The following is a 570,276-nucleotide window of genomic DNA, read 5'->3' as shown; positions in this document are numbered from 1 at the left end:
GTTACGCTAGGTTGCCATTATGGAATGCTGTAAATGAATCTTCGGTTCACGGAGGGGTTGAAGATGGCTACTTTGCGGATTTCACTTATTGCGGGCTATTTTGGGAACCTATCCCCCGCGATAAACGAGGGAACACTGTATTCATATATTGTGCATGTTATTAATCCCCAGCAAGGTGAGCTTTGACCATTTTTGTCCGACCTTGTCAGGCAGAAAAGGGAATACACCTGTGCTGAGCGTTTAAAGAGCCATTACTGTCATAGGCACCTGTGACACACAAAAAAAACACACAACCTTGACTCTGTTGTGGACAAGCACAGATATGCTCTAATGGTGCTAGGAAATAGAAGGGCAGTCTGTGGTCTACTGGCAGGTAGAAAAATGGAAAAGAAAGTGTATTCGTTTGGACGTAATCCTCCAGTCATTTACTTTTAATTGATGTCTTACTGCAATAATCATGATATATATATATATATATATATATATATATATATATATATATATATATATATATATATATATATATATATATATATATATATTGACTCTAAGAATAAAATTGAATTTATTATTCAAATAACATTAAAGTGACATAATCATGTATGCTGTAGGTATGACAAATGTGTCAGAAATGATCTTTTAAATAGGATTAAAAAAAACACAGTATCAGCTGTAGTTTATACCGTCAATGTATATATATATATATATATATATATATATATATATATATAAACAAAATTAAATAAATAATACATGAGAAATACGGAGCGATTTCATTTAATGTGTATTATATTTTTAATATATTTTTTGTGTTTGATTATAAAATAATCTATAGTTTATGCCTGGAAGCATGTCAGGACTATAATTACTTTTTTTTTTTTTTCCCCATTAGGTGTTACGGCTTTTTTTATTGGCCCTCAGCACATCCTAAAAATACAATTAAAGAAGACAACAATAACTTATAACTAGAATAAAACCGAATTATTAAGAGAGTAAAGTCTTCATATCAAGAGATAAAAAAATAGCATAAAGATGAAAGATTATAGGGTAAAAAATCGTAATATGAGGAAAAAAGTACAAAAGTTGCAATTTTTGGGAAAATTAGGTTGGGAAAAAAAATATAATATTACGATAATAAAGTCAAAATATAGGAGAATAATGTTGGAATATTCCAAGGAAAAAAATGTACAAGAATAAAATTGAAATTGTAAAAACTAAATAAAAAACAGCAAAGAATTGTAATATAAAGTTCGTAGTAATAATACGCTTTGTCACTGAAAACACGAAGCTGAGATGCAGGCTGTTTTATTCTTTAAACATAAAAAACACCTCTGCATAGCTGCATGGGTTGCTTTCACAATATGTAAAAATGGCCCTCGTATCTTTTGATTTTTCAGTATGTGGCCCTTGGTGGAAAATGCTTGGACACCCCTGATTTACCATCGAAACAAAAAAACGTTTTCTGTTTTTGGGAAATGTGTCAGAAAAGAAATACAATATCAACATTGAAATCAAATCACCCGTAGGTGGAGAAATATGTTTAAAAAAAGATTGTTTAAACATCATTCATTATATTTTAAAATATATACAAAATAAATCATGATAAAAACAGTTTTATTTTTACTTAAAACAAGTTTCAAAATATAAATCAAATTACCAATCTATAATTTATGACAAAACTCAAAAATGAGTTAAAATGTTTTTGGAATGTGACAAAAATCCTATAAAATGATCTATTTTCGTGGTAGTTACAGGACCACCAGTGAAAGGCGAAAAATGTGAGAATTGAGAAGCCCACAAAAATGTCTATTTTGGACGCATGCCTAGCTCCCCATCCAAACCCTCCTGCTGGCTTGACGTCGATGTTCTCCTCAGATTTCGAATCCAAATTTGCAATAAAATTGACTGTTGCTATTATGACATTAGATTGCCATTGTTCACTCATAAGCTAACAGGCTAAACGCTCAGTGCAACAATCCAGGCTTAAGCCCCAAATATACCTCACCCACTTATTAAACACATTTTAAATGATACAATGTATAAGTAGTCAATATTTTAAAAATGAAATATAAACCTTGCCTTGACAAAATCACCAGTGAAGTTAGACAACCTCCTATGCAATACTGTATGATATAGAACAATTATGCAAAAAAAGAGAAAAACAATTAGCATAACAACTTTATCTCACAGCATTTAGGGGCTATGGGATGCAACCCATCGTTCTTTCCCCCCAAAAAAACAAGATTAGGATGAGCCGAAGGAGGAAATTATTAATGGAGGATGGAGAGCTTTGTGGCAGTTAAACCCCTGGCCTAATGGACTGTATTGACCACATTAATAAAACAGGATGTGTGTTCCTAATGTCCTCGTCTAAGTGCATTAGACTTTGCCTGGACTGACGTTGGGTTTGTTTGTCTCATTGGTGGCGAGATGCAAGCGCAATACACCAATCCTAAAATGCATTTATTGCTGAATGTTGTCAAAAAGGTTTGAGAGAAAAGAGCTTTAAAAATGAAAACAAATGAAGCATAATGCATTTTGTGCACCAGGACCATAATCGACCTAAAGGTTTCATCTAAAAAATTAATGGAAAAGTGGCTCTGTGCAGAAAGTACAGTGAAATCCTCCACTTCAAACTTTTTATGTTATTGTCAACTAACGTTTGGGTTAGCTGTGTTGTAACTGCGGGAACATGCGGCGGCGGGACGAAGGGTGAGAAAGTCAGAATGGTTTACTTGCTTATTTTTTGACATATGTTTCCTGTTTTTGTTATGAGCAATGTGGTACAAAGGAGCCAAGGCGATGACCTACTGCTTTGTCAAGTCACGTGACCACTTCTGGTTTTTAGCTCTATATCAGATGTCATGCATGATTACCAACCTGGGTTGTTCTTGGCCTCTGAGTGATTTTTTTCCCCCCAAAATTTGGATTGAATCCCAAGTTTGAAGATGTTTAGGGTATTTGGCTTCAGTGTTTCCACTGGCTACTTTGTGGGAAATTAGTAAAATTGTGTAAATTATCTGTAGAAGCCAACAAAAAAAACATGGAGAAAGTTTGATGCGTTGTTTCTGAGCAACGCATTCATTCCGGTGCCTGCCGGTGCACTGCAATGACGTCAGCCTCCCTCTGCGCTTCTTTGGCTCCCTCCAGTGGACAGAGGCAGCATTGCAGCATCATTCATCCATCCATCCATTTTCTATGCTGTTTGTCCGCCAATAAAATACTCTGCTCAGACAAAATGCATTATGGGAAAACTTTAAAATACTTGTTTTTTTCCCATTTCAAATTCGTATTGGTACATGTTTATATATTTATAAGTATACCTTTTGAGAGATAAGTTACTGTGTGATGAGTTTAGTGTTCTTTGTATGTTGAGTAATGACCTCCTGCAATTTCCAAAGGGTTGACAAGCTCGTTGTGAGGTTTTTCAAAGCCCATGATTGGCTCATGATTTTAGTGGGTGCAGCTTAAACACTTAAACACCGAAATATCCAGTTACTACCGGATTTCCGAATTAAGACCAGGTCAAAAAACTTTTTTTTTTTAATCAACTCCACACGCTGCATCTGAAGTATCATTAGTGGTCAGCATTCAGTAGCGTGCGCTTTAAAATTGTGCCACTCAGCTGTTGGTGTGAAACCCATGCGTGTTATTCCAACATCGGTTCTGTTGCCGCTGTGTCGTGCAATGCACCATGTTCAACTGGACCTTTTTTGGTAGTTGAAGACGTTTCTCTCGGGGACAAAAGAAGAAACTCCTCTCTTCTGTTGTGTTCTTCACTGGAGGGTCTAATCTGTCAGCCAATGACATGTTGTAATACGAGAACGTTGGGTCGCAGAGGTCGCAATATTTTTCCTCGAAAGTTTGCCTGTGATACTGTTACAGCTACAAGTTGTAAGTGTCACTGCAGGTGAAGGCGCTGCAGGATAGTACTTCCAGAGACCCACAATTCCATTTTCTGTCCACCAGCGTTGCTGAAAAATGTGACCCACGAGACAATTAGAATCCCTCAAAAGATTTGGATCAAGAGTGTCAGACGGTTCTGCAGGTTGGTCGTCTGCAGTTCATCTCTGAATTTCTACATTAGGATTCATCGGAGTATGTACGTGTTGTGTGCAATTTAAAAGTACACAACGGGCAGAGCGCAGTCTTGCAGACTTGCCCATTTGTGTGCTTTTTTTTTTACTCTTCTCCTGTCATCCTCGCTCAAAGACTAATAGGAAAAACTGACACTTCTGTCACAGTCCCAGCAAAAAGGTTCAGTGGAGAAAAAACAGCAAGACGAGTGGGAGGAGAAGCTGGGAAAATTAAAGCATCTTCACAGATAAATAACTAACTTCATTTACTGGCAAACGTGAACCATGGACCTGCAGTTTGTTGTTGCTACTGCGTCACATTGTCACTCATTGGGACTGGGAGATAACTTGTGTTCATGGAACCAGTTATTGTTTTCAAGTAAGGGGCCATCTTATCCACAACTACTGTAAATGTTACAACGGCACCGTTACCAACAGTGAAATTTGGCCGGAAATCAGTGCTATCGCACATCACTGTCTAATGAACAATGGCTGTAATTGTAATATTGTCATTGTAAAAGAACATCACAACGAAATTGTTAGGCCCCTGTTGGATCATTCACTCTTCACACATCCTTAAAAATAATAACTTAAAAGTCAAAATGAAATAATAAATAAGGTGCAGTTGCTGTGAGGAAGACCTCATTCTTTTGGTACAAGCCTTGAATTATTGACATTCAGCTCCTGTTTTATTTTGAAACACTATTTCCTTGCGTATGTCTCTGTGCTACACTTCCTGTCCATGAATGGTTTCATCTGTGTCTCATGAGTTTAATTACTGACTCTTCAGTCCCAGCCAATCAGCTCTCTCACTTCCCTTGCGTTCGCCCCACTTGTGTCTCGTTGAGTCATCAGCTGTGTTGTGTTTGTTCCCCTGGTTGGATTTGCTCTTGTTCTCCGCTGCTCTCCTTCGATGTGCATTATGTTGTGACTTTTGTTTGTTCAGTGCATTGTCTGGTTGCTACAAAAGCTTCCCAAAGTTTGCTAAACCCTGCAATAAACTTGAAAAAGTTGAACATGAACGCAGCAAATGAAACGAGAAAAAGGGGAGCAAGCAGTCTTACAGATGTTTTCTACAAGGGCTCATCCCCTGAATGGGAGATCTTTTATTAAGCTCTGCAATTAGCGTTCCACAGAATGTTAGTGTGAGACGCTGGAGGGTTAGATCCTTCACAGAGGCTTTAGATTTCTGGATAATGTTTCTAATCTTCTCATAACAGAGTCCATGTATGAGACGTTATCATGCATGCAGTGATAAGATGCTGAGCGTATGATAAGATTTCCAACCAAGAACTCTCCGATGCCAACCTTTCCATGCAATTTTGCATTGCCAAGCCTCATGCCACCTCATAATTTAGCCATGACCGAGTCTTACTTCTCATCTGGCCGAAGAATATTGTGACCTTTTATCAACATCCGCCCCTCCCGTGAATCGAGATCATTGCCATGGCTTAGGGATTTGTCTGAGCATCGGTCGGAGAAAAGCAAGGGGAGGAATCGGCCTTCTTTCTTTAATGCTGGCACTGGAGCGATGTTTAAAAGAGCCCCGGGGGCTTGGCAGCTAAGACCTTTCCTCTCAATTAGATTGATTCTAAAGCCGGTGGGCTTAACCTCCACAGAACACAATTTGCTTCATTTTGCAGAGACTGTCTGAAACAATCCCTGCTCTTTTTGGCCACTTTGGCCTGCATGTTTGCACTTGGCATGCATGTACCATACATGCCGGATTGAGAGACTGCATATTTATTCATACTTTTTCATAATGCATGACCAAGTCAGCTGTGACTGCTTTCGAAGGCTTCTGATGCCCAAAATGCATGTGATGGCCGGTGAATGCGTTTAGATGTGGATGGATTGTTTTAAAACTCCTCTGGTGTGGATGGAAAGTGTCGAAAATAATCGCCTTCATGTGGACGTGGCCTTCGTTTGTGTTTTTGAAAAGTTTCATATACCACAACAAAATGAACCTCGTTTGCAAAGGCATGCAAAAATATGACAAAGCACTACAGTATGCATGCCAAGCCAGCAGTTGGCGATGTCACTTGATAAAATAACACCAGGGCTCGTCTAGCTACTTTGCTTGGTTATCAATATCGCTTTCATAAGAGCAGATCCTTTTACATGCTCAAGGATACAATCTTTATCCTTAACGATAGTGCAAAGAGTTCATTAATAAGCGATGCCATCCACTCCATGTTGCTGCAAATGAGATACACATGGTATCCATCTGCTGCTGAAACTAGTTCTCATGCCAATCCAGTGTTTATGGATCAAATTCATTTGGGAGTGTGTACGGAACCACAAAATGGCAATACTTGGAACGCCGTAACCCGAGGATTACCTGCATTGTGTCAGTGGTGCCTTAGTATTGTTGAGAAGTTCTCACAAATTGTGGTCTTCAAGGCACGTTTTTTCTAATATGCGTTTGGTATGAGTTTGGTATGGCCTCCTAAAGGTTCCTACTTAATAAAAAAAAAAGATTTCTTCACAGCTTTGTCTTATCAAAGGACAAAATGGCAGTCATTTCCTGTCTCTGAAAGCAGTTTTTTTCCAACTTAAAGTCAAATAGGGGGAAGACTTCAGAAGATAAACCGTACAATTACGTCAAAAGGGCAGGCTGGCAAAGCCAAGAAGATGAGTCTTAAAAAGGAAAATGAAAGCCCTAACAATACCTTGATGTCACAATTGGTGGTTTTGAAAGGCGACAGCCCTGTTTAGCACGCAGAGCAAGTATAATTCTTTCCCCCTCGGTGACACGCTCCCAAGTGCAGTCTTGTGTGAAAGCAGCTGACGGCCCTTGATCTCAATCCTGTCTCATAATCATTCAATCGTCGCAGTCGCAGTTTCTTAAAAGCAGTCCAGGCATGGGATATAAAAGTGTTGGAAACTCCTTGTGCATATCTGATCTATCATTACACATTTGCCTATCTCCGCAGTTTTTGGATCAATATGATTTCAAACACAATAAAACAAAGTACATTTCAAATGACAATAAAAAAGCCTTATGAAATATGAAAACATACTGTATATATACTTAGAGTGCATGCAGAAGTGGAGAGAAAAATGTAGCAGCAACAGAACCAATGTTGTAATCGTAAAAGAAGCAAACAGCTCAGCTGGCATTCATAACGCTGATAAGTTAACTGTAAACAATAGTATGACAACTCTACTGTACATTGCATGCGTTTCCAACAGCTGAATAGCGCAGCCAATATTTTAAAGTGCATGCAGAGGTAGATCAAGCAGCTGGAAGCTCACTACTCATATTTGAAATGCAGATAGTGTCATCTTGCCGAGTTAATAAAAACAACATCCTACCTACAGACACATTTTTTTGACTTGGCAATAATTAGACAGCCTGGTGGTTGCTTTTTTTTGGAGACCAGGCACCCGGCCACTCTCGGGGATTTGGCAAGTCATTAAATAGGTGTGTTAATTGTAGCATTTACAGTAGGATGTTTGACAACCCCTCGGTCAGATATCCTTAAAAATATCAAGGACGGGTAATATAAAGGATATAAGCTTACTTGTTTAATGACTGGAAGACAAAAGACAATCAATGGACAACTGCAACCTGCAGACTGACAAGGAATTTCTCTGGACACACACTAACAAAGCAGCGCTGGTGTGTGACCGATTATGTGGATGATATACTAATAGTCTTAACCTCCTTAAAATTACATCTAATTAACACAATTTACACTTCTTGCAAGCAAGAGCGAGAGGACGTGTCGCTCTGGGAGTAATTGCTACATCCATTATTGCCGCTGTGGGCTGACAAGGTGCATATTTTCTGACGGAAATAAAATCAATGTTAGCCCTGGAAGCAGCGTCAGTTGATAGTTAGCGCTACAGCGAGACAATTGTGTCCGAAGGGGAGGGGGAGGACACAGCAAGATTTCACCTGCTGTTGTTAATCAGCTGGATGGCATTCTTTCACTTAAGAAATTGGGAGTTTGCCTTTTGTTTCTTCTCAACAAGAGGGTGATAGAAGTAGTAGCAGTAATAGTACAAGTGACACAGTTTTTCGGTGACTCTAAAAGAAGCACTCAACAGAAATATAAACACCACTTTTATAGCGACATGCAAATAAGACAGCATGATTATTGCACAGGTGTGCCTTTAGGCTGGCCACAATAAAAGGCCACTCCAAACTGTGCAGTTTTACTGGTCAGAAAACCAGTCAGCATGTGGTTCAACCACCGTTTGCAACACATCTTCACACAGAGTTGATCATGTTGTGAAACAATGGTTCACTCCTCTTCAGTGACTGTGCAAAGTTGCTGCATACTTGCAGGAACTTCAACACTCTGTCATACACGCCGATCCAGAGCATGCCAAACATGCTCAATGGGTGACTTGTCCAGCGAGTGTCGTGGCCATGCAAGAACTGGGATGTTTTTCAGCTTTCAGGAGTTGTGTCTAGATCCTTGCAACATGGGGCCGTGCATTATCATGCTGCAACATGAGGTGATGGTCATGGATAGACGGGCCTCAGGACCCGGGCCCTGGCAGGGGTAATAACTTTCCGAAGTAAAACATAATGCCATGGAATAGACAAATGCCCTTGTATGTTATTTAAAATAACTTCATCATCTCCTCTTTCAGCTTGTATTTTGGACATTTTCATATAGAACACTATTTAGCTGTGTGAGAGTTAATCGAAAGCCTCAGAAACTAGGAGCATGAGCTCATTAATGGCTTCTTATGGGTGAATAAGTAGAAGCAGCAGGTGTATAATTAGTATGAGTGGAGTATGGCATGCATAAGTAACAGCAGCAGGTGACGTGGTGACATGAATACAAACCTTTTGAGATGGCGTGCAAGTCTTTCATTTCCAACATATAGGAGAATATATAAGAATACAGCAGTCTGACCTCCAAATAAATGTGGCAGGTACATTTGTAGGTGCTTAACCTTAATCCTCACTGCATAATTGTCCCTTTAGCACAGATTTCCATATCGGCATAATGGGATCCCATGGTGTTATTTGCAATTAAAAATGCTCACTTCTGAAAATGACCTTTGTGAATTTGACTTTGATGATCCCCCCCCCACCATCCCAATTGTCTGAGCCACTGTACTATCACTATCTATAAATAGATAGCGGCTTAAATAGGATTTTCGCCTCGAGGGGGGGAGCAATAATCCACTTTGTGGCATCAGCTGACATGACAGGCACATTTCTCAATTTCCTCTAAGTGGTGGCGTGAGTACTTTGCTTATGTTAGCATTTGGAAAATGGGTAACATGCATAGTATGACAAAGACACTATTTTCATTTACCGCATGGGGTGTCCTACTTTTTCCATATGACTGTGATTGTGTATGTAAGATAACTTTTTTACTCCTGACTGAACCACCGCACACAAAAGGATGAAAATTTGTCAAAACATGCACCCCATTGTGTTGCCTGTTGTTATAAGTGGGTTTGACATGGAATTTCTCTACAACACACCTACCGTAACTTTAGGGTGTTTTGCCGAATCACCAACAAATTTGGAACACACCATTACGGGACTGACAAGCACATGTCATCAAAATTTGAGCAAGACTGGTTGAAAGACATTGCCGCCATCAAGACAAGCGTCTGCAAGATTTATGAACTGATTGTGAATAAATAGCGATTCTGCATTGACGCAATATTAATATTATGATTTGGACAAGCAGAGTTGATATGTCACAATGTCTAACTGAACCTTTCTTTAAAAAATTTCGAACAAAATTATATTTAATACACATTATTTTTTGAGTCATAAAACAAAACACTAATTTTACAGATTTTGTATCCGGAATGCAAGTACCATAAATTCCGGTGTACAAGAAGCTACTTTTTTATTCAACTTTGAACCCAGCATTTTATACAGCGGTGCGGCTAAATTCTCCTCCTCCTGCATCTCCTTTACTTCAGAACTACTACTAATTGTTTAAATACTCCTCCTCCTGCATCTCCTTTACTTCAGAACTACTACTAATTGTTTAAATACTGAGCCGCTTGCGAGTCAGTGAGGAAACAGTAGCTCTTTCCTTGGCACGAGCCAATCACAAGCTATCCGTGCACTCACAACAAGCTTGTCAACCAAACAGAAATTGTCGGAGGTCATTATATATAACAGTTGAACAATATAACAGTCTGACTCACGGTGTCATCTTAGTAAGAACACTAAACTCATCACACAGCAGCTTAACACTCAAAAGGTATACCTGAAAAATATACAAATATGTACCAATACAACTTTAAAATGGAAAAAAACAACTCTTTTAAAGCTTTCCCATAATGCATTGCGTCTGAGCAACGCATTCATTGAGGCGCTGCAATGATGTCAGCCTCCCTCTGGGTGCTGGGCTACTCTGGCTCCCTCTGGTGGACAGATGCTGCATTGTCTTCCAACAAAATGCATTATGGGTAAACATTAAATGTTTTTTTTTCCATTTTAAAGTCATTTCTGGACATGTTTGTGTATTTATTAAGTATACCTTTTGAGTGTTAAGTTGCTGTGTGATGTGTTCAGTGTTGTTTGTAAGATGACTTAGTAATGACCTCCTTCAATTTCCAATAAATTGACAAGCTCGTCATGAGTTTATTCATAGCTCATGATTGGCTCCTGTCATAAAGAGGTGCCTGGTCCTGGACTTGTGCACGTGTTGTGACACGTGTGGCTTATACACCGTGATAAAATATGATTTCATCGGCCATTTTGATAGGCAGTGATGAAAGAAGGATATTAAGATTTACATCATACTAAAAGGTAAAAAAAAAAAAAAACTGCTAATTACTTCGACATGGGAGAGCCAAAATCTAAACATTTGAGGCTAGTTTATCAAAAATATACCATGCACTGTTTGTGTTTCTTTGATGCAATCTGTTGCTAGCACGGGTAAATAACAGAACAAGGCTGACAATCGATCAATTTAATTTTCCTTCTTTCGGAACCACTGCCACGCTCGCTGCCTTGTCCTGAAGTGGCGCCTAAACAGCAGCCTACAGTGACATACTGTGGCAAACACGAAGGAGAAAAACACACCATCCATCATAAAAGCTGGAGGCGAGGAAAGCCAACTCCACTGTCGCATTTATCTCTCGCTCCTGCTGCATTATCCTCCTTCTGCTCTTTCCTTCATCCATCCTTCTTTCAAGCGCTCCTTTTCCCACTCCACTCCATTCCATCACTCTCTTTCTCAAATCCTCTGAACTCTAACCTTAATCCAATTTTTCTATGAATCCATCTCCCTGTCCGTACGTCCACTTCCTTCCCATCTGTCCCCGTGTCTTTTGTTGCAGAATGTCATCTCAGTTTCCACTGAATCACCAGAAAATAAAGTGGACCTCGCAGATTCGCGATTCAGCAATCAAACAAAAAAAGGTTTTTTGGTCAAAATGATAAGAATTTCAAAATATGTATTTTTCCAGAAACCATTCACCACAAGTCCGTAATAGTTATCAATACATGAAAATACAGGTAACACGTGCGGAATACATGTACCACTGTCAAAAATTCCAACAATTTTTACATGTGTGTGCCTTTATGCTTCACTGATGATGTTTTTTTTCATCAAGCATTGAGATTCACACTTTGTTCAGTGGCCTAGGAAGCACCACACTTGCTGTAAAATGCCAAAGTGGTACCCGCTATGTAGAGTATGTAGAGTTTATATCTGCATGCAAATGAGGCCGGAGTCGCATTTGAAGATATCGGAATTGCACTGTTCACGCTGACATGACAAAAATCAGAATTGACCTGCAGTGTCAATGTAGCCTACAGTAGTGTCAGCGTTGTCTGTGCTTTCTACTAGCTGCATTAGATAAAGAAGAACAATAAATAAATAAACATGGACAGATCACGTCACATTTGTAGTGCAATAATACATAATAAATAATGTGTGTGTTTTTATCGCTCCCCCTTCTTGTGTTGAAAAAACGCATGGCGTGGGGGAGGAATGATCTGCTCAGTCTTTCAGTGGAGCAGGGCGGTGATAGTAATCTGCCACTGCTCTTCTGTCGGGAGACGATGCTGTGCATCATTGTCCATGATGGAAAGGAGCCTCCTCGGTGTACTTTGTACTTTGTACTATTTCCAAAGCATTTTAAAGACAAAACTTGATACACTTTTGCGCATTTATTGACATACATATTCAAATTTTGTGTTTATAGTACAAAACATTTTTTTCTTACACAGTTTAGACTTGATCAAGCTGCAATGTACCAACTTTCCCACTAGGTAGAGCAACTAACTGTACATTCAAAGATTTGGAAATCCAGAAGACGTCCAGTGGCATTGATCAAGTTTATCATTATTTTCATTTAGTCAGCACTTTAGTCATTTTTTACTAGCTTTTAATAGTCTTCAGTGTATTCATAAAAAATGTTAAAAGTCTATAAAAGTACTTTTGACTCAGTATGTTCCAAAAACGGCACATCTGTCCCTCGCCACTTTGCGTTTCCAACTTCATGGCTTCACTGTATCACGTTTTGCAAAAATATATCAATTAATAACTCATGCTCTTTGAATACGGCCTATTATAAATGTTAAAAATTTCATATGTAAGCAAATTGTACCGGTTTTCTGCCTAAATTAAGAATTTTCAAATTGAATTTTCATGTTCGGTGAGTCACATAAGCGCCATACTACCACTGGAACAACAGGCTTTTATTGCAGGTTTGAATGATCTCACAACAGGCACAGTAATTCCTAACATGGGCTACTGTCGCGGCCGTAACTAACTAAAACTAAAACTCAACATCTGAACCCCCGACATCACTTCTTGTCAGCCCCCCCTCCCACTTAGCTCGCTTAGCATGGCTTATTTTCTGTCTACTATATTGGCTCGTATGAGTGTAAAGGTGTGACTTAGGGGTGTTATTTCATATCTAGAGGGCTGGAATAATGTTTCCTCTGCTCTAATCCTACTTCGCTGTCATTGACTTATCACGGTCGGGTCTGGAACCAATTAACCGAGATAAACGAAGGATTACCGTATATCTGCCCTAATTATTTTACACATTTTTGACATTGTGTTTGTGAGCGAGTTGCCGACTTAGTAGCGCCACTAATTGTATCTTTATTGACTTAAAATTCCAGAAGACATCCAGCGGCATAGTTCCATTTTGTTAGTTTGACTACTTCTACAGGTATTTTCAAGACTAAATCAAGACTCATTCAGCAATTTAGGTCGTGGAAAATGCGTTTATAACGGTACTTTGGGTCTCTGCTAAAGTTTGCACTTGACAGCTGCAGTGTGACTATTTTTAAAGGTGTTTAAAGACATGATCAATACTCTTCCGGCAAAGGAGTGTATATCCAACACAAACTGTATCGAACCAACATTTTTAGGAGCATTATTTGAGTGTCTGGGTTATGACACGGAAGACGAGGCAACAGATGCGTGCTTTTAATCAGCTTGCCTTTTACGTCTATTATTACATGCTCACGTCTCAAGTATTTCAAACCATCAGTGTCGCTGAAAATGGGATCAATACAAGGAGCAAAAATAAAATAATCTACTGAAGGATGAGAGCGTTAGATAGCTTGGCCGCTACATGTGCAGCTTCCAAAATAATGTCTCTGGGAAAATCACTGCCCCCCCCCCCCCCTTTTTTCCCAGCAGTGAAGAGTTTAATCACATTTTTCATATTATAGGGGTAAGTATTAGAAGGAGGAAGCATAGGGAGAGCAAAATGTCTCAAGGACAAAAGTGTGATGCATGCTTTTGCAGTGTGATGACTGCAGATAGCTCCTATCTCCTGGATATCTTTTATTGCTTTTATATTTGCCCCCTGTCCTTGGGTTCCTTATGAATCGAAATTTGTTTCCTTGAAGCACAGTTCTGCCAACACGGAAGAGAATAGTGGACACATTAAATAAAGAATGCTGCTCTCCAAATGACCACCAAGGCTGCACACTGATGCAATTGTCCCTCTCCAAATCGGCTCCATTATGCACCATCTAATGTGAGCCAATCCGATCAACTCTTCCTTTTAAAACGAAGAGTGTTGACTTTGAATTTAGTAGATATTTGACATTCAGTATTCAACGTGGTATTATGTTTCTAAATAACCTCATAGGCCGTTTTATTAAAAGTAAAGTCACTTGCCCCAAATTGCATTTGCACAATCCAGTAATATCCAATACACTATGTTCATTCATTCATTCATTTTCAATACCGCTTGTTCCCATCAGGATCACGAGTGAGCTGGAGACTATCCCAGCTGACTTCAGGCGAGAAGCGGGGTTCGACCTGGACTGGTCGCCAGTCAGTCACAGGGCACACCTAAACAAGGTAGGTTGGATTGTAAAGGTGTGCCTAAAGCACTAAATGTGCTCTTCCAATAATGCCTTGCACACAGCCACGTCCATTTTACTGGATTACCATTCATAGTAGCGATGCCATAGTTAGTAATCTGATTGGCTTCTGGCTGCCCTGTTCTCACGATACAGCTTTTCTCCAAACGAGAAATCTCGTCACATTTTAATCTGCCCCTAGTGTATATACTGTATGTAGGCAGGTCATAGGAGTGAAATACGCGTGCCACTTAATATTTTTTTGTGTCCAACCTAGTAGGTTGATCATTAAAATTCAGACGAATTTGAACTTTAGGAGTGTTTAAACAAGAGAGAAATGTGAGAAAATGTTAATGCATGTCTGAGAAAAGTTTTAAAACATCAGCCTTAAAACATATATAATAATTGTAAAAAAGAAATAAAGTTGGCTTCTTTGCGGATTTCACTTATTGTGGGCTATTTTGGGAACCTATCCCCCGCGATATACGAGGGAACACTGGACTGTATATAAAATATTTAAACGGCAGTATGGGAAAGAGCCTTAACTGATGCAGTGAGACGGTTCTCATTTTTAAATAACCATTTTGAAAGACACATCCTGTGGTTGTGGAAAAGAGGTTCATCAGATTCAGAAGGGTCAAATTACTGGCATGCAGCAAGCATGAGAAAACATCTAAGGAGATTGCTTTGCACAGTGGACTGAATCTCCCGTCATCAATAGTGGATGTTGGTGGAAAAATTAATTATCTCTGGACAGAAAAAAAATGCTGTGACACTGCAGAAGCTTGAGGAAACGACGCCTCAGGGAAATGCATGGCGTAATCAAAGCTAAAGGCATTCCAAAGAAACAGAGTACAACGAAACACATTTTATTATTGTTTTTGCCAGGCAGTGTATTTGTCATCACAAAGATATGAACTATCCATTTTGACACAGTCGGAGAGACACATGTTCATGTTATACAACCGTTTTGTTTACAATGAAATCATCAGCGGCATGAATAATGGCCTATAATAACAGCCTACCGCTATTACAACATTGGTTCTGTTGCTGCTGTATTTGTTAATGTTTTCCTTGCCTTTCTTAGGTTCCAAAGTATTATTATTAAAGTAAAAAAAAACAACTTGTTAACCATAAAATAGGTTTTAAAGTTTGTGGTAAGACCTCTTTTACACAGCCTTGTCTGAATGTCGTTTATACGTACAGAACAGTGGCATGCAAAATAATGCTTTGAATGGTAATGTAAAGCGAGTTATAAATTCAAAAGAGATTTTATTTTTATTGTAGCCTGCAGTATGTGTACAGTACTGTGAGCAACTGCAGGATGTCCCGTAAGTTAAGATGTGGTCATCTTTAACTGTACATTTGTAGTTTTGGAGTTGTAATATTTGAACTACTTTATTTCGGGTCAAATGTATCCAACACAAAAGTGTAGTTAGTCAAGAAATCACTCCTAATGTCATAAATTAACATTCAGTTTGTTTCTCAGTAGTCTCAGTAGCCCATGCTGCACCTGCACCTGCGCCTGCACCTGCATGTCTTTATTTGTTTTTTTCAATCCAAGTTATTTTCCATACTTTCTGCCTGCGTCCCTTGCACCCGCCTGTGCCAACTTGATGTACACTTTAATAAAGGTGCCGCATATTGTTGTCACAATATGAAGTGGTTTCATTTACATTTTATGGAAAGACAGACAAGTATGGCATGAGTGCTCAGTGTGTAACCATGGTTTCGCTGCATCTTCTGAACATTCCAATTATTCATTATCACAGTCTCTGCAAGGTGCTTGCTGTTTCTAAGCAATGACACTCTTCCTGATTACTGTTGCTATCACTGCTGCCGATTCTATCATGTAAAAATATTAGTCCACTCTGAGGCCACAGTTTCCAAAATCATTTGATTGTTCCAGACCAAAAATACGGGGACATGCGGTGGAGAATTGTAAAACCTGACAATGATATGAATGCTCACAAACTGTTATGGTAGGTTTACTATAACGGAGAGAGACAGAATGCAGTAGCAGGGGATGAAAGGAAAACTGAATTTTTGGGGGGAATTTTGCCCATCCACATCATCCACAATCCTTATGTGAGACATGAACACACGTCTGTGTGTTCTGAAGATATGAAACACAGCTTAAAACAACCAGCTAAGAATGCACGTAATGAAACACAACTATTCCGCCTATAAAGCCTTCTGGAAAAAACCTCCAAAACCCCCCCAACAACACCCCATTTACATAATGTGACCTGCATATTAACCAAGCTACATCGACATCGTTTTTATTATTGTTATGCCGAAGAACTGGAATCAGCGTAGTGACACCACACGACCAAATTGGCTTCACCACACACTTGTTTGGTTTTTTGTTGAGTTTGGAATAGTTAATGATAGGTGTAGCATTCATTTCTATGTTGCTGTGTGAAATCAATGCACCCAGGAAGGAAGTTCCGGTAAAGCCTAAAATCAGTCAAATACAGCAAAATATGGTAGATATTACATGTTAACGTGAATGTGCCTTTACATGGTCACAGCTTGTATCTAAAACCACAAAACCTTGTTGGTTTTTGCGGTTTTCCTTTTAAATATTAATTTTCTCCAGTGCAGTTATCTTTTCTTTTTATTATTTTTTAATTTTAAATTTATTGCCCTTTAAATTATTTTAAAATTATATTTCTGTACATTATTTTACATTTTTTTATTTAATTTTGGTTATTTTTCTCCAGGTCTTCAAACAATGTTACTGCAGGTCCAAGACGGTCAAGGTCATTACATGCCATAACAAGACAACATTATTATTCTATTGAGTGGTTCACTGAGGTGATATCCTGTCACGCTGACGAAGATCATTTCCCTCCCTTGTGTTGATGAGAATGACGAAGCCATTCAAAATAAAAAAAATGACAGCCACCACAAAGCTTCTTCTTCTTCTTCAACTTACTACAGGAGAATGCAAAGCAGTTTGCATTTGCGCTGATGATTTAACCGCTCTACTTACTAGGCAGGTGCATGCTTTACAGCCCTATGCAGGCTCATAATTCAAGAGCAACATAATTATATGCTTTGTGATGCAATCCACAGCGATATAAAGTAGAACAAGCAAGGAAGTAAAGCGAGGACTGTTTACAAGGAGGCAAGGTTAGCATAACCCTGCTTTACCTCCCTGATGAGCGTATTCATGTCTTACATTCAGGGACGTAATAATGGAAGCAAACCAAACTTTAACCAGGTTAGATTTAAGGAGAGTTTGCTTTTTCGCTAGCTATGCCTCTAATTACGACATATTTCAGGTTCAGGGCCGTCGTCATCAGTTCTTCTTGTTTCGCTCTGTGGGGATATGAGCTTTCATGAAGATGAGTTGACAGATGGGAGAGGAGTTCAACAACGAGGAGTGATCTGACAGGGGCCACCATTAAGGCATGCTGACCAGCTGACAGACTGTGTCACATGGGCGGACACACAAAGAGCCAGTGGACTAAGAGACAGAAAGGGTCTGACAGACGCAACATGGACTGACAGATGGACAAGGAACTTGGAACTTATGGATGGAACTTTTATTTACCGCCTTGACCTGAATATAATATGGCCCTGAATATAAGACGACTCTTCTTCAAATCACATCTTCTGTTGAATATTGGTGACTACTTTCAAAAACATCAGATTTCTTAGCTGCTTAACCGTTTGATGACTCTGCTTCATTGATCACCGTCAGTGACGTGCAGTCAGGTGAGGCAGAGTAAATAATGAAAGAGCAAATAATGGTAAGACAACAAATATTTTTATGAATATTTGTCAATTGAACTGTATTATTGAAATATTTTCTGTATGATTCCAATCATTTTGAGAATTTCCCTAAGTAAAAACTGCTGAATTTGCACATTTGTTGATCAAATACAGGTACCAAAGATGAGGCTGCCGCAAGCATCTCTTCTCGACTCATTGAGTGCACTGAGTCGGGTCATGGCGCCTCCCAGTTTGTGTTTGTCAGCATGTTGCGAATAGTAAAATGATGCAGAAACATTTCTAAAACACCATTTCTACAACCCCTGTTCATGTCCTAAATGTAAGTGTGACATCATTATTCTTGCTAATCGGACAATAAAATACAGAGAAATGTCAGAAGCGGAGGCGCTGCAGTACTCTCCTCATCCTGAAGGGGTGCTGCTGTCCTTCCATAGAGAGGAAAAGCCAGTGCCGGTAATTAAATATTTCTTATGCTCTGCTGAATGAATACATTTGACTGCCAAGATGGAGAATTATATATCCAAGCTCACCAGAAGGTGATCAGACTTTTACAACAAAGTATCAGAACAAGCATGCTTAGACAAAACATTTTTTTGTCTCACTCCCATCTTTTTTTTTTGCTGTTTGAAGCTATACTTAAAACGTCCTTAAGATCTAACAGTGCCAAATGTAAACTTCTGGTCTTAAATGGTGTTTTGGTCATGGATCTATTTTTGAGATCTGAATATAAGATGACGTCTCTTTAAAAAAAAAATAAAAATACTGTTATATTTGGGTCATTGATCTATTTTTCCAGATCCGAATATAAGACGCCTGGCCTTTTTCTGACTGAGGGGAAAAAAAAAAAAACATTTTGTCTTTACAACCTACAAGATTAAAAAAAATGCCAAAAAAAAGAAATAGCAAAGCATAAATGACAAGCGAAACTTTTTGGAATCATATTTATATTTATCCAGGGTTGTCCCACTGAGATCAAAGATCTCTTTTACAAGAGATACCTGGTCAAGAAGGCAGCAGCAGAGTTGCATTTAAAACAAGAAAAAACAACACACACAATTAATAGCATTCATAACAAGCTCACATGAAACGCAGACATGGTGGACTGCAAAGATTGCACCAGACCTTCAAAATGACTGTATAAATGCTTGCTCTCAAGGTTTGCAACTCTGACCTTGGAAAAGGCAGAAGTGTTTTTTTTTTTTTCTAAGGACATGCAAAGAATAAGAATATAGTTGGTGGAGAAGGATGGAAGGAGTGTAGCCTGAGGCAGAGTTGTGTTTTACTGCATTGCGGGTTGAGTCTATGCTCCGTAAAGTGGAGGTCATTCAACAAAAGCAAAAAAAACCCCACTGATTCTATTCTCTGTTGCTGTTGTTTGACATTAATGACATTCTGACGTGACATTGTCGAGAGATCGAATAAACATGGCTGTCGAGTTCTTTTAGATTTTAGCCTGCCTGAGCTTTGGAAGATCGTAGAGGACGTTCAACTCAAGTCTACTAGATTTTCTTGACTTTGTTTCGCACCTCGGCTATTCACAGGAGCTTGTCAGGTGAGCTGGAGAGGTAGAAGATAGGATTGTAGTCAACATTCGATTTATGAACTCTGATTTATAACCCCAAAGGTCAAAGGTCACGCTCCATATTTTACAGGTCATAGGTCATATGTCATAGCTCAAGACCACATGACTGAGATCAAAGGGCCGGAAACCATAAACATCTGGAAATCATGAGGCGGCCTCGAGGTCAAAAATCATAGGTCATATTTACTAATTCATAAACCACGACCACATGACTGCCCCTCCCTTTTCCCCCATTTCTCTGGGCGCGTGTGTGTGTGTGTGTGTGTGTGAGCTTTCGCCCCTCCTCCTCCTTGCATGAGTGCGCATGAATGAAAACAAACAAACCAACCATCCTGCATCGCTGACTGTGGTTTCCCAGTACAGGCGGTCCTCGGTTTACGGTATTCTGTGGTTATGAACGCGCTCCCGTAATTTCATTCAAAACTTCATATTGGTTCACAAACACGAGACTCACTTGAGAACTAAATTTTGCACTCCATTATGTTTCCCAAGCGGCAGTGCACCCAAGAAAAGGAAAGTCATCACCATGGAAGTGAAAATGACCACCGATATTGGTCACTCTTTTGCTACAAACCGCTCGACTCTCGTGATCATCATCAAGGTTGAAGATTATTAACATAACAAGCCAGCGAGTCCAGAAACAAGTTACCAGGAAGCAAGTTCACCAAGCTCCCAATCTAATTTACATTGGGGGCAGCCTATAGTGCTCTTTCGGTAATGTGCACTCCTTTGTTCATTACAGTCAGTATGAATTAACATTTCAAAACATCTTCAATTATGTATATATTTTGTCCGGAAAATATGGCAGGTAGAATTTAGGCATACGTCCCACTTACACTAAAAATCGATTTACGTCACAGTCTAGGAACGGAACTTGTTTGTAACCCAAGGAACACCTGGAATCCCCATTTCAAGCGGGTCATCTATCATTTTTTTCTCAAATAGCAATTATTGTATTGTAGACATTCCATCATGACTTTAAATTACTGTACGTACCCGCACATAAGACGTCCCTGAATGTAAGACGACGCATCTTATTCTGGTTTTGTAAATATATTAAGACAAAATGAATGGTAATGATAATGGTTTTATTTGGTTCGATACATGCTTAACAGGTAACGAACATCACATGTTCATACACCCACAATTCCATATGTAAGTAAAGCAGTACGCAGCAGAGCAAATGTAATCCTATCCCTTCTCCATGCCACCTGTTGGTTCGCATGTATTAATGTCGAGGTCCCACATATGTAAGACGGCCTGTCTTTTTTTTTTTTCAAAAGAAATATTGTCTCATTCGAGTCAGTATAGGTTTTTTCCTCAAAAAATGCTTTATTGTGAGTTACTCTGTGATTTCCAGCCCTAATGGCTTCTCAGTCTGTACATCAGATCATGTACAGTTGATAAAGAGGGACTTTTAGAATGGACATAAAAGACCCGGCAGCCGCAGTGGAGAAGATGATGAATCAGTTACGGACATTGACTAGCGGTAAGACAGGGAAGAGATTAGGAGATAATAGAGGAATTGTCTGCAGTTCAAGTTGTCATTGAATCCTTCCAATGCGGGTCAGCTTCTGGGTGCATCGACTTAATGGGTAATGACGACACAAAGCAGAGGGCTGGGCCGCATCCAGATGAAAGCTCTTGTCAAATTACCCACAGAGCATTGATCACGAATCGATCCACACTCTGGCCGGGAGCGTGGGGTTGGGTGCTGTCCCTGGTGCTGAATGCCATCCAGTGGTACAGGTTAAAGCAGTTGTCTTCTTTCGTGTAGTGACTATTCCGTAATAGTCGGTTGTGCACTGTAACATCAATAAAGTGTCTTTCCACATGGACATGCATTTGGCTATCAAGCCCATGTTCACGCAACAGGTGGTTTGTATGTAATTGCATGATAGCATAAGTCGTGACATCAGAGGTTAGAATCTACTTTTTGAGATCCAAATATGAGACAACTTTTTTTTTTTTTTTTTGCCCAGACGTATTTCGAGGGAAAAAAATGAAGTCCCATATTTGGGTCATGGATGTATTTTTCCTGATCAGAATTTAAGTCGTCGTCTCTTCGTCATACTAAGGAGAAACATAACGTTTTTGGATCATGATCTATTTTTTCAAATCCGAACATAAAACGACCCAATTTTTATTCTAAGGTAAAATTTTGTCTTCTATTTGGGTCACGGATCTATTTTTTAACCTTGGAACAGAAGACTACCCTTTTTTTCCAGACAGGAAAAAATAGAAGTCTTATACTGTATTAGGGTCTGGATCTGTTTTTTGAGATTTGGATAGAAGACCCATCTTTTTTATCAGGGAGGAAAATATAATCTTATAGTTGGGTCATTGATCTGCTTTTTGACATCAGAATATCAAATAAAAAATGTACACCTTTTTCAGACCTTATTTTGCTTTGCATCTAACAGGCAATCCGCATATTTACCTAAAGTCTGCACCAAAACCCTCAAACTGCAACCAAAAACAAGTCACCATGGAGAACCCAATGCAGAATTCTAGGTTAGATTACATAAATACCTTAATAGTTTATAGCGAAACCACTGAAAATGTAATTTTTTATTTACCTCTTGACATTTCATTTTTTTCCAACAGTCTAAATGAGTTTGGATTGGACAGATCTGTACAGTAATCCCTTGTTTATCACGGTTAATTGGTTCCAGACCCGACCATGATAAGTGAATTTCCACAAAGTAGGATTTGTTATTTATAAACGGATTATTTTCGTAGTCAGAGCATAAAAACCCTGTTTATGAACTTCTACATATGGCCTTTAACATTATTAAACCCCTCTAGACATGAACTAACACCTCTATATTCACCTTTACACTCGTGTAACCCAATATTGTAGGCATGATAAAAGTAAACAAGCCATTTAGGACTTGTGCTGGTGTGACTTGTGCTGCAATAAAATGTGTACATTTTGCTTCAATATTCATTTTTAAAATCAGAGTGAAGCCGTGAAATTCGAACCATGAACTAGCGAGGGGCAGACTGTATAGGACAATAAAACTGCAATACCCAACTGAGACAGGGTCCTGAACGCATCATCTGATTCCTGATGTTGATCGTTCGTTTTTAGGCCACACAAGATCGAGTAACAACCAAGTGTAAGTGCGTGTGAAGTCTTCCTTGGTTAATGTTAGCTGAGCAGTTTGCATAAAATTCAAAAGTCTGTTCTGCGCTTTATTTTCAGTTCACTCGCAAGACAGCAACAATGGTGGCAGACTTCACAGGCGCTGATACACCAGCATACCCATATGTTTGCGCACAGTTGGACGTGTGATCCACATTTTTTTTTTAAAAAAAGGGAGCTAAGCATATGTGATCAACACAACATGAGTCCCAATCCCTCTGGGCCACAGATTTGGCTGGCAGGCAACACAATATAACGTGTCAGAAGAAAAGGGTATTTAATCATGGCAAGTTGCCTTTGTCTGGCATTAAAGCATACTGTGTTGTTCTGTGAAGGTGGCTAGCGGTGCTACAGGTATGACTGATGATTACTAGCTGGTTGCCAAGCAGCTGAACAATGAGCCGGTGATTGTGATCCTTGAATGAAACTGCTGATGCCAATCAGCTAATGGATGGGCTGCAACTTATCCGCACGCTGTTTTTAAAGGATTGCTAAGATCATATCTATCACATATAGAAAGCCAATGGCTATAAATGAATCAGATATGAATACGACCTCGGACCCAGTGACTCCAATGTGCAATCAAAGTCACATTAAGGCAACATTGTGAAGCTCATGATGCTTTTAGAAATTACGATTGCGAGTGCCTATCAAATGAAGTTCAACTGAGTCAAAACAAAGTTTTTTCATACTATTCTACATTAAAAACCAAGCATAGTTTGAAATTATATGGTATCATAATTAGGGATGCTCCGATCAATCGGCCACCAATCAGTATCGGGCGATTTCCGTGAAAAATCATGTGATCGGCATATCCCGATAAATGCCTTTCAATGGCAATCACAAAAGCCAGTCACCTGTGGCTAGCACTACTGCAGTCCGCAGCGATCCTTTTGTGCAGTGTAGTGTCTTGCTCTAACTAACATCTTGGGCAGCAGAGTCCTCCCATTTTCATTCAAAACAAACACAATCATGTCTGCTGTCTGGAACTTAAATGCCAACACATGCCACGAAAAGACCTCTGTGTCAGTATGCTAGTAAGCCACTTCCTGGTATACTTAGGATGGCGGAAAACGACATGACTGTACCATATCCGATTCTGTAGCAATTCATTTCCCTAGCAAAAGTGAAAATCGTGAAGCATCTTATTTTTTTGTTTGTAAATTAGCAAGCAACTGATAGCAAAGAGAAACGTGATAAAAATCGGGTTTGTCTGTCCGTTAGATAGCATGTTACCCCCACGTTCAGGTAGCAGGACAGGATCGTACCATTTCTAATAATAGAGCTGGGGAAAATGTTAATGTTAATGTTAATTACATTTGTCGAACAAAAGTGAAAAAAGGTATAAAGTTTTTCAGCCCATTTTTAATTTAGGCTACATCCTAGTCCATGTAGGACAGGGGTGTCCAAACTTTTTCCACCGAGGGCCGCATATGGCCGCATATGTTACCTTTCTTTTGTATATTTAAGTATATTATTATAAGCACCTATTCTTACACCTTTTTGCTCTTTATTCCCCCATTGTTGCTATTGTTGGTGTTTTTTTTTGTTTGTTTAATTTCATTTCTAGATTCTGCCACAGGCCTATAAAAAACGAGCTTCTAGCCGGGCCGTAGTCTGGACACCCCTGATGTAAGAATATGTAAAACGACAGCAAAACGACAACAATAAAAATGTGTTTTATCTAATAAAAGTCCAACTGTTAATTATTCTGTTAATAAAGGAAGAAAAAAATCATGAATTTGCATATTTATTTGTTTGTTAGTCATCTATTTTCTAGTCCATGAAGAATGCAATAAATGCCATTTGCATTCTAAACAAAGCAAAATGCTTCAAGTCTGTGAATTCGTCTTGTTTGATCTGATATGGATTGGCTTCAAATTTTAATGGAAATTTCTTGCACAAAGTTTCACTAAAATCGGATTTGTAGTTTTTGCATGAGGGTGCTAGCAACTATCCAACAGAAAAAACAACCTGTACCTCTCCTCTGATGTGTTTGGTGGACGGGGTGTTTAAAATCATTTAAAAGTAATGGACTTTTTAAATACTACTTCATTATTTATAAAAAAGAAAAGACAACCAAGACGGCTAGCCTCTACTTGCATTAGTAACTGATCAATTCTAGTCCTGCAAACACTAAACAAATCAGTGAGCAAACACAAAACTAATACCGAGTTCGATATTTGTTTACCTTCATTTTTAACCGCCTTCAGGCTCTCTCTCTAACATCTGCCCCGCTAAGAAAATTAGAAGTCGTTAAAATACATGCCCGGCGTGATTTATGGCTCCTTGTTGGCGATAGGTAGGGACTGTCCACTGCGCTTAACAAGTCCCCATCGGGGGCAGCGTGAAGGTGTCTCTTAAATGTGCGTCCACACATTGAGGCAGGACCATCACCACGCCATCTGTAGTCACTCCACAGGAACATAAGCAGCACCATTTATTGCACATATGATTACTTCTTGCCATCTTTTTTTTTTTTTTCCCTTTTCTCTCTCTCTCTCTCCCAGCAAGCCATCTGCTCAGGAAAGGTGAGAAGGGATTTGTGAATAGCATATTGATTCTCTGCTTTAACACACAAACAGCCTTTCTTAGCATTTGGTGGCGCTTAAACTGCGAAAGAAAAACGTGTTAATACAGAGGCCGTTATTAGCCTGATCTTAACTCGGTGTAATTAACAATGATGTAGTCTCCTTCCCCCGGAGAGCTGCTTTGACTGTAAAACCCTACCTGAATATGCAAGTTCATTCACTAAATTAAAGCTGACCTACATCAAGTGTAAGTGCTGTATGAATAAAGATGGTGTGGAATGGAAAACTGCTGGAACTTTCACAATGATTTTTAAAAAGTCACACATGTTGGAAAAAAACAAGTAAATAAATTACAAAACAAACAAAATGACAAAATTATAAATATAATATTAATTACCATAAATTATGGTATTGTTATTGGATAAATATTAGGTTTTGTGTTGATTATTTGCATGCTTTGTGGGATTTGATGTTGACGTTCTCCATGACATTGAACATTTGCAATAAATGCGTTCGTTGCAATTATCAGATTATATTCAGGTCCAGAACCCTCCTTGTCTCTCAAGTCATGATTCACTCGCGACACCATCGCGTAAGCCCTACATTTACCTCGCACACTTTTTAAAAGCATTTTAAAGTATAAAATGTATAGGTACTCACCACTAATGAAGGATAAAGATGATTGACGAACAGATGGACTCTGAGTCACAGTCAGGTCTTTAGCATGGTTGTCAGGTTAACCGGTTAACCGGTTAGCCCGCTAGCTTGCTAGCTATGGGCCGTCTCGGGTCTCTGCAGCCTAAAGAATGAATGATAGGAGTGTAAAGGTTTTTTCATGTCTACAGGGCTCTAATGATGTTAAAAACATATTTAGAAAGTCATCAACAGGTTTTCTTTGCTGTAAATATGAAAACATTACATTTATTAACATGGAATCTTATGTCATAACTGCTTTAAATGAGGGACGACTAATACATCCAACTTATTGGCTTATATAAATGGGTGGGTTTCTAAAATGTAAAATATCAAAGTGGCCCCAGCATCCAAGTATGCGACCCTCGCTGGAAAAAGTTAGGACTCTGCTCTTCTCTAAAGCAACTAGTAGCGGTACGGGGCTCTGGTGCTCCGCAGCTACTGACTCGTCCTAGTTAGCAGTCGGAGAAGACATTTGTCCAAGCCGCGTCTACATAATCCACACTTCATGGCTGTTGTAATTCTAGTAATTCATGTTGTAATTCATGCCTGTTGTAATCATATACCATCATTACCATCAACTTGTGTTCACCTCAGTGCAAGTTTTGACACAAACACGGCGCCATTATCATTACTTGTACAGGTATGCTTTACTTTGTGTGTGTCTATATAGATGAATCATTTATTATCACCCATCCATCTATCCATCTTCTATTTCGTTTGTTCTCACAAGTGTCGCGGGTATGCTGGAGCCAATCCCAGCTGACTTCGGGCGGCACACCCTGGACTGGTCGCCAGCCAGTCGCAGGGCACATATAGCCAACCAATCATTCACACTCACATTCATACCTACGGACGATTTAGGGTCGCCAATTAAGCTAACATGCATGTTTTTGGAAAGTGGGAAGCACGGGGAGAGCATGCAAACTCCATACAGAGATGCCCAACGGAGATTCGAACCAACATGCTAACCACTAGGCCACCGTGCGGCATTTATTATCACGTATTTATACATTACGACCAACTTGTGTGCGTTTTCTGTGGAAAAACAGCCTATTTTCAGACGAAAAAAAATCTATTTTCAATTAAAAATAAAAAATTTGACCAAAAATTCGTGAAGGGTTGCGAATGCTGAAAAAACGGATTATGTTTTGTGGCTAAAATTAAGACATAGGTGATAAATAATACACGCATAATTCAAATAACCCAGTCAGGCAACATTAACAATCCAACAAATTTACGCTTGTCTTTTATGCTGCTTCATCTCGCCGAAGTGTACTTAATGTGCTGATCCATTAGCGAGCCCCCTCCATGCCAGGATCTTATTAGCATATTTGAGATGGCAACTTCAGTCTTGTGCATTATGTATAGGCCCACATCTCAGTGATATGCACCCTCTGGGTTCCTCCTCTGTATATTCTTTGTATTTTTAATGTCCTTCTCCAAGAATCTCATTTTCTCGCTAGGACTCATTTAGGGTGCACCATCACATTGCACATTCCAACACGGCCATAACAGCGCTCAGTAAATTGGTACTGTGGCTCCTGGGTTTTGAATTCTTGGATTCCTTTTGCTAAATTCCAGTAGAAATGCTTCCTCTTAACTTAGCCTAATTAATATACAGTACCTGCCTATCGATTCATTGATTAGTAAGATGCTCATCATTAACATGCAAACGCACAACACTTTTGTGTATCATAAAGAGTTTGAGGGTTCTAACATACAAAACAGATTACAAATATTCAAAAGTTTTAGAACATTCCAATTTCTCTGAAAGAAAACCAAAACGTTTAAGTGTTAAGATGGTCTGTCGCTCTTCCATTGTTTATTGCCTTGGCTAGCCGTTTTGGTGCAACACGTTACTTTCTGCAGCACAATACTGTGTCTAGGATCAAAGTGCGTGCTACCACTGATTTTGGGCATACAGAGGAAGTAGTAAGTACTCCGGAAAAGGTGTAAGACCTGTAGGAATTAGTAGCACCAACTGTCAAGGCTTGTTCACCCTCCATTTCTGCAGAGCAGCTTTAAATTGCTGACCCATTTTGTGGTCCCTGAAAAAGGCCTTTTTGTATAAATATGAAATATACATTATTTTTCAGTTGTGGGGAACCTTATTTCGTTTTTTATTTTTTACCTTTGACAGGTCACCATTACCTTTTCCATTTTAAGCTATTCATTGGACTTGATCGACTTGAATTGCAATAAAAAACTGGTGAAATTGGAGTGTTCTTTCTTGCTGAATCATGCTCATAAAAGCCGTTACACTGGACAAGTTTCAGTGTGTAATATTAGTCATTCATTTATTTGATAACAGCAATTTAGAAAAGCAAAAAACTTAGTCCTAAATATTACAATAGGCACAAATAGTAGGACAGGTAGGGAAACAGTGGAAGAATACAGTCCTGCAACCGTTGCATTTAATTGCATGTCAAGGGAATAGAGGACATTTGGTCACCATCAACTCGTACAGTATGTATGCTGTCTCTCATCCAAAGCTTGTGTGTTCAAGATATTGATATATTGCATTTCATTTCAAAAAAGAAGCATGAGTGACATGGCTAATATCTGCCAATGTAACTTTTCTATCTTGCACTCTGCCACATCTGCTGCACCAAGTGATGGGTTAATGAGGGCCACACATGCCTTGTCCTATTTCCTGCTATCATCTCACTCAAGACGTTTTGACAGCAGGCAATTAGGGGCGAACAAACACGGCAAGCGAAGGCTCCGAAAGCACTCGGGTAGATCTGTTCCGGGAGTCCGAGAGTGCGTCATGGCTAAGAATGTGATTGGCATGCACCCTGGTATTAAACTTGGACCTCACACACACATACAGTTTGGTGTGAGCAGACGTTATACTCCAATACACGTTGGAAGATGGAATTGTATGTGTCATCCATCTTTTTTATAGCACACTTGGAGCAGAGAACAAGAAGAAAACAATATAGATTACCTTACATGCTCCCCACTCATGTAGAGGGTGTGTTTTGGGGTATTTTTGGTGGGGCCAATGGAGGTCTGGGGGTGATTATTATAGTCCGTCAGCGTCTGCGTCTCCATCTTGCTGAGTGATTGAGCGATAAGGCAGTCACAAGCCGTGCAGGCGAGTCATACATCAAGCAAATACAAGCCACCTCCGCTCACCCGCATCCCCAAGGTGATATTGACTCGGGCTTGATAAAGGAAGGCGAGAGAAAGAAATGTCTACGCTCGGCATGCCAACGTCATACTAATCGAAGGCCTGTATCGGCTATAACTGTGCTCTGCTGTGTGCAGCTGGCTCACATTAGATATGACGGTAAGGCTTGTCGCAGTGACTGTATTGTATTTGTACGATACCTTGTTAAAGGTGCTGTCTGCCTTGGTTATGTCCTTCACGGGGGGTGCTAACTTTCCAATGTGCTTTGCGCATTATGAACCTGCCCTCTACCTGCTTCTACATTACAAGGCAGCGAGACTGCGGTGAGTGAAAGCCAAGGACGCCATTCATTCCACTTGGGCCGAACACCAGTTGTTGTAAAGTTTAACTTTGGATTGTGACAAATCTACAGTAGATGTTTATGTGTCCAATCTACTCTTTTAAACCATTTCTTGGTAACATATGCCAGTGATGTTCTTAGATTTTTTGGTTTAAAAACAGCACCTTTAAGGGGGGGAAAGCACTTTGTATTCTTGTGCTTAATAGCCATCTTTAAATTATTTTTTTTCACTTGTTTCTTAGTTGTGTTTCAACTATGCAGCACTATAACAGCTTTTGTGAACTTTTAGTTTTTCATTGCGCTTATTTGACTGTTATCTATACGTTTTCTTCTGTACAATTATTAGCTTCTGTTTTTGTGGCACTCAATCGCAGCAAATATATTGATCGTACAAGCTTTTCACATTGAATCTTCTGTCAGATACGATTCTTGTCCATTTTTTGACTTGTTTTTATTAACAGCATCTGCATTTTTGTTGCGCTAGTGTTTTTATGTGATCGATTTTGTCCATTTTTTGTAGCGTTACAAACATTTTTTTCTCTTTTTCTCTTTATTACTAGATTGTTTTCTTCAAATGTTTTGTTTTTATTGAGCTACTTTTCCGTGCTAGTCTTCCTTTCACTCTTAATCGCGCCTTATCTATTTAATGTCGAATAATTTTTCTGTACTTTTTTCCGTTTGTTTTTATCGGACTTAACTTCATCTGTGTATTACAAAATAAAATTGTTTTCTATTTTGCTTTGTGCTTTTTTTGCCCTTAATCATTCATATATGCAACACAATGGCAAAAAAGTATGCCTTGTGGTGCACACATTTTTAATGGTTTTTGTTTTCATATTTTCAGGATTTTGTCACTTTTTCACTTTTTTTATTATGTTTTTATTTAAACAAAAGTTTAAACACGTTATGTTTTTTATTGTTATGTTTTCGCATAACGCACTTAAGCTATCTGCAAATTATTTTAATGTGAGATACGTTTTTTAGCTTGTTTTTATCAAGCTTAACTGCTATATGTCTATATATTGTGAGACCATTTTTTCGTACTATTCCTTATTGTTTAATAATCAAAATAGTATCATCATAATATAATCATAACCATTCCTTCACTCCTCACGCCTAAAAGTAAGCAAATGTGTCTCATCTCTTTAGCATTAGTTGAACTATTATCGTGCTCGATTGCTTTTAATCTAGTGAGCTTGCATTTTTCAAAGCATTTGTTTTTTTGCTGTTGATTGTGTCAGATCTATTTGATAACCAACAACTACTTGCTCGTTGATCTGAAATGAAAACGTGACTTTAACGCACGTAACAATCAATTAAGCGTGCGCACACATTTTCAATTAACAGCGGCACAGCAATATTTGTTAACTCCTCTTCGAACACAAGAAATCCGACATCTTGATAATCAGCTTTCCCCATCTCAATCCAGTCTTCTCGGATCTGTCAATCTGGAACTAGAAGTCCTTGGACAGTGTAATTGAAGAGTGACTGCCAGCGAGTGTTTGACCTTAATTTAAGATGAATATCTTTACTCAGGAGGTCACACGGTTAGCACAACTGACAGCTTTGTGCGACGTGTGTGTATCAGAAAAAAACAATGAAGAAACCTTGCAACTAAGGACAAATTGCATGTCACTAGTGAATTATTGCTCCTACTTTTGTTTTCTAAGGAAGAGGTCTGGTTTTGTTGGTATGTTGTGTGGTTGCTTAGCAGGATTACGTCAAAACTACACCTTTTTCTGACTTTTCTGGGGGCAGGGGAACAAATGTCTTATTTGTTTGTTATAGGGGTGTCTTAGAATAGTCGACTATTTGACGATTGGAGGAGTCTGATTAGACTATCAATCTCGCCTCTGTGTAGGCTCTCAGTCGTACAGGAGTTGTCCATCGAGGAAAAGGCTTCTTGAGACGTCATCTGTACTTCTGTGAAGAAGGTGTCGGACGTTTCGCTCCTCATCCGAAGAGCTTCGTCAGCGAACTAATAAGTGCTGGTAGCCTAGGCCTTAAATACAGTAAGAGTGGGCGGAATTGGTGTGCCAACACCCTCCTCCTATTGGTTCGTTACACTAAGCCTGGGCGGAGTAGTGGTATAATCCTATCCTGTTATTAACACCTCCGATAAAAGGGAAGTGTCGCTCCCTGAATTGGGTATGAATGACTCTGATACTGGCTTTTTAGCATCTATTGTTCTGGCTCGGCCCTGCCTTCACCTCATTTGCAAGACTAAGAGCTGTGGGTTTTGGTCTCAGTAACCTGCTGAACACAGGGTCCAAATTAAACCTCAAACCACCATTCCGATTCAATGATGGGTTCTGTTGTTTGACAAAAATAGCTTCCTTTACTCCTCTTTCAAACCATCTGTTTTCTTTGGCCAAAATCTTTACCTCGCTGTCCTGAAAAGAGTGATTGGTAGCTTTCAGGTGTAGATGTACTGCTGATTGAGGACCACTAGCATTGTCCCTGCGATGTTGATAAAGCCTTTTTTTGGAGCATTTGCTTAGTTTCCCCAATGTAGTGCTCTTTGCATTCCTCATCTTTACAGTGGATGGAATAGACCACATTGCTTTGTTTCTGGTTTGGAGCCTTGTCTTTAGGATGCACTAATTTTTGTCTCAGGGTATTTACTGGTTTGAAATATTCCTACAAAATTCCTACCTATTTCAATATTCCTACAAAATTCCTACCTATTTCAATATTCCTACAAAATTCCTACCTATTTCAAACCAGTAAATACCCTGAGACAAAAATTAGTGCATCCTAAAGACAAGGCTCCAAACCAGAAACAGAGCAATGTGGTCTATTCCATCCACTGTAAAGATGAGGAATGCAAAGAGCACTACATTGGGGAAACTAAGCAAATGCTCAAAAAAAAGGCTTTATCAACATCGCAGGGACAATGCTAGTGGTCCTCAATCAGCAGTACATCTACACCTGAAAGCTACCAATCACTCTTTTCAGGACAGCGAGGTAAAGATTTTGGCCAAAGAAAACAGATGGTTTGAAAGAGGAGTAAAGGAAGCTATTTTTGTCAAACAACAGAACCCATCATTGAATCGGAATGGTGGTTTGAGGTTTAATTTGGACCCTGTGTTCAGCAGGTTACTGAGACCAAAACCCACAACTCTTAGTCTTGCAAATGAGGTGAAGGCAGGGCCGAGCCAGAACAATAGATGCTAAAAAGCCAGTATCAGAGTCGTTCATACCCAATTCAGGGAGCGACACTTCCCTTTTATCGGAGGTGTTAATAACAGGATAGGATTATACCACTACTCCGCCCAGGCTTAGTGTAACGAACCAATAGGAGGAGGGTGTTGGCACACCAATTCCGCCCACTCTTACTGTATTTAAGGCCTAAGCTACCAGCACTTATTAGTTCGCTGACGAAGCTCTTCGGATGAGGAGCGAAACGTCCGACACCTTCTTCACAGAAGTACAGATGACGTCTCAAGAAGCCTTTTCTGCTATCAATCTCGCCGTTGAATCACATAAAAATGTCATGTTATCAAGACTGTACCATTCTGACTACATGGGGGGTGGCCACAGCTGATGCTGAGCATACATTTTTACAAAGAATGCCTTTGTTTTTGATATAAATAGCATATTTTAATTCAAAAACAGCCTAATTTGTCTTAATAAAGAATTGCAAATGACGTGTGTGCTTGTTATTAGAAATAATAACTACTTTCTGGCAAAACATATTTCATAAGAATTGGCTAGCTATACTTTCTTAACATAAGATTATTTTTTTCCCAAAAAAATGGGATCGCCATTAGCTCTGTTCTTAAAAAAAAACAACAACAACAACATAGGAAGAAGGTAATATAGTTGCTGTTTGTTATTTTAAACTCGTACTGATACTTGTCTTGTATATTTCTTAGCTACCTTTTGAGCGTTAAGTAGCCGTGTGATGATTTTAGCCTTCCATTTAAGATGACACAGCGAGGCAAACCTCCAGAGACTTCCTGTTAACAAGCTCGTCGCAATTTCACTAATAGCTCGTGATTGGCTCCTGCCAAAGAAAGAGCCACTTTTTCCTCACTGACTCGTGAGCGGCACAGTATTCAAACGATGAGTAGTAGTTCTGAAGTATAGGAGATGTCATAAGATTAGAACATGGTCATAAATTAGCCACACTGCTGTAGAAGCCGCAGGCTTCAAAGTTTAAGAAAAAGTAGCTGCTTATAACCGGAAATGATGGTGCATTTACAAATGACACCACACATAAAACACCACTAAACCATAAAAAGAAGATAAAACAAATATATGTACATTTACAGACAACATTCTACCTGTGTAACTTACAAGTCCAGTTAGGGTAAACATAAAACAGAGTAATTGTCAAACGGGCAGTATAAATAGTCATCAGCTTAGAATGGATGCTACCCAGGAGCACAGGACCGGTTTGTCTTTATCCACTGTTGTTGTGTTCTCTTGAAGGCTGGGTAGTTCACAGTTTCTAACATGAGCTGGTAGTGCGTTCCATGACTGTGTGCCTCTGATAGAAACAACCGTTAGTCCTACGTCGCTGTATGTTACAGTCACCCCTGGTTAACGCTATCGTATTGACTCGATTGTTTGTTTTCTTCTGTATGAAAACCTGTAATGGCGGTGGGGCAAGTCCATTCAGAACCGTCAAGACAAGACAGACATCCAAGAACATCTGATCGTTGCTCAAGTCTAACGTAGTCATACTTACCAAGAAGTTGCGTTGTTCGTTAAATTAGGTAACGACATTTTCCACAAGCATGATCTGTTCTCGTTTTTTTACTACTTTTGAGCTGTTAATAATCTACTTCCTCCCTCTGACCGCTAGAGGGGTATTAACCGGTACATTCTCCGTGTGAAAATACCGATGTTTTTTATTTCTACTTTTTATTTGCACTTCGTATAGCTGCCTGCATTCTGTGCTATTTTGAGATATATTTGAAGGGTGGTCGGGTGGGGTCGTTCAAATCCCTCCGCTAAATCCCCAACTGATGTCTGCCATTCCCTTTTGACTCCAGCCTTCCACTCCATGCATGGATGGGTAAGAGTGTGTTTTGTGGAGATCTATGTGTTGTTTGTTTATATCTGTGTGACGAGGTGTAGAGATAGTGGGTAGGCAGGTGGCATGAACACCCAGCCTTTAATCCGCGAGATAACACCAGGGATGATGACAGGCAGACCCCCGGTCTAGTCCGACCTAACAGGGACGGCCAGTTATTGAGACAGCGGTTATAATTCACTGGTGGATCTGGTCTGAGTCCCACTTTGGGTAACTTCCGAAAATAGGACAACAGTCTAGAGCTCACGGCGGCTGAACATACTTCTAACTCGAGTCACTGAATAGAGCTAAAGGTTAGTCATCAAAATTCAAACCCAGATATAAGGTCATTAATCTTTTTCAAGTGTATAAACACAAAAAACCTGTAGAAAAAGCATCAAACAACTGGCGTACATGGCTGTAGGTATTCACGTACACAAAAGCAGTCTCAGGGAAGAGACTAAACATTTGGAGTCAGTGTGTGGTTATGATAGGCAATACAATCACCTCTTTAAGCACTTAGTGTTACGTACTCAAGCAAGAAGAGGCAGCATATAATACTACTTGTACTTTGGCCCTCTAGAATCTGCTGCATGCAGTCCCTTCAAGAATGTACAGTTGTCCCTCGTTTATTGCGTTTAATTGGTTCCAGACCCGTCCTCGTGAAGTGAATTTCCGAAAAGTAGGATTCAATATTAATAAATAGAATATTTTTGTAGTTAGAGCATAGAAAACCTGTTTATGACTTTCTGGATATGATGTGTACCATTATTAGAGCCCTGTAGACAGAAAGCAACCCCCCATAGTCCCCTTTACACTCCGATTATTCTTTGTTTACAGTACATTGCTTGACTGTAATGCGTAACCTATGTGATCACTGTGAGGACACAAAAGATGGACGCCACTAGCATAGCAAGCTACCGAGCTAACTAGTTAGCCTCTCCAATTTACTTATTCTAAGCTTAAGAAAGTGTTTTGAAATAGGAAAGAAGGACAAAGTAAGAAGACAGAACCTTACCACTTCCACATGTAATTGGAGGAGAACTACGTCATGTCAGACATGCCCAGGCTGACTGCAGTGTGAAGGTAATCTAATGTCATGTAACATCACTGGCGCCTAGAGACCTGAATACTACATATAACTTCATTTCAATTTATTTTTGGACTAATAATAGTCCATAGTCAACCACAGAACAGTGGTCATTTATTAATTTATTAATTTAATAAAAACGCAATAGAGTGATGGAGCGATGTTTGAACTGCGATGTAGTGAGGGACGGCTGTATAATCTAGTTAGATGTATTTTTTTTTTTTGCTTTTATTGCTTCATTTTATTTTGATAAAGTTTGACTAATGAATTTATGTATTTTTTCCTTATAATTTTTTATAATGATTAAATGGTCAAAAATGATCAAAATGATCAAATTAAGTAACACCATAGCCTGGTTAATTGTTACATAAGTGACTTATCTATTACATTTCTTTTTTGCTTGTTTTGCTCATTATGTATCTATTTAGTGCTCGATGTATTTTCTTATGAGTTTTTTTTTGTGTTTCATCATTTTTTTCATAAATTGTATCTAGCCTATTAATCGTTAGATTTTTTTTTGCATACGTTGTTTTGTTTGTTTTCCTGAGAGTATTTTTTGCTGATTACTACCACTCTGGATTGATTGGAATATCTTTAATGTTCAATACATTAGTCACACTTTCTTTTTAAAATAAATCATCCACCCATTATGTCCATTAAGGAACGTTATAACCTATTTACATTTTACAGTTACACTTAAAAAAGAAAGAATAACATTTGTTGCTAGCATTGAGTATTGTTATCGGAAATACGTTCTTATACTATATCGTAATTGTAATTTTCCGGTTTGGCTTGTTGTCACTGATACCCTAGTAGTGACAGTGTAATGTATTTACTCAACATGCCCGCCCCAACCAAAAAAAACAAAAAAACGCACAAACAAACTTGAAATTGGAGGGTGAGGTTGCTAAGCAGATGATTATCTGTCAACTTCTGATTGGTTCCAGTTCTGTTTCATCCCACTTGATAATTAGGATGAACATTTGAATTAAGTAAAAATAAAAGCGTCTAATAGTCCAGTAATGCCACTGAATTGTTATAATGGGATGACTCTTGCAGGAAGCAGTTAGCACACGCGACTGTGTAAACAGTTTAATCAAGACCATGTTTGAAGAATTACAGCTGGTGAAGGCACTGCCTGTTCCAATACTTCACTCCCATAATTACAGCAGACAGCCATGCTTCCTTTCTCATGGCCCCCTGCTCCCCCACCCGTTGTCTTCCCCACTGCCACCAGTGATTGAAAGACAAAACCACAGAAATGTAAAATGTGCTTCACAATCAACCAATCGGAAAGAAACAACAACCCTTGGTTGCATAGTATAGTGCAGGGGCCGGCAACCTTGAGCATCAAAAGAGCCATTTTCCAGTAAAAAAATTAAACAGTTTCTAAACTTGTAAAAACTGGAATCTTTTTTTAAATGTTATCTGTTACAGCAACAAAATTCAACAAAGTGCAGCGAGCATGTGCGAGCCTACTCTGAAATCATTGAAACACTGAACTCTGTATGCCTTTTTGAGTGGTGGTTTTGAGTGGTCCATATTTGTTTCAAATTAAAACAAAACTGAGCCAACTTTAACATAAAAAAGCTCATCAGATTTCACATTTCTGTATATCAGTGTTGTTTGCTCAACAGCGTTCACGCCTGTGCTGAATTGTTATCAGTGACCATTGTATCGGTCCTGTCCTTCACTGTCTTTCCAGACAGAGGCATTCTTTCATTTTCTGAATAATTTATTGTTTATTTTTTAATTGGGAGAATGTATGCTGATATTTTTATGAATGATTCTTTCACGTATTCTCCATCTGTGAACAGCTTCCCCCTCTCGATCTCATGTGCAGCCCATTGTTGCCAACTTGGCCGTTTTCTCAATAAATCTGGCAACTTTTCAAACCCTCTTGGTGACTTATTTTCCCAAAATGTAGGGACTGATAGTTGGAGACTTCGTGAAAGCCCTCGTTTTAGCAGACTAGTAGTTCGACTAGTTTAGTAGAAAGCACGTATTGTTCTGCGGTAGCTGCCGGGAGGTCCGCCCCGCTTCACAGCAATCACAAGCAGTCAATGCAGTCAGCTCCCGTGGCACACTATCTGCCTCTCGCGGAGTCACCACCTTGGCTATTAGCGTGTCACAGGCTCCAAACACGTAGCTACAGCGTGCTTCTTTTTACAAAACATATTGCAATGCTCCTGTTAATTACATTGTTTTATCTTACTGTGCAGTGACTTGCTTCACAGTCAACTCAAACTCCCTCAACTTTTTTCTCTAAAGTGAGACTCACTGCATGCACTAGCCTACCTGCCCTTCCCTTGCTCATCCAATCAGCAGTCAGAATGCAGACTTGCGGTAAGTCGGGTATTTCACAATCTTTTCGAAAGTGCACATTTCCCCTACTTTGGTGTCAAAAAAAATCACCGCCCTCGGCAAAGGAAGCCACAACAAGGAAGCTGAAGAGCCGCATGCGGCTCCAGAGCCGCGGGTTGCCGACCCCCGGTATAGTGTAAAACGAAGTTCAGAGTTGAGTTTATTCAACGGGTCTGAGGTAGAATGAGGTTGTATGAGCCATGCTGCCCCTTGACAAATACTGCTCGGATTAAACAGCGTAAATCGATCGTATAACACAATCATAAGTTGTCCCTCCAGGGAAAAGCCCTTTGTGTATTTCATTTAGACAGCAATAAATATAGAAGTGACTGAGTGATTAAAAAAAGATACACCGCCCGACTGTGAATGTCAGCGTGTTAATGGCACAGACTCCAGCCAGCAACATTATTATTACCTCAGCCAAAGAGCTAACAGCTCTGTCGTGTAACTTTTGATTGTGTGTGGACTCGCGTGTAAGTGGGATTAGGAAAACATTACTTTATACACCATTTTGGCATATGGACAATTGTAACATGTATTACTGCCAGCTACAGGAGCAAATTGTAAATGGCTTTAACACAAATTACAACTCTTGAGTCGAGAACTAATTTTTTTTTAGAACAAAGTAACTTAATGGTACACAAAGTATCCTGTTTCTACATCAGTTTCTCCTGAGCACAGTCAAACCGAACCAAACAGGGTTTTTGAACGTATGATTTGGTTTTCGACAAAAAATTTTGCCAACGTTTTTCCCCAGTTCTTGAACATTGTCTTGGTTTTTGTACAATATTGCATGTACGTAATAAACTGTACAGTACGTTGATAACATTTTTTGTTTACTCAGCTATCTTGGATCACACAACCAACACCAAATCTTGCAATACTTGGTTTACACAATACTACGGTATCCTGTAAGGCACATTGATTTGGCAAACTCAAATGGGAATGTTACACAAACGAGTCAGTTTTCCCTGTACTGTATTATTCCACAGACTCGAGTGCCCAAACAAAGAAATGGATTTAAATTACTTCTTATGGAAAAAATGTATTTGTTTTTTGACGCAACCTGACAAAAACCGAGGCACCACTTTATAATAGAGTGGAGCCTTGGTTAGCGTCATTAATTCATTCCAGAAGGTCTGACTCTAGCCAAAACGGATGCTAACCGAATACATTTTTCCCATAAGAAATCATGTAAAGTCGCCCCTCGTTTATAGTGGTTCATTGGCTCCAAACCCGACCACGATAAATGCATTTCTATGATATAGAATTTAATGATAATAAATGGAATATTTTCGTAGTTAGAGCTTAGAAAACCTGTTTATGACTTTCTAAATATGGTTGTTAACATTATTAGAGCCCTGTAGACATGGAATAACACTCCATAGTCATCTTTACACTCCTATTATTCATTGTTTGCATCACATTGAGCAACTCTTATGCTGCAGGGAGTCTAGCTAGTAAGCTAGTGAGTTAACAAGCTAGCAAACTAGTGAGCTAAACAGCTTGCCTCTAATTTATTTCTTCTAAACTTAAGAAGCCAAAACCTTACAACTTTCACACGGAATGAGAGGAACTTTTGCTCACTCTATCATGTCAGACATGCCATGGCTGACTTCATGACTTCATGCAGTTTTAAGGTAATGCAATGTAAGGTAATGTCTCATCAATATGTTGTGTTATTACTGCTGCCAAGTGACCAGATACATTACATATCACTTGTATTTCAATATGTTTTGACTAATTATAGATCATAGTCTACCACGAAGCAGCAATCATTTATTAATACATTTTCCGCAATCTATAATCAAACCGCAATATTGCGAGGGACGACCGTAAATCCACTTAATCAGTTCCAGAGAGTCAGAAATGTTAACACAAAACACATTTTTAGTTTCATGTGAAGAAAACAATTTGAAATGAACATAAATACATGTAAAAGATGAATGAAAGGGATAAATGGACATTTAAGGATACTTTTACCTTCGTTGAAGACGTCATTCTTGATGACATCATAGACGGGTGTTGTAAGTTCTGGTTGCCATTTTGTTCACAAGCTAATAGGATGCTAATGCTAAAGGACAATTCAAAAATATATTAAGATTCCAGTTGGACCAATGTCATAGTGTACGCTAACTGGAGAATGCATGAAAACGAGGCAAAATTGTGGCGTAAATTTTTGACATTCATGAAAAACAACGGGGCAGACGTCAACCGAGGTTTCACGGTATTCTAGTAGCCGTTAAGCTAGGAGGCTAATGATTTTGGTCGTGTGTACAGTACAGTAGTACATGTGCACTGGATTACAGAAATACTTCTTGGACACTTCCTCTTCTTCTTTAATTGACTACCAAATTGTAACATGTACTTCTGACAACTACAGAATGACATTGGAGTAGGATGTACCACAACTTTTCCACAAAAGACAAAGGGCAAATATTGTCGTTGCACCTTGTACCAACTAAATAAGAAAAGGATCGGCTTGATGAGACTTTGAAATATTTATTTTATTTTATTTTATTTTATTTCATTTTTCAAATTTTACAAAGTAACATAACACATAAGTAACATAACACCAGCTCTGATGTTTCTGTTTTTTTCTTATGTTACAATAAGATAATGAGAAACAATAATTTGTTAGCTGGATAAATTTTTCTGGCATTCTTGTTATTAAATGGGCATCAATAAAGTACAATGTAAAAGGGCAGTACTCATTCAGTTAAGCCAATATACTCCTACCATAAGTATTATTCCCTTAAGTAAAAGGGATCAGTGTTGTTTTAAAGTGGTCCTTTGATACAGCCTGATTCTCTTTGGCTGTTGTTATGGATACAAAGAGAAAGTACACAACAACTGCTTGCCAAACTGAACTTTATGATCCTTCATGCTCCATCAACTTTTTGTCTATTCTTGTTTGGCATCACTTCTCTGAGGTACCCATGTCTTTCTCTGAGCCAGACAATAGCCGGAGGATCACACTGCACAATTGCCCCCCCCCCCCCCCCCCCCCCCCAGCTAGGAATGAGCACTATGCCCATTTCTCCCAAGCTTGACTTGGAATTCTGACAGGGAGATTAGGGAAGTTTCCAGGCTATTCATACCCCATCCATTCTCGATGGAGTACTTGGCTTGGTGGGCCAATCCTTTTTTCCTGTTCAGCCGGACCAGTCTATTTTCTGATGTACCTCTGATGCTGGTTGGCGCGTGTCTTCGAATGGCTTTTACCTGTTTATCCCGGCAGCACACGGGCTTAGAAGATGTTTTCCTTGGAGCTTACCAGGTGATTTTCTCAGCTGGGATGCCAGTATGTTTAATTCAGACACTTAATCCCCGAGAAAGTGGACCAAACATGTCTTCAGAGGCCGTTCCTCTCCTGGTGAAATGCAGATTCTAAACTTTTGCTTCTCCTGGAGACAGTCTTTTTAATCCACTGCACAAGTAAGCCTTGCATGAACCTAGAAGAGAAAATAAGTTCTGACATGAAATACACATTTGAGGATAGAATCTTACAGAAAAATACTGATGCTTTCTGCCTTAACAAATAATACTTAGCTGGCTATCAACGAACAGTACCTTTTGCTAAAATAGCATGATAGTTTTCGTTGATGGCAGCCATGTTTTTCAACCAATCTTGCTCATATTTTACAGGCATGTGCTTGTCAGTCCCCTAAAAGTGTGTACCAAAGATTGCGGTGATTTGGCTAAACAACTTTAAGTTACAGTGGGTGTTTTGTACAGTGAGTTGAGCTGTGTATGAAATTCCAAGTCAGTCCAATTTATGGGATTAATAACAGCGCCACCATGTGGTGTGTTTTTCATTTTCAAATGTGTTTACTGTTCACTGTGTGTTGAACAAATGCATTCGTTGCACACAAGGACAGCAGGGAAGAGGAGCCGCCCCGGGTAGCCTCATTTAATCAAAGTTCACTCTTCAAATCATCAGCATTCTGATTTTTGCGGTGGACTATTAATTATTAATTAGCTATATTTCATTTTTCAAAAAATGCCTGTCACTAAATAAGAGAGAACCTTATGCCCGTGCTGTCTATTGACCGTAAATGTCGCATTTGCAGGTCCTCCACAAATCACCGCATCAGGTTGGGCATACATGATGAGACAGAGCCGGTTGCCGGGCAACTGATGTAGCAGGAGCATACACACACAGGGCCATTCTAGGACAAATCTTGGGTTTCATCCAGCAGGGTTAGTTGACTGTGTTCATCTAGGAATGTGACCACAGATGCTGGTTGAGCTGTGTTGCTGTAACACTAATGCTACTTACTGGACTACTTGCTTCCGGTGCTTAAATACTGTAGGTGGCATCTCATTACACCGAGATTATCTGTTTGCAGGTGTCGAAACACTTAGAGACAACATGGTGTCAAGTCATTCATGACTCAAAGAAGTTTAGCAGTTCAGAAGTAAGTGGTACTGCTGTTTTTGGAGACTTTGTGGGACACCAACTACTGACTTTGACTGAGCTGTGTCAATGGACGTCAAATGACATACTGTATTTCTAAAACATGTTTTAAATTGTAAGATATATTATTATTAAGTGCCTGGTACTCCACAACTGTAGTTGAGTAAATAAATGGCTCCGGCCACACTATTTGAGGAACTAGGGTAGTTTATTTACCAGTACAGTATAATAAAACTTGAATGGGAACATTTGTATTTATCTCAATAGAGACTGAATCACTTCTGTAATAAATGACAGAGGCAAATCGTTTCAATGAAGAAACACTAGCAAGCAAATGAATTGTTTGTTTTTATTGAACTTTGACATATTCACACTTGATGCAGGAATGATTAAAGAGTATTACAAGAAGACTATTATGCTTAATTGAGACAGGATGCAATCAGTCCAAAAAAAAACCAAAAGAAAAGATATTCCCGCAGAAAGCACCGATTCCCAGACTTTTAACAGTTGCCGAGAAAAGCTATTTTAGTCCCTCTCCCTGGTGGCTTGATATATTATCTGTGCTCTGATCCCTTTGTCCATCAGAGAGACAGAACATTTTTGGCCTAATGCAACTGGACCCTGGCTAATGACAGCAAATAGCACGCCGGCCAGATGACAACAGCTGAGAACAATACTTAATGTTGACATCACTTGCTATGGGATATCTATTTCGGGTTTCTTCCTTTTATAGTGAGCCGTTGGAAATTGCAGTGTGGCTCCCTCTCAGGATCCGCGTATAAAAGCTCAGTAAAACGAGGAGGGCCTCTGTGCTCCAGAGTTCTTTCCAGTCCCTTTCAGACTGTTTCACCGCCAATACAAGCTCACCTCTCAATCCCTGTCAAACATGGCACCCAAGAAGATTGAACCAAAGAAACCAGAGCCCAAAAAGCCAGAACCCAAGGCTGCTCTGGCTTCTAAGCCGGCTCCGACTCCAGAGCTGCTGCCTGACCATCCCAAAGAACCCGACTTTGATCCCAAGAGCATCACTCTCGAATTCACCACCGATCAAATCGAGGAGTTCAAGGAGGCCTTCACCCTGTTCGACAGAACGCCAAAAGGCGAAATGAAGATCACTTACGCCCAGTGCGGGGATGTGATGCGAGCCCTTGGCCAGAACCCGACCAACGCCGACGTTCTCAAGGTGCTCGGGAAGCCTCGGCCGGAGGACATGAGCTCCAAGATGGTGGACTTTGAGACCTTCTTGCCAATGCTGCAGCACATTTCACGTGCCAAAGACCAAGGCAACTTTGAGGACTTTGTGGAGGGCCTCAGGGTATTTGACAAGGAGGGCAACGGCACCATCATGGGGGCCGAGCTGCGCCACGTCTTGGCAACACTCGGGGAGAGGATGACGGAAGACGAGGTGGACCGACTCATGGCCGGCCAGGAGGACGCCAACGGGTGCATCAACTACACCTCCTTTGTGAAGCATATCCTTTCCGGGTGAACATGGCGGTTAATCGGAAAGACTTCTTCTAATTCCCATCACTTTATGGCCTCTTATTTTAATATTTGTCCTGTTAGAGGTGAGCTTACCCGCCTCTATGCTGTCTTCCTTTTGGAGTAATGAAATGCTAATGAGATACTCTGGACATCCATTTCAATAAAGGGAATTTTATCAGAAACTGCCTCCCCAAATGTCATTTTGAGAATAAACCACAGTTGAATTAAATGAGAAAATAATTTATGCTAATCAACTTTGTTAAAGTAATTAGAGGAAAGTGTTGTGGCGACTGAAAATGAAGAAAAAAAAATAATAGGATTTGTCTGCCAGATTTGATTGCGTTCCAATTTACACAAAGAGACTTCGCTGGAGGGGCAGCTGCTGTGGATCAACACACACGTTCTGACAACACACCCACTTTGACCAAGTTGACTTTGACAAATACAAGGCAGGTGTCGCAAGTATGGGCCTCCTCGTATTCGGTGTTAATGATTTGATGGCTTGTTAACACCAAACCTTAATAACATTGTCACCCAGTGAGAGATGGTTGACATTGCCAATCATCCTCAAACTCCATGTCTGGTACCATGGTAACAAAACACATGGCATTCACGTACGTAATGGTCAGACAATGGAAATGGACTAGAACAAATCATTGTTTGAGGAATTATTCATGTTGTATTCCATTCATGTTGCCATAGAAAGAGACTTGGAACTACACATCACCGCATCCCATATCCCACTCGGAATTTGGTCAAAAGTAAACTAAAAACATCACAGGTCATGACGACCGTCGTAAGTGTGCTGTTTAGTTTCATGGGTACGTTGTAGAATATATATACATTTTTCTTTAGCTGACTCATTAGCTGAAAGGAAGTATAACTTTAGGCCACGATCTAAAGCATGTTTGCTTGTCGGGTGTCATAGATTGTCAACTTCGACCGAAGGTTATCTACCAATGCCATACCACATCATCATGTTTTCGTCCACGCTTGGGATTTTTGTAGGAGACCTCAATAATCTCAATAAACCCCTAACTATAGCGCACCTATTTTTGTTGAAATGTTTTAATTTAATGTATCTATTCAAAATTAGTTCTACGCTAACGTACAAAACCATATTTTATCATCTCCAGTTTTAGAGCATATGAATACGTAAGTAAAAAATAGTAAGTGATTGACTAAGCATCATATGCTAATGTGCTAAAAAAAAAAATTATCATGTTATGTTTTACAATCATAAGATAGCATAAATGCTAATCCTTGACTCTCTCATTCTGTACTTACTTAATGTATTAAAATTTTACCTTTTATAGCAGGCTAATACAAAATAAAAATAACAGTCACGCAAATGCTTGGGAAACACAGCATTCTATGCCGACATGCTGAACTTCACTTTTATTTATTATTTTACTTGATGCTTTATAGCATTGTTTTATGAAATAAAAATACCATTAGGGTGATTCCTTGACTTGCATCGTATGCTAACCGAACAATGATTTCTCATTTTACCACAATAACGCGCCAATATGAAATAGAAATAAAAATAACATTACTGGGAATGCGTTACTAACAAAGTGTTGAATACTAACGCGTTCAAATGTGCTTTATAATTTTATAGCAGGCTAATACTAATTACAAACATCATTAGCTTGAATGTTTGACTTTATGAACGCTAACATGCTAATCAATGTACTGTAATAATTTTAATATGGGATTACATACGATTTTGGATCAATCTCAGTTTTTTTTACACCATATATTATTATTATTATTATTAGATGGAATAAGTTAATAATTGGAGTTCCATCATTGATTTGCCTTATGGAATCTGAAGCATCATCTAAGCAGTGTCTTCACTCCTCACCTTCATCCTGAAGAACTGCAAAGAGTCCAGTTGCCGTCATGTAAATGTTATTGACGTTACTATAACATTACCACTGGCATTGTCAGCAAAGCTTTAAATGGAAACCAGATCTCCAAACACTTATTCCCGTTAGAATTCGCATTATACGTTATTTATATACGGATGGCGAGGGCTTTCTGTCGTTGGGCCTGTAAAACCATTTCTCTCCTGCGACTTGAAATATCTCAGCAAGTACAAGATAGATGGCCACACCGATGTGTCCAGATACCCGTGGTGCCCCGAGGAATGCAATAAATGAACGGCGCGCCTAAGTGCGGGCCCGCAGAGCTGCTCGCGGGCTTGTGGATGCTTAGTTAGTGTTGTTTATGGCCACATGTTGGGCATGGCAGTCATCACAGGAACAGGCAGTAGACATGAAAGGAAACACTTTCACGTCATGGAAAAAACCTGTAAGTCATCCATGGAGCCCTGACAAAAATCTGTTTGTTGTTCTTGAGCTACGTCATGTGAGAGATGCATGCAGCGGTCATCTGATTTGACAACATCACTAAACTATAATTTGCATTTAATCTATGCATAGTTACTAGAGGCAAGGTAAATGCAGTTCATTTAGGGTTACCAAACATCCTCTTTTCCCAGAACATGTCCTGTTTTCACGGCCTGTCCTGTTTTGTTTTTGTTTTTTTTAGAAAGTACAGAAATTTTTCTGTTTTTCATTGTTTTTCATTGGAGCATTGGCATCAAAATGGCTAAATGAACTCAAATACAAATATAAGGCATTCAAAAGACACATTCAAAGATCTTGATGTAGTCTTCTACACTAGACACTAGGTGTCAGCAACATTACTGTAATGCCAGACTTTATTTCAAGTTTGAATTATCTCACAATAATCCCTAATAAACTGTTGCACCCGTAATCCAGGCCAAAATGAAATTCAACTCTAAACCCCAGACGTCACTTCCTGTCCGCCGTTCACTCTGCTCCCCTATGGAACACATTTGTAGCAATACAGACACAAGCACGAGTTCATGTCTCAAGGCCTTTCCATTATTTAGAAGGTTGAAAACAGGTTATCTATGCTCTAACTACAACAAATATTCAATTTATAATTGAGAAATACTACTTACTTATTACGATCGGGTTTGGAACCAATTAACCATGATAAACGAGGGTTTACTGCATTGAAATTACAAGGCATCTTTGAGTGAAGATCCACTATCATTTGAGTATTTCATTGCTGGGCCCGGTTTTTCACATGTGGTCATCCCCGTTAAATATAAATACAGACTGCTGAAATCTAATCCAACAAAAACTCGATGGAACCCAAAGCTTCTTGCGTTTCCAAAAGTCAGATAAAGTCAGATTGCGTCGCTGTACGAGGGGTAAACGCAACAACTCAACTTATTTTACATTCAAATAAAAGAATCAAATATATTTAATCGTAATAAAGAGATTAATGTTTCCAGTTTATAGTCGATAAGACTGGTGGGCCAGCCTGTTTTTGTACATGCTAGCCGAAGTGCTAACAGTACCCATTGTATGATAGTTGTTAATGGATGCTGATCATGACTAAATGGCAAACAGCACAGCGGAAAACCAAGCTGAATTGAATGCACCAGTTGTAACGATACATGCTAACAAACAACAACAATGAAGGAGACAGGCGCAAGTTGAAGAATGATTCCATGAAGAGTGAGAAAATGGCCCACAGCAGCAAAGTGGGAGACTATGGAGCAGGGGTCACCAACGTGGTGCCCGCGGGCACCAGGTAGCCCCCCACGACCGCATGAGGTGCCCGCAAGCCTGCTTTTCATTCAGGTTTTCAGTTCATAATGAAAGAACAGTAGAAAGAAATGCATTCTGAAATACAAAATGTGAGTTGTGGACACCAGCCTTTTGTTCATGTTCTGGTAAAACAAGCATATTGGCTTTTGTAGTGTAGTCAGGGTACTATTGTCCACATTTACGGCACAAACGTCCACTTCCAAAACTCCACTTAAACTGTAGAGGGAGCTTAGGAGCAAACAACCAGAAGCAAACTATTTTAAGATTTGCACACCCTCTACATAATATGACCATATTTTGGGCTTAGAAGGAATAGCAAAGTTGCAGTATAAATAATCATAAGGGGCTTCTTAATTTACAAAGCTGTCAAGAGCTTAAAAGAAGCTCGAAAGGTACTTGTCATAAGCCGGTGTATTATTTAGATCCTTATGATTAATCAGCAAAGTTCTGAAAACTCTTTAGAGGATCCAAACTAATTTTAGTTCTGCTGCACAGTATGTTAAATATTTACTGAGCTTGTCAAATGCAGCCGCTGTAATTTCCATAGCTGCTGCTGCTGTTGTTGTATTAGGGTGCAGTATGTCCGGTGTACAATTATGTTCTGTATGCCTCTAGTAGGTTGGAGCTGCAAAAACAAACCCAACAGTGCCGCCACACACATAAACATCAAGTGGTGGCATTTTCTCATTTGAAGAGGTAATTTGTGAGATTGCTTGGCCAAAGGCAATGTGCATTGTTTGGAGGAGCAGCTCTAATTTTTGGCACTGCAGCAGCAAGATTACTCTTTGTCTTATACCTTAAACTTTCATTTTCCGTCCTGTTTTTGACAAAAATGCATCTTGGGGAAAGATTAATAAGAAGCACAGCCTATATATGAAAGTTTAATGCGATAATGTCACTCACACCTTCATTTTTTAATAGCGATACTCTAAATATTTGCTTTATTTGTTTTTATCATACAAAGCGGTGAGGGCGGTCGGCCTGCCGAGTAAAACAATGTGCAGCTTAACCTTGTTTAGCTCAGCAGTCACAAGTCATCAGGAGAGCGATGGCGGAGATAAATGACAAGCTTAATGATGAGACAAGCCAGAGTTTTAGGTGTGCCAAGGTCAAGATTAGCCGCCATCACTTGTTGGCAGGCCTTCGTTCTTCTCCAGGAGAAAGAAATTGACCGCACTGCATTAAGCACAAATGAACTCATTTGACTTTTCAAAGTCTGACTCAATTTGAATTAGAAAGTGTAGTTCATGATGATTAGAGATGAGTATGTCTTCCCCTTTTGTGTGCGCTTAAAAGGGGGACAAGATCTGAAGTTTATCGTCTTTTTAGTATAGCTAACGATCACGCTGGTGTCATACAGAAACTGCATTCCATCCACAATGTTATCATAATAACTACGCTATGATCCACATGAGGAGGATGGTCTAACCAGGCAAGATTAGATAGATGAACTTTTCAATTGGAAAGAGGGGATTTGTCAGTAGAGGTTTGACGTGTAAAAATGTTAAGTACGCTCATAAGTACGGTCAAAATGTAGTAGAAAAATTGCAAGAATTTTCATTTTGTACCGTTGGATCTTAAGGAGGTTCTACTGTCGTTTATTAGGTTATCAAAATGCAAAAAGAAGAAATGGGAGTGACACAAAAAATGTTTGAGTACGCAATTTATTGCTAAAAGTCATTAAAGTGAAATAGGCTGGTCATCAGCTGATGAAAAGTTTAAGACCACAGCCTTTTAAAAGACAAAATCTTGACAAAAATGTGGTTTCAATGTCATTTTCTGTCAGGTATTCACACTGTCATGGCAAAGGCAAAAAAGCTTTCTCCCTTGTTGAGCTGCATAAGCAAGGCCTCTCGCAGCACGCCATTGCTGCTGAGGTTGGAGGGTCATGGAACAAAAAAGTTTAGTGCTCAAGTGGTAAATCAATTGGCTGCCCACCAAGACACGGGACGATCCTCGGCCCAAATTCATGTTGTTACTGGTGCCAAGTGTCCTTCAGCGCCACAAAATTGCCCATTTGGAATTTGCACGAGAGCGCAAACATGGGACATTGAAAGGTGGAAGAAAGTTTTATTCTTTGATGAGAAAAAATGTAACTTTGACAGTCCTGATGGCTTCCAAAGTGACCACCTGAGATGTTTTCCACACATCACAGTGCAGGGGGCCCCATCATGATCTGGGGTGCTTTTTCTCTCAATGGAACAATGAAGCTTCAGGTTGTGCAGGGGCGTCGAATGACAGATGACCATGTGGAGATGTTGCAGGGGGCATCTGTGTGGTAATGACTGGGTTTTTCAACAGGACAACCCTGCAGTTCACAATGTTTGCCTGACAAAGGACATCTTCTACAACAGACAACCGCAAATGGCGGGCTTGGTCTGGTACATTGTTGAATGAACACTTCTTACTACTGTAAAGGCTATTTCTTCTCTTCAGTCTTTCTTCCTGTTTTTTTTTTTTAAACCATGTTGCTATCAGAGAAGTAGTTAATTATCACACAATTTAAATTCAATTTGTATTACAAAAATAAGAGCAATATACTGTATTTGGTTAAATCATCAGTTATGATCAAAGGAAGATCGAGGAAGAGCCCAGAATGAAAGTAAACAGTCTATAGAACACCCCCCCCCCCTTCCGCACCTGTTGTGCAACTCTGATTGTGCTATGTGAGTGTGTGTGTCAAGGAGGCCTTCCATGAGAAGCTATAATACTGAAAATGCACTGAGTCTGAATCTAAATGTGCAATAATAATATCTAACAGTATCAATCTGATCAATCGTTCTGGCAGTACCAAAGGCAGCTTTGGTGGTCGGGGTGGTTGGCAAAATTTTGTATGCCGCAATATTTAAAAAGAACAAGTATAACTACGAGTAGAAGAGGTCATAATTTTATTTTTAAAAAATGGAATCCAGCAAAAACAAATCTGTGTAGTTAAAGGTGTCTTGACACCGAGGGGGAGACGGGTGGCCATCCTCGGAAGAAAATTTTGATCGCACAAAAAAGAAACAAATTAGCTGTATTGGTGGTTTTAAGTGTAAAAAAAAGAAAAAAAAAAAAGAACTCAGCATAAACAAGCACATTTACAGTGAGAAGAGCTTGACGTAAAAGTGTCATAATTCATAATAAGAAAAAAAAACTGCAGGGACGGGGGTGGCCACCGTGGGGGCAAATGTTAAGAAGAAACCATTACTGTATATAATAGTGGAGTAGTAGTTTTCATAAACAAAAACAATAACTATTCAGAATAAAAGGCCACTGTAAAAGCAAGAGGAATGTGGGTGCCCACCCCAGGGGCGAAATCTTTCAGGGCGCAAAATTGAAAAACATTAAAATATATATGAGTAATAGTGGTCATATTGTGCCTTTGCAAAAATACCTACGACCCAGTAAGTGCATAAACCTGCATGACTAATCACAAAATATATAAAAGATTTGCAGGCCAGAAGGAGCACAAGTAATCAACACACGGTAGTTAGTTTCAAAGATGGCACCCAGGCTCCTTTATGCCATAAAGTCATACTGTTGATTGATGACATCGTCAGCTGAGACATCTGGCTGACGCTGTGCTAAAAATAATTTACAGCAAAAAAGTATCCAATGCACCATTTCTGTGTCAACCTCCAACTTTATCCATTTATAATTATATCTGCCGTTCAAACTTCCAAGCTCGTGACAATTACGGTAGGTGGATTAGTCCGACATCTGTTATTCCTCGGAGGCAGCGGCGCATGAAATCAAGGTGTTAAGCACATTAATTGAATATTTTATAATGATCGGTTTTTTCACCTTTTTTTAAGTTCTCTGATCCAGTAAAACAAATGGCATGTCTGCAGGAGACGAGAGATGAAACAGACGCCGCACGGTGAAAAAGGTAACTTGCTGTATGTAGATTTATTTATGGGAGATTGTGTCAAAATAGTCACAGCAATTACATGTGACATGTACGTTTTTTTATTTAACGTCTCCACTTATTCATATTTATTCTTAACAATACATTCCTATTTTAATCATTTTATTAAATGTAATGTTTTTTTTTTTCCTTTCTTTCTTTTCCTAAACACTGCACAAGGTTTTATACACACGGAAAGAGAACAAAATGTAAAATGACAAAATGTGTGAATTGAAATATGAAAGTGAAAATTTTGTGGTGAAATAAACGACAAAAGTCAACATGCAGTGTGAATGAATAATGGTAATAGTAATAGTAAAGTAAGAGTTATGGAGAAGGGGTTGGATTAAATAAGGTCTGCTCCTTCCTACTCCTTTTCAGACATGCTGAATTGTGCACATTCACATGATGTTCCTTAATGCAAACTGTTAAGCACGTCGAAAACATATAAACAGTAACTTTGCACCTCATTTTTGTTGATTATTTTAGAAATTAAGTAAAAAGATTCAACTATATATTCAGTATGAACAATCGTATGGTTAGATTGGAAGTTGAGAAGATATGATGCCGTGCACGTTTTTACACAGTTTTTTGAGTGCGGCTGTTTTGGGACCAAAAGGTAAAAAGTGTCATTTAATTTTAAAGGGGTCTCAAGGGTATAATTTCACCGTTTGTTTGATAGAAGAATTGGACAGTGGTAACTTGTTTTCTGTTTTTAATTTGTTCCAGAAGGTTGGACAAAAAACAAAACGCATGGGTTTTCTCTGGGAAGTCCGGCTTGCTCCCACGTTCCAAAAACATGCATGTTAGGTTAATCGGCGACTACAAATTGTCCATAGGTATGAATGTTAGTGTGAATGGTTGTTTGTCCCTGTGATTGGCTGGCGACCAGTCCAGGGTGTACCCCACCTCTTGGAAGTCAGCTGGGACAGGCTCCAGCATAACCCAGCAACCCAAGTTAGGACAAGCGGCATCGAAAATGGATGGATGGATGGATAGAAATAATGTAAATTAAATTAGCGCAAATACCATACTATAAGCAGCTACTTTTTGCACCCGCTTTGAACCCTGCAGCTTAAACAATGATGCGGCTAATTTATGGCTAAAAAGAACTACAGCTCTCATGCAGATTCAGGAAGTCGTGAAATGGATGATAATATCACGTTTTGAAGCCTTATGCAGCAATTGTGTTTTGATCTGACAAAACTTAAGTGAGTTTGATCAAGCGTAGAATTACTTCAGCTTTAGTTTAGACTGCTTGGACCACGGCAGCTGTTGAACGTCGAAAGTATCACTCATTGGAGCTAACAGGTGACGCTGGGAACGCTAGAGTGCAGGTAGGATTACAAGGTTTATAGTGTGGCCATCCATCCATCCCTCTTTTTCCGCTTATCCGATGTTGGGTCGTGGGGGCAGCAGCCTAAGCAGGAAAACCCAGACTTCGCTCTTCCTAGCTACTTCATCCAGCTCATCCCGGCAGCTCCCGAGGTGTTCTCAGGCCAGTTGAGAGACATAGTCTCGCCAAATGTGTGAAGGCATCCGGGAGACATCCTGATCAGATGCCCGAGCCAACTCATCTGGCTCCTCTCAATGCAGAGGGGAAGCGGTTCTACTCCGAGTTTCTCCCGGATGACAGTGCTTCTCACTATATCCCTAAAGGGAGAGTCCAGCCACCCTACGGAGAAAACTCATTTCGCCCGCTTGTACCCGCGATCTTGTCCTTTCGGTCATTACCTAAAGCTCATAACCATAGGTGACGGTAGGAACGTAGATCGACCGGTAAATTGAGAGCTTTGCCTTTCGGCTCAGCTCCCTCTTCACCACAATGGACCTATGTAGAGTCCGCATCACTGCAGACGCTGCACCAATTCGCCTGTCGATCTTGCGTTCCATCCTTCCCTCACTCATGAACAAGACCCAAAACTCTTCCATTTGGGCCAGGATCTTATCTCCGACCCAGAGATGGCAATTCACCCTTGTCCCGGCGAGAATCATGGACTTGGACTTGGAGGTGCTGATTCTCATCCCAGCCACTTCACACTTGGCTGCGGTTTATAGTCTGTCTTTCTGTGGAAATATTCCATGTTACAACATGGACATCCGCGGCTTACAGACAAGTGGAGCTTATATTGGTACACATTTTTAGTCCGTAATTCATGCTGCTCCATTCCAGACACCCTACAAAATTAACAAAAACACCTTTTATAGAGAATAATTATAGTTTTACATGCAGAAAACAATGTGAAACAATTATAAATGACGAATAAACCGAACTTGCTGTTGATGCAGACTTCCCGTACATCCTGGTGATATCAAACTAAATAAATGCTTCTCACCTTCTTTCTCAACTTTGTTAGGTCCCATGGCGGGTTACTTAGCAGTCACACGGAATAAAACATATACGGACAGTGGATCAGAAACACGTCATGTGCTTTGTTTGGGCATTCAATTTCAGGGCAACTGGACTTGTTTGTTACGTGGACTATTGTGCGAAAACCGAGACAGTGAATGAAAACTGAGTGAAAATGTTTGACAATAACCAAATCGTACGAAAACTGAGGTTTGACGGTACAATGTACTTAGTGCTTTCCTTTGTCTTTAGTGGTTTCTTTTGTCTTGGTTAAATTCTGCCTATTTTGTGTTCTCCAAAATGTTTTTGCCTTTCATCAAAATGACACTAACATTTTTACGTATCTTTTTACATATACCATAAGGTAAAAATGGGTACCTGCTACGCAAAATGTACGTATCTTGGTAGGTTTGCAATGTTGTCAGCAGGGAAAACAGAATACAAAGTCTGAGTTAACTTGAAATTTCTCACACAGCACATTGTGTTCTCCAAAACATTCTGCTTGACAGCGGTAATAAAACATGCGTGAGGGCTCTTTGATTAGCCTTTGGTCCAATTGAATGCACTTAACAGAAGACTGCAGATGAGGCCTTTATACAATACACATGCTAGCTCCTTCACTGCTGCTTTCATTGCTGCTCATTCAACACACAGCGTCCAGGGATCGATACTTCTTCACCTTGTAGGTGTTGAAACTAGATTAAATGCACCTCCAAGGGTCATAATGAGAAGTTCCTGATCTCACTTTTCACCTTTGAGTCCAATATTTAACCCGATCAATTCCCTTGCTGCATGAGTACTGTACACTGTCTTGGCTATTGAAATTTGTCATAGCCTCGTCCGGTCAAATAGAGAAAATTGTCATAACCTGTGTCACCAGTCTCTCTGCATATTTAGCATTTTTGTCTATACAATCTATAAACAAAAAAGTCAATAGAGCTAAATTTACATACCCAGCTACTGAATGTTAATGAGCTGCCTGTTGGCAAGTCAGGCTAATTGGACATATCCAAGCACAAATTTAATTACAGGGATGAGAGTCAACCGATTCCCCATGTTTCCACTGTATGTGTGGGTGTACATGATTTACTTATGGAGCTGACGTCTTGTGAAATCCCTCCAAAAGGACCTCAATCATGCAGTTGGTGTCCATAGAAACACAGCCCCCTCCCCACCACATGGCAACAATATAACTTCGCTAATCATGTATCTACTGAACATTCGTCAGCATGTTGCAGCCATCCGCCCTTAAAAATCAATGCCAATCACAAGGAATTAAGTCATCTGCCTCAGCATAACCGTGTTTGCATTTCTTGGGAGGGGAAAACGGTGTAAGTCCTGAGGTGTAATCCTGATTGACTTCCCCAGACGGTGTTTTGCTTATTTATTGTTGTAACAGAGAAGCCATTGTTAGGGATTACAGACACCACCGATGGCCATAACATTTGAGTCGCACTAGACGGAAACTGTTACTTCCCGTAGCTTCAAGTGCTGCTTAAAATTGTATTTATTTTTTTTGAAGATTACCATGTTGTACTTCTGAAGCCTACCTACCCCGAGCTGGGACAGTTAGACAGTTTGAGTAATTGGTTTCAAAATTTGAAAAAAAATGCAGTGAAGAAACGTAATTAATCCACTCCCAAACTTAATTTCAAAGGGGAAATGGAATTTTGCGACGACAGTTAATTGCTTTTGATCACGTTAAATGTCATTTGTAGCCACAGGGGTGAATGCAAAAAATTCTTCAAATGAAGTTTTTATAGCCAAAAAGAGAGTGATTCAACATTGTTCACCTCTCAAAATAGACACCAGATGCAACAAGTGCATTATTCTTACCTTATATTAAATTTTCTTACCTTATATTGAGTTTAATTACCTTAAATTGAGTTGTGTTTTGAATATTTAAATAGATTCAAATATACACGAATTATTTGTTAGATATTATTTTTAACCTTTCCATTCAATCTACTAGCTGAGCGCATTTTCAGTTTAAAAGCTTCTCATAGAAGTCCTGCACACACACACACACACACACAATTAGAGTTTAACAACACTCACAGATAAAGTACTTAAGTAAGTAAAGCAGAAGATGCAGTGTATAAACACGCTATCGGCATAGTTACAACAAGGTCAAGCCAGTCTCTCAGAAAAACTTAATTTTAACTCTCCAGGCACACAAGCTTAAGTTTCACTTTAGAGGGGCACGGCAACTGCCGTCGTACCTCGCCCAATCGCGGTTCGACTATCGCTCCCTCGCTGTATTTTTTTTTAAACGTATCAATTAATAAATGATTGCTGTTTCATGGTGGACGATGGCCTATTATTAGTCAAAAATACTGAAAGACAAGTCATACTGTATGTTGTATTCTGGTCACTACTAGGCATCAGGCGAGACATTACCGGTATGAAGTCAGCCATGAAACCTATTCTTACGTTTAGAATAAGTAAACTGGAGGCTGAGTACTTCGCTCGGAAGATTGCTACAGTATTAGCATATATATAAATATTCCATTTTTTAATATTGAATGCTACGTTGCGGATATTCACCTATGGCGGCCGGGTCTGGAACCAATTAACCGCGATAAATGAGGGATGACTGTATACTCTGCGTACTTTCATTCTTCGTCCATCTTCAATGTCAGTGTAGGTTCCAACGCCGTAACCAAATATATTTCTCTTATTTTTAAAATGCAATTTGGAAACCTTTTAAATTGTGTGATCTTTGACTACTTCTCCGATGACAATTCGGTCCCAAGAACCGGGAAGAAAAGCTACAGGTATGTAAAAGAAATACCTTTTACATTCTTCTTTCAACGTTATCATACCCAATTTGTCTTGAGCTGGGAGTGACCTCTTTTTCCAAAATGAGGACTACATTTAGCCGGAATTTGAGAAAAATAGTAGCAAGATCGACAGGCGGATTGGTTTGATCTGGAGCGAACTCTGCATCAGTCCGCTGTGGTGAAGAGGGCAAAAGGCAAAACTTTTAATTTACCAGTCGTGCAACGTTCCTACCCTCACCTATGGTCATAAGCTTTGGTTAGGACAAGATCGTGGGTACAAGTGGCCGAAATGACTTTTCTCTGTCGGGTGGCTGTGCTCTCCTTTAGAGATAAGGTGAGAAGCACTGCCATCCGGGAGAAACTCGGAGTAGAACCAGATGAAGTAGCTCAGGCATCAGGATCCCACATCCTTGACATGTCCACAGGTGTACTTCACAGAAATATTATTTGTTTTAAGACCGTGCATGACGCGCTGCCTGAAGAAGATGACATTGAACCCAAAATTTGCTCAAATGTGCCAACAAGTCCATGTGCCAGGTTACATCATGTCATCTATGGCTTGCTTGTTGTTAAAAAATGGGGATTCCTTTTGATTTTTTTTTAGTTTTTATCTACGTGACATATAGTAAATAAACAACATGTATTCATTTTAACAATGCGACAGGCAGAATATAAAGAACAGAAGGGATTTATATGTATTTTCCATCTCTTAGCTAGCTTAACGTTTTGTTCTAACTACTGTACTGCACATGCTTTTGCAAACGGCCATTTGCTAGCTATCCAATATGCAAATTAGCATATATTCAATGCCTGTGTGTCATTTTCAAACAATGCATCTTAGGCATATAGGCATAGTGTATGTAGTTCATGGAGTGAGGATAAAGTACACAAATAACAATCAGTCGGGAAATTAGTCATAAATCTGCAGGTTTTCCCTACACAATGTTGGTGTAATGTTCTCTTGAGCCTATGTGCGAATGAAGCACATCATTTTACCAGCGGGTAAGCGAGCAAGTTGATGACATTTCCATTATTCAAGGGCTGTATAGCTTGGAGAAAATCAGAGGGTGGAAATGAAACTATTGCAAAACTACAAATTGCAGTTGACTTGTAGTACATTGATTGATTAGTACATTGATAGTGGCTAATGGGAAGCTTCAGGACTTTAAAAAAAGAGAGGCCGGACAAATTATCGCGCAGGTCAGCTGAAGGACTCATTAGACCAGAACACGCCGCATGCTGCGCGGAGCAGTACATGGAAAAGCAGCAGGTGATCGTCACCAGGCTTGGACCAAGCTGTATGGAGTCTCAGCACGCAGTTTGTAATCTCCTTAAGCTCCCAGGAGCATGCAACCAGTTTCTCCGGCTTTAAATGTAGGATATACATGTTTAAGAAAACAAAATTGCTGTATTGTAGTAGTTACAGTACAGTACATCTATTAAGTATGAATCTAACAGGTGACTAGAAGAAGAGATGCACTTAGGAACAGAAAATCAAACCTACATAACGGCCCCCTATTACGCAGAATTGACTCACTCTGTCCCTTGAGCGTGTTTATGAGCACCAAACATGACAAAAATATACCATCTCCATCACTTATTTGCTCCACTCAAACGCTTGCTTTTGAAGTTTCAGCATTTCATTACGTCATGAAGGAAAAACCATCAAGTAAGTTTGATCATTATGTTTTTTGCAGCAAATAGGCTAACCTTGCTGTTAAAATGTTATTGTAATGTTAGCACCAGTGATGTATGATCAGAGGAGGCAGGTGAGACTCTCATGAAAAATAAAAAAACAAATAAATAGTCATCCCTCGCCGCTGCATGGTTGAAACATCACTCCCTCACTCTATCACCATCCATCCATCCATCTTCTCCCGCTAATCCGAGCTCGGGTCGCAGGGGCAGCAGCCTAAGCAGGGAAGCGCTTAGGCGCTGCGCTTCCCTGGATGCTCTGGATGATCTGGGATGCTCTGGATTGGCGTACACGATATTAGAGGCAAACGGTGGTCATAGCAGATACTGACTGGTTTTCGGACCCCTCCGGACCATCCCCCCAATACAGTTAAACTTCACATTTGAGAGTGGCCTTTTATTGTGGCCAACCTCAGGCACACCTGTGAAATAATCATCTTGATATGCCACACCTGTGAGGTGGATAGATTGTGACTCATGAATGGTGAATGCTCACTAACACAGATTTAGACAGATTTGTGAACGTTACTTGAGAGCGCTAGGCCTTTTGTGTTCATAGAAAAAGTTTTACGTCTTTGACTTCAGCTCATGAACAATGGGAGCATAAACAAAAGTGTTGCGTTTATATTTTTGTTGCGTGCACTTTCTGTGTTACGATAGTTTTTTTTTTAACATTTTCTGAGGTAAAAATCACAGAATTTGCATATTCCTGATCAAATACAGGACAGAAACCTAAGATAAGGCTGCTGCAAGCTTTAGTGCACCAGCTGAGCCTAGGTACTATCTGAGCACACTGTACTTGGTGCACTGAGTTAGATGACGACTTCGGTTTATCTGCATGTCTTCAATAATATAGTGTTGCAGGAACATTTATTCCACTTTCTACAGCCTGTGTAATATATTTAATGTAAGTGTGACATTATTATTCTTCCTAATCGGACAATAAAATACAAATAAATGTCATATGCTGAAGCATTGCAGTACTTCTCTTTAACATGAATGGGCTGGAAGGTGGAGGAAAAGGCATCTATTTTTTTTTTGTGCTTTATTGAAATACACAAACAGTAGTGTCAACTAGGGTCAGCAACAAGTCAGATGCATGAAAGATATTTTTATGCTGTGCTGAATTAATGAAGGAATTTCACTGTCGGGATGAATGATTACATATCCGAGCTCACCAGAAGGTGATCAGACTTTTACAACAAAGTATCAGAGCGTTTCTTGGAGAAGGATAGGGTACGTGTACTTCATATACGGATAAAAGGTAAGAACGCTAATATTTTTCAGTTTAAAAATAAATAAACGGACATTTGAAAAAATATGTACGAACGTGAATTATTCTGTTATTTTTCTTGTTATCCTCTTAATGAGCAACTTGTATTGACATTAAAGAAAAAAACAAACTCTAAAGGTGTCAGTGCCTCACCAGCCGTGAACCGCACCACACGTCACCGGTTAGCACTGTAGCTATGCTAATGTTGCTAACGGCTGTGTCCTTCTGTCCCACTCCTGTTTAGTTGTTGCATGTGATATTCGGTATCTAGCACGTTGGAAATGTGCAGCGGCATCTGTAAAAAGTTAATACAGTGGCGCTTCTTGGAGCCAAACACCCCAAAAACAAACACAGCTCATTAGCATTCATGTTCCCAGTAGTGCTTCCTAAAAACACTTGTAAACTCAAACACGGCCAACACACGTCCAATAAATTATTGTGGGACCTCTGAGACTTATTTAACATTTTTGAAAAATACTATAGGTTAGCCTTCCATCAAATTCGACTTTTTTTTTTACTAGATTTCGTTGCACACTAATTAAAAAGTGCTGCAGTGCCATTTCTCCACCTTGTCTATCTAGTACAAGCTTTTCATCAGCTCCGATACAAGTTTATGTGCCACCCGCTGACTCGTCATTCTTGGTCTGCAATCAGAGCATAACTTGAATGCTTAGTACATCCGACCTTCTCCAAATCCTTTTGGTTAGCGGATGATGAAAGCTAATAGTTTCCAGGAAAGACATGTTAGGTGAGTCGGGTTTGACAGCAGTGTTGACCCTCAGCTCTTAATTACAACGTCGGTGCAGAGTGCAGTATATCCAGTACTATAAGTCATAAGCACATTATATCCAATGTAAGACATGTGTTCAATTATTTACTGGGAGTTAACTTAATAATTTAACACAACTTTTTTAAAATTCTAAAATAAATTCTGGTGTGTACATGTGTGTGCCTCTCTGGTTCCCAGAGAAAATGAAAATGAAGTGAAGCAACAGAGGCCTTGCAGTGCAATAGGAATCAATAAATAAACAGAGCTTGGCCCAACAAACTGAGCTGTCATTGAAGTATAGTTAGAAAAATGGCATAAATAAGAGAAGCAGGCACAGTCATGTATTATTCTATTAATTCATTATTGTAATGCATTGCTATGAGTAGAAGTAACTTTGGCCATGACACAAGAAACTGCATTTAACGCGTAATAATGTACAAAAGAAGACAGTGACAAATATTAAGATGTAAATGGAACATTGCTGCATGACCTCGAGAATGGTAGGAAAACTCAGGGACGCTTCATACTTGACACCCACACACACACACACACACACAACACAGGTGTGGAGGTGGACAGTGGTGTTTTACATAATATCACTGCAGAAGAGCTCAGAAACAAACAAGACGGACCTTTTTTCCATATCGGAATGATTTAATGTCAAATATGGCTATCAGAGATACAATACGATACAAAACAGTCACTATTATTATGAGTAGTAGTAGTAGTGGCAGTAATAGAGTAGTATTGCTCTTGTTTGCGATGGCAGAAGTGTATTGGATGGATCCCACTTCTCTCACCAAAACCATTTATAGAGAAATTTGGTTTCTAAAAAACTGAAGTAAAGTGGTGGAACATGGCTTCCATATTAATATCGTTGTTGTTTTTGAAGCCATGATTTTTGATACAGCTCTTGTATGGAATCTCATTTAACCTTTGAGTGTGCAGATCCCACTTCTCTCACCAAATGTTCAAGTAGCTGAAAGGTATCTTAACGATAGTACCATGGCTATAATCAGTAAGGAAGAATATTTGTTTGCTACTTTCTGCAAGTACAGCTACCCATTGCACACATCACAGCACGTTTGCTGACGCTGGTAGCAGCAGACATGTCGGGTCTGCACTATTGATTGGACCAATGCGACACTAAAAAATGGGAGAGGGCAATGGGAGTTTTCACACTTATTAGACTCTTGTGATGAGAGTGGAAGCATGTGAGGCACCTACATGTGTCCAACCATGACACGTTTTGTAAAAAAAAAAAAAAAAAAAGGAAAAAAGAAATGAGTCAGTGCTGGAAGCAAAGCCAAACGGTGGAAAGTCACATAACTGAACGCACAAACTAATATGATTCAGTTAAGTTTTATGATGGGAAAAGTTATATTTTAGCTTGTAACCTCTTCGACAAAGAGATACTCTTTGAAGCACAATACCGTAAACAAAAATGTGAAAAACGATGTACTGTTTTGCATAAAATGGAACGAGTGATTGTTTTATTTTAACTTCATATGTGTTTCTGTAAGGCGCATTCATTTGGCAAACTCTAATGAGAATGGTACACAAAGTAGTTACATATACACGGTATTAGATTTAATAGTTAAAGTCGAGATGGTATTTTTCCTTTGTATATCCCCCGATGAGCACTTCTGACTGTTTGTCCAAGGAACCAACTCTCAGTCGACCAATGATGGTACAGTCACATCATGCAGGACGGCACGTATTAAAGAGAAGCTACTGAGCTAAATATGTCGAAAAGCGAATAAAGCTAACGCGATCTTGGATCATTTGAACTTCTGCTGGTCTTTTTCTCAGCGCGCTTGCTTTGCACATGCATTTTATCAGTCTTGAGGAGACACCGCTAACTACCTCCCTATTCCACCCCCATTATACGCTGTCACTTGTTGGCATTTTCACAAAACTTAGCCTTTTTCGAGGAAACAACGATGGCCTCCAATTGCAAGCATGTTAAAAAGGTCACTCATCCAAATAAATGCCAACAATGCCAAAGTATTCCCCCCTACCATACATAAACACTCCAACAACGCATGGGGCTTGCTTGCACACACGGATATCCCAGGGCGGTGGAAACAGCTTGACGTAATACAAGCTTTGGCCTTTAATTAAATAGTGCTGAATTGATTTTTTTATTTCGAACTGAACTGTAGAAGTCAGTTAGCTTTATTGTGACATGATATTCAGTATCAATAGATGCCTTTTACATATAACTCAATTCAACCATAAAAAGCTCATTAAGTGTGTGCTTTTTAAATACCCTGTGAATTTTCAAAGACAATTTTATCCCAAAAGTGCTTGTCAATGAGGAGTGTGGCCCGCATGCGTGATGAGGAGGCAATTACACCACTGAGAATAAAGGCTGTGTGCATTTAACTTTAACCTCTAGCCGACGACTTTGCCAAAGTTACAGAGACATATGCTGAGTTGCTGCCGCTTAACACGTGAGAAGAGAAAAGCCAGGGCACTGTTCTGAAGCGGCAGGGCGAACTGCATGTGATCCTTCCATCTACATGCAAAGCACTCGGGCACTGAGTGTGGGGACAAACATGTTAGGGCTCCATTTAGATAAATATGACAATATATGACAATGGCAATATATATTTCTTCCTTTTACCCCTTTTCCTGTAGCTGAAGTCGAAAAACTAGCAATTTATTATCTATTTTCCAATCTTATGCCCAGTGTGAGGTACAAGTTGAGCAGGGAAATGAGCCATGTGATGCACCCTCTTCATTATCGAAACTGGATGTTGCTGCCTGTGTCTACTCTATGTAGATAATATCGTGTTGCATATGTCAGCAATGGGAGGCATTTTTGAAGTAAATGATGTGGTAATAAATCCATTTATTTTGCTAAATGGCTTTCAAAACGGGCAGGTGAGGAGGTAAAACACTCAAATACAGGTTCAACTCTAGAAAGCATACCTCAGGATGGAATTCAAAAGTTATCAATAAGGTAGTTTACCATTAAAATCAGGCTCATCAGGCAAATTCTGATGTATCATGGACCATATACCGTACTGACCCTACCACGTGAAGCCCTGTTAATGAAAAATTATGAATAAAATCAAAGACAAAATACTGCGTGTCTTTTTCTCAGTTGCTAGAAAAGGATATCACGTCGTAGCTGTTCAACAGTTATTTGATGACTCGGCTTCTTTGATCATTGTCTTAAAATTGCAACATAACTCCTCAACAGGCACATTTTCGGAGCGGGTCTCTTTGTTATGACTGTATCTCTGAATGGCAATTAAGGTTGCAGACAATTCCAAACATCTACGTGTTTTGATCTGACAAATCTTAAGTAACTTTGATGAAATGTAGAATTATTACAGCTTCTTCTTGGACCTTGGTGCTGCAGCTGTACAACTCCGATGGAAGGAACAGCCACACGTCACCAGCTGACACTGACAACACCAGGTAGGTTGGATTGCAAGGTTTAAAATGTGCGGAAAGCAATTAAGGTTTTTTTCCAAACATAAACTCCACCCTGAGTTTTCAATAAACGTAAAATGTTCATTTATCCATTTCATTCATCATTTATATACAGTATTTTGCTTTGTTTTATGCATCTAAAACTATAATTAATCACTATAAAATGTTTTGTGTTAATCTGTTTGGGGGTTTGCAACAAATTAATTAATTTTAGTGGGGAAAAAAAGATGTAATTTTCGTATGTTTTGGTTTTCGTCTGACCTTTTGAAACACAGGAATCACAAAAGCAGAGGTTCCACTGTACATGGTTACACATGGTATTACCATCATAGCCTGTTCTGTGTGAAAATTTGTGTAAAACTTGTTGCTTTATCAAAGTTATTCTGTAAAAAGTCAATGAAACCAATAAAATCAGGCTTGCTGTCAAAATACCTGCAAGATTGTAACATATGTACCCGATGCCAGCCATTGTGTTTGTTTATTTGGACTGGGATGCTGGAAGTGGGATTTTTCCATCATCCAAGTTTCTGAAATGCAGCATAACACCATCTGTGTGGACAAGGGAATCATTTGTTTAAAAAAAACAAAAAACGCAATTGGTGAAGAAAGACAAATAAAAATGAAAAAGGGATTCTTTGTTGCGTTGCATAAAAACACCCTCCAGTCCATCCCCTCTTGATATACTCAGTTTTCTCTCCAGTGGCTCTGTCGCAGGTTTGTCCTCCCCCTGTGCTCTCCTTAATACCGTCCTCTCGTGTTCTTCTCGCTCCACTGGCCTCCTTCTGCCTCCCTCCTCAACTCTCAGCTCTTCATTTCCTGGAGCTCCACCAGCCAATCTGGCTCCCTGCGTTTGGTAACTGGTGTGTCCTCCTCCTCTTCAGGATCTGTCCCTGTGTATTTATTTGTATTTTTTTTTAAATGCCGTGCTTGTGGTGGAGGAGAGAGTGTCGCGTCCTTGGGTGGGGGTTGGGGGGGGCGGGGGGGGTCTCACCGGCCGGAGAATTAATGTGATGTTTAGATGTGAGCATGTCGTCCATCATTGTGAACTATTTCCAGGATGCAGCGGCGCTTACTCTTCCCGCTGTTGCCCATCCCTATGGGTGGGTCCCTTTAGCTACTAAAAAGACAAATGATGTTATAAATTTAACGATGCTGTCAAAATGTCATGTGTCATCAAAAATAAAGTTGCAACCTAGGTTTTATTTGGCGTACTATTTTCGTGTTATCGAGGGCTGGTTTATTTATAAGCATATTCATTCATACCAAGCAATTAAAATGACTTTTGTAATACAGCACCTTGAAAACCGGGAGTGTATGGAAGGAAAGGCTCTCCTGATCCAAAGCATACACCACATCATGTGTCAAGGCTACGTTATGCCTGCCCTACGTATTACAAATTGTGGTAATAGTTACAAGTAAAACACTGTTTCCAAATGATTTTGCTCCAGTAGTAGTAGTAATGTGTTACTCACCAAACACACAATGAGGAAAAGGCTTCTTGAGACGTCATCTGTACTTCTGTGAAGAAGGTGTCGGACGTTTCGCTCCTCATCCGAAGAGCTTCGTCAGCGAACTAATAAGTGCTGGTAGCCTAGGCCTTAAATACAGTAAGAGTGGGCGGAATTGGTGTGCCAACACTCTCCTCCTATTGGTTCCTTACACTAAGCCTGGGCAGAGTAGTGGTATAATCCTTTCCTGCTATTAACACCTCCGATAAAAGGGAAGTGTCGCTCCCTGAGTTGGGTATGAACGACTCTGATACTGGCTCGTTAGCATCTATTGTTCTGGCTCGGCCCTGGCTTCACCTCATTTGCAAGAGGTGAAGCCAAACACACACGTAAGAGTTGTTTTCTTCACTTTTATTATTGGAATTTGTCAAAAACATGTCTAAAACAAGGGGTAGTCTTATATTGTGAGTCGTCTTATATTCAGGTGTACACAGTACTCCTGGATGCAACAAACATATAGAAGACAAGTTATAGGATGAGGATATAACCTGCCTGTTTAGTCAGGCAAGCCACATCAAGCAAATGAAGCAGCTGTGATCAAATGAGTGCGACTGTGTATGTACAGCATTCTAGTGTGGCCTGCAGTGCGTCTAGTTTAAAGTACAGTCACCATAGCTTATCTTTCAGATTCGACAGATTTTTGCTATAAAAAAACCCCTCAAAACAATGCAAAATAATTTTGCCCCCTTCTACAATCACATCTTGTTAACTGCAGTGCTGTTCTGTTAAATACTTAATATCAGGTGGACGCAAACAACTTTTACGTGCCTATCTTGTGCATGAAAGACATCTTCCTGCCCATCTGGCAGCTTACAAGCCAAGTGACCTCAATATGGAGCAGGTCACTACTTTTTGTTATTTACGCCATTAGCTCTTGCAACAGCGCATTCATATCTTTTTTTTATCATCTACAGCCAAGAAGGAGATTAGAGATGGAAGCACAGGAAATAGTATGACTAAAAGGGGAGTGAGAAGTAATAAAGTATTATTAAAACAAGGTTAAAGAACAGAGCGAGATAGGTATTAAAAAAAAACACACACACACGCTCACAAATGACTCATAAGGATATTAATGGCAGCCTAGCCTGTTCCATGTTAATGAAGCAGCAGCTCTAATTGAATGTCTCCAAAGGAAGAGGACTAAATAGGGCAAAAACTCAACAAGTGGATATTTCAGCTAATTCTTAATTATATTTGGTGACTTGCATGGTGTACTTTTGTCCCTTATGGCACATCTGCTCAGAAAAAAACATAAAATGCATAATCACAAAAGCTCATGACATGGCAGCTATTCAAAAACATCATATATTTGATTATCTGGCAGGTAGAGCAGGGGTCACCAATGTGGTAGCCCCCACGACCACATGAGGTGCCCGCAAGCCTGCTTTTCATTCAGGTTTTCAGTTAATAATGAAAGAACAGTAGAAAGAAATGCATTCTGAAATACAAAATGTTGAGTTGTGGACACCAGCATTTTGTTCATGTTCTGGTAAAACAAGCATAGTCGCTTTGTTTGGGTTTAAAATAAGCTCTGAAAATAAATGTTACAAAAATGAGTAGCTCTTGGCCATTTTCATTTTGTAAAAGTCACTCTCACAAGGACAAACGTTGGTGACCCCTGGGGTAGAGTTTTGCTAAGTCGTAGTTTTTATGTTGTCCTTCTCGATAAATCGAGACAAATCGATAAATAGTCGACACAAACTCGTCTAGCCCACGACCCTATGAAAACCCAATCAAACATTTAAGAAAAATAAATCCAGTCATCCCTCGCTATATCACGGTTCGAATATCTCTCCCTCACTATATTGTTTTTTTTAATGAAATATTTTTATTAATATTTTTTAAAAATAAAATTGTATTTATTAATATAATTTTGTGTCTTGTTGTCAACATATGACACATTATCCAAACCCGCTGACTGAAAACCTCACACAATTTTAAGTTGAATGTGCTTATTTTTTGCAGCGTTCAATCACGGCCGCATCACAAAAAACATGTAAAAAAAAAAAAAAAAAGTTCATGAAAAAAGTGGCAAATAAAACCGTGCACTCACTGAAATATATGTCAGCGATAACATTCGTCATGAAGGGACACCATAAAGAAAATGAAAAAAAGACCACACATTATCCAAGGTTCATTTGATCATCACTGAGGTTCATTTGATCATCACTATACCTCAATAATGTAACAATTACAAGGATGAAATTTCCTTTTCATCTACGACGAACATTTCAAAGTATACACAGAGTCGAAGATCCTCGTAAAGATCTCTGCAGGTTCGAAAAACGTGTCATATACACAAATTAAACAATCATAAATAATATAAAATACATATTTTATTATTGTTGTATTACCTCATTTCTTGACTCTATTATATAAACATACATTTAAAATACCTTTGTGAAATTATATGTGCCTGCCTTACAATTATTACTTGGAGTCCAACAGCAATATCGCCATTTATTTATTTATTTTTGGGTGGTGTTGATGTTTTTAACAGAAACGTAAATACATTTTTTTACATGCTTTTAGTAGCACAACAATGATACAGCATCAAAACAAGAGGTTACCCGCTGAAATGTCATTTTGTGCAGCGTAACTAGTTCCACTAGATGTATATGATCGTGTAATATGTCAATTAAGACATGTTCCAATCACAATACAACAGTGATGGTGTGATGTAACGGTAGCATCTAATCTGTACATGCGAGGAACCAAACAGCAGAAGAAAGCGAAAGAAGAAGAAGAAGAAGAAGAAGAAGAAGAAAACAAACGGGAACTGTGACAGCTTAAATAGGCCGCTCAATTGTTCGTGGCAAAATGCAAGCTCAGCTGATGCGCCACCTGAACTGCAAGGACAACAAGCTCGACAAAGGGAAAAAAAAACTGCAGACGCCGTCGTTTCCTCCTCTTTTCTAAAGCATTTTATCAAATTGGAACAATGCTGTACCCAGAATGAATTATTTACGTTTGGATTTTGATGCAAAGCTCAGCCTGTTTGTTTTGAGAAAAGCGAGCCAAAGTGCTTTTCTTCATCGTTTTACCGATTCAGGCTGTCAGTGGACCATTTTGGGTGATTTTTTTTAGGGAGTATGAAGAGAGCAGAGTTTACATAAGAGGCAAAATATGGAAAGTTTGAGAGTGTACACAGTGACTGTTGTTTTTGCCATGCTAGCCTTTCATTCATATTGGTATGGGACAAAGCGTCCAGAGTTAAGACGTTCTGGTGAAACTTCACTTCCCTTTTTTTATTCCCGAGTATTCCGTTGCATCCTGTCTCATCCTTGCCCAGGCTTTGAAATTCCCCTTTTATTTGCACATTTCTGGCATCACAATAGCTGACCACTGTTTTATCTGTCAGTGCACCGTACCTTGAGGCTTTTCCTTCAAGTTTCTCCATCATTCCGTCTATTACATCTACATTCCAGCAACCAACCTGCCTTTACTCCACCATCAGTACTTGAGCCCACTTGAGGGGATTCCATCTGTCCCCCCATCCTCATGGGACCGTGCCTAATGAAGATAAATAACAGTGGTGGGGCCTCATCGCCAAACTCTTGCCATGTTATTAAATCTCATTGCTGCGTCTGTAAATGTGATGTTTGAGGCCTCATTAGTATGCATGTCTTCTGACATGATTTACAGTGAGATGTACCACCTTGTTAGTCCTAGTTAAATAGTCGAAGCCAGTTGTTTGAATTCCTTTGGAGTAGTTATCTACAGTAAATGCTACAATTAACACCTCCTTAACGCTCACAAAAGCAAATCACCCCTGGGAGTCTCTAACTATCAAGCATCGGTATTAACAGCTGTGGCCGTAGACATGATCGGTCAGCATTCAGCAGCTATTATCTTGTTGGATGTTGGTTGTGCTACTCAGCTATCGGTGTGTAACTCACACATGTTAGACTTGCTTTAGTCTTGTTTACGACAAAGTCATCAGTGGTATTAATGCCGGCTAAGCAGTTTGCGTCTTACTGCCATTGCAACATTGGTTTTGTTTCTGCTGTGTTCAATATAAATCACTTAAACACTTCATTGTGTTGTCAAAGAGCCCTGCAGTTTCCACTTTCTCATGCACGGCCAATCATTGTTGACGTTTAAAAAATGTAGTTGTTATTAGGGATGTAAATCTCTTTGTGATAGACGACTCCATACGCATCTCGATACCCTGTTTACTATTAAAAAACGTTTTTTAAAAAAAGAAAAATTCAATTCGATTTGATACCATGCTATGGCTACATTTGTTGATAGTCATTCATCTTGCATTATAAAATAAGTGGCATTCTTACAGTGTTTTCAAATGGGTAAAAGAGCACATCATATCCCCGAAACATGCTGTGAGGCGGGGGTCCCCATCCACCGGGAAATTTTCAGGTGCAATGATAAAAAATAACAAAAAAAATAATAATTTTAAATAACTACATCACATTTTATGTAAATGCATATCAATTTTGAGTTGTTCCTTATTTTTTTAAAAATATACAGTTAGAAATCCCAGAGTTTTTGCATGTTTCTGTTTGTTTACTTTGTTTGACGGTCCTTGAATTCACCATCTAACTTTCTCCCACACAGCACAGATAGACTACAATACTGTATTTTTACCATTTTTCTTTCACCTCATATTTGTTCCTAAATGCTGATACTATGTGGGAATGCATAAAAGGAAGATTTGATGACGTTATTGAGTGCTAATGTGCACATTTGTTCGGTGCGCCTCTCTGGAAAACAAACTCCAGGCTCATACTGGTGGGCGGTGGCTCTGTATTCATTGAGTGCTTTTGTCTTAATTTTACACAACACATAATTCACTTAAATCCTATTTGAATTCAACTTGCCCAACTTGAACTTTGAGAGTGTTTAAACAAGAAAGAAATGTGATAAAATGTTAATGTCTGTCTGAGAAAAGTGTATGAAGTGTATAGGGAGGACATAGAACATGTATAATTGTAAAAAAATACATAATTGGCGGAGTTCATTTATTGGCAACCTATCCCCCCGTGATAAACGAGGGAACACTGTAGTTGTATCTCTCGCTCGTCAATCGTTCACAACCCTAGTTTTATAATTGTAATGAGCTTTCACATATAAGCCTTTCAATAAAAGCCTCTCTACAATGAATTGCTTTCAATTAATGCCATGTCGCTTTTGCGGTTATTTGTGCATTTATAGTATTTTAATTCTAGAAAAACTGTGCCTTGCTTACAGAGTTGCCACCTTTCATACATTTAACACGAGGCCTAAGAGTGTAGGAATATACCTGATACTTTTTGCCTCTGGAAAAGGTATAAACCCTTACCTTGGGAGTCCAATACTTGGGATATTTTAGTGTCACTTGAGGGACACAAATGAACTATTGCTGACAGAAGTTGACAAGAACCGCAATCCTGAAGTAGATCCGCTGTCTGAACGTCACTCTGAAAGTACTTTACCATGTCTGATTGATATTTTATGGGCGTGAATCTATGATTAGACATACACTTGACAAGCTGTGCTAATGGAATCAAATGGTGTATGCTTTGTGTCTCCTGTTGGGTGAGGTCATATACCCCTCGCCTTCCACATACATACTGCATGTCCACTGACAGCCTTTAGTCAAGTGACCAACCTAGTCAGGAAGTCAATACAGCATTGTTTTCTTTTGTATTTTCTTATCCTTCTATAATCCCAAAGGAAACTTCTGTTATTTTTGGCCAAATGCATTTCACATGCTCTGGTGGATTCTACGGGCATGCAAAGTGAGAAAGGGAGAAATGTCAGAGTTGTGTCCCTGAGCTGGGGAAAATTCGAACAGCCTTGGTCAAAGGTGCCTTGACGGCGGTCAGGATGCAGAAATGTCTCTGTGCAACAGCGTCTCCCAGTTCCATACTGTTTTGGTCCAGTTTCGCAGCCTGAAACTAGTCCCTACGTCTTTTTGTTAAGGTAAATGCATGCATTAAATTCTACCTTGCAAGTGTTTTTTCTAATGCGTAGGCTTCCCTACACATCTTAAAATTAAGAGTTAGGGTTAGGTAGCTCTGACAACTATCCGTCAGTCAGCTACAGACACCGGCGCTATACAGTACTTATGGGCTTTCTGTTTTGCTTCAGTGCAAACCTAGCATGATGCTAAAATGTGCTAACATTTACAGTATGTCCGCCGAAAAACATACAAAGTTGGGACCAATTTCCTGCTATCTTTTACTTCCTTTAGGTGTAACGTCCAAGATGTTTTGGCCATATAAAGTATGACACTGCAGACTACTTTCTAGCCCTTGGAATTAAGTTAGTAGGGGAACACACTCATTGGGACAATATGGAAAAATATTGGTAAAATATTCCCCACCGTCCATCAAAAGATAGTTGTTTCATTCCATTGCACACAACAGGAATGCCCACTCCATCTCACTTGTCAGGATCCCACTTAAAATGTCTCCTCTCTGGTAACTGCTGATGCAAATGAGGTTCTCCTAAGACAAATTGGCCTCTCTAAAAAAGAAGACCCGTATCCTCTGGTTGGCTAGTTCAATGGAGGGTAAAATGTTCCCCACTGTGATTAATAAAATGTGACTGATGAGCATCTTAGATGTGTATTTAAATGAAAAGTAAAAGTTCTGCTTTCATTTTTCTTAATCCTGGCTGCATATTATGAGCAAGGCAGAGTGCAGATTTACATTTAGGGACGAAAAACAGCATGTGTGGAACATTATTTAAAATAAATTGAAAATTATTACTTGTGAACTTGCTTTTCCAACTTTGAGATTTCAGATGTTTCTTAACATAGAAAAGCTGCACCAAACCCATTATGTGTTTAAAGTTTAAATGACTTTGTGAGTTTATGAGCAACAAATGTGAGAAAAATCAATCATCGCAGTCACTTGAGGCGCTGTCTACAGTCGTCCCTCGCCAGTTCGAGTTTCGAATTCGGTGGCTTCACTCTATCATGGTTTTTCACAAATATAATAATGAATAAATCAATCTTTTTCATGGTTGAATACTAGTAAAGAAAAAAAAAAGATGCATTTTTAAGTACATTTTACATATTACTAAATTAAACATTTTCAATCATATGAACTAAATGAACTAAAATACAAATATAAGGCATTCAGAAGACGCATTCAAAGACGTGATGCTACGTAATGTAGTAATCTACACTGGTCACTATGTGTCAGTAATGTTACTGTATTTTCTTGCGGGTTTGAATTGTCTCACAATAGGCGCAATAATGACAACATAATAATCATAAAAATGATCACAATAACAACACGGGCTACTGTTGCGGCCGTAATTCACTCAACTCTGAAACCCCGACGTCACTTCCTGTCCTCCACATGTCCGGAACACATTTATTGCAACACACTCAAGCATGAGTCTTATTTATGTCTTAAATGGCTTATTTTTTCTAATTATATTTACTACATTGGGTAATACGAGTGCAAACGTGACTATGGGGTGTGTTGTGTTATGTTATGGGGTATGCTAAAATGTTTGATTTCAAAATAAGCAATCCTACTTCACGGGAATGACTTATCACGGTCGGCTCTGGAACCATATAACCGCGATAAACGAGGGATCACTATAGTCACTTTTGAATTTCCAGGACAAGTCATGAAGTAAAAAACTCATTCCTAAAGCCTGTAGCTCTGCCAACCATCTGTCAGTCAGCTCCAGACATGGGATCTGTAAGTGTGATCATTTTGAGAACATGCTGTTAGCGTGACTGTAATGTTAGCAGTGTAGCTCAAGTAGCTATGCTAGTGTTGATAACATTTGTGTTTTCCTGTCCCACTCCTTAACGTTACGTTGTTGTATGTGATATATGACGTCTATTACGTTGGACAAGCGCAGTTACAATGTTTATGTACAAAGTGCTTTGTGTCTTCTTGTCGAAGGGAGTGGACAAACACAGCTACTTAGCATTAAAGCTACAGACACACAAAATCGCGTGTTCCCATTAGGGCTTAGTAAGCGCAGTTTTAAACCGTCTAAAACCCAGCATGAAGGCTAGATTTTGGCCAAGGCACTTCCAATACACTACTGTGGGGCCTCCGAGACTTATTTGCAATTTTGGAAAAATAATATAATATGGCACCTTTAAATCTGAAAAGTTTCTTTATTTCACATAATATTATGTTTAATTGTCTAATTAGATGTCCTAAAGAGCAGACCGATATGTAACTAATGATCTTTAATAGCTCAGCATCCAAGTCGTCTCACTGTAATGATTTAACATTACAGTCATGTAAGGTCTTTAATGAGGACAATGCAGAGCGAAAATCATTCATGTTAATTTGGGCATACACAAGGTGCAACCATGTGTGTAGTCATGCATTTTAATTAAGCTGACACTGAACTCTTGGGTAGCGGTGTGTTCAGGTGTGGAAAATATGTTGCTTCCAATGGCTTTGGAAGCGCAGCCTTGCTTGGCCCCGTAAAAGGAACACAAATTATCGAGCATGTCCGTAGAGAATTAATGTGTACACTGATTTGAAGACGTAATTAAGCGTCATCCACACATAATGTTTGCATAGGATCAATGAACAATTGGCTAGAAAGTGATTTATATGACGTTTTGCTACAAATGTATATACTGCAGGTTCATTATTTCTACAAGGGCTTAATCCAATTCCAGACAAATTTGACTACCGCAAGATGCATTCATGGACACTCTGAAAATCATAACAACCTCTTTCGTATGTGTGTATTTGTCGTCTAAATAAACAGAAAGACAAAGAAAAACAGTAAGTGGACATTCCTATCTGTCACTAACTTAACTCTTACTGTGGACGTACAATTTGCTGCATTTAAGTATGCTCAGAAAGCCCGGAAAATAAGTCGACATTTAAAATATGTGAGTTCAACTTAAGCTACATGGTGCCTGTGAATGCAACCCTTCATGGCTCATAATAACATGATTCAAGTGTGATTCTGCTACTATTGTATTAAAGAGGCTGGTGTTAGGCAAATACTGTACATTTTCAGACGTGTGGTATCTTTAAACTTTCAGTTCATCTGGAGCTGTTGATACATACACACATACATAATCCTGTCCTGTCATTTCTCTTTCTGTTCATAAAATACAGACGCAAATGGGCATATTTCACACATAGTGGCAATTGATGATTAATCGAGATTAATTCATTTGAAAACTGTAATTAATTTGATTACAATTTTTAATCATTTCATTTCACAGCCCTAATATATATTAATTATGGGACAATTGCTCCATTATGATTACGTCCTCCAAACAGAAAAGTCATATACTGTAAATATTTGTTTAAAGCCTTGAGTTTGTTACTCCACATACTGATATGCTAAATGTTTTCTTGTGTTGTGCAGGCATAGAGATGTTTTAAAAAGTTTCATTTTCTTGAAAATTACCCTTTGGTTATGTTTATTGTTGTCACTATGCTTTGTTTCCACCTTTGTAATATTTCAGTAATGTTCGTAAATATATTTCAGGTAAATATTAACACAAAATAATGTGGTCTCTGTTGTTTTTTTTCAAGCAGTCACTTATATATCAAAGAAATAAGTCGAATGTATTTGTCGTAGACGTTCTGAGCATCCTCCAGTTCTCGTACCATAACAGTCATGCAACCAAACAACCGATATTATGTTTATTGAAATGAAGTGAGAAATTGTCATTGGTTGACGTGGAATCTATGAGTACATATGTCATAACTAGGGCGGCCAAATGATTAAAAACTTTAATCAGATTAATCAGGGTTTTCAAATTAATTAATTAATCACAATGTCACACTATGTCTGAATATGCCCAAGGCGGACAGTTGACAACAACCAGAACAACAACAAGTTGAACAATAATCTGATGAACGCCCAATGGCAAAAGTATAAACGCTTGTCTCTCAGTGTGAAGTCAACCATTCCCAAAGAATCAGAGGCTTCCGGCACACAGTTCAGAGGATGTTAAAGGGCAACTATTGATTTAATAATGTTGAGCACACTTAGGCCAAATCTGTCTGTGAGCCATGGTGAGGATCATGGATTTTAACATGCAAGGAACATCATCAATCAATGAGTCAAGAAGAATAACCCATTCACTCATACAAACTCTCCTGCTTCACTCGCTCTGCTACAAGGAGATAGCGGCAGGTTAACAAGGTAAGCATTTTGGCATTCTTCTAACAAGCGGGAAGGCATACCCACTCAATCTCCCTCAAAGAGCCCACTGAGAATAACATCTCATTTTGCAGTATTGTTCAACAGATGTTCGCTTATACAAGATTTATGAAAAGGGACCGTGGTTGTTTGGAAAGCCACACAGCGGGGGACACCTCGGGATTTGGAAGCCTTCAGGTTTTGATTACCTGATCAAAAGTGCATGTGAGGCATTGCATTAAGATGTTAAAAGGAGTGCTTGTAGAATATTTAAGGACAACCAGATCTGGACGAAAATGTAGAGAGTAAATGGGATCATTGTAAATGGGAGCTTGCTGACAACCCCCTCACCAGGCCTGGTGCCAGGGTGAGTCTGGGTGAGGTATGGTCTCGTGCTCATCTACTTGGGATACTTCCTGGATGCACCCAGGCGAGGTGTTCCGGGTATGTCCAACTGGAAGAAGACATAGAACCAGGTTAGACATAGAACATGCTATAGGGGCTTTCTCTGGCCTGGAAACACTGCCGCCTCCGGAAACACCTGTCCCATCCTCAGCCTATCCCAGTGAGTTAAAAACTAGGCTTCCTACAGTGACAGCTGTTAATACCAATGTTTTTTCATTAGAGATCTCGGCAGTCATTTGCTTTTGTAGACCATGTACCTGGTGACAATAGGAGATTTGGCAGTTTATTGATAGAGGCATTAATATGTTATCATATTAATCATATAATAAAGGCAATCACGAGTTATCAGTGCACTCACAACAAGCTTGTCAAGCCATTGGAAAACTATACAGTACACTATAACAGTATAACAACATAACAGTCTGACTCACAGTGTCATCTTACTAAGAAGACTTTACTAACAACACTAAATTCATCACACAGCAACTTAACACTCAGAAGGTATACCTGGGAAATATACAAACATGTACCAATATTACTTTGAAATAAAAAAAAACAACTCTTTTCAAGTTTTCCCATAATGCATTGCATCTGAGTAACACATTCATTGGGGCACTGCAGTGACGTCAGCCTCCCTCTGGGCTCCTGGTCATCTGGCTCCCTCTGGTGGACAGAGGCAGCATTGCAGCGCCACCAACCATTTTCTATGCCGCAATGAAATGCTTCGCTCAAACAAAATCCAAAAATTAATGTTTTTAATTTAAACTCGTATTTGGATTGGTACGTATTGGTAACAGAAGTCCAGTGAGATTAATTCATAACCATTTCTTTCTCAACTCTGAAACTCAACCTAAACAAAAACTGTCGGTTGAATCCTGCATGGACTGACAAATGATTTTATTTGACAAATTTGCACGCTTGTGCTTTGTAGTACAAAAAGACCTTAATGTCCAAAGACATTACTCTGAGAAACACACGACTTTCCCGGCAAACTTTCCTGAGGTGTCGCAGGAGAGGGCAGGGAAAGTTCAGCGTTTGATTGCATCTTATAAACGGAGCTATACCACGATGGTGCGGACACGCACAGCTCCAGTGGATTTTTTTAAGCAAGAAAATCCCCATCACGGACTGCTGGCCGTCGTAGATGAATGACGAAAATTCAAACGAGTGTGACAACAGCACTTAAAAAGGTAGCCTTGTCAGACACCTCAGACATCCGCTAGGTTGAAACTCTTGCTACAGATGTGTTTGAAATATTGTTAAAAGACCTGAGGAAGGCTGATGTCACGTCCATAGCAGCAGATGAGTCTACAGACTTAACTGATACTGCACAATTGGGCATATATGTCCGTTTTTTGGGACAGGAAAAGTTTCTCAGAGGAATTAGTCTGCTTACTGCCTTTAGAAGGCCGTACAACTGGCAAGTACTTGAAGATATTTGTCAAGCATAATCAGATTTAAAAGGGAAATAATGAATAAAGTTTGTTTGCCTTTTTATTACATTACTGTGTTCATTTATTACGTGTCATTAATGCCTGATTACTGACCGCTGGAAATGTGTGGCCCAGACAAAATTCCCGTTTTGAAAATCTGGCTCAACTCAATTTGTAATTGAATAGCCCTGTCATAACGCAAGCAGGACGACACATTTGCCGTAGTTTTTACAGAGGCCATAAATTATTATCGTAGGTCATTACAACAACAACAGTATGCTAGCAAGGTTAAACGTAGCCTTAAGCCACGTAGCATTGACAGGGGGAGGCGTATTCTTAGGTGTTCAAACAGCTGTTAGCATATGAACCTAGCCTACTTGCCCTTTGCTATTGTCTTTTAATTCATGTATGTATTTTGCATACAAATATATGCATGTAACAATGGCATTCCATAGTCAGGTCAGTGTAATTTGTAAGCTTTATGTGGGCGCTAATGAAGAAACATTAAATGGTAATGTTGTTATTGTCACGCTGTGGAGGTCAATGATAGTGTTTTGTTTTTTTTACATCCATTTTAATGCGGCACAAATCGTTCAACTTCTGACATTCAAAGTGGGGATACATTTGCCGTTTAACCCATGCATTTGAAAAAAAACGCAGCAACATTAGTATTCACAGACCGTCGCACGGTCGCAGACGACACACTACCCCGCACATGAATATAGATTATTCCTTGTGTTTTAATTCACCGGGCATATTTTTTTAATTTTAAGGTCAGTGTAGATTTAAATAAATTGCCTGTTTTGAGTGTCCAGACATTACAGAGAGGAAAGTTATGCGCCAAGGCCTGCAAATACAAAAATGATTCATTCGGTTCACGGAGTTCATTGTGGAGTGCTCACGGATGGCCGTAGAAAATAAATGAGCTTTTCAAAGCACGTGTAGGTGGAATATTTCAGTGTTGATGTGCAAGTTCTATAAACTAAATTATATGTCTAACCCCTTGACAGCAAGTTGAGAGACAAACAAGGGGAAGAAATGATGTTTGTATATATCATGCTCATCTCTCTCGATGTGTGACATGAATCACAGAATGGGTGTGTACGCTACAGCGCAAAAAGCTTATTTTTATAAGCATTGCCAACCTAGAAATCAGCATTGTCATCCAGTAGACAACAGATAGTGACACATAAGAAAGAGACACACTGTTTGTGTTGGCATTGATTGTTCCCCATTAAGCCTGAGGATGCACCCACTCTGTTGAGGAACTAATTATGGTGGATAGAATCCAAGTTGAACCAAAGTGCTTCCCTGAACTGATGTCCCTTGGTAGAAAAGATGCAGAGAACTATTATTACAACCAATAATTAAATGACTTTAGCGATGAGCTGAACATGTTTGTTGAAAATGCGTAGCTCTTGTGAACGGAAGGCACTGTCATTTTAGAAGCCTTTTTAAACTCCATCGCATTTTACGAGAGTAAACCACTTTCAACAGAATGTCACAGCTTGCCCTGTGGAAACCGAGCTTGGGTCATTCCTGTCTCATATTCGTATTAATACGGTAATAGCAACAATAGTGACACTTGCAGTTGATTAGCGATATATCCGGGGTGCCTTGCCTCGGCTAACAGCGAGAGCAGGGGTGTCAAACTCGTTTTCACCGTGGGCCACATCGCAGTTATGGTTACCATCTAAGGGCTGCCTGTTACTGTGAAACCATATAAATGGACAATGACCTCATGGTATTATTACACATTTGTTAATTATGATTGTTATTACTTATGGTTTTACCAACTGATTTACATTGAAGCAGAAATGAGTATACAACTGTTGTGTAATTCATTTGAAATGGGGTTTCAAATAAGAACCGTGCAGTACAGATGCTCTGTTTCCAATGACCAAACAAATACATTTACCAAAAATTAGTTAAGCTAGGGCAATTCCAAGGTTCCTGACTGCCATGGGGCCCAAAATATAGGTCATTATTAAAAAAATAAAAAGAGGGGCCCAGTGTGATTTTTTTTTCATGGGGCCCAGAATACCTGGCGACACCCCTGCTATTATTGGCTATATGATGTGAAAAAAGGAACAATAACATCACTCTAATTTAGACAAAAGCAAACTTTACGTACTTTTTCAAGAGAACATGTATCACTTGTGAAACTTACAGGGGATGAGACGCCTTCTTTAAGGAGACTTTGGATGTGAGATGAAGACACTGGTGGAGCCCTAGCAGGACTTCCAGTAGCACGTAGGTGGGTTCCAAGTGAGAGAGCAGTCGGTGAGGCCACTGTCTTCCATCACTGAGAAAGTCATCCGGTCATCTAGTCCTATTCATTAAACTATTTTTCGGGTTATTTGCTTAGCCTTCTGCCTGTCATGCACATATTGCATGATTGTTGTCCAGCGTTGGCTGCGTCGTTTGACTGACACTGCACCGTGAGCCTCGAAAACTCTTCTCCAAGACGTTAGAGCAAGACACGACACTGCACACAGGCGTCGTGAAAGGCTGCTGGCTGCAATAATACTAGCCAGGGATGATCGGCTTTTGCGATAAGAGTTGAAAGGCATTTATCGGGGTATGCCGATCACATGCTTTTTCACGGAAATCAGCCAATCGATCGATCCCTAATAAAAATGGATAGATTTTTAAAATGGTACTAAAATCATTTTAAAATAAGTGTCTTTTTGATGTGCATTAATTCCAGGCATTCACAGGCCACATTAATCGATGTGGCCGGCCGAATTTGGCCCCCGGGCCTTGAGTTTGACACCTTTAAGCTAGGGAATATGAATGAATTGGTGAATCATCCTCAGCACTAGATTGTTGAAGTTACGTTTTATAAAACACAGGATACAATGTTATATATTGATTTGATTTGAATTACTGAACGATATCAACTATTTTGATGACCTGTAAACTTTGAAACTGTGAATGTGAAATACTAATCATTAGTATTTAGTCAAGTTTACAGCTCATATTTTATATATGCTCTATGTTTTATAGTAAGAGGTAGATCATTTTGATTATGTGCACCCCTGATATACATGTACAATGTACATAAATACTCATATTTAGAAATAAAATAAATATATTCTCTATGTTTATAGTAGGAGGTAGATTTTTGGGACAAAGTAGCCCACAGGCTGAAAAAGTGTGAGCACCCCTGTGTTATATAGATACATGTATAGCCTATTATTTACATATTGACCACAAATGATTTAAAATCAAACATCTATTAAATATCATAAAAACATTACACTACACTTTATTTTGAAAAACATACATTGGAATCACCTGTCTGCCCTGTTGGTACAGATAAGAATTGGAAGAAAAGGCAGAAAGGAAGGCATTTAAAAAAATCCTGCCACAGTGACGCAGCAGTGGCACCAGACAGCGGTGGCAGTCCGCCTCCCATGCAGCCGACCACCACAGCTTCAAAAGATCCGAGGGGGAAAACCCTGAATAACCCCATGGACTTCAATGAAGAGCAACTGAAAACTGTATCAAAAAGCACCAACAAATCAAAAACATCAAAAGCAAACTACTAAAACCTAGTTCAATGAAAACACCCTCGATAACAGATACAATAGTTGCCAGAACAAGAATGAAACTATGGAAGTACAACTGCCAAAAGACATAGAAGCCTCTAAGGATGAGCCGTACTGAGGATTTCTAGCAATACACCATGCATTTTACACCATCTATGTTTTTTTTTTCTCTTACAGCCATAACTCCCACAGCTAATGACTCCCATACCTCACTGTCAGACGGGCTGGGAAAATATGACCGTTGCAGCTGACCATCTCAGCTCTACAGGGATTTACCGCCCTGTGAGGGTTGGATTTAGCAAGACAAGAGGAAACAGGTGGTAGTTTACCTGCGCAGAAAATACTGCAGGGACCAATCGTCCATTTTGTGTTCCTCCCATATTGGGACATTTGATGTTTGTGGCCCGATTGGCCATCTGCTGCAGTGTTATCAGTATAGCATTGACTGTTCTGGTGATTGTCTATTGTGGTCCAGGTCTTATGAGACAGACTGAATATAACACTTTCTGAACACTGTCACAAACTGTTAACTGTGAAGTAATAATTAATTGAATACATTTTGTTGTACGGATCATCAGGATACGACATGCCAACAAATAACAGTAATGGAGGAGAACAAGGGTTTCCTGTATTCGCTTCCTGGCATGTGATTGTTGACCACGGTATTGAGCCCTATTTTATCCGAGAGGAGACTAAGGGTATCAAGAAAATGGGCCAATGCAGAAAACTGTGGCGTACAATAACTTGTGGCATTTGGAAAGTTAATTTTATCTGAGAATAGAGACTGAGGGCCGGAAGGAAAGGGACCCCTGCAGCAAAGTGGAGACTGTCAAGTATAATACTGCAGTGTCCAGCAGTAAGGCACAGCAACAGCGCAGTGTACTGTTGTCCATTCCAGCCGAGTATCCTCAACTGCTTGAATCTGTTCACCCATCCAGATGGACCGAGTACTGCAAACAGTACCACATAGTATGGTTTAGTCAATGGAAAAGCCTCATATAACAAGTAGAGTTGTGTTAAGCCAAGTAAGTAAAAGTACTAACAGAATCTCAGTGACCAACTGTACTATTTTACATTTTGACAGTAAACCAAAGTGAACTACAAAGTAAAAAAAAAACAATCCTCAATATTAGACTTTCAAAGAAGGCAAAAAAGATATATTCTTCTCAGAGTCTCCAGGCTGGAAACATATTACTTTCCAGAGAAAAATAACCCGCAAAGACAGTTGCCTCTGACGGAGCTGAATTTATTTAATTGCGTCTCCGGTTATTAGAAATGTGTCTCGAGTCCTTCGTGATTTATAGTCAGATGGGGAGCCAGGAAAATGGTAAAGGCACTGATGTGTGTTGCACCAGCTAAGGCACCACCTGCTCACCAGCATGCCCAAGAGGAATCGCTGCAATCTATTACAAGCTCTCTCTGGTGCACAGCTTGTTGTGTCGCCGCATGCCCAGTAGCTAACTTGGAAGCCGGCCCATTGCTTTCAAAAACATCCCTGGCACTTACATGGCAAAACTATTCCGAAAGCATCAACAAATTCCGATATCACACAGCAGTAGTGAGCTTCACACAAACAGTATATAAAAGTGCACAGTCATAGTTAATGTAAAGTACTAACTCAACATCTTGTTTTGTTATTTTTTTCCAAAGTAGACACATTTAATACAAGGCACGACGCAGTTTTGACATTTGTGCTTAATGTTGTTCAAAATCAAAAGCAACTCAGTTCCCCCACACAGACTGAAATACCAGAGAAGAATAGAACACTAAAATGTCTACAAAAACACCAAGTCATATGAAATAAAAGGTGTGTCAGTACCCAAAACAGGAAAAGTAACGCAACCAATTGTTTTGATAGCTGTGGGTTTGTTTGTTTGCAGGGTTACACAAAAGGCACACAGTTGATTCAGTGCAGACCTAAAAAAGAAACGATGGAACCATCTACTATACTGTAATCACGTCACACAATTAAAAAAAATGGTACAGTCCAGTCAACTTCTGACTTACGGATGCTGATAAACACACGGTCAGACACAAACACCTTTGTTAACGATTAACTTGAAAATGTCATCCACTTCCGAAAAAACTGTAACCATGCTATGCTACGACTATTAGGGCCTCACTGAAAAGAAAGTAAAATTACCAAAAATATTGCATTTTTTTCTGCTATTTTATGTATATTTTGAAATTGTTAGTTGTAGGTGAAATGGAAATTCCACGGTTATAATTGTTGCATTATTGAGATATATGTGTCTGTGTAGGCTCTCAGTCGTACAGGAGTTGTCCATCGAGGGAAAGGCTTCTTGAGACGTCATCTGTACTTCTGTGAAGAAGGTGTCGGACGTTTCGCTCCTCATCCGAAGAGCTTCGTCAGCGAACTAATAAGTGCTGGTAGCCTAGGCCTTAAATACAGTAAGAGTGGGCGGAATTGGTGTGCCAACACCCTCCTTCTATTGGTTCCTTACACTAAGCCTGGGTGGAGTAGTCAATCAGCAGTACATCTACACCTTAAAGCAACCAATCACTCTTTTGAGGACAGCGAGGTAAAGATTTTGGCCAAAGAAAACAGATGGTTTGAAAGAGGAGTAAAGGAAGCTATTTTTGTCAAACAACAGAACCCATCATTGAATCGGAATGGTGGTTTGAGGTTTAATTTGGACCCTGTGTTCAGCAGGTTACTGAGACCAAAACCCACAGCTCTTAGTCTTGCAAATGAGGTGAAGTCAGGGCCGAGCCAGAACAATAGATGCTAACGAGCCAGTATCAGAGTCGTTTATACCCAACTCAGGGAGCGACACTTCCCTTTTATCGGAGGTGTTAATAGCAGGAGAGGATTATACCATTACTCCGCCCAGGCTTAGTGTAAGGAACCAATAGAAGGAGGGTGTTGGCACACCGATTCCGCCCACTCTTACTGTATTTAAGGCCTAGGCTACCAGCACTTATTAGTTCGCTGACAAAGCTCTTCGGATGAGAAGCGAAACGTCCAACACCTTCTTCACAGAAGTACAGATGACGTCTCAAGAAGCCTTTCCCTCGATTATTGAGGTATAGTGATAATGAAATTAATCTTGCATCAGGCTTTGGTCTTTTTTTTTGATTGATGATTTAATCCTGGAAAAAGGACACAAAAACCTGACAGGAAAATCATGGTTTTATTGAGTGGCTCTGATATTAACTGTGATTGCATCATGCAAAAGGATTTGCAGCAGAAGTCATTATTGATGTTCTGTCGAAATACACGCCATTCCTGCTACACAGATAATATCAACGAAGCACAGGAACTTTCGAAAATCCAGTAACAATCGTTACCTTCTGCCGTCACGCTCGTTAATTAGCATGGGAAGCGCCTTGAACGCCTTCTGTTTTGCTTCTATCCCACACCAGCTGCAAAGCAAGAAGCTAGGGGTAGGGAACCTGTGGCTCGCGAGCCAGATGTGGCCATTTGATGACTGCATCTGGCTCTCAGACATTTCTTCACACGATAAAATGTATTTTAATTTGGTTTCCGCTGACATTTTTAAGTAAAATGTTACTTTAAATCACAGCTAGGTTATAGATATGGGGCCAAATTACTCCATGTGAATAACACTTTATAAACTTATTTATTATCTATGAATTATTTGTTCATATATTTCGGTGAGTGCATTTGCCACTATTTTTAACAATGGACAGCCGCACATTAAGACGACATCAGAGAAAGTAAAGCCGAGCAATTTGTGAGGCATTTTTGTCATGCAAATGTATTACTCTTTCGAACGCATATCGTTTTGAGAAGCCAAACTCTTTACTGAACTAACCACAATATCGTACGTTTTTCACCCACAAGAACTTGGCTCACGGGACCAAGTGAGGGGTAAGCCACTGTTGATGGACTACACTGCTGATGGGAATGTCATACAACTTAATGTCAAAAAAGCCGAACTATCCCTTTAAGGTTGTGTGTGTGAGAGAGAGAGCACCATGCACCCCTTGTGCCAGTAATATTGTGTTCCGACTCTGATTGTGCTCTGTGAGTGTATGTGTCAAGAAGGCCTTCAATAAGAAGCTATTAGATTGGCAATGCACTGTGCTATTAGACTGAATCTAAAAGTGTAGTCACAATGATAACATCTAGCACACCTCAACTTCACATTCTGACTGCCTTGTCAGGTTTTTAGTCGGCAGGTTCGGAGAGTGAATTTTCAAATTTTTCTCAAAGAAATATAACGTGCATGCATGCATGGTATTAATCAGACCAGGGCCAGGAAATCATAAAATCTTGTCTGTAATGTTGCATGCTGTGTTATGCATTTTCTTTGGTAGTGTAGGCTTGTTGCTATGTTACGATTGGACAGCCTTCACATTCAAACCAAACACACCACATGAGGCTCTAACAATGTACGCCATTCCCTCCGTTTTTGTATATCTTGGCGTTTTTTGTTGTTGTTGTTGTTTTTACTTCTGCTTTTGACTCTCAGTCGGCACGGCACTTCTACCTGCTCATCAGTCACTTTTCTTTTGATCAGTTGGCACTGAGTAAAGTGCATAAAACAAAACAAAAAAGATGTCCTTGGTATAAAAATGAAATACATACATAGCGCTTAAACCATTCTGATTTTGTGACCAATATTAGGATTAAATGCGTTCAGCTACACGGACATGGAGAATTCAGCAAGCGTAAACATGATGCACTTCACAACCATTACCATTACGTCATTATTCATTCAATTTCAAGAAACTTTATTAAGATAACGGCACAATATGTTGATATTTTCTCCCACCCTAAAACACTCTCTCTCATCGCGGTAAGAAACCACCCACAGCGTGTATTTCAAAAGACGCATCAGCTCTAAAGTCAAGAGGACATCAGAGGACGCATTTGAAGTAGCAGGTCATTTGACATAGTGCCTTTCCAGGAGTGAGTAATTTCTGAGTGAACTTTGGAAGGATCACCGAGGCACAGCATTCACTTCATAAAGAACACAAAAATATAATCTCTTAATAGCATTAAGGAGCAGTGAACTTCATTTCCTTGAAAGCTTTTTCGGTTTGCAAAACAACAACATTTCAAAGAATGTTCCCTGCTGGATTCAACAAAAAATGGACAACAGTTTGACCGAAAACAGGTTTTTGATGATAACGTTACTACACTTGTAGGGAAGCCCGCACTTACCTCTTGTATCTTTGTTTTTCTTCAATCTGAAGCAGTCATCACGTGGCAGATCTGATACGGGAAACAAAATATGAAATGAAAAGCTTTTATTTGAAGATGATGCTTCTGCTGACATATTTTGGCTGCAATTCTCTTTGACTCTTAGAAGAAATGTACCATATTTCCTTAGTGACTATGGATGATAGCCTAATACTGGTACAGTGGATCTTAGTTAGCGTTCCAGAGAGTCCCGTACTCCAAATCCATTTTACCGATAACAAATCATGTAAATCCATTTAAAAAAATCCAAAATGTTAAGACAAAACATAATTATGGTTTTACATGCAGAAAAAATAATTCAAAAGGCATATAAACACACCAACACATGGCTCAGCTGGTAGAGTGGTTGGTAGAGTGACACATACACAGTACACATTTATCTGAATAATAAACAATAAATATAGCAACTTCGGATCAATCTATACCAATTTCAGGCTTAAAATAATGTATTGATTTAAGCCCCGCCCATTTCCGGTTAAACCACGGCCACTCCCGGTTTATGCCCCGCCAGCTCCGAGTGCAGATCCGAGTGCAGAGTACAGATACAGATACAGATAGTGGTGTACTCGCTCATCCCTATTGAAAATGCTTAACTGAGGCATTTTGCTTCAATATGCATTTTTTTTTTTTTTACTAATAGGCCGTATTCAACCACAAAACAGTATGATTTATTAATGAATATGAAAAGCCGTGACAGAGTGAAGCCATGGAATTCGAAGCACGATGTGGCGATGGGCGACACTATGGGACCGCCTGCAGAACAGAGATGGCATCGGTGAAGCTGAAATTTAAGATGGAGCGCGGAGTGGTGCAGAGCAAAAGCTGCTCATTTAGATTTCACATAATATTAATTATGCATTCAAACAAATGAGGGCCTTACCACAACAAACACAGCGTATTCCTTTCATGGTAGTAAATGTTAAGCCCTTGCATCCGTGACTTCCCTCTCAGCCTTCACTCTAATAACTATTATAGATCCATGTGGCAGGAACACTTCTTTTATGACATTGTATCAACAAATCTCTTAGATTAACTGAAGAAAGAGTGAGAACAAGGTTATCAATATCCTGGAGCTAGCTTCGAAGAATGTGACTTCTCATCCCACATTTTTTTTTTTAACAAAGGTAGCTTCATCCTTTTGATGTGTGTCGTACAGCCAGTAATTGATTCCACTCACTCCCATCACGCTTTTGCCCGCAATTTGCTCCGCAATATGCCGTCCTGAACTTTCGGAACCCTGTAGCATAATGGGAAAGCTGCAAGGCCTGCAGAGTGTGAATTATCACCTGTTTTTTTTCTCCCCCCACCCCTCACATGCCGTTGCTTCTAGCACCAGGTCTACAGTACAGACAGACGGCTCAATGAGGAATGAAGGGAATTATATGAAAAAAGTTTGCAAGCGAGACTGCTGTTGCTCGGCTATAAAAGTTTTCTCTGTAATTGTCTGTGTCTTGCCATAAGTATTGCAAAAGCCTCTAATAATAAATGGATTCCTTTGTGCAGGACGTCGGCACACATCACGAAAAATCTCACAGTTGTAACTTCCAAAACACATCACATAAAGCGGCGAGGTCCGTTTGCTTACTCAGCTGCAGAGAGTGATAAGTGTCGATTAGGGCATTTACTTTTCACTTTTTCAGACACTACTCTGTCCTCACTTTCTCCTGCACTGAATACAGGACATAACAAAACGTGTAACAATAGATAGATAGCTGATGCAGTGATTAAAATTTAAAATAAAATCATTTAAAATAAATAATAAAGATAAATAATAGAAGAGAGTGAAGATAAATAAATATAGGAGTAAAAGAAACTGACAGAAGCATTGTATAGTGTAATAATAAATACAGGCTGTGGACCAGGGGAGTCCAAACTGCATTTGTGGCCCGGGGCTGTTTTTTTATTTGTCTGTGGCACATTCTAAAAAGTTGAAATATTAGGAGAATAAAATCATAGTATTACGGGGAAATTTTGCAATAATAAAGTCGTAATATTATGAGGAAAAAAAAGAACATGCAATTGTTAAAATAAAAAAATTCATTAATACATAAATGATGTTTAATGTAATTACGGTAAAAAATAATTAAAATTGAAGTTGAATAATGAAAAGAAAAAAGACATTATTTTTTTTGTCTTATGAGAAACAAAAAAAAAACAAAGTTTCAATTTTTGGAAAATTTGGTTGCGAAAAAGTTGTAATATTACGACAATAAAGTCAAAATATTATGGGAACAAAGTTATCACAATACCAGACAAAAAACATGTAAATGATCAAATTAAATAAAAAAATTTTAAAAAGGAAAAACAAGCAAAAAAAAGTGTAATTAAAGAGAAAAAGTTAATACTAATAATATGATTTTTCACCTATATCACAAAACGGAGATGCAGGCTGTTTTTCTTTCAATATACTCAATATCACTTCTCAGCATATCTAAATGGGTTGGTTTACAAAATGTAAACGATCAAAGAGGCTCAGCCATCCTTTAATTTTTCTGTTTGCGGCCCTCGATGGGAAAACACCCCTGCTGTCGACTAAGCAATAACTTCTGTTAAAGACGGGACACATGGTGGTACCCGTCATAGTAAGATGGGGGGGAAAAAAGGAACTGTATAATTTGAGGTGTGACGTTTTTTTCCACGTTAATTGAGGCGTCTGCATTTGTGCTAAAAGATCAAAAATGTCTGAATGCTACGTGCTTATGTTATTACATGTGCTTGTTTGTCCTGTCAGTCTGTCAATTACCTGAATCCGGTGATAAGTTCATGATGAAACTGGCCACAAATGCATCTCGACAAGCATGGAGGCAAAAATGAGTGGAAAGATGACGTTTTTTTTTCTCGTCCTCGCGATTGAGGTCTTCCAACACTCCAGCACAGAGAAGGATTAAATCATCGACGGAAGGAATCCAAATTCTTGTCACATAACACCCACATTTTTGGAATATATACATGGAAGTCACATATGCCAGTGATGATTTTAATTAAGTTGTCATGCTTTGCGGTAATATGCCGCATGTAGTTTGGTGCGCAGATGTGTCAGAATATACCTCGTCACTGCGCTCACGTTTCAAAACACTGAAAAAAAACGTTTAAGCAACGTGATATCTAATTGCGCAACTAATTTGGTACACTTGCACTTTCTAAATGAGAACCAATTGAGAAACGCTTACACTTAGATAATCATGCTTGTTTCTGATTGACAAAATGTGTATTTGTGGTTGTAGTTTGCAGTGTTCTACATTAGATAGACGTTGAAGCACGTGATGGGCGATACTCCATCATCAAACAGTAACTTAACACTCAAAAGCTAGGTAAGAAATAGGCAAGGCAAGTACCAATATAAATTTAAAATTAAAAACAATGGCTATTTTAACTTTTTTTAAAAAGTTTTATTGGTAATTGCCTTGTCTATTTCTTACCCAGCTTTTGAGTGTTAAGTTGCTGTGTGATGATTTTAGCGTTCTTTGTAAGATGACACTGTGAGTCAGACTGTTATATTGAGTAATGACCTCCTGCGATTTCCAATGGGTTGATAAGCTTGTGGTGACTGTTTCCATCGCTTGTGATTGGCTCCTGTCAAATAAAGAGCTACCAGGTCCTCACGGACTCCTGAGCCGACACAATATTCCAATTTATGACATGGACATATGCTGCTTATAGTCCGGTGCAGCTTATATATGTACAAATCTGTTTTTATCTCTAAATTTAGTGGGTAATCACCGGATATTATGGTAATGCAGTTCAAGACCCTAATGTTGGCATTATTACCGACAGTAAATGTAAATATAAAAAAAAAAATGCTGCCACAGCAACGCAGCAGTGGCATGACACAGCCGCGACAGTCCGCCTCCCACGCATCCCACCACCACAGCTTCAAAAAAATCCTAGGGGAAACCCTGAAGTAAACAGTATTTCCTAACACAGCACAGCTTAAATGAGACATGTGTCATAATGTCATCAATATTGTTATATGAGTTACCAGTATCGGAATCCCCAGGTACTTGTGTAGTATGGAGCCGCCCATCTCTACTATGCTGTGTGCAGTTATTAGACAAGTGAGTATTTTTACCATATTGTCATTGGTATGCATAGCAACTGCAAGCTGTATAAACTTGAATCATTAGATTTAATCGCATGTGTGGCCTGAGGAGATCAACACCCAATATCGAGGTGTGCAGAATTATTGATTCTTTTCCTTAGGCAAAATGGGTCGAAAAGGAGATTTTACTATGAAAAGTCAAAAATTGTACTCAATCTTTCAGAGGGACAGAGCATGCTTGAAATTGCAAATATATTGCATCGTGATCACAGAACTATGAAACATTTTGTTGCAGGAAGTCAACAGGTTTGAAACAAACGCACACTAACTGCCGAAGATTTCGTAAAAACCAAGCATGAAGCTACTAGGAAGCCATTGTCCTCAAGTGCTGGCATATTTCAGAACTGCAGCCTTCCCGGAGCACCCACAAACACAAGCTTCCAGTACTTCGAGGCATTGCCAAAGTAAGGAAGGCTGAAATTGCCATTGAGCGAGAAACGTTAAGACTGGGCCCAGAAACACCTGAAGACTGATTTTTCTAAGGTTTTATGGGCTGATGAAATGAGAGTGACTCTTGACGGTCCGGATGGTTTGGGCTGTGGCTGCATCGGTAATGGCCACAAAGTGCCACTTCGATTCAAAGACCACCAAGGTGCAGGTAGGGTTCTGGTATGGGTTGGTATCATTAAAGATGAGCGAGTTGTACCTTTTCGGCTTGAAGATAGACCCGGAACACCTGCCAATTTCTCAAGAACACTTTTTTCGAGCGGTGGTACAGAAGCAAGCATGCATCTTTCAAGAAAACCATCATTTTTGTGCGGGACAATGCTAAGCCTCGTTCATCAAAATACTCCAATGCACGGCTTGCCAGCACCATCAAAACTTGGTTTTCGAACCCCCTAGGTTTTCAACAGAACTTTTTGCCAAAATTTTGCCTCTGGTCTCGTACACTGTCTCGGTTAGCGAACTGTGGTATTAATAACGATGTGGGCGGACTACTCCCAGCATTAGTGGAGCTCTTATTAAACTTCAACGTTTGTTCCCCATAAGTCGGACTTAATTGAAATGTGTCACACAGTTCAATGCGCTCTACAGTACAAAAAGTGCTGCAGAATGTGGTATGCATGCACCTTTAGGGGGCTAACAAGCACATGTCTGTATAATGTGATCAACATTGGTTAACAAACATGGCCGCATATCAGGCAAAACACCTTTGCAACTGAGCAACTAAGTGCCCGTAAGTCATTGGCCATTTGTCTAATGCTTATAAAACGTTGAGGATGTCTGTATTACATGTTTGCTAGCATGTCTTCCAAAGCATTTTTACCACAACCCATGGAGGGCGCCCCAAATGTCATTTAGCTAGCTGGGGGATTTTGCTGTTAAGGTCAGCTTGACAACAAAAGTCAAGTAAAAAGTGGTTCTAGTCGGGAAGGTCTCATCTTTTTTTTTTCTTTTTTGGAACAGCTGCCACTTTTGTACGTCGTGTGACCCTCCCAGACGACCTGCAGAAAAGTGCAATCGCATCATTTCAATACACAGACCTTCAATACTGGAGGTTGACTTTGAATTGTGTCTAGGTGAGAGCATGCCGTGAAAAAAGGGCACAAGATAAGAGAGTGAAAGAGAATAAAGAAGAGGGTATAAAGACTGGAGGACACATGCTGAAAGCTCACAGTGTATATCAGCTCCAATCAAAAGGGTCCCAGTCTTTTAGTGCACGGCTTTCTTTTCCTTTTGTCTTCTTTGCATTACTGTTTCTCTGTGGTTTCACTGTGGTGCAGTGGCGCTCTGGAAGGCAGTCATTAGAACTGGGACGGTGTGCATGGACCTCTGCTGCCACCTAGAGGTGTTCAGGATAACGGCAGCACAATCCCATTGAAGGGGTCAGAATGAAGCAAAAGATGAGTCACTGTCTGCACAGTCACGTAAAGTAAAGTCATGTAATATCATTAAAGGACAAGCCGGAAGTACAAGAAGAGAGAATGTGGAGTCGCACATAAAAGGGGCAAGGGGCAAACTTCAACTTGCTTTAAGGAAGTGCCACTATCTCAGTCACTGTGCAATCAACACAAACACGAATCAGGCTTGGAAGCCCAAGCACACACTGCCCCAAAATGCTACAATACGATACATGGTCGTGTGAGGTTTGAATGGCTGAGCGTGTTTGTTTGCACCTTCTACTTCCTGCTAGTAGTGTCACATTCAAAGGAAAGGTGTACCAGAAAAAGGTAGTGATGCTGCGGGATGGATTTGTTGAAGGGAGGAAAAACTCAGTTCAGTCAGCCACTATCCAAGCTGCCTACCTGTTTTTACGTGTAAAAGTAGTGACATAATACCACTGATTTAGTTTCCGATCCGATACGGTGTAGAATTTAGGCTGGTGGCGGTGATACTGGGCCTATGCAAATTCACTTAATGTGTCTGGTAATTATTAACAAGTAGTGTATTTCATATCATAGCAGAAACAAACATTACCAAAAATGACTGAAGTATCAAAAGTATAGATATTTTCATTTTAGAGCTTGAATAGCCAGTATGGGCAATATTGTTGTATTTGTATGGATCCGCACATCACTATCTGCAAGCTAGCTACAGCAGTTAGCAAGAGAGAAGGCTACATGCTGATGCAAACGTTCAGCTCCAGACTGCGACTAAATGGTCGGATTTTTAGGTCACGTTTTTTTTTTTGTCTACTCGAGCATGTGCGACCAGAATAACAAGAGACGCGCTTTGTCCCTTATTACCGTGAGAATGACGACAACTTGTCACATTGTAAGCCTATCGATGCAAGCGCGTGTGATCGCTCACGTTTCTATTGCACTCTTTGTTTACGCATTTTGCGGCAGCTTGCTTGCTCGCTAGCTATAGTTATCCACCTAGCCTCAGGCTCCAAATGTGACTGTTTTTTTTTTTGTTTGTTTGTTTTTATTTACCACGGTGGCATTTTGTCTTGAAAACCAACAAGCAATGCTGTTCGTTCGGAGTTCGTTTGTCCCACGAGGAAGCTACAAGTGGCTGTCACGTTCACGGAGGTACGTGCTAGCTTACTTTTGTACAATGTCGCTTAACAATCCTGTTCTTTGCCCTTGCTCTTTCCGCTCTGATTTTGAGTAAATATATTTGCTTCAACTCTCAGTATTTGTATAACTCTTCACTTCAGACCTGATGCCTGTATTTAATGCCAAATGAGCACAAAATAGCATAAAGACAATGAGTGCACTGTTTAAGTGGAGATGTGCTTTGTAAATAAAGTACAATGGGAATGTTGGCATCCACATCAAACACAACAAATAGCTCACCTCTACTTTCTTTTTGTCAAAGCCGCTTTAATAGTTCCGGAAGTTGGATACGCCTGTGCTGTCATAAACCTGCACACTCAATTTATAGTCTTTTGTACAGGACAGATTCTATAAGAAGGATATTAAAATTGTCATTTTATTCTGTTAATTGTGTTATTCTTAACAAAACTATATTATTAAGGGGGGCTCCGTAGTGAAAAGAGGGCAGTATTGGAGTTCATACTATTTATCAGTAATACAGTGAAAATGACAGGAAATATGAATGTCGATTTCGGTGTGCGCCCCTAAATGTTCTGCTTGCACTGCTAAAATTTTACGTTAGGGACCGCTGCTAGTAAAAAAAAGTTAGTCCGGAGTTTCTATAAAACATGCTTCTGTCAACCGGAAGGGGAGCGCCACAGACTGAAATGGTAATGATTTCATTTGTTTCGGACATACTTAACATGTTGCATTAAGGATTATCACAAGTTTACACTTGCACAATTCAGCATGTCCGAAAAGGAGTAGGAAGAAGCAGCTCTTATTTAATCCTACCCCTTTTCCATGTTTTAGCGGTTATTGATCTTTTCTTCACTTTCTGTGTTGAAATGTTACCATTTTCTAATAGGGAGAGGAAATAATGTGTAACAATAGCTTATGCAGTGAAAGAAAATGAATAGAATAGTAAAAGAAGTGATGATGATTCATTGTTATAAGTAAAATTGACTAAAAGGCATTGTGGCTTTTGCTTGGAGCACAACTTAACCCCTCTCTTTAATGCATGGTTGAATATTAATAATAAAGCTCCGTGTTATTAATTAATGCGATTCCCATTCTATTAATGCGGTGCATGGACTGTTCCATAGCACTAATCTTAGCAATCTGCTGTCACAGTCAATTTGGAAGCAATCACGGCTCACCCTTGACACCATTGCTCACATGATGAGCCCCCAGAGGAGTCGTTTTTTTTTTTTTTCGTGTTCTTCTGCGCTAACTTCAATTTCTTTTTCATTAAATCCGCACAGCTGAGAGTGGACCACGATGATAGCGACAGGTGAAAAAAAAAAAAGACTAAGATGATCAAGCTGTGGCACTTTTAAGTCTATCGCCGACATCTTCGGCGACTCTCTACCTTCATGTCATCACATTAGCGAGCTGCCTCAGCCTGATCAAGGTTTTATCTCTCACCACAGATGTTGAAGAGATCATAACCTCCCTCGGTGGTGATATTTGAGCCATGGGAGTCGACGCTATCTTCCAGCTGTTAGAAACTATTGCATTGATAATACATGAAAAAAGAAAATGTGTGACGGCGAAGTCACATTTTTCTGGTCAGAGGTTTACAACGAACCATAATTCCAAAAAGAAAGACTCCACAACGCGCCCAAAGCTTTGTTCTCGTGCTACATTTGTCAGCAGCCTTCAGAAATGAAGGTCTTTTCAATCCCCGATCCCCGGTGGTCAGCCCCCGACTTCGACGCTAAAGGGCTTAACGGCTCTGAAGCTCTATGTAATTATTTTTAAAGGGTTTATCTCACGTGATTTGTGTTGACATCTGCAAATTAAAAAAACGTTAGGCCTCGCTGTAATTCCAAAGAGACAACACAAATTTGTTTACACGATGAAGCAAAGGGTGGTGGATTACGGGAACGGTTGAACGTTTCGCCTCATTAGACAGTTTAAGAGGTAATTTTTGTGAATTATCTACCTTCTAGACATATCAACCCACGTGAATAATCCAATTTCATGAGATTGTATCTTCTATACAAATATCTTAGGCGACATTCCGTTTTCTGATGATTTTGTAATTGATCACATTAAATCGGTATGATCAAAATATTTAAAGTTATGCGAAGTGGAAGTCACATTTCCAGAAAGCGGTATGGTTGGTATTATATTATTAGAACTACAGTAATGCGTACTGTAATGCGTAGGCTACAGGATCACTGCAGGGACACAAGAGACGGCTGCCGCTTGAAATATAGCATGCTAACGAGCTAACTATCCATCCATTCATCCATCTTCTACCGCTTATCTGAGATCGGGTCGCGGGGGCAGCAGCCTAAGCAGGGAGGCCCAGATTTTCCTCTCCCCGGCCACTTCGTCCAGCTCCTCCCGGCAGATCCCGAGGCGTTCCCAGGCCAGTTGGGAAACATAGTCTTGAATCTTGAATCTAGTCTCTCCAACGTGTCCTGGGTCTTCCCCGAGGCCTTCTACCAGTCGGACTTGCCCTGAACACCTCCCCAGGGAGGCGTCTGGGAGGCATCATGACCAGATGCCCAAGCCACCTCATCTGGGTCCTCTCAATGCGGACGAGTAGCCGTTCTACTCCGAGTCTCTCCCGGATGACAGTGCTTCTCACCTTATCTCTAAGGGAGAGCCCAGCCACCCTACGGACAAAACTCATTTCGGCCGCTTGTACCCGCGATCTTGTCCTTTCGGTCATTACCCAAAGCTCATGACCATAGGTGAGAGTAAGAACGTAGATCGACCGGTAAATTGAGAGCTTTGCCTTTTGGCTTAGCTCTCTCTTCACCACAACAGACGCCGCACCAATTCGCTTGTCGATCTCGCGTTCCATCCTTCCCTCACTCGTGAACAAGACCCCAAGGTACCTAAACCCGAGCTAACTAGTTAGCCTCCAGTTTATTTATTCTGAACTTAAGGAAAGGTTTCAAAAACGGAGTGGGGAAGAAGGACAAAGTAAGAAGCCAAAAACTGGAGAAGGAGAACTGCTTTTCACGGTATCATGCCATGGCTGATACCTGGGAAGGTGTGAAGATAATCTAATCTAATGTCATGTCTCATCAGTCTAACATTACTGACGCCTAGTGACCAAAATACTCCATCTAACTTGTCTTGCAATATTTTTTTACTAATAATAGTCCATCATCATTTATCAATTAATTCATTTTCAAAAAAATGTGATACAGTGAGGGAGCGATGATTGAACCATGATGTAGTGAGGGACGACTGTATGTGGCTATAACTATAGTTATTGTTTGTAAGTATATAATATATGTAGAGTCGTCCCTTGCCACTTCTCGCTTCGAATTTTGTAACATCACTCTTTCACGGTTTTCCCAAAATATCTTAATTAATATATCATGCTGTTTTGTGGTTAAGTACGACCTACTAGTCAAAAACATGCATATTAAAGGAAATTGTATGCATTTTTTTACCTAAATTAAGCATTTTCAAGCATAAAAATGGCTAAATCAACTAAAGTACAAACATACAGTAAGCCATTCAAAAGACATTCAAAGACGATGTTACGTACTATTGTACACTGGTCACAAAGTGTCAGTAATGTTACTGTAATGTTCAGTGAGACACACTTGATCGCCGGAGCAACAGTCTTTTATTGCAGTTTTGTAATATCTCCCAACAGGCACAATAATCCACAATAATAAAAACTACTACTTGTACTGGTACTGCTGTTGCAGATGTTACCCACGTAAAGCTGAAACTCAACTCTGAACTCCTGACATCATTTCCTGTCCTCCCCTCATTCAGCTCCCCTGGGGGAGCACATTACATTATTTACAGTAACACACACGAGTCTTATTTATGTCTTAACTCTTATGTCTTAAGTCTTATTATATCTACTATATTGGGTAATACGAGTGTGGGGATTATAGGGGTGTGTTCATGTCTAGAGGGTTCTGATAATGTTATATTTAGAGGGTTGTAAACAGGTTTTCCATGCTCTAACGACGAAAATATTTCATTTATAAATAAGGAATCTTACTTCGAGGATATTCGCTAATCACTGTCAGGTCTGGAACCAATGCACCGTGATAAACAAGGGATTACTGTATATGTCAAAATATAGCACATTAGCGCCTAGCTTGAAAATCATCTTTAAAAAACACATTTTTTACTTTTCCCACAAAACTCCCATGTGAACACTGCTTTTAATCTTCCCTAAATGTAAATAAACAGGCACACGTCACTGGCGGCAAATCACAGCGAACATGTGACACCGACAGCAGCACACGGAGCGAGCCTTACACCTTCTGCTAAATTTACACTTGCTTTCAATGTTTGTCGGATGTGACAAGGAACATCGCTCTATCTGTCTCTTAACGAGGCATGTCGAAAATGACATCACGCGTCTTTACCTTTCACCGTCTGCACTAAATATAAATGAAATGAACATCAGGGAGGGTAAATTGTTCATGCATTCTAACGAGAAAAGGTGAGGGGAAAATTGTATGGGTGGGGACGCCTGTGACACGAAGCATGGCCCGACTATTCAAACAGCGTCTGTGTGCTGCTATATATAATTCTTTCATCAACAGTTTCTAGGCATTGCTCTTTATCATCAGTATATTTTACCTTAGCTGCCTTTAGCGTCGCAGAGTCCCGGTGCCATTTTCTGCCTGCCTTCTCCATTTATCCTGCCTTTAATCTTGCATCTGACATGCACGACCGGCCTTATTCTCCTGCTATGACCTCTTTTATTTTGCCATATGGGTGCCTGTTCATCAGGCATACGTTTCCAATAGAAGCTCTTTTCATGTAGGCCGCGTTGTCTGCCTTTAATATGTGACCTGCCATCATTTTTACATGGTCTGTTCCTGCCCTGCTTGGAGCATTCTTTCTTTCTTGTTTATATTGCTTTCACGTGTTTTACAGTTATTCAGGTGTTCAGTTTGTTACAAATATGTCATCATTTTATGCATGAGCATAATCCTCAATGACTTGATTGATTAATTGATAAGAAGTCAGTCAATTGTGTGGAAGTGATTCTTGTTTAATCACGTATTGAAGTAACAGAAGCAAAATGGAGTGCGCTACTTGGTTGCAACCAGCAGAGGCGCTGTCGATAGAGTCTCCACAAGCTTTTCGACAAATGTTTCGCAGAAGTTAATTTAAAAGAGCTGTCAAAGAGACCGATTGCAGCGGATTTCTTCAGCTGCCGACATGACTGCACATCGCTGATCACCTCTCTCAGTGCTACGGACATGTATGTGAACGATACGGAAATCTACAAATACCAGTCAGCCGTGAGTGGCCTACCATCTTATTCGGGACGAATACAAATTTACGGCAACTTTTTATGCGGTTTGACTCGTAATTGTGAAAAATATATACATTTTTTGTACAATCTGTTCGTTTAAGCCACTACTGGTAACATGTGCGAGCCGCTTGTGGTGTTGTTTTATGTTATTTGGTTGAAAAAATGTATTCTTGAGCCAGTTGCAATCCGTCTCTTTAAAACAGGGGTATCCGAACTTTTTACAGCGAAGGCCGCTTATGGAAAACTAAAAGGATGGATTTTTTTTTTATTTTGTGAAAATGGACATAAATATGTTTAAAATGTATTTCAAGTCAGGTGACAGTGTACAACTTTATCTACCAATGAATGACGAGAATGTGGCGAAGTGTCTCATGATGCCAGATGAAAAGATCAAACCAGTACTTCATCAAATACTCCGAGCAGGACATTCATAAAACATGCTTTCCTTAGCTAGCATGTAATAAATCACATGATGCATTTTTTATCATCTGACTGCTGCGGGGTTTCATTGAAGGATACTGAGGAGGGGAAAGGGAGGAGGTTTTTAAAATCATTGATATTTCCGCCGAATAGTACTGACCCGTGTTCTAATATTCACTTTTATATACACTGCAAAAATCTTCAAAAAACTGCTGTGACTTTTGTAGCTCTGCTTTTTCCACCTTGGTTAATCATTTTACCACGGGCATTAAAGTTTACTGCCTTACGACCCCCACCTTTTGAATTCAAGTGGCGCATGCGGCTCGCACGCACACTTTTAACAATTGATGACATTCCCCTTTCACTGCCTTCTTCTTGTTATCGCTGGTAAACTGCCCTCCTTGTTATTACCTCTATGTATTTCCAATTATTTTATATGTGTAAAAGGGCAAAGGGACAAACGGAATGGAAAGGAGAGAGATGAGGAGTGTGGCCGAGCTGAGGCACTTTGTAATGCCACGGGCAGGTTATAAGAAAGATAAATAGTGTGACACCTTAATGGATCCACGCAGTTATCCTTTATGAATAAAGTGAGATTGCTTCATAAAAGGTGTGCTGTTGGTGATTAACGACGGAGCTGAACCGCTTGCATTGATCCTGAAATGTAAAAGGACTCTCGAGTATTTATGACTGGTAATGCTTAACAAATGGCCTCGTTAGTTGGATTCGAGCTTAGGAACTTATAGCGATGGCTGAATTATCACTACAATACGAATGAAACAAGTATATTGCACAACACAGCAGCATCACAACCGATGTTGTAGTGGTGGTAAGGCGCAAACTGCTCAGCCAGCATTAATACCGCCGATGAGCTCATTGTAAACAACAGAAGGACAAGTATAACACACATTAGAGGCTCGGGCGGTTATTTTTCTCACACCGAGACAAGCCATACAGTGGAACCTCGGTTAGCATTCGCCCCAGTTAGCATGCTTTTTGGTTAACGTCGAAAATTTGTGCATCTTGTCGTTTTATTAATGTACTGCGTGAGTCCATCTGTATTCTCGCTCTCTATTTTATTTCATTTTTTATCCGAAAATGTCCTCCCTTGTAGGCCTCCTATTAGCTAGTAAACAAAATGGCAACCGGAACCCCTCGATGATCTCATCAGTGGTTGACTCTCAAAAACGTTAACACAAAACACTTTTTAAAATAGTTTTACATGCGTAACACCATTCTAAATGCATATAAACGATGAATAAAAGGGATAAATGAACGTTTCAGGCTACTGTTACCTTCAATGAAGACGTCATTCTTGATGTGACTGTCCCAAAAGACACGATGTGGCAGCGAGACCTACCACCACCACCACCTTCCTGTTTTGTCATGCTTTTGGAGCTCAGCCCCCAACTCATCGGAGGGGAGACCCATGTTGCCTTTTTGGGCTGTGCCTAGTCGGGTGCTACGGATGCAGGCCCGGCCACCAGATGCTCGCCATCGTGTCCCACCTCCACACCGAGCGAGGGAAATCTTGATCCATGTATGTCGCTCATGGGGGTCTATTTGAGTTACACTGTTTGGTCCCTCACCTAGAACCTGTCTCGGGTGGCACTACCAAGGGCATGAAAGGCCACAACAACTTTGCTCTTTGGATCATGCTCTCAAAGTAAATTCCACTTTGAGATCACTGTTTGCACTATACTGTATATCCCTTGCTGTGTAATACGTAACAGGAAGCAGTGCGAGGCCCGATTTAAGCAGGTGTTGAGTTTAATTATGAAGTGTTGTTATCACTGTGACTATTTCACATCAGGCCATAGATTTTTAATTGGGCTACGACACGCCCTTGCATGGTTAAGCGCATTCAGAGCAGCTTAATAGACTGTGAAAAAGGGTGATACATTTAAAGAAGAGGCAGAGGGAAGTCATAGAAATGTTGGAAAGTTATTGTTGCCTTGTGTCCTTTGCTCATTATTTTCCTTCGGCAAAAAGAGTGTTTTTAAAGGTCAGGCCCTGCAGTATAGTTAGTCCAGCCCTCACCATGTTTGCTTCCACTTCTACATTTCCCCTATTTTTCAAAGCTGACCACCAGTATTTGCAACTTAAGGCTATTTGGTTGTACAAATCCATCAAAGGACAATGATTTGTTTGTCAATTGTACTAATGGTGCACTCTTGCCCAGGCTACATATTTCTGAATACTGAAGCTTTATTCATAGCCATTATTGTGAGACATTCTGGCGAGGGGCCAGACAGCCTCTAAGCATGCAGCCTAGCAAACTAGAGATGTGCTCCATTTGCCAACTCATTAGCCTGATTTGATTAGTTATTTTGTAAATTGGATGTACTGTATGTGGATGGTGAGCCTTAACACTCACTTCAAGTTCCTCGTTTTAACATTAACATATTGTTGGATCACCTTCATGTCTGTTTGGAAGACCCAATGATTACTTTTGGTTGTGGTGTGGTGTCTTCATTTCCAGCATCTTGCCTAAAAATGTACTTTTTTTTCTCATCACATCACTTGTTGCTAGGCAGGAATTGCAAAGCCAGTTATAGTCATATATTTATTAGGGCTGTCAAATGATTAAAAATTTCAATCAGATTAATCAGAATTTTAAAATTAATTAATCATAATGAATCAGCATTAGCAATTATGTCTGAAATGTGCCGATTTTTACTGTATTTTAAAGCAGGAAAGAATTATATATATTTGTATGTATTAACGGCTAAACATGAACTGAATATGTCAATCAAGTTAAAAGATGCCACACAAGTCTAAAAATATATTTTTCTAACGCTAGTCTCTTTAACAGTAGCAGAACTTTTGAATCACACATTAAACCGTGTTATTATGAGCAATGAGGGGGTGTGTTCAAAGACATCACATAATTTAAGGTAAATTTACTTGTTTTCAGTGTATTTTCCAGCATACTTAAATGTAGCAAATTGTACACCCGAATAAAGAGTTACAAAGTGAGTGATAAGAATATCCACGTCATGTTTTTCTTTGTCTTTCTGTTTAGTTACACACACACACACACACACACACACGCACACACACACACACACACACACACAGTATAATGCCGTTTTTGTGATTTTCATAGTGTCCCTGAATGCATCCCGCATCTTGTAACGGGAATGAGGAAGTGTCGTTCCCAGAATGAACGGACTATAGAGACGTGTGTAGATAGTGTTGCAGATACATACAGGACACGCACACACTGTATGTGTCTGTGTAGGCTCTCAGTCGTACAGGAGTTGTCCATCGAGGGAAAGGCTTCTTGAGACGTCATCTGTACTTCTGTGAAGAAAGTGTCGAACGTTTCGCTCCTCATCCGAAGAGCTTCGTCAGCGAACTAACAAGTGCTGGTAGCCTAGGCCTTAAATACAGTAAGAGAGGGCGGAATTGGTGTGCCAACACCCTCCTCCTATGGTTCCTTACACTAAGACTGGGCGCAGTAATCCTGCCATTAGCACCTCCGAACAAAGGGAAGAGTAACTCCCTGTAGTTGGGTATGAACGACTCTGATACTGGCTCGTTAGCATCTATTGTTCTGGCTTGGCCCTGCCTTCACCTCATTTGCAAGACTAAGAGCTGTGGGTTTTGGTCTCAGTAACCTGCTGAACGCAGGGTCCAAATTAAACCTCAAACCACCATTCCGATTCAATGATGGGTTCTGTTGTTTGACAAAAATAGCTTCCTTTACTCCTCTTTCAAACCATCTGTTTTCTTTGGCCAAAATCTTTACCTCGTTGTCCTCAAAAGAGTGATTGGTTGCTTTAAGGTGTAGATGTACTGCTGATTGAGGACCACTAGAATTGTCCCTGCGGTGTTGATAAAGCCTTTTTTGGAGCATTTGCTTAGTTTCCCCAATGTAGTGCTCTTTGCATTCCTCATCTTTACAGTGGATGGAATAGACCACATTGCTCTGTTTTTGGTTTGGAGCCTTGTCTTTAGGATGCACTAGTTTTTGTCTCAGGGTATTTACTGGTTTAAAATAGGTTGGAATTTTGTGTTGCCATAAGATCCTCTAGAGTTTTTCGGAGACCCCAGCTACATAAGGGACTACCACTCCTCTCCTTTTTGCTTCTGTGGGTTTTTGGGTTGTGCTATGGGCTCACCAGTCTCACCCATAGTGGCGAATCTGTACATGGAAGAGATGGAGAAACAGGCTCTCACTTCCTTCTCAGGGACAAAACCTAGGCACTGGTTTAGATACGTGGATGGCACCTTTGTCATTATCAAAAAACAGGAAGTTCAGTCTTTCACAGATCATATCAATGCGGTGGACACCAATATCAAATTTACTCGCGAGGACGCTAAAGAGAACCAACTAGCCTTCTTAGACTGCAAGGTAATTATAGGAGAGGACAGACAGCTACTTACAGAGGTCTTTAGAAAGGCCACACACACTGACCAATACCTGCTTTTTGAATCAAACCATCCACTACAACATAAACTAGGGGTTATTAGGACCCTCCAACATAGAGCGGAACAAATACCAACTAGTGCTGAGGGAAGGAAAAAGGAGACACAACATGTCCAGAGAGCGCTCTCTACCTGTGGGTACCCACGGTGGGCTTTTAACAAATGTCAAAAGAAGAAAGTAGGGAAAGAAACCCAAAAACCTACAGAAGCAAAAAGGAGAGGAGTGGTAGTCCCTTATGTAGCTGGGGTCTCCGAAAAACTCCAGAGGATCTTATGGCAACACAAAATTCCAACCTATTTTAAACCAGTAAATACCCTGAGACAAAAACTAGTGCATCCTAAAGACAAGGCTCCAAACCAAAAACAGAGCAATGTGGTCTATTCCATCCACTGTAAAAATGAGGAATGCAAAGAGCACTACATTGGGGAAACTAAGCAAATGCTCCAAAAAAGGCTTTATCAACACCGCAGGGACAATTCTAGTGGTCCTTAATCAGCAGTACATCTACACCTTAAAGCAACCAATCACTCTTTTGAGGACAGCGAGGTAAAGATTTTGGCCAAAGAAAACAGATGGTTTGAAAGAGGAGTAAAGGAAGCTATTTTTGTCAAACAACAGAACCCATCATTCAATCGGAATGGTGGTTTGAGGTTTAATTTGGACCCTGTGTTCAGCAGGTTACTGAGACCAAAACCCACAGCTCTTAGTCTTGCAAATGAGGTAGAGCCAGGGCCAAGCCAGAACAATAGATGCTAACGAGCCAGTATCAGAGTCGTTCATACCCAACTACAGGGAGCTACTCTTCCCTTTGTTCGGAGGTGCTAATGGCGGGATTACTCCGCCCAGTCTTAGTGTAAGGAACCATAGGAGGAGGGTGTTGGCACACCAATTCCGCCCTCTCTTACTGTATTTAAGGCCTAGGCTACCAGCACTTATTAGTTCGCTGACGAAGCTCTTCGGATGAGGAGCGAAACGTTCGACACTTTCTTCACAGAAGTACAGATGACGTCTCAAGAAGCCTTTCCGTCGGCACACACTGTATGGTGTTGGAATTGTACTGCTGTTGATGTGCCCGGGTCAGCACGAAGTTATAAAAGAGCGTCAGACTTTGTGTGACTGTGTGAGGACGCTCTACTGTGATGTACTGCCGTCATAACAGAGGCGTGCTTGCTCTGGAGCGCATGCCTTAATTACACGAAAAAAGGTAACATAATTAATGAAATAAATTAGTTCCTGCCGTTAACGAGTTATTTTTGAAAGCCCTAATACTGTATATAAAACGCGTTAACAGAGGCGTTTTGCTAGCCCTAATATGCGTATATATGTATATATGTATATCCAAAACTCCAAAATGTCCAATAATTTCAGCCTATTGTATTTGCTCAACAGCAGAGGACCAGGCGTCTATTAGAAATAATACTGAATACCGTATTGACACAAATACCGTATAAGATGGTATGTTTATCCAACATTTCCTCCTGTCGCTCTCACACACACATACTCACACAACAGTGACCCACTGGGAAAAAAAAAAAAAAAAAGTGTCTCAAAGGCTGGGCAAATTACCAAACGGAGGAGTTATGATGCTAACTTTAAGATAATGATGATCAATGAAGCAGATGATCATCAAACAACCGTCCATCAGCTAAGAAATGTATTACAGTCTACCAGTTGTTATTTAACTGATATTGAAATTGTGTCTTCTACTGTCTTGAAAACAAATTTCCTAGGAAACAAGCCTTAAAAAAACAGAGGGTTTGTCTTATGTTTGGGTCAATACAATCAAAAAGTGGCATTACTAGTGGCAAACTGAAGATGTGATTTAAAAAAAATAATATTAATCTGATCTGGTATTGTCTTTCATTTGATTTGTGTGCGCGTCATCTTATATTCAGTTGCCACAGTACTGTCATTTGTTACTGGGCAGCATGAGCTGTGCAAAAATGCTTCTACCTTCAGACAGATCCTCTACAAACTGTAACGACTTCTTTCCTGACCCCACTCCACATAGTTGCACAAACATGCGTTAAGTATTTTTGTGTAATCCTGCTGACACTATTTACTGTTTTACTGTGTCAAAAGGGCTTCTCTGAAGAAGGTATCCCAGCTTCTTTGAATGGATTTGAAACTTTTTTTTTCACCACAGCACCATCTGCTGGATCTGGTGCCTGCCACTGCCACCCTTAGGTGAAAATGTTTATTTCGTTTTTATTTATTTTTTTAAAAACTGCCCGGAAGACCACGTGAACACAGGCTGAATATGAGGATAGTGCACAAATTGGATCTATCCATGCGTAATAATGACAAGGGTCAAATAAGTTGCTCTTAAAATCAATGGGCCCGTCTGACCGGGATCGATTGCAGGTCGCTTGAGTGAGGACGTGTGATTCTGATTTGTGGTTTCTCGCCATAAGACCCTTGCTCAGAAGCCACTCTGAAAGCTTCCCGCCCCCACACTCCATCCACACACACATAGTTTGCCCTCTATCGCTTACTTTCTCTCCAGGCTAAAGAGTTTGCTGGCGGTCCCCGCAGCATGGTAAAGTCATCGTGCCTTTTGACAGAGATGGAGAGGATTATTTTCCGACACCGCTCTGGATTCATGCTGCAGGAGGTGCGGGGGGCATGTGGATCAATACCCTCACAAGTGCTGTGGCTGCCTCAGACTCTTGTGCAATTTTCTGTGCTTATAGACAGCTTGTATCAGTTGGTTTGTGTGTTAGCTAGCGGGATTATGCAAAAACTTCTACACTGATTTCAATAAAAACTTTGCAGATAGATGACATAAATGCATATCAAGAGCACGGCGCATTTTGGTGCGCATCAGAATAAAAATGTGGGTCAGGGAATTAATTTTCTCTCATTCAATTCAAGGAAATGACATCCACAGACAAAAAACTGAAGAGGTCAGATAAATATCCTCACTCATTCGTCCCTAATGCCAAAAAAACAGCTTCCCCGAAACTGCTGTAAAAATAAACAGTACATAATCCCTCGTTTATCGCAGTTAATTGGTTACAGACCTGATCGTGATTCTTTAGGAATGGAATATTTTCGTAGTTATGGCAGAGGAAACCTGTTTACCATCTTCTAAAAATGTTTTTTTTTTTTTTTACATTATTAGAGCCTTCCAGACATGAAATAACACCCACATAGTCACCTTTACATTCGTATTACACAATATAGTAGATATAATCAGAGAAAAAAGGAAATTTAATACATAAATAAACCGTGTGTGCGTTACAGTTCATGTGTTCTGGACGTGTTGGGTGTATTGGGTTGCAACGGTACTTTGTGTTATTATCATGATTATTATTATGATTTTTATGCTCATTATTGTCTATTATTGTGCCTGTTGTGAGATCATATAAACCTGCAATAAAAGCCTGTTGTTATCTCACTGTATTTTAGTTCATTTAGGAGTTTTTAAGCTTGAAAATGCTTAATTTAAAAATGAATTTAACAAATACATTACCCCGCCTCTCGCCCGAAGTCAGCTGGGATAGGCTCCAGCATACCCCCTAATGAGGAGAAGCGGCATAGAAAATGGATGGATGGAAATACATAACATTTGCTCAAATTTGTATATATTTTTTTTACTAAGAATAGGCCATATTCAACCATGAAACAGCATGATTTTTTTAATTAATATGTTTGAAAAAACATGAGAGATGTCATATACTGTAGCTTATATTTTCTTATATGTTTTTATAGCGACTGTTGGCAACACAACATGAGCTGCAGCGTTCATACGGTGTCTCTTTATGGCACACTCTTCTCCAGCAGATATCTACAGCTGTGTGTCGGAAGGACGGATAACTCTCCAACTAGATGGCCTTCTCTCCCACTGAAGCTTGACAAAGTCGTCCATAAAGATGGCATGCATCTCGCAGCGACGTAGCAAGCGAATAGCACAGACAAGAACTTGAGGTGCATTCACAGACATTGAGTCAATATATATATATATATATATATATATATATATATATATTTTTTTTTCCCCCCAGACAAAGACCTACAACCCAATGAAAACGGCTCCTCAACCCACTTTTTATTTTGTTGAATAATAACTTTCATAACATATTATTATCATTAAGACCTGAGATGGGTTCACGACATTGCTTTTTAATCCGATTTTATTGTACAGCGTCACATTTAAAAATAAAATAAATTTAAAAAATAAATACAAACTCACACTCTAATGCAGGGGTCACCAACGTTTTTCCTCGTGAGAGCTACTTTTACAAAATGAAAATGGCCAAGAGCTACTCATTTTTGTAACATTTATTTTCAGAGCTTATTTTAAACCCAAACAAAGCGAATATGCTTGTTTTACCAGAACATTAAAAAAATGCTGGTGTCCACAACTCACATTTTGTATTTCAGAATGCATTTCTTCCTACTGTTCTTTCATTATTAACTGAAAACCTGAATGAAAAGCAGGCTTGCGGGCACCTCATGTGGTCGTGGGGGGCTACCTGGTGCCCGCGGGCACCACGTTGGTGACCCCTGCTCTAATGACTAAAGACAAAAAAGTCTGCTTCCCAAAAACTGCTGTAATATCATATGCAGTATTCATAGTTTTTCATTTCCTACTTCCTTTTATTCTTTTAAAACCACTTAGTATAGTCACATATGCAATACAAAAAATAATTTTGGTGCATTAATTTATGTTAAGATAAATGTCAGATTAAAAAAACGGCATTTTCAATGCAACATTTTTTGTTACGAGGAACAAGTGAGCCAGTTTTTGTGTAGCTTTGCCGCATGTTTAATTTTTTAAGGGCTATCCTCAGGAAACTTTGACTTATATGCATTCAACATGGCCAAAATGGCCTGAAAAACAAACAAACAAACAAACAAAACGAATGGGATAGAATGTTCCTAGCATCTCTTATGGGTTATTTTGCATTCCAAACCCTCCTGTTCTTTCCTCCAGTATTTCATTATGTTCACAGAGGGGCTTGTCAGGCTGCCAGTGAACTAGTTGTTGCTGCAGTTGTTCATTACATTTTTAAAGGGATTTCATTCGTTTTGACCACATACCCAACCATTCAGAGACCAGACCGCAAGACCCAAGTCCAATTATGTCTTTAAATTGAAACTACTGTCATACGGGCTGACATTTTGTCCGCCTATCCTAATGAAAAGATATGGCAAAATTAATTGGCTAATGGCGCTGACAGAGGGGGAAGGAAGTAATTGCATTTGAATTGGAGTTTCTTCCCATTACACCGAATTCAACCCCCCCAAAATGTGTAAGGACAGCCCTCAGCGTTTCACCAAGGGAAGAAATAGCAAAGACAGCAAAGGTGGCCTAGCAAACAAGCTGACATGAGTGACTCGTGTGAAGTAAATCACTCTAAGGTTTTTGCTCTTGAGGAAATTCATGCATAATCCCAGCTTTAAAAAGAGTGAGGGGGTGAAATCAGTTCAGTTCCTTTTTGAACAGCTTTGGAACAATGATGAAAGAAATGCATGATTTTTTTTTTAACTATACCTTTTGATATAGTTCAATACTGCAATGTTTCATTTAACGGCCTAATCTCCTGTAGTCGCCTGGTGCATTGTGTTAATTCGTGCCGGTTAATTGGCACGGACAGCTTTGGCTGTAGGGAAGTAGTTATTTTATAGTTAGACAGCTCGGAGAGACGGCGACTGGGGTAGAAAAGGTCAGTCGCCTGACCTACAGCTCCCGTGAGGGGGCAACCAAATATTGCTACGAAGAACCCTACACGAAAATACCCCCAGGGATGCCCGAGAGGGGGGGGGGGGTGAGCATCCCAATCGGACGGAAATATTGGTAACGACCCATGCAAATTACCAACAGACTACGAGCGCAGTCTACGTATGCGGAAAGGTCTGCAAGAACCCGAGAGGTCTGAAGATCCCCCAGACTAAGATGGCTGGCCTTGGGAAGGGACAAGTGGTGCAACGCTCAGGAACGACAGCCGACGCAACAATTTCGGTTGAGCCCGCTGCAGAACCTAGTCAGACGGAGGAGGAGCTGGGTCCGGAGTCCCCCCACAATACCCGGAACCTCCGAGTAACACAATTCCCTCCACCAAGAAGGAAATCAGAACATCGTTGGGTGAGGTGGCCTGCTGCCAACAGCAAGGAGTGGAACAAGCTGGATGAGGACGTAGATGAAGCCCTTGAAGCTATATCGAAGGGTGACGCTGACCAAACTATGTGCTCCTTCATAATAAACATAGGAGCTGAACGTTTCGGAGTAGAACAGAAGCAAGGAGCAAGAAACCCAGCAAGGCTCGATCGGCGGGAAGTCAAGATAAGCCAGCTGAGGCAAGAGCTGAAATCCTTGAGACGTCAGTTCAAGGCAACCACGGAAGAGGAGAGAGCTGCCCTGTCGGAACTCACCAACATCATAAGGAAAAAGCTCATCATGTTGAGGAGGGCTGAATGGCACCGAAGGAAGGGAAAGGAAAGGGCTCGGAAGCAGAGTGCCTTTATTGGAAACCCCTTTGCCTTCACGAAGAAGCTACTGGCCCAGAAGCGAAGTGGCCACCTTGCTTGCCCCGTGGGAAAGACTGACAACCATCTCAACGACACCTTCCGTGACGCCACAAGAAACCAAGAGCTTGGCCATTGCAAAGGCCCTGGTGACACCTCCAATTCAAGTTTTCCAATTCAACAGTGATGAGCCCACCCTGTCAGAGGTAAGGGAAGCTGTCAGAACTGCAAGATCTGGTTCGGTCCCCGGTCCCAGTGGTGCACCTTACAAGGTGTCACAGTGTCCACGGCTCCTCAAACGTCTCCCAGTGGACATGCCGAAGGCGTCTGGATCCCGAAGGAAAAGAACTCTAGCAACATTGAGCAGTTTCGTATAATTTCCCTGCTCTGCATTGAGAGCAAGATTTCCTTTAAGATCGTGTCCCAACGACTAAGAGAGTTCCTCTTGAAGAACGCCTACATAGACGCCTCAGCCCAGAAGGGGGGAGCTCCTAACATGCATGTTTTTGGAATGTGGGAGGAAACCGGAAACCGGGGAAAACCCACTAACGCACGGGAAGAACATGCAAACTCCACACAGAGATGCCCAGCGGAGATTCGAACCCAGGTCTTCCCAATCTCCTGACTGTGTAGCCAACATGCTAACCACTCAGCCACCGTGCGGCCCGTGAGCGCAAATTTGAAGCACAAAAATAGAATGTCATTTGCTCTTACTTCTGACTACTAGTCCTGTCCCCTCATAAAGTCCATCTCCAAAATCCTTTCCTTTGTAACCCATTGTCAACATCATCTCTGCAACATCCAAGCTCATGCTGCCCACTCTAACACCCTCAGTGTCCCAAGGATGACACGCTGTGCAACCTGCACCTCTCATTCGGGCTTTTTTGCTATTCTAAGGACAACACCGTTTTGACACAATTTCCTAGAGAGCTATTGATCTGGACTGTACTCTATCAATCTTCACAACCGTGACCAAGTGTGACCACATGGGTGGCCAGTGAGACACATCGAAGATGGACCACTTGTGTTTTCCCAACTGTTCAAAAACATTTGTGGAGTTTCAGTAAGGTATTGCATTGAAAACAAAAGCATAGTACAAATAGAAATGTACAATCCAATGTACAACTTTCTCCAACACTCACCCCAAGAAGACATCTTTACATATGGGGCAGGTCAAGATCACACTTCATTTATATTAAAGAAAACCAATATGAGCAAGCGTTTTAGCGACCAAGGCAAAGAAAAGTCCCTCTAATGAAAAAACCTTGAACAGAATCCATATACAGTAGTCCCTCGTCACATTGCGGTGTGAATTGCGCAGCTTCACCCTATCACGGTTTTTCAAAAATATATTAATGAACAAATCAAGCTGTTTTGTGGTTGAATACGGCCTATTATTAGTAAAAATCTGCATATTTAAGCAAATTTTATGTATATGTTTGCCTAAATTAACCATTTTCAAGCATAACTTCGGCTAATTGAACTAATATACAAATATAAGGCATTCAAAGGACACAATCAAAGATGTGACATTTAGTAATTAGTCTTGTACACTGGTCACGAGGTGTCAGTAATGTTACTGTAATGCTCGGTGAGACACACAAGCACCAGACTCGATTGCCGGAACAACAGGCTTTCATTGCAGGTTTACATAATCTCACAACAGGCACAATAATAACACGGGCTACTGTTGCAGCCGTAACACACAACTGTGAACCCCCAACATCACTTCCTGTCCGACCCGCCACTCTGTTTCACAAGGGAACACATTTGTAACAACACACACGACGTGGGTACGATATTGGGTAATACGAGTGAAAAGGTGACTATAGTTGGCTTATTTCATGTGTTTAGAGGGCTCCTATAATGTTAAAAACCATATTTAGAAGGCCTTAAACAGGTTTTAAGTGCTCTAACAATGAAAATATTTCATTTATAAATACAAAATCCTACATAGTGGACATTCACGTATCACGGTCGGGTCTGGAACCAATCAACCGTGAAGGGATTACTGTATAGGGCAGACGGAGAAAGAGAATAGAATAAACAGAATAGAGGCACCTAAGTTTCCTGATATGGAGAAAGCTATCAACTTTGAATTGTATCGCCACACATATAAATGTATTTTATTCATGCAAATCCGTAGGTTTTAAAGAGCAAAAGCGTATTGTTTCATGGCCTCTGACAGACCATTCATGTGCAAATCAACAACTCCCCATCTTAGGTTAGTGCAGAACAACCATGGTATCTTACACCAATAGATAAAAATAACAGTATGCAGTGGTATCTTCCACCAGGGAGATGAACGTGTCACGGTCCAGTATTCCCTTCTTCTTCTTCCTTTTCAAAGAAATTGGCCAGGGAGAGCTGACTTCAAAAGAGTCACTCCCCCCATCTCTCTTGACTCTTTGATTGCTATCTATTCCTGCCATGTACAAGCTATTGTCAAGGCTGCACACGGGCTTTTATTCATGTCGTCTTCACTTTCACGGGATAAAGGCTGTCATTGTTACACCAGCATTGTGCATAAATGTCGAGAAATTGTTTTGGTGCTGTGTATACTGTACTGTATTTACCTGGATACACCAGACCTGCCCATGTTTTTTGTAGAAGACACGTTTTGACACTTTAATGCACTTGTACGTTTGTAAAATGTTTTGCATTTCACGGGTTTCACTTTACTTGATTAGTCGCTGCGCATGCACCTCCAAAAAATCCTTGAACTATGGTGACGCTGACCACTAAGGCTGTGATTGGTTGGCTTGTAGTACATTATTTCCTGTCTGTATACGACTTGTTCAGAGGGTCGACAGGCCCACCTCCATGAACGTCTTAATTGGCTGTCTTTCGCATTTTGGCCAATCTGGCCAGTCTGAAAAAGTAACCACAGATGACTCGGCAGTGCATTATAATACCTCTGTTCATCAATATAGTGACGTATTAGATGTACAACGACATGTACATTATCTTTAAAATCAGTGGGGTAGGGTCCAGGAAAGATCTGGATGTTTTTTAATCGCCCGTGACACACACACGCCACCTTTACATGAAATGAAACCAACACCTGCGAGTCAATAACTTTTTTTTTCTGTTGTTAAATTAGGGCTGTCAATCGATTAAAATATTTAATCGTGATTAATCCCATTTTGTCCACAGTAATTAATCGCAGATAGAAGTTTCGATCTATAATTAGCTTTGAAAGATCATTTTAAAGCTTTTAATACACCTATCAACATGACAACCGGATAATGTGTTTGCTTTATGCAAATTTGCTTTTATTAAGCATTCTGTTCTTTAAACAGCTCAACACAAAATGGACCACAAAGTATAAAAAACAAATACAATGTACAAGTAGACATTGGCAAGGTAAACTGTCCATCACTCACATATCGTTCTCTTCAAGCAAACTATCTCAGAAATATATTTGTGACTAACATTACAAATAAAGGCTTGCAAAAACACCCAACACTTAAGTGAAATGAAAACAGGGTGGTAGAAAAATATTGACAACTTCCAAAAAATGAAGAGCAATTCAAGCACAAACGCTCATAAATTGCTAATAAACAATCATAATAATAACACTAATAATTATCTTGCGATCCTTCTCATTGAGCGCTGTGTGTGTGTGTGTGTGTGCTCGCTCACTTCCGCCTTTGTCGTCATTCACTCCTGATAGAAATTCTAATAGTACCAATGCACTGTGTATCAATAGTGTGTGTGTAAGAAAAACATGTTGATACCTTGAGGAGTTCACAGTAAACCTCCCCCGATGTTCTATTTGTGCGTGAACCTGCATCAGAATCCTTGTGCCCATTCATTAGCTCTGACATTTATGATCGCCAAGGCCATAATTATTGAACAATTTCAGCATAATATCCAGTTTGGTGCGTTCCAGTGAAGTCATTTGGCTCTGGCCGAGACCCTCTCTACTCTGGTGGTCGTTTGTTTTGCTGTATTATTGTCAACCTTCCCTCTGTAAATATGATGCAAAGGGTCTTCACCAGTGGAGGTGAGGTGCTGTGATTCTTCCAATCGCAGAGCAATGTTGCCCCCTGTTGGTGACACAAAGGAATGTAGTTAAAGATGCCGTGGTATGCTGAGGGAGTGGCTGCTAATGGTTCCACACATGCATTGTGATGATGCTCTCTTACTCTGGAAACAATTCCCATTTGAGTTGAACTCAGTCAACCAGAATATTGCTTTGCCTTGCTCAAGCTGTCAGCGCTTGACAGCTGACCCAGCAGCTCGCACTGGAATGATGGAGCGAGGATATGAGCAAATGATGGGGTCATCTGGAGGTAGACGTTCTAATACTGGGAGGAGTGTCACAGAGGCCTGTCAACGAGGTGGGAGTCCATGCATGCTGCCGTCGTAGCTTCATTTCACATGCACGGCTTCACTGTTGTCGCACGCAGCTCCAGGAGAGAAAATTACACAAAGTAAATCCACATGCTGATTTTGTTTTTGTTTCACAGCCAAAGCCGCACGTGACACAGGGACGAGCTCACGTGCATCACAAACAATCTGGAGACCACAATTTATGTTGGGATTAGAAATGACAATGACAACAAAAAAAAATGAAGCGAGCGGATTAATAAATTCATACATTCGGGAATTTTTTTGGAATGTATTTGCTTATGAATTTATTTAATTCATTAATAATAACATTAATAATAATAATACATTACATATACAATACAAACACTCAAGGACACTTTACAATAAAACAAACTTAAAATCTTAGTACAATAAACAGTCCAAATTTTAGCTTTCATTTTAGGCATTTTCCTTACATTTTAGCAGATTCATTTTATATATTTTTTGAGGGCATGGTGTTGTGGCGCGTGAAAATACTGCATTATATATGAAGTCGTCCCTCGCCACTTTGCATTCAGAATTTTGCTGCTTCACTCTATCACGTTTTTTCAAAATATATTTAATAAATCATGCTGTTCATGGTTATATACAATCTTATCCGTAAAAAAAGCACCGTATTGAAGCACATTTACGTATTTTTTGCCTAAATTAAGCATTTTCAAGTATACAAATGGCTAAATGATCTAAAATACAAATATAAGGCATTCCGAAGACGCATTCAAAGACGCTGTGAACGATATGTAGTATTCTACACTGGTCACTAGGTGTCAGTAACGTTACTGACATACACACCAGACTTGATTGCCACAACATGAGGCTTTTATTGTAGGTTTGAATTATCGCACAGGCACCATAATCCCGAATAAAAACACAGTCTACTGTTGCAACTGTAACCCAAACCAAGATAAAACTCAACCCCTGATGTCCCTTCCTGTCCACCCACCTCTCAGCTCCCCTAGAAAACACATTTATAAGAATACATACAAGCACTAGTATTATTTATGTCTTAAATGACTTATGTACTCTTATTATGTCTTCTATATTGGATAATACGAGTGTAAAGGTGACTATAGGGCTATTAGTTCATGTCTAGAGGGCGCTAATAATGTTAAAAACCACAATTAGGAGGTCGTAAACAGGTTTTCTATGCTCAAACTATGAAAATATTCCATTTATAAAGAAGGAATCCTACTTAATGGAAATTCACGGTCGGGTCTGGAATCACTTAAACCGTGATAAATGAGGGATTACTGTATTTTTAAAATTTGCCAGATGTAGGTATATTTTTTGTGCTCTTTTAATGCGATGGAAAATTTGCATGGATTCATTAGTTCCCAAAAGGCTATACATGAGTGAAATAATTTATTTATGGCATTATCCTTGTTGTCACCTGTCGTCGGTGAGCATGCAACGATCCAAAGCAGCAGTGTGCAGTGTTGCACGTACTTGTCGCTGTTTGTGTGCAAGAAACTCAAAAATTAAAAGTGCCTATGTTCCATAGCCTTGCTGGTGCACGTTCAGTGGCCCACTACGACACACATGATTCAAATGAATAGCTTGCCATCTCGCGCTGCAGAAGCCTGATAACGAGCCATTCATTTGAAGTATGTGTGTTGGAGCCTATAAAGCATTGGGTGTCGAGGGTCCCTTGGCACTGGCTTTGGTAACTGCAGATATGTATTATGTCATTAAAGCATTGCTAATTTAAAGTTGTTTTGGGCGGTGGGGATATATTGCAAGAGTTCGTTGAAAAGTTCTCCAGCAGCGTTCACATCCTGTACCCTCACATAGTCAGCTGTGTAGGCTAATGGCGGCCACAGTAAGCCTGTGTACTAATGTTGGCCCTACCAAAAGTAAATAAAGTCAAAATATTATGGGAATAAAGTCATAATTATGACAAGAAAATTTGCAAGAAGTTGAAATAGTTAAAAAAAAAACAGCATCAGAAATGGAAAAAAAACCACTTGTCATTTTACAAGAATAAACTCCAAAAATGAAGAGGAAAAAGAATAAACTTTTATATTATGAGGAAAAATGATGTCGTTTTAGTAGCATAGAGTTGAAACATTCAAGAAAAATACATCATTTTTAAAAAAAGTCATAGTATTTTGAGAAACAAGACAAAATAAAGTTGTCATTTTTGGAAAATTAAGTTAGGAAAAAGTTATAATATCATGGGAATAAAGTCAAAATATTCTGGGAAAAAAGTCCTAATATTACAAAAAGAAAATTTAGAAGAATATTTCATGAGAAAGTTGAAACACTTGGAAAATTAATACAACAGCAAAAATGGGGAAAAAGAGCAAAGAGCGACGTTCATACAAGTAATACACTTTTTCACCGATATTACAAAGCGGAGATGCATATACAGTGTATATCGAGGAAAAGGCTTCTTGAGACGTCATCTGTACTTCTGTGAAGAAGGTGTCGGACGTTTCGCTCCTCATCCGAAGAGCTTCGTCAGCGAACTAATAAGTGCTGGTAGCTTAGGCCTTAAATACAGTAAGAGTGGGCGGAATTGGGGTGCCAACACCCTCCTCCTATTGGTTCCTTACACTAAGCCTGGGCGGAGTAGTGGTATAATCCTATCCTGCTATTAACACCTCCGATAAAAGGGAAGTGTCGCTCCCTGAATTGGGTATGAACGACTCTGATACTGGCTTTTTAGCATCTATTGTTCTGGCTCGGCCCTGACTTCACCTCATTTGCAAGACTAAGAGCTGTGGGTTTTGGTCTCAGTAACCTGCTGAACACAGTGTCCAAATTAAACCTCAAACCACCATTCCGATTCAATGATGGGTTCTGTTGTTTGACAAAAATAGCTTCCTTTACTCCTCTTTCAAACCATCTGTTTTCTTTGGCCAAAATCTTTACCTCGCTGTCCTGAAAGGAGTGATTGGTAGCTTTCAGGTGTAGATGTACTGCCATAAAATTCAACTCCATTTTGAAACAATGTAAAAAGAAGCGCCTCATCGTCAGCGCCTCATCGTCAGCAAAAACAATTTATATACAGTGTATATATATTTTTATACATATAACTTCTGAGCATATATACATGTGTTGCTTTACAAAATATCAAAGTGGCCCTTGCCTTCTTTCATTTTTCAGTATGTGGCCCTCAGTGGAAAAAGTCTGGACACCCCTGCTCTGGACCGTCCTACACATCTAGACGCAGATGTTAATGAAGGACGATATAGTCGTCGTTGAACTTAGTTCAATAGTTTGTACTCAAATGCTCTGGGATTTGTAGAAAATGCGCTTGATTTGTTAATATTGAATATTAATATGCTCTAATCCTAAGCCTCTAACTGTATAACTTTAATTGCAATTCATTTATGACAAGGGAGTGGGTTTTCTGTGTGGCAAAGAAAAGTATTTACAGCAAAGTAGGTGAAGTATGTTGTGGCAAGACTGGTTATTTTTTTGAAGTGCAGTAAATGCATTCACAGTTTGTTGCTGGAGAAAACGTTTGCTATCGTACTATTTCTGACTGAATTTCCTGGAAAGTACAGTATGTTGTTGTAATATGTTATTGCTATGGCTGAGTGCAATGTTCCATCATTGTTCTGTTAGCGTTTGTAAAACTGTTCCAGGATTTCGGAATTCTTCAGGAGAATTGCTGCTGTGGGGTCAAAATGTTGCCATCATGACACATAAAAAACATCTTACACGGTTAGGTTAGGCGGTAATAAAATGGTTAAAACACACACACAAAATGGTTAAGTACTGTTAATATTAAAACGTAAAAAAAAAACCCCCACAAAAGACTCGCATTGTTTTTGCTGACGATGAGGCGCTTCTTTTTACATTGTTTCAAAATGGAGTTGAATTTTATGGGAAGTTGAACTTTAGAGGATCCACTGTATTTAAATGTCAAATGTATCTCTCTGGATCCAGGAGACTGTAAAACTATCTATGAAAAAAATAATAATAATAAATGAACGCCTCACTAATTAGGTCTGCCAACAAAAGCCAATAAACATCCAGTCTTTGGCACGAAAACGCATCACTCCATCATCCTCGATTTCAGTGCCAACAACATCCCCAAACAAGTCTTGATTGAAGTCGGAGAGAAATGCTTTAACATTTTAAATTATCCTAATCACCTGTTTCACCTTGAATGCCTCACGGTTGGGCCAAGGTGCTGCGCAGGCTTAATGTCTGAAGTTAATAAAGTCGCCTTTCTTAATACTCTTTCCACACTAATCTGATTATGTTTATCTGATGCTCGCCGGGAAAATAAATGCTCAGGCACATATTAAGTTGCTGCATTATCACTTGCTCTAATTGCACCTTGTCCGTTTAATTAGTTGGCTCGGATTCTACAGCGGTCAATGTGTGGGAGGACAGTGTCAACATGGAAGCTACCAATTAGGGCCCCGGGTCGAGCTGACGAGGTGACGGACGGAGGAGGGGGTCGATTGAGGGGGAAGGTTGATGGGCGGGCTCCACGACTGGATAAAAGTGATGTGCTAACTTCCCCAATAATATCTGTGGCAGTCCTAATTTGACTCAATTTTTGACCTTTACACCGCCTTGGTATGCCACAAGTATACTAACAGTGTTGCTAATTACACACAATGAAACTAATAGCTTCCTATGCATGTGCTCAACATTTATATTTTAAGAGGTTAAAGTGTGGACCGTTGTTAAAATGACTTCCACCCACCAATAATGGGATGCTGGAAGCATTTTCGCTGCATAAAAAAGTGAACGGCTTTGGGAGCAACATTAATTACATTTAAATTGTATTTAAATGTTATTTAATTCAAAATTAGATTTTAGCTTTAAAAAAAAAATACTATTAAAATACGGCTACATTTTTTATATTTAATACAGATTAGTGATTCACTTGGGGCCGAGGGGTTAGCATGTTGGCCGCACAGTCAGGAGATTGGGAAGACGTAGGTTCGAATCTCCGTTGGGCATCTCTGTGTGGAGTTTGCATGTTCCCCCCCGTACGTGCGTGGGTTTTCTCCGGGTACTCCGGTATCCTCTCACGTTCCAAAAACATGCACGTTAGCTTAATTGGCAACTCTAAATTGTCCATAGGTATGAATGTTTGTCTATATGTCCCTTGTCTTTGATTGGAGACCAGGGTGTATGTACCCCGCCTCTCGCCTAAAGTCAGCTGGGATAGGCTCCAGCATACCCCCGCAACCCTAGTGAGGTTTAAGCGGCATAGAAAATAAATGAATGAATAATTCACTCATGACATTAATATAAACAAATCATTTTGATGTCCTGTTCCAGGCCCAGCCCCCAATTTATCACTCATTCAACCTAGCGGGCCTGTCATATGACCTTTTTTTACTGGCCTGTGAGGGGCAGATGATTGTGCTTCACAAAGTCTGCCTAGCAACAACGGACCAGGCAAATACATGAATAACTGGGAATATAAATATTACAATAACCTGTAATATTTACATGATGTTTTCCTCCTCCATTCCACACCATTATTGATGAATTACAGAAACTAAAAAAATTATGGGTGTCACTGTCACATGACAATCTATGAATTGGTCTAGTGAGTATGGATAATTGGGCTTCACAAATTCTGCCTAGCAACAAGTGGCCCGGCAAATGTAAGCCGGAACAGCAGCAATAAAAAAAAAATCTATTCCTTGGATTCGAGTTTGTTTGTTTTGTTCCGCCTGGATTCCAGATGATTATTGATAACCTATCACACCTTATTTTGCTAATTGTACATTGAATAACCAGTATATTCTCTTGTAACATTGTGCAGGAATGACACCTCGGTCCTGTCCCTGTCCAAGCCCCCAATTTGCCATTCAATCAGCTTAGTGGAGTCACTGTAATGTGTAATATTTGTTTTTTATTGGCCTATTAGGGGTATGTTTGTGCGTCGCACATATTTCCCAGCAACAAATGCCAGGAACAGTGATATTTAAAAATCTGTTCTATGTTGTTTACAAGAAGTCCCATCATTTTTTCATATAAAAAGCACCGCTGTCCACGCTTGAACCAAATAAAACCCACTTCTCTGTGTTCGCTCATAATATTTCATGCACTACATAGTTTGACTGCAAAAAAAAAAAGGTATTCATGCAAGCATCCCATATTAATGCGTAAGTGACAGTCACAATCTATTAAGTCAACAAGCTAAGTGGATGAAATGCTTGCTTGAGCTTGTCCGTGCAGGCAGAGACTTAAACTCACCTTTCCTCAGAAGTTCAGCAGCTTAAATGTTGCAATAAAAAACGCTTGGAGGTAAAAATAAAATATTGCGCCTGTCCTGGATGGTGACAGATGGAGACGTGGGGGTGGTGGTGGGGTGGGGTGGTGGTGGTGGGGGTTCTGGAAGTAACGGTGAGGACCAAGGCCAGAGTGATGAGAATAAGGCCACATACTCCTGACCTTGCCCGACTGTCCCGGCGCCACCTTCTGTCACCGGCAGGACTAACGGATGAGGGACTCAGCGGGCCAGGATGTGCGCACTAAACCTGGCTTGACAGAGCATGACGGAAGAGGCGGTGAGCGGAGGGGCGGGGGTCACCAAGAGGTAGATCTTTCACTCTGGATTGTACCACGGAGTCACTATCAGCGACGAGCACCGTGGCCTTGGATGGCAAGCAGTCCGTGAATCCATTGCCACATAAATCCACCGTTTCCACAGCAGCAGCCATAAAAACGTTTCTTGGCTTCTGTAACGAGCAAATACAAAACCTGACCCGCCTTGGACCCGATGCAAAATGCTTTATTAGGGAATATTTGGATGCAAAGTAGATTACACAAAACAGGATGCACATGTGGTCTTTCTATTGTATTTTGCCATGTTGTTGTGTTTTTTACCCCATGCGTTAGCAGCCTACTTCCTGGTTCACGGAGGTTAATATAAGCTGACAGGAGCATTACATTTTTGATGCTTCAGTGGGGGGGATACAATTCAGTGGGGGATATTAGCTACAGTATGTTTATACTGCCAAGCACTTCATTTCCGATACTGATATAGGCAGCAGATCTTTCCTCACACTAATGTCAGGTCGCTTCTTGTATAATGAATGAACACATTATCTTCTTTTATGTGATGCCACTGGATGCATTTCACAAATAAACACTGTGCAAAATAAGACAAATATTGCAATATTCAGTGTAGGTTATAGAAAAAGGAAAGAAATATTTATTTGAAACATTGTGTCTCAGCAAAAGTCATGAAATATCCATGACCAGTAGCCAACTATCAACAAGTAAGACAGGTTAGACTTAATACGCTGACAAATTAGAATCCAATTAAATAAAGCTGGGAACTACGCAATTTGGAAAGCGGCACAAACATCCGTATAAAAACAAAGTGCAAAGTCCGAAACCCTGGACTAATACAATCACTGAAATTACGAACTGGGCTCATTCAGCATGTGAAGTATGAATGCAACATATTAGATTCGAAATATTAAAGAAAGACGCCATACTCCCCCCTCATCTGATGATGAAAAACAAAAAAACAACTAATAACATGAAATAAATATGAATATTTGTCCATTGAGGTGCATTCTCCATGTCTTTTCTGCATGATTCCCATCAGTTCTGAACATTTTTTTAAGTAAAAAACGCAGAATTTGCACATTTCCTGATCAAATACAGGGAAGAAACCCAAGATGAGGCTGCCGAAAGCGTCTGCTCTCAGCTTAGCGCGCCTTAAACTGTGTTGGATCAGTTTGAGTTTGTTAAGCATGTCGCTAATAACATAATGTTTGCAGAAATGTTTATTACACACCAACAGCCTGTGTAATGTCTTTAATGTAAGTGCGATGTCATAATTCTTGCTCATCGGACAGTAAAATACATATAAATGTCATATGGGAGGCGCTGGTAGTACTCCCTTCGTCCTGAAGGGGTGGAGGCGTGCATGAGCTGGAAGGTGCTTGTAACTACTGTCCTTCCATAGAGAGGAAAAGCCTTTTTTTGACAGCAGCATCAGCTAAAGCTAGATTTAGCATCAAGTCAAATGGAAGAGATTTTTATGTATTTACTGTATTCACATAAAAAAAATAGTCAATGCCTCACCAGCCGTGAAACTCACTGCAGTCACTGAGCTAGCAAGCTAGTTGCTGTGTGGCGCACGTCATCACTCATCATTGGCAGAAAAAGCAATATCAGTATGGCCAGTATTGTCAGATAAGATTGGTCGGCCATCTCTATTCTATTTCTTTAAAAAAAAAAATGTAAAAAAAATGGAAAAAAAATGACAAAAAAGTGAAAAAAAAATGATAGTAGCTCGCATTTCTTAGCTAGCAGGCTACTTTCATTTACTTTCATAAGATGAAGGGATTGTACCATATTATATTCGGGAACGGTTACACTGTATCGTGACACAAATGACAAAATCAAAAGTGAAAAAAATTGTGTTGATTAATTCTGATTGATCACAAAAAAAGTGATGCTTCTTTGCTAATTGGAGAATAACAAAATCTCGATTAGGACTGCCATGTGTATTCTGGGGGGGACACTTCCAGTAAAGGAAAAAGGCAACATTTCCGTTGTTGGGTACCGTCACTACAAAAAGTTGTGTGGAAATTTCCATTTCATTTCCGCAGCGAAGAGAACTTCTCATCTTTTGAAAGAGAAACACTTCACTTGGAACGGAAGCTAAAGGTCAAGCTCTCCTCTCATCTCGCCGACCAAATCTGTTTAACATCTCCGTCTCAGGTGAAGCTTGTTGTTCGTTAAATTCAATTTTGACAGATTTAGACGCCTCACACTGCCGCGTTCAGGTCGATGCGATTTCCACAGCCATAAATCTCAAATAACCGAGCAAAGACCCCTTTTTAAAAGCTCTCAGTCAGCTAATAAAAATGCTGCTTCTTTTTTTCCCCCCGCTCCCTTGTTTTAGTTTGCTCCATGCGGCTGAATGAGCACCCCCGACAGCCATCGATCCCATGTGATGTCTTGTTACTGTTTGGACGCTACTCAATGAAATCTATCAGCCAAACGACACGGCATCTGCTTCCACTCCCGCTGTCAATGTCAGCACTTTGGCCACCTCAAGGCAAACGGAAGTTGCAACAAAAAAAAAAAACAAAAAACAGACAAACTTTTGCCCTTCAGGCAAATCTTTAAAGCTAGCTGTTCTATTAGCAAATCATTGAAGCATTTTAAATACCACAGAGGGCATCGCTCAGATGCTAATAACTGTCAGGGTGGCAATTTACGGCGTCTTTAGCTCTTCAAAGTGTTGCAAACAAGCTGACCGCATACTTTGCTGAGTGCGTAGCGTTTGCAATGAGCAGACTTTTCAGTTGTAGCATTTCGAAAACAGCACCAAGGGTTTTAACTCGAACTAATTGAATTTCCACTCGTGTTTTCCCCGTAGGACATCATGGAAATTGAACTGACCTGTCCAAGTGTCAAACTGTTGCCGTCGTAAAACCTTTAGTGCTTGCACAGGCGATGTTTTAGTACAATTTTAACGTTTTTGGATGTCATCAAGGTGTAAAAATAAGTCTATTAATGATAAAACAAACCCAGAAAAATGTGTCGTCACTCAAAAAAATAAGCGTTTGAGAACCACTGACGTAAATGATTGAAAACATGCCAAACAGGATTAAGTGGCAGGCCTGGGAGGCAAGTCTCTTCACATAAAACACAGCATATACATGGTTCCCTAGTTTATCGTGGGGTATGGGTTCCCAAATAAGTGAAAAACACTCAGGAGCCAACTTCATTTTTTACAATTACTATATCTGTTTTAAGGCTGTAAAATCCCCAGTAGATTTTAATGATCGACTTACAGGTTGGACACAAGAAATTATTTACTCACGCGTATTTCACTCCTGGGACCATACCTTCGCGTCCTGGCGCCGTACCGCTGTGCTGTAGCGTTTTTGTATCCTTGTTAAAACATATTGCTGCAGTACTCCTCCTGTTGCAGTCCACATTCATTTACAAGCTAGCAAGCTAGCGATGACACAGCAGACATGGCAGACGAAAGGAGATTGATTGACAATGGTCTACAGCCAATCAGGACGCAGAAAACAATGGGCGGTGCAGGCAGACGAGAGAGGGAAGAGAGAGACACTCAACTTCCCACAATCCAATCATTCTTAAAGGGCCAGACTCGGCCTGTAACAGCGTTCATGCGCTGTAATAAAAAAAAAAGAAGCGCTAAAATAAAAAAAAAATCAGCAAAACAGCAAATCCGCGAAAGGTGAACCGCGATAGAGCGAGGGAACACTGTATTGCCATCTATAGTCTGTTCTTCCTATGTCACAATAATTTCCATTTCCTGTTCTATGGCCTTCATCACATTTCCCCCCCTTTTTATTACTGGTATCAAATCTGTGATAACATGAGAAAAAAAGGTTAATTTTTAAATGTTAATCGTGAAGGTCTTGCAAGCATGACGCACCTTTGAATTCTGTGCTACTTCAGGTGTATTTTTACCAAAATGTGTCAGCTTCACTCCCCCACACAATTATTTGCATAATCCTGCCTATTACCGAACAGAGCAGCAAAGAGAAAGTGGTACCTTTTGCCTAATTAATATGAGTAAACTGTACACCACTAGCAAAAACACTGACAATGTCCCTTTTTAAATACATTTAATGGACTTAAACAACAATTTTCTCGAAAAAAATATGCCCCAAAAGTCAAAACTCATGGGACTTCAGCTCAGTGAGCGTCTAATGCTAAGCCTGCCAAGTACAATATGAACAGTATAATTAAGCGCTTGCACAAATTGTCAGGTTTTAGCTTCCCGACATGTGCAAGAGCATAATTATTTTGTGCTCGACAGAAGCAAACCGTTTGAGTGAAGCCAGTGGCGCAAACAACAACAAAGCAGACTGCAGGCCTCACAAAGCCCTGCTAATTCACATCAGTGAGTTTTGCTTTAAGCAAATTAGCCCCTCCAAAAGCCATTATGTTGGACTTCATTGGTCCTCAGGCTTTTTTTTATCCCTCCTACATTAAAATGTGTCTAAAATTTAAATGAGAAAGCTATTTATGCTATATTTTATGCACATAAGTGGAAGAGTGGTCAACCCATACAGTCGTCTCCACTGATTGAGAGTCGCTTGCGCTAGCTAGTAGAGTTTCCTTACGGTGTCTGGGAGTGACGTTTACATGCGGTACTGTCGCACAGCTACACTCGCTGGCATCCGTTAGTTAATTATGCCACAGTTTTGCCTCATTTAAAATGGAACACGACACACATTTCTAACAAAAGGGTGCACACACTAAATGTATTGTTGTTTTAGTCATTTAGTGAGCTAGCTAGCTCCAGGCTAGAAATGTCTTGGTAGGTAGTTAGCGTCTAGTGTATGTACAGTGGAACCTCAGTTAGCGTTTTTGTTTTGGTGAAAGTTTTGGCAAAGTTCTGCCTGCCGTACGATATGGTGCGCGTCTTGTGTTATTGTTGTGAGTCCAACTGTGTTCTTTTTATCTTAAACGTCCTTGTTAGCGTCCTTAGTTTGCTGACAAAATGGCAACCGGAAGTCAGCTACGTCGCCCGTCTATGATGTCGTCGGCGATCGACACACTGAAATGTTGACACAAAACACGTTTTTATAGTTTTACGTGCGTAAAAAAAGTAAAAATGCATATAAATGATGGATGGAAGGGATAAATTAACATTTAAGGTTACTTTCACCTTCATGGAAGACTTGACTGGTCCCAAAGACAAGATGCGGCAGCAAGACACCACACGGACACTGCCTTTGTTTTTAGTCACGAGTTATTTCTTAAATTCAATCAAACGCTAGCACTTGCAACTTTCTTTGGCTCCATTTTGGGTTACTGAGGTGACAAACACTATTGAATTCAAGAAATAACAGAATAGTGACATGGGACGCCACTGTTTTTTGTTTCCGATCCGATGCTGAGTACGATTCAGGGCGGTATCGGCGATCCCGATCCGAAGCCCTGTGCAAATTCACCGAATGTGTCTGGTAAATTCTAAAAAGTAGTCTTTTTCATATCGTGGCATAAAAGAATGCAAGACAAGTCATTTACTAATTAATTATTAATTTAAACACATGCATTTAAATAAACTAATCATTTAACAATTGAAGTTATTTATGTATTTATTTTAAACTCTGAAGTATATAGAGGAAGCAGGGTGAGTTACCATACAGCCAAGCTAATAAGCAACATAAAATATGGGAAAATTGTATCATAAATCATAAAACCATTAAAATAAATAATTATTAACTAGTATAAGAATTAAAACTTTATTCACAATTCACGCACGGCTCCGTTTACAATCGGTCATCCTTTCAACAAATGTGTCAGACAAAACATTACCTCAAATGACTGGAGTATGGAAAGTATCGATATTTGGATTTGAGAATGGATTTTAGAGCATGAAGACCTGGTATCGGCCTGGACTGGTCGCCAGCCAATCGCAGGGCACCATTCACACTCACATTCATACCTATGGACGATTTAGAGTCGCCAATTAAGCTAACATGCATGTTTTTGGAATGTGGGAGGAAACCGGAGTACCCGGAGGAAACTCACGCACGCACGGGGAGAACATGCAAACTCCACACAGAAATCCCCAACGGAGATTCGAACCCGATCTCCTGACTGTGTGGCCAACATGCTAACCACTCGGCCACCGTGCCAAACAAATACATATTTATATATTTGAATAAATGTTAAAAATGAAACCGGGTGACATGCTAGGGTGTGATTATGTGAGTTTGGTGGCTGATTCAGGCGGAGTACCTGATTCACTACAGGGAGCGAATCCGAGTCAGTAAAGAAATTGAGTTTCCCATCGCTAGTTCACACTATAAGTGACAAATGTCAACGGCGTGTAAATGAACTGGCACTTTTCAGTTTGCCAAGATGTCAGTGGAAGTTGCAAAGATGTCATGTTGTGAAAAGACACAAAACCTAGAAAAATAAGCAGCGTGCTGTTAAAATGAATGTAATGTTAGCTTTGTAGCTCACGTACTGTAGCTATGCTAGTGTTGCTAACATCGCTTACGCCCGGCTAGGCTGTTCCCAGTAGGCAAAGCGCTTTTAAACTGTCTAAATTCCACCATCAGGGGTTGATTTTGGCCAATACACTTGTGGAACTTCTGAGACTTATTTAGAATCGTTGAAAAATACTATATCATTGGACCATTTGTTCTGAAATGTATGCAATAGAGATGTGAGAGATGAAAATGATTTTGGAGACCGCCTTGTTTCATTCCTGTGTGCATTCAACCAAAGTGAATTATTCCATGGCGGAGTGAATATTCTGTAATTGGAAGTGGGATCTCTCAGGTGAAACATCCCGGGTTGGGATTAATTTAACTTGTGCATTTGCAGAAGTTGGATGAGACAGTAATATTGCTTTAACAATGGAAATAGACTTCATCACGTACACGTGCGCCATTAAGATGGAATATTACCACATTTAATTACAGTATCCTGCAGATACGATTACGATATAAGGGGGTGGTTACCACAAATCAGTTATTCACAGATGTAATTTGAGGGGGTGGGTGGGTGAGGGAACACATCCCGTGCGCTTTTTTTTTCAAAAAGCAGTTTTTGGGCCAATTGTGTCCCCCCGAGTCGTGATCAAATAAGAAAAGGGGAGACTTGTGCCGTAACTGTGTTAGTTAGCATCGAACTACAGAGTCAACCGCTGATGACAAAGACGGGCGACAGAGCTGGGGGGACAATGACTCCCAATTCCGGTTTCCATTTAGAGTTTTATAATAAAGATACTTTTGCTGGAGATGAAATTCTCCGCAACCTAATAGACGTCTCTAGGACCACTCTGTTAAATCAACTTCACCTCCCCTTACGTGTTTGTTCATCTCCAATGATGAGAACGCATCAGACTTACAGACCAGCGGTGGGTTAACAACATGTATTGTAAATATGTCAGAGAGAATAGAATCACATCACAGGATCCTGGGCTAAAAAAAATGTCTCTTTTAATGTCCTCCTGCGGCCTCCTGACCAGAAGAAGAGAGATTTTTGTGCACAGGGCGTTGAAGCTCCAAGCTCTCTCCAGACGAGTGACTTATGCTCTTGTGCCAAGATACCTTATCTGGAACATTCCTTGTGAGCGCGTGTGTGGCAGTAACAGCTGAGAACGGTGTTTTTTCTGACGTCGTAGTCTCACATGTGCATCCTTTTGTGTACAAAATAGAACACGCACTCCCAGCATAGCACACCCTATCTTTGGCCCACTTGCTCCATTGTGTGACCATACCTGACTGCTGACTGGTGATTATGTGAATGCACGTTACCTTTATTTCTTTCTATCACCTACAGGGTCAGGCAAGATGATCTGACACATTTGTAGGTTAAATAAAAGGCGAATAAAGTAAAGAAAAGTGGAAAAGTACATATAATGCCATTCTCTTTCATTATGTTTTAAAAATCAAATCAGTCAAGTGGGATCCATTATTGTCCACACACTCAACGCAGATCCCGTAGCTCTGAAGTTGGTAACCCATAACAAGGTCGTGTTTCCGGCTGGCACGGGATCATGTCTACCAAGATTGAAGTGCAAACGGAACGCTGGTTGTGCGGCAGTTACAGATTCGTTTGTTCTGATCAACGTTTCCACAGTGAAAGCGCGATGCTCACCAGTCCAATTCATGGCAGCAACTGAAACAGAAAAGGAAAACAAACAAGCATTATAAAGAAACAAAGCAAAATGGCATCATATGAAAAAAATGGCATAAGTCCCCAACTAACGAACACAATTGGTTCCAGACGACCGTTCTTAAGTCGAATCGTTCTTAAGTAGAGGAAAAGGTAATATTACCGATGATATAGGCACTACATGTACGTGTATACATATACAGTATACGTGTATGTATGTAAATATGAGTTTGGATGCAGTAGTAATATTAAACCAGGATAATTAATGAAAAAAACAAGAATAAAAATGATATAATAATACGTAACGATAAATGTTATTTACCTTTGAAGAGGAGTGGCCGAGCATACGTCGTTGGTGGAGCAGGAGGAGGAATTATTGAAGAAAGGACAAATCTTTGTCGACGTTAGACTTCTCTTTGTAATGATAGTGGATGCCACTGGTACAGAAGTCTAATTCCAACCTTGCCTTTGTAAATTGTTCCTATGGTTGAGCGATTCACTCCATGAGCACGCGCTACATTAGCCATTTTCTCGCCACCGTCCAACGTCCTGATGATGGCCACCTTCGTTTCCATAGAAATTGCTTGACGTTTCCAGCCACTACGACTAGCACCTGCACTCGATTTATCAGCCATGATAACGGACACCAAACGTCTCTGTAAAGTATCGAATGGGGTACAAACGGCGTGCGCCGAGATGTTATCAGACGAAGAGGGATGGCGCGCAATAGAAAAATAGCGCCTTTGTATTTCGAAAAAATTTAAATGACAAAATATGGCAATTTTCGAAAAAAAAATCATGAAAAAAATAGAGCAGTCGGCTTGTGTTCGTATCTACGAGTGTTGGCACGTCGGATGTTCGTTAGTAGGGGACTTTGTGTATATGTACTTTTTGAAAATAAAAACACTTTTTTTGTTTCTTTACTTTATTTGCCTTTTATTTAACCTACAAATGTGTCAGATCATTTTGCCTGACCCTGTACTTAAATAAATGTTCATCCATCCAGTTCAGAAATGAATAAAACAGTGTTTATATAATCTCCTTGTAATAAATATTTACTCACTCAGCTAACAAGTGAATAAAACAATATTATCCTACACTTTTCAAACACTTTTGGACTCATGCGGTGTAATCATTTTCTACTATTCCAATTGTATTTGCGTAAAGTTACTACTTTATTCTCGTAAAACAATTATTCACATAAATCCATTTTTTTTCACGACATTGTCACTTTTTTCTTCGAATAGTCCAATTTTATTGTTGTCATTTTTTGCACAGTGCTGTCATTTCTCTTTCATTTTTCCGGTTAGGGGCTGCCACAGCAAGACGCATGGTGATTTGGCTTAGTTTTTAAGCCAGATGTCCTGTCTGGGAATGGACCTGCACCCTCTGCCACAAAAGGCAGAAGCGTCTACCATTGCACCATCAGGGATCCAACTAACAATGTTTGTCACGCAAATCTAATATTTTCTCATAATATTGTTACGATATTCTCCTAATATCGCAACCTTTCTTTTGGAAAGTTACCACTTTATTCACAGTTAATTTTTTTTCTAGTTTATTGTAACTTTGTTCCCACAAAACAAGCATTCTGCAAAATCTCATAACCTGTTGTGCTTCTTAATATTGTGGTTTTAGTTTGTTGTGCTGCACAACTGCAATATTTTGGTAACTTATAAATTAATTTAACTACATTTTGGAAAATGTTTTCAAATGCAAAATGGCAGTTAAAGCAAGGAATGCGCAGAGAAACTCGCTACCTCAACTCGGTCATTTCGATTTAGTGGCACTGAAATGAGACGTTGTTGCTGCCGTGTCAACTGCGGCGACGGTGGTGTGGTTGAGTTAGTTTTCCACCTGCACCGACGACGGTGAGCATGTCGCTAAAATGCTCAGGCCGAAACGCGAGAACGTTTGGTTGTACTTCATCTCAAAAGATGCAGACTCAGCCACCTGCAATTGTGCAGCTAACTTCATTTTGCTTGCCACAATTGTGTATCAATTAGCAATTTGTGCACAAATTGTGTAGGAGTTTGCACTAAAAGTACTGTCAAATGTTGTGATTTTATTATTTTTTGCTGTTTCTGTGTTTTTTTGTGTTCTGTATTGCTGCTGGTTGTGCTATGACAAGTATGACAATGTGTTGTGTTGTGTTTAAACTAGCATTGAAACCGTTTCAAAAGTATAGATTTGGCACCGGTATCGGATATGTAACTTTACCAACTTTACTTAACGAACCACTAAATTATTGCTCACTAATGAAATGTTGTGTTTTAGTGAAAATGACGTGACAAGAAGGCTGTTTAGTGGAGGTTCTGGGCTGCCTCTACCTTGGATCCCCCCCAAAACCCCCTACAAGCTCACCTGTGCTGCCGCCTCCTGGACGGCGGTGCAACGCTGCTTGTGTGTGTGCGCGTGTATGCGTGTGCGTGTATAGTGAGCGAGTCTGCTCCGCTCCTCACATAAGTGCTCGGCCACTCGGCAGGCGCCTTCAAAGCACGCACAAGAAAGCGGGGTCCAAATGGCGAGCACCGGACGGCCACTAACGCTGATGCTCCTCCGGCTTCTCCTCGCCGGACTCGCTCTCACACGAACCGCCGAGCCGCTGCGGGCCGAACGAGGAGGGGACGACGGGACGCCCGGAGGCGGCGAGGGCCACGCGGCAGGGACGCCATGCGAGATCAAGACCGTCACCGTCTCCACGTTGCCTGTGCTCCGGGAGAATGAGTTTAGCTTCACCGGCGTGGCAACCTCGGGGAGTGCGGTTGGAACAGGAGGAGGAGGAGGAGGTGGTGCCTCCGGCGCAGGTGGCACCGCTGGAGGAGGACCAGGAGGAGGAGGTGGGGAATCGCGACTCCTGTTATTCGTCAGGACGGATCTACCTGGGAGGATTTCCGTCATGGATGATCTTGACAACACGGCTCTTCCTTACTTCACACTCGGTAAGAACCGCTCTGATACTGGACCACCTCATTCCATGTTGGCGCCACACTGACACAAGCAGACCTCCATGGCAGTAATTGGGGTCCACTGTTGATTTGAACATCTTAAATTACAATGTAAGACCAAAACGTAGTTTTTACAACACACAAACACACACGTCTTATTTCCAGCAGTGTCTGAAATGTGTATTATTTGCTGAAAATTGGTTGTTATTATTGTTATTATCATCATATTATCATGTTAAGCTAGAACATGGATGCAAATAAGTAAAAATATATGCTTTTATAACCATAAGATGGTAGTGGAAAGATGGACAGGATGACGAAAGGTAAATTAGAGTGTTTTCTTTCATATTAAACATAGTTAGGTATTTTTTTTCCACAAACAGGTGTTAAAGTCACACTAAAATGAGCAAACAATAGTTGAATTAAGTGCAAAAAGTCTTAAAAGTTATGAGAATGTAATGTTACAAGACTAAAATCGCAATGCTGTGAAAAAATCGTAATATTACAACACTACCGTCGTATTTTGTTGCGCTAAAAGTCGTAATTTTACAAGAATGAATTCATAAAATGAGAAAACTTTGGATTGTCGTGACCGAAGGTGTCAAATTTCAGGGTGATAAAAGAATTATTTTCTTTTAATATTAAAGGTTATAGTTGGACCACTTTTTATGCTAGGGGTATATTCAAGTCACACTAAAATGAACGGAGAAACAAATGAAGTAGAAAAACAGCAAGTCTTAAAGTTACAACAACAAAGTTTTAATGTTACGTCAATAAAGTCCTAAATTAGAAGAAAAAAGCCGTCGTGTTAATGGGGATCAAGTCACACTTTTACGTGAAAAAAATGTTAATATTTCACGATAGAAGTCTTAATGTTCCAGACTTACAATAGGCTACTGTGCGGAAAACTTTGGAATGCTGCAACAAAGTTGTCGTCACAATAAAACAAACAAACCGTTAAACGAGGTGGAAAAAAAGGTCTTGAAGTTACGATAACGATGTAAGGTTACATATTGTCACAGTGATATGAGAAAAAAGTAGTAATAATACAAGACGAAAGTTGTATTGTTCGTGATAAATCATATGTAATTTGATGAGAATAAATTAATATTGTGAGAAAACGTCGCAATGTTGCAACAAAGTTGTCAAATTTCAGTAGTCGAAATTTGATTTAATTCGATTTCAAATTGAGTCCATATGTTTGCTGTGATTGGCTGGCGACGGGTCTGGGGGGGGGGTCCCCGAAGACAGCTGGGATACGTTCCAACATACCCGAGGACAAGTGGTATAGAAAATGGATGGACCAAAATGAACAAAAATAGTTAACCAAAGTGAAAAAGTCTTAAAGTTACAATATGAAAAGGTGTAACGTTACATGAAATTAGTTGTGATGTAATGAGACAAACAACATCATGTTAAGAAGGTATGCATTTGGGTATGAATGGTTGTTTGTCTATATGTGCCCTGTGATTGGCTGGCGACCAGTCCAGGGTGCACTCTACCTCTCGCCCAAAGTTAGCTGGGATAGGTCCGAGCATACCCCCGTGACCCGAGTGAGGACAAGCGGCATAGAAAATGGATGGATGGACAATATGAGAAATATTTTGACAAAATATTTAAATTTACGACAAGAAAAGTTGAACGACAAGAAAAAAGTCGGAATCGAATGAGAGCAAAGTAACATTACGATTAAAAGTGGTTCCACTAATTGTGTTTTGCTTTGAGTCTTATGTTGAAAATAAAATATTCAAATATAAAGTTGGGCCGCACGGTGGTCTAGTGGTTAGCATGTCGGCCATGCAGTCACAGTCAGGACATCGGGACGTTCGAATCTCCGGTGGGCATTTCTGTGTGGAGTTTGCATGTTCTCCCCGTGCGTGCGTGGGTTTCCTCCGGGTACTCCGGTTTCCTCCCACATTCCAAAAACATGCATGTTAGCTTAATTGGCGACTCGAAATTGTCCATAGGTATGAATGTGAGTGTGTATGGTGCCCTGCGATTGGCTGGCGACCAGTCCAGGGTGTACCCCGCCTCTCGCCCAAAGTCAGCTGGGATAGACTCCAGCATACCCGCATGATCCTAATGAGGATCAGCGGCATAGAAAAAGAATGGACGGACGGAATATTAAAGTTGTTTTTATTTCCTGCTAGAAGTTTATAAATGTGGAATTTATGAGGAAAGATTTTATGAGTAAATTAACACTACAATAAAAAGGGATAGTCACAGTAGAAAAAAATATTTTTTTCCTTTCACTACATTCTAAACAATTTTATTCTTGTAAAATTACCACTTTCTTCTAATGAAGTGTTTATTTGAATCAAATTGAGCCTTGATTCTTGTACATTTACACCTTTATTCTTGTAACAACTTCATTCTCAAGTATCTTATCTTTTTTCATGATAATATGCATCATGCAACTTTATTCCCATAATATTCAAACTTCATTCTCATAAAATTCCAAACCAAAATTGCCAACTTTATACTCACTCGTGTAATATTGCGACTTAATTCTCATTTCAAACATTCTCACATTAAGACTCCAATCTTGTAATAATAATGTATTCTTGTAATTTTGTGTAATTTGTGACCCTCAGACACCACGGTGCTTCAGTGTCTCCTGTAGTAATCTAAGAAACGGGAAGCGATTCCCCCTGCTTCACTTCTAAATGGAAGCACAGTTTCAGTGACAGTCTTTTTTTCTTCTTTTTCATTTCTACTCAGCCCTGCTTTCCCATGTTGTAGTTGAAATAAGATTACATTTCATGCACACCCTCACCCTCACTGTGCCACCAATCAAGGGATGCAATTTGGTCCTGCAAATGTGCATGAAATTGATATTTTATTCTCACACCAGAACACACACACACACACACGCACACGCACACACCCGTGGTCCAGTGGTGTAACTTCCAGTGAATGAGATGTTTAGCTACAATTTGCGTCGCTGTCAAGCAATAACAGTACACACACAAAAAAGGTCATGTGTTGAACGTGAAAATGTTTCACTTTTAAAATCATCAACTCATCTTTGGCATGAAGACTCACTGAGATGATCATGGTGGATGATGTAATGGTGAGGGGAAATATCTCTGCTGTCAAACAATTGCAGGAGGCTGTGTTTCCATCATAGTCGTGAGCAAACAGCAGCACAGAACCTTCCCCCCTTAGGAAGTAATGGAAATGGGATTGTTCAGTTCGAGAGTCAAACTATCGCCGTCCTAAAACCCTTAAGTAAAATGGAGGATGTGGACATTCTTTTAACATAATTATTACAGATGTTGTCATTGATGTTGACTCAGTGCTCCCTGAGCCATATTGTACTGAGCAGCCAGGACAGAGACATCTGTACTGTTTTCCAATAAGCTGACTTACTCTTCTAATGGTGACATAAATGTTTTCCTCTTTACCATCCCTCGTGCCTTTCCTTTATGTGCTCGCTCAGCTGAAGTCTCTCGAGATTTGCCGCAATCTCGCGAGACTTCCGCTCAGTGAGACTTCGTGGTTCAAACTCTGGGTTTAAGGCAGATTTTCTCCAAAATTTCTGGACTTGTTTTCGCTGTACCTCCTCCAAGGATTACAGTCGTCCCTTGTTCATTGCTGTTAATTGGCTCCAGATCTGACCGCAATGAGTGAATTTCTGTGAAGTAGGATTCAGTATTAAAACAATGGAATATTTTTGAAGTTAGAGCATACTGATAAAACCTTTTTTATGACCTTGTAAATACAGTTTTTTCCATTATTAGAGCCCTGTAGACATGAACTAAGACCCCTAGAGTCACCTTTACACTTGTATTATCCCACATTGTAAACATGATATTCGAAAATAAGCCATCTTAGACATAAAGAATAAATAGACTCACATATTAGCACTGACAGCCCCTGTGGTGGCTGTTGTCTCGTCAATGTGATACCAACACGTACAGACCAGTATACAATACTACTGTATTGCCGCTGTTCTATGGTTAAAGAGAGACTGACAATGCACTTGAGTCGCTTTATTAACAAGCGGAGAACACATTCATTGAACATTCACACAGTCACTCGCTACACTGCTAACCTGCTGCTCGGACTCAGCTACAGTCAACTCTAGTGAGCTAACGTCACACACGTCACTTTTTAGGCCCTGCCTCTTAAAGGCGTACGCAATAAGTCACAGATACTGCATTACACTTCATATCACGTAGGCCTGGCACGGTCAATAAATCGATTAATCGAACGATAAAAAAACAAAGTCGATCATTTTGCCGGCCTCGATAAATTGACATGTGCATGCATGTTTGTTTTCCTCTCTCTCCTCTCTTTACCACGCTGGATGACAAGAGGGTTTACTCTGCCTCTTTCTGGGCGCATTGGTTCTCTATTGGAATGAATGGAGAGCGTGAACCCTCCTCTCAGCCATTCAGCCTCTTTGTCCCAGTAGGTGGAGGCGGGGCTGCTAGTGAATTGATACGCAGAGTTCAAGCGTTAGCACATGCTAGCCGCATAAGCAAGCAAACGCAACATGGTTTTTAAGCCAAATGCCACAGCCCCAGTGTGGAAATATTTCCCTTTCAAACAGAATGAACAGGGTGAGCACATTAACACAGACAAACTGATATGTGACGTGTGGAAAGTAGTGACGATTAGGAAGGGGAATGCGAGTGACTTGCGTGCGCACCTAAAACACAAGCATCCTGTCCAGTTTTCCCAACTGGGGAAAAAAATTGAATTAAACTCAACTCTGAACCCCCAATGTCACTTCCTGTTCGCCACCCACTCTGCTCCCCTCAGGAGCGACACACATGAGGACAAGTCTTATGTCTTAAACTTTTATCATGCCTACTATATTGGGTAATAGGAGTGTAAAGGTGACTATAGGGATGTTAGCTCATGTTTAGAGGGTTGTAACAATGTTGAAAAACGTATTTAGAAGGCTCTAAACAGATTTCCTATGCTTTAACAATGAAAATATTCCATTTATAAATAAGGAATCCTACTTCACCGAAATTCACTTATCACAGTGAAAAAAACTGCTAATCAAAGATCCTCTGACAAGAGCACTCTGCTGTTTTTAAGGACTTACTGCAAAAAACATTAGTCAGCGATATGACGGGAGTGCTCTGCTGTCTTTAAGTATCTACTGCAAAAAAACACTGGGCAAAGATTATTTATATGACAAGAATAATCTGGGGCCTCATCTATAAAACTGTTCGTAGAAATCTGACGAAAAGTCTGCGTATGGCAGAAACCCCAAATGTGCGTACGGACAAAAATATTCAGACCTAAAAAAAGTGGCGTGCGCACACATTCGAGCAATTGGTGCTTCACCTGCCGTCCAAATGTGCATACGCAACTCCACCCCACGTCACGCCCTCTCCACGCCTTCAATTCGCCATAAATGGTCAATGCAAAGTGACTCATGAATGCGGCGTCCATATTGAATGACCCTTGATTGCATGGTTGATTGCTCGGTTCTTCTGAATCACGGCTGCTGAGAAGCCGAAGAAGCGGAACTTCACCGAAACTGAGGTGGAGATCTTAGTTGGAGAGCCGGAGGCCCGTAAAAGCGTCACATTTGGAGGACACAGCAGTAGCATAACAAGAGGAAGATGAGCTGTCAACAGCGTCAGTGGAACCGGGCGCAGAACTTAAACAAAGTGGTCGAATATCAAGGCACACATTTCCATTTTTTGTGAGCATGGTTCTACATTTTTCCTAATTGATCGCACATTTTAGATGAACACAAGCTTAACAAAATCTTTAAAGGTGGACGCAATGAATCAAAAGTTATGTCGAAAATGAATTGCTGTAATCCCAGACGGATAGTTTAAAAATATTTGAATTTAATGATGACATTGACGCCATTAAAATACATTGTGATTATTTTATGTGGAACTTACGTATGTTATTTCAAAGCACAACAAAACAATAGCCCCTCATTTATGGAAAATGAAAGATAAATGCACACGGCCCTGACATGAGGACGTATTCAAGCGCTGCGTTGTGTTTTTCTTCTATCTGTTAGTCGGGATACCATACGCCCCTGCGTGATGGTGTTGTCAAATAACAGCGCTTTCCACAAATGTTTACAAGTCAATAATGGTGTGATGTTTACATGCAGTGATGTATAAATCTTTACTGGCTTCCTTTGCATGTTTATTTCTAACATATGATTTCAGCTCACCACTTCAAATGTGCGTCGCCTTTTTGCCATGTCTCCAAAAGGTGCGTACGCCAACTCCACAGGTGGCGCAGCGGTGCGGACGAGTTGCGTTTTTAATAGATACCACACTTGCCGTGGAAAACGGCGTACGCACCTTTTTGTCCCCATTTTGTGCGCACGCAAGCTTTATAGATGAAGCCCGTGATGTTTTAAGGTATCTGTTGCAAAAAATGTTTGTCGTTCCCAAGTTTTTCCTGCGAGCCGCCCAGTTGAACAGCCTAACGGCTATGTTGTTTGCTAACTTTGCTCAACCTCTAGCAAACGTTTTCTTCGGTGGGTCTCTGTGTTGCCCGGTCACTGGTGTATGTGTGTGTGTGTGTTTGTGTGTGTGTGTGTGCGTGTGTCTGTGACTGACAGGAAGAAAATCTCTAACTTACTTGGGGTCGAAGTCGCTTGGGGCCACCTTATGGTTTGAACGTGTCAATCTTTCGACCCCCACTATAAGGGGATCCGTCTTTTTGAAATTGTTTTCTTAGGTCTGATATTCACATCATTATTGTACTGTATATTTTGCACATATTCAGATAAAGGTCCAGGAATCCATGTTTCACAACCAACTGAAGCCTCAGTGTGTGGCAACAGTGTTTTTATTGGACTATATTTAGCCTGCTGTGTTATTTTAATCTTTTCCCTTGCTCTTAATTTTCCTTCAAACTTGCTGCAGGGAGGCTAAAAGCCAGGCAGGAACGGCTGGGACGGGCTGGAAGCACTAAGCTAGTAAATCACTTTCTGTTCTCATTAAGGACCAACCGGCGACTGGCGAGAAAAGGATTCTCTGTGTTCTCAGGCGAGCACGTTTGCAGCTGAAGCTGTCTATCTGTCCATCTATCCATCTATCCATCGCTCTCTCTGTCTATCTACATATCTATAGTATCTCTTAAACTGCTGTGTACACACTTGTCATAGATTATGTTATTATGCACTTAATGCACTTTAAAACCCTATAGTATTTTATGTAGGCGTTCAAGAGCTGTTTTATTTAGACAGCAGGCAGCCTTATGCACTCTATTAATGACAGTTTCTGTAAAGCTGAGTGCTTATCAACAAATCAGCTTGTGAACTGCAATACAAATGTCTTCTTCTGGTAAGCGACATGATATGATGAACACGAGCACAGGATATTGTAGTCACAATTTATCATTTTGTTGATGTATTCGAAGGTTTTTGGGATGGTCCGGTTATTACGTCATTGTGTTATTTCCGAAATTTGAAAACTTGTATCGATCAAGTTTTGTGAAATAGTGATTGGAGTGCACCAGAAAGAGAAAAGGAAAATGTAGCTCTCCACATGCTAATTGCAGTTAAAATGCTAATTTATTAACCGGCCTCAGCAGCAGCAACAGAGCCAGTGTCGTAATAGCAGTAATGAGCAAACTGGTCATTCAGCATTAATAGTGCTGATGAGTTTGAAAAGCAGCATTTACACTTGCATGCACTTGTTTCCAATTTTGCGTGCCGGTGAGTAAATTAGTCGTAAACTGTGCGGGGCTGCGTGCCAGTGCGCTAAGAAAATTTTGAAATGTTCAAAATTTGTGCCACGCGTAATTTCTGTGAACGAGTCGTGAGCGCACCATAACTTCTGTGCTTCTTGGAGCTTCCTTGTGATTTTCTTTTAATAGGTGATCATAATGCTCATAGCGATGCCTTAGTCAGCAATTCCCTCGCCCACACTGTCAGCTGCCTCTTTTTTTGTAGTTTATTGCCCCCTTCCTGCTCTCTGCACATTCTCCATCTGCAGCTGCGAGAAAATATCGACTTACCTTTCTTTTTTTACATGAGCTTCTTCTCTGGAGTTCAATATCTTGCAGGTCCCTTGCAAATAGAGGAATTAATGAAGCTAGGGGTGGTGCCTGCTGTTGCGGGGCGTCACGTGGGATGCAGCGGGACCAAATAATGCCACGACTGCTTCACGGATGGGGAAGTGGTGGTGACAATGCATACCAATGCAGGAACAATGCGTGTCGTGCGCACTAATGTTGTGCGCGCTAATGCCGTGCGCTAGACATAAATGGTACTTGACATAACTAAAGGGAACTCGGTGGTGAAATGAAAACAGGCGTTAATTGGAGTATTTATGTTAATCTGGATGTTCCCATTCAATTTAATCTGGAAGATTCTCATCCCTTATTCACATGAGGGATTGTGGTCGGTGATTGATTTTGCAGGTGACAAATGGCAAAGCCTTGGCAGAGTCCTTGTTTGCTGGTGCAGGTGTCAGCAGAATTGTGCAAAGACTATCGAGTGGATTTGAATCAGATGTGCTCAAGGGGGTCGGAACATGGCAGGGAAGAAGCTTGGGACATTTTTTTTCAGTCATTGCTAAGGAAACTTAATTGATGCTTTGTGCGTTCAGTAGGTGCTCTGGTTTCAATTATCGGTGCATTTGATTGATGTGCGGTCGCTCCTTATTAGCCAAATACAGAGGAAACCGCAAGAAGTACTATCTTTTGGAGGCAAACGTGGAGGTTTAGGGTTGAAAATATTTTCTCTATGCTGATGCCTGCCCGCTCGTCTTTTGATTTATGACCACCAAATGGATGAGCAGTGTATAGAAAACATATTGGGACATACACCCCCATGCCACCCCCCCACCACCCCCATTCAGTTTCTGTTTTTTGTGTTGAAATAATGACAACCTAAAAAAAATGTAATGCAAAGCACTCAGACTATTAGGACGACCCATCGCTAAATGCTGCATGAAAGCGCTCCTGTTGAAGTGACTCATATTGTGCACCTTTTTTTTCCCCTTCCAATGCTGCATAATTGTGCATGTAGGGATCCACAACCTGGCAGGCTGTAAAGCTTTTATCGTGGTCGCAGAAATGATGTAGAGGCAAGATGTGAAAGGACACAATGCCGTGACACTGGCCTTTTGCCACAGTGATTTGCTGATACGCTAAACTATTTGACAAGGGCAACACACTTGCTTTATGCCTCACATTAAATGTTATGAACAACAATATTAAGGGTGCTGTACCTCTTTGGCTCCAAACTGCACTTTTTTAAAACAAAAATATTAGAACACCACCAAAGCTAAGCAAATGTCACCAATAGTGGTTTAAAAGAACAGATTGAACAAATAGGGGTGTCAAATTAAAGCATTAATTGCGATTCATTCAGTCATATTTAGTTGTGTTTTTTTCCTCATTGCGGAGCAATTGTTGCAACTACCACGTGAAATTTCTTCCTCTTAAACAGTGAATGTTTACAAGTGAGCTCAGGGGAAGTTCTGACAGGCCGTTAACGTCACAGGCAGGGGGAAAAAAGAGCACTTGATTTGCTCACCAGCACAGCACAGGTAATCTCGCCTCATTGGAGTGTTTGATTAAATTATCTGGTGTTATTATTTATCAGTATGATGCCATAATTCTTCATATCGGTCCAATAAGGAATTGAATTAATAAAGTTTCTGCTAAAAGTCAAAAAAACAAGGGAAGAAAAAAAATATTTTCCACAAGAATGGTCCTCTGTTGCTACTCTATATGCAACACATTGTATTTTAAAGTCCCATTAAACTGTTGCAGACATCTGACTGGGAGTCATGTACCCCCTACTCTTGCACATTTAAAAATACATAAACCACACAATCATATATTATTAACTGTATTTCCAGTATACTGTGCCTTTATATTATATATTATAAAAATATCTTATTTTTCAACTGCAACATTTTCAACATCGGCTACTAATTTAAAATGGAGAGGGTTGTAGAGGTGTAAGATATCGCCTGGCGTGTTTTGTCTTCTGTTTGGTTATCCATACATCCATCCATTTTCTATACCGCTTCATCCTCATTAGGGTCGCGGGGGCATGCTGGAGCCTATCCCAGCTGACTTCGGGCGACAGGCGGGGTACACCCTGGACTGGTCGCCAGCCAATCGCAGGGCACATATAGACAAACAACCATTCACACTCACATTCATACCTATGGACAATTTAGAGTCGCCAATTAACCTCATCTGCATGTTTTTGGGAATGTGGGAGGAAGCCGGAGTGCCCGGAGAAAACCCACGCGCACACGGGGAGAACATGCAAACTCCACACAGAAATGCCCAGGGGAGAATCGAACCCAGGTCGATCTCCAGGCTATTCCTGTATTGGCCAACGTGCTAACCACTAGACCACCGTGCGGCCCCTGTTTGGTTATATTTGGTTTTATTTATAACAACTGGTGACAAGCTGTGGTGAGATGTGGTGAACTGATCTTTATGCTCTTTTGCTGTGCTTTGGTTTGCACCAACATGGAAATAGTCAGCACAATGCAACTGTTACATGTAAATGTAATAATTATAAATAATTATGAAAAGAAGGGCACATAACGCACAGAAATCAATACGGCAATGAGTTCACTACGAGGCTTATTACTGAGCCAAGTGGACATGTGAGCACATGTAGCATGAGATTATGCACCAAGCAAAAATGAACAGCAGCACAGCGCTAGCATTATTAAACCTCACCCCTGTGCATTTACGCACTGCATTAACATTTGTGAACAAGGACGTGGTGAAAGGAAGAATAGAAAATACACGTCTGTCTGTGCAGCGTCGGAGAAAGTCATACACATGGCGTGTTCAAGGACCGCCAAATAAAGTGGCCACAACGCGCGAAGAAGACACAAAAGCAGAAATTTACTTACACGTGCAAAATTGGGGGCTTTCTAACTTAGTCAGTGCATCCAGTCAACAAACAAATACATACAGCTAAAAAAACCCCACACTGATTAGTCACGATGGCCGAGTGGTTAGCATGTTGGCCACACAGTCAGGAGATCTGGAAGATGTGGTTTTGAATCTTGAATCTGGAGTTTGCATGTTCTCACCGTGTGTGCGTGGGTTTTCTCCGGATGCTCGGGTGTCCTCCCAGATTACAAAAACATGCATGTTAGGTTAATCGGCGACTTTAATTGCCCATGAATGTTGTTTGTCTATAAAGTATGTGCCCTGCGATTGGCTGACGACCAGTCCAGGGTGTACCCCGCCTCTCGCCCGAAGTCAGCTGGGATAGGCTCCAGCATACTCGCGACCCTAGTGAGGATAAGCGGCATAGAAAAAGAATGGATGGATGTCTCTAAAGTCATACACAACCGCCATCATGCGACGTGAAGGAGATGTGCATTCAAAGACACAATCATCATTTTTCAGTATTATGTGTTTTTATGTTTTACACTGGTCAACGTCTTTTTACAGTAGCGACAATTCGGAATCCACATTTTTTTAAGCTGAATCAGCTAGGCGACTAATTTCTCCACACCTGTGTTAATACTTTATTGTGCTTGCTAATTGCAGCAGTCGACTTATTTTATACTTGTATGCCAAATCAATAGCAACAGTGCTTTTGTGCACTGTGAAGAGATCTGGTAAAAAAAATACAGATACAGATCCAAAATAGTATTTGTTGACATCCTGAGATTCTGTAATTTGTCTTTCAACATCAATTTAGTTGTCAGTTATTTCAAAATCCGATTTCCATTCCTCTTTGTCCTTCGTCTTTCCTTGACTAGTCTTTACAACGTTTTTCTCAACATTTTCCTTTATGAGTTCTTCTGTCACTTTCAAAGCAGAGAGCATCCCGTAAACATTCCTTTTCGATGAAAAACATCAGCAGCAGTATACAAGACTTTAAAAACAAAGCCTGCACTCAAGCATGTTATGCATGTTGCACACTGGTGGCATAAGCTCATAAGCTTACTTACATGTACAGGATACTGTCCACTTGTACCCCTGGCGTGTGCATTGAGTGCATAATGTGACACTGATTTATAAGGGCAGTTCAATTGAGGTGCTCCTCCCTCCCATAATGCAAAGCCCCAAGTGGCACATAATGTCTAATGTGTCTCTTAGTTTGGAAATGCCTGCAACACATTTGGGACACGGGGAGTTTGGCTGGAGTCCCATCACGATGCAGTCAAAAACATAACATGAACAGGATTTTGCCTTAAGTTACAGTGGAATTTATGTAATAGAACACAATCTGTTGTGGGACACTGTTCAATCTCTGATTTGTTAAAATTTAGACTGTGTTTTCCCATAGGAAATATTGGCAATATAAATAATCTGTTCAAGGGTCAAATTGATGCCATTAAAGAACTTTATTAACTATGCTGGCAAGTTTTTAAGTCACATTGATAACTGTCTTACAAGTATAAAGACAAGTTAAAACCTTAATAAAACTTAATAAAACTGAAATTACATAAAATTACTCATCCTTTGAAGACTGAAGGCGCGATACGTAAGTATCTATCCGTCCATATGATATACACAGGATATATACTGTCCATGAACATAAATTCTTATCATACTCAAAATACGATTTAACACAAAGAAGCAGAAGACTACCAAATGAAAATAAGGAAGTTTAATGAGTAAAACTGTCAACATAAGGGCATGCCGCTTTGTGGTTTACTTTTAGGTGTTGCCACAAATTTGTAGTGTTCTTTGCTTTGCTGGTGTTGGAACCTTTGCTAACTTGCAGATGTTGCATCTAACGCCTGTTCAGTCTTTTGTGAAGTGGCTCCACACCTTACTCTTCCCCTTTGCCTGTGAAATGAAAATATATGCATTGCATTTACTGCAACTTATTCCAGTTTCTTTTGCCGTTTCTCTGCTGCAGCCGAGTGGGTGACACAGAAAGAGTGGCACCTCGCTGGCCTGTCTGTTTGTATGTGAGGGGAAGGGCCAGGTACTTGGGCAGGGAGCAGCATAGAGAGCCACGCAGGAACAGAGCGACACAATCTCCGCACAGCGAAAAAGTTAATATATCTGTTACATATTCACTGATATTGATTAACTGCTGATACATCATAATCGGCCTGCCGATAAATCAGTCGGGCTCTAATACAAATCTATACACTACCGGTCAAAAGTTTTGGAACACCCCAATTTCTCCGGTGGAAAAACCTACATTTTAACTGTAAGTGTTAAGATGGTCTGTCTCTCTTCCATTGTTAATTCCCTTTTTTCTTGCCATTTTTGTAGCAACAAATGACTTTGTCCAGTACAATGCTGTTCAAATGATGTTCACGAGGGTATCGTACCACAATGTGGTCCGAACACTGTTCTTATGCAGACGGAGGAGGTAGTCAGCTGTCCAGAACTTGGAACACACGTAGGAATTTGTTTCACCAACTGCCAAGGCTTGATCAACCTCCATCTGCAGAACATCTTTAAATTGTTGACCCATCTTGTGGTCCCTGAAACAGTCCTTTTTGTATAATTTTTGTATAGTTCTGAAATCTTTTCCACGTTTTTTTGATATTCTGTACCCAGGTTAGTGCATGTTTAAGTGCCTGCAGCATCACACACTCACTAACGCATAAACAACAGCATATATGTTTTTTCATTAGCTTTTTGAAAGTAAACATCTTTTGTGAAAGTGTACTCCTGTTAAAATAGATCTGTGATAAATTAATAGTAAACTTGATAAAAAGTTAATTTTATTAAACATTTACGGGGAAGTTCAGACACTTAAATCCAAAAAGAACTCTGGTTAGCGCCCTTTTTCAAACCATGCAAACTTTTATGACCCTGCTTCTTAAAAGCATCGGAATCATTGTAGTCATTGTAGTTTTCTTAAAAGTAATGTTAAAATATCGGCTTGTTCTAGTGAACCCAATCTCGTCTCTTGAGTGCATCGTGACACCCCTACTAATTACCAAAATCACATTGCCGTATAATTGCATACGTGAAGACGATCCGCGTATTCTTGGGGAAAAAAGGGGACAAGAGAGTAGTCTTTGTTCATATAAGCTGATCACAATGACGTTTAAGACCCATAAAATTTGATTCCTGCCAGAATTCGCTCTGCACCTTGGATGCGTTCTAGCTCTTGCACATCCCCGTTTGTGCAATCTCTGCTAGTTTTGCTTTCCGTGATAAAACATATTCACCTCTTATGGAGCATTTGTTTTCTGTTTTGCTGCGCGCATTTGTATGTGTTGGCTTTATCTGCAGAGGGACACATGCTCTAAGTCTTCTTTGTTGCCCGCCCATTAGTCTGTGGGTAATATTGTCCTTTTCACTTCAAACAAAAGCCAAGACATTTGACCACACCTTGATGTGTGGTCGGCGAGATATAAAAGGAAGGCATCCTGTTTTAGATAATGGCTGCACTGTGCTGGAAACCTTATCTTTAAGGAGTGTAAAAATTGCAACGCAACATATAATAACAGTACATTTTTTGTTGAAGTACGGTGTCTGCATACCACTTGAACACAATGTGAGGCCTGGCTTTCAATCGGCAAGACTGCCAAATTTGTATGCGTTTCCTTGTCATCATCACATTATCGTCTCTTTGGATAACTATATTTTCAAGCAGCATCAGTGGAATCTGAAGCCGGGCTTTAAGCACTGTTGTGCACTCGTTGCACGCTCATTGCTATGACACAGCTGCTGCTTTTTGAAGACCCATTGTGCATTTTTTTCAGGTAGTTTGTCTGATGGTGGATTAGCTGTGATCCATCTGCAATTACCCTTCAAAGTAGAACACAGCCAAGCGTTTCCTCCCGAGGTCATGGCTCGGGGATGCTTCTTTCTGGTTAAAAGGTGAAGAAGTGGATTTGCAACCCGTTTTGCTGCAACATTTTATTGACCGGGCGGTAAGAGCTTCATGCTTACTTAAGGGATTGGCCATTTTGAAATACCAAGCATTTTTATTACACTGTCCACCTTGTATGGTGGTATAGATTTACTATCAACACACAGCCATTAATGTCGAAATAGCTGGCAACACATTTGAGTAGCAAGATAATGTCTTGCCTACAGTCAAGCTTTGTGGTGGTGGTAGCATCATGGTCTGGGACTGCATGAGTGCTGGCAGCTACGGTTCATTGTGCGGAACATAACTTCCACATGGTGGAATACATGTTCCAAAATGATATTTCTGGCGCATTCACATCACCTAGAATTGTAAAACAACCACTAGAAATGCTCCCGACACCCAAATACTGATTTAAGCTGAAAATTAATGTAAGAACAGAGGCATCAATCAACATTAGACCCTTCCTCCTGTCCTGCATCCTTCCTCGTCCCTGGGCTGCTGCTGCTGTTGTTGTGGTGATTTACAGCCTTGTTGCAGCCGTCATCCACTGAGCGGTTGAGAGGCTGCCAAAAGCTCAGTTTACAAGACCAGTCTTTTTTTTTTTTTTTTTTTTTTTTTAACTTTCAAGGCAAAGACAGATTCTCAGTCTGTAATCAGCTGTAATCGTACATATTTCAAGTACAAGCCTGCTTAAAAAAATAAAATAAAAACCAAACGGGCATGACATCAGAAGGTATCAAAAATAGGCCTGAGCATTCCGAAAAAAAAAATAAATAAATAAATAAATAAAATGAATTCATTAAATTGACATTATTTTTATATGTTTTATGTGGGACATAATAGGGTATCAGAAAGACTCATGGACAAAAAATGTAACCATTTATTCTTTTATTACATAAAATGTATTGTACAATACAGTCAATCCTCGAGTTTCAATTGTCCATATTTTTGTGTGATTCGGTATTGGCTGAAAATGTTTGTACCGTGTGATTTCACAGAAATGAAACAAAGAATCTCGCGGTGACTCAGTCTTCTTGTGCTACTAATGCACTGCGTGACATCAACCAGGGTTTCCCCTAGGATTTTTTTAAGCTGTGGTGGTGGGCTGCGTGGGAGGGCAGACTTCCGCCACTGTGACGTGCCGCTCCTTTTGTATGCATTTTTTTACTATTAGGCCATATTTAACCACAAAACAGCATGATTTATTAATATTTTTTTGAAAAACTGTGAAAGGAAAGCTTGAATCGTAAAGTGGCAAGGGACAATTGTATATGAATTAATTACAATATCTGCATTGTTTATATATCTATTATATGGGACTTAGAAACATTGCTCTTAAATTATATTTACTGAATATATGCATCCTCAAAATATTAGGGCATCAGGCTGCCTTTTATAACTTTTCTGCTTTGTGCAACGGAGCTGAAAAAAAACTATGCAAATCAGATATTCACAGTATTTTTAAAAGAAAGGCAAGCAGATGTTCTCTAATTCCAACCGCACCACATCCTAAAGTTCACAGACAGTCACGGGTGATTTGACGATTTCCGGAAACTTAACAGATCATAATAGAGTGCTGTGTGTGCAGTGTGCCTTCTCATCCATTAGTCCAATAGCGAGATCGCTGTTCCGTAGCATGACTGCAATCGGGACAAATGCACAATTAACTTGGTAATGAGACAGCTCAACAAACACTATTAATGGGTTCATTTCAAAAGCGGCGTTCTCAAGCAATCAAAGCTCAAGTTTAGACTGGTAAATATTTCTGCCGCTATCAAAGGGAGCATCACTGAGGAGTGTTTGGATGATTCCTATTTATTGGTGTGATTCTTGTTATTTGTCCCTGAAAGTCTTAGGTTTGTTGGTTGGTAATGTTTAGCACAGTTTAATGAATCTCAATGCCTTTATTATACAGCTTTATCAAGGAAGTTAATTATTTAAGAGCCTCTTTGCTAATTTTCTGGACAACTCATTTATTGCGACACTAGGAAAACATGTAATCCTCCCAATGACTTCAGTGAACCATTAGTAGACAAACATCTTTCTCCCAGTGCTAAAACAGTTGCTTAGGCAAGCGTCAACCCATCTTTTACATTAAATCTGCTGTACGATATCTTTTCAGTAGCTTTACCATGTCTGAAGAGACACTGAATTCCTCCGGCCCCGATAACATATTGCAGTTGTTGAACGTAATGGATGCCGCATATTACATAGAACAATATAACATTAAGGAGTGGGACATGAGGACTCTGTGACCTACAGTGCTAACATTACAGTGACATTGTTAGCCTATGTGCTGAAGATAAACAAAATGATTAAACTTGACAAAGCTCTTGCTGATAGTTGTCGGAGCACCAAGCTCTTATTTTAAGATGTGTAGCGAGTAGGGGTGTCATAAGATATCGTGCCACGAGATCTTGCGAGATTAAAATGTGACAAAATTTCTCATTCCGAAAAAAAACACGCCTGGGACGATAATACATACAGTAAATTAATAACACAATAAATGAAAATGAAGTCGATAATTTTGCCGTCCACAATACACTGCCATGTTCATGTGTGTCTGTTTTCCTCATCTTGCCTCCAAACAGATGGGAAGAGAGTTAATTATGCGCATTGGTTTCAGCACCTAGGCTGGTTTGCTCCATAGAACAATGGCATGAATGGAGTGAGTCATTTTGCCAGTCATACAGTCTCTTTCTCTGGGGCCGGTAGCATACACACAGAGCGCAGAAGAGTGGAACATAGTAGAAATTGCAATAATAATGCAATATTTTGTCATATATTGTTTATATTTTTTCATTGTACTTTTCTTAAAAATAGTCAAAATCTCCTCTCGTGTCTTGCGTTTCGTCTCGTCTCGTGGCACTCCGAGTAGCGAAGCCTGTTTTTTTTTTTAACAAAGCTTTCCTCTGTGAAGTGGTGGGTGTATACACAGGGCAATTTTCTCTAGCGGGTGGCACTATAACGTCCATGATCAAGAAGGTTTTTCCTTCACTATGTCATGAAAATCCACAACTTCAAAAGCGACCAGTTGAGCGCCTCTTCTCTCAAAAGTGGAATGAACAAGTGAGGGATTTTGGTGGTCACATGCTCTAGCGACACATTGTTAGAGCATCATGAGAGCTTTAGAACGATTCATCGATTGAATGGATTAATTCAATTAGAAAAATCTTAGATTCCTATTCTGTTGCTTAGATGATTCATTTAATGAGTGGAACTAATAAAAATTGGTAAAATCCGGAGTGACAGGAACTTAGAATACGCAGAAATTGTTTCCGCATATCTGCTGCAATAGAGAGCATGAGAGTGGCGATGTGGGTGTTGTATTCTGTGGCAAGAGGAGACAGAGAGACAGCTTAAAAGAAAATAGTGACGAGGGGGGAACGAGAGGAAAGGGCCCAAAGGAAATGACAGAAGCTGTCAAAAGTTTGGGATCGTTTCAAACTCAAAAAGACAGACAACGTGGTGCAATGTTTGCACTGTCAAACGGAGCTGGCATTGCACAACAGTACTACATCGCTGCTCCAGCACATTACCAGAAAGCACCCTGAGCACACAACCAGAAACAAGGTAAAAGTCTATTTTGTCACCTGCCTATTTATACATGGGGCTATTCTCCCATTTGTGTTTTTTTCTACGCATTTTGAGTTAAGCACGTTTCTCATATTCGTATACTCCCATCCAGACTCCTGGATGGATGGAATCATGGACAAAGGTGACCTTTGTCATGACGTCATTTTTTTGGGCTGCCTGAAAATGATGGAACATGGAGTTTTCCTAACACTTGTGAATGTCATTGAAATCTGTGGAAAAGATAAAGCACACTTTCCATTGAAGGAGAATCTAACGGGTTTAATTGATATGTGCATTTTGCTTAGAGGGATATTTGGCTACACTGCACTCCGCTGTGCTTTTGTAGCACGTAAAAAGGGTTTAATTTAATACGGCATTTGAAGAACAAACATGTATTGTATTGTATTGTATTTGTACTTTATTTATCCCACAGCAGGGAAATTTACTTGTTACAGCAGCAAGCAAGATACGCAAGTAAAGAGTACAGTGTGGTGTGACGCAGTATGGTGAGTTTTCGAGGCTCATGGTGTGATCAGCACTCAACACCCGTATGTGCGTGAGAGACAGAAGGCAAATAACCCCAAAAATAAATTAATCGGACAAGATGACCGGCCTTTCTCAGTGGTGGAAGACACAGAGTTCACAGAGTGCTCTCTTACTTACCTGTAAGTCCTTCTAGAGCATCCCTACTTCTTAAATAGCGCGGCCGGCCCTGAACGTATGTGTGATGTTAAGAGTTCTGTTGAGTCCTAAGGTTGCCGTGAAGGTGTCAGCAGTGACTTTGGGTGTGTGTGTGGGCACGATCAGGGAGAGTGACAGTTACAGTTTGACAGTTGGCTGCATTTTTCTCTTATTCTGCCTGCTACATCCTTGCTCATCTTTGTGGCGTGGTTGCGACTGACAGCAACCTGTTTTGTTCAATAAAGCAATTGTTGATTGATCACCTTGATCACGTCCTCGATCACTCCCTCCTTTTTTATAGTGTCTGACAGACGCTACAGCAGGGCTTCCTCTACATGTAATTAATTGATGGTGGCGCACCACCGTGACAAAATAAAAGCCGCCGCACGTTAAAAATGATTTTTTTTTTTAAACGTAACAATGTTAGTGTATGAGAGAATACATATGCTATATAGATATATTCAGTGTAGCTTATTTATGCACACGTTGATCACAATTAGTTTGAAAACAATTTCAAATATCAGAGAGAAAATAACACCGAGCGATTGTGAGGTCTGACTTTTATGTGGGCAACAGTTTTGTGATGCAAATGTGTTACTCTTTTGAACGCAAAGTGCTTAACTCAAGAGAGCAACTAGCCGGAACTACTCTCCTCCACAACGAAAACCGACCAGAACTCGGCTCATGGGGAGAAGTGGGGGGAAAAGTCACCATTGATGCACTATACTGCTGATGGGGATGTCATACAACTTCAATCCCAACTGTCCCTTTTAATAATGTGTTTCAAACGGAGTGGGGAAGAAGGACAAAGAAGCCAAAAACTTACCACTTCCCCACAGAATGAGAGAATAATAATTTTTCCACTCAATCTCAACCATGGCATGTCTGTCTCTGCCATGGCATGCCTGCTGGGCTCCATGCAGTGTGAAAGGTCATGTAATCTAACGTCATCATGTCTCATAACATTACTAATCCCGAGTTACCTGAATGCTTTATATAACTTGTCTTTCAATATTTTTTTTATTAATAGTAGGCCATAGTCGACCACAAAACAGTGATCATTTATGAATTAATTATTTTTAGAAAAACCTCGATATAGTGAGGCAGCGATATTCGAACAGTGATATAGCGAGGGACAACTGTATTTTTTTCCCCTTTGTTTGTTTTTTATGATACCATTTGGTCCTCACACCGATAAAAATGCTGGCTCTTGGTCAAATGTAATTGAAGATCCCTCGATTAATTAAACAAAAATATACATAATTACTCCATTACTTAAATAACTGCAGCCCTAAACATCATTAAAAAGTCAATTTTGCATATTAGGAGACATTTTAAAGTATAAAGTTGTTGGAAACACCGCCTGGTTTACTTGTATGCATCTCTAAATCCTGAATACAAGATGGACTGTCTATTTCAGACTTCCATTTATACAACTACCAAGCACATTTCAAATGAAATTCAATGAAAATGTTGTCCAAAACTCAAACTAAAGCTCAGACTCAGACAGACATCGTTCAAGTAGGGTAATGGCAATGGTAGAACTAACCATTATTCACTGAACTCTTGACTACCCCAAATCTGTGTCTATTGGGTTGTAAAACCAGGACTGATCACACTGTCAAACATTCTGTACACAGCCATAGTGATGACTCGGCATGGACTGGTTACCGGTTTCAAGGTATACCACGATCTGAAAAAGTCCCGGTTTCAAAACCACTAAAACTGTGCATCAGTTGCAGTTTCTACGATATGAGAGAAAGTGGAGGTCTACCACGGACACTACATGGAAATACTTTGTCACATCCTGTGTTATTCCTCGCAGTCGGAACTGGGCTTTGATGTGTTGCCCAAAGTCGTTAGGTGCCTCGTTAGAATTGAGATGTTTGTCGCTGTTGTCGGTCGACATATTACTCATGTCGACGGTCACCAAATGTGGAAATGTGATTCATAACGAGACAAGAGTCCCGGATACAGTAAGTGGTCACCGTTTATTCTCCACCGAACAACAAGCAACAACCACTTCACGTCTCGGTTGCTAACAACAGTCACATGACTCGGAAACGGAAGTTTCTGGAAAAGTGCGACCTGCCACTATGAAATAATAACGTAACATTAGACGTTTTTTTTATTATTATTTATGCTGTGACCTTGTTGAGCCACTCGATTGCATTTATTTGTATTTTGAGTATTTATCGTGCTGTGGCTTAAGTTGCAAGATTAGCCACAGTCGACTGTTTTAAGAACTTTTTGTTTTTTATTTTAAATACATATGTTCCACTTTAGTCATGTTATGACTTTTTTCCCTCTTTTCAATAAAGATATTTCTAAATAACACGCTGTAATTACAATACCGTGAAACTGTGATATTTTTACCCAAGGTTGTCATACCGTCAGAATCTCATACGGGCTCATGCCTAGTGATGACATGCCTCCTCGAGCGGGCGGCCTTCGATTTATGAATGTCGCTGTATTTCTTCCATCACCGTTTTTTCAAATGTAGTCCGCAACATACTGTAGGCACCCTGAAAAGTATATGTACAGAAGGTCTGATCCGAGAGGGAATAGTTTAAGGGTGTAAAGATCATGCAAATTTCACGAGTGGAATGGCAGAATGTAAATATAGAGGCGAGAGTGCGAGCACAAGACTTTAAATCGCTCCCAAAGGTCTGAGTTGACATTTAATTCTGCACTTTCCACAGTAAATTATTTGAAAAAGCCTTGTTAGCTGCACTTTTTTTGGAAGTGATACATTTGATTGTGTTGCCTTTCCCATTAGCGTTAATGGTGTTGGTTTGAAACACGCTTAGCAAGTTACACTGAAGTACATCACGCAAGCTTCTACTTGCACTATTCAACATGTCCGAAAAGGAGTAGGAGGGAGAGATTATTTAATCCTACCCCTTCTTCGTGACTCAGCGGTTCCCGATATTTAGTTCACTTCCTGTGCTTAAATGTTTGCATTTTCTAAAAGGGAGAAAAGCAATTGAGAATGTGTAACAATAAATGGATAGCCTATGCAATGATGAAAGAAAAAAAATGACAAGAGAAAGAAGTGTTCAGATACATAATAATACATAAATAAAAATACAAAATAATTTAAATAAATATTAAAGAAAAATGAATAACTAAATACATGAATTTTTCATGTATAAATACATGCGGGATATCGGCTAAGCAATCATTTATTAAATGAGGATACTGTAGATCAGTATTTCCGTGGCACACTAGTGTGCCGTGGGGGATTGTCTGGTGTGCCGTGGGAAAGTATCCAATTTCACCTAATTATTATACGCAAATAATGTGCAGTTGCCGAGTGTCGTGCTGTCTAGTAGTGATCGGCGGAGTAACCGTGTAATACACTTCCATATCAGTAGGTGGCAGCAGGTAGCTAATTGCTTTGTACAGAAAAAATAATCAATTCATGGATGCGTCAGATGGCGGTGACAGTGGCATTGTGGCTAGCGAAACACTGATGGAGAAGTTTTTGAAAAGGAAAGATGCTAACTCTGAACTGCATCCTGGAAAAAATTCGGACCCAGATGAAGTATGGGTGGAGGTCAAAAGAAAGCAAAGACGGATAGCTGGAGCAAAATCTCTTGCTGGCTTTCATTTAGATTTACTTTCACTGGGGATGCAAGGAAACGACTACCTTGTGCTTGGTGTGTGTGGTGAAAAGCTATCCAACAACGCTCTGGTCACACGTAAGCCTCCAAAAGAGACGGAGAGTTGTTGAGGAAGAGCGTAGCGTGTGTCGATTCCTGCCAGCATATCAGCTCTGTGTTCATCCAAACAGGCCCGGGTTTCACACCGAGTGAGTCGAAATGTGAGTGATTCTAAAATACTTTTTATTTTTGTTTATTTGATTCCTACACTGACACTGTGATGAGAACAACTTTATTTTGTCAATGTCGGCTACACAGTTCGTTTGTTAACATTTTTGACTGCTGGTGTGCCTCGTGGTTTTTTTAATAAAAAAAAAAAAAAGTGCCTTGGCGCAAAAAAGAGTGAAAAACACTGCTGTGGATGAATGAAATAAAATTTGGTCTTCAGACTTAGAGGACAAACTTTTAAATGGCACTATTTGCAACGCCCCTGCAGTGTTTGATACCGTCAATGTGCATTAATAAACTCCCTGACCACTCAGTGATGCATTCTTTCCTCTGCACTCATCAAATGGGATTTGCCTGTCTTATGATGAAGTAAGCAAATAATTGTAGGGATGCTGTGACTCATCAATCATATTAATTGCATTTATTTGTCATTACACCCCCCCACCACCCACCCCCAATGGATGATATCTGCCTGCGGGCAGAACCTCTCCCCTTCAACCTAATTGAGATTTAGCCATTTTGTGTGTTTTGTTTTTTTTTCCCTCCGCTAATGCTGAAAACTTAAGTGCTTGCGTGTTGTTTCCAAGTTTGGCACTTTGCTTTGACTACTTAATGCTATTTGTCAGTGGATTTGAAAAGGCTTCTTAGTTTGCAACCTATTGATCTGGAGGCTGTTAAAGGTTACGTGGCTTAAGAAAGTCAACATCTAATATACAAGGATCAAAACAAACACATTTTAAGGGCATTGATTTTCGCACACTGCAGGGATGCCTTCCAGACAGAATATAGAAGTAGGATGCTTTCGCTTCTATTTTTTATTATACTGAGCTAAATTAAGTTACAAGCTCATAGTCAGGGTATGCTAATAAATTACTAAGTCACAAAGAGGAATCTCACGAGTCTCAAACAGAGGTCCTCAATTACATTTAACCAAAGACCAGATTGGCAAAATGCATATTCTATAGTCCCATTTTCAGTGTCTACTTTTCTTTTAGTTTATAGCGCCACATTTGTTTCATACAAGCAGTCTTCTTCTACTCCTGCTTCATTGTGTCATGCACGCCTCACTGTTGCCCCCTGCAGAGCAGATCAAGTACTGCATGAACAAGCTCTTCTCTCGTTAGATTATTCGGGTGATGTTGAGACCTGTGACACGCTTAGACCTGTTGAGTTGCACTCCTACAACAGGCAGGGAGGTATACAGCATCTCACAAAAGGGAGTACACCAATTTTCATCAACCATTTTATTACAGTATATCTTCTCAAGGGACAATGCTATAGAAATTAAACTTGCTGTACAAGCTGTACTCTGACCACTCCAAAGTATATCCAAGTTTACTCCCCATAGTCACTTCCATAGACAAGATATAGTAGAACAAAGATGCTTGAAATGCGAGAGGTGTACTCACGTTTTTGGGAAAAAAAATAATGCTAAACATCCACCAGTACTAAAATTATGCCATAAGTTTGCCATAATGAAATATAATGTGAAATTATTCATTTTTCCATTAAATAAAATCATTAAGGCTGCTACTAACAATTATTTTCTTAGTGGATTAATCTGAAGCTTGTTTGATTAATCGAGTAATGGTAAAGGTAATAGATCTGCTTACATGGACGTCTTAGGAAATGAAAAAAACTATGCACATTTGAAAGGCAGAAGTCAGCCTTAAATTTAAAAATTTTCTTTTGGTTAATAGAATACTAAAATAGTTGTCGATTAATTGGATAATTGATGAATCAGTCTTTAATTCTATTAATTCTTGCAACTCTAAAAATCCTGGAGCCCACTTCCCACCGGTTTGTTATGTGATTAAAAAAAAAAAAAAAGCCCTTTAAATAAATAAATAAATCTTTACATAGTTCAAAAGTCCGTGAAATAATAAAAAAACAAAACAAACAAAGGACATGCCATTAAATAAATATGAATGTTGCTAAATAATTCATAATTATTAAATAATTATTAAATAATTATTAAATACAATAAATAGCACATTGTGTACTATTTAATTATTTCTATATTTATTTATGCAAATTATTTAATGATGCACAAAGTAGCTAATTATTATATCATATTTAAATTATCAATTTATTTAGCTTTATATTTATTTAATTTTGGCATTGTGTTGTGGTTGTACAAAGACACAACCCAATATTGAAAACAATCGCATCTAGCGAAATGTGCACTTTATTGCATTAGCATTTTCTGATTAATTACCGACAACAAGAGAACTTTTGGCTTAAGCTCCCATTTTTGGATGGTTGTCTTTTAAAATCAACACGGGTCTTCTATGAATTGCAATAAAGATGATCAGTTAAGAATTTGGAAAAATAAATGGACGGTCCTACTTGGCTACGACCAGCAGGGGCACCATCGATTCTTTTTGGAGCGTTGCTGTGCTCAATACAACACAGTCATGAAAACAGGAATTCAGTGTCCCATCCTGTCACTGAGGCAGTGCTTCTCAAATAGTGGGACCCCCCTGGGGTGGCGAGGTGAACTGTCGGGGGTGCGTGAGAGGCAGGGAGGACTTTCAATATTATTTCAATATTGCCAGCATGTATGAATTTCTACTACTCAGCATGCAATTTGACTCTTGAATACGCTTGTATGCTTCACTGCTCCCCGTTTTGTTGCATTTCACTGGTTTCAGTTTCGAGTTCAGTCTGTACAGTACAGATAAATAAATAGATTTAATCAGTTTCTCAATAGCATTTCAAATCGGGGATTGTGGCGCAAAAACATTTCTGTCCCCCAGTGGGGGCATGACAGTCAATCATTGAGAACCTCTGGATTAAGGGAATGCAGTTCCCATCCCTGATTGGCATCCTTTTAGTTTTAAAATGTCTACCTCAAAAATTGTGGAAAGGGACACTTGTTTCCTAATCAAACCTGAGCGATATACTTTAAGAAATAAAAATGAGCGTGCAAGTATGGATCAATCCTGAAAACCAGAACAACAACAGATTCTAAAACTATTGACCACATCATTTTGTTTTGTTTGTAAGCGTTCATAACAGTCTGTTATTATTACGGTAATTGTCCACCGACTAATTTGAATTGATTGGCATGTTGTTTTGTACACAACGGATCTCTCTGGTGATATCAAAGGACAATGCTCTGTTGGTTTGACTGTCAGCAGCCATGTGATTAGGCACTCGGCTACGTCCAGCGCTAAGGTCAGACAGGCTCTTAATGATGTGTTGTGTGCCATTATTGACTCTTTCCGTGGCGATGTGGTAGGATTGTGTAATAAGCTGTCACTGAGGGGCACTCACCCGTTTTCAAGGCCCCTCATAAATGGCCACATCTTCTTCCAACGAGCCTCAGTTGCATCACGATCGTGGCATTTTACGTCTGTTTCTTTGTCCTGTCAATCTGGGCAACAAAAATATTAATTAAATAAACAACGTGTTTACATCCTTGATTTGTGAGACTATACTTCCACTCGGGGAGTGAGTGGATTTACAAATATACAATCAATGGAGCTGGCAAGAGATGCGGCTTTCTCGGATAATGATTTTCCATCCGAGTGTTGTGCAGTTTTCAATGTTTAGCTCGACGGCGGGGGCATCACAAGTTGCACAAAAGATGCTATGCTCTTGAAGATTGATAATAGAGATTGCAACACCCTCACAATGTGTGCACTTTTTGCCTCCTTTGACTGCTATCCGTTTGAATTAAATTGAATTAAGAATCAATGCCCTGGTGAATGGATACATGGCCTCCATTTAATACAATAACGATTGCTGTTTTCCCTTCACTGAGTTGATATCCGCTCTCTTTTGGCATCCTCTTTTTCCAACAGGAAAGTTTCACAACAACAAGCACTCTACTGCTTCCACCAACAGTTACTGTACATTACAGAATATGATGTGAACTTAGCGAGGCTTGGGGGTTCTAATCAAGGTAAGAGAAATGATTGCCAATGATGTTTGTTTAGCTTTGAGGTTCACATTTTCGATCAGAGCTGACATTGAAATCGGCTGTAAACCTAAACAGCAGCACCCACCGAGGCACGTAAACAGTCTCAGATTAATTCAAGCGTGGTGTTTCATCAGTTGATGATTTCAACGGGCTATCTGGGAAGTGTTAAAAATCATCTTACGTTAAGCGGAAAGGTAGTCTCCTCCTTCGATTAGTCTTCCGGTCGTCCCCGTGTGCTCGCTCTGTTGGTCTGCCTGGTCTGCATTCATCCAGACTGCCTGAGTTCTTGCCATTTCTATGATTTTGTTTTAAAAGCTCACTTCACTTTCCATATTATACATTATAATAAAGCATCATTGACTTGCAACTTTGTTACTCTTTGCGACTTCAACCGAAACAACTCTAACCCACTCACTAACTCACTCTTTTTGAGACCAATCTCGCTGGTCTCGGCCCCCCAACCCGGATGCGTATATATATATATATATATGCCTAGAAAAATAGAAAAAAAAGAATTCAAAAAAGAAAAATAGATTTTTATTTTATATATAATAATATAGTAATAGATTTTTATATACATACACACACACACATATATATGTATATATACATATATGTGTGTGTATATTTATTTTGTAGAAAGTAATGTAAAAAGTGATAGGTATTTAAAGCTTTGTCTTTAAATACAAAGCTTGGTGTCATTGGTTGTTGGCATCAACAGTTCAGCTTTTTCTCATTTTCCCTTTTTGCTTTTTACCATTTTTTTTACATCTTATTTTGGTTCTGCAGTGATGCTATGACAAATGAGTCACGGATGGCGCCCCGAGCCGCACATTGGCCACACTTACTTTTGTGGATCTTTGTCGGGGTTGGGCTTCTGTTGTGGGTTCTGTGGGCAAAGTACATCTCAGCTTGTTGGCTCGGTGTCGTGGGCGAGCGATGGTGAGGAGAGAGAGGCTGGTCGAAGGTTTTCGTGAGGGTGCACGTCTATGGAGTTATACTGTATTTGTGCCGTAATTTTGAGGTAGCAAAGCAGTAAATACTGTTGTGTGCTCAGGCACATCACTGCATGCTCTGTCACTCATCTCTCTCTCTCCCTCGCTTAACCTCGTGGTGAGGTGATCCTCTGTACGTGCGCGGATACCTCCGTTCCGGTTTTGGCGACTGGGACCCTGGCTGGAGCTTGCGGGTTGTGTGCCTGGACGGCGGCAAGGCGTAAGGTGGTTAGTATGCGCGCCTGTTGGTTTCTCTCCAGGAGGGGAGGGCACTGATGGAATATTTTTTTTTTCTAATAATCTCGCTATCGACTGACAAAGTCCCTAAGATCGACCAGCAGCTTGCGATCAACGGGTTGGTGACCAAACATTCATTCACATTCATAGAATTGGAGGCAAGGTGGGTGAGGTGTCTTGGCCAGGGACACAACAACAAGGACTAGGTAACGGGAGCAAGGATCGAATCCGATTGCTTAACGACCTTCTTTACCTCCTGAGCCACTGCTGTTTTGCCATGAATTATTTCTTGAATTCAGTAGTGCTTCTCACCTCGAGTCTCTGCTTTTCTTTTGATGACGGGTGCAAAATAACCCAAAATGGAGCCAAAGAAAGTTGCAAGTGATAAAGAAGCTGAGAAACACGACTGAATTCAATAAATAACTCATGACAACACAAGAAGGTGGTGTCCGTGTTGATCTCGCTGCCACATTGTGTCACGGCCTTCAATGAAGGTAAAACTAACCTCAAATGTTAATTTATTCCGTTCATTTGTTATTTATATGCATTTAGAATTGTGTTTTGTACGAGCAAAGAATTACAGAACTGCTGATGACATCATAGATGGGCGACGGTGCTGACTTCTGGTTCCTGTTTCCATGTATTAGCAAACTAGTACGCTGCTAACAAGGACGTTTTGTAAAAATGCATGAAGAACACAGATGCACTCACTCAGTGTACTGATAACACAACGAGACACGCGCTATATTGTACGCTAAACGGGCAATGTACGCAAACCGAGGCGAAATCTTGGATGTTAACTGAAAAACACGCTAACCGAGGTTCCACTATGAATAATAATGCAATCACACACATAAATGGCTCCCCCTGCTAAACACTCTCCACTCTGCAGTTGTTATTCAATTCCCATTTTGCTCTAAATTATGTACATATGTAATAATATGTCTGTACAAATAATAGACATAAACCAAATGAACACCTCACCCATAATAGACCCCTGGTCTTGGCTGCAATTTAGTCAATAAACACCTCAGACATTATATGGAAAAATATGGTAGGTATCGTTAAAAAACACAGGTATAGAAAACAAATACTTTTGTTGGTTGTAATGAAAAATAGTATTATTTGTAGTGCGTAATGCATTGGTTTGGGAAACTGCTGCTCAACAGTGGAAGATACCTTTGCAATGTTAGCTTTTGTGTTTCTCTCTACATGGCTCGAGGGCTGTTGCATATTTTAGTGATCCAGAGTGCTGACCACCTTTGAGTTGTGAGGTTGTGACAAGGAAGGTTTATTATACTTCTTAGTTGTTGTTTTTTTTTTACCTCACTCCGACTGTGGAACGTTTAGACGTTTGATTCTCTACAATCAACATGTTCACTGAAGATGATGGCTGATACCGTTCAAATATTTACGCAAATGTTAAAAGGCCCCAAAAGAGCAATGTTGCAGTGTTAATTTAACGCTGCAATTTCATGAGTTCAAAGAAACCTTTGTTTTGCTGAAACCAAAGCAAAACAAAATTGTGCTTTTACTTTTCTAATGATGCTAGACTATTGAATTTCATCATCTTCTAATAATGCAGCTTTTTTTTATTGGGTTTGGCAAAACATTACCTATTTTCTACAATATTTTTTAAACAGCGTTTTCCCAAATGCACTTTCGCATATCTCTCTCCGTACAGGTTTGAGCATGAAAACAGCCCAGCATCTTAACAGCTGCCGTGTCAGGGTATAAATAGGCCCGATGACCAACTGATTGCAGGTGTGCAAACGGTGGCTCCGCCCCCAAAATTCCAAAAATTGGCACACAGGAGAGAGAGACTGCAGCCGGGGGTGCCAGGACAGGATCATGACAATATCTTTTTTAAAATACATTCTAATTTATGATTTACTTAATTATTATTACAGTCGTCCCTCGCAATATCGAGGTTTGATCGTCACGCCCTCGCTATATTGCGTTTTTCAGAAAATTAATAAATAATCGCTGTTTCGTGGTAGACGGTGGTCTGTTATTCGTCAAAACATATTGAAATACAAGTGACATTACCTTACAGTGCATTACATTACCTTAGCATGAAGTCATGCCGTAGCCTGTCTGGCATGATAGAGTGAAAAAACGTCCTCTTCCCATTTCGTGTGGAAGTGGTAAGTTTTAGGGTTCTTAAATTTAAACAAAACAAATTCGAGGCTAACTGGTTGGCTTGCTAGCTCAAAACATTGTTAGCGCTCTAGCTCGTTAGCTGGCGGCCGTCTCGAGTCCCTGCAGCATTAGAGTTGCGCAACGTGTTGTAAATAATGAATAATAGCAGTGTAAAGGTGAGTATAGGCATGTTATTTCCTGTCTACAAGGTACAAGAAAGCCATACATAGGCTTTTTATGCTGTAACTATGAAAATTTAGCAACACTGAATCCTATATAGTGGGAATTCCTTCCTCTTTGTCGCGGTTGGGTCTGGAACCAATTAATCGCTATAAACCAGGGACGACTGTACATTCTTAAATTTACATAAAATGGTGGATTAAAAAGAGGCAAATTCCTGAAATTGTTCAAAATTGGTGCTAAATTTACGATATTATATTACATTTTTATTATCATGTTACTTTGACTTCAGCTACAGAGATTTTCCAATGAATGGCCAAGAGGCATTGTACTAAAAAGATGAACTTCGTTGTTTTATGTTAAAAGAAGCACATGGAATCAAAACCAATAATGTTTAATGGGACTGGTAAATGTGGTTATTAATTGACTTGTCCATACCAATGCCACTTGGCTGTGTGCCTTTAGATGCATTTAACTCCATTACCAACTACCAGAAGTGGATCACTATATAGATATTTTCAATGAATTGCGACAGAGGCTAATTTTTATAATGGTGAATTTGGATCGTTTATATATCTTAAACTCAATATCCATGTTTGGAGAGGTGGGGAAAGAATTACACAGTGACAAAACGACTGATTATACAAATACACATACAGACCTATGGAGGCAATGTAGTCTGTGTGAGAAAAAAAGCGAACATTGAAGACGAAAACAACAAAGCCATACAAATGGAGAGTTGGAAAGTTTTTTTGGTTTTCCTGCTTGTTGAGTGTAAAGTAAAGCAAACAAACAAACATGATTTAACAGAACACTTTGACAATAAATAGGCTAAAATTGCTACAGTATTTTAGCATGAATACAACTTTAGACAGCCACGTGAGTATTTTAGTTCCAATTGTTCATTGCATCGTCTTATACTTCACTGAATACAAGTGTACTCATCTGTGTGTCATCGATGCGAATCAATGCACCAGTCAGGTGAATATAATTGAGATAGAAATCCATTTCCAGGATTCAGATCCCAATCAGTGGAGGAGAAAGCACATGGGGGACTTAGCTTTGGAAAAGATCAACACAGCGACCCTACACAATGGGGGACAATCGTAGAAGGCAAAACAGAGGCTCCCTCCATATGAGCTTCACTTCGGGGGGTTCACTGTCGGTGCTTAGGAAAGCGCACACCGGCTGCGCTAACACAAACCGACAGCCTGGTATGTGGTCGGGGGTGAGGGAGATTGCGGCGGCGCTGATCTATTATGAGTGGATCGTTGCCAGGCTGATGCATGCTGCGCATCAGGTGCGTCTCTGGGTGAGAAATCCCGTTTGCAACACTCCAATCCGAATGATTTGCTACTACATAGAATACTTTGTCCAAGAACTCCGTCTATTTTGATTTGTTCACATTTCTAAACTATTTTGAAGATATAAACTGTTTTAGGGAAAACATCTCAGGTGGGATCTCCTTGTCGTGCCAGTAATGTTGGAAGCCATCAGGACCGCAAAGGTTACTTTTTTTTCTCCTCAGAGAATAAAACTTCCATCTTTCAATGTGCCATGTTTGGTGCTCTCGTACAAATTCCAAACAGGCAATTTTGTGGCGTTGAAGAAGACGAGGCCTTTGAAGACTTTTGTTTGTAAAACCCTTCTCCCGCAGATGCCGGTTATCGGACTGCACTCACCAGGAACAACCTCCATTTGGGCTGAGACTTTTTTTTTGGGTCTACCACTTTTTTGTTCCATAACCCTCAGGATCTCTTAAAAAGTTTAAAATGACCAACCTCAGGAGCAATGACGGGCTGCGAGAGGCCTTGCTTATGCGGCTCAACAGTCCAACCGCGTTCAAAGAGAGAAAGCTATTTTGCCTTTGCCATCACGAGGTGATAACAGTGTGACTATCTGACAGAAAATGAGATCAAATCCACATTTTTGCCAAGATTTTGTTTTTTAAAGGCTGTGGTCTTAAACCTTTGATCAGATGATGAACCGCCTATTTCACTTTAATGCTTGTTTGCAATAAATTGTCTCATTCCCACTTTTTTTTTTTTTTGCATTTTGAAGCACTACTTAGAACGTCCTTAAGCTCCAACACTGCAAAAATGGAAATTCTTGCAATTTTTCAACTGGTCTTGAAATTTTGATCAGGAGTGTATTTCAGCTATAACATCGTAACATTAAGGAGTGTTGCAATATTTTGCAACGAGTTACATTTCAGGCTTTATGGTCATCATCACATTTTCTTTCCTGCATCACTTCTATCCCGATGGGTTGGCATCATGATATAAAAAGCTAAAGAAAAAGCAAATGCATCCTTATGGAGTTATTTCGTAAGATCAGGGTTTTCTCTCACAAAGAAAAACTGCTAAAACTACATGACATCGTGTGTCGCCATAACAACAATACTTGATGCTTTTTACATGGTAAATATCACAGAAGACAGAAGTGCCATGTGATTTGTCATGTAATATCACCCACAATGATTGCTTTGACTCACCTTTTGTTGGCAATTTGGGTTGAGCCCGAGCACTTCCACATTGTGCATTATTATTTTGGCCTGTTTTTGTGTTAGTGCACACCAGAATTGAAGGCCATGCACCGGTGCAAACAGCAAAGCTTCCTCGAGCTTGATTGCTTCCAAGGAGAGATGCTGACATCCCACCGTGCTGGTGGAAGACGTAATGCTATCAGCAGGAGAGCTGCTGCTGCAGCAGCTCTGGCAAGAACTCGCCTGCCTGCCATCAACTGCTGAGTTTCAAGTGTCTTTTGCTACTGTTGTTGTTGTTGGCTGCTTTCAGACGGAAGCTTTCGATCCAAAGAAAGCAAGAAGGGTGGCTGGAGTGTGTAGGTTGTGGGATATTAACTACACTCAACAAAAACATAAACACACCACTTTTGTTTTTGCTCTCATCTTCCATAAGCTGAGCTCAAAGATGTAGAACTTTTTCTATGTACACAAAAGGCTTATTCCTCTCAAATATTCACAAATTTGTCTAAAAATGTGTTAGCGAGCACCTTTGCCGAAATGAGCTATCCACCTCACAGGTGTGGCATATGAAGATGCTGATTCGACGGTATAATTATTACACAGTCTGGCTCCAATAAAAGGCCACTGTCACACTCTACAACAAGCGGTCTCCGAAGGTGTTGAAGACAATTTGGCATCACAACCACACCAGCCCAGGACTTCCATCCAGCATCTTCATCTCCAAGATCGTCTGAGACCAGCCACCTGGATAGCTCCTGCGAAAATTGGTTTGCATGAGCAAAGAATTTCTGCCCAAACTGTCAGAAACCGTCTCAAGGAAGCACACGTGCATGCTCGTCGCCCTGACCTCCAGTTTGTCGTTGTTATCGACTTGAAAGGGCAAATGCTCACATTCATTAGTGGCTGGCACTTTGGAGAGATGCTCACTTCACGGATGAATCCTGGGTTTCACTGTACTGGGAAGATGGCATACAGCTTGTATGGCCTCCTCTGTATGGTTCCGCTGATGTCAACAGAGAAAGGCCCATGGTGGTGGTGGGTATATGGTGTGGGCCAGACATATGTTATGGACTTTTACCAATGGAATTTTTAATGCACAGAGATACTGTGACGGGATCCTGATGGCCATTGTTGTGCCATTCATCCACGGCCGTCACCTCATGTTGCAAGGATCTGTACACAATTCCTGGAAGCTGAAAACACACCAGTTTTTGCATGGCCAGCATACTCACCGGACATGTCACCCATTTAGCATGTTTGGGATGCTCTGGATCGGCGTATACCACAGCATGTTCCAGTTCCCACCAATGTCCAGCAACTTCGCACAGCCGTTGAAGCGGTGCAGACCGACATGCCAATAGGCCACAATAAACAACCTGATGCAACTCTCTACAAAGGAGATGTATTGCACTGCGTGAGGCAGATGGTAGTCTCTCCAGATACTGACTGGTCCCCCTTGATTCAGTAAAACTGGACATAGCCTTTTATTGTGGCCAACCTAAGGAACACCTGTGCAGTAATCGTGCTGTGTCATCTGCATGTTGATATGCCACACCCGTGAGGTGTATGGACTATCTCCGCAAAGGGGAAGTGCTAACTAACACAGATTTAGACAGATTTGTGAACAAATTTTCATTCCTTTTTTAGCCATAGAAAAAGGTTTATAGTTTTGAGTTGAGCTCATGAAAGATGGGAGCAAAAACAAAAGTGTTTATATTTTTGTCCAGTGTGTTATCAGGACGTCGGGTGATGTTGGCGTCGGTTGTCATACTGTAAGATGACACCTTGGTGAAATGTTCTACTGTATTACTGTACGTCCAAGGCTGTGGTATTTTTAGACACTCATTTCCCCTGCCCTGTTCCTTCCTGTTTTACCCTCATTAGAATGTGAGACTGAAATACAAAGCTTGATCTTTGCCGTTTTATTCCTGCTGTTCCCTTTTATTGTGTAATGTACCGGTATTGGACGATTACCTGTCATTCTAATAATAACATAAAGGCAGTCATTGCATGGTTCAGCCTTTTATATTGGAGGTGAGCTGTGTATTTATTAGGCATAACTTGAGAAAAAGTTTCCAAATAAAATAAATAGGAATGCCCATCATCCATCCATCCATCTATCCACTTTCTATACCGCTTCTCCTCATTAGGATCACAGGTAAACTGGAGCCTATCCCTATCCCTGGACTGGGCCAATCACAGGGCACATAAACAGTCGTCCCTCGCTGCATCACAGTTCGTACATCACACCCTCATTCTATGGTGTTTAAATAAATAAATAAATAAATGAATAAATACATTAAGCATTTTCAAGCATAAAAATGACTAAATGAACGAAAATACGAATGATAAGGCATTCAGAAGATGTAATATGGAGTGTAATATCTGTGACTTTTGTTCTCCTTTAAGGAGCGGGGCCTGGGAAGTGACGTCAGCTAGCTAGAGTTGACTGTGTTTAGCTGAGTGTTAGCAGTGTGTGTGTCGGTGACTCGCATGAGTTGTGGCCGACAGCAGTTCCTGCGCAAATGTTCACTGCGTGGGTGATCTCCATCCATCCAAATCTGTTTTCTATGCTGCTTCCCCTCATTAGGGTCGCAGGCGTATGCTGGAGCGGATTCCCAGATTATTCTGTGTTTGTTCATCTACTGTATCAATAGAAGTGCATCATGAGTCTCTCTTTAATCAAAAGAAGCAGCATGACAGTAGTATTCTACACTGGTCACCAGGTGTCAGTAATGTTACATTGATGAAACAATAGCCATTGCAGGCAGTACGCTGCCAGTGCAAACACGTGGGTCTATGTTATGTCTTATTTATGCCTAAAATGTCTTGGTTTCTATTATTATGTCAACTATATTGAATAATATGTCTATAAAAGTGACTATAGGGGTGTTATTTCATGTCTCGAGGGCTGTAATAATGCTATAAACCGTATTGAGAAGGTTGTAAACAGGGATTATATGCTCTAACTACGCAAATGTTTCATTTATGAAGAACGAATCCTACTTCGCGGGAATTCACCTACCACAGTGGGGTCTAGAACTGATTAACCGCGATAAACGAGGGATTACTGGTGTACACAACAACCGTACACACTCACATTCACACCAATGGACTATTTAGAAGAGATGGCCATAATATTGTTTGTTTAATTAATTGATGAATTGACTTGTCTCAACTAGTTTTCTTCTCAAAAGAAGGACAACATGGTCAGCACTCCGTGGGGCAGCATCGATCCGAGTTCAATACAACACGTGTCTGAAAAAAGGAGTTCAGATTTTTCAGATACTCCCATCCTGTGTGAGAGGTCTTTAATTTGTGCCTCACAACAACAAAAATATGAACAGATAAATGCGGGATCAAAAATGGCATTTTCAATTAAAATCTTTGTTGCAAGAAGCACGTGTCAGTTTTTGTATTGCTTTGCCATTTTAAGCTAATTTAAGGAACGGAGATGATAAGCTTTAAGAAAAGAATACCGTAAATGCTCATGTTTATTTACCAAAACAGCAACAGAAAACATTTTGAAAATTTAACTCACTTCATCGTACTTACTTTACTAAACAGTTTGAGTTCTTAAAATGCGAAAAGGGAAACAGAGCTCTCTTTGACCACACGTTCATTTATTAACCAGTATATTGTACAGCACGGTAGCATCATAAGTCATGAAAGAAGTCTTCATTAGTCGTCAGTAAATACATGGTTCACACTGCATTCCACTCGCTTTATGTATACGTTTATATTCCAGTCAGCATGCGAGTCTGTTTACCTCAGTTGGATCTTTTTAAAGTTCACCTGAAATTAAATGGTATTTTGTCATCCAGCGCATAAATCACAAGTAAATAGCTTGTCCTGTGTTCTTTGAAACGGGAGAAACTAATAGTGGTGCTGTGTAGTTTTCCAATTATTTCTATTTTTTTATTTTGTTTTAAATGCCAACCCTCAACCTTGATTAGATGAGAGTCAATTTGATTAGATAGGATTTTATTGATCCCCTGGGCGTATGCCCGCAGGGAAATTAAGGTTCCAGTAGCAGCAACACTGTATACAGTATACAAGACGTTGGCAATGGCAACACAGCATGCAGCGTAAACAGGTTCCCCTCCCCCTTTCCCCTAGTGAGGAGTGATGGCACAGGGAACAAAGGAGTTTTTAAGTCTGTTGGTTTTGCTCCTGGGGAGGAGCAGCCTGTCGTTAAATAGGCTTTTCTATGTGTACTGATGACGGCTTGCAGAGTGTGGTTGGCATCGTCTATGATGGCCTGCAGTTTGTCCAGAGATCTTCTGTCTGCAACCATAACCAGAGAGTGCAGCTCCATGCCAATGGCAGAACCAGCCTTACGTATAGAAGATCACACTGGCAACTGCAGATTGACAGAGCGTCTGCAGGAGTTTCCTCTGCCGCATACAGTTGGCATACTGTATACTGTAGATCAGGGGTCACCAACGTTTTTCCTTGTGAGAGCTACTTTTACGAAATGAAAATGGCCAAGAGCTACTCAATTTTGTAACATTTATTTTCAGAGCTTATTTTAAACCCAAACAAAGTGAATATGCTTGTTTTACCAGAACATGAACAAAATGCTGGTGTCCACAACTCACATTTTGTATTTCAGAATGCATTTCTTTCTACTGTTCTTTCGTTATTAACTGAAAACCTGAATGAAAAGCAGGCTTGCAGGCTCCTCATGTGGTCGTGGGGGGCTACCTGGTGCCCGCGGGCACCACGTTGATGACCCCTGCTGTAGATGATACTCTATAATACTCTAGTGGTACTGTATCACCCAACTGGGCGAACCAAATTGAATGAATAGACTTTTAGAATATTTACTACATATGTATATTGCAAACATACTATAAATTCAGTATATTACAAACCAGATCGATTGGATACTGTTTTATGAGTGATACCATACCTTTAAAATTAGGTGTGAGGAATGATATTCGTGCAATTTAATTAGCGAAAATCTCGTCTCGGAAATACCGTTGGGATTTTTGAAGCTCAGCTGGATTTCATGGAGGCTCACTTACTTAAGGGCATGATGAATAATGATCGATTTGTTGGGCTAATGAGTTGCAATAAATTGGGCAAAGACAGGTTGAGCGCCTAAAAAAAGCAAGCTGACATCAAATGACCGAAATATTTTGAAGCATGAGTTTCTGTCGCCTCTTAAAGAGCTTTTGATGAATAGAAATTGAGAGGGTTGGTGCGGTATGACATCAATTTAGATTCATTGCTTGTAGTTGGCTTGGGAGTCATAGTAGCAGAGTTCCTGATTATGTAAACGGACAAGTCTGACTATACTTGTATCCACTCCCTGGTGCTGATGATCAATTGTCCCACTGGTAATGAATTAGGCTGGATTCACACTTATTATGCTTGCTTTGGTTCAAAAGAAAACTGGTGCGTTTGCTCTGCAAGTACGTTTCGTTTGGTCAAGTGTGAACCCGGTCAACGTCATTATCCGGACCCTGGTGTCCACCAACATGCGCGACAGAGAGATGAGTCTCCGTCTGCTTACAAGTGAACTCTGACGCGGTTTGTTTCAGTTGACCAAATGGACCAAAGACACAGATCAGAGCTAAAAAGACAGCAAAAAAGTATGCCGAAATGACAAATGCGTCACAGAAAATGTGTTGGAAGTGCTGTCTCCCTTTTTTGTGTGTGCGTGCGTGTGTGCGCGTGAGACAATGACGCTCTTTAAAATTACAGTTTTGAAGCTGAGCAAGGGCAAGGACAAATTATGGGTATAGTTTTCATTTTATCTGTTACTGGTGCCAAATCGGTACTTTTGAAACAGTCCCGGTAAAAGGGAACATATACATTTTGGCCCAAAACAAGGCCTTTTTATTTTTATGGAACTACTAAAAGTGTATGTGGTGGTGGAATTGAGCACCTCTATTATTGTGTATTGAGGTATAACGTATTTATGTAGCGTCAGACTCGTGTGTTCCTCTGTCGAGACGTACAAGACGTTACTTTCACAATATCATGGAGTCCGCGTTAGTCTGTGGCATTCCCAAATAGAGACACTTTACCCAACAACTCCTTTGCAGAACTTGTTGCGTGCAGCGATCTCTGTCACTTCAGATCAGCCATGAAGTCTCATCGGTCCTATGCAGCTTTTCGCTAATCTAATTTATTTATTTATTTATTTATTTAGTTTTCTTTGTGAATGTTGTCACTATCCGAAGCTTGCAGGCTTATACAATAAAGCATTGATAGCGAGACTGGGCTCATATGCTGAAGATAAGCCTCTTAGGTAAATAAACTATCACGCTGAGTTGACTCACATTCCCAACCCACTCCTACATTGTTTAGCTAGAAAAGGGAGAAAAACAAAAGAACGGTATTAAGGGAGCGGGATTAAGGTCTTTGGAGAGTTATTAGTCAATAATATATTTTTATTCATCGATTCATTGTAGACAGGAATTGTGAAGACTTTAGGCACCATCAACATTGTTATGGATTAGCTTTGTTTTCTAAAAGAAAGCACTAATGAAGTTTTGTAATTGTTTTTTTGTATTGGTTTACCTTCCATTGATCAAGGTTAAAGATACACAATTTCTCTTTGACTTAAAACAATAGTAAAAATGTGATCTGTGTTTTTCAACAAAGATTTCTCTTAGACAGTACCATTTTTGTAATATTTATACCATAGATGACTTATATTGGTGGTCCTCGAGTTCCGTTCCTATGACGCGTTTTAAGTGTAAGTCACAAATTTTAGTATTAGTCGGAACTTATACTTAAATGAACTCACAAGTCACTCACACTGTACACAGAACACATGGAGGACATAACATACAATAATACAAACACTACAAGAATTAAATAAAGCAAAAGTGAACAATTCCTTACCTTTTATCTTTGTGGCTTATTGGGAGGAGGAAACAGAAGAGGCAGGAGAAGCGCTGATCCAGGTCTTCCAGTGAAAGCCTTTGCAACCTTTCCATCTCAATAATAAGAACTATATGCTGCTTAGTTATTAGTTTTGGTGTGGTTACAGCCTACAGCAGCCTGTTTTTGCAATAAAGAGATTGTTGAGCAACCACCTTCTCGCCATTCTTGGTAGATGTTACAATACGATCTTTGTCCTGAATGTTGGTAAGACCAAAAGTGTGACCAATATTGGTGGGCGTTTCTCCTCTCTTGGTGTCTCCTTTCTTGCTGTCTCGCGGGGACCGGTCATCCAGAAGCCTATCAGACTGATCTATGGCACCGCTACTGTGAATGTTAACATACGTAGTATGGATGGGACAGTGCACGAGGCAGGATTGGAACCGCGCATTAAGTGCTTTACGCACACTATAAACCGTGCAACCCAACCTACCTTGGTGTTCCCAGCATCACTTGTCACTCGGCAGGTGCTTTTTTCACCGGAGTTGAACAGCTGTGGCGGTGTTAATGTCCAATCTGTAGTAATTCTACATTTGATCAAAGTTACTTGAGATTTGTCAGATCGAAATCCTATCGCGACATATGACTTGTATCAAAACATGTAATACGAGTGTCTAATTAGGAAATTCACTACTTCCTATATTTTGTCATTGTAGTTTTCTCAAACGTAATGTTAAAATACTGTCTCGTCTTGTGAACCCTGCTGAGTGTATCATGACACACCTACTAATAAGCCAGGGGTACCCATTACATCGATCATGAGCTACCAGTCGATCGCAAAGGTAGTTTGGGTCGACTGCATACACGTCACTTTGTAGATGTCATACGACATCAGTCAGCTGACATTAAGCTCCCCTCTTAATTTGCTGTTGCTCTCTTGCGGCAAAGATTAATTGGTGAACAGATGTCTCAAGCTACACGGAGATGCAACGTTAATCTTCAGAAAAGCAGACGATACTGTGTAATGGAATAAAAAAGGAGAAAGAATGGAAGAAAGAAAGTCAGTTGTTTGATGGCTTTGCTTTGTGTCCTGAACTCTGTAGTGAACACTGTAGTGATGTGTATCTACACTTCATATGTTACACTATTATTTCATGATTAACTGGAAAATGTGCCATTGATAAAACCTTTTGGGCTGCATTGGCTTTTGCATAATCATTTTCATTTCTTGTGCTGTTTGATAGCAAATGCCAAGTATGTATAATGAAGCTACATAGCTATTTTGACTGACATACTACTCAGGTTATGTACACAACTATTGAGGAATTACGTGTAATTATCTTTTTTGGCATACTAAAATGAATTGTGAATTACTGAATAATATCAACTACTTTGATTACCTGTGAATTTTGAATTTACCAGTTAGATTTGAAATACATGTTATAGGCTTTTATGTTGTACGTTTATATGTCATTTTAAAAGTAGCTGAAAAAGTGTGAGCACCCCTGTAAGAAGCGATGTTAGCCTTGTTCAGTGTAGCTGTGCGTGACACGCACATATCGTAGTTCTCGAGTGAGTCCCGTGTTTGTGGACCAAAATTAAGTTTTTAATTCAACGTCATAAACCGAGGACCTTCTGTACTATTTACAACAAGGAAATAAACACGAAATGACACAAAACAAATCACATAGATGACATCAGCTATTTCATCTTTCGGCTGCAAACTATTTCAGACAGGATCACTGGATCTACGCTCCTGTAATTGAATGGCGAGAGAAATAAGATGAACGGAACTAGCCATTCAGTTGAACAGTGGGAGGTTACATTCTTAACCTTGGCATCAGAGTCAGGTCAGTCAGGATTGAAAGCCTGCAGTATGAAATGTAGTTCAATGTCAAAATGCATTGGACTTTTTAATACATTTTGAAATTCAGTGTGTTACGTGGTATGAAAAGTCAAACACTGCGGTTAAAGCACTCTCCTGTGTCATAGCTAGCTGATATGTGCACGGAACATTAGCTGGGTGTTCTTCCTTCACGGTCGTGCACACGGGAATGGTGGGTGGGTGGGGTGCGGTGGGGCATTATGTGAAGTGGTTGTGTATTCAGCGTAGGTTGTAATGTTGATAAAGTTCTTGGAATACTTTGAGGTTTGCAAGAAAAACAGCATGCCATCAATGTCCCTCCGTGCATACGGTTGGGAACTCATTCATTTCCTTATTTTATTCACTAAGCACATCTGCTTTAAAAAACACAATTTCCAGCACTACACTGAGCTGAAACTAGCCTCTTATACAAACACACATTTTACAAACAAGTTATTAGGTCTGAAATGACCTTGCCAGTTTTGTAAGCTTGTAGATGTAATTGGCACTTGATCCAAGACAGGTCAGAAACTCATTGACGCAGTGCACACCCACCTTGACCTCCTTTCTCGCAGAACAGCATTAGCCACTACAGCTAGTACGTTCTCTAATCCTGTTTTTTTTGTGGGGGTGGGGGCAGGTTCGGGCTGCTGCCTCACTGTTAGAAGAGGGTTAAAATCTTGGCCTTTCTGTGAAATTTTCAAAGACAGCCGGGATTGTCTCCACTTTCCCAGAGACCCTGAACAAAAAAGTGGTATACAAACATTTTGACAGGGATTTGATTTTGTTGCTTGTGTTTACAGTATTGTATTGTGTTTCTGGTCCAACGTTCATTCTGTTCTTGTTGACTTGCTCTGGCTTGGATCCCTGCAGAACTGTGTTCGGTCCCTAGTGAAAGTCCAAGGAATGGTCCAAATATCTCTTCTTTGCTTGCTATTCCGATATGTGTTGCCAGCATTATTCCATTCATTCAGGATTATTTTAATGATCAGAACTCATGAAGTCTCCTATGCTTTTGAGCCTGTTGGTACTGAGAAATGCTCTTTTTACTGGTTCTCTACCATGGTTCTCGTGTGTCATACCAATCACTTCCTTACCTGTGTCAAATTGGAATTGTTATTGGATCTTGGTCTTTCTTGGCCTCTTCCTCTACAATCAAAGAAAGACTTCAATTGGTATTCAGCCTGCATTTGGATCTACCTCCTGGACCTAACTCCACGTTTCATTTTTGTGAAAGAATGCAGGACATTTTCCCTAAAAAGGGTTTCACTAGTGGATGGTATTTTCCTCATTTTCCGTGTTACCCCATAAACTGTACTGTATTGACCCCAATATAAGAAGATGTGTACGAGGAAAAAATCTATATATTTGGGATCTAGATATTTATACATATAAACAAACAGGTGGGGCCAAATAAATCTGAGCTTTTCTACTTGTCACTCACACACACCAGTGACTAGGGAGATGTAGCTGTGACACAGATACCCGCCGGAATAAGAATGTGTCTCCTTAACTTTATTGCGTCAATGCAGCGTTAAAAACATGGCATATCCTCGTATCTGACGTCTATTTTTAAGCATCGTTGTTGGTGTCACCATCTCTTGAGTGACAACCGAGTTAACTCCAGTTCACACAGGTCTGCGGCCTCCTGCCTCTCGCCTCTTGGCCTCTCCTCTCCTAGTACAGGAAGCCATTTAAAAAGGGGAGCATGTTGGACACAGCTGGAGCATGAAGCTTTACAGTGAACCACTGATTTATCTCTGGCAACAGGCGACCTGACTCGGCACGCCAGCGGCATTGGCGTCATTAATCAGGAGAGATGCAGCCCAGTGGCCATAGGAAATTCATTAACTTTTTTTTAAAATCAGCAGTGACGCATTATTCGAAAGGTGTAATTTATTGTTTGGTTTGTACGCATGTATCTCCAACAGTCACACTAGAATTGAGATTGTCTCTTAAAGGGAAGGTTATTTCGAACTACAGACCAGTGTTTGTTTTCCTAAAACTGGATGTTTCGTTCATCTTCTGGTCCATGTGGATTGATATTGATCATTTCCAGCATTTTCCCGTGACATGGAAACTGACTGAAAGGTCATCTTTTTGATTGGTAAAGGTCATCTAGGTGTGAAAGGTCATAAGGCCCACATGGTATCTACTTAATCATATTGCATATGGTTTAATTGCACACTCTTAGATATGCTTTCTTAACTTATTCTGCTAATTCCTTTCTATTTTGTGACTTTCCTTTGAAAAACTATGGAATTTTACTGCCGATGATGCATCTTCCCGGATTGTCACGGCTTAACAATGCACAATAATTAATTGTAAGATTTGCTGTCACCTCAGTTTAGCCGAAGTCGTTAGTTGAAATTCACGGTACAGATTGGAAAGATGCACCGTTTGGACGACCGATCAAGTGAGTATCTTGTGGAAAATAATACAAAGAGTAGGGCTGCAGCGATTTATTGTTTTAGTATTTGGGTATTCTACTGAAAATTCCTTTGATTAATCGAGTAATCGGATAAAACATATTTTCACTTGGAGCAATTACAAAAACAAAAGAAAATAAGACATTTCACTTGATAATGAACGGCCACTTGATTTCCTTTTTTAGATAACCACCAGTCGTATTTGTTAAATCCACATTGTGCATAGAAACACAACGTACAGTCCACCATGCTCAGTTGGCGCATGTCCTGGACTGTCGTGTTTAAAATGCTATTTGTTAGCTCAGCTGCTTGCTTGGGGCTACACAATGGTGTTTTGTAGTTACTGGGAAAGAAGAGAAATAATAATTACTTTATTGACATTACAAAGATTAAACTGCATATTACAATATGTTGATAGCTGTGCATTTAGGTTCAGTTGAGCTTTAGCTTGGCCTGTGTTACACCTGCAACAGTAGCCTGTGTGTTTTATTAGAGATTGTTATTGCGGATCATTGCGAGATCATTCAAACTTGCAATAAAGTCCTATTGTTACATCGATCAAGTCTGGTGTCCGTGTCTCACCGAACATTACTGTAACCTAACTGACACCTAGTGACCAGTGTATAATACTACATGTCATTCACAGCATCTTTGAACGCATCGTCTGAATGCCTTATATTTGTATTTAACCACGACCATTTATCAACCACGAAAGAGCATGATTTATTCATTTTGCCAGTTGTTGAAAAACTGCGAAATTCCAACCACGAAGGGGCGAGGTATTTTTGAGTTACGTCATGTAATATGTCACAAAAGCTGCCCAGTCAAGTCCTTACTTTATGCATGTGCTTATTTTTAGTGTGCAGCCTTTGGTCTCATGACAAAAATACCAGTGTGAACGCTAAGCAAACCGCACCAAAGTGTGCACCAATTTTATTTACTTTTTTGTTCTGGATCAGAGTACTAAAGCACATTGTATTTATCAAATGTATTTCTTTTTTGTGACTTTTGTCTTTGTCAAGCACTTTGTGATTTTAATGCTGATGTGTCAACAACAATGCACAATAATTCAAAGATTTTCTACCCATGACTCACTGCTGCCGCCTTAGTACATAACCCCGTCATCAAAATTAATGACATGCTGATGACAGACTAACTGAATGGATATTCCAGAAAGGGGCGTACGCCATCTGAGTTCGTTAACGTTAATTGTGACATTTATTGACGTAACTGACAGACTATAAATGAGTCGCGTCCCCTTTCAAAACAGACCCCTCATGGCTGCTTATGAATGTCAGCATCGGTGCCAGTGCACTCTATTCTCTACATTTGACACCACGGAAGTAGCCAAAAACAAAGGATTAGCCTTTCCTAATGTGGGTTTTATTACACCAAATCCGCCCACATTGGCACTGCAAGCCGAGCCCCCTCCACCTCCCTCATTGTGGACAACAAGCCTTACATTATACTAAGAGACACTAAGATAGATGTGAAATCAAACTAGGTCTCCTTAATGGGATTGTAGCGTTTTAGAAGACACCTATGCACTCAGCCGATAAGGGGATTGTTTATTCTGTTAATGTGTCACTTTAAATACATTAGGAGTAGTAGGAGGCTTTGGCTTTTTTTTTGGGCACTTTGCCTCTCTAATCCACAGGAGCGCCACAGACATGCATAAATTAGCCCATACCATTTTTTTTTTTAATTTAATGATCCTCATTTCCAATCGTAAAGCAGCATTATGCAGTTTCCTACCTGTGTGTGTGTGTATGAATGTGTGTGTGGAATTTAAATGATATAAAATGACCTTGAACAATAGCAGCATGTGCACATAAACACAGAACGTCTTCAGTGCTAATGAGAGACAATTCGGGTCTCGCTGTGACACAGCGGGACCAAAGACAAGCAACTATTTATTTGCTCTGTTTATACCTCCGAAGTACCCAATGTGTTTTAGTCCCTCTGTAAAAATACAGCTCTGTAATTAATTACCCACTTGATCTTGTCTTTGAACGCTCATTTGTCTTTTTAGGGTATTGTTATCCTTGTAAACAACATCACAAAAAAGGATTAGGTCCGGATGGTACTTGATTTTTAGGGTTTTCTATTCGGCGAGTTCCGTTCCTACGACTGTGATCTAAATTAAGGTTTAGTGAAAGTCGGAACTACAGTGGGGCTGCAGCTATGGAATATTTTAGTATCGGGGTATACATAATGGAGGTTTAAGTTGGTTAACTAAGTTAACCGGCCATCGTAGCGCGATCACGGCTGCCATACTTCATGTGCTGGAGTCCCCCTCTCTCTAAACACCTGTATGGCGCATCGCTAGCGAGACTATTGCTATAGTATGTCATATATATATTGCTATATGAGACTAGCGTGTTTTTTGATACTGGCTCTCACGGTGTGTGGCGAAAAAAAAATCTGGCCGGCCCACTGAAGGCCCAGGTACCACATGACACTTTTCAATCAGGGCTGTCCAAAGAAAAGCAATTAAAAGAAAACATTGTTATTTTATTGGAAAAACAGGTAAAAGTTTCAATAAAATATTCTGTTAATTCCTGTGGAAAGTGTCCAATTTTGAATATTTGAATAAAAATGCATGCTGAACTTTCCACAGAGAGTTTGAAAGTTCTTTTTTTTTAAATATAAATGAGATGCATTACTGCTCTTACTTTCCTTTGAATTTGAATGCATTTTGGAATGTTTACATCCCAAAAAGCGTGACATATTTGCTTTTTTAAAGCTAGCCTGCAGTCTTGGCCACGCCTCGGTTACGTTTTGTGAAGTGGTGAGTCACCTCCCTCCTTCACGCTGGGCCAGTCTCTGAAAACATGATTGGTTTACTGTTGGAGGTGTGCACAGTGTGCAGACGAGCAGCTGCTGCTAAGATTGAGCCCAGTTGGAGATGAAGTGAGGACGGGTGTGGACAAGGGTGATAAGGTGGGGGTGGCGCCGGCAGGGACTCTGGTTCTGTCGGAGTGAAAGTCACGGCCGTGTGGCATTTAAAGGGAAGGTTTTCTGACGCACCACATATCTGAGCTTATATTCCACTTGAAATAGTCTGCTATTACCACAAACGTACCCATCCTTCCATCCATCCATTTTCTACTGCGTGTCCTCACGAGGGTCACGGGTATGCTGGAGCAAACAAACATAACCTCCTACTTCTCCTACAAGATGGCTTTAGCTGCATTTTGAAGTATCATAAGTGGTCCGCATCCAGCAGCTTTTATCTACCTCTGTATGCGCTTTAAAATGTCGGTTGTGCTACTCAACCGTTGGTGTGAAACTCACGCGTGTTTCACGTGCCATACTGTTGTTTGCAATGACGTCATCAGCGCTACTAATGCCAGCTAAGCAGTTTTGAATGATGACATTGGTACTGTTGCTGTGTTGTGCAATATACTTTTTAATGAATGACCCTATGGTCAAAGATTTTCACTGATTCGTAACCATTTGTCCAGCACCTGTAGAGCTTTTTTAGAACAGACGTCTTATTTGGATCACATTGTACTTTTGTGTGTTTTTAACAGTGCTTGCTAACTCACATATTCAGTAACAACTGAAGGATGCCTAGTTTGGTCTTCTATAACTATGCATTTCTAGCTTTTTTTCCAAGCTTCGCCCCCACCTATTATGAGTAATTGGTATTTTTTTTTGTAAAAACTTTGGAAGAATACTGACCCATCACTGATCCAACACTGATCTCAGACATCTGGCCAGTATCAGCAAAGAAAACCCCAATATTGGATTACATCGGCCTTCGTCTCAAATCTCTGATATTGGCACTTCGATACAAGCAGTCGATTCCTGACTCTGCCCCAGCATGTCTATCCAGCAGCGACCGGATAGAGCCCATGTGATCACAACAAAAGTGTTTGCTAGCGAGCTAACAAAGTAGCAAGGAGCATGAGTGATGTCAGCTGTGTGGCAGTAAAAAGACGTTGCAGCTGAGTGCAAAACTTGTCATACACAAGTTTCCTGTGATGGCAGAGAACTAGGGAGGTTTAATAGGACAAACCACATCGCGCATATGAAGCAGCATTACAAGACAAAGTCCGACGGGACGACAAAAACAGAAGAAAAGCGAAATGTCGGGTTTAAGTTCTTCATTGGGCACCTCAAACCTCGCTGTATTATGCCTAGCTGCCACAACACTGTGGATACAACTATAGACCACGTGCTTGCTGACTATTGTTTTCTGTTTGAGTGACCAAGCCTTTTCCAGCATTCCACACTACAAAATAAAAAAAAAGTATGTATGATTTGTGCTGATATCAGATCAGTATCCATATTAGCTGATATTAAAGGCCACGGTATCGGTATCGGAGGTGGAAAACTTCTATCAGGACACCCTTACAAAAAAAGTACTCTAAGGCTACCTTGAATATAAGACAATTGTATTGCTTAATCGCTCAACAGTTGTTTGACTGCCGACGACCTCTGTTGTTTTTGCTAACTTGCTAACAACCTTTGAAGCACTTTTTTTTCCAGCGGCACTTTGTGTCACTGGTGTGTGTGAGTGACAGGAAGAAAACCTGTGACTCGCTCGGTGGGGGGACGTAGTTTGGCAGCATCTGTCGGACATTTGTAAATCCAGATTGTAAAATGACCCTGATTTTTCAGACTTTTTAAAAACTTTTTTTCTCTTTTCAGACTTTTCTTGACTTTTTTCTTCATGAAAAAATATTGTCGTATGTTCGTGTCAATGCGCTGAATGGAAAGGCTGTTACTCATCCTCCTACTACTTGCACGACTACTACTACTACTAAAAAATATACTAATAACAATTTCAGGAATACTTGGAACAGTAGACAGAATGGGGTGAACACAACCTCCTTGGCAGTGACGGTGCTCACTGATTGCTGACAGCTGATTGACATTCCGAGAATTGGGAATAGCTGGGAATAAGCTGAAATGAAACTCCGTCTGATTCTTTCCACTATTGCTCCATATTTGCTTCACCTGTGCTGACCTCTCCCATCACTGTCCCTGCTTTCGGTTTTGGGCTTTGAAAGTGATGAATCCATCCATTCCGCTTCGATCTCAAATGAATTATTGAAACTCCACTCGCCTTCTGTACTGTCACAGATCAGCGCCATAGGCACAAAGAGCCAGCAGTTGGTGCAAGACATTTTTTTTTTTTGCATTCTACCACGTATGTAGCAATTCGCTGCAAAGTGCCCTCAGGGTGCCAGCTTTCATCCCGGTAAGCGCTGATGACACGGGCTTGTTGCCGGGCTGACAAACTGTCACAGAGCTGTCGGCCTTGAACAATCAGCGAGCGTGTCAGCTCTATGATCACCTTTTACAAACGCTAAAACCCACTGGGAACCTCAGTTGTGGGTGGGTGGGGAGCTGCAAACATGCGAACACCGGAATGCGCCGCAATTTGTCATGTCGGGAGCCCACGCCCGGCTGTCTGTCAGAGAGCTGGAGGCGCTGGATCAACCTTGACATTTTTTTTTTTTAAAACACCGGCAACATGCCGCCTGATTGAGCCTGATAATCGTGCCGGATCTCCAGCACCTAAGGGTTGTGTTCACCCTTGTCATGTTCGGTTTGGCTGAAATGAACTCTGGTGTGCTCGTATGGTCCGTTTGGTCGAGTATGCACCCAACAAGTGGACCTCGATTGTGGACATATGGACATATGAACTCTGATTCGATTCACTTTAGCATAAATGAGGATTCTATGTAGACCAAAGACATGGACCAGAGTTAAAATGAGAGCAAAAAGCATACAGAACGACAATCGTTAAAAGTATATTGTAGAAGCTTTTTTTTAAATCTAAGGTGTTACAGAATGTAAAAAATAACCCGCATACTCACCAAATCAAGCCCCGAAGTGTTGATTCAATTCCAATTATTTTTAACCATAACGAAAACAAAACGTTCCACGTGTGAGTCAGACTATTCCGTCTCAACAGCTTTGTTTGTGGGTGACCTCCTCCATTTTGGCACATCTCCTCCTACGTGATGCGAAGTGATACCACACAGATGGCTTCATTTAAAAAAAAAAAAAAAAAATGATGCATCACTCCCATTGTTGACACTGCCGCTAACATTAAATTTCATGGATGAAATACACTAGCAGTTATCTGAAAGTGCTTGCGGAAGAAAGCGCGGCCTCTGCTGCAGTATAACACGAGTAGTGCTGTGTTGACTCAAGTTGCTGTCTTTGCACTCGCAGTTTGCTAGCATGTTAGCATTTTATGCATTCTCATTTGAAGTAGCATCTTGTGTAAATGTGCCTTCTGTACTTAAGTTGCTATGTGTTAGTCCACCAACTGTTTGCATATTAGAATTGTATACATTGTCATTTCAAGTAGTATATGACTACAGGATGTGATGTAGAATCTTTGTTTTCTTGTGTACTCAACTTCCTGTACTTTTACCGACCAACTGTTAGCATCTTAGTATTGTTTCCAGTCCAAATAGCCATTTAAAATAGTATATAATCACAAAACATCGAGTAAAATCATTTGTTACCACACTCAAGTTGCTATTATGTGATATAGTTAGCATGCCAGCTGTTAGCGTTTTATTTTTTTTCCATTGATATTACATACAAACCTTAACATGTTCTGTGCTTAAGTTGCTGTTTTGCTACAGGAAAGCCAACAAACTGCTAGCATAAAATATGTAGGCTATAAAGGTGCATTAGCATTCAAGTTGCTTTTTTTGCTATGTGTTAGCTTACCAACTGTTGAGTTCGCCTGTTCAAGATGTTCCCATATTAACATAACCGGTCCATGCAGCATGCTAGCATACAAGGTGTTAGAATATTAGCTGTTAGCATGGTAATTAGAATAGTTCATATTTATATTAAGTTTATATTTTGAAACATCCGACTTCGTTTTCCCGAGAAGAGATCAGGCGGACACACTTTTCTGTCTTTTCGCGTTAAAATTGTCTGGAAGATGTGACAAAGTACAGCAGGCCAGACTCCCGCTAATAGCTGGCAGCAGGAAGTGGCTACTCTGATAAGCTATCCTTGAGTCTCGCCCACACAGGGGCGTTACTCTTTCCTGATTGGATCAGGATGTGATTATGTGTTAGCATTTAACTAGTTCCAGCTCGTGTCAATCAAAGATGTGTGTGTGTTTGTGTGTGTGTGTGTTCTAGTGTGCAAGGCTGCTGGCATGATAAGGTTGCCAGGCAACCTGTCTGTGCAAAATTCAAGTAAAAAAGAGTGCAATCATTGTTTAAGTTTACAGTACTATGATATAATTGTAATCAACTCTAACATATTTATGTGTTAAAAGTCACCCAAGTATGCACAGTCTGGTTAATGTGAAATGTTTTTTTCATGTTTTGACTGTTTGAATGCGAGACTGGAAAAAAATAATGTGACTTGAAGATGATAAAAAAGGGACAAAGAACAAGAACACAGTCAAATGCAATGAGGGATTATACTGTAATATCAAGTTTTCAAATTTGAGCTGTGCTGACAAAATGTGTTTTATTTGGGAATGTATATCACCAGTGCCCACACAGAGGACGTAGCCAAGCGAGGACGGCTTTATTGGGGATTTTATGTGCAAGGGTTTTTTTGACGTACTCACTTTGTTTAAAGTGACAATGGACAAAGTCGTCGAATCTCAGCCTGCACTCTCTCGATGGGTCTTTCATTTAAATGTGCAATATGTTAGCACACCAACTGTTAGCACGTTATCCATTCTCATTTTAAGTAGTATCTGACTGTAGTATATGACGCTAATGTCCTTACGGACAAGGGCGCGCGCGTGACGTGCTGATTTTTGAGCCGTAGACTGGCCGCAGACCGGTTGCCGAGGTTCTTTGCCCTGTCAAACAAACAAACGGGCGCTTATGTTTTTTTTTTTTGTTCAAGTTGCGAGACCAACTTACGCACTTCATACGTATTCGTGCGTTGTCCGTGTGTCTGTCGTTACGTTTTGCCGGTGTCTGGTTTAGGGAAAATGTACTTTTTCTTTTTTGTACGTTGCACTTGCGGACTTTGTATATGTGATGTGTGCCACACGTACACCCCACATGTGTGGGGTGTAATTAGTGCTGTAATTAGTGCAGACATTCAGATATTTCGTACGTCCTCCATGCGTGTCGAGTAAGTTGGTCGCGCGGTGCCTGGACGGCCAGAGTGCATCAATCGCACAAAAACTCCGGTATATAAAGCTGCACGGGTGATACGGCTTTATGTTATATGGTTTATTGTTGCTGTGTTTTATTTGTCAATGTATATTTGTTTGCTTTATCTATTGCAATATACAGTATATGTATATATACTGTATACTATATTGATATAATACTTAGATTCTTCTTGCAATGCGTAGTGTTATTTATGTGACTGGATATGACGTGTACGCCTGTGGCGCATGTGCTGCATGTGGTCACGGTTGGTGAGTAAAGACGATCTACATACTGGCAAAGTATGTTAATAAGAAAAGAAAACAACCTCCGATATATTAAACATAGTCGGTATGGTTGGTGAGCATTTAGGTTCATAAATTGAAAAAAATGATAATCAATATCGGGGCACGTGACATTGCAGAAGCTCTGTCGTAAAAAAAAAAAAATCGCAGGTGGAGGAAGTGAGGTCGGTAGGTCTCATGTGCAGAACCGATCCGGTATGGATCTTTCGTCGTTGGTACGCACCGTGTACAGCTCGCGCGTAGCACGCATGACAGGAAGCACGCATGGAACGCAAGGTCAGTGCTTTTATTGCAAGTTTGATGGACGGTCTTACGACTTACAGTGTGTGCGTTGGCTGTACGAATGAAGCCGTACGTCCGAGCAGATTTTGCGCGTGCTGCGCACGTTCAACTTACAGGTTGTACGTTGAGAGCGAGGTGATCTTAAAAAAAAACAAAAAAAAACACAGCGATTTAGGGAACGCCAGCAATTGCACGGCCAAAAAAATCGGACATCCGGTTGTGACATAGGCTTAAGCACTTTCTGTGGTCAAACTGCTATGGTGGTATACTGTATGTTAGCATACCAACTGTTAGGGTTAGCAACTTGTTGATTGAGGCACAAGATGCTCCCACATTAAAAACGGCCAATTATTTCATTTTTCATTGTTTTGTCTCACTTTAAATTGTTTGTCTATATGTGCCCTGCGATTGACTGGCGACCAGTCGGGGGTGTACCCCTCCTGTCGCCCAAAAGTCAGCCGGGATAGGCTCCATCATACCCCCGTGATCCTAGTGAGTACAAGCGGCACAGAAAATGGATGGATTTATTATGTTTCATCCCTAAACTCGCCGAATGGGTCTTTAAATGTGCTAACAGTGCTGCTCACTTGCTGTATGTAAGCACACCTGTTGGCACTTTTATCCATTTTCTTTGCCGTAAGATCTGACGATGTGAAGTTATGAAGTTCATACTGCCTTGATACCGACTGTTAGCATTCTACTGATCCCATTAGACTTTAGCACTTGTTCGCTGAGGCTCGAGATGCTCCCATATTAACATTGCAGATTATTTTCGGTATCTTCCAATCCTGACAGTTCTAAAGTCCCTTTGTGGGTTTTAAAAAGAGCAAAAAGTGCTGCTAGGATTCAAACATCACTATGTATCACTTTTTTTTTTTAGCCATGGAGTCAATTCTAGTTTTTCCAACAAAAGTTCACTAATGGATTCCTGTGGCTTGTCCTTGGACTCATTCTGGCTTCGGCCACACACACACACACACACACACACACACACACACACGCACACACACACAATAATAATGGTCCTGCTAATGAATAAGCAGCACCCGGGGGCCACACACACCTCTTTTCCCTGTGACGTCTGGCTCGGCGCCCAATGATAGAACTCATAAAAACACAAGGACACACACACACACACACACACACACAAAGAGACACACAAAAGTCATATTTTGTCTTTAAATAGAACTCTCTGTGAACTACCTCATCTACATAACAATTGTACAAACATAGACAACAGAACCAGAAAATAGAAGCTTCGTGTGCGCAAAACTTTAGCTTTTTTCCACCGGAAAAATCATTTGCAACGTGGATCAAAGTGGGGAATCGGTTATTTAAAGCCAGCGGAGCGATGCTCCACAGCGAACATGATGAGTGTTTTAAGCTCTGTTGGAGAAGGCAAGGGGACAGCTCAATCTGTGTTGGCATGGCGTAAAAAAAAACTTTGTTTAATTGGAGGGAAAGGTGAAGGATCAGTCAGCGTGTTCTCAGTCCGAAGAAAGAAGCTAGCTGGCGGTTACATCTTTTTAAGATCTTCACACGCCACTAAATTTTATCATACGCGCCAGTCAGCACAAAAAAAAGCACAGGTCTCGCAAAGGTTTATTACATCAGGAGACAGTGGGCCTTCAGAGTATTTGAGGTGAATAAAAGGTGATTTAATGCTAAAATAACCACACAGGAAATTTGTAATTTGGCTCATGTTGTTTTTATCACATTGATGAAAAACTTGACTGGAAGGCAAAACAAGCAACAATTACCGGTGTGTGTGTGTGTGTGTGTGTGTGTGTAATATGCGATTGTTTCTGATGAAGCGCAAGCAGAAATTGCAGTGACTCTGTTAAAGCTGAGATTTGGTTATTATTCTTCAGATGCAATAGCAGCACTCTGTTGCATTCGATTATTGCTTTTCCTAAGCCAATCGGCTATTTTTGGAAACATTATTTTTAATGCGATGGGAGAATTGGTTTCACACCAGTGTGTAAATAAACAAAATACATAAATAATTGAGAGAAAGCGGGGGACATCTTTGTCTCGATGTTCTGAACTCCTGTTTTAATGTCAGTTTTTCGTTACCGTAGCCCCTCACCACAGCACTGTTTGAATTCCGCAGCTTATCTCTATCACTGTTTTTGAAAAATATATTAATTACTCAACCATGTCGTTTTGCGGTCGATTGCGGCCTATTATTAGTATAAAAATATATATACTCTATATAAACAAATATATAAGCACATTTGACATATTTTTCCCCTAAATTAAGCATTTTCAAGCATAAAAATTGCCAATTTAACAAAAATAGAAATATAAAGCATTCAGAAGACACAAGCAAAGATAATATGCATTATGATGTAATGACAATATAAGATAATACGTACGATTCAGGTGTCAGTAATGTTACTGTAATGGTGAGACCCACAAGCACCAGACTTGATTGTGGAACAACATGCTTATATTGCAGGTTGCATCTCACAACAGGCACAGTCATGCCTAATAAAAATCCCTAATAAAAACAGTTATAGCAACACATAGTCATCGTCATGTCTTAAATGGCTTATTATCTGTTTTTATTTCTACTATGTGGCGTAATAGGGGTACAAAGGTGTGTAATTCCATGTCTAGAGGTCACTAATGATGTTAAAAACCATATTTAGAAAGTCATAAACAGGTTATCTGTGTCGTAGCTAAAAATATATATATTCCATTCATAAATAAGGAATCCTACTTGGCGGAAATGTAGGTAGGGTCTGGGACCAATTAGATAAAAACCAGCCACGATGAACGAGGGATCACAGTACTTATTAGTTATTATGAAGTGTGCACACCCTCACCAGCGATGGTGTGTCGCGAGAGGCCTTGTTTATGCAGCTCAACAGTGTGACCACATTCAAAGAGAGAAAAGCTGTTTTGCCTCTGCCATCAAGAGACCATGGCAGTGTGAATACCTGACAGAAAATCACACCGAATCCACGTGTTTGTGAAGGATTGGGCTTTTAAAGGCTGTGGTCTAAAAGTTTTGATGAGCTGATGAACAGTCTATCGGAGTATAACGTTTGCAATAAACTGCTGACTTAAAAATGTTTTGTCTCACTCCCATTTCTTCTTCTTCGACTCAGATCTTCTTTAGATGCAACTGTGGAAAAATGTACTTTTCTTGCAATTTTTCAACTGGTGTTGACATTTTGATCAGCCATGTCAGTATTGTATTGAGCAGCTTAATACGTTCTAGAAGAGGTCTGCATGGCTCTACGAGTTTACGTTGGGCTTCCTTGGAAGACAATCAACAGCGCCTGTACTGGTTGCAGCCAATTGGTGCTTTGTAATGCCTTAATTGCTTCAACACCCGATTAATGTGACAATGACTTAATCAAATATTAGGACCCCATCTAGTCTTTGTAGTACTTTCTAGTTCTTTTCTCTCATGGCTATAAGAGATAATCTTGGTCATTGTCTGACTGCCTCCGACTGCCTGTCGACCACCTCCCACCATGCACCCTGCCTGCACCTGAAGGAAAGAGCTCTGCGGAGCCTCCCCTGTCGCCTTGGCCTCCGGCCCAGAGTCAGCGGGTTAATAACAAGCCGCGTTCAGCGTCATTTGTCATTTGCTACCTGCCGCTGATGATAGATGTCACAGGTCGTCGGCTCCCTTGTCACCCGGCCTACGCGACTAATACCGGCCCCAAATCCATCACCACTACTGCTTTATCTCAAGCGCCGGTTAGAAAGTCAGAGATTCCACAGATTAGCTGGTGATCCTGCCTGTGCCACTGTCACAATACATTGTCATTTGCTTTTTTTCATTATGTTGTTTTGTATGGCACTTTGGCACTAAAACATCTGATATTCAGCACATACTGTAGGTTCTTTTGTTTCTGAGCTATTGACTTGCCAAAGCATCAGTATGTAGGTCAAAGATCGAGGTCACAGCAGGACCATATACAGTATCTCTAAACTTAGTCGCCATATAGACATTAGAAGGTCGCTCAGCTGATCAGTTCCGTGATGTCTATTTGACTCTAGACTTTAAGGAACTTGGCTGACTTCAAAATCCGCCAGTATTAATGTAAAAAAAAATAAACATTTCTACAAACTACATCAAGACATTCACTCAAATTAAAGGTCTCGATGACTTTCAAGTGTTCGTTTTTTTTTATATATCCCCTCGTTTGATTAAGTAGTGACTAAAAAACATGCCTAAAAATATCCACATCTAAAGCTGAAAAATCAGTTGGAACTTTAGTAGCAGCTCCCGAGTCCAAACTAACTACTAACAAGGTCAACATTTCATTTGCAACACACTATGTTCCATTTTCCACTGATGTAAGCATTTTGCAGTATGCCCTTACTGTATATGATGACACAGACGCAAGTGATACGGCAAGGCGGTGTGACAATATACCCGGATTAGTGCTTTTGTTTCCCACTTTTTTCCCCCACATATCACCTCTGCACTGCTTTTAAATGGTTCCAGCTCCTTCTTTTGATGTCGGCTTCCCAATAGCGGATGCAGGCCCGGAGCTAAGGCTTTTATATTGGCTTAAATTGCAGAATGATTAATGCAGATAAGAAGACGACATCGGATGGAGAGACGGCTTTTTTTTCCTGCAACGGCACCATTCATTGATTGTGATAAGGCTACTGTCGTCCCATTAGTGAATATTTTTCCTCCCTTGTCTGGAAAGAAAGTCAGGAAACGCTATTAACAGAAACGCGACACATTCATTTTACCCGTGAAGGCTTTTGATTTGTGCCACTTAGTCAAACAAATCTCCGTCTAATACCAACACGCTGAAAGCATCTTTATCGTAAAGATTCCGTTTCATGGCAGCGAAAGAAAAGCAACGCTTGTCAGTAATTCTTACTGAGCCGACATTATGACAACCGAACAGCTTATTCAAAAGTAATGTTCCGAGATAGAACATTGCATTATGAAGTCTGTGTCACAACTAATAAGTCACTGAATGCCTCCCTTTTTTGTCCTCTCATCACGCAGAGATGTCTGGAACGGAGGAGGACATTTCTCAGGTGCACTGGAAGCAGCAGTGGTTGGAAAACGGGACGCTCTACTTCCACGTGTCCATGACCGAATCGGAGCTGGTGGCCCAAGCGACACAAGCCTCAGCACGGGAGCCTGCACACGTGCTGCACGAACACATGCACCTGCTGCACATCTCTGTTATGGTAATTTGGAAACTGCAATTCGCCAACTTTTTTCGCCCACTATGCAGTGCTTACATGCATGTGACAAGCATGCATTTGTACTAGAAATATTGTGTTAAGTCAATAAGGAAAAAAGACAATCAATTGGGTAAAGCAGTTTGCTAGCCGTTAACGTGGAAAACAATGAAAGCCTTTAGTCAGTTAACTGCAGCGTCTCCTATAGTCGTCAGGGGCGTGGTCTACAAAAACAATCTAATTCACTCCGGGTCAAAAAACATTGACAGCTGTGGCTTTAGGCAACATACTGATGTATTTTTATTATTATTTTTTATATTTACTCCACTCCGCTGCATTTGAAGTATCATAAATGGTCAGCATCTATCAGCTTTATCTACCTCTGCATGTGCTTTAAAATGTTATTTGCGCGACTACAACTCATGTATGCTGCGTTTGCCGTGCTGTTGTTTACAATGAACCCATCAGCTGGGAAGTTTGCTAACTGACCATGCGGTCAAAGCGAGCTACGTTTGCCATTCCGCTTTCTCATGTACTCTGAGTCATTACTAAAGTTCAAAAATTAAGTTTTCACAAATAACTATCACCCCAGCTATAATTACAACAGTTACGGTCGTTCAACGTCTTCAATGGAGAATCCCGTGGAGGCAGCCGGAATAGAAACGGGTGGTGTATAGCCTCGCAGCCCGAAGGTGTCCTCTGGCAATTGGAGTGAACATCATTATGTGTGCCACTGTCAGTTCAGGGCCAGACTCCAGTGTGAGCACTCTATTCTTCTAGGCAGTCGACTGTCACTCTTCCACCCCGTCAAGCACTCCTTCTTCTCCATATTCTCCTTTTCTCTTCCCTCCTCTTCCTCAAAGTATCTCCATGCAACAGGTGGAACACGGGACCCAGGAATGATAGACATCTGCATTGAGTTTGCGAAATATCGAACCGAATGTATTACAAGTGATCATCAGGTTCCGTACGAGTTCTGTTTCTAGATTTAATGTGATTTAAGTCGAGTTTCGGTGTAAGTTGGCTCTTACACCTACAGCATAGTATACTTAAATTAACTCCTCAAGTCACTCATAATGTACACACAACACATGGGGGACATCAAAGACTCCAATAAAACATTGAATACAGGAATTAAATGAAACAGTAGCAAGGCCTGTCATGATAACACATTTTGCTGGTCGATAGATGTGCTACAAATTATCCTCGATATTTGATTTTATCGGCAACATTTTTTGAGACAATTTTTTCATTAATTATTTTAACGTGCGGCGTAATTCACATTTGAACCACTAGATCGGGGGTCACCAACGTTTTTCCTTGTGAGAGCTACTTTTACAAAATGAAAATGGCCAAGAGCTACTCATTTTTGTAACATTTATTTTCAGAGCTTAATTTAAACTCAAACAAAGTGAATATGCTTGTTTTACCAGAACATTAACAAAATGCTGGTGTCCACAACTCACATTTTGTATTTCAGAATGCATTTCTTTCTACTGTTCTTTCATTATTAACTTAAAACCTAAATGAAAAGCAGGCTTGCGGGCACCTCATGTGGTCGTGGGGGGCTACCTGGTGCTCGCGGGCACCACGTTGGTGACCCCTGCACTAGATGGTACTCAAGTATAGTGTTCGGTGTACCTGTGTGAGACATTAGCTTGACACAGAAGTTACCTGTATGTATGTTTTTGCAATGTAGCCAGCGACGCTGTCTGTCAGTGCGCCCCATTTTGCACTGTTTTGTTTATATTTGCCAACCAAACCTCAGTGTGCGTTGACGGTCGGGACGAAGGCACTCACCGTGTTCATTCTGTTTAAAACCGAAATATTCCAACACTGTGGCTGTGGCATTAGTCTTAAAAACGAATGTGTATCCTGGCTCACGAAGCTAACCTCTAGGGTAGGGTAGTAGCTAGTAGCTAGTGGGCTACTAGCTAGTAGCTACGCCTTCACAAAGAGGCTGAATGAGATGAGAGCCCACTGTCTCTGTTCATTCCACTATAGAACCAATGCACACAGACAGATGCAGAGTGAAACCTCTTGTCATCCAGCCTGTGTATCACAAAGAGAAGAGCAGACACGCACCCATACCTATACATGCTAATGTCAATTTATCGAGGGCGTCATAATTATAAAACTACTTTTTTTTAATCGTTCCATTAATCTGTTTATCGATTATTGTGACAGGCCTACAGTAACAAAACATAAAAGCCAAAACACCAGCAACCTTTCCATCCTTTTCATCCTTTATGCTTAAGGGTACTGTAGCGCCCTGGCAGTTATGTGTAGTGTTACAATCATAAGTTATAGTTTTTCATTTTTCCCCCCACGGGTTTCTCTGTCATGGTTGCTCACTCCAGGTTACTGGTGTGTGTGTGTGTGTGTGTGTGTGTGTGTGTGTGTGTGTGTGAGTGACAGAAAGAGGAGCTGAGTCACTCAGGGAGAAGTCGTTTGATGCCATATGTTAGTCTCTTTACGTATTTTGTCAGTTGTCCATCCATCCATCTTCTCCCGCTTATCGGAGTACCCCGTTTTATTGTTATGATCATGATGATGACGATGATAATTATCGTTATTTTTGTACCTGTTGTGAGATAATTCAAACCTGCAATAATTGTTGTTGACAGCGATGGAGTCTGGTGCGTGTTACTAGTGACACCTAGTGGCCAGTGTAAACCACAGTTCATAAACGTCTTGTATTGCCTTAAACTGTATTTGCATTTTATTTCATTTAGTCATTTTTATGCTTGGAAATGCTTAATATGGGCCAAGAATATGTAAAATTTCTTTAATATACATATTTTGGACTAATAATAGGCCGTAGGCTCATTAGGCCCAAAAGCGTTATTTATTCATTCATTTTTTGAAAAAGCGCGATAGAGTGAGGGTGTGACGTTCGTACCACAGTGTGGCGAGTGATGACTGCAAGGGTTGATATGAGGTTTTAGCTTTTTTTCTTCTTTTTTCCTGAACTGGTGTCCTAATTTGTATCTGCAATGGATGTGCTGAGCCCCTCTGCAGTTGTACATACTGTAATTGACAGCTTAGCATTCTATACCGCAAGTCCTTTTGTCTGTTCACGGGAGCGATGACTTCTGAAATCGGAATCATTTCACACAGCGCTAGAGCGAAAGGAAGCAAAAGTAATGTAATTCATCGCATTATTAACATCCAAGAGAGGCGTCTGGAAGGAAGTCACACCGGCAGTTAGATCAGAACATGAAAGAAAAAGTGCAGAAAACAACTGCGATGATGAAACATCATGAGACAAATGGGTGAGCTGTGATTGCTATTTACCCTGTGAACATTTGAACCTGAGATTCAGAGACGAGGTGACGCCGTTCGGGCGTGTTTTGTGGTAAGGGTGTGGCAAAATATCGATATATCAAACTATCGCAATATTTAACCCTACTATGGATTATCAATACGCTCTCGCCGTGTATTGTATTTTTATTATTTTTAAAATACAGCCGCTATAAACGGCTTCTGCCGTTCTACCTCAGTGAGTCGCCATTTTGCATGTCATCCAGGAGGAGCTCCTCGCAAGAGTGGCAGGAATTTGGGCGGACGTTAGAGAGGAAGAAGAAAAGAAAGCAGAAGAAGAAAAAAACAAACAAATGCCACCCAATGGCGGTGAAGTTAAACGGACTTAGTGACGACTAAGTGCCGACTTAGTTGAAATAAACACTCATTCATAATGCTCGATATTGGCCTTCTTACCGATATCATTATTGGCCGAAAAACCTTTCTTGATTTTTAACCAATACCTCATTTTTATGCCAATATCTGTATCGGACATCTCTAGTCTTCATGTGCAACCATTGCATCAATGTTAAAACATGCAAGCATTTAAACCGTTGAATTTAAAGTTTAAAGATGAAAACATGATGGAAATCTGATTCACAGATGATATTTGAGCTCATTAAAAAAAACAAAAAAACTTTTAATTGTCATACAACTGTAAAAGGAAGTTATGGCCTGTAAAAGGTAAGCACAATAAAACAGTCTACCTAAACTTAACAAGTGACTATGCGTACAGTGCTGTTGCTGTCAAAAACACAGCGGGAAACAGATCGAGTTGAATCCCCTGTGGTGTATTAACATTACACATCATCGTGCTTTGAAGTTAAGTCTAAAAGACTTGAGGTACAAAATGGTAAGCTGTCAATGACAGTGAGGACTACCACGGCGGGGCTCAGCACGTCCCTCACAGCTACGAATTAGAGCAGTAGTTAAAAAAAACAAAGTTTTAATACCATATTGACCTGAATTTAGGATGGTAATGATCACGTCTTCCAAGAGTTTTTGTCCTAATGTACAGGACAAGTATAAACACAAAAATGCATGGAGAGTTGACTGTCTAAGGAAATCTACGAGCACGTCTCTCGTAGAAGTTGTACAAAACATCAGAGCAAATCATGTGTAATGTTAGCATTAAAGCGCAAGGCCTACGGGGATTACGACGCCGGGGCAAGAAAAAGCTTGACAAAAATAATAATTATACCGTATTGACCCAAATATACGAAGCCATTTTTTCCATAGACAAAAAGTCTGAATAAGGCCTCTTATATTCAAAGTCTTAAGACTTATTGGAGCCACAAATTAGAGCACTAGTTCAGCAAAAATAAAAGGAAAACAAAGATTCAGAAATATTAATATATCAAACGCCACATTTTTATCTAGAAAAAAGTATGAAAAAGACAGTTTGTCTCATATTTAGGGTCTACAGATGTTTACATGCAAAACAAACTGGTGACACTAAACAACTTCTCCCCAAAGATGTCAGAGATTTTCTTCCAGTCACATCCATTTTCTGCGCCACTTATCCTCACTAGGGTCGCGGGGGTATGCTGGAGCTTATCCTAGCTGCCTTCGGGCGAGAGGCGGGGTACACCCTGGACTGGTCGCCAACCAATTGCAGGGCACATATAGACAAACAAGCATTCACACTCACATTCATACCTATGGACAATTTAGAGTCGCCAATTAACCTAACATGCATGTTTTTGGAATGTGGGAGGAAACCGGAGAAAACCCACGCACGCACGGGGAGAACATGCAAACTCCACACAGAGATGCCCAACGGAGATTCCGATCTCCTGACTGTGTGGCCAACATGCTAACCACTGTGGTATTTTTTTTTAAAGCGAATATCCCATTGAATTCACAGGGAGGACAGGTTGTATTTTGCCAAAATGAGATACAGTAATGGCCGACAGCTCCGAGTCCCTTATATGCTACATTGCGAAACATAATCACCCATTCCGCGAGATCACAACGCACAATGGGAATTAGACATGTTCCATTGACTACCTGGACATTCCGCAAATCGGGCGATCTTTTTTTCGTGACGTTTTTAAATCATCCTGGCTCATTTGCCCCAACTGGCCATATGCCTGAGGTCATGTTTTATTCTTGAGGAACTATTTTCATCGAAGCGCACGCCTATACACGGCCAAAATGGTCCTCTTATAATTAAACAGTCATGGGTGATGTATGGCCCTCAGGGAGGCGGGTCATCGAGGAGGAGGAAGAATAGAAAAAGTGTGGAATAGGGGCGGCTGAAGAGATGAATGTTCCCCGCTTGTGCAGCGCTACTTTTTTAATTGCTCTCGGCTTTAATTGTTTCTGTCACCTTTGTACACATGCAGTTTATTGCGCCGTACGTATAATTAAAAGCTGGCCCTGTGGCTTTTGACTCTGACATTAAAGGAAAACTGCATGTTTTTCCACAATCCTTATGTGACACATGAACTCTCATGTCTTTGTCTTTTCTGTGCATTCTAATGATATAAAGACAAATGAAAAGAGACAGCTCATTATTGCACGTAATGGGACACACTTACAGTATACCGCCTACAAAGACCGCTATTAAAAGACCTCCGACAAGGTTTTATGGCTTTATACACATGCTGTAACCATGTAGTAATAGCTGCTTACATGATGACATGTAATACTTGCATTATTTTGCCATAATGTGGTCCTTTTAAGCATTACCCGAACTTTCTTCTTGGGCGCAATGATTTCACATAACACCTACACCTGGCATTAACTGCTCCGATATGTAGCGTTACCTTTTGGTAGTGGTCTGAGGCATTGTGAGAGCAGCGCTGATGCACTGATGGCGAGTTTGTGGTGAAGGTCGTCGCTAGCCGGTATGGCGTAGCAAAGTGTCAATACGGCAATGATATATTTCAATCGGTGTAACAATGTCAATAATAAAAATAACAATCTTGCGGTTATAGGTTGGTACATCACATATGTAAACAGAGCGTTGTTGGTGCTTTTTGGAGTTGATTTGCAGAAGGCTTTATACGCTGAAAAGTGTCTTTTTAGCTGTTTTTATATTTAAAACACACAGAAAAGAGAGACATGTGTTCATGTCTCACATAAGGATTGTGGATGATTGGCAAAATCCCCCCCCCCCCCCCCCCCCCCCCCCCCCCCCCAAAAAAAAACAAAAAACAAAAAGTGCAGTTTTCCTTTAAAGCTAGAAATATTTGATAAGTGTCTCGGACGTGTTGTTAATGTGCTCTGTGTTCCAAGGAAACTTTAACATAGAGGCAGTTTTTCGCGCGCAGGGTTAAGTGGTTCAAGTCACCGGCTCAGTGTGCTAACGAACAGCTTTTAGTTCAAGAAATAGTGCATTTAAAACAAAAAAAACCAACAAAAAAAAGGTTTTTATGTGCATGTCATTTAACACTGACATCTTCACTGAATGATTGAACGATGTCATACATTATACATGTGATACAACATACGGTATTTAAAATGGCGTACCAAAATTGCTCAAATTATAGCTGGGGCCTTTATTTACCTAAACCTCAAAGAGGACCTGGTTTTAATCAGAAGCAGGTGAGAAGCTGCAATTTCCAAAATGTGAAAATTCATTATGTATCATATATCACGTTATTTGTTTTAAATGTATTAATGATTTTGGGGAGCATGAGAAAGTGGAAAGGAAAACAGCTCTTTGACCACCTTTATTGATGCGTATATTGCGACACAGCAGCAAGAGAACCAATATTGTAATGCTGGTAAGGAGGAAACTTCTCAACCAGCATTCAAACCGCTGACAAGTTCATTGTAAACAACAGTACGGCAGTTAACTGCATGAGTTTCACACCAATATCTGGGTAGTAGCATTTTACAATGCACGCAGAGACGGATGAAGCTACTGACTGCTGACCACTCATGATACTACAAATGCAGCTACACCCATCATGTGGAGCCACAACTATGGAACACATGCGATTCATCGTGATTAAATATTTGAATCGATTGACAGCCCTCAGTAAAACACAAGTTTTATCTGTAATAACAAAAGCATAATGCGTAACGGTGATTCATGTCTCAGTAAAACTCCAGCAAGTGTAAAAGTAAACTGTCAAATTTATAACTGTCACACTTAATAAGACTGTCAAACATAAAAGCAACAAAACACTCTACTGTTGACTAGTGACAATGCCTGTAGCTTCCGCTGTACATTCTCCCGTGATGCTTCTTTGGGATTCATGTTGCCAAAAAATTCTTTCATGATTGCTAAACGGAAATCTTGCTACAGCGGTCGTCAGACTACTGTTCGCTGAACACTAACTACTATCATGGTGTGGGCACAAAAATAACAGCACAACATGTAAAGATAAGTAAACACACTACTACCATGGGGAATAATGAAAAACAACTTTGTTAACTCTAAACACGTAACTTTAGCAACTTTTCGCAAAACAAGCGCCGTGAGGCATGTTGGAAAGCTGGCGATATTCTCAGCAACGCTACAATTTATTATATTTTTTACATTTGTTTTATTTTTTTTTTTTTTTTGTGGAATACTTGCTGCGGCCCAGCAGCGTCCCCCAGGTAAGTTAAATTTGAGACCGCTGCTGTAGATGCAAAAAGAAGTTGACCTAAGCTTAGGTGCGAGGTGCAGGGAAATATCTACCCTGACAAAAATACGAATTAACAACAAGTGTAGGCCAACACAAGCAGAAGGCAGGATGGAGGGGAGGAGAAGCACAAGCTGCTTGGATTTCAGCAAAGCAACAATCCGACATCTCCCTGCAGCAGCTGCGGTGCTGATGGGAATCGGCCACAGATGCGTATTGCAACTCCGCCCAGTCAAGGACCGCCAGAATCTAAGGATCAAAAGAAGACGGGGGAAAAACAAACATAACCAAACCCCAAACAAAGAGCGAATCGTGACTTTTGTGCAAATTGAAGGTTTGTTTTTCTCTGGACAGTTAGGTCACAATCCAAATCAGGGCTGCAACTAACGATTATTTTCTTAGTCGATTAATCTAGTAATCAGTTACACCCTAGACGAAGGGTGTCCAAAGTGCCGCCGTCGGCTGTTTTTTTATTGGCCCATGGCACATTTCAAAAATACAGTTAGATAAAACAAAAATACAACAAACTAGTGGGGAAAAAACAGCAGTAGTTTTACAAGAATAGTCATAAGTCATGAAAGTCGTTGTTCTCACGCTCACCTGTGACGGTGACGAGCTTTGGGTCGTGGCAGAGAGAACGAGATTGCGGGCCGTCGTGGTGAAGAGAGAGCTGAGCCGGAAGGCAAAGCTCTCAGTTTACCGGTCGAGCTACAATATGTCACCCGCCCTCACCTAAGGTCATGAGCTTTGAGTGGTGAGTGAAAGAACAAGATCGCGGATACAAGTGGCTGAAATGAGTTTCCAGCGTCTCAGAGTAGAGCCTGCTGCTCCTTCACATCAAGAGCAGCCAGCTGAAGTGGCTAGGCCAGATGCCTCCCGGACGCCTCCCTGGCGAGGTGTTCCGGGCATGCCCACCCAGAAGGAGGCCCCGGGGCGGACCTAGGACACGCTGGAGGGATTATGTCTCACAGCTGACCTGGGAACCCCTTGGTGTGGCCGAGGACCGAGAAGTCTGGAATTCCCTACTGAGACTTCTGCCCCCGTGACCCAAGCCATTCCAACATCAAACTGTTCAGCACGTTCAGGACATCCAGGCTACCTATTTTTCATCTTATGCAACATCCCCACTCTTTGTAAAACCGTATCAGTTGGTTTCTGGTTTCTATGGCCACATTTCTCAACCGATGCAACCGCGCCTGTGCGAAAGTACGTTGGTAAATCTCACTCCTTGATGCCTTAAAGAGTTGCACCGGACAACAACTTGACAGCTCGGGCTTTTAGCTTGTAGCCTGGAGCTGCTCAAGTTCATTCTCAATTAGTGGGGTTCTGTGGACGCGCAAAGAATACAGACATTCCAGCAAATGTTCTACTGCTGAGATTCATTCAGTCATTCAGTTTCTATGCCACGTAACCCTCATTAGGTTGGCAGGTACCGCTGAGGTTTTATGAGCCTTGATAACTGCTATTTTCCGTTCTGTTACCGTGATTTTCTTTGTTGATAGCTATATGCACATTTTTTAAGATAGTGGAAATCTTCACTTTGAGTGCTCTAATTATGCTTTGCGATCAATCTCCACATCAGCTGCTATGAAAGCATTGGCTTTAAGGAAAACAGTGGAAGCTCTGTACTTGGATGTCCTTGAAGTTGCACAATTCAGAATTCAACTGTAATTTCAGGAAAAAAAACGCCTCTACCTGTAGAGTCGCACGAAACCTCACAATTTGTACCGTCATAATGTGGAAAATTAATAGAACGTCCTGAAGAGAAAGCTGATTATTTCTATTAACTGATTTGAAAAATGATCACAAAACCAATCACCATAAACTGAAGTTCTACTGCACGTTTCTCACTATCGTGGTAATTAGTATGCATGGAAAGTATTGCAGCGTCTGTTTTTCACAGTCATAATTTGTATATGTTGTTAAATACAGTGTTAACGGCATGTCTGGCTTATTATTGATGCTGCCTAAGTAGCATTATATGAGTTCCGATTAAAGTTTTGCAGCTCTCGTAAAGCTCTCTGACTGCACCGCTATTGTTTTTGTCATCAATCTTACCGGTGCTGTTGAATTGCTATTGGGTTTAATCATCCAGTTGCAACTTTAGGTTTCTTTTTTTTTGCTTGACTGATGGCCAAAAGTCGCCACACATGATGTCCAAGGTAGAGTAAAAAGTCCTTCAAATCTGACTTCCACTACGAATTATTGGCATTATTTTTTATCTGCTGTGCATTGAAAGTACATTGTTCATTGTCCATGACATAATCCTGTTCATACCAAGATGCTAAGCCCTGTTGTTGTGCTGTTCATCTCATGTTGCAGCATGATAATGCACAGCCCCGTGTTGCAAATATCTGTGCAAAATTTATGGAAGCTGAAAACAGGCACTTTCTTGCATGGCCAGGATACTCACTCCCCAAGTTAAACGCGAGGGGCCATTTATTGTGGCCAAACTAAAGCACACCTGTGCAATAATCATGCTGTCTAATCAGCTCATGAAAAAAGTGTTGCATTTATATTTCGGTTGATCGCAGCGGTCTTGCTGTGATACTCAAGAGTCAGCCATGGCTGGGTGCAGATGTTCAACAGAACTCCCTAAAATGCTCCTAATGCTCGCTACATCATGCTACATTATACTTTTAGACAGGATCCTTTTCCAGTTGGTAAGAAAGGCCTTCAGCCTGCCACAAGCTCCTCATGCAAAGCAGCAGTTAATGTTCCCTCCTTTGCTGCTGTGACATTAGAGTGGCCTTCTCATCCGTTGGGACACTAAATGTGCCTCGTTGCAGGAATGGGGGTTCGAGATGTGCCTTCTCCTTGCGTTCTTTCCTGGAAGTGATAGGGCTATTTAGGAAGGACTGTTTGTCCTCTCTCTTTCTCGAACTGGCTCACGTTGCAGGTCCCATAAAGGCATTGCGGTAATGGTGCAGCTTACATATGGACATAGATGTGCGGTTTATTTATTTATTTGCTGATTATTGCACAGTTTCAGAAATGGGCCATCTGCCCTGTTCTTTCCTACAGTATATGTACTTTTGCCTGTTTACACATATGCTGGACATATTTATGGAGGGTGTTTTGGCTGAAATTGGCATCGCTTTGCTATCCAGATTTAGGCAAATGGACACGTATATAAGAGGACCTTGAAAAGACAAATCAAATCAGAAATACTTTGTGTGCACATATGGAAGTATGAAGTGTGTGTGCATGAAATGTACATTTATGTCATTGGTCCTCAATTCTTTTTTACATCACACACCTCTTCAAAAACCTTTGCTTAGTTTCTGCATCTACAAATGTAACACAATCTGATCATTTAAACTGCAAGGCATGCCCACCCCCACCCGAATTGAGTCAGAGAGGTGGTTCCATAACTGAAGAGCCTGATAACTAAAAGCTCTACCTGTCATTCTACTTCTACAGATTCTAGGGTTTGCAAGTAGGTGTAAATTCTGGGAGAACAGTGCTCCACTGGGTCGATAAGGCACAAGAAGCTCTCTGAGATGTACTGTGTCTGACCGTGTAGCGCTTTATATGTGAGAAGGAGAATTTTCAACTCAATTCTAAATTTCACAGGTAACCAGAGCAGTGAGGCTAGTACGGGTCAGATATGATCTCTTCTTGTGGTTCTGGTTAAGACTTGTGGAGCAGTGTTTTGGACCACCTGAAGGGTCTTTAAAAATGTCCTATTAATAGGGAGTTACAATAATCCAGCAGCCTGGAGGTCATAAAAGCATGAACACGTTTTTTGGCATCGGGTAGTGGCAGGAAATTGTATTTTATTTTTTAATGTTTAGTAGATGCAAAAATGCTGTTCTTAACACTTGTCGTATTTGGGAACTCAGGGAAAGATCTTGATCAAAGATGACGCCAAGGTTCCTGACTTTCCTGCCAGGGGTAAGTGCAAGACCATTTAGGCTGGTTTGATCATTTGCAACCTTGTCTCTAAGGTGCTGGGAACCAAGGACTATGAGTTCAGTTTCAGTTTAAAAATTGGAGGTCATCCAGCTCTTAATGTCTTTAAGACACGCTGGGAGTTTGGACGGCTGACTAGTTTCATTAGGTTTCATTGATAAATAGAGTTGTGTGTCATGGATAAGGGGGACATACAAAGGCTGAACAGAGCAGGTCTGAGCACGGAACCCTGTGGGATGTCATTACTGATCTTCAAATGTATAGGGCAGGGGTCGGGAACCTTTTTGGCAAAGAGAGCCATGAAAGCCACATATTTAAAAATGTATTTCCGTGAGAGCCATATCATTTTTCAACACCGAATACAACCAAATGTGTGTATATTTATGGAAGACCAACAATTTTAGAATATAAGTCTCTGAATTTATTATTTTTAATAAAAATGTTATATTGAAGCTAACCAATAATAAATACATTACTTTTTACCATTAATGCAACTTCTGCTGCTGCATGGTTTTGCGCCCTACTCCGTATCTTTCTTTCCCTTTTTCATCAAAAGGGTTGTCTCTGCACAATTAGCTAGCTGACTAATTGATTAAAGGAGGGACGACCCCAATAATAAAGTTTTGGTGTCTGACACGGAAAACATGGGAAGGACAGCTGGCATTGCACTACAAAATCAAATGGATTAAAATGCATTAGAATGCATATTTTAAATGTTATTTTTAACACTGATTTCTGTAATGTTTTACTTTAAAATGTCAGGAAAACAAATTAAAATAAAACACATTTTATGGTGTTAAGAAATGTCTGAGAGCCAGATGCAGTCATCTAAAGAGCCACATCTGGCTCCCGGGCCATAGGTTCCCTACCCCTGGTATAGGGTCTTTATTGCCATGGATACAATCTTCAGGCGATCTGACAAATAGGAATAATATTATAAGAAACCTTTAGCTATGCTCAAATCCTCAGCTAATAACAAAAGAACAAAATATGGAGTCCCCGGTTTAAGAGGGAATTTTAAAATGCCAGCAACTCAAAAATACTTTCAATTGAACAGTATTATGTTTTTTTAGCTAAACATTCTTACAAGACACAAGCATGCCCTTATTTTGTGCCAGGAACACCAACCTGTCAACTGCATCAGGCTTAGCAACTGTCTGTCTAACTTCCTTGTACATTTGTGGTAGAGCTTGTCGTGCTAAATAATTGTGACTGCGAAGCTCGCTGGACATCGCGGGTCCATCCTTTTCAGCAGGTTTTTAAAGCCGTCTTTTCCACTGTTGCAACAAGGACGTGTCTTTAGCAATGTGATCGAACACCTCGTTATCATAGCACACCACTTTGCTTTGGAACGCAACAGGAGCGCCGCACATTCCTCGTATCGGAGTTTGTGCCAAGTTGTTTATGCTCTGAATTCGAAGCACCTCAACCTTACTGAGTTACCACCTATTCTTGCTGGCAGACGCTGTCGCTTCGACTGGAGCCGCCGGGCTTCTGGTCGGCCCAGTATGGTGTATGGTGTGTGTTGAAAATGTATTTTGACTGTTGCTAAGTGAGATAGCGGGCACGGGCATCGTAAAACGCTCCGTTACATTACCTAAAACACAACTTTGGCACACACACACAGCCGCATTAGCATGCTCCGAATTACTTTGGGAGGGGAATGGTTAGTGTTAGTGTGAGGACATGCCGCTAAGAATGAGCGGTCCGCCCGGGAAATATTTCCCCACACAAATGTTCTTCTCTGTGATTCCGTTAACATGGATAGGACTCTAAACTAACGGCAGGTCACAAAATCGGACAAATACTAGTTCTAAAAAATGTGCCATATTTACGTTAAACATTTTGTCTCAATAAAAATCATTGAAAAAAAATCATTCATCAATAATTCCAGACCACGGATATACTGAGCGAGCAAGTTTGCTGCTGTGTGGCGCACATCATCACTCGCACACCGATAGTTATCGGCAGAAAAATACCGATACCGATCTGAACGGATATGTCATTCAGATACCAATGTCAGCCTAAAATATCAGTCGGTATCCCTACTTAAGAATGTTAAAAACAATTTTGCCGGGGTGACAGTTTGACCCTGGCACCGACTTTTTAAACTACCATTTCTTTCAAAATGAACCGTTAAATTCGGAGGTTCCAATCTCTCGCTCTTTTATTTTTAATACTAAATGAGAAATTGAGATTTTACCCCCCCCCCCCCCACCACCCCCCACCCCCCCACCCACCCACCCACCCACCCCTCTCTCTATTGTATGTGTTTGTATTGATGCCCATATCCTGCCATGGAATGAGGAATTAGGGCTTGTTGGGAATATTCATCCATTTTCCAACGCAACAGCTGCATCGTTTTCCAGACACCCATACAGGTATTTTCCCTCCCACTGAGCATAGATATGAGGACAATAGTACACTTGGGGGCAGGCATGAGAGACTAATTTCCTGTATTAGTCCTTTAGGAGAGCACTTGCCTCGCCATGGACCACTATTCACCTATTCACTATGTTTTTTTCCTCCGTCCTGACTCCACTTGTAAAGGTGTAGTGTGGAGGGGGAAGGGTTGTAAATGCATCCTGCAGATGCTTCCTGGCATGCATCCCACATTTTCTCATTGGCAGCTGTTCTCTTGCTCAGAGTTAAGAAGGCACTAATCACATGGTTTGGTGCTCTGATACGACTTCAAGGTCTGTGCGGTAGCGGTGGCTCGCATCCAGACCGCCTTTTGGTTAGGATAGAGAGAGAGAGAGGTAGCTTTTGGACATGCGTCTGGCTTTCCATGAGAATCCGTTGGACAGTCAAGTACCAACTTGGCAGAAAGATAATATGCAGGTGCAGGTCATTTTATTTGTCTTTAGAATGCGGGAGGGGAAGGACAAAGTATCAAGTGGGGAGTCCTTGTCTTTCTTTGACTGAATTTACAATTGAATTAGACTGCTTTCACAATATTGGACTAGAATATTGGGGAACCGTACCAGGCAACTTTATGTAAGCAAGAAGTGACAAAGGTATTGGCGTGCCATCTATTGGCACAAAGGTCATTTTCCATCATTCCTTCCTCTTTGCTGTCATCGGTGACGCCCACTGAGCTAAAGAAGTCTTGCGAGAGGCCTCGCTTTCAACATGCTTGTTCAAACTGCGGGTTTTTGTCATTTGTTCTTTAAAGATATATTTTGTTCACACATTTTACGGATATATTATTAGCAAATTGACAAAATAATTGCTATCTCTTAACTCTGTGTTTAAAGAAATTGAGACAACATGAAGACAGTATGGTAGCTACAGGGTTTTACGTAGAAATGTTGGCCTCAGCGACATACAGTATGGTGCCACATCCATTTAACACCTGACCCAGTTTCAGTTACTTTGCGCAGCGTCGCCGGCTATAATATAAGACAGATTCATTGAAACACAACTCCAGTGTTATAGAGCATTTACCCAAATCATCCGTTTGTTGCTGTGGTTCTTGGGTGTTTGGAGGCGTCGTTAATATAGTCACTGAGTGGAGTAAAGAGCTGATGAGCACAATTTCATAATTGGTTGTGCTAATGCAGAATGGGTTTTGGAGTTTTTATTTTATTTTATTGACGCCTTGCCTTGAATGTATCATTTACAAACAACATGGTGTACCATGAAGTAGACTGTCTCTTTATTCCAGGAGAGTGTGCATATGGAAGCCTCCTTAATTGCTGCAATAGGGGAAAATGAAAACAATTACTGCAATGAGCAATATGGTCTCTTTAGGACAAGAAAACATACATTAACATTATAGTAACACTTGATTTTAATTCATATTGCAATGTGGCTTTATTAAGTGTAATTTTTGCTGCCTGGGGTAACGAGGAAACAACCCATTGCTAGTAAATGAAGATACTCCTTAATGTCAATTCATCATTTAAGCAGTATTGATTGTTTTAGAATGAGACCAAACCCGCCTATGAAACCACGGAGCTCAGGACCCAACTTCCATTCACTGCTGCATCTCACTATTGATTCATCTCAATTGTTGTTCTTTCTTTTTAAACATACCGCTGATTAAAAACTTCGCAGTGGAAATGACCAATTAATGCCCATTTAAAACGCTTATTTGCCCTCCTCTCGGTGCTAATGATGGCAGATGTGTGTTTTCTGCTAGCGGCCATTAATGTGTCAAGTGGCAAATTGGAACATCTGTGCCATCCTTCAATTGCAGTTGGAGGCTTTGTTCAGACTGTTCTGGGGGCACATTTTCAGTAAAAAAAAGTCATAAATTAAAACACAAGCGACATGTTTACGCCGGACCAAGATCCTCTATGTGAGTGGGATGCCCAGAAGAAAAGGTTGCTGTATAATACTATAAAATATTACATCTTAAGTCTTTAAAGACGACATTTCTGTCATGCATGCCTCTTGGACGCCATCTTTGTACTTTGTGATGAGTTAGAATAGAGTTTCTCACCATCTTTACCAAATTGCTGGCACTCGCAATTCTCATTGGCCCCGTGACGTGTTATTTCGCAGTCACACTTAATGAAAAACGCACAGTAAGTCAGCAACGTTTAGGGCAGGGTTGTCCAAACTCGTTTCATCGTGGGCCTCATACTGAAACACGGAAGGATGGAAGGGGCACTTTGGTATTTTACATTTTGTACACCAACCCATGTGGATATGGTAAGAAAAAACAGCCTGCAACTACTGTAAGCTTTACAATATGGGTGAAAAAGTGTATTATTAGGATGAATTTTTTCTCCTTAATTACACATTTTTGCTTGTTTTTTCCCCCAAATATTTCCACATTTACATTTTCTTGTAATGTTCTGACTTCATTCTCATAATATTTTGACTTTATTCTAGTAATATCGTAGCTTTTCCTCCAAGCTATGTTTCTTCTTTGCTTTGTTTGTTTCACATAATATGATGTCTTTAGACTTTAGAAAATAATTACATGTTCGTTTATTTATTATTGATTTTTTATTTTAATTACCAGGTTTTTTTCCCTGAAAATATAACAACTTTATTCTCATATATTGACGATTTTTTTTCTTCTAATATTTCAACTGTATTTTTGCAAAATGACTGGGATTTTTTTCATTTTGTATTTTTAGAATGTTTTATGGTCCAATTAAAAAAAAAAAAAAAAAATATATATTGCTTTAAGGATATATTTTGTTCACACATTTTGCAGATATATTATTAAAATGACTGGGATTTTTTTTCATTTTGTATTTTGGTATTTTTAGAATGTTTTATGGTCCAATTAAAAAAAAAAAAAAAAGAAAAGAAAAAAACAGCCATGACTGTACTATACAAAATATGTTCATTGCGTGTACAGTACACATAATTTTGCAATTGACTACTCTGTATTAAATATAAAGTCCATATTGGACAGAGAAAGAAAAAACAACATGTAAGAAAGATTAGTGGTTGCAGCTGCCTGTGATTGATGCCTCATGCACTAGAATAAAAGGTCAGTCACGTGCTTCGTGTCCAAAGTAGGAGCACGAATGAAAAGTAGAAACAATTAATGAATCACTTTCAAGGTGACTCCAAAGGCGGTGCATCATGGCTTGAAATTGTTAATCAGGCACTTCTCCATTGCACCAACAAGCATTAAAGGTGATTATTTGTTCTTGTGTTGCTGCAAGAACAAACACTGGCCTTAACAGCCATGAGCCCTTTTCTTTTCTCAATCAAAGTCATCTCAAGGGTCTCGTAGTCCGAGCTCTCTTATTATTACCTTGTTATCAACAAGCTGGAGCGTTGGCCCGCTCTCACACCGCTATAAATATCCACTTTTTTTGTGTGAAGTGTCACCAAGGAGGGCAGAGACCGACAGCAGGCCTGTACCGCCTCAATATGAAGATAATATTTTGCGCTTAGGACAGCAAGATGATGGACACACAATCGTGTCACTGGTGTTGTGTTCTCCGCTCAGTGCTGCTAATATGCCACACTTACGACCGAGCAGTGGCGCACGCTTGTTGGGCAATTATGTTTGTTTCCGTGCTAGAGGCGGCCATTATGAGATGCCGTTATATTGGTGGATGTAGCCAGGCTCCATTACAACAGCAGAGGAAGCAAACAAAAACAAGCCATTATCTAAATGTTGATTTGTTTTTTTAACTAAAGGACGACACATGATTATTATTCACATACACAATCATTTCATATCTCGCTATAATTCTTTATTGGCTGCTTTTGGTTACACTTTTAAGATAGAATGTATAACTTAAAAGTAGGGATGCTCCGATCAGGGTTTTATGCTGCTGATCATCCAGGACTGAATTAGGCCGATACTGATCACATGGATTAATTACACATTTTTCAATTTATGTTTGATGAGTGCTATTGGCCTCCATGAAGTGGAAAAGTCAAGACAATTTATAAAAATAGTATATATATATACTATTTTTATAAACTAACTACATGATGCGACGTTGGCGCTTGAAGGGCTATATCGGCTTTCATTATAGGGAAAAAAAACAATACCAATATTGGCCAATATAAAAATGTGCATGCCAATATCGGGTCGATGAGATCGGTGGGCCGATATTATCGGACATCCCTAATATGCATATTGTATATGTATGTATATATATATAACTGAATGTGAAACTTACTTGTTTTATTCCTAATGGCAACATTTCCATCATCATAGTTAATAAAGTGACAGAACGTACTTATTTCAATTTTGTATGTATTTTATGGTTATACAAATATTTTCTCTCAACAATATACTGTAGTTAACACAGTGGCGATGTGGGTTATGTGCTTGGAAGCATTGAAAAAGTGCTTTTCTTTCTTAGTATTTGCTTTCTTCTTTCACCCAAATAGAACCTTTGCCATGAAAGGGTTTGCAGTGAATAAACCAAAAGGTGCGATCTTTGTTCAAAAACAGATGCATCCGGTCTTTGTGAGACGGCCTCAAGCTCTGAGGTGCTGATCCAGACTTACTTCACGTCTTTCTGGGTGAGGAAAGTATCGGGTCAAGGGCGCTTGCTAATGCTTGAAAAAGCCTCGTGTGAGTGAGTGGCGATGGGTGGGAGGGTACAGCAGCAGCAGCAGCATCTCTCTTATCTGACTCTCATATCAGCTCTATAATTCCCTGCTGTAATTCACAGGGCTGGGGCTCAAGACGGCGTTATCTGACCTCACATCTTTCCACTTTTTTGCGTGATAGAGACGTGTGGCGTGTGGAAGACCAAGTAATAGGCTGATAGGGGCTTAGAGAGACGGCGGGAGGGAAAGATGATGTGTATTATAGTTGCTTTCGGGGGAACAATATGGAAATGGACGTCCAGTTCAGCTACAGGAGATTTACATTCAGATCATCAGATTTGATGATTAGGAGCTTCAATGTAATGCAGGTAGTCCGGCCAAGACGTTTGCAAATTAACAGGACATCTGTGCCCGCCCCCCCATGAATTGCAGTCAAAATGCTTTGAAAGACACGCTAGCATACATGTAATAAAGATATCGTCACAGTTTTATAATCGTCAGACAAGTGGTCAGTGACTTCAGGGCAATTCCTTCAAAGTTGCGAAGAGGTTTTGCTTGCCGGTGGTCATGCTTTTCAACCTATCTTGCTCAAATTTCACAGACATGTGCTTGTCAGTCCCCTAAAGGTGTGTAGTATGTACCAAATTTTGTGTTGACGTGGCTAAACATCGTCAATTTACAGTGCATTGAGCTGTGTGAGAAATTTCAAATCAATACGACTCTTATGCGGAGCAGTTCAGGAGTAAAAGAGTGAGCTTATATGGGGTGTCCTACTTTTTTTTAACTGCACACATAACTTCCTTGGTGGAGGTAATGCCGGAGAGTGGTTGTTAACTGTGAGTCTCAACTGTGCACAGATGGTGACCAAACCCACATAGGATGCTTTGGGACTGGTGTCATTGTGCTGCATAAAAAAAAAAGCTTATTGAGATCATGAGGGGAATCATGGCTGTGCCAAGGTTGAGTCTCAGTGGAAGCCATTAAAGCAAGGGTACAAAGGTGGATCGATCATAATTCAGCATTAAAATTCCGAGCTGTTACACCGTTTGATTTAGTCGCAGTGGCGTTTTCATGAGCCGTGTTTTAGATTGGGTTTTCACATTTTTTGTTGATCAAATAACCCGTTTCCTCAAAGGTATTAACTGCGACTGTGCAGCAAACAATTCAGTAATTGCTGTGGCACAGAGAACGGGGAGGATTAAATCAGCTCCGCTTCTTCCTTCTGCTTTCACTTGTACAGTCAAAGCAGTGCTGATGTGCTGTAGTATAACTTTGTTAAGCATGTTCAAAATAAACATGATCGTTGCCGTATCCTCATTTGCATAAGTACCAGATCGTACCTCTTCACAGGTAAGGCCGTATGAAATCAGTTTGATTTTTTTCCAGTTTTTTAGAATTCCATTTTTTACCTTTTAGGCTTATTTTACCACCATAGAGTGTGTGTGTGCAAAAATCCTTGCCAGTGCAATACATCACTGGACAAGTTTGCCCAGTAATTCAGAAACAAATGTAGCTTCAGTCACTTTTCTGACGTGATGACACATTGCAACAAAATCCTTAACAAACTGTAATGCCCGTGCTGATGGTTAAGGAAGATTTAGTCGCTGATGCAATTGCAATCGCTTTATTAACAAGCGGTAAAACGCAAACGTGTGGTGTAAACACACGCACACAGCCCGAGTGGCACAAACACAACCACACTTGCATGCTCTGCTAAACGAAGCTAACCCAGCCAGCTTCCACTTGTGACGTGCGGCTCGACACTGAAATATCGATACTTCCAATATCAGCTCTTCATGCTCTAAAATTGATTCTCAAATCAAAATATCGATACTTTTGATACTTCGGCCATTTGAGATAATACATATCATTAACAGGGACACGATGGAAAGTAACAAAACTATCGAGATCTTGTCTAAATGATGTGCGGTCTGTCGGAACTACTTTTTCATAATGCAGAAATTCAATTCATTTAAAAATCACAACAGCAGTTATCTAATGGCACTTTACACATGAAGGTCACATTCATAAACGAAAACAGAGAACCGACTGAAACCCCGCATGAGCAAGCACTTGGCGACGGAGGCAAGGAAAAACTCCCTGTGGGGAAGAAATCTTGAACAGAACGCAGGCACTGTGGGGCGGCCGTCTGTCTCGGCCGGTTCGGTTAAGATAGAAAAAACAGGGCTAGATGGCAGAGCAAGTGAGAAAACAGGAAAGCCTTTATCTTAGTCCAAGGAACGTAGAGGAGTGTCTCTGGTGCATATCAGCGTGTCAGGGGTCCGTTCTAACTATATGCTTTAGCAAAGAGGTGAGTTTTGAATTGACTTTTAAATAGAGAGAAGGTGTCTGCCCCTCGGATTGAGTTGGGTAGATGGTTCCATAACAGAGGCACCTGATAACTAAATGCTCTACCTCCCATTCTACTTCTAAAAATTGTGTGAGTGGCAAGTAATTGTAAATTCTGGGAGCGCAGTGTTCTACTGGGTTGATAGGGTACTAGGCGCTCTTTAAGATAGACTGGTGCCTGACCGCGTAGTTCTTTATATGTAAGAAGGACAATTTTAAACTCAATTCTAAATTTTACAGGTAACTATTGCAGTGAGGCTAATACAGGTGAGATACGATCTCTTCATCTGGTCCCGGTAAGACTCGTCCAGCAGTATTTTGGACTAACTGAAGGTCTGTAAAGATTTTTCGGGTGACCTATTAACAGAGAGTTACAATATTAAGAGGAAATAGAGCTTTGTCTGAATTCTTATAGTAGTTCTTAATAATTAATCATTATTTTGATAGTTTTATTTTACCTATTTTCTGTTATTGTTTAAAATACCATTTTCACATATTTTATATGATTTTGTCTTGTTTTTTCTGTTGTCGTATATTAGCTTAGCTGTATTGTAAATCACCCGGCTACCTCAATATACTTCAGGGTTTAAAATAAATACGTTACTCTGATATCTTGTATTCTTTATGCTACGATCTGGCTAGTGGTTAGCATGTTGGCCACACAGTCAGGAGATTGGGAAGACCTGGGTTTGAATCTCCGCTTTGGGCATCTCTGTGTGGAGTTTGCATGTTCTCCCCGTGCGTGCGTGCGTTTTCTTCGGGTACTCCGGTTTCCTCCCACATTCCAAAAACATGCATGTTAATTGGCGACTCTACTGTCAAGTGAGTGTGAACGATTGTTTGTCTATATGTGCCCTGCGATTGGCTGGTGACCAGTCCAGGGTGTACCCCGCCTCTAGTTCCAAGTCAGCTGGGATAGGCTACAGCACACCCCCGCGACCCTGGTGAGGATGAGCGGCATGGGAAATGGATGGATGGTTTTTGCATGGGTGCAGAGACAGGTGTGAGGGTTTTTTGTCATTGTTTTTTTTTATCTCTGGGTTTTACAGGGTTAATTTGACATTGAACGCCTCTCTCAGAGAAGCAAATGTATATTCTGCTCATCAGTAATGAAAGAAAAGAAATGAATTGAAGTGTGAACAGGAAATTGGACTGGAAACCCGTTATGAACAGGCACAATTGTCATCACTCACTGCTCTCACACGGAATGACAGCTAAAATTAAACTAAAATTAAAAAAGTTCCAGTTCCCAATCCATTATTTTGTCCTATTTATACACATTCATAGAATACGCTACTGTAGATTGCTACAAATTAAGACTTGGGGTGCAACGGTACATGTATTTATAATCTGATATTTTGGTATGGAACGTACGGTACGGTCCTGAGGAATGGGACTACAAGGTGGAGCTATTTATACCGCACTTAAAGCAAAAAGGAATTAAATATCATCATTTCAGTGTCTCTTTATTGTCATGCAGCTGCTGCTGGAGCAAACCTTCCATAATCATATGGCTGGGGGTGCATATGGAAGTTAGCGATGCGGTAGCTTCCTCTTCAAAGCTGCCATCCTGCAGGAGATTAATGAACACACTTCTTCGGGCTGCCTCCCTTCTCACCATCGTGTGATTTATGGACATCCAGATGCGCGTGGGTTGGGGGCGGGGGCGTGGTTCCGTTTGTTTTTTGTCATGAAGATTGAATTTTAAATGTTGTGACAAATGACCCCCGGGTTTTATATATGATTCATTTGTGCATGTCAGTGCGTGTGTGCATGTGTGTGTGTGTGTGTGTGTGTGTGTGTGTGTGTGTGTGTACAATCAGTAGTCATGTACACAACAGCTGATGAAGCATTTTTTCCTCACATTGCAAATGTGTCACCTTTAGGTTTCATACTGTATGTCACACCAATATGCTAGCAGTGGCATGAAACCTATTTAAGATAAGGCGATACTAATAAACTGCTGTGTGAAAAAAAACAAAAAACAATATGACACCCTTTGGGGTATTTCTGTAAATAACATTTGTGGCAGCCCTTGTAGGTTGTGCTCAAAATGCTCCGGAAGACATGCAAGCATACATTTATCCTCCATCCACTATATAACCATTTAAAAAATGGTCAATGGCTTATGGCCAATTACAGTCAAACCTGTCTTAGCGGGCACCTGTATAGAACGGCCACCTGCCTAAAGTGGCTACTGAAAAATCCCCCGCAGAAAATTTGCGTGTTATAGACCCTGTGTATAGCGGTCACCTATCTGACGCGGCCAGCGGCCACCTATTTTGTATCCCTTGGTCAATATCTGACCGCATATAGTGGCCAAAATGCCGACTCAAGCAGAAGCTTCATGCAGGACAAAGTTTGGTTTTTTAATCAATGAAGCCGTCGTGTGTAGACTTTAATTACTGAGTCCTAGCTCAGTCACAATCATTCACAAGATCCACACAAACTGTCAGTTGTTTTTCTTTGGAGGTTGTTGCAGACAGTGACACCATTTATTTCCTGGTGTGAGACAATGTGCACTGGTCAATACTGTAATGCCCCTTGTTGTGGGGAAGGAGAGACTCACGTCGCCGATGCACTTTAATCGCTTTATTAACAGCGGTTTATTAACCTAGTAGTTCTTTACAACTTTTATCCGCAGTCCCACAGTGCCCTCTACTGGTCAACATGTAACAGTATAATTAATGTCTAATCACAGACATGTTAATATGTGCGCGCACAAATTCAAAATGGCCGCCAACCTGTCTATAACGGCCACCTGCCTATAGCGGCCACTTTTGCAGTTTCCCTTTAGTGGCCGCTATAGACAGGTTTGACTGTACTTGCTAAGACATTTTGCTCGTTGGCGGCCACATTTTTTCAACCAACCCTGCTCAGATTTCACAGTCATGTGCTTCTCCGTCCCCTAAACGTGTGCACCACATTTCATGGCAATTCGACTAAACATGTTAAAGTTACAGTGGGTGTTTTGTACAGTAGCGTTCGATACATTTCAAGTCAGTACAGCTTATGGGCTCACAATTTTAGTATTAGTATTGGTATTGGTTCACTTCATTGTGAACATGCAAGCAGGTTACGTAGGAATACATCACATTGTACGATTCACAGTTCCACATGTCCAAAAAGTAGTAGGGAGAAGCAAAGCTTATTGAATCCTACCCCCCCATCCATTTCACATCAGTTACAATACAATTGGTCACCTCTTGTATACTGAGTGTATTTCTTGCCAATTATAAATATGTAATGCAAAATAATAAAGCAGTATAGCAACGTTGTAAAACAGAAGTCGAGATTCCTTTAATAAATTGAGGTAACAGACATAATAATAATCATAATAACAATAATAATAATAATAATAATAATTCCAGAGACCTGGTTGGATAATGAGTGAGTACGGACTGTGAACTCAGAAGACATGAAGAGACAGTAGGAAGTGCAAAAGTGATTAAACATAGCATTTTGCACACAATGGTTCAGGACTCTTCTTCCTTGTACTTTGTAAACATGAACGGCTTGTATTATGTCTTAAATTGGCTTATTCTAGCACATTGTTTAAGTTCCTTGCTCAATCTGTTCCATAATTTGATTCTACTCTGGGAAATGCTGAAGGTTTTCAGCGTCGTTCTCACGTACAAGTGTTTTAAGTTTAATTTTCCCCTAAGGTCATATTTCTCCTCTCTTGTTCAAAAGAATTGCATTACGTTTTTAGGTAGCAGGTCATTGTTTGCTTTATACATAATTTTAGCTGTTTGAAAGTTTACCAAATCAGCAAGTTTGAACAATTGTGATTGTAGGAACAGAGGTCGAAGAGTGAAGTGCACTTTTATTGTTATTTCCCCATATCTCCACACAGTAAGTTAGATATGGTCATACCAGAGAGCAATAAAGAGTATGGAGTGATTTTTGGTCCAGGACAAATTTTGCTTTATTCAGTACTGATGCATTTCTTGCCACTTTGCGTTGTATATTTTTAATGTGAGATTTCCAGCTCATATTATTGTCTTTTATGACTACCAGAAATGTATTTTCATTCACTCTGTTAATGTCCACGCCATCAATTTGTATTTGCGCACATGTGTCCCTCGTGCTATTAACAAATAGCATTATTTTAGTTTTACTTAAGTTCACTGATTGTCTGTTTTTCTCAAACCATCATTTTAGTCATTTCATCTGTGATTTTTTTTATTTTTATTAGCTCTTGTGTGCTTTCTCCAGAACAGAATGTGGTTGTATCGTCTGCAAATAATTCTAGCTTTTGGTCTTTCGTGACTTTACAGATGTCATTAATATATAGATTGAACAGTTTGGGTCCCAGTGTTGACCCCTGGGGTATGCCGCACGATATATTTAACCTCGCAGATATATATTCTCGTAGCTTCACATATTGCTTCCCGTTTGCTAAGTAGCTTTTAACCCAGCTCAGAACTAACCCTCTGATTCCATACATTTCTAAGTTTTTTATTAGGATATTGTGATTAATTGTATTGAAAGCTTTTGTCAAATCCATAAATACTGCAGCTGCGCACTCTCTGTGGTCTGTAGCGTTTTAGCGTCTAGCTAATGTTCTCGGTAATTTGGATTAGTGCCATGAAAGTTGAAATGTTAGCTCTATATCCATTTTGGCTTTCCATGAGTAATTCATTCTTATTTATAACATTTTCCAACCTGTTGTTGAATAGTTTTTCAGTGATTTTGGAAACTGTGGTGACAAGGAAACTGGTTTGTATTTTGTTTTGGGTTTAATAACAGCGCCATGAGGTTGCGTATTTGTCAGAACACTAATGGCACAGGCAAAACACTTGTAGGAGTGCATGTTTTGACTAATTTCCACCCTTTTGTTCAGGTGTAGAAGAGTTATCTTACACTAACAAATACATACAGTAAAGTCAGACTGTACAACAGTAGCAACTCTTATTTTTCTGAATTGCATGTTCTCTGAGGCTTTCGACTATCCACTGTATTGAATTGGCAAGCTAGAATGATAAAGAATGAATGCGTCTCTCTTGTCAAAGAATAAGTCATGCCTTCCCTTTCTTTCCGCTCCTCCATAAGAGCATATGGATTTCCTTTATCGTCCAGCCAGTGCATGAATGACGCGCTGCTGTTGATGTTTTCGTGATGGTGAGATATCGAATGGACCGTAGAGAAACGTAATGCTCCACATGAATTTCCTGAGACTTAGAAATGGGCAGAAAAAAAAAGAGTGTAAAACTAGCGAACAAACCGCAAGACATTGATTGTGTGTGACTAAATATAGGAGCCCTGACTTTGCATTAGAAATGAATATCAGGCACACCTGCACTGCAAAGCAAAGGGATTCTGCAGGACATTTTGCATTTGTGTATCTTGTACAGTGATTTTTTTTTTTTTTTTTTTTTAGCTTGAGCTGGTAAAAACTGATGATTAAACATGATGACATTTTTTTCTGAACCTAACGTATAGCCTATGGATGTTGCGTAGACTGCATACAGATGCTGAAAACATAGTGAAATGACTTAAAAGTTGCCTTTGAGAATACAGAAATGTGTTCAGCTGCTTGCATAACACAGCAAATTCAGTGTTAAGCTGCTTCCCAGACTAGATACTTTTCATGGCATGTGTTGCAGGATGCAAACTTTACATGGCAGGTGCATTTAAATCAGTACACAACTAGTATGAGTCCACGTGCTTCAAATAGTTATTTAAGTGATTGTTAAGAATGATGTCAATTGTGTGGAAGTGATTGCGGATAAATAGCGACCTGAAGCAATTTAGGCTAATGGAGTGCACTACTTGGGTGCAGAGGCACTGTTGATTCAGGCTCAACTAGTTTGTGAAGATGAGCACAGTTTTTCAAATTATGATTTTAATTGCTGTTAAAATTGTTGAAAAATACACTATTCTTCCATCAGATGGGACAATATTTTAAAATAAATCAATATTGTTTAATGTCGCTATTTGTATTGCTTTATTTGCTTTTCCCAGGGAGGCCTCATCGCCCTGCTCCTTCTCATTCTCCTTTTCACTCTCGTCCTCTACACTCGCCACCGATGGTGCAAGCGCCGCCGCGTCCCCCAGAAAAGCGCCAGCACGGAGGCCACACACGAGATCCACTACATCCCCTCGGTTCTGCTCGGACCCCAGGGGAGGGACACCTACAGGGGATCGAGAGGAACTCACCAGCACGGCAGCTCCGTCATCGGTATGCCCATCCGGGAGACGCCCATCCTCGACGACTACGACTGCGACGAAGACGACCCGGTGGGACGCTCGTTGAACTCCACCCCCAACCAGCTGCACAACAAAGTGAGCGACGGGAAGATCCAGGACGACTATGGGGTCGGGATCGGCTATGGAGGACATGCTGACATCAAGGAGGAGGAGCTTAAGCATAATTTGGACAAACGAGGTAGGTTTTCTTGTTAGTAAAATGAGAATTCCTACTAGTTTAAATCAACCGCTGCAGGATATAAATGAATAAGATGCTGTTGCTCAGTAGTGGTTGTCCTCCTTTTGCGGGCATGATTTGAACATTGGCAGCGATGCTGTGTGCCAGCTCCCAGATGGCCCGGCCTGGATGTCTGAATTTGGCTCTGGTCAAGACCACCCACGTACCCAGCATGTACTGCTCAAATTTTGTCAAACATTTAGCCTTGAAGTCTGACGTAGACGAAAAAATACATTCAATCCTGATAGTTATTTTAGTATAACACATAAAGGGGGCTTTCACACTTGTGATCTTTGGTTTCGTTACAAGCCACTCTGGTGCGCCACAAAAACACCAGTGTGAATGCAAACTTTAAAAAATGTTTGGTCCAAACCAGAGCACCGAACCACAAAGTGTAAACGCAGCCTAATTTGAAGCCATAATGAGTCCTTTCCTCATTAATGTGTGAAGCAGTGATGCTGCAATTCTATGTCGAAAGGTCAAGTGACCAAGGACGTCGTTCAACTTGATTAGATGCTGAGATGTGTCATCGGGACGCCTCTTGACCTTCGCCAGATGTAATCAGGAGGGTCATCAAGAGTCGGACATAAAAATCCTGCACTGTCTTCTAGTGTCAAGATGAATTCCGCACCGTAATTGCATGGCTGTGTTGTAGCATCTGTTGATATGCTGTTGAAAGTGGGGCACTTCTTTGCTCAGTTGAACTTAAATAATTGAAGCATGCTGATGGCGTTGGAGGAAGCCCTGGTTATTTATGTCATTCTGAATCATGCATTGGTGAAACTTTAGGAAATACACATTTTTTTGTCTTATATTCAAACTGCATAGTCACATTTGCACACAATACAAGTTTCCAATACTGTCACATATACTGTATTCATGTTCAATTTTAATTTGCAGGACTAAAAGGTTCCTTACGCAAAACAGTAATATGTGTCCCCAAAGCCTGTTTATGACCACCAAACGTGAGAAAAATCTGTCATATCCCTCATTGGTATGCTCCACTTTTGAGTGAAGAGGTGCTGAAAAAGCCACATTTGAAGTTCTGCGTTTTTATGAAGTCGTGAAGGAAAAACTTCTTCATGGATTTGATAGCGCCTCTGACCCACCCCTGTCTAGATGAGCCCACTGCTTCAGGTTTGTTTAAAACAGGCTTCACCCCACATCTTAAAATTAAGCGCTCTACCGAATATCCGTCAGTCATCTATAGGTGTGGGAGCTGTACATTTGATCATTTTGTTTTTCTTTCATGAATAGGGTAAACTAGCATGCAGTAAAATGTGACTGCAATGTTAACGCTTTAGCTCAGATAGCAATGCTAAAAGATTTAAAAGTGGCGAAAGGATTCCTCGAGTAATTTGAGTACCTCGATGACAAAAAATGATCGAGAATTTTTTTCTTCCCATGCAGAGGAAGAAGGAAGCGGATGTTTGGTTGAAGGAGAGGGAAGATGGAAGAGGTGAGGGACGACAATGACGATGAAAGAAAGGGAACAGAAAATAAAAAAGGCAGAAAATGTCTAAAAAGAGAATGAAAAGTGTGGGACCAGTTCAGGCTAAACTGCAAGTTCAACACCGTGACGTGTATCCGCTGTAACGCCGCACTTGCATACCACAACAGCACTTCATTGATGTTGCAGCATCTTCTCCGAAGACTCCCAGAATGGAGCGGAAGATCTGAGACTTTAAAATTAACATAGCGCAGATCAGTGAGATGAGCGTGAGTGACCTTCCTCTCATAGCGTTATCCTTGCTCAGGGCTAGGTTTCTCTTAATTATGACTACTGTAGAATACAGTATGTGGTTAGTTTGCTACGATGGTTTGCCCTTAAGAATAACATGAATTTATACTGAGTTTATTTCATCTGCAAAAAGACAGGGCTGTGAGTTAAGAAGATTTTAGCTCACTAATCAGTAGCTTGTCATTTCTAGCAGAAAATAATGTGGAATGGAACGTGGCAGTGTGTGTCTCACTCTCTTGGTTAGCCAGCCAATCGCAGGGCACATATAGACAAACAAGCATTCACATTCACATTCATACCTATGGGTCTCCAATTAACCTAACATGCATGTTTTTGGAATGTGGGAGGAAACCGGAGTACCCAGAGAAAACGCACGCACGCACGCACGCACGGGGAGAACATGCAATCATTGAAAATAGTTATCTCTCAATATATTAACTTTAACAATTATACACTCCCCTCCAAAAGTTTGGGAACACCTGCAGGTGCTGCGCTAGAAAGAAATGGTTGTCAAGGAGAACATGCTGGTGCAAGATGTCTGCAGACGCTGGAACAGCACCTATGCCATGTTGACTCGGTTCCGAGAACAGAGATGGCCTGTGACTGCCACACTCTCTGACCCAGCAGTGACCCAGAGAGGGAAACACTACCTGGATCTGAAACCTGAACAGTGGTACCTGGTTGGGGAGCTGAACCTTGTCCTCGAGTCCTTCAAATCAGCTACAGTGTTTCTGAGTGGACAACAACATCACGCTTTCTCCACTTCTTGCGCACAACCTTAAGCAAAACATACAGAGGCCGGGACTTGAGACTGCACCTGTGAGGCCATTCCAGACTCATGCTACAGAACAGAACATTGGGAACTGAGTTTACTCCCGAATCACCAAATATTACCCCGCTTACTGCTGCTTAGGATCCCAGGTTTTGAAAAGTGAAGTTCTTGCCTGCCTACGAAGTATTCAAGGTCCAAAGCACAATACAATCCATGACACTTGCAGCCCACAGTAAGTGCACAGCACAAGAGTCCCCACCAGCAGCACATGCCAAGAGGGCTTCATCATTCTTTGACTCAGACTTCACCACAAGTGATGAAGAGCAAAATGAGGAGCAGCAGTTAGACACATTTTTACAGCATGAGGTACGTAAATAATATAGATTTCTTTATAGAACTAGCCGTTACAATTCTTGAAGATCTGAACCTACCTGCAATGAAGGATTATATTAAAAAAATGTTCATACTTTTGTTGTCACAATTATTCCACAGGTCTTGACATATTTTGGAGAACAGTCCTTGTCCAAGAAGGATAATCCACTGTCTCGATGGGAAAAGAATGCAGCACGATATCCAGCACTGGCACAACTGGCAAGGTGTCTGCTGTGTATTCCAGCCACATCCAAGCCAGCAGAGCGCCTGTTTTCAGCTGCAGGGACACTGCTTCAAAGAAGAGAACAAGCCTCAGCCCTGAGCGCATTGACATGCTCACCTTCCTTCATTGCAATCAAGAGCTCCTTTAAAAGTTTGCATGAGAGAGACAGAAAAGGGGGTTTGGTCATTGCCTTGATTCTTCTGAATAAACTGGTTTGAAGCACTCGATGTGTGAAACTTCATGCGTGGACTCGTTCCAAGGTCCTGTTCAAATGCTCTTGCTTCTCATGTGCCACAAAGGGCTCCTGTTATGCCTAAACTCTAAATTCAGAAACTTGTAGCTACCTCAGTTTAGTTGCACAACATCAAGGAAGTTATTTTTTGTTTTGTTTTTTAATTAATGCTGTATATTTTTGATACTCACAAGAATTACTAAGTTGAATGTACCGTAATTTCCGGACTGCAGAGCGCACCCGTATGTAAGCCACACCCACCAAATTTAAAGTGGGAAAAAAAAGATTAGTACATATATAGGCTGCACCGGTCTATAAATCGCAGGTGTCCATGTTGTAACAAGGGATATTTAGTACACTGAAATATTTTTTTTTTTACTTTTTTATTAAATAAATACTTTTTCACACAGCATTGAACAATGCATGTAATACGACTAAACAGTAGCCTACCAGAAAAGCTATTCATGGCCGTCTTCATCCTCCTGCTGGGAACTAAAATCACTAAAGTTGCCTTCTTCAGCATCAGAATTGAACAGCCTCATAATTGCTTTGTGACTCACTCTGTGAAAGCTCTCTTTTGTTGTAACTTTCGGTGGCACTTTTGTTTCGAGGCATATTAGCCCTTTAGCTTGTGTTGTGCTCTTCTTCACGCAATAGTCCAGCCTTTTGAAACTAGTTGGTTATAGTACATTTTTTGACACACTATAAACAAAGACACTCTCTAAACTTTGCAATCCTACCTCCACTTGATGTTCCCAGCGACACTCTGATAACGAGATGTAAGACATTTTTTTTCATTGGAGTTCAACATCTGCCGCGGTCCAAGCAGATGCTGTAGTAATTCTACACTTGATCAAACGTACTTAAGATTTGTCAGATCGAAACACGGTCACTGCATAAGTTCCTGAATGAAGGTTAAGGTCAGCTGTGACAACCAATGCTGGGACAGGGGTTTGAAATCGGTTACTTAACGTTTACTTAAACTGTTGTGTTTGTGTTGTGGTCAAAATGCTTGAAGTTTACAGACATGTACTTGCCAGTCCCCTAAACGTGTGTACCGCATTTCATGGTGATTCGGTGAAACAACCTAAAGTTTCAACTCAATCAGACACATGATTTTTAATAACGGCACTATCATGTTAGGGTACAGGCAACACAGTGGAGATTCATGTTTTGACATTTTTTTCTCCCTTTTGTATTCGTTTACATAAACAAATTGGTACACGGCTTTAAATTGACGCCTGGTTAATAATAAACACCCCTGGCAACTATTTAGGGAAATGCTGTATCCTTGTTTTCAACACTGTGATGTATTTTTAATGCCTCAAGTCGATTCCTATCTTGAAATCTATTGACCACCAGCGCTGCAGTGTCGAGAATAGCGACCGCCAATCACAGTTTTGAGGGAGTTGGGAATCGAACTGGCTTGTTTCTTTCAGTACCTGCTGAGATACGGAGAGGGGGCAGGATTGAAGTAGACCTGTTTTTTCCTATCCTTTGCAGACATGTGATGAACTTCAGTGTAACTTTGTAAAACATGTTCAAAGTAAACTAAACCATTACAATTGCAATTGCCGCTTCACAAAAAGGGGCTACTTTATCTGCCAGAATGTTTGCCTGACGTGCATTCGCTTTCCAAATAGGTCTCCCCTATGAACAATTTGGCATTTTCTGAGAGATGGACCACAAAGCTTTTAATTTAATGCCTCCGCTTCCCCCAGCTGCACTCTGCCTGAAGAGGTGGCATTTGGGGCAATTAACTCGTATCCCAGCGGCTGATCTGTGCCGGAACCCGGATGCCTTTAAATACCAGCCTACCTTTTATTTTATCTATTTGTCATTGCTGACAGATAAGCCTGTTCATTTGAACTCCATTCAATTATCTTTAAGAATTAAGGCAGTGCCACGAAGGGTTTAGCTGTTTTTTTGTTTTTTTGTTTAACCCATGTGACATCATTAGTGAGACAGAGCCACATAATTTGGGCATGCGTGTCAAAGATGAGATGCATAAATCAGGAAGATAGACGTTCATTACAAGTTCACAGGAGCAGTTATCACCGTCACAGAGCCATCAAGTGAGATTTGTGCCTGGAGTCACTGTTCAGATTTAGCTATGCAGGCTAGTAAGGTAACAAAACGTAGGCCTTAAAGCCCCGTTGAAGTAGTGCTGTGTCTGTGTCAATACATCCTTGTCAAAAAACCCCATGATTTTTGTTATCAACGACCAAACTTTAAGCTAATAGTAATGGTTTTCTTGCCGTACTGAGAATTTGTATGACTTTTCATTTGAAATATATGCTGTATGATGCACCTTTCATGAGGTGGTTAAAGCCGCGTGTGGCGGTGACATTAAGGGACATGTAGTTCCACAGAATTGCCCTTCTAGTGTAGGTTTTATATCATATAAACATAGAAAAAGCCGTGTACACACTCAAGCTTAAGCTTCAGAGAATCATATGACAGGTTTTTTTTTTTTTTTTTTACAACCCTTTGCTAGTACAATGGCTTTAGTGCACTCAGATAAAGGCACACCACACGTTGGAAAAAAGAGCTCACTTCTCCCTGCTGAGTCCAAGTCCATGTGTATGCAGTATATTGGCTTAGGGCTAACGTTAATTTGCTGGGCAAATTTAAAGAAAAAAAAATGTTGTGGCATTAAGTGGTGCACAAAAGTTGTATTTATTATTAATGTATTGTTATTGTTAAGGGTATTATGCTGATGATGATTGTTGTGTGTGTGTGTGTGTGTGTGTGTGTGTGTGTGTGGTAAATGCATGGATCGAAATCAAAAAATTGTATGTTTATTTTTATCAGCAGGATCAGTCATGTGTCGTCAACACAAAAGATAATCAAATATATTGGCAGTGTATTAAATGACTGAATAGTCCACTAAACTCAACATTCACAGATCAAAACCTGCATTTTTACACCTTTCCCCCGACCCCTAAAAAATGCATTGTTCTTGTCCACTCCAGTGTGAAACCAGACTGTAAGAGTCTCATCAAGTCCTTGTGCTGCATTGTGTAGTCAGAAAGCTGTGACGGAGCACAAAATGAACAAAACCCCTCAAGGAAAGTACACCATCTGATGAGGTCATTTAGTCTAGGGAGGACCGGGAATCGTTTTAGGACAAAATCAAGCACCACAGCTGCCAGGAAGTCTTCGTATGGATAGGACTGAGACATGACGCCTGAGTAATGTGATACAAGGCATAATAAATACAAATTAAATAATTGATTTTCAGTACAATTGGGTTTGTGAGGCTTCCACTGATCAATACATGCAAACTGTTGCAACCCAACGTATGACCCTTCTTACTAATACTATACTATACTAATACTAATACTTATTAGTTAATTGATTAACTTACAGTTAGGTTTTGTGAAGGAAAATATACAGTAGTGCACTACTGGACAGCGACCAGCGGAGGCGCTCTTGATTGAACATAGCAAAGTCAGGTTATGTTAAGCAATCAACAGTCGACCTCCTGTATTCAAAGCCTTTAAATGCAGCTTACATTTGTTTTCTAACACTTTAACATAACATTCTGTCAGCATAATCTTTCATGCTCGGCGCATAATTCATAAATGTTTGTTTGCTGTAACCTGCCATTGGTCAATATGCAATTTCAGGCAGAGCGATGTTGCTTGCAGTGTATTAAATTAACTTAATTGTCTCTGGATGCGATGAATCATCTTGGGTATGTGTGATAAATTGGCACCATATTGTAATTATATTTGCATAATGTCTCTCTGCTTCATTTCCGCTGGAAAAGTCCCCCCCCTCCACAAACAGCATTTCATGCTGTTGCTGGCAACATTGGAATCTTTCAAACCCCACCAAGCTATATATCAGTGTCTCTCCCCTGGGTAACGGTAAAGTCATTACATAAAATGCAGACGACCCAGAAGCAATTAATACACAAACAAACAATCAAAACCCTGGAATTGTTTGATGGAAACTGTAAACTCTGGGAAAATCTCCTGTGAAGTGATCACGTAGAAGAATGAAGAATACAGATATCTTCGAGTAGCCTCAAAGTTACAGTTGCGTGCAGATTTTAAGACAGTCGGTGGGCCTCATGCTTGACTACTTGTTTTTTTTTAACCTTAATAACATGAATTACATCCATACGTCCATTTTCGATATGGCTTGTCCTCACTAGGGTCGCGGATATGCTGCAGCCTGTCCCAGCTGTACATGAAATCCAATACATGCATGGTAAAATGGAAGCTAAGGCTTTTTTTATGATACGATGACAAATAAATAACAAGGATTACATAAATACTAAATCGATAAAGACGTTAATACGAATAAGGAGCATGTGCTGCCGTAAAATATTCGTTGCTGTTCGAATTTTGCGGCTTCACTCTATCACGGTTTTTCAAAAATAAATGAATTCATGAATCATGCTGCTTTGTGCTTGAATACGGCCTATTATTAGTCAATAAATATTCACATTGAAGCAAATTTCACATATTTTTTGCCTACATTAAGCATTTTCAAGCATAAAAATGTCTACCTTAACTAAAAATACAAATATAAGACATTAAGACTCATTCAAATTGTGATGATATTGTCGTATTCTACGCTGGTCAGTAGGTGTTAGTAATGCAGTTAGTTACTGCAATGTTTGGTGAGACACAGAAGACAAACAGGCTTTTATCGCAGGTTTGAATTAATCTCACAGCAGGCACAGTAATAATCATAAAGTAACACCGCACCAAGCTAAAACTCAACTCTGAACCCCCAACGTCACTTCTTGTCCTCCACACATCTGGAACATGTACTTCAACACACACCAGCATGAGTTTATGGCTTATCTTCTCCGATTATATGTGCGATGTTGTGTAGTATGAGTGTAAAGGTGACTATAGGGGTGTTGTGTCATGTCTGGAGGGCTCTAATAATGTAAAAACATATGGAAAAGGTTGCAAACAGGTTTTCTGTGCTCTGACTATGAACGTATTTGATTTAATAATAAGGAATCTTTTGTGGAAATTGACTCACGGTCGGTTTTGGAAAAAAAAATAACTCCCATAAACAAGGGATTACTCTATTTACATAAAAAAAAAAAATGAAATTATCAATTTCAATGAAAGTAGTTTACCTTTTTGTCTGAATTACATTATTTTTCACGTCCAAAGTTCAACAAAAATAGCAGTGATTTCATTAAAGGATTTTGTATGACCCGGTGGGAGTTCCTGCCAGGCGCAATACACACAACGCTTGTCATATTGTTTACCATTAATCATTAAAGCTCATCATTTACATATTCGCTGTCACCATTTCTGTGACATATAAGGAAAAAAATATACCTTAAACTTTCATGTACCTGCAGTTGATCTTGAGGGCAAGTCAAGGCAAATTTACTTGAGTGGCACATTTCCCATCTTGTGCTTTCACACAAAGACACAAATGCCAACAGCAATTATACCAGAAGCCTACAGGGCAAAAAACAAAAAACAACAAAAAACAAAACAAACACAATAAACAAGGAGATATGCAGTATGTTTCGCTTGCTGTGTGTTGCCAGCTTTCTAGTTTTTGACTCCATCACACTCTGCTTTATTGAGCTGGACTCATTTGTGTGAAGATGTCTACAGTAGTGCAAGTCAATGTTTGGCTCTCTGTCTTCAGACACTTTTAAGCATGAAGGGACACATCTATATTTGATCATGACTCATGGCAAGAGGCGAACAGTCCTAACCATTTCCCTTAACCCAACACAAAGCAACCCTAACCCTTAAGAAGTAGAGGAAATATGTCAACTCAAGACGCTTAACTCCTTACGTAAGCTAAAATTGAGTTAGTTTGCACCCTTTATCTTAATCTACTCCATTTTTTTCACATTCAAAATCAACTCGGGTTGATCATTTTTGAACACCTTGATTGCAAACCTCGCTACCCCTTTTCCATGGATAAAAGGCAGGTACAGTCGTACCTGGCCGCTTCACGGTTCCAACATCGCTCCCTCACTTTTACTGCATTTTTTTTAATGTTAGTAAATAAATGATTGCTGTTTCGTGGTTACTTATTATTAGTCAAAAAACATTGAAAAACGAGTCATGTTTTTAGTATTGTGCAATGGTCACTGGTCAGTAATGTTACATTGATGAGAGTGGAGTGGAGTCCGCTTCCATTCTGTGTGGAAGTGGTATTGTTTTTGCTTCATACCTTGTCATTCCTCTCCACTCGGTTTCAAACCCTTTAGAACAAAATAAATTGGAGGCTAACTAGTTAGCTCGGTAGCTTGCTGTGCATAAAGCGGCGGCCGCCGCTTGTAGTCCCTACAGAGATCCCGCAGCCTACGCATTAGAGTTGTGTAATGCGGTGTAAACAAAGACAGCAGTAGTGCTAATTAAGTGGCAAACGTCATAGTGAGGGCGACTGATGTCTACCTTTTTTTTTAATGCCATATGATCAACCCACTTTATGTTGAAGACACTACAACAAGAAGGAGCTTTCCCAATGCGGACGTGTGAGTTATGTCTTATTTCTTTTCATGTATACTATAATAGGTAATACGAGTGTAAAGGTGACTATTGGGGTGCCATTTCATGTCTACAGGGCTCTAATAATGGTAAAAATAACATGTTTTGAAGGTTATACACAAGTTTTGTCTGCTTTGACTACGCAAATATTCCATTTATTAATATTGAATTCTACTTTATGGAAATTCACTTATCGTGGTCGGGTCTGGAACCAATTAACCGTGATAAAAGAGGGACGGCTGTACTACTAGGTACTATGTCCAGTACTTCGGGTCTCTGGTTGGTAGAGCAGTTTTGTTATTGTCACATTTGAGGATACAAGGCTAACAATGGCAAACACACACACACACACACACACACATGCTCACAGTAGCTTACCCTGTTGCTGTCTCCACTTGGCTGCCCTCAGTCTCCTCTTTGATCAAATTTAATCCAGCCAAATGTAGCCTTGATGCTGAAATTTAGACAGATTAAAAGTGTGTGTAGTATGCCTTACCGGTAACATGAGGTTTTGTGTGTCTGTAGCTTTAATGCTAATGAGCCGTGTCGCCTGCGCCCCCTCTCAGGGTGCCTCCAAGAAGCGCTACTGTGCACTTCATCCACTTTGTAGTATACACTGTAAAATACACTGTAATTCTGCGCTTGTCCAATGTAGTCGAGGCCGAATATCACATACAACAACATGACATTAAGGAGTGGGACCGGAGGACACAAAGCTAGCATAGCTACGTAAGCTACAGTGCTAATATGACACTCACATTTTTAACAGCAACATCATTGTATCATCGGTTGGCCTCGACTTCACAGCTCCCACGTCTTCAGCTGACTGTCGGATAGAAGGCATAGTTTTATTTAAAGACGTGTAGCAAAGCCTACTTTTTTTTGCGGCTCTCTGTGTAAAGAAGGTGCAGTGTAGTGTACACATTTCACAAGGATTCTTGTAATAGGGGATGCATCACACTACCATTTAAATGTTTGAGTAGACAACATTCTTTCCTTTGTATATATTAATGCAGATGCCTTTTTTTCTTTGCTGCTCCACAAAGCACTGTCTGACAGCAGCGCGCTGCCTCTGTGATGTCTGATATACTGTATGAGCAGTCATCACTGTTGGAGTAGCCTCCGGAGTGGCAGGCTCACTGACGAGAAAGGAAGAGAGCGCAAGGATATAGAACATCCTTTCCATCAACTTCCTTTTCTTCCCCAATGGCACCAAAAACCATCTGAATGCCCTGGAGCATGTCAGTGTATGCCTTATAACACATAATATTAGAAATAGAGGTCCGATAGAGACTTGTAGGCATGTGTTACAAGAGTGTGGCTTTGTTGTAGAACATCATTAGGGCCGGACTTGGTTATCTGCATCAGTTCGATTCTTAGCCATTGAGTTTTCCTAAGGTAACAAGTGCAAAAAGCTCATGAGTTTAAAATAAAAATAAAGTATCTGTGTATATTATCATTGTACGTACGTTATTTGCAGTGCTGAGACACAATTGTTGAGGCAATTTGAAGTTCCTACTGAATGTAGTCTTTGTGCTGGCTCCTTTGTGTGTTGTTACAGAGGAACCTTGGAACTCCACCGCAGTATGTTCCAGATGGATGGGCAACCTTGTATTTTTTTGTTTTTTTTCCTCGAAAACAACATGCTAAACACGAGGCTACCGATTACCGTGGGGAAAATCCAGGAGCCAAAAATACAAAATGCAGAAAACAAGTCTGCAACGTCCAAAAACGCACAAAACATGATGGACATTAGGGAATTTAACAAATGTACCAAACTACATATAAAATGAATGTGTAATGTAAAAATGTAATTACAGTAATCCCTTGTTTATTGGTTCCAGACCGTGTGAAGTAGGATTCCTAAAATAAATGGAATGTTTTCACTTTTAGAGCATAGAAAACCTTTGCATGGCCTTCTAAATGCGGATTTTAACATTATTAGAACCATCCATAGATGAACTAACACCCCTGTAGTCATAATAAGAGTAAATAAGCCATTTAAGACATAAATAAGACTTGTGCGTGTGTGTCACTATAAAGGTGTTCCCTGTCGAGTCGACCACATATGCATCGATTGGCATTCAGAAACACACAATGCCTCAGTGTTTGTTTCCTGCTCCTTATATTCCTCATCTTTCCGGCTTTCTTGTGCGCGTAACCCCTCGTTCTCTCCCCCTCCTGCTTAGTGTCAACAAGTACGGCACCACACGTGTTGGCCAATCACGTGCACCTTTTTAAAAGGAAAAAAAAAGACCAGCAAAAATGACGGCTTGTTCACCTCAAAGAGACAGCTCCCGTCATATACTTCAAAGAACCTGCTCTGAGAGCCATTTTGTTTGCGACCGACCGAAGGAGGGAGCTGATAGGAGGCTACACAAGGGCCGGGGCAAGATAGAGGTGCAAAACAAAATGCAGAAAAGCTCATGCGGAACAAAAGCCAAAACATAAATAACAGAACGTGACATGGAAAGTATGAAAATACACATAGACGACATCCAGTATTTCTGCAGTTTCTGCTGCAACAGCAGCACCTAGAGAGGCACAAAACACTCTCAGATGAATTAAGGTGTAAAATCGTACCAAAATTGGGAAATGGGTTCCCTGCGCAGTACAACATGAAATCGTAACCTTTTAAACTACAGTATATTGCTACCCAAAACAGCAGCACCCACAGAGACATGAATCAGTATTAGGTTAAGTAAAGTTTCAAATATTACCCTCCGCCCTGCTCCATGGTCTTACATAATGTGAAGATGGTGTTTTTTTTATTGTTATTTTTTATAGTAATTAACATGTCAGTGCGGATGTGCTGGCTCCGCAATGTCCATACTTCTATCATGGCTCCATAATAGTTCTTTGTTTTTTTTCACTTTTAAACCACAGTTTTACTTGACATATATTTTATTTTTTTATTTATTGATGGAAATAAATGAGTAAAAATTGTACCCTACAGAATATAAGAAAGCCAAAAAAAAACCTAGCATGCTTGCACTATGTAATCTTGACACCCCTTGGCCTCCAATCACTCAACTCTTTCAGGCACTCTCTCCTTTCATCAGGCATCCTTTGTCTCCCCAAACTGTTTTGGCTTTTTCTTTGTACCTGTCTAACCTCTTACCCCCGCTTTTCATGTAGCTGTCACATCTTGAAGCGGCGGCGTCAACATTTCCTCCAATTGCTACACTCGACTTTTTTCCGTCGGAACGATGGCACATCGGATAAATCACATAGGGAATCAAAAGCTTTGGCTTGAAACCTCGCTATTTCATCCTTATTGAGCTGCTCTGCCGTCATTTGCTCTTCCAGGCGTGAAGGGGAGGACAAAAACAAGGCAACCAGATTGCTGTAGTTGTGTGGAAGGAAAGCAACACTAGAAAACGTCAGTAATACAAGTAAATGTAATAAGAAATTTGTGAGGATGTCATTTCTTGGGTTCATTTTTTTCCCCCTACCCTGCAGATACTTTTTCTTTTTTTGTGGAATTAAAACAGCGGGAGCCCAATGATCTTCAAAAAACGTTCTCATCATTTCCCTGGTGGCTACATCGGCTTCTGTGAATACAAATGCTGTTGAGCTGCCAGCCAGGATGGATAAGAACAAGACAAGTGCGCGTGTGAAAGAGTTGCCTTAAAATCGGCATTCAGGCATAAATGACATGGCGGCAGTTACTTTACTTTGATGTTCACTCTGGCTTTAAGTGAGTATTTCTTCTTTCCGAGTCATGTTTTAAAAATGAAACGTGTGTTTTAAATGGTGGCGGCTTAGGTATTGATATTTTTTCTGTCTTGTTATCTTTCAGCAGTACTCGATCATGTTTTTCTATAGAATTGTGTGTATAAGACATTCTTGCACTAAAAACAAAGACATTGTTCAGTTTTCAAACCTTTGGGAAATATTGTCATGGGCTGAATATAAAATTAGACTGTTTGGTATTCGTCAGAAGCTGGAGCTACGGGTCGGAAATTTCAACTGATTGTCTTCTGCATATATGTAAAATGGTGGGGTTTGATCCAAAAAGTCCTAATCATTGGTTATCTAACTGTGGTATGACTACCGCTGACCTTTTTCTAATAGGGAGAGAAACTAACAGTGAATATACATTATGCTGAGCTCTTATCAAATGCACTTCTGCCACCAAGTGGCCGTTTTTATCGCATTTAAATTGCTCTCAAATCTAATCCATTGGCGAGGAGTTGCATCAGCACCTCTTTTAGACTCTCACGCCAAAAAATAAGGAAAAACATACTAATACATTGTTGAGAAAGGATGTTCGGGTTTATAAAAAATTCTAACTACGTTTTTGGTATTGCATGAGTTAAATGTTATTAATGTTGTTATATTAGGAATACACGTGGAACCTTGGTTAGGGCCATTAGTTCCAGAAGGTGCAACTCCTAACCAAAAAAAATAAAAAAATCCCATATGAAATAATGTAAATACAATTAATCCATTGCAAAAAGCCAAAATTTTTTACACAAAAGACGTGTTTATTAGGGGTGCACGATAAATTTCAGACTAATAGTTATCGACCCCATATGAGGAATTATGAGGTTGAATTATGCGATTCCCCGCACTGTGCTGGTTAGCAAATTAACGGCCTGTCGTAACTTCTCCTGAGCTCACTTGTAAACAAACGTCACTGTTTCAGAGGACGACATTTCGTGTGGTAGTTGCACCAAATGCCTGCGCCATGATGAGAGAAAAAAAAACATGGAGCTTCAACACATCAAACCTTGTCAGCCACCTGCAACGTCAGCATCGCAAAGACGCCTAAGGGGCTTTTTCGTATTGCCGCGTCGTTTGAAAAATACGAAAAAGTTTGCCAGAGACGACCTGAGGGCTAAAGTAATCCGTGATTTCATCATAGAATGATGACGCTGGACGACCAGCCCTTTACCATTGTTGAAGATACTGGCTTTTATTGGCTAGTAAACCCCTTGGAGCCACAGTTTGTACTTCTGAGCTGCTGCTATGTTTTACATGTTGTGTTAATAGTGATGCCATGATATTTGGTGAGGACAAAACTACACGTACAGTTTGTCAAATCCAACTTTGTTTGAGTCGTTCTTACCTTCAGGTATGCACAAACTACAATTATATCTAAATCTAGATATAAAAAGTTATGGGGTATCGGTCTTGAGAAGTAGGAAGTTATTGGTATCGGTATTGGCTTGAAAAAAAAAACACACTGTGCATCCAAAACAATTCAAAATTCATATGAATACATATAAATGGTGAATGAAAGAGATAAATGAACAATTAAAGTTACTTCCGCCTTCACTGAAGATATGATTGTCATTCAGTCATTCAGCCGCTATTACATTACATTGATGAGACAATATCCACCGCAGGAAGTACGCTGTCCAGAAAAAAACCAACAAAAAAAACAAGGAACTCGCCCAATGTGTGTAATGTGTGAGTTTATGTTATTTTATTTCTGTCTAATACGTTCTATTTCCTCTGATTATATATTGGGTAATAATGTAAAGGTGACTATATGTGTGTTGTTTCATGGCTAGAGGGTTCTAAAAATGTGTTTAGAAGATTGTAAACACTTTGTCCATGCTATCACTATGAAAATATGTGATTTATTACTACCCTACTTCACGGAAATTCACTTATCATGGTTGTTTCTGGAACTAATTAACCACGATAAAGGAGGGATTGCTGTATTACTATTTTTCATGGTAGCATTGCAAAATCGCAAAGTACAACAGAATACTGTATATGGACACAAGTCAACCTATTTCCTTTGTTTTCTACTTTCATACAGTAACCCCATCATGGTAAGTGGTATAGAGAATATGTCGAGAAAAGGCAGGCTGTGCAAACATGTCTTAGTGCGTCAATGTGCAGTATGTTAGTAGATTATGCCTCATAATCCAGATTCTGGGTCACACTGTGAACTGGTTCGAGACACCTGAGGGCATAGGGCTTTTGTGGAATATAACCTTTGATTGCTACCTTGTCTTGCAGAGGTCCAGTTCAGAGGAAATACCTTCCAGGGTATGAGAGAAATAAGCCTCAAGTATTATTAGTGGAGAAAGAGAGAGAAGGTTTCAGTTTTCAGAGGAAGTAATTCCCATCGGAAGCTGAATCGTTATCTTTTTTTTTGGAGGATCTCGCTCTGTTTTTTGTTCTTTGAAGTACAAATTTGACATTTGTAGCGCCTCGTATTGATTATGCTCAAAATGATGTGGATACATACTGACATACATGTAATACAAATATTGTCAATGTTGTGCAATCATTAGACAAATGATCAATGACTTACGGGCTATTAGTTGCTAAATTGTAAAGACATCTTCCTTGATGGCGGCCATGTTTTTTAACTAATGTTGCTCAGATTTTACAGATATGTGCTTCTGAGGCCCTGACAGGTGTGTGCCAGATTTTGTTGTGATTTGACAAAACTTGTTAAAGTTGCAGTGAGTAACTTCAATTTCAAGTCCGTCCGACTTACTGTATGTGGTCGAACTGTGGGGTTTATGCACCATGTGGTGTATTTGTCTTTAAAATAATAGCACAGACGACACAATATGGGTGCAAGTTTTTACAAATTTTTACCATTTTGTGTGCAGCGGTTCAGGAGTAGAAGCTTACACAAACAAACACATATATACAACGTGAACGGAAATGTAATGTTAACAGGTTAGTCAGTAGTATGGAATGTGCTCATTTAAACCTCGCACAGTGGTATTACATGTTGGGTATGGCATGTTTATGTAGAGAAAATACCGTAATATTGCAGCCTTAGAATTGTTCATGTTGGTATTGTAACATGGGAATGAGAGGGGTATTCTAGTGGAGCAGCGATGCATTTTTGTTCTGACCGCAACTGGATGGAAGAACCATGGACATCTTTCAGTGGATACACATTATTGATGATTGATGGGTGGATAGATAGGTAGATGGATGGGTGCATGGGTGGCAGCTGAAATGCATTGCACCAGCAGACAGTAGCAGGGTTAGAATGTCCGTGGTTTCTCCCGTCATGCCTTCAGGTTAGAACGTCTGTGATTTCTCCTGTCATGCCTTTGAGTTAGAATGTCAGTGGTTTCTCCCGTCATGGGGAAACAAAGCAATATTTGCACTAGAGGTGATTTACAGCCCATCTATTATGCTTAAAGTTATTTGCCGGTGTAAACATGGCAGACGGCATACAAGGGATTTGGGTCAGAATTCCAATTTTTGCTTTAACAGACGTAAGTGACATGCAGCTCAGAGCTTTACATACAGCCATCATGGGCTTGAAGTGTTATTCGTTTGGGGCCGGGTAATAATTTATTTGAACCATTCTTTTTCCAGGGTGGAATAATCCAACATCCGTCTGTAATGATTTTGAAAAAAACGGAATTGGGTGCACAATTGCAGCTGCAGCTAATAGTTTCTCTCTGGCCGCAAAAAATAATGTGTTTGACATCACTCATTGGCTCAACCAATACTCAGAACAATGGGAAACTTTGTTAGGTACATTTAACCGGGTATTAGTTGGGTCGTATGTATATATGTGAACAGGCATGTGTCATTTTGACCCTGTGTACATTAGAGACAATTCAAACTTGCGCCTGCAAACAACCACGGAAGAAGTACGTTTGTATCATCATTCCACCCGACAAAAAGAATGGTTGAAATATATCATTAAGAGCCCAAAACTGATATTTAATTCTCATGATGAGTGTATGTAAACTTCTGATCAGAACTGTAAAACTGTCACGACTCAATGGATTGCATTATGGAAGCTTTAACACTGCACACAGACATTTTTGATGGTAGATAAGCTGCCAACGCAATGTCCTGCATTTTGTATGACCTTGCTTCCATTAGGCGGAGGCCTTAGTATCACTTGGCAGCCCTGACTTTTCCATAAGAGGGTCGGGAGTTTTCAGAAAGGCCAGAGTGGGTTTCGACACAGCCTTCACTTAAATCATAATGATGTATGTGCAGAGAGAGAGTGAGAGAGAGAGTGTGTCTTTCGCTCTCTCTCCATTGCACTTGAAGTGTTAAGAAAATGGATTGATGTTTTTTTTTTTTTTGGTGTGAATACCTGTTATGATGGCAAATCCCTCCCATACACGAGTGGAAATACAGCTTTCTTTCGTGTGTGCCACATGGCTAACACCCACATGCACCCCAGGGTTGGTACATCTGCACCTCGGTTTGCAACAACATGGCCAGGAGCAAAAGATAGAGCCATCAAAGTTCTTCTCCGACCTCAAAGATTGTTCTGTCAGTCGGAAACATTTTTGTGGTCCCTATGCTCCCTCTCTGCCATTAGGTAGGGAGAGAAACATGTCTCCCCTTGGGGCTTGGAGCAGACACACTTTGGCATCTGCACATTAGACAATAAAGTTGACTCTCAACTTGAGTCTCTACTGTTCAATTTTGGAGGTTCAACTGTATTACTTTATTGACCTGAATATAAGCCGACCCCTCTTTTTCAAGACCTGTATTTGGATTAAAACAAATCATTTTCCATTCATCATATTTTATTAACCATATTTCTTAGCAGCCTGACAGTTGTTTGATGACTCCGCTTGGTGGATCACCATTACCTCAAAATTTGCATCATAACTCCTTCCCTGTTGTTTGCTCAGGCTGGATTCACACTAGCTCACACTTAAAAAAAAAAACACACGCAAAAGCAAGGACATGTAAAGTAAGCTCAGACTTCACAAAGTGCAGATGAACTCTACACAGATCAAAGGCACGGACCAGCACTGAAATTAAAGCATAGAAACCGCAGGATTTACAAATAAGAGAAAATGTCTTTCCTTTCTTGTTTTCTAGGGGAAAAAACACCATCTTGTATTCGTGCCAGCACGGTAATTTGCAACAAAAATGATGTTTGCTGAGGTTGCGTTCACACTTGTGGTTCGGTACGCTGGTTTGGACCAACAATTCGTAAAAAATTGTCACCAAAACAAGAAGCGAACAAAATATGCAAGAGTTCAGGATATGATTGGGAAGCTTTGGAAACTTTTGCAAACAAACATGTGACAAAACTGAAATATTCCACACTCTTAAATTAAACTCTTATGAGCTATATTTGTTATCGTCATTATATTTGTCCAAACAAATGTGCCTTTAGTTAGACCAGGCATTAAAATGGATCGATAAACTGAACAAACAAGGGTGGTCTCATTTTTTCCCATGACTGTATATCGAAGGTATACGTAGGTGACAGTCAGTGTCGGTGATGCGAGGAGGCGGGGGATCCGGCAGATCTCTTCAGTCATGTGCCCGCCGGGACCCCCGCCTCCTGGCCACAACACTGAGGTGCGGTGCACCTGTTTTTGAACACTTCACCTCCGTAAATGGACAAAGATGAGTGTTTACGATGAGAGGCAGTGTGCTGGACCAAAAAACATGGACTAGCCTTAAAATTAAAAAATACTTTTTTTGTGATTTAAAGGGGAAAAAATATCATGATGTTCGGGTCAATACAGTAATTTGTAATGAAAAGTAAAGCAGTTACTCTGAAATTTAGGTCAGACTGAAACATGTCGAATAACAGTTACATATACATAAAGTGCAATGGTCTCCACATTTTGACCTCAACAAAGGTTCTGTCAAAATTACTCTTTGGTGCGAGTGAGAACATTAATATATGGCGGTTGACCTGCACTCTTTTCCTTTTATCATTTTCAAGCTCTAAGGAAAGTGAGCAAACTGCTCTTTCTCTCTCTCTCTCTCTACACAGTCACTTTCCCCAAAGCGAGGTGTTCTTGAGTCATCTATCAGCCACTATGGAAGCGTTGGCAGGATCCCCTGTAGAGAGAGATGAGGCAATATTGGATTGATGGAATCCTTTGAAGGCCAGAAAAAAAGTACAAGAAATATGGCTACTTTTTTCTAAATGGGGCAGGCTATTGGCTCATGATGTATATGATGCTCTCATTTCGAATATATCCGAAGAAGTAAAACAAGTTATTTCCAGCTTGTCCTTTCTTTGACTTTAGGAGTATCTTCCCACATTTTTCTTCAACGTCTGAACCGTATTGGTCACTTTGAAGTGTTATGATACGAGCAACATTTCCATTCTGTCATCCTCTGCTGTAGCTATTGACCCAAACAGAGAGGTGGTGGAGGATTTGATGCAGAGGTTCCAGGACAGTTTCCGCATTCCGAAAACTTCGCCGGACATTTCTCACTACCAGCACGTCGTCCACAGCTCATCTACCGGCCGCCGGAGAGTCCCCAGCCACAACAGAGGTATGACAGAGTTGTCCAATAATTGTTTTTTTTGAGGCACAATGTAATAGATGTTATACTATTGACCAGTATGAGACAAGCTTCCTCTGGGGGTTGCAACAGCTTCAGAAAAATAAAGAAAATGCAGTTAACATAATAAGCTAGCTATGTTAAAAAAACATTTATACATATTTTGTTACTGCATTGAAAGAAATACAGTAATCTAGTATATTGAAGAACATATGTAATATACTGTAGGTTCAAGATGAACACATTTTGCTTGATGGCAGCCATGTTTTTCAACCATTCTTGCTCAAATTTGACAGACGTGCTTGTTGGTCCCCTAAAGGTGTGTGTCAAGTTTTATGGTGATCTGGCTAAATGTCTTAAAGTTACCGTGCATTGAGCTGTGTGGGAAATTTCAAGTCAATCCGAATAATGGGGGTCAAACTTTGGGGTTTAATAACTGCGCCACCATGTGGTGTATTTTTCAGAAAATTAATAGCACAGACGACAGTAGGGGTGCATGATTTGACAGGCTTTCACCCGTTTGTAGAGTACACAAGAGTACACGAACAAACAGATGAAAAAAAATTGCATGACTCTATCTTGGTTTAAATACTGTAATTGCATTATTCAAACTGCATGAAACTAAAAAAAAAAAAAAAGATTCACGTTAATTTGTCATTTTTTAAATTTATTTTAGTATATGACAGATATTCTGAATAACAGTGCAACATGACCTTGCGCAATACAATACTGGCATTAAAACAGGAGTTTAGAACATTCGGATACTCCTACATTAAAACATAGCAAAGGGTTAATTGTTAATATACAGTGTGACAAAAATTACACACAATTATTAAAGTAGTTTTTTAAAAACATTTCATCGTGCAACATGATTAAACAGAACAACACTGGCATTGAAACATGGGTTCAGAACATTCCGATAGAGATTACCATATTAAAAATACTAAAAATAAATAGATGCGAGCGTCTTCACATACACACGAATGGAGAGGCGACAGTGCGCAGGGACACGGCAGGATACAAATATAACGCCGAGCCATTTGTGAGGTCTGATTCTGATGGTGCAAATGTATTACTATTTTGAAAGCTTATTCTTTTGAGAAGCCAAACTCTTGACTTAAATGACCCAGCAACTATGCGGAACTACGTTCCTCATCACAGAAATCCGACCAGAACTGGACTCGCGGGACCAAATGTGGGGCGTAAGTCACTGTTGATATAGTCCACTGCTGATGGGGATGTCATACAACTTCATGTCAAAAAATTCAAAACTATCCCTTTAACTTAATTAAGCAATATCATGTCACCGTTTTGAGGAAATCGCACACGACCAAGCTTCTGTATATACAGTATACTACAGTACATTGCTGTGCAATGGGCCGATCTGCAGTTGGGTAGCTATTATCCTCAGCATTTGAGTGGGAAGAGAAACAGAAGGATATGATGCTGGGGTGTGAGGGGGTCAGCTCCAGCACCACACAGCAGAACTGTTACCGTGTCACTAATGGCCTTCATTTGGCCAAAATGGCTGTCTGCATAATGAGCTGGTGGCATTTGTTGTTATCCTGGAGGGAAATAACACAGCAGGAATAAAGACAAAGTGTGCTTGAGTGCACTTCTCACAAAGCAAAGCACCAAGGTAAGCTAATATTATTTGCATTAGGAGAACGACGTGTCTTAACAGTTGCTCAGCTGGAAAAAAAAAACAAAAAAACTTCACTTGCAGTTTTGTCTGCTCGCCTTCGCCCTGCAGCTGTTAGTCTGGCCTTTTTTCCCTTGTGTCATGAATATATTGTAGAAAGTACACATTTGTTATACAGTATTTTGAATAAAGTTGAGGTGTACACACTCTACTCGTAGTCATCTCCCATCTTCATCTCCCGTAGTTGATTTTTGTATAAGACAAAGACATTAAAAACATGCAGAAAACGAACCTTATTCCATGTTTTTTCATTGTAAAATATTTAAGTCCCATTTCCGCAGTGTTGTTACCTGAATTTGTGTTGGTTTTGTTATGTTACGATTGAAAACAAACAGATTTCTAAGCGCTGCTTCGAAGCAGGCGACCATCAGGGATTCCAAAGTGAACAATATGTAAATTGGAGAAAGTGTGTTTGCAAATAAGGCTGCATTATAAGTAAGCACAGACCTCAATTCCAAAAATATATCCTCTTTTGAACTTCATTCAACTGCATATGGGACAAGAAGGGTACGAGAACCGATGTCCTCCAGCTTTATTTACAGACTTCCACTTTTTAACAAACTTTTGAGTACTCGAGCTGATTTTTTTCTCGTGTTTTACTGTGTTTGTGGTGAAGTGAGGCGGTGAATACTAACATGGATGTGTTATGATAACGTTGTGGGCTGTTTGCCTGATCTACTTGTTTCCAATCCCAACGAAAATCTAAGCATCTTCAAGCTCTGCCACCTCCAGTTCTGCCTCGTCTGTTGTTTAGAGATGCCGTCTCCACATACTTGTTGGTCTCACTACCGTCTTGTAAATATTTACCTTTTCTTTTGTCAGGACTCCTGACACTCTTCCAGCCCCCCGCCACACTGTCTGCACTTGCTTCTCTTTTGCACATTGTCGATTGCTCTGCGCGGTTGACGTGATCCCGACGCACGGGCTCCACATTTTTGGGGGAAATTTGTTGGTCGTGGCCAGCATGTAGAGGAAGTAGGGTATCAGAGGGGTTGCAAATGTGTCGTACTTATGAAGCGAGTGATTCGTGACACCCACGCGCTTGCCACTCGCCCTCCGTGGGTAGCTTTTAGATTGCGAGTGCGGCGTGTGACTCGTGCGCGCTCGGTGTGCTTCATGTAAGGCTGTCGTATGTTTCACTCGCTGGGGACGCACCGTGTGTGGGCATCGTGCGAGGCTCGTGAAGCCCACTCACTTTGATTGCAAGATGGGTGCACTGGCTTCCTATGGCACTTCCGCCCATCGTGAGTGCACAGCGGGAAGCGCCGCCCTTGCTTGCCCTTGCGACCTGGCTGCGTGCAAGGTTTCCCTGTGTGCACGCAGAAAATAATTTGCATCACAATTTTCTTTCCACGTGTGTTGCGTGCTGTCTGCGGGTTTGAAAATCCATGCGGGCAACGTGTGTGTCTCTTCCGATTTTCCCCATTTTTGCACGTAGCCAGCACGGAGGAACACAAACGTCGGGATGTAACCCCCCCTTCAGGTACTTAAACTCCTCCACCTCCCTCACCTTTACTCCTTGCATCCTCACAGTTCCACCTGATACTTTTTCATTGGCACACATGTATTCCATCTTGCTACAACTGACCTTCATTTCTCTCCAGAGCATCCCCCCACCTGCTCGCTGCAGATCACAATGTCATCTGCGAACATCATTGTCCATGGAGCTTCCTCTCTCACCTCATCTGTCAATCTGCCCATCACCATAGCAAACAAGAAGGGGCTCAGATACTTAGATACTTGATGTAGTGCAGTCTGCCAGCCACAGCTCACCCCACTTCTCATACATGTCCTGTACAACATACTTGTCTGTCACCCCAGAGTTTTTCATGCATATGCTTTTGTCATCTTTTGTCCTCAGGACTACATTGCATCTGTGGTGCTCTTTGTCTGCATGAAACCATACCACTGCTCTCAAACTTCTGCCACTTTCCTTAGTCTCATCACTCTTTCTCAGAGCTTCATTGTGCGGCTCATCAGCGTTATGCTGTATGCCTCTCTGCCCTTGCCACAACTATCAACATCACCCTTTAAAGCTTGGCCCCAATACTCTGTCCCTCTGTTCCTCAGGCACCCTTTCATTCTCGAAGACATTATTGAATAATCTTGTTGAAAATGGCACTCCTGTCTCATCTAAACACTTCCATACATCCACAGGTCAGGTCATCAGGCGCAACAGCCTTATAATGCTTGGAATGTCCTCATTTACAGCAGTCACAACGTCCACCGTCCTCTCGCTCTCATTTTCTATATTCTTCAGTTTTTAGACGTATTGTTTTCACCTTGCCCGCACACTATCGTCACTTGTAAGCACATTCCAATCTCTATCCTCAATCACGCTAACCTGCTACACATCCTTCCCATCATGATCTCCCCCTGCCTTGCCAATTTCCACAGGTCCGTTTCTCCATCCTTACTGTCTAGTGTCTCGTAGAACCCATCAATAGCCTCTCGTTTAATGTTTGCGACTGCTAATTTTCACCTTATGTCTCACAGCTTTGTACTCCTACCTACTTTCCTCATCCCTCTTGCTATCCCAACTCTTCCTTTTTCACGCTAAACATTCTTGGACCTCTAGCGCAGTGGTTCCCAAACTTTTTAGACATTTGACTTGAAGCCACGTACCCCCCCACTGCTGCACACTTAGACAACATAAACCATTTTTACATTTCATTCAATTGAAATATCAAACATGATTAATTGGTTAATTATTTTTTGTGAGTAATTCTGGTTTAACCTCCTACGACCTGGCGTCCACATGTGTGGACATCACATTTTTGGTTGTCAAGACTACAATGTTAAATTTTGGACTACAAGGGCCTGGCATCCACTTATGAGGACGTTAAACTGCCACCTGGTGGTGAAAGAAGAGTGTAACAAAGCACATGTAAAATTCAAGATGGCTGACAACCCACCCTAACATTCAGATGGCTCCTCCCAATCCAAAAGTTGACCAGATAAAAAATTCAAACAAATTTCATGGCTGATTCTTGCTCAGATATGTCTAGAAGTGTTCAATGTGTGTTGTGGAAGTTGAATTTTGCAAAAGTAAGAAAATTTGACAATTTACCATGCTGCTAAACTTGATGTACACATATGTGGACAGAGGGACTTAGTTTTGTTGATTTTGTTGAACATGTCCACAAATGTGGACAGAGGGAGTTGGTTTAGAATTTGTATTTTGGGATGATTTTGTTAGAAAACGTCATTTTATACAGTACAAACAAATATGGCATGTTTTAAAAATAAATCTATGTAGATTTGTTTTTGGTTTGAAACAAAATGGGTTTTTTCCAAGAGCGTTATTCTCTGCAACAAGTAATGGAAATGCTGGGGTTAATTGGTGGAGACAACTCCGAGGTGGAGGATTTATCAGTCATCGATGATCCTGTGGGAGATGCTGGATATCAACCTCCTCCCACCAGCAGTGAGGAAGACAGTAGTGGGTGTGAGGACCACAGCCCTGTCAGCCTATCAGGGGACGCAAACGTTTGCGCAAGGAATTACAAGGGATATCGGTCAGATCGTGACATTGCCACATCACGCACCCCCAGGCTTCGCTCTCAGACACCGCAGGAAGAGGCTGATGTCTCAGGCAATGTCTCTGAAGATACAACACCAGGACCCAGCCATGAAGAACAGTCCAACAAAGGGTACCAAGTGGTTTGACAATAAACCAGTGTTGATGTCTACTGTACATGCTCAAGAGCCAGAAGACACGTGCCAGAGATGGGACAAGAAACTGAAGCGGTATGTGACCATCTCTCGACCATGTGTTATCCGTGAATACAACTCCAAGATGGGTGGAGTTGACCTTGTAGATAGAATGATGAGCTACTATCGAATGAGTGTCCGGACAAAAAAATGGACACTGCGGATGCTGATGCACTTTACCGATCTGGCTTTAGCCAACAGCTGGCTACTGAACCGCAAAGACCTCACTCTTAATGGCACACCAAAGAAGAACATCATGCAGTTCCTTCAGTTCCGCATTGGAAGTGGCCATGACCTTATCTCAGAAAGACAATGACAACTCTGACTTTTCGGAGCCGGAAGATGACACAGAAGTTTCAGTCCAAGGGAAACAGCGTCCAGTGCAGGCAGTGCCCCAAATCTCATTCCGCAGGAAGGCTAATTCACATCTGCCAGAAGTGGTACACTCAAAGAACGCATCACGATGCAGAGCAAAAGGATGCTCAGGCAAAACTCAAGTGCAGTGTGTTACATGCAAGGTGTTCCTCTGCTTACAGGCAGATCGCAACTGTTATGCTGCCTTTCATACATAGGCATGAACATTTTCCCAAGGGGAAAAAATGTTGGAGCACTTTTGGTGTGCAAGTTTCACATTTCACACCATGTTCAGAAATTGAAATGAATAGTTCAACAGTAGCAATGAAAAATATTTTTGAAGGTTTACTTGTTTTATATCTGTCCTCCTGCAACTGATAGCAGCACTTCATATGACTTGCGTAAAGGGGCACAAGTTGTTGCTTTGAATTTTGTTTTTGCACTCGGAAAAAATGCTGCTGTGTTCAGGCAACAAATAAAGTTTTGCACATCATTACTCAATTGTGACGTTACTGTGTTCACCCAAATTTAAAACGAATGTCCTCATATGCGGACATCATTTTTCTCAGAAACTACATCATGTAAAAAGATAATTCTTTGTTTTTACACTCATCAGGTCCCAATTAGCCTAAATATCAAAGGGAAAATAAAAATGCATGCCTTGCAAGAGTTCGGGTCTTAGGAGGTTAAAAATTTGTATTGTGCATGGTCAAATTTTTATAAAGGTTTTCCATGAGCACTGCTACATAGATAAGTTGTGAATTTCTCTTGGAGATGAATAACGTGTTCATCCTACGTATCTTTTATTGTTATTGGATGTTGGCATCCTTGCCTTTGAATGCCTTGAACTTGAGCTTCACTTTTGTCCACTTGCAATCTCCATGATTGAAATCTGCACATTCATTTGATACCAAATTGAAAGGGAAAGTTCAACAAACATTTTCAGGGGAATCTCCACGCTCTCATCCCGACACGCACATACATTGACAGGTTTTCACAGTGCGGGGATCGGAACATCAATATAAGTTAAACCTTCGAGATTAAACACTCTTAATGCACAACATAACCATCAAACTTACTGACTTATTCATATAAGTCACACAGAGCGATGAAGGACTTCATGCCGTGTCTCCTTCCTTCTTTCTGCTGTGACGGTGCGCTCTGTGCTGTGAGGCGTTCATGTGCGCTCCTAATTGTGAGTGTTAGGCGCTAATTGTTTTTCATTTTTATTCATGTACCCCCATTGACAATTGGTGTACCCGTGGGGGTAGCACTTTCTATGATGTTCCCTGATCAATTTTGCAGATCCTCACGATCAACTTTTATCTGAAGTTCTCACAGCGGCTCTCGTTCCTCAACTTCCACCATTTGGTCTTCTGTTCTGTCCCTGTTTGTTTTCTCTTTTGCATGAGTCATTCTACATACTTTACCTCTATGCTGTGTGGCGAGTCTCTCTTGTCAACAATTTGCAATTACCATTTTCTTTCAGGTTACATCGTCTGCACATAAAGTAATCTACCTGCGTCCACCTGCCTCCGCGTTTACAAGTGACTCTGTGTTCCTCCCTCTTTCCGGAAATAAGTTTGTACCACAGCCATTTCCATTCGTTTTGCGAAATCTACGACCATCTGTCCTTCCATGTCCCTATCCTTCACACCATACCAGCCCAAAACCACCTCATCTCCTCTGTTCCCTTCACCAACATGACCATTGAGGTCTGCACCGATTACCACTCTCTCACCTCTGAGAATCCTCTGCCAGCCAGCTCCAGAAATTCTCTTTCTCTTATAACTCACAACCAACTTGTGGGGTGTACGCACTAACAATGTACATCATTACTCACCCAATTTCAGTCTCCATCACCGTGGCTCTGTCTGACACTCTCCTGACCTCCACGACATTGTTTGCATACTATTCCTTCAGGATCACACCTACCCCCTTTCTCTTCCCATCCACTCCATAGTAAACCCATAGTATACCCTCCTCCAATACTTCTTGCCTTGCTGCATTTCCATCTGGTCTGTTGGACAGCTATCACACTACCTACCTTTTCCTTCTACTGTGCCAGCATCCCTTCACACACTGCTACGCTGCTGCCTTTTCTCTTCTCTGTGTTTTTCCTCACATGTATCCCCCAACTGGTCTTCGATGAGCTATAATTCCAGCATTTACGGCATATAGGTTTCCTAGATGGTATATTTGTAGCGGATCTAGTCTGCTCAGAGTGATATCAAACCCGAACACAGGCTGGTGAGGCCACGGGGGGTCTCTGATCCAGGCGAGAGGATTTAGGTAGAACCTGTGTTTACTTTCTGTGTGCCGGCCCCAGTTGTACCGCTGCTCTGCATATTTGTATATGCGTGATGCCCAAAGGTATGTCACAGTGGCCGCCCACTCAATTCTCCTGCAATCCTTTTCTGCTGTTGCTAAACCCAAACAAACCCCGTCCATTTGTACATGTTGGTATAATGTACTCATGCCGAACATTTATCAGAGAGGACGGTAAATAATCCTCATGGATTTCATCAGCCAGATTTATGAGCTGCTACCTGAGACGTGTTTTGCTTCACAACCTGGCTCTACTCCTATTTGCTTTTTTTTTTTTAAATCTACACCACTGGCAGCAAACCTAGTTAACATGCCAAATGTTAGGTGTAAAAAATCCACAGTATTCCGACTTGTTGATAAGGTGAATTTCAAATAGAGTGACCTCATGTCTCCCCTGCAGTATGTTGCTTTTTCACCTGTGATCATGAGGAAAATATTTAGAAATAGTAAAGCCACAGGCAAGGAATGTCCGCAGAGGTACTGGGGAAGTGTTGTCAGCCATTACATCAAAGCAAGCACTACTTTATTTTGACGGAACATAGTGTATATATTTGTAAATGAATAAGAAAAGGAGGAAAAACAAATCATATTAAACTTAAACTCACATGTGTCTTAATCATTCTAAATTACAACCTTTTTGTGATACAATCTTCATCCTAATAGCACAATGTGGTAAAAATTATTATGTATGGATTTGTTTTTCAACGAAATATAAATATGTCTCGGTTTGCGCAAACTACTGCGGTTATAGTACGACAGAACATTGTCCTAGTCCTAGTCCTGACTAGGAATTGAGTGTCCGAACCAAGCATCCACAGAATGGATAGTGGTTCTTTTTGAGTTGGAACACGATAGACCGATTCCGTCGAGGGAATCCTTTAACCATCTTTATTATGTGTGTCTGTCACCTTTTCTCCTGCCAGAGCAGGATCTATCAAGCACTGTGCTCCGAGCGCTGTCAATGCCGCTATTCACATGATGAGGCGTCGAAGCGCACTGTGAACTCCCGAGTGTTAGAATAGACTTTCAGGCAGTCTCTGTGCTTTTTTTTTTTTAACTGATGACGGCTTCAAATGCCTGTGTGACGGGATGCGTTGTAAAGCGCATGCGTGTGATTGCGCCTTTTGATGTAAACAAAGTCGTGTGAGCCCACAGTCGTTGGCCGTGCTTTCTTGGATATAACGCGAGTGTCAGCTCTCGTGATAGAAATTTCGGCTCTTTTTAGACAGCCGGTTCTTTTCTCTCAGCTCACTAAAAAGAGCTCTTTTGGCTCCCGAGTGGCTCCTCAGATTTTTTTTTTGTTGCCTTAATTTATTACCAAATTATGTGTATTGTGTAATATGAATTAAAATGTAAAAAAAAATACATGATGTCAAATGTTTCTTATTTAAATGGATTTATTTAACCCTCAATGAACAGCTACAAAAACATATTATAATACAATGTTATATTATAAAAACAAAGGCTCCTATCAATTGACAAATTAGGTCAAACTAGGTCAAAGAGCACCACAGCGTGTTTAACCCCGTCCCTCCCCCTGCTCAGTGTGGACACAGTGACACCGCCACACATCTTGACCAATGACATTCGCCATTAACAGAAAAAAAGATGAGGAAAAACGAATCGGCTCCCAGTTGACTCCCAATGACGTGAATCGGCTCCTGTTGTCCATTTCTCAGAGCCGATTCATTCGCGACCGACACATTACTACTCGGCACTTTATAACGAAGGTGAGAAACACCACTGATACAAGGAAGAAGTCGTAGTAAAGTACGCCCCCCGGCACCCGTGTGGCTCTCTCCTGCCCTCCTCCCTCGCCACTCATTGGCCTTTGCCAACAAGTCCTCAATAAAGGTAAAAATGATGTTAAATGTGCGTGTATCACTTTTGTTCATCGTTCATGTGCATTTCACATTGTTTTCTGCATGTAAAACTAATAACTGTTCTATCCTAAAAGTGTTTTGTGTTCACATTTTAGATGTGTGAAACAGATTCCTTGCATTTCCATTGCTTCCTATGGGAAGAATTGTTTCAGTTTTTGTGCGTTTCAGTTTTAGACCAGCCCTTTGGAATGGATCCATCGCCAAAACCGAGGTTACGCTATATTTTGGTGTTATTATGACGTTTGCTGTTTCTGTTGTCACTTTTTTGCTCCTGGAATATTTTATTCATATAAATTACAGCCTTTTATCACACAACTATGACGTTATTCTTCTACTACTTTGACTTTTTCTTTGTCGTATTATTGCATTTTTATGAAAACCCTGACACACAAACACACACACACACACGCACACTTTCGCAGCAGACACATGGCCATTCATTAACAAGTACAGTGTACAACATAATCATCGACAGCCAATGTTGTAATAACAGTAAGGAGCAGGCAGCTCAGCCAGCGTTAGTATTGCTGATGAGTTCATTATAAACATGACGGCAAGTGTGACGCGCCTGAGTTTCACACCAATGTTTGCAACAGAAAGAAATAAACCGTGAACACAGAAGTCGATAAAGCTGCTGATGCCAAAACCTACAACAAATATCATCAAAAAGCCACATCAGTAGGTTACCTAAAGCCACAGCTCTTAATACCAATGTTTTTTGGACTCAATGCCGATTCGAGACGGGCATTTATTTGCTTTTGTAGACCATGCACCGCCAGCTTTTACAGCTTGAATTAATACAGCAGCAATTTTAATAAAAATGAAACTCTGCTGATCCATATTGACTAAGATGCTATTTCATTTATTTTTCAAAACATTTGACTCCTCCAATTTGCTGTAGCAGCCTCTCAGATGCCATGTTGTGCATTATAAATGGCAAATCTGCATACTGTACTTGCCTCCTCCTTTTTATACAATTGTACATGCCAGTTCGCGTTGCGTCGGACTAGAAAATATTTAGCCGGTGTCAAAGGGGCTGGATGCAGATGTGCCTTAATGTGATTACCACACGCAGAGCTACATGTGCTGTCAGCTTAATTCACCCACTCGCATTGTCACGCACACACACGCTCCCAGTGTGACCCGCTAAAACAGACAAGTTGACACAAGGCCGCTGAAAATCCAACATCTGCGGGTTTTAAAAAAAATATTTAAAAAAGCTTTGAAAGAGCCGCAAAAGTAGCTGAGGTCATGTCGAAGTTGCTGCACGCGGCTGCGTACAGGGGACTCATGCACATGCAGTATTCATTCACACAAGGGCGTCCCAATGCAATATACATGTGGCAAAATAAGCCGAGCTTGCCTCTTTTATTTAGTATTTCCACCTCACATTGTTTATTTGTGCTGCAGAAATCCTGAAGCATCACACTCTAACCTGCACGGCTCGAGGATAACGGATGCTGTCCAGATTTTTATAAAGCCTCCTGAGGCAAACCGGAATTGATGTTATTGGGCTACGTGAATAAAACCTGAGTGCTTGCCTGTTTGAGTCTTTGACCAGCGTTCTTCCTTAAAAACACCAGAGTACTGTAATCCTGTTGGACAGAAAATCTTTGACAGTTTTTGCAGTAGTTAAAAAAAAAAAGAAATCACAGCACTCTTGTCATTTGGAGGATCTTTGACTATCCCGCATTTGTCCTTAAAAGCCATACAGTACAAGGCTTCTGCCATATAGTAGATGATTTTTGACTAGCTTTTTGCAGAAGGTCCTTGCATATTTTATCGATGCATTTGTCTATTTATTCACATGCCTCTCAGGAAGAGCTGTCACTTCACAATTACAAAGTTCTCCTCAATTACCAAAAGGTGCACAGTTACAGTACTATGCGGTGGGTTCTATATTATGACCTTTATGTTAGCGGTTCTGCAGCAACGTCTTTCAATTATTTCCGCTTCCAAACCATATACTCAATTAGCATGTTGACTGTATGGCAGCCTGCTTATCTTTCAATTTAATTAAGATGATAATAATGCGGACATAAATCCTTAATCCATTGTCTCCTGCAATCTTCTCCCCAAGTACAATCCTACGGTACCGACCTACGTGTCAATCTGATTAAATTAATCACCTTGCTGCCTTGCATCCCACACCTTTTTAATCGCATAATTCATGCTTAAGTAAACAAGTTAGGCGTATGAATCTCTGTTTGATTGCCTGTTTGCTTATTAGAATCTTTGACTAGCTTTTTTTATTAGATCTTAAAAAATATATATATAATAAATATATATATTTTCCCATATGCAAAAAAGTACCATTTTGTCTGACTAGTGTGATTGGGGTGATGAAAATGATTGAGCAATAAAAAATAAAAAAAAAAACACTTATGAAATCTGAGCAATAAACGAATGCAATATTTGATAGCTTTATGATAACAAACACAGTTGTGGCTACGTTGTTAATAAAGCTGAAATTGATTTTGATGTTCAGTGAGCTGCTAATGCACTGTGGAAATTGCTTTCCCTTCATGCTAATTCATGACTGCTGTTTTTTTTTTTTAAGTAGGTTTCTTTGCCTCCTTATTCTCTCTTTTTATCACCACTTCTATTTGTTACCTGAGTGCTTTCTTTATGGGGTACACTCAAATGCATGGAGTTTGTATAATATTGCAATTATGATGCAATGAGTGAAGAAACTAATTCAAATAGTTTTCTTATTTATAGAATTATGACTATAATTCTAACCTTACTCCGAGGCCTGTCACGATAACAAATTTTGCTGGACGATAATTGTCCTACAAATTATTGCCGATAAACGCTATTATTGTCAACATGATTTTGAGACCATTGCTCCTTAATGTAATGATAATATGGCATGATAATGCATATACGCCGTATCAAAAGCAATAGACTTTAATTTCTCAAGAGTATTTAACTTTGCAATTGGAATGTCAAGAACTTTTAAATAGAATTTAAAAAACAACATGATAAATTACACAAAAAAAAACAATGGAAATAAAATGGCTGAAATAAAATTGCAAAGATTGCACTTAAATAAAAAATCACAATCCATCACAATATTTCTGATTTTCAGTCAAAAAATTGAGAAACAACTAGGGACGTCCGATATTGGCTTTTTTGCCAATAACCGATATGCTGATATTGTCCAACTCTCAATTTCCGATTACGATATCAACCGATACCGATATATGCAACATCACATATCTTCTGTCGTGGAAGGACTGGACTGGACAGGATTGAACTTATTACTTTATTATATATTAATATTATGTATTATTATCATGACTATTGCACTACGAATTTGATCTGTTTATTCTTATTCTATTTTCTTATTTTTGTTATCTCTCATGCTCTGCCTGTTTTATTTTGTGATTAAATTCATGATGACATTTTTGCACAGCTGCTGGAAATGTGAATTTCTCTTGGAGAGTAATAAGTATACCATCAATCAGTCCGATCCAGACACCCACAAGTATTAGCAAGCAAACATTTTATAGACAATAATTATAGTTTTAAATGCAGAAAACAATACAGAATAACTATAAGTGACAAATGCATGGAACTTATTATTTTTGCAGACTATCAAAGTGCTGGCTCTTACAACTTTGGCGGGCTCCATGGCGGGTTATTTAACAGTCACCCTCAATAAAAAATGCAGTGAGTCAGCAACTCGCAGGGTGCTTTTTTTGGGCACAGTACAGTAGGGCAAACGAAAGTTTTTTCGGTGTGATATTGTACGTAAACCCAGGCTGTGCAATTTTAATGAAATTAAGACCCATACAAACACGGTGGCTTACGAAACCCGGGGTTTGACGGTGTATTGCACGACACAGTAGCAACAGAACCAATGTTGTGATCGCGGTACGGAACCAACTGCTGTAGCCAGCAGTAATGCCGCTGATGAGTTCATTGTAAACCTTGGCAAGTGTAGCATGCATGAGTTTCACACCAACAGTCGTAACATTTTAAAGTGCATGCAGAGGTAGATGAAGCCGCTGGAAGCTGACCATATTTGAGACATCAAATGTTGTTACTGCCGTCTTGTGGTCAATGCCACACTAATTAGAGACACTGGCGGTTATTTGCTTTTGTAGATTACACAACCAGTGACTGTAAGGAACCCTGCACTTATTTGAATAGACACATCAATTGGAACATTTTATGTGTTTTCGTCCTGTTTTCTTTCTTTGGCAACCCGTTTAGGCGGAACAACGCTTTTATATACAGTATGAGTATTGAGCGTATATTTTTCAGTGAATATGTTTTAATAAACTCGGGTTAATTCAGATTAAGAGCGAACGACTTAATCAACATCTTTCCTCAGCATCACTGCGTCCTAAATAGTCATCAAGTGACTGATTGTCATTGGATTCGTTCTCCTCTTATCTTCTCCAGCAACCGGAGGCATGTTTGGTCCTCAAGGAGAATCAGGGTCAGAGCCCGAAGACGACAACCAAATGAAGTTTTACACCGAGCAGCACAGAGGACGACGGCGCAGCAAAGGTGAGACGGAAGACGCCTTTACATAAAGACGCAAAGGGAAGGAATTTAAAGATAAACACACGTAAAGCTCTTAAGCCTGAACACACATCCGCTGTCGGGCGCGCTTGTGAGCAAACACTGAAGTGTGTCGGGTTTGCGGACATAAAGTAAATGTTTGCTGGCGTGAGTGCACATGCTTTTGTCTACTCAGTAGGCTTTTATAGTAATTGAGAGACCCCTTCACAAGCTCAGTGACACCCACCCACACCCCAGAGGGATTAGCTAAACCAGCACTTTCACTGCAGACGGTAGGCCTACACTTTGTGGCCTTTCCAAGACTGTGATAGATACGTGGTTCAATAAGATTAATTCAGCGTTCTCACTCCCTGTCTTCCTGTTTTTGACCTTCAACTGAATCCCACCATTTCCAATTTTCTGTTTTTATTTAGAAATGCAGCACAGGGGATATTTGCAAGATGCTTTTATGAAGCTGACTTATAAAATACCAAAAGGTGCAGGTTAAGTGGCTCATTTCTTGGGAAATTGGAAGTTTGACAGAGCCGAAGGGCAACCAAAACAACCAATTTATAATGCTGACAGCAGAAATGATATCATCTCTTTTGGGAGCTTTGTCTTGTAGGCTGGATTTGACCCAATTCTGATAATTGTTTTTCACCAGATGATTGAGCTGATTCACTTGTTAGGTAATAATAATCCTCCAGGAGGATTTTAAGGACTTTATCTAGCTCAGGAAATAGGAGAATTTTCTCATAGTCACACTTGTTAGTACATGACAACCATTGATATTTAAACATTTTTGGGGGGGTGTATGTAAACATGGCTGTGTAACTAACAACTTAAGCTGACAGATAACTGTAACAGATTTCAAAAGCAAAAAAAAAAAGTGGTCTAAATTACAGACTCATCTTTACATTTTCACCCAAATGACTTATTACGCCCCTGGTGTACCGCATGTTGGTGGTCTGCGTATCACGGTTCTTACTGGTGATCAATAAATGGACACTTGTAAAGTAGAATAGACCAAAAATATACATTTTGCATAAATGCTCCAATTAACGCCTCTATTCAATTAACCGCTGACTCTGATATAGTTGGAATAACCTCTCAATTTGTTTTTTCCAAGTCCGACCTCAAAGCATTCTACCAAAAAAGAAAAAAAAAAGTCTGCAAGTGTGTGGTCTACAAAAACAAATAACCGTTGAGTCAAAAAACAGCTGTGGCTATAGACCACCTGCCGATGTAGCCTTATCTGCTTTATCTACCTCTGCATGTGCAAAGTGTTGGTTGCGCTACTCACTAGGGCTCTGTCCACATGGGAACGTTCTTGGGATTTTTTTGTTTTTTGGAGGGTTGAAGAAAAGCCACATCCACACCGTGCCGGATTAGTATATTGTTTCATCCAGACGGGAACGCATCACTGAGTGAAAACGACGTAATACACAAGGCACACCTTAATGTGGCGCTGTGAACCTGCACGCGGACGTAACCGTGAGACATTCCAAACCATAGAAGAAGGAAGAACGCATGCGCATCAAGGCACATCAAGGCACATCAAGGCACATCCCCGAGAAGTGGAGTTACTTCTGCGAGTCATTATGGAGTGTAAGACAACAAAATATCAGGAGAATGTCGACTGAGGTGAGTCATGTCCGTCAAAATATTCAGACATTATGTGGGTGGGTCGGTGACATCATCGTTTTTAGCATATAGCTAGTCCATACAGTCCATACCAAAAAATACAGTTTCAGGTCACACAGAACGCCATTCCTTTATGGATGAGAGGCTGAAACGATAAAATACTTTGCCGTTTTGACCTGAGAACGTTTCCATGTGGATAGCCCCTCATGTGTGTACTGCCGCAATGTTGTTTCCAATGAAGTCATCAATGGTATTAATAATGGCTCAGCAGTTCCTTCTGTATTACAACATTGGTTCTGCTGCTAGTGTGTTGTGCAATGCACATTTTATAAATGACCGTATGCGTGTGGTCCAAGGGCGTTACAGTTTCCTTTCCATTTTCTAATGCAGTATTGTATTGTATTTGTATTTGTATTTGTACTTTATTCATCCCACAGCGGGGAAATTCATTTGTTACAGCAGCAAGCAAGATACGCAAGTAAAGAATACAGTGTAAAGAATACAGTATTACTAAAGTTTAACAAATTAAGTTGCTATATACGGTCTACTGTATAAAAACTCATTGGACTCACTGTGATTTAGGTAAATAAACACCCCGGCTATAAATGTGGCATTTACGGTTGGCACTAAATTGGAATTGTAACAGTTTACTTTATCCAATGATGCTTAATAAAGTTACCATAAAGAACATCACCTTGGTTAGTGTCCGCCCCGGTTAGCATGTTTTTCGGTTAACGTCAATAATTCATGCTAAAATTTGGCCTCGGTGTGCTACATTTTCTGTTTAGCATACAATATGACGTGCGTCTTGTCGGGTTATTAATACACTGTGTTTTTTTATTATTATTTAAATACATGCTATTTAAAATATGGGAGAAATTTACGTTCCGAACTCTCTAATTTGGGTCGCTGCCTGTCAGTAAACGGTGATGGTGGGTCCCGCAGCCAAACCAGTTGAGAACCACTCTTATAGGGTATTTTCAATAACGTTTAGCAAATGATGAGCTGTGAAACACGAGCTCAAGGCTGTCACTTCCATTTAAGGATCTTCCATTACGCTCATCTATTGTGTCAGAAACCCTGATCAGAACATAATTAGCAATGGCGAGACCATTCAATGTTGTTTCTCTTTGTTTACCTGCAGGCCACCCACACAGTCCTCTAAATAAGGTCACCCTGACATTGATTACCATCAGCACCTGTGTCATCGCCATTGTCTATGCCACGCAGGATTCCTGCCCACTCACTGTCAAGGTCACGCTTCATGTGCCCGAGCACTTTGTCGCAGATGGTGAGTACGACACATGCAGTTACATTAGACGTGGTCAAAGAGTAAACCCAAAAAATACGTGGTAGTTGATATCATATTCACGTTTGCTGTCATTCACTTTGGTCTTGCGGATTTTTAACAACTTTTTGCAGTCTTTGTAGCCAACATTCATTGCCGTGTCTATTTCCAGGTATAATTGAATGCAGCTGTCCTTCAAGATGCTAGAGTAAACATTTATAAATTGACTTTAAACTGATATAAAGACTATCATGCGCTATCATGTTAGGTGTTATCATGCTAACAACTAGCATGTTAGCATTGCATTATCTTTTTATCTCATGTACATGTATTGCGCAAACATGCTAGGTGCTATCATGCTAGGTGTTAGCATGCGAACAGTTAGCATGCTAACTACAGCATGTCATTCCGGCATCAGCTCGTCAGCATTAGGGCGCGGGATTTGACGAGTGCAGCATTTCAGTTTGCGGTCAGCATTGCCAGAATTCTCATCCAATTTCTCCCAAAATTGTAGTTACTTTTATTTCCATTTACCTTTTTAGCTGGAGTTACTTTTCATCTCTCGATTATATTACTGGACACGCTATCCATAAGCTCAAACAACTGTACAATCTGTACTCCGCTACCTTGTTTCTCTGCAAAACTTTCATATGCGCCTGAAGCACAGCAAACCAGCATTTTTAGAAAATTTACAGAAGTTCAGCGAACAAGCGTGCGAGTGGACAGATGCAGAGAAGCCAAGCTAAGATGTACAACAACAAAAAAACTGACTGGAACGCCAGTTGTCAGTTGTAAGACAGATAGGGGTTAGAAAGGAGGACTATAAAATGGACATCAGTGCTCCATGGTTACACAAATAATGTACACCCAAGGCATGCAAGCTCGAGTCTCTAGCCTCAAGAAATGCTTTAATGTGAGGAAATAATGAGTGATGTAAGGTAGCGAGGAGACAAGTGATAAGGATGTGTAGCCGTATAAACAAGAAACCCTCACCAGGAGTGACTAATGGGCCGCTAAGACATCAGCAGGATAGGGAATGGCAATAAGCAAAAGCAAGAAAGGAACAGAAAAAAAGCACAGAGTGCAAATAACAGAAGTTACAAAAAGGGAAAAGCAGTCTTTTTCCTCATCATGACATGCAAATCTTTTGTTACCTATGGCAAGTTTTGTGTGTAGAATGATGAATTTGTACATGTCATGTTAGATTTTTTGTAGTTTTTTTAGGTATGCTTTGAAGGATGTTTCACACATTGTTAATTTCATTAAAAATCAACGATGATATTGATATCAGGCTGATATCAGCAAAAAAAACAAAAAAACAATATCGGATTATATACATCATGCCTGCATTTCAAATCTGCGATACTGGTACTCCGATACAAGCAGTCGATCCCAGACTCCGCCCCAGTGCATGTATCCAGTAGCGACCGGGAGCCCATGTGTAGGAATGACGTCAGCCGTGTGTAACAAGCAGTAAAAAGACGTTGCAGCTGAGTGCAATATTTGTCATGCACAAGTTTCCCATGTGGCACATAATTGGGTTCAATACAACCAACCTCTTCTGGACAGATTCTGGACCAGCATTCGGCATCTCAGGAGGGGGAAGCAGTGCACAGTCAAGACCGTGTATGGTGGGGATGATGTGCTGCTAACCTTGACTCGGGATGTTGTGGATCGGTGGAAAGAATACTTCGAAGACCTCCTCAATCCCACCGACATGTCTTCCTATGGGGAAGCAGAGCCTGGGGACCCCACGGTGGGCTCTCCTATCTCTGGGGCTGAGGTTGTCAAAAAGCTTCTCGGTGGCAGGGCCCCGGGGGTCGATGAGATCCGCCCCGAGTTCCTTAAGGCCATGGATGCTGTAGGCGTGTCTTGGTTGACACGACTCTGCAGCATCTTTACGAGTGAGGGAAGGATGGAACGTGAGATCGACAAGCGAATTGGTGCGGCGTGTGCGGTGATGCGGCCTCTACATCGGTCTGTTGTGGTGAAAAGAGAGCTAAGCCGAAAGGCAAACCGTAGAACCGATACTCATCCGCATTGAGAGGAGCCAGATGAGGTGGCTTGGGCATCTGGTCATGATGCCTCCCGGACGCCTCCCTGGGGACGTGTTCAGGGCAAGTCCGACCTGTAGAAGGCCTCAGGGAAGACCCAGGACACATTGGAGAGACTATGTCTCCCAACTGGCCTGGGAACGATTGTCTTATGTTCTGGTCAATACAGTGCATTGTACATCACAGTGAACGTGTCTAGACTTTTATATCCCTGCAAAATCTAAGCAATTGGATAAAATATATATTCATTTCAACATATGAATGTCAAACACAAATACTGTACATTGTTGCTTTTTTATTTCCACATTTTACAGTATAAAAACAAAACATGATGGAACAAGTTTTTTTCTGCTCCAAAATAGAAAAAAATAAGTATCTTCTTGTCTTAGATGCAAACTAACATGTGCGAACAAATAACGAAAAATGTATCACTCCGTTGTTTGTTTATTTTTTTTAGTAATTTATTTTTTTGTTTTACCAATGGTGTCACGCTGGAAACATTCCCCTATCCCTCTGAATAGAAATGATGTGTTCTTGTTGTTTTACATACTCTACAACCAGGAACTAGCCTGCTTCACAAACGTAGCGCTTCACGCTTGATTTTTTCCACTTTTGTTGATCTTCAGTCTTCTCATACTGAGTGGCATTCTATCATCTAATGTGGCATTCTAGCATTCAGACATCACAATTTATTGATGTATTTCACGTTGTAGAATATCCCATGCATCGTGTTGTTTACATTCTACATATAGCGACACGCCAAAATAATTGCTACAAGCAAAGGTGAAGGCTACATGGCAAGCCTCCTAATGTGTTGCCGAAACACGTTCACCAGAGAAGAACACAGGCCAGCAACTTTTCTCGTTTTACATTTAGATTCAAGCGACTTGTTTAAGTGCCTCCATCTTTATTCATCCTTCCATGACTGACAAAAGAGAATGGTAATGTGATCGCTACCTTTTGTGTCCCACTGTGGTGCAGGAATTGGTTTTAAATTGACCCATAGCCCTTTGAATGCCTCTGCCAGCCCACCTTCCACCAACCACCAGCCAGAAGTGATACCTCGCTGTAAAATAATCTTTATGCTGAAGCACAATCCACCCCTCAGCACTCTGACTGAAAGTAAAAGTCTTTGGCATCAATTAAGGATAATCTCGTTCAGTGATCAGAGTTTAATGATTGGCCTGGGAGCAATGAGAAAGAATGGTAACTCAGTGCCAATGAGCACGGTCCCACGACTGCACTTATTAAGGAAGTCTCGTAAATATATGCATTAAAGGTTTCTCATTTAAATACGGTGTAGACAAAGGGGAGTTTCAGTTTACGGTGACTAAAGGAATTAGCTGACTGAAACAACATCTTTCCAATGCCATTTTACAACTTGTTTTGTTCACAGGAAGTAGTTTTGTGGTGGCCATGGGTGGCCTCCTGGATGTTTCCAACTGGTTGAACCCAGCCAAGCTCATCCTGTACTATCAGACCAATTCGTCCACACAGTGGGTCCGAGATTACTGCGGACAGAGGACCACCGACCCTTGCGAGCAGATCTGCGACCAGGACACAGGTTGGTACTTAATGATATACTCCATACGACGGATGCAAAACATCATTCACATGCAGTAAAGGTAATATAATGAGCAATAAGAATAAGAAATAAATCAATGTTGGTCATTATTTGGGCACTCAGAATGATACAGGACAGTGCAAACTGACTAGTTTGTTATGCGCAATATTGTACAATTACTGGGACAACAATTTGGCAAACATTTTCATTCAAAACCGAATCATGTAAAAACTGGGGCTTTCAAAAACCCAGTTCTGACTGTAAAATATATAACGGTATACATTTAAAGACGCACAAAGTTTGAGTTCATGGTTCTTGCCCAGGAAAGGGTCGAGTGACATCTCCGGGTTGTGGATGAGATCTTAACCCCAATTGGGGGAGTCCTCGGGGTCTTGTTCACGAGTGAGGGAAGATGGAGAACGCTCGATGGGGGATTGGTGCGGTGTTTGCAGTGATGCGGGCTCTGGATTGGTCCGTTGTGGTGAAGACGGAACTGAGACGAAAGGCAAAGCTCTCAATTTACCGGTTGATCTACGTCCCTACCCTCACCTATGGTCATCACTACCTTTGAGTCGTGATCGAAAGGGCAAGATCACCGGTACAAGCGACCAAAATGAGTTTTCTCCGTAGGGTGGATGGGCCCTCCTTTAGCGATACCGTAGAACCGCTGCTCCTCGACATTGAGAGGAGTCAGACGGGTTGGCTCGGGCATCTAGTCAGGATGCCTCCCAGACACCTCGCTGGGGATGTGTTCAGGGCATGTCCGACTGGTAAGAGGTCTCGGGGAAGACCCAGGACACGTTGGAGAGGCTATGTCTCTCAACTGGCCTGGGAACACCTCGGGATCCGCCGGGAGGATCTGGATGAAGTAGCCAGGGAGAGGCAAGTCTGGGCTTCCCTGCTTAGGCTGCTGCCCCTGTGGCCCACCTTGGATAAGCGGAAGAAGATGGATGGGTGGATGGTGTAAAGACACAATGAATGTTATTATATACAGTAGGAAGCACTTACTCCCTGTTAGCATTTTTCTGCTAACCATAAAACTATATGTAGGCTGAAAATTAATTGTGCCACAAGGTGTATGCTTTTTATTTAGATTTAAAAAAATCCACCTTAACAACATGATTCTTAACAATCTATTAATGTGTGGGTCATAAATTAATTCATTCCTCACAATAGGCAGAGAGATGTTTTTTTTTTTTGTTTTTTTTAACTCTAGCGTGTTTCGAAAAAAAAAAAAAGGTTCCCCCATCGCACGCTTTTTCAAATCAAACCGTTTTGAGCATAATTGTGCTGACATTAAAACGACTCTTAAGCAAAGCTAGGAGTGCAGAGTGTCACGTTGTCGCATGAGTGGCATAACTCCCGCTGGTATTTCATGGCCACTACATCAAGCCTATAAGCTCATTAGAATGGATTACATTTGTAATGTATGTGAATTAATGCCACCGTGGTCAAGGGCACGATGAAGGCTGATGCATAATGGATTACAGCAACAGATACTCAAATGCATCAAGATGCCAAAGATGGAGCTTGTGGATTGTGCTGCGTTCAGGATGTCCGGCGTGTGTTTATACGTCGGAGAGACCGGTAATCGTCCTAATTCAATTTTGCAGCCGTTTACTCTCTCGCTACATTCGGAAGATTCTCCTTGTAGTAATGCCTCGCCCTTTCTCCTTGTCTCTCCCAATTTATTTCCCCTTTCATCTGTCCTTTTCAGCAGCGAGATTATTTGATGAGCGATTGCCCTCAAGTATGTTGTATCTCCTCCTCGGGGGCAAACTAATCTGTCCGCTGGCAAAAATTAAAGGTGCTCTTCAGAAAGTGCTTTCTATTTCCATCGTTGTCCTCTCTGTGTAAGTAACAACTTACACAATCACGACAAACCATGACGAACACACACTCTGGTGTTGCTCAAAACGAGCCATTCAAAGAACCCATGGTGAACACATGGTGTGAATGTTGACTAGACGATAAAGGAAGAATGGTCCAAACGCTGAGGTAGGTTAATGCCGCTCGGAGCAGTAATCATAGTGTTGATGGAGCTCAAACTTTCTATAGCTGACGCCATGTTCTTCTTCTTTAGGCAGTCAACTAGTGGAAACTGAATCAACAGTGCCTCTGCTGGTTGCCACCAAGCAGTGCACTCTTATCTCCATTCATATCCATCCCTACTTCTAAATAAATACAGAGTCGAGTTAGATCCCTTAAACCTACCCTTTATTATGCAAGACATTTTGGACAACACTACGTATAGTTCTGAATTTGTGAGAATTGTAAAAGATTTGAATTAAATTAACACTGCAGATTGTGAAACGATGAACTAAAACCCAGTGTTGATCTGTGAACTGTGCATTATTGTCTTTTTAAAAGCTGATTTATGTTGCATTCCTGACTGCTGGGAAGTAGGGAATACAGTCGTCCCTCTCTCCATCGTGGTTCCAACATCGCTACCTCACTCTATCGTGTTTTTTCAACAATTAATTGATTAATAAATGATTGCTGCCTGTTATTAGTCCAAACAAATGCATATTTTAGCAAATGTTACGTATTGTTGGCCTAATTTAAGCATTTTCAAGCATAAAAAAGGCAATACTTGACGTTTATGAAGCCTGGCTGGTCGCTAGGTGTCACTAGTAACACACACCAGACTTTATTACAGACTTGTTTTAAAATTACATATCTCACAACAGGCTGAATAATATCATAAGAATAATAATAATAGTCATCGTCCTCATCATTACAATATCACAGGCTACTTTTGTGGCTAGACACAACTTTGAATCCCCCAAATTACCTCTTGTTCACACGTCCGGAAGACATTTATTGAAACACACATGAGCACGAGTCTTATATATGTCTTAAATTGCTTATTTTCTCTGATTATATCTACTATATTGGGTAATACAAGTGTAAAGGTGACTATAGCAGTGTTATTTCATATCTAGAGGGTTCTAATGAGGGTAAAAAGTCATATTTGGAAAGTCACAAACAGGTTTTCTACGCTCTAACTAGGAAAATATTCCGTTTATTAATATTGAATCCTACTTTGCGGAAATTCACTTATCACAGTCAGGTCTGGAACCAATTAACTGCAATAAATGAGGGATTACTGTATCCCATTTGTGATGTCCAAAATTCGACTTCAAAGCATTCTACTTGAAAGTAAACAATAAAATCATATGGCCGATGACCTCAGAAGGATGCCGTTAACCTTTAGCGGTACATTGTAGTCAATTATGCTAACAACTATACATATGGTAAATGCTCCAATTAACACAGCTGCTTAATTAACCACCAAGCCTCTTATAGTCATCTACAAGTCGTCTAAATTAGCACCTGGTCAAAAGACCACAACAACCTCCCCGACCAGTCCAGGGTTTACCCCGCCTCTCGCCCCAAGGCTGCTGGGGTGTTTGCGAGAGCCAGCAATTTTATAAAGAAGGTGAGAAACAGTATTGACTTCAGTTTCACCAGGATGTACGGGAAGTCTGCGTCAACAAGTTTCATCTGTTGTTTTCTGAATGTCAAACTAAAAACTAAATTAGTCCCTATAAAATGTATTTTTTGTTAATATTTTTGGGTGTCTGGAACGGATGAATTAGATTAACATTATTTCCTATTTGAAAAATCGCCTCAGTTTTTACACATTTCAGTTTTCGTCGGAACTTTTGGAACAAATGAATGACAAAAAACGAGATTCCACTGTATCCTGTCAGCATCCAACATCTTCATCTACCTCTGCATTGGCTTTAAAATATCGCTGAGCTGACTGCTCTCGGTGTGAAACTCGTGTGTGTTGCACTTGCCCGTAACTCTTGTTTACAATGAACTCATCAGCGCCGTTAATGCTGGCTGAGCAGTTTGCTCCTTACGGCTATTACAACATTGGTTCTGTTGCTGCTGTGCTATGCAGTGCATTTTTTAATAAATAACCATGTGATCAAAGAGAGCTACATTTTCCTTTCCACTTGCTCCTGCACTCCAAATCATTATTAAAGTTAAAAAAATGAAGTTGTTATATGTAATGAGTTTCCGAAGCTTCTCTCTAATGCCCACCCTCTTCTCAGTTTAGATAAATAAACACGGCGACTACTGTACTGCATAACTGGAGCATTTGCTGTACTCTTAAAGCCAGCATTTACACTCTCATGTGTCACTCCATCTTTGCTCTTTGTGACTTTGCTTCATGATACGCCATCATTATCTAATAGAGCCTCCATGCTAACAAATCAGTGCGCCTATATCATTACTTGAAACACGCTATAATTATATCATCACCGCAGAGCAGGCGCGAGCAATTAAATGCAGAACTCAGTGTGCGGTCCGTCGATGATGTCGCCTTAATAACGTAATGACTGGAGTTATCATTTTATTACTATGAGGTTCCCCATTATTAGCCAATTCATCCTATCCCGCAGTTAAACGCCCTACTAAGGAGAAACGTATTACAGCATCCATCATCATAAGTATCCTCGTAAAGACCCGCCGATCTCCTTGCTTCTTTTGTTTTCCTAATTACAAATGATGTCTTCATCTACTTGTAACTGACGTGACTTTTCATTTGGTGAATGGGCGTCTTTTACATGGAAATGACTTGTGAGAGAAGTTGTGTTCAGAGATGGAGCGAGTAAACACTAAATTAATTGAGGCTAAGTAGGTCAATTAAGTTAGGTCATAACTCATAAAAAATGTGTTTAGGTTGAGTTTTTTTGTCCTCCACGTGCTTAAAAAAGTCACATTGAAGTGGATTCCTGACTGAAAAGGAGTAGGAGGAATCAGAGCTTATTTTATCGGAACCCTTTAAAAGGCAATATGACCTTTTAACATTGATTTTTATTTTTACCCAGTGAGTAACGAGATGCTCGACACACATAACAGCAATATGACTAATGCTTTCCAAACCGCAGCCGTTCTTCATCGCCTGGAATATTGTCTTGGGTGCAACTGTTATCCTGCCGTGCCATTATTGCTTCTTGTGTTGCTTTTCAACTAGGCATCGTTTACCGCTCAAAGGGCAATCAGAATATTTGTTGCCCCTCTTTGGCCACATCCTATGGCGGCCGTGTCCCCCCTGGAGGTAGCAGTGCAGGGCCTATAAACTCAGCCAGTAAATTATTAAACAGCAGGTGATAAAATGTGAAAGGTGTTGCCTGCGTGGCCGTTACACATTTTCTTTTTTTTTCCGCTGTTGTGCTTTCCGAAAAGCGGGCCAAGTGGGAGCGGGCATCGCCATTTATTTAGAGATCAGTCGGGGGTTTCTGCGAAATCTGACCTAAGACTTCACAAATGCCATCCTCTTAAAAGCCATCATAAATTCATTGTGGTCTTTTTTTATAGTCCATATACAAGGCAAGGCTTTATAGCAATGCATGTAAATATGTCTTAATGCTACGGTTTTGGTGCTAGTGTAGAGTTGTGCTTACAAACTGACAATTAAATTAAGCACACCGCTTTTTGGTAAAACTGATGGCTCCTGTGTGCACACTCTGTATTTCTATTGTGGACAAAACACAACTTGAGGATTAAATGGTACTGTTCTAAATGGTAATTTATTCAGCGTCTGACAATAAACGTCTTTTTTCTCTCTCCATCTCAGGAGAATGCAGCTGTCATGAAGGCTATTCGCCAGATCCTGCCCATAAACACCTATGTGTTCGCAGCGACTGGGGTCAGAATGAAGGGTAAGTACTGCATCGCACGCGGAAACGCACTTGCCGACCTTACGTAAGCGTTCGCAGGTTTCTCTCTTAGCAGTATGAGCGTTCAACATTAAAGGGAGCGTATGCAGCGGATTCCTTCCTAGAGGTGCCAACATTCGGACGTACTATACGTATTATATCCCGCCCTCTTCCTGCTTTTGCCGACGTAACACATGCGCGTACTAGTTATGGCTGTTGTCCACTAATGTTAGCAATTTAGCAAAGTTTAGCTACTAACGTTAGCTATCATTGAATGTTATATCATAGCCAACGATGACTGCTTTTGTATATATGCATGCACTACAAATTTATTTAATTATTTTATTCTGGCCGAACAAAAATTTAAGGCAGTTTTCATGCAGTATAATTCGTAATTGTGAAAAATGTAAGACTTATTTTGTACAATCTGTTTTTTTAAACCCCTATTGGTAACATATTCTAGTTGGTGTTGCTGTTATATTTTTTGGTTTGAAAAAAGTTAATTTGTAACGCGTCCCGGGGCACACATTGGCCTAGTGGTTAGCATGTTGGCCTCCCAGTCAGGAGATCAGGAAGATTTCCATTCCAATTTTGGGCATTTCTGTGTGGAGTTTCCATGTTCGCCACAGCTGTTAATGATAATGTTTTCAGACCAGGCACTAATTAGCGACCTCTGCAGTTATTTGCTTTTGTCGACCACGCGCACGGCGACTATCAGAGAAACGTGCTTGAATTTAACTTTGTAAAAGCAATAAAATAGAGGCAGTTTGTAGTTGGATTAAAGGACTAAAGAATGGTGATGTATGGGGAGAGAGCAAATTCAGGGAGGAACAACAAGATCTTCAGAAAATGAGCAGTGGGGAGATAGAATGAGTCAAATGAGCCATGCGGCCCACTCTGACATTGTTTAATGTCTCACATTGCTATTCACCTCCGCCTGTCATCTGCTGGATCCCATCCAGCCACGGATCGAGTTCCCGTTCACCGTTTTAGGGAAGGGCGCTGACAGACGGTAATCTTGCAAATACAAGCTAGGGATGCATCTTCTAATTGAGCTGCAATATTTATTTTTACAGTAGATGCTGTATGTATTCATAATGCAGCAGTGTGATGATGCCACTCACTTGTTCTTCTCTTAAGACCTTGGCCGTATGCTAACTTGGAGAAAGGTTATGACCTGGTTACCGGAGAGCAAGCCCCAGAAAGGATCTTCAGGTAAGTTATTTCTTTACTTCTGGAGCATCTCAAATGTGCAAGCATGACCTCTGTTGACCATCTTCCCAGTCGTGTTGTTTCTTTGGCATGTGTTTGTGAGGGTGATGGAGCATACAGATGCCTGCAGTGAAACAGAGACACAGATGGATGGACAGGATAATGCAACTCGTGCTTGGTTGTAGTTTGAGCCTGTCTCCCCCCGTGGGCCCTCTGGTGTGGAGAAATAGCCCCAGGGCTGGTCCTGGACGGACTCCTTCAAATGCTTTTACTGCCATTCTTGGTAGACTTCCCATTTGTGATGGGATCATCTTGGAAGTGCGAGACAAAGTCAGATTCAAGCATTGTAGCATGGTAGTGTTTAAACGTAATATTTATTAGAATAAGTAAAATCGCTTCACGAATAATAATAATAATACAATAAAAACTCTGTGAACGCCAATGTATTTTTTAACCCGACACTAATTACACAACCTGGCAGTTATTTACTTTTGGAGACCACGCTCCTGGTGACTATGTATCTTATATATTATTTATTTACACATATTTCTATATTTTATTGCCAAATTTTGTTAGCATTATAATCACAATATAATGATCATAATACTTGTGATAATCATATTCACAAGTTTGGGCAGTGACTTAAATGTGTTATTTGCTTATTATTGCTTAGTATCAGTATTGCTTATATATAATTGTAATAACTATTATCTAGTAGTAGTACTACTTCTAGTCACAGTTTATTTATATTTCATTATGTTGTGGATTCTCTTAAAACGAAAAACAGCAAACGAACAAAAATATCTAAATATAATGGAATATTGAATCTTTAGTATGGATGTTAAATTTTAGACCTTTTCAATTAAATGTTAGATTTTTTTTGCACAAATGTTATTTATTTTCCAATAAAAGTATTTTATTATTTTTTTATACAATAAAACATGTAAAAAAAAAGTTATCAAAACAAAAAAATTGTCACTGCCAAAAATAGTTGTGTGTTTATGTACTGTATTATTATACGCAGTCTTGTTCATAAATATTTTAAAATATACATACAATATATATCATATTTTATCATTTACTAAAAATACGAATTTACTGACTCACATTTGAACTCTTTTCAAAATGTCTAATAATTATTATTCGGATGGAAGAAAGGGTTTCAGCCCAAACCATTGACAGTGAATTACAGTAATTGATCAATGTATTTACCATACTGGCCCAAATAAGTCAGTATTTTTTCCCTAGAAAAAGTCATATACAGTATGTGGGGTCTGGAGATTTATTCATGCCAAACAACTTCATCGAAAATGACTGGTTTGTCTTATATTCAGGGTCGTCTTATATTCTGGTCAACACAATACATTTAGTCTATGGAGTGTTGCATCTTTAGTTAAGGCGATTGAAAAAGACACGCTTAATTACAACGGGAATTTGATTTGACAGACAGGGAGTTTTTGGAAGGAACCAGCAAGGTCTTTTTCCGGGACTCTCAGCGCTATAAGGGGGGGACAAAAACGGTGTTTTGCGAGCTAGACTTAACAACGAAGCATTTGAACGTCACTTAGGGCTAAGATATATTCAGATGTCAGCGAGTCGCTTAAGTTTGACAAGGAAAAAGACATTTTTGATAGCAAACGGTAAGATGCCGAACATTTTCAGCTTTTATTTGACGTAACACCAAGATAACATTGAAGTTTTTTTTTTTTTTTAATAAAAACTAAAAAGTCACCCATCTGGTAATACACTTCAAACCGCACATGAAAAAAAAAGTCAGCTAGTTTTCTGCCCGGTGCAGGTTGAACTGCTGGAAATGTTCTCCACTCTCCGGGATGTTTGTTTGTTGTTTGCATGGTCACGTCTGTCCAAAGTGGTTTGCTTGAAAATGTACGTCTCGTGATTGTGCTAACGCAGATCACTCTACAGTCTGGGTCAAGGCTTGTGGCTGCCCGTCAGCAAGAGCTTTGTGGTGCCGCCGGTGGAGCTGTCCATCAACCCCATCGCCAGCTGCAAGACCGACGTGCTGGTGATTGAAGATCCAGGGGAGGTCAGGTCAGTCGGAAAACAGCTTGCATGTTTTTGCTGTGATTTGTTATTCTGTTCTTACTTTTTGGTACATAATCCTGATAAACACGAATCGCAATGATACCCCACTGGGGTCAAGGTAGTGAATGCACCATTTCCATTTTGTGGGTTTTTCTTGCTTTAAAAAGGCGAAAAGACTGTATTTTCCAGTGACGTGCCCCCCACCCCTTCAGGATGAATCTAGTGCTGCAAGTGCCTCCCTTTTGACATTTCTGCGTATTTTATTGTCCAATTAGCAAGAATAATGATGGCACACTTACATGAAAGGCATTACACGGGCTGTGGAATGTTTCTGCCACCTTATATCATTGGCAGCATGCCAACAAACAGAAACTGACAGGCGCCGTGATCCAATTCAGTGCGCTCACTGAGTGCTCTCAGACGGTAGGCAGGGCTTGCTCACTAAGCCGAGAAGAGACGCTCGCGGCACCCTCGTCTCAGATTTCTGCCCTGCGTTTGATGAAGAAATGGGCAAATGTAGCGTTTGTTACTTAAGAAAATATCAAAAACGATTGGAATAATACAGAAAATACACGTATAATACAGTTTCTCAAAAGGCCCCATCAATTCTAGAAGTAGCCCCAGTTGAAAAAAATGTCTGGAAGGTTGTTAGCAAGTTAGAAAACAACGGAGAAGATAGCAGTGATCACTGTGAGAGTCCTCGATCTGTCAAGCAGTTAAGACATACAGTATCATACTTGTCCTGTTTTGGTTTTGATTTACCATTAAGAATGAAAAAGAAGGGTTGTCTTATATACAGGGTTATCTTATATTTGGCTCATTATGGTATTACAAATTATGTTTTTAGGAAAAAAGTTGCATATTTTGTGAAAAGTGGTATTTAAAAAGAAAAACGTCAGAAAGTCAATTTTTTTTTGCTTTGTTTTTTAGAGCTGCCTTGCAGTAAGGACTCAAGATGATTAAGGTCTCTTTATAATACATATAAATAGCTGGCGTTTTATCATAAGTCTTCATATACTGTATGATTAGTGTTAAAAATACCTATCGGAGAATTAATCACTTTAAAGAACGCATAAAAAGTTTGAAGATAAATGACTATCCTTTTAATGACTGATTAAAAGCCCACTTCAGGTAACGTGCCGTGTTTTGTACTTGATGAGTCTGTGTAACATGGGGACATCTGTCAGATTGTCATGAATAATGCAGTGACGTCTCATTATCCAAAGTACTTTTTTGCCCTCATGGGGAGCGTTTGGAGTTTGTAGCTCGTGGTGAGTTTTAATGCAGGCATTGATGTCATTTAGGCCTATGATAAATGTGTTGTGGCGAATTACGCCGGAGCTGCTGCTTCTCAAAGCGCACCGTTTCCTTTAAGCGCTCTTACAAAATCAATTTGGATGTTTTAAAGCTGAATCATGTCAGTCGATGTTGAAGCAGAAGTGGAATCATTGATTTTATGAGCAGTGACATTTAAATAAGGACAAATTTGAAAGCGCATGCAGAGGTAGATGACGCTGCTAGATGTTGACCACTCATGATTCAAATGCAGCTACTGCTATTTTGTGGCATGAATCAATTAATACATACATGTAGACAAAATACACCAAGAGGTTGCCTACAGCCACAGCTGTTAATACTCATGTTTGTTGACCTAGTGCTAATTAGAGACCCCAGCAGTTATTTGCTGTTGTGCACCTCGATTAGTTGAATCGAGGCATTTATTGGCGCATGTACGGCAATGACAACGTCTGAAAAATGGCAACAATACTAAAACTGTATTTATTGTGACACCTTTATTATAGCGTATTTCTAGGTGCAAAAGTATTACCAACATCACCAGCATTTGAATGAAGGTTGTAATTTGAACAAGACACAAAGCAAAAAGTCTGTAAACGATACTATCCAAAGCACAGCAAATTCACAGAATGCATTACTTCTTTACACATGTCTATAATATTGTTGTTATACAATCTCCAAAAGTATCAAACGTAAAGCAAAAAGGCACAAAACGTGCCTTTTTCATACCATACCATCTCAAAGCAAGCAGCAATATGATACGTTCACTTTTGGCTTGTCTTGCAAAATGCATAAAGACCGAAATGATTCATACCCTGTGCCCATATTTTCAGCTGAAGTGCATTTTGTTTGGTGAATCTTTTTAGTTGGAAATGGCACAAAACAATGTAAATATGCATTGCAAATATTCATCGAAAAATACATAATTCCATTTTAACATAATTTAATCAATATTTTGAAATAATAAAATGTATCTATATTCTTTTTCATGTAAATAATGTAGTTTATTTCACGATATGTAATTGTCTCTAACACAACTGTAAGTGTTGCAACTTTATTAAGTGAAATTCACATTTCCAGTCAAAATATCCCCATTCAATAATAAAATTAGATAATAACAATAACAATAAGGATTCCCTGCTTAGAATGTGGCCAAAATGTGATTATTATTTTTTTTTTAACTGTAGCAGACATTCTTTTTAAAAGCTGTATTTTTACACTCATATTTTGCACTTAATGCAATTCGGTTTTAGGTTTTTGAATGTTTACCTTGAGCTAACTCCAGCATGACTGACAGCTGTAGCGCTTTTCATCAGTGGAAAAAATGACGTCTTAAATCCCAGCATAGCCGTAGACGTGTCACCCCATGTGATGAATGACTTCACTCAGTGTGATCAAGCGCAACGTCAAAATGTGCCATTACTCAGTGCGAGTGACACCAGAAACAAATTCATAAATCCACCTCGCGGGATCTCAAACGATGTGCATATCTTTATTTTATCACTGCTGTTTTCCACCTACTACGCTTACTCCTTCATGGGAATAGGATTTAGTTTTTGGTTTTTTTGCAACAATATTCAACAAGAGTCAGCATATTTGCGAAGAGCATTAATCAAGTGCAGGGGCACACCAATAACGCACTCTGTAATCATGCCGCTGCACTGCTCTAACTTTGGGCAGTGTCCCTCGGTCGTTCATCATGTGCACAAGCAAGGGAGATTTATAGCAAGTACATTAGTCACTGTTTAGATGCAATGAATATGCTTCAGGGGTCAGGTGAGTTCCAAACGAATTGATCTCACTTTGCACACAATTTGGAAATTCTACTTAGAATATGTCTTTGTCTATTTTGGGAGCAAAGGTCTAGGATGTACAAATGACTTCCAGGTCACTGATGAAATATAGGTCACTGATGTCCATTGGTGTTTTTATATAGAAGCATACAGTTGTCCCTATTCCGCTTTGCACAGTTACTTAATTAATAATTACTGTTTAGTGGTTGACTGTGGTCTATTTTTAGTCAAAAATATTGAAAGACGTATGTAGTATTCTGGTCTCTAGAGGTAAGTAATGAGACATTACATGGGCACTGCACGGAGTCAGCCGTATGTTCAACATGACAGAGTGACAAAAAGCTCCTCCCATTCCATGTGGAAGTGGTACGTTTTTGGCTTCTTACTTTCTTCGTCTCCCCCACTCCGTTTGAAACCCTTTCTTAAGTTTAGAATAAAATAAATTGGAGGCTAAATAGTTGACTCGGTAGCATGCTGTGCTTAAAGCGGCAGCCGTCTCTTGCGTCTCTGCAGTGATCCTGTAAAGTTGTACAATGTGGTGTAAACAATGAACAAATAAGAGTGTAAAGGTGACTATAGGGATGTTATTTCATGTCCACAGGGCTCTAATAATGGTAAAAAATGTATTTAGAAAGTCATGAACAAGTTTTCTATGCTCTAACTATGAAAATATTCCATTTATGAACTCATTCAATACCAAAGACGTAGTTACACGTTTTCATAACCCTGAACAAGGTATTTAAGCATCTTTTACGTTGTTTTGCGGGAGAGGCAAAAAGAGGTGATGACGCAACTCTCCACTAATGGATTTCACTTCAGAGCAATTTTAAGCCATAAAAACGGCCACAGGAGCTCGGCAGAGATCATGTGAATGGAAAAATCACACATGACAGGAAGGAGGAAGTGAAAAAGCATGTGCAGAAGCATGTGCAGAAGGTTGTATACTGTAGTTCGGTTCCAAATATGAAAAACTAAATACTTCATGGTGTTATATTTGTAAATAAATTGTTATTTTGATGTAAAACAACCCCTTTTTTGTGTTGTTTATGTCGGTATAGACATTTAGATATTTATAGATATTTGAGCTGTCACAAAAGCAAAAAAAAATATTTGTGTCAAAGTGAAAGTTATCTTGAATTGTATCTTTTCACAAAAAAATATTTTTCTCCCTTTTCTTGTCGGGAACTGAAATTTTCCTGAAACTTACATACAGTATGTTCCACTGCTGATTACTAAAGGACGGAAAAAGGTAGAAACTAACATTTTTTTTCTGATGAAAGACAGGCATCTCATCTTTCTTTTGGTAGTTTCAATGTGCATAAAGTCATAGCACCCAATGTTCTGTGTGCCTTGAAAGATCAGTCAAAATCGTCTAAAAAGGTCGGGGTTGTCTTTTGAAAAATGGCTGGGATTGAATGAGTTAATAGTGAATCCGACTTCGCAAAATTAACTTCTCGCAGTTGGGTCTGGAACCAATTAACCGCGATAAACTGAGAATGACTGTGCATACTACAAAAACGGAGTTTCTCTCTCCTGACTTATGCTTTTTTAATTGTAATTTCTCTTCCAACCAATGTTATAAATTAAAAAGAAAAACACTGAAGTCCTCAGTCTCCTCTTGGACCACAGTTTATCTATTAAGGTTTATCTCTGTCCCCCTGCACCGTTTAAGGATTCGGTCTGAAAAACGAAGGTGTTTTTCAACTGCCTTATAGACGTATCTAGACATTAACAGATGGCATTATCCGTTCCAAACTTTCGGAATTTTCCAAATTTTTGCCGGTCAGCTGTGGATAACAATTTACGGTTCTCATATGTTATTTTTGCCGTTTTTAAGCGATACTCTCGCCGAATCTTGCTTTTAGGCTGGGCAGGCGGACAGCTGAAGAACTCACCATATGCAAAATTACAAAATTAGAATAAAAAATGAATTTTTTCACAACCATGACATTTTAAATACTCACATATTTCCTGTAGACCAGTCCAGGGTGTACCCCACCTCTCGCCCAACGTCAGCTGGGATAGGCTCCTTAATGAGGATAAGTGGATGGATGGGATGGACATATTTCATGTAGGCAGCCTGCTCGTCATCATGCTCTCTGTAAATCGCTTATGGGACTTGCACACAACCTCGAAATGTGATAGTAGTCCAGGGGCTACGACTGTTGTGATAAAACTGGATGTTCATACATTTTTCAGCATTCATTTTGGTTCTTTACTTAAGCAAATGTTACTCGGGCTCATACTTAAGTGGATGTTTCCGAGACGTACGTAGATGTTACTCATGATGTCCTACCATCCATGGCCAAAAAATTGGAATTTTTGACCGTCTGACACCGTAAATATTTAGACAGAGGCAGACTGAATTTTCAAACGGAGCAGTGGGACAGAGACTTTAATGTGGCCAACAGCCACACGCCAACAAGTGTAGACACATTGTTTTATACACTTTTACTAGACAGAATGTCCCAAAATCCTAGCTGGACGTCTTTTACAGCATTTGTTCTCCCAGTTGTCAGCCATTTGGACTCCCCTTTAAAAGACTTCAGAATTGATTGTTGGTTCTTTTCCCCGTATTTCCGTCTCACTATGCAGAAAGCCAGTTAGTATGCGCTTCACAGCTGCGGCAAGCCACAATTTTTTTTTTCTGTTTGTTTGTTTTTTTGGCCTGCCTCACCTTCTCCATGCTTCATTTTTCCTCTATATTAAGGAGTCATTTGTCAATGTTTGGAGGTCCTGGTAGAAAGAACGGATGTCCCATATTGCCTTTGTAATTGCAAAAGGACGACGTCGAATCACAGAATAATGCATGAAATTAGTTTCTTTGCGTGCGGATGTAAGACCCAACATAGAAAAGGAGCGAGATGTTTTTAGGTCATTGTTTAAAAATAAACAGAGGTAAATAAAACTGTACATAAGGTAGACAATTAAGGACATGGGAGAGCTTGTCACAATATGCAAACTTGCACTGTGGACATTTTCCCGTTTCTGCACAGTTGCATAATGGTAGTGAAACCTAACAGAGTGAGAAAAGTGGACAGAACACTTGCACCACATTTTCAAGGGTTGTTATCAGACAACTGTGGCCAAACAAACCTTGGTAGAGAAATAGTCTCATTCAAAGGCAAATCTGCATCTACAGCCGTATTTACTTCCACAATAGCACTGGGGTTAAAGCGGTTCAAGGATCTCCTCACAGTCTTTTTTGGAGGTACTGAAAACCTTGAAGTAAATGTAATGTCCTCTCGGTTGCCATGGAAACTACTGACGCTGAGAGTCTTTTTTTTCCGGTTGTTTTTCTGGTCCTTTTCACTGGAGTACCACAGTTATGTGTGGTTATTCTGTGCAGGCCTACGTACTGTGCATACCTACAGGTACATAGCTTTGAGATATCCTCAAAGTACTGCAGCTGCTTTGGCTGAAAGGTCAGAGTGTACAAATATGTGGCCTAAGGATGTCATTAGCGTGTGGATCATGTACCCTGGATGGCTGTCTTCAAATGGTATAGTATATACTGTATGTCAAATCCATCTCCAACGGGTTTGGCAGGAGCTGTAAGAAGAAGAGCGAGACAGGTCTAACAGGCACAATGGAACAAATGCTTCGGACCAAAATTATTGAAATTTGTTTTACTGGAGAGGTACTCGGCAATGCAATATTGCTATCTGTTAATTAGACACTGTGAGAGGAGTTTCAAAAACTTTTTGGATGAGTGGAGAACGCATTAAATTTTGGAGACGGTCCGGATGAAAATGCAGAGTAGGGAATTTATTTTCCATATTTTTAACATTACAAGCTTTTGTATGTACCCTGTTGGCCCGAATATAAAACTATTTTTAATCAGTTATGCAGTTGTAATCCATCATTTATCGCGGTTAATTAGTTCCAGCCCTGACCGTGATAAGTGAATTTACACGAAATAAGATTTCTTTTTTGTTTTTGTAGTTAGAACATTAAAAAACTGTTTAGGACCGTCTAAATTTTGTTTTTAACATTATTACACCCCTGCAATTGACTGACGACCAGTTTAGTTTATTCATCCATTTTTATGCTTGACAACGCTTATTAAACAAAATATGCCTTTTTTGCTAATAGGCCATACTCACCACGAAACAGATTTATTAATTTATATATTTCTGAAAAAGTGTGATAGAGTCAAGCCGCGAAATTCGAACTGCGATGTGGCGAGAGACGACTGTACACATTTTTTTTCGATAGATCATTTGATATTCAGAGTCAGGGTACTGTATAAGAATGTATACATGCAAACCAACAGGTGGCGTCAAAGACTTCTCCCCGAGTTATTCAGAGCTTTTTTCCTGCTACACACTCACACTCATAGGGATCGACGCACAGTCATCAAAAATCTAGGACTGGCTAAAATAACGCATTAACGGCAGTAACTCATTTAATTCATCACGTTAACCTTTTAGGGTAATTAACGCCCATCATGGCAAGTCACACCTCTCTGTTATGATGGCGGACAAAGACACAGAGTCACACAGAGTCTGACTCTTTTTTTTATAACTTTATTCTGTCCTGGACACATCATGTCAACATTCTCTCCACACAGCCGCTAGGTATATTCAAATACCATAACAACATAGTTATTATGTGTGCATGTGTGATCTAAATAAACAAAAAGGTATTCTTAGCAGCATTTTAGTGTGCTGGAAAATCCCAGAAAACAAGGGTGGACCGGGACAAATATTCGGCCCAGGACTTTGTGGTTCAGACTGGACCCACCCTGTGGATCATGGGCACTACGCACAGAGCTGACTGTGCCAACCCGCCCCCTATTTTGTGTTGGCAGCGGCATGTTCCCAGCCCATCCTGGGAGATAGTTACCATAATTACCAAAGCAGGGCAGAGCAAAAAATATATCGAAATAAATAAACGTCCGTCAATCAGCCCATTATTTATCGGCCCGCCAGAAAAACTCCCCGTACTATCAAAGGCCAGTCCGCCCCTGCCAGAAAAGACTCAAAACATGTAAATTCAACTGAAATTACGTGGTGTGTTTGAATGCGACCCCTCATGGCTCATAATAACACAGTTAAAGTGTGATTCCAGTGTTCTGCTACTATTAAAGAGAGCCGTATTGTGCAAATAGATTCTCCGTGTGACGTCTTTTAACATGCTGTAAAGATTAAAGTACCCCGCCTCTCACCCGAAGTTAGCTGGGATAGACTCCAGCATACCCCCAGGACCCTGATTAGGATAAGCGGCATAGAAAACGGATGGATGGATACTGAAAACATAATGTCTGATTTTGTATAAAAATATTTCCACAAATGGGTCTTGGAAAAAAAGAGGTTGTTTTCTATTTGGGCCAATATGGTGACACTTCCTCATCCACACACATATAATGGTGTTTTCATTTAAAAGACTTGGTCCAAAACAAAAATCCTTTGTTTGTGAGGTGCTATTTTATCCAATCAGAATCCCCAAAACAATCTTAATGGTGCGTTCTGACGTGTGTGCACCTCAACATAATGCGGGTGTAGCTATCTATCAAGGGGCACCATTTGGGCATAATCCAAATTAGAAGTGTTGTAGAATTGTTCAGGTGAGGTCAGAACTTTGCTGAAACTATTATTATTAAGCATTTTCTTGACGAGCGGTGGATATTTACTTCCTCCGAACAAATTAACCGCAGTAAAAAAATATGACACAAGACCATGAAATCCTCCCTACTCGACAGTACACCCGTCTCGCCGTCATTTATGATGCTGCTGTTTATAGAGTCGAGTCACTCTCAAGGCGCTGCGTGGTCTCTGTTGTGCTATTACTCTTTTTTTGTTTGTTTTTTTGCAAATAAAAACACAGAGGTCGCTCACCCCGCCCCATTCACTCTGACAGCAACCGTGCGCGGGGGGGCCCCAGTGTATGGAGCATGACCGGGCATACTGCAGTGAAGCAACGCGCTGTAGTCTGGCTGACAAAAACAGTCTTTGGACATGATCGATGATTTTTGTAGTGTTTTTTCACCCGGGAAGCATTGTGGTTCCAGGGGTTAGCATTGTTGGCTCATAGCAACTCTTAGGACAGGGGTGGGCTAAGTTTGTTTTTTTAAACTGGAAGGCCATTGAAAAATGACCCTACTAGCATGATGTATAGCATATACTGTACAGTGGTGTGAAAAAGCTTTTGCCTCGTTCCTGATTTATTATTTTTTTGCATGTTTGTCACACTTAAATGTTTCAAATCATCAAACGAATTTAAATATTGGTCAATGACAACGCAACTGAATAGAAAATGCAGTTTTAAATGAAACCTTTTATTATTAAGGGAGAAAACAAATTCAAACCCACATGGCCCTGTGTGGAAATGTGATTGCCGCCTAAACCTAATAACTGGCTGGGCCACTTTTAGCAGCAACAACTGCAATCAAGCGTTTGCGATAACTTGCAATGAGTCTCTTACAGCACTGTGGGGGAATTTTAGCCCACTCATCTTTGCAGAATTGTTGTAATTCAGTCACATTGGAGGGTTTTCTAACATGAAGCACTTTTTTAATGTCTTTTGCCACAGCATCTCAATAGGATTCAGGTCAGGACTTTGACTAGGCCACTCCAAAGTCTTCATTTTGTTTTTCTTCAGCCATTCAGAGTTGGACTTGCTGGTGTGTTTTGGGTAATCGTCCTGCTGCAGAACCCAATTTGGTTCCAGCTTGAACAGATGGCCGGAAATTCTCCTTTAGGATTTTTTTGGTAGACAGCAGAATTCATGGTTTCATTTATCACAGCAAGTCTTCCAGGTCCTGAAGCAGCAAAACAGCCCCAGACCATCACACTACCACCACCATATTTTACTGTTGGTAAGATGTTCCTTTTCTGGGACACAGATCTTCCAAAATGTTACATTTTTGTCGTGTCGGACCACAGAGTATTTTCCCAAAGGTCTTGAGGATCATCAAAACAATTTCTGGCAAAATTGAGGTGAGCCTTAATGTTCTTTTTGTTCAGCAGTGGTTTTCATCTTGGAACTCTGCCATGCAGGCCGTTTTTGCCCATTGTCTTTCTTATGGTGGAGTCATGAACACTGACCTTAACTGACGCAAATGAGGCCTGCAGTTCTTTGGGTATTGTTGCGGGGTCTTTTGTGACCTCTTGGATGAGTCGTTGCTGCGCTCTTGTGGTAATGTTGGTTGGTTGGCCACTTCTGGGAAGGTTCACCACTGTTCCATATTTTGGCCATTTGTGGATAATGGCTCTCACTGTGGTTTGCTGGAGTCCCAAAGTTTTAGAAATGGCTTTATAACCTTTTCCACACTGATAGAGCTCAATCTCAGTTAAGTTGTGTTTTAATAGGGGGGGCAATCACTTCACACACGGCCATGTAGGTTGGGATTTTTTTCTCCCTTAATAACAAAAAGTTTAAAAACTGCATTTTGTGTTCAGTTGTGTTGTCATTGACTAATGCTTAAATTTGTTTGATGATCTGAAACTTTTATGTGACAAACATGCAAAAAAAAAGAAATCAGTTTTTCACACCAATGTACATATTTCCCTAATAATCATGTAATAAAGCCAAACTGCTTAATTTGTGATGTAGGTTTTATTAATTTATCTTAATTAATTTCTTAATTTAATAATATGTTCACATAAAAAAATTACACAACCGATTCTGAACAGACTATCAGTAACGGCTTAGACACGGAGAAGAGGTAGGATTAAATAAGGTCTGGTTCTTCCTACTCCTTTTCAGACATGTTGAATGTGCAAGCGTAAATATGCCATTTACTTCAATGTAATTTGGTAAGCATGTGCGAAATAATTCAATTCATTCCCATTACCATAAATTCTATACCTCTTCCAGGCTTTTGTTCAAGCTTGGTGCAAGTTGTACTTCAGTTTAATGAGCTTCCTGCTCTGAAATAAACAACTCGCTTAAGGGAAAACCTACCTTGTCATTTTAATAGAAATGTATGCATTCCACCGTCTGACAGAAAGAATATATCTCAAGAGATTTCTGTACATGTCTTTTCCGTGTTGGTGCTTTTTCTCTCATTCCCTTTCATAAAACAAGAACGCACGACTTCCATCTTAATTGCACGAGAAGTTGCAAGGTTATAAGAAACTACGTTCCAGACAGCGAGGGATTATGTTTAGCTGCTTAAGCATTCCTTTCCATTTGTCATTTCTACTTTTCAGGACATATGGAAAGGCATTTTCATATGCTTTCTTTTTTTTTTTTTTTTTTTTTTTATTTAAACCCAGAGACGAAGCCATGATGTCCACGTATTTCGAGACTGTCGAGGACCTCCTGGCATCTTTTGGGCCGGTCCGTGACTGCTCCAAAGACAACGGCAACTGCAAGAAAAATTTCAAGTGTGTGTCGGACCGCTTGTTGGACTCATCTGGCTGCGTGGTAAGTAGGCAGCGTTTGCTTCGTTATTTTATATTTATTGGTCTTGGTTCCCTGCAGATGTCATCTTGTTTACCTCGCCTTTTACCTGTTCTTGTATCAAACTCAGGTTAAAGATGCAGGACACTGTAACAAAAACAAGATTCCTATTAGGATCGATTGACTTCTTGGGAGAAACTGGGAGAAATAGCCACATTTCTACCAAGTGGAACGCTTCGCTTGGGTTTAGGTTTGATCAGCTAATTCCAGTCAGGCTCTCCAACCACCGGGTGTGAACTGATAGTAGTGATAGTATCATGTGTAAATCATATAATTAGGTTTGTCCGATAATTATCGGCCCGATATTGGCTTAAAATGTGATATCGGCCAACAGCGCTATCGTTTTTTAACCTACATTGAAAGCTCATATAGAGCTTTTAGCGTAATGCCGCGTAACTGCAACATTTCTGAATCAAATAGTTAATACTGTGCCGCTCACAAGCCTGTGAGGATGCCTCTCGTTTATACAGTCACACGCGCACAACAATGTCTTTCATCTTCTCAGATGGCTCAGATAAGAGCACAGGTCATAATTCACTACACGACCGCAAGATGCATTCAGGGACACACCGAACATCACAAGAACGTCTTTATTATGCGTCTAAATAAACAGAAAGACAAAGAAAAATAATAAGTGGAAATTTTTATGCGGAAGTACAGTTTCCTGCATTTAAGTATGCTCGGAAATTTTTTAAAATACACTCAAAATGTGAATTCAACTTGAATGAGGTGGTGTGTTTGAACGCAAACCCCCATTGCTCATAATAACTGGTTCTATTCTTATCACTCACGTTGTAACCCTTAATTCGGGTGTACAATTTGCTACATTTAAATATGCTGGAAAATACACTGAAAACAAGTCAATTTCAAGTAAATTTCAAGTAAATTACGTGATGTTTTTGAATGCAAACCCTCATTGCTCATAATAACACATTTTAAATAAAGTGTGATTCAAATGTTCTGCTACTATTAAAGAAACTAGTGTTAGGTAAATAGATTTTTAAAGACGTGTGGTATCTTTTAGCTGGACTGAAATGTTCAGTTAATTTGGAGCTGTTAATACATGCACATGCATATATATATAATACATTTATCTTTCTTTAAAAAAATACAGTAAAAATTTGCATATTTCAGTAATCATTTCAAATGTTGATTAATCATGATTAATTCATTTGAAACCCATTGTTCATCTGATTAGAAAAAAAACAATAATTTGACAGCACGAATATATATATATATATATATATATATATATATATATAGTAGATTTAATGTTATAAAATAAGAACATGAAATGTATCAATCAAAATAATAATCAGCAAATTCATGTATTTTAAACAATACCCCTTTAACTAACTAATTATCTACTCAGAGATGGGTGGAAGAGAGACATCGAAACAACTGTACTCATTTAAGATTGTTGTTACTTTAGTTGTTGTTACTTTTATTTTACTCAAGAAAAAGATATGTGCTGTTACACATCGGAATCGGAAATTGAGAGTTGGACAATACCAGCAATCAATATCAGTTATTGGCAAAAAAAGCCCATATCGGACATCCCTGCATATAATAATAGAGCCGTAAAGGTGCCGTAAAAACAAAGAAATACCAAAGATAAATCCCACACGAGTGAGCCGTTTTGCATCACTGCCACCAGGGTACCAGTGAAAGGACGTTTTAAAATAAACGTGGGTTGGTGGGAATAAAAGTTCCTGGAAATGTTGGTGGAAAATGGACTATCGACTACCCTTAGAAGTTTCTAGGTTAACCGGCTGGCAAACGTCTTCCCTTATTAGGGAGAGGAAGAACAACGTTACAGCTGTCTCGAGTACAAAGACTTTGGAAAGTTAAAATACTGCCATAGAGCACCATATATATATATTCTGCACGGTGCATAGAAAAAAATAAAAAAAACAAGGAAAAGTGACAACTCTTTGGTTTCGAAGATGAACACAGATGTGGTATTTTTTCTCCTTTTTTTACCCTCATTTAGGTGGGTGTTATTTCAACCACCCTTGTCAGAGTAGGTGCTAACACAGCTGTGATATGCCACACGGATAGTGTCAAATCCATTATCACAGTCCTTCAAGGCTGTCTGCAGCTCTCAAGACATTTTGGAATCCATTTGAGGGGAATTAAATTCTAGTCAGAGACGAGCGCAGACGTTTTCAAGACATTCCAGAGGAGGATGCAAGCGGTTTTATTATTTGGCTGCTAACCTTAGTTTTGCAGTGAAAATGCTGTTTGGCACCATTTTTGGTTTGTTTTTTTTTTGGTAAAAAATAAACATGTTTATGACACATAGAGTACCTCACAAGTGTACAGCTTTTACAGCAGTATAGATTTACTGTTTACTGAAAATGACTCCAACACTGTAAGGAGCCCAATCACACCTCCAAGATAACAAGTGCCTTGTGGAGGAAGTTGAAGGTGAAGGTGATGGAATTGCCAAGTATGTCTCATCCAGACCTGAACCTCATTGAGCACCTGTGAGGCATCCTAAAGCGGAAGGATGGCTCCACCTGTGCTGTCATCATGGATGAGTGGAAGAGGATTCCAGTAACAACTTGTGCAGCACTTGTGAATTTCATGCCCAAGAGGATTAAGGCAGTTCTAGATAACCACGATGCTCACACTAAATGTTCAAACCATGGACTGTCTGGACATGAGTACACACTCTGAGGTGTACTCATTTGTGTTGCCAGCTATTTAGTCAATGTCGGGTGTGCGTTGAGTGATTTTCAGTGGATAGTAAATCTGTAGTGCTATACAAGCTGTACAATGACTACGCTAAAGCATATCCAAGTTAGTATAGTAGTATAATTAGTAGAGTACCTTCCCTTTCACTTTTGTGAGATACTGATATACCATATGTCCTCTTAAAAGGGAACCATCTGCACAGATAGTGTGATATTGATGGTCTACCTCCCATCAGTCTGCATCTCTTTTGGGAGAGGTCTGCCACAGTTTTGTAGCTACAGATTTAAATCCATCATTTTGACCTGACGGGTTTTAGGGAATTTGTCTGTCTCCAATCTCATATTGCGGTGCTTTTGCACAGAAAGACTGCAAAGGATAACAGTGTGAAGCCCCGAAAAAAGAATGCTTGACTGCTCCTGGTTTGCATAAAAGCTCAGCAGGGAGGATAAATAGCAAATCCTTCCCGTGAGAAGTGTTGTCATCACCTTTTACCCACAATCCTCTGTGTGGCCCTACAGCATCGGTATGTTTACGAGTGTGCTGCTGCTGGTGCAGCATTGCACAGCTCGTTTGCCCTCACTACCGTTTGAAATTCAAAGGTTTGTGCTTTTAAAAAAAACGTTCTATGAATTATTTCATTCCTGTTCCAATCCGCACCTTCAGCCAGATGCTGCAAATTGGACGGCTGCAGCCGACAAGGGGGAATCGATGTCTGAGTGATGTCTCCGACAGGCGTCATGAATTCTATCTTAACGGATGTTTGTGATACTTATAACGGTATACTTAAATCATGAAGTATTAATGTGCAACTAGAAATTGCAATTCCCTCATAAATTGAATGGGAATGCAACACGCCACTTCTGCTACGGTGTTGTGTTGAAAGAATTGCCAGCTACAGTATGTTTTTTGTTGTTTGTTTACATTCAACAGGATTGTGCAGCATAACATCTACACTCACTGATGACCCAACTGAGGACAAAAATGCAGCTTTAGTTTCATATCCTAAGTGCATTATAACGGGCCATTCATAGGAACACAGTCTTTGGAATGGGAGTGTCTCCTGAGTCCATTCAGTGTGGCTGAGATCCAAACCTCAGTGAAGTATTAACTGTCGTATTAAACTGCCATAATCTTAAGCAAGGAAGCATTTCCAAAATCACTTTGCATTTACTTTGAGAGACAAAAAAAAATCCATGCTGGGATTTTGTAAATTAAAGAATTACAGTCATAGCCATACATTCATTTTGTGTCAATATTTTTAGCCATATTTTTATTTTGTTGTTGTTGTTTTATTGAGAGCCAATAGAGTTGCATTAAACATTTTATTTACAATTTCCCAAAATATATATTAGGTGAAGACATTCATTTAATAATGATGTATTAATATATATTATATATTTATATATGTATTATTATTAATAATAATTATTATTATTATTAAAACTTATTTATTTTGTTATTATAATAATAAATAGTGTATTATTTATATAATTATTTTATTGTTTATACATTTGATATTGTTTTATTGTATTTTGTGAGCATTAATGAATCAATTGGAAGTAATTAACATGAAACAACACAATGCTATTTGTAATTATATTGTAAATTATTAAATGATTACATTAAAATATTACAATACAGGGCCGCATGGTGGCCTAGTAGTTAGCATGATGGATGCTTAGAGACCCGTCGCATGTTTTCCCAGTGCATGCGTGGCTTTTCTCCAGTTATTCCGGCTTCCTCCCACATTCCAAAAACATGCATGTTAGGTTAATTGGTGTTTTAAAATTGTCCATAGGTGTGAATGGGAGTGTGAATGATTGTCTATGCATGCTCTGCGACTGGCCGGCGATCAGACCGGGGTGTACCCCGCCTCTCGCCTGGAGTTAGCTGGGATACAGTTGGCTTCAGCTTACCCGAGCCTAATGAAGACCGGCAGTATAGAAAATGGATGGGTGTATAAATTCAAAGAATAAAAAATACAGTAAAAATAAATACATTGGCGTCTTTAAAGTCTTGTGGGACTGGTCTTTTTGTCCCGACGACATAGTGCACATCATGTAGTTTCTACGAGATGTAGTCTCCTCCTTTATGATACATTTCTGCAGCAATACCTCAGGCTTGGGGACTTTGTTTGCTGCACGGCTATTTAATAATACAACTTCTTCCAAAGTGATGTTGTCGTCCAAATTGTGTTAGGTGGGACACTGGAATTATTACTATTATGGATTGAGTAGTTGATTGAAGTGTTTCTTCCTCCTTTATAGGATTTCGGGTCTTTCAGTAAGAGTTTTGTACCATCAGTGGAAAGTACTGGATTTATATGAGCACCTCGAGGCCCGTAAATGGTTTTGAAAGCCTAGAAGAAACCTCCAGTGTCTCATGAGTCTTCTGCCTAGTCTTTCCATCACTTGTCTTCCATTTTGTAGGTGAGCTTTGACTTTGACAAATGTAGCTTTGGACTCCGAGCAGGCGGGTTTGGAAAGACATGATTTTAGTGCAGCCCTTTTGACGTGGATTAAATCGTTGATGCCCTCATCGCAATCATTGTACTAGTCTGCATGTTTTGCGCTTGGGATGACCAACAGCATTTTTTTGCTTCATTATACAAGCATGTGATGAACCTGTGTCATTTGTTCTCCACATTGGTGTTATTGTTCAGTGAAGTTGGGTTGGAAAGAGGAAGAAAAGCTTGAGTATTTTTTTCTTGGGTTTGTAAATTGTGAGCTTTATTCAGCATGTGACCATAAAATGGTCTGATTAGCAGTCTGCTGCTCTCATAACTTGTGTGGCATACAGTACATCCTTCATTGCAGTCTGGCTGACCACCATATAATCCAGATGCCAGTGTCCGGACCTTGCATGTTAGATAGAAGTGAATGTATGGGGCATCATTGAATGTATTGGTAATGCTCAGATTATATTACAGTATCACAACATTATAGAAGTATTTCCATTATAATTGAGATTATCACGTCTGTGCTTGCCAAGAACTCCGTTCCCAGGTGTTGTGATCACTTCCAACTCTTGCATTGAGGGCCGTCTATCTTGCATCAAGAAATATGATGTTTTCCATTCTAGGGATGTTACTAAGCGTTGCTCTTAACTGGGAGTAGAAGTCATCAATGTTCGCTTGAGCACTGACCATTGTTGACATGTTTGTTTTGGCTTTGGCACGCCTGTGCAGTGTGAAGGAAAGTGGGGTGGGGGACGCTTCTCCAAGACGTTAGAGCAAGACACTGCACTGCACATAGGGATCGCGATCGGCTGCAATAGTACTAGCCAGAGGTCATCAGCTTTGAAAAGCACTTATCAGAGCATCCCTAATTATTATTATTATTATTATTATTAAGAGTTAAGCTAAACAAGTTTTTGTTTTAACAAAAGTACAAAGATTTTTATAATAATAAGGTATATAAGTAAGGGTTAGTCTAATCAGTTACAACAATGTTAAATCAATGCCTCTTTGCAAATATAAATCAAAACTGAGCACTGTTACGTTTTGAAAGGCAGACCTATTGATTTGAGCCTCATTTTGTGCCAACCTTGCATCCGGTAGGCACAGAATTAGATTGGGCGCTGTAGAGTCATAGCCCTCTTGAGTTGAAATGTTGATGCTCCCTGTGTTCCCTGGCAGGTTGAGCCCATGTAATATTTCTATGTACTGTAACAAAAGCAGCCTTTTGTTGCCTTTGTGTTCCCTATCAGAGAAAGCAGCCTTTAAATACATTTAGCCATCAAGCTTAGCTCCACAGTCTGATGGAGTCGTGGGACAAAGCAACCCTCAGGCCTCGTTTGTTATGTTGTCACCAGTCGAGACAGGAGAGAGTGTAGCATTATTTAAACCGAGACCGCTCTCCTCGGAGCACAATGGAGAGCCAGGGATGCAGAATGGAGCCATTAGCCGAGTGTGTATTTATGCACAGATTGTTCTTATTACCGTGTCTCATCCTAAATAGCACGCTCCTGACAAGTGCGAGGACACTGACATGAAGATGAAGTCAGCCCATTAGATAAGGAACCCACTGAGCAAGCTGAGAAAGTGATGGGTTTACATAAATATATATCGTTCCCTCCTAATACGAGGATCAAGATAACAACGATTAGAGATCTGTCTTTCCTGAGCGGCATCATCAGAAAAGAGTGCGATAAAACAGGAAGCCATGGGTGTAATGTGTGTCCTGGGCTTTCATTTAACCGCTAAGCTACAATGGATGCTAGTCTTTCTTACACTACATTACAGTGAAAAAAGTCGCAACACTTGTGACAGTACTATATAAATGATATAGAGTAGTCAGTGTGCAGCTTATAGCAGTATATATTTGCTATCCACTGAAAATTACTCCATGCAAAGACATTTTTGTCTAAATAGCTGGGACACCACTATTCACACACTGTCAACATGTGTAAATTGTGTCCACAATGTCAATATTACTGGAATCCTCTTCCACTTCATGATGGCATCACTGGTAGAACTGGTTAGACACCAAGCACTCCTCCACCTTCCATCCTCTTGAGGATGTCCTCAGATGGGTTCAGGTCTGCAGGAGGCATACTTGGCCGCTCCATCGCCTTCAGCTTCAGCCTCCTCAACAAGACATCTTGAAGATGTGTTTGGCCTCCTTATTATGTTGGAAAACTGCCTTGCAGAACCTTTCCCAAGGGAGGGGATTGTGTGTTTCCAGAATGTCACAGTCCAGTCATGGCCAAAAGTTGGGAGAACGACAAGTATTGGTTTTCAGTTTGCTTCTTCAGTGTTTTCAAATATTTTTTGCCGGATGTTACTATGATATATTGAAGTACAATTATAAACATTTCATACATTTCAAAGGCTTTTATTGACAGTTACTGTATGTAAAGGGTAAACATTTGTTGTGTTGACCCTTTTTTTTCAATGCACCATGGCATGCTGTCAATTCACTTCTGGGCCACACCCTGACTAATGGCAACCCATTCGTGCATAATCAGTGCTTGGAGTTTGTCAAAATTTGCACGTTTTTGTTTGTCCACTTGCGTCTTGAGGACTGACCACAAGTTCTTAAAGGGATTAAGATCTGAGGAGTTTCCTGGCTATGGACGCAAAATTTTGATGAGTTTGTTCACTGGGCCAGTTATCACTTTTGCCTCATGACAGGGTGCTTCATCATGCTGGAAAAAGCATTTGTTTTCACCAAACTGTTCTTGGATGGTTGGGAGAAGTTTCTCTCTGAGGATGTTTTGGTACCATTTATTATTCATGGCTGTGTTCTGAGGCAAAATTGTGAGTGAACCCACTCCCTTGGCTGAGAAGCAACCCCGCACATGAATGATTTCAGGATGTTTTACTGTTGGCATCACACAGGACTGATGGTAGCGCTCACCTTTTCTTCTCCGGACAAGCTTTTTCCCCCACACAATCGGAAAGGGGATTCATCAGGAAAAAAATGACTTCGCCCCAGTCTTCGGTAGCCAAATCCCTGTGCCTTTTGCCAATACCAGTCTGTCCCCGATGTTTTTCCTGGAGAGAATTGGCTTTTTTGCTGCCCTTTTTGACACCAGGCCATCTTCCAAAAGTCTTTGCCTTACTGTGCGAGATGATGTACTCACACATGCCTGCTGCCATTCCTGAGCAAGCACTGCACTGGTGGTGTCCCGATCCTGCGGCTCGATCAACTTTCTGAGACTGACCTGACGCATGCTGTACTATCTTCGGGCGCCCTGAAGCTGTCTTCACAACAATTGAACTTCTTTCCTTGAAGTTTGTGATGATCTGATGAATGGTTGGTTTAGATGCAATCTGCTAGCAGCAATATCCTTTCCTTTGAAGCCCTTTTTGTGCAAAGCAGTGATGACAGCACGTGTTTCCTTGCAGATCACGATGAGTAACAGAGGAAAAACAAAACATTTCAAGCGGAAGCCTCCTTTTAAATCTTCCAGTCTGTTCTAAATCAGTCAGGATGACAGTCATCTTCAGCCAACACTCTCACCTGCGTTAACCGAAGACTCACTGACATAAATTCAGCAGGTCCTTTTGTGGCAGGGCTGACATGCAGCGGAAATTGTGGTTTTGGGATTAAGTTCATTTTTATGACAAAGACGGACTTTGCAATTCATGCCATTCATCTTACCACTCTTCATGTTTCCCCTCAATGACCCATAGCTCCCCATTGATCAGCATTATACTGTACATCAGCCCTGGACCATGACGCGACCACCACCCTGCCACATCTGTCTTGGTATTCACTTGTTTTGCCAGCTACGTAGACAATAATGGATGAGTGTTGAGTCATTTCCAGTGCATCGTAAATCTCAACTGCTGTACAAGCTGTGCAGTGACGACTCTAAAAGTATATGACACAGGTTTCAAACCTGTTGACAAGTTATCGAAAATTTAAAGTTGATGTGCACTCAAAACTTGCTTATTTTTGCAGTGTTCAACCGCTGCCACATGGTTAAAAGAACATAACTGTACGATGTTAACTTCATGAAAAATAGTGGCAAATGAAACCTTGCACTCAGAAAATACCCACATCTGTGAGAACCGTGGTGATGGTTGGACACCACATGGTTGTTAGATATCAATACATACTTAACATGTTATTCATGTGGAGTAATTTGGCCCCATCACTACAGCATAGTTTTGTGCTCTGCAGCTGGTATGTGTTAGAAGCAAAACAGAATGTGTTCAAGTTGCTTCCTATACTAATTAACGCGTGTGATGGTGGCACACAAAAAGTAGTTGTTTTTTTTTTGTTTTTTTTTCCAATTTTGTTATCAAGTTTCTGTACTTTGTCAATATTTCCGTGTAGCAGAAATGGTCTGCATGACAGCACATCAATATGATATTCCACGATATTCCTGTCAGGTTTTTCTGTCCTTTTTTCCCTCCCAATATTCAGAATTAAATGGTCAGTGAAGAAAAGACCAAACGTTATCCCAGATTCATTTTTATCAACACTATACCTCAATCATGTAACAATTACAACCATGGCATTTCCTTTTCACCTACGACTAACAATATCAAAATATACATAAAAAAGAAGATCTTTAACCCTCTCTGTTTAATTTTTATGGTTTTGTTCCTTTCTGAATAATTATTGGATGCTTGGCAAGATGAGTAGAATTGATTTCATTTCTATCCTATCAGGTTATGAAGAGATAGCTGCAATATCGTATACAGTAAATACAATTTGACTTCTCCTCCAATGAACTTAATGAAAACTTGGGTAAGTGTGCTTGTTCTTGGTTTCTTGTTGGGGTTTTTTGCTTTAAATTGCTCCATTTTTTGAAAGCTAATTAGTGTGTTTTTAATCCCCTCAAGTGTACTCAGGAGTGCAACATCATTTCACTCGTAATTATTGGTGTAGTGTCTCCTCTCGTAATTGGCCTTCAGATTGGGCACACAGTAAACGCCTTACATTTGTTTTAACTTTTGCTTTATGACAACACTTGTTCTATCAGAGGACTTACATAAACGGATATATACATATATAAATATAGATATATATTTTTAAAATAAACACTCATAAGCACAAAGTCTGTCGTGCACTTTTGTCTATCATGGCCTTCTATGCATTAGACACACTAGTTCCAGAATGTGTCCCCAAAAACCTTTACTAAATGTAATGCAATGTTTTAAGTAACATTTTAACATTGTATTTCTCACTTTGTGCTCAGAAGCCAGACACTTTCTAATAAGTCGCCGTAAGGTCCATTTCCAGTCCTGTGGTTATCGTTAGTGTTAACCCTTTTGACGCTCAGAGAGCTGAAGCCTCGCAAGATTTGTTGAACTTTTTTTTTTCCCGGAATACTTCAGTTGAACTCCAAATTGCACCACTTGTTGGAGGCTCCACTGCATTGTCTGCATGTTTTACACCTCAGTCAGTAACTCAGCATTCAGGGTTTTGAAGGCCTTTTCACCGTGTTCCGCCATCACATTGAATCCGTGCAAGAGAACAGACTTCATAAATGTAAAAATATAAATCTCTCCTGCTCCCAAGTGTTGGTGTCTGCAGAGAGAGAGCTCTGCTAATGACTAACTTTAACTCCTCTTATTCAATCACAGAAAGCCTGCATGACAATCGCAAAATTACACAGCACGGCATGATGAATGGCTCCATTCTGGGTTCTTGCCAATGGACATTGCTATTACATTTGTGAGGTGCAGCAAATGGATCTGACTATCTTATCCTTTTTTTTCCACAAAAAGTTGTAGAAATCCTGCTGAAATCCAGACTTATGCATTCAAAACATTTCAATGGCCACTATACATACAATATTTCCTAAAAGTCAAGGTTTAATACTTAGAAATGAAACTTTGTAGCAGAGAATGTATTGCTTGTATAGCATTATGTATTTGCTGTGTATAATATACAGTATACACGGTAATATACTGTATATATTTCATTCGAAAGAATGTAATGAATTCCAAGATTAGACAATACATTTTTGTCATTATTTGTCACGCAGTTTGCTTGTATCATGAACAAGAGGGGACCCGATTCAGGTAGAAAGACACAACACCCCAATATAAGATGGTATTTTTTCCCCCATTTATCCCGTTATTTTGATATTTTTGTCCCCCTGGAGAGCAGTCTGGCTGGGCTGTCACTCAATTAATTAATAAATGATCGCTGTTTCGCGTTACACCCAGGTCTGTTATTAATCAAGACATATTGAAATACAAGGGTGGATTGGGACAATCACCACCAACATGAAATAGTTTGGTTTTGGAACAGCTGACATGCAGTCCAAGCCTCATTGCCTCCTCATTGAACACACGAAGGGCTCCCTCCAGGTCGTTTAGTTTCTAGTGACTGATCTGGCGTCATCAGATAGATAGACACATAGATAGATAGATAGATAGATCGATATAGTTTTGATGGAAGGTCGAGGGTGCGGAGGATGTTCCACAGTGTGGCTCGGTCAACCGTGTCTCGGTTTTTAGATCGATGAAGGCAATGAGCCGGTGTTGGTCGGAATTCCCTGGCCTTCTCAATGAGGAGTTCCGCAAAGTAGAATTCCTTATTCACAATGAAATATTTTGTGGCTAGAGCGTAGCAAACCTGTTTATGACCTTCTAAACATGGTTGTTAACATTATTCAAGCTCTCTAGACACCCCTACCTTTGTACTAGTATTACCCAATATATTTGACATAATAATAGAAAATAAGACTGTAGAATAAAGACTCACAGGTTAGCATTGGGAGAGATCCTTGTTTCTTTTTGTACTACTGGTACTTCGTGCAGTGCCTATTGTCTCATCAATGGAACGGTGCTGACACTTAGTGACCAGTGTAGAATACCACAGCGTGTCTTTCAATGCATTTTCTGAATGTCTTATATTTGTATTATTGAGTACATTTAGTCATTTTTATGATTGAAAATGTTTAATTTAGGCCCAAAATATGAAAGTTTGCTTGAACATGCATATTTTGAAAAAACGTGATAGAGTGAAGCCGCGAGATACGAACTGCGATGTGCCGAGGGATGACTGTATACTGTAATCATCTGGAAAATGTTTTGCAAAAAATTGGAGTTGAAAAAGAGAGGTTTGCTGACATTCAGGGTTATTCTGGTCAGTATGGCGTATACTTAGCCTACTATAAGAAGGATGTTTACTAGCGTTAATGATACACGGCTGCCTGCATCTGGCAAACGTCAGGTAGTAAGTGAGCTGAGGTGCTGTCATATTTTTTTTTAATTTACACATTTCCCTCCTTTGATTCCCTCTCTGCTGACACCCACTGCTCCCCTCTTCCACTCTGATCTATCAGGCTACCTTCGCCTCCTCGGTGACGCCTGATTAAAATGCATGTGCTGACCTCTGTGCCTTCCTCCGCTTCTTCTGCCTCCCTTATCTTCCCCCATCCTCCTCTCCTCCGTCTGCGTCCTCACGTGCAGTGTCCTAGTGGGCTAAGGCCGATGAAGGATGGCTCCGGTTGCTATGACTACTCCAGGGGCATCGACTGCACGGATGGCTTCAACGGAGGCTGCGAGCAGCTGTGTCACCAGCAGCTTGTACCTCTCGAAGACGAGCCCGGATCCAGCAATGTCCTCATGTACTGCGGGTGAGAATAACACTACAGTTATGCACCAATTTATTTAGTATATTGTGCCAAATATCCTAACAAAATTAAGTAGTATTCCACAAAAAAATTATTTTAAAAAAAGCATAAATATATGTACAAATACAATAAATGGTTGCATCGCTGCGTGTGTGACCGGCTTCCCAGCATGCCTTGCGGCACTTGTTTTGTAAAAAGTAACAAAAGTTATATGTTTAAGTTTAAGATGGCTGTTTATTATTCCCCATAGTTGTAGTACATGCCCTATGCGTGTTTACTTTTTATGCAACATTGCAGTATGCGGTATTTTCTTTATATGCAATCTATAGCTTGATTGATTGAAATAACCAACTGATATACACCCCTGATCAAAATTTGAAGACCAGCTGAAGACCAGTTTACATTTTGCACTGTTGGATCTTGGCGCAGGTTCTAAGTACAGCTTTAAAATGTAAAAAGAAGAACTGGGAGTGAGACAAACATTTCAGTAAGCTAACAACTTGCAAAATTGAAAATTTGCACACACAAAAAAAACATAGCTCAAAAAAAACGTAAAATCCCCCTAAAATGGAAATAAAATGTTCAAAGAATGTCATGAGTATGACATTATTGTTAATTACCTCAAAAATTGGTTTGGGCGTGCTTGATGCTAGTGTTTCCAGGAGGCTAGTGGGAATGCTTGCTCCAGGTGGTGAAGATGGCTTCACGGCAGGCATCCACTGTCTGGAACTGATGTCCATTTTGGTAAACTTCCCTTGCCATCCATCCTCAAATGTTCTCAGTTGGATTTAGATCAGGCGAAAACGCAGGATGGTCCAAAAGAGTGAGCTTATTCCTCACGAAGAAGTCCTTTGTCAGGCGGGCATTGTGAACTGCAGCACTGTCGCCCCTGCACAACCTGAAGCTCCATTGTTCCGTTGAAGGAAAAAGCACCCCAGATCGCGATAGCACGCCCTCCACTGGAAAACATCTCAGGTGGGATCTCATCGTCAACAATCTGAATCCGTTCAAAGAGAGAACGTTTTTGTTCGTTTTCCCCTTTGTTATCAAGAGATCATGACAGTGTGAATACGTGACGGGAAACGACATTGAATCCACATTTTTGCCAAGATTTTGGCTTTTAAAGACTGTGGTCTTAAGCTTTTGGTCAGCTGAGGACCAGCCTATTTCACTTTCGTTTGCAATACATTTCTTACGCAAAACATTTTTTTTTGTCTCTCTCCCGTTTCTTCTTTTTGCATTTTTAAGCTCTACTTAGGAACTCCTTAACATCCATCAGAATGTAAATTCTTGCAACTGTTCAACTGGTTTTAAAATTTTGATCAGGAGTGTATATCAAATCGTGCCTTATAGTCCAGCAATTTCAAGTGGAGGATATCCGGGAACTTGGCTGCAGTCCTGGGAAGAAAAATATGAAAATCAATCCAAAAACAACTGACTAAATGTCCAATTGATGTTAATACATCAATCATTTAATCAAATCCACTGCTCCGCAGGTTGAACCTTTGATGTTAATAAACTTGGAAGTGTAGTACAGGTAATGTTTTAACTACACAACTAACCAATGCAACTGCTTAAATGTAAAATTAAGACATGGAGAAACCATTGCCTCACCGTTTTTACTTTACTGGTTGTGCTTGACAATATTAGCGTCTCGTTTCATTATCATCACTGATGCTTTTGTAAAATAATGGATGGCAAAAAAAACTAAAGCAAAGAAGAAGCAAAAATAAAAACTGGGTGATAAGGTAGGGTGAACAAAACAAATTGGTTAACATCCTGAAACTTTGGTCAAGAAAGTGGAATAACAGAATTAAAAAACAAAGCAAGAAGGGACGAGAGCCGATATTGTTTTTTTGGGCAGTAAATCGGACAATATAATTTTTTGCGGTTGGGTTTGTAGGGTCTGCTACATATACACTTCTTGGTGATGCGACAAGAATTGTCATTTGGGTTTTGGATTGTGATTCAGCTTCTGTGCCAATATTTTCTGAGTTGACTGTTCCATGCAGGCTAGTCGCTTCAACTATTCCAACTACTCGCTTATTCTTCCTATTCTAAACAACAAAACGCATTCATTTGTTTTTAATTCTAACAAGACTTCAAGTGGCAATAGTGGACGTCAATAATAAATTGGCCTATTTGCATAGTAACTAAAGCACTCTATCCAGGAAACTCTAGTTGGTAACGTTTAGAGGAGCTTCTCATTGAATAACATGGGAACGAGTGTCCAGACTTTCGACTGGTACTGTAAATGCAGCATTACAGTGTTCCCTCGTTTATCGCAGAGGATAGGTTCCCAAAATAGCCCGCCCTAAGTAGCCAACTTAATTTTTTTACAATTATTATATATAATACGATGTATAATAATTTAAACACTCTCAAAAAAGTTCAAACAAAGTTTGAATTTTAATGATCAACCTACAGGTCGGACACCTGAAATTATCAAGTGACTCACGCATATTTCACTCCTCTGACTGTTCCTTTTTGTCCTGGCGCCGTTCCGCTGTACTGTAGCGCTTTTGTATCCTCGTTAAAACATATTGCTGCAGACGAACCGAAGATTAATTTACAAGCTAGCAAGCAAGCTAGCGATGACACAGGAGACATGCCTGGATGGCACAAAGGAGATTGACAGTGGTCTACAGCCAATCAGGACACAGGAAACAATGGGCTGTGCAGACAGAGAGGGAAGAGAGACACTCAACTCCCCACAACGCAATTCTTCTTAAAGGGCCAGGCCCAGCCTGTAACGCTACAAAAAATCAGAAGCAGCGAATCCGCGTAAGGTGAACCGCAATAGAGCGAGGGAGCACTGCATTACGAAATAATTACTTCGCATGCAATAATTGTTTGACTGAACGTATTAATGATAAAAAAATATGCTTTTTTCGAGATACTCAAAGCCTGTTGACAGGAAGCAACTAGTGATAACTAATAGTGATAATGATTATTATTTTTTGTTTTTTATCTAAAAAAGAGGGACGTACCAATTAGGCATCAGCTTTGGGCCATTTGATTGAAAAAAAAAAAATCCAAATAAAATAAGCCAAAATACATCTCTTAACTCACATTTTGTGGAAAAAAAAAGGTCTATTTAGAGTGTTTTTTTAGAATGAAACATATTTACATTCATTAAAGCAGGGGAAGCTCTTTAACAAGCACCCCCTGCTGACAAACCAATCTTAGTCCCAGCTGAAGTTTTAAAATCATAACATACAAGTCCACGTGTGGTAACATAGCCATTGAAAATGTCTTTAAAAATGTCTAACCTGTGAAAATGTCTTTGGAGATATTGGTATTTGGTTGACGGTATTCAATACACTTAATGTGTTATGCTAACACTGACTGTTAATTAACTGTGCAGCAGTGCTTTTTATAATTGGCTGTCATTGTTGAGAACATTTCTACCGATTTCCGATGCACAATTCAGCGATGGCCATCTGCTGATCCATTTGCATAACTCATATGCTAGATAGGCTGGCTGGATTGTGCTCACATGGAACTGCTGCAAACTCCAGGTCAAGGACATTCTAATCGTCAATGTAGAGATGGCTTCATTTTCGACACGTTAGCCTGACTGGTACCCTAATTGAAGGACAGCGGAACTAGATGTGAAGCTCGCCGAGCAGCCTGTCTTTGTCACTGGAATATTGTTAACCCATCAACGCTGCTCACATGTCTTCCTCCTCCTCCTCCTCCTCCTCAGGTGTGTGCAGGAGTACAAACTGGCAGCAGATGGGCGCTCCTGTCTTCTGCAGTCCGACAACTGCGAGGGACCCAAATGTCCGCGGAAGGCCGCTCACTTCAACGGCACCTTGTTCGGAGAGATGCTGCATGGATACGACAACAAAAGCCATCAGGTCAACCTGGGACAGATTTTCCAGATGACCTTCAGGTAAATTAGTGTGCATGATTGCATCCCACACGTTACCCAAAACCAAAACATGTCTTGGCCTGCTCACGGCCACACTGGATTACCGACTGTTTCAATATTCTTCTACCATTGATTATTGGAAAGCATGAATTATTTACAGCAATATTTCTTTACGTATTTTCCTTTTCCACATGCTGCGAACACCGAGGAGAAAATGGATGTCATAGTTGCACTGAAAAACGTGATTGTCCATAACGTAATGTCCCAACGTGGCTCATGGGTTATGACACAGACAAACTAGGACAAACAGTATCTCAACTTTTCAATGATTTATCCAAACTCTTAACATAAAAAAGTAAATAAAAATAGTAAAATAATTGGAGTGAAAACCAGCATGGTGCAGCCAAGCATCTGTTGGGGGGGGGGACAGAGCTGCCAGAAATGGAGCCTTTTATTTTCCGGGAGCGTCCTCTCAGGTGCTCCAGATTAGACCAGTCGACCAATGGGTGGACTTCAACCTCAGAGAGAGAGCGCACATCATCATTATTAATGTGACACACCTGAGAACCCCCGGTACCTCAGCAGGGCCTTCATCCCCACCTCCCCCGAAGGGAACCCTGACCACCAAGCGCACAAACTCTAATTTACATGAATTAATACAAATTAAACTGAACTTAACATTTACCACCAACAGAAAAGAGAATCTTGAAATGACCTTATTACCCACGTCTAACAAAATCCTCCGTACCCAGGGAGCAAATTAAGGAAATGGAAAGAGGAAAAAAAAACAAGGAGCATAAAAGGACATTGCAACAGTTCTTTAACTTATTTTAGCCTGTGAAAAGGCATCCACCAGTACATTAGCTATTCGTTTAATGCAGGGTTGGGCGATTATTTCGACCTGCAGGCCACAATGGGTTAAAAATGTTTGGCTCGTGTGTACATCCATCCATTTTCCTCCGCTTATCCGGGTCCGGGTCGCAGGGGCAGCAGTCTCAGTAGGGAAGCCCAGACTTGTTCCCCCGCCACCTCTTCCAGCTCCACCGAGAGGACACCAAGGCGTTTCCAGGCCAGCTGGGAGACATAAATCCTCCAGCGTGTCCTTGGACTGCTCCGGGGCCTTCTCTCGGCTGGGCATGCCCGGAACACCTCACCAGGGAGGCGTCCGGGAGGCATCCCGACTAGATGCCCGAGCCACCACAACTGGCTCCTCTCAATGTGAAGGAGCAGCGGCTCTACTCTGACCGAGCTCCTCACCAGCTCTCTTAGGGTGAGTCCAGCCACCCTACGGAGGAAACTCATTTCAGTCGCTTGTATCCGCGATCTCGTTCTGTCATGACCCAAAGCGCATGACCATAGGTGAGGGTGGGAACATAGATCGACCACTAAATTGAGAGCTTTGCCTTCCGGCTCAGTTCCCTCTTCCCCACGACGGTCCGGTACAGCGACTGAATTACTGCAGACGCAGTGCCGATCGGCCTGTCGACCTCACGCTCCAACCTTATACTTTAACTCCTCCACTTGGGGCAGGACCTCATTCCCAACCCGCAGGGTGCAATCCACCCTTTTCCGACTGAGAACCACGGATTTGGAGATGCTGAGTCTCATCCCATAAGCTTCACACTCAGCTGCAAACCGCCCCAGTAAACGTTGAAGGTCACAACCCAACGAGGCCATTAAGACCACATCGTCTGCAAATAGCAGAGAATTGGACTTCCTTGACGCCTTGGCTGTGCCTGGAAATTCTGTCCATGAAAATTATGAACAGAACACTCCTGATCAAAATTTTACCAGTTGAAAAACTGCAAGAATTTACATTTTGCACAGTTTGTTCTTAAGGAGGTTCTGTGAACTGCAGCATTGTCCTGTTGAAAAACCCATTACCAAACGGACAAGGGCCTTCATTCTTGAGGAATGTCCCCTGCAAGATCAACACACAGCCATCTGCCGTTTTACGCCCCTCCGCAACCTGAAGCTCCATTGTTCCATTTAAGAAAAGAGCACCCCAGATCATGATGGCGCCCCCTCCGCTGTGCCATGTGGAAAACATTGCAGGTGGAAGTTCTTTGTCATGCCAGTAATGTTGGAGTACAGTAGTTCCTCTGAGTTAGCGCCTACAATTTTGGTAAATATGGAGGTCACGGCATATAAATGGAGCGCTGCTGGTGTTTTTGCATGTTTTTTTTAATACAGGGATTTAGAGGCAAAATAGGTGAATCCCTATTACCTGAATCGTTAGTGGAAAAACTGCCAGCACGAGGCGGCTATATCGAACACACAGAGAAGGGAAAGACGTGTTCTTGTCTCACATAATGATGGTGGATAATGGGCAACATTTCCAAAAAGGTGCAGTTTTCCTTTAACATAAGGCCTACTACTTTACTTCAGCAATTTAAAAACAGACACTGAGCCTTCACGATGTCTTTGCAAAACTATGCCGTGGAATTAGCTTTAGCCTCACTGTCACTGACCGCATTTGATCCTCCAAGCCTGTGCCAAAAAAACCTCTGCACAACACATTATCACGAGTAAAAACACCTTCCGTAAAGTTACCCTACTGGTAACACAAACTCATGTATGTATTTCACTAATACTTGTTTTACCTGGATGCATATTTTTTAATTTCTCCAACACAATTAATTCACCAGCACCGTCAAAGGTGGAAATAGTGCAGAAAACCAGTGTTTTAATAGCATTTTCTGGCAAACTCAACTTTTGTTTGTCCCTACAAAACCTTAGTGTTGCTGTAGACTGAAATATTTTTTTATTCAATCAATAAATAACACTGAATGTCTTTACTCTGTTTCAGATTGGGTAGGCTAGGTTTTGCCTGTGTAGACTGCATTTAGAGGTGAAAACAACATGAAAACCAGAGAGCTGTCTGTTGGTTAAAAACAAGCAATTGTGAATATGAGAGAAGATGGAAAATCAATCAGAACCACTGTACAAACATTGGTCGTAGCCACTACAACTATTTGGAATGTCCTGAAGAAGAAAGAACTCACAAGTGTACTAAATAACAGAAATTGAACAGGTGGACCAAGGAAAACATCAGCAGTTGACAACATTAGGTAACATCAGCAACAACCTGCAGAAGGCAAGAGTGAAGGTATCACTGTCTGCTGTTCACAGAGGACTTCATGAACAAAAGTACAATGTCTACACCAGAAAATGCTAACTCACTAGCAACAAGACTAGGAATTAAGCCAGGCTGGAATTTGCCAGAAGGTACAGAGATGAGTCTAAACAGTTCTGAGACAAAAGCTTTGTTGACTGATGAATTTCAAACAAAACAGAAAATGCATCAGTCTCTTTTTCAAGAGCGGCGGCAACCTGAGGTTATTTACATCAAAATGACATCCAGACCTCAACACGAATTCTTTCCAGCTCCGATTATGTTATTTAACGTCCAATTTGTGTTTCATTTTTTCATGCTCCAACTGCAACATCATTTTTATTTTATTTCTTTCTCTTTTTTTTTTTGCTGCTCAAAATTTAATCCGTGTGTCTGAAAGGAAAGAGCCGACCTACTTAAAGAAGAATCAGTTTGTTGTTCAAACCCAACTCAAGCAATTTTGCTTGTACTGCAGCTTCGGTATTTCATTTTAGACGCTTGTCACCAATCACCGCCACTGAATAATATCCAGCAATTGAAAGCAGCTTTCATGCAGACATCCAGGGGCTTCCTGCCTGAGAAGGAGCAGCAATAAACCCCACATGACCAACCATGTTTATAAATGCAGACCAGGTAAATAAACAAAAGCCCAGACAGACAGAACAGAAGAATGCCTGTGCACAACAGGGACTAACCCCCTGATGGTTTGCCATTTCCCCACTAGACTAGTAATCCCCTCCACTATCTAACATCCCCCCCAGTCGTCATATGGTCACGTATGGTGGGTACTTGGGCGGCAGTGACTCAGGAGGTAAAGCAGGCTGTCTGTTTGATCCTTGCTCCCTCCACCCAGTCGCTGTCATTGCGTCCCTGGGCAAGACACTTCACCCATCTTGCCTCCAGTGCTACCCACACTGGTGTATGAATGTCCAGTGCAAATTGGCAGCCACATTTTCATCAGACTACCCCAGGGCGGCTGTGGCCACCGATGTACTGTAGATTATCACCACCAGTGTATGACTGAGGAGTGAATGAATAGTGGGTTCATTGTGAAGTGTGCCTTGAAAAGTGCTATAAAATATAATCCAGTACTTACACACGATAGACCGCTGGTTCAGAAAGGCGCCTAGCAAGTGAGCAACACACCTAAAACCACGGACATGCCCCCAAGCAAAAGCTTCAGCCACATTCACCGCAACACTACAAGAGGATCGCCCAAAAAATCCAAAAGGGAACAGTGCTACGAAGTTTACAAGAATAACCTCATGAGGAAAAGTAATGTCATTTCAATAAAACAATTAATTTATCATTTTGTAAGAAACAAAACAAAATAAAGTTGTAGTTTTTGGAAAATTTGCTTGCGGAAAAAATTTTGAATATTGGATTGAAGTCATAATATTGCAAAAAGAAAATGTACAATATGAGGTGCACTTTTTTTCTTGATATAATTTAGCATTTCCAACATTTTCAGCATCTGGCCCTCAGTGGAAAAAGTTTGGACACCCTTGATATAAATTCAATGCCTCAGCTATAATTAGAGTTTTTAACCATATGTGCTAAAATGTCAGTGCCAGTATATACTTTTTAAATAAGCATAAAAAAATCTGCCAGCAGAACAATAAAAGTGTTGGGGTCTAACATAATTGTTACAGACAGTCAGGTGAAGATCCCAAAATGCGGAGCCAGACACAGTTCAGGCCAAAAATGCAGTCTTTAATGTAGGTGGAGCAGGAAGTAAGTCACAAAAGAAATACAAAAGTCTAGAGTCCAAACTGAGGTAGAACGGTGCAACTAAGGTAGCAAAACATAAGGCACCGTGGAAAAAGGCAAAAATTCGGCGTCGCAAGGGGCAAGGAGGACGTGGAACAGGCTCTAATCACGCACGCACCAGCTTTTAGGTGAAAAGAACAGCAACAAACAAACTGGCGCTTCAGAGGCAGGATGCAGACCAATAGCAACAATCCCACATCCTCCTCCAGCAGCCAGGTGGCTGAAGAGCCCTTGATGGCAGAGTGGCTACAGGTGCGCCTTGTGGCGCCGCCCGCTCAGGCAGTGAAGGAATCTAAAAAGAAGGTGGCAACACCAAAAGAAGCAGAACCACAACAGACCCTAACAATAGTAACAAAACATAAAAAAACAAACTTTAAAAAATTCTGCCGACCAGTCACATTTCTTGTTTATTTTCAGTTTTTGCAGCGTGGTTTCTAACTTAATGACTCGGATATAAGATGACATATTTTTGAAAAAGACGGGTCACATGCACGCCAAACAACTTCTCCCGAAGTGAGTCATAGCTTTTCTTCATGTCACTCACACACAGTGGTGGTCATTTCTAATTCATTTAAAACATCTATTTTCCCCAAAACAGGTCTTGAAAAAGAAGAGTCAACTTATATTCCTGGTCCTCTTATATTTATGCCAATACAGTATTATTAGTCTCTTCTCATATTCTTCTTCTTGTTGCTGCTCTTTCTTTTGGAGTCAAAGAAAAAAAAGTCAAAGAAAAAGCAAAAACATCTCCACATATAATCCTTGAAATGATATGCTGATGTCAAACATGATGGCGGTTTGGACGCTAACGTTTTTTGAGACATTAGAGGCGTATTTTGGTGAGAACTGTGTAACCTCAGGTTCCACTACACCACATTATTTTGTCACTGGTGTATAATGAAGATGCAATCCTCCTTTGAACCTTGTTTCACACCTCTCTGGGTTTATTTGTCTACATCTCTGAAGACGCATTATGAGCAACAGTGCTGTCTTTCATCAGTTTAGTTGCTGCACTGAAAAAAAAAAAAGAAAAAAGAGAAAGAGAAAGCCTTGACATATCACGGGAGCACAATAGGTTCTTTGCTATACTTTGTGTTGTGTCGGTACAGCGGATGTGAGTGACAAGCAGCCGTGAGTGACATCCCGAGTTTTGGGAGGATTGAGACTTTATCCCTTCTCCTCGTAAACTGTCAGCCCTCCCTCCAAGGTGCTGCACGTTGATAAAAGTCACATGTGACGAAAAAGCTCCTGTACGGAGATGATGAGCGGCTATCTAAGCAGAATTAAACTGGGCCCTGTATCGCACTTCCCCCCCCTCACTGACTGCCTTCTATTTGCACACATGCACGCTACACTGACACTTTTCAAGGGCACATCATTTCTGGGTCTCCCCTCAGGTCATGATAGTCGTGCTTGGCTAAACACCCCCTCAGGCTGGCCTGTGCATCGGACTGTATAATGATATGATTTATGTTGCTTAGACATGCAACTTTGTTATCATAAACCTGCTTAAAACATCATAAAAGTGCAAAGCAGCAGGTTAGAAGTGGTACGTCCATGTCTGCATTCATAATATCACTTGAGAACTACTTCAAACGGACATTTTAGTGCAGATGCACAACTTTGACACACATTGTTCTTTACTTCAGTTCTTTGGTAGCTGTCTGCTACACTTTAATGCGTATTATTGCCACCTAGAGGACTGGGGTGGAATTGCACTTATAGTCATTTCCCATTCAAGATTTAGTTACTTATTGACACTTTTGGATTTAAAAAAGTGGGTACTAATACAGTAGGTACTATGAGGTACTGGTGTAGTATCTGGTCATCCTAGATTATGTGGGCAATACAAACCACAGCTGGTTGCTCATTAGCTGAACTTATTCATCATAGCAGTGCCAGTGGAACATTTGAGGATTCACGACTACAAATGCCAAAAATAAACACGTAAAAATGCCAGTTTACCCTGTTGGGTTAGTAGTCTACTCTATAATCTCCACTTTGCTGCAGTGGTCTGTCAGTCCCCTCTTGGCTAGAGGAATTACTGTGTTGTACTCCACAGTGTCCACTTCGCTGCAGCACTCCATTTTCTTGACACCGTCAGTCCTTTGTTCTATGAATTAGATCCCCAATAGCCACATGTCTAGAAGGGATTACGGTGTTGTACTCCATAGTCTTCACTTTGCTGCAGTGGCCTTTTTCTTGCTGCGTTTAGTCTCCTCTTGGATAAAATTAAGTCTCCAACAGCCACAAATCTGGAAAGAATTACTCTGTTGTACTCCATAGTCTTCACTTTGCTGCAGAGGTCCTTTTTTTTGCTGCAGTCAATCTCCTCTTGCATAAAATTAAGTCGGCAAAAAGAATTACAGTGTTATACTCCACAGTGTCCAATTTGCTGCAGCACTCCATTTTCTTGATGCCCTCAGCCTCTTCTTGGATGGAATGAAGTCCCAATAGCCACAACCCTAGAATGTCACCGATAGCCAAACGTCTGGAGGGAATTACAATGTTGAACTCTATAGTCTTCAGTTTGCTGCAGTGGCCCTTTTTCTTCCTGCCCTCAGTCTCCTCTTGGATAAAATTAAGTCTGTGACAGCCACAACCCCCGAAGTACTTACAGTGTTATGCTCCACAGTGCCCAGTTTGCTGTAGCACTCCCTTTTCTTGATGCCCTCAGTCTCTTCTATGTTAAAATGAAGTCCCCAATAGCCACAAGTCTGGAAGGAATTACAACTTTCTGCTCCATAGTCTTCACTTTGCTGAAGCGCCCCTTTTTCTTGCTGCCCTCAGCCTCTTTGTGGATAAAATGAAGTCCCCACACAGCCACAAGCCTAAAAGGAATTGCAATGTTGTGCTCCACAGTCTGCGCAATGCTGCAGCGGCCCGTTTTCTTGCTGCTCTCATTCTCCTCTTGGATACAAGTCTGCAATAGCCATAATCGTAGGAGGAATACTCCATAGTCTCCACATTTTTGCCTTAGCAGGTTTTTTGCTGCCATCAGTCTGCTCTTGGATAAAATTAAGTAGCCAACATGCGCAAGCCGAGAAGTAATTACAGTCTTATAGCTTACAGGCTCCATTTTGCCGCAGCAGCCTGTTTTCAAGTTGCCCTCAGCCTCCTCTTGGATCGACATTGCAGCTTCATTGTAACATTTGAGGATATATAACTACAAATCAAAATAAGTTCTAATGCTAGCTTACCCAGTGGTATTAGTATAACACTCCACAATCTCCACGTTGCTGTAATGGTCTTTTCTTGCTGCTCTCAATCTCCTTTTGGATAAAATGAAGTCACAGCCACAAGTCTAGAAGGAATTATACCGTTGCATTCCACACTCTCCATTTTGCTGCACTAAGGGAATTTTCCTCAGTCTCCTCTAGGATAAAAACAAGTCTCCAGGAGCAACAAGCCTAGAAGGGGTTACAGTCATACTTCAGTCTTGAATGAAGTTGTGTCCGTGCATACAAATGTAATGTCGGGAACATATTGCTGGTTTCCTACTAAGTTGTGCCTCTACCTGGCTTTAGACGCATTGTGATTGTGTGTGGTACAAGGCATACTAACTGACCTGCTGTGCAATGTTGGCATGCATGCAATTCATCTTTGTTACGGGTCAGCACTACACTATTGTATTGTAGCCCCACGCTGCGCTCCTCAATATGCACTCGTCATATTTTCAACATTCTTCCCTTGCCTTTTCATCACTGCACTGCTAGTCGAACCAGACAAGCACAAAGCACACAGGAGTATAATATCAAACCCCTTCCCTGTCTAATTAAACGTGTATTACCAGCTCACGAGAGCACTTCCATCGCTTATGAAATCCACTGCGACGTTTTTGTTCAAGGAACAAAAACCTGGTGTTATGAGTGACTTGCTCCCTGTGTATATGCTCTACTTTTTTATATATTTATAGCAATATGTAAATGCAAAATTATTATTCACCTAATCCCCCCCAACCACCACTGCCACCATCTTCACCCTATTATAGCTTTGATATGCAGATGCGGAATTTCAACTTCCGCCGATTCCCACGTCACCTTTTGGTGAAACATTACATGATTTAAATGAAACCTAACAGCCTCACAGGTTCTGTATTGTATTAAAAAAAATGCTGTGATTTATAACTCTATTGCATACATTTTGTCTCAAATTGATCTTGCAGTCTCTTGCAAGCGGGCCCGGGGAATGAATTTTTGCTGTTATGGAATTACGGCACATTACCATTTCTCGCAAGGCGTGTATTTGGGAGGGTGATAAAGTTGCACGTGTTAATGTAAATGTTACGGTTGAGAGCAATTCCATTACACCTTGTATGCGATATAACTTGGAATGTGACAACCCAGCATATGAAGTATGTATACTTTCAGTTTTTATTTCCATATTTTCTGCCAATAAAACACCCGCTTTGAGTGTTGTCACGCTATTGGTTTCGATACATCTACATCTATTTGTATTCATATCAGTCAGTCCAAAAGGCTACTAGTTTCTATATTGTAGTAATCCAGCAATACGACACAAGCAATCACATTTGCACCCTGTCGCCGTGCCGTATCTGTCGTCCTCTATGGTTTCGCCGGTCCATTCGCGCTGTGCATTTATGACCCTTCTGGCCCACCATTCTTTGGGAATATATGCAGCGATGCAACATTTTTCTGTTTATTTATTTATTTCTGCACACATAATCCAAACATCAACACAACAAAAGACACTGATACTGCACAATAATTTGACATGACAATAGCAATATTCTTTTGGATTTTCAAATAAAGCATTATTTTATATTATTTAGGGTTGTCAAAAATACCTTATCCTTATCTTTAGCGCAACGAATGCACGCGCATCATGTCAAGCCACACTGTTATGACGGCATAGCGTAGCGTCCCCACACAGTCACAGAGTCTGACACTCTTTTATGACTTTATTCTGTCCTGCACACATGAACAGCACTGCAATTCCAACACCATATGTGTATCTCCAACGCGTCTCTAATCCTCCTCGGAGCAACATTTCCTCACTGTAACTAGACGACCGCGAGATGCATTCACAGACACTCCGCAAATGTCTTTATTATGCGTGTGTGGTCTAAATAAACAGAACGACAAAGAAAGTGGATGTCCTTATCACTCACTAACTTAACTCTTACTGCGGAAGTACAGTTTGATACAATTGTGCACGGAAATCCCAGAAAATACATCTACACTCAAAACTTACATTGAATTCAACTAAATTCAACTGAAATGACTGGGTGTCTTTGAATGCAACTCTTCGTGGCTCGCAATAACATGGTGAAAGTGCGATTTAAATGTTGTGCTACCATTAAAGGGATTAGTGTTAGGCCAATGGATTTTCAGACGCGTGCTGTATTTTAGCTTGAGTTAAACTTTCAGTTCATTTGGAGCTGTAAAAATGGGCATATTTCACACATATTTCCCACACAAATGGTGATTAATCATGATTAATTAATTTGAAAACGGATTAATTTGATTAAAATGTTTAATCATTTGACAGCTTTAGTATTGTTATGAATCATAGATTAATCCAAGTAATATACGTTCTTTGCTACGTCATTGAATAGGTTTAGGCACTGAAACACGAAAAACATTTTTATATATTATATATTTGTAAGGCTTGTATCTAAAAAAAAAAAAAAAAAAAAGTCCGATAGACAGTTTCCTAATTTCATTAATGTTGAGCATGTTTTATGAGTTGAATTTAAAAAAAAACTTTTTTGTCTTAGCCTGAAGCTCACAGCATTTGTAGGTACATGTGTTTCATCTTAGCCTGAGATTAAAAAATATATACATACCTTAAATTCTGGACTATTGAGCGCACCTGAATATAAGGTGCACCCACCAAATTTGAAGAGGGGAAAAAAAAAATTATATAGGCCGCATTTGTCTGTAAACCACAGGTGTCCACATTGTAACATGGGACATTTACACAAAAGACACACTGTAAACCTTGCAATCCTACCTGCACTCGGTGTTCCCAGGTGAGATTTGAGACACTTTTTTTTTTCCATTTTAAGGTCAACAGCCGCCGTGGAGAAGCTGTAGTAAGCTGTAGTAATCCTACACTTGATCAAACTTACTTAAGATTTGTCAGAGGGAATTAAAGACGGATATTAGCTTCTATTGCAGAAATGCACTACTTTCTGTTTCAGCCATCAGAGCATCATGGGAACTGTAGTTCTTTTAGACATCAATTAGCCACATCATTGTTTTCAAAGCTTATGAAAAAAGTTTAATGTAATGTTTAAACGTAATTACAAAGACATAGTGGACTTACAGTATATCTTTAGCTCCAATCTGAGGATACCATAACCTTTGTTCTACCGGATAAACCAGACATGAGTCGCAGCCCTCTTGCTATACATTAATCTCATTTTTACTTCTTATAATTATGCCAGCCAAGAGCGAGGATTTGCTTATACATGAATCTCATTTTCACTGATAATTATGCCAGCCAAGACCGAGGATTTGCTCATGAGTCTCATCTAACTCGACTTACAGGAGTTTGGAAAGTCTCTGAGAAACGGAGGACGACTTAAGGTTGTGCAAATGCGAAGCATGTACTGTAATGCATCTTGTGTTCCAACATGTAATGAGCAAATACAGTAGAAGAGAAAAGGAAAGTGCATTTGATTCTTCTTACCAAACACACGTCTCAAAGCGAGACACTGACTAGCAAGAGTAATTGCTGACTCTCGCTTCCCATATGTTCCCGCTCTAATTCCCGGTAATTATCTCCTTCTCTCGCTAGTGCAGAGTGGTTTGCAGAAAAACGTTAAAATGCAATTTCTCTCCGACTTAATGAGTAGCCACGTGGCAATGAGCCGGACTGGTTGGATGAAGGGTTACGCTGCTCGCTTGATTGTTAAGCCTGTGTTGCATGCAGTGTCTGTTTTGGATTGCTGCCTGAGTAGGTTTATAAAATCAGTGAGGGTCATTGTCTGATTCTTGTTTTTTTGTTACGAATTAACACATGATTACCACATTACACGGTCAACGCATGGCGACTCGTGATTGACGTCAAGGCCGTAAGCTGTTTTATTCAAGACAGTGCATCATTTTGTGCTTGCTGTTATTCTGTACGCAGGAAGTAAAAAAAAAAGGCATAAGACCACAATTTTTTGTGATTTTGATTAAGTCAGCTTATCTATGTCGCGGGCCACACGGTGGCATGTTGGCCACACAGTCAGGAGATCAGGAAGATCTGGGTTTGAATCTCCGTTTGGGCATCACTGTCTGGAGTTTGCATGTTCTCCCCGTGCGTGCGTGGGTTTTCTACTGGTACTCCCGTTTCCTCACCGATTCCAAAAACATGCATGTTAGTTGAATTGGCTACTCTCAATTGTCCAAAAAAATTTAGATTTTTTAAAAATGGTTTTGGCGACTAAATTGCCCATAGGTATGAATGTGAGTGTGAATGGTTGTTTGTCTATATGTGCCCTGCGATTGGCTGGCGACCAGTGCAGGGTGTACCCCGCCTCTCGCCCGAAGTCAGCTGGGATAGGCTCCAGCATACCCCCGCGACCCTAATGAGGAGAAGCGGCACAGAAAATGGATGGATGGATGGGTTTTAAAAATGCAAACTTTGGAGGTACTTGGTTTTAATGGGACCGTAGTCCAGATGTCTTCATTTGGGATAACATATAAGATCCACAGAGACCACATTTTCATTTAAAACACATATTCTCTCTCTCATGATGGTAGCTGCCCTCAAAACAGTCACTGTTCGGACAGATGAAACATGGAATGATTTAGAGGCTGTGAATGTTTTTTTTTTTTCCAGTCGCGTGTTTGTCCTTGTATGAGTCAGAGCTCATGGACGTCTTCCTGAGGCGTTCGCTCGCTGGTCAACAGCTCATACGAGACGAGGCGGCGCCTCTAATGCAACCTGGCTTAATAACTGACGATGTCAAAAGAGGCTTACCGCTAACTCGCCTCCGTTTGAGGCAGAGGTAGAGATAAGGGTTTATTCCAAAGTGCATAGACACACTCGACTCAAGAGTGAAAAGTTTGAGGAACAACTAAAACAAAAAAACATACAGTGCATAAATAAAGTAGAAGAAGAAGAACACCACAGAGACCAATCCAGGCTAAAGAGCATAATCATGTTTTTGGGCTGGTTGCTTTGAATTAAAGAAGAACGCAATTTCATGAAAACGTGTTTAAGCCAACTGTGTGTGCTTCTGGTGACCTTTGATCCCAGCTTCCTACCAATATCATCCCAAACCAATAGCATTCTAAGAAGATTCCATGAAATTGTGGCTAATAAGAATACCGACACTGACATTTTGTCCTGAGTAAAACTGAGCTGCTTGAACATCTTGGGTGTGACATGATTGAAAGTAGATTTCTTGGCCTTACGTTGAACAAATCTGAGCGATAATCCCACAAGTTTCACACTTGGATGACAGTTGTGACTGCTAAGCACTGACACCGACGCTTGACCTCCTGAAGAAAGCCGCAGGTACCTGAAAACATCTTGGATTTCATCAGCAAAGATGAATAAGTGTTTCGGTCTTACATAGAACAAAAAATGTGGTGACTGCATGCCTGCATGTGACTGGCAAGAACACAGACACTCAAACTTGACCTCCTGAATAAAACTGCAAGTACCTCAAACATCTGGAAGTAAAAACCAATTGGTAAAATTCTAACTTACAAGAACACGGACACTGAAAATGTACCTTCTCAATAATATTGCAGGTACTCGAAAGACTTAAAAATCCATACATTGAAGCCTAACATTGGAGTCATGAAAGAGCACTGGGACTAAAAGTTGACCTCTTCAATAAAAATGCAGGTAGCTCAAAATAATCCCTAAAATCTAAGGAATTGCATGTTGACAGGCACGAACAGTGACAGTGAAAATGTACCCACTGAATAAAACCTTGGGTGTGACATAATTACAAATAAATAGGTTAGTTGGTCCAACATGGAATAATAACTGTTGAAAGCTAAAGTCTAAAACTCTTGACATGTTCACGCATCTTGGGGATGACATATTTAATAATAATAATGTCTTTTCCGTGGCCTTACTGAGCAATAATCTGAACAATAACGCCAAAAATGTTGAGGATTTCATGAAAATTGAGACTTTGAAGAACGCAGAGGCTGAAATAAATTTTGATTAAAACTAATAGTAATACAAATTGGTTGTTAAAATTCTGTATTTTCTTGCTCTTTTTTTGTTTTTAACAACAATGCCTAAGACCTTGGGGAGCTTTGACAGAAACCACCAGTGTCTCATTAACTCCTCGTTTTCTGTTGGATATTTAAAATCAATATGGATCATTACAAGGAATCTCTGTGAATGTGGGCAACTGTGCACAAATGACTGTCGCTTTGCAGGGACTCTAATTATATTATTATGTGTCAGAATGCCGCTGTGTAGTTGTTTTTGTCAGGCTCAGTTGTTCTGTTGTGGAGAACACAATCAATGGCACACAAAGTTTGGATTTTTCCCCTTCGTTCCCTTGCTACTTGTGCTGAAATCACCTTGTGCAGCTTGTCAGTGAACTGGTGGCAGACCGGAGGGTGAAAAATGAGAATATGCAGCATAAAGCATCAAAGTGTCAACGTTTGATGGAGTTGCCACACAGGAGGTTAGCTAACAATGCTTGTCAGTGATAGATGGCTTCAGCTGCCTGCTAGGTTTTAATGAAGAAAACCTGCAAGGAGTCGTTTTTGGACTTAGGCTAAAAAGGCTGAATTAGAAGTGGATGGTTTTAGTATTGATTAATGAACTTACCGGCGAGGCAGTGGACTTTGTAGCCGTGTAATTTTGCATCCCCTCTAGTCTGCTATTTGTCTCCATCCTGCGACTTTTACAATATTTACCATTTATACATTATTCATAGATATTTTTCCTCACTTTTATCCAATTATATGAAGTTGGCTGCATTCGGTATTCACGCTTCTCGGCTGGGCCAAATGGCAAATGACATTTTGCACGATATGATCTCCAGTGGCGCTTGGTCATTTGATATTGACTGGCAGGGGGGGCAGATAACATAATGACATCTAATCACACCTTAATGCCGCCCCGTCCATTCGTCATTACGCCGTCAAGTAAAAGCGACAAAGAGATCACTGATAGAATGGATCATTTGCATGGAAGCGAAACATGTTTTTGCACAACACCCTTTGCCACCGCAAAGACATGGGAAAAAAAAGGAGATTTATGGATTTGATTGTGTTTTTTGCAAATATTTGAAAACATGCTGAACTAAAGCTTTGCCTATTGTGTTTCGTGGGTTTCTAGAAGGATTTATTTCAGATATACAGCAGTGATGCACATACAATATTTATGATTATAAAATGATAGTGATAGTAAAGGGTTAATAAATATGTCATACATTATTATTAGTCTTAGTATCATTATTGTTGTTATTAGTAAAGACAACAGCAATATATATTTAGTAGTAGTAGTAGTAGTAGTAGTAGTAGTAGCAGTAGTAATTTGATTTTTTTGTATTTTTTGATCATTTAAATAGCAAATTATAAACAATATACAGCATATTATTTTGTATAATTTTAAGTAATATATGAATGGATATTTAATTAAATGTATTATTATTATTATTACAGTATAAATGATGAAATAATAAATTTATATATTTTAGTTTGCATTATTCTGGATGATAGATTAATACATACGTATAATAATAATAATGTATCAAATATACAGTCAAACTTGTCTATAGCGGCCACTAGAGGGAGTCTGCAAAAGTGGCCGCTATAGACAGGTTGGCGTCCAGTTTGAATGTTGACCAGTAGAGGAAAAAAAAGAAAAAAAAGGGGAAAAAAATAATAATAATGTTGACCAGTAGAGGGCACTGCGGACTGCGGATAAAAGTTGTACAGCACTACTAGGCTTGTTATTATCATGGTTCATGGTTTTAATCCTGAACATGCATGAGTCAAACAGTAGCACATCACATAGTACAATTCACAATTTTGCATGTCCAAAAAGGAGTAGGAAGAAGCAAAGCTTATTTAATCCTACCCCTCATCAGTTTCACATCAGTTGCAATACATTTATTCACCTCTTGTTCTTCCAAGTGTACTTTGTAGGTCTACATGACAATGTAGTGCAATCATAGCCAAGGTTTTTACTTACTAAAAGGAAGCTAGAGGCTTAATAATAACTTATAGAATATTTCCACGACCCACAGAACAAAGCTGTGCGAGTAATGTCTTACGCTTGTTTTTAATATTTTACTTTTTATACGGCAGTGTCATTACAGCTTTAGTTCATCAGGAAGTGACGGGAAGTGACGGTGGGCGTCCCGAGCAGGAGAGCTAGGCTCAGTGCTAGCTGTGAGTTTGGAGAGAGTTGGGAAGTGTGTTTATGTTGGCGTGGATGTAAAGTCCTGCAGTGTTCTCCGCTGTTAATAAAGCCATTAAAGTGCATCGACGACGTGAGTCTCTCCTTCCCCACAACAAGCGGCATTACAGTATTGACCAGTGCACACCAGGAAATAAACGGTGTCATTTCTTACAGGCATTGGCTGGACAGCTACTGTATGTAGTGGGGCTTGTTTAACCTTTGCCTTGTGGGCAAGCAGGATGGAGAGACGATGCTGAGAGATGTGTGTGTGTGTGTGTGTGTGTGTGTGTGTGTGTTCTGAGCTGCTCTCTGGTGGCCGCGTTCAATAAATAAAGTTGGCAGAAGCAACAGGAGAAGTTTCCTTCTTTGCTTCGGAGCTGAATAACACTGACAAGTTAACAGACTAGTAGCGAACGGAAAAGAAGACGGCTTGTTTGTGTCGAATACAGAAGATGAGAACTTTGATGGATTTGTGGATGAGGATTGATGAAAAATAACGTGAGTACATTCTAAAATACTTCAATTAAGTACAACCGAACTCAGTTTTGCTCCCTCTGCCGCATGCATGCTAGCGTATGTTTTTTTTATTGTAGCGTCGCTGGGAGCACGTCCTGTTCCCAGCCTACTTTGCGGTAATGTTTTGGTGCAAATGCTCTTAAAGTTACATGTTTGACCAGGAAATAGCAAGCTCAAAAGAAGACTGCTTTTTTTATGTGGAACAACTGACAGTCTGTGTGGATCTTGTGAATGATTGTGACTGAGCGAGGACTCGGTAATTAAAGTCTACACACGACGGCTTCATTGATTGAAAAACAAAACTTTTTCGTGCATGAAACTTCTACTTGAGTTGGTAATTTGGCCGCTATATGCGGTCAGATATTGACCAAGGGAGACAAAATGGGTGGCCGCTGGCCGCGTTGGACAGGTGACTGCTATACACAGGGTCTATAATATGTAAATTTGCTGCGGGGGATTTTTCAGTGGCTGCTATAGGCAGGCGGCCGTTCTATAAAGGTGGCCGCTAAGACATGTTTGACATGCTATTATTAAATGCATTAAACATTAAAAAGATCCACAAATCAGTAAGTCCACAAATGCCACAAGGTGCTCACTATCAGAGGTTGTTAAATTGATCAACATCGGCCATAAAAGGTAACGAGATCTCCTTTTTAGCGGAATCACTATCAGCAGCTCAGAGCATCCTGCTGCTCCTGCTTCTGTTCACATTTAAATCGCGCCACGGTTATTAAAATAAAGACACAAACAGGGTGATGACATACATTCACAATCGACTGCTGTTGCTCAGAGTTCTTTCTTTGCTCTGTCTTCTCTTTTTGTTACGTGCCTTTCCTGCAAACGCCGGCTAATTATCCCATTTATTGTTAAATCCAAACAGCGTGGCAGCCGCAGAAATTGCCGGCATGCTGTGTCATGGATGTATTGTGCCTAGTTTTCCGCTACTTGAGGGAGAGAAGATTGCGAGATTGCTGATGACTCCTTTACACCGACATGCAAAAGCACAATTATTGTTATCTCCTCACAGCTGTCGCGTGTACTTCTTATCTTTTATTTTTTTTATATAATCAAATCCCTGGAAGAAGAACCGGGATTGTTTTCATGTCCTGGAGAAGATGTAGAAAGATATTGAGCATCTGGAGTCATCATTTGCCTTGGGCTGCATTTACACTGCGGGTCTTTAGTCTCAATTGTGATTCATAAGATTTGTTTTTGTGTTTTATGTTTGTATTTGTTTATGTACGTTTTATATGTCTGTTTACATCTCCTTTTACACTGAATGATAGGCTGATACGGAAAGGAATATCGGTTGACAATAGCACGGAAGCAAAGAAACACGAGAAATGGATTAAGACCTCAATTGACTGTATTGAGCCGAGTATAAGACAAGCCCGAAAATAAGACGACACCTCTTTTTTCAAGACTTGTTCTTGGACAAGTGTCACAGCTGCATCTCTCCAGATTGCTGGTGCGTGTGCGTGTGTGTGCGTGTGTGTGTGTGTGTGTGTGTGAGAGTGAGTGACAGGAAGAGAAGCTGTGACTTGCTTAGGGAGAAGTCAGCACCTGTTGGTTTGCCGTCCATGTCTAGACACCAAATATAAGATGACCTGTCCAAATCAAAATTCATCTTTTTTCCATTATACTTTATCTATTGCAGCATTGGATATTGTTTTTCTTATTAACCGTATTGACCGGAATATAAGATGACCCTGAATATAAGACAACCCATCTTTTTCGGACTTCTTTTCCAAGTGAAAAAATACCGTCTTTTGTTTGGGTCGATACGGTCGTGGTCTTAGATCCTCAAAGCTTCCACTGTCGTGTTGATTTGCCACGGATGTGTTGTTAGGGTTTTTGTATGTTTTCCTTTCATACCGTATTGACCCGAATATAAGACGATACTGAATTGATTTTTTTTTACCCTTCCTTTTGAAGATCCTTTCTTGGACAAGTGTTACAGCTGCACTTGTCCAGCCGATGGCAGAAAGCTGTGGTTTGCATATGTAAATCTCTAAACCCTGTATATAAGACGACCTGCCTTTTTCAAATCGGCGTTTAGGGAATAAAATTACATCTTATAGTGTTGATTTTCCACATGTGGGGTGTTTGGATGTTGTATGTATGTTTTTCCGCTTACACTGTAGCCGAATGTTCTTCTTTTTCTCCTTTGTGCTGTATAAACGGCAAAAGAGATCGTCGCCGTCCAACAAGTATTTTTCTACCACACCAGACACGAATGCTAACGTCATCGTGTGTCTTTATCTTATCAGATTACAGGACGCTGTGTCGCCTTTTGGAAGTCTGCAGCATTCCCCACTTCTGCTGGGCTCTGTGTAAAAGGCAAAGGCAGATAAATGTCAGATGTTCTGCTATAGAAGATCTGGGTTTGAATCTCCGTTGGGCATCTCTGTATGGAATTGCATGTTCTCCTCGTGCATGCGTGGGTTTTCTCCGGGTACTCTGGTTTCCTCCCACATTCCAAAAACATGCATGTTAGGTTAATTGGCGACTCTAAATTGTCCATAGGTATGAATGTGAGTGTGAATGGTTGTTTGTCTATATGTGCCCTGCGATTGGCTGGCGATCAGTCCAGGGTGTACCCCGCCTCTTGCCTGAAGGCAGCTGGGATAGGCTCCAGCATACCCCCACGACCCTAATGAGGATAGGTGGCATAGAAGATGGATGGATGGTTCTGTTATAGTCCTGATACTGCATGTTTGCCGAATCTAGGCTGTGACATCTACCTGTATAACAGTTGCGGCAACATTCTGTTGGATTCTGGGTAAATGGCAAACTGATAAACGTCTGATCTTCTGTCACGGCTCTAATGCAATAACTGTGCAGTATCTCTGTGTGAAAGTGTCTCTGACAGCTACAGTACAAAGTGGTGATCTTCTAATGTGGTGATTTGGTGGAATAGCCATCCAATTCGTATCTGATCAAAGACACCAGATTCTATGTATTGTGTTCTACTTGCCCTGCCATGATGCATCACCATGGGTGAAAGATAATTAGAACTGGGTGACCCGGGAAACATGTCCAGAGTTAATTCCTGATCAGGTACCTGACATCTTCTAGTCCAAAAACATACATGTGAGGTTCATTGAAGACTCAAGGCTGTTGGTAGATTGAATGTGAGTGGTTGCTGGTCTAGTTGGTGGCCATAAATCAGCTCTAGGCTCCGTCTTCCTGGTGTCCCTGACTGGAATACCCGTATAGAACATGGATGGATGGTTAGGTTTGGACAGTATTGCCTTCCAGGGACTAAGCAAGATTTGATACTACAACAAATACTTGACAGTGCTTATTTAGTCTCCTACTTTCAGATATCTCACAGCTAATCCAGCATGCTGCAGCTCCCAACATAACCACCCACTGACCTGCACAGCACTGGCACCCAGTGGCGACTAGCGCACACTTCAAAAACACTGTTGTTATCCCAAGAGGACGCCAAGGGCACATCCCTCCTTTCCCTAAGAGACGTCGGCTTTGTCCACTCAAAGATTTACAGACCCTCCCTCTCTGTGGAAAAGTAGGCGTCCTTCTGACACATCCCAACTCCTCAGCAACCCCCTTCATGGCTTCAAGCCTCGCCTTATCAGAGCCATAATCGCTTCTTTTCTGTCTCCTGCTCACCTCTTGAACCCTCACTCCGAGCAAAAAAATGACCTCTCTCATCCCGCTAACGTTTTGTGATGTCTGCCTTGTGCAGTGCAGTACTTTTCTCATTTTGTAAACACCTCTTGATAGTTGCCCCCAATCAAAAAGTAATTACATGCTGCAGCCTTATATAAACCACAGAAATATTAAGCTTGATCATATTTGTGGACTTGTTTAGCGTGGGCTTTTTCCTTGGCACAGAGAAAGAGGGACATCTAGTGGACGTTTACGATGGTGCACTCTTTCTTACTACTAGTGTTTTTTTGGGGGGGTTTCCACAGAACCCTTTCATTGGACATTGATTGTGAAAGCAAACATAACAATTAGTAAGGACATGAGTACAATATAAATAAAAAATAAACACATGTAGATAAAATGCAGATAAATCTATGCTAATGAAATACACATGCATATTAAATATAAAAATATATAATAAAACATGAATATAAATGAAACATGCAAGGTGCCAATATATCACGAAATTACAATACATGATAAATGTATCCATGGAAATTAGAATTTATATTTAGGGGTTAAAACAAGTGCAATAAATGCAATAACAACAACAATCACGATAATATTTAGAGCAGTCGCACAAACAAATCAACCTTGAAACATTCAACTGTAGACAATTATTCCTGGTCAGGACAAGCGATATAGAAATGGATGGATAGATAGTAATGAATATATAATTAAACACAGACCACTCACAAAAAAGAACATTTTCATGCACCATTTTTTTATTTGAACTGCATCATTTATATAATTTGTGTTTTTTGGATAATAATATGGCATTACACCATCCATCCATTTTCTATGCCGCTTCTCCTCATTAAGGTCGCGGGGATGGCATTACACACTTGTTTAATTTCATTTTAGTCACCAGATATTTTCAGTTTTTCATTTATTTTTTTTATTTTTTTACTGCTGTATAGTGAGAGAGGCATACACTACATTTTTAACACAACAACAATAATAATAACAATATAATAAGTAATAATAATAATACAATAAGCACGGAACACAAAAAATGGCAAATCAAGAATGGCATTTAGCATCATTAAATATTCTGTTAACGTTGCTCAATTAGCAGATGAGCCGGAAGAGACTGAGTTCATTGTGCCGCCTGGTGTGTGCATTGAGTACTCAGTTACTGTGGGAGTTAGAACGTCTTTGTCGCCACAAAGGTCCACAGTGGCAGCTTCCACGTGGCTGCTGGATGGCTTACACTTACAATACAGTGTTGGCATTGTGAGCAGATCCATTCATCGTCTTGAGGTCCAGCCATTATTGGAATGGACTTGTTGACGTTGGATGGTATTACGAAGCAGAAGGCTGGAGATACCACTCGGGACTACATGCTGTAAACAGCCAACTATTGTTACACTCCATCAAGGGAAGAATCGTGACAGTGATGGCTGTGTGCAACATGCATAACAATGTATTTGCATGTAAGCCATCAGCTCTTTGCGCTCTAAATTGGCCTCATCGGGCATGGAGGTAGGAATGTATTTCATCTGCTTTAATGGCCCTTGACTATTATTCATGATAATAACACTTAAGTTTGCTTTCAGACAGGAGGTTTGCCACTTGTAGGCCCCCTCCGGTGGGGAGGAAGCCCAGTATGTGGACCTAATGACCACACACGGGTCTTAAATGAAACATGAGTAAATGAACACACTGGTAGAGCGAACCCACTTATTTGTTACTGCACTGTGTGTGGAACTTGCCCAACCTTGAGTGAGTGACGGGGAAAAAAAGCTTGGTTGTTGTTGAGAAGTCATTTGACGGCACCTGCTGGCTTCTAGACCCTAAAAATAAGACACCCAAGTGTCTTTTTCAGACTTTTTGAAGGAAGTTCAATGCGGTGGTACTAAACCAATGTCTTATGTTCAATTAATTAGTTCTACTTACTTACTTCTACTTACTAGGTTAAAGGCAAAAAAATGGTATCAAATGCTTTGCTGCAAAACGTGTTTTGTTCATTTTTGACTAGAGAAACGACAATTTCAGCTTCATGCGAGACTAAAATGTGTTATAATAATAATACATTAATAATAATAATTCCAAAATATGATGTGGCATGTTTTATTTATTTTTTGGTACATTTGTTGAGAATTGTATGTTTATATTATTATTTTTTTGTATTTTTAACATTTTGGATTGACGAAATGCACTGTAGCTGTTCAGTGACAACATTAACGCTCAAAATCGTGCCTAGTAATGTGCAGAGTGTATGTTTTTGTTCCTTAAAGTACTTGAAGCTACATATTCCATGCCTATAGACTTGATTTCATTGAAATCACTGTGTCAAGCCAGTGTTATCTCCTCACGGCGCCCCTTCCTCCTCCTACTTGGAGTCAGTTGCACATTCACTCGCAGCAGGCTAAGAAAGCAATGAGAGAGGATGAAAAATTGATACCACAAAGAATGAATCAAAGTCCCCTGGGTGTCCACGGCACGCGTTTCTCAGCACTGAGACTCGATCCTGTAAAAGTGGATTATTATGGGAAATAGTTGCTGCTGCTGCTCGCTGAGCTCCCAGAATGCAGCGGGACAACTCAGTCTTTTTGTCGGGGGAAATGAAAGCCCAAAGCAGTTTATCTGCTGGACAAAAGTGGAGCATATAACACACACACACTATCTATTATGAGTGTTTATTTTCTGAAAGGGCATCTCTCTTATTTCATGGAGGTAACACTGATCAAAACAGGTTTGCATGCCTGTTTTAGAGAACATTTGCATCCTTTTTCCTCCTAGCATACCCTATTTTATGTGCAGCTTCATGGGTCAAAGCTGCAAACTACAACCGCAATAGGATATCGTTACATGAATGCTTATCTGAACATATGCGTTCACAAATGAAGCTGCACTGGGTAATAGATTAGTATGCGCTACAGGTTAATCTCACCCCTTTGTTTGCCTCCCTCCCATCTAGAGATAACAACTTCATTAAGGACTTCCCCCAGTTAGCCGACGGCCTCATGGTTCTCCCTCTGCCAGTGGAGGAACAATGCAGAGGCGTGTTGTCTGAACCGCTGCCAAACCTGGAGCTCCTAACAGGTACGCTTGTTGCAGCAAATCTTCCTATTTCCCACAAGAAATACTAGAATAGAAATAACTTGGCATACTGTGTAAAAGTGTAAAAAGAAGTTAACCACAGTTACCAGTAAGACGTACTGTAAAAACAATACATTGTGTACATACAAATTTGGACTTAACCGTATATGACACCAAATATTACCACTAAATGCAGGAAATTACCTGCATTGACCCAAATAAGACGTGTTCAAAACGTAATCCAAGCACACTCCTTGTCCTTCTCCTCGAATTGAAGATTCAATTATTCCGTAATGGCGTCCTACAGCCGCAACTTCTACCTTCCTTCAGCACGTCCAGAAGGCCAACTTTTTGTACGATGGGTAGCATCTTCATCTGCCTTTTGGGTGCACAACGTTTCGTCGACATTGTGGGTTTTGTCGAGGGGAAAAAAACTTGCAGATTGACAGTGGTCTACAAGCCAATCAGAACACAGAAGACAATGGCCGGTGCAGACAGAAGAGAGAGAGAGATACAGCGATGTAGCGCCACTTTTGAAACTTTTGTCATTCGGCTGGTTCTGCTTGATTCATGCTGATTGGTGCTCAGTGCGACGGGGGCTTTATTAAGATGTGCCAGAACAGACATTGCTTTGGTATTGTTTTAATAAATAGAAAATTGAAAGATCCTAACACTTTAGCCACACGTGGTTTTCGCTGGACAATACAATTAAATTGTACGGTGACCTTGTCTTTTATCCCATTTTTTTTTCTTTTCTCAATAAATTCAACCTTGCACCTCCGCCTCTACTCCTTAATCCTTTCCATTAGCTAAATTACCACTAGCTTTTACCAAAATTAGACACACAACAAACATTAAACAGCCACTTTCAACATGCATTCACACATCACCTATGAAATGCCCCCATTATAAATAGATTTTTTTTGCTTTGCAAGTTGTTTGTTTGTTTTTTTTAGGCGATGCTAAGTACAACGAAGCAGCAGGCTATCCAATGGTTCAACAGTGGCGAGTGCGAAGCAATCTGTACAAAGTCAAACTCAGTTCCATCACTTTGGCTTCAGGTCAGACCCATTTTAGTGCATGGTATTATTTCATAGTGGTAACAAAGTGACACCTATTAATAAAAGCATGCTTTTAAATGTTGTTTTTCCTTCTCAAATAAAAAGGTTTTGCGAAGGTTCTTAAGACACTTTCTGGGCAGAGCACGCGGGAGGAGCTGCTGGCCTTCCTCCAGCAATATGGCAGCCACTACATGTCGGAGGCGCTGTACGGCTCTGAGCTCAACTGCAGCATCTACTTCCCCAGCAAGAAGGCCCAGCAGCAGCTCTGGCTTCAGTATCAGAAAGGTGAGACATATGGGAAGAAAAGCAAAAATATTGTATGAAAAAAACAGCATAAACTCAGAATTCAAAGGAAAATTGCAAGCAAAATATAGCCAAGGCAGGAATCCAGAACCTAATCAAAAATGGGGCAAAACCTTTTTGTACTGCCTCTAAAAGCTGTGTTTTCCCTGCTTTCATGTTAAATGATGAAGAAAATAAGGCCAATAGCATTAAGAATTAAACTATCTTCAGAATAACCACGTTTCATCTTTTTTTTAATCAATTCAAACAGGTAATTCCATCCGCTTCAATTGTTTTCAAGGACGCTGGATGCCACAATAATGTTGCAGTTGTTTCAGAATTCTTACACTGGCAAAATTTTGATCCACGGCCATCTTTGTTTTAGAGTCTAGGTTCCCAAAGTCGGATATGCGTAGCCCCAGGGGTACAACAATTGTCATAGGGGGTACGTGAATAAAAATAAAATAGTTAGCGCCAAACCCTCGCAATTACGAGTGCGCCTCAACACCTCACGGCGCAAGGAAAACGGAGCAGAGCATGAAGTTGTTCGTTGTTCTGTGTGCGTTATATGAACAAATAAGGAAGTTTGATAATTATTTTGTGGATTAAGAGTGTGAAAACCTGTCACTGGGACATGTCACCCGCACCCCCACCCCAAAATTAGGCTTTATGGTTAGTTGTATTTGGGATACTGCTTTATCATGATTGTTAAACTTCCCCCTTCAATTTGGTATTAAATTAATAAGCAGACTTAAACCACAGCCATCGTGAGTGGACAAAAAAGTGAAGCTCAAATTCAACCCATTGAAACTGAAGGATGCCAACATCAAACTGGAATAAAATATACATAAGATGATTACTTATCTATGTATCAGTGCTCGTGTGGAACTTCATCAAAACGTGACCGTGCAAAATAGTGTTCCCTTGGTCTATGGTGGTTCACCTTTCGCAGAGTTTTTTTAGTGCTTATTTTTTACTATCACAGCGTATGAACACTGGTACAGGTAAGCCTGGCCTTTTAAGAAAAATTGCATTGTGGGAAGTTGATTGTCTCTCTGTTCCCTCTCTCGTCTGTCTGCACCGCACATTGTTTGTGCTTCCTGATTGGATGTAGATCATTAGGGATGTAGATCATCAGTCTCCTTCGTGCCGTCCTGCCATGTCTCCTGTGTCATCGCTAGCTTGTAAATGAATCTTGGGTTCGAAGGAGTACTGCAGCAATGTTTTAACAAGGACACAAAAACGCTACAGTACAGCGGAACGGCGCCAGGGCGTAAAGGCAAGGTCACAGTAGTGAAATACCCGAGTGACTTAATCATTTCTTGAACGACCGACCTGTAGGTTGATCATTAAAATTCAAACCAAGGTTGGAACTTTTTTGAGTGTGTCATTGCTATTGCCTGTCTAAGAAAAGTGTATAAAGTGTATGGTGAGGGGTTTTTAAACCTTAAAAAATATATAATAATTTAAAAAGAAAAAAGAAGCTGGCTACTTTGCGGATTTCAGTTATTGCGGGCTATTTGGAAACATATCCCCACGATAAACGAGGGAACACTACATATTAACCAATTAATTGTTCAATATTTCAAGTTAATTAAGATAAAATGTTTTTTTAAGTCTGCAAGAGTAGGTGCTACATGGCTTCAGATCAAATGTCTGAAAGGCGTACGCGACCGTAAAGAGTTCGGGAACCACTGTTTTAGAGGACATATTGGATGCCACTATATTGTTGTAGTTGTTACAGAATTAATATATTTGTTTCAATGGAAAGGAATTAACAAAATATTAAAGAATAAAATTAAAAAAAGATAAAATGCGTATGCCCCAGCAATATTGTAGTTGATCCAGATTGTCTTGTTTTTTTAATGTAATTAAGACCATTTTTGATGGCAACTGTGTTGATGGCAACCACTGGCGTTACACAGGCTCTATCTAGTGGTACTCAGAATCTTTTAAAATGAAATATAATTATATTAGGGACTTATTTTCATATAATTGTGTGTGTGTGTGTATATATATATATATATATATATATATATATATATATATATATATATATATATATATATATATATATATATATATATATATATATATTTTTTTTAATCCAAAGAGCTGCTGAAATTAAATTCAAATGTTTTTTCATGCTACACTAAACCATGATAGCAAGGCCAAGGTAACAAAAATGGTATTGGTGGCAAAGCAGGTGGTATTTGGCATTGTTTTAGAGCACATGCAGTACATACAAGTTTGGATGCCATAATACTGTTGCAGTTATTTCAGAAATGTTTATTGCACTCAAAAGAATCAACGATACAAACACAAAAAGCGAGCCACGAAAAACACAAAGGTTTCCATCCATGTGTTCAACACATAAGGATTCACATGCTCCAGAGCACCTGAGGGAACCTGGGGGGCGGGGGTGTTAAGTTCATGGACCTATTGCAAATGTCACTACTATTTAACTGTACAATTTTGCAGGATGAAATGACTGCTTAATTAAATCACATGTAACATGAACATGTTTAGCACACTGACACAAGGACACTTAGCTTTTTTGTTGTTGTTTTTGGAAGTGATGACGTTTTCTGTTTAACTACCTGCAGTGACATCTAAACCTATTAGACTAGAGTGGAGATACCAAACAAACATCTTATGTATACAAAAAAAGGACCAGTACTTCAATAAACTTAGTGTTTTTTATCCATCTATTAAATTCACAGATATTATATTAGATATTTCAGTGCGGAGTTTAAAGTCATCTTTAAGGCTCAAACAATGTGCTCTTATGAACACAACCTGGACTGGAAGGTGCATATTTTCTTATAAGAGATTGATGACCATGTAATTATAGTATGACTGGGTGATTTTCATGATTAATGTCCCCTTAATATATTTTAGCAGATCCTTGGGGGGTGGGGAATGACAACACTTGATGAACTGATACAGAAAATGCATTTTGATAAAGACAGATTACATGTATGAAATGACTTTCTATGGCTAATGACACGTTTTTTTTCTTTTTTTGACAGCTACATATCCAATTATTTTAAAATCTGACAACGCCATAATGAGTGAAACCCCACAAAAACGACGTGAAAGTGTGATAATCCACAGCTTGTCTTCACAGCATTTGTCCCATTAGTGTTTATGTACCATCGCAGACTATGCAGTACATGCACGCTCCCTGAATGTTACTGGATGCAGTTCAACAAATACTTATACGTCCTTAGTGATTTACTTAATTTACTGCACAGTAAACTTTAAAGCCGTCAATGTCTGTCTGTGCTAATAAAACAATGACACGATAAAGTGCTTCACAGGCCCGAAAGCCCATACGCTAATTCTCCTCCTGTTTGTATATTGCAAGTCTGATGTAATTGCAGATGACAGAGTGACATTAGCGTGGATATTAGCTTAATTTGTTATATTAATGAGACAACCTGCGCCTGTATACTTGGATATTATGCTTATTGCAAGGTAAGTTTAAATAATAAGGTTGCTTGTGACTCAAACTGTGTTGGCCAAAGAAATGTGGCGTAAGAATGAGTCTAAACAAAATAGAGTTTGCCTTCAGCTTTTGCAGGCATCAAAACACCAAAATGAAGCAGCGCTTCGGTGCAGTTCCTCTAGGAGGTAGATGAGTGCCTTCTTTGAATGTATGTGTACACTTTGACACAGTGGTCCCAGCAGTCCAGCACCAGTAGCTGCCCTTTGGGTGTGGTGGCCACTCCCACTGGGCAGTTAAGTCCATCCTGGATGAGAACTTTGAACCCCCCTTCTTTGGGAAACTGAAGGATTTCCTTCCGCCCGCTGTCCGTTACGAGCAAATCCCCATTTGTGTCCACGCACATGCCGGTGATGCAGCAGAAGTCCTCCGACTCGGAGAAGAAATGGCTGAGCTGCTTGCCGAGCTGGCCGTCGGTGCCCACGGAGCCGATGGAGAATCCACCCTCCAGGTGGGGCTCGTTGTGGCGTTTCTCAAAGTTCAGTGCCAGGCCTTGGGTGAAGTATACGGTACCGGTGGCATCGCACGTCACAAACTTGGGCCGCACCGCCGAGCACAGCCGGTTGTAGCTCACCACACCGACGTTGCGGTCGACAGAAATGCACCACAGCTTGCCTCCCTCTACGTCTGACACCACAAACTGGCCGGAGGGCATGGCTGTAATGCCCCAAGGTTTAATGAGTTGGTTCTTGTGGCACGCTATGCACTGTCCATCCATGGTGTACACTTTAACAGAGTTGTCGTAGTTGTCGGTGACCCCAATTAGACCTTGAGGTGTGACAGCAATGGACAAGGGCATGAGGTTTGGCAGGTCGGCGCCGAGGAAGCTCAGGACGAAGTTGTCGATGCTGCTGGCGTTGCGGCGGATTTCACGCTGGAAGCCTTTGCGGTTAAATATTTGGATGCGGTAGTTTCCGCGGTCAGCCACCAGGACCTCACCTTGCTGGGTCACACAGATGCTAACTGGTAAATTGAAAGAGCCAGGAAGAGCTCCCTTACAGCCCATTTTCTTCACAAACTGGCACAATGGGGTACCGGTACATGCTCCTTCTTGTGATCCCCCTCCAGCATCCATAGACTTGGACTTGTAGGTGCCTGGTGAGCTACATGAAATCTCATCAGCAGCTGTGATCATGTCAACGTCTCTGTAAATATCCACTGGAGGCCCCACTGAACCACCTACAGCTCCTTCTACACTCTCAGCATCGCCCTCAAGCGCAACCTCCAACCTGCTTTCTGCACTGTCTGTGTTCACCGTATACGGATTTGTGGTCAAATGCCCAACTTCTGTCGGTTTGGAGTGCTCTGTACGGACCAGCTCCGGCTCATGTAGCTGGAACACGGTGGGTAGGGTGCTCCTCAGCTTGAGCTCCTCATCGTCATACCCGCCTCCATCATCCTTGAGCAGGCTGATATCGCTTTGCCTCACCCGCATGTTTAGATAATCACAACATGACACCACCTTTACCTCCGCGATGTTCAGGCGATATGTCTGCTCCTCGAGGACCTGCCCGTTGAGCTTCTGCACTTCCGCCATGGCCGCCCTGAACGTCGTCCGAGACCGGCTCAGCTCATCTTGAAGCAGCAGCTCGGCCGTAGTGTAATCCTGCTGCACTGCCCGGTACTTCGCTCTGAAAGATTTGGAAATGTTTTCAATCGCTGTCTTTTTCTTCTGGATTTCACCCATGATTTCACGTAGGGTAGACAGTTTGCCACCCAGTTCTTTGCGACGTTGCTCAGCAGCCATCCGAATCAACTGGACAGAATGGCCCTTGTGTAGATGCCCCTCGCCTTTACACGGCTCACACAGAACCATGGCGCAGTCGTGGCAGTACTGCCGTGGTAAGCGGTTGCAGCAGGACCCACACATGAGGGCGGCAGCCGCCGCACTGCAGGACGTGGTGCAATCAAGGATCTTCAGCACTGTGAGATTGTCTGCCAACTGTGAGATGCTGCTCATGCGTGAGACCTTGCTACAGAAGGGGCAGCGCACACCATTGATGGTGTTGGCCAAGAGTTTCTCGAGGCAATGGCGGCATACCGTGTGACCGCACTGGAGGAGCTTTGGTCTGAGTTGGTCCTCGTTGAAGGTCTCAAGGCAGATAGGACATTCAAGGACCTCTCGCATTAGATCTGCGTCAAGTGGGTAAGACGATGTCGCCATTATGGGTCTTACCTGAAACACAGAGGTTGTAGTCATTATATTACCATGACAAACTGTGTTTGGTTCAAGTCCCACTTAGACCAAGGAAGTTAGGAATGGCTGCTGGATGGATGCGTATCCTGTACGCCTCAAACAGTTGGACGATTAAACTTGTTTTATGCTTCTGCGTAGTCACCCCAGTGTCCCTTGAAACAGCATTGTGAACCTTTCACGGCTGCATAGGGGATGAGCACAATTGCAGTTTTTCGCCAAAATACCAGCGAGTTAATTCTTATGCTTGTGCAAGTTGCCTCTTACACTGAATGTCTCTCTATTTGCAACTAAATGTCTAATTCCTACAATGTGGAAAAAAAACCGTCTGGTAGCTACTGTCTGCTGGTTCCACTGTAAACAACTGATGCAGCTTCCACTGCAGAGTAATTGTCCTAGTGGTGTTACCGGAGCATTTCCGCTGCAGATTTAGTTCTGTTTGCAGATTTGGGTTTCCACCAGTTGTACACCGTCTGATCAAGTTGTGTACATTCCGGAAATGCAATATGGTCCACATCGCCACAACGCAAGGTCAGCCTTTTTCAGTCGACGCCAGCGAATTTGGAGCAGGAAGATATCCCCAAACTTCAGTAAGGGCTTAGAGCCATGCCACAGCATAATTTCTACATCAGAGATTCGTTGGTGGTTTTGCCGATCACATCGTTGGTCTCGTGGAACAAATAAAACATCTAAGAAACACTCCTTAAAAGGTGCTGTTCCTCTTCGATTCCAAACTACACTTTTTGCAACCAAAGCAATATAAGACCACCACCACTAGTGAGCAGATGTCTTACCAGCAATGATTTAAAAGAACAGATTGAACAAATAGAAGTTAAACTTTGTAAAAATGTTGTTTAATTCCAATAAGCAGAATGGCATTCAGGACTTTCACTCACCGCTGCCTGGCATTAACGTAAATGTCTGCACTTATACAACAGCAGTCTCAGAGAAGCGACCGACAATTGGAGTCATTGTGTGGTTATGATAGGCTATACATTCAATGACAGCTAACGTTAGTAGCTAACCTTTGCCAAATTGCTTTCTTTAGCTGACAACTAATTATAACTAATGGACGTGCATGCGTATTACTTAGGCTGTGTCTTGCAGCGTCAGAGCAAGAAGTGGGTGGAATATAAAGTTTTGCATGGTTAGTGACCCCATCCAGTACCTTACCGAAGCAGACAGCACCTTTAAAAAGAAGACAATCGATGGTTTGAAATTGCGTTTCAATGCTGACAGTTTGCACGGTGTGGCTGTGTGGAGTTGGCATGTTCTCATGCTTGCGTGGCTCTTCTCTGGGTACTCCGGCAACCTCCCCAAAATACGCATGTTCCATTAATTAGCGACTATGTATTATACATATGTGTGAATGGTTGTTTTGTCTGTATGTGCCCTGTGATTGACTGGTGACCAATCCAAGGTGTACCCCACCTCCAGCTCACAGTGAGGACAAATTGTATAGAAAACGGATGCATGGATAGATGTGAATGCTGTGATCTGTGGCCAAGCTGAAATAATTCAAAAATTAACAAACTGTGGACTATATTAGCAGAATAAAAACAATACAGTAGCATTAATGTCAATACTTGCCTCTCAGCATAAGAGGGCGGGGCTCCAAAAAGACAGCATCAAGAAGATCAAAACATAAAGACCGGGTCTTTAACGTTGACTTTTCGCGAGCCGGTTCCAAATGCAAAATAAACGTTAATAGTGATGAGAAATTGGGCGCACATTGTATGTTTAATCGTCCAAAATAATTATTTAGCAGCCTGCTTCGTTTTTGGCTAATAAAACACAGGCCTCACGAGCAAACAAACGTCTGCCTTGAGCGACACTAATTCAAAATGGCTGGATTTATTCAAGGTGAGCTCCGACAAATGGACAGACTATTCTTCATAACCTCTCCGAGCATGCCACTGTTAAGAAAATTACCTTTGTTTGACAGCAGCTTGGAAATAACGGGATATTTGATCGGCGAGCTGTGTGTGGTTCGCCGCTACTGCATCCGCTGGCGAGACTGCAGTGGTGTTGCTGATGACGTCACGTACGCAATTTTACGTGCTAACGTAATGTGCGTCAAAGGCGGATGTCTGGATTGTTTTGATTGGCTGCTGCGTTAACACGGCAACGGCGTCAAGCACACGAATAAGAGACAATACGTTGTTTTGGATTTTTTTTTTTTTTGCATTGGAAAAATGACGATTTTAATCATGTTTGGCTCAGCATTTTTTTTTTATTTTATGTAATATTATGTAATCATGATTAAGAGATATTTCCAACTAATTATGTCAAAAATGCTAAAATTTGTTCCCTAAAAATGCTGCATTTGTGTGACAAATAATTGAGCGTTTGACTGCATGTGGTGCAATTATGTCATCGTTGAGACACAAGAAGGTGATAACACAGAGTAACCACTAGATGGCAATGTAAGTCTTCTAGAGTTTGTGCCAAGTAGCTGGCCAGCAGTATTACTCATATTTGGTATTAATTTACTAAGTGGTGGAAAGAATACTAAGGTATTGCACATATGTAAAAGTATTACATTTTATTCAAGTACAATTAAATACAAAATTTCAAACGTAGGTCTAAGCTTACTCATCATGTTCCTGCAGAATTTGCCTTTGCCCAGCTCATCTTTTGTGATGCGTTTCCAGGCCCTTTTGTCCTTTTTATTTGCATTATTTTCTGCTCAGTAACACATATGTTTTCAAATGTAGCAAAGTACAAAAAAATGCATAACTAAAAGTGCAAGCACAGATATTAAAATGACTGAAAAAATACCAAAAAAAATACCAAAAAAAACAAAAACAGCCAGTTATGAGTAAATAATAATGTGTTCTTTTCCACCTCTGCATTTGCTTAGGCTAACAGTTTCATTAAATAGTGTGATTTGAACAGTATATTGCAGATAAATTATTGGTCAAATGCATTTTAGCGATATAACACAATAATCTCATATTTGTTAAGTGAATTGCACAGTCAAATTAAAAATGTGACATCAATATTGCAAAAGGCAGGCACGCCAACTTTTAATTCAGCAGTTTATCACATATTTAGCACATTCACCCGTGGTAATAAGTATCCGTATCTCCCAACATCTGTGTTAAATTGATGTGGATGATATTTGACACTTGGTCTGTCGTTACCCCGGGCGACGCAACCCCAGCCACAGGAGTTGTGTCCCTGATGAGTAGTTATACTGCAACGAGTCAACAATGACATTTTCATTCTCAAGCTGGTGCGAGATCAATGACCGGGGGTGTTGGGGGGAATTTCCACCATTTGTCTTGCCTTGTCAATGTGTGTGTGTTGACAGACAAGTGTTGCGTACGCATTGCAAAGATCTGCCAATAGTGTGAAAAGATGATGATCATGATGCACCCCTCCCAAAATGCAACAGGATTCAAACTCATTTGTCCCAGTGCAGGCAATCCAAAACATGGCACAAACACAAAAGGCAGACAAAAAATGTACACAAACATTCTGAGTGTTATATGTCTTGTATTTTGTAATATTCTGCTGGTTACGATGAAGTCAGTTTGACACGTGGAGATGTTCCACTTTTAGCGAGAGAGTTGTGCAACAAGCAACTCTTTTCTGCAGTTTTAGTGCCAAAAAGTGATCCTGTTTACATACTGCTACACACAGTTACTACCCACAGCTTCAACTGTTTGCTTTTCTCCCCTATATACACTTAACAACTCTATGTATTGACTCAGGTATTGCAAACACAAGGGTCATCAAATCCTATCACTGGTGATGTTATTGTAATATATATTACTGTATGGAGATATATCTAATGGAGAACAGTGGTAAAATCATGGAATATGTTGCATTCCAGTAGTTACAGTAAGTGGAGATGGTAGCGCAGCTACTGCATTGTATGGGCAAGTATGTGCATATAAAAGTATATATACAGTATATATTACTATTTTCACATTATGAAAATACAGCACTTTCATTGCAAAAACTTTAACAGAATGTCATAATTAGTTCTCTCACCTCTTGCTGCTGAGAAATGATCCAGTTTTAATGTATAAATAGTGCTTAATTTTTGTGTACAAAGTTAGGGGGAACTTTTAATTAGTCCTTTTATACACAACTCGCTTCTTACTATTTTAATGACTTTCATATGCACATACATGTACATACAATACAGTAGCTGGGCTACCATCGCCACATAACTACTGGAACTACCAGTATTGGTATGGTATATTCATTGGAAATGTTTTATTTGAGTGTTATTTTATTTTTTTGTTTGTATTTCATTGTTAGTTTCTATTTTTTTTTTAAATTTTATTTGACTTTTTAAGCATCTTTGGGTTTATTTCTTATTATTTATCATTTTTATGTTTGTCAGCCATCTCCATTTTCAAACCCGTATTTTGGAGCCCGAAATTCAAACCCCATCGGTTCTTCTTGAATGCTTGAGGTAGGAGTGTACCTCTATACTAGAACCCTGTTGGCTCATGGATGTACAGGACCCACATGGTTAAGGAAGGTCCTGTCATGAACTCTTGGTTGATTGTTGATGCTGTTGCCTTGGCAACATGTACACATGACTTTAAGGGAGCAGAAGTTCAGAGGTGTCACCGATGGGAGCGGTGCATCTATTCCCTGAGGATGCAGATGATGGAGTATGATTTCACAGATGTGTTGCTAGGTCATCTTCTCCAATGGTTTGTTGTCTCAAGCCAACCTCCAACAAAAAGATCAAAGAGTCTTTATTGAAGCCCCTCTTCCTGCCATCCATCCTTTGGAAAGCTGATGACTGGATGGGATTAAAGCTTGTTGTTTTTCCTCTTTGCTTCAGCAGCATGAGAAAGTAAAAGCAGATGCAATCAAACTGTTATGCTTCTCCATCAGAGGCGACAGACCAAGGGGTTGGCGGAATTGGCAGTGGGCGTCACGAGCTGAAGTCGGTGCCCTTCATCAGCTACCTGTCAGCGCTGCAGAAGACCCAGCTGTTGTCTGACGATGTGGTGAACGGCGTGGAGATCAGCTGCGAGGAGAAGGGCAGCTGTCCGGCCGGATGCCACCTGTGCCACCACCAGACCGCTACTGTGGGGTCGGCGTCAGGGAGAAGCCGGGGCAATAACGGCAGAGGCGGCGAGCAGCCTTCGCCCATCCCTGTTCTGTTGGAAGTCAGCCGTGTGGTTCCCCTCTACGGCCTGGTGCAGGACAACATCACCAAAGAGGTATTCCATTTTAATAATGCTTTGGAGTGCATGAGAGAGTGTGAAGGAAAGGGTGGCTCTCTTTCACCACAAGGACACACACGTAATAGCGATAGGGAGCAAACTGCTGAGCCAGCATAAATACAGCTGATGATATGTAAACAACAGTACGGTAAGTGTAACGCCCATGGGTTTCACACCAAAAGCTAACTAGCAACATTTTAAAGCGCATGCGGAGGTAGATAAACATGCTGAAGGCTGACCATTCATGATGATTCAAATGCAGCCACTGGCATCTTGTTATTAGTAAGTTAATCAGGTGGTTGCCTACAGCCACAGAGCCCAAGGTGATTATTTACTTTTGTAGACCACGCGTCCAGTGACTATGAGAGATTGCGTTTTATTGAATAGAGGTGTTAATTGTAGCATTTACAGTATGTCCTATATTACCAAAACATGGGCATATACAGTACAAAGCCTTAGGCCACCATTAGGTACAGTATCTTGTTTTAAAACTACTTAAATGACCACAACGAGAGTACTAGAGCGCAGACACAAACAAATATGCCGATGATGTCATCTTGACTAATAATACATTCCCGTATTAACACCTTTATCAAAGCGTTACCAAAATTGAACTGATTCTCCCTTGGTCCATGTGCCACAAATTTTTATTGTGTTATTTTTAGTGTCATCCTGCTAATTGATTCTGTTCTACTATTTACTGTGTGAAAATGCTATTCATTAAGCTGATAAAAACAGTCGTGGCTTGACACTTTTGCACAGCTCTGTACGTATAAATACATGTTTTTTTATGACACTGACGTATGTGACATTGTGCATATGTCTTTTGCCACTAGGCAAGTAAAAACTGTGTTCATTTTGGTCTAATGGAAGAAAAATCTGCATGTCGACTTAAAATACCCCTCATACAAGTGGTGGTCTTAGATGGGTGACGTAACTTCCCGTTCCGGTTGCCATTTTGTTTAGCTCGATTGGATGCAACAAGGAAGGACTTTTGGGATTAAAAAGTACATTAAGAACATAGTTGGACTCACTGAGTGTATTAACAACACGACAAGACGCACGCCATATTGTACACTAACCGGAGAGTGCACGCAGGCCGAGGCAAAATTTTGGCGTAATTTTTTTTACGTGAACTGAAAAACACACTAACCGAGGCGGACGCTAACCGAGGTTCCTCTGTAACCCCGAGCAACATTCTAAAGCTGCTAGTAGCACTTGGACAGGTAAGTGACATTTTTAGACGGCACCCTGGTAAAAATGGAATTTATTGGTGTAAATCAACTTTTATTTAATAAAGGTGACATACTAATAATATATCTCAGTTTTGCGTGTGTGGTGCACACCAGGATGCGGATGATCACCTTCACACTTGAACGAACTGTACTAGTTCCTTTTAGGAAGTGTGAACACACCCTTAATATTACAAAATGTTGTTCAATTCATTGTTTGTCACACTTACTAAAGTGGAACTTTACGATCCTTATCTTAATACAGCTATATTTATTCTTGTAATATTTTAGCTTAATTCTCATAATATTTCAACTTTATTTTCAGAGTTTCATTCTTTTTTGGCCATGGTACACCTTTGCAATTAGCCAACTGGATGCTAGAATATTCAAAATATATCTGAAATTCTCAATATGTTTCACTGAAATGTTAGTACAATACTAGTACTTTTGTTGATATACTGTATATTTGTAGTTCTATGGAACTTGCATCTTAAAGCATGTAACATTTGCACCTTTTCGCCTCTAGGGGGCATTGGATAGTTATTATACTTTTTTACCCATGCAAGCGAGCACTGTAATACAGCAGGCATAAAAAAGATGACATCATGGTTTTCTCTCCTTGAGAGGAAGTCAAACTCTTTGTGTGTGTGTATATATATATATATATATATGTATGTGTGTGTGTGTTGCACAAATATGTGTGCATCTAAACAAGGCTTGACAACTGAATGTAATATCAGCATAATGGCCAAATGTTTGGCCCGTGGAAGTTAATCATAGGAGATTGCTTTTCCATAAGGCAATTAAATAGGATGGGGGCAGGTTGTGGCGTCACAATGCATTCAGTTTGCTGAATTCCAGGCTCATTTGTGCATTGTTTATCGTGCGATGAGTGGCTTTGTGCGTTCGGCGACTTCTTTATGCATGAACCTAATCAAGCATCTCATCACAATACACACATTTATTTATGAAAACACACGCACATACGCGGCAAAGCTTTGCAAGCGCGCTTCCCATATATAACAAGCAACACAGCCCCAAAGAAAAGCAGGCAGAAATCAATAGCTGACGATCCCTAGTGGGTCTCATCGATAACTAAACGTGAGGAAGAGCAAAAAAATGACTCCAATACCCCTCCATCCTTCTCTATAGCTACAGTATATGTACAGAGTGAGATGTATGTGGAGGAGGGCTGGACTGCAGTGGATTGCTCTTCTGAGGTAGCTCCAGGCAGGATTATTAGCTTCTTATTGATGTCATCGACCTCTTGGGAGGGAGGGGAGTCCATCACTCTGCTCCTCTTTTTTTTGTTGCCTCCTCTTGCTTCTGTTCTTGCAACTGCTGCTGCTGCTAGCCCGAAAGCTACATTAAAAGGCACAACATGTATTGAATTAAAGTCACACGACTCACTCATTCTGTTTGCCCATCCGTGTGCTTTTGTGTGTGTGTGTGTGTGTGTGTCTTTTGGCTCATATACCTTTGAGACTTGAGACTTGTGTCTTTCTACTTGGCTGCCTCGATCAGGAAAGACAGCTGCCATGTTGCAAAAGCTTTCTCCGTGATGAGCTTCTTTTTTTCTGTAGGCAGTCAAAACTGCCTCCAAGAAACGGAAATGCTCACGATCAGGTGGAATGACGTCATACAGGAACTGTATATGCGTAGGGCGAGGAGGGGTACAGTATTATTTTTTTATTTCAAACCAACCTGCCCTCTAATAATGCCCAAGGCCTAACATTAGTTGGACCTTTTCCACTGAATCAAGCAAAAATATTTAGTGCACTGCCACATTTATATGTACGTTTAGTAATTAATAATAACTTACAACATTTTACTCTGTCAGTCGGAAGCCCAATTAAACCCAGTCACTAACTGATTTATGGGTAACAAAATTGATCAATCAGTGGTGCTCCCAAGTAATGAAGGACAAGTACAGTAATCTTTTGTTTATCGCAGTTAATTGGTTCCCGACCCGACTGTGATAAGTGAATTTCCCCAAAGTAGTTTTTTTTTCCCCCTATGAAGAGAACATTCACAGAGGAGCTGCTGCCGGTCACAACTCACGCCAGTCACTCACACTCTCCACACTGCTGACACTCAACTAAACACAGTCAACTCTAGCAAGCTGACGTCACACACGTCACTTCCAAGGCCTCACCTCTTAAAGGTGCACACTAGTACGTACAGTTTGTTTAAATATACATATGTCGTTGCTTTACTAGTCATAGTGCATATTCAACCACAAAACAGTGATCGTTTTTTAAATTCATTTATTTTTGAAAAGCCATGATGAGTGAGGGCACAGTGTTTGAACTGCGAAGTAGCGAGGGACGACTGTAGACTGGCCAATGACAGCATGAACTGTGAGTAAGATGGCAGCCAAAGACATTTTTACCATGAGCGACAGAAGTCCAATGTCCCATGACGCGTGACATGTCCCGAACTAACATTTGCATAAGTCGAGGTGAAAGAACGGACCGATTAGTGCGAGTGATACCATGTTACAGTAAATGGCCAATGATTGCATGAACAGTATGTGAGATGGCAGCCAAAGACCATACAGTAAATCCCAGCTTTTCGTGAGGGTTACATCCCGGTGAAAATGCCGGAAATCTGCGAGTAATCAAGACACCCATAAAAATGTCTATTTTTGACACATGGCTCTCTCCGCCTACCCCTCCAAACCCTAGCTTGACGTTGACGTTCTCCTCTGATTTCAGGTCAACAAATTTGAATGATTAATTCTGTACTTCAAACAATAAGGAACTTTCTTTTACTAAAAAATAAAATAATAATTCACGCTGTTCAAACTCTTACTCTTACCACCACAAATCGATTTTGGACTTGTGGGAAACACTGTAGAAGGCTGCTGGAGGAAGTTGGCAGTTGTTGTTCCGCTGGTGCTATTTGCCGTTTGTTGCTTGGTTTTAACGCGCATGCTCCAGTAACTCACAGTGGCAACTGCAGACCCAAAACACAAGACTCGCTTTATCTAAGCAGTATGCATGTCTCACAGTTGACATTAACGCACTCTACTGTTCAGATGTGTGCTTTGAAAATCGGTATTACATAAAACACTTTTTGTTGTCAAGAACTATCCTTTGCTGTGGTACAGTCTTAATTTTTCCACTTAGATGTATTTAAAACGGCTTAAAAGTCTTTAAATTTGAACTTGAAAAATGTGCAGACACCCTGACATGTCATTGATCAGTATTGTCATGACGACTGTGACGGAACTGGACAATCATTGGTGTAGCCAGTAATGGCTGAAATAAGTAGACTGGCCAATGACTGCATAAATATTAAGTGAACTAAATGTGTTCATGTGCTTTCCGAATCAGTCTTTCGTAAAAACATAGAGGATTTGTCATGATGTGAAATTAACTAAAATATTACTAGCAAAAAAGAAAAGTAATGGCGTTTGTGCATGTTTCCAGAACTGACGCAAACCTCATTGGACCTCATAGCAGTTGGAAAAAGTTCCAAATGAGAAATACTCTATGCATGGGAGAAATTTGGATTTTGTTTTATGGATAAAGACTAATATTTTTGTCTGGAACAAGATGATGCTCCTTCTGACTTCCAGTGCAAATAAAATACTACTTCAGTAGCAATACCGTTTCCTTTCATGGTATCAGGGTGCAAGCTGGAAATCCCCGGACTTGAAATGTAATAAATTGTCTGTCTTGAAATACCAGGCACACAGTATTACTGCACCTGAACCTCAAAGTCATAAGTCAGTTTACTGCCCCATAGTTAAGCCTTATTTAATTGAAAGATTTTAAGGGAAATTGTTTGTAATTGATTTGATTGCCTATTAAAGCCTGCTGTTTACAGGAATTGTTCCTACGTAACTGGATCAATGCATTTCATTTCCTAATGAGTATGAAATTCTTCAGGTATATGTCATACAGTATGTCTGTCTATTAGTTTATTCACAGCAGGTCTTAACCACTCTTGAAATGGTTAACATAAATGTGCACCCTGAGAGATACCTCACGGAATGTAAGCACCAGCTTTTTGCCTGATCAAGCCTGCCAGCAATCCTGTGTTGCCATAAACTGAGTTATGGCGACCCTTTTCAACAAATTGCTTGTGAGCTGACTGGGTAAGAATGCTCTATATCTTTTTGCGAGTAGGCTGCTGTCATGCTCGCACACTCGAAGGGACCTGTCTCGTAGAGAAACTGTCTAAATCAAGATTTAAATCAGCAAGCAGTGGCACAGACTGCCCTCCGTCATGCCAAAAAAGGTCTCCAAAGACAGTAAATCTCAGGTTGCCTCCTTGAAGATACAAACCAATGATGAAATGCAGACACATTGAATTTGCTGACGTATCTACCATTGTGTTGGCACTTCACATTCAAGTTTCATGACACTAACTGAATGCTTGAAATCAATCAAACACCATTTACCAAAAAAAAGTCAATCGCTGGTTTGCCATGCAAATTACAGCATTAGCATTCACTTCTGCAGGTCCCGTTTCAGTGGGATCATTTTGACAGCATTGGAAACAAAAATGGAATTAGAAGATTTCTGTGGTTGGGTTGAGGCCAGGGTTCTGAGGTTCTTCATGTGGACTCTGTATTGTGGTACACTCATGCAGGTCGTGGTATGTCTTCGTATGCTGAAGGAAGATTATTAAATCGCCTTTTCCCCTGCACAGTACCAACTTGGCTTGCCACTGGATGCCTTTTCGTTGACAGTAGAAGTTAGTACCAGGTACAGTCGCACACTTTGTTGTGTTGTCGTCTCTCTCTCTTTCGTTGTCTCTCTCAGTGTCACTTTTGTCTCGAGGCAAATTCGTCATCCTCGTTATCGTGCAGAGGTCCAGACTTTTGAAACCCGTTGGTCGCCTTTAACTTGAAAGCTGCATCATAATCATTTCTTTGTGTACTTTCCATGACGAGGGTGTGCGCAGGAAGCGCATAATGGCTGTTCTGAAGTGTAAGAGATGTTGCAAGATTAGAACAAGACCATACCTGTGCATTAGCCGCATCACTGTACAAGCCGCGGGGTTCAAAGCATGAGAATAAAGTAGTGGCTTGTACACTGGAAATTACGGTAAGTCACCACAAGCCACAGGCCACTATCCCATTTTGTGTAAACTGACCCTTTAATTATAGTTTAAATATTATATTATGCCAACCTTTGGGTGAACCAACGCAACCGGCATCTCTGATTTCCTGGAAGCACAACTTCTGCTGTGTTTCCTAGAAACACCCCATCACCGCTCCATTAGCTCTGACTGATTGGAATGGCAACATAAATGCATGTATACACACACAAACTGCACACTCTGAGGTCACCATTGACAATCTCCTGTGTGGGGCCGACTCTTTACCACCACTGGTGATCATTTTCTAAATCAATACAGCAGGCCAGCTGGACTGTGTTTGCTTGTATTAGCTACTAAGGATGGACAGTAATATGCTCAGCTTATAGCAGGCAAACTGATTAATACATTAAAGAGGTCACCGCGGCCTTACTTAGTAAGTCACGTCAGGGCTTCTACGAAAATGTACAGGTCCAAATGTATTTTTGGTGCCATCAAGTCTGCGAGGGGGGCTAATTGATGACGTCAAGGAATTTTGCAGCAAGTTGTTGCTGTTGCTCAGGTAGGTGATTGCATTCCAGCTCAGTTTGTTCAGTATTTATAAGGTCAATGGCTTATTTGTTAAAAAGCAGAACCTCATTGGAACCATCACCTGACCTGGACATTCATTAGCATTGCATCTAGCATCTTTGTCAAAATATCTCCTTTTCCAAGATGAATGCATAATGATTGCTTCTTGGCCATTAGTCTAAGACAGAATATGGATCTACAGCGTTCTGGGAAATGTATCCATGGATAATCAATAATGTTTAAGATACCCTTCTCTTTTAACCTTATCTAGTTACAGCAATGGACACATGTTGGCAATAACACCAAAAATGGTGGCTCACCAACCACTTAGATAGGTACAGACAAGGAAAGCAGTACTCTTCCTGACTGTTCCAATTCCTCTTTCAGGCATCAATTGAATGCAACTGAAAGCAAAACCAACAAAAACTCAATCCTGCAAAGGTGCATTTTATTTACATATTACCAGGGCATTTATTTACGCAGAGAGGACGAGGCGTTAATTGAAAGCACATATAGACAAACAACCATTCACACTCACATTCATCCCTATGGACAGTTTAGAGTCGCCAATTAACCTAGCATGCATGTTTCTGAAAGGTGGGAGGTACTCGGAGAAAACCCACGCGTGCACGGGGAGAACATTCAAACTCCACACAGAGATGCCCAACAGAGATTCAAACCCACTCCTCCCGATCTCCTGACTATGTGGCCAACATGCTAACCACTAGGCCACTGTGCGGCGGCATAAGAAAGTGGTAAGGAAAATGTAGCCACAACAGTTGCCGCAAATGTCGTCTGACCCAGCAATAATGTGGGACTGGCGGTTATTTGTGTTTGTAAACTGTGAACCCAGGGACTACAATATAGGAGACACAGTGGTCAATTGAATAGAGGTTTTAATGAGATTGCAATCAATCAATCAGTCAATCTACCGATCTGTCTGTCTGTCTACAGTATCTATCTATCTGTCTATCTATCTCACAATGTACGTCAACTACATTTTATTGCAGGACCATGACCACTTGTCTCTAGGCGGATGTCGTGGGGCTCAATCAAACTTCTTCATAACCCAATGAAATAAATTGGCATCCCCTGTACGCTTTCAATTCTGACAGAACCATTACTTTGTGTTAACTATAAAATACATATTAGAAGGAAAATCAGCATCTGCTCCGATGTTAGAGTGCCTTACCCTCAGTCAACCTCCCACCTCACTCCCTAAAAACCACAATCAGAATCCCTGTTTATCCAGCGGAGACTGGCACGCATTACTTGTCAAACATAAACACGGCAGTAATCGCTTTGTCTATTTTTCATATATGCAGCCAAGCAGTGAAGCGTCCATAGCCATATGGGCTCTTTGATTTTTTTTTTTTTTTTTGAGGGGATTCTGATGGGAGCAAACGCACGGCGGGGCCCTCGCTCTCTTTCGCCTCGAGCAGCTGAGGTCATACCTCCTATTTGTCTCATCTGTGAGCCCGTAGAAACCTCCCAGTCGAGGTTTTTCGTCAACGTCTTGACTTTGTCTGTGGCAAGACCCCTGCTGCTATTTTGTTCTCTGGCAGACATTTGAGTTCAAGCAAGGGGGACGCATGGTATAACCTTTTTACCTTTTGGTTTGCCAGAAGGGGATATTATATGACCAGTTGCACAACCCTGTTACCCATTCATCCTGCCCATTTGCTGAGTCTTCTATTGGGCAGAACACACAAATATACCCCAAATATACATTTGAAAGACTTTCTACAAGATTAAATGATGGGATTGAAGCCAGGGCTCTCAGGTTCATCATGTGGATTTTATTTTGCAGTACACATTGATGCTGGTCATGGTATGACTCGGGATGCACACTACCTGCTTGGCTTACCACATACATGAAATTAAGTCTCCAGCAGCCAAAAGCCAAGAGGGAATTAGATTATTGTATTCCATAGTCTCCACTTTGCTGCAGCCATCTGTTTTTCTTTCTGCCCTCAGTCTCATTTTGATAAGACGAAGTCTCCAGCAGCCACAAGCATAGAAGGAATTACAGTATTATCCTCCACAGTCTCCATTTTACTGCAGTGGTCGATTTTCTTGCTGCCCTTAGTCTCCTCTTGAATAAAATGTATCCCCTTTAAGTGAATTTTGTTCATATATTTTACATCTTTTCTATTGAAGGATTCCAGTTAAGGGAGACTGTTTTTCATTCGTTTTTCATTTCATTATTTATCTTTTCCGTATACTTTTTTTTGGACCTCTCCAGTCCCTTTTTATTCCTTCCTGCCCTCTCTTGTATGAAGCTCAGTTATGTCACTTTAATGCCTAATTGGTTCATCCTTAAAACCTACTTTTATTTTTTGGCTTTTAGCTCGGCGTGAGTTGTGTGGTCCTGCTGTGTCTAGTTTTGGTTTCACTTATCTTAGTTTAGTTTATTTTTACCTTTATTTTACCTATTTCTTTTATTTATTGATGATATTGTTGTTTAAAATGTTTTTGTTAGATTTACTAGATTTATTGTATTCATTTGCACTTTTTATTATTTATTGTTTGCTAGTTTGTGCAGCGCTTTGGAAACTGTGTGCTAAAAAATGTGCTATATAAATAAAGTGGATTGGATTGGATTGGATCCTTCTGGTCAGTACCATAACTCCCCACTACACAAAATCCTGCTGAAAATACCATTGGCATTGCTCCATTGACATGAAACAAGTGTGGAAATCAATAATGAATTCAGGGTTGTGCATGTCTCCTAAAAGAATTGTCTTCAAGCAGGCTGTCTGGCTTTTGGATATGTCATGGTGGACAAAAGAGTGTCTCCTCTTTGTTTTTTTAATGTTGAGTGCCTGGTACCCGGTGATAATGTTTCTACACAGTTCCGGTGTCCTATTTTTGTGACGGTGATCAAGCACATCTCCAAAGTCCAACCAGTTAGGAGCGTATAAATAACCGAGAGTCTCAATTGATCCAGCAGTGTGACAGGGGGAGCCAGAGTGCTTGCAAACTCCCCCTGAACTCTCTCTCCCGCTTTCGCTATCGTGCCTGTGGCTTTAAGGGAAGCCCTGACATTATATTTTACTGCTTTGACGCTCCTATTGGCATTTCACTGCCTTTTAGAGAATGACTGAGCTCCTTGCCTTTGATTTTCCTTTCAGCCGTTAATGAAGCAGCACAAGGGGACGCAAGGAGATGATGTCATCTCCTCATATCCCACCACCCCTCCCCTCCCTCGTCCGCCGCCGGCGTAGACAGACGACCACACAAACATAGAACGGAGGGGATGCTTTCACAACTCCATCATGAAAGTCACAGTGCATCTGTGATATCGCAGCGTAAGCTCCACAATGTTAGTGAAATGTTCCCGGCTTCCGGTAATTGGGAGCCGCGGAATTGAAAAGGTCCTTCTGTCTGCATGCGTTGAAGGACATTTCAGCTAGTTGACACGTGAATAATTTTAGGGAACATGCAAAGGAGAGTCATCCTATATAAAAAATGTGTGTGCTTGTGTGTGTGCTCAGATATGTGGAAGACGGCAAGGCGGGGTAGAGTAAGCCTAGATGGACAGGGAGTGCAAGTTCCAAGAGATAATTGCATTTCTCTCACCTGTTACCCTTTTGCAGGCCTTCAAGAGCGCCACGATGAGCTCATACTGGTGTGCCGGAAAGGGCGACGTCATTGATAACTGGTGTCGCTGTGACCTGAGTGCCTTCAGCAGAGACGGCCTGCCTAACTGCAGTCCCCTCAGGCAGCCGGTGTAAGTGTGAGGTGACACCGCGGCACCTTGGCATTCATGCACAAAAAGAGACATTTTCATGGATGCATGCACACACTTACTGTATGTCTGGAACCACCCCTGGGACACTTGAGGGGGAAAAAAGTTAGGGACGCAAGCACAGTTCCCAATGTTCTCATAGCTGTCAGTCAAGCCATTTCTCTGAAAGGAACATGTTCTTATTCAAGGTGTCCTAATGATACCCTTGAGATTTTGTGAATCACTGACTCCATCAAAGGGAAAAGAAACAGGAAGTCTCCTCCAAGCATCACAGTTTGGTGCATGAACTGAACTTAAATCAAAAATAGACAATTACTGTACACTATGTGAGACCAGTTTGCTTATCTTAAGTACTGTCTCCCCCTAGAAAAAAGTCTGAAAAAAACGGGTTTGTCTTACATCCGTGGTCTAGCGATTTATAAATGCAAACGAACAGGTGCCACCAAACACGTTCTCCCCAAGGGACTCAGAGCTTTTGTTCCGGTCACTCACACAAGTTGAGCAAGTTGGCAAAGCAGAAGCGTTCTCATTGCAATCTAACATCTATTTCACTGATATTGACTTGTCTTTTTTTTATTTTGTGTAAAAAATATTTTTTCCAAAAATGGGTCTGAATATACTATTTCATATATATATATATATATATATATATATATATATATATATATATATATATATATATATATATATATATATATAAGCAAACAGTCATTACAGTACAGTCATACCATGTTCATCACAGTTAATCGATTCAACACCCAACCATGATAAGTGAATTTCTGCGAAGTAGGCTTCCTTACTTACAAATTGAATATTTTCCTAGTTAGAGCATAGAAAACCTGTTTATGACCTTGTAAATAAAAAAGAGGTATTAGTACCCTCTAGACATGAAGTAACACCCAATAGCCACCTTTACACTCGTATTACCCATTATAGTAGGCATAAGAAGAGGAATAAGACATATAAGACATAACTAATACAGAATATACATGTAGACGCACGCATGTTAGCAATGGAAGAGTTCCTTGTTGTTTACTTTTTTACTTCCGGTTTCTGTACAGTACTTCCTGCGGTGGCTATTGTTTCATCAATGTAACATTACAGACACCTGATGACCAGTGTAGAATACTATATATGACATCATGTCTTTGAGTGCGTCTTATGAATGCCTTTTATTTGTATTTTACCTGATTTAGCCATTTTTATGCTTGAAGATGCTTAATTTATGTCGGGCTCATCATTTCTAATAGTAGGCTGTAATTAACCACAAAACACCAATGATTCATTAAGTAATATATTTTGAAAAACTGTGATCGAGTGCAATCGCGAGGGATGAGTGTATGAGAAAAAAACATCTTGTTAGTCTCCTTGTTTGTCTCGTATTTTTTTAACTTGATTTCAGACATTAACGTACACTTCATTTAGGTACCAACCATTTTTTTCTCCTCTTGTCCTGTCCAGCCATTAGGGCAGATAGTATTGTTGATCTAAATGCCCTTATGTGCTCAACAGATTTGCTCTGCCAGGGAAAAGTGTGAGATAGATTTCCTCTGTTATACAGAATTTATTTTACTTTGATGTTTTTTTGTTGTGCAAATTTGGAGGTGCCGGACCGGAGCAGGAGGGGATAGAGAAGAAGAGAAATGAAAACCGGGGACAAAAGGGGGACAATAAAAACAGAGACAAGGACAACAGCAACAACAACAATTGCACCAACAATAACAAAACAACAGAAACAAACAGGACTACATCAGCAAATGTCTGTGACGGCTATAAAGACCATGACGGAAAGGACAAAATAATATCAACAACCACAATGACAATACTGCATTGAAACAGTCGTACACATTAGTAGTAATAGTAGTAGTGAAATTATTAACTATGATAGTGAACAGAATGACAATAACTGTAATGCACACAATTATAATAACTATAATCATATTGTCAGACGGACTGCCTTCCAACCACTTTATGTGCACACACTCCAGCCGTTAGCAGTCTTATTCCATATAGACTCAACAAATATATCAGTGTTTTTGTTCCCGTCTTTCATCGTCTGAACTCAAAGTTTCAAAACTTTTTCTGCATACACAAAAGGCCTAGTTCTCTCAAATATCATTGACAAATTGTCTAAATCAGTGTTAGTGAGCACTTCTCCTTTGCCAAAGTAATAATCCATCCACTATATGATATGCCACATGTGTGGCATATCAAGATCCTGGTTAGACAGCATGATTATTGCACAGGTGTGCTTTAGGCTGGCCACAGTAAAAGGCCACTCCAAAATGTGCAGTTTTATCACACAGCACAATGCCACAGATATTGTGTGTTGAGGGAGCGTGCAATAGGCATGCTGACTGCAGGAATGTCCACCAGAGCTGTTGCCTAAGAATGAATGTTCATTTCTCAACCATAAGTCATCTCCAAAGGTGTTTCGGAGAATTTGGCAGTACATCCAACCGGCCTCGCAACCCCAGACCTTGTGTAACCACACCAGCCCAGGACCAATATTAAAAAAAATGCACATTTTGGAGTGGCCTTTTATTGCGGCCACCTGTCAATAATCATGCTGTCTAATCAGCATCGTGATATGCCACACCTGTGAGGTGGATGGATTATCTTGGTGAAGGAAAAGTGCTCATTATCACAGATTTAGACAGATTTTTGAACAATATTTGAGATAAATAGGCCTTTTGTGTCGATAGAAAAATTGTAAATCTTCGAGATCAGCTCTTGAAAAATAGGCGCAAAAACCAAAGTGTTGTGTTTATATTTTTGTTGAGTGTATAATTATTTTAAACATATAATGTGCATTTTGTTTTTGTCATGTGTCAAATTCCTACACTGCTTTTGTGCTCCGCCTCTTTTAGTTTACGCCTGGCCCCGTACCTGGAGCCGTCTAGCACAATGGTAGCCCTGGAGTGGTTGGATGTGGAGCCACTGATCGGAGGAAAAGTTTCTGACTACATCATCCAGCATAAACGCGTGGAGGACCCATCAGAGGCTGAGGTCTACACAGGTAGGATATAATAATCAACCTACAGTAGCTACAGACATGGAATACAGACAGGAAATAAGAGACATGCACTGTTGAATTTAAGTGTGAAGAAGATTGATCATTTGCAGCAAGATATCAAGACTGGCTATGGAATACAAGGAAATTAACACTTCATCTCTAAATGAAATAGAGCAACTGGTGCTTTTTGCTGTGTGTAACATGTTCTTTGCCAATTATTTCCTAATGATGAAGCATGAAGTTGTTTGAGTTGAAAGGTTTGACAAGATAATTGAATCGAGAAATGAAGCGGATCTTGGCGTACCGATTCAGCTTAAGATCCCAATGGGATGTTGTTCCAGATGCCACAAATGGTGCTGACCCCTGCTGCAGATTAACAAAAGTAGATATAGCTCTTACCAGGGACCGAGGTTTGAGTGGAAGGAAGGGGGTGATAGAAATGTAAGAATATTGGTGTGGAAGGAGTTGGCTTTAGTCATTGGGAAGTATGGACAGGCCATCCATCACCCCTGGGAGGAGTGCTGATGAAGCATGGGCCCCAGCAAGGTGGTTGGAAGGGGCAGATGGTGTGGGTGACTCATTCTGCTATGTGCCAGTCACTGCTATAAATCATGTCGTAGGAGACTGTGTAATACAGATTAGACATCTTTATCTTCATTTTTCGCCTTTTTTCCCCTTTCTTTTATATCCACCTGTTAGTCATGCCCGCCTTGTACTGTATAACCGCTCATCTTATGGAATTAATCTATGCATAAAAAGTATACATGATGACGTTTTAGAGCGCTCACGGACACCGCTGTTTTGGAGGAGGGCTTCATTTGGCAAAGGACTCCATCAAGATGCAGGTTGCCCGCAATTAATTATGCACAGCATCGCTACGCATGTGGGTGGCTTGCACTTTTAAGGGTAAATGCTGAAAAGCGCAGCTACTCAACGACGTTTTTGTTCGGACGGAGATTGCTGATACATACTTGGAATGGATCGCAGGGGAAGATTTATGAAATAATAGGGGCCTCTTAAAATGATGAGATCTTGTTCTGGGGACTCAGCAAATAATCATCCATAGTGTTGAGATGTATAATTTTCTCACACTTATACTGACTTATTTGGAAATTATTGGATTGGGAATGGACATTCTTCCTCCTGGCTGGTGTCTTCTTAAAGGATAACCGTGAAGGCGCTTCCTAGTAAAATGGAAGATGGCTTAGCGAAAACCGAACGATCTAGTCCAGCCAAGTTGGCGCTGCTCACCTTTAGGACACAAAGTTATCCAATCATCTCACACCTCTAGTCGTTTCCCCCTCAGTCGTTCTCATGCACACATTCTCCTGGCTAACCAACCTTCCACTGCTGGCCAACAAGCAGCTCTCGGTTTGGGGTTGAATGCTTTGCTCGAGGGCATCTTGGTGGTTTTCTGAAGTCCTGCATTTCTCCTTGTTCATATTTTCCAAGTATGTGTGAAAGTTTGAACCACTCTCTACACACACGCGAAAGGATTATTTGGTGCATTTATCTAAAACCATCGTGGTACGTCCTTGGTAGATGGACTGTCAATCACATGGCTGGCATAATAAGGTCAGTCCTGGTCTGTACTTATTTGCAGACGGTGTAATGTTCCAATGCAAGGCCTGAATCTTATAAATGCGCTTACGCATTAATTGAAAACATAATAATTTCAGAGAGGCTGGTATTTTTCAAATCTGAAAAGTCATTATATATAATAACTTCTTTTTTTAACTTTAACAATGTTTTGGAGTGCATGAAAAAGTGAAAAGGAAGAATGCAGCTCTCTATGATCACATGATTATTCATTAATGATGTTTGGGATTTGGATATGAATATGAAGTTTGTGGGATGATTCAGAGGCATTTTTTTTATTTTATCCACAAGCATATTGCACAACACAGCAGTCATAGAACCAATGTTGCTATAGCAGTAAGGAGCAAACTGCTCAGCCAGCATTAATATTGACCATCAGTTCTTTGCGGCACTAATTGGAGACCCCAGCAATTATTTGCTTTGGTAGACCACGTGCCCGGCCACAAAAATGGCCTCTGTGGTTAACTGGATAGTGATTACGGTATGTCTAAGAAGACTTTGGTGAATGATTGGTGAGAGTGGTTTGACATTGGGTCAGATACATGTGTTACTAACTAGATTTTTTTTTTACAGAACCTTCGATTTGGTAGCGAGGCCAAGTGATTTCCCACTCGGTACACATTGAAAGTGAGGGACAGGAGGTGTTTTTCATGTCAGGCGTCAGCTCGGTAAACAAAGACATCGCAAGCCAGTCTTTGGCAGTGGGAGTCATAGCTGACGATAGTGCCAAAGAGAACTTAGAGCCTGGAGACCCTCTTCCGTCATTGAAGTCCCCTGTTTCCTCCACTTTGCCTACCCAGTGAAACGAACAAATACAAGTGGATAAGACGGAAGTAGTGTGCTTGTCCAGTCGAGGACTGCAACAGTGCTATAATCGGGAACTATATACTATATACTAGATACTAAATATACTAAATATAAAATAATAATTCATGCTTTTCAAACCGTTCTTGTTGTCGCACTTTCTTTTAAACCAGTGATGTCCAAAGTGCGGCCCCTAAAACTGAGATACGTACCAAATGTGGTTATGGCTTACCCTTCCACTCCTAATGACAGCTGGGTGGCTATCTATTCTAGGACATGTTGTCATATCCATGTTGTCATATTTGCTATTGTTCCAGAACTGCCATTGGCTTCACTTATTGGTATTCCTAATTCTAATCAATCTGGATATGCATTTCCATCTAATGTCTGCTCTTACAAGCTGATGTTGGAAAAACGTATGAACAAACAAGCCAAGTGATACGGTACTACTACTTAAATTCATGGCAATACACATTTTTTTACATTTCCAGGTGCTCCAAGGTGTAACGTTCCTAGTAATGGGTTAGCTGGTGGGCCAAGCCTGTTAATATAAGGGTTTGGCAGAAATATCTTTGTCAATCATAACAGCAGCACCTGCATCCAGAGAATGGGATCCAACAGATAAAAGGCCTCCACTGAAGGCTAAGGCTACATCCGCATGGGTTGCCAAAATCAGAAAAAAAACATTGCTTCGGGTCGGTGTTTAGAAAGCAGCTGCGCACGTATATTGATACAAACATCAGAGCATGAGTCACGCAGTTGAGGTATGTGCACGGATTCTCTTTTTTTCAATGTCAGAGCTGTCTAGACTACAGTAGGAGAGGAAACTCTACCTGTCCTCAGGTGGTTGCATTTAAAGGTATATCAAGTGACATTCCGGAGTCTATAGTTTTATGTCATGGTTTCTTTGTTGATGTATCCCACGCTAATTAGTGTATGTTTTCGTAGATCATGTGCTTTTTCTCCCACATGGATTTAAGAGATTTAACAAGCCACTCTTTTGAGTCATGTTTTTTCATCTGTAACAGCTTCCTCCATGAATGGATGCAATCATCCTGTCCTTTGGATTCTTGCCTGCAAATGTTGCATTCTAAGCCAGCATCCCAAAAATGTTGCTAATGTGACTACCTCCTGTTTGATCTAAACTCCAGGATTTTTTTTCACTATCACTGGCTGCGCATTATCTGGCCCCGGGCTGCTGCATTGCGAAGCGGGGTGCACATCTGCATTGATCAGCACGGCGAACATAGCTTCGGCCAAATGTGTTCCCGTTTCATCCCAAGTCTGGACAAGTGTTGGCTATGAATGGGGAAAATAGTCCCCTCAACTTTGCATGCAGACACACAAATCCACTAAAAATGTTCCCAAAAGGAATGCATGGGAATAAATCTGGGATTTCTAAGATTCACATAACCGCAAGGAACACGATAAAGACCGCCTGATACAGAACACTGTCCCTACACCCATGAGTGGTCCATGAGTAACTGAGTGGTGGAATTTTTCTGGACTGTATTTTTGGACTTTGAACTTTAGAAGAATTTACCATTTCATTGACTTACCTAACATCCATGTTCTGATGGTTCACTGTATAGTCTAGTTGTGGCATTTTTTCCCCATATACGACTAAATTTCTACAAATTTTGCCAAGTCAATTAATCCCCATACAAACAAGCACTTCGGGTATACAGACAAGAAAAACCTCCCACAGAGTAAGACAGATAAACAAAACGGAGACTCTGCCTTCATGTCCGTGTTCAGCGTTGAATTGTAGCTGGATTACAGCCACAACAGTAGCCTGTGTTGTCATTATTATGATTATTATTGTTATGAATATTATAATTATTGCGCCTGTTGTGAGATCATTTAAACCTGCAATAAAAGCCTGTTCTGGCGATCAAGTCTGGTGCTAGTCTCACCAAACAATAACTGACACCTCAGTGACCAATGTAGAACACTACATTCACAATTTCAATGTGACTTCTTAATTTATTGTATTTTTTATTTCACTTCGGTCAGCCATTTTTCATGCTTGACAATGCTTAATTAGGTAGTACGTACAATTTGCTTAAATATGCATGTTTTGTTACTAGCAATAAGCCGCATTCAACAATGAAACAGCATGATCTATTAATTAATATGTGTTGGAAAAATCGTGATAGAGTGAAGCCGCGGAATTCGAACCATGACGTGGCGAGGGGCGACTGTATACAATGTTTGCCAACTGTTCTATACCGCCACAACCATGATCATCCCTCCCTCCCCGGGGTTGGTCCACAGAGAGGCTGTGCGACCATCTAGCTGGGAACAATCGACCCGTCCTTGCAGCAAAGTTGAAGGTGAGGACACTGTGACATGAGGCGGTCGTCATGCGCTTGCATTAAACCACTAAAGCAGGGAAAAAGGTACAGAGAGAGCAACTTACATGCTCAGATCTGTGGAAAGGCACGGTATTGTGCAGCACTTGGTAGCACTTTATAGCGCTACCAATTAAAACATGGTTGTCATACAGCTTCTTTTTCATAACATTGTCAAAAAAAAAATCACCACTTCTGGCGCCAGACATAGATTCGGTTCAGACAGAGAGGGATCACCTGTTCCTGCAAGTATAGCGAGAGGAGCACTGACTCACAGGGATGAAGTGCAGGTGAAGATGAGGTCACAGCAGATGGTAGTTGATCATCCCAAGTGCTGAATAAAAGCAAATGTAAAGGTGAGTTGTGATGGCATTTATAGTCTTCAAATATGATAACTCATTCCCCATTGGCATGTAAATTGCTGCTCTGTGTTTTCGCAGCAAGCGGTCTTGAGGGAGCATGGCGGGTATATGAAAAAGTGAAAGGACTCACAAACATGAGCTGTGTTTGAATAGTTAGCGCCGCTATGTCACCCTGTGCCTGTTTTCTCATGTGTTAAGGAAGGGTAGATAAGTCAACAGAAACCTGGCTCACAGTAAATTGTGTTCTGGAATGCTGATCATATTCCACAATTCTTTTTTTTTTTTTTACCAAATAAAATCATGTACTGTAAAGGGATTTTATTCATTCCCGAGTATAGTCGGCTGAGGTAGGCTCCAGTTTCTTGAAAAGGCACCAACTCCCTCAAACCCTGAACATGACAAACGGTATAGACAATGGATGGATTTTATTGTGAGGTATTTTTTTACCTATTTTCAACCGACTTTATTGCGATCACTCTTCGACCGTGATCACCACCACCTGCCATAATAGCAAGCAATAGAAATACTTCAAAAATGCCACATTGGAGACCCCGACGTGATCCAATGTGGCAGTTGAAAGTAACACGCAGTTTTGGTCTCTTTATTCTTCAGTCGCCAACAAGAGATTTAACGTCAAGACCGGAAATCTTTGTGCGCCCAAAACATAGTCCACAAACCGCGCCCCCGACCCAACAGCCAAATGGGTGAGAGGCATGCCCTCTAGTGTGTCATTTGAATGATAGACTTGCTATCCCGCAAACAGTATAGACAGCTGTGACGAAATTGCCTGCTGTTGTGAAAATAAGACACGCACGTTAAGGCTAATTAGTATGTTGTATGTATTAGATGTATTCAGCAGCTCACGTTGCGGTGTACGTTGTGCTCTTTTTAATTAAAAATATTGTTGACTTCTATTGCTTGACCATGTTGCAAATTTGCAGTACTGACCCAACACTGCCTTCCTTAACTGCATCTGTGGTATGTTATCGTAAAAAAGGGCATTTGCTTTGTTATTATCGTCGTTTTTGTTTTGTTTACTGAGCAGCGTGAACAGCGGGGCATGGATCATGTTTGGTGCTACTCCACAATAAATTACATTTACGGTGGTCATCATATCCCCTATCGCCACTTTGCCATCACTATACACTTGCATGTGCATTATTGTGACTTCTCAAGCGTATATTTCCTTAACGGGATGTTCAACCTTCACAGGACTGGGATTCTTAAGGCTCATCAGGCAGGCAACTACGAGGTAAAAGTATGAACAGTAGAGTACTGGAAATGGTTTCTAGTTCAACATGCTTCAAAGAAATATCTTCGGATGTTTTCTTCCTTACTACAGGACTAAGTTGGTGTTTCTGGTAATGCATTGCCTCACTGGGGTCTTACTAGATGGCCTCTAGATGGCAGAACAAGTCAGGGGCAGCCTCCACAGAGACACACTAATGTATTCATGGTATAGTCCACAGTTGCATGTCAAAGCAGCTTTGATATTGATGGTCAGATAATATGCATAGACCATACGACATCATGTCTGCAGTGGGAAGCGACAAAACCACACAAATCCAGCAAAGTCTGAACGTTATTGATATTTTAGGTGAGCCCTTTTAACCTGTGCTTTAAACCCCTCACTCAGTTTTCACATATGACCTCCTAAGGGCTGGCTTCATTGATTAAATCACAGTATCTAGGTCAAACGCTCCAGGTTTTAAAGGGGCTCTAAAACTTTGCAAATGCAGGGGAAGCACCTTATACGGTTACTGCCACTGCAGTTTGTTTTACAGTAAATTGCCTGTTATGTTTTGACTGCATGGGAATGATTAGTGGCTTACCTACTCCATAACGTCAGACGTCTTTATTTCCTGTCTCTCACGGTTAGTTCCCAAAGAAAAAAAAGGAAAGGTGCGAAAATCATTATGAAATGCGCCTAATAAAATGCTTAAATCGAAGGTACCTCGAAAAAGCTTCTGGGTTCTGTCATCACCTTTCTACATGCACATTGTTTTGTCAGCTGCTAATTCGGGTTGCCTTTAAATCACAGTTTTGCTGAGGTGACACGTTTATGTGCACTTGTGGGATTGCAACGACACACACGTGTACACGTTTAATGCTAATTAAAAAACCGTGAGTCCTTTTGTGTTGCATTACATCTGCATGACACCTGATTTTCTGGCACCGACAAGGCAGGACTGGGCTGGCGGTTGGAATATATGTGGCGGGGCGACTACAAGGATTGGTAGGGATGATAAAGTGTGAAGCGGTTGTATGAAAATGTCGAAAGGCACAGTCTGGTGGGAATAATGGGCGGGACAAAAGAGGCAGAGCAGAACTGGAGGGTACGCAGCAATGATGTCATCTGATATTTGCAAGGGCTAGAATTAAATAAGCTCTGCTTCTTTCGACTCCTTTTTGGACATGTTGAATTGAGCAAACATGCGATGTACTTCCATGTAACTTTGTTAAGCATGTTTGAAATCAACTATTACCAATATTTGCAAGAAAAAAACAGACTAGCCATTTGATATCTGGACCCTTTTTTTCACTTCTGGTTTCCTCCTTGCCCAGACATGCATGACATTTGGACCACTCCTTTAGTTTCCACTTGTGACATGTCTGCTGTGGTCATGTTCGGAGGTATCCCACTGCCCCCGGTTTATGTAAGAGCCCCGTCATTGGTTAAGACCCCCCCAGAATGTGTCGATAAGCCCTCATTCAAAGAGATTGAATTATATGGAGATAACCGGCGTCCTTGAGCATGGGTGCAGATAACAGATTGGAGTGACACAGCTGACTCTCTTTGTTTTGTTAATTAAAGATGACCTCATCGCTAAAAATGGATGCTGTGCACCTCCTCGTCACGAGCCTCGCCATCAGCAGATTGCAGATCGCAGGCAGGGGGCCAAGGGGTTTCTGCATTCCCTTCTCCCCCCCGTTTTCCTCACAAACTCATCGGTAGTCTTTTTTTCTCCACCTCTCTCACTGAATGATATATAATATATACAGTATATATAACTCACTATAGCGCATTTTTGTTACAGACAAGCTCCACTTTTTATTCATTACTGTTTGTTTTGGAGCAGTTACAACAACAGCGATGAAAGGAAAATCTTTGGAATGTGATAAATCACAGAGACAACTTATGGCGATCGATACAGAGTGCATTTAAGCATGCCATTGGCTTTGATTCATGTTGCTGTCCGGGACATTAATAGTCGTAAAGTAGAGTAGTCTTAGAGTTTCCTCAGGAAGATTTGTATAGAAACTATACGAATGATCTCAGTTAAATGATATGTTTTAGTTTGCTTTACCAGTTAAACAGTAGGCTTCTTTGCTCGGAAGTATGCACTTAGTTGCCAGTACGCCGGGCTATCCAAAAGCCCTGCAATAAATCCTTCCTAAGTGCGCAGATTTTAACGTGACTGAGATATTGTTGTCAGGTTCATCATAATTCCAGATGCTCCTGAAATCAGAAGTCTTGTTTCATTTCATTTTATAAGCTGTTTTTTTTAAAATAGTTATGTGAGAAAAAACACCCCATGTGGTGCCCTAATTTTTCCAGGCCGTGTGTGTGCGCATGTGTGTGTGTGTGTGTGTGTGTGTGTCAGCTACCTCTTCTACTCCTAAACCGCCGCATACAAACGAGTGAAAGATTGTCAAAACATACACCCCCACTGTGTTGCATGTGATATTATTTTTCTGACAAATACACCACGTGGTGGCGCTGTTAATAAACATCAAAGTTTTACCCCATACGTCGGATTGACTTGAAATTTCTCGCACAGCTCAATGCTCATAACACCCACTGTAACTTTCGGGTGTTTAACCGAATCACCTCACAATTTTAGCACACCTTTACGAGAACCGACAAGCACATTTCTGTAACATTTGAGCAAAATTGGTTGAAAAATATGTCCCCTGTTCTCGAACGAGGAGTTCAACGTAAAAATTGACAAAGGTGTGTGATCCATGAACTGACAAATAACAGTCCTGCTTCAGTTGGAACTGTTATTGTTATTGTTGTCCTTTTCATTTTGACATCATGATATCAAGACGACGCTTCGCAGTTGGTCAACAGGACCTCACCATTGAGAGGCTTCAAACAGGATGTTCTCACACGGAGTGCCACCAGAAAAGTTGTGCAAAAAGTACTGAAACATTGAACAGCTGGACATGTGCATTCAGAGGTTTCGAGAAAGTCAAGTCAATTTCAGCTGTAAAGGTTATAGTGGATTTCACTCGGAAGCTGAATATCCCTAATGTTTTATGAATAATGTATATCATTTTTTATGATTGTATGGTTGTTTTGCGCCAATACTGCTCAGAAAGCCACCAACAATGAAAACCATTCATCTGCTGTACCATTTATTTAGGGTTCGGCCAATCCTAGCTGTCATTTTTGGGGCATTGAATCAGTCACAGCTGAACTGTTCATGTTGTCTTAGAAGACGTTTCGCCTCTCATCACAGCGGGCCTATCTAGTCTGACTAGTGTTTGTCCTACCTAGTCTTTGAGCATGGCTTTGAAGTTCACCAAGCGTTGGATTGTTCACCCACTAACAGGGAACTTAAGCTGGGTTAGGACTGTCGTGAGACAGGTTAGTTTTACCCTACTGATGACGTGTTGTTGCAATAGTAATTCTGCGTTTTGACATGGTGGAAGTGTGTGTTAGCAAGGCTGCGTCACAGCAAAAAAGTCCCTGGTTTGATTCCGTCTTGGACCATTCTGAACACCCAACTTTGTGCCCTTTGTCTGGGTGGAATTTGGGCTTTCACCTGTACTTCAGGTTCCCCTACTAGGACTTTTCAAGTAATTTCCTTGATGAAGCTGACACAATATCTTGGTTCTCTGTGGCTGGTGGTCCCGTCAGTTATAAAGAATTATCCAAACAGTCCTCAACACCAAATACCTTTAAGGGTTCCAACAATGTCGTAATCTCATACACAGAAGCCATGCGTTGCTATTTGGTGAGTTGGAAAAGAGTCTGTGTTGAGATTAATAGTACCCATCAAAGATCACAGGCTGTGGAGTATAAAAAGGTTTAAAGTGCCCACCAAGAACTAGAACCAAACTCAATCAAGCCACAATTAGGCCTCATGAAAGTGTTGCAAAAGGAACCCAGTGTGCCATCAAACCACAACATGAAACCCAAATTCTTGCAGAAGGCAGTGAACATCTCGGCGGGGCATCAGTACATTATCCAATAATATTAAGAGTCAAGATGATAATTGGAGTGGAATATTTGTGACCAATGATAATGACAACCAGTCAGCGATTGAGCTTGTTGTGGTCTGGAGCCAAAAAAGAAAAGAGAATGTTCTGCTTGGCTGCCTTTTGAAGAGCCATTAATTTCCATCAATAGCGGATTTTCACTAAATATTATGCAGCATGCTGGGGCAATAAGTCCAAATAGTCCAAGGAGTAATCACTTTATGTCTGTCATAAAATGTTATGCCGTTTTAATGTGGCGGTATGTAGCGTATAGGTTAAAACTAGAGTGTATTAATTGCCTTGTCCAGATATGTTTGATGCTCTAATCAATTCAGTTTTAGGACCATAGGATCTATTAAATTAACCGCAGGGTCTGTTACAGTCACCAGGTACAAGGTCTAGCACCGGGTCCAAAAACATTAGCATTAACAGCTTGTATTAACTCCGCAAGAGCTGCTGCAAGAAGTCTCATGAGTGGTCAACTTCTAGCAGCTTTTATCTACCTCTACACACGCTTCAAAATATCGGTTGTGCTACTCAGCTGTCAATGTGAAACTCATGCAGGTAAACTTGTCATGCTGTTGTTTTTTTCGCTGCTGTCAATAGACAACCGTGCTCAAGGATTCAAGGTGTTTTTGTAGTCAAAGAGAGCTGCGTTTTCCTGGCCTCTTTCTCATGCACTCCAAATCATTATTAAAGTTAACAATTAAGTTGTGAACAGACTTTATTGCCTAGTTTTGGTAAAAAAAAAAACAAAACAAAACAAAAACGCCCTGGGTGTTTTTACGGTATTCAGTCTTTTTGACCAAGTATCATTCATTCAGGCACACAATTTCATAGCATGAGGATTTTTAATGAACGTTTCTAAAGAAGTCAAGTCTATAATTTGTTTATACACAAAATATGTCAATATTATTATTAAATATGTCATATTTATGTCGGTTTGTGTGTGCAAGGAACTAAATACCTTGAACTTGAATACGTTGGGAAACCCTTGTCAATTTATATCCAATCTATAAATGCGTATTGAATTTAATACTGGATGGATGGATGGATGGATGGATGGATGAATGGATGCATTATTCATCTCCAAGGGAAATTCACATTTCCAGCAGCTCTGCAAAAATGTCATAATAAATTTAAACGCTTAAAAAGAAAACAAACAAGAAAAATAGGAGAGATAAGAAAAATAAGAAACTAGAATAAGAATACATAAGAATGAATACATAAATACGGAACAGATCACATTCAATGCATGCAAAATAATGCAAAAGGTATAGTAAGTCCAGCCTTGTGTGAGTTTTTATCGCTCCCCCTCTGTTGTGTTGAAAAGTCGCATGGCGTGGGGAAGGAATGATCTGCTCGTAAAAAAACAAATTGCAATAACGGCTTATATTGCATTGCTGATATTTGACTTTTTTTAGCTAATTCGTTGTTGCATTCAGTGTAATTGACACGTTCTAGGTGTGAAACAGTGGCTGACTGCAGGGTGTTTTTCCCCACACTTCCTCAAATTTCCTTTCGAAGCCAAAAAAATCTCCTTAGGTTTGAACCCACTGACCTTGAGGATTAACGCATCAGTCGCCCACCCTACCTCACACACAAACACACACGGCGTCATGTTCCCAGCACTTCAGGGGAATATGCATACATACACTGCGACTTAACCCAGAAAAAGTGACATTGTGTGGGCTTTCCGTACCGTAGGTCATTAGTCCATATTTTCATCTGCAGAACACACACATGCAATGGAATATTTACTTCATTTCATCAATATAAATGATGATAAACAGAACATATGCTAAAGAAGCGATGCTTGCATTGGGGCGTTCAATTGCATTGTGAAATATGTGCTTCGTGCATACATGTGTTGCTTTATAATCTGCTGCAACTTTCTTCTCATTATTTGTAATTGCCCCTTTCCTGCCTCCAGCTCCTATTGCACACAATGCTGCCCAACCACGCCTGACTTTTACCTTTTTTTTTCCCTTCTCCCCCTATTGTGTTTTGTTACATGTTCCGGCACTTTAAAAAGGGCTTTCCTTGCCGAGTCGGGTCGTTCGGGGTCAGGAACCGTTGCTGCTGTGGGCCTCCACAGTGTTGACCATAACAGTCAATTCAAATCTTCTGAATGTCATCATACATAAGGAGGCTGGTATATGTTTGTTTCAGCATCATCATTCCGTCACCTCATCCCATGATTTGCTATCATTTATTCCCCCGGTTGCCTGCTTAAAATGTCACTTGGCACTTACCGTCAGGTTTTAATTGCCGTGTAAGCTGGGGAACACGCTAAATGGCTTTTATCGTAATTGAATTTCAGAAGCTATAATTTTTGCCAGCTGTTTGTTGTGTTTTGGTTTTTGGTATTGATAGAAAATGTTGACCACAGGCACACCAACGAGCTGCCACCGTAAATGGGGCTCTCGTATTTGGATATTTTTTTCTACTAATAACTATTCCAATTTTAGTATCAACTAATTGGTGTGTAAGCAGGTCAAAGCTACCAAACTGGTGAGTGAAGTAGTAGTAAACTTGTTTTGTCAGTCGTAGTGTGATTTTTAATATTGCACACGTATGACCTCACAAGATGGGCTGCACGGTGGCTAGGGGTTAGCATGTCAGCCGCACAGTCAGGAGATCTGAGTTCGTATGGCCGTTGGAACATCTCCATGTGAGACTCTATATTGTCCATAGGTTTGAATGTGAGTGTGAATGGTTGTTTGTCTACATGTGCCCTGCGATTGGCTGGTGACCAATCCAGCGTGTACCCCGCCTCTCGCCCGCAGTCAGCTAAGATCGGCTCCAGCTTACCTGTAACCCTAATGAGGACCAATGGTATGGAAAAGGGAGGAAACTCGACTCTGCGCATGCGCAAAACGAGTCTCCACCCAGTCAGCAGCTTGTCGACCTATTTTAAGGCAACCCCATTTGTATTTGCAATATACGCCAAATGTTATTTAGAGTCAAGAAACAACAACATAATCAATCTTTTTTAAAACTATAATATCCAATGTGCAAAGTGGAGAAATTATAATCCATCCTTTCCTGGTTGTATAAATAATTTTAATGTTTGTTTTTTTGGCACTGACAACAACTACAGACCAAACATTTGCTAGCAAGACATCTTTGGGTGGATGGATGGATGATATTTCTCCGTTTAGAGGAAAACTCTTTGGCTTATGGTTGTTTACGTTCAAATACCACTGGACGTGACGGCGCAAAAGCTCCATCGTAACAACTGCAAGTGAAAGAAGTGACATAGGCCTTGCAAGCTCCCTTACATCGCTATGCTAGTGTTGCTAACGTTTGTGTCCTCCTGTTCCACTCCTTACTGTTATGTTGTTGTATGTGATAAATGGCATCTATTAGGTCGGACAAGTGGCGAGTTATATTATCTAAAAAGTGGATAATAGCGCTTCTTGGAGCCACACGCTTTGTTGGAGACAGGTATGGACAAGCACAGCTCCTTAACATTTAAGCTACAGACACAGAAAACGGCGTGTTCCCAGTAGGGCTTACTAAAAGCACGCATAAATTCCAGCATCAAGGCTTTGGACAACACACATCCAATACACTACTGTGGGACCTCTGAGACATATTTAAATTTGTTCAAGCAAAAATTTGGAGCATACCTGCGTGCTACAGACCTACAGTATATCAAACCAAGTGTATTTTACCAATCAAACATCAAATCATCTTTTTAAACATGAATGCAAGTAATTACATGTTTAAATTCCATTTCTGACATGACCTTGAATGACACAGCCAGTCATTCTTCAGTTTGGAAACATCAGGTTTTAGATTTAACGAATGGTTTGTATTACATTTGTATTCTGGTTGGGAATAAACGGACTGGAATTGATTTGTTGTTTTAGTCATAAGATCACGAAAGGGGACGTAAAACGATCTCTGTATTTTACCCTCATTTGGTTAGCTTCTCACAAAGTGGCATGCGCAATCTGCCCAAAGTACATTTTGTGCGTGGTCGTGATGGTACGTCCTGTACCTCAGATACTTTTGACCCATGGAATGCGCTGGTTTAGTTCTGTCAATAAGGCTTTTTCATTCTAAACAAACACAATTTTCCGCTACTGAGCTCTTTAAATTGATGATTATACTGTGAAGAGTCACTGAAGACATTGTGAGCTCAGCTTTTTGTTAAGCAGCACTGGTCAAAGTTGCACAGGCACATGGTCATGCACATGCAGTCGATCCACGCTGACTGTGTGATGCCTAGTTCTGACCTTTTGACTCGGGTCACTAAACAAAGTCATGCTGTCCCTCTGTTTGTGTCTTGTGTCATGCCAGTTACCATGCTTGTTTTTTGGACCTTTCACTTTATGAAATGTGAAGTTTGGATTTTATGAGGCGTTTAAGGATATGTTTACAAACTTTAGCAGTGTTTTCCAAATGTGTATGGTAAATTTGAGGTATGGTTTCGCAAACATTACGTTTTGTTTTGGATCGTTGGTCAGTTGTCCAAATGTTAAGTTTGTGGTTGTCGACCATTTTTCAGTCAGTTTTCCAAATGTTAAGTTTGAGTTTTGGACTTTTTACAGTGAGTTTTCTGTTCCTTTTTTTTTTTGCAAACATTAGGGGTTGGTTAGAAACTTTTATGCATGGCTTTCTGAGTCTTTAATTGGGCTTTGGGAACTTTCATTGACTGTTTCCAAAATGTTAAGTTTGGGTTTTGGACTTTGAAGAGAGGGTTTATGAAATGAAATGTTATGTTTGGTTTTGAAACTATTTAAGGAATTGTTTTGCAAACATTATGTTTGAGTGTTCAAGGATTTAAGGATGGTTTTCCAAATATTAGGTTTGGGTTTTGGACCTTTGAGTGTAAATCTTGAAATTTTAAGTTTGGGTTTTGGACTTTGAAGGAATAAGTTTCCAAATATTGAGGGGTTTTTTTGGACTTTCAAGCAATAGTTTCATTTGCATTTGGGACATTTGAGGGACTGTTTCCAAAATGTTAAGATTCTGTTTTGGACTTTAAATGGAAAGTTTTCCAAATGATAACTTTGAGTTTTTGATATGAAGATGAAGCTTGTAGGACGGATTAACAGACTTAATTCAAAATGACCTGTCAAGGTAACATTGACATACCGTGAAATGCTCTAATTATGGCTGGGGCCTGCATGAGAAAGTGGAAAGGAAAATGTAGCTGGACGCTAATGCTAATTATTTGCTTTTGTAGACCATTGACCAGTTAATTGAATATAGGCTTTAATTGGATAATTTAAGGTAGGCTGCAAGGAGTTTTTACAGCAAATACTGTATAAAAGTAACAATACAAAAGCTACCTTTCAGAAAATCTGTGTTTTACAACCAAAACAGATCATTTCGAGGATCATCATCTCCCCTGCTGACGTTTGTCCTTTTCCATTACCTGCAAGTGTTTTTCTCTGGGCTCCACTCTCACTGAGGCTGATATGAAGCAAAATGAGAGAAGTACCAATGATGTACATCCTGCTAGAAGTAGAACAAACAGATAAAATGGCCAGACTTACGCAAAAGGAACATGAGTCAGTTGTCCTACAGTTGGGTTTATATGGGTCAAGAATATGTGCTAATGACGTATATCCACTCAGGCCCATCCTGAGTGTTTTTCACCAAGCTGCGCATGCAGACAGACATCATTCTACTTATTAAAATTCTTTTGTGCGTCACAAACATACCTTTCATCCTTTGTCTTCCTTATTTTATCCTCTGCTTTTGTTTGGCCTGCATTTAGCTGGTATTTTAGAAATCTGGCATTGGATTGACATTCCTTTTGTATTTGCTTGTAATAAAAGACGAGAAACACACAAGCCAAATCAGTTCATCAATTCTTCTTAAATAGATCACTGCCAATTTAATCTGCAAATTATGAACAGTCTGCGTGGGATAATTATTGTTCCACCAAATGTTGGCATGTTGGCGTACTTAAGTTACCAAATACGCTAATTGCAAGGAAAATAACTTACGCTGCTTTGACTGCCCTGTGGAATAAACTGCAGTGAAAGTAACATTAAAGGTTAGCTTGTGGTGACCCACAATAGTTACAGATATTCACCAAGGGGATGTACCTATTTGTATAATCATTAGACAAATGATCAGTGACCTATGGACGATTAGCTGCTACGTCCACAGATGTTTTGGTTGATGGCAGCCATGTTTTTCAACCGATCTTGCTCAAATTTCACGGACATACGCTCCCCTAAAAGTGTGTACCAAATTTGGTGGTGATTCGCTTTAACGCTGTAAAGTTACAGTGGGTGTTTTTGTAGAGCACGTTGAGCTGTGTGAGAAACTTCAAGTCAGTCCGACTTCTGGGGTTTAGTGACAGCGCCACCATGTGGTGTATTTGCCAGAAAAATAATAGCACAGGCAAGACAATAGGCGTGCATGTTTTCTCCAATGTACACCCTTTTGTACGCAGCAGTTGAAGAGTAGAAGAGTTAGTTGACCCAAACAATCGCATGACTTTAAAAAGTATCGGGTCCAGTAATATTGTACTGTAAACACAAATATTATAAATTGTATTAGGTTATATGTCAGGCTTACCAAAGTAATCAAAACAACAAAAACAATATGAGCTCTGCTTTTGAAAAAGGGAACAGCAGTACAAGAATGCATATTTTTTAGGAAAATAGGAAAATCTTTGGTAGACACATATTTCTTTCTATGAAAAGGTCAACTCACACATTCATAGTGTTGTTTTACATCTCTTTTCCAGCTACCCTTCTTAATTTGTCCTCTGCCAGCCCGATTACTCCACTGTTTACGAGTTGGCGCCGGTATTATAAACTCAAGCTAATCTGCCCTTTGCTTTGTGTAGAAATAGTTGGAAATCTAACCTTTTCAGAGCTTTTTTAAACTCTTGATAGCTTTCACCTTTCCATCATTCCCACTAGCCCTGGAAAATAGCAAAAATAGTGATTCTACACTTAAAAGAAATAAGTCAAGCTGAAGTTGTAAAAGCATAAAAAGGTCATGTTAACATTATGAAATTAATGTAATGATTTTTTTTTCTAATTTCAATGTAATTAATTCTTTAATTAAACGTTAAAAACCAAACATTACATCCATTACATGAGTAACAGCACCCAATTCATTCAGGAAAAGCGTCAGTTTTGCTGTTTTCATGATGATGTCATCCAGTTCCATTGGAACTGCTCTTATGGCACCTTACAGTATATACTTGTTTCTTTGGGGGACAGCTACTAGTTTCCGATTTTTGTCACGTTTTAATGTTTACAGCTGCAGCCTTGGAAAATAATGCTGATTGGTCCATTGATGGATTTCTGCTTTTTTTTTTTTTGTATGTGTATTTTTACCAATTAGTCAAGCTTAATGGAAGATTCATTTCGGGCCCAATTAGTACGGTTTGGGCATGCTAAGTACGTTTACAGAAACAAACTTGTTGGAGTGTTGTGTCTTGACCTTCGGTCCAATCCCGTCTCTCCACCAGGTGAAGTGTTGAGCTTGCTGGATGATCTCTTCTCCGGTTTGGGTTCATCCTGTGTCGTGCCCGGGAAGAGGAGTGGCGAACATCCCCACACTCTGCTTTATTCCGTCGTATTCAAGTGCCTGGAGCCTGACAGTCTCTACAAGTAAGTTGGATGCCAAATTTTCCTGGAAAAGGTAATCGCTCTGTTTTGGTTGCTTTAATTATTACTGCTGGGTAATTTTCAGGCTGGAAAAGAGACGTGTTGTTTTGAATGACTGTGTAGTATGAGCTGAAATTATTTGCTGGGTTCCTGTGTAGCGCTTGGTAGGATGACCCATTGCAAAACCTCCTCACATTTCAGCAACCATTTTATTACATCCTCCCAAGGGACAACACTATAAAAAAGAAAGTATGTAATATGGTTTAGAGTAGTCAGTGTGCAGCTTGTATACGTTTACTGTCCACTGAAAATGAGTCAACACACAACCATTGCTGTTAGTGTGAGCACCACTGTTGTGTAATACTGCCTTAATCTTCTCGGGAAGTGAATTCACCAAAGCTGCATTGGAATGGGAGAGGTCCCACTCCTCCATGATGACATCTCTGGTGGAGCTGGTGGACGGTAAACACCTTGCTCTTCTCCACCTTCCTTCCTTCCGCTTGAGGATTCCACCCATGTGCTCAATTAGGTTCAGGTGTGAAGGAGACATACTAGGCCACCTCTTCACCTTCAGGTTCCTCAGCAAGGCACGTGTCATCTTGGAGGTGTGTTTGTGCTCCTATCATGTTGGGAAACTGCCATGCGGTCAAGATTCTGCTGTGTTGGAATATGGTTTTCCTCAACAAACTGCAGCTCCCTAGTGATGGCAGCACTCGTGCAGCCCCAGACCTTGAGGCTACCACCATGTGGGGGAGGTTGGGAGGTAACGAATGGCAAAAACTCGCCAATAATGAACGCACCCATAAAAATCCAACCCTATTTTTGATACTCAAAATCCTCGAACATGCCTCTCACAGTTATTAAAAGCATTTTTAATGCAATTTTACACACAAATACACACATACAGTACAATGGAACTCGGTTAGTGTCCGCCCCGCATAGCCACAATTTTGCCTCGGTTTGCGTACAATATGGCGTGTGTCTTGTCGTACTGTGAATACACTGCGTGAGTCCAACTGTGTTTATAATGCATTTTTGTTTTTATCACAAGACGTCCTTGTTAGAAATCTATTAGCTTGCCACTGCATGGAAAGGCAGCTCCATCAGCAGCAGTTGACACTCAAACATGTTAACACAAAACACATTTTTATAGTTTTATAATAGTTTCACATGCATAAAACAATTCTGAATGCAAAATTGACATATGAAAGAGATAAATTTAAGGTTCAATTTAAGGTAACTATTTAAGGTAACTGTGGCACTATGATAGTTAATAATTTCATGACTACTATTACTACTATTATGTGTGACTGTTACTATCATTGTGGTTGTTGATATTATTTCCGTAAGGGTCTTATAGCCATCACCGACATTTGCTGATGTAGTCCTGTTTGCTTCTGTCGTTTTGTTATTTTTGTCACAATTTTTGTTACTGCTGTTGTCCTTGTCTCACTCTGTTTTGTCCCCCTCTTATCCCTGTACCCCCCTCTCTTTTCTCTTTTCTCTTCTTCTCTATCCCCTCCTGCTCCGGTCCGGCCGCTCCAAATTTGCATAACAACAAAACATCAAAGTCAAATAAATTCTGTATAACAGAGGAAGTGTATCTCACACTTTTCCCTGGCAGAGCAAATCTGTTGAGCACGTGAGGGCATTTAGACCAACAATACTATCTTCCAAAATACCTAGACAGGACAAAAAAAAACAACACACGTACCATGTTTGTGTTTTGTCACGAGTTGTATCGTGAATTCAATAGTGTTTCTCACCCTCTTTGTCAAAACCCTACTGAATCCAGGAAATAAGTCATGGCAAAAGAGGACGGTGGTGTCTGCGTTGATCTTGCTGCCACATTGTATCTTTGGAAAAAAATCACGTCAATGTAAATGTTAATTTATCCCTTTCATTCATCATTTCTATGTATTTATATGCTAATTGTTTTCTTCATGTTACTATAATTACTATAATTGTACAACTATAAAAACCTGTTTTGTGTTAACATTTTTGGCTTTCTGGAATGGGTTAATTGAGTTTACAATATTTCTATTATTCGGTTTGCGTACATTGTCAGAGTCGGACCTTCTGGAACAAATTAATGACGCTGACCAAGGTTCTACTGCATACAGTATCATCTATTAATAAATTTTAGATTTATTTTAGGTTTCCAGTTAACCTAACATGGATGTTTTTGGAATGTCGATGGAAGCATGGAACATGCTAACCACGATATACATTATTTACAGTACTGTACTTGCACAACATCACGTTTTGTCAAAGCGTCTTCCTGCTGGAAAATTTTGAATAAACTGACTTGTGAGACAGCGCCCTTTGCTGCATTCACAGCTGCAGTACTCTTTTCTCCCTGCAGATAGCCACATCAAACCACTTTTATTTAAGTTATCATAAAATATACCTATATCTATATTTACAATTAAAGCACGGTGGCCGAGTGGTAAGCATGTTGGCCACACAGTCAGGAGGGGGCTCCGACATTCCAAAAACATGCATGTTAGGTTAAGTGGGGACTCTAAATTGTGTGAATGGTTGTTTGTTTATATGTGCCCTGGGATTGGCCAGCGACCAGTCCAGGGTGTACCCCGCCTCTCGCACAAAGTCAGCTGGGATAGACTCCAGCATGCCCCCGCGACCGTAATGAGGATAAGGGGCATAGAAAATGGATGGATTGACAATTAAAGCGAAGAATGCAGGGTTAGCGAATGCCGAACGGCTAATAGTTAATCCACTGTCTATGAAAGCTGTACACTGACTACTATAAAGTCCATCCAAGTCTCATTTGTATAGTATTATAGTCCCTTGAGATGATATACTACATATAAAATGTGAGGCACATGCTCAATTTTGTGTGTACTCTAAGAGGAGTTTGACATTGCCTTGGCGATGCTACCACCAGTTCACTTGCAATATTGTCCAAAATGTGGGGGTTTTGAATCTCTTCTATCATACGCCAAGAATGTCTGATAAAATGCATGATTCCAAGCTTCAGAAATGTTAGCTGCCTCTCCAGTCAAGTACATCTTCATCCAGAATAGGTAACACACTGCAGAGTTCAGCGTGAAATTAGTGCACATGGTGTGTATAAAAGGACATCGGGTCACCATGCAAAGCAGTAACAATAAGACAGAAGCCCTGTTGGAGGCCATGCTGACTTTTGGCTATGAAAACTAACAGTGCAGGTCTTCATTGACTTTTGGGGGGGTGTCTCATGTTTGCCAAAGAAAATGTCTGAAGGAGATTAGCTCTAACTGGCCTGGGTTCATCTTGGCTCACTTTTATCCAGAGGTGGAACTACACATTCACTGATAGGTGTTGGACATCCTCCTATCGTCAAATCCAGACCATGGGGTCTCTTCATTTTTCACATTTAAGACAGGCTAGCAATGAACTCCAAAATAAACAGCCATGCTCAAGTGTCAAGCTGTGCACCAGATAAAAGGAAAGGAGCTTTGCGGTAATATCATTTGTTGTGCAATGACCTGTCCAGAAGGTGATAAATATGATTAAATGATGAAAGAATCTGCTATGCACTTGCTGAACTCCACAATTCTAATACATTCAACCAAATACAGCAAGGAGAATTTAAAAGAAGGTTCAAATCTCCTTCAATGGGTAGCACAAAGAATAAGGACAGCTGTTGTTGTGAAAAAATGAGTTGGTTGCAGGACTTGATCATCAGTCTTTGGAGCATCTTTGTTTCTATACACCTGCAAATAGATAAGCAAACAAAGCATCATTTCGGAATGGTAGACAGGGCCCACATGTTGTTGTGGCTGTCACTGGACACATTGAACTTTATGTTTATAGTCATCGTATTGTTTGGTGGCCTTGGTATGTTTTGAGAAGCTCAACTTTGCGCCTCGAAAAGAAGTGTCCGTGATTCAAAGCTGTGGGAAACGTGATGAAGAGGTCTTTTCATCCCAAGATTATATGACGGTAGAAACAACACACACGTCACAACCCAACAAATGTCAAAGCCATTGACTTAACTTCAATGATGACTTTCCCAAAAGCTTGGACAGGAGATAAGAATATTTGGGGAATGACCGTTGGGTTAATCTAAGGAAATCTAGCCTCCACTTACAAAAACCCTGCAAAAGGAGGCTAATTGAAAACTTTGTTGCACCGTTATCGTTGTTTATGCATTCTTCACCGTGTTGTTTTGGACTGATAAGGAGAGAATTTACGTCGAAATTACGTCTGAGGGCACATCTGTTTGCAGCCAACCCCACTGTCTAAATCAAGAGCCAGATAAAGCCTCCAGTGCTGTCGACTGGCATTTTGACTTGATCACTACCAATGGCTTTGGCAGCAGTATTTCTCTTCCACTTCAGAACACCAGGCTTTTTATGATGAATGTCAGACTCCCATTTCAAAAGTGCAATTTTCAAAAAACCTAAATAGTTGAAATTATAATTTGATAATAAAATGGATGACTTTTTTTGGTCCAAAATGGCCGAAGCGCACAATATTACTATGATGGGGGATATAAGGCTAACAAAATATTGTGTCCCATGAAATTGGAGAAAAGACACTGAGCTAAATTAGCATGTAAAGGTGAGGCTTTAAGGCTGTAGACATTAAGAAAATGTGATTTTTAGGCCACTTTTCCAAAGGGTACAAAGTGGGAGTTTTCGCTACACAAGTGATACAAAACAATTATTAATCAAAATACATTTTAATAGTTTCCTGAAATATACAAACCTCTAATAACTTCTAATAACTGTGTGGCCAAAAATTGGCAACTCTAAATTGTCCATAGGTATGAATGTGAGAGCGAATGGTTGTTTGCCTATACGTGCCCTGTGATTGGCTGGCGACCAGTCCAGGGTGTACCCCACCTCTCACCCAAAGCCAGCTGGGATAGGTTCCAGCATACCCACGACCCTAGTGAGGATAAGTGGCATAGAAGATGTTTTTTTTTTTTTCTAGTCAAAATAGGGGGCATGCTATTATGACAAAAATTGCATAAACATGTAAAAACTTATTCCTAACCTGAAATAAAATGCTGTATAGCTTTAATTGTTCAGATTATGGCTGAAGCTGACTAAAAGGTTTAAGCTTTGACAACAGAAAAAAATACTACTGTGTGTGATTATTATGGCCCTTTTTTTCAACTTAAAAAAAAAGAGACAAGACATTTTTAATGCGAAAAAACAGAAAATCAACTGACATAGGCTGTTACCATTAGGAACAAAAAAAAACAAAAACGAAATCCCTCTAAAATAAAAAGTCCCAGTCAAAATTGTTTTGGGCGTGCTTGATGCCAGTGTTTCCTGGAGGCTAGTGGGAATGTTGCTCCAGGTGGTGAAGATGGCTTCATGGAGGGCATCTACTGTCTGGAACTGATGTCCACTTTTGTAAACTTCCTCTGCCATCCATACCCAAATGTTCTCAGTTGAATTTAGATCAGGGGAACACGCAGTATGGTCCAAAAGGGTGACGTTATTCCTCTGGAATTTTGTCAGACGGGCAATGTGAACTCCAGCATGTAAAAACCCAGTTCTTACCAAACAGACGAGGGCCTTCAGTCAGGAGCGATGCATAGTGCGCTGCCATTTGACCTCCCTGCACAAGCTGAAGCGCCATTGTTCCATTGAAGGAAAAAGCACCCTAGGTCATGATGGTGCCCCCTCCACTGTGCCGTGTGGAAAACATCTCAGGTGAAATCTCCTTGTGATGCCAGTAACATTGGAAGCCATCATGACCGTCAAGGTCACGTTTTTTTTCTCATCAGAGAATAAAACTTTCTTGCCATGTTTGGTGCTCTCGGGCAAATTCCGAACGGGCAATTTTATGGCGTTGACGAAGACGAGGCCTTTGAAGACGTTTTTTGTTCTTAATACCCTTCCCTCGCAGATGCCGTCTAATGTTTATTGGACTGCACTCGGCACCAGTAACAACCCAAGGATTGTTTCATGTCTTGACGGACAGCCAATGGGATCCTCCGGCTCAAGGCCGATGACATTTTGGGTCTACCACCTGACTTTTTTGTTCCATAACCGTCAGAACTTTAAAATTCCTGCTTGAGGCCTTGCCTATGCTGCTCAACAATCTGACCACGTTCAAAGAGAGAAAGCTTTTTTGCCTTTGCCATCAAGAGATCATGACATTGTGAATATCTGACAGAAAATAACATTCAATCCACATTTGCAAAGATCTTCAACTTTTGATCAACGTATTTCAGTTTAATGCTTGCCATTACACAAATTGCTTACTAAATTTATTTTTGCGTCACTCTCATTTCTTCTTTTTGCATTTCGAAGCTCTAGTTAGAACCTCTTTAAGATCCAACGTAAAACATAAATTCGTTTTTTTGCCGTATCTACCATTAGGACAGATCGGGTTGATCCCCTTACATTGATGCCCTTATGTGCTCAACAGATTTGCTCTTTCAGGGAAAAGTGTGAGATACACTTTGGAGCGGCCGAACCGGAGCAGGAGGGGATAGAGAAGAAGCGAAAAGAAAACAGAGGAGGGAGTGCGGGGACAAAAGGGGGACAATAAAGAGAGAGACAAGAACAACAGCAACAACAACAATTGTGTCAACAATAACAAAACAACAGAAACAAACAGTTTCAGTCTACTAATCTTAAAACTTTGATCAGAACTGCATTAGTGCAGAGTTTGATACTGTGCACTTTTATTTGTTCTCATACGGATGTTTGTGCCACATCCAAATCGTATCATTGCCAGAATTATTTCATTGGATTCTTATTTGTGAAGTCTAAATTGTTGATAGTAGAACAAAATGTTATTTCAGTTGACTATTGGTTGTGATTTTTTAATGACATGTTGAGAAAAAAACATGGCACTTTTTATCTAACTTACATTGCATTTTGCAGCATTTGTCTTATTTTGCACACACAGTGTTTATTTGTGAAATGCATCCAAAGAAGCATAATGTGTTCATTCATTACACAAGATGTGACCTGACATTAGTTTGAGGAAGGAGCTGCTGGCAATATCGGTATCAGTTGATATCGGTATTGGTTATAAACTGCTGGACAATATCGGTATATTGGGTATTGGTGAGAAAGCCAGGCGGCACGGTCGTCTAGTGGTTAGCATGTTGGCCAGTGGATCGGGAAGACCTGGGTTCGAATCTCCGCTGGGCATCGCTGCGTGGGTTTTCTCCGGGTACTCCGGTTTCCGGTTAATTGGTGACTCTAAATTGTCCATAGGTATGAATGTAAGTGTGAATGCTTGTTTGTCTATATGTGCCCTGCGATTGGCTGGTGTGTACCCCAGCATAATGAGGATAGAGGATAGAAAATAGATGGATGGGTAAGAAAGCCAATATCGAGCATCTGTTGTCCTAAGTGTGACTTTTTGATGACAAAAACAAACAGAACTCAAAATAAAGCGGGAAAAATAATCATTCCTGTGATTTGTGTAACATTTTGTCCAGAATCCAAAGAACCTTTTGGGTTTAATTTTTCATAGCAGTCAAATGGCCTCTTGCGGGACTCATACATACCCCAAAATATTGTCATTGATTGATATACCTGTATTTGTAGTGCCCATTTGTTTTTTTAACTGTATGCATTTCTAGACAATTCCCTCTCCTAACGGTCTTGCATCTTTGTGATTACTCCTCAGCTGCTTCTAATTGTCTCCGAAAGTGAGTCTCCAGACCAGACAGTCCATTTGTTGGAATTCCTTTACCACCCCATCCATCTTTTTATTGGCCTGTTTAAGCCTTTTTATTTCCTTTTGTTTTTTCTCTCAATTAATTTACCCTTTTGGGCTTCCCAGGCCTGTGAAACCCACATACACGACACATACATTTGTAGTTGCAAGCAATCATGGAATTGTCTTGACTTACCTGCTAAAAAAACATGCATATGTAAATGTGGAAGTGTATAAACATTAACAGCATGAGCTGCTCTTTTTTTTTTTTTTTTACAAATTTTCTGAGCCAGTGGTTACACAAGAAGCATTCAAAACCCAAAAAAGGTCAGTTGTTAGTTCTAAAATGACCCATACAACTTTTCCAAAAAATTACTCATGAGCATTTGGGGGATAGGGTTTATTATATGTTGTCCATCACTCTCTCTCTCTCTCTCTCTCTCTCTCGTTCTCTCTCTCTCTCTCTCTCTACTCGGCAGTACATCAATTCTCTTTTGTTTTCATTTCCTTTTGCCTCCTCTTTCTTTTCTTTCCAGTGTCTTCTTCTCCATCCAAAATGTAATAAGTGGATGACCATATGAAACTGTTGTCGAAAGTCAGCAGGTATTGCTGCTCGATTGCACCATATGACTGAGCGCAGGCCACTTTGATTGCTCAAGTAGTTGAAGAAACAGAAGTAGACACATTTACTTCAAATATCTGCTCTATAAATGTTGTCACTATTATTTTGGGCCGTAGAGTGCTGCTGATGTGCAAAATTTGAGGATTTCCAACTTGTCAGATATTCTAAGCTGCCATAAATTCTTGCGGCGGCAAGAAACAGTCCTATGCAGCTCGGATTGATTTGTGGGCTGGCTCAACTGATGTGTGTCCAAAATGCTGATGTCATGGAAAAGGCGTCCCCTCAGCATGCCAAAAATACTGTCCTAATTGATCCTCTCTTCCCATGCCGCTGGGACTCCGAGCTTTCTTGTCCTGTCATCTCTTGTTCAGACATACCACCATCCGCTGTCTCATTAGATTAGTGGGAAATGGTCACTTTAATGACAACGCAGTTCATTTACACGTACACTTATCCTACATTTGTCCGTCTCGGTGGATGCTGAGCTTTCTAAACCATACCATGAGGTCAATGCCATCCAGGCAAGGACAGGGAGTTATCATGACTAGCCTCCGCTATGTGAGCTACATTGCTAACACTTTAACAGCAGGTGAGCCTGTTTGCTGAAGAAAACAAAGAAACATAAATACAGGTGAAATTTGCTAGAGAAAATCTAGCACACTGAGAACAGTTTAAAACTGTAACTTCTGTTAATTTTGTCACGATTTGCACTGTGCTTGGTTTGCTGCCCTCTGCTGTCTTGTTTCAGCTCTGCAGAGGAACTCTCTCACCAGCTCCTTGACTAGCGCAGCTGCAGCCCATTACTAATCAGCCTCTTCTTAAGCAGCGTTGGCTAGTCAGACCGTTGCCAGATTGTTGCTAAACCTTCACCAGCATCGTGCATGCTTCGTTCTTTCATGCCAAATCTGCTAGTGATTTTTTTATCGCCTTCATGCCCTTGTTGCCAACTGATACTTTGTAAGTTGTTGAGCATTTTGCCCTTTTTCTGATGTTTGCTACTTTGTCTTTTGTTTGTACTTTGTTAGCTTCCCGGTGACCTTTTGTCACCAACGTCTTTTGTGGTACTTTGTTGTCTCTCATCCTTGAGCACCTCTTGTACTATTAAATTCCTTTTTTTTGATACCAACCTTCTTCTCTGCTTTGGGGTCCAAAATTCCAACATGGACCCCGTGGAGACGTGCCCTTTAAAGCTGGCCCTTCACAAACAACACCTGTGAATCGACAGACAAGAGGAACAGTTTAGTCTGTTGGGCGCAAGCATCCTAGGTATGGCTGAGAGCCACGATGCATCTCATCAAGATGGCATCTCCATTCCCTCCATTCCCTCAGCTCTCTCCAGCGAGACCTCAACATGTCCACTTCGGGATCCAGCTGTACAGCGGAGGTCAACCTTTCCGCACCTTGCCCCCAGCTCTCACGCCCAGAACGCTTTTCAGCCGATTCAGATGTATGTATTTTTTTCACTCAATGTGAGCTCCACTTCGAACTGCAAGCTGCCGCGTTTCAAAGGTGGCTTTCGTGATGTCTCACCTCACCGGTAGGTGTTGGAACCTGTGCTACTGCCAAGTGGACTCACCATTGCCCGGTATGTGACACATACCAGTCATTCGCCAAAGTGATGGAGAAACACTTCCAGCGCCAGTCTAATGGTCGCAAGGCGGCATGCTCTCTCCTGAGTCTGCAGCAAGGGTGGCGAACTATGCCATTGAGTTCCACACACTCACAGCCGACAGCGACTGGAACAGGCTGGCTCTCCTGGATGCCTTTGTCCTGGGACTCACAACTGATATCAAGACACATATGACATCGATGGAGAACTCCAAGGACCTTGATGAATTCATTGCCCCGACCAGGCGGATAGAGAAGCAGCTCAGCGATCAGAAGGATCGAGATTCTCCACCTGGATTCCTCACGCCCCGTCTAGGATGGCATCCTCGAGGTTCGGCATCGACTCTGAGATTGCTCCCGTCATCTCGGCACCAGCTCTTTCATCGCCTCCCCTGACCGACATTCCCATGCGGCCTGGAGGACGCTGGCTCGCGCCCACGGAACTTACCCAAAGGATCAGACACCACCTCTGCCTTTACTGCAGTGAACCTTCTCATCACATCTCTAGGTGTCCTACTTGCCCCACCAGAGCTACCAACTCCCCTTTCGGCCAAGCCTCATAAGGTTCCTCTCCTGTCTCATCTTCCAAGCCCATGCCTCCTGACACTCATGCGGGGCAGCAGCAGAGACTTCAGCTGCCCGGTTACATATTCGGTAATGGGCAGAACATTGAGGTTTCGGCCCTCATTGAGTCAGGGGCTGGCGATTTTTTTTTTTGGGACTCTGATTTCACTAAACACCATTCAATTAAGTTAGATGTGCTTACCTCGCCCAAGAAGGTTCTTTCTTTAATGGGTGCCTCTTGGAGGTTATTAGTGCCGAATCTCTTTGTTTCAACCTGTCCAGTAATCACCACAAGGTGATTTATTTTTTTTTTATCATACCTTCCCAGTCCCTAACCCTAACCCTAGTCCCCTGAAGGAGATTAATTTGTCCAGTGTATCTGAGGAGCATCATAACTTGAACTGGTATTTAGTAAAGATACGGCCCAATCTCTTCCTCTGCATCACCCCTACGATTGTGCGATTAAACTGTTACCTGATGCAGTCCTACCTAACTCCAAATTGTAGACCCTTAAGGATTTTATCTCGTCCTCCCTCGCCGCTGGTCTCATTCACCCCTCTTTCTCCCCAGTGGCAGCCAGGTTATTCTTCGTATAGGACAAGACATTCCATCCATGCATTGATTACCATGGCCTCAATGACATAACCATCAAAGACAAGTACCTGATGGAAAACTGATAGTTCAGATTTTTTGACATGAAGATGTATGACATCCCCATCAGCAGCGTAGTGCATGAATAGTGACTTACCCCCCCACTTCCGGTTAGTTGGTGGGGCCACTTAAGTAAATGGTTTGGCTTCTCAAAACAATATGCGTTCAAAAGAGTAACACATTTGCATCACAAAATGCCTCCTCGAAAAAAATCAGACCTCACAATCGCTCGGCGTTACTTTCGCTCTCGTTGTATCACTGCGCGCTGTTGCCTGTCCATTGTTGTCTATGTGTTCCACTGTATTTACATGCGCGGCTGAAGACCGCTGTGACGCGAGAGTCTCTTGCTTCATCCGCTGTATCCCTCCCAGTGTGTGTGTGTGTGTGTGTGTGTGTGTGTATGTATGTATACATATATATATATATATATATATATATATATATATATATATATATATATATATATATATATATATGTATACATATACAGCTTTTGGAATGCTAATATTTTTTGTCATTAGGGTCAAATATGTGAGTACATTTTAAGGTCATGTATGTATGAATGTGTGTGCTAGTTAAATTCAGTTACTACACTTGGGGGTCTGACAGGTTGGTGGGGACCCCAAGTGTTGGACCAGACAAGTGAATTCTTAAGGGCATATATGTGTGTGTGCGTGTGTTTGTGTGTGTGTGTGTGCGTATACGTGTGTGTGTGTGTGTGTGTGAGAGAATGTGTGCGTTCCTGACTTTGCTCTGTTTCAAGGGCACATTTCACACTAAAGACCAGCTAATTGGGGGAGAGCTTGTTAAATTGGGGACAAAGGCCAAGTCCCCTATTAGTGAGGAAACGGCTGCTTTTTGGGGTCAAGGTTAGGGTTAGTTTTTGGTTGCCTCTGATTTTGTTTATGGTATGTCTATCTAAAAAAAAAAAAAGTCAACCTTAGATGTGATGGTGGGTGGCCGTGAAGGTTTTGTGTGTGTCTCGCCAATTTTGTTACTTGATGTTTGACATTCTCGTGGCAGGCCAGACCACGTTTGGCTTCTTTGTGCTCCCAGGCGATCTTTATCATCATCGGACACCCTGTTTATTCGACCCCCCCTTTGCTGCCGCCTCTCAATGAAATCCTAACTTCTTGGCAAGTTTCTTTCACCAGCGAAGCTCAAAAATGTTTCTCCTCCATTTACCCGTAATATGTTAATGTATTTGCACAGTGAGCAGTTATTCCTCTCTGTCTCAAACCCAGCAAACAAAAACATAGACACAGTTGCCTCCCTGGAGAGGTTTGAAAGTCCTGGCAGAAAGTATTTTATAACTACACATAACAACCTTGTAATTGCTGTTAGGGTACACTAATGCCAACATTTTAAAACGCCGCTTGGCCAACTTGATAAAACGTCTCCCTGGTTGTCCACATCTTCTCCTTTCATTGACCTATTTGTACCCATCTGCATCCATCTGCATGGTATGCTGTGGTCACATGATTTAAACAGTATGACTCGTACGGGCTGACATTGTTTTGCTGGGCAGAGGAGCCACCAAAGCCCCATACAAACTTTTTATTTGTGAGGTTCGTGGGGGAATACCGCATTCACAATACCGAATAACAAGATCAGACAAACTATGTGAGCTATGCCCAAACAGGTCATATTACAACCAAAATAAGCAACCCTTGGACGCCTCTCAATAGACATAATTTAAAACATTGCAAATGGGTTTCGGAAGAAATGCAATGAAAATATTCTAATTCTTAACCTTGCTGTATTTGTGCACGAGGCATGCTCAATACTTGGAATTTGGTCTGGGTTGTTCTGTCTCATTGTGTTTTGTGGTTGGCTTTCTGTCGCAGAGTTGTTATATATGGTGGCACTGCTTTTAAAACAACATGAACGAGGTAAAAATGTGCCTACTTATGAATTAATTAACTTCAAACCATTTCCTGCATGTGCCTGTGGATGTTTGTCACCGGAATTTACAACAATGAAACGCAAACTCTTACGACACAGCTTGATTTTGCAGATAGTTTCCCTATGCATGTACAGGTGTAACAACAAAAAAGTAACAAATGTTTGACGTGTTGGGGGACGACTGTACATGACAGTCATCCCCCAACACGTCACGGTTTGAATTTTGCTGCTACGGTTTTTCACAAATGTATTAATAAATAAATTGTGCTGTTTCATCATTGAATACAGCCTATTATATAAAATATATTCAAGAGAGTTTTCAAGAGAGTTTTATTGTCATGTGCATAGTACAACAGCAGTTATACCATGCAATGAAAATCTTATTCTGTTCATTCTCCCAAGAAAAGAAAGAAAACAAATGAAAGAATAAGAACATAAGAAACATAAACACATAAACATATATACCAATAAATTAAGCAACAACAACAGACGAGACATTAATACAAGTAAATAATACAAATAAATAAATAAATAAAGTGCTATGAGTGTGTGCGTGTGTTGCGTGCGGCGTGTGCGAGTGCTTCGTTGAGGAGCCTGATGGCCTGTGGGTAAAAGCTGTTTGCCAGCCTTGTGGTCCTGGACTTCAAACTCCTGTAGCGCCTGCCTGACGGTAGGAGTGTGAATAGTGAGTGTTGTGGATGTGTGCTGTCCTTGATGAGGTTGTGTGTTCTGCGTAGGACTCTAGATTTATAAATGTCTTGCAGTGAGGGGAGGGCTGCCCCAACAATGTTCTGTGAGGTCTTGATCACCCGCTGGAGTGCCTTCCTATCACGTGCTCATCAGGAGTTTGGGTGTCAAAGCGGGCATAGAACTCATTCAACTCATCAGGAAGTGTGGTTTGGCTGGACGTGGCTACGCTACTCTGCTGTCGATAGTCTGTGATGTGCTGGAGCCCCGCCCACATGCGCCGAGGGTCTGAGGTGGAGTAGTAGCCCTCCAGCTTCTGTCTGTACTGTCTTTTGGCCTCTCGTATGGACCTCCTCAGGTCATATCTGGCCTTTTTGTAGTCATCAGCGGTGCCCATGACAAATGCAGTCGAACGAGCACGTAGCTTAGCCCTTACATCACAGTTCATCCACTGTTTTTGGTTAGGGTGTTTTCTGTAATACTTGGTGGTGGTAACAGTCTCTATACATGTGCTAATGTAGCCAGTAACAGCAGAAGCATATTCATCCAAATCAACAGTACAATCTTCCCTCCCCGCTGCAGTTTTAAACACATCCCAGTTTGTGCAGCCAAAGCAGTCCTGAAGTACTTGATCAGTTTCTTCATTCCATACTTTAACTGCTGTACGTACAGGGGGAGCTTTTTTAAGAAGTTGTCTGTATGTTGGATAAAGGAATATAGAGATGTGGTCAGCCTTTCCAAAGTGGGGTCTTGGAACAGCCTTCAAAGCACCTTTCATGTTGCAGTAGACTTGGTCCAGGATGTTATTTTCCCTTGTGGGAAAGCTCACATGCTGGTAGTATTTGGGGAGGACAGTCCTGAGGTTACAGTGGTTGAAATCGCCAGATATAATAAATACAGCGTCTGGGTGTTTGGTCTCGTGTTTATCAATGATGTCATGCAGGAGGCCTAGTGCATTAGCAGTGTTAGCTCGTGGTGGGATGTAAACAGCAGTTAAATACACAGCGCTAAACTCACGAGGCAAATAAAAAGGTCTGCATTTCACCATCAGCAGCTCAATGTCCTGCGAGCAGTGCTTTTCCATCGTCTGTACGTCTGTGCACCACCGTTTGTTTACGTAAACACAGACGCCGCCACCTCTGTGTTTACCAGACGCTAAAGTCCGATCTCCCCGGTAAGCAGCAAATGATTCCAACTGGATCGCCGAGTCCAGTATATCCTCCGTCAGCCAGGTTTCTGTGAAGGTGAGGACACAGCATTCCCTGATCTCACGTTGAGCTGCAATCCTTGCTCGTAGTTCGTCCATCTTGTTTTCAAGAGAGCGGACGTTGGCTAGCAGCAGGCTTGGTAGCGGTGGCCTCGTTGCTCTAGCTTTTAGCCTAGCATGCAGGCCGGCTCGCTTGCCTCGTTTACGCCTCGGATGCTTTGCTCGCCGGGTATTCAGTTCACCAGGTCCGCAGGCTGCTGCGTTCTCCCGGCGCAGAAGAAAGGCAAAGTCTGAGAGGCTAAATGAAGGTTCATGGTGAACCCTGCCGATGTTCAAAAGTGTCTCTCTGTTGTAATGTACTGCGTGAGTGTGTTGAATGTCCAAAATGAACAATAGAATAGCAAAAAATAGAAAAACACGGGAGAGTGTCACAGAGACGTCTGCCACGGAGGGCGCCATCTTTGATTTTTATGTGTATTTAAGCTAATGTTTTATCTTTTTTTGCCTAAATTAAGCATTTTCAAGCATAAAAATGGGTAGATAAACAAAAATAAAATATAACGCATTGAAAAGAAGCATACAAAGACATTGACGTAGTATTCTACACTCGTCACTAGGTGTCAGTAATGATACGGTAATATTCGACACACAATCACCAGACTTGACTGCTGGAACAACAGGCTTTTACTGAGGTTTGAATGATCTCACAACAGCCACAATTATCCCTATTAACCCATTCATTACAAAAGATGTAGTTACACGATTTTATAAGCCCGAACACCCGATCCCAACAACATATTCATATGTCGTTTACATTTTTTTGCGTGAGAGGCAAAAAGAGGTGATGACGCAACTCTCCACTAACGCATTTCACATAGGAGCAATTTTAAGCCAAAAAAAAACAGCCACAAGGTGGCAGAAGTGCATTTGATAAGACCTCAGCAGGGATCATGTAGGTGGAAAAAACACACATGACAGGAAGGAGGAAGTGAGGGAACGTGGAGTGTAGCTTGCAGAAGGTTACGCATTGTAGGGACATTTTAACGCATGCACACACGCGCACACACACGTGCACACACATAGTTCAGTTCAAAATATGAAAATTGTAAATAGTTCATGGTGTTATATTTGTAAATAAATAGTTGTTTTGATGTAAAACAATCCATTTTTGTGTTGTTTATGTTGGTATAGTTGTTTAGATATTTGAGCTGTCGCAAAAGCAAAAAAATATTTGTGTCAAAGTGGAAGTTATGCTTGAAATGTATCTTTTCACAAAAAAATGGTTTTATCCCTTTTCTAGTTGGGAACTGATATTTTCCTGAAACTTACCTATGTTCCACTGCTGATTACTAAAGAATGGACAAAGTTAGAAACAAAAGTTGTTGTTTTTTTTGAGGAAAGACAGGAGTCTAATCTTTCTTTTCGTAGCACCCAGGTTTATATTAATATTATATTCAATATTCTGTGTGCCTTGAAAGATCAGTCAAAATCTTCTAAAACGGCCGGTACTCAAGTGTTTGTCTTGGGATAAAATTGATTGATTGATTGAGTTAAAAATCCCAAATAAAAAATAAAAAAACGCTGGCTACTGTTGCGGCCACAACCCACAGCACGATGAAAGTCACCTCTGAACTCCTGACATCACTTCCTGTCCGCCACTCACCCGCCTCCCCAGGGAAGACATTTATTGCAACACACACAAGCATATGTCTTACTTATGTCTGAAATGGCTTATTTTCTATTATGTCAACTATGTTTTAAGGCTGTTAACTAATGTTAAAAACATAACTAGCTAAGAAAAATGTCATTTAAAAATAAAATAAATTCTTTCATCCATCCAACCATCTTCTTCCGCTTAACTAAGGTCAGGTCGCAGGGGCAGCAGCCTCAGCACAGAAACCCAGACTTCCCTCTCCGCTGCTACTTTGTCCAGCTCCTCCCAGCTGACCCAAAGGCATTCCCAAGCCAGTTGAGAGACTTAGTCTCTCTAACATGTCCTGCATCTTCCCCAAGGCCTCCAACAAGTCGGACGTGCCCTGAACACCTCCGCAAACAGCTGTCGGGGAGGCATGTTGACCAGTTGCCTGAGCCACCTCGTCTGTCTCTTCTGAATGTGGAGAAGCAAGGGTTCTACTCTGAGTTTCTCCCGGATGACAGTGCTTCTTACCTTAGCTCAGACAACATACAGGGGAAACTCATTACGGGCGCTTGTACCCACTATGGTGTCTTTTCAGTCACTACCCAAAGCTCGTGGCCATAGGCGAGGGTAGGATCGTAGATCCGGTAAATTGAGAGCTTTGTGTTTCAGCTCAGCTCCCTCTTCACCACAGCTGACTGATGCAAAGTCCACATCGCTGCAGATGCCACACCAATCCTCCTGTCAATCTCACATTCCACCCTTCCCTCACTCGTGAACAAGATCCCGTGGTACTTAAACTCCTCCACTTGGGACAGGAACCCATTGGCGCCCCACCCTTTTATGGGGGAGAACCAAGGACTTGGACTTGGAGGTGCTGATTCTCATCCCAGCCGCTTCACACTCAGCTGCGAACCGATCCAGTGAGAGCTGACGATCAGACGAAGCCAGCAGGACCACATCATTTGCAAATCTGGGGATGGTGTGCTGCTGACCTTGACTCGAGATGTTGTCATGTGCTTTATACCGTGCCTTTTTTTGAGAACATGTAGAGGACATTCTTGTTAAAATATAACAGTGACCTTTCTCATAATCTGAAATATGTCATGTTTACTGTACATTTGTGCATTTAGGTTGTTTTATTGTTTATTTGTTGAGGTTTTATTCGAACAGAAATGTGTACTTACATGACATTATGTGCTGTTTTTGTATACAGTACATTTCATCCAAATTATCGAAACACAACTACAAGCGCAACAGTTTGCAAATGTAAGAAGCCCTGCCCAGTCAGCCGCTGCATAAATGAGCAGACATGCAGTAACAGTTTCCATGAGAGGATCAGCACACCAGCACAGGTGCTTTCACTTATACCGAATTATTCGACTCCTGGCCTAGACATTGAGGTCTGGTGTAGCCGCACTGGATAAAATATATTACGAGGTGACACAGGTGCAACAAAGCTAACAGGGGAGTTGTCGTTCGGCTGTGGTTTTTCCCCACACCATCATGAGTTCAGAGAAAGTATCATCAGCTTAAAGGGAAAAGCATTAAGGTAATAAACTTGATATGATGTGTGGTTTAGAGAGGAACTACCACATACAGCACAGTTAGGTCCAGAAGTATTTAGACAGTCTTTTTACAACATTGCCTGAAAAACATTCCATGCTTATACATCCATGACACTGTCGAGCACCTTCGTTTTCCTCGTCATGAATATATATACTGTATATATACAGTATATATATATATAATCTAAAATTGTTGCTATCTTTGATCCTTTTTATTTGAATTCCACATGGTCAGTCTAGTCCCATACTTTCATTGACAACCACACACCTTGACATTTTCGAAAGGCCACGTAAAGGTGAGATGGTTTCTGCACCAAGCTGCGTGTCATACGATGTTATGTGCATCTGTCTCCAACAGTTTATTCTGTGCCATATTATCAGGGTACTAAGCGGTCATGAAGTCTGTCACTGAGGCCCCCACAACCAAAACTATTGTAATAGCTGACATTTCCAGAGGGAGGAACTCGCAGAGTTCATCAGGGACAATGCAGATGGTCTTTTTACTCCTGTCGACCTTGTGGCCTTGGGTGCATTCATTTTTTTTATATAAGCTAACAACAGTTTTAAATAAGTCCCAGAGGTCTATTAGCCAAAATGTAGCCTTGAATTTAGACAGTTTAAAAGTACTTTTAGTAATCCCTACTGGGAACACACTGTTTTGTATGTCTGCAGCTTTAATGCTAATGAGCTGTGTTTGTCTGTGCCTGTCTCTGACAGAGTGTGTTTCCAAGGAAGCGCTATTGTTTTTTTGTTTTTTTTTTTTCAATTTTATGTGTGTGCTGCTTTTAACAGGGTCTATGTACAGTGTCCTTGGACTCCTTGAAAGACGCTTACAAATAAAATGCATGATTATTATTATTATTGTGCACTAAATTATGCACTTTTTCCATATACACTGTAACTCTGCACTAGTCCAACATCATATACTGTACAGTAATCCCTTGTTTATCGTGGTTTGTTGGTTCCAGGGGAGCTGAGTGGCAGGCGGACACATCAAGGGTTTAGAGTAGGGTTGGGTTACTGCAGCAACAGTAGCCAGTGTTTTCATGAGGGATTTGTATTAAGGATTATTGTGCCTGCTTTGAGATCATTCAAACCTGCAATAAAAGTTGTTCCGGCGATCGGGTTTGGTGATTGTGTCTCTCCGAACATTACCATAACATCACTGACACCTAGTGACGAGTGTAGAATACTACGTCAACGTCTTTGCTTCATTTGAATGCTTTATATTTGTATTTCAGTTTATTTAGCCATTTGTATGCTTGAAAATGCTTAATTTAGACACAAAAATATATAACATTAGCTTAAATACACATATGTTTTGATTAAAGGGATAGTTCGGATAGTTGTATGACATCCCCACCAGCAGTGTAGTCCAGCAACAGCGACAGACCCCCCGCTTGGTTTCCTAAGTCCAGTTTTGGTCGGATTTTGGTGCTGAAGAACGCAGTTTCGCTTAGTTGCTGGGGACATTTAAGTAAAGAGCTTGGTTTCTCAAAACAATATGCATTCGAAAGAGTAATTTGTCTCCCGCCGTATTCCTGCGCACTGTTGCCTGTGCATTCATGTGTGTGTGATGAACACACTCGCGGTAATGCCACTCTTCTGACCAGAACTGGACTTAGGAGACCAAGTGGGGGGTAAATCTCTGTTGCTGGACTACACTGCTGATGGGGATGTCAGAAAATCCAAATGAATGTATTTTAGTTCATTCAGCTATTTTTGTTTAAAATGCTTAATTTAGGGAAAAAATGGCTTCAATAGGCACATTATTTGACTAATAATAGGCCATATTAACCACGAAACAGCATGATTTGTTTATTAATATATTTTAGAGTGAAGAGTGAGATTTGAACCGCAAAGTGGCGAGGTATGTTGTATGCATCACATACAACAACATAACATTAAGGAGGAGGACACAAATGTTAGCAACATTAGCATAGTTATGTGAACTACAGTGCTAGCATTACACTCATATTTTAATAGCAACATAATTCTAGGTTAGCCTAATCGCTGAAGAAAAACAAAATTACCAAACTTATGTAGCTGAAGGACGGATAGTCGGCAGAGATCCAGGTTTTATTTTAAGATGTGTAGTGAAGCCTGTTTTTCAATTCATAGCGTCATAAAACCCTTCAACTTGAAAAGCAACCATTTCGGTCACTCTTTTCTCAAAAGTGAGGGAGTTAGTATGTTTTTCTCACGTTTTAATAATATACTTTAATAATAAACCTCTTCTTTCCTGTTATTTCAGGTTCACTCTCTATGCAGTGGATAGCCGGGGCAGTCACTCAGAATCCAGCTACGTCTCCGTACGGACGTCCTGCCCGATGGTGGATGACAGCCGAGCTGAAGGTACAGTACATCTATCACTTCTCATTATATAATTGTTGCCGTCTTGTATTTCCACTGTTTCCACTGTTTTGCTGTTAAGGCAAAAAAAAAAGTGAAAAACGATTCTGATGATACAATCGAGTCATTTTCCAATTACAGTTTCTCAAATGTGGTGCGGTTTTGTTTTTCTTCATTCTATAATTTATGTTAATAAATCAGTTGATTTTGGTCTGCTGCTTTGGAGAAAGCACATCTGAAGGACATAAACTAACTAACTTGTTTTCCTGTCAATGCACTGACTTGTATGACCTTTGGCAACCATTTCATCCAAACAGCTTTTCAAAAATTCATCCAACCCAACCTGACCCAACGTAACCTCAAAATTGCAGAATTGTTGACAAATTTAGAAAAAAAAAAAACCGTTTGTTCAAGGCTGCATGTGTCTGTGAGTACACCACTCAGATGGAGAGTATATCTTCTCAAAGGACAATACAATAGAAATAGAATATAGAAACTAATGGACCTTTGGGTAGTCGGTGTACACCTTGTACAGCTGTATTGATTTACTGTTGACTGAAAAGGACTCAACACACAGCCAATATTGTCTATATAGCATCAGACACAGCACATTTTTTAACATTCTTTGCTAACCCCAAACAAACCCAAAATCGAACCCTGACCCAAACCGAAGCTATAACCCTAAACCCTCATCCTAATTCCAACCCTGACCCTTACCCCTTACCAAGAACCAAACACACATCTTGGAGGCGTGTTTGAATTCTTTGTTTTCAAACTGCCCAACCTCCCAAGGGAAGGGATTACGCTCTGCTTCGCTATGTCGCACTACATATTGGAATTCATATTTCTCTCAATGAACCACGGCTCCCCAGTACCCAGCAGCACTCATGCGGCCCCAGACCATGACACCACCAGGCAAGACACAATTATCTTGCTACCCCCTTTGTTGCCAGCTATTTAAAAAAGAATGGCACTTTCAGAGGAGAGTAAATCTACTGTACATCTCTAAAGCATGTCCGAGTTTCATTTCTATAGTATTGTCGAAGGGTGTCACGAGACAGGGCAGCCCGAAGTCTATCAGACTGTGAGCTATGGCATCGCTACTGTGAATGATAATACATGTAATATGGAAGTGGCAGTGTGCGAGGCAAGATTGGAACCGCCAACTTACCTCCGTGTTCCCAGAGCCACTAGTCACTAAGCGGGTGCTTAGTGACTAGTGGCGAGTTCAACAGCTGTGGTGGTGTTCATGTTCAAGCAGAAGCTGTAGGGATTCTACATCAGATCAAAACACAATTGCTACATAAGACTTTAAAACATGTGATTATTAGCTTCTATTTTGCAAATGCACTACTTTCTGTTTTGGCACTCTCAGCATCATGGGAACTGTGGTTATTTTAGCGTAAATATATAACTAACCTACTGCAATCTGTTTTACATAACTACACATCAACATGAATCCTTCGTAGCAGCAGCTAAAACTACTGTCATTATATTAACTTTTAAAATTCTTTTAGTTTAGTTTTAGGTTTTGTTTCAATTTGTGGAAAGAAGTCAACAGCTGCGGCGGTGTTAATGTCGAGGCAGTAGCTGTAGTAATTCTGCATTTGATCAAACTTACTTAAGGTTTGTCAGATCAAAACACGATCGCTGCATAAGACTTCAAAACATGTGATGTTAGCGTCTATTTAAAAAATGCACGACTCTCTGTTTCAGCACTGTAAGCATCAAGGGTACTATAGTTCTTTTAGTGTAACCATAAAACTAATGTACTGCAATCCGCAATCTGTTTTTACATAAGTACACATCAACATAAATGATTAGTAGTAGCAGCTACAACTGCCGTCATTATTTTAACTTTTAAAACTGTAGGCAAGGCAAGGCACAATTCATATACAAGCTAATTCAAAGTGCTTTACAGAAAAGAAGGGTAAAATCACGTCATAAAATCATTCCATCCATCCATCCATAAAAACATAATTACATAATATTCCATAAATCGTGTTTAGTCCTGACTCTGGGAACCCGCCACTCCTTGTGCTTCTCTGCATTAGTTTAGTTTTAATTTTTGTTTCAATTTGTGGAAACAAGTTTAACAGCATCATGCTTGGGTCATGCATGCAAAGTTATAAAGTTATGAAACATTTCAAAGTGGCCCTGCATTGTTTCGACAGTTAAATAAAAGTCCGTTTGTCCAGTCCTATATATTTTCATTGTAGTTTTCTTAAAAATCATGTTAAAATACCGACTTGTCTCGTTCTTGTAAACCCAATAATTGTGAGCTGGATGTGTCGTGACACACCTAGTATTGTCCCTTGAGAAAATGTAGTAAAATGCCTCCTGAAATATGAGGGGATCTCCTCACATTAAACCCCCTCTTTGTTTCCCTTCCTTCTGAAGAAATAGCAGACAAAGTGTACAACTTGTACAACGGCTACACGAGTGGTAAGGAGCAACAGATGGCCTACAACACCTTGATGGAAATCCCTCCGCCTCTGCTCTACCGAGTCCAGCACCACTACAATTCCCTCTATGAGAAGTTTGGAGACTTCGTCTGGCGCAGCGAGGACGAGCTGGGCCCCAGGTGAGAGGATTTTTTGGACCAATTTATCATGGATTGGCACACTCAGAGAACACTTAAAATAGGGCCGGCTTAGACGTCTGAGTAATCTCACAGTTTTCTCGTCTAGACGTTTTTGTGACGTATTGTTTAGCATCCGTTACATTCATTCTGGGTTTTCTTACATAACAACTGTACTCACCCTGGTGCTGCCAGACCATGTAGCTACAGTATTTCCTCCGTTTAAATGCTTGGTTATGCCAAGAGAGTGTTGACTGCGAAGGTAAAAAACCAACCCAATGACTGAACCTTGTAGGAAGACCAAGAATTCTTACAGTTTACATACACTCATCATTGGAATAAAGTACAATAAAGTCAAATGTTTTTGTCATACCGCTATCACCCGTGACGTCAGGTCGACAACGCTTTCCGGCAACCAGACTCATCTAAACAGCAAAGCTCAGAAAGGGAAATATTCACAACAATAATAACAATCACTGATATTGTGCTGTGATGAGTACTTATTAACACATCGTACATTGTTACTACATACATGTACACAATCATTTTTCAACATGAACCGAATAAGCATATCGGTTATGGAAGTTTTGGATGTGTTGCCCCCGGTCTGAGTCGAAGAAAGATAGTCGGGACAGTTGATGGTAGAAGCAGTAACACACATTTAGTCCCAAACCTTCCGTTATCTCAGGCGCATTATCAAAACAACTGTCTTTGAAATGTGTCGAACACAATACTGTGCAATCTGACACAGCAAATGGCATCTTTTGGTCATGGTTTACTCCGTCTGCTGTCTTTGTAAGCCTTGCACGCAACGAGTGGGAATAATATCAAAACATATATGTAACAACAACAGAAAACCACCCAAAAATGCACGACAACAATATGAAAACACTCGATTTCCATGTGTAGTTCTAAGAGGGAAGGTTCTCCAAGTGATGTCACTTCCTCCTTGTCCTCCAGTCTCCGAGAGGATTGTTTTTCAATGCCGAAAAATGTGAAAAACATTCAACTCAGGAAATATGCCAAAAGTTCAAAGTTATTTTGCACGACAAAAATAACACAATTATAAAAAGTACTTTAAATTAGGGGTGCATGATAATTATGGGACCGACAATTATGGGACGGATATGAGGAATTGACATCATACCAATAAATCCAAACATTAAAAATAGCATTGATAACCGGTAATAAAATAAAATAAAAATTTTTCCAATGAGGCAAGATTACCCGTACTGTGGTGTGTGTTACTGGGCTAAGGTGAGCAAACCAAGCGCTTTCTTTCTGCGACGAGCTGCACACCTCCCCTGAGCTCACTTGTAAACAATCATGGTGTCGATCGTGTGGGATTTGCCTCCTGAAATGCCAGCATTGCTACAACGGTGTTTGGAAAGCTTACGAAGACACTAGCGCTGATAAAGAAACGGCCACGAAGCTAGCCACACACGAAGATGCCGGCTTTTGTCGGCTAGTAAACCACTTACAGCCACGGTTTGTACTTCCGAGCCGCCACTATCTGTATATTAGATGTATGTTTGCCGGCAAAACACGACATGATCGTCACATTCCTGCATACACCAATAGATAGAAATAAGCTTGCTAGGCCTGACAGCGCAGTGGCGCAATAAAGGACTATACAGTTTTGTTTGTTTGGAAAAAAATAAACGTTCATTTCTAGAAACACAGCTGTTCTCCATTTTTGTTACTTTTATATTTAGTTTAATAGAAGTGATGTCATATTTGGTTAAGACAAATCTACAGGTACAAGTTGTCTAATCCACCTTTCTTACTTCCACGTGTGCACAAATTACAGTTAAATCTAAATTTAAAAAATAAAAGCTGTAAATAAGTTATCGGTTATTGTATCGGTATTGGTCTTGAGAAGCAGAAAGTTGTCGGTATCGGGGTGAGTTTGAAAAAAATATATATATTGTGCATCCCTTCTTTAAATGTCTCTTAGAAAGTTGCCCATTGTTGAAGATATCAGCCGATCCAATGAGAGTCAACCACATTATTTTATGATGCCAAAGACAAGCTACCAGCTTCAGTCAATCGTGATTCCTAAATAGATGTTCACAGGACATGCTCTTGTCACGATTTAGGCAACTGTTTGTATATGTTTGAGCTTGTGTGGATGCTTCTGACCCTGTGTAAATTAGAGACAATCCATCATTAATTCAAAATTATGCACCAAATTCTTGTTTCTTGTACATTTTAATAATTTAATTGAACCATTCCTTTTCCATGATGGAATGATAATACAACGTACATCTTCAATTATCTTGAGTGTCCTCTTATATGTACAGGGTCAAAGTTACACATAGAGCTTCAAATACATACATACACCCCAACTAATACTTAAATATCCCTGAGCAAGTTTCACGTTGTTAAAAATTATGGCGTGACTAACTGGTTTCCAGAAACGGGAAAGCTCATGGATTACGATTTCAAATGGTACAACTCCGTTACCGGTACCGGTATGAAATGCGGCACGTTATTATGCACTGATATTTGTTATCAGAGATGTGACACTCACAAACAAGTCGAGTCTTTTCCAGTGAACGACAAGAACCAATTCGCAGATGTAAGTATTCACTCCCGATCAAACTTTTAAGATGAGTTGAAAAATTGCAAGAATTTACATTTTTCACTGTTGGATCTTAAGTAGGCTTTAGTAGAGCTTCAAAATGCCAAAAGAAGACAAGGGAGTGAGACAGAAACATCTTTGACGAAGCAATTTATTGCAAACAACCATTAAAGTGAAACAGCTGATCAAAAGTTTAGGACCACAGCCTTTAAAAGCCATAATCTTGGCAAAAATGTGGATTCCGTCTCATTTTCTGTCATGTGAATACATGACAGAAAATGAGACTATCAGATCTCTTGATGGCAAAGGAAAAGGCGCTTTCTCTCTTTGAGGACGGTCTAATTGTTGAGCTGCATAAGCAAGGCCCCTAGCAAGCGCGCCGTTGCTGCCGAGGTTGGACGCAGGAAGACAGTCATTTGAAACTTCTTCAAAGATCCTGAGCGTTTTGGAATGAAAAAGTCAAGCGGTAGACCCAAAAAAATGTCTGCCTGAGCCGGAGGATCCGATTGGCTGCTCGTCAAGACACAGGATGATCCTCTGTTAATCCAAAATAAACGTTTTCCAAAATGACATTTATATTTTGTTGTTCCCTTGGACCACTTTTATTCACTACACGTTTCTATCTATCTATCTATCTATCTATCTATCTATCTATCACTATTGGTATGTCATATAAATAGCCACGCATTCTTTGTTATTATTTACAGAGCTGTGGATGAGCTTCTGGAGCTTATCTGCACATCCATGGCCAGACTGTTTGTGTTTCAAAAATTTCAAAAGATCTTTTCAGCGTGAGACATCCATCCATCCATCTTCTATGCCGCTTATCCTCACTCGGGTCGTGGGTGCATGCTGGAGCCTATCCCAGCTGACTTTGGTCGAGAGGCGGGGTACACCCTGGACTGATCGCCAGCCAATCGCAGGGCACATATAGACAAACAACCATTCACACTCACATTCATACCTATGGACAATTTAGAGTCGCCAGTGAACCTAACATGCATGTTTTTGGAATGTGGGAGGAAACCGGAGTACCCGGAGAAACCCCACGCATGCACGGGGAGAACATGCAAACTCCACAAAGAGATCCACAGGGGAGATTCAAACCCAGATCTTGCCGATCTCCTGACTGTGTGGCCAATATGCTAACCACCAGGCCACCGTGCAGAGCGTGAGACATATTGTCTCTTAATGCAAGAACGTCATCTTTATTTACATTTGGACCTTTTTAACGTCATTGTCATCCACAACTGTTGAACTGCTGCCTCAACGCTTTCCATGTCCGAAACAGTTCCTGCTCTTTTTAATGACGTCTTGCTCAGCAGAAGTGTGTTGTCAGCTTCAACCACACCTCCGTTTCTATATGGTTTGTTTCTACTATTTTAGCTGGTAGATTCACTCGTCCATTTGACGAGACTGTGTTTCCTTTTCCAGATTTAAATGATCTGCAACTTGGAGTCTGTCTGGAGTAGCTTCATCCCTTGATTTTGGCTGAGAGTATTCAAGTAGTTCTTCAGCCATTTCCCCCCACAAACTGTGTGAGTACAGGCAGTATCAATAATAGCTGACCCAAGGGATCTCTGAATCAGACTTTGAGGCTTTTGTCAACAGTGGGATCTTATCGTCTTCCACATTGTCTTCAGTTAACTTTACTGGTTAATTCTGCTTGTACAGTCTTTTGCCCAATGATAAGTGCTCTGACAACTTGATGTCTTATCGAACTTGTCCAGTGGATTAGTCCCCGCAATTGGTACCCTTTGCTGGCTACTCTGTGATGTCATGCTACTCTGTGATGTCATGCTACGTGTGCCTCTTACTTGTGCTCTTTGCTGTGCGTGGAATGCCACATTCTGGCTCACTTGTTTTCAACTTGCTGCAACTGCAAGTCCTTTTCAGCTCCGTGCACGCGGTTAATGCTAGCTGTCTATTTTTTTTCCTCCAGGAAAATAGAAATAGAAAAAAATGTAACCTTAACAGTCCTGATGTCTTCCAACGTTACTTGCATGACAAGGAGATCCCACCTGAGATGTTTTCCACACGGCACAGTGGAGCGGGCGCCATCGTGACGTGGGGTGCTTATTCCTTCCATGAAACAATGGAGCTTGAGATTGTGCAGAGGCGTCAAACGGCAACTGGCTATGGGGAGATGTTGTATGGGGCATCCCTCAAGACCGAAGGCCCTCGTCTGCGTCGTAATGATTGGGTTTTTCAACAGGACTAAAGTGCAGCTTATACTGCCCGCCTGACAAAGGCCTAAGTGGAAGGGAATAACCTCACTCTTTTGGACCATCCTGCGTGATTCCCTGATCTAAAGCCAAGAACATTTGGTCTTAAACTTTTGATTTGACTGATTTAACGCTTTTTCGCAATAAATTGCTTCCTCAAAACATGTTTTGTCTCACTCCCACTTCCTCTTTTTGCATTTTGAAGCTCTACTTAGAACCTCCAACAGTGCAAAATGCCGTAAAATTGTGATCAGGAGTGTAGAAGATATTACAACAGGACGTTCTTATATGCAATTGGGAAAAGGTTCACTGCAACGACGTTGACGTAAAACACAAGAACATACATGTGAAGGACACATTATGTCCCAGTGCAAACTGTTTGTCTCCGTCCATTGAGAGTAGCTCTAATCTCATTAAATATCTCTCATTGGCACTGTAAGGCTCAATCTCAATTCTACCAGCCGCAGTTGGTCATGATCGTGATCTCGAACAAGGGTGACCAAACCTTTTCCACCGAGGGCTACATACCGAAAATCAAAGGATGCGGGGGCCACATTTTCCAAACCAACCCATGTAGATTGGCATCTCAGCTTTGTGTAACGTGTATTTTATGTATTGTATTGTATTTTGATTATTTAAGCATATCGTTAGTATGAACTTTCTCATGACGCTACCCTTTTTTGCTCGTTTTTCCATTTTTGCTGTGTTTATTTTATTTTTACAAATATTTCAACTTTATTCTGTCTCCATTTTTTATAATATTACGTCTTTATTCTTGGAATTGTTTGACTTTGTTATCCTAACATAATAACTTTTACCAAACCTCACTTTCCAAAAATTGTAACATTATTCTCACATTACTTTTTTCCTTTAACTTTTCAACTTTATGCAATTTTTTCTTGTGATATTATGACTTATTGATTGACTATTATTTCATCTTTATTCTTGTAAAATTACTGCTCTTTCTTTCAGTTTTTACTGTTTTTGTTTTAGTTTTCTTGTTTACAGTCATTCCTTGTTTATAGCGGTTCATTGATTCCAGGCCCGGGCGTGATAAATGAATTTCCGTGATATCGGATTCGATGTTAATAAATGGAGCCCCGTAGACGTGAAATAACACCCCAATAGCCACCTTTACGATCCTATTATTCATTGTTTACAACACATTGCTCAAGTCTTATGTTTCAGGGACTTGAGACGGCTGCTAGCTAGCAAACTACTGAGTTAGTGTGCTAACAAGTTAGCGAGCTAACCGGTTAGCCTTGAATTTATTCCTTCTAAACCTAAAAAGCCAAAAACGTACCACTAGAAGTTAGAATGCTTACTGTATTAGGATTTAGGCGACTGTATGCATAATTTTGAAATTAGCATAAATGAGTTCAATTAGTGCATCTAACTCCTAATAAGACATGAGCAACTTCTGGCTGCAACGGTATTTGCAGTCTCAGAAATCCATCTTGACAAGCTTCAACAACAACATCTGATGTGTTTATAAAATCCAAACTATTCAACACAAAAGTCTAATTTGTACTGATTGTGGTTATTTTGATCATTAGGAAAAGCTATTGGCCAATATTGGGATGGGGGTTGTTTTTGTGTACATGGATTTGTGTGTGGGCAGCGGTAAAGGGGGTCGTGGGTGGTTGCCTTTTGGATGAGCGTGCTTGGATTATTTACTGCCCCGTGTTGGCAGGCTTGAGCCTCATTGGGAGTAATTTACAAGCAGGCTCAATTGGTGGTGCCGTTTTTAAAGGCGAAAAGAATGGCCAAGTGTAAACGTAAGCACAATCAGCGCTCCTCCAGGCACCGACAATCCCAGGAGCTCCTGAATGTCCGTGTGTATTTATTTTACGACTCTATTTATAGCTGCATGGCTTTTTTTTCACTGCTCATTTTCTTAAATACACAAATGCAAAAATGTGTAGACCTGAATTTATTGGACTGCAACCTGAAAGTCACTTCTGAGGTTTTGTTTTTGTTGCTTCCACTGTGTGTTCAGCATCATAAATGTTTAATTTGTCTCCAGTTGACATGCTTGCAAGTCTCCCTTGATTATGTGTTTGCTATTGTGTTGTGTCAGACAGAAGAATTTAGGGGGAAATGAGAAAATGTTTCCCCCATTTTCAGCAAATAAGTGAAAAGGATGTCTGTACTCCTTTTTGCCTAACTAAAGACAGATGTTGATGCTCAGCAGACGCTGCTTTTCAAAACAAATGGAATTTTTCCCCCTTCTCTGTGTGTGTTTTCCTCATTTTAGAATCCCCACTAGCTTAACAACCTTGAATACAAACTCTACTGTAGGTGTATTCCGTTGTTTTTCTGCTTCACAAGCATCTTGGGTTGCGTTGTAAATAGCAGCGAACCCCCACCCCCCCGCCCCAAAATTGTCTGCTCAACAACACCGCTATCGGACAATTCAACACGCAGCTGCTTGTGATAGTTTTCGACCCAGACTGGCAGGCAGGCAGGACGCAATTCCTGCACTTCTGAGAGATCCATTTATGTGCAGACACAGAGGCAGTGGATGTGCAAATGCTGCCACAAGTGCTGCGTTTTCCTCATTTTTGTGCATCCCTTTGTTTTGCGACATTGAGTAACCTCGTGTTGACCTTCGTAATCGACGCGGCAACACAAAGGAATTGAAAAGGCGGCTTTCGTAAAAAGGCAATACTGGCAATGCTATTAATTAAAGTGAGAAATCAGCTGTCGGGCACGCATATTTGCCAAGAGGCTAGTACTTATCCTAGCCAACCAGCGAGTAATAGAGAATACCACTTTTATTTTGGAATATTTTGCAATATATGTGTATGTTTTTGTCATTGTAAATGTAATGGTACAAAAGGATAGTGTGACTGTAATTATTAAACATCTGATAATATTAAATCATTTAATGAAAATGATTGAAAAATGTTTGGAATGTTTTCGAAAAAAAAACCTACTATTTCAATTTAGTACATGAAATGAGTTAAAAATGTGAATTTTCAAGTATTCCAATGAGTGCTTCACTTGAAGCAATTATTTAACGTCTTTAAGCAACGTTTAACAAGAATATGAATTGAATGGGTGAAATATGGCAACAAAATAAACGTTTGACAATGATTGCGAAAACGCGTTTGTTTGCAGAATTTCGCAAAAACTGCAGCACAGATTTCCGTGAAACTTTGGAAATACAGTCGTCCCTCGTTTATCGCGGTTAATTGGTTCCAGCCCCAAACGCCATAGGTGAATTTCCCGAAGTAGGACTCAATATTAATAAATGGAATATGTTTGTAGTTAGAGCATACAAAACCTGCTAATGACCTTCTAAAAACGTTTTTTTTTTTTACATTACTAGAGCCCTGTAGACATTAAATAACAACCCCATAGTCACCTTTACACTGCTATTATTCATTGTTTACATTGACCAAGTCTTATGCTGCAGGGACTCGAGGCGGCCGCTGGATAGCAAGCTAGCGAGCTAACCAGTAAGCCTCGAATTTATTTCTTCTAAACTTAAGGTGACCAAAAAAATTACCACTTCCACACAGAATGGGAGGAGAACGTTTTTTCACTCTGTCATGTTGGAGCTTTATACTCCTATTACCTAATATGGAAGACATAATAAGCATTTACTTACCAGTTACTTTCTAGTATGAATTGTCCTTGTTGACCATTTTGTCATCTTCGCTTTCTGACAGAAAGGCCAACCTGATCCTCCGCAGGGTGGACAAGATCAGTCACTACTGCCGCTCCCTCCTGCGTAGCACCCACATCCAGAGCCGCACCGACACCATGGCGTACGTCTACTGCCGCAGCGACGAGGGTCGACCGTCGGGCGGGACGTGGCGCAGCTCACTGCACGAGGGACGCACCTCCTGCACGGAGAAGCTCATTTCTGTACAGCGCAACACGTACAGCAGCACTAAACTGCGATGAAACGCTAGAACGGGAGACGTGCTGCACGCCGGGACATCATTGACTGCAGCAGACGTCTCTGGTCGAACATGACGGACCGTATGTGTGACTTGCTTTTATTTGTAAGATCGCAGAAGAAAACATCAAGAACGCTTAAAACACGAGAACGTGTAAGATAGTCTTCAACCAAAAGGTAAAATAGTTGGTTTAAATACTTTGAATGTAACTTTGTGGTTCTTTTGTTGGTGCTTTTACCTGAAGTACCTAAAGAAAAAAGAGAAAAAAACATTTTTACAAGAAATGAAGCTGTGTTAAAGCCATGCACAACACTATTTGTGTTTAGGAATCTCTTGAAAAAAGAGTCCAGACTTCCTCCACTTCTCCAGATTTTGTCTTTGAAATTGTTGCGTCTTTCACGCAGAAATTTAAGCAAGGTTTGAAGGAATTGGAGAGAAAAAAAAAGGGAAATTCTGCAAACTAGCAAACAGTACGGGACACATAACGTTGGCGGTGGTACATTATTTCTTCGGAAACTAGGATTGTCGTTTCTGCTCTCGTTGATGTGGTTGCAGGGGGCACATTAAAGGTTTTGGACTTCATGTAGCTTTCATAAACATAGTTTCCAGGTAAAAGATACACCCCCTCTTTGGGTTCATATGGCTAATGCACATGCGCGATGTACGTGTCATAGCATTTATCATAAAAGTCCTTTTGGCAGTTATTCGTGATAACCGTCAACTTTCATAATAGAAATAAACGGGAAATATAAACCTGGAAATAAACCACAAAAAAGGGAAGCTGTGATAATGCAGTGGCGGCCGTGGATTTTCAACCATTTAGGGTTTCAATTTGCAAAAAATAGGATTCTCCAGTTGAGATGGCGGACATGAGAGCTTTTGGATTTTATGCAGCAATCATAAAGATGTGCTTTCCAGGGTGTTTGTGTTCATGTAGAAAATGGTTGTTTTTACCGCTGCAAAAGGCTTTTAGGTCCATTTTTATGGTTGGGAATGTGACAAACAAAATACAGCAAGGAGATGATTCATGAATTGAAATCATCCCCACAAAGGAATTTTTTGTTCATTGATTTGTTTGCGTCAATGTTTAATGTTGATTGTCGTCAGCAGTGACCGCACAGTCACCGCAGCTGAGCCTCTTCGCAAGAGAATTTAGTAGGATTTTGTACAAAAATGCATTGTAATTAGTAGAAAAGCAGATTTACTAGAATTGCATTCAGTCATGTGATGAGTTATGTATTTATTTTTTGACATTTTTTTTTATTTTATTTGTTTTACAGTGATTTTAGAAGTTTACTTTTTTTTTTTTTTTTTTACAAAACTGTACTTTAGTGTTTCGTTGATTCTTTTCAAAAGATAAATGTCTAAATAATAAACGTAATGTAACGCCTCACTACTCTTTGTACGCTTTTCTACTAAATTCTCATGAGAGCACATTTGCGTCCTTTCGGGCTCCTTTTTTTTAAATGTGTCCGACGTTGTCTCCAAGGCCAGGACGATTGTTTTCATGAGGTTTGACGATGCCTTTTTTTCCACTATTTTCATCTCATGTTATATAAATTGTAATAATAAATGATACTGTACATTGTATACATGTAAAAAAAATGTATTATGTGGATTTGATTGTAATTTTTTTCTGAAGAATGTGAAATATTAAAAAATGTAGATACATGCTACCGATACTGAACCATGTGATCAATTCGGTTTTCAAAACAAAGAAATAAACACAAGAAAGTAATACAAGTAACAGACGGACAAATGTCATATCTCGCGGAACATTTGTCACGAAATGAATGCAATGGCTCCTCCCACCGGTTATTAATGATAACCACCGCCTCTCGTAATGATTGGGAGAATTCCAAATACGTCACACAAAGTGCTACAGAAATGGAAATGCTAGCTGTCATTCATTAGAATTGAGAACCCCCTTTAACATGACCACTGATCCCCAAAGAACCACTTCCTCATGAAACTCACTTCAACCAAAGCGACACGTCGTAACGCAACAGCGCCCCTTTCCGCTTGTGGCCCCGTTTGAAACTTTAGCGGCCCAATCCTCCCTCCTTGTTCAGCGTTTTTCTGCTCCTGGTATCAGAAGAAAGTGAAGAAGTGCTTGTTGATACTTCGCCTCCAAAGTGCTAACACATGTTGGAACACCCACATCCAAAACCGATTGCATTGACGACTTCAAAATCAATGAGCTGCAGCACATATTTCTCTGGTGACAGCGAGGATAACTGAAATTTGCAATTCTAATGTGAAACCGTCCATCATATTGCGTTGCCAATGCTTTGTGTATTTGTGGTGTGTTTTGCTGCCGTAGGCATAAAAGATTGTTTTTGACAAATGACGTGCTAATTACTGTCGCATTCTATGTGCTATTTACTCTGCCTTCCGTCACAACGACGTTGTCATGCCTCGCTTTAACTACATGCGTCCACGTTTGACCGCGAGTGACTCTCACGCAAGGAAACCCTAATCGAAACCCTGACTCTAACAGGAAATCCTGATTTGCTAATGGAACCCTCATTTGAAACCCCAAACCCAATTGGAAACCCCACTTTGAAGCTTTTTACCGCCCTGGTCTGAACTTCAGGTGTTATGAACTTCACTTTGTGGTTGCGTAGCTCCTGATCCAAATAAGAACAATCCATCCATCCATCTTCTATGCCGCTTATCCTCACTAGGGCCGCGGGGGCATGCTGGAGCCTATCCCAGCTGACTCCGGGCGAGAGGCGGGGTACAACCCGGACTGGTCGCCAGCCAATCGCAGGGCACATGTAGACAAACAACCATTCACACTCACATTCATACCTATGGACCATTTAGAGTCTCCAATTAACCTAACATGCATGTTTTTGGAATGCGGGAGGAAACCGGAGTACCTGGAGAAAACCCACACACGCACGGGGAGAACATGCAAACTCCACACAGATGCCCAGCGGATATTCGACCCAGATCTTCCCGATCTCCTGACTGTGTGGCTTGTGTGACGCTGCGCCAACCACTCAAATGAATCATTTGACAACAAGAAGAACGATGCACCTAATCAGGCATGAGGTCAATGAATGAGACGTGATATTGATCAGCTGATTTGTGTCACATGTTGCGCATGAAGAACTTTTGGAGAAGAAGCTGACGCCTTTTACACTCGCGTCTCTTGAACAGCCGACATTTTTCTCTGATGAATTACTCTGTAATTCGTATCATTAGGCAAAGGTGCCTCCCTGCATGTGAGCTGCTGGGAAGCGTTTTCTTTTTCCACCCCCCCCCAACCCCCCACCAGCTATTCCTTTAAGCTCACTTTAAGCTCCGATCTAGTTTCTTTCCAGTCATGCAACATTAAGGGCACTTTCAAAAATCAGTAGCTTGATGTTCATTCTCCCAAATTAGGCCGCGGACGTCAGAGGCATGCCAGGAATAACAACTCTCATTTCCATGCCAACGTATCTGCGATAGTGTCGGAACCACACGCAAATTCGGAATTTCATGAGTTCAGCACTCTTTCGACCGATGTTTACGTGAACGGCAGCAGTAATAGTAGCGCGTCGACTGACCCCTCTGCTCAATAAGATTCAGTTATGGTGTTTACATGAGCGGCTTATGTAACGCTCCTTTCATAAGCTTGTTTACGTGTTACAGCCGTATGGACGTGAGGCCCCCCCCAACATCACATTTTTAAAACGACAGAACGACACCGTGTTAGCTCAACTCACCTCCTGATGGATTTATAATCCATTAGTCGATTGTGTGGTATTGCTTTTTGCAATTGGAGGAAAACGGCGGTGCGCCGTACTTGTGCTCGTGTTACATTTGCAAGGACGCTGTTGATGCTTCTTGTGTCACACTTAGCATCTCATGTTTGATTGACAAAATAGTTTTTGTTGTTCTTAAAAATACCTCTGTTTTTCTTATGAATCTTATGAATCTTATGGATTCCAAACGGTTTGAAACTGAAACATACGAAAAGTGAAGCCATTTTTTCCATAGGAAATAACGTAAACCCAGTTAATTAAATCCAGACAGTATAAACTAAAATACATTTTATAAAGAATGTTTTATAGACACTATAATTATTGCTATTATTATTTCATTATTTCATTCTCTGTGCCACTTAATCCTCACGAGGGTCGCGGGGGTATGCTGGAGCCTATCCCAGCGGACTTTGGGTGAGATGCAGGGTACACCCTGTCATTCACACTCACATTCATACCCAATGCAAAATAATTATAAATGATTAATGAAATGTATCAATTAACATTTTAAAAAAAACACTTTTTTGGGGGAATTTTGCCCATCATCCGCAATCCTCATGTGAGACATGAACACGTGTGTCTGTCTATTTTCTGTGCTTTCTTAAGCTATAACAACAGCTAGGAAGGCGCAGCTAAGAATGCGCCTAATGGGAAACACTAATTCCACCGATAAAACCTTCTGAAGAAATCTCCAAAAACCTCCAACAACGCTCCATTTACATATACTGTAATGTGACGCGCATATTAGCCAAGCTAAAGCGACATTGTTGTTATTATTAACATTGTCAAGCTGGCGTAGTGTTGCCACATCACACCGGCTAGCTGCTAGCCGGCTAGCGACTAGCTTCACTCTCTCACAACGCCTCCAGCCACTACCACAAGGTCAGGCTCCATGTTGGAGCTGCTGCTGCTGCTGGGTTTTGTTTTTGAGTTTGGAAAAGTTAATGCCAGCTGCAGGCGTTTGCTTCTATGTTGCTACGTGAAATCAGTGCGCCCACAAAGTTCCAGTGATGCTAAACGGGACCAAAACACGACGAAACACTGTAAGTATTTCATGTTATCATGAATGTACCTGCTACTACATGGACACAGCATGGATAGAAAACCATAAAACCGTGTGGGAGGTTTTTGGAGGTGTTTTTGGTGTTTTAAGAGCGGTCTTTGTAGGCAGCATAGGTGTGTCCCAGGAATGAGCTGTCTCTTTTTGTCTCTTTTGATCTCTTTTTATCTCATTATCAATGCACAGAAAAGAGGAAGGTGTGTGTTCATGTCTCACATGAGGATTGTGGACGATAAAAGTGCAGTTTTCCTTGAACATCACGTTTACCTTGATTGAAGACGCTTCTTGGGACGATGGCGACGAGCGGCTCCTCACAAATAGCAACTTCTCAACCTCCGAAAGCATTTGAGGTGTCTGTGCTGTTAGCACCTTTTAGCTTCCTTAGCTTCCTTCATTTCGTCTTTCTTGGCCAGGATGGAACTTATTGTTGATGCAGCTAACAGACCACCAGTAAAACGAGAACAATTCATTGTTCAAATTAATTTAAAGATTAAAAAAAGAGGCCGCACGGTGGCCGAGTGGTTAGCATGTTGGCTACACAGTCAGGAGTTCTGGAAGATCTGGGTTTGAATCTCGTTGGGCATCTCTGTGTGGAGTTTGCATGTTCTCCCCGTGCGTGCGTGGGTTTCCTCAGGTACGCCGCTTTCATAAATTGTCCATAGGTATGAATGTGAGTGTGTTTGTCTCTGTGTGCGCTGCCATTGACTAGTCCAGGGTGTACCTCACCTCTCCCCTTAAGTCAGATGGGATAGGCTCCAGCATACACCCGCAACCCTAGTGAGGATTAGCACCATAGAAGATGGATGGAAGGATGGATGGATGGAAGGATGGATCGAAAGATGGATGGATGGAAGAATGGATGGATGGAAGGATGGATGGATGGATGGATGGATGATGGATGGATGGATGGAAGGATGGATGGATGATGGAAGGATGGATGGATGGATTGAAGAATGGATGGATGGATGGCTGGATGGATGGATGGAAGGATGGATGGATGGATTGAAGAATGGATGGATGGATGGATGGATGGATGGATGGAAGGATGGATGGATGGATGGATGATGGAAGGATGGATGGATGGATTGAAGAATGGATGGATGGATTGAAGAATGGATGGATGGATGGATGGATGGATGGATGGTTGGATGGATGGATGGATGGATGGATGGATGGATGGAAAGATGGATGGATGGAAGGATGGGAGGATGGAAGGATGGATGGAAGGGTGGGAGGATGGATGGTTGGATGGATGGTTGGATGGATGGATGATGGATGGAAGAATGGATGGATGGAAGGATGGATGGATGGAAGGATGGATAGATGGATGGAAGAATGGATGGATGGAAGGATGGATGGAAGGATGGGAGGATGGATGGTTGGATGGATGGTTGGATGGATGGATGATGGATGGAAGAATGGATGGATGGAAGGATGGATGGATGGAAGGATGGATAGATGGATGGAAGAATGGATGATGGAAGGATGGATGGATGGATTGAAGAATGGATGGATGGATGAAAGGATGGATGAAAAGAAAAATCCCCCTATATTTTGTCATGGGTCTTGTGCCCGTTGCTAATAATGGTGAGTCGTGTGTCGTCATCGACTTCTGCATCCTAGCGTTACGCTGCAGGCGTATTAGGAGGAAACTTGTTTTAAATGTTCTAAATGTGCGTCCCAGTCACGAGTTGACTCGTCGCACTACATGATGCCATATTACTGTATTTTGTCATTAAATATACATTTTTAATTACCACAAAACATGTTTTTACACTACAACCAATTAAACGATGAATTTATGATTTCTTAGGTTATGATATTCATGTGAACATGTCAAAAATGTACTTAGACAGCGTTAGCTACTTACACAGTAGCTCAGTAGCTGCACAGGCAGGTGAAAGTTACACTAAAATCCACACACGGGACGCACAAATCGAGTTTTGACCAACTTGGTGGCTTTTGGGCTTTGTCTTGTTAAACTATTTCACCTGGGCACTATGCTAATGAAATGGAAAATGATCAATGCTACTAGTTAGCGTGCTAACAGCTAGCATGCTAACAACCTGCGTGGATACTTCGTGATAACCAAGGCACAGTTGTTAAATTGCTCAATAAATGATCCCATCTGTCGGTGACGTGCGGTGAGGTTCATGTTCAGAGTAGCGGCTGCCTTCTGACTTTTGCCTGCGGTCTGTTGTGTGATCCGCAACAATAAGGATGTCACAGGCTGTAGAAAGTCATGTGATCAAATGTAATTAAGACAAGCAAATTAAAAGCAATGCATTTCATAGAAATAATCGCACTCCTTCGACACCCACTCACTTTAACCAGTGTTTTATTTCTACACAATAAATGACAGCGAAAAATGAACATGATACTCATCTTTATGACTCTTCCTTATGAAAATATAGTACAGATCCGACATGTTTCTGCCATGTACCAGAGCACCAAAAAATATATATAATTGCAACTGTGAGAAACAACAAATGAAAACAATGAAAAAAAAAAGAAAAACATTTCACAAAAAAAAAAGTCCAACTGGTTGTATATGTGCCTGAAAAAGTGCATACTGTAAAAAGAACCAAGAAGAGCGAGGACGCCATCAGAGAGACAAAGGACGGCGTCCTTTACAGTGTTGGTGAAGTTCTCAGGAGACCCAAAAGGCAAATTATGACTCATCCAGTCCAAAATGAGGGGAAAGAAACTAAATGCAGAATAAAAAGTTGCTAATGAGGTTCCATTTTGACCCAGAAATAATCAACAAATAATAAATATGACTCACGGTATATAAGTGACGTTCTAAAAAGCTGAAAACAGTACTTCTACGGAGCCATTATGAACAAATAAATGCTGATGACGAGTGGGCGTGGCAAAGCATCTTCTTTTTCTTGTTTTTTTTTCTGTGTTTTGCGGGCGATACTTTGACACAATATACAATAACATCTCTTTGTATAATAGTTAGGATAAAAATCGATCCGAGAGCTACTCCCAAACAGTTAGTACATTGGTTTCTGCAAATACAATCATCATATAATATTACTATTTACATCTTAAAATATATTTGTTGAGCAATCGGGTACGAAACATTGCAGTAATACCACTAGATATCCACGTAATATGCAAATACACTGTATACTTTTGAAAAAAACAAACAAAAAAAACAACAAAAGTTCATGGAGGGATAAGTCTAGAGCCCCGTGAGAGGTACTTCATGTGTTACAATACAGAAAACAATAAAAATGGCACATATTTTTCTCCACCGAGGGGCTTCAAACACTTCATTTTTTTAGACATGCACGTTAAATTAGAAACAAAGTGGCAACTGTAAAAAATATATGGAAGGATATCAAAGCCTGTCATGGCCGAGCGCGATGGCAGACATCTTAGAGTATGTGATAAGCCAGGACTCTTGGCCCAGGAGGAGTGTGTTCCTTCAAGCCTTGCTTCAAACGCACCTTTAAGCCGCCCAAACTTCCCCTCTCCTTTACACTGGCCGCCCTGTACCCGCCGAGCTGACAGTGACAGATGAGGCAGTGTGTCAAGGAGTGGGGGGAGGGGAAGGGGCGGTGGGAGTCCCAGGGAGGGTGGCGGCCATCCCCTCGTCGGGAGAAAGTCTGACTCATTGGCCCTCGCTACGTGTCGTGTTGCCTCCGCCGCCCCTGGGGCCACGCGGGGTTCGGCCCCTGTGAGTACACATTTTCACACCTGGCCAAATAGTGGCACAGGCCAGAAAAAGCACCACGATGTGGGGCACTCTCTCTGTACTTTATGGTAGCTGGCACTGGGGCGGTGCCCTCTGAAGAACACACGCTTGAAAAAAGGTACCTTGGAGTCCAATAATAACTCGGGGTCTTCAAAGTGTTGCAAGGTGAGCCCCCACACCCGACAGGTGAGCGCCCCCTTTGCCCCGAAACGCGGATTTTGTGGAGCTTTCTGTTAACCCCAGACTCTGTTTATTCCTGGCCAAATAGTGGCGCAAGCCAGGGAAAAACACCTGGACCACATGCTCAGTACCTTCAGGTACCTTTTGCTGGCACTGGGGTGGTGCCTTCTCAGGTTTTTGGAACATGCTTTTGAAAAAAGGTACAAAAGCTACTTTGGAGTCCAATAATCAACCCCAATATATACAGCTGGGGCCTCCCCTTGCCCCCAAAACACTCATTTTCCAGAGCTTTTTTTTGTAGATGTTTTGTTTTCTACTTCCACCCGACTCTGTTTACTTCGGGCCAAATGGTGGCACAGGCTAGGAAAAGCACCCCTATGTGTGGCGCCCTGGACCATACTCTCTTTCGCTGGCACTGGGGTGGAATACACAACAAAGGTACAAATAACCACTCCAGTTAGTATAAATCGGAGCCAATCAAAGTGTGGCCCAGCCCCCACCGACACCCCCCGCCTCCAAAACAGATTATCTGGAGCTGTGGAGGTTTTTCTGCTCGCTCCAGACTCTGTTCCCTCTCATAATACGGGAACGACAAATCAGTTCATTTTGCCTGAACTGATGTTACTTTAGCAGGTTTAAAAATTGTGTTTTTTTAATTTTTAATTTTTCTCAAGCTGCCGCGCCTCCCCTGAAGTCAAATGGCTTGCCTCACACTTTGAAAACCCCTGGTACCTGGAGCCCTCCATCTCCAAAATGTTGTATCTGTTTTGTATATACATATATATATATATATATATATATATATATACATATATATATATATATATATATATATATATATAAGAAAAACAGGCAAACAAAACAAAAACGTACATTCTGGTTTTGACAGGAGAAGCATTTACACACGTGAAGACTCTTCCCTAAAAGCCAAGAAGGTTTTTTTTTTTTTTTTTTTAGGGACAGCGACAAAGAGGAGAATGAACAATAAGTAAAAAATAACTTACATGGACATTAAATATAACTTAAAAAAGATAACACTCTCAATAAATAGTTCTACTATGTACACCATCGTTATGAGAAGCCAAAAAACAAACTCTCTATATATGTTGAAGCAGCAAACATTACAGGCATGAGGTACAGCGAGGGATCCTGTGATGACAACAGTATCGAGGTGATATTCCTTCTTTTGCACGTATGGCTTAAAAATGACCCCCTCCCCCCCCAAACATTGAAGTTATGGTACAGGCTATAGAAAGTTCTATGACTTAAAAAACAAGAATGGTCCATTTCCTGTGACTTTTTCTTGGAGATGAATAAACTTTCTTGAAATGATCAGCCCCCTCCTCCCCCCACCGGTTACGGTTGTATGTAAAGCAGACGTATATGACATTTAATAAAATCAACATAATATAAGCTGTTAAATGCATTCTTTGATAATAGTGTCGTTTTTTGGGGTTTTTTTAAACAACACGAAAGATAAGAACATTGAATTTGGTTTTCTTCATTCAGGTTTTCCTTCTATTTAAATGTGTACCTTCAAAAAGGACGGCAAAACAAAACAAACAACGAAATGTGCAGTTGAGCCAGATGTGATATGTAAAGATATTAAAATAGAAAAAAACACAGTGGAACCTCCAAAGTCTAATGTCTCTAACGTTGTACACTTCTGAGTTCTTCCGAAAAAATCGGGGAAAATATGCCACAAAATGTTTTCAGCTCCATTTCCTCCACAAGCGCAGTTTTCTTTTTCCTTATTTTTGTTTTAATGTCGACGCAATTAATAAGTTTATCATGAATGTGAAGAGACTCGCCTCCCAGGAACACATATGAACCCTCGCTATGCACGTCATTCATTACAGTTGTGAGTAGAACGGCCATTGTGTTTAGCTTTGAATCAAGACTGGTTTGCTTATGTTTACACTTATATAGATGATAGTTAAAAATAGTGATTTGGAATTGTTTTATTCTTAAAAAAAAGAGCTATGTATTATCTAAAATGTTTAAATGAATACAAAATAATTCAATGTATTTTATAAAATGGAAACAAAATGACATAAAAACAATCAAATTAATCCAACTAATTAAAAATACAAAAAAACGTTTTATAATAATAAAAAACAATCGTTCAAGTACTAATTTTCCTGACAGGACAATTTCGCCGAATTCTCATTCGTATTACCACCGAAACAAAAACAACATCGAATAGTATTGCTGTCAGACTTCAGTGAACTTCCTCTTCCAAGTATGACAGTTAGCATAGGTTTTAGGATTTTAAAAGTTTGGCACTGGAACAGACATGCAAACATTTAAAAAAAACAAACCAGAGCCTTGGAGATCCCACTGTATACGCTAAAGCCTCTACCGTGTCATATTGTTCATGGTAGGAATACATAAAGAGTTAAAGTTCAGGCTGTAAAAACCAACACAATGATGTATGCAATAGTCTTGAAACGGCAACACAGGTAGTTGAAAGGACCGATATAATACAGTTAGTCTGGCATCACCATTCTGACAATAGCAGCTTCTTCTAGCAGACAGTTTTTGAAAGATTTTGCAACTAAAATACAAAGTGCAGTAACTGAGGTCATTTATACAAACAACTAATTGAATATGACATTTGGTAAAGAAAAAAAAAACATGAAACGAGAGCGTTCCTTTCAATCAAGAACATATTTACATTGTTTTTGTACGTTGGGTGTTTGCTGGAAAATAATACCTTCTGTTTTTTCATTGCGTATAATGATTCCCGACACACATGAGGATGGCATGGAACGCTTATAGCAGCCTTTTGCGAGTCCAATAAAAAGTCACGCTGACTGTAACCACGGATGAGGCAGAGCAGCAACATTTCGGGGGCCTGGTAAGCCAAGCAGCAGCAATGTATGTGTGTGTGTGTGTGTGTGTGTGTGTGTGTGTGTGTGTGTGTGAGACAAAATGCGAAGCTCTCATAGCAGCCAAAACAGAACGATTGGTGGGGAATGACACACAAGTTGCGCTATGTGTTGATGAGACAAGTGCACTTAACGCGGTGGCCATTTTGTTACGGACAATCGTGCACAATTGTGTACATTTACACGTGTTTACATGTATGAGCTATCAAGCACTCGTTGTAAACCAGCCCTTGTGTGTCTTAACTGTGTGACGGCGCTACGCAATCATAATGGTTACATTCTAAACAGAGCTGATTTTACTTCCAGGTTAAAAGTAACGCATGGAGGAGAATGAGTGTCCTGCAAGAAGAAACTGAGATTAGCAAGAAAGGTACTACCGTGGTGAAATGCAAAAAAAATAAAATAAATACACGCTGCATGGAACAGTCATAAGTACAACTACAGAGGAGAATGAGGGTCTCCTGTATACTGTATACCTCCGAGAGGAGACTGAGGGCGCCAAGGGACCCAACGGCATCTGAAATCAACCAAACTGAAAGTAAGGTGTGAAAGTTTTGTTTGTTTTTTTCAAAATTCCACATGCAAGTGTGACTGACCACAGACAACAGCTAAAGTGCAGAATGTTGCAAAGCAACAGGAAGCGTGGAGGAGCAGGAGACACAGTAGCAAGCGTTGTTTTCATTACGCATTCTGAGTTTTGGTTCGAAATGAAATTTAAAAAAAATAACTGCATGGGAATATTGTTTCTGCGGTTCCGGGGATGGCAATTACTCCGACAGTTTCTGCGCCTATTTGTTGATTCCATGTCGGCTTTTGTGTGGAAACTGCGGAGTGTAAATGAGAAATACGAGCGTATCGTTCCCCACCAAGCGGTTTTCTGATGTGCCGATGAAGAAACACTTTTTTGTTGTTGTTGAGCAAAATTAAACAGATACAGAACCGCTTGTGCCAAACCTCATGCCTTCAAAAGTGTCTGAGAAACATGTGTCTTCATTTCCTTTATATTTATAATTACTGATCCAACAACCAAACCCCCTCCTCCCTAAAGATTTGGAATCGCTTTCATCCTGAAGGGCACTAAACTAGATACTGATCGAAAGGCATGCCACAGCCTATTGTTTTTCTTCATATCTTTTTGTTTTTTTACATCTCTACCAAAAGAAACTCTTCCTGGTTAAGGATTTCATGATGAAGGCTTGCTTCCCTTATACAAATGACGTTTTCCATGGAGTCCGGTTGTCTTTTCTCGATCTTTCCAGCTGGCTTTGGGGTGTAAGCGAGGATGGAGAGGTATACCTGTTCAAAGCAGCATGTGCAGGAAATTGAAGGATGAAGATGGAGGGGGTCTGCCTCGGCCACTCGGGCTGTGTGGTGTTGGAGCAAAGGTGTTTTGGGATGTTGAAAGGGTTCCCTCCCTCCTTTTGTGGGCTTGGTCACCCCAGGGAATGGACGCTCTCTTCTCTTTTGTTCTCCACAGCGTTAGGATCCCGACAGGAGCACTCATCTCGTATGTCACAGGACATGGGGAAGGGAATCACCTGTGTGGACAGGAAGACACTTGAATTCATCTCAGATCTCATCAATCCCTTCTAGACGTTTTTTATCCAAGAGGAGACTAAGGGCAGTGAGAAAACATATGAAAACATATGCTTCAGTTGTCAGGACAATAAAGAAGGTGAAGTTCCCTGCACTTATTTGTTGGTACAGTGAGGAAATGATTTTTATACGAGGGCAGCGAGACTTCAAACTAGCACCGTGGAAAGCTGATTAAACCACACTGCATTGAACGCATCAGTCATAGGAACAATGAATGAGAAAAGGGCTCACTTTCTCTTCACTGTGTACACTGCCTATTTAGTTCCTGAGGTTGTGAATTTTCACAGTGTAGTCCTGTCCCAAATCGAATGCACTTACTGAAAATGACAATCATAATACTTATCCGCTTCCTCTTCTTCTCTCCTCTTTAATTGTGAATTGCGACCACTCAAGCTCGTCCCTCCCCTTCCGCAATGGAGCCATGATGGCGATGACTGAGAGTGGTTAGGCTCCATCGCCGTTTGGGGCGCACTGAGTGCAACATTGCGGTACAGACAGTGCACTGCATTTTGCCCTACTACTCAACGTGAACACACTTAAGCACTCAAAATACTAAGTGTAAGTATGGAAGCATGCAAATTGAAAGACGGCCCAGGACTATCCTGTCTTTACTTTACTTTTACTGCACACTATGGAGACCATTTCTATCTGAGAGGAGACTGAGGGCAGCAAAAAAACAGAGCACTTTAGCAAAGTTAAGACTGTGGCATCTGCACACTGCTGAATCCAGAGCAGTTTTTAAATGAAAAAAACTTTTTATTTTTCTCCCTGTCTCTCATTATTTTGCCGGATTGTTGCTGCTGTCCCTCAAGAGCAGCAGAAGAGAACTCTAGGATCGGTAGCCATCGCTCGAGGCATCCCACGTCACCAGATAAAACGTCAGGAATGCGTCACCGGCACCAGCTGCTGTTGCTGCCATGTTGTCTACCAGCCTCTCTGGGGGGTCAGCCTGCTTCAGCTGTTTGGGTACACAAAACGTGTCCCCACCCCCCTCCGCAGGCCAAAGCAGGAACACATGTGGTCCAAGTCAGGCAAAGGCAAACACAAAACCAAGGGCATATGCTGCCAATATCACTTTTTCGCATTAGGATTTAAGTGATCTTGAACTTCTTTTTAAACAATACCCAGTATCAATGTTAAAATAGTAGTCATCTAGTCTGACACCGCGGTAGCTTTTAGTTCAGGCTCTTGTAAAACGTATTTGTAACAGAGGAAGTAGAACTCTAATAAATGCAACCAAAAAATAGGAACAATGGAGGAAAACAAAGCACATTATCCAAGAGGAGATTGAGGGCTACAAGAGAATTAGTATTTAGTAATATTCTAAAAAGTTGCAAATGTGTAAGATGCAGGGATAGCAGTGTTTGACAATGACGGTTTCCTGTGGTTACTTTTGCACTGTAAAGAGACCACTTTTATGCGAGAGGAGGCTGAGGGCAGCGAAAAATGAATAAAAAATGAACCACTGCAGCAAAGCTGAGGTTGTGGAGTATAATTGCAGCAGCCAGAGGAGTTTTTATTTAATTAAAACAACAAATTAAATTTTCTGTATTTAATTTTTCATACAAGGAGAGAGTGAAGGCAGCAAGAAAATTAGTACTGCAGTATAATTCTATGTTCATCTTTGCCTTTATTAATAGCATTGGAATAAATGCAGCAAGAATTGAATAACAGTACAAAAACAGCTCAATAAATATGTACATGTATGCTTGCTTAATGTTGCTACCTAATATGCCAGATGTTTGCAATGACAATAAATAAACCTTGAACCCTGACCCCAGAGCTCAGAGGAAACCCCGCCAGTAAGTCATGAGAATAAGCCATTTTGTAGACGGCGGGGGGGTGTAAAATAACACGAATGAGCATTGGCACGGGCTTCCCCTTTGAAATGCTGTGTAATAGTAGTTGTTTGTGCGGCGGGCTCGCCTTCATGTGAGGGCCAGGTAGAGCGAGTGGGCAGTGCCATGTGAACCCTCTAAGAGAAACAAGGCCTGCATGGGATGATTTTACAAGTCCAGGGGCCGGACTCACATCAGAAACAGCTGTCAAGAGATGTGTTCCTGTGGCATTTTGAGGCCAAGAGCCCCCGCTTCAGTTTAGTTAGCGTCTTATATTCGTTTATCTTTCTTTCCTCCTCCCACTTCCCCTCTACACCTCACTTTCCATCATTCCACGGCCGATTCTGTTTATCTCTCCATCTAGAGAATGACGGTGGGTGGCAAATTTGAACGGGTTTCCTCATGACCTTGACCCTAAGGGTGGTGGGGGCCAGCTGCCACATCTGGCCCCGACCTCAGGGTTTCTCTCTTCAGGGTGGCTGGGAAATGGCTGGCTGGCCTTGTGGGCCCAGGGGCCCTCATGCCGCCCCATATCCCATGGCTGGAGGGGGGCCCGCTGGGGGGTGGGTATAGGACACCCACTAACTGCTACATGAAAGACCTTCTGAAGGTTGTTGACCTTGTCAGAGCCTCATCCTTCCATCACAGGCACAGGTCAAAATAACACAGTCTTCCTCTCATTGCTGTTGAGTTTGTGTGTGTCAATCATTGCTTGGAGGGTGGAAGGTATGTAAAGTCTAGTCTTGTGCTGCAAACTGGATTGGACTGGACTGGATACAAATGAATGCTGCTTTCAAGGGTGTGCGTAGTCTGGGTTTTAGACCAATTACTTTTTTTCTACAGCTTAACCCTTTCTGATGAGGCTGGAGCCTATCCCAGCTGACCACACCCTGGACTAACTGCTAGTCAATAGCAAGGTGATTATAAATGTGGGATTGATTCCACACAAACGATCCATTTATTTTCCACAACGCTTATTATGTTCAGGGTCACAGGGAAGCTGGAGCCTATCCCAGCTGACATAAAGTGAATGCTGAACTCCCTACTGGACTGATCGCCAGTCTTCACCATGGCATGAAAGTCATGAAATTATCAGAGAAAATAGTTTCCCAAAGTTTTAAATTGCATGTTTTTTAATAGTACAATAGAATAAGAAAGCATGCGAAGATGACTTAATGTTTTTTTTTAGTCCACAGTCTCCACTTTGCTGCAGTGATCTGTTTTCTTACTGCCCCCAGTTCCCTCTTGAATAAGATTTGTCTACCTATAACGTTTTTCTTCACCATCGTTATTAACTATTAAACTGATGCATTCACTTTTGCATGATTTGTCAAATTTTACCACGGTACTAATTTTCTTGCTGCCCTCAGTCTCCTTTTGCATAAAAATGATCTCTTTCCCATGTTAAGAAGCAAAGGAGACCCCTGTTCTCTTCCATTGGTCAGCCTTCTGACTCACGCATTCAATGGGGCGTGATTTTTTTCATATTTTACAGAACAGAGCAAATTTTCTTGCTGCCCTCAGTCCCCTTTCGGACTAAAAACATCTCCTTACTATGTCAAGAAATAAGTACAGGAGACCATTGTTCTCTTAAATTGACGTGTTCAATGTGGCACTTTTTTGTATGATACTGCGGTACCGATTTTCTTGCTGCCTTTGGTCTCCACTCGAATAAAAACTGTCTCCTTACGGTGTCTAGAAAAAACAACAGGAGACCCTTGTCATCATTACAACTGATGCATTCAATGAGGCATCATTTTCTAGCTGGCCTCAGTCTGTTCTCTGAAAAATGTTAAGTGAAGACCCTGTTGTCTCATTATGATGGGAGTAGAATTGAGCACTTCCAAAAGTAAATCAAAACAAAATTGACAAGAAGAACAAGATTTTAACTTGTTGAAAATACTGCACAAAACAAAACAAATAACTCCTGACTTGTTTGGCTGCATAAGTACTAACATTTAACATCAGCAAACTGCCAGAATGTTAACAAACAGAGGCGAGTGTGTCCTCTACCTTTGCTCAGCTGAGGAGAAAAGCCATGCGCTCCTCCCGTCACATTACCCCTAAGTCCCGTCCTACTTTTTTTAAACGCCCTCATAGCCACCAAAGTTGGCATTAAAGTTAACTATGGCGAGCTGCTGTTTATTCAATTGTTGGCAATTACTGGGGATTGCAGTAGCCTGACAAAAACAGAGAAAGTGAGAAAGTAGGAAAGCTGCCCTGGATATTATTACAGCGAATACCAACTACCGTGTACTATGTGCGGTTGCTGACTTGAAAGTCAGCGCTATTGACCTCTTACCACGTAAGCATATTCAATAAGTGAAGGCAGACAACCGAAGTAGCTCAAATGTACATTGACGCCCCCCACACCCCAACCCACACCAAACACATCATAACATACCCCGTATCTGTAACGTCAGCTGTGTGAAATGCTTCAAATGCTAGGTGGTCAGCGCTGGCAGTGGCTGACCATCAGCTTGGACACAAACATCAGTCATGACACGTTACAAATCACGTATTGAGCGTGATCCTGTGCCAGACTTTGAGAGCCGTAAACAGCGCTGAGAGAGACTGGGAGGCAACTAGAGAGCCGACGACCACCAAAGCAGACAGAAAAACATATAGTCTCATTTAGCTAAAGTTGTTTTAGAGGGGCCAAGCCATATAACTATGTAATTGCTGCCCTCTGCATACTGCTCCAAGCATCCAAGAGAGGAATTCCTTCCAAAATTGGGATGTAGGAGGAGAACTGGGGGGCGGGGGGACCACTAGCGCAAAAGGCATTACTCCATTCGCTTGCCTACTCTCCTCGATGCCAAATCCGACTGACAGCTTGCAACTATTAAGGCTAGATCCAGAGGTGACCTTACATGCAAGTAGACCTTACACCCTCAAAGCTCCTGGGGGTGGAATAATACACAACAAGTCATCCAGAACTCATAGGGGGGCAGTGGGGGAGTCTGAAATTGTAATCCAATACATGTTTTGTCAAATCCAGGAATATTTCCTCATGATCTGTTAGCTGTCCATACGGAGTGTACACAAAAAAAATCAAACAAAGTGGCTTGGACCAAGAGGCACAAAATATTTTCCCGAGCCAATCGCTTGCGGGGGGCGTTCGCGCTCATGTAATGCCTCTGCTGGCTACTCGCGTCTTCCACGTCCTCGAAAAATTCTCCCCTTAGAGAAAAATGTAATGTAAATGGGCATTTATTACATTGGCTACTTGGTATATACATATAAATATTACACTTGGCAGACTTTGAGTATATTTGACTCTTCTGGCACTGTCTTCAAACTTGACGTTATGTCATGATCCTGATGAAGGTGCACTTGGAGCCTTGTTGGAAAAGGTTCTTCATAACTCGTGTTTTTGATTGGACTTTGAATGAGACATACTTCGGCGGTAAACTTCGGCACTATAGCCCCTTATACCACACGTGCAAGAGGAAGCGAGGGCTTAGCATGAGCTAAGTAAACAGCTAAAGGCTACGGTTCAAAGCCCACCGCCTGGAAACTTCCTTCTTGCAAACATTTAATGATGTTTATTTGTGAAATGAGGGGAGAAAATGAACATGGAGCACCACCCCTGTACTGTAAAATTTCCACAGGGTTTGGACCCGAATATAAGACAACCCTGCATATGAGACTTTTTCAAGGCACGTTGTTGGAAGAATGCATATTTTTTTAATTGGGTTTTCAATAACAGTGACATAACAACTGGTAGATTGCAATAAAAAAAGGACATCATATTTTTTAGCTACATGATAACTATATTTATAACTCTATTGTTGGCTAACTTAACCAACCTTCTAGGCTGTGGTAATAGTAGTAAAAAAGTAAAAAAAAAAAATAGAGTTCTACTAGTCATTGGACCAAAGTCTGTGCAGTAAGTATGGCATAAAGTATGCAAGGGAGGACACAACTAGGCAGTCGTGGGCATTCAGTCAAACTTCAGTTTTCTTACACACCAGTTTTGGTCGAAAATTCCTTACACTGCCTCGGTTTTCGGACTGCAAACTAGTCCGTTTACGCCTGTACTGGATCATTCTGCGAAATCGAGTGCCCAAACAAATGATGTGCATTTTTAATTGAGCGTGAAATAACCCACCATGAGGCCAAAGAAAGTGTGTGCCAGCACTTTGATAAAGAAGGTGAAAAACACGATTGAATTTGATCCCATTCCATCCATTCGTCATTTTGAATTATTTTTTTGCATTGTTTTTTACATGTAAACTATAATTATTCTCTATAAATTTAGTTTATGTTAGTAACTTTGGGTGTCTAGATCAGATTCATTGGCTTCACATTTTCCCCCTGTGGGAAAAATTACTTTGGTTTTTGTACGTTTCGTTTTTGTCGAACCTTTTGGAACGAATTCATAATACAAACTGAGGTACTACTGTATTCCAAACCTAAATGCCATATGCTGGGTTGGTTTTATACTGTATATATACATACAGTATATATATATATTCCACAATTTCTATCATCTTAGATTTCACTACATGCTTCTAAAATGTACTTTTCAAGAATACTCACAGAGAGAGGAGTACAGGGGAGACTTTTATGGCAAAAAATACCATATTATTTTTGAACCCATATGGCCCAAGTGGCACAGTTGAATTCCAGTTTGTGGAGAGTTAATAATGTTAGATGTGGTTTGTATTGCATTCTGTGTAGTATTGCAAGCCCTACACAGGTGCAGCAGGGGTTAGATAGCAAGGGCCTTTTGTTGATGCAGTATGGCGTCACAAAGCCGTACTGCTAAAACCACATGCATTTCATTGCAATTGAGTGAGTATATGTTTTGCTCAGTTTTTTTTTTTTTTGCTAGTTAAAATTGATCTCTTTGATATTTTAAATTTTTTGTATACATATTTTTTTTTATTTTTGCAGATGTTTCAGGCTACCCTGTGAATAAACACACCACTTACAGTTTCCACTGGGAAAATGTAAGTCTGCTTTCCTAATTTTTCCAGCCCTTGGACACCGCACTTACAACATTGAGTAATGCGGATACGATTGTTGCAGTTTTCAATCCCAGTTCCATTTCAGCGGCAATGCCTTGGGTCAGTCACTAGAAAAATGTGCCTTGCAGTATTTGCGCATAACTAAAGTGGACCGGAGGCAGTCCTGTACGCGGTACTATTGTCCGCTGGAATTCGGCAAGATGTTTCTTGTACATCCTAATTCACTACAGGCAATAAAGAGGCTTCCCAGTCAGACGAAGTGAAATATCCAGGGAGACGCATAGACTGCTGTATAAATCCAGCCAGACATACAGATGGATACGCCAGGAGTACAACTAAAGACCCTTGCCAGATTCAGAAGCGGAGGCCAAACCAGAGAAGCAGATGTTGCAACGCAGAAGCTTAAACTACACTTGCAATCACGCCATTTGCCAACGACTACTAAGTGTGATCCAGACGAAGCCTGTCGCTACACGAAAACCAGCCACCGAACGCTTTGCAATATGCAGCCGACCGCGAAAACTTTAACATCCAAGGAATGTTTACAGGTTTAAAATCCTATAATTGTGGCTACAAACGAGGCCACTTCACAAGCTACCAGTTGGTTTCAAAAGTCCAAAAGTTGCCCACAAAATGGATGGTTTGATGAATGTTCAAGATTCACACCTAAAGTCAAATTTCAGACTAAGTACTCACAATCCAATTCTACCCTTTTACATCATACCATTGGTAGCATTGCTTTGGGCTTGTGTGCATACTATAAATGCTCTCATAAGAGTCGGGGTGTTTATTCAGCATTAACTGAAAGCAGGTGACGGAGGCTGTTATTTGCGAAATTGGAACACTTCACTTTATTAATGATTTGGAGTGCAGAGCAAGTGGAAAAGGAAGATGTAGATCTCTTTGACCACCTGGTCATTTATGGACAAGTACAGTATATTGCACAACACAGTAGCAACAGAACCAGTGTTGTAATAGTGGTAAAGAGCAAACTGCTCAGCCGGCATTAATACTGCTGATGAGTTCATTGTCAACAAGAGTGCGGCAAGAGTAACATGCATGAGTTTCACACCAACAGCTGAGTTGCACAACCTACATTTTAAAGAGCATGCAGAGGTAGATAACGCTGCTGGATGCTGACAACTCATGATCCTTTAAATGCATCTACTTTGGTGGAGTTAATTAAAAAAAAATACGTCAGGAAAGTACCAACAGCCACAGATGTTTATGCAATTATCTCAATGCAGTGTGATATCAGCAGAGTTCCATACCGTGAACTTTGTTGCAGACAGGGTATGAACTCAGAGTCTTCTTCCCGTGCCAGTGTGGTATTGATAATGATTGTTGGCAACCATCAAAAAGGGCAAAATGACTCTACAGAGAGTGCAAGACTTGAATTTATGGACATTAGAGTTCTCATTTAATGTACTGCTTCCAATATATTTATGTTTTAAGTACTTTGTATTATTTATGGTTGTTAAGGCTTGCCAATGGTAACATGTAATCTAAAAAAACCAAAACAAAAAAAAAGATAGAATGGTGCGTCTAACCTTCTTGGTCTTGACAGTGGATTGGCAGCAGTCCCCTCCATCGTAGTTGCAGAAGGCTCGGTTATTTACTGCATCACAGTAGTTGTCTCCCATGAATGGCTGTTCCAAAAGACGGCATGTTAATGGGACACTCCAGAAAGTGTCCTAAAAGTTCATCTCCTACGCTGTCTTATTGACATTGTCATCTAAATAGATAACAACTGTCCAAGCAAAGTCAACATTCTAATGGCTGTTTCCTGTGAGCAATACATTGTACATTTCCTTCATCTTCTAATGTGATTTTTTTTCCTGGGCCCTTAGTGGACCAGAATCGTAAATCTAACTGAGAATGCAATAAACTATTCACTACAGAAATGAAAAAAAAAAGAGCTCCAATGAGGAGATTTATAGGGTTGGCCCGACCCTTTCCACTTGGGTTAACAATGAGGATATCCAATTGGTCTTAAGTGCGCACATAATATAATTCTTCCATACAGTCGAGGGGAATTCCTTCACACGTGATTGCGATGTTTGACGAGGACAGACGGCGTTTGATCTTGTGACCCCGGTGTGACCTACGAATAAACTACGACTTTAAAAGGAACCGGACTACAGATTAATAGGACAGTTTTATTTCTATCTGAGTGCCATTCACTTGTTTTATTTTTAAGCCATGTTGGCTGTGGTGAACACAGTGGGTCCAGTTTGTCAGAGGATATTTATTTACAGAATTGTCATTTCTGTTTCTTGAATTAGCCTATTATGGCAAAATGACACAAAGGGCAAAAATGTCCCATTGAAAGTAACATTTGTGATTTCACATGTATTTTACCATAAACTAATAGAATCCTTTATGTCCACCCATCCATTTTCTATGCCGCTTGTCATCATTAGTACACAGAGGAAGAACAACGCATGCAAACTCCACACTCCTGACTGGGAGGCCAAGATGACAACATCAAATCACTCGACCAACGGCATTTCCGTTAATATTTTAATTTGGACTACTAGCTTTCAAATTGTAATTTTTACATCTGTCCACCAGATGGCACTACTTTTTCCCCATTCAAAGCATGTAACAAAATGTAACTTATTTAACTTTTTTTCCTTTTACTGAACTGATAAACATGTATCGATACTGATGTTGGATAATGGGGTGTATGTGTTATTATTATTTTTTTTTCCGATCATAAATGGCACTATGTTAACTTACTGCCCTTTAAAAGGTTTCGCCCCAAAATGTAATTAACCCCATTCAAAAGACAAGCCCTTCAGTACGGGCCATTTAAGAGAACTTTGAGTGATTTTTCAAGGGACACAGAATTGTGTTCAATGGCTATACAAACATGGAACCTACCGAAAGAAAGATTTGACTCTCGTCTTTCATCTGAAAAAAAAGTTTGTTTCTGCCTTTTTCTGTTTTCTAGTAATCAGTAGTAGAACATAGGTAAGTTTCAGGAAAATATCAGTTCCCAACAAGAAAAGGGAGAAAAACAGCTTTTTGTTAAAAGGTACATTTCAAGCATAACTTTCACTTTGCCACAAATATTTTTCTGAAATATCTAAACAACTATTTCACAACATAAACAATACAATAAAACAATTTATTTACAAATATAACACCGAGTATTTACAATTTTCACATTTGGAACTAAACTGTGTCTGTGCATATGTGTGCGCGCTCGAGTGCACGCGTTAAAATTTCCCTGTGATGCGTAACCTTCTGCACGCCACACTCCTCCATGCTCTTCCACTTCCTCCTTGTTGTCAAGTGTGTTTTTACATGGAAAAGATCCATGCCGAGCTTTTATCAAATGCACTTCTGCCACTTCTGCTTGTGGCCGTTTTTATGGCTAAGAACTGCTTTAAAAGTGACATCTTTTAGGGTGCAATTACGTCATCACCTCTTTTTGCCTCTCACGCAAAAAAACATAAAAGACAGATGTATAAATATGTCTTTGGGATCGGGCATTTGGGTTTATAAAAACGTATACATAATTCTTTGGTATATTGGCCTTTAAAATGAAAAACATGATTTTTTTTTACAGCAGTTTTTAGCAAGCTGACATTTTTGTCCTTATGGACAAGTGAGTAAAGGAGTCTCAAACACCATTCTGCCATTTTAATAATGCATGATAATTGTCTAATATCTTGTATGTGAATTGTGGAAAGTTGACTTTAGTTCCGCTGTCTATTTTTTATTTACAAAGTCATGCCTGTAGGGGGAGCCCAGGTGCGTAAAAACAACAATCAAACATTTATTCTGTCGTGTTGTTATAGTAATAAAGCAGGGGTGTGCAGATTTATGTACCCAAAAACTCCAAGTGGTCTGTGAGTAACTTAGTGGTTGAATTTTGTGACATGGACGACATTTTTATGAGGATCAACTGCGGGCAATATTATCTGTAAAAACACCGAAATAGAGCAAACCTTACGTTGATGTGTATCTTTTCATAGCATCCTCTTTTATAGTTCTTGTTCTTTTATACTTATTGTTATTATTTTGCCAATTTTTTTTTTACGATTGAATTTTAAAATGATTCCACTGTTTTTCTATGGTTCATATAATTACATTTCACATTGTTTTGCTTCTTTAGTAGTCTTAGTATTGTTTTAGGATATTTGGAGAGTAGGTTTTTTTATCATCTAATGTGATAAATGAGGCAACTGTTTTCTCTAAAAATAGAAAAGCCTTCTTACCTCACATCCTTTGATGCAGTGGAGTAATTCAGGGTGCGGATACCACTTAAGTCCCATTGTACAGACGATACTCTGCAACATAAATTTTAAAGCAAGGTTGAATTAATGAAGATGTTAAGTACGAGTAGTATACTGTCAATACAATTTATGATGTTTTGAATTTTGCCCTTTGAACCTGACAAGTCAACCCCGAGACCCGGGAGTAAAGTTGCTCTGTCACGTGCACGTGAGGACAAACACACATGCACAGCAGCTATGAAAAGGTCTCATGTGCTACTCATTCATTATGTAGCCGCCTTTGATTTATGCCGTCTCGAAACATGACTGAAAAGAATGGATTTTGACAAGATATGTATGACCTGATAATAACTGTGCTTTGCATATAACCGAGCCACGGGGATCGGTGGTTGAGGTCAAGGAGCTGAGAGGGAGAAACACACCAGCAAAGGTAAAGAGCACAATGTTCTCAAATATCTTCCTAGAATGTGTGGAATCCCATCCCACTGTGCTCTTCTTTAGAATGCAGCTTATAGGAGGCGTGCATGGAATGTCTGTGTATTCCTAAGTGTTTGTTTGTGCGTATGTGGCTACCAAGTGTTCCCTATCTGTTTCCATCAGTCACATTGCAAGGATGTGTCAATTGCATTAACAGAGTAACATTTCAATAGCAACCCTCTTCTGTGTGTTAGCTGTAGAACGCAGCCGGCGAAGGTCTTCATTTCCGGCGTTGTCACAACACTCAAATACTTGCGGCATGATCACAGGACGGTAAGAAAATAAAGGAAGAAGAAAAGCGCTGTATCTCCTCAAATAGTGGCCTCTGCTCCAGTAAACACCATGCTACAATTAACCACCAAGATCGTCCTCCAATTAAAAATAAATAAACCCCTCAAATAAATATGTCTTATATGTGTCGCCACACAGCACTGCAAAGCTAAGTCTGAATCGTTTCACGTATTTGATGGTTTTGCAAAAAAAGCAATGCAATAACATAAAAATCGTAATCCAAATACATACATTAGTATATAGTATACATTCTTTGTGGAAAAATGATCAAATGTATTTAAAAAAATAAGAACAAAAAATTCAAATCAAATCCTGAGCCTGAATAGACACCTGATACTCTCTGCAGTTGAGTAAATCAACGCCCTCAACCACGACATGAGGAAATCAGTACTGCATACGATATTGAAAACAACAAAAATTAAAATGAAGTACCGATTTCCACTGTTGTGACAAACCGTGACCTCCACACAAGAAACATTAGTGGTGGACTGTAAATATAATATATCCCGGTAACAACACCAAAACTGTCTGACCTGAAATAATACCCCCCCCCATAACAGCCTCCCACCCCCACCCCACCCCTGCGTGTACCCCTTATCTAACACAGTTGACATGGATTTCTTTTGTTGCTGCAAACTAAGCTATTTTTCATTTCAGTGCTGTCAGTAAATCAGTGCTTTGGAGAAGAAGATGGAGGGATGGACCATACAGTACCTAAGGCCCATAAGGCTTACCTTGGGATGTGGAGGGAGATGAAGCACCTCATTTCATCTTCAAACTTTCTGCACCTACTGTACTTTCCACTTTTTTCCTCTAACGATGATGTCATCCAGAAACTCCTTCCCTCCCCTCTCGGACTCCTTTTTCCTCTCTCAGAAGGGCCGTAAATCAAGATAATCCATGATCGTTGCCTGGCTTCACCCCTCACTATGTATGTGATCCTCACCCTCTTCCGAGCCTCCCGGGGCGCTGATACCACATAAAAATAGATCCCCATCTCAGCGCCACCTTAGACGATGTAATGTCATATAGAAAATGAATAATTCCACTGGAAGCCCGACAGGCTAATTTTGCTGATAAAGGGGAAGGCGGGTGTGTTGGGGGGGGAGTCGTTAGCGATGGAGGGACAAGAAAAAGACGAGGGAAGGAGGGATGTCTAAGTGGGTCATAGCGAGAAGTGAACTACAACTGGTTTAAAGCAATAAATCATCATCACTTATTAAGGTGGGCGGCATTAACCTCCAACTGGGGAAAGTAGAACTAGATTGAATATGCGTTTCGCTGACGTGAATTCTACACATAAAGTGTCCCATCCAAGGGGCGGATGTGCGGATGTGAGTTCATGTTTCTGTACAGTGGAACCTCCGAAGTCGAAGGGAAACTCGTCAAACATTAAACATTGTATTTTGAAACACGTTTTCCAGTAAAAAAAACAGTAGGAATAGCATCTGTTCCAGTGTGAAACTGCCACCTTTTACACTGATTTTTAACACTAGTCCAAAGTACAGGGGACGCTGGTCAAACTTAGACTCATTCATATTTTCAATGAAAGAAACAAAGAGCAAAGGACACTGAGGAGGCTCCTTTCCATCATGGACAACCAGCCTCATCCAATGCACAGCATCGTCTCAGTTTCAGTGGCAGATTACTATCACTCCCTTACTCCACTGAAAGACTGAGCAGATCATTCCTCCCCCAAGTCATGCGACTTTTCAACACAACAGAGAGGGAGCGGTAAAAACACACACACAGGACTGGACTTATTAAATTATTACATATTATTATTATTTATTCCATATTATTCAAATTGAAGTGATTTGTTAATTATTTATTTATCTATTCTTATTCTATTTTCTATTTTTTTTTTAGCTCTCCTATTTTGCTTTGTTTGTTTTATTTTTAGGTGATTACATTGGGACGCTTTTGCAGAGCTGCTCGAAACGTGAATGTCTCTTGGAGATAAATAATATCTATCAATCTAAAAACCTTTTTTTCCAATTAAAAACAATGGAAAGAGAATAAATCCGTTCCAGGCTGAAAGTGTCAGCCTTTACATTTATTTTTAAGTGACATATTGACATATTTAGCATTGTATTGGGCATACAGAGTACATTTTTTCAGGGATTTTTCTAAATATTTTAACATACTGGGTTTTATATCCTCTGTGAACCGAAGATGGCCCACGAGCCTCCAGCTGAATTGACCTCATTTTGATGCTCACGGAGCTGAAGTCTTGCGAGAAGCTGGCGTCCCATGCAATGGAGGCCTGTTTCCCCCCATTTATTTTTGGTTAAATGCCAAAATGTAGGACTTTCAGGGGCCATTGGACATCAGCTTCCACTAAATGCGGACATTTGAGAGACTGGGATCAATATTCAATTAAAGACAAATGACGAAAAAAAATTGTGTACTCTCAACCTTCCTCTGCTGTCTCTTTATGAACCCCAGTATACTTTATATGCAATCCACTGAGGCGCCCTCCAACAGCACAGGCACGAGTCTCAATTTACCACTGAGCACAAATCATATCAATTACGCACATGCATGAAAAACAGATCATTTAATGTCCTCGTGGCCCAACCCGCTGCTGACTCAGCGTGACTCTGAAACCAAACAAAACGGGGGTTGCACAAAGTGTAGCTATACTACACAAACACTGCGATTCTTTGCCACTGTGATGATTTTGTTCCTTACCCTCAGCACGATAAATACATTTAGTCTGACTTGTCTGTGCAGCCCCAAAAATAGACCTAGATATTAGGGCTAGAGTTTAGCACCATGTTCTCAAAAATGTCTGAGGGGTTGCCATGTTTCTAACCAAAACATTTGGATGTGGCCGGACATAAAAGGGTGGCGCACACACGTTCCGCAGGAGCGAGGATGTCGACACCAAGCGGGAAATTCCTTAAGGAAGAGTTGTGGATCGCAAGGATTTGTCAAGTGCGTCTGTCACGACGGTGAGGCGGGCAGGACAACGTACCTTGACCTTGTGTGGGTTCCTCCAGTGCTCTTTGAGCATGACGTCCACGGTCATGTTGCTAGGGAGGATGACCACGTCGTTGTTGCTCTCTCTGCACGTCAGCTCGCACTCCTCACCTGTGTTTGTGGAAAAGCAAGGTCAGTGACCACGCCCTCGAGTTTACATCAAAGGTATTTCAAACTTGAAGGCCAGGCTGACATTTGAGACTTTTTAGGTCAGGGCTAGGAGTGAAAATTTGACAAATTCGCTGAAGTGGTTTGTTTATTTTTCTCAGGCTGCTAAGCCTACCTTGAAATCTTCTGGCCTCTCACTTAGAAAAGCCTGATATAACAGATACTGTAGGAGTAAAGAAAAGCATGAGCCATTATACACACCTATGCCATGTCCTCGCTTGCATGAGTACTGGAGGCTGTAATGCAGATTTTGAGGTAAAGAACACTGGCCTTTGCTGTTGGGGCACAGGCGGAATGACCCCGTCCAGTTTCCGTCCTTCCTACAGCGGATCACATTGGACCCGGTGCCCTGCGGATAACGCATACATCGACACGCTCATCAAAACTGACAGAGCAAGGACACATTATGCTGGCATCCCCTTGCAAACAGAGACAGGGAAATACAATCCAACTTTTATCAGGCGTCCGAGCTATGAGGCCTGAGAGGCCGAGCAGATTAAAAGCTGTATACATTTCAGAATTCTGTGGCCAGCCTGGACTGTCGTGGAAATCAATAGCCATCTGATTAGCAGAGGCATCAAACTGAGGAGGGCTAAGGGAGCAGGGGAACCTGAAAGCCTTGTGTGAGGAGGACCTGATAAAAGCTGGCAGCTTGTTTTGGGGCGTGTTAGGCCTCATTCAATTTCTATGTAAGGTTCTTATCATGAACCATTTATACCACGAAAACAATGATATGTTTACACTGTCGCCACCTCTGTTCTAGTTTATTCCAAAGGGGTTTAATGGGGTTACAGGTCAAGGCTCTCCACACCAAACATACCCCTAAAGACTTGCTTTATGGACTGGTCACAAAACAGTACACATTTTAATTTGTCGGTACATTTTTCTTATTTTTGTATTATTTTATTTTATACTAACACACATATTTATGTAAATTTTATATTATTATACATTTTATTTTTGTGTATAATGTTTTTCTTATTTTATATTAATACAACATTTTCTGAAAAATATCTTCTATAGTTTTATTTTATATTAGTATATACTTTGTTATTTTGTAAGTATATTACTTTTATTTTGTAATTTTATTTTATATTAGTTTATACTACTATTTTAATTTTATGTATATTGATTTTTGTTATATTTTATTTAATATTAATTAAAATATTTCTGAAAACTATATATTATAATGGTATTCAGTATTTAAAATTAGTAATATTATTATAGTATTAGTATTTAATATTATTTTATTTTGCAACTTTATTTGGTAAATTTATCTTACATGGCTATATGCTATTTTTTTCATGCATATTATTTTTTATAATTTTAATTTGTATGAATATATACTTTTTATGTTATGCATGTTATTTTATGTGTTGTTTTACAGTAATATATAATATTATTTACATTTTAATGTCTACATAAAATTATTTGTATGTTCTGTTGTTATTTTATTTTTAATTAACATACTTTTTTGTATTTACTAAATATAGTTTGTAGATCTTATTTTTGATTGACTGATCAAGATTGTTTAAGTAATTGGAGGTATTTTTGAATATAGTGTACATGATTTTTGTGTAAGCCTAAAAACTACAAAACATTAAGAAGAGGAGAGAAGGGATAGACTACAAGTCTACAAATGACGTACAGCAGACACACACATGGAAATAAAAAGTCATAGTAAGAACGAGGGAAAAGAGAGGAAAGATATGGACAGACCTGCTTGCATGGAGCGTGCAGCAGCCTCACCGTGTGGGCAGAGCCTCCTGTGACGGCATTAGCGCTATTACCGGCGGCATCGGTCGAGCAGTTGAGGCGGCAAACGCTGTCGAAGCGGAAGCCGTCGGTGCAGTGGTAGGAGCCGTGGAAGATGGGGGGCGGTGGGTCACAGGTGACTGGTTCGCACGCACCCTCCAGCCAGCTGCCGTCCTCTGTGCACTGGCGCTTAAATGCACGCCTAAAGACAGGGATTAAGACTTGTAATGTGGGATATAATGAATATGGGCTAAGTCATCCATTGCTTTACCTCTTGGGTTTATTGGTCACATGATAGCCTGGCTTGCACTTGTACTTGCACAGCGTCCCCACTTTGAGGCCCGTCTCGTTGCAGCGCTTTGTCTGCAGCACGGCATTGGGCACCGGTGGAGGAGCTGGGCAGCGAAGCTCGCATAAAGCCTCGGGGAAGGACCACAGACCATCCTCTAGGCAGGTCAGAGTGTTGTTTGTACCTGGCAAAGACACATGAAACATAAGATTTTCAAGGTTAGTAAGCTATAAAAAGAGTAAGTGTGGATTCAAGGAGCGCTCAGTTGTTAAATAGCCTGTAAAAGTCATGTCATCTTGCTTTGTATCCCCCAAATGTGATGCTAAAAAATGCATAACTTACCAGGATCCTAATGTGCATTAAAGTTTAAATATGAAAACAATGTAAGAGAAGACACAGGCTTTCTCCCAGGAGGGAAGCAATAGATTGCACTTAAGCTTGTGCAGTTTTTAGCAAACCTTGCGGTATTTTGAGGGCAAGTCCTGAAAATGAACATCTATACAAGGCAGTCAGCTCACCTACAAGCTGGGCGGGTTCACGACACTGGAAAGTGCTCTTCCTGCCGTAGGTGGTGCCCTCCGGGAAGTTGAAGTGGGCCGGGTGGACGTGGTATTTATCGGGCAGGCCGCAGTCGACTGGCTCGCACGACACCTGCTTGTTCCACTTGCCGTTTGCGCAGGTGATGGTCACCAAAGAGTCAGACTGAAAAGGACAGGACAGGTTATAGTTCAGCAAAAAACAGTACACAATTCTGGCTAACGAATAACTGTACTATTCCTCCACCTCCAATGCAAATACAAGCCTAACAGTCAAAACCCTACTGGACTGAACCGTACCGTTTGTAAAAAAGTAAGCAGCACGATTTATTTTGTGCATTTGTGCCAAGGCCAAACTAGGTTTCCAACAGAGAAGTTCCAGTGCTAGTTCCTCGTGCCTGTCCAGCCAGGAAGCTGCAGCCTATTCCATCTGACTTAAGTTCCCACCAGAGCTGGTCTAGTGCTAATGTCCAAACTTGCTATGTTTCCACAGAGGTTTGGGTGCAACCGGAGTAGGAACCAGCGCAAGCCTGTTCCACCAAAGCTTCCCTTTGACACTGATTCTGTTGATCTGTTTCTGTGGACAGAATTTCTCTGCAAAATCAAGGAGTTGAGGGCATCCAGTTTTGGGGCCTTGGAGATCTCACCTCTGCAATTTGCAGATGGTGCGGTCCTGATGGCCTCATCAGTTTGTGACCTTCAGTGTCACCTCTCAATCTGAGGCCATGGTTCTCTGCCGGAAAAAGACGAACTGCATCCTTCGGGTTGGGAGAGAGGTCTTGCCCCAAGTAGAGGAGTTCAAGTGTCTTGGGTTGTTGATCATGAGCGAGGGAAGGCTGGCAAGTGAGATCAACAGGTGAATCGGCGCAGCGTCTGCTGTAATGCGGTTGCTGTACCGTACAGTTGTAGTGAAGAGAGAGCGGAGCGCAAGGCAAAGGTCTTGATTTATCAGTTCATCTATGTTCCCGCCCTCACCTCTGGTCATGAGCTTTGGAGTTGGACTCACCCTAAAAGAAAGGGTGAGGAGCTGGGTCCTCCTAATAGAAGAGCTGCTGCTCCTTCACATCTAGAGAAGTTGAGGTGGTGCTGGCATCTAGTCCAGGTGCCCCCTGGAGTTCCGGGCATGTCCAGCCAGGACATTGGACACACTGGAAGGATTATGTCTTGCAGCTGGACTGGGAACACCTCAATGTACCCCCAGGTGAAACTGGAAGAGGTGGTTGGAGACCAGGAAGTCTGAGCTTCTCTACTGAGACTGCTGAACCGGATAAGCGGAAAAAAATTGTTGTATGGAAGTTTTTGTGCTAGTACCCAAAATAGCAGCCAGTCCAATCCATTTCCTGTATGGATAATCCTGTCAGGAGGGAGCTCGAGTCTATCCTAGGTGACTTCAGTTACGAGCTCCCACCCACTTATTGTTGCCCCCTCACCTCTACACTGCAATGTGTGCAATCTGCCGCTTTAGGCGGCAAGGTATTTTTTTTTTTTTGAGTCATTGGGTGATTTGTCATGGGTTTTTAACAGATCTTTTCAGGGATGGTTTCTCTTGAAAGCAAGAGCCCTATTAATTTTGAATGTTACCTGACACAAGACTGATGAGGTAGCTTAAAGGTCCTCAAAGGTCACATCTATTTTTATCAATCTACCTGGCAAGTCTTCCAATGTCGAAGTGACGGATGCCCAACGGATTGATGCCCCGCAATGTCTTTTGTGAGTGTTTACCTCAGCGCTAATCAGCATGTCGCGTAACAATCGGTCTTAGCTTACCGTGTGTCAGTAAGCCGCACGGGCCACTCAGCAGCTCAAGTAACCTTCGGTGAGTGTTTGTAAGGGCAAGTCGTGCCACCCAGGACAACTGATATCTTAACAAGTGCACAATCAGCCCTAACACAACGGGGGGTGGCTTGTGTGGAAGTGTGTCAATTTCTGGGAAACAATAACAAAACACACACACACACACACACAGACACACACACACACACACACACAGAGGGAGACGGGGATATTTTGCTCGAGAAGTTCTGAGGATAATATTTCAATTCCTGTGCCTCAAAACCAAGCTTTATGACAGATTAGCCACCATTTATTTGTGAGGCAAGGGTGACTACGGGAAAACGGTGAGCAGGTTCATGCTTTAAGCTTAGCCGCATGATTTATTGAAAAATATCTATTAATCTTTCCTTTGATTCTCCAACCAAAAGTATAGCTCACACGTTTACGCTTCAAGAGAGCAATTGGTCGTGAAATGCGAGAGGACACAGCAACAATCGATACATGTGCAAAAACACGCATTCAGTCAGGGGCAAACAATAAAACTTTAGTAAAAGGTTTACAACTATAAAAAACAGAGTATGATATAATAGCTACTATAAAAGATTTATTTCTCTTACATACCCACTAGGTTATAGAACAAAAAAGTCCCATTTCACAGCGGCCAAACTAGCAACCAATCCGTTTATTGTATGAATGGAGCCTATCCCAGCTGACTTAACATACAGGAAGTTGCTGGGTCTAAGCAAGAGAGCATGATATAACAGCTCACATAAAGATCCATGTCATGCCATCACCTTTGCAATGGAAATAAGCTTTGTTCATGCAGTGGATCATTCCAGATCTAAACCGACAAAAAGAATAAAACTGCTTTTAGCTTATATGTCGTTTTTTCTAAAGGAAAGAAGACGAAGTAATGTTTTCAAATATTTCCAAATTGAATTTTCTGATCTCCGGCCTATTTTGCTATTAGAAATAGCTGCGATTCCTGCAAATTATTTGGCTTGCGGTATGTTATTTGCAGGGATGAGAGCGAAATGTGGCCCGTCATCCAAAACCTCAAGTGTTTTCATCCTCTTCTATTTAACAGCAACATGTTACACAACAGGAATGGCAACAACGCCAACAAATCTCACAACAAAGCTGAGAAAGTTTTATCATTCTGACATCCCCCCCCCCCCCAAGACTAAATAAAGGAAAATTAGAGTTTTTAACATAAATTCATCCATTTTTGTTGCTTTTAAGAGGATCCAAATGTAAACGTCACAGTTTCTTTTGCAATACAACCCCCTCGCTCTCTCTGCCGTCATTACTTTCGAGCTTTCATCTTGATCCCAGCATATGACACCGCATAACGCCGCATAACAGTATCAGGTTCACTCAAAATAAATAAACTTCAATCATGATTGGTGACTGGCGAGGAAACACATGCAACCCATGTGAACATCTGCTGTAATAAAGCAGTCATTTATCTCTTTACAGCTAATATGTTTACCAAAAAAAGCATGCAAGCAAAGTTCATCAAAGTTTGCTCCATTAAACACACAAAGAAAAGCCATGTGATGCATTATCCTGTCACCAGGAAGCTGCTGATTGTGTCACAGCCTATCCCTGCCCACTCGAGATAGAGGTCCACCAAAGCTGTTGCAGCGCTAGCAGCCGGACTAGCTACTTTGACTGGTGATGCAACACATGCCTCCTGTACACTGCGAAAACTACATTTCAAGGAAGTAAAAATGTCCCATTTTAAGCATCCGTCCATTCGTTTTCTATGCCATTTATCCTCATTAGGGTCCTCATTAGCCTATCCCAGCTGACTTCGGCCGAGAGGCGGGGTACACCCTGGACTGGTCGCCAGCCAATCGCAGCTCATTTTAAGCAACAGTTTCTCATTTTCTTTCCTAAAAAGAAAAAAATATCTTGTCTCTCAATTTTCACATGCAAAAAGTGTACCTCGCCAATTCATATGAAGATATTTTGGCCAGAATTTTTTTTTTTTTTAATAAGAAGCTAAAAAACTTAATTTTGATTATTCTGTAGCAACAGATTAAAAATGTTTGTCTTAAATTAAAGTAAAACTGCTTACCTAACGTTCTTAATTGAAGAACGGACTCACACACAGAAAATTTCATATTTGCTGATTTCGGACCAATGTGATGGCTGCACTGCAAATGTCCTAGAGCACGCCAAGATATATTATATTCAGTCTAGTCATAACATTTCTTCAGTAAATGCAAGCTAAATGTGTGAGATTATTAAACTTGAATGAAGAAAATATGACTTTTTATGTAGTTTCTAAATCTAAAAACTAGTGAATTTGGCTAATCAAGCCAAAAAGGCTTTCAGATGGTGTTTACGACAATAACTTTTCTTAAAGCAAGTGGAGTTTAGAAACAGTCTCACTTTTCTTTTTAATAAGAAACTTTCATCCACGTGTGGTTCATGCTTGTTGAAAAGCTCAGGCTTCGAAAAAGTGTGGTGACACGCGAGTGAGCGAGCCTGTGTTGAAGTAAGCAAATATGGTGACATGTCACGGGACGGTGGCCGAGTGGTTAGCATGTCGGCCCCACAATCAGGTGACCTGAATATGGCTGTTTTTGCATCTTAATAAAATGTGTTGGGCATCATTTATATGTTATCCGATACCTTTGCCAAATCCGTAGATATGAAACGGTGCCAGTGCTTAAACAGGTGCCCAAACCGGTACTTAAAGTGAGGAAAACAAGCTAATTTTGCCTAAATTCTACCAAATTCTCTGAAATGCCTTTGGAGATGAACGTTCAGTCCATGAGCAACATGTCTAGTGGACGTTCCTGCAGTCAGCATGCCTATTGCTCGCTCTCTCAACACCTGTGGCATTGTGTTGTGTGGCCTTTTATTGTGGCCAGCCCAAGACACACCTGTGCAATAATCATGCTGTCTAATCAGCATCTTGATATGCCATAGCTGTGAGATGTATGGATTATCTCAGTGAAGGAGAAGTGCTCACCAGCACAGATTTAGACAGATTTGTGAACAATATTTTAGAGAAATAGAGCTTTTGTGTGCATAGAAAGTTGCACATCTTTGAGTGCAGCTCATGAAAGCTGGGAGCAAAAACAAAAAGTGTTGCTTTTACTGTATACTTTGATTGAGTGTATAAGGTTGAGTGCCTCTATGCGTGTAAATTTGTGAGAAGTTTCCCCTCCTTTAAGAACTTTATAGCTGACTAGCGCTCCTCCAGTAGCCACTTAACAATCTTTGGCCAACTCTGCCTAATTCAAGCCAGGCAGCCTATTAGACAAAAGAACCAACAGAGCGACGGCGTCTTCATTCAAGCCAGAACCTTTTCTCAAGCAGCACACAAACACGTGAGCACATGCCAAAAGTATGGCAAACACTGCCATTGTATAGCTTTCTGTCCATTAATATGTCCTATAGAAGTACCGCATTTGGAACGTTTATTATGGAAACAGCCATACGTATGTCATTATTCCGTTCATTATTTCAATGATTTAACATATTAAAAAAGCAAAGAAAACAGATTTTCGGACTTAAGCGAGTATTGTGCAATAAAAAAAGGACTCCCGCTAGGCAATTTGGCGAAGGGTGACTTGATGTTCAGCCAACAACTATTCAAAAAAATGATTTGTGAGTGTAAAAGCAGTAACATCAGAGAGTCTGTGAGTGACAAAATCCAATAAGGATTTGGACGCTGGCAACAATATAAGCTCTCATTGTAACCTAATGAATGAGAAGCAACCATTGAAGGGTTTAAGCACATAAAAACCTTTTCTTGGTTATATAATCAATATAATCAGCAAACATGTTATACACAGCTATTTGAGGGATTTATACTCCATCTCATTTGGTCAAGGTTTTAGGTTTTGCTTACAGGCGTAGAAAAAAAAAAAAAAGTGAAGCCCTGTGCAGAAATTGTATCACTTCCTGGCAAGAGGACAAGGACCATGAGGTTGAAGTTAAGTTTTTCCCTGAGTTACACTTTTTAATTAGCGTCATCCAATTTGGCCAGAGCAAAGACGAGGGTAAAAGGACTTGGATTCTATAGGAAATGGATCATTTATAAGGAAGAATCTAGAAGGGTTTTTAATCATGCAAAAAAAAATGTCATATTGCCTTATATTGTTTTTTTTAATGTAAAAACAACATTTTTACCAAAGGAAATCATGTAAATCCAATTAATCCGTTCCAGACACCCAAAAGTATTTAAAAAAAACAACATTTTATCGAGAATAATTATCATTTTACATGCATAATTTGTGGTCTTTTGGTGTTTTGTTAACGCTGTCACTCCTTTCACAACATTAGCTCACTTGATTAAGTTGTTATTCTTCAGGATGGTACTTATTGTTGATGAGGGCTACCAATACATCCTGCCGACAGTGGCAACATGGACGCCATCTTCGAAGTTTACCATGACTTCTTTCTTGAATTCAGTGGTGGTATTCACATAGGGCTCATAGAGCTCGTCCCACTTACTGACGGGCGCCGTCAACACGAGGCTGCATTGTTTTGGCCACTTCATTGCCTGCCATGTAATGTAATGTATGTGCCTTACAAGTATCACGAGAGTTTGTCTCGGGGCGTGATCCAAGATGGCTGCGTAAGCAAACCAAGAACAGATACAACAGTTGGTTCCGCGCCTCATATCGTACGCTAACCAAGTGGGTGAACGCAAGCCAAGGCAAAACTTTAAGAAAAATGTGGGATGTTAACTGAAAAACGTGCTAACCAAGGCCGTACCACCGTATTAGATTAAGCTCTCCCCGTCTGTCTTCAACTGAAATTGTTGTAAAACTAACCACCCAAATGCACAGAAGCACAATCCAGATTTGATATGAATTTATTTTATAAAAATACGTAAGAATATCAAATAAGAAAAAACATATTTCATGAACATGAGTTTCTATCAATGCTGAATAAATAAAAAGTTAGGAAAGAAGTGGAGAGTAGAGAGACACTTTTGTGAGATACCGTAAGACAGTTAAAACATTGCCCATAGAGTTAATAAAGGTTTTATTATAGAAACAGTTTGACTCTGGCCTGGATTACTTCCAGTATTTCCTATGGCAAGCAATCGGAATGTACAGTATTTAACTTCAGAGGTTCCACTGTAGCCCAGTTCACATTTCCTATAAACTTCTGAAGAGAACATGTTGTTCATATCTAGAGTATGTGCACAAGTGTGTCTGGAGATGAATTGACTGACTGCCAACTCCTAATGCCCTTTAAATAAAATGATGTCAGTGTCAATGTGGCTGCTAAGAGCCCTTAAATCTATATTGGATGTAATGGCCTGTGAGACGCTCCACTGACTATATAGTGGCCCCTCACAGGACACACACACACATTTACAGGTCACACACAGAGAGCAAGGACCACTACCCGGATGAGACTTCAGATGGTCTTTTGGCCACACTCTAATACGGAGTCGGGGTGAGTTGGTCACGGCTGTAATTCAGCTTGCCGAGCACTTTACAGTTGGCGTGCTGCATTCCATGGCGGACAACAAGTCCATAGAACCCATTAAAGGGGCTGCCTACATGAAAAGCTGTGCATTTGGCCCTCGCAGTGCAGGTGTCCTGTGTTCCTTAGCCACCCCCGATATGGCCACGACCCTAAAAGGTTCACTCACAAACCAAAGCAACTGACTTCCTGTGTCTTTATGGACATGGCTTTTTTGACACTAATTTACGGGTCTAATTACATTTTTGTCATAGTACTAAAATACAAAGGTTTTCCTTTTACATAAAGTCATAATATTACTAAAAAATAAATACGGGAATATGGTCATTATTATGAAAAAACGTTGCTGCCACGCTGCAACTACATATAATGACAAAAATTATAGTATTTAGCGATTTAGCATCACCCAACTGTTTATATGTTCTTTAAATTTGGTACAAACTGGACAAAAACTGTAGGATGAGTTAAATTTGTTTACAGAAACCCGTGAAATGGCCAACATGAGGCTAAAATGATCACGTCAAAAAAAAGGCCAACTTTTGAGGGTCTTTTGGCCATCGTGCTCCCTCACAGGTCACACACAGAGAGCACGGACGTTTTGGCCACACTGTAATATGGAGTTGGGGTGAGTTGATCACGGTTGTAATGCAGCTTGCCGAGCACTTTCCAGTTTTCCAGTTGGCGTGCCATACTCTGTGGTGGACGACAAGCCTATAGGGTCCATTAAAGGGACTGCCTACATGAAAATCTGTGCAATCGGTCTTTGCAGTGCCGGTACTCTGTGTTCCCTGGCCACTTGAAAGAAACGATAATGGAAAACACACAGCCATATACGTACAAATGAGGGGAAGAGATAGGTCCTGAAGATTATTCAAGAAGAAGGTGTTCTCACATGCTTTTTAGCATCAGCAGATACAAGTGGCTAATGGGTGAAGATAAGGCAGCGCTTCCTGCTGAACTTTTCAACTTAAGCGTGTGACAAGGCAAGACTGTGGCAATCTCATGTTTTATGTTGTTGTTGAACTTCTCTTGACTGTACAGTGGAAAGATGACTAATGACTCCCCCCCAGTTTTCACACAAGGATGTCAAATGGGTGTTGCCAGTGTTTGCCTTAAATGTTGTTCAAGTTGTTTGTCCGATGTTAAGACCCCCCTCCCCCAGTCATGGAAACCACATCCTGCCCCCGCTCAACCCCTCTGGATTCTATACAGTAATTATAAACATCATTCAGTCAGCAGGTCTACTTTGCAGCATCAGCTTTATTACCGGTGACATGTGAGCCCAGTGTGGTGATTTATGTGCCCCGAGTGACAGGATAACGCTCATTTAAACCGTTTTTTTGGCAGATAAATGTCTGTCTGTCTCGTACTTAAAGACTATACATGTAGCCAAGGAGTGAGTTGAGAGAGAGATGTGGATCGTCATTGAAATGATCTTATCAAAACCATATTAGCGCCTTAAACGTGATTAATAAGTTCTTCATTGACGCTCGAATCTGACAAGTTGGACGACCATGGCTCATGTACTGCATCACGCCTGAATTAACTGGGAGGTTGAAGCAAATGTCGTTGAAGAAAATATCCCCCCCCCCCCCCCAAAATGTCCTAATATGAAGAAGTTATGCAAATATTTTGAGAATAAAATGACAATATCACAACTGAAGTTGTCATTTCATGGAAGGAAATGCCACGCTCTACGTACATGTAATCGCGAAAACACAAATACTTTGCAATGTAACGTCACCTATCTGTTTAATGTATGTTTGTACCAAATTTGGTAGAAAAACGTGTAGGTCGAGTTTGTTTTTGAAAAAAAAAATGGCCTCTTCAAATCAAAATGGCCAACTTCCTGTGTCTTTTTGGGCATGGGCCCTTGAAACTTTTTTTGTGGGTTTACTCAATTTTGAGGGGTATTAAGGACATAATGCTGTGAGAAAAAAATATATTAAAATGTTATAATTTGATGAAAATAAATTTGTAATATTAAAAGAAAAAAACTGGGCCGCACGGTGGTCTAGTGGTTAGCATGTCTGCCTCACAGTCAGGACGTCGGGGTCGAATCTCTGTTGGGCATTTCTGTGTGGACTTGTCCATGGGTATGAATGTGAGTGTGAATGGTTGTTTGTCTATATGTGCCCTGTGTACCCCGCCTGTCGCCCGAAGTCAGCTGGGATAGGCTCCAACATACCCCCGCGACCCTCATGAAGATAAGCGGCATAGAAAACGAATGGATGGATAAAAGAAAAAACGTTGCTGCCATGTTCTCCTACATGCAATGACCAAAACTGAAATGTTTCATAATTTAGAGTCCCCCATCTGTTTATCATATGTTCTTCAAGACTGGTAGAAATTGGATCAAATCTCTAAGATAAATTCCACTTTTAAGGACACCCAGATATCGCCAACACGACCCTAAAATGGTCGCCTCAAACCAAAATGATGGTCTTTGGGCATGGGTTCTTGACTTTTTTTGTGGGCCTGCTCAGTTTTTTGGGATAAACCCTTAACACAAAGAGAAAAAAGGTTGTCACGTTACATAAATATAGTCATATTATTACAAAAAGTTCTAATTTTACAGGAATAAAGTCATAATTCTGGGGGTTACGCCCGAGATCCCTAACAAATTTAAATCCTCAGCAGGATGAACATTTTTGGTGAGTTTTTGAGCATGGGAAAGCTTTCAAAAAGGCGATTCATTTGGGCTATAAATTGTAATGACAAAGAAGCAATTTTAAGAGGGCCTTCGGACCGCAATATTTGTTGCTGGTTTCCATTAAGCAGCCATGTTTTTATCACTTTTTACTAGTAGGATTCACAAAACAACTTCTCCACATATATTCACAGAAGGGTGCGGTCATGGAGCAAGGAAAGGCCCTTTAAAAATATGGTACTTTGCAATAAATGTATGATAGTCCGATAGTCAGTCGATTACTGTTCTTCTGCTGTTACCTCCATTTCCTTCACTGCTTGTTTTGAAGGTCACTGATAAAACTTTGGTGAGTTAGAATTTTTCCCTGAGACTTTGTGGGTAGGTGGGTCAAGGATGTACCCATTAAATTTTGGTGGCGATCCAGTTTTTGTTTTCATTATTGTTGACATTCCGAGATGGAGTATTTTTGGACAATTTTTTTAAATGAATTCTGCCTTTGAACGTCTTTCAAAAGTGAATGGATGACAATGATATTCATAAATATCAGGTCCTTTAAATGACCTACTATCCACCATGACCCCTGTCCCTCCTCCAAAATAAAAGACAACAACACCGTACACACCCCGCTGTGTTTTTTCCCTCTACTCTACTTTCTCCTCACTTTTCTGCCTCCCTAAAAAGCATAATTTAGCACTAAATGAATTGGCATTGATGGCCAAAGTGCCCTGTCAATCAAAACCTAATGCAATTAGCAGGACCCAGGGTGGGGGGGCGACTGTGTTTTTGTGTGCGCCACGGATGCTTGTGGATGTATTGTAGATGTGCTTCTGTACACGCCGCACTTTGGTGTAATTATTCCCATGTGAAAGTTTACGCACATGTACAGTACAGTATAGATGAGGTCATTTTGTAGAGGACACACGCTAAAGGACGGAATCACCATTTGTGCATTTGTGATCATGTTTTTTTATTTGTTTCGAACATGCTTACATGTTCACACTTGCACAATTCATCATGTCCAAAAAGGAGTAGGAAGGAGCATAGCAGAGAGAAAAACACCTAGGCTATATTTCTTGTCTCTTTTCTTATTAGATTGTCTTGCAGACTGCTTTACTACACCATACCGAGGGGTAAAGCATTTATACGGCCTTTACAGCATCTTGGAGCCAATCCAAAAGCTTTACGACGTGGCGTCAACTTGCCCTGTTTGTTTGTTTACTTGTGAAGTGCATACATCTGTGTGTGTGTGTGTGTGTGTGTGAGTGTATCTGGTTTATGCAGGGCATTGAGTGCAATTTCCCAAACAGCGTGTCGATTCCAACATGCCTTTTATGTTGCCGGAGCGGTAGCAAATCTCTGCCCTTTAACAGTGGCTTCAGTGTGTGTGGAAAAGATGGAGGGAGGAAGGAGGGGAGGCGGTGGGAGCAGACACTATGCAATGATGTCATCGTCCCGGCGGAGAGGCAGCCACACAAAGTGACTGTTTGAGGTGATGGCGCAGCATTCTCGGCAAGGGACTAAACGGGTATGAGGCGGCGGAGATGTCCACCACGGCACCTCCTCCTCCTCCGCTCCTCAGTGCCGCACTTTGTCTACCTGGATGATGTCATCCCCCTTTCCCTACCCCCACCCATCTCTGGGGACTGGCTGTGGCGCTTGCAGGTGACAAAATAATTGCAGAAGCAAGCAGAAGGAAAAAGGATGCTGCTCTCGTATGGCCATTTGTGTGCTGAAGTTTGCATCGTTGCACATGCATTCACATCGGCACGCATGTGCCCAGATGCTGCGAGGTGCTTTGCACGTATACATTTATGCAGCCATTTTTCTGCCTTTTTTTTTTTGCTGGATGTTACGAATGGATGACTTCACAGCATTCAGTCGGGGCTGATGTGCAGTTTGTGAATGATCCATTTTACTCCATTTTTGGGGGCATCTACAGTTGGATTAACAGTCACACAAAAATTGACCAGCACTTAGCTGTGCAAAGACAAAACATGATTTTCAAAAAATGTTTTAATATTTTAAATTGAATATATTACATAGTTGTGTATATACATTTTAATTTATATTTATTAATACTGCATTACTTACTTCATATTACTATATTTATTTCTATGTATATATTCTAAATGATTTTATTTTAGTATAGAGATATTTTATATCTATATAATGTTTTTGTATTCATGTTCATTCTATTTATTTTTATTTTATTTTATATTTATTTTGTATTTTAGTGCAATATATGCTGTTATTATATTGATTTTATATGATATTCATTTATGTTTATTTTGAGTGGATATTTTAGACTTATGCGATTATCTTTACTTTTTATGAACACATTTTTTATGTAATATACTGTATTTGTATCAATTTTCACCTTTTTTGCAGATTTTTGTCAAGCATATGTGCTTTGTGATTCACCTGGCTCTTGATGATGTCATCATCCTGGTGGACTTGCAGAACGTAGCCCGAGTTGCAGGAGATGGTGCAGCGGTCTCCGTTGTAGAAGTGGCGGCCGGCGTTGCTGCACTTGAGCTCTGCATTGCGGATTAAGGGCTCCTGGCAGTCGATGGCTTCGCACGAATAATGTACACAACTGCGAAAGGAAGGGGGTGGGGGAGAGAAAGAAAGTGATGAAAAAAAAACAAACCTAAAGGCCAAATGGAGAAGTTACAGCCAACATAAATTTAATGAGTGAAATAACACTGCAAAGCAGGAGTAGCACATGTGAAAAAGCCAAGTGACCACAGCCATCCTTCAATGACTGCTTTACATGTCGGATCAATAAACCACATGGAGACAGGAGATGTTTGCTATTGGCGTGAAGGGGGGGTGTCTGTATGTGGACACAAGGTAGAGTGGCATACAGGGATAAGAAGTGACACATTGCAATGGCTGTTTTTGCCTTTTATGAATGCCTCAATGCCTGGGCCAACTTTGTTTACAACATTTAGGCTTCCCTAATGCACACAAAGTGTCGGTGGTGTCTGTCAGCTGGTGGCTCCTCCACAAAGGAAAAATGGCATCTAAAATGTGATCTCTTTGTTCATTTCTGTTTTACCACCTCTCTTGTAGCCGTAATATTTCTTGTTTAAGTGCTTTTCCCTTCAAACGGTTTTATGGCCTGCTTATGCAGGCACCTTATGGCCTTGATGTTTTCATGCCGCCATTACAATCATCATAATTTAGTGGTAATTAAGGAAATTAGGTCAAATAAAATCAAGGCCACCACGAAAATATATAAATCTCCATTTGGGGTTTTACAAAAATCAATCCACTTAACAATGCCCTCCAAAACACCAGGTGGCGCTATAACGTCACACTGCCACTCTAGCTAATTTATTATAAATCAACCATGTTTGCATACATAAACATGTGATTTTAATTTAATAAGCGTTTTTGTACTGAATGTACTTTAGTTAAGTACATTCAGTATAGACTTAAATAAAAGAATACATGATTTTATGACAAATGAATAAATACAACGAGAAAATGATGATAACAAATAAGCAAAAAAAACCAAGAAATACAACAGTCCACACATTAAAAACTATATACTGTAATAATAACAGTTATAATCAATATGAAATTTAAAAAACATATACAAAAACTTTTTTAAAGTATCCTGAATATTCAGTTGCAGAAAATGTACTTGTTCTTGGCCAGAGATGTAAAAACATGAATTAAATAAAATTGTATGTGGGGAAAAAAAGCCTTTATTATATTAAACAAAACAATTGATTTAAATTCACGTAAATGCCTTAAATAGAAGGAGAGGACTGTGCAGTAAAAAGCAAGAGAGCTGTGTTCCTTATATTTAGGGCTTTTGAAAAATGTGCTGCTTTTGAACTGAAACGTCTTTGCTTGTCAATGTGGAATTGTGAATTCAAATTTAAGTACCCAAGAAGAAGCCTCCCCTTTGCAAATGAAACGTGCATCCTATAAGACAATACATATATGAAGGATAGAGCGGTGCAAAAGCAGCAAACAGGAGAGCAGTGTGACGTTTAATAGCCCTTGATGTTGTTAACAACTTGGGGAGTGGGGGGGGGTTTAGAGTGTTACAGGAAATGTGTGCGTGAGGGAGGTAGCAGTGGAGTTGGAGGCACCTAAAGGGGAGAATTTGGAATGGGCATGGCAAATTTGGAGAAGCAAAAGACAGACATAGACATGACGTGAATGTCAGAATTTGGAAAGCAACCAAAAATTTGGGGTAAAATATGCCTCAAAACTGACATAATGAGACGTCAATAAATCTTGCAAGCTTTCAGCAAAGCAAACATTTAAAACTATCGCCAATTGAGTGTCGCTTGCATGATTTGTTTGATCATTATTCTATGCCAAATGCCCTTTCTGACAAAACCCTCGCATTTATCCCGGCTTGGGACCAACACTGGCGAGCTACAAGTGCTTTTTCTTTGGCTTTTTTGTGTGGGGTACTACGACAAACGTGTATCGGTGATGGTAAAAAATTGTTACATGCATGTCTGTCCTGGCTGCAGAGAACAATATAATATGTCTTGACAATAATGAAAGATATTTCTGCTATATTTAATCTTTATGTGAGGAGACTCTCCTCCCAGGCACACACGGTAATCCTACATTCTTAGATTTGTTACAATAACACACACCCATTATTTACACATTATTACGCATTTTTAGACTTAATGGCTAGTAGACAATTTATTATTTTTTAAGGTTTAGTCTACAACTTATTTTTACACTTACAATTACGTACAGCAGCTGGGTGTGATGAATTCCACAAGTGCTTTTTTTTGGCCTTTTTTTTGGTTTTTGTTCGTGGTAGTAAAACAGAAGGGTAGCAGCGGTGGCATGAAAGTATTACATCCATCTCCGTCCTGGTTGCTCAGTACAATATGGCCAAACCAAACTCAATCATTTCGTATTTTTAACTCCCATGTACACATGTTTTTTCATGCATCATCAGAGTTACCGTCAAGTACACTATTTCTTTTTTTAAGGTATACTATGTTTGTTAACTTATTATTACACTTACAATTATGTATAACAGTTGAAAAGTGCACTGCATGAAGTCATGAAGTTCCTCCACACGTGTCAATAAAGGTTAAATAGTTTTTATCTTATTTTGGTTTTACATGTTTTTTATGTAGAGTGGTTGACTTATTTTTACACCTGTATGACAACTCATTCGATACCAAAGCCGTAGTTATACGTTTTTATAAACCGATCCCAACAACGTATTTATACGTCTTTTACGTTTTTTTGCGCGAGAGGCAAAAAGAGGTGATGACGCAACTCTCCACTAATGGATATCATTTCAGAGCAATTTTAAGCCGTAAAAACGGCCACAAGGTGGCAGACGTGCATTGTGTATGTGAACAGTAAAAACACACATGACAGGAAGGAGGAAGTGAGAGAGTGTGGAGGAGTGTAGCGTGCAGAAGGTTACACATTGTAGGGAATTTTTTACGCATGCACACGCATGCACACGCATACACATGCGCGCACACGCGTGCACAAACATACTTCAGTTTCAAATGTGACAATTGTAAATAATTCAGGGTGTTATATTTGTAAATAAATTGTTACTTGGATGCAAAACAACCGCCTTTTTGTGTTGTTTATTGTGTAGATACTTGGGTTGTCACAAAAGCAAAAAATATTTGCGTCAAAGTAAAAGTTATGCTTGAAATGTATCCTTTCACAAAGAGCCGTTTTTCTCCCTTTTCTACTCGTAGTTGATATTTTCCTGAAACTTACCTATGTTCTACTGCTGATTACTAAAGAACAGAAAAAGGTAAAAACAAACTTTTTTTCTGATCAAAGATGGGAATCTAATCTTTCTTTTGGTATATAGCCATAGAACACAATATTCTGTGTGCCTTGAAAGATCAGTCAATATGGCCTAAAATGGCTGGTATGGAGGGTTTGTCTTGTGAAAAATGACTGGGATTGAATGAGTTAATAATGTTAAAATCCTACTTAAAACAGTTATTAAAGGTTTCATGATGAGTTCTGAGTAAGAGCGTGCGCATATGTTTGTGTGCATTCGATGCAGATAAATAGCCGCCTTAAATCAATTTCGGTGTTCTTGGACGTGTCCCTAGCACATGACAAAAGCCACAAACAGCTCTATCGCCAGCTGGAGACCCCCGCAAACAAGCGTCCTTTGTCGATTGCGACATTTACTCGCAACATTTTGCCGTGGCAAAACCCTTGCATGCATGGCAGCCGTGTGGCAATCGGGTAAAACTGTGACTTCTTTTTTAGTGTCCATGCGGTCGGATGTCGTGTTATTTGTGGGGAAGTGACTTGTTTTGGATTCATAAGGTACCAAAACTCAGAATGCACACATTTTATTGCAAAATCTCATTTGGTGGTCCAATAAACAAGTTTAAAAAAGAAGTGACATCAGTAATTGAGTCGCTGGTGTTTTACTTTGATTTAAATGCTGTGTTGGCTGCATCGCCTGTTGGCTACTCACAAAGAAAAGTGTGAAAATAAATGTGGCTTATTTTAAATTTGATCGAAAAAAACAACGGCTGACACGTAAGGCGTTGAAAAATACAAAAAAAAACCCTGACGATTTTTCAATCAGTGTTATAACCATAGATTTAATCAATTATGCTGTACATATATAATAATATACATATTATTATAATTTGAATATTTTTAGATTTATTATATATTATTTCTAGCTATTTAATAATATTGTATTTAACAGCAACTCCAATAGGTTGTGTATTTCTTGCAGCAATATTAATCAAATATGCTGATAATAAATATTATATTTATTATCTGTGTGTTTTTTATTAAAAAATGTATTATTAATTATTTTATTATAGTTTCTTTAACAGCAATTCCAGTCATTTCCGTGTATACTGCTGCTGTTTTTGTTGTTTGTTTTTTTTAAAGAAATTTTCATCAAATATCCTGTGGATATAAACCATTATGTAAAATATTTTCTTTTTATTATGCAATATGTGTTATTATTATTTTTTTTTTATTATTATTTAATTATTTTATTTAAACGCAATTCCAGTCATTTCAGTAGAATTGTGAATTTTCGCAGGCTAGAAGAAAGACATCTGCTCTGTTGGACTAATCCTTTCTGGTCAGAGGGAATTTGTCAATTGGGAATGTATAAATAAACTTCCCAGTGAACACAGACATTGTTTAGCACATTCGCAAATTGATTTGGGATTAAATGAAGCATATCTGATTCCTGTGGTATGGCACGCTATTAATTTTTAGAAATTGTGGTAATTTATCGCAGTAAATGATGGTGGTAATAATAGCTTAGTCTAACAATATGTCTGAATTTTGATGTTTTCACTAGCACTGTATGTGTAAAACTCGCAGCATATTTTGTGTCCTCACCTCTGGCCCGTGGGATTGTAAATTTCATTGCTCTGGCAACCGCTGATGGTGATGGGGTCGAAGGACTGGAAGGAACGCAGGCCAACCCCGGAGATGGCCACCAGGCGAGAGGCGAACATGACCAGGATGGCCTTGGTGTGATAGAAGGCCACCGACAGGTCATGGCTAACTGGGATCACCAATGGGTTGGTACGGCAGCTCAGTCGCCACTCACCTGTGAAGAAAACACACAGAAACATTTCAAATATGTTTACCAAAGCTGAGATAATCAATCGCAGATTTATCCAGGATACCAGATCCACGCAAGAGGTTCCAAGGCCTAAACATTTGTTACACGCGGAATCTGCAAGGAAACCAAAGTACTTCTCAGCTAGATCTGTCAGCCAGTTAGTGATATATAATCTGTAAATACAGTGCAGCACAGCCTTTGGCTTGCACGGCCCATGTCTAGCGATAGCACCGAGGAGAAGCCAGAGGTTGAAAAGCCTCGTCTGTCATTGAAAATCCCCGTTTGCGAACAAACACTTGGCCTTGGAAATACGTAAACGGACAAAGACAAGTGGATAAGATTTACGCAGTGAGCTGGCAGTGTTCAGTAGAGACTTTCATTTACTAAAAATAAATACAGTGGAACCTTGGTTAGCGTCATTAATTTGTCCTGGAAGGTCTGACTCTGAAATCTCACATTTTGGCATAAAATTTTAATGTCAAAAAACAAAAACAAGCTAACCGGGGCAGACGGTAACCGAGGTTCCAACGTAATTCACATTTTTCAAACTATTGCTGTCACACTTGTCTGCACCACTGCACTTTCCTAAACAAAAAAAACATACTGTAAATTCGGGTGTATAAGCCGCACTGGTGTTTAAGCCACACCCACTTCATTTTTGTACATATATAAGCCACACCGGTGTATACTGTAAGCAGCGTCCACATCTGGCATATTGTGACACGTGCACAAGTCTGTCTTTATTTGACCAGAGCCAATCATGAGCTATGAAAAAACTCACGACGATCTTGTCAACTTCTTGACAACTAACGATCTTTACAACTTGGAAATTGCAGGTCATTACTTAATATAGTAGACTGACTCACAGTGTCATCTTACAAACAACACTAATCTCATCACATAGCAACTTAACACTCAAAAGTTATACCCCAGAAATATATAAAGATGTACCAATACAAGTTTAAAATGAAAAAAAAAAACAACATTTTAAAGTTTTTCCATAATGTATTTGTTTGAGTAAAGCATTTAATTGGAGGACAAGCAGCATACCAAATGGATGGATGGTGCAGCAATGCTGCTTTTCTCCACCACAGATAGCCAGAGGAGCCGGAGCTCAGAGCCCAGAGGGAGGCTGATGTCATTGCAGCGCCCAAATGAATGTGTTGCTCAGATGCAATGCATTGTGGGAAAACTTTAAAAGAGTTGCTTTTTTCCATTTCAAACTCGTATTGGTACATGATGTATATTCTTCAGGTATACCTTTTGAGTGTTAAGTTGCTGTGTGATGACTTTAGTCTTTTTAGTGAGTCAGACTGTTATATTGTTATACTGTTATATATAATGACAAGCTTGTTATGAGTGCACTGATAGCTTGTGATTGGCTCCTGCTAAAGAAAGAGGTACTGTTTCCTCACTGACTCGTGAGCGGCACAGTATTCATACAGTATTCACAGTATTCTTAGTTATTTTTAGGTTTTTTTGAGAATCGTATTTATTGGAGAAATACCATCTAGCAGTTTGCAGTTTTTTTATGTAACATTTTTTTTTTATTCATTAAAGCTATTTACACAAAAGCTAAGCAGTTTTATGTTTTGCATTTTCTTCCCTTACTGTACCAAAAATGTGCTGACCCATGACCTTAAAACCGATGTACGCACCGAACCATAATTATGCTGTGCCGTTACACCCCTAATGTGTACGTAAAGCAGGTCTTACCCAGGCTATGGATCCCCTCTTTGGTATCCACCAGCTGAACGGTGATGTTACACTGAGTCTGGTCGATGTAACCCGTGCCGTCGGCCGCCAGGTGTATGATCACCGCTGCCGCAACCATCGGATGAGAAAAGTGGGCCTGGATGAATATAAACAAGGAAACAATTCCAATAACTCAAACTGAGACTGTGCTTCGAAGTCAACTCTGATGGTAAACTACATCACAAATGCTATGTGGCTATGTTATGTGGTTCTCTTTTATTTCTCCCATAAATGAAAACCTAAAACTTAATGTTTCATGAAGGAATCCATCCATCCATCGACATACAGGCAGGACTTAGCAACTGATTGGTCATAAGTCATTGAGAATTTATTGATTATAAAACTTTGAGGAATTCTGTAGTAGATGTATTTATGCTAGCATGTCTTCCAAACCATTTTGAGCACAACCCAGAGAGGGCGCCACAAATGTTATTACTCTACATATAGGTATAAAAGCATACATCTATGCAAGTATATATGAGCAAAACAGAGATCTGTATACTATATTTTCATAGTTAGCACTCAATATATACATTAAATCTATGTGGTATTACCTTGAGCCAGTAGTTTGGGTATCCCCATGAAGTCTTGTGGGCCTCACGACAAGGGAACCATGCGTATTGGGACACCCCGTCTGAAAGGTCAAATACCTTGGACTGACATGTCTAAAGAGAAAGAGAAGCACAACATACAACTTGTAGTACTCCTTCAAATGGACAAAAATAAATAATAAACACAAATAATAGGTCCTTGTCTATGCTTCCTATGGGCAGTATCGTTTTTAAAACGTCATACCACACCTGCCCACTAGGAGGTCTCAGAGGGTTTCTACCTTTCCGGTGACAAGAAATTTGCTGACGCTTGTTTCGTGACGAAGCAGGTCAAAGGGTCCGCCTTGTTTCACATGTCAATATTTGCTTCTATAGGAGGTTGACGCACATTTGCTACTAGATACGTCGTCAACATACAAAAGGCGACAAATGGAGCAGATACAAAGCTGACGGAAGGCACATTTGCCAAGGACGGCCGGTTTCGCCCGCTGTCCTGAGCTGGTGAAATGTGACACTGGTAACCGGAGATTTTTGCTACTGTAAGATTCTGCCACCGTGGAAAAACTGTCCCGACCACCTATCTGCCCGTATATCTGTCCCCTGAATCTGTTGACATAGCCTCTCTGCTCACAGCTGACGCAGCAGAAATGAGAATTCCTGTGAGAATTTTTGCTGGAAGAGTCCCATGACGGTGTGATGCAATACGACAGTTTGTTGGTTGTTGCATAATTGTTCCTCAACCTGGTCGATATATTTTTCCAAGGTTGTGCGTGTTTACGTAGCCTTAAAGGTCACATGATGCAGAAGTGACTTTTCAATGATGTTCCAAATGTTGCTAGAGCCTGTTTATGAGCACAAAGCGTGTGAACAATCTATCGCTCTCTCACTCTTGGTTGCTCCACTTTTGAAAGAAGATGCGCTCAAACGGTCGCTTTTCAAGTTCCGGCTTTTCATGACGTCACAAAGGAAAAAAACTCCAAAGAATCCGTCAGTCAACTACAAACATGGGATCTGTAAGTTTGATCATTTTTCAACAGACTAACTTAGCATCATGTTGCTGTTAAAACGTGACTGTATTGTTAGCACTGTAGCGCACATAGCTATGCTAGTGTATGCTAATGTTTGTGTTGTCCTGCCCCACTCCTTAATGTTAAATTCTTGTATGTAATATATGACATCTATAAAAGTAGAAAAATTGCACAATAGCACTTCTTGGAGACACACACTCCGTCAGGGACAGGCGTGGACAAACACAGCTCATTAGCATGAAAGCTACAAAAAAAATGACTTTACTAAAAGCACTTTTTTTTGGAAGATTTTGGACAACACACTTCCAAGACACTATCGTGGGACCTCCAAGACTAAAATTGTTGAAAAATAGGAGAAAAAAAAAACAGCCATCCGTCTATGTGTCCATCCATGTCAGTCACTCCTGTTTGCATTTCGTTAGTCCTGTCTCTGTTTGCTCAGCTCATTTTAGGATGCTTTCAAGTTCAATTTATGTATTAGCGGGGTGCGGAACGTTCGGTTCGGTGCAGCTGCGTACCGATTTCCCACACGATACACATTGCAAGCAATTTGGTTCCATACTGCACCAAAAATTAACCAAACCATGACCTTAGAACCGAGGTACACACCGAATACGGGTGCAAAAACAAAAATGTTGCGTTTATATGTATAGTCATCCCTTGTTTAGAACAAAGTATTTTTGTATTTACTGCATAGAAAGCCTATTTATGACTTTCTACAATAAATATGTTTTTTAACATTATTAGAGCCCTGTAGACATGATGTAACACCCCTATAATCACCTTTACACTCCTATTATTCTTTGCGCAACACTAATGCGCATGCTACTGGATTACTGCAGAGACACGAGATGGTTGCCACTCATGGCAAGCTACCAACCAAACAAGTTAGCCAATGTATTTGGAGTGGTAAAGAAGGACAAAGTAGGAAACCAAAAATGTACCACTTCCACACACAATGGGACGATAACTTTGTTTCACTCTCTCATGTCGGACACGTCTTGGTTGAATGGTTTAATGTAACAATACTGACACCTAGTGACCAGAATCCTACATATGAGTTGTCTTTCAATATTTTTGACAAATAATAGGCCGGAGTCAACCACAAAACAGAGATTATTTATTATTAATTTAAAAAAAACTTTGGCAGAGCGAGGGGGTGATGTTAAAAGAGTGATGTAGCGAGGGACAACTGCATCCCCATAGAATTTTTTTTTTTTTAAATACCATCTAGCCCTCACAGTGTCTGCAGAGAAAAATTCCGGTCCTTGGACAAATGTAATTGAAGACCCCTGGTGTAGACTTTCCTTCCAGCCACTTTGTGTGTGAACAGCCAGGCTGGCCCTGAGTACCACATCCTACAAAGCTAAGGTCTACTAATGCCTCTGACAGTTACTTTGCCTCCAGGGGTGGGCCGACTGGTCAGTATTGATACAGTTTGACTGTGATAGATCACAAAGCATCTGGTTTTCATTCAACCCTGTGTAGTTTTCCTCCATTTTCTCATTTTTATTCAGTGGAGTGAAAGACTCATGGCAAGAGAGAACCTGCCTCAAATTTGTCAATAATAGCATTAACTAAGCAGATGTTTGTCCAGTGTTGCAGACTTCCAAATTGGTTGCCGTGGAATATTATTAATAATTGTTTCCATGTGGTTTATTACTCAACTCCTTATAAAATGACTGCTGTGAAAATGTCTACAGTCATGTCCTCCCCTCGATGCATTCACCAACAAACGTGCATTTTAACATCCCTGGGGAAACATTTTTGGGAATGTGTCCACCAGTACAGACCATAAGATAAACACTTTAATTAAATAATAAAAAGAATAAACAAGGAATGTTTCTCCACAGTCATAGCTACTTAAGACACAAATGCATCAAAGGAAGCTGTGAATGTATTCCACATTTTGGTTTAGCCCGTAATTTCAGATAAATAGTTGTGTAAATGTCAGTGCCGCGGTTGTAAAATCTGAGTTTTGGTCCATTGATGGCCCATTTAACTGATTGCAAAGCCAGTGAGTCAGTCTTGCTAAGACAAATGTTGCACTTACTGCTGTGGAATTTGATTTTTTACTGGTTGTAGGTGTTTTATAAGCTGTGTTTCGTTTGATAGTGAGGACTGTTTCTCATTGAACCTGTGTATTGATGCCGACGTGGCATTCCATATGTCTGTCTGGTCTGGACTGCGGCAATGTGCTTTGTTGATATAAAATGGAGAAAAAGATCTGTCGGTTTTAGCTTTGTTTCAGAATAATATGATCTGTATCTGTATGTGAGTGAATGGTGGTTTGTCTAGATGTGCCCTGCGATTGGCTGGCGACCAGTCCAGGGTGTACCCCACCTGTCAGTTAGGATGGTATCCAGCATACCCCCGCGACCCTAATGTGGATAAGCGGCATCGAAAATCAATGGATGGATATCTGTTTGTGAGTGTATGTGATAGACACACACAGAAACACACTGTGGGACCTCGGTTAGTCATCCGACTCTGTGGGAAGGAGATGAATTGTGAATGGTGGTCACACCAGATACTGACTGGTATTCTGACCCCAACCCAATACCGTAAAACTGCATTTTGGAGTGCCTAAGGCACACCTGTGCAAAAATCATGCTGTCTAATCAGCATCTAACCGCGGTTATTTGCGCTTGCAGACCACTCACCAGAGTTAATTGGAGCATTTGCGGTACTCATGTTACACAAACGCGAAACCAGAATATGGTCTGCAGAAAGCTCAACAAAACCAATTTTAGGAAAACAAAAGACAAGTCAAACCACACTTAAATGAGCAAACGTCGACAACAAGCAGAGACCAGCATACTGTATGTCATGAATAATTTCACAAAACAAATGCAACAAACTTGGCACCATTTGAAAGCTAACACTTGTCCAGGTATCGTTCCTCTTCTGCTAAAACTCACTAAAAGATCAACCTGGTTTGTGCATACCCAGTAGCATGGATTCAAAACAGTATCAACCAAAATCTTCCTGATACTTTGATGCCAAGATCATCCGTGTGGACGTCCGTGAGAGCAATGCTCAGCAGGTACCCGCAACCCATCATAACAGTTTACCTTGTTCGTCATACTAATGGATATTGGCAAACACATTGTACATCCATAATACATAGCTAAGAAACAGTTCATGTTGACTGTACAAGTGATTTGTGAAGACGTTGGCTCAAATAGAAACAGTCTAGTTAATATATCATGGCAAATACCCTAATTATTGACTTTCTTAGGAGTGGCGTAGCATTCTATGGAGAGGGCTTGCCAACATAAAAACAATCCCTTTCATGCAGAACTGTGTGTTGCTTACAGTATATAAAGCAGAGTAAAGAAGAGACGATCTAAGTGGAGACAGAAAACACATAAATATGATATTCCTTCAACCCAAGGCTTCACAATGAGAGTAAAAGCCATGAATGGTTAATTTTCTAGCTGCATGCAGTATATCACACAGCATGATCCGATGTTACTGTCTTTAGTAACCGTGGTCCTCCCTTTCATCTGCACTCCTTTGCTCTAATTATACACTTATCTACGCACAGTTTTTCTGCTCAACTTCCTCTCCTTTCGATTCCCCCGTTTGGCTCCACATTAACGCTGCTGTTAGCCAAAGCGGTGTTTAACAAACACTGGTGGGTGCCTACAGACTTAGTAGGTATATCTTGTCAGACCAGCCAGCTGCTAAAAATTAAGACCACATGTGACGGTTGTTTTTTTTTCACAGCAAGTGGACACATAAAGTTGCATGTTTGATATTGGAACTTTATGATAGCCGAGAATGTGTTGCAGGGGCGTAATTGCAGAGATGTGTGCAGTTGTTCATGCATACAGACAAAAGTAAAGATTTATAGTTGCTGATTTCGAAACATGCGGCCAGTAGAAGAGGAAAAACAACTTCCACATCCGCAGTTAGTCACGTCAACAGTTTATTTAGATGCTGGTGAAACAATTAAGACAGAAAAGAAGAGTAAAGCTCTAAAATGGGTGATAAAATGTGGCTTAAATGTGGCTTGATAGTGTAGTGGTTCACAAAGGCCAATGCCACATTCACAGTTGTCCTGTCATTGCCTGGCCACCGGTGCAGTACTGTGTTTCAATACCTTAAAAAAACATTTCACTCTCTAACTGCATGTGTGTGAAATTAATTCAAAGGTTGTATGCGTGTCATTAAGAAATCAGGAAAGTAAATTTCCCCTTGACGGAAGAAAACTCCCAAAAATGGGAATTATATGACGCACTTTAACATTAGGGGTGTCCCAATTGAATATTGATATCGGTCCAACATCAGCAAAATAAACGAGTACTGGATTATATCGGCCTGCATCTAAAATCTCAGACATAGGCACTCCGATTCAAGCAGTCCATTACAGACTTCATTCCAACACTTCTATCAAGCAGCATGCAGAGCCCAAGTGATCACAGCAACAGCATGTGCTAACGTGCTAACAAAGTAGCAAGGTGTAGGAGTGATGTCGGCAGTATTTTTTTGTTAAAGTCCGGAAAAAAACTTGCACGTTTCCTGTGGTGGCACAGAACCGGGGAAGTTTAGTACGACCAAGCTCACTGCACATTTGAAGTAGCATCACAAAAAAACAGCATAAGGATTTTCGAAAGACCATGGAGACAAAGAAACAATCGTCTGGCTCCCTCAAACAACCAACGCAGCCCGAAAAATTTGCAAAGTATGAAAAAAAAAATGGTTAGTGGTTAGCATGTTGGCTACATGCTAACCAAGACCTGGGTTTCTGGGACCTGGGACCTGGGACGACCCGGGTTCGAATCTCCACTTCGGAATCTCTGTGTGGAGTTTACATGTTCTCCCCGTGCGTGCGTGGGTTTTCTCCGGGTACGCCAATTTCCGCCCACATTCCAAAATGCATGTTAGGTTAATTGGCGACTCTAAATTGTCCATAGGTATGAATGTGAGTGTGAATGATTGCTTGTCTATATGTGCCCTGCGATTGGCTGGCGACCAGTCCAGGGTGTACCCCGCCTCTCGCCCCGAAGTCAGCTGGGACTGGTTCCAGCATACTCCCGCAACCCTAATGAGGATAAGTGGCATAGATGATGGATGCATAGATGAAAAACTCCCAGGAGACAGCAAATCGTCATTAGCTACAGAAGAAATGATAGGCCAATTTATTTTGCTCATTGATCAGCCCTTGTTGTTGGTTAATAATGTTGAGAACTACTGTTCTCTGTTTGAGTAACATCACTTGATCAAACCTTTTCTAACATTCCACACAACAAAATAATAATAAAAGTACTTATGATTCATGCTAATATCGTACTGGAGCAATATCAGTATTGCCTGCCCTCAACAATTTAACAGTCTTGATTGACTTTTCTTCCTGACGTGAAATATGGGATGACAAAAAATTTGTCTTTTTGCTCAGAAAATCCCAACAAAACTGTAACAACATGGCTTGCTTTTAAATATAAATGAGCATGGTTTAACTTCAGCAAAAGTAGGTTGTTACTCAATGACCATCGGAAAACGTGGGTTCCAGGATGACACCGGATGAGCATCTCTACAAGCTGCTTAATGTAGTTCTTCATCAATGTTCTTCCAACTCCCTTGTATTGCATCCTGGCCCCAACTGTCCCAAGTGTGCTCCCTTGATGATACATCATCACGGGCATACCAGTTATAATCATGCATATCTGCTGACTCTTCCCCTTGTCTCTCAGCAGCAGCATTGCAACTATAAATATTCTGCAAACTGACTGCCCCTGCTGTGATATTACGACTGTTTTAATCAAGCAATCAATTGAAAGGTCTGCTAGCGGTGGGAGGCAGTATTTTGTAGTACCCAGACAAAAGGAGGGTTAGGATACTTTCTTTGCATAAAACTTTTTTTACATTTTGGCTTATCCATCCATCTGTTTTCTATGCCGCTTATCCTCACCAGGGTCGTGGGGGTATGCTGGAGCCTATCCCAGCTGACTTAGGGTGAGAGGCGGGGTACACCCTGGACTGGAAACCATTCAGTCTAACAAGAGAAGTGCTCATTCATGCAGAGACCAACAGCAAGGTGTACAAATCACAATGAAGCAGCATTAGAAGAAGACTACTCACATTTCAACAAATCTGGCTCTATTGACTCTAAAAAAAAAAAAAAACGAAAAAAAGAGTAGACCCTGAAAATCGTAACTTTTAACAACAACTGGACTACAAAATACGCTTAAGTTTAGAAATAAAATAGCCGATGTGTTTACTTTGTAACGAAGTAAACAAGGAATATAACCAGAAGGAATATGACCTCTCTGACCTGCACTTTTAGATGAAACATCACAACTTTGACGTAGTCCATCCCCTCGATTACAACAGGTGGGGCTGTTTTAGATTTTTTAATTGGGACCAGTGCAAGACTCTGGACTTTAGCGGCTTGCTGCTACAAAATATGACAAGTATACTACTGCGATTCAAATGCCCCCAGTTCTCGAGGCTGGAGGTTTTAAGGTTTTCTACGAGTGCAGAAGGACAGCGTTTGCCACAGCACCGTGTACATCATCCACAGATTTTTTTTGCGGTCTAGTCTTCAGATTCCTTGTGACAGATGCGAATTTGAAGCATGAAAAACATTTGGAAAGAGAAAGAACAAGCAACAAAGTAGCACCAGTTTCCATGCACTATGCCCTGGTTTACCGGATTGCTGGTGAGCGCCTGGCCTGTGAGGTAATGTCCTGTCACCCTGTCCCACCCTTAGCTGCTGAGCCTTACCATCTCATTGGTGCAGGGGGGGCTAATGGCGGTGACGTCGGTGGTGGCCTGCTGAGAGCGAGGCCGTTAAAGCGCTAACGAGAGGGCAATTATGCAGTTTACTTATGCCTGTCTCATCAGGAGGGAGACTGGGTGGTAGCGAGCGTAGACCGCAATCTAACATATAGGGTGAGCATGCGATGGCGGCAAGTTGAAAACAGATGGGTCTGCTGAGAGGATAAATGTCCCTCAGTCAGTGGTCCCCCCCCTCCTCTGTGTTGAGCAGAACAAGGCCAAAACCTTGCATATTAACAGCTTGAAAATGTTATGTGGGGTCAACAGTGCCACGAAAAAAAGCACAGCGACCGCACTGAGGTTTGTGCATGGCAGAGCCACAATAATAATTGAAACGGGAAAAGCAAAAGGGGGAAAAAGGAACGCCATCCCAGAGGTTTCTTTTTAATGTTACCACACGCTTATGTCACTGGCACGCTGCCTGACGAGGTCTGTGCGGTTTGAGGGAATGTTGGCAAAGGGAGGCCGTGCCAGAGGAGCTGGCTTTCCTCTCCCGCTGAAAGCAAGCAGCTTGGCTACTGTCGGTTTTTTTTGTGTGTGCGTGTGTCGGAAATGTGAGTATGTGCTCCGCAGTAGCCTTTATACAGGACTTCCGCTTGCTTTTTTTGGGTGCTGCAGGACAAAAGTGGGCCACCTATTTTCTTCCCTTGCTTTTCATAGCCATTTGTTTGCTTGTCTATTTTGTCTGGATTGCACACAAAGCTTCCAGGCTGTGTTTGGTGAAGGTCTATACTCTGCAGTGATCTTGGATGCACGTGAAGTTGCTTTTTTAGTTTAGTTTATGCCGTCACGTCACCGGTTTTGAAACCATTCCCATGTAAATATGCCTGTGAAATTGATATTCATCCTGGTCATTGCACACTCAGGCCACTGAATTGGTCGCAAATGGACTATCCGGGTTGTCTTAGAAGACGTTTCGCCTCTCATCAGAGCAGGCTTCATCAGTTCTTCTTTAGTCTTTGACCAACAACTGATGAAGTCCGCTCCGATGCGAGGCGAAATGTCTTCTAAGACATCCTGAACAGCCCAGTTGCGATCGATTCAATGCCCTGAGAACATTTACATAAATATAACAATTGTTAGATAACGTTACTTCTTTGACAGAATCGTTGCGTAAATAGACAAGTTAGCTTGTTAATTACCTTAGTAGCTTCGGCTAACTATGCTACTTTACGCCATTTGTTGTTGTTTTTTTTTTTAAGGTTTACTCAATTCAATTTATCTTTCATGTCCAGCTAGTAGGTTTTTAATTTATACCTTTATTTTTGAAGATATATCTGAACTCATACTATTAAAAAAAAATTATTTTATTTTTTCTTACTATATTAGACCAAGTTCCTTATCTTATGTCGTATAATATGTACTAAAATCTCAGCTATATTACAGGAAATAATCTTCCAATAGAACAGAATAGAAAATTTGACTGCTCAAATGCCATTTTAATTGCTTCAAGCGTTTTGGCAAAAAGGTCAGATTTGACTACGTATTACCATGTTCATCCAAATAGAAGATGACACCGTTTTTGGAAAAATATTTATTTTATTTTAAATCAACGTCATTCAAATAAGAACCTGTATTTGCTATTACAGCTATTATTTCTTAGCTGCTTGACAGCTATTGACTAATGACAGCTTCATCGGTCACCATTATCTACAAAATTTCCATTTCCCAACTTTTGAGACACTTTTTTCCAGCGCAAAGACTTGGACTTGTTATTAGACTTGGATAGTTTTTGTTTAGAAATCATACCAGAATACGTTGAGGTAAAAAAAAAAAAAAAAAACTGCTACAGAACGTATGTACATGTCTGCCATAAAAAACATGTTATGCATATTTGCCTACGTGTTTTTGTTGATCCTTGTTTTTCACCTGTTTCACGTGATAATATGGCATTTTATCCCAGCCACATACACCTCAAGACAGATGAACTTCATATAGAAACACTTTCTGGCAGCGTGAGAGAACTCAAATGTTATCCCCTTCTGTCGCTTATGTATAATTAAAGGTCGCGTTCTCAAGGGGCGCCCGAGGGGTTGCGTCAGAGATTGCCTGGGCAGCAAACATCTCAGGAGAAATCACCTGCCTTGCTGCTTCATCTTAAATTTGAATGCACATGAGCCTCAGAGCTATACATGCAAACTATACACACCAAAAAAAACACTCTTTAGTCATCAGGGTTGCTGTATTCCAGTGCATGGTGGTAGGAGGACATTGTGTTCTGCTCTTTGAAGACAACGGTATAACATTTCATTCCCCGTGGCGCTGTTCTATAACCTTGCATGGAGTCAAGGGTGTGTTTGAGTGTGTCTTTGCCAACAATACAAACCACTTTCCTTACAGGTAGACACACGAGATACAGGATTTGACATCCTTAATGTACCATCATACGTTCACCAGTGTCCATTTGAGGATTTTACGAACAACCATTTTCACTGCAGCTTTTATTCAGTGACGTTATTCGTTTCCACCAAAAACAGCAAGGACTGTCAGTCAAACTAATTCCGCTTACAACCACTAACCCCATCTGTGCCTCCATCTGTCAGCACGTCTGACTCCCTGCATTATTCTAGATGCCACTTCAAACGCATCATTACGTGTTTCATTCACAAATATGAAACTTTCCTGCATGTTGCCCTTTAATCACGTCTTTGGTTTTAGTTTCGGCAGGTACTGTTAGCTTTAAATGTAAGGAAGAGCGGGTAGAGTCTAGCTGGAAAAGGGCCGGTACTTCAGAACTACTTTCACATTACATTTCATACAGGATCAGTCAGATCAACAGGGAGAGGACAAAATTAGACGTTCCAATCACAAAAAGCCCTTAAAAGAATTCAGTGTTGGGTTTTTTCAATTGTTTGAATCTGTGAATTCTGATAAAACTGCAGCTAGGACTGCATAAAGTCTATACCACCCCCCCCCCAACATGTGCAGTAAAGTGGTTCTAGTCCTTATAATAACAGATAAAATAAAATATAAATTAAATTAAAAATTCTCTTGGAGATTAATAAAGTATCGATCTAACAAAAAAATAGTAAAATTTCATGTAATGTAATATAAATACTGCTACTCTACAACTAGTAATAACAACAATAATAACAGAATAATGCACTGCATAGTGTATATAAATATAAAATATCATATATAAATCTAATTATCCATCCATCCATCCATTTTCTATACCGCTTCATCCTCATTAGGGTCGCGGGGGCATGCTGGCTTCGGGCGACAGGCAGGGTGCACCCTGGACTGGTAAATCTAATTATTATTATTTATATATTATTTATTAGTTGTAGTACTAATAGCAGTAGTAATATATATATATTTATTTAAATGGAAAAAATAACCCCACAAAATATACCAGTAAAATACCTATATAAAAGCAATACATCATAGAAATCCAAGTTAGCATTATAAGTGTATACCGTATTTTCGGGACTGTAAGTGCCACTTTTTTTCATGGTTTGGCTGGTTCTGCGACTTACACTCCAGAGCTACTTATAGTCCGGAAAATACGGTATGCATCAATTCAGTGTCTATTTCTTCCCTTTGAAAATGAAATAAAGTTTTGTACCCCGGTTTAGTTTTTTACAAATTAATGAATAATAATAAAGACATATACTGTAAATATAAAAAATAAGTGCTGAACAACAACGCACATGACACTGCAAGGGATGATTTAACTGAATTAGATTGTGTAATACGTCTTACAGGACTTTGATATGTTGTCTATGCAGCATTTACTGTACTTGGATCGTCTGCGATATCCTCAGCTGCATGAGATTTTACAAGTTACACAAAAACAAATAAATAAAGACGCATGTTATCATGTCAAAACTTCAATAATTACGATAAAGGGATGTGGTCCCTTATCGATTCGGTTGCTTTAAAGTCAAAAATGTTGAACAAACATACTCCAACACACACACACACACACACACACACACACACACACTGCACTGGAGATTTCGTGCCGAGACACCATCTTTTTTTTCTCCTCAAGTGCCTTCTTGTGCTGTTGTTGCCTTTCTTGCATCCGTAAAGATTCCTATCACGGCTGCCCGCCTCTGCTGCTCACTTTTTTGCCGAGACACACACACGGCATCAACACTGTCCTGACGGGACATCAAACGCAACTGATCCACAAAAGCCCACGACAGAACTTGTTTACTAGATGGGAGGGAAATGATGTCCTATCCTCAACAAGCTCATTCAGAATATAAAAAGACAAAAAAGAAAACGTGCCGTCCCATATCAGGACATCTCTCTGCAGACGTTTATCAAAGAGCTTTGAAATGAATCCACATGGGATGAAGCGAGCTATTAACAGGACAGGTGACGTGGTGTAGGTAAAAAGAAGAAAGAGGTTCATTAGCACAGCCAGTTTTTCAAGTGGTGCTCATCCATCCTGCAGAAAAAAAGACATATAGAACCCATGCCAAGAAGCACTTAAGATGTTGAGGTACATGTTCGTAATGGGTATCTGTCACAAGGAAACAAACAATGATACATGGATACGGATGAACAGAGACAGCGTTATAACACAGCAATGGAATTGCCTTAATTTATAGTAAATTTACTGCACTGGGATTAGGGGAATGAGTGACATAGATTGAGAGTGTACCTAAAGCAGAGCGTTTTGAACCCAAAGAACCTTTCCACAATGGCAGCTTAGCCATCCGGGAGAGGGTCAACCTTAATCTCATTTATGCATGGTCACTCAACGCTCTCGACATGGCCCACATTTACTGCTCAGCCTCTTTAAGGAAACATTTGACTGAGAGGAGTAAGGCTTGGGATAGACTTAATATATCTCACACAACTTTTCAAGGGACAGGTCTTTTGAAATTAAACTTGGACATACGTTAGAGTAGTAAGTCTACAGCTTATATAGCAAAATAAGTCAACACGCAGACATTGTCTAAACAGCTGGCAATGCAGTACCAAAATAATTGTGTCTTGCCTACAGTCAATCATGGGGATGGTAGCGTCATGGTCTGGGGTTGCATGAGTCCTGCGAGGGCTGGGGGAGCTACGATCCATTGAGGGGAAACATGAATTTCAACATGTACTGAGACATTTTGAAGCACAGCAAGGTCCCAGCCTTTGGAAAACAGTTTTCCAACATGATAAGGAGCACAAACACACCGAGATGACAAGTGCTGTACTGAGGAAGCTGAAGGTGATGGATTGTATGTCCCCTCCAGACCTGAATCTAAATGAGCACCTGAAGGCAACCTCAGGCAACCTACGTGTGGCGCTGTGAACAGATACGCGGACGGAACCACGTGACACAACAAACCGTAGAAGAAGAAATTATGCGCAAAAGTCCGTCGTCGTCAGCTTTTCAAGGCTCGTGGAATTACATTTGTGTCATTTTGGGAGTATAGGATAAGAAAATACTGGGAGAATGTCGACTGTGGCGAATCATGACACTCGAAATATTCAGACATGTTGGCTTGTCATCAAACCTCACTTCTGGTCACTCGACAGCGATGAGGTGGCGGTGGGTCGGTGACGTCATCGTTCTTGTATTGCCCGTCTACACGGCAACAACAAGCCGATGTTTTCAGATCTTCCCACTCTGGAAGCCGTTTTAAAAAAATACCGTTTCAGGTCACCCAGAAGGTTTACGTGTGGATGAGAGGCTGAAACAATAAAATACCTGTAATACCATAACACCATAATTCTGTGTGAATAGCCTGTGACTTGTCTAACATCCACCAGCTCCACCAGTGATGTCATCATGGAGGAGTGGAAGAGGATTCCAGTAACAACCTGGTGAATTCCTTGCCAAGGAAAATGAAGGCACTCCTACATAACAGTAGTGCTCACACTAAATATTGACACTTTAGACAACTGACATGTTTACTGTGAGGTCTACTCAATTGTATTGCCAACTATTTAGACAATAATGGCTGTGTGTTGAGTCAAGACAAGGTGCACAGTGACTCCTCTAAAGTATATCCAAGTTTCATATCTATAGTAGTATCGGTTGAGAAGTTACTGCCACATAACATGTGGAATCCTTGGTTTAGTTTGGACGCTCTGAGGTTTGCAAAGAAGAGACAATGAAGAGAATGCATAAGGAGTCCAAGGAGATGGTTTTATGTCCAACATGTCAACACTCTACCTCCACAGTATGTGAGGCTTTTGTGTCTACTTGATACATGCTTCAGAGTAATGATTTGTGCCATCGGTCCCTCTTTTCAACAGATCAATGCTTCCGCCACCCTCGGGTGGAATCAATGGCGTCTTGTCCCGTCTTGAAGAAGCATTACCTTAATGAGAGCGGCAAATTTATGCATCCGTCACAAACGGGAGGAGGCGGGGGGGGGAATCTAATTAAATGTCCCAATCTTTGAAATGACTTAACTGGCAAAGCGGCAAAAGAAGTTGTTTGGCAAAAAAAAAATAAAATTATGTCAATTATGGATTAAAATAAGATGGTTGGTAGATGCTTTTTTTTTTTAAATACATTATACAATATTTCTGTTTTATTTAATCATTTATCTTTAATCTCTTTTTTTTACATTAGCTATTTTACATAGCTATTGTTACTCATTCTTTTATTATTTTTCTCTCTTTTTTAGATATTCCTGCTCCTTTTTCGGACATATTGTATTGTGGAAGTGTCAGAATGTGATCATTCTCAATGTAACTTTGTTTTGTATGTCCAAACTTGACCATTACCACAGTGTATAAGACCTACCTTGGTAACAGCAGGGTATCCAGCAGCCACCTCGCCTGAGCAGTAGGGTTTCTTCTCATGGGAAACATCTACACTGGAGGCCCACTGGTCCAGGAAGCCACTGGGGGTGTAGAGCCCGCAGTCTCGAACGCCGGTCTCTCGCTCAAAGTCCTCGCAAATGCCATCACCATCGTAGTAGTAGCACATGCTTGGCTCCTCTGCAGCAGAGAAGAGAAGACATCAACCTCTCATCACCACTGTGGATCATATCTCTATTCAAGATGTGGAGTAAGAGAACATAGGAAAGAAACAAAAGGAATGAATTAAAAGTGGAGAGTGATAACACAAGGGAGAAGAATGCCACGAAGACACAGCCAATCAGTCATTTTTGCAGATATCCCACCCGTGGTTCAGGTCTGGAACTGGAGGCCTGTGGTGCTTGGAGGAGAATAGGCCACACTTGCTCCCAGCCTAAAGTTGTGTATCAGACGGTGGGGTTCCATTTTTGGGGGCGGGAGGGGCCTATTCTGTGCCAAGTTGGCCAGGGCCGCCTCCTCAAAATTCCAGCCCTCCACAGCATGGCCAAAAAAACGAAAGGGGCTAGTGAGGGGGCATATGGAAAAGAAGGGAACAGCAAGACGGAGACAGGAGGAAGCTCAAAAATGGACTTACGAGGGCTAGAAACCGAACCAAAAGTAACAGTCCAAGAACATTACTGCGGGTTCAGAGAACCAAACGTGTAACCAATGAGGCAAGGGGAACGTTGAGGGAACCAAACATGTAACCAACATGTAATGTTTTGAAAACAAAACAATAACTTCTGCAACCAAAACCTAAGCCAACGTAAGAGTCAGGAAACATTACTGCAACGAAAAGCTAACATAATCAAAACGTTATGGTAAATGAGAAACTGTTAATAGAGCAGCAGGGGTAATACGAACAGAGGGAAGGGCCCAAGCACTTTTATGTCGGATACCTGGACCAGCCAGGACACCTCTTGTAATATCTACTAATGGATCAAGCTAATAACTTTTACGACATACAGTATAATATCCCAGGCATGTTAGGTTAGTGTTCTTATCTACTGTATTCATTGGTCTCTCCAACTTGACTCCACATTTTGAAGTTGTTTTATATTCATTTATATTCAACTAGCCAATGCTGCTAAACAAAAAAACGACAGTGGAACCTCTAAAGCTTGTACGTTCTCAACCAGTTCAAACCATTCCAACATTGGAATGTTTAACACTCCAAACATTGCTAGTTTTTCCACAATCCCTCATTTTCCATTGTAAAATGACTGGAGAATTAGTATCAACTTCCTTTCCCAACCAATTTACACCATTGCAAATTCCACATTCTTTCTAGATCTCAATTCTTTTCGTAGCATGTTTCTCGTTTTTATTATATCCTATATATGGGAAACATTTTAAAAAATAAGAATGCACTGGAGAACAAATATTAATGGGCAGTGGTTTGACTTTAGAAGTTCCACTGTATAAATGAATATAAAACTGCCTTTAATGTGCAACAACAATAATAATGGTAAAGTAAATAAAACTACATATCTGTAGAGGGAGACAAAGGGAGCAGACAGAATGTGCCATCACTATATTGTCCAAATTCTGTGCATGACTACAAAAACACACATACACACACCCTTGAGCCCTGCAGTTGGTGGAAAAACAGCACGGCCAATGCAGTCATCCAACAATCCGACAGAAATTAGAAGCAGCCACTTCACAGAGGCTCCCGCATGTATGTGCGTGCTTGCATGTTGCGTACATGCATAAACACACATGTATGGTCACAACAGGGGGAGACAGACATGTTTTTCTGCAGGGGGATTGGAGCAAGAGAGCAGCACAGGAAAACCATCCATCTATTGGTGAAGAAGAATGTCGGATATGCCAGTCACTCAACTATGTAAAATAAGATGAGTCACCCTTTAGGAAGCGTAATGATTTCCAGACTTGTTAAAAGAAGGGCAAAGCTTTTAGGGTGTTGGAGTGTGTATGGACTTGAAAATATGAACATTCATTGACTTACCAACACAGTTGAAGAAAGCCTCTTTCTTGCACTGACTGGAGCAGCCATCACCATTCATGGAATTCATATCGTCGCACTCCTCTCCTTTGGAACTAAAACATCAGGAGGCGGTTAAGGAAACATCCAGACGGAGACACGCCAAACAACATACAACACGTCATGGCGGAGCTCTCTGTATATCCACAACTACTAGGAAAACATTGTTAAATTAAAACCAAAACCGAGCATTGTTGTTTTTTTTGTAAAGGTCTTGGACCTCATTAGACGACCTTTTAAAAACATAAATTTGGCATAAATTTGCTGACTATTCATGGGAAAATCATTCTAACAAGTCAGTATTATAGTCAATCAAATATATGCAGGAGTGAATCGGACCAAATTGGTCTTGAGTGTGGACATATACAATATGCAAATCTCTCACCTCGCAATAGAGGGGGTGGCGTACTTAAAAAAATAAGAATAAAAAACAAATCCTGGCCAGGTTTCATACAATTAGCCTTAAAACTGACAATTGATAATTACAACAAATAAGCAGAATGGTGCACCACGGACCCCAAAAAGGCAATTTATTTGCCAGAACAATAATAAAAATAATAAAAATATAAATAATATTAATATCTAAAAACAGGAAGAAACATCGGCCAAAGAACTAAGACTCAATGTGAGGAATTCATCACCCTCTACCAGTCGGGTAGAGAAGTGCATGTACTGTGTAAGAAGAATGGTTAAAAGCAAAGAAAAAACTGTTTTGAGAGCAATTTTCATTATTCATTCACAATGTCGACACGAGCAGCGTTGTCTTTTTTTCAGACTGGAACAGTCGGCTTGGAGCAGCACATTTTTAACTTCAAATTGCGAAAATTACACCCGAACGCATTAGTCAGACATGCAAACAACAATGCAGAAAGGTCTCTTGTTCGTACTCTACTTCTTGGCAACAGGAAAACAAGGCACTTCAGCAAAGTGAGGACTTTGAAGTATTTGTGGTGACCCCTGTGGATTGTGCCAAAAATCAAGTAGGGGTGCATGTTTCGACAAATGTTCACCCTTTTGTGTACGGCCATTCAGAAGTAGAAGAGTTACATTACATAAACAAATACTTATATTTTCAAATGACTGAACTTCCTGTTCTGTTGGTAACATATGTTTTCGAAGAGGAGGCTGAGGGAAGCGAGAAAATGGGCCTTTGCAGCAAGCTGGAGACTATGGAGTACATATATATACTGTATATATACCACTTCACAATAGAATAAACTTGGTTCAGGTTACCTCTGGATCCGTCCATCCCCACAATAGGCTGCCCCAAGTTCATGCACCAGAGGTGGGGAAGGCTGGCTCTCGCTCCGGCTGGAGATGGTTTGGACCTGATAGGTGTACGCCACATGCGGCTCCACATCCCTGGAGAAACAGGAGAAGGCGGCAAGATCACAAACATGTTTACGCATTTCAGGGAAACAGGAAGCCTTGGAGAAATGTCAGCCAGAGAACCACAAAATAGAAAAAGATTACACACTGATGTGAAGATACTTGGACCAGCCTTGAGGAAAAGTGAGGAGAGCTCGGGGGAGCGCCGTGTGTTGTGGCAGCCTACACTTCCACCAGCCAAAACACAGAAATCAACACAAGGCTCGCTCCCTGTTTGTGCGTCCTCTTATCACAGCGGGTCAAAAAACCATCATGATGAATTCACACAGCGGAATGGTCGGCATTATTGAGGACTACTCACTTTACAGGTGTATGTTGCCATGATGGTTTCTTGAGCCGGCATGATAAGGAAGACTGAAAATAAAAGGTCTGAAAGGAAAAAAAAAAACAACCAATAACTTAAATGAGAAAACGCAAAATCCATAAACAACCAAAAAAAATAAAAATACAAGTAAAAATAAACAAGGCAGAAAACTGTAAAAGAGCAAGTGATGGTGCTGTCATGACGTGGTTCTGTCACAGAAAATAGTCGTTTATTATTTAAATAACAAAGACAACAAACTGATAATCATTCAGCACCCCCAGTTGCATTGTTTCCTTATTGTTGTTTCTCTTATAGTTTGGTTTATAATTTTGTAGTTTTGATTTGTGGGTTCTCATTGTTTTGGGGTTTCAGAGGCTTTTGTGCATGTGCGTCACAAAATTATGCAGCTACTACGTAACTAAATAGCGTATCACAGACATTTAAGATGATCCCGTCTCTGGCATTCTATTCGGCAACTATTTTTGATGAATTACTAATATTTCTAGGATTGTGAACAACTGCTGTAAAACGTAAAAGAATTAGTCTACTGTCCAAAAAATTATTTAGACTTAGTTTTCTTATATGATCCTGTCTCTTGCATTCTATTTGCCAACTATTTGTATTAGATTAAATTAGATTACATTAGATTAGATACAATTTTAATGATCCCCTGGGCGTGTGCCCTCAGGGAAATCAAGGTTCCAGTAGCGGCAACACTGTATACAGTATACAAGACAATAGCAATAGCAGCACAGCACACAGAGTAACGGGAGAAGCAGCCTGTTGCTGAACAGACTTCTCTGCACACTGATGATGGTCTGCAGAGGCTGGCTGGCATCATCTGCGATTGCCGGCAGTTTGTCTCTGTCCCCGTCACCAGGGAGTCCAGCTCCCTGCCAATCACAGAACCAGCCTTCCTTATTCGCTTGTCCAGCCTGAAGGAGTCCTTTGTGGAGGTGCTACCTCCCCAGCAGACCACAGTGTAGAAGATCATATTGGCAACAGCAGATTGGTAAAAAAAAAAAAAAAATGCAGGAATTAAAAGACAGCCTGCTCTGGCTCCTTCTGTACAGATCGTACGTGTTGCAGCCCAGTTTATCATCCAGCCACGATCTGATTTACTTGTAGGCGCTAACTACCTTTACCTCACTTACCCCGATCAGAACTGGTCTCAGACTTGTTATGGACTTCCCCAAAGCCAAACAAAGCTGCTTTGTTTTTACAGTTCTAAGATGTGTGTGGCTCCAGATTACATATTCCTTCACAAGACTCCTGTACTCCTCCTCTCGGTCGTCTCTGATACACCTGTGACACAGCTCAGAGTTGTAGCAGAAGTCTGAGGTGCATAGGGTGAAGGGGAGGGGAGGCAACACAGTGCCTTGAGGAGCGCCTGTGATGCTGACATGCCGTCCTTCAGCCGTGCATGCTGCGGGCTGTCCGTGAGGTTGGTGGAGATCCAGGACCTCAGGCAGAGGTCTACTCATGCATGCTCATGTTGTGCTCCTCCGGGGGGGGGGGGGGGGGGGGAGTAAATCTAGACACAAGTTGAGGTAATCCGTCAGACAGTGTGTCAGCCCCTCAATGGCCTCATCTTGTGGGTTCAGCAGCACCTCCCAGTCTGTGGCTTCGAAGCTGTCTCTCAGCGCATCCTTCACTGCAGGAGAACATTTTCTGATGACGCGTGTTGCTGTCTGTTGCCTTTGAACAAGGGGGGCGTATTGTGGTTGAAGGTGGCCCAGGTTGTGCTCAGAATTCGCAGCGGGGGTAGGGAGGAAACCCTGCATGCACCCCTAATATTAGCATACAGTAGGTCAACAGTCGTGTCTTTCCTTGTGGGACAGTCAACAGCCTGGTGAAAATTAGCCAGACACGAGCCCAGTGTGGCATGATCAAAATCCCCCAAAAATAAATACCAAAGCCTTGCTGTGACTGCATAAATCTTCTCATACGCAACGGCTGTGTCAGCATGTGGTGGAATGTAAACACCGATGCCGATCACAAGTTCTCTCCAAAGATAATACGGCGGCAGGTAATATTTGCATTAATTACTAATATTGCATTGGGTGTTACAAATTCATATGCTGGAAAATTTTCTAAAATAGTCCAGTGTTAAAAAAATGTTTGGACCTGGAAAAGGCATGGTGAATTATTAATATTTCTATGGGTTTGACATATGCTTGTGGAGTAAAATTCTGTAAAACAATCAGTCTTGTGTGTAAAAAAAAAAAAAAAACTGCTTAGACTGCTTAAAAGTGCATCAGCCATGTTGTGCTATGTTTTTTTTTCGAAGAGGATCCCGTTCCTTGAGTTCCATTCGCCAAATATTTTGATCAATTACTCATATTAAGCAGGCTATGTATCGCTATGATTTTTGTTATTTTTTTAAGAGGATCCTGTCCCCTGCGTTCTATTCGCCCGACTATTTTGATGAATTACTAATAATTCTATGGGTTTGACAAATGCATATGTTGGAAAATTCTGGAAAACAATCAGTCTTGTGTGTCAAAAAGACGCTTAGACTCGGTAAAAGTGTTTCAGCCATGTCTTGCTATGCTATTTTTTTCCTGAGTTCCTTAGTTATATTTCCCAAGTATTTTGACATATTGCTAATGTTTCGGTGTGACAAATGCATATGCTAGAAGATGTTGTAAAAGACCCAGCCTCCCGTCTAACTGCTCGCAGTTTCCTTCTCAGTAGGCCCATATTTTGTCTACATTATTGAATGCGTAACAGCAGACGGATGTGTACTGTATATGTTTTGTTTAATCATCACAAGAGTATACATGGTTGGGTGGGCAGTGTTTCTAAATTAGGCTAAATAGGGCCTATAGATGTAGTAGATTGTTTCATGTGGACCATCAAGTTTTTTTTTTCTAGGAATGGAATATCCTATGCAGAGCCATGCAGTTACAAAAAGATGCACTTAGTGTGTAAATGTGTGACAGACTTATCATTCTTTGAGCTTTTGGGTACATTATGACATTCCATCTCTGCCTTATTCATAATTTCCATTTTTGGTGTATTTGTTCAACACATACCAGTGAAGTTAATAAGAGAGCAATGTCTATACTATAAAAAATATTAAGTTTCACACTGTTGGACTATGTTGTGTTATTGAAACAACATGCTTCACCCCGAAGGCCCTCTTCAATGCATCAGCATGTCCTGTTCTGCTGTATTGGCGCGTGGCGGCGACACTCAAACAAGTCTGAATTAGTTCAGCATCTGGAAAAGTCAAGCTGAGGGTGACTTTGAGGCAAGCAAAAAACAGAGATTAAGTGCCAAAAACGAAATAACTAGCATAAGCCAACACAGTGACACATGCTCAAACGAAAGTATGGTCCCTAAAACCGCTGGTTTCCGGTTTTTATTCAAGTTTCGTGTCCACACTGATCAGCTTCTGTGATGCCCAGAAGCCATTCCAACAATACAACACAAGTCAGATGCCCACTGGGTCATGACTCACATCCTGGCTTTGACCACAGGCAGCTAGCGCCACCTCCATCACAATCTATGATAGCCACTGTGGGTAACAAAGCTTCACACGCACACTAAACTATAATCACTTGGATGATTCAATAAGACAGTCCCACAAAAATGACCACAATACATCCTGTCCTGGCAACATGGAGGAGTTGATGGAAGACAAACAGCGAAACAATAGACTGTAGTCAATGCGGTTTTGTCAAGTTGAAGTCTTTATTTCACGGTCTTTGACTGGAATTACTGAGAGTACAGATTGACTGTGGGATTGTGATTGTGCTTGGGAAATTTGGCCTTACAGAATCTCCCAAAAGTGACTACACCCTTCACATTTCAGCAAGCATTTTACTATTTTTTATTTTATTATGGACAATACAATTATGAGTAAATTAATCTTGCATATAACTTAAGAGTCAGCGTACAGTTTAGAAAGCAGTGTAGATTTACTGTCCAGCCATTATTATCTAAATAGGATACACCTTTGAGTGGACATGTCCAAACTGCGTTTAAAGTATTAATATTTAGTGTGAGCGCCATTGTTATCTAGCACTGCCTCAATCCTTTTGGAATTCTGCACAGGTTGTTATTTACAGGCTTTCTATGGATTTGACATTTCAAAATTCCACACTTTTCCCAGACTCGGTAAATAGATGCATATCATTAGAGACGTATCAAAAATCAATGTATCGATGATTGCTCAGTTATCCAATTGATCAACAACTATTATGGTATTTGATTAATATTTTTGTAAATATCCTCTTATTTCAGCCGCTCTTATTTGTCATCCGTGAAATTATCTTTGTGTTTTTAGGCAAAACAAGATATTCACACACATCAGCTCTGACTTTGAAAAAGGTGACATTTTAGCCTCTTTTCTGATATGTTGAGAACCAAAACACTGTTTGTGTTTGGCTCATATTTATTCGGTCCGTCTAGGGCAGGGGTGTCCAAAATGCAGCCCTGGGGCCAGCGTCTGTTTTTTATTGGCCCTCGGCACATTCTAAAAATACAATTGAACAAGAAAACCATAAAAACAACAGCAAAAATTGAGAAAATGAGTGATTTTATGAGAATAAAGACCAAAAAAAAAGGAAAATAAAGTCATAATATTAAGAGACAAAGTAGCATAAAGTTGATTTTTTTTTAATGCGAATAGTATGAGAAACAAAATTTGGAGGTGCAATGTGGTTTTCGTCCTGGTCGCGGAACACTGGACCAGCTCTACACCCTTGCAAGGGTCCTGGAGGGTACTTGGGAGTTTGCCCAACCGGTCTACATGTGCTTTGTGGACCTGGAAAAGGCATTCGACCGTGTCCCTCGCGGTGTCCTGTGGGGGGTGCTCCGGGAGTATGGGATTGGTGGCGCGCTACTACGTGCCATTCAGTCCTTGTACAACCGGAGCAGGAGCCTGGTTCGCATTGCCAGTAGTAAGTCAAGCCTGTTTCCGGTGAACGTTGGCCTCCGCCAAGGCTGCCCTTTGTCACCGATTCTGTTCATAATTTTCATGGACAGAATTTCTAGGCGCAGCCAAGGTGTCGAGGGAGTCCAGTTCGGGGACACTACGATCTCATCTCTGCTATTTGCAGACGATGTGGTCCTGATGGCCTCATCGAGCTGTGACCTGCAGCGTTTACTGGGACGGTTTGCATCTGAGTGTGAAGCTTCTGGGATGAGACTCAGCACCTCCAAATCCGAGGCCATGGTTCTCAGTCGGAAAAGGGTGGATTGCTCCCTCCGGGTTGGGAATGAGGTCCTGCCCCAGGTGGAGGAGTTCAAGTATCTCGGGGTCTTGTTCACGAGTGAGGGAAGGTTGGAGCGTGAGGTCGATAGGCGGATCGGCGCAGCGTCTGCAGTAATGCGGTCGCTGTACCGGACCGTCGTGGCGAAGAGAGAGTTGAGCCGGAAGGCAAAGCTCTCAATTTACCGATCGATCTATGTTCCCACCCTCACCTATGGTCATGAGCTTTGGGTCATGACCGAAAGAACGAGATCGCGGATACAAGCGGCTGAAATGAGTTTTCTTCGTAGGGTAGCGGGACTCACCCTAAGAGACAGGGTGAGGAGCTCGGTTATCCGAGAGGAGCTCAGAGTAGAGCCGCTGCTCCTTCACATCGAGAGGAGCCAGCTGAGGTGGCTCGGGCATCTAGTCCGGATGCCTCCCGGACGCCTCCCTGGTGAGGTGTTTTGGGCATGCCCAGCCGGGAGAAGGCCCCGGGGAAGACCTAGGACACGCTGGAGGGATTATGTCTCACAGCTGGCCTGGGAACGCCTCGGTGTCCTCCCGGTGGAGCTGGAGGAGGTGGTCGGGGACCGGGAAGTCTGGGCTTCCCTACTGAGACTGCTGCCCCCGCGACCCGGACCCGGATAAGCGGAGGAAAATGGAATGGAATGGAATGGAACAAAATTTGGTTGGGGAAAAGTCATCATATTATGATAAGTCAAAATATTATGCAAATAAAGACATAATATTACAAGAAAAAAATATGAGAAAAAAAGCTGAAATATCTGCAAAAAAAAATATTTTTTTTTGAAAGGAAAAACAAGCAAAAGAGTGTAATGTAAGCAAAAAAGGTTCATACTAATAATAATTCTTTGTCACCAATAACACAAAGCTGAGATGCAGGCTGTTTTTTCTTTAGATATGAACAACTTATTTATATAGCTACATGAGTTGGTTTCAAAAACGTAAAAGTGGCGTCCGCATCCTTTGATTTTTCAGTATGCGGCTTGGACACATCCGGTCGAGGGCCTTGACAATTACTCCATGAATCGAAACAACAAGCTTCACACTACTCGACTAAGAAAATAATTATGAGTTGCAGCCTTTGTATCATGTCTATAAATTATGGAATTAATCATTTGCTTTCATTATTCTGATTATGTATTCCATTATGTCACCATATAGTAATTTCCAGGAGATTATACAGTAGCTACTGTAGGTAATGTAGCTCATAAAAGAGGTTTGGAGGAGGACAAGAGCAGAGGGCTGGCCATTGAACTTGTCAATCTTTCCAAATGTTTTCCAGGATGGGATCGCCCACTGTGTTCTCTCACAGAAACATCTTAGCTACCCCAGCAAGCGCCTTAGAAAAACAGATCAATCCATTTCTTTTTGGTTAGTTAGTCATAATCTTATCTTTTAGAAAACAGAACAGGGCATGGTGACAGTCTTGGAAAGTGTTCCATACTTGAGTTCCCATTTCCCATGCTTTTCCAGACCTGGAAAATTATAAAATCAAATTTCATACTTGTCCATACTTTCCATACTTGCATAGGAACCCTGTACTTACATCCTCATCCACTCCTCCATAATGACATCACCAGTGTAAGCGGGGGATGTTGGACACTTTGACACGCTTCACATCTGGTCAGTTGGGTTCGGGTCTGGCCACGCCATCACCTTCACCTTCAGCTTCCTCAGAAAGGCACTTGTCATCTTAGAGGTGTGTTTGGACTCTTTATGTTAGAACATAACAGCGGCCCAGTTTCCCAAGGGAAGGGATCATGCTGTGCTTCAGAATGTCACAATATGTTGGAAGTCATGTTTCCCGTCAATGAACCGCAGCTCCCGAGCTACCGTGGCGCCACCACGCAAGACACAATTCTATTGGTACTCACTTGTGTTGCTGGCTATTTAGGCAACAATGGCTGTGTGTTGACTCATTTTCAGTGGATAAAAACATCTATACTGCTATACAAGGTGTACACTACTACTCTAAGGTAAATCCAAGTTTCAGTTATGCAATATGGTCATACAAGGAGCTATAATAAAAAATGTAGACACTTTTGTGATATACTGTAGTACTAAAAATAGAAATCTGATTCAAGATCTCTCATAAGAAAAGCACACTTTTAGTGATTAGAGGCTCTGGTACAGTAGGCTCGTACTACAAAAAGACCGGCTGAAGCTGTGAAGCAAGCATGGCAGGTTTATTTATATACTGTACTGTAAAGTGCAGGCTATTCGAAGGCAAATGCATTGCACAGAAAGAAAGATAATATGACAAGGCTTTCAATTAGTGTATCCTTGCAAAAGAAGTAGAAACATCTTGGTTTCTAACCTCTTGAGCCTCAAATCGGCTCTCAGGTTCTAAGCAGAGCTTGAAAATGCAAAAAGATGCAAAAAGAAGAGTATGAGTATGCAACTTATTGCAAACAAGCATTAAACTGAAATAGTCTGATCAAAAGTTTAAGACCACAGCCTTTCAAAGCCAAAATCTTGGCAAAATCAAATGTGGGTTCAATGTCATTTTCTATCAGATATTCATACTGTCATCATCTCTTGATGGCAAAGGCAAAAAAGCTTTCTCTCTTTGAACACGGTCGGATGGATGAGCTGCATGAGCAAGACCTCAGCCTGCTGCTGAGGCTGGACGCAGTAAGGCAAAACTTCTTAAAACATCTTGAGGGTTGTGGAAAAAAAAGCCAGTAGATCCAAAAAATGTGACCGGCCTTGAGCCGGAGGATGCAATTGGCTGTCCGTCAAGACCCAGGACGATCCTTGGCCCAGATGAAGGTTGTTACTGGTGCCGAGCGCAGCCCAATAATCATCAGACGGCATGAGAAGAGTTTTAGGAACAAAAAACGTATTCAAAGGCCTCATTTCCTTCAACGCCACAAAATTACCCGTTTGGAATTTGCACGAAAGCATCAAATATGGGATATTGAAAGGTGGAAGAAAGTTTTAATCTCTGATGAATAAAAAATGTAATATTGATGGTTCTGATAGATTCCAACGTTACTGACATGTTTTCAACACGGCATGGTGGAGGTGACGGCATCATGATCTGGGGTGCTTTTTTCATCAATGCAACAATGGAGCTTCACGTTGTGCAGGGGCGTCAAATGGCAGCTGGCTATCAGAGATACATCCCTCATGACTGAAGGCCATCTGTGTGGTAATGACTGAGTTTTTCCAATTGGACAATGCTACAGTTCACGAGGCCTGCCTGACAAAGGACTTCTCCCAGAGGAGTAACCTCACTCTTTTGGACCATCCTGCGTTCTCCCCTGATCTAAATCCAACTGAGAACGTTTGGGATGGATTGCAAGGGAAGTTGACCAAAATGCACATCTGTTCCATACAGTGGATGCCCTCCGTGAAGCCATCTTCATCTTCCATCTTTTTGAACTATGGTCTTAAACTTTTGATCAGCTGATAAACAGCGTAATTCAGTTTAATGATTGTTTTCAATCAATTACTTCCTCAAAAATTGATTTGTCTCGCTCCCATTTCTTCTTTTTGCATTTTGAAGCTCTACTTGGAATCTCCTGAAGAGTGCAAAATGTAAATTCTTGCAATTGTTCAACTGGTCCTAAAATTTTGATCAGCAGTGCAGCGAGTGCTTGTGTCTGTTAATTGACCACAACACGAGTGACGAGGTTGAAGCTCCATCAATCCAATCTATTTTCTTGGCCGCTTATCATCACTAGGGTCGCCGGTATGCTGGAGCCTATCCCAGAGAGGCGGGGTACACCCAGGACTGGTCGCCAGCCAATCGCAGGGCACATATAGACGAACAACCATTCACGCTCACATTCATACCTATGGACAATTTAGAGTCGCCAAATAACCTAACATGCATGTTTTTGGAATGTGGGAGGATACCGGAGTACCCGGAGAAAACCCACGCACGCACGGGGACAACATGCAAACTCCACACAGAGATGCCCAACTGAGATTCATCGGAGATTCTTTCCGATCTCCTGACTGTGTGGCCAACATGCTAACCACTAGGCCATCGTCAGGCCGGGTTGAAGCTCCTCCCCTCACAACTCCCTGTCGACTTAACCTTGTCACAATATTAATGATTATCAACGGTTATCGTCACTATAACCACACTCAGCTGAAAGCCCAGCAAAACCAATTTTAGGAACATAGGCAGTTAGCTGGCAAATGTTGAAAACAAGCAAGACCAGCATATACAGTATCATTAATAACTCATCAAATTTTGACAAAAACGTTGCCCATCTTAAACTAATGTTAGCCACTCCGAACGGTGCAGTGGTGTATTCCTCTAAGGCTAAAACTCACTGGACATAAAGACAAAACTGCAAAAAATACAGTTTATGACTCATCTGAACCTTTGCTGTTTTCTGTTTATGACTTTGTTTCATATGAACAAAGTCAGTTTTTTTTCTGTTGTTAGTCCATTGCTTGGGGTTACATTGAAATGATTTCGATCAGAAACAATGACGCTAGGATAGACCCATACAGTGGACATGTAACTTCATGTGATGACATCTTCCAGGTGAATTTTTGACAAACCTACGAGCCAATTAGAAATTTGGATCCAGAATCGAATTTCTACTGACTGTAACATGCATAATTTGTGGCAACATGTGTGAATCATTGCCAAACATAACTCACAGTATGTTCTTTTGCTCACTTTGGTAAATAAAAAGTTGATTTACACCAATTAATACAATTTTTTCCAGGTCAAGTGTCACTCGCCTGTCCAATTTCTGCTAAAAGCGTTATAATGTTTATTTATAATGTTTATAAGGTTTATTTTAATCAGATGTTTGACCATTTCTTCAGTTTTCTGCTTTCAGTTTTGCCTTCCATACATATAGGGGATTTGAAGTCTAACTTCAGCATTCTTTCATTAAACAAAAATCATAGTTTTGACTTACCCAGTGGCAAAAAACATACGTACAATGTCACATACATCAACCCATCAAAATCTCCCGACTATTTTGATACCAAGATACCAATACTAAGTAACTTTACATGCCATGAAAAATCTTATTTATTTTGATTTTTTTTTTTTTTTTTTAGTGTAGGACTCGAGAGGCGGTGTTAAAAACAAATACTAAAATGTCTTTTCTTGGTAAAATAGATGCATTGTTGATCCCAAGTGGGTACGAGTCAATCCAGTGAATCAGTCAATCAATCAAAGAACATCGGAAAGGTTCTCAGACTTCCCAGAGACACTTAATGTGCATGATCGTCATTCAGTTCCGGAACATCAGGCCTTTTTCTAAGCCCACACAGCTGGTGTATTTAGATGAGGGAGACATCTTTCACTGCTGCTGCTTACAGTAATGTTTAGGGGGGAAGGTATAGATGAAAGGTAAAACAAGACACTTGTGATGTGTTTACATGCCTTTTAGGACTTGATATATGATTTTATCCTTGCTCGTTGTGGACCTAGATACTGACTAGGGGTTTTATCTTCCAAGTCTGGCACAAGGTGATGGAATATACCTTGTAGTTTTTTTATTTATGGTTTCATCCCAGAAAAGGTTTTAATGTATGTGTCCAACAATTCAGATTGTTATCATCTTGCTGATCTGTTCTAAAGGCTCTCAGATGACAAAAACAGATGAGAAAAACACTTACAAACACATTTTTAGTGACTGCAAGAACAACAAACAAGGCAACACATCTTTTGTCCATGCGGGAGCAGATAGTCATCTATGGCCTCAATGCTTTTCAGTGTTAAATGGCCTGTATTTACCCTATATAGCACTATCGCATCATTCAAACTAACAACCTTCACATTTCTGTCCCGGCATTACAGCATTGCCTCCGATCGTCCCGCATCTTTTACAGCTCTGATACTGCTCCGATCCATTCCTACAGAAGTCGGACCAAGGACAGCTTTTACAATACCTAAATGTTGAATACTTTTAAAGGTGCCATATTATACTATTTACATTCCACATAACATTTTATACCATATCCAACATAATAGGTACCGTATATTACATACAACAATCGTCATAAGCAATCATTCTAGGCTGAAGAAAAACTAAATTAGCAAACCTACAGCTCTCACGTCTATAGCTGACTGGCAGACAGTTGGAAGAGGTTGTTTTAAGATGTGTAGCGAAGCCTGCTTTTCCATTCATGACGTCATGAAAGCCAGGAAATTCAAAAGCAATTGTTTGACTGACTCTTCTCTCAAGAGTGGAGAAAACAAGCAACATTCGGTGTTCATAAAAAGGCTCTATGACATATACAACCAAATAAAAAAGTACATTTCACATAGTCGGGCCTACAATCTCGTGCTTTGGGAAAGAGGGTCTATCCCAATTACAGAGGGGGTGGTGGGGTCGATTGGAGAGTTTCTCCCTTCTCTGGGAGGTCTCCTCACATCAGCTCTGAGATAGCCTCTGACCCAATGACAGGTCTGAAACTCACATCACTGAGAGGATTAGTCCACTGGCAGGGGTGCCTGGGGAGGTCACACCAATCCTCTTTCTTCATGCTTTCTCGACCCCCTAATGTTCTCCTCCATCACCTATTGCCCCTCTGCAGAGCCTTGCAATTGATTTAATCCCAAATAGTCCAACCTTCAACCTTACGCATCGCCTCTTCATTTCACACGTCTTCCTTTTGCGGCATAATTCATCTTCTCACGTTGACCTTCCGGCGATAGGCCATTCCAAACAAAGCGCCACCCATGAACGGAGACGAAGAAATCCAACTGCTCCTTCAGCTCGATTTGACCCGGCTCAGGTAAAGGCCAGCGGCCTGACAGTGAAGATCAATCACCCGAGAGGAAAGAAGACTTGGCTTACTTTGTGGTCTTTACTACTTGCTTTTGGATTATGTTTCTAGAATTCCTTTTCATATGTTCTGTTTTTGTTGTTGTAAACTTGCTACAAACTCCCCCTCCTGACCAGCGACAACATTCCATATGTACTTAGGAAGGTAAACAGTCCGCCAGTGCCACCGACCCCGACCACGGGAATGCAACCGCAGCTCGTGAAATCCACCGCAGCTTTTAAACTACCTACAGTACGTCAATAATCACAGAAGTATGGCAAAGCCTGCCCCCTCAAATAAAATGGTAATGGTTTTATTTGTTTCGGACATGCTTAACAAGTTACTGCGAAGTACATCACATGTTTACACTTACAGTAGGAAGAGGCAGAGCTTATTTAATGCTACCCTTTCTCCATGTCTCAGCAATTAATGATTACTTACGTCCTGTCGTTAAATGTCACAATTTTCTAATAGGGAGATAAAGGAATAGAGAATTTGCAACAATAGATAGACAAGAAGGTGTTAAAAAAAAACAAATAATGATAATAAATCAATAAATAAACAAAGTAACACAAAAAAAATAAATAAATAAAATGCATCTTACTTTGCCTTTGGAGGACCTCCAGCTGTCCAAACTAGGAAGTATCATCGCTCCATCTTGCGTAACGTGCGCCCTCTTTCACATCTTATCAGAACCCCTTTTTTCCTTCTCATGTGAACCACGCCGCTGCGACATGGCACAACACGCCAATCGGTGCCACGTACACCAGAAAAAATTTCTTTGAAGAGTCAGCACATTCCACGGGAGCAGAGCCCTAAACTCTCACCGCGGCGTGCACATAATACTTTCAACAAGCCATCTGTTTGCCCTCGCTTCACGGAACGGGGGAAAAAACAAATGTGGGCAACGAATGACCTGCGAGTTTGGAAATAAAAGTTGAACCGCAGGTTTGAAAGTAGTGGTGGTGGCTTGAAAAGGATATCTGGTATTGCAAGAAGATGTTTGTGAGGGTAATAAACAAACACCCACTCGCTGTCAGCTTGAAAAATCCCTAATTAGCAAGCCTTTAAGAAAAGAAAGAAGAAAACACCACCCCTGTTTCCAGGGATACTGTTACCCATTCCAGGAATTTTTACAGGTACTAAATTTGGAGTGGCTGTAAACAAACCATTGGTGTTGTCCAAATGTTTTAAAAGATTTTTCAAGGAGAACATATCACACGGACAGTTGACTCAAAATGTAATTTACCTACCAGGTCACTCACCTGTCTGTGTACCGCCGACTGGGTTCATTGAAAATGAGCCCATGTGGTGCGTGGGTGAAGGGCGGCTGCCTCAACAGCCGGTAACGCAGAGGTTGGCAGTCATTGCAAAGAGAGCAGTCCGGTTTGGACGCTAACAGGGTGGCATCGATCTCCAGGTGCTGCTCCATGGTGAAAAACTGGACCCCATAAACTTCCTCCTCTATGTCCAGCTTCAGAGTGAGCGCTGTGTCGCAGAAGACATTGCTGGGACCCAAAGAGATGTTATTGCCGCTGACGGTGAGGAGAAGGATGTTGTGGATAGCCGGAAGGGCCGTTTCTTCAGGGCTGAAGAAGGTGACCCAGACGGTCAGCGAGTCCGGCACCAGCGGGTAGGGGAATTCCAGCTGGAGCATGCAGCCCTGGAGCGGGCACTCGGACAGGCCCACGATGCCCTGCTCGATACCTGCGTTGGGGCTCCAGGTGCGCACGCTTGGCTCGCAAGCCTGCTCCACATCTGGAGGACCTGTGGGAGAAATTCACCAAAAACAAAAAAATGATAATTAAAATGCCAAAATAATAATGGACACTTTCATCCAAAAAATATTAAAATATTTAAAAATAATTAGAAACATTATTATTTAAAAAAAACAAAAATATTACAATATATGGCATATTAAGTAATGTTGTGTAAATAAACACACTAAAAAGATGAATAAACTGCAATAATGAATTCATGATGACCTTTGAGAGAAATCAGAATTGAGCCATTTTTAATCAACTACATTATGATCATCCATCCAACCATCTTCTATGCCGCTTATCCTCACTACGGTCACGGGTATACTGGAGCCTATAGCCTTTGCCGACTGCCTGGGGGTCCTGCTGGAGCGCCATCAAGCTGCTTTTGCATCCAAAGTCTCCTTAAAGAAGGCGCCTGATCCTCTAAGTTTCACAAGTGATTTTGAAAAAGTAAGTCAAATCAGTTTTTATGGTTCCCTTTTCCAGGGGTCACCAACATGGTGCCTGCGGGCACCAGGGAGCCCCTCAAGACCACATGAGGCGCCCGCAAGCTTGCTTTTCATTCAGGTTTTCAGTTAATAATGTGGGAACAGTAGAAAGAAATGCATTCTGAAATACAAAATGTGAGTTGTGGACACCAGCCTTTTGTTGGTGTTCTGGTAAAACAAGCATATTCGCTTTGTTTGGGTTGAAATAAGCTTTGAAAATAAATGTTGCGATAATGAGCAGTTCTTGGCAATTTTCATTTTGTAAAAGTCGCTCTCACAAGAAATACGCTGGTGACCCCTGATATAGCCAATAGTACATTTTTAAAAATTCACTTAATCTATGTGATCGGTATCGGTATCTGCCGATTTCACTCATGGATGATCAGTGTCGGTATCGGCAGCATAAAAACCTGATCGGAGCGTCCCTACTAATCACTCATATTTACAACAATATTTCAAGTTTACCAGTTAGATTTTATATATGTTTTATAGAAAAAGGTAGATCATTTTGACTTAATATAATACAAATTATATCATATAATACAATATTAAACATATTAAAAATAAAAAATCTGTCATGATAAATCAAATCATAAAAATATAAAAAATGTATAAATAAAAATAATAAAATAAATGTAAAAAATAATAAAAATGCAATTGTATTATTCATATATAATATGAATTACATTATAAAATATAATATTAATCATGCTAAAGTATGAATATATTGTAATAAATACATGCACATGATTTTTTATTAATATTAATATTTAATATTAACATTAATATTTCAGATACGTGATGGGATGAAAAAAAAATGAAAAATTAGAACAGTAACCCTGGTTTATGTATCACAGCATCATTTTGATCTCCATACAGTAAGAGAACATACTGCATGTCTCTCCGAGGTGCTTTTAGTCATTCTTGAGTTGGGCCAAAAATGTCCGTCTTCAATTTTAGTGAAGTTTTGGCATTTTTTTCCCCCTTATAAAAATGTCCATCATTCAAGTTGACCTTATGATTCGTGAACAACGTTGCCAGAGCATGCCAAGTGGGATACATTGTGGTCGTCTAGGCCCATGGATATGTAGCAGAACATTTGATGTACTGCATGCATCGGCTCTCTTGAGATGTGTAATGATGAATAGGCTGTACAACGATAGTCGCTGAAATCCTTACAGGATGCCGATGTGCAAGCTTAAGGCTTTGCAGCATATTTATGAGTGCGGACGCATCAACAATGTGCATCACTACGTTTTTTTTTGCCGCGCACCCCTCGTGAAGGTAGAGGTGAAACTGAGAGTTCATTGTGAGTTCTTATGCAGAGAGCGAGAGAGGTGTGTGCGTTGCGAGAGGGGGGCCCAACGTAAGGGCTCAGCAAAGTCATTACAAGCCCAAACAGTCACACTCGCTCCATATTTGGAGTCACACACACACACACACACACAGCTAACTTGCATTATCCCAAGTGACGTACACTAACATTCATCAAGTACTTTGAGAAGCCAGTGAGTGGCAGACACTATGTTCTCCCCCCCGATTTCCTTTTGTGCACTTCCAAGCTGGCAAGCGCCGAAGCCATTTGCTAACCTCATTTCTGGGCATCGTGCAAAATTCCACTGTTTAATCAAGTGAACACTGAATATGCTTTCCAAGCCACATTATCTCAACACATTTATTATTGTACTGTAACTGCGTGTGTGGCCAGAGTGGAGGTAAATGAAAGAAAAAAAGAAGAAGAAGAACGTGGAAAAAAGACAGCGAGGCTGGTAGGGAATGATCTGCTGAAATACTCGGAGTATTTTATTATTTTTGGGGGTTTTCGGTGACCTCCTCCTGCAGGCCGTGCTTGATTTAATTTAGCATGTAGAGCAGCCACTGAGAACACTTACTTCAGTAAAATCAGCTGTTATGATGGGCTCTACTCCTGCTTTGGCACGAGCGTTTGGAGATTTAAGGGTAGATTTTCATTGCAAACTTTCAGTACATTACCTTGAGACCAAAGTGGGAGACTGACCAATCCAAACATTGAAATATGAGATCCAATACAGGTATTTTTGAAAATGTTAACAGTGTACTGTTTTCCTGCTTCTGTTATTTACCAAAAAAAGAAAAGAAAAATGTCAATAATAATAATTTCAAAAGTAATTGGGACTGTCTACAAAATGTAAGTTCATGTTGGATCATCTTAAGAAATAATAATGATAATCCTAATTTACTTTTGAACAAACTGAAAAGGGATGATGAGTTTTACCATTTTTGAAAATTTTCCAAAACACAAAACTCATCTACATTATCATCTTTAGTGGGTTTTTAAAATAAAATGTTTTCCTTTGTTTTGATTTTCAAATGTAACACGGTATTTAGTAACAATTCCCTATCAGTCTGCACGTTGTAGTCTATTTTGTGCTTTTGCCATTAAGTCGTCTTCACACATTTTCCCCGTTCCACATTTGTGACTGACTAAAAATGTAACTTTTCCTGAGCAATTAAAAAAAAATAATTTCAAAGAATTTGTATGACAAATATTTGAGTGGCCATTAGCTATTTTGATATGGCATAATTCCTGCAAAAATAAATGTAAATCATGTAAATTAACATCTAAACACATAATTAAAAATATAATAACATTAAAATATTCATAAATTAAATGTAATTTAAACAACTAATATGTGTTGAATTTTGTTCAGTTTATGAAGTTGATTTTTATTACACATGAATTATTATTTAACATACATATACTAGAGCTTTTAACGGGTGGTGTGTGGATCGATACTGAAATATCAATACTTCCGATATCTTTATGCTCTGAAATCGATTCTCAAATCAAAATATCAATACTTTTGATACTCAATCATTTACAGGAACACCGTGGAAAGTAATTTTTGAGATCTTAAATTGATAGTAAGTTAGTTTTCATTCTTATAGTGGTTCTGAATAATTAATAATTGATTTTAATGGTTTCCCAATTTTCTTATTTTATTGTCTAAAACACCGTTTTCACATATTTCACATGATTTTGTTTGTTTTTTCTGTTGTTGTGTATTAGTTCGGCTATATTGTAAATTATGCCGCCACCTCGATATACTTCATAGTTTAAAATAAATTCTTTTGATGTATTGTACTACGTTTACGAATTTTACCAGACACATTAGGTCTATTTGCGGCCAAGTATCTGTATCGGATCGGTACTGGCGATACCAGCCTGAATTTCCCTTAGTACCATATCAAAAAGGAAATCACACACTTTTAACCTCAGGTTTTTTTCTGGCCCATGTAAATATATGAATAATCAAATGTTAATTGTAAGTTTAAACCACCCAAGTGATCTATAACCCATGGATGGATGGATATATGCTATCATAATCCTGCTCCCGTGGAACAACATCCGGACCCATGTGATGTCCACAGAGGCAGGAGGGTGAGTGAACCAAGAGGGGATATGTCCAAGCATGCATTCTGCTTTCTAAGAAGTGTCGACTAGAAGTGACTCACTGTTCCACACTCGCTACGACTTGAAGACCCCTGGTATATAAAGTGAACGTATGGTTGGGGAAAACCTGTGTGGTTTCATATAAAGCAGCTGCAATTGAACCTATGCCACACTCGAGAGTGCTTGTAATTACTCGGAAAGTTGATTCTGAGCCTTACTTGGAGATTTTTACGCCCCACACATCGCAGTACATATACAGTACATACTGTATGTTGCACACTGCTGTTTCCAATCAAGCCAGTATGCTTACTTGTGAACAACGCTAACCACACACAATTCTCCGAGGCTGCGTTCACATTTGTGGTTCTAACAAAAATTTGAAAAAATATACTTGCTGCACACGTTGGTGGTCGGTAAAGAGCATATGCATAAATGAAGGATTTGATTGGTCATCTCTCGTGACATATTACGTGACGTAACTCAAATATGCCAAACCAAAATGCTTGAATAAGTAGGTTATTTTTATATTCCGCAGTATTTACCAGCGTTGTTTGTCTATATGTGCTCCGGGATTGGCTGGGAACCAGTTGTGGTTGTACCCCGCCTCTCGCCCAAAGTCAGCTGAGACAGGCAAATTTTGGCCCACTCATCTATGCAGAATTGTTGTAATTCAGCCACATTGGAGGGTTTGCGAGCATGAAGCGCCTTTTTAAGGTCATGCCACAGCATCTCATTAGGATGCAGGTCAGGACTTTGACTAGGCCACTCCAAAGTCTTCATTTTTTTTCAATTAATAGCGACTTACCCAACAGCCAAGCAGTTAACAAAGCGCTTTACACAATGCAACACATTCATAAAAACAGAAATAAAATGCGAATACACAACAGCACAGGCAACATCATTCTAAAAAACACGGGCTACGTTTCAAAAGCTACTTTGCAAAGGTGTGTCTTTAGCTGTGATTTAAAAATGGATTCATTTATAGAGCGTAGACTAGGTGGAAGACAGTTCCAGAGCCTAGGAGCAGGTACAGCAAATAAGCCATCCCCATTTCTTATATTTGGACCTGTGGACCACTAGAGTTATCCGCTCAGAGGAGCGCAGTGCCCTAACTGGCTGGTAAACAGTCAGCAGGTCGGATAAGTAGGATGGCCTTAATGGCCTTGAAAACGGGGGGAAATCACTTTTTTCACACTGGGTAATGTCGGTTTGGATTTTTTTCTCCCTTAATAATAAAATGTTTCATTTAACTGCATTTTGTGTTCAGTTGTGTTGTCATTGACTATTATTTAAATTTGTTTGATGATTTGAAACATTTAAGTGTGACAAACATGCAAAAAAAAAATTACAAAATCAGGAAGGGGGCACACTTTTTCACACCACTGTATAGCACCGGAGTTCCTTTTAACCGAACCAAACATGACAAGTGTGAACGCACCCTTTTATATTTGGCTTCTACAGTACTGCACACAACCTCTCTTACTGTATACCTCCTGCGGAGGAAAGCATTTTCTTTTTTTGGTTTTCCCTCCAGCCATGTCTCTCTAAGGGCATTGAGTAGTAAAAATTTATGAGAGGTACTCGATGACCCTCTATGAGAAGTGCTGCCATGAGGTGCCATGTGCATGCATGAATGCTCATCTCATGAATGCACACACATGCAACTTGCTTATTTCCCGTATAGTTTACATGCAAATGAATGGTTATGTGTGCATCAGAAGAAGTCAGAAACTACTGCAGACAACCCCCCTACCCCAAAAAAAAAAAAAACAAAAACCCCTCCACACAAAAAACCAGCAGCTGCGGAGTCCTCCGAGATGCCGGGCTGGGGCAGAGTTAAGAGGAAATGGGGAGCTGACACAAACAGGGAGACCTTCCAAGAAGGAAAATTGAGTACAGTTTACACACGGAGCACGTTGGACAAGCCCAGACTTGCCTCTGGTACACACATTATAGCCAGTGTTAAGGCAAGGTTCAGTGACTTTAAATAATCTATGCATCACACACACACGCAAGCAGACACACTTTCAAAAGATAAAAAGCATTCAATCGGGCTGCTTGGCAATGTGCCTGAAGGACTGCGCACATAGAGTTGATATGTGGAAGAGGGCAGCTCCAAAGTAGTAAATAGGTGTAATAAGGCATGAGTAATAGGCCTCCAGCTTGTATACTATCACTCTAAACATTAACAACATCATAATCACGACCACCATTAATCTAAATATTCCTCAGACATTTATAGCTGCACAATCGTTACCTCCACTGATTATTTTCTGCTTGTTGCATTATTATGACTCAACTACTCAAACAATTTCCATAGAAATTTGGTCAAAGGACCGAAGAAGAACACACTCAATCTTGGTTTGGGGAAAAATAAGGATGTTTATTTTTTTATTGCATTTTTAAAATTATTTCTGTAATGTTTTTTTTTCAACATTTCCTTTCGATTTCAGAAAATATTGTCAAAATTCAGCCATATGCAAGGAGTACTTCTAAATGATGCTTTTATACAAAAATATAATAATATCTCAAATCAATAATCATTCATATTTATTTATTAGAGGTTTAAATTTGTTTGCAATTGTGCTTAATTTCTTCGTAAGTTTGTAATAAATCTTTTTACGACAAAGTTTGTGTGTATGCAGGAGGCTAAAATGCACAATTTGACGCTGATCCACTTTATTTTAATTATTGTATTATCCTTTTGTAACGATGCAGTAAGAAATAAATTAATACGTAAATATTGTGTTACAAAGCAGTGTTACGCATATTAATATATTTCATATATGTCTTTATTAGAGTTCAGATAATATGTAGTTATTTATATGTAACTTTATATAGCATTTCATGTAATGTGTGTTATAAATTACTATTATTATTTGATGATTTGATTTGATTTGATTCTAAGAACCTACCAAAAAATGTAAGTGTAATACAGCTGGAATTGTACTTGCTGAAATAGTGCTTTTGTCATTAATGCATGCATCATTATAAAAATTATTCGGGTACATGCAGGAGATGAGTATGAAATTGGAATAGTGGTGGTGGTCTATGCCACTCTAGCTCATAATAGTGACTCAAAATGCTTGATGCAAGCATAGTGAAAAGCTCAAAGTGCTGCAGCAGTGCACAGATGGGACAAAAAGTATTTTAATAGCATAAATACTCATCCCTGTAAAGTTCTTATAATCAGAGCACCAAAAAATGTCTCAAATCCCACTTCTGTCAGCTTTTATTGCACTTACATCCCACGCAGAGGGGGGAATTCCATTTCTGACATGGGAGGTGGGAATAGTGGTACCTTAAATCTTGATCCTCATGAATGAGTGCGTGTTTTGGAGATGAGTCAGTGGACCAAATGTTTGCAGAGAGCCAACGAAAGTTAAACCTCAATTCAGTGTCAGCATATTTTACATTGTGAAGTGTGGCGTCTTACTCCGGTTTCCTCCCACATTCCAAAAACATGCGTGTTAGGTTAATTGGAGACTCTAAATGGTCCATAGGTATGAATGTGAGTATGAATGATTGTTTGCCTATTTGTGTATGTGCCCTGTATTGGCTGGCGACCATTCCAGAGTGTACCCTGCGTCTCGCCCAAAGTCAGCTGGGATAGGCTCCAGCATACCCCCGCAACCCTGGCGAGGACAAGCAGCATAGAAGATGGATGGATGGATGGATGGATGGATGGATGGATGGAAGTGTGGCGTCTTCATAATGTATTTATATTACAATCAGGACGGAGGACACGCTACCTTCAGCCTCGAGCGGCGACCAGTGTCCAGAGGGAGCGCACGGTCGTGGGGAAGACGAGTTGGAGGCGTACTGCAGTAGAACTCTCCCCTCAGTGCATTTATCGCACACTGATCCCAATTCTCTAGGAAACCAACAGACAGGCACAGCAACCAACTTAGATACAGGCCAAACACATGCCATGCAGACTATATCCAAAAAATAATAATAAAGATGTAATATTTCCATGAAGATGTTGGGAAGAAGACAAGTTTGAAGTTTCAGGAAATAAAACTGGAATATTACAAGAACAAAGTCATCATTTTACAAGAATAAAGTCGCAATTGTAATGGACGTCATTAGCTTGTGAGACAAAAAGTCATTAAATACGCCCAAAACATTTGTCAAATTAAAGCCTTGTTTAAAATAATTTAAAATATCCCGTTAAGTAATATTTTATGATAATAACATTGTAAGATGAAAAAAGCCATACGTTTGCAAGAATAATCTTGTAATACATTGTTCCATCGCTGTTCAACTTTCGTGGACTCGCTGTTTTGCAGATGTTTTTGTGTGCAATTTTAGTGTTTTTTTTTTTTTTTATTAACAGCGTAATGAACGCTGTTACAGACCGAGCCTGGCCCTTTAAGAAGAATTGCATTGTGGGAAGTTGAGTGTTGTAGTTCTGTCTTTCGCACAAGGTGGCGTTGTCTCTCTATTCTCTCTCTTCTGTCGCCACCGCCCATTGTCTTTTGCGTCCTGATTGGCTTCAGACCATTGTTAATCAATGGCCTTCGTGCCGTCTCCTGTTGTGGTCATGGCTACCAAACTAGCTAACCGTGTGAGCTGCTTGCAAACCGCCATTACTGTAAACAATAGAAGAAACAGAAGAAGCTAACCATGTGAGGAAAATACGACAGCAGGAGCAATACGTTTTAAGAAGGATGCAAAAAAGCTCCAGCCAAACGGCGCCAGGATGACGAGGTACGGTCAGAGGAGTGAAATGCGTGTGAGTCACTTAATAATTTCTTGTGTCTTGTGTTAAAATTAAAATGAAATTTTACCTTTGAGAGTGTTTAAACAAGAGACAAATGTGAGAAAATGTTAATGCCTGTCTGACAAAACGGTATAAAGTGTCTAATAATTATGGTAAATATGTAATAATTAATAATATGTAATAAACATGTAATAATTATAAAAAATATATATAGTTGGCTACTTTGTGGGTTTCACTTATTGCAGGCTATTTTGGGAATCGATCTCCCGTGATAAACGAGGGAACACTGTAACACAATAAAAGGGTTAATTTTACAGGAAAATAATGTATGTTACTAAAAATGCGTATTCTTTTTCAAATCTATAATTTGACTTAAACATTATAGTTAACATTTTATGAAAAAAAAATATTTGTATGAAAAAATACTGTTGGAAAAAAATAATTCTGTCAAAGTTGCAGTAACCAACTTAGATAATGGCCTAATACAAATACATAAAATGAGTCATTTGGAGAAAAATGTAAATATTTAAAGTTAATAAGTTTTTTTAAACAAAAAATTTATGAAAAAATATGTGCAGTAATAAAAAAAAAAAATGAAGAAAATAATTTCATTGGAAAAAAAATATTGACATAAAAACAAGAATTCAAGCCTATCTAGGTAATTTCACCTGTCGTAAAAGTGTCCTGAAATGGGTGGAAACCATTCCAACGTGAAGGAGTTGTGATGTTGCTCCACCACCTGTGGGGGCATGGCCACTGGAGGAGGTTTGGAGTTTGGCTGCCAGGTCTGGTAGACCAGGTCCAGGTAGCAGTGCATCCGAGCCACTTGGTTCAGGGTGAAGGAGTCGGTGCAGGAATCATCTGCAGGGAAACAAAATGTCAGGTTGCTGCATTATTTATACCACTTGTTATCACGAATACATGACAAATGGGGCACGTCCCTCACCTGCATAACTCATGTAGTTGTTGAAAGGCGTGTGAGTGAAATGCGGAGAACCACAAGTTTCGTTCCCCGGTTCTGGATCGTGGCAGCCTTTGAACTTGGCCGTGGGATTAGTGTCTGCACACAGATCTCCGGTCTCCATGGAGGGTTCCGTCTCCAAACACGCATCGTTACATGATTCGATCTCTGAGATCCCTCGAAAAACGTGGTAGAGTCCGAGACTGTGGCCAATCTCGTGCACCATGGTGTCGGTGTGGCCGAATGTACCATAGAAGGACGGGTTCAGCACAATTCCACCTGAGAGGGGGAATATATATACTGTGTATATGTGTATTGCATACCGTGCACTACATGTTGGAATTTTGTATCTCTCAATGAACCGCAGTCCAGGCAGCACTCATGCATCCCAGACCATGACCATGCTTGACATAACGTTGCTACTCACTGGTGTTCCCATCCATTTAGACAATAATAGCTGCGGATTGAGTCATTTTCAGTGGACAGTAAATCTATATCGGTATACAAGCTGTACAATAACTACTCTAAAGTATATCCAACTTTCCATGTATTGTCCCTTGAGAAGATCAATAAGTAGCTAATGCATTATTCACAGACCGCATGGGCTTCATTATAATCTTGATAAAGACAAGACGCTGCTTGGGGCTCAAACTATAATCACCGCAAATCAACAGTCAAGGCATGCGTGAATATTTGCATCATCATGCATGCCGTGTCTTCTATACCTAAATGCGTGAGGGCTTCTTTGTCCCACGGCCAAGTGGCAACCCCCGCTAGATCTTCATCAGAGGAGTTGGCAAAGAAGACATTCAGGTGAGTGGAGCCATCCAAGTGCAGGATCTCTTTCAGCTCCTTCACGTCCAGATAGGCTCTGGGAAGTGGAGAAAACAAACATAGAGAAGAAGAGGCTTGTTAATACTAAACATGTTTCCATTTGTAAGAGGAAATAAGAAGAACACACTAAGGAGAAAAAAGTTTTATTTAATGTTAAAATTGGCATTTTAAAAGAATAAAGGCAAAATTTTCCAAAGCTGAAGCTGTGAAATTAAAAGAAAAAGACATAATTGTATGACAAAAAAGTTATTATAGCTATCACATACTGTAAATAACATTTACCAGAATAAATATGTAATATGCCAAGAAGGACGTTAGAATTGTATCAGAAAAAAAGTCAAGAATTTCAGAGGACAATATTTTAACACTTATACAGTAGAATAAAGTCATAATATTACGAAAATAAGTCATCATTTTAAAAGAAGTCTTACGCTTCAGATCATTCATTCACAGCTTGTCCTCATTAGGGTCATGGGTGAGCTGGAGCCTATCCCAGGTGACTTCGAGAGGCGGGGTACACCCTGGACTGATCGCCAGCCAATCACAGGGCATAATTTTGTCTCCAGTTAAGCTAACATGCATGTTTTTTGAAATGTGAGAAGCACGCATGCACGCACGCGGAGAACATGCAAACTCCACAAAAATGATGCAGAGATTTGACCTTTGATTTCCTGACTGTGAGGCCAACGTGCTAACCGCTTGTCCACTGTACAGTCATCCCTCATTTATTGTGTTAATTTGTTCCAGACTGCGATAAGTGAATTTCCGCAAAGTAGGATTCAATATTAATAAATTAAATACAGTTAGAGCAGAGAAAACTTGTTTATGACCAACTAAAAAGTTTTTTAAACATTATTAGAGCCCTGTTGATATAAAATAAAACCCCTCTGGTCACCTTCAGAATCTTATTTCCTAATATAATAGAAATAAAAAGCGATAATAAGACATAATACCTCACGTAAACACTGGGAAAGTTTCTTGTTGTTGTAGTATCTCAAACATAATGTGGGTCAATCGCGTGGCATCCACATGAGTCACTATGACTATTTTTATTATCACCACATTGCGCAACTCCTATGTGCACGCTACGTGATCTCAACAGGTACATAAGAGACGGCCACCGCTTCAAGCATTAGCAAACTACTGAACTAACTAGTGAGCCTCCAATTAATTTATTCTAAGCTTAAGAAAGGGTTCAAAAACGAGTAGGGAAAAAGGACAAAGTAAGAAGCCAAAAAGGTACCACTTCCGCACGGAATGGGAGGAGAACTTTTTTTTTTCTCTGTATCCATGGCTGGCTCCATAGTGCAACTTAAGTTAATGTAATGTAAGGTAATGTCTAGTGACCAGAATACTGCATATGGCATGTCTTTCATTATTTTTTTTTTACTAATAAGCTATAGTCATCCACAAAACAGCAATTATTTATTCATTAATACATTTTTGAAAAATCACGATAGAGCGTGGGAGCGATGTTTGAACAGCGATGTAGGGAGGGACAAATGTATACCAAATCATAATTTACCAAAATAAAGTAAAAAAGGCATATTTTGAAATATGAAATATTCCAAGTAAAAGGTTTCTTTTTATTTTTTATGAGGCCATAGTAACATAAGTTAAATTACCAGAACAAAATATCATCGGGGGCTGCACGATGGCCGAGTGGTTAGCATGTTGGCCACAGTCACAGTCAGGAGATCGGGAAGAGATCGGGTTTGAATCACCGTTGGGCATCGCTGTGTGGAGTTTGCATGTTCTCCCCGTGCGTGTGTGGGTTTTCTCCGGGTATTCCGGTTTCCTCCCACATTCCAAAAACATGCATGTTAGCTTAATTGGCGACTCTAAATTAATAAAGGTATGAATGTGAGTGTGAATGATTGTTTGTCTATATGTGCCCTGCGATTGGCTGGCAACCAGTCCAGGGTGTACCCCGCCTCTAGCCTGAAGTCAGCTGGGATAGGCTCCAGCTTACCCCCGCGACCCTAATGAGGATAAGCGGCATAGAAAATGGATGGATGGATGGAAAATATTAGAGGAATTAAGTTGTAATATTACTAGACAAAGTCGTAATATTGCGACAAAAAGTCATCAATTTACGGGGAAAAATCAGAATTTCACAAGACAGAAGGCATCATTTTATAAGACAAATTACGTTATTTTATGGGAGTGATGTTTTCATACAAGGAGGAAAAGGTTCCAAAAAATGACAAGAGTTCAGACTCAGTCTAGGTTTTTTCATTTGCTCATTAAAATGACAACATTATTCTCGTAATATTTTTTTGTCCTCAAACTATTGTTTAACGTCAAAACGACTCAGACTTTTATGAGAATAATATAATATTATGAGAAAAAAAAGTCAGAATCGTACAAAATAAGTAGTTTTACCAAAAAACATGTACTTTATGTAATGTAAAAAAAAAACAAAACACACAAATAAAAAATATTTTTGTCTCAGACTTTTTCATTTGCGTTTTATTGCCATCTAATTGTTAAAATGATGTCATGAAACTAGTGAAATCATTTTCTTTTCTTCTGAAAACATCTCCGTTATCATAATCTTATTCTCGTAACTTGATCATTTTCTTCTTGCAACAATGTGGCTACGGCTGACTTTTTTCTGAATTGGCAACGTGAAGTAATAAAGAACTAGACTTATGCTCAGAACCTGTGCTCAACGAGACAGGATCAATGTATTCTGGGCGTTTAGTTGGGCCGCTTGAGGAACAGATAGTTTGCATGAAAGACTGCTGTTAAAGGAAACCGTTCATAAAGGGAATTCATCGGAACACGGCAATGCAGTTTCAATTTGAAGCCACTTGAACCATTTGTCATCGTTGCTTTTAAATCCTCACTATTGCACCCTTGTGTAATCGAGAGGAAATTGAACCATGTTGAGGCTGTTGTCTAGGAAGTGCCAGCGACCAATAAACAGTAACCCAAAATGCAAGCGAGGGCCTTCATTTCCCTTGTTTGTAGCGGCGCTGATAGCCAAGCCGCAATTCCTTGTGAACATCATGGCGACACATGTTTTATGTTGGGAAGACAACCAGTTCAATAAAACATTTGCTGCTATTATTCCGTTTGATTGGGATCATCTCCTGAGGCGTTCATTTTCAACAAGCCACCAGTGAATTGCGCATGTGTACCGAAGTATTGTCTTCCAATGTGTGGCTGAGCGCTGCTGGGTAAAAGGTGGCACTGCTAACTGCATCATCATTCAGCGCTACGAGACAGTCAAACTGTCATTCATTTAATGAATAAATTAGAGCCTGGCCGGTGGCCCTGGCAGACTGTATCAGTGAGAGCAGCCATTTTTCAAAGTGTCAATAAATGCGTTGCATCTGCTGGAGTAGTTCATGCCTTGGCTTTGTTCAAACAAATCTGCAGAACGGACACAAGACTAGCAGCAAAGGCCAAAACATGGCCTTACTAGCACACATTATCAGGTGTTTTGATCTCGTTTGTGTCTTCTACTGCCACTTTTTAATTTATATCTTCCAGGTTCTTGAATCATAAGATTAAGTGCAACATCCAGAATGTCAAGTAAAGATGTAATACTCACGCAAAATCTTAGAACTGTATAAGAAAATTTTGTTATTATGGTTAAAAACAATGCCAAAAAACTAATTTTATAATATTAAAGTTCTGTTGTTACAAGAAAGTCCAAATTTTCTAAGAAAAGAGCTGTAATATTCCAAGAAAATAGCAAAGAAAAAAATGGTCAGACGTTAGTGTCGAATGAAAATAAAATATAAAGCATATTTTTTAAAAAGTATAACATTTACAGAAATAAAATTGCTAAACTGATGTCATAATACTGCGGGAAAAAAATAGAGGATTTTTATAATAACTAAATAATAATAAAATTTTGTTTCACAATTTAAAAAAAATGCAAGTTTACAAATTTTCGGTCCAAAATATAAGTATCTGAGAATGTTTTCTTACATTCACTGGCTAAAATGACATCATTATTTTTGTAATATCACATTTTCTCAGTCAGAATATGACTGAGTCAGAATATGATAAAGTCAGAATATGATAAATATGTAAAAAAAAAATACAATTAAAAAAAATAATAGTCAGAATATTACCACAAAAAGTCGCTATTTTAAGAGGAGTAAAAAGCTTACAAGTGCAATTAAAAAAAACATGTTCAAAAAGTCATAATGACTATAATTAATGTCATAAGTAGGGATGTCTGATAATATCGGCCGGCCGATGTCATCATGAAACAGGTGCCGCTGCACGCGCTTTCCAGCCCCACAAAGCTGCACTTTTTCTATAACCGGTAGGGGTGTCACAAGACACCTGACTCACGAGACGTGACGACGCACGAGATTGTGCCCAGGAGAATGAGGCAAGACAAGTTTTTAACATGAATCCGAACAAACCTTGGCATACTGGCTCATTCGAGTTGATGGGCTCACTTTGTTCATTATGAAATGTGACATTTGGCTTTGCAATCATCTTTTTTCCTCCTAATTTCTCGTACATTACCTTGGATTGCTCCTCAAAACGCTCCCTTGCGGCACTGTGCGTGTGTATGCTAGTGGCCCCGCCTCCCCCCAGAGCGACAAAACGACTGACATGAGGCCTCAGTCCGTTGTTCTATGGAACGCTGCTGTTCTATGAAGCATCTAGGTGCTGGACCAACGCTATTCCTGACTGTTTGGAGGCGAGAGATGAGGAAAACAGACATGCATGCACATGGCAATGTATGGGGGCCAGCAAAATGAATGAATTCATTTTCATGTATAGTGTGATTTATTCATTTATTTATTGCCGCAAGACTTTTTTTCTGAAAAAAAAACCTTGTGACACTTTAATCTCGCCAGACCTTGTAACACCCCTAATAACTTGTACAGTCGTCCCTGGCAATATCATGGTTCGATTATCGTTCCCTCGCTATATAAGTATAATTTCAGAAATTAATTCATGATCAATGTTTCGTGGTAGACTACGATCTATTATTAATCAAAACCCATTGAAATACAAGTGATATGTAGTATTCTGGTCAGTAGATGGCAGTAAGGGCACAAACCATTCAGACATTACCTTACCTTACATTACCTTAACGCCGCATGAAGTCATGAAGTCACGCCATGCCGTCATGGCTGGCATAATAGAGTGATAAAAAGTTCTCCTCCCATTGTGTGTGGAAGTGGTAAGTTTTTGGCTTTTTAAGTTTAGAAGAAATACATTTGGGGCTCGCTGGTTAGTTCGCTAGCTTGTTAGCTAGCGGCCGTCTCGAGTCCCTACAGCATAAGAGCTGCAATGTGGTGGAAACAAAGAATAAAAGGAGTGTCTCCTGTCTCATGGAGACTACAGGGCCCTGTCTCTACAGGGCTCTAATAATGTTAAAAAAAACATATTTAAAAAGCAATAACCAGGTTTTATATGCTCTAAATACAAAAATGTTTTGTTTATTAATATTGAATCGCTGTCTCGTGGATTTTTTTTACAAGGGAGTGCTCAAACACGCTGGCATCCATTGCTGTCAAACTGTCAATCTGAAACCATTGAGGTTTTACAGACTAGTGCTGACTCTCGCGGCAATACGTGACAAAGTGCATTCCACGTCGGCTCAATGCGGGTGTTGACGGCCCCACATGGCACAGCACACCTGCACATTCATGTCACGTTTGTGTTGTCACGACGTGAAATGTCATGTCGCCACCGCACGGCGATCGGCTTTTGTGATCGGCTTTGAAAGGCATTTATCGGCATATTCCGATCACATGTTTTTTACGGAAATCGGATACTCATCGGTGGCCGATCGATCGGAGAATCCCCAGTAAGATTAGGCGCAACGACAACAACAACAAAAATCAAAGCAAGTCCAGATTGTGAGAGGAAACCTGCTTCGGAGAAACCAAATCGACCCTCTGGTTAAATGTGGACTAAGTGGTCACAATAATGCAGCATAATCTCTCACTGGAATGCGCTGATGCCTTTTTGTGAATGACTGCTTGTGTTTGTCCATTTACACATCATAAGTCTGCGGTTAAGTATTGGAATAATATTGTTTGGGGGGAAAAGCAGTGGATTATGATGTAATTCTGTGTTAAACAACAATAAGTTGCTACACTGAATTATTTCCACCCAACAAATTTGTTCATTACATTCACTTACTGCTGTGTCTGTGCTGTTATTTCCTATTCCAGTCTTTATACCACAACACCCCCAGTATCATTTATTCCATTCAACGCTCTAAAAAGGCAGCCGCAGACATGCCAGCGTGCTTTTGAGTGAATAGTTACAAAAGCAAGTGTCTGCATAAGATATTAAAATCCAAATGTAAAACCAAGCTGACTGGCGGCGTATGTTCAATGTCACCTAGAGGAAGCAATTTAAAAGTGGCTAACAGCGGTGTTTGGCAGCGTTTTTTTACAGGAAATACGCCCGTGAGAAAATTGTCCCTCCTGGCAATTCGGTTAAGGTATTAGCTACCCGAGACATTTAATAAATAAACTCTATACAAAGTTTTGATGGACCAATCTGACTGCATCGCCAAATGACTAGTCATAGAAGGCCTCAGGGAATATACAGCGGAGAAGTTAGTAACTTAGGAAATTTTACAGGAATAAGCTCCTAATTTTTTTTTTTTTTTACACATTTGTCATTTTAGGCTTAAGCATTATTTACACAAAGAAAAAAACACGTATTTTACAAGAAAAATACACAAATGTTGACCAAACATTATCAATATAAATGTATAGTCACCTTAAGATGAGTGTTGACCATTTTTTTCAAGTTGTGCAATGCCACAGCTCATTACGTACAAACTTTTCCAAACATATCATGAATCGTCACAATAAAGTCATGCTTTTGCACAAATAACGACCCAATTGGAAAAAAAAATAATTTTGCAAGAATAAAGACAAGTAGTCTGTCTATATGTGCCCTGTGATTGGCTAGCGACCAGTCCAGGGTGTACCCCGCCTCTTGCCCAAAGTCAGCTGGGATAGGCTCCAGCAATGGTAGCATAGTAGCATAAACGTAAAGCATAATTGCATTGCAACATTGAGGACTGTTGTCAAGTTATACTTCACACAGTTACACTTTCACAATCATTGACATGGAACTGTTACAGAAATATCAAGTGATCCCTCAAATGTAAGGCCATCGCCGTATAGAAGGAAAGAAAGACATTTCAGGAATTTCATTATTATGTTATTATGTGGTTACATGCTAGTGGTTAGCATGTTTGGCCAACACAGTAACAGCCTGGAGATCGGGAAGACCTGGGTTCGATTCTCCCTTGGGCATTTCTGTGTGGAGTTTGCATGTTCTCCCCGTGCGTGCGTGGGTTTTCTCCAGGTACTCCGCTTTCCTCCCTCACACATTCCAAAAACATGCATGTTAGGTTAACTGGAGACTCTAAATTGTCCATAGGTATGAATGTGAGTGTGAATGGTTGTTTGTCTACATGTGCTCCAGCTTTCCCGTGACCCTAGTGAGGATAAGCGGCATAGAAAATGGATGGATGGAAAATATTAGAGAAATTAAGTTGTAATTAGAGGAATTAAGTTGTAATATTACTAGACACAGTCTAGGCTCTAGGAGCCTGGGATAGGCTCCAGTACGACCCTAAAGAGGAGAAGCGGTATAGAAAATGGATGGATGGATGGATGGATGTTATTATGTTTTTCACAGTGTTTATTTGTTTGTGTTCAAAACAACTTGAAAAGTTCTGAATCGATTTGGATGACATTTTCGGGACTTGTCGGAAATTGGATATGGAAGAACTGATTATATTTTGGGGATGATCCGGTGATCCGGATGACCGTCTGGACAAGTTTCCAACAGGTTCTATAAAATATCAAGGACTGAGCCAAAAAATGTAGAATTATTATTTTGGTGTGAATCACAATAACGGTGGAACTATGGCGCTTGGCGGAGGTCTGCGCTCTCCGAGTGCTTTACTAGTTGTCTTCTTGAACTGGGTCAAAGAGCTTGATGCTTAACTGTCGATTTAGGTGCAACTGATGACCACCCATGGCCAACAAAACACAAGGCATTAGCTTGTTTGACACATATTTTGAGCTTTTTACAATCACAATAATTTAAGCGTCCTCAGCGTACCTCAGTTTCTGCATATGCTCTAGATTTACAAGCTTTGTCTTGATACTCTTGTGAGAAAAGACGCTTTGATCAGCTGCCACGTCGGCGTGTCTGTAGAAGTGTTTGTGTAGCATGAAGACTTGAGCGTTTTTGTGTCTGCGTTTTTGTGTCTGTCTTTGTGTCTGTCCATTCACATCTTTCTCAAAGATCCGCACTAATGACCCTTTACTCGGGTTTACCCCGACCCTGTCACTCTCCTTCTCTGAACTCCGTCACATGGTTGCGCCTCACCACGCCTCCGAAGCACACATCAGACGCCGGGGAGGGAACAATTTTGCGTGCGTTTAACCGCGACGCTTTTCAGCAGCTTTTTTCAATGGAGAAATTGGAAAGTGAAAAGGGAAAAGGTGGAGGAATCTGTTAGAGGTTCACTGAAAATACTGCATTCAGGCTTTTAAAGGGGAGATTATGACTTAATCCATTTACACCCATGTATAATTCATACAGAGCCATAAATGTGCCTCGTATACATTCCACCGAGCAAGCGCGGGCCAGCGCTGGAGGGAGCTGGCGTGGCAATGACACACTGGCGACCAATAGAACTTCAAGTGGGTTAACACCACAGCCCCTAAACCCCATCGTTCATCCCGGCCTTTATTACCAGACTTGGGCACTTGTCCTCAACCTTTCTGCGTTACAAAGGAATGGTAGCGGTGGATTTAACAGGACAAAAAGTCACCATTTTTCCGCAAAGATGTAATAGTAGGGTAAAAAAAAAGTCGTATTACAAAAATAAAGTCGTAGTATTATGAGAAAAATGTCATCATTTAATGAAAATAAAGTCATTATCCAAGGAGAAATAAGTCTAAATTTGACTGGAATATATCTGCAATGTTTACAAAAGCGTTTTCATTTTACGAGAATGAAGTCATAACATTACAAGGAAAACGCCAATTTTACGAGAATGTGGTTGTAATATTACAAGAAAAAGTCATAGTTTTATGAAAATAGCTAGTTTTAAAAAATAGAGCTTGTAATATTACCAGAAATAAATAATAATTTTGCAGCAATACATTCAGAATATGCCAGAGGAATCAGTCATACTTTTACGGGGACAGATTTGCAATATTATGGAGAAAAATCGTAATTTTATGAGGAGAAAGTCATAACTTTACAAGTACAAAGTTGTGATATTCCAAGAAAAAAACATAAGAGCACATGAATAAAGTCATCATTTTACAAGAATGAAGACGTAATATTATGAGAAAAAGAATACAAGTGTGTAAAAAGTCATCATTTTACAAGGGTAAAATTACAAAAAGTAAGTCATTTTTAGGGAAAATATTTAATATAATAAAGTATTAAGTATTTTGGCCGTTTCATTCCGAAAGCACATCTCATTCACCCAGAATAGTCCAGAAAAATTCATAAATATGTAATAATACAGGTAAAATGTACAATTGTACATGTTTATGTCTTTATGCTTCACTGATAATGTTTTTTTGTCAAGCACGGAGATTATGCACTTTGCTTGGCGGTTCTTGAACGCACCATAGTTGCTGTGAGACGCAAAAAAGTGAAACTTAGATATAAATTGGATTCCATCTGTTCCTTGATCGTCTTATATCATCATTCATTAGTGGTGAGGGTGAGTATCTATACATTTTATACTTGAAATTGTGTTTAAGAAGTGTGTGACGCATATTGAAGAGAAACGGGGAGCGTTCTGGAGCTGAATCTGATCTAATAATTACACCAGTCACTCTTCTTGCAGATGCTGATGTGAAATCGGACAACGTCGACGTCAAGCTGGAAGGAGGGTTTGAAGTGGCAGCGAGCTTGTGTCAAATATAGACATTTTAATGGGCGTCTCAAATACTGGTGGATTTTCAGTTACCCGTGAATCGACCGTACAACTTAATTCCAGAAGCTGTATAAAGCCATAAATTTGCTTCGCATACATTCGGTAGAGTAGGTGTTGGCCTACGGCCAATGGAAGTTCAGTCATCGAGTGGGTTAACGCCACAGCCCCTAAACCCCGTTGTTCATCTTGGCCTAGACGTGGACACTTGTCCTCAGCATTTTTAGCTTTGCAAAGGAATGGTGGTGGACTCTGATTCAGAGAGAAGTTGGGAGTAATAATAATAATAACAACCAGAAGGATTTAACAGGACAATGGGGCTCCCAATTCTCTGAAGTGGATGCTCTTAATCGGGCAGAAATTTGGCAACATCCTCATTGCTGCCTTTCCGCCGACTTAACGACCGCCATCTCGCCAGGCATAAAGCGGTGAACTCCTTGGTGTAACGTACTTTAAAAAAAAAAAGATATAATCTGACAATCCATTATCCCATCTGAGGAGGCTAATGGCCCCAAATGCACAGGTGAAATGTCGACAACAGGTGTTTTATAAGTGCGCTACGGCTTTAAAGGGGAAGTGCAAAGTCCTGGTATTTACGAACAAGCACTCCATTATGTTTTATGGGACGGGGCTTAATGGTTTAGACGACTAACTGTAAAACACCCAAGTCAAGGGCCCGGGAGATTAGCTCCCTCCACTGAGCTAAAGACGACGATGACGGCGGCAGAGGTGGAGGGGAAAGGGAGTAGAGGATGGAGAAAGGGTGGTCCATCCATCAGTCTGCCACATTGAGAGGTACTGACTCATGAGAACGAGACACAGAGGCCAAGGAAAAACGGAAGACCTATTATCCTCTGACAAGCCTGGCCAGAACTTCATTTCCCAAAACATATCGCGGCAAAAAAGGTTTACGTGGCCATCTTGCCAGTTTAAGAGCTACCTTCAAAAAGTCCATAAAAGCCTAAGTACTGAGGTACTGAGTATTTCAACTACAGTATTGATTATTTAATTGCCAATATAAATGATTCTAAAAATTAATAACATCAAAAAAGTACATAATTGTACAGGAATAAATTTACAATACATTTTTACAAAAAAAATAGAATTTTATAAGAATAAAGCTGTAATGTTCTAAGAAAAAGTCACAATTGAATAAGAATTAAGTCATAATATTGTGAGAAAAAGACAATTTTACAAAAAAGGTTTAATATTACAGGAAAAAGTCGCAATTTTAGGAGAACACATTTGCAAAATAACCTGAACAGAAATCATTTGGAAAATAAAATCGGTATACTTTAAGATATGTCATAATTTTTACGGGAATACAGTAATCACTCGTTTATCACAGTTATTGGTTCCAGACATGGCCGTGATAAGTGAATTTCCGCAAAGTAGGGTTCTTTATTTATAAATCAAATATTTCCACAGTTACAGCATAGAAAACCTTCTTATGACCTTCTAAATATGGGTTTTAACATTATTAGAGTCCTCTAGAAATGAAATAACACCCCTATAATTACCTTTACACTCGTATTACCTAACACAGTAGACATAATAAAGTAAATAAGCCAATTAAGACGTATATGTGTTGCTATAAATATGTTCTCTCGGGGACCCGAATGGCAGGCGGCCAGGAAGTGATGTCAGGGGTTCAGAATTGAGTTTCAGCTTGCTGTGGGTTACTGCTGCAACCGCAGCCTGTGTTTGCTTTAGGGATTAGTGTGCCTGCTGTAAGATAATTCAAACCTGCAATAAAAGCCTGTTGTTCCGGCAGTCAAGTCTGGTGTTTGTGTGTCACCGAACATCACAGTAACGTTAAAGACACCTAGTGACCAGTGTAAAATACTACATAACCATCCCATAACAGCTATCAATATCACAGGAAAAAAATACCAAGAATGAGGTAATTTTACAAGAATAAAGTAGCAATATTACGGGGACAAAAAAAACTATTGCACAAGTCTTGGACTTTGATGTTCACTTGCTAAAATGATGTCCAAATTATTTTAATATTACTACTTTAAAAATGTACCTCAGTTTCAAAGCAATGCGATATATTCCGTTTACACATGCAGTACAGTAGGTATTAGACTGTTTTCCAGACAAAGGAATGTTGAGAGAAACCATCAAAAACAACAAAGATGTGTCAAAAAGAAAGGCTGGGACAACAATGCACAACATACAAAGTGCATTGTTCATGCAGCATCCCACAAGCGGGAGTCCAAATATGTGTGTAGTGCATACCATAGACATACCATAATCAATTCAACACAAGCAGCCACTTGAGGATGATGATCTGAATGAGACTATCACCCTGTTTTTCTTTCTTTCTTTCTGGTATGCTTCAACACCCCCACGCCCATCTTTCAAATACCAGGGAGATTTGGACACTGGCAGCCAGTTGTTGACAGCTAAATCAAGCAGATTCTCCCCAGCCGCTTGATGAATGAGCTTCGAACAGTGATGACTAAGCTGGAAGGGATGTGAAGCCCACCTGCTTTTTCTCTCTAGTGTTGTTAATTAAATGACATTATTTTTGCTATTTAGCAGTCATTTCAAACAAACGGGATGTGGCGGACTGACAGCACTCCCAAGCTTCAGTCCTGACTGAAACCAGCCACTGTCATTGCTCAAATTACGCTATCACAATAATCTTAATGGCCCCATATTATACAATTCACGTCCACTTTAAATAAATCTCACTGTAGTTTATTGGAAGTATGTTAAAAAATGTAGCCGTGATGCCGGAATTTAGACAGTTTAAAAGGGCTTTTAGGAAGCCTTTCTGGGATGATGCCGTTTTATGTGTCTGTAGCTTTAATGCTAATGAGCTGTGTTTGTCCATGCCTGTCTCTAACAGAGTGTGGGACTCCAAGAACCGCTGCTGTGCACTTTATCCACTGTAACTCTGCACTCGTCTAACGGAATAGATGCCATATATCACATACGTCCACGTAACATTAAGGAATGAGACAGGAGGGCACAAACATCAGCAACACTAGCATAGCTATGTCAGCCACAGTGCTAACATTACAGTTACATTTTAATGCTAAATTAGCCGATTTGTTTTGCAAAAAATGTTGAAACTTACAGCTCCTACCCCCAAAGCTGACTGACAGATATTTGGTAGAGCTCCAGGATTTATTTTGAGATGTGTAGCAAAGCCTGCTAAACACAGGGTTGGGTCATCTAGCTAGGGGCTGGTCAGAGGCAGTCTCATGTCCATGAGGAAGAAGATTTTTCATGCAAGACATCATGAAAACGTTGAACTTAAAAACTGGCTGTTTGAGTGCTTCTTCTCTCAGAAGTGGAGCAAACAAGCAAGCATTTGGCACTCATAAACAGGCTCTAGGAACACAAGGTTAAGCGTGTCTGAAACAAATAAGCCATGACCATGACATATTACTGTGAGAACATCATTAAAAAGGCATAATACAATGATGCAAAACCCTGCCTTGCTCTCAGTCAAGGCTACTGTGGATTGTGTACCAAAAAGAACAAAAATGCTGAAGACTGGCAGAGACCTTTAGAATTCCAAAGATGTATAACAAAGAAACTACAATTAATTTATCAAGGGGCCATGTAGAACACCACAATCCACAATGTTTCACCTGAAAGAAGAAAAATGGATCCTCACAATTTTCTCCACTGTTTTTCATCGGAAAAACTCAGCCTACCCATGTTTAGGGACCCTCACCTGCCTCCCAAGGAAACACGTCTGTGCGGTTTCCTGGGGAGAGCAGCATGTCTAGAATAATTTCCATAGCTACAAGCGAAAAAGCCATTCTGCTCTGACCTCTATTTGCTCTTGCACTGTTTACAATCTCACTCTTTCCGAATCAGCCGCCGCCTCCAATCAAGACTGCTTAATTAGGACCACTGGCCACAGGATACAAAGTAGAAAAAGGTTGGGGGGAAGTTGTTGAAAAATGGATACAAAAAAAAAAGATCCGTCTGCCTTGCATATTTGCTAGTAGGAGAATCATCCTGTTGCATTTGTTGTTAGCCCGCTCCAGTGTAGAACACTGATTGAGCCAGGCCGAGGGAAGATTGGAGCTACCCCCCGGAGGATTTCCCGGGCCACACAGACTGGGAGTTGAGTTACACGTCAGCCGCAAACCAAATGGTCAGGAAGCAGTGTGACTAGACTTCCAAGTCCATCTTGCGGGGCCGCGTACATGGAAAGATTTGTCGTTTGATTAATGGAAGAAGGCATGAGAGGTGTGGTGTTGGTTTACTGGAATTGGTTTGTCAAAAAAAAAGAGAATGAAATCAAGCAAAAAGCCAGGATTTTTCTTACTTGTGTGGCGAGGAGCGGTTGAAGCACGTCTTGGTCACATCTGTCACATCGGGATTGCAACAGTCGCCGAGGTCGTAGAAGAAATTCTCCCAGTTACATTCCGCATCGCATACGCCGTTACCCTGCTTGCTCTCTGGGCAGCGGCTCCGGTGCCCCGACACGCAGTCACCAGCGTCGTACCCCGTAAGTGGGTGGTTGCACTCCGGGTTGCAGGCATCATCACCCACTTTACTGATGTCGCAGTTAGCGAGAATCAAGCGGTTCCTCAGGGAGGAATTGGTGACATTGTGAATGCTGAGCTCCCAGGTGATGTTGTAAGGGCTGAAGGCGTCGTTAAGCTGCTGGTGCTGCAGGATGATCTGGTGGTCCGACACGGTTGGCTTGGTCCGAGTGTCGTCCCAGATGTTTATCACACGGTATCGCACTTTCTTGGGCCGACGAAAGCTCCAAAGTTGGTTATAGTTTTTGATGACCTCGACGTTGTCACAGACAGTTTGACCACAAGCTGGAGGCTCCAATGTGGTATCTAATAATCCTTCAGCATTTCCTCCACCGCCGCCTAGAAAACCTATCCGTCCACTTCCCCTCTGCTCCGGTTGAGGGAAGCTACCATCTTTCACAGTTAGCCATTTCCTGCCTGGGTGCTCAAATGTTTCCCGTATGACCAGCTGAGGTAGATCTTGAGCATCCTCATGGCCCTGCATATCCCTGATAATCTGCCTCTGACCCCGAGCCTGCCTCCATAGAGCCACCCTCTCTACCGCCCCCCTGTAGTTGTGATTCAGAGCATTCCCACCGATCATCAGCACTTTGCACTTTTTGGTCAGGTGGCTGAAGACGTCACCAGATTGCTCCCGACTCACACCGACTTGGGCGCCATTAACAAAGAGCTTCATGTAGACGCCGTCGTAAGTGACAGCCAGGTGGGCCCACTGATTGGGGGCGTAGCGTGCATTGGAGTGTATAGCGGTCGCCTTGTGGGCACGATCCGTCTTAAGGGAAAAGAAGAAGCGAGGGTCGCGGTTCCCGTGTTCGCTGACGGACTGGATGCCAAGCAGCCAGCCTCGGTCGCTGGAGGCGTAGAAACATTTGTCGTAAAGGCCTGGAGAAAGAAAGGAGAAGTCTGTTAGTATGGATTAAGGCTAAACTTGAGGCAGTGGTGCACAAGATAACCTCCTAAAAATAATGTAACCTTACATTGCAGCAAGGCGGACAATAATGGTAGGGATTGGTCGGCTTTTAAGTCATCATTTCCGGTATGTATGTGACTCGTTCAGAAGACTTTGTTCAGCTTCGCGAATGCTTTCTCCTCCTTCCTCCGGATCAACATTTGCAATAAAGGGTTTTTTTTGTAAAACTTCCCAAGCTGTTCCCAAGCGACAAAGGAAGTTAACTAGCTAAATACCTGACGAGTGTCATGGCTGTTCAGTGAGTTAGAGTGAGTGAGTGAGACTCTGTGGAAAACGGTCCTAGCGTTTTGGCAAAGAATTTACTCAGAACTTTACGCTAACTAGGTAGAACCATCAACCAAGCTTAAGGAATTGGACAACCTTTCATTCAGTCTTCAATAGTCCTAAAACAATAGGACTGCGGAAAGCTGTGAAAACCATACGGCAATGGATGCATCGGTTGGAACAACATGCACTACAAGAAAGGCAGAGAACAAGGATTTCCTGTATTTTAATTTGATCCAAGATAAGACAGAGGGCAGCAAGAAAACGGGATGCTGCAGCAAAGTGGATACCGTGGAGAATAATCGCTATAATTGTTAGCATATGTGTTTATTTTTGTCATTTCTTGCCATGTCAGTGACCACTCTTCTTGACCAATGAGCGACCCGTTGTGGTTGTGGTATCACCCTTTTGGAATCCTGGATGAGGTACCAGAAAAAGTACCTCATAGTACCTGGTTAAAAACAAGCTGCGTCTAGCCGAGGGAGGTACCAAAGGTCCTGTGCTGTGATATGCGAGACAAGTTAAGTGAATCCCCCCTTGCTGAAAAAAACTGGAGGAAAACTAACAGCAGCTGCTGTGGATTGACAAGTCAAAAAACTTGAAATATTTGGCACCAAAACAAGGCAGTAAGTCTGTTAGCCGGTAGGGATGAAGAGCGGTACAAATATGTCTCGGCAGGCAAACGTGAAGCACGGCAAAGATTCCATGCAGATTTCTCGAAATAGAGAGGTGGATTTAGTCAGATATTGTGGTCTTGTCTTATCCGTCACGCAAGGAGTGCTTGCAGATTCTTGGTCAACATGTCACAAAATTATTTGGGCCTACATACCAAATACAAGTGCTTCAAAAGTCAGCAAAGCATATTTTTTTTTATTAATTTAGGAATATCAAGTAGGATCTTGAATGCAAAGCAGCAGAGAGCACCGTGCTTGCCAAGCAACTTCCACATACTGTAGCTACACCATATATATTAATTTCATTCTTATACATTTCAAAAATCTAAACTATGTAACACGCCACACTCTGGTAAGTGTTATTTCCAGCAGGTCCAGATGGGAGAGCTGATGCATAAATATGATTTATTTTTCTCCTATATATCTGAGGGTGTGTCTTGCTGGAAATTGGGTTGAAGTGCATGTTTGTCTAAGGGAAACTCCATGGAAATCTCTCTGTATAGGCTTCTCGCGAAACACTGGGCGCATTTAAAGTTGTTAGTGTAAATGTCCCTTGCCAGCTAAGTAGCCAGAAAAAAGGCCGGTTTTTCTGCTGAGGCCTTGTTTTTGTAGAGGCACCAAAACACCTTTTTCCTGTTTCACTTGGACCATGTGTGTCAGCTCCAGCATGGTAATGTGTTTTCACTTCTTAGGGGATCTCTGAATGCTAACTGTTTGTTTGTTTAGTGTTTGTTGAGGTACGTATGTGCCGGCGCACACGTTTGGCTCCACGAGGGTTTCAACGTCAATGCAAGTTTGTGGCCGGTGATGCGGGACATGTGTACGCACGCTAGGGCTAATTTGGAAAGATTCAAAGGCACCTTGACATGTCCCATATTGTCCATGGCTGATTTTACACATGTAGCTCCCCTCCCCCAAAAAATATCAATGGATATCAAAGGAAACTTTATTATTTATTACCACCGTTTTCTAACATTAGCTGTCTTATAGGTAGTCAAATTTGCTAAAAATGGTTGGCTAATGCTAGCTTTCGGAGCTATTTTAGTCTGCTAGCTACTTAAGCAAATATTTCACTGGTTTTCTCCTTTATTATTGTCATATAGTGCGCGTGTAGTTTATTTAAATTATGTTGAATAGCGAATTTCATGTCTTCTCTTTAAGTCCTCCTTATTGGTAGATAACGCTAGTGTAGTTTATTCAAATCAAGTTTATCTTACCTAATTTCATGTCATAAATAATTGTCACAGCATGCTCTTTTAAAACAACTACCACATATTGTTGCTGAAAAGTCAAAAATGCTAGTTCACACAGACTTGTTGGCTCGAAAATGATGAGCAAATGTTAGCTTTCCGAGCGATGTTCGTCTGATAACTTGCGGAATCACACCTGCTACAGCCACAGACAAAATGATTAGACCACCCTTGTTTCTTCAGTTTCTTGTTCCTTTAAATGCCTGACACAACTAAAGGTACCTTTGTTTGGACAAATACAACAATGACAACAAAAATAACTCATAAGAGTAAAATGTTTTGGCTAAGCTGCCAGATATCAGCTCTTAAATGTAACTCTTATGAGCTATATTTGTTGTGATTATATTTGTCCAAACAAACGTACCTTTAGTTGTACCAGGCATTAAAATGGATCAATAAACTGAAGAAACAAGGTTGGTCTAATCATTTTTTTCCATGACTGTATAATTTTTTTTTTTTTAGTCGTGAAGAATAAAGCGTTAAAATACATTGTATATTTGTTTTCTAAATGTCCAAAAACTTCAGAAATGATTGGCTAATGTTAGTTTTCTAAGCAAAATTTAAGATCGCAGTGATTACAATTGAAATTTACAAAAGTGTAAATGGTTGAAAAAGTTTGCCAACAATTTTTGTTTTCCTTTTCTAACAAACATTGTACGCAAAACTATTGTGTGAAAGATTATTATTGCAAGTTAAGTGGCATACTAATAGGTGGCTGCAACGACATCTTGGCTAACTTTGATCTGCTTCTCGTTAAGACGTGAGTGCTCCAGGATGCATTAATTAACTGGCTAATTCAACGGACTAATGTTCAAAAGGACAGCATCGGCTGGGTTCAGTGTCAAGGTCAGCGTCTTCGGTGGATGACGTATGCAGGGAAAGGAAAAAGCCCTCCATCTGTCAGCTAGTGCACTCAAGGCTAAAAAGTGTGCTCAAATGCTCACTGGGCTCCTAGTGTAAACAGCTGTCATAATTCTGCCATGCTCAATTAATCTAACACACTATACTTTTCCAGAACCTGCCTTGGGACTGTCCTGGCCCGCATACAAATATATATAGGTTTAAGAGCAATATATATGTAATATGTATCCATTTGTGTCCACATACATTAAGGGATTTGCATGCGTTCCAAAGGCCACCGTCCATTCGTCTTCCTCCAAGAAAAACACCCTCAGGAAACAAAAGAGGTTTGAAAGCTGCACTAGCACAAACACTACAAAGAAAAATGTCAGAATGACTTGATAAAAGAACTGTTTGCTCCCTACTAAAGGACTTTTAAGTGACCGTCACATTTCCCTGTAATGATGATGGAAATTTCCAATGATATTTCAGCGAAATGATGCTAAAAATGTCATGACATCACATATTGAGACTTTAAACTTTTAACTAAGCTGTCAAGCGCTGAATAGGTCCACTACTAGGACTTCTTGGACGCCAGGTTTTTGGAGTCTGCCAATAGATTCAGTTTGCTTTTATTGTGACACGGACATCCCATTAAAGGTAGTTGGCGGAGATCATGTTCGCTCAGTGGTCGGACTAATAAGAGGGTTCAGTTTGAGGTAATGATCGCAAACGATAAGTGTGACACTTGAACTCCAAACATTCACGCTTTCCATTTAGTTGAACGGACCTCCCTTTGGGTATTCAAGCGGTTTGACCATCTTGGCTATGCTTACATGGTTACATGGACTTGACAATGACTTTATTATTATTATATATTCAATTTTGTGTCACGGTCTATTTATAGCTACTTTCAAGTATCTGATAGCATCACGGTTCAGGTGACACAAGGGCGAACTCACACTGCTCTGCTCTACCGTCCATGCTTCATTTGCCATCACTTACAATGCTGTGGCATATTTTGAGTTGTTTTCTTTATTTCCATTATGCAAGGTGGTGGTAATCGTTAACAAATGGCGGGGGGAGCGATCATAACAATGACATAGGTTTGTATGTGAGAGTGCACCTGTGTATCATCCTACGATCATATATGGGCTTTCTGGATTCTTTCGAGTCTTTCAGTTTATTTCTATGAAGCAAGATGATGGTTATCATTAGTAACTGGCAGGAGGAGCAGCGGCGTTAATCATAGGACATATAGGTTTGCGTGTGTGCACGTGTCCATGCATGGGTGAGCATAACGTGGGCATTGATGGTTGTGGTCTATTTCGAGTGTATTATTTTTATGTATGTGTGTGTGTGTGTGCCCGTGCTTGAGTGAGCGAGCATATAATACAATTTAGCATTGTGGATTATTTCAAGACTTTCTGTTTATTTCTATTATGCAAGGTGGCGGTTATTATTAATAACTGGTGGGAGAAGCAGTCACATTAATTACTGTATATGACATGTACAGTACATTGCACGCATGTGTCTGTGTGTGACAGAAAGGGTGCATCATTGGTTTTGGCTTTATTATTCCAAATCTTTCCTAATATGTAAGATGGAGGGTGTCATTGATAACTAGCAGGAGGCGCAATCGCATTAATTTTATGACTCCAAAACAATATCACCATGCATTTTGGCGTACATACAGCAAATTTCGAACAAAAAATTTGACAGAATGCCAAATAGTGACGTCAACCTTCACGGGTTTTCCTTCTCGTACAAATACCAATATCAACACACAAGTGGATAAACTACAGCACAAAGCTAGAGCTGCTATCTCAGCAAATATCAGCTAACATCTGCATGGAATTCTCCTCTTTACAATTTATTGTCTTTTTCCTTTGGTGCGGGACCTGTATACGGGGCTGATTGGGCACAACAGAGTTTGCGTAACATTTGGACACAGAACTTGATGTTCTGATATGTGAGACAGAGACAGTGAGTAGAGGGAAGAATTGTAAAACCTGGGATCAATTCTGACCACATGTAAGTATCACAGCAGCACAGAAAACTTCTTGCTGGAAGCTTAGGAGGACAAGACGTACTCTGACGTCTGTTGACTGTTAACTGATGCCTGCTGACAATGTTGAACAAGGAAGAAAAATGACCTCTCTCTCAGCAACCGAATAGCTTTAAAGATACAGTAATGCCCCTTTTGCACTGCTCTACAGACTATTGACACTTTTCCATTGGCAAAACCAGCAAGCACTATTTCTGGTCTACGGCCTTAGCAACCAGGGGTTGCCAACCCGTTGATCGCGATCGACCAGTGAATCTTTGGGACTTACTTGGTCGATCGTTGTAAATTCCCTAATTACATGTTTATATTTAGTGCAGGCACCGTTGCTGTTGAAATGCTTATATATGTTTATGTCTGTCTGTGTTAGTGATAAAAGATACCAGACAATACATCAGCCATGATATCAATGTCAAAACAGCCAGCTGGATGAAAATCTGAACTGTGTATTACTAAAGCTAATCAAACCCATTCTATCACGTTTGGCTCTTTAACTGTAGCGGCTTTGTGGATGAGGTGTTCCTGCAAATTTGCGTAAATCCTAGTCCTCCGCTACGATCGCAAAAATATACAAAAAAATAAGTGTATTATCACATCAGTGCCCTCCCCTCCCGCAGAGTGACCAACAGGCACGCATTTTGACTGAACATGCCCGTACACCTCGCCGCTCACCAGGCACGCACCCAGCCCAGAGCTTGATCCCCAAAGCACGACCAGAGTCCGGAGCCTGCCAGTAGAGCAAAAGGCACACTGAGAAAAAGCTGAAATGTTTACACCAACAACACAAAGCTTTGCCTTTATATTTATCACTTTTTAAAAAAGCTTCCTCATATATATATATGAGGAAGCTTTAGATACTGTATATACACACATATATATATGTATATGTGAAGGTTCACAGCCGAGACCAAGTGATGATCACTGCTCTAGACACTCCACACTCTGCAGTGCTATGTGTTGTAGCTGCCCTCGTTCTGCTCTTGCATACAATTTTGTTCAGTGTAGTGTGATTTTTGTACTTTCATATGCTGCAGTATTGGGACACCTGGCCATTACACCTACAGTTAGTTGAAAAGTGTAGTTAGCTCACCAGATACAGCATGTTGAACCTCAGAGATGACATGGCTGGCTCTGTTTGATGAGGGCTAAAGGTGCCTATATGTCTGCTTTTTGAACTGCCCTCAGTCTCCTCTTGGATAAAATGTGTCTTCTTAACATACAAGTAAATACAGGAGATTCTCCTTTGCCGTTTTGTTTACATGTCTCGGTGAGACTGATGTGTTCCATGCAGCTGGGTATTTGCAGTCTCATTTTGGCCATATGTATGGGGTACCTACAGGAAGTGAAAACAGCACTCTTCTGGGAAGACTTTTTACAATATTATATCTCATTTTTGAGGTCAGAGTTCAACAGATGCAGTATGTTGGACCTAAGAAAGGGCCTTCTAATTCATGCTAAAGGTGTTTGATGGGGTTATAAAGGTGCCTTTATGGAGGTTCCACAGTCTCCACTCTGCTGCAGGGCTTCATTTTGTTGCTGCCGTCAGTCTACTCATCTAAAAATCTATCCCCTTTACCAATAGGAAATACGGGAGACACTCACTGTCCCGCTTTTGCAGTTTTGCAAAAATCTTTTCCCAGTGAGCGTGTTAGTGAGACCATCTCTCTTCTTGTTCACCCCAAAGGTGGCTTTATGGCAATACCACAGTCCCCCACTTTCTTGCTGCCCTCAGTCTCCTTCCGGATAACAATTTAAAGCAAATACAATAGACCCTTATTCTCCTTCATTGTTCTTTGTTACCATGTCTCGGTGTGACTGATGCGGTCAATGCGGCTTGGTTTTTGGAGTTTCGTACGACCATATATGGACATAAGCAATGGGACACCTATACAATACACTACAGTGTGAGACATAAGCTCGTTTGTAAGGTCAGAAGTCACAAGATGCAGTATTTTGGAACTAAGGAAGGGAAAGTGTATTCTAGTTCATCCCTTTCCACACCATACTAATTGAAGCAGCCCTGCCTTTGTGGAGTCTTTATAAATCAAGCTCTTTGGTGACAGAGGCAAGAAAAAACTCTCTCCAAGGAAGACAAGACTCGATATCGGGCAGTCGTTTGCCTTGACCAGTTGGACTGAATGAGAGGTGATTCCCAATCCTTCTACCCACAGAGTCCAAAGAATTGCTCAAGGGCGCTGAGGTGACTTGTTTGTTCTGTCTGTCTGTAACGTCACGCACGGCTTCCCCAACTTTCCAAAGGCACCAAAAAAAACCCAACAACATAAGTAAACAGGCCAAAAATAAGAAACTTTAGAAGACTGCATGGGTGGAATAAAAAAACACAGGAAAAGAGAAACTACAATGGTCAAAACAAGTCAGACTAGAAAACAGCTGCTGCAAACAAGCCAGTGGATCAAAACAAGAGGATGGGATTTTTTGTGTGTGTTTTAGATTTAAAAGATTAAGCTTTATTGGGAATGTTTGGGCATCTTATTTGCTCTCTTTGGGGTCACTATAGTGAGAGATGACAAAAAACAATATTGGTGGTAAATTTATGATCATTCATTTAAAAGTTGTGTCCTGCAATGCTTCCTAGGCGGTGTTTGTACTTGTTATTGTCATTAACACACTCTTACAATGCTTTCCCCCCTTTTTATGCCTTTGCAGAGCATCTCCCTGCCAACTGGCTGCTCTATAAAGTGTGCTCGGCAAACACAACACACACCACAGTGATTATTTAGGCAAATGTGTGAAGGCAGACAGATAGATGGGAATAAAAAGCAGCAAGTAAATTTGCTCATATGGTTGAGTTAGAGCCCTCCAGTATGTATGCTTTGAGGAGAGGGAGCGGGTTCATTCCAGTTCAATTCGGTTCAAAGGCAAGCAGCCATCTGCACAACAACACCGGCAGGTAACGTGTGTGCAACGCTCCCTGTCGGTGAGAAGAGGCAATGCATGTTGTCGTGTACCGTAAATTGGTTTAACACCTCTCTCTCTCTTTCTCTCTCTCTCTCTCTCGGTGCTGCTTTTACGCATGGCCGCAGACCCCAGTGGACTACCCACTCAAGCCCCCTAAACCACGCCTCCTTACCTCTATGCATCATCTGTTTCTATTATACACTTGATTTAATTAACACCATTCCAAGTCTTGCGGAGGGAGGAAGAAACACTTGTGCGTAAAAGTGCGCACCTTGCTCCTAAATCCTGCAGAAATAAATGTGTAAAATGTGCTATAGGCCTATGCATGCACACGATTCAAGCGGCGAGGTTTGAGCGCCTCCACTTCTGACGTGCTCGCTCCGGCAAACTTTTGGCCATTACATCATAGTTTTAAAATAGCCAAGTGGGGCTTTTGGAGAAATACATTTGAACGCACCAGCTGACGCACTAAATCTGCTCCATCCTGGCCGGATGATGCAAGGAAATCAAAGTGCACTGCTCTGTTGTAGAATGAAGTTAAAAACACAATGCATGCATGACATCATTGTGCAGAGTGGATTAAGTCACAGAAACTGCAAAATGCATGGGTAAAATTATTTCAAATGGATACCTGCGATAACAGTAGGCGATCGCTGACCCCCCTCCGGCTTGATCCACATCTGAAGTGTGAAGTTTCCTCTGGGGATCTCCACGCCAGGCTTCAGCCGGAGCTGATCGCCCCTGCCGGTGAAATAAACAGCCTTCCCCCGCTCAGCGGAGCTCACCTCCGGCTGCGAGGAGCGCCGACGCTGCCGGAGCCCCCGGCGCTCCATGCCGGCCAGGGAGCGCTTGCCCCGGGGCAGACGCGTCGCGCAAGCCCCCGGGATGGTGGTTCTCGCTTCCCTCAAGCGCACCAAGTCCCTCTTGGATCTGCCTTTCCTCCGGACTGTCCCGCACTCTGATGCAAAGCAGAGGATAAGAATCACCAGGCAGGACAGCCAGGGTGATGCCCAAAGTTTCATTTTTTGAGAATGGGAAAAATGCCACTCAAATGTGACATAAAAATGAAAAAATATATAGTCCACACTTTCTCTTCTTTTCCTCTTCTTCTTTTTTGTGGTGGAAAGTGTCTAAATAAACCTTCCTTCTCTTTATATTGCTAAGCCACGACCCCCTCGCTTCTTAAGCAAAACTACTGTGGAGACATTGAAGGGACACGGGAATATTTGATTCATATATGTGTTCCACGGTGCCTTTTCAATGGGTCCCATTTAGCCAAAGAGATGACTAATAACTAATCAATCAAGGAGAGGGGGGTACTGGCCGATGCCCCCCTCATCCTCCCCCCTTTTGGACGGTAGTAGGAGTTACTTGCAGAGATCCACAGTTGTCACACCTTCTTTCTCCTTCCCGCTCCTCTTTTATCCCACCCTCAAAACAGAATAAGACATTTCAGCAATTAAAAGGCGTGGAAAAGTGACAGCAAACCGACCTCTCATATTTATTAAAAGAAGTTCCAATAGGGGGGGAAAAAATCCAAACTTCCTCTAGGGATGTGTTGCAGAAAAAAAGTTGCAGAGAGAGGCAGAGGGGGCACAAAGCTGCAGCATCGCCGTCCTCATGCGCGCCTAAGGCGGACACACTTGTGCGCACTAGTCGCTCCTTGCTCGCCAAGCTTCCCAAGTGTACGTGTGTGTGTGTATGCGTGTGTATGTGTGTGTGTGCATTGTGAAAGAACAACTCATGTTTCAAATGTTCCGGGTCCGTGTATGTGTGCGTGCGTGCGTGCGTGCGTGTGTGTTCGCGCGAGTGTGTGTGTGGTTTTATTACCCCCTTCCCCTCCTCAAGGTGGGAAGTCACACACACGCACACGCAAGCACGCGCGCACACACGCAAGCAGGTAACTCACTGTCCACTGCATGCTGAGATATGGTGATGTTTACTCTGTAGGCGTGTGTGCTGCATCCCCCTAGTGGTTACAACCTGAACTCCCTTCAGTGAAACAAAAAATAATAATTCAAATTGTCTGCCATGAATCCTCACATTTTCCCTCTTTTTAACATATTGCAAGTGTTCCAATTGGATTTTAGAAACTTTTGCAAAGAACAGACAATGTGCATAAGTCTTAGTCCACCGCTGTTGTTTTTTTTTAACAGTGCTATATTAACAATATAAAGTGAAAACATTTTTACATACAAAAGAATACAAATTTGGGTTGCAACTAACGATTATTTTCTCAGTCGATCAATCTGAAGCTTGTTGTGTCGATCAATCAAGCCCAAACCAATATGAACCAAGCACAAACACTTCGTGGTTTGGGCCGCCACATATCAGAAAAGAGGCAAAAATGTCGATCACTGTTTTCCTGATGTGTGTGAATATCTTGTTTTGGTTTAAAAACAACAATAATAGTTCTGGTGTCATGGATGACTAAGCAAATGAAAAAATATGTACAGCTGAGAGGCTGAAATCAGAGGTTATTTACATTTTTTATTAAAAAAAAGATTGCCAAAACAGACCAATTGGATAATGGATTAATGATCGATTCATTGATTAGCTCTAATAGAACTGGAAGTAATCCGTTCTGCAGTCAAGCTGTCGCCATCGTAAATAAATAAGTCATATTTCTGAACGTAAAAGCATTCAAACTTTCATCACACGTGATGACATGTATCTTACCACTGGCTTTGTGGTACTTGCTTACTTAAGCCTGGTATGTGTACTCGTCTTCTTGTCTTAACAACCCTTGTTGGGGTCAGTCCTTCTTTTGGAATACGTGCTGCAAAAAACACAGAAAGAGGACAATATACACAAAGTAGGTCCTTTCGCAGTGCAAAATGCAACGCTTAACGCAGAATTTTTGGTCTAACTTTGTATTGTACAACCTTGGGTGGGTGTTCAACTAAGTGGTCCCACGGTATAACTTGTAGAATTTTAATCAGGAGAGCGAAAGTGACATGTATTTGTTTGTTTTGTAAACAGTGAAAAAGAAATAGATTGAAGACTGTGTGGTTAATATAGTCAACTATAGTTGGAGATCAACAGCTGATTAATATATCACAGTTTATCATAGCAATCCCCATATATCTCATGCAATATGACCGGTAGATTAATGACAATAATACAGCAATGCGATACCAAGTTTTAGACTATAATGCAATAGGCTTTCATGTAGTGTATCTTCAAAGACACGTCTGTCAAATGTGAGCAACATTGGTTGAAAATCATGACCACCATCAGGCAAAACGACTTAGCAACTAATTGTCCATAAGCCGTTGGCCATTTGTCAATTGATTATAAAGGTTTGAGGATATATATCTGTGTTACATGTATGCTAGCTTGTCCTCCAAAGCGTTTTGACCACAACCCACTGGGAGCGCTGCAAATGTAATTTACAGTTAAATGACTTTGGTGTCTTTCCACTGACTTTACATATAGTGTCTTTCCATCGTCTTTCTAGGAAGTGTCTTCCCATGTAGACTTCACGCGGACTGTTTTTCCAGGGAGACCGTCGTGTGGAATGTGCCTTGCTGCTGTTTGTTTGCAAATGTGTGTTGCCACCTACCATAAAGGCAAGAGGGAACAAACAGTCAAATATTTGCCTTCTTCCTTTCTTGCGTTGTTGTGACTTTGGCCCACATATTTCCCTTTGTGTCTTCAGCTCGGGTGGGTGGATGGTGGGTTGTCCTGGGCGGCAAGGGGGGTTGTGACATATTGACATATTTAGAAGGTACCTGACCTTGAAAAAGAGAAGCATACTGAGCAGATTTTCTTGTATTAGATCTCATTAGCTTGTGCAAGTGTACCTCCTGTTAAGTGATCATTGTGATGCAAAGAGATGGTTTAGCCTTGCAACCACCCTTGGGGGGGCTTGACCACTAAAACGGTGTTACAGCATCTCTTGTCATTACACAAGATGATCCGTGGTTATTTTAAGAAGTTGACAGTCCAGGGAAGGGCAACCGTTTTAACCTAAAGACCTACAAGTGTTCACGGTCATGGAGTCAGGGCCACAAACCCAAGAAAGCAGCCATGCTGCTTCTAGAAAAGCCACTGTGGTTAAGACCAGCGATGTGGTCATTGCTCTCACTTTGTGTTTAGAGAAAAGTGCTTGCGGCGGCACGGTCCCAATAATCCCACTGCGTCATCCCACCGAGCCACTGTGGAGCAGCAGCAGATAAATAGGGAAAAAAAACACGCTCCCATAATCCATTAATACACTGAGCTTAATCTGTGACTGTTTTAAAAGCGCAAACCTAAATGCTTTTCCCTCCTTTTTTTTTTTGTAAATTGTGGATGATCTTGCAAGATTTACTCCCAAATGTCAACAATGTTAAAGAAGAGCGGTGGTGAATATTGAATATTTTTGTACAGAATTCCATGACGGCTACCAAGACCTTGCAAGGGCTCCTCTTTCTAAATATAATACCGTTTGAGAATAACCCATTAAAGCTCTTAAGAATATAATCCCACCTACAAACTCATAGCGGGCTCAAAATTTTAGCCATTCAGTGAAAACTGTCACGCAGGACCATTTTTTCCTTTATTTTAGAATTTTTTTGCTCAAAAGAAACCACTTAGCGCACTCCCCGAGCACCACGGAGGTGTTGTTTGTTACTTTTAATCAAATGGCCAAAGATTACAGAAAATGTATACATTCGCATAAATCGGATTTAATCTTTTCTAATGCTTTCGACAGCTGTCATTTTTTTATGCGCTTAGCATGAAAGGGCAGCCAGTTTAGATGTAACACGAGTATTTATATAGTATACACGCTGGACAGGCGAAAGAAGAGAAACGAGTGAGTTGTTATGCTTTATAATGCATTCCGCCGCTGTGTCCTTTTGTGTTTCCAACAAAGACCACTGAAAAAATTAAATCAAATGAACAAATTTGGATATAAATGCTTTGAATTGCTGTAATTATCCGTGTTGCGTATATGTTGAACGGGTGACAGCAAAACTACAGATTAGTTTATGGCTTGGTAACACTTTTCATCACTGTTTTCTTTGCTTTGTTCTGACAACAAGCAAAATGAATGTACCGGTAAAACCAAATGAGGGACTAGTGATTTCCAGTGCATGCAATGTGCTGTTCGCTACTGTCTAATGAAAACCGGGTATCTCGATAAGTTTCAGTTTTTCGCTTGGTTATTCGGCTCGGAAAACAATCAAAAACGATTGTGAAAAAAATCTAAATGCTTTTCAATTTGCATTCCATCTTTGCCGAATAAAAACCACATATCTCCAAAACTTTGCAGAGTTACCGTGTATATGTAAAAAGTGGATAAAGTGCACACATGCTGTCAGAGACAGGCGTGGACAAACACAACTCATTAGCATTAAAGCTACAGACACACAAAGCGGCATGTCCCCAGCAGGGCTTACTAAAAGCACGTTTCAACGGTCTAAATTCCAGCATCAAGGCACGATTTTGTCCAACACAAGGTATTATAAGCATATAAAAGGATTGAAGCAGTAACTTGACGGTTTGCTGCTTCGTGCACTGAGGGAGGAGTGAACAACACGCATCCAGGGTGTAGTCAAGCAATCTCTGATTTCTAGACTTGACTGATGTCTCCCATGAGTGTTCAGATCACCACGTCATGATATATTACATTTTCGTGTTGGGTTTTTTTGTTTTTTTTCTTCTGTATTTCATCCCTGCACCCTGTAACTCCCCCCGGCCAGCCACTTGATCTTCCCCTTGTCCACGTGCTCCATCATTCATTCATTCGTCATAGCTTCCAGCTGCGGAGCAATAGACGGCAACAGAGGGGGCAGGATGCCACTGTTGTTATTTGAGCGGCACTCGAGCCGCAGAGGCAAGAGATGCAACCAAATACTTTGGAATCTCAAGTGTGTCCGAATTTATTCTAGGTTTGTTTCGCTTTTTCTTTGTTGTTTTTTGTTTAACTGTGGTTAACTTCTTTTTACACTTGTACGACAGCTAAGAATGATACAAACATGAATCCAATCCAATCCAATCCACTTTATTTATATAGCACATTTTAAAACACTGTTTTCAAAGTGCTGCACAGACTAGCAAAACCATAAATAATAAGTAAATAAAGGAATGTAAATGTAAATAATAAGTAAAAAATTACGACAATAAAAACTAAAAGATCAAATAGAAACAAAGAAACGTACTACAATAAAATATTTAAAACAAGAAATCGAAACAATAAAAGCCAAAAGTCCAAGAAGTAGGTAAAAAAATAAATAAGTAAATTTAATTTAAAAAACTAAAATAAATAGAACCAATAAAAACTTAAAAAATAATAAAAGACACAGAGGACCACACGACTCACGCCGAGTTAAAAGCCACAGAATAAAAGTGGGTTTTAAGACGAGACTTAAAGCTTTCAATTGTGGGGGCAGTTTTTACATGAGGGGGGAGAGTGTTCCACAGCTTTGGGCCGACAACAGAAAAGGCCCGGTCTCCCCTGGTCTTAAGTCTGGTCTTAGGCACCACCAGTTGGAGCTGGCCTTCGGACCTCAAAGTGCGCGCTGGAGTGTAAATTTGGATGAGGTCCGAGATGTACTGAGGGGCCAGCCCATTCAAAGCCATAAAAACAAACAATAAAATCTTAAAATCAATTCTAAAACGCACAGGCAACCAGTGCAGGGAAGCTAAAATTGGGGTAATATGCTCCCTCTTTTTGGTTGCTGTTAAAAGCCGTGCTGCAGAGTTCTGGACTAACTGTAAGCGAGAGATGAATCATTATTATTGATGGTTTCATCCTGGAAGTCATTATTTATCCTTCCATTATTTACTATTTTATTATATACCATGTATTATTTTACTATGGGAATAGTTGTTAGGAGGTCAACCAACCGCGGTTAACTTCTTTTTACACTCGTATAACAAAAACATGAAAAGTTAAGACTGAGCGTTACCGTTTTTACCAACAGTGGTTAGCTTATTTTTACACCTGTGTGATGGCTAAGAATGTTGCAAAGTGAAAATGCCATCTTTCAAGTTTAAAAGCATAAAAGTGTCTTTTATCGCTGTCATGTTTAACTGTAATGGAGGTTGGACACTTGTCTTTTTACACATGTATGACAACAATGTTGCTTCCATGATTTCCTAAGGAGAAAAAACTGATCTTGTTCTACCTGAAGAGTGGAGAACTTCTTTATACAGAAACGCGTGAGGCTTCCTGTCTCACTACGACGTCATTATTAGTCTTCTGTCTTTTACATTTAACTTTCAACAGTGGTTAACATTTTTTACACTTTTGTGGCGTGGTATCTAAATAAGTTCAAAAGTACTTCACTTAAAGGTTTCATGGTGGCAACAATTGGGAGGTTGGAAGAGGTTTTTATTGTCATTATTTCTGATGGAAACAATGCTTAACCTCTTTTTACTTTATATGGTACAGTAATCCCTTGTTTATTGCGGTTAATTCGTTCCAGACCCAACCGTGATAAACACATTTCCGCGAAGTAGGATTTAAGGATTTATGAATCAAATGTGTTTGTAGTTAGAGCAAAGAAAACCTGTTCACGACCTTCTGAATACGGGTTTTAACCAACCCCCTAGACATAAAATAACACCCCTGTAGTCACCATTACATTTGTTTTTTTGTTTTACCCAATAGAGTAGACATAATAAGAGAAAATAGGCCATTAAAGACACAAATAAGGGTTGTGCTCAGGTGTGTTGCTATAAATGGGTTCCCTAAGGGAGTTTTACCTTGGCGCAGGTTACGGCCACAACAGTAGCCCGTGTTTTTATTAGGAATTATTGTGCCTGTTGTGAGATAATTCACACCTGCAATAAAAGCCTGTCTGGTTTGTCTGATGATTCAAGTCTGGTGTTTGTGTGTCAGTCACATTACTGACATCTAGTGAGCAGTTTAGAATACTACATATCATTCACAGCATCTTTGAATGCATCTTCAGCATGCCTTATATTTGTATTTTAGTTCATTTAGCCATCTTTATGTTTTAAAATGCTTAATTTAGGCAAAAAAAAAAAAAAATTGCTTCACTATGTATATTTCTTGACAAATAATGGGCCACATTCAACCTTCAAGGTTTCATGTTGGTGACAGTTTGAAGCAAGAACAGGTGTCTATTCTCATTATTTCCTATGGAAACAGTGCTTAACTTCTTTTTACACTTGTGTGACAACTCGCATTATGCCTTTGTCATTCTTCGTTTTATGGTTTAGCACTTCCATGACAGGTAAGATTGTTAAAAAGTAACTTTACGCGTGACTGAACATGTGACAGTTCCATTTACCAGTTGGAACGCTGACCAATTAGGATGTTGAAGTCGCAGAACGGATGGTGTTTGACTTTGGAGCTTCCACTGTATAATGTCGGGTGATAAATTAGTCAAAATGTTTCATTTCCTTTCACACTACAGTTTAAGAGGTATTTTCCAGTGAATGAGTATTTTTGTGCTGGTTCATTACGAAAATGAATGAGCTCACAAAGTTTATAGCCACTCCCGCGTGGTTAAGTAATATAGACGAAAGCATTAAGGTGCCAGCCTTTATGGGACTTTTTGAGAAGATCAATTGTTTTTCAAAAAGGAGAAAGTGTGATGAATTAGTTGAGCGGCTTGAAGGCCTCAAAGTTGCCGTGGAATTTGGCTGCTGTCGCGAGGCGTGTAGTAAATAATATTAATCCATTATGGGTCCCCGACCACAACCAAGGCTGTTGGCCCTCCTTTTAATTCTGCTGCTTGTGGGGAAGAATTATATGTGCCGAGTACGACGCAGTCAGCACACCGCTGCTCACGACCACTACTGCCCCTCCGTCTAGACGTTAGGAAACGTCCATATGGAGATGTTTAAAGCGCTCATTAGCCGGCCTACTTGAAATACACTTGCAGTGACGCTTGTCCATAAAAACACAAAGCCGAGTGGTTTGTGCTGCCGTATTAACCAGGTTGAGGCATCCAGGACTGACAAGCATTTGGCACAAGGCTGCAACGTCGCCAAGCATGGGCTGGGGGAACATGCTTTCCAAGGAAAGAAATGATTCCCTTGGAAGGTTTTTTTTTGAGGTAGTCTGATCCATCTGGGTGAGGACGAGTGGAAAGTGTCTGCTAAGGTGAATGGGATACGGCCCATTGGAAGAACATACAAAAAGTTTGGTCATGGTCGACCAAAGGGAGGGAAAGCCTTTCCGCTTCGTTGCTACTGCATTGTCCTTTTCTAGAAAACTCCTACTTACTTCACTTTACTGAATGTTACTACACATCGTAGAGCGCACACGGATGTAGGATGGAGTGCACATCACTCTTATTTTTAAGTCCGGAAGTGTGTTGTGTGGGTTGAGAATGTCTCGTGATTTTTGCTAAAAGAGACGCACTGACATGCATGAATATATGCATGGACTGTACATCAGGGGTCTCAAACTCAATTTACCTGGGGGCCGCTGGAGATGGGGTCTGGTTGTGGCTGGGCCGCATGAAGTATTGGGAATAGGGCTGGGAATCTCAGGGTACCCCACAATACGGTATGACACGCGATGCACGGCTCCCGATAATGATAATATCTCGATACAGTGATAGGATGAAACAAAAAAATAAATACATTTCATACTTTGTATTTTGCTGCATTCAGCTGGGGTGGGCTCCAGCTTACTCGTGACCCTAATGAAGAGAAGCGATACAAAAGGGGTGGAATTTTTGCAGCATATTTTAACCAGACTATAAGCAGCAATGGTACAAAAAGAATGAGGATGTTTTAGCAACATAAGACAAACAGGATTTTACTTTCGGTGTCTGAAAAACAGTAAAGCTATTTTAAACTCATTCAGAAAACTCAACATCTCATGTCTCTCAAGTAGATCAATGTTATAAAGTAGAATCATATCAAAAATAACTATTTTTTTATGGCATTTACACTACTCCATGTCTAGTTGCGGGCCGCAAAATATGACCCGGTGGGCCACAAATGGCCGGCGGGCCGCGAGTTTGAGACCCCTGCTGTACATGAAAGAACTCCCGTCGTTCATTAACACTGAACTGCCACGACATCAGTGGGCATCATGGAACCCTAAGTAACATTGGCATGCGAGAGACGTCAGGTATTGTTTGACTTCCCTGATTCTGACTGCGTCGAGGAAGTCCGATGTAGCACATCAAAGACATACATTCTTATTTCTACACCTTGAATCTGGAGGTCGCGCACCCTCCTTTGCATGAAAGCATCGTGTTGCAAATGTTGCATTCAGCCGACCGCTCTTTTTTTTTTTTTATGAAGTTAGGCCAAACATTTTACACGATTCTTCTTCGTTGGCTATTTCTCCTGGCCGGCGGACTGGGCATTGAAACTGGTAATAGTAGAAAGGACACGTACGACCAAATACAAATTAATGGAACGGATATTGAAAAAGTGGAAGAATATAAATTCCTTGGGGTTATAATAGATGAAAAAATGAGTTGGAAATCTCATATTAAATATATACAACAAAAGGTGGCGAGAAATATCTCTATATTGAATAAAGCAAAATATCTTCTTGATCAAAAATCACTCCACACTCTGTACTGTTCCTTAGTATTACCATATCTAACGTATTGTGTGGAGATATGGGGAAATAACTACAAAAGTAATCTTCACTCACTCACTGTACTGCAAAAAAGATCTGTGAGGATAATTCATAATGCCAAGTATAGAGAACATACAAACCCTTTATTTTTAAAATCACAGATATTAAAATTCGCAGATTTAGTACACTTTCAAACCGCTAGAATAATGTATAAAGTTAATAATAACTCGTTACCCAAAAATCTAATCAAGTATTTCTCAATCAGAGAGGAGAAATATGATCTTAGAGGAAAATTAAACCTAAAACATTTATATGCGAGAACAACGCTGAAAACCCATAGCATTTCCGTGTGTGGAATTAAATTATGGAACGGATTGAGTAAAGAACTCAAACAATGTACAGAGATGAGCAAATTCAAAAAACAATACAAGCAGTTGATGTTTGCCAAATACAAGGCAGAAGAGTCCTGATTGTTCTGTCAGGTTTGTTATTTTATTTTATTTATTTATTTTTTTATTTTCTATTTTATTTTATTTTATTTTATTTTTTATTTATTTAATTAAATTTTATTTGTTATTTATTTATTTCTATTTATTTATTTATTTTTTTTATAATTTTCTTTGTTGTGTTTAAAAAAAAAAAAAGCTTTGTTCTTATTTATTTATTTATTTATTTAGTATTGTCATCATATTATCATTATTATGAATGTTCTCTCTTTTTTTGGGGGGAGGGTTATCTCACCGTTATCTATTATGTGTTATCCTGACTATCACTGAAAACATGACATGGAATCCAGGAAGTGAACTACATGTACTGTACTAGATGTAGAATGGATGGGGGGTAGGATTAAATAAGCTTTGCTTCTTCCTACTCCTTTTGGACATGTGGAACTGTCAAAAAATGATTCACGAGATGTATTCCATTGTAACCTTCATGTTCAAATAAACTAAACCAAACCAAACCAAAACGTTAAAAGTTGAACGATCCCGGGAGAATAAGAATATTAGCCGCGGTTCCCCACGATCGCCAACCCTAACTATTACGCATAATTAGGTTTCTATTTTGAAGGGAAAACATCATCATAATACTAGAAGAATTAAGAATATGTCGTGTTAAGATGAAAAAGCCACAAAGTTATCAAGTTAAAAGCTAAAGTTGTAATATTTGTTTTGTTTTTTGATAAAGGCGTCATATCAAACAAGTAGAGATGTAAAATTACAACTTCTTTCTCCTATTATTATATTCTCACCGTTGTAATATTATTGCTTTATTATTTTACATCATCCGAATGCTATACTTTACGCACAGTACTGTTTGTCCAAAACATTTTTTGTAAAATTCTGACTTTTCTTGTAACATTACAACTTAACTGTTGTAAAATGACAACTTCATCTTTTTTCCTCTTAATATTTCAACTCCATCCTTGTACTTAGAATTTTATTTTATTTGAAATTCTACAACTTTGCCTACTATACACAAATGTAAAGTTCTAAGAAAAGTATGGTTTTTTTTCTTGCATAATTAGACTTTTGTCTATAATTGCTTTATTACGACTTCTTTTGTAATTTAATTGTTTTACTTTACCTATCTACATAAACCTTTCATTTTTTTTTCGGCGATATTACGATTTTAGTCAACATTCTGGCATAATTAAGTTGTTGTTTTTTTTAACTCTCGCTTTTCAACTTCATTCTCCTGATCATTACTTTACTCGTGACTTATTTGTAATCTAATTTTCTACGACTTTGACCACTGTACATCCACAAATGTAACGATTGCCTTTTTTCTAATCTCTTAACAGTTCAACTTGCTTCTCGTAATTACGACTTTACTCACGATTGTAAACTTTTATGCTGTAATAATATTTTATTTCAGTTCCCCTGTTTGGAGTACATTTTTATGAAGAAAAAGGTGGCGTTGGCGTTAGATTTCACCAGTCCCAAGGGTCAGCTTTAAAAATAGAAAAGAACTCCATGTGCCAGCTAAGTGTTTGCCGACCCATCCCAACATAAGAACTTGGTGACGAATTCAAACTTCTCTCACATATTTAACCAAGCCTTATTGCTCAATACTGCACGAACAAAGCATATTTACACTAAACCTTGATAAAGCTGGTGATTCAGAGCGGCTTGTTTGAAGGGACTGAACACTGCTGATGGATGGTACCTGACCGCAGCGTAAGCGAGATGTAAGTGAAATCTGGAGACGGGAAATGGTCAAACCGCGTTTAACTTACGAGCAGAAAAATCCATATAGAGACCTTTACTGTTGATAATAATAAGACTTTGCAAAATGATATACGTATATATTATGACTTTTTTTCACTTGTCACTAAGACTCTATTCATTCTTTACTTGGAATTCTGCAACTCTGCCTACCATAGTTCCACACTCTTAAAACAACTCATGATTTTCTTGTTAAAAATACACCATTACATGCGTCTAATTACATCATTTTCCTTTTTTATTTCAACTTTACTGTTGCTACGACTTTATCTGTAACTTATTTGGAATTGGATGACTTCTGTGACTAATTCTGATTCAAAATGACTAATTCATTTCAACTTTATTCTATTTCAGGCTTTCTCGTAATGTCATGGCTTGACAGCGTTTGCTTTTTTTCATAATATGATGATTTATTTGGTGTAAAAATAATCACTTATTCACAGGTCGTTTTTAGTGTTTTTATCTGTTCATATTTCAGCTTTATTGTTGTTAAAGCTTTATGGGAAATTTGTAATTGGACAACTATATGTTCACAGATGTAACATTCTTCTAAATGTACCTTTTCTTGGCGTTTACTACTGGAAAAGTAACACTTTATTTGCGTATAATTACAAGTTTTTTGTCTTAATATTTAAACTTTATTATTTTTAGCACTTCATTGTTGCAAAATTATATACTTGTACAGTGGTGTGAAAAAGTGTTTGCCCCGTTAACAAACAAATTGAAATGTTCGTCAATGACAACACAACTGAACACACAATGCCGTTTTTAAATGAAACTTTTTATTATTAAGGGAAGAAAAAAATCCAAACCTACATGGCCCTGTGTGGAAAAAGTGATGCCCCCCTCAATTATTTGGATATTGTTATGACTATTTTTTTTTTTTTTTTTATTACAGTGGTACCTTGGTTAGCATCACCAAAACGGACACTGACCCAATACATTTTTCCCATAAGAAATAATGTCAATCCAATTAATCGGTTCCAGAAAGCCAGAAATGTTAACACAAAAGACTTTTTTAGAGTTTTACAGTTTTACATACAGTTTTACATGCAGAAAACCATAAACACACACAGTATAAAAGATTGATGAAAGGGATAAACAAACATTTAAGGTTACATTCATTGAAGACGTGATTCTTGACGTGACTGTTCCCAAAGACACGAGGTGGCAGTGAGATCAACCACCTCCTCCTTCCTGTTGTTTCTTGAATTCAATAGTGTTTCTCACCCCTCAATACTGTAACCTAAAATGGCGCCAAAGAAAGTTGCAAGTGGCAGCATTTGTGAGAAACACTACTGAATTCAAGGAATAACTCACGACAAAACAGGAAGATGGTGTCCGTGTGGTGCCTCGCTGCCACATCGGGTCTTTGGGAACAGTAGTCTTCAGTGAAGGTAATTTCGCCCTTTCATTCATCGTTTATATATTGTATTTGTATTTGTACTTTATTTATCCCACAGCGGGGAAATTCACTTGTTACAGCAGCAAGCAAGATACGCAATATATATATTATATATATTTTGAATTGTTTTATGCATGTAAAACTATCATTATAAAACTATATAAACATGTTCAGCGTTAATATTTTTGAGAGTCGGCCGCTGTTGACATCATAGTCGGGCGTCGTAGCTTTTGCTTCCGGTTGCCATTTTGTTCGCTAGCTGATCGGATGCTAACAAGGAAGGATGTTTTCTGATTTAAAAAAATATATTAAAAATACACATGGGGTCACGCGGTGTATTAATAATGCGTACGCTAACCGGAGGATGCACGCAAACCGAGGCGAAATTGTGGCGCAACTTTTCAATGTTAACCGAAAAACATGCAAACTGGGACATACACTAACCGAGGTCCCACTCTATATGACTTCTGTGACTAATTCTATGATTTAGTTCCTTTTTTTCCTGTTTATTTTCTGTTGAGGCGTTCTCGGGATTTATTCCACGACTTTACGGAGTTTCTGTTCGCAAATGTAACGTGACGTTCTCTTGTAATATTACGTTATTGTTGTTAAAAAATACTTTATTTACATTTAATTACACCTTTATTTACCCCTGTTAATAGTTCAACTTTATTCTTGTTAAGGCTTTCTCGTAATTTATTTGTAATTCTACGACTTTACTCACCCTATGTTCAGTAACGTAGCATCCTGACCTTTTTCAAGCGTTTGCGAGATATAAGTTAAATCTGCAGACGGAACACAAACTGCATTTAACTGATCAGCAAAAAATGGGCGGCATGTCTAGAAGAATGCGTCCGACAAATAAGAACCTGTACGACTTACGCGGGCGTGTCGTGAATAATCAAAGCCGAGCGCGTGTCAACAACATTGTGTGTGTTGTTGACACACTGCGTCGCGTAGCTGCAACGTATATGAAAGCGGAGGATGGGGGCGAGGCGGGTGTAATGCGTTTAGCGCCATGCTTAAAGTCAGCATAAGCTGAAAAACACATGCTGCGGCATAAGTAAACAATGCAGATGAGCAAACAATAGACGCATGCTGATTCGCAGTCAACAATGCAACGCCGCACCTTAATGTGTCTGAGCCAAACAATGCAGAAGCCGATTATGCAAATTGGGGTTATGGAGGGCATTGCAATGTAACAATGGCACCAAGTTGATGGAGCTGCATTAAATGTGTGTGTTGGTGTGTGTGTCCCTTGGGTAGCCCTTCCCAAACATTTCTATGCTATAGTTTCAGCTCTGAGGCCTCATTATAAGGGCTGCCGTCAACCAGACGGTGAAGAGTCATGCAGATCAATAAACTGTGATCAATCAGCTCATCTTTTAGAAGAAAAAATTAAGTCGGAAATCATTAAAGGGAGTAAACAAACCTACCTCAAGTCTTTATTTGTTTGGTTTATGCGCAGGTTTTGAAGGGCATTGCCAAGGATGCAGATGATGTGATGCACCTGGAACACTTCGGTGACACCTTGCAAGGCCGGATCCACTCCTAAAAGACGCAACAAACACTCAGCATGTTATTGAAGCGTTACTACGGAGACAAATAACAAATACATCAAATAGTTCCGCCATTACGAAAGCTGACTTCCATTTAGCTATAAATCATTCCATGTATCCAAATTGCAAGCTCATTCCCTTTATAGGGTTTGGAAGGGTTGAAATGATCCATTAGCTCTAATTATCACGGCTAATAAATGGGCCATTTTTCAGCATCCTATCAAATCAAAATTGCCCAATTGGCCCCCGTGCCAGGGAGTTATTCTCCCACAGGAGTAGTCTTTGCCAAAAGTAGCTACAAATCATGGAAAATGACATGAGAGAATATAGAAGAGAAAACTGCACTGGATGGTAAATCATTTGATTTTTACTTTTTTTTGTGGCTTGTGAAAGATGACTCGTTTTTTTTATTATTCAGATCCCTCTACACATTAACACAATGCATTTGAAATATCATGTTGACCGAAATACGAGTGCTTTTTCCCTTGAAAAAAGATGGGACGCGCTATATTCTGTGTCTAGAGATTTATACATGTAAACCAACAGGTGGCACCAAACAGACACCAAGCAGGTCAGAGCTTTTCTTCTTGTCACTCACACACAGTGTGACTCAAAGGTTGGCCAAGTTATCAAATACCAGCGAAGGAGTTATGATGCTAACTTTAAGATAACGGAGCTCGATGAAGCAGAGCCATCAAGCAACAAATTTGATATCCTTTTTTTAAAATGATGGGCAATATATGTGAAATATCCGTTTTAACCCAGAGTAAATCTAATTTCCGGGGCTCAAAAGTGTGAAATTAGCTGACTTAAACAATACATGCTAAGCATTTGATTAAACAGATTAAATGTTTGTTAGAAAGGAGTGAGATAAAGGCTAACTAACACAAGATGACATCGCTCTGCTAGCTTATTTCACTGTTGACATGAAGCTGAAATGGTTCATTTCCACGACACACCCACGCTACAAAAAACCCCTGAAAAACAGGCCACCTATTGACACCCTTTTTGTTTTCCTTTCTTCTCTCACCTTTCTCTCTTTCCTTTTTCACTCCCAGACTTTATTTTACCAGGCACTGGCAGCATTGTTTCACTCTGCTCTGCCGCAACTGCCGACTGGCTGCAGCTAGGAAGCAAGGTGAAGGTAGTAGTGGACCAAACCATTTCAAGTCGCTATGGGAGGGGGGTTGCTGAGTCAATATGGATGTTTACTTTTGGTCAATGTGGATATTTAACTGTTAATATAACAGTTTGTAACAGTTTTAATCATTTGTTGACTATATAAAAAAAAAGTCACAACCAGATAAACTTAGTTTACCTATTTACAGGGGTTCCTGTCAGGCAGGGGCCCTTGGGGTTGTCCGAATTTTGCTCCACTTTATGGCACCCCTGGGTATAAGGGTGTCTGTGGCATGATCACAGGTGTGTGTGAGTGACAGTAAGAAACACTTTTGGCGACCAACTACCTGTTGGTTTTCCTGTATAAACCTGGAGCCCACCAATATGAAACAAATCGTTTTTTTCAGGCTTCCTCATTACGGTAGTCGTCACATATTGTCCAATACAGCTAATTTGAGTCAAGTTGACACTTTTGAGCCCCAGAAAACAGATTTACTTTGGGTTCAAATGAATATTTCCTAAATGGGTGAATGCATCCTCCCCCATTTACCAGATTTGCAAATCTTCAGGTTTGGAGCCGTGTAAAGCTTTTTTTGGGTCAGTTAAGGTTCTGGAGATGTGGTGGTGACAACAGCTGCCCAGAGGCTGGGAGTGGGACTAAGGTGATTTTTTTTTTTTTTTTTTGCCTCGGGGCCCAGAATTTCTGGCGGCGCCCCTGCATATGCCAGACCCAGAGTCGTACTGTATATTCAGGATCGTTTTATATTGTAAAAAGGAGGAGGTGAAGTCACTTTAGAGGAGTGAGGAAACGAGACAAAGGAACAACAGGAGGAACAGATGAGGAAGAGGAGTAGGCTTTAACGTCCAACAACATCATAGTAAATATCCCAGCCAAGTTACACACTCTCATAGAGAAACAGTGCTGGCAATGACGTGTGTGTGTGTGTGTGTGTGTGTGTGTGTGTGTGTGTGGAGAACAAACAAGCCCTAAATCCAACAGTCTACAGTGCAAGCGCTTTTTCAGCCGGCACGGAACATCCGGATCATGACAGCGATGAATAAATGATAACAGTGAGATTTGTGGGACGGCATGGTGTGTGCAATTTATAGCACCGCAGCACAAATTTAACCTTGACCTCCTTTATGCGGAATGACCACCCTTCCTTGAGTCACTTTTTCACACATCACATAACGCCGATATGAAATATTTAAACGCCTCGGAAAGTCCCCATCATTGGCTTCACCTGTGTGCCTTCATGCAATAAGTTCAGTTGTACTGTTAAAAGTAAAAGCACTGTAAATGTTAGGCAATTAGCATCATTGATTGGTAGTTTTATTATGTAACAACAACAGTGCTCTTGGTCAGTCCAAAATGTCAAACTTGAATATTTGCTATGGGCCACATGGGCACCTGCCCAGGGCGGCCTTCTCCAGGGGGCGCCGCAGCAGGAGAAAGAAAATATAAATCCTATTTACTAATGCTCACTGCTCATCAAATCCTCATCAAGTCAGTACATGAGTGGCAGATGGGCGCCCTCTACAGGGGTGGTACTCGCGGCCCCATGCTGGTCAAACGTCCACCACTGATGTGGATCGAACCAAAGAAGAAGTGATGGGGCGGGTGTCGCTGGGCCGCAGCCCTCAGATTAATTACAAGGTAAAAAACGTAAATTACAACAGTAATTGCTGAAAAATAAAACATATTTAATGTTGAATATTATAGTGTTTGAATTATATCGGAAACAAAGAGTCTCAAACATGTTATTTCACTAGGAAAATGTGAAATAAAAAGGAGGGAACTGTGAGTCGGGGCCGCACGGTGGTCTAGTGGTTAGCATGTTGGCCACACAGTCACAGTCAGTCAGGAGATTGGGAAGACCGATTCGATTCCCCGTTGGGCATCTCTGTGTGGAGTTTGCATGTTCTCCCCGTGCGTGTGCGGGTTGTCTCCGGGTACTCCGGTTTCCTCCCACATTCCAAAAACATGCATGTTAGCTTAATTGGTGACTCTAAATTGTCCATAGGTATGAATGTGAGTGTGAATGCTTGTTTGTCTATATCCCTTCCTCCCTGCCTGTCGCCCGAAGTCAGCTGGGATAGGCTCCAGCATGCCCCCGCCACCCTAATGAGGAGAAGCGGCATAGAAAATGGATGGATGGATGGAACTGTGAGTCGATTTGAGTTGGTTCAGCCTTGACTGCTAGTTGGGAGATGTTGATAAAAGTGCTGTTAATTTGTGTCAACCAAACATGGAAAAGTCAAAGCACAATTTAGAAAGAAGAGGAAAGAAGGAGAGGAGAAACGGGCCAAAGATAAAGGTATGGAGCTATAGCATCACTATGTACACCACATTCTGGAATCAAAACAGATCACATAAGCTAACGTTACTGGGTGGCGATACACTAACTGCTGTTCATTTGTTTTCTTGACTGAGTTTTAACTGTCTAAATGTGGATGTACTGTAAGTTAAATGAAATGTAAGGAGAGCCTGAGCTTGGGAAATAAGCACCTTTCTGTAGTTGGAAAAAGTTGAAGTGTGTGGAGTTCGGGAGAAGGGGGGCTGGGAGGGGTTGTACTTGAAGGATTTATGCACTGCAAAAAAATAATTTTCCTTTCCACTTGTGTTGTGTTCAATATTGTTGTGCTTATTTATGAATTCGTAGGCATTTGTGGCAATGTGTAACTTCATATATCTTTTTCAGACTTTTCAGAGTCTGTTCAATCTCTTTCCTGGCCCATCTTGCCATCACCGCAGTATCCAATATGGCCGCAGGCTGCGTGGTCTAGGTAACTCAGCAAAGCCACGGTAGCTGCACCAGTGCTCATCATCCAGCAGCTTGATTTACCTCTGCTTGCGCTATTCAACTGTTGGTGTGAAAGTCATGCATGTTACACTTGTCGTACTCTCGTTTACCACACTCGTCTGTGCTATTAATGCTGGCTGAGCAATTTGCCCCATACTGCTATTACAACATTGGTTCTGTTGCTGCTGTGTTGTGCCATATACTGTACTGATGCAGCTTGCCTGGTGTCTTTGGCCTGCAGAGGAGACCTGGCATCAGTGAAGCTACAGTTTTCTGTGGAGTTTTAAACAAAAAAGTATGCATTTTATATGATTACAAAAACAAATGACCTTCCTTCACTGATCGGCAGGGAGGGCTCATTTACTGTAGTTCTACTGACTTAGAGTGAGGCCTCACTTTTACTTTGTTCCTTACAATATTTCAACATTTAATTTCACTTTAAGCCGACTTAATGTTTTACATATGTACATAGGCAACTCTGGGAGCATGCACGCAAGCAGCCAGATGCATTGCAGGCGGGGGGCGGGCCTGTAAGGTCACAGCCTAGGTGGAGTGTTAGCGGGAACGACACCTGACAGCAGCCGTGGTGGATGCGCCCTGGCACTTCTGTACATTCGTGTCACTCCTGATAAGAGTCAGCTCCTCCATACAGGAAGGAGGAGAAAGAGGAGGAGGACACTTCCTTCCGCTTGTCTTTGCTCAGTGAGCAGACAAGGTAGGACAGATGGGGTGGCTGCTGGACAGGTGGCTTTGAAGGTGGCACCTTGTCAAGCGGGGAAACACGGGGACTCCGTCTCAAAAAACGAAGGGGCTTCTTTTTTTTTGTCCTATTATTTGTAACAGCCAAGATAAGTCACTGGGAGACTTTTACAGTGAGCTAAATCATGGATATCATTTCCCGTCTTCCTCTTGCTTATCTGTCAGATATGCGATGCACACTATTAAGGGTTGCATGCATATTAAAACAATGATATACTTGTAGTTGATCCAAGTGCTGGCTTTCTCAAATCTTCTGTACAATCTTAGGATAAGAAGACACTGCCATCTGGTGGTCGTATAAAGTCCACTAAAACCTTATTCACACCTTTATAGACGCTAAACTGCTGCACGTGCACACGTTTTATCATCAATCATATTTAGGATCTATTTTTTTGAGAAATTAAGGGTGGGGAAAATAAAATGTATGCTGTTTTATGTATTTTCATAAATACTAAAATATAGCCAAAATAATAGCATGGATCAAAACACTTATTCTGTCCCATAAATTAATAGATTAAATTATAAATTAAATAGAATTAAAATACATTACAATAAAATTGTATATAAAATATGCAATATACATTAAAAATGACATCAAATATAATAAAATTAAAAATCATGTTTTACCTTTTGGAATAAAATGGCTTAGCCCTGGTAGGGGGTTGGTGGGGATCCTCAAACGCAGTACTGTATTCCTGATACTTGACTTAAAACACCTGTAGCTGCAAAGGTGCAAATACAGGGGAGCACACAACTAACGGGATTTTCTGTAAATTAAAAAAATATATATATAATATACACAAATAAATCAATATACACAAAGTTTTTCAACTAAAATGTGAATTAGTACAATCCAAAAATATTTTAGGGAAAACCAAAACATATATTAGAAAACAATGAATATAAAGAAAACTGTATAACAAGAGAAAAATACATTTTAAACAACACAAAGACACGAGCACACCCTCCACTCCCCCAGCCCAGCTTTTTGTTGCACATTTTCTCCCCATTTCCAAAAAGGTAGTATGGAAAATGTGTATTTGTCTACAAGTTGTCCAATAATTAGCCCCGCAGAGGTGAAAAATAGGATCTTTCTATTACCCATACACAACAATTTTGACACAGATTAGGAGTTTATTCACACATCAAATACTACAAGTGGGTAATGTAGTCCAGAAACCTTTAAACAGCGCTGCCATTAAAATGACACACACAAAAAAAACAACAACAGAAGACACAGAAACCCTTTTCTTTGCCATTATATAAAAATAGTGTTGCTACAAAAGTATAAATTAGGCCTACTAATAAGACAACTCAGATTGGAATCTACACAGGAGTCGGCAAAAAGTGCGATTAAAAAATAAAAAAAAGACATGGATCAAACGCGGCGTTAAACAGTAGAAAAGGAAGCAATGCCTGTAAAGTAGAATGAAAGCAACACACGTTTCTTAACCTGATTGGATAATGCATGATGAACACATCTCCATGTTAGCATACCATATTTATTATTTTTACAATTGAAGTCTGAATAAGTTAAAATCCTGACACAGAATAAAACTTAGAGAATTTCCGTTGGCTAATAACAGTATCTAAGTTGACTTTTTCTTCTATCATATCAAAAAACTTCTTTTCTTTTTTTTTTGAAATGCTACTGTAGAAAAAAGAGGTATAATGTTATCGCAGGTGCTCCCTACTGTGTCTCTGAAATGACGGCGCCCCCTTGTGGCACAAAAACAGCAGTTCTCTTATATGTACTGTATTGTACATGATACATCCTCGGAAAATGGATCATGTCAACGCGCACAGCAGTACCCCACCCACCTCCAACGAGAGGTTCAAATTCAGTCGTCTGACATGAAAAAGAAACAAAAAAAACACTGGCTTTGAACTTGATAATAGCATCAGTACTCTTATTAATAAAAGCATGCATAATTAGCTTAAGATAGAATTCTCATTGAAGCAACGCAAGGAATGCTCGTTCTAAGGTGACGCTGTGGCGTCAACAATGGCATTTTGTCCGAGAGCAAATCCTATTTAAAACACATATTCAAAAACGCTATTAGAAATCCCTTCATCTCTTCCTTTGAAGCGAAAAAGCACACTTCTTACCAGTTGATTTGATTTCTTTCACATCAAACCAATGTTGTTTTTAATATAACAGCAGCAGATTTTTCACCCCCCCCCCCCCGGATATCTACAAAATATTTGAACTGTGGTAGACTGCAATGGAAAAAAAGAGCAGTGATTAAATCTTCAGAATGCAAATAATCTCAAATAATAATCGATTAACAGGTCGATTGTTCAGAACGGTCAATTAAATGAAATGAGTCAAGAATGGAGTGCACCGTTTGGATGCAACCAGCAGGGGCGCTGTTGGTTCAGTCAACTAGACGTTGTCTCATGTCTGCAATGTGTTCAAATAAAAATATCAGTGGAAAAAAAACAAAGCCTTCGTATTTTTTTTCACATTTTTTCCACATTAAAAATTCATAATCATAACATAAAAAATAAAAATTTGTTAATTTTCCCCTGGGGCTGATAAGAACATTTAGTCAAATGCCCATCTTGCTCATGTTAAGTCCAGTTACTCTCCAATGCCTCACAAGAAATTTAACATGAATGATTAAAACAACAGATATATATTCAAATATTGAATGGTAGAAATCAGTGTAAATTTAAGTAACGTATGTGTTTAAAAAAAATAAAATCTAAGTAAAACATTCATGAATATGAATATGAATGGATTGCTCCAATATTCAAATATGAGACAACACCAGATTTGTATCTAATTGATTAACACCACGGGCATAAAATGCTTTTTTCCCCCCTCAGGAAGGGGAGGGGGGAGCACTTATCAAGTAAAAACATAAAACGTTGTCCATGTTGTAGGTCTACATTTGACCACTAGAGGACGTAGTTTCCAACAAGTCATATCTTGCTTTGAAAACACCATAGTGGACGTTGATGAAAAGGCAATCCATGATTAAAATAAAGGCATGTTTTTTATGTTGGTTTGTTGTGTTTTACGTGACAAAATAGATGAGTTAAGGCCATTACAACCAAATGTATCGTTCAGCTGAGCCATTTCGGCAGGTATTAGCCTGCAAAACGTTCTGTATATTACAAACGAGAGAACGACCAATTTTACTTCAGTGTTTGTTGCAAATGACGAGCTGTATTTTGTTGGTGGAAGTCACAGTTGAGTTGAGGGGAACAAGGTGGGCGAATAACGGTTAGTGATTAAGCAGCGTGACGGCAAACAGTCGTGTTTTAGTAGATTCGGTTGCGTGCCCTGTGTGACACGATGTAGCTTATTGCGTTAAGAAATCACCACGTGACGAGAAAAACAACTGAAATGTTCCTATGAGTAATGGGGGGGGGGGGGGGGGGGGGGGGGGGGGCTAGCATAAGGATTTACGGTAGCTGAAGTTGACGGTTAATGTTTCTGCTGTTTGTTGGTAAATACACTGACAAGTGAAGTCGAGTTAAAATTGACAGCAGGTATGTCGCTCGATTATTAGCTAGCTAAAACCGTTTTGTGGCTTAAATATATTAAATACGCTCGATGCCATGTTTCGACGTGAAAAATATCTGCAAAACTAGATTACAGTTGTGTCCGTTCCGTGCAAGCCAAGCGTGTGTGGCTAGCACATGTAGCAGCGTGACGAGTTAACGGGGGGAAAAAACAAAACAAAACAGGACGAGGCCGCGTGGCGCAAAAACAGAGGAAGCTTGTATTGGATGTTTAAGGCTGGATTGACACTACACAATACTGATTTTTGGTAACGTTCAGACATGGGGCCATATTTATATGTATTTAGTTTTGTTTTCTGCATGGAAAACTATAATTACTCACAGTAAAATGTGTTTTGTGTCTGGATTTCCAATACCTTTTATGCAAAAATGTGGTTTCGTACATTTCAATTTTCGTCTGAGCTTTTGGAATAGATTAGAAATGAAACCCAAGGTTCAACTGTAGTATAAAATCAAAATTGGAGATTTAAAACCGCAGTGTAAATCCAGTCTAACAAGATTGTAATGTGTGTTTTTAGTTCCTCTGAAGGAAAAAACAAGTGGTGTAGCAGTTGCTAAGAAATAAAAACAGATCTCGCTGCCATTATCCACAAATCTGAAAATCCTAAACCTTTTTATCGTCTACTGTATAAGCTACTGTATTTGCTCCACCAACCTTGAGGTTTACTGCCCTTGCCGGCCATCCCGTAACAGCATGTAGCCTTTAAAGCGGTTTAGTTTTGAGGCTAGACCCATTTAGCTGACAATGTTTTGACAGTTACCAATGTGAGCCTAATATACTTAACATCTCAGTGTGAAATACAGAATGCGATAAGCCTTGTTGTTACAGGTGCTTGCAACCTAAAAACGTCTTTTTGATCTGTCATACACATATAAGTTTACAGTCGGTCTAAGCCTATATAAATAAAAGTCCCTGGCTGAAGGGGGAGGTGGTCAAGGTTTGGTTGGTTAGCCCATATTAGAGCGAAGGAAAATGAGTTTGTTCATCTCTTCTGCGGTTACCTGCTGCCTTCTCTTCATAGCCAGGCTCTGCTCGCACACCGTTACGCATTCGCTGCGTATGCCCACGGCGGGCACAGCCAGGAGCCACAGCGCCAGGCGGGCCAGCCTGGGAAACTTGTCGCCCACTGTGGAACTCCAGTACTGGAAGAGATCGGTGGTGCCCTGGAGCAGAGGCTCTGCCAGGTACTGGAAGATCTCCTGTCGGACTTGGCTTTGACTCTCGTCGTTAGTGGACACTGACCCCATGGAGGTGCTGCCATTGTTGCCGGCGCCCTCCACGCGGGTTATTTTAGGCATTGGTGGGCCGTCAGTGTCCCGTTCCTCGCTGCACGACCCACCGGCGCCAGATAAACCCCCGTCCCTGGTTTCAGCAGCAAGTTCACACGCTCGGGAGATGATGTCCTCGTGTTGGTAAGCCGGAACAGAACGGAGCTTGAGCTGAGGGTCCAAGACCATTGCCACCTGGTGGGCTCGCTCGACCTGGACATAGGACATGGTCATCATTATGTGTGCATAACAAGGGATGGGAATATTACCTGGTTAATCCATTTGTTGACCTTTAAGATTTGTTTTGCTAGTGTGTATTTGAGTAACTGCATATTTAAGCAACTGAAGCAAAATGGAGTGGACTATTTGGCTGCAACCTACAGAGGCACTATTGAGTAATTCTCAACTAGCATGACGTCCTCCAGCATAACCAATAGGGGACGCTCTAACATCATTTACAGTCGTGAAAAAATGAGAACACCATTAGGCATACACTAAAATACACTACCTTGAAGTTCTCCTTCAGTGCCTCCAGGAAGTAGTGACAGAGTTTGCTAGCCATGCCGGTCCCAGCCTCTCCTGCCTTGGATGTGAAAAACTTCTCCAGGCGAAGGTAGACAGGGAGCACCTGCTGCAAGGTCGGCCTTCTCTGACTGCTGAGCTCGAGTGCTGCCAGTCGCAGAGGGGCCAGCAGACAAGTCAGCGTTCCTAACAAGTGCTTGTTGAGGCCCTGGAGGAGAGGAGCCGTAGACTTGCTGCGCCCGTATGTCTCGCAGATCTGCTCAAAGTGGGCGTGAACCTGCAGGAGCGCTTCAGCTGTACGATCCCAGCAGGGAGGGGTGGGGCACTGGGCGGGGCTGCCTTGTGCTCCGTCCTCTGTGGAGCTTGAGGAGGTGTTGGTGTACTGCTCCTCCCTGAGTGCCAGTGTCGTGGAGGAGGAGATGTCTCTGCACGTGGAGAGGAGCTCGGCCAGCTCATGGAGCCCTCGAGCCTGGAGGCTACGCTTCCCCAGGACAGCCTGGACAACGGCACCGAGCGAGCACCCTGCGCAGCGCAAGCAGATCCTCCCGCGTCCACCGCCTCCAAGCGGGGAAGCCCCAAATCCGGCGGCCCATACCCGGGGCTCTGCCACATACACAGTGCGAATGTCTGACATGACAAACTCAGACAGCACATTCTGGACCCAGTGGTGGATCTGCTCTGGTCCCTCCCTCAGCTCCGCCTCCCTCACACCAAGAACGTAGCGTTTCAGTCTCGAGCCCTCCACCTGATAGGCTGTTAGAACATAGCAGGCATCCGGGCCCGACGTCTGAGAGTGGCACGTTACGGCGATGCCCAGCGAGGCGTTGGAGCCGAGGGCGCACGTGACCTTGACTTTGACTTGGTTGTACATGCGAGGCAGCTGGCGCAGCGCCAAGGCACTCATGTTGCCGAGGGCATCGCGGGTGGAGTAGGCTCCGTGACGGGCTCCTGTGTCCACTAGCGTTTGCGCCAGCTTGAGGAAGTCCTTGCTGTTCAGCACGTTGAGCATGCTGAGATCGGAGCACATTACCCGTAAGAGACGCTCGGCCACCTGAAGGCGCTCCTTCTCAGGTAGGCCATTGTTCTCTGGACGGAAGAAAGAAACAACATTTAGAAAGGTAAAAAAATCTAAAAAGGAATAGATCAAATACAATAAAGATAGGATAAATTGTACTGACACAAATATAAAACGACCCTCTCTCTGTACATTCAAGGCGAACAGCGCCAAAGCTATTGTGTGGCGGTCCAAATTAGTGTCAGGTTGCCATGAATAAATAAATGCATGGGAAACACTGGACTCTACTGCCTGATCTTCAAGGGTGAGTGGGACTTTTCAATTAGAATTCAAAGTTACCACCGTATGTGTAGAGCCACACTACAATCCAGTGTGTAAGAACAACGATTTCAAGGACGTACGGCTGATACTGTGGTTTCTCTGGGCGACACTTTGAGGTTGGATCTGCAGTTTGACTGAGGGGTGGGCGGCCTGAGCCGGAGACGCTCTCCACAGCTGCTCCTGAGGACCCGAGGCTGAGGAGGTTTTTGGAGAGTCACCTTTGGTGTGGTTCTCGTTGTCAGCTGGAGTGAACACAGTAGGGGAAAAACATCAGATGTGACAATATATTATTGGTAATAAAAAAATAAAAAAATAAAAATTAAAAAGGAGAAAGGGTGTGAGTGTGATGGTAGAAATAAAAGCTAAGGATATACATGGAAAAACTTAACTCAGGGAGGAAAATAAATATTTAAATTGCATTTCAAAACTTCTTATATCCATATCTAAAAACAGCAGGCGTTAATGGTAATCATGAAGCCTGGATGTTGTATAACTGCCCGATCAAAACTGCATATAATTAATCAGCTCATATAAAGTATCAAGTAAAAACATTAAAACAGTATTTTACAATTAAATAATTGCACAGCCACCCTTTGTAGTCGGAACAAGAAAAGAACCCAAAGCAGCTGTCCCAAGAAGCAGATCTGCAACAACCCCCATACGACTCATTGCAAATCAACTCGACGCCTACAACATGCTTATTAACCAGACAGACTTCCAAATTGATGATTTGTTTTCGCTGTTGAGCTCAACATGCATTTGTGGTTGTGGACTCACCAGCGTGGGACTGCATGTGCTCCAGCAGGTTGTTGTAGAACTGGAACTGGATGCCACAGGCACCACAAGTGTAGGGTTCTAAAAAATCACAAGGCCCAGAAGAGCGGTGACAAAAACGCTAGCGCTAATGCATCTCAGTCCATCCAGCTGCCTCCATTGTGGCTCTGTGTCGCATGTAGGCCAAAGAATATCAATATTACCAAGGTCTCACGAATCGCTTTTGCCATCACTTATTGGCAGACAAAAGCATCTGAATTGGAGATGCAGCTGGCAAGATTTTAAATAAAGTACTTTGCAGAGTATAAACGTTTAGGGGCCTTGTTAACTATGCAACCTCAATCCCTATCCTAGCCTCCATCTTAACTCTGGTTTAGCCTATTGCCATAGTAACATAGATGAATAACCACAAACAAACACATGGAAGAAATTTTCAGAGGAACACCAGAGTACTTCAGGGAAGGCGCAGCAGCTTGAGAAAATTAAAGAAAAATCTCCTTAAACTAGCATCAGCTATATGTTCAACAGTTTTAGTTCCTCAAAAGCACTGAGTTTACAAGTATAAAATAACCTGGGGATGTAATACAAAAAGTAGCATCGAATTTTGACTTTTTTTTGGTGTCATTATGAAAAATTACCTGACTTAAAATTTCAAAAAATGCCTGGCAATAATTATTTTTTTATATTAAATTACACTACCGGTCAAAAGCTTCAAAAGTCGTTCAAGTCCAATGAATAGCTTGAAATGTTACAAAGGTCAGTGGTGAAGTGCCAGAGGTTAAAAAGAAGATAAGGTTACCCAAAACCAAAAAATACTGTAATGTGTACTTCAGAATTATACAAAAGGGTCAACAATTTAAAGCCGTTCTGCACCAACGGCGGTTGATCAAGCCTTGGCAGTTGGTACAACCAATTCCTACATGTGTTCCAAGTTCTGGAGTACTTACTACATCCTCTGTCTGCATAACAACTGTGTTCGGAACCCACTGTGGTACTGTACCCTCGTGAACATCAGCTGAACGGCATTGTGCTGGAAAAAGTATTTTTTTTGCAAAAATGGCAAGAAAAAAGGGAATTAACAATGGAAGAGAGACAGACCATCGTAACATTTTAAAATGTAGGTTTTTCCTCCAGAGAAATTGGAGTGTTCTAAAAACGTTTGACAGGTAGTGTATTTGTCATAATTATTTACGCTTATGAGGGTTGTAGAATGAGGTTATAAGTAGCCCACATTTTAGGAATGAATGATGGAAAATGTTAAGTATGGTTAAGTTAAGTATTATACAGTATTTTCCAAACCTACATTATTTAAAATGATTTTATTGATTAAAATAGTTTTTTTGGACACACAAGCAATAACAACTACAACAATAATAAGTATAACATTACATTTACTGCCAGGGTGTCCAAAGTCTGTCGCCCGGGCCATTCTCAGCCCATAGTTCGATTTTTTTTGGCCCTTGGCATATTCACAAAAATTGTATTTATTCATTGTTATTCGATATTACACTAATTAGATTTGCCACCTTTAAAACAAAGCTAAGATGTGGATGTTTTGTCCAGATAGCCTAGCATATACTGACCTACAGTGTGGACTGGTTTAGCATCTTTAATGCACAAGCGTGGCACCCTGGATCCTTCAGTTTTTCTGTATGCAGCCCACGCTGGGAAAAGTTCGGATACCTCTGATTTATCACATTCTGGGACTTGATTTTACAGTTTCAAAATGCCCCCATATTTTTGATATTCCCTCTGATAGGCACTTTATTAAGACTTAAAAAAATTAAAAAAAAAAATCACATATAAATGTGTTTTCCACAGGTAAGAGCAATTAAATGAGTGTGGACTTAATGACTAATGGGAAAAATGTGTCCCAAGGGGAGACCAGTTGAGACCCCCTGATTTAGAGTGTTTAGATCAGGGTGTGGGGAGTAAGGGGAGGCCCCTGTTTTATGTTCTGAGGCTCACACTTAGAAAAGCCCTGATCTAAGCGTTCCCCAAATGCACAATAAACCTAATGTTCATCCCCTTAAATAGAAATCCTCCCAATGGTGATGAAAGCAAATGCAGCATGAGTAGAATCACAATGGCTCGCAGAGAAATAAAAGTGACATGAAATGGAGAGAGCTGCTGCGTGCGCATACTGTAATTTGTTTATAGCCAAAAGGTGGGGTCGAGGGGGGTGGACGACTTACTCTGAGGTGTAGGGAAGGAAGTGGCCACCAGAGGGCTCGGAGTTCCTGTAAATAGGAGGATGGGAGTTTCAGTTGAAAGATGCAAAGCACTGCTACATAAGTAGTTTTTGCATTTTGCTTAATTTCATTTGACTTAAAATGTGTCTACTACAATTGGTCATCAATGTAAAGCAAATTGCATAGAGAAACAAAGCAATAGAAAAGCTATAGGAATAGGGCAGTGCAACCACACCCATCAGCGTCTTTTGTAATATGAACAAAGCTGTACGTACATGCAATAGGACGCATGGTAGGTACAAAAAAAAAAAAAACAAACAAAATGGAAATTTGGAGCCACAAACACAAGCCTAAAAGGAACTCACCACTTGAATTCTGCGAGCTGTTTGTGTCCACCAGACTCGACTGTAATGCATTCTCCACTTTCCGTCTGAAGTGACTGTCTGCGTAAAGTGCAAAGAAAAAAAAAACAGGACAAACTAATTGGAATGAGGTATATTGTACTTAATTTTAGAATACACCATGACTGTGAGGATGGGGTAAAATGTGCATTTGTAATCTTTTGACATCATTTTAATCAATAGAGCCTGCAAATCAATCATCGTCTCATCAAATGTTCACATTTAAGCTCATCACACATGAGCTTAAATTGCTGCTCTTCACTCCCCGTCTTTTTGACCCACTTTTTAAAAGACGTGCGCACGCTTTAAATAGATCTTTACGGCAAAGTGCTCATCTGGAAAAGAGTTTTGGAAGGCTGGGGCTTGTCATGTATCAAAAAGAATGTAAAACACATTGTATGACAGTTGGAGTTTGATGGTGTTCAGTTTCTGTTTATAGTTTTAGTTTGTGATTTAACACCGTAAAAACCATGAAATGTCACATTTGGTTATCAAGGAAATAGAAATAATCTGTTCCAGAGTCAAACTGTAACCTTCCACTCTTTCCATGTTTTAAGTAACATTTTAATTTCAAATGTAAGTCAATTAAGTCTCACGTCTCAGTTTACATTTTTAAGTTTCGCGCAACTTCAGAAAAAAAAAAGTGGTCAAATCGCACCCTCTCAAGAGTGTTCACATTTTGAGGCACAGCTACCCAGAAGGCGCAGCGTCATTGAACAGTTCACGTTTCACTCGGCTCCTTCAATTTGCATCCATCTTTCTCTAATTTCAATCTGTCTTATTGCTAATAACATCATGTGTCACGCTGACAAGCTCAGACAATTACAAAAGCATGAGAATTCTGTAATTAAACTAATAATAAATACCTACTTCACGATCTGTCAACATTGCAGACCTGTCATGCTTGAAGAAATTTTACTCACCACCCCCACCTCAAAGGATTTTATTATAATCGTTTGTTTTTTATTTACTGAAAAGGCTAAAAAAAAAAAAAGTGATACATATTTAAAATAAAGCTGCCAAAAGATTAAAAATTTTAATCCATTGAATTAGTTTTCAAATTAATGATTAATCACCATTTGCCACTATGTGTGAAATACGCCCATTTTACTGTATTTTATCAACAGAAAGTTATTGTGAGTTATAAAGGGTTGCGTTCAGAGACACCAAGTAACATAAGTTGAAGTCACGTTTACTTACGTTTATCTTACGACCAGTTGAAAAATTGCTAGAATTTGCATTTTGCACATTTAATGAGGATCTTAATGAGGTTTTAAGTAGAGCTACAATATGCAAAAGCAAGAAGGGGGAGTGAGACAAAAAGCACTTTGAAAAAGTAATTTATTGAAAACAACAATTAAACTGAAATAGGCTGTTTATCATCTGATCAAAACTTTAAGACCATCACTGAAAGAAATAAAAAACTCTACAAACCGGAACAAAAAATGTTCTCAGTTGGACTCAGTAAAGTGTAGTTTCACCGTTCTCTTTAATCACTTCAAAAAGTGCTTTGCTTGATGCGAGTGTTTCCAGGAGGCTAGTGGGAACATTGGGCCTCATTCATGAAACGTTCTTACGCACAAATGTGTTCGTAAAGCCTTCTTATGAAGATTTTTGGCATTCACGAAACGTGTTCTTAACTCACAGTTCTTAGATCTAAGAACAAATTCCACGAACGCTCAGGAGGACTCTTACGCACAAATACAGCTTGCACTTTCAATGCGCAATCGCCCTCATGATGGATTTTGCAACCTGATCCCAAAAAATGTAGTGCAAATAAAATATCCCAACACTATACTATACAATACTTAATCGATAAATATATATTCAAATCCCAATTCATCCCCCCCCCCAAAAAAAGGAATTTCACAATTAGAATATGTAAATATTTTCTGCTAATTAAGTCCTATTTAAATTGAATAATCCGGAGACCCCACAAGAACAAATGTACAACCGAAAGCACACACGTACACGCTCCTGCGTGGAGCGCACCATCAGTATACTCAAGGGACACTGGATGTGTTTGGACACTGCAGGTGGAAGGCTGCTCTACAAACCCAAAAGGTAGGTTTTGTAGTATTTAATATTAGGTTTTAGTTTATTTATGCTTTGGAATGGCAAAAAAAATAAGAGGCAAACATTCTGATTCTTTGTTTGTGAAGGCTCTCATTAATCCAGGAATTCTCCATTGCAAATATGTTTTATTTGGTCAACTGGATAAATAATTGATTCTCTGTTGTTGCAGGTGTGCAGGATCATAATGGCCTGCTGCGTCTTGCATAACATCGCAATGAAATGTGGTGTGCCTATTGCGCACGTAGCACCCCCAGATAACGACATGCGCCCCCAGCCACGTCTTGAGCCAGAGCACGGGGCTAATTAGGCAGCGTGTAATCAATCAAATGTAACCACAGAAAAAATAAATTGTCACACACAAACTATGTATTTTGGCTTTATTTTTCCATCATGATTGTGTAAATATTTTGTAGAGTTTCCGAAATGATTTGGAGTGTAGTGGCAATTTGAGAATGTGAGTGTGTCATTTGTTGTTGATTGTCCAGTACACCATCAGAGATGATTCTGGGGTGACGGGAGGAAGCAGACACATGTGTCGGAGTCCTGGCTCGTGTCGGGGTTCGGGCCTGAGTCGGGATTTGTTCTTCTGTTATCACCTGTGTTTTCTGTCCTACTAGGTCCTGTGAAATCAAATGAAAGAGATACAGGGGTTAAGATAGAAATAAATAAAACCGAATTAAAAGTCTAAATTTGAAGTGTGGAATTATAAGAGAACCACAAAGGCCCCAAAGTTTGGTAACAAAGACAGGACAGCATAAATTTGAAAGGCATTTACAATGTTAAAATAGCAAAATGTGACTCACCAGCTTCGGAATCAGATATGAAAAATGAAAAGTCCACATCCGTATCCAGGGCCTGGGTGTTTGGAACCCCACTGACTGATGTCTCCCCGATGATGGCGATGATTCTCTCATCCACCTGTGAGGGGCCTGCACTGATTGATGGCCCACCTCCCATTTCCTCCAGATCCCTCCGGTGTAGTGCAATCTTTTTTTTGGACTCTGATTTTAAAGTCAAACCACTTCTTTTTTACCTCTGAGGTGGTGCGTTTCTCCGTGGAAACTGCATTTATGTTGCCTGCACTGGTGCTCCATGCCGACTCTTGTTGGATGGCCTGATACCGGTGACCGGTGGATACACTTGAAAATAAGGTGGTCTTGTGTTCGGTCACTCCTTGTAAAAGCACCTCTATTTCTGTAGAATTGAAGTTTTTCTTTCGTTTGTTGTCCAGATGCTCCTCAGTCTTGCGCTTTGGCATCTTGGCCTCTAGCTGCCTGTTGCGCACGGCACATTTTTGACCTTATATAGGAAATAATAGGCGGTGACCTATGCAAATTAGGCCTCACATGCACGTGCATTCCCATTGGTATTCATCAACCTAAGAACACCGGTGCGAACGATTATTCCTACTTAAGAACGTGTCGTGAATGTGGCGCAGTTTCCAACCCGCGCCCTCTTAAGTACAGTTCTTAAGACTTTTAAGAAGATGTTCGTGAATGAGGCCCATTGCTCCAAGTGGTGAAGATGGCTTCACGAAGGGCCCTCAGTCATGAGGGATGCCCGCTGCAACATCTGCATCTGTCAGCAGCCTCCGTTTGACAACCCTGCACCATCTGAAGCTCCAGTGTTCCACTGAATGAAAAAGCACCCCAGACCATGACGGACCCCCCTCCACTGTGCCAGGTAAAAAACATCTCAGGTGGGATCTCCTTGCCATGCCAGTAACGTTGGAAGCCATGTGGACCATCAACGTTACATTTTTTTCTAATCAGAGAATAAAACTTTTTCCTCCCTTTCAATGTCCCATGTTTGATGCTCCCTGGCAAAGTCTAAACGGGCAGTTTTGTGGCGTTGAAGGAGACGAGGTCTTTGAATTCCTTTTTTGTTTTTTAAACCCTTTTCCCGCAGATGCCGTCTGATGGTTATTGCTCTGCAGTCGGCACCGGTAAGGGCCTTAATTTGGGTCGAAGACCGCCCTGTGTCTTGATGGACAGCCAATTGGATCCTCCGGTTCAGCGCAGGTGTGAGTTTTTTGGGTCTATCACTTGACTTTTTTGTTCCATAATGCTCAAGATCTTTCAAAAAATGTAGAATGACTGTATTACTGCGGCCAACCTCAGCAGCGATGGCACGCTGCAAGAGGCCTTGCTTATGCAGCTCCACAATCCACGTTCAAAAAGGGAAAGCTTCTTAGCTTTAGCCATAAGGAGGGCATGACAGTGTGAATGCCTGACAGAAAACAAAAATTTTGAGCAGATTTTGGCTTTTATAAACCTGTGGTCTTAAACTTTTGATAAGGTGATAAACAACCTATTTCAGTTTTTTTTGTTTTGTTTAAATTGTAGCTCTACTGAAAACCTCATTAAGAGCCAAATGTGAAAAATGCAAATTCTAGCAATTTTTCAACTGGTCTTAAGATTTTGATCAGGTCTCTACATGCATAATAAAAGATGTTATTGTGATTTTCAGAGTGTCAGTGAATGCACCTCGCTGTCATCTAGTGACGTTCCCAAGACGAGCTGACCAGAGACGCGTTTGTGAGTTGGAGATAATGTACATATATGGTCTTGGAATTGCACTGCTGTTGATGTGTTCACGTCAGAATAAAGTTGTAATGTGTAAATGACGCTAAAATTTTTTGCTTTGTTTAATGAAATAAATTTGTTACAGCCGGTATGCGCTATTTTTAAACAGCCCTATTTTAAAGACGAAGATTTTTATTATTATTAGTTAATACAAACATTTTCCCCTTTCGTGTGCCTTATGCGCTTTTTCTCTCATTTTTGCTGGGGTTTTTTTTTTGGTTAATTTTATTTCTACAATGTGCCGTGGGACAATAAACAAAAATGGTCTGCCCTTTGGATACCTCTGCTGTCTGAGGGAACAATGGTTATTAAAGAGAGAAAGGGAGTGTTATTGCAGCTGGAACTAATCAATGCGTTCAGTAATTTTTATTGCAAATGTGGATCCAAAATCGGAGAATTTGTTTGCAGTAGTGGGATGTTTGCCCTCTGAATGAGTCTGATATAGACAGGAAACACTGTACTACAGGCCGAACAGGCATTTGGAGGCACACGTCATGCTATGCACATAGACTCGACTCAAAGCTGAAACCGGCGAAATGCAACAAAATGCGTACCTGCAGAGCATCAAAGCATACAAGCCTATTCAAAGGTCAAGATGCCTGCCGTGTATGAAAAATGCATGTGCTGGCAAGTCTGATATTGTTCTTTTGAATAAACAATGCTTGCTTACTTTTTATCCTCTCAGTTTGGCTGTGGCCAAACTTACTCATGTCCAAGCTGCCACACTCCTGCACCCGTGATGTCTTCAGATCAAAAGAGCCTAAATCGGGAGAAATTCAGCACAAATTATAATGAGCATTAACACTTTCACAAGATTCATCAAGCACAGATTTGACTCAGATACTGTATGTACATATTATTTCTACAAGTATCGAGAAATAATTGTGTTTTTTGGACCGACTCAAGCCAGACATCACTGAACTTGTAATCTGTGCTTCATGCGAGTTACTCATTGCTGATTTTTTTTCTCTTTGGTTTGTTGTTTTCCCTTCATTTTCAAAATTTGTTAACTCACACAACAACACACCATGCAATGTCTTCCATTTTGTAGAAGAAGAAATCAGCTTCATAAGCCTCAAAGGGCCTCAAAAGACATTAAATGTTCAGGTTTTTACATTTTGCAGAGGCACACAGACATTGTTGCACATAACAGTACAGCAAAAAAAAACGGGCTTACTCATCGGAGTGTGAAGGGCAACATGCTCCTGGTATGGGTTGAAATATTTGTACTGCTTCCCACAGAACTCGCAAACAAAGCTACCCGTTTCTGCAGAACACAAAACACACAACTGTAATAAAGACAATGCAACATATTGGTCAATATTCACAGAGGTTATATTATATGTGCATGGTTATCCACAGAGCAAGGTAGAGCAGGGCTTTGTAGAAATGAAATTAAAACAACGCAAAAATGGGAAAATAGAGCAGAAAGGCACAATATAACAGCAAAAAAAGCTGAAATGTTGATACTAACAACCAAAAGCTTTGTCTTTAAATACATTAATACACTACCACTCAAAGGTTTGGATACGCTTCCTCATGCTATTGAATGAGAAAGTATGTCCAAACTTTTGAGTGGTACTGTGCATATACAGCTTGTTCAGCCTTTTATAAAATAACATACACACACACACACACACACACACACACACACACACACACACATCAAAGTGGCTCCCCACATCATTTGATTTTCAATATCCAGCTAAAACCTCCCAAACACACAAAACCTATTTTACGAACGATACATCATACAAAACATCAACTGATGCATTTTGTTTTGCAAAGAAACGTACCCATCAAAAAAATACATCCTGCTTCAGAAACAAATACAGCATGTTTTACACACACAAAGGAGCATATTTCTTCATTTAGAACAAAAATATTCAAGTACACCCTAAAATCCTTCAAGTACAAAAAAACAATTCTGCAACTACGAAAGACTGCCTTGTGACTTTTGGCACAAATTTTACGCCTTGCAGATCCAGCCACACAAATGCCGTCAGATTCACACTGCGATTAAGTTAAAAATATATTCACAGATTCAAACGTCCAGCTGGTCGGTACTCAAAAAACATTTTTTTTTAAATAAAAATACTAACTATTAGAAAAATATTGAATATAGGGTGTCTACAGGTTTCAACAAGTCAAATTTATTCACAGCTCTTTCACATTGGAAGACAAAATGCTTAACTAACTAAAACATCTTATAAATTCGGTGAGCTTTCATTAAGTTTTCTCCGCTGCTATGCTGCACTGTAACTCGGGTCGGGCATTGAGTCTCGCGCATCGATGTGAACCGGGACCAACATTGAGATTATCCCGGGATGGACATTTTTTTATTCAATTCCTAGTTTCGATGTCCACTTTGCTGACCGGAAGAAGTAACCGTCAACACCAAAGAAGAAGAAGCTGGAGAGTAACAACAAAGAAGTGACTAAAAACTTCGCCTTAACTTCATTCAAAAAAGAGCAGTCATCTCAGTGCAACATTTGCAACAGAATGGTATCATGCAAAGAAGGGTACACAACCAACTGGATGGACAGATGGGCAGATAGATAATCTGTCTCATGCCAATGTAACCGAGGGTTTCTGGATGCCTGCTGATGTCCTGGAAGTTCAGTGTAAATAAAGGACGGGAGCTTCGGTCTCTGCTAGTCAAGAGACCTTCTCAACCCAAACAACACACTTCTGGCCTTTAAAATAAGAGCGCTATAGGCTACATCCTCTTTACTTGTGGTTAAAAAAAAAAAAATACAAGGTATGAAAACCTTCACTTGTCTAGCTGTCCTTTCCACATCTACCACTCGCTCCACATCCATCACTCTTCTTTCCTGATATTTTCCCCACTCGTTCTTCCATGTTGCTCACTTCAGTTCTCTCTCCTCTTTGTCTGTCTGTTGTATTTAGAGTCACGATGCTTAATGCCTGATTTGATTGGCTGGTCAACAGTAAAACGATCTGTCGACTAATTTTCGTGGTTGATTGCAGCGACTAAATTTACTACGGTAATTGTGGCAGCACTAGTTAATCAACTTTTAAGACCTTTCAAAATCGAAGATGTTTTATGAGATTTTATGCCAATTTTAAACATTTTTAGGCCTTGAATTCAAATGATTGGATTTTAGACTTTTTAAGACCTCACAGATACCCTGAAACAAACTGTACAAATGCAAATTTATGAAGCAAATATATGCTGAAATTTACCGGTAATTCAAATAACAATTTCCTTGACGTTTAACTTACCACACACGGCACAAGCTAATTTACCTGCGAGTACAAGCCAAGTCCCGCGCTGATACCATTATCTTAATCATGCCTAAAATGTACATAACATGCTATGGAATCTGCAGAACAAAAAGACATTAGTCTTACTTGGTCCAATTTTATGATAGGGTTCGATGGGCTCCTCTTCCTTAAGGCCGTCGACAGGTAGCATGACCTGCTCATATGGATCTGAATGGGGCGGGGCAAAGAGCTGCACGTTAAAAGTTGATGCAAAATGCAAACATGTAGCTTTGATTTATTTTTCAGAAAAAATAATTACATTTTTGTATAGATTTGCCCCACCAATGAAATTTGCCATGCAAGGCGTGCAGCAAGAAGCCTGGGTCTTACCATCTACTGCATGCAGGTCACGGTGTTCCTGGAAGCAGCTGTAGTATTTATACTTCTTGCCGCAGATGTCACAGGAGTAACGGAAGCCACCTAACAGATGAGCAGATAGGAGAGAAATGAGCATTTGTTGATTCAGGGCCACACAGACAATAACATCCTTAACCTGGCAGGCGGTATTTAGTGGACAGTTGAACCTAAACTGTAATTTGAAGCAGGGTAATAATAGTAAGAGAGACTACAAGAAAATATTTGACATAGATGGCAGATACAAGGTTTTAAACGCTGAAAATATCACTGCATTAAGAGGATCTCTCCTTGTTTAACTTACTAGCTTGTTAGGAATATCAAGTCAGGTGTGCAGGCTACAAGAACATTAAATTAAGGATGCTAATCTGGCTACATTAGGGAAGCCAGTTCAGCCAGGTGGCTGTTAACAACAGAACACTCAAAGCACCTCTTGGCACAGTGAAATCCTCGCCATGGGCCATCTGTTGCATAAACAGCATGCCAAAAAGAGCGAATGGAAGATAGAAATCAATTGCAATCTTATTTCCACCACTCGGGTCTGATGCCGAGGAGCCATCATTGTGCGAATCCACGTGACAAATGGTTGACGGCAAAGCAATAACGTCATGCTTTTCTGTAGCCCACCTTAGAAGTGCATTCTTACATTAACGCTAAATCTCAAGCATGGAATGCGGAGAGTTCGTCATTTCAATACTTAACAAACGATGCATTTCCACCAACAATCTCCATATATTAACATACACTCCTGATCAAAATCTTAAGACCAGTTGAAAAATTGCTAGAATTTGCATTTTGCACATTTAATGAGGATCTTAATGAGGTTTTAAGTAGCGCTACAATATGCAAAAGCAAGAAGGGGGAGTGGGACAAAAAGCACTTTGAAAAAGTAATTTATTGAAAACAACAATTAAACTGAAATAGGCTGTTTATCATCTGATCAAAACTTTAAGACCATCACTCAAAAAAATAATAAAAAAAAAACTCTCAAAACCAGAACAAAAAATGTTCCCAGTAGTACTCGGAAATGTTGTCACCGTTCTTGTTAATCACTTGAAAAACGTTTTGAGTGATCAATAGTTTGCCAATTTTTTCATGCATAATTTTTTCCTATATATAATTTTATTCTACTCACTGTGTGAACAAAGCATATTTGTAATGAGCCACAATTAAAATCAATGAAACAGATGAATTTACTTATACTATGTTGTAATAATTGGAAGGTTACATCTACCAGCATATTTCCCATTGCACAGAACCAGCAGGAAAAGTAAAGTGCACCAGTAGCAGCATGTATAAAACTAAACTGCAGCATATTCTGAGCAACCAACATAAAAATGATACACAAATAAATAGACTTCCGAATTCAAACTCAAATCCTGATCATAAAATCTCTGACAAAATAATATTTTTGCTGTATAGCAAAGTTAAAAGCAGCTTTCATACTAAATATAGATTTCTGTACCAGCGGGTCTCATAGAAGAATAATGCTTGCAGATGTCAGTATATTATGAATAACCAAAAAACTAGGCTGCCCTTAATGACAATTGCAGTGTCAGTGAAATAACGTTGCGATGGGATGTTGTATTTGGTTTCCAAAGTGCGCAATAAAGCACGAAAGCCCTGCTTCTCAACAACCGAATACAGCAATAAAAGTTGCAATTGACTTTGTGATTCGCATCGCCTTTCCCGAGTTGGGTGGAAAATTAGTTATCACCTGCTCAATGGTTCTCTGGTTGGCAGCACCTTCAGCTGGCTGTTTTTCCTCCTGGTTCGGGTAAAAACGTGCTACGTGGTTTCTCATCTTTGCCGTGTTCCCAAAATATTTTAAGCTTGTATGACAAAGCTTGCATATTGTCTGGCTCTTGTCCAGCTAATTTTTACCTTAAACCCAGCAGGTGCGGGTCGGAGCTTATGCTCAGCCATTCTGGTAGCGTCTCAGGTGCACCACCATATACTGTCTGGGCAGCACTTCCACTTCTCGTCTTTTTGTTACATTTTTTTGTTCCATCAGTATCGATTATTGACATTTATGAATCAATTAATAATCGTTGATGTCGAGATGTATCTAAGAATCTATTATATCTCCCACACTTATTGGCCTCCATTCCTGCCAAAATGGGCTTTGGTACATTTCCTTTCTGGTTTGTGCGACTGTAATTTGTTTTGTGTTTTGTTAATGTGTTTTCAGAAAGGTATATTTGTTTCACCTTTTGTTAATGTGTTCTCTGAGATGTACATTTATGGGGAAAAAATAGCAACATTTCATTTACGTCTTTTAAAATTGGCTTTAATGTAAAATCGTATTCAAATTTATTGCAGTATTTGCATGCAGTCGTCCCTCTCTATATCGCGTTCGAATATCGCTCCCTTATTATATCGTGGTTTTTGAAAAATAATTATTAAATCATATTTGGGATGGGCTCCAGCACACCCCCGCGACTAATGAGGACAAGCGGCATAGAAAATGGATGGATGTTTGTGGTTGACTATGGCCAATTAGTCCAAAAATATTGAGTTGTATGTAATACTGTGGTCACTGGGCATCAGTAATGTTATGAGACATGACGCTAGATTACATTACCTTTCAAACTTCATGGAGACTATCTGCTGAAGTAGCAGAGCCAAGCAGACATGCCATGGCCGAGATCGAGTAGGGAAAAAAAAAGGTTCTCATTCCGTGTGGAAGTAGTACGTTTTTGGCTTCTTTGTCCTTCCCTGCTCCGCTTGAAACACTTTCTTAGTTTAGAATAAGTAAATTGGAGAGGGTCACTGGTTAGCTCGGTAGCTTGCTATGCTAGCAGTAGCCGTCTGTTATGTCTTTGTAGCGATCCCGTAGCCTGTGCAATGTGATGTAAACAAAGAACAACAGGAGTGGATAAGTGACTATGCCTACAGAGATCTAAGTTAAATTATGTTAGGTCATAAACATGTTTTCTGTGCTTTAACTACGAAAATATTCCATTTATTCATACTGAATCGTACTTCGCGGAAATTCACTTATCGTGGTCGGGTCCGGAACCAATTAACTGCAATGAACGAGGGATGACTATACGTGTATGCAGGGTCATAAGCTGTCCTGTCATAGCATCCAGACTGCACATTTGGCAGCCATTTCAATCAAACAAGGAAAATCCCATGTAGCATGTTCTGAAGCCATCCCATCTCCACCAAACCTTACCGACTCAGGATATAATTTATTGTGCTTATATGTAGTATCTTACTATATTTTCTTCCTATAAATCTGGATAAAAATTGTAGCTATTAAAATTAAAATCCTAGAATACAGCCATTCAGTCCTTGTTTTTGTTCCGTTTTTATTTTCTACAATCTCCATAAAAAACAAGGTTAAAGATAGACCAATCGGGAACATGTTGACATGGAATTGACCATCTGGATTTTAGATACTTCTCACTGGTTTTGATGAATGACTGTGGGCTATTTCAGCAAGCAAGTGTGGGAAAATCCTGACACTATTCAAACAAAACATTCAAACCTGTTCCATTTCATTTGAGAAGCACTGTGCTTTCCTAATAAGAACATTATATTTTGAAAAATATGATTTTAACGAGCATAGTCATCAAGTAAACAAGAATACAACCCTCCTTAAGAATCTAATCTATCATATTTTGCCAGGCATCCTCTGTGCCCTACTTATTCAAACAGACCTTTTGGTTCCAGATGTTTGTATTTTTATATATACAACAACAGATTGTATCTGTCAGCATAAAGCCGACTGTGCTTTTTAACGTTACACTACTCTTGCGCATGTAGGAAGATTTAAAAATAACTCTAGAACTCCGAGGTAGGGGTATTTTTAGTCCTAATCAAACGTCCAGTATGAATCCTTGGAGGGATTTTAAAGGTGCTTGTGGAAAAAAATGGCCTCTGACACAGTGGGGGTAGCCTTATGCAAAGGTCTTCTAAAGTGGGGTGGACTGTCTCTCATCAGCTTTTAATTCAGTCTAACAAATAACGGTGTAAAAGTATACTTACTGTTAGGCGTTGGTTGTAGATCCGCAACCATGCCTTCAGATTCTATCATAGGTTGGGAAAAAGCAGCCTTCTTAGGGCATGTTTAAACAACAACAATGATGATGATGTAGTCTTTTACCTCTGTGTGCCCTGACATGTGTCTGAAAGCAGTTGTAGTACTTGTACTTCTTCCCACAGACTCCACATACGTAGGAACCTACATGGAGGAAGTCATGTCAGTGCATAATGTCACAGAAAATCAACTGAAATGAACTTCTAGCAGAGCAGAATAAAATACAAAAAGACGCCATCACATTTGCACTGAAGTGGTGCTAGAGCCAATTATTTAATCCTATGGTCCCCAATCTTTTTGAACACACGGACCGGCTCGTTTGACAGAGACGCGTGCCAGGCCCCACTGTAATCTAATGCTATCGTCATATACCGATGGATAAAACAAAGAAAAGAAAAATATCAAATTAAAACACTACAAAACACACATGAATACCTCACCATCAGGGAGAGCCTGGAGTTTGTTTTATAGACAAAAGATGACAATAGCATGGTTTGATGTGTGTGAGCAACAGGCGCAGCGTGTGTTGACCGTCCATTTCACTGCAGAGTGTTATTTTAGCAGTGGTCAGTTAGTGCAATCCTGTCTTACACAAGTAATTGGATGAGAATGGCAACAACGTCTTCAATGCCATTTTGAAAAGTTCTGGATTGTTCCTTACAACTTCAGTCCAAAATGACAAAACAACAAACTTCTCCCCGCACACAACACACAAGGCATTAGCATGCGTAGAGGCAACCTTAAAACCATATTATACGTAGCTGGTGTCATCTAAATCGTGAATTTTCATAAATACTGTGTAGTACGTTTTAGTTATGTGTGAGGAAAGGTTAAACCTGTTCAAATTAGTGCATACAGTACATATTTAACACACCTATGCACGAGTCTGTGCTCTTCGTTGGAGGAGGTGTACCAAGGGCGAACATACCCTCCGTCTGAGTTCTACGAGATCCGCCTCCGCTGGCTTTGGGGTCGCTCCCTCCAATGACGACGCAAATCTCCGCCGGGTTGGTGGCGTCACCGACATTGCCGTTGCTCGTCTCCACGGTTCCCGGCTCCTTCTTTATCGTGACGGGAGGGGAGCTGGCGTCCTTATTGCCGGCGGCTGATGTTGAAGGCGTGCCGTTGCTCCCGTCACTCCCTTGCTCCTTGCCGGGATTGGGTGCCTCTGGTGCACTCATGACTCCGCCTCCTCTGACCCTGTACTCCTGGATGGGCAGGGATTAACAGAAAAGTGGAAAAGTCATTAATTAAATCACATGGTACGATTGTTATCAAAGGTCTTTACACCAACTGCGACCTCAAAATACTTTACTTTGCAAGAACCATCGTTTTTGCGACCTTCCATCACAGTTTCGCTGAGAATATGAGCTTGTACCCACAGGTAACTGGCTTGTGGCATATGAAGTGAATTAAACGTTAATATTTCATCCAAAAATCTTATTTTAATTCAGTTTTGTTATTATTATTATTATTATTTGTACAAGCATTTAATATGTATAAGTCTGAAATATAATTTTATATTTACTCCTTAAAAAAAATCTCAAAAGTTTCAGAGTACTGTACCACTAGATCAGGGGTCCTGCGGCTATATATGATTCAGAGACCGATCATAAGTGAAATCGGCCGATACCGATTATAGATTAAGTGTACATTTTTTTATTTATTTATGATGAGTGCTACTGGCCCGTGGTGCCGTATAAGATCGCTAAGGGCCCAAAAAATAGGTAATTATTAAAAAATAAAAAGGGGGCAGGGCCTACCATGATTTTTTTTTTCATGGGGCCCCAAATTCAAGCAAAACTGGGATAAACCGGGAAGACCGATAGAGGTGGAAAGAGTGGAAAATTGGTCTTGTAATATCAATTGTAGTATCAATATAGGCCTAATACATATTTCTGGGTAAATCAAAATTCCCCGATCTGTAGAAATCAGAAAAAAGTGAAGAAAATAGCTATACAGTACATGTAATGGCTGTAGGGGTAAGAAAACAATCTTGCACATACCTTAGACAAGACCTTTAAGGGACAAGCTTGAACATGATTTACCAGATTATGAGCTTGATTGCTTAAAATTTACCATGGGATTGTCTTTCTACGTCACTCCGTAGTGTGTTTTGCTTTTGATTTGGCTTTATTAGCTTGTGATGTCAGTGCACCATACGGAGAAGGAAAAGCGCGATGATGACCGTAGAACACAATGTGGCAGTAGCTTAGCAATGAAAGCTATGCATTGTTGCTGTGGCTGCTCAGCACAATATGAGTCCGTCAACAGTAACAATGAAGAACAAGAACGGAATGTGCGAAACGTGCACCTGAGCCGTTCTAGAACCCCCTTCTAGGCCATTTGGGCTGCATCTGCTCGTTTACATGTGGCTTTAAAGGGAAAATGGAAACCATGACATTTAAATGTCAAATGGAAAGTATACAACTTGAAATGCCAAATAGTTAAGGCTGAATGCAAAGGACGGGGATGACTATTTACGCAAATTTTTTTACGCAAATAGCAACATTTTAATTTCTAATCTCCTAACATTTTATTTTGTTTTGCTGCAAGTTCCAAATGTCAGTTTGTGTATCGCTGGGGATTATTCGGTCTTATTTTCATGACAAAGTAACACTATTAAGAGTCAAGGGACTTGTTTCCTCACACACATAAAAGCAAGGCATCGGTATACAAATGCATTGGTGTATGAAAATGACATTAAATTTTCAATACCTCCATGAGTCTGTTTTACATGTGTTTATGTTGGCTGTAAAAAAAATGGAAATATTAGATGTTCACAGGCATTAATTTACCGTGACTGAAGGCAAAACGTATTTATTTCAATGTTGTAAGCCTGGATAGTACTGAAAATGAACAACAGACGTTGTCTAAAAGGGGGGTAATGGGGAGACAGTCGGGTGCGTTTTAGCTGTTAATTGTTGTGTCAACAGAGGAACCCCTTATCATCACAATGGTCACATGACTGGTGTCGAGCAGATACACCATGAGCATCCCCTCTGATAACATTAGTAATTAATATCACCGACAGGCGCTTGAATAACTAAAGAAAACCTATCCCAGCTTCTTAGTCATCCAGATAATTTAATACCAGTTGTGGCCTGTAGTTCTTTGGCCATCTGTTCCTTCGTTTCAAACATGCAAGCCACAAGGCAGAAAGTAAAATGATACAACCCGTACAAAAAAAACACCAAAGTGAAGGTAATGAGCCCATAAGAAGCAAATGGTTTGGAATTAAATGTAATTTGCATATCAAGGAGTCAAAGATAAGATCAGAGTGACAGTAATTGGTAAGCATGGATTTATCACATTAGGATTTTTGTCCAATACGAAAGACATTTTCCAGTGTTTCCATTACATTCATTTATTCGTGGGAGCGCGCCACTAATAAATTCGGACCGCCACAAATGGATTTTATATAAGAAGGCATAAAGTCTGAATTCAACAGTTCAAAAAACTACTGAGTGTTGAAGCAAATATTCTGAGCTACTCAAAATCAGCTGGCGACATAGGAGACCCCTGTAGGGATGTCCCAATCCACATTTTTTGGCTTCCGATTCAATCCGATTTTTTTTTATAGTCTTGCCGATCTGATCCCGATCCTTTTTTGTTTGTTTTCAATCACAATAAGCTATAGTACAAACATGAATTTGTGGAATTGAATATGGTTATGAAAATAGCTCTTCAAAGCATTAAACTAATGCAAACGAAGTATTATTAAATTTACTTTTAACCACACAGCATGACCAACAATATAGTTTGGCTTTTGTAACAAACCTCTGTGAGTCAGGTCCCTAAGTCAATAAAACATCCAATAAACTATAAAATGTAAAAAAAATCGGCGGGCAAAGTACTTTTAGAGTAGGACTAATCATTTGACATGGTTATAGATTAATTTGTGGTGTGATTTAGAATGCCACATTAAAAATAATCTTGATTTCGAATGCTTGTACCCTTACACCCCTAGTCGATATATTAAGTAAATATATACGATTGTTAAAATACAAGTTTTTGTGCAATAGCTCCAAAGTTTCTTTAGACATTAATGTGACCTAGTACAATTTGAAAATAGGTAGAGTTGATTAAGGGTATCTTGATGCTACGACCTGAATGCAACCAGCAGACTTGCTGTCGATTCAGTTTCAACTAGTTTGCTGTCTAACGAAAACAACCAACATGAGCAGCATTATTCCACTCGATACAACACTGACATTGAAACAGTAGTTCAGAACATTCAGAGAGTGATTCGGCCTAAGAACTTTTACGTGTCTGAGTGTGATTTTGCTTTCCCCACAAAAATCAGACATTTGATCAATATCGAGTTTCTAAACACACGGTATTTGAAATGTACTACATTTGTTTGGAGACACTTGACAACACTTGTACATCCTCTGTCAAGAGTCGAGCGATTTTTTGAGCTTCAAGAAATAACTCCTATATTTGATCATGGTGCAGCTACAGTACTTGTGTACAATAATGAAGGACATTCTTCAGACTAAACAATCTTATTCTCCCACTAACACAAGTTAAGATCTTACTATGCCAACACAGAAAAAAAAATCCTCTGCTTTGCAATTCAATTACACTGGAAAGGAAAATCCAAATATGAAATACAAATTTGCTTAGGGCTCTGGAAAATGTTTGCACTCTGGGGAGGTCAGAGGAGGGGGGAGCAAAAATAGTAGTGAGTTAAAAATGGAAGGGTCACTTCAATCACTGCACTGGTTTGTATTATCCTGAGTCGAGACCGGAAAGTAATTCTTTCCTTAATCAAATGCACATTTTCTTGTCGTCTTGTAATAAATGTCTTCCAGTAAGGGGCTTGACCAATAATTTCAAAAAGCAATAACACAAAGAAATATATAAACACCCCCCCCACAGCCCCGCATCCCCACTTGAACATATACGGTACACACATCAAAGACTCTGCTACAAACGAGACTCTGCTACAAACCGACAGTCTCGTAAAATTCCAGCACTATACTGTATTCTCCACAACCCCCCCCCCCATAAAAACATTTTCAATCTATATGTTAATGCTGTGAATTAAATTTTAATAACAGCAGACTTGAATCACGCAGAAATAAATCCAGAAAGATCAAGGCCCTAAAATTAGAAATTCAAGGCGGCATACGATCTACCACTAAAACCCTCCTAGACTAGAAGATTACATTTTTGATGAAAATCAAAATTACACTGCAAACATACGAGGGTGCGGCAAACTGTGCACTATTGTGATTTATGGATTCATTAAATCCCCCGGGAGTTTCAGCTCCCCACCCCCACCCCTGTTTTCCCCTCGCAGAAATTAGATTTGTTTTACAGAATTTTTTTTTTCTCCCCAGAAAAGCCACACAAGCTCTACCTGCAGAAAATGGACAAAGACCATTTTGTCTACATAACCACTGTATGTAAACAAGCCTAATTTTCAATGCTGCAGCAAATGAATGTCCCTATGCATTATTCATCAAACCAATAAGGTTCATTTTTACAAGGGAAGGGAGAGAAAGAAATATGAGCAGAATCCACACAATTTTATGCGGCGGCCCTAACCCCTGAAAAGCAATTTCCCAGGGACTAATATAAATTAAGCAATTTTCAGACATTTTCAGCACAGCCACTAAAAAAAGAGCAGAACAGTGGATGCCTGCAATGCTCAAAATGGATTCTAAAAAGGCCCATTTTAACCCCACATAACTTACCAAGAACGGTGCTGAACAAGAAATGACAAAGAATCAAAGAAAGCAATCTCTCCATTTTACAAAATAGAAAGAAAACTAAAGCTACACTTGATAAGAGCTAAAAATGATCCGTCACTATCTCTCTCACCATTGCAGTAGTTATTATTCAAACTAAAATATGGCAGCGGAACCTTTAAAATCTACTGTCGCAGGGATCGTACAAATCAGAAATCAACCTCGATCCGTTGTTTTGGTTTCCCATACTCTTTTTTTTTTTTTTTTTGCTGCTTATTTGCCGAAATGTCCAACAAAACCTGATTGGCTCTAATGCATACTGTCACACAAGACGTAAGATCAGGGCATCACAAGATGTACTCGGATGGTTTTCTTCTTCGGGTCATTTATTTCAAAACATGGGCCGCCTTCATGCAGTTCCAAAATCGCAGGTTTGTAGGTTGTATAAATCACAATTTAACCACAGCTTGAATTGCTCGAATTACAGAGCGAACCAAGTATTAAAAGATGGGCTTCTGAAGTCAAATGCCCCTGAGGTCGTACAAATTGGAATTCAACCACAATTAAGTCACACAAAACTTTCAGCTCTTACTGCTGTTCAGTTGAGAGCATAGAATGATTAACAACTTTTGTCACTCGAGGGAAAGGCTTCTTGAGACGTCATCGGTACTTCTGTGAGGACGTGTTGGACGTTTCGCTCCTCATCCGAAGAGCTTCGTCAGCGAACTAACAAGTGCTGGTAGCCTAGGCCTTAAATACACTAAGAGCTGTGGGTTTTGGTCTCAGTAACCTGACCAAAACCCACAGCTCTTAGTCATGCAAATGAGGTGGAGCCAGGGCCGAGCCAGAACAATAGATGCTAGCGAGCCAGTATCAGAGTCGTTCATACCCAACTACAGGGAGCTACACTTCCCTTTGATTGGAGGTGCTAATGGCAGGAGAGGATTAGACCACAACTCTGCCCAGTCTTAGTGTAAGGAACCAATAGGAGGAGGGTGTTGGCACACCAATTCCGCCCTCTCTTACTGTATTTAAGGCCTAGGCTACCAGCACTTGTTTGTTCGCTGACGAAGCTCTTCGGATGAGGAGCGAAACGTCCGACACCTTCTTCACAGAAGTACAGATGACGTCTCAAGAAGCCTTTCCCTCGATGGACAACTCCTGTACGACTGAGAGCCTACACAGAAACTTTTGTCACGGTTTTTCTTAAAGATACCCTTCTAAAAGCAAATATCCCTAAGGTCAAACAAATTGCAAATCAGCCAATATATATATTTTTTAATACGTCACCACAAACGCCACAGCTCTAACTGCCATTAAGTTTAACAACATCAAAGGATAAACATCTTATGGTTCTTCTTGGCATTTTTGCCTCACTTATGCTAAAAAATGGACTTCTAAAGTCAAAGCCCCAAGGGTCATAGAAATCAGAATTCAACCAAAATTTTCGGGGACAATATGTCTCGAATGATTTATAAAACTTCAGAGCTTGAACAGTCATTAGGTTCAGAGTATCGAAGGATCAAAAAATTTTGCTTTTTGTTTGGCTTTTTTGCAACTATTAAGACCAAATGCCCATAAGGTAATGCAAATCTGAATCCAACCAGTATTTCAACAAAAGTACGGTGGCTTTAGTTCAAACTGCAATTTTGCATAGGAGACGTTAGCATATCTAAATCGCGTGGTTACGATGAGTTTCAGGGCCACATTGGGGAAAAAAAATTATCAGAAATTTTGAGAATAAAGTCGTAAATATACGAGAATAAATTCATAAATTTACGAAAACAAAAGTCGCAATATTACGAGACTAAAGTCATACTGTACATTTACAATAAAAAAAGTTAATGAGAATAAAGTTGCACATATACAAGAATAAAGTCGTAAATTTACGAGAATAAAGTTGTAATATTACATGCCATACGTGTCAGGGGAAAAATAGAGCCTAGCTCTTCAGGAAGGAGGGAAACATTCCTCTTGCTTCATCTTTATTCTCGAAATCGCCGATTTTCTTTCTGTCCCAATGGGGGCCTAATAGCCCGTCGTACATGGGAACTAAGTTCAGCGAGCATCAAACACTGGGCATAATTATGCTTATTTTTGGCTTTCCCCCGCCAACACTTGAGCCAAAAGCGGGACCACAGTCATTTACTTCTACAGTTAAATGTACAGACCGGAATTTGACGAAAATCTTCATGGAAGTTATAGTACCGGTCAAAATTTTAAATACGCTTTCTCATTCAATTTTTGAGCAAGTGTTTCCAAACTTTTGACTGTTAATGTATTTCGCGCCAGTCACACAAAACTTCCAACATTCAACATGTTTTAGCAAGACATCACAAAATCTCAAATAAGTGACACAAAAAGTTGACTTCAAAATAAATGATCATGGTAAAAAAAAGAACAATTTAAATAAATCATTTCTAATCCAATTTAAATGATGACATTCATGCTGCGTCATGTCAAACTGCATTTAATCCGGATCTCCTCCAGACTGCGCATGTGGAAGTAATTGAAAGGTAACATGGAAAATCCTATTTAACATGTTCAGAGGCTTCTACCTCTGTCAGATCTCATCGCATCGCCTTGTAAATTGTTTGTGCTCGAGCCAGGTGTTGTTACAGTTTGTTCTTTTGGATCCAGAAGAAAAACATTTAGATGAAACGTTAGCTCCTTTTTAGCAATTAAGATCTGGACAAGATTGTAGCCGCTCAATTAATCATTGATTTTTGCAGATGACAAATGTGTAAGCCTTGGGGGAGGTCTCCCATGCATCAATTTCCTAGGATGAGATGAAATTTCAACTCAACAAACAAAAGGCAGAATTATACTGACAGATTTATTATTATAATTTCCAACAGCTCACTGAATTTATTATGAGGACTTGAAGGTCAGCATTCAAATTACCCCCCCACAGCAAAATGGCAACTGCTTTCCCTCGGACTCAAATAAAAGCAAGCTGAGCAAAATGGGAAAAGTGTTTGCCGTCCGCAGGATTAATAAAATAAACGCTGTATGGGATTGTTTTCCCTGCTCTGCATTTTTTGCTGGCATGCTCTTTCTTCCCTCAGTTCTCCTCAGTTTGCTATTTTGTGCAAACAACACTCCTAATCCAAAATCTGGGAAGAAATCATGAATCGTGTACAAAACAAAAAAGCAGACAGGCCAGAAATCTGAAAATACCAAATGCTATGATTGAACTGTCAAAACTGGATAAGTAGATTTTTTTTTAAACATTCTTTGAAAAATTCACTCGTAAGCAAAACCATGCAAGGCCAGAGGAAAAGGGCTGACTTGCAGCCTGCTGATGGATGCATTTTTTTTTTTTTTGTAAAAGGTCATTGTGAATTCATTACGGTGGAAAGTACTTTCATTATTTTTTACTAAGAAAGCCAGTTTTTGGATCAATAAATTAAAATTTCTGACTCTGTTCAAATCAACAAATCGCAAACTAGTCGATTTATCCTCCCGAGACCCAGCTATGCATTGTTCTCCTCTGTAAGAGGCAGGCGTTTCACGGCCTCATTTCAAATGCAAAACATTCAACAAGGTAAAAAAAACTGTTGTGCTGTGGAGAGAACATTCAAGCTCTCCTGTTATATGTGATTTGCTGGCGTTTAAAAAGTCAAACATCTGCTCTAAAATCTGGTGTTCATGTCAGACAACTGTCATGTCCTCCTGATGGCAAAGGCAAAAAGGGTTTCTCTGAGCATGGCAGGCACAAGCAAGGTCTGCTCAGGTGGTTTAAGGTTTATAGTTTATAAATATGGTTTATGGGGTGAAAAAAGTCAAATATGTCATCTTATGGTTATTGGACTGCAGTCAGCGTCAGTCAGGGTCCTAATAAGGGTCATAGGATTGGCCTATGTCTTCACAAACAATCCCGTCACATCATCCGGCTTAGCGCAAGCCGACTTTTTTTGTCCTATAACTCTTAATATATTTGAAGAAATTGAAAATTAGTCTTACTGCGGCCAACCTAGGGAGCAATGATACATTGCCAAAGACAGAAAGCCTTTTTGCCTTTGACGTCAGGAGGTCACAACTGTGGTAATGTTCGTTGCTTTACTTTCAAACTGGTTACAACCCAACAGCACAAAAAATATTTTCTCCCAGTCCGAGTTATATTCAGGAGAACGCACCAGTTTTCCTATATTTAGTTTTCAACAAAAGATTTCAGCAAATTTCGACTCATTCTTATTCAGCCTTCTTGGATCACACACCCAACACCAAATCTCTCGATACTCAGTTTACACAACACTACGGCATGCTTTAAGGCGCATTCAATTGGCAAACTCAAGAAACTAGTCAGTTTTCCGCATCAACAGTAAGTTCCATCCTGGCGAAGAATGAAGAAATCACACTCCCATTCCGCTCCTCGCTGTCTTGACAACAAGAACATTCAATAAAAGGTATACAAATGTGACATTCAATGTATCCGCTTTATTCATTATTTGTACGTTGTTTTGGAATGTTTTGCATGTTTTTTGTTGACATTTTGGGTGTCTGGAATGGATCCATTAGATTTACATTATGTCCTGTGGGGAAAATTGCTTCAGTTTTCATACGCTTCAGTTTTCGTCTGGCCTTTTGGAATTGCTAACGAAAACAGAGCTACCACTGTATTTTGATTTCTCACTGAGATGCAGACTTGACAACTTGCATGTTTTTGGACATCAAAAGTGCACTTTTGCAGTGTTTACATCTGCCTGTGAAGCTTATGAGGTGGCCAAAAAAACACGAAGCAGCCTTAACGACTGCAATACAATCACTCCTCACTCCTCAATATATCACATTTCACAAAATACATATATAATATATAATGGTAGGAACATTTATTTTTGCTAGAAATTCGATTTCTCATGGCTGCCTACAGGGGGCGTTATTGACATGCAGACTTATAAATCCTCTAGCGTTCCTAAAATAATACATGCATTTTTCGGACATTAGGGCACTTTAGCAGTGTTTGAATCCGCCTCTGAAGCTCGGTTGGCGGACAAAAAGCCATCGAGAAGCGGCCTTCGTGTGGCCTGACTACCGGAGTAGGAGGGGGGGCAACTCTGCACAAATTTGAAGGAAAATTCACCAAAAAAAACATGGCTGCAGGAGGTTTTTGTGTTTAGATTGTTCCTCCCCGTCGTCGTCCTTCGTGTGGCCACCATAGCTCCCTTAGCTTGCACTACGAGTGTTGTGTTCTCCGACTAATCCATACAAAACTTGAAAATTCCAAAATAAATTTCAAACATGAAGGGAAACAAAATTGTGTTCGCTCATGATGGCTGCACCTGGTTAGCAAGGCAAGCACTGACTGCTGCTGCGTTCATTTAGCAAGTGAAACAGACCAACTTGACGTTATATCCCTTATGGAAATTTGTAATTTTTCTAAAATAAAAAGACCAATATTTCCAATTTGACATACCTCCAAAAGCGATGTAGCTCATGCGAAAACAGTCCAAGGAAAATCCTCCCTCCCCGGCCAGAGGTGACTGCAACAACGGCTTCCTCCCCGGAAAAAACGTGAATTAGTTATGAGGAAATTCCAAATGTGAGAAATTTCCCTCCAATGTTTTTCCCCCCAATGCTTCTACACGCTACGTTACATTTCTTAGCAAATCGCGTCAATTAGCCTAGGTGTACATAGTCCGATCATGCTGTCCTTTCCAGCCTTGCAAAAAAAAAAAGGGCTATGTCGCTGTTCCCAGTATGGAATTTTTCGTCCGCCATGCACAAGGGCAGATTCCAAAATTACAGCGCCGGCCTGCAATAGCCTACATTAAAAAAGGAAAAAAATGGTGGAAAAAAAAACTCTGGGAAGAAGAGTGAGGTGGGGTGGGGGGGGGTGCATGTTGGCCGACAAAAACTTACACGGCAAAGACGTCATGTTACATTAGAACTCAAGGGTGTTTTATTTACAAAACATGTTCAAGTTTTGTATCACATTTAACCATTATTTAATTAAAAAAAATATATATATATATACTTATACCAAGGTTATGTGTCAACTACGAACTAAAACAGTATTTGCTATACTTTGCATAGTCGTGAACTGTAACTTTTTGGTTGGCCAACATTTTTATTTTAAAACCCCAATTCTAACATTTTTAGGGCCTGAGCACCGAGGACCAAGAGCCTTGTAGGAATTGCGCTGTTTCTTCTTCTTATTATTCTAAATTTATGGTGACCAAGCGTTCTGTTGTCCTGGGACTTGTTTTCACGTCCTGTACTGGCCGTCCTGTTTTGTTTTTTTTAGAAGTAATGAAAATGTCCTGGTTTTCATTGTTTTTCATTGAGCCATTAAACAAGCTGCATTTGGGCACTGTTGCATGTGACTAATCCCTGAGAGGCTGCCATGTGGCGGCTTTTTGAATTTGTGTTGCCAAAAAGCCAAAGAAAAAGCGAAACATATGCACAGAGTCAATCATCTGACGCTTTCAGAGTTGAAGTCTCATAGAATTGAGGACATCATGCACATCTTGCAACTTCAGAGGGCACATTTTTCCTGAAGATATTGGTTATATTCCAAAACTTAACAAGCAATTGACCTCAGCTTCCTGCATCCTTTGTTTCTGGAATCATATTTGTGCCAGATTTTGATATATAACAATGTTTTAACCATACACATGTATTGAAATTATAAGGTATCTTTGAGAAAACATCAAAGTATAATTTGAGTAGGCCTACTTCATAATAAAAGAAAATCTAAAATCACATCAGGCCCCTTTTGGGCAGCTGTTGTCATTACATCTCTATTTTCTGGGGCCTAACTTTTTCCTCCTGTACTGTGCCCCTGTTTAGGGGTTTTGGGTGTGTCCCTCAAAAAACGTAATTGTCCCGTATTTAGAAACAAAAATGTGGGACACACTTGATGCCATAATACAGTGCAAATAAAAAATAGTCTATAAAAGTGTTGATGGAATTAATGAATAACAGGGCGCTTTATGTGAAATTTTGAAACTTTTTCTCAGCCCTTTCCTTGCTCGATGACCAGTGAGCTGACAGCACCCTTACACACCACAACACAGAATCCAGCTCATTAGTCGAGGTATTGTTTAAGTTTACAACTTTTTTCTGTAAAACACACAGGTATTCTGCCATTTGTTTTTACAGGTGAGGATTTGGGCCATTCCTAAGGGTCTTACCTGAACTAACTCCTCTTAGTGTATTCACCAAATCCTCGTCGAAATTGACCTCTGTATAGAAGATGCACGAGCGACGATGAATAGCAAAATGTTTGAGTTTTTGCCTTAAGGGGTGGGTGGAACTTGGCGGTGAAACTGGCTATTCACCTTGAAACATGAAGCACCCCTCGGAGGGTTATAAATTATTAGCACCCACCATCAGCACAGCTATTTGGTACAAAATCTGGTACGCATGTTCGTAGCAAAAAACAGTAAAGGACCTATGCTGTAAAACTGTGGTACAGATGTAGCTTTCCACCACCAGTGTGTGACTGCAGAGTTCATGAATAATGGGTTTTCACTGTAAAGTGCTTAAAAGGCAATATATAAATGCAATCCATTATTATTTGTGTTATTAAAACGCACGGATGGTCAGCCATTTTATTTTGGAGGTGAGGATTTGGGACATCTTCAGGCGTCGCAATCAAACTCTTCCTAGCGAATTCACCAGATCGCTACCAAAATTGAACCTTGTATGCAAGATGGATGACCGACAATAAATTGTGAAAATGCAAATGCACAGGGCCATTTTGGCCCTCTCTGGTATTCCTAGGGTGGGAAGGTTGAGGCCGGTAGTTCTAGAGAAGCAACTTTTTTGAATCAAAAAAACATAATCTTCCTGCAGAATTCCTGCATTACTCACTACTGTTTCCACTTTACATTTATTTCTACATTTTTTTTTTTACTCTGTAATGGATTTGACTTAAAATATAATGTACTTAAAGTACTTCCCTTAAAGCACAACGACTTAAGTAACAGTACAAGTCCAGATTTTAAAAATTACTCCAAAAAATATAAATACACGAAAGCCTATTTTACAGTAACACCAGTAATTGTAGTATTTGAACACTTTTGGATTTCAGTATGAGTAAAATAGAAGCATTTCACTCAAATCAATGACGTGGGAACAAAATGATCACTGTTCCCAATAAGATAAAATAATAAGAGACCTGCAAATACAAGTGGATGCATGATGGGTTTTTTCAATGACTTATGCGTCATATTCATTGTGTGTAATTAATATATTAATTAATGTAATATACAGATTGATAAGTGGATTATATAAATAGAGCGGAAAATCACTAGATCTTGTTCAAATGTCCAGTCGTTGTATTTATTGTTTTTAACCAGCAGAGGGACCTAACGCACTAAAGAATAGTCACTCCGTCCTGCACCTTCACTGGTGTACAAATGACTGTTGATCATATTAATATGAAATAGAGCACATTCTGCTTTTTTATCTCTACCTATTGATCCCCCAAATTGTGGAAGCTCGTTTCCGCCACTGAAAAAAAAAAAAAATCTCAATGGTAAGTCATAATTATGAGATAAAAAGTCCAAATTATGAGATAAGGAAGTCACAATTATGAGATAAAAAGTCAAAATGATGAGATACAAACTGCGCATGTGCCGAGTGCCACGTGACGAAGGTTGAATAATTTCGACCTTTTTTTGTATCTCATAATTATGACTTTTTATCTCGCAATTTTGACTTTTTATCTGAATAATGTCGGCTCTCTTATCTCATAATTTCGACTTTTTATCTCATAATTTCAACTTTTTATCTCACAATTGTGACCTTTTATCTCATAATTATGACTTAGCATTGGAATATTGTTTTTTCTTTCAGTGGCAGAAACGGGCAATTTCTGCTCAAACACCGTTTAAACAATTGTTGAGACCCAGTGCCCTTATTTTGCACAAAAGGCAATATAGAATTCAAACAATGTTAGTCCCAAATATATGGTAGGAAGACATGCATGCATGCAAGTTTCTATTGTAGTTACTGAGAGATAAACATGAGTTCACTGGGTGCACTAATTCATAAAGAATAAAACTGTATTGTTTATTGCCTGAAACTGACTGCACTGTGATGATCTCGCTGTTAGACATGATGCTGACAGCAAAAACGCTATACAGTGTTCCCTTGCTACATCGCCGTTCACCTTTCGCAGATTCACAGTTTCGCAAATTTCAATTTAGCATTTGCAAAGTGCAATTTAGCATATTTAGCATATTTTGTGTATGAACAGTGAACAGTGTATGAACGCGCATTGTGTTCTGAGTCCTTGTGGTGCATTAGAGCGATCTATGGGTGCTCTGTTGTATGTGTCTGTTATTGTATTTACTACTGCTACCAGGAGAGGGTGTTGTATATGTGCAGCTCCACTTGTCTCAGTTTGTGTTTACATGCTTGTACCACAGTAGACAATATGCCGCTAAATACGGAGCCACAGCAGTCCTTACTGGATAAGGGAGAATCCGCCCGTTGTGTTCTGCGTTCCAATTGGCTGTTTACCATTGTCAATCAATCTCCTTCTCAATAGACGGCGAGGAGGCAAGACCGGAGAGGGGAAAGTGACGGCACTCAGCCGCTAACCCACCACGGAAGTATGACCGCGAGCGGATGAAGGAGCCCGGGGAACCGTAACAGGGTCGCGGGACGGAGGCGGCCCGGGCCCAAAAACAAACTGTTTCCCAAGTATATTAGTGTGCGTGTGAATGTATAAACGAGAGAAATTAACTTAAATTTCTTTGTAGAAAGGTGCTTTATGAAAGCAAGTACATTTTCTTGTCTTCATGTACAGCGCAGCCTTGACCCATCCAATATGGCGGCAACGTTGCCGTACGAATCAGCGCTCGATGCGGCGTCAATTTATGTCTATGGCCAGTCCCTAGCAAACAAGCTAACTGTGTGAGCTGCTTGGTAACCACCCATAAACAATAGAGGAAGAAGCTAAACAGCTAAATAAATCTTCGTTTCAAGGAGTAGGACGACGGCAGGAGCAATATGCTTTACCAAAACCGCTACAGCTGAACGGCGCCAGGTGGAGGCACGGTCAGAGAAGAAATCACTGAGCCACTTAATAATTTATTGATCGACTGATCATTAAAATTCAAATGAAATATGAACTTTGAGAGTGTTTAAACAAGAGAGAAATGTGAGAAAATGTCAATGCCTGTCTGAGAAAAGTGTATCAAGTGTACTGTGCGGGGGTTTTACAGCTTTAAGACATACAATATAAAATAACTGTTAACAAATAAAGTTAGCTACTTCGCGTGGGCTTTTTTGGGAGCCTATTCCCCGCGATAAACGAGGGAACACTGTACAAGAACGGTGTGCCATTACTTTTGTCCCTGTCAAACGCAGCGTCCCAAATGCCACAAATACACAGTTTATTTTTCACAAGTCAAAGGCGCTGTGACCCCGCTCACAACCTACTTTTGCATCAAGAGGTCAAAAAAGTAGGTGAGTAGCCTCACTACAATGCTTCTATGCCTCCTTCTTCTTCTGTGACGAACATGGGCTTCATCATCAGCCCTTTAAAAGTTTGACATTGAAAAAAAGGTGGTCATAAAAGTGATGAGCGCACCATTAAATGACGTAGCTTATGTATGGATGCATGTGGGAGAGAATGGAAAGCTGCCATGACAAAAGTGTACATGATGAAATGGATAATTGTGCTGTCATCCCATTTAAAAAAGTAGATGTGACTCATGTAAGTAATCATATGTATAATCTTCTTGCTTTCAAATTTCATATTGTTCTATTTTAAGAATAGTCTCATTACAATATTGCCCTTTAAAAACTGGTGGTCCAAAATGCCCAACGAAAATTGTAACCGAAGCAATTTTTTCCAAAGGAAATCATGTAAATCCAATTAATATGTTCTACACACACAAAAATATGAACAAAAGTGCATTTTATAAAGAATAATTATGGTTTTACATGCAGAAAACAATCCAAAAGTAATTATAAATGATGAATTAAATATAAAAATTAACATTTAACAATAAGGGTGTCACAAGGTCTCGTGTCGCAAGATCTCATGAGATTAAAATGTGACAAGATTGCTTGTTCAGAAAAAAAAACTAGGCCTGGGATGATAACAAATAAATCAATGAATCATACAATAAATGATAACTTGCTAATTTTGCTGGCCTCAATAAATTGCCATATGCATACAGTATGTGTCTGTTTTCCTCGTCTCCCGTCTCCAAACAGGCAGGAAGAGAGTTCACTCTGGGCATTGGTTTCAGCACCTTGGTGCGTTTGTTCCATAGAACAATGGAGTGAGAGCTTTTGTCAGTCATACAGTCTCTTTGTCTCAGTATGTATGTGTGTGTGTGTGTGTGTGTGTGTGGGG

General features: G+C 40.4%; 5 protein-coding genes across 13 annotated transcripts; 2 read left to right on the top strand and 3 right to left on the bottom strand.

Moving 5' to 3' along the window:
• Positions 1-43,249: 43,249 nt before the first annotated feature.
• Positions 43,250-44,121, top strand: LOC129169940 (myosin light chain 4-like). The gene has a single exon (XM_054756932.1). It carries the CDS (start codon positions 43,316-43,318, stop codon positions 43,916-43,918), a length of 603 nt encoding a protein of 200 aa, XP_054612907.1. The 5' UTR covers positions 43,250-43,315; the 3' UTR covers positions 43,919-44,121.
• Positions 44,122-131,036: 86,915 nt separating this feature from the next.
• LOC129169966 (astrotactin-2-like) lies at positions 131,037-417,386 on the top strand. 4 transcript variants are annotated; one of them, XM_054756998.1, is made up of 23 exons: positions 131,037-131,536; positions 189,161-189,348; positions 216,447-216,870; positions 236,809-236,961; positions 251,365-251,472; positions 254,255-254,401; positions 257,849-258,016; positions 263,613-263,697; positions 264,835-264,909; positions 266,821-266,958; positions 278,264-278,414; positions 291,034-291,200; positions 294,907-295,095; positions 318,417-318,541; positions 319,495-319,599; positions 319,705-319,884; positions 330,450-330,781; positions 341,238-341,371; positions 344,260-344,408; positions 362,189-362,330; positions 382,674-382,774; positions 385,172-385,355; positions 416,498-417,386. In XM_054756998.1, the coding sequence occupies exons 1-23, from the start codon at positions 131,116-131,118 to the stop codon at positions 416,718-416,720; spliced, it is 4,089 nt and encodes a 1,362-aa protein (XP_054612973.1). In that variant the 5' UTR covers positions 131,037-131,115; the 3' UTR covers positions 416,721-417,386. The 4 variants fall into 4 exon arrangements, with proteins under 4 accessions (XP_054612973.1, XP_054612972.1, XP_054612971.1 ...); XM_054756997.1 differs by lacking the exon at positions 416,498-417,386 and adding an exon at positions 393,839-395,385 and having other exon boundaries at positions 266,833-266,958; XM_054756996.1 differs by lacking the exon at positions 416,498-417,386 and adding an exon at positions 393,839-395,385.
• Positions 322,150-327,646, bottom strand: trim32 (tripartite motif containing 32). 2 transcript variants are annotated; one of them, XM_054757000.1, is made up of 2 exons: positions 327,516-327,646; positions 322,150-325,565 (listed from the first exon to the last, which is right to left on the bottom strand). In XM_054757000.1, exon 2 carries the CDS (start codon positions 325,551-325,553, stop codon positions 323,511-323,513), a length of 2,043 nt encoding a protein of 680 aa, XP_054612975.1. In that variant the 5' UTR covers positions 325,554-325,565; positions 327,516-327,646; the 3' UTR covers positions 322,150-323,510. The 2 variants fall into 2 exon arrangements, with proteins under 2 accessions (XP_054612975.1, XP_054612976.1); XM_054757001.1 differs by lacking the exon at positions 327,516-327,646 and adding an exon at positions 327,174-327,508.
• On the bottom strand, positions 401,199-512,493 carry pappaa (pregnancy-associated plasma protein A, pappalysin 1a). Its single transcript, XM_054756995.1, has 22 exons — positions 511,126-512,493; positions 501,293-502,394; positions 486,959-487,104; positions 486,219-486,512; positions 485,941-486,133; positions 484,299-484,420; positions 476,128-476,629; positions 462,423-462,551; positions 461,154-461,245; positions 459,126-459,322; positions 444,609-444,719; positions 444,016-444,151; positions 442,071-442,284; positions 437,130-437,304; positions 424,805-424,988; positions 424,269-424,470; positions 423,962-424,199; positions 422,444-422,591; positions 422,070-422,185; positions 418,304-418,375; positions 415,625-415,723; positions 401,199-407,202 (listed from the first exon to the last, which is right to left on the bottom strand). Exons 1-22 carry the CDS (start codon positions 511,514-511,516, stop codon positions 407,098-407,100), a joined length of 4,968 nt encoding a protein of 1,655 aa, XP_054612970.1. The 5' UTR covers positions 511,517-512,493; the 3' UTR covers positions 401,199-407,097.
• A 21,780-nt stretch (positions 512,494-534,273) lies between these two features.
• Positions 534,274-564,750, bottom strand: znf618 (zinc finger protein 618). Of its 5 annotated transcripts, none has more exons than XM_054757414.1 (14): positions 564,370-564,750; positions 554,129-554,462; positions 553,321-553,398; positions 553,203-553,244; positions 549,183-549,272; positions 548,940-549,020; positions 546,742-546,831; positions 546,235-546,324; positions 540,868-540,945; positions 540,506-540,550; positions 538,314-538,391; positions 537,617-537,778; positions 536,187-537,286; positions 534,274-535,891 (listed from the first exon to the last, which is right to left on the bottom strand). In XM_054757414.1, the coding sequence occupies exons 2-14, from the start codon at positions 554,433-554,435 to the stop codon at positions 535,358-535,360; spliced, it is 2,775 nt and encodes a 924-aa protein (XP_054613389.1). In that variant the 5' UTR covers positions 554,436-554,462; positions 564,370-564,750; the 3' UTR covers positions 534,274-535,357. The 5 variants fall into 5 exon arrangements, with proteins under 5 accessions (XP_054613389.1, XP_054613391.1, XP_054613392.1 ...); XM_054757416.1 differs by having other exon boundaries at positions 554,183-554,462; XM_054757417.1 differs by lacking the exon at positions 538,314-538,391.
• Between the last annotated feature and the right edge of the window lie 5,526 nt (positions 564,751-570,276).

This window comes from Dunckerocampus dactyliophorus, chromosome 17 (genome assembly GCF_027744805.1).
Source record: "Dunckerocampus dactyliophorus isolate RoL2022-P2 chromosome 17, RoL_Ddac_1.1, whole genome shotgun sequence".
Taxonomy (NCBI): Eukaryota; Metazoa; Chordata; class Actinopteri; order Syngnathiformes; family Syngnathidae; genus Dunckerocampus; species Dunckerocampus dactyliophorus.
The sequence above is the reverse complement of the archived record's forward strand: the minus strand, read 5'-3'. Positions and strand labels throughout refer to the sequence as shown.

Excerpts from the sequence above, each read along its gene's own strand:
- pappaa (XM_054756995.1), bottom strand. The coding sequence starts at position 511,516 with ATGAAACTTTGGGCATCACCCTGGCTGTCCTGCCTGGTGATTCTTATC. Across the intron at positions 461,246-462,422 it reads GGGGATGGACGGATCCAGAG|TTCCAAAGGAGAGGAGTGCG; the intron begins GTAACCTGAACC and ends CTGATGTTTTAG. Across the intron at positions 415,724-418,303 it reads ACTGCATCAAAGGATGTGAG|CCATTCATGGGAGACAACTA; the intron begins GTAAGAAGGCTT and ends CTTTTGGAACAG.
- trim32 (XM_054757000.1), bottom strand. The coding sequence starts at position 325,553 with ATGGCGACATCGTCTTACCCACTTGACGCAGATCTAATGCGAGAGGTC.
- LOC129169940 (XM_054756932.1), top strand. The coding sequence starts at position 43,316 with ATGGCACCCAAGAAGATTGAACCAAAGAAACCAGAGCCCAAAAAGCCA.
- znf618 (XM_054757414.1), bottom strand. The coding sequence starts at position 554,435 with ATGAGTGCACCAGAGGCACCCAATCCCGGCAAGGAGCAAGGGAGTGAC. Across the intron at positions 549,273-553,202 it reads TCTACAACCAACGCCTAACA|GTGGCTTCCGTTACTCCTGT; the intron begins GTAAGTATACTT and ends CTCATCTGTTAG. Across the intron at positions 537,287-537,616 it reads GAGAAACCACAGTATCAGCC|AGAACAATGGCCTACCTGAG; the intron begins GTACGTCCTTGA and ends TCTTCCGTCCAG.
- LOC129169966 (XM_054756996.1), top strand. The coding sequence starts at position 131,116 with ATGGCGAGCACCGGACGGCCACTAACGCTGATGCTCCTCCGGCTTCTC. Across the intron at positions 189,349-216,446 it reads TGCTGCACATCTCTGTTATG|GGAGGCCTCATCGCCCTGCT; the intron begins GTAATTTGGAAA and ends TGCTTTTCCCAG. Across the intron at positions 278,415-291,033 it reads TGGACTCATCTGGCTGCGTG|TGTCCTAGTGGGCTAAGGCC; the intron begins GTAAGTAGGCAG and ends CCTCACGTGCAG.